The 484,895-nt window shown below is 33.3% G+C and overlaps 21 protein-coding genes across 30 annotated transcripts; 10 read left to right on the top strand and 11 right to left on the bottom strand.

Annotated features, from left to right (window-relative positions):
- Positions 1–17,057: 17,057 nt before the first annotated feature.
- LOC133202720 (beta-arrestin-1-like) lies at positions 17,058–55,035 on the bottom strand. 3 transcript variants are annotated; one of them, XM_061338593.1, is made up of 13 exons: positions 54,579–55,035; positions 36,485–36,515; positions 35,505–35,565; positions 32,710–32,951; positions 31,279–31,338; positions 27,970–28,037; positions 26,579–26,714; positions 23,652–23,736; positions 23,339–23,411; positions 22,160–22,306; positions 21,838–21,924; positions 21,218–21,358; positions 17,058–20,866 (listed from the first exon to the last, which is right to left on the bottom strand). In XM_061338593.1, exons 1-13 carry the CDS (start codon positions 54,608–54,610, stop codon positions 20,773–20,775), a joined length of 1,257 nt encoding a protein of 418 aa, XP_061194577.1. In that variant the 5' UTR covers positions 54,611–55,035; the 3' UTR covers positions 17,058–20,772. The 3 variants fall into 3 exon arrangements, with proteins under 3 accessions (XP_061194577.1, XP_061194574.1, XP_061194576.1); XM_061338590.1 differs by lacking the exon at positions 54,579–55,035 and adding an exon at positions 46,975–47,112; XM_061338592.1 differs by lacking the exon at positions 54,579–55,035 and adding an exon at positions 41,813–42,000.
- Positions 55,036–63,807: 8,772 nt separating this feature from the next.
- On the bottom strand, positions 63,808–68,091 carry LOC133202450 (trafficking protein particle complex subunit 1-like). The gene is made up of 4 exons (XM_061338276.1): positions 67,957–68,091; positions 65,707–65,777; positions 65,011–65,149; positions 63,808–64,211 (listed from the first exon to the last, which is right to left on the bottom strand). The coding sequence occupies exons 1-4, from the start codon at positions 68,053–68,055 to the stop codon at positions 64,083–64,085; spliced, it is 438 nt and encodes a 145-aa protein (XP_061194260.1). The 5' UTR covers positions 68,056–68,091; the 3' UTR covers positions 63,808–64,082.
- Positions 68,092–68,265: 174 nt separating this feature from the next.
- Positions 68,266–85,481, top strand: LOC133202717 (CAP-Gly domain-containing linker protein 1-like). 4 transcript variants are annotated; one of them, XM_061338580.1, is made up of 25 exons: positions 68,266–68,314; positions 70,594–72,214; positions 72,302–72,383; positions 72,909–73,005; positions 73,641–73,803; positions 74,372–74,407; positions 74,843–74,923; positions 75,028–75,144; positions 75,480–75,578; positions 75,698–75,853; positions 76,172–76,264; positions 76,602–76,715; positions 76,893–76,988; positions 77,430–77,626; positions 79,142–79,207; positions 79,316–79,403; positions 79,855–80,045; positions 80,580–81,256; positions 81,575–81,680; positions 82,050–82,134; positions 82,380–82,458; positions 83,119–83,204; positions 83,706–83,893; positions 84,308–84,431; positions 84,814–85,481. In XM_061338580.1, exons 2-25 carry the CDS (start codon positions 70,631–70,633, stop codon positions 84,949–84,951), a joined length of 4,743 nt encoding a protein of 1,580 aa, XP_061194564.1. In that variant the 5' UTR covers positions 68,266–68,314; positions 70,594–70,630; the 3' UTR covers positions 84,952–85,481. The 4 variants fall into 4 exon arrangements, with proteins under 4 accessions (XP_061194564.1, XP_061194565.1, XP_061194562.1 ...); XM_061338581.1 differs by having other exon boundaries at positions 70,594–72,208; positions 83,116–83,204; positions 84,814–85,480; XM_061338578.1 differs by having other exon boundaries at positions 83,116–83,204; positions 84,814–85,480.
- On the bottom strand, positions 80,970–362,795 carry LOC133202716 (regulator of G-protein signaling 12-like). 3 transcript variants are annotated; one of them, XR_009723285.1, is made up of 13 exons: positions 360,468–362,795; positions 340,195–340,302; positions 330,294–330,482; positions 329,641–329,874; positions 328,948–329,179; positions 328,498–328,697; positions 328,056–328,241; positions 327,703–327,900; positions 327,027–327,123; positions 325,209–325,411; positions 323,687–323,861; positions 322,186–323,551; positions 80,970–80,983 (listed from the first exon to the last, which is right to left on the bottom strand). XR_009723285.1 is itself a non-coding variant. In XM_061338575.1 (12 exons), exons 1-12 carry the CDS (start codon positions 362,781–362,783, stop codon positions 322,560–322,562), a joined length of 5,130 nt encoding a protein of 1,709 aa, XP_061194559.1. In that variant the 5' UTR covers positions 362,784–362,795; the 3' UTR covers positions 322,076–322,559. The 3 variants fall into 3 exon arrangements, 2 of the variants coding, with proteins under 2 accessions (XP_061194559.1, XP_061194561.1); XM_061338575.1 differs by lacking the exon at positions 80,970–80,983 and having other exon boundaries at positions 322,076–323,551; XM_061338577.1 differs by lacking the exon at positions 80,970–80,983 and having other exon boundaries at positions 322,076–323,551; positions 325,209–325,228.
- LOC133202600 (uncharacterized) lies at positions 90,206–93,160 on the top strand. The gene is made up of 2 exons (XM_061338443.1): positions 90,206–90,230; positions 90,821–93,160. The coding sequence occupies exon 2, from the start codon at positions 90,822–90,824 to the stop codon at positions 92,841–92,843; it is 2,022 nt and encodes a 673-aa protein (XP_061194427.1). The 5' UTR covers positions 90,206–90,230; position 90,821; the 3' UTR covers positions 92,844–93,160.
- LOC133202622 (leucine-rich repeat protein SHOC-2-like) lies at positions 161,219–166,421 on the bottom strand. Of its 2 annotated transcripts, none has more exons than XM_061338468.1 (2): positions 166,350–166,421; positions 161,219–163,941 (listed from the first exon to the last, which is right to left on the bottom strand). In XM_061338468.1, the coding sequence occupies exon 2, from the start codon at positions 163,891–163,893 to the stop codon at positions 161,494–161,496; it is 2,400 nt and encodes a 799-aa protein (XP_061194452.1). In that variant the 5' UTR covers positions 163,894–163,941; positions 166,350–166,421; the 3' UTR covers positions 161,219–161,493. The 2 variants fall into 2 exon arrangements, with proteins under 2 accessions (XP_061194452.1, XP_061194451.1); XM_061338467.1 differs by lacking the exon at positions 166,350–166,421 and adding an exon at positions 166,254–166,307.
- LOC133202371 (uncharacterized) lies at positions 176,056–201,591 on the top strand. The gene is made up of 11 exons (XM_061338187.1): positions 176,056–176,236; positions 177,032–177,231; positions 180,492–181,320; positions 181,415–181,489; positions 181,802–181,910; positions 182,059–182,222; positions 182,571–182,742; positions 184,399–184,563; positions 185,376–185,560; positions 189,077–189,337; positions 200,983–201,591. Exons 1-11 carry the CDS (start codon positions 176,087–176,089, stop codon positions 201,421–201,423), a joined length of 2,751 nt encoding a protein of 916 aa, XP_061194171.1. The 5' UTR covers positions 176,056–176,086; the 3' UTR covers positions 201,424–201,591.
- LOC133202369 (cytochrome P450 26A1-like) lies at positions 236,040–247,884 on the bottom strand. Its single transcript, XM_061338184.1, has 4 exons — positions 247,641–247,884; positions 240,763–241,260; positions 238,812–239,240; positions 236,040–238,661 (listed from the first exon to the last, which is right to left on the bottom strand). The coding sequence occupies exons 1-4, from the start codon at positions 247,860–247,862 to the stop codon at positions 238,308–238,310; spliced, it is 1,503 nt and encodes a 500-aa protein (XP_061194168.1). The 5' UTR covers positions 247,863–247,884; the 3' UTR covers positions 236,040–238,307.
- LOC133202433 (putative gamma-glutamylcyclotransferase CG2811) lies at positions 255,766–257,112 on the top strand. The gene is made up of 2 exons (XM_061338250.1): positions 255,766–255,967; positions 256,781–257,112. Exons 1-2 carry the CDS (start codon positions 255,776–255,778, stop codon positions 257,069–257,071), a joined length of 483 nt encoding a protein of 160 aa, XP_061194234.1. The 5' UTR covers positions 255,766–255,775; the 3' UTR covers positions 257,072–257,112.
- On the top strand, positions 269,343–275,620 carry LOC133202504 (uncharacterized). Its single transcript, XM_061338344.1, has 6 exons — positions 269,343–269,844; positions 271,181–271,432; positions 271,942–272,520; positions 272,672–272,775; positions 273,978–275,202; positions 275,301–275,620. The coding sequence occupies exons 1-6, from the start codon at positions 269,343–269,345 to the stop codon at positions 275,618–275,620; spliced, it is 2,982 nt and encodes a 993-aa protein (XP_061194328.1).
- On the top strand, positions 285,238–320,650 carry LOC133202503 (protein mono-ADP-ribosyltransferase PARP14-like). Its single transcript, XM_061338343.1, has 29 exons — positions 285,238–285,420; positions 286,459–286,735; positions 287,018–288,094; positions 288,453–288,529; positions 290,238–290,403; positions 291,798–292,028; positions 292,502–294,086; positions 294,558–294,690; positions 294,900–295,124; positions 296,504–296,725; positions 297,318–297,378; positions 297,968–298,044; positions 298,748–298,978; positions 299,368–299,589; positions 299,762–299,819; positions 303,665–303,732; positions 304,126–304,359; positions 304,626–304,847; positions 305,271–305,496; positions 305,694–305,801; positions 309,016–309,081; positions 310,065–310,247; positions 310,524–310,730; positions 311,092–311,303; positions 311,459–311,665; positions 314,358–314,568; positions 315,069–315,277; positions 315,517–315,697; positions 318,752–320,650. The coding sequence occupies exons 1-29, from the start codon at positions 285,238–285,240 to the stop codon at positions 319,036–319,038; spliced, it is 7,446 nt and encodes a 2,481-aa protein (XP_061194327.1). The 3' UTR covers positions 319,039–320,650.
- Positions 362,796–381,618: 18,823 nt separating the features above from the next.
- On the bottom strand, positions 381,619–386,949 carry LOC133202721 (metal cation symporter ZIP14-like). The gene is made up of 7 exons (XM_061338594.1): positions 386,715–386,949; positions 385,912–386,089; positions 385,556–385,725; positions 385,098–385,226; positions 384,370–384,661; positions 384,018–384,205; positions 381,619–382,870 (listed from the first exon to the last, which is right to left on the bottom strand). The coding sequence occupies exons 1-7, from the start codon at positions 386,937–386,939 to the stop codon at positions 382,721–382,723; spliced, it is 1,332 nt and encodes a 443-aa protein (XP_061194578.1). The 5' UTR covers positions 386,940–386,949; the 3' UTR covers positions 381,619–382,720.
- Positions 386,950–389,654: 2,705 nt separating this feature from the next.
- Positions 389,655–391,175, top strand: LOC133203069 (casein kinase II subunit alpha-like). The gene has a single exon (XM_061338935.1). The coding sequence runs from the start codon at positions 389,705–389,707 to the stop codon at positions 390,797–390,799; it is 1,095 nt and encodes a 364-aa protein (XP_061194919.1). The 5' UTR covers positions 389,655–389,704; the 3' UTR covers positions 390,800–391,175.
- Positions 391,176–394,519: 3,344 nt separating this feature from the next.
- Positions 394,520–398,209, top strand: LOC133202359 (ribonuclease H2 subunit A-like). The gene is made up of 7 exons (XM_061338168.1): positions 394,520–394,687; positions 394,786–394,857; positions 395,788–395,914; positions 396,331–396,556; positions 397,040–397,127; positions 397,435–397,558; positions 398,053–398,209. Exons 1-7 carry the CDS (start codon positions 394,561–394,563, stop codon positions 398,186–398,188), a joined length of 900 nt encoding a protein of 299 aa, XP_061194152.1. The 5' UTR covers positions 394,520–394,560; the 3' UTR covers positions 398,189–398,209.
- Positions 398,210–398,443: 234 nt separating this feature from the next.
- Positions 398,444–400,912, bottom strand: LOC133202567 (leucine-rich repeat protein SHOC-2-like). The gene is made up of 3 exons (XM_061338404.1): positions 400,820–400,912; positions 399,739–400,485; positions 398,444–398,903 (listed from the first exon to the last, which is right to left on the bottom strand). The coding sequence occupies exons 2-3, from the start codon at positions 400,468–400,470 to the stop codon at positions 398,751–398,753; spliced, it is 885 nt and encodes a 294-aa protein (XP_061194388.1). The 5' UTR covers positions 400,471–400,485; positions 400,820–400,912; the 3' UTR covers positions 398,444–398,750.
- A 204-nt stretch (positions 400,913–401,116) lies between these two features.
- LOC133202502 (uncharacterized) lies at positions 401,117–412,096 on the top strand. The gene is made up of 10 exons (XM_061338341.1): positions 401,117–401,220; positions 402,563–402,645; positions 407,853–407,939; positions 408,417–408,857; positions 409,218–409,336; positions 409,662–409,737; positions 410,284–410,429; positions 410,608–410,734; positions 410,899–410,978; positions 411,115–412,096. The coding sequence occupies exons 1-10, from the start codon at positions 401,136–401,138 to the stop codon at positions 411,161–411,163; spliced, it is 1,293 nt and encodes a 430-aa protein (XP_061194325.1). The 5' UTR covers positions 401,117–401,135; the 3' UTR covers positions 411,164–412,096.
- Positions 412,097–416,795: 4,699 nt separating this feature from the next.
- Positions 416,796–418,886, top strand: LOC133202501 (uncharacterized). The gene has a single exon (XM_061338340.1). It carries the CDS (start codon positions 416,796–416,798, stop codon positions 418,329–418,331), a length of 1,536 nt encoding a protein of 511 aa, XP_061194324.1. The 3' UTR covers positions 418,332–418,886.
- Positions 418,887–420,158: 1,272 nt separating this feature from the next.
- LOC133203048 (protein mono-ADP-ribosyltransferase PARP14-like) lies at positions 420,159–434,601 on the bottom strand. 2 transcript variants are annotated; one of them, XM_061338902.1, is made up of 5 exons: positions 434,135–434,601; positions 433,175–434,026; positions 421,218–422,020; positions 420,830–421,047; positions 420,159–420,632 (listed from the first exon to the last, which is right to left on the bottom strand). In XM_061338902.1, the coding sequence occupies exons 1-5, from the start codon at positions 434,553–434,555 to the stop codon at positions 420,557–420,559; spliced, it is 2,370 nt and encodes a 789-aa protein (XP_061194886.1). In that variant the 5' UTR covers positions 434,556–434,601; the 3' UTR covers positions 420,159–420,556. The 2 variants fall into 2 exon arrangements, with proteins under 2 accessions (XP_061194886.1, XP_061194887.1); XM_061338903.1 differs by lacking the exons at positions 420,159–420,632; positions 420,830–421,047; positions 421,218–422,020 and adding exons at positions 431,201–431,522; positions 431,737–431,954; positions 432,164–432,966.
- Positions 434,602–440,030: 5,429 nt separating this feature from the next.
- Positions 440,031–444,631, bottom strand: LOC133202500 (uncharacterized). Its single transcript, XM_061338339.1, has 7 exons — positions 444,526–444,631; positions 444,155–444,183; positions 442,848–443,835; positions 441,491–442,297; positions 440,571–441,376; positions 440,269–440,486; positions 440,031–440,130 (listed from the first exon to the last, which is right to left on the bottom strand). Exons 1-7 carry the CDS (start codon positions 444,629–444,631, stop codon positions 440,055–440,057), a joined length of 3,030 nt encoding a protein of 1,009 aa, XP_061194323.1. The 3' UTR covers positions 440,031–440,054.
- Positions 444,632–465,166: 20,535 nt separating this feature from the next.
- Positions 465,167–471,576, bottom strand: LOC133202498 (uncharacterized). Its single transcript, XM_061338338.1, has 6 exons — positions 471,426–471,576; positions 470,418–471,379; positions 468,218–468,994; positions 467,558–468,135; positions 466,315–466,532; positions 465,167–465,242 (listed from the first exon to the last, which is right to left on the bottom strand). The coding sequence occupies exons 1-6, from the start codon at positions 471,560–471,562 to the stop codon at positions 465,167–465,169; spliced, it is 2,748 nt and encodes a 915-aa protein (XP_061194322.1). The 5' UTR covers positions 471,563–471,576.
- Positions 471,577–474,966: 3,390 nt separating this feature from the next.
- LOC133202497 (protein mono-ADP-ribosyltransferase PARP14-like) lies at positions 474,967–480,337 on the bottom strand. The gene is made up of 6 exons (XM_061338337.1): positions 480,281–480,337; positions 478,064–479,213; positions 477,112–477,867; positions 476,376–476,995; positions 475,378–475,595; positions 474,967–475,108 (listed from the first exon to the last, which is right to left on the bottom strand). The coding sequence occupies exons 1-6, from the start codon at positions 480,332–480,334 to the stop codon at positions 475,015–475,017; spliced, it is 2,892 nt and encodes a 963-aa protein (XP_061194321.1). The 5' UTR covers positions 480,335–480,337; the 3' UTR covers positions 474,967–475,014.
- Between the last annotated feature and the right edge of the window lie 4,558 nt (positions 480,338–484,895).

Genomic DNA, 484,895 nt, shown 5'->3' with positions numbered 1-484,895 from the left:
GATCAATTTTTTTCAATATTTTTTTTAGCCAAACAAGACAACTTCTGAAAAAATACTTTTTCCCCGCTTAATTTTGATTTCTTTGCTGCCACTTAATTTTTGGAAGAAAAAAAATTTTATGAAGGAAACACGATTTAAAAGATTTTAAAAAGCAGGCAGAGGTGCTTAAAAGAAGAAGTTAGATGAAACATCAGTCACAAAAAAGCTCAAAGTCAAATGAAGTTGACAATATAAATACATACAAATTCTACCATTAAAAGAATAAAATTTGCTTTATACATTTACATTTTAATTTCTTACCGTTACTGATCTTACTGTTCCACTTCAAAATGAATGCGATTGATTCAAATATAATCCTTCTGAATGCAGGGCTTCTTAAGGTATGTAAGATTTGTTGCAGTGTATCGTAATGTGATATACTGACGGAATTGACAATTAGTGGGCGTCTTCATGCAGGTATTCTGTATTGCATGCTCTGGTCACTGACCATTGATTTTCCGAACAACGGACCTGGAATAGAGATATACACGAAGTACTTAGTTATATTACTTGGAATGACATATTTTTAAAAACATTTTTGTCAAAATTCAGACTAGATCTGCAATGGAAATTTAATACCAGCATGTAATAAAAATACAAAAATAACGTAATTCGTTATGCACATTTGCCACCTAGGTCTGTTAATTGCATCCCTCTCCCTCCGGGTTCGTCTCTTTACACTTCTAGTGATTGATCTATAGGTCCCCTGTTGTATCCCCCTTATATGTCTTCCAAGCTTCTAGTGTCCATTTGAGGGTTGTTCTAGTAATTGTGTTCTAGTATATTCTAATGACTTGTCTCTGCCATCTCCAGCATCTTCATTTAACTGTTTGTAAGAATTTCCTTCAGCTAGCTTTTTTTGTATAACGTTCACATCGATATGGCACGACGGCTTATGTTGCCATTGTAATTAGCATATTTTTTGCAGACAATTTTTTTAGATAATGAGCATACGTTTTTCTATTTTCTGACATCATTCTGTCCCCATAATTACTTTAAAAAGATTGTCTATACTATTTTGCATATTTTAACAATTGTGTTTCTTCTAATATAATTTTGATGCGTACTTTGATGTACGTAGCTATTTTTTTTCTCCTAGTTCCTTCATAGAAGCAAAATTTACTTGATTTATTGCACTTTGGATGCAATATCTGCAATCATCAAAGACCGAGAATACAAGTGAACAATAACATTGATATAATGGAATACATCTAGCCTGATTTTTCAACCCGGTCAATTCTAGGCGTTCGTTTATCGTATTGAATTCGGTTACTAATACAAAACGTCATTTTCGCCTGACTTTTTCCCCTCAGACGTTGTGCATACTTTTATATACATGTATATATAATTATAAAATCTGAGTGGTTCAAACTAATATTGATATACTTAAATAAACATAGGTTTATGACAGCTATCAAGCACCCTAAATAGGCTGTGCTGGACTAGGCTTTTGAAAACTAAGGCTTCCATATAGCCCTAAAACACTAAAATTTGAACTTTGTGATGAGCTTGAATTGAGATACGCATTTCGCGCCTCATAAGAAGAAGCGATTTCAATCTGATTGCAAGAAAACTTAATGAATTTCACTGGCTATATTCCTCACTCTGTCACTTTTAGGTCTTCGTAATCAACTCGAGAAGTCCTCTCCTATATTGGTGAAAACCTTTGGATGATTATAAGCTTGACATTTGTCTAATAGAGGAACTTCAGATGACTTTCTGGTCACCGTGAAGTTTCCAATAAATACGAACATAATCTACTTTAACAAACTGGCCTAATCTTTCACTTTATTTCCTTTTATGGCATATGTACTTGCCTACTTTAGAACCAAGCTTTGTTTGAGTTTTCATTAATGGTGCTAGATTTGAAGCAATCATTCAAAATAAGTTTGAGCAGGTATCTGATCTTATCTGAAGTGCTTTAATTACTCATAAATAAGCGAATGCATCGTTTATGATGGGCATATTTGCGTTTTTCAGGTAGTATAACAAATAAGTTCAGGATACAATATTACAAAAGCCTATTCGCTTATAACGCCTTTCGAAAAGGCATTATTACGCCTTTCAAAAAGGCGTTATTACGCCATTCCAAAAGGCTTTATTACGCCTTTTCAAAAGGCGTTATTACGACTATTTGGCGTCATAACGTCTTTTCGAAAGGCGTTAAATTTTTTTGTCTCCATAGATTGATCTTAATAGGCTTTTGTACAATATACTGAATAAAATAGGCATTTTTTATTTTTGATTTGAAAGGGTGAGACTAAATCAAATCTAATGTGCAAATATTTAAAAGGAATGTCTTATGTCTCTATAATGAAGTTCTTCGGGATTTTGTGCAGTTGAAAAGGAATACAATGTATAAAGTAGAATATAATATAAAGTTAAATTCAGGATCAGTTAAACTTCAAACTCTTTTTTCCGGCTTAATGAAGCTTAAAATCCTTTTCACTTTAGCTTATAAACACTACCAATATGGCTATTGGTTCACTTCCAGGTTTCTGATCTCTTGACATCTTTATAAGGTTGACGATTATGTTTTCCGTGCATTGAGAGTTCCTTATCGTGCCCACACCTACCATGCGACAAGACCTCCGTTTTGTAAGGTCATATCTGACCTGGCGAAGGAACAGTTACTACTAATGTTAAACGTCTTAATTTCAAACGGCTCCATAAAGAGAAAAAGAATCGAGCCCAAATCTTCGGAACACAAATCGAGCGCCCAACCTCTAGGCTATCGCGACTGGTCCAAGAAAATGCTTCTATTTTGTCAATGAAAGTTACAATTCTTGAAAAGATTAACCATCATACTAATAGTCCATCACTGAGTACACGTTTCCCTAGACAACGAGAGGAATACAGCCTCAGAAATCTAGGCACGGCCTTTCCATATGGTAGCAATGACAATGTCGATAGTGTTGGGAATCTTTCCAGTCCACAATGTAACAATGTGAATGTGATGGGACTTTTTAACAATACACAGAGACTTAAGCGTACTCATGGACAAACCTATTATGCACGATGTCTCCTTTAATTCGCTACTGCCTTATGTGGTCTCCATCACATTCGCACCAAATTTTACTCTGTCCCTTTGTAAGTTATAAATAGTCTACTTGAAAAAGTCAAGGAAAGTCCATATTTGGATCCTTCGAATTAAGAATACAAGCTTGGATTGTATTCCACCATATTTCAAGTTGAAGTCCTCCACACCTTGTGTTTATAACAAATATACATCAACTATTGATTCCAAACTTTTTGATTATAAAAAATAAAACTCTAAAGTGCCTAGATATCGAACATCTGCAACATAATCCTACAACGTGTTCATGTTCTTCTTCATCCTACAACTAAAGTCCTGCTGGAGACTTCATTACTGGTGACGTAAATATATTAATAATGAAGACCTTAAATCACTTATTTTAAAAGGGCCAAAATTTATGAAACCCTGATCTTTCAACTGACGTTATAATTTCATAAATTTTATGAATTCTGTGAAAGACTACGCCCGCCAGACGTTGGGCCAAATATGAAAAAGAAGACCTTGACAGTTTGTCAGAATGGATTAAAAGAATCAGATGAATGTTAAAATAATGCATTAAGCGATTGAGGGGCAATATAAAAAAACCACCAATCTTTTTGTCTTCAATAATTCAGAAGTAAAAAAATAATTAGACAAATTACACGATCAATATGTGCTGGTCCCGGCTGACAAAGCAGGTAACAATATTGTCCGTAATATTGTCTATAATGCTCATTATTTTAATTGTATTTTAGAGGAACTGGGAATTAATTCTACCAGTGGTAATCCAACTAATGCCTATAACTCCCTTTCTAAGGAAGAAATTTTTCAAAATCATATGTCAATTTTGAATACTTTTAATATTCCCAACAACCAAAATGAATTTGAATGGCGGCTATACTTATACTGTCTGGTTTCCTATACTTCATAAAAATCCTTATAAACAAAGATACATAGCGGGTTCCAGTAAATGTTTCACCAAGCCTCTTTCTTTACTCTTCACTAAAATATTGACAGCAGTGAAGGAGAAACTTCGGGAGTACTGTACAACAATATATTCGAGAAGTGGTGTATATCAGATGTGGATACTTAAAAACTCTAAGGAACTTAGTAGAAAATTTGAAATCACAAAATTTTATCAAAATCAATAACGTCAAAACGTACGACTTTTCAGCCTTTATACCATTCCCCACAATAAATTAAATATTAAAAATATTTGAAATCATAGACAGCTGCTTTTTTCAATAAGAATGGAACTGTTAGTTTACTTACCTTGCCATTGGGCATTTACAAAATTTTGTAAAAAACGTTCTGATTGTACACACAAGTACTCTGAAGTTGATATTATAAAAGATGCTTGAGTTTCTGATTGACAATTTCTATGTAGTTTTTGGAGATCAGGTCTTCCATCGGAATTCCCATATGAGACATCTCTTCCATTCTGGATATTTTACTAGAAAAAGAAAAAATTTAATATGTTGTTGTTCCTGACTAACAGAGGTAAAGGTGACAACGTTAACTTGACTCAAGGTCAAATCCCAGAATACAGGGGTCATTTAGGGATCAGTCACCCATGCGCACAGTCACACATTCAAATAAACAACCATGCCAAAACCCATATGCCTCATCCATATAAATTTTCCAAAACAAGTCAAATTCTGATATAATTATGCCTTATAGGGAGAAGAAATTGTTTAACATCGTGAATTTTTTTTCATTAATACAGATATATTTTATAAAAACATTTTTATTCTCATAAAATGAAATAGTTTCCTTTTTAGGTAGATGTGTCATTAGAAAAAGGATAAAGATACAAAAATGCAAAATTATACTTATGCAAAACATGCAACAAAATATTTATTTCTTGTAGAATATAAATTTTCCTGAGATGGAATATCTCCTCTTTTATACAGCCTTATTGAAAATAAATTGATTGTGGAAAGGTAGATAAGTTTATATGTAGAAGTAATTATATAGAGGAATCGTTAATGGGAAGATTTTCTATTCCATTGCAGTGTACGTATTAGGGCCAATGTTTATTGCCACAACGTTTGACCATGTAAATGGAGACAAGGTGAACGTGATTAATTCCAAAACATTGAATAGTTTAGAACGATTAAATAGCTAAAAAATATATATAACTTAAATTTTATTGATAGTTTTCAAATTCTGGCTTCATGAAAACTATATTTACGTGAGATTTTTTTTTCTTTTGGATGGAAGTCAAACTAATTACTATTTGCTTTGACGTCCCGTATTAATAATAATCGTGATAATGTGTCATCACAGTGCTCTGATGATCAAAAAGAAAAAGGAATCGTAGATCCTCTGAAGTTTTTTTTCTCCTAGTAAATTATGCTTAGTCTTCATAAAAACTAATAAGTGTCCGTCTCTAGCGTTGATTTGTGTGTGACAAGAACTGGGGAAAATCTCACAATGATAAATTTTAAGTTTTTCAATAATATGTGCGTTATCGTGTCATGAATTTTTGTGACAAGAGAGAAGATATAAGTAATCCTTATGTCAATTTAGTGATTTTTTTTTCTTCTGTTAGAGATTGTCTTTATATTTGCAAGGTTAACATAGCACTGTCCATCTTTTTAGAAAAAATATAACCATGTTGTCATAAAGAAACTGTCCGTTCTTAGAAATAATGGATGGTACCTCCAAGTTAACAGACGTAGCAGATTGTAGTGAGATAACTGATTGGATTACAGATAAAATTGAGACAATATAATACTAGTTGAAGTCACAATACTTCAAAATTACGTCATGATCATGTTTCAAAATACCGTAAACCAAATTTCCATTTGCAAGCTACCACTAATTCAATTGTGTACTTATGTACTCTGTTCAGTCGCGAAAATTAATGGCCAAGGATGGAATTTAAACTTATGAAATAATAAAATAAATGAAGTTGTCATTTTTAATACTAGTAGTTGATTTGTACATGACAAACAAACACCTACACTTCGATTAGACATATTTTTCTGACTTCTGTCTAAGATGAGCTAAAACCTGTCAAAAATAAACAGAATCATCTAGTTGTCAAAGGTCAGAAAATTGAGCATGTCAAAATCTTGCATAACTTTAAAATCGCCACCTTTTACGCTCAAGTAACCCGTATGTTCCTTCAACTTACATTTGCCAACAAAGGAATTGACTCAGTAAATATTAGTAATATTCTTAATCATCAAAGGGTCAGGTCTTATATTCCAAATATTTCAAGTTGAAGTCCACACCTTGTATTTCTTACAAATATACATCGACTATTGCTTTCAAACTTTATAATTACAAAAAACTCTACAGTGCCTAGATGTCGAACATCTGAAACATAATCCTAAAATGTGTTCATGTTCTTCACCATACAACTATAGTCCTGCTGGACACGTCATTACTGGTGACGGAAATATAGTTAATAATGAGCAGCAGAGTTACTAATCTTAAAAGGACCAAAATATAGGGAACCCCGAGATTTCAACTGGCGTAAAAAAATTATAAATATTATGAATTGTGTGGAATTCGCCAGGCGATGGACCAAACATGAAAAAGAGGACCTTGATACTTTGTCTGAATAAATTAAAAGCATCTGATGGATTTTAAATCTCGGATTAAATGGCTGAGGGGTAATATAAAAACCATCTATCCTTCTGTCTTCATTTATTCAGAAGTAAAAAAAAAAGAATCAATATGTACTGGTCCCAGTTGACCATTGTCTTTGTTTGTAAGGCTGAATATTTTAATTGTAATTTAGATGAACTTGGATTTAATTCTGCAAGTGGTAATCCAACTTCTTCTCCCAAGTCACCTTTCTAAGCAGGAATGTTTTCAAAGCCATATATGTCAGTTTTAAATATTTTTAATATTCCCAACAATCAGATTGAATTTGAATTACCATTACTGTACTGGATTCCTAAACTTCATAAAAATCCTTATAAACAAAGATACATAGCGGGTTCCTGTAAATGTTCTACATAGCCCCTTTCTTTACTCGTCATCAAAAATTTACAGCAGTGAAGGAGAAACTTCAGGTGTACTGTACAATATATTCGATAAGTAGTGTTAATCAGATATGGATACTTAAAAACTCCAAGGACTTTTTAGAAAAATTTGAAATCTCAAAATTTTACCAAAATTAATAGCATCAAAACGTACGACTTTTCAACACTTTATACTACAATTCCCCATGATAAATTAAAGTCCAGGCTTTTCGACATCATAGACAGCTGCTTTTTCAATAAAAATGGAACCAGTAAATTTACATACCTTGTCATTGGTCATTTGCCAAATCATTTTGTTTAAAACATTTTGATTATGCACACAAGTACTCCGAAATAGATATTAAAAAGATGATTGATTTTATGATTAACAATATCTACAAATGTATGTAGGTTTTGGAGATCAAGTCTTCTATCAATCTGTTTGAATTCCCAGGGGTAATTATTGTGCCCCGTTATTAACAGACCTATTTTTGTATTGAAATGAAGTAGAATTTATGCAGAAACTTTTACATGAAAAGAAGAATATCCTTAAATTCGACATTTAAATTTATCGATGACGTTTTAATACTTAACAATATTTAATTTCATTCCTAGGTTGATGTGATATGTCCCTTTGAACTCGAAATAAGACACCATGGAGTCTGACACATCTGTTTTATATTTGGATATTTTACTGAAAAAAGACATCAATAGCAACATTACAACAAAACTTTATGATAAGCGTGATGACTTCAACTTTTCTAACGTCAGCTTCCCTAATTCATGTAGCAATATGATATTATGGCCTGCATATGTATTTTATGTTTCCAAGTTGATTCGATACGCAAGAGAATGCTCTACATACGAACAATTACTTTAAAAAAAAGGCAAGCTACATGTACTGACAGATAAGTTGATGATACAAGAATATCAACAGTCCCAATTGAAGTCAACGTTTGGCAAATTCTATGGCCCTGTGGTCGATACAATGACTTGTTAGCAAATACAATCTATTAAATGTTGACTGACGTTTCTCATACATATTGTTAGGCTATTATTTTCATATTGAATTGTCGACGGATTTTTCGTTATCTTCATATTTATATCCCAGCAAATCCGTCTAGCTGTCCGTGCAATCTTTCCGGGTTATAACTTTGCAATGGAGAATCACCATTGGAAGCTCATCCTTTTTACAGAGATTGCTTATGATCCGATTTTGTGTGTTTCATGACCTTGAACCAAGGTAATGGAACAAGGTCATGACAAACCCTCGGTTCAAGTTCAAGGTCACTGGCAGAAAAAGTATAAAATTCTTGTTCAGGCTATAACTTTGACTTTGTGACAGAATCACCTGAAGCTCATACTTGGTACAGAGATTGCTTATAACCCTAGGGTGTGTCATGAACTTGACCCAAGGTCATTTTGGCAAGTTCAAGGTCACTTGCAGAAAAAGTATTAAATTCTTGCCTGGCTATAACTTTGTATTGGAGAATGACTGGAAGCTCATACTTGGTACAGAGATTGTATATGACCTGAGCTTGAGATTTCTGATGATCCGAGCGTGTGTCATGACCTTGACCCAGGGTTATTCCGGCAAACTCAAGGTCACTGATATAAAAGTGTAAAATTCATAACAGGTCTTTAATTTTCTAATTGAATAACATTGCATAACATATTTCACTGCAAGATTACCAATGACCAGAGGATGTGTCATTATTTTTAACCAAGGTCTTTTTGACGAATTCAAGGTCACATTTACAGCCGAGGGGTATAACTCTGTCATCGTCAAGATTTAAGAATTTGTCTTAGAACAAAAATGATCCTAAAGTTATATTCTATATAGAAATGACGCTTAAATGCAATCTATTTAAAAATAAGAACCGGTACGTTACATGTTTAATTGTTTTGATCGTACCTATGAATAGTTTTATGACGAAACTTATGTTTAGACTTGCATTTATTCATTGGTGATCTTTAAGTGCGATCTTTAATTGGAAATTATCTCATTTATGATTTGGATAATTAGATTTTATGTGCGTTAGAGAATTTCTTCCAGAATAAAGACGGTTTAAATTCATTCAAAATTCAGGAGCAATTCTTAAAGTATATCTTTTCATGAATGAAATAATAGATTGATGATTGGCCAAAATTAATTTACATTGATTTCATTTAAGTTTTTCGTTTTATATCAACGATAAGGAAGAATTATCAATAGAAAAGAATACTTGGATGTGTATTTTTTGGTCTGCCAAAGTAATGGTGTTGCGGAAAACGGCACGAACATATAAATATTGGAAATTATGGCTTTGTATGTCGGAAATAATTCACTTGTATTTGTGACTTGTAAATACGATATTTTAAATCCACATTAAAGATTTTTAGTTTTTTTTTTCCAATCACGTACATGATGCGTACCAGATTAGCGAGACCTGGAAACTACGAACACATTCTTTTGTGTCAATTCTATACCGGAAACTTCTGATGAACTTCAAAAATCATGAAACAAATTTTATTAGTATTGTGAATATTGGATTATATGCCTGAATATTATTTTAAAAAGAAGATTTTTTCAAAGGTAGGTCTTCAGAGAAATAAGCATGTTTTTATATATAATGGCAATGTTGAAAGACATTTTCATTGTTTAATTAAATCAAGTAAACGCTTACGTGAACAAGCAAAATATATTGTGATACGGAAAATTATATGTACATTTTAATTTCCCCTTCGAATGTCATCTGGATCTGTTTGTTAAAAATTGTTTTACCAGTATTTTAATATAGTAGATTTTTTTTTAAATGTTTTATTTATTTACATGTATCTATTTTGTCCCCCGCTTTTATTGAAAGAGGGGGGTATTGATTTAGGTCTTTCCGTCTGTCTGCCCCTGCAGCTGACTGTCATTCTGTCTGTGTGTAACACTTTCGTTTCCGTTTCCGGAAGATATCTCAAAAAACCTTTGAGCTTTTGTAATGAAATCTTATATCTCAACTCCCTATGGCCTAAAGAAGATCCCTATTGATCACGTGGTCAAGGATCAAGGTAAGAAATTCATACAATGCAAAAATAGTTTCCGGATGATAACTTTATTTAAGCTTTTACAATGAAATTTAATATCACGATTCCCTATGGCCTAAAAAGATTTCTATTAATTCTGAGGTTAAAAGGTCATATATCAAGGGCAGAAATTTATACATTCTGTCTTGTGTGTTACACTTTCGTTTCTGGACACTATTTTTAAAAGCCTTTGAGTTTTTTTCGATGAAATTTATCACAACTTTCTTGGCCTAAAGAAGACCCCTATTGATTTTAAGGTCAAGAGGTCAAAAGTCAAAAATAGAAATTCCTACATTGCAAAAAAAAAAACCAGTTAATAGATTATAACTGTGGTTTTCTCGAAGCTTTTTTAATGAAGTTTGAGATTTGAACGCCCTATGGCCTATAAAAGACCCTGTTGATTTTGAGGTCAAAAGGTCAAGGACAAAAATTCATACATTCTTTCCGTGTGTAATACTTCCGTTTCCGGGCGATATCTTAAAAAGCTTTGGAGATTTTGCAATGAAATTTAATTACACAACTCCTTGTACCCTAAAAAATATCTTGCATAAAATGATTTCCTGGTGATAACTCTAATTCTGCTCGAGGTTTTGCAATGAAATTTTATGCCTTTAGTCAATATGACTTAGAAAAGACTCCTGTTGATTTTGAGGTCAAAAGGTCAAAGGCCAAGGTCAGAAATTTAGATAGTGCATACATAGTTTTCGGGTGATACCTTTAGTTCTCTGTAAGCTTTTGCAATGAAACTTCTTTAACTTGAAAAAAGACCCCTTTTAAATTTAAGGCCAGAAGATGAAAAGACAAGGTTGACCTTTTTTTCTCCGTCTGCATATTTCTTCAGTTCTTCCATCCTCTTCTTTTTTTTAAGTTGGAGAAACAAATTCCCTGAATAAGTTTTCTTTTGTTTTTTGTTTCTTTTTTTTTAATTTTATTGAACATATACATTTTCACTATTTGAAGCAATTACTGAATTAGAAATATTGCAACTAACTTTTTGGTAAGATCGTATGGTTTCCATTACATTTTCACTATTTGAAGCAATTACTGAATTAGAAATATTGCAACTAACTTTTTGGTAAGATCGTATGGTTTCCATTATACATTGTTTATACTATAATCTTAAACTGGAAAATTCACGTGTATGGAACAACAAAATGAGTTGCCGGCATAGCATTTTTGTATTTAAGCAATTAAATGTTAAGGACCCCTGGATTTCTTTTGTGCAAAACAACTGTGTAAAATTGATTACTAGTACAGTCGGTCAAACATTGTACAAAAATGGAATAGAGATATTCAAGAAATTTCTAAAAAAGTATAAAGAAGCTTTTACAAAAACTTTAGCATATTAATATAAATTATGCTTATAATTCTACATTATAATAAAATCTTAAATATACCTATATAAATGTATCAAAACAAAGGCAGTAAGTAGCTAACTTTGAACACTATTCATTTTTCCGATTGTGTCAGCGTTTTTTTTTTTTTTTTTTTTTTTTTTTTTTTTGCATCTCGTAGTATATACATGTATTATATATTTTTCCTTATCTCTCATTACGCACGTGTCAGGAAAGGTCACACTCGCCATTGGGACACCTTTATCACTTCATCTGCAGAACCCCCTCAAATCCCCAAATAAACTAGAAGTGTCCGGAGAGCCTATTTGTTTGCAAAACCGACTTTTCTTCGTGACTTTATTGACTTATATCCTTCGGTTGAACTAATCATGCTGCAATGATAAGAAAACAGGGAGGCACACGTCTAATCATTTCATCTATCACCAAGGGTAAAGGTTTCTTTAAAATATTAATGTGATGAAGCAAGAAAAAAAATTAAAACGTTTTGTGGACAACTGGCAAAAGTTAAAAAAAAAAAGCTGAATCAGTATCCTTAATCCTTATTTTATTAACTATCCTTAATTGCATGCCAAGAAAATCTGTCTATCTTTTGGGGTGAACTTAATAAAAGTTCAATTAACGCTAATTACTGATATTCCCCTGAGAGTGATTGGACACAATTGACGGTGACACTTTTGAGAGGTGGGTCTTGAGTTCTTTACCTTTCTTCGTTAAAGTTTAAACTTGGAAACGCAGAGTCATAGAAACATAAAAGCACCTGCAATGGTTCTCTTGATCAAGTTCAAAGGCGAAAGTGAAGAATGTAAACTTTAAAAAAAATTATGATGGCAATGACGTGAGGATTTGGTCTTGACCTTTGACCTTTAGGTCACAAGTAACTTTGAATTCAGCTTTGAATTTTTTCCTTAAGGTTAGTCGTTATTTACATGTATCTATAAACTTATTTACTTTCAGCCTACCCCCTCCCCTTTCTCAGTGCAGTAGCGATGTAGAATTTTTCTCTAGACACAAAATTTTAGGGTACTGTCGACAAAACCTCTTAGAGACTTTCTGCAACGTTTGATTGTTGTTGTTCCCCGTACCTATGAACTATTTAATAATAGATGATACAAATCAAAAATCATGAAAATAACAATAAATCCATGTTTGTATAAATACATGTACATGTAAAATGAATAAGTTCAACTGCCTTAAGTTTCATTTTTCATTCAGTTTTTCAAAAACGTGACAAGAATTGTAAAGATTTATAAAAGCGATGGCAAAAAGGAAGAAAATTGAACATGAAAAAAAAGTCTACTCTGTTATATCATTTTAGAGATTTGATATGTGCATCAATTACAACCAAAATAAGTTCAAAACAAAAAATATGTCCATAGGACATGAATGCCCCGCCGAGTGTTTATTAATAATGCAACATGAAAATTTGTATTAGTGTATGAAGTTTGATGAGAATATCTTGAATAGTTTCTTTAAAATTGAAATTGAAATCTAAAAAAATTGGATATAGATGATAAATTCTTGTCAAATTATGTATAAGTGCATAAGCTTTCATAAAAATATCTTAAATGATTTCTTTAAAATTATGCATAATGCAAATTAAAGAAAAGTGAGGTCAAGGTTATAGGAAAGTGCAAGGTCAAAAGTTTTTGATACATCTGAATAGCTCTCACAAATACGTATCAGCATGTTAAGTTTGATAAAAATATCTTGAATGGTTTATTTAAAGCTGGGCTAAACAATAATCTTTTTTTTTTTTTTGAAAGTGAGGTCGAGGTCGAAGGAAAGGTCGAGGTCAAAAATGATGATGCGGTTGAAAAGCTAGCATCAGTATGTATTAGCATATAAAGTTTGATAAAAATATCATGAATGATATCTTTAAAACTGAGCTAAACAAAAATTTAAGAAAAGTGAGGTCAAGGTCAAAGGAAAGGTCAAGGACAAAAAATATTTATGCAGTTGAATTTCCTACTTCAGTATGTATCAGCATATGAAGTTTATTTTATCTTGAATGGTTTATTAAAAACTGAACTAAACACTAATTCAAGAAAAGTGAGGTCAAGGCCAAAGAAAGGGTCGAGGTCAAAAAATTTTGATGCAGTTGAAAAGCTAACTTCAGTATGTATCAGCATATGAAGTTTGATTACACTATCTTGAATGGTTTCTTTAAAACTGAGCTAAACACTAATTTATGAAAAGTGAGTTCAAGATCAAAGTAAAGGTCAAGGTCAAAATTTTTTATGCAGTTGAATAGCTTACATCAGTATGTATCAGCATATGAAGTTTGATTTCACTATCTTGAATGGTTTCTTTAAAACTGAGCTAAACACTAATTTCAGAAAAGTTAGGTCAAGATCAAAGGAAAGGTCAAGGTCAAAAAATGATGATGCAGTTGAATAGCTCTCAACAATATCTATCACAGTATGAAGTTTTATAAAAACATCTTGGATAGTTTCTTTGAAACTGAGCTTTTAACAGAGTTAAACGCAAAGCGCGACGGAAAGGCAGAAGGACGGAAGGATGTAAGGACGGACGACGGACATGACAAACTCTATATGCCCCGGATATTTTCATGGCGGAGCATAATTAAATATACACCAATCCATGCATTTTTTTCCCCTTTTGTTTGTAGCATGTGTCCTTTACTTTTAACAGGAACAACAACTACTGAACAGATAAACAGAAAAAAAAAACAAATCTTTCATTAGAAATTTCCTCAGATGTCATTAATGGCATTCATTTCCTTTAATATCACTCATCTCCTTTAATATGATCCATTATTTTGCTGCCGGGAAATCTTTTTTCATGTGGAATCTATTTTAATTTTATTTAGAATTAATTAATCTTGAAAGAAAAATAGCAGTCCGTGCTTTCATTGTCCCGTTTTCTCCTTACATTAAATATACATGTATATGTATGAATTTAATTTATGATAGTTACAATCAATTGAACGCGAACAGATGCTTCTTTCAAGCTTACATTTCTTTACAATAGGATACGATCCACAAACGAGTTTTCCATATTATTATACACATTTTCTCGCCTCTTCATTTCTTCTATATTTCATTATCTTAACTCATTCAGAACATTAACCATTAAGTCAAATATTTTAAGAAGTTCATCAGAAAATCCACCTTTTTATTTTACACCAACCCTGTCTCCTAAAATTTTTCATAAAAACTAATTCTAGAATATTTTTTTTTAAATTCTACCGCCTCAACTCACCTGAAATTTTGCCCAGGACTAAGTCATTTCAAGTCCAAAAAAATATATCTGAATATCAGGAGAATCCATACTCTGCAAGTCCTGCTACATATGAGTGCGAATTTTGAGACCATGCAGTTGATCACGATTGATGATAAAAACTGCAGACCGCAGTGCTGATATGTCATCGAACGACTAATTCTGGTTTTGCCAAATTGTACATATTCCAAATAGATCCGTTCTCTTCTTAAATTGAGATATATATATGCAAAAGACTGTCATTTTTACAATGTTCTGCAACATCAATGAGATGGTAATAAAAACCAGAAGTCTCTGATGAGACTGTAGCTCTACTGGTTTGTACTCATAACAAAGAAGAGAAGAGTAGCACTTGGACTTCTCTAATTTTAGTAAACATGGCAAATCACAAAAAGATACATAAAATGATGTCCTAATGTAGTCTACATTTGTACCAATTTTTATTGAAATCAGACCAGAACTGTAAGAGGAGTAGCATTTTAAAAGAATTTCTCATAAATTTCTAATTTTAGTAAACATGGCGACACCATTCATCAAAATCAAAAACCGATACACAAAATATGTGTCTTAGTGTAGTCTACTTGTGTAGAAATCTTTATTGAAATCAGACCGAAACTGTAGGTGGAATAGGCACTGTAGCGTTTTAAGAGAATTTCACAGAAATTTCTATTTTTAGTAACCATGACAACATCATTCATTGAAGTCAAAAACCGATAAAGAGAATTGTGTACTCGTACATGTATAATCAATAGAGCCCCATCCTAACGTCAGAACTTCTGTCCGATGGGTCATGACTTTCACAATATAGGTAGAACCACCCTTGCTTGTAACCATGCACTTATTTTGTTTACTAACCATCCAAATGCAGAAATTTTCAATTAATTAATACATTTTCAATATATGATCAATATGGCTCCACCCTAACACAAGAAAACCTGACCTTGGGGCCATGAATTTCACAATTTAGGTCAAGGAACCCTTGCTCATCTAACCATGTACTTAGTTTGTCTTCTAAATACCCAGGAAAAGAGATTTTTGAAGAATTGATGAATTTCCATCATATGGTCAGTAGAGCCCACCAAACACCAGAACCCTTCTGAACTCTGAATTTCACAATATAGGTAGAGGCAAACTTGCTCATCATAACCATGTATTTTGTCTGCCTGCTAAGTGCACAGCGAGAGAAAGGGAGATTACAAGTATTTAAGGTCATCTTACTCTTGTATGATGTCATCATAGGTTCTTACAAAATCTTTCATTAATTAAAGGTCATTCCATCCTTGTGTGATGTCATAGGTGGCAAGGCCAAATCTTTCGTTGATATTAGTTTGTGCTCAATATATCTTTTGAAAGAATGTTTTTCAAAGGTGTAATTAAAAATGCTGCTTAATAAAATAATTTAAAAAATATTATTTAATCCATAAATATTTATGTGCAAAGAGCAAAAACTCTTACCCATGTATCTTTCACCCTTGCATTTTCTTTATTATACTTCAATTGTTCATTGGTTTCCCAGACATCCATAATTAATACATATTTTTAGAATTACAAATATTTGGAACATTCATTAGTAAAATTATATAATTCAAACCATTTTTTTTTAGCAATTTTGATAATGCCATTTAGCTAAAATGAAATATTTTGTAATGCTAACAGATACTTTTCTTTATCTTTGTAAGACATTTTAAAAAAGGAGGGAAACTAATCATTTTTGTGGTGATTTTTTTTCTTAAACCATATTCAGTGGAAATTAATAGTTTTTTCTTTAATTTGAACTCATAAAATGTGAGTATGGAATCACTTTAAGTAATAATGCCTTTTTTTACTGTATGATCAATAGATCCCCTGACCGTTCCCTGAATTTCATTGCATTCATTTTGATGGTTTTGGCCCCGCCCCTCAGGAGGACAAGGACCATGAAATTCATAAATTTTCCCCCTTTACCCAAAGATGCTATACTCCAAAATTGGTTGATTTTGGTTTAAACATTCCAGAGAAGAAGCTGAAAATGTTAACAGACGACTGACAGACAAAACAGATCGCAATAGATCACCTGAGTGACTCAGGTGATCTAATAAATTGTAATCCATACCATATAAAGTTAACTTCAGTATCTTGAACACTGATGTCTCGAATACCATGGATAAGTCAAAGTGATCTGTAAGTCCCAACCACTTATTCTTTAAGTATTTTACCCTCGATATCTCAAATACTCAGATATCTTGAATTTTTTCCTCTGTCCCACTGAATTAGAGATAACGAGATTTGACTGTACATGTATATTTTACACTAAAGATAAGGTAAAGAGCATATTGAACAGGGATTCAGTCAGCTCATCTTCAGATGCTTACAGCAGAGACAACAAACAGTCAGTGCATTTCAGTATTTACTTAACAATACAAATGATTAAATTTCAGGACTACTGAACAACAACAAAGCATATAATGTTGTACATAAATAAGCATGGTGAGGCCTTAGATCTCACAGGACAACCAGGCCATTATCATCTGCTAATGCTGAATACTGTTCTGTTGTTAACAGTTTAACCAGTGATCTACGTTACTAGAGTATCAAACAATGTTCTCGACTCTTAATTTATCGAAAAAATGCACTTAATAATGCAACTCCTTTATTTCATCAGTTAAAGCACTGTACTTCAAAACTTAAAACAATGTACATAAAAATGTTACACATTGTATTACTTAAGCACTTTTAGAAAAAAAAAATTGCTAAACATCTACATCTACATTTCTAAGCTAATCCCGTATTGATGCTTGAGTATTACAAAAAAATCACCAGTCACTCTCCTATCAAGTCCACAAAATTACTGACAATTTTCATGCAGAAAAAAAAATCTTCAGTGCCAAACTGTCATTTTCTTTTTAACTTTGTATATATCAGAGATGCCAATTTTTTCTCTTTGTATACAATGCATGCTCCAAAAACTAATTAATTAACACTTTTCAAAGTTAATCTCTCAGTTTAGCTTTTTTTGTTGGAAAAAAAAACATAGGTAATCAAAGATTACGAAGCTCACCTCGACGAATGTTATCTACATGTAAGGCAAATTTCACATCATATTTTTTTTCTAGTTAGGGTACATCCCAAGATCAATATCCACGCAAGTTTGATTTAATTATAGACCTGCTCAAAAAACTTTTGACCTGTTAAGTAATCAAGAAAATTTTGGTCAGTTCCAACATCCAAACCAAGTCTGGAAGTTTTCATCCTTAGATGCACCATCTATGCAAGTTTAATCATAACAGGCCATAATATTATATAGCTACTCCAAAAAAATTACCCTGGTCACTCATCTGGAAAATGTACGTCAGATTCAGAATCCAAAGCAAGTCTGGAAGTGTCCATCCCTAGATACATCATCCATGCTAATTTGGTTAAAATATGGCTAAAATTCACTCATGTGGAAAATCTAGGTCAGATCCAGCATCCGAAGCAAGTGTGGTAGTGTCCATCCCTGGATGCATCATCCATGCAAGTTTGGTCCGGGTAGGGCTTATAGTTACTTGGGAATGGACCTGCTCCTTAAATTTAACCTGGTCATTCATCTGGAAAATCTAGGTCAGATCCAGCATCCGAAGCAAGTGTGGTAGTGTCCATCCCTAGATGCATCATCCATGCAAGTTTGGTCCAGGTAGGGCTTATAGTTACTTGGGAATGGACCTGCTCCTAAAACTTTAACCTGGTCACTCATCCGGAAAATCTAGGTCAGATCCAGCATCCGAAGTAAGTGTGGCCATGTCCATCCCTAGATGCATCATCCATGCAAGTTTGGTCAAGGTAGAGCTTATAGTTTCTTGGGAATGGACCTGCTCCTAAAACTTTAACCTGGTCACTCATCCGGAAAATCTAGGTCAGATCCAGCATCCGAAGCAAGTGTGGTAGTGTCCATCCCTAGATGCATCATCCATGCAAGTTTGGTCAAGGTAGGGCTTATAGTTACTTGGGAATGGACCTGCTCCTAAAACTTTAACCTGGTCACTCATCCGGAAAATCTAGGTCAGATCCAGCATCCAAAGTAAGTGTGGCCATGTCCATCCCTAGATGCATCATCCATGCAAGTTTGGTCCAGGTAGGGCTTATAGTTACTTGGGAATGGACCTGCTCCTAAAACTTTAACCTGGTCACTCATCCAGAAAATCTAGGTCAGATCCAGCATCCGAAGTAAGTGTGGTAGTGTCCATCCCTAGATGCATCATCCATGCAAGTTTGATCCAGGTAGGGCTTATAGTTACTTGGGAATGGACCTGCTCCTAAAACTTTAACCTGGTCACTCATCTGGAAAATCTAGGTCAGATCCAGCATCCGAAGCAAGTTTGGTAGTGTCCATCCCTAGATGCATCATCCATGCAAGTTTGGTCCAGGTAGGGCTTATAGTTACTTGGGAATGGGACTTGCTCCTAAAACTTTAACCTGGGACGCCGACGCTAACGCCGACGCCGACGCCGGGGGTATAGCATAAGCTCATCTCGACTTCGTCGAGGTGAGCTAAAAACTATTAGCATACTTGATTCAGATAGAATTTGACCAAGCCTAACCAAGCCTGGTAAACCTGGCTACGCACTTAGAATCAAGTGATCTGGCTATCGTACAGGATAAAAATTTTGTATTTCTATCGTAAAACATTACCAAGCATAGAAGAGGACTACACTTTTGAAGTCATGCTTATCACACCAGCATACCTCAATCAAAAGCTTTATGTCTTATAATAAACCAATTTCGATACTACTTTTTCCAAGGAAGCCATTTTGAAGCCGCCTGATGCACGTGCAATACCCGTTTACAATCAAATGTGTTGCCAGTCATCACCAGGTTACCTGCGAGTGCCCGATTTGTCAGAATCAAGTATACTATATGTAACATGCAGACCTGTTTTCACTATAAGCATGTTAATGTTAGAAATATTCGATGAGTCAGAAATAACTGTTTTCTTATGAACTGATAAAAATATATTAAAGCAAATCAAAATTCAGGCAATTCCATTGACACCATATACATACATGTTAGAGAGTTCACGATTTACTGTGGAAAAAAAAATCAGTAAAAAAGAATGGAATACATACATGTACCATGCTGTTTTTTTTTTATACATTTAAAAAAAATGAGGATTAAATATTTTAGCTTTGCTTTTAATTGGTATAAAAATTCTTGGGCAATGAACAACATCAATGAATGGGAGTACACACAGACTTGATTTCATCAATTTTTGCATATAAAGGTAAATGTTATCTTCAAGATTTCAGGGAAACAATACAATTTTTTTTAACTGTTAAAGCACAATAATTTGAACATTTACAATACAAAGTAAAAGATTTTTTTTTTTAAATTATGCTGATTTTCTAAACCTTTCAAAACAAGCGCTATAGTTTTGTAATAAATATATAATACTAAAACATTCTCAAGCCACCCAAAATACTGAGTCTTCTACATTATACAAATAACTGGCTATCACAAATACACTCAAACTCACACGCAAACTCTCACACAAACACACACATCACAAACTGAGGTCAGAAGCACCGAAATAGGAAGGGGCTTATATACTGCATTATGGGAAGGGGCTTCTATACTGCATGATGAGTGAAGTCTACACTTCTGTATTTTTGGGGAATTTCATGGTTCAATCAAATAAATTGCAAAAATAGTGTATTCCTTTATCACACTTAAATGCTGAGGGATGACTTCAATTTACCAGATTTTACAGTACAAAGTTATAGTTGTAACCTGATAAAGTGTTTCTTTTGACAAATGAGTCCTTTGCCTTCTGCAGAAATATATAAAGTATTATATATAAAACAGGCTTCAATAAATACACTTATCAGGTTTTAATTACAATAAAAATATATATATAAACTTCACATTTGTTACTATGACAACACATAAACACACCCAAATCATTCTGCAGTATATCTTGTTTTTCTACCACTTTGTGTTCTGAGAATTTTAGAGAAAGTTCTCCTGCAAATTCTCAATTTATCCTGAAAGGTTTAACACACCTGCACGTGTGACATGTCACATAAAAAATTCCGGTTCTGGCAGATTTTTTTAAAATGTAGGTTCAAAGGTCAGCTTAAGCTTCTGTGTCATCTGGATCATGACCTTTTAATCTTAGTCTTGCAAAGTCTTCAAAAATAAAGTCATCATCCTTGTCTGGCTCCACTCCACTACAAAAACAAAATAATTTAAAAAATCAGATATCTTAATAAAGTTATCATATCCTAGTCTACATTATATAACATAATACACAAATCAATGTGGGTATTTGTCAAATTAAAAATATCACCAAAAAAAAATATATGGGCATTTATCAATTTAAAAATTTCTGTCAAATGATGCAAAATTAAATGCAATTTTGAAATACTGTAAACAGGCATAAGAAATCCTGGCAAAAAGTTCTTCACTACTGGAACTCAAAAAAGAGCATATTCCACGATATACTGTATTTTTTCCCCAAGAAAGCCTTGCTTGCATGTATACTGCTTCCTTTAAATGGCTCTTTGTAAAATAAAGCTTACTTTGTATCCAGCTGTATAAGGTCAGTATCCACCGGCACATTATCTCCCTCCTTGGGGACCACACTGATAGGACGGGAGGGGGGAGGGGATTCTGCTGGTTTAGGATGAGTCAATGTAAACGGTAGCTCTACACACAGGTCTCTGTAAATACATCAACAGTTCTGACAATGTCTCACTTAAATTTACATATTTTATAGACTGGCAATACCATACATAAATTGTGACTTGTATTAAGATCAGAATTTGGAAATTTAATTCTTAAAAACCTCCATAAATTTATTTTGTGCAGTACACATGCTCTGAAGTGTTCAAGAGAGCAAGTATAGAGTCTGACTGTTTTGACCATGATCTATAGACCTTCACCACCATTAGATGCAGAATCTTTCCCCAAAGAACATTTTTGGAAAAAAAATTATTGCTGAATTTTTTTCACAATTCTGAGTTTTGAAAATTTGTTTAAAAGTGTGACTTCTTCCAGGCAGACAGATGGGCAGGAAAACAAAGTAGCATCCATGTGCCTCCATGTATGTGACAAACTGATTGAATCTTCTTTTATTCATAGTGCTAGCTTTTCAGAATACGATTTTTTTATTTTTATCAGCTCAAGAAGGATAACTCACCCAGATCCAAATCCAAGAATAAGCCTCACTTTCACTTTGTAGGAAACAACAATCCCTAGGTTCTCTTTTTGACTAGATTCAGTCATACTGTGGATCAAAATAAAAACAATATTGAGGGAATAAATAAAATTTTCAATAAATATAATGAGGAAAAATATTTTCAAAAGTTTCAAGTAAAACACCAAGGCATAAAACAAAAACTTGACTGGTATCTGCTAATTATCTAGTTTCTAAATCATGCCCTAGAATTTCTTGTAAAATAGCACTTAGCAATGGAAGTAAAATGGTTACAAATAGAAACAGAACTTTGTATATGACTTACATTGTGGAACTGGCCAGATTTGTATCCTCATGTTTAAGCTTGCCATCTAGAGCTAAACCCCGCTTGTCTCGATTATTGGACAACAATGGGGTCACATAGTAAACTTTGCAAAACCCTATCTGACTAGGTTGAATAGGAAAGCCTTCCCTAAAATACAAAGAAAATAAAATTACTTAAGCTTAACCAATCAGTACTTGTTCATCTTCATCTGTAAATGTATTCCACAATTTTAAATCTCATTTACTTTCTGCACCCTAACAAGTTTTAAAGAAACGTACAAAACTTGCAGGGGAGGGGTTCTAGATCATAGGAATATAGAGGTCGCTAAGCTGCATTTTAATTTATATAAATTCCCAAATCTGAAGCTTTTTTTTAGAACTGCCATAATTTTAGCTATAGACTTAGCTTTTGATCATCACATGATGTGACAGGAACATAGATATATATATAGCCAAAGTAAAACATTTTCCCCAGAAGGAATTCAACAAAATTGATTTTTTTTTTTGGAGGGGGGAGGGGGGGTATTTAGGTTACGTTCCAAAACAGTAATGATTGCAAGTGAATGTTAAGTTTAAATGTTTGAAGAGGGGGGGGGGGGGGGGGGGGGGAGTACTATATTGCCTTTGCGAACTTTGACTAGATTAAAAGACATTAATGTTTGCAAATAATTGATTATTTATTAACGCCCACACAAAACTGCCAAGGTCAGGCACACACATGGCTGCTCACGATGAGTAATTTTATTTCCCTTCTGAATGAGGTTCACACTAATCAGGTGTTCCGTGAAAAACCGTCAAAACATTATTGAACCATCTATTGGAAATTCTGGTCTTATGACATCCATCAATTTATATCTGTCTTCTCTCATTATGCTTTTGCATTTTCATATCTTTTTTTTCAATTGGTAGTTATTAAAATCAATAATATTGATTTATTCTATCAACACCAATCAAGAAATGTATATATAGCTATCCTATAAAATATATAAATGTATATATAGCTATCCTGCCAACCCTGGAACAAACTTTGTTTTCCTCAAGTTAAAATGTGATCTGCTCTGATTCGAGGCCTATATACAATGTAGAAAGTTTAAATGCAGTCCTTATTCTTTAAGTTTAATCCCTCACTTTTGAATTAAAACTACAGAATAAAAAAATAACTACATATTGATATACTCACTCGCTGTCAATTTCTGCAACGCCACATTTATACTGTGCAGTTGAAAACAAACAAATATCAGCAAATTGACGAACTGCAAAAAATCAAAGTCATGTGTACACATGTTATGTGGATCATAAAAATTCTATAAAAGTTATCTCCCTTCAAGTACCTTCTAACAATAAATGTACATAATTTTTTTTTAGCAACCTGGATATGATGAAATTTATGAACATTCATAAGAAAATAAGACATTTTATTGCATATACTTAATACTATTCATTCAGTGCAAGTTTACAAAGAAGACAATGCATGAATCTCACTTGGTACTCACCAGAAATCTTAATTTTTTTAACCGATTTATTTGTATTATTATCCACCAATACATTAACTGCTATGCTTTCTCCATGGTAGTATTTCTGAAAGCGTAAAAAATAAATTCACTGACAATATTCTTCAGAATCTTTTCTTTTGATACATAGCTGCATAAACGCATTATCAATAACAATTAACTTAGTGCACTTTGTTTTAAGCATCACTAAGGTAATGCAAATCTCTTGTCTGTAATAAACTTTTTTTCCATCCTAGAAATTGATGCTCTACAAAATAACAGGGGTAAAAAAGCAATAACTCTTCATTTAGGAACCATGAAACTTAACTAAATGATATGGATTGCCATTATAAAGACCAATTTCAGGTCAATGATAGAAGTAAAATTGCTCTTCGGTGGAAAAAAGCACTGGGTTTATAAGTCAACACTGTCATTTGTACAGCATTAGAGATCAGCTCTTTCAAATAAGCATCTTTAGAATCCTTCTAAATGAACTTCAAATTATTTCCCTTTCAGGTGAAACATTAGTGCTAATGGATGTAAAAGATATATATATGAAAGCCACTAGTAGGAAGACTGCTGTGTCTTGGCAATGAATCCCTCTCTGATTTACAATATAATGGTAATTTCAGCCTCAGAGTAATTCATGTGGAATTCTAGGATTTTTGCTATAAAATGATATATATGACACAGATTTATAAAGTAATGGAATCTCCAATCCTTGGTACATATACTATAGATCTATATAAAACTGAGTTTATATAAACTGATATCTATTTAAAGCTATCTATATGTTCTGCAAAACCTTAATCCCTTTTAAAAAGACCCCCCCCCCAAAAAAAACCCATCTAAATATAGTAATATCTAAAGAACAGGTCCTAACAGAGCTTAAAAAAGAGCTCAAGGTTGAATATATCAAATAATTAAATATTTGAATAATTGCAGATCTATAAGGACAACAGATGACTTTTTATTTCTCAAGGGGGGGGGGGGGGGGGGGTGTCAGTGTTGCATTAAAAGGACACAATTTAAAACTACCAGACCCTCAAAAAAAAAAGAAAAAAAAAGATGACATTTAAGGAAGTGCATGTTATGGAGAATGACACTTTACAAGGTCTTCAGGTGCCTTATTGATTTTTGTGATAATGATTTACAGAGTTGATGGTTGTGGTCAGTGAAATGTCATGAGTGGTTAGTCTCATCTTATTGGAAACACACTGAAACTAAATTACTTGTCCTGAAAAATGAATTCCCTACTGCTATAAGGCCAGTGGACCTTTACTACTCCATGTCACAAAATGCACTGATGCTTCATCTCCTGTCAAAGTCTCTTACATCTTTATCCATCAACTTCCATTTAATTAGGATATATTTTTTTTTCTCCAAATACTATTAGGAAGGAGCATTATTACTTATTCTCAAATATCAAAGATATATATACCTTTAAGGTATAAACAAGGCAACGACAGTACAAGAGCTTTGGTGGACAATACTATAGATTATCACCCTTTAAACCGATGATAAGATGGAAGAAGGCCGATTATATCACCGACAAAGATCAAATTACAGATCCAAACCGGGAACAACTAATCCTAGCTTTCTCCAGGTTTATTTGTAGAACAGAAATTGGTCAACATAATTATGAATTGTCCTTTCCCTGTCTATCCAATATCCCTTCACTTTCACCGACATAAAAATCTCGAGTCATTTTATAGATTAGTCAGTCGAATGAGTGTGTTCAAAGTGGAATTTTTTACATGTATTTACACTGTCTTGACAAGAGCTTAATGCTGAATTTATTGGTCTTTATAGGCTCACTTTTAACTTGAACACAAGGGAGAAGAATCTTTTATGTTTAATATATAGAAGAGCTATTTGATAAATTGAAATATGGGTGTGTGTGTGTGTAGCCTGTTCACCAAAGGATGATCGTTTCCTTACATACATTGTGATCATGTTGATAAATGAATGATTTATATTTTTAACCTGAACTTTACATTTATAAAAATTCTCCTTCCTACCATTAAGTTTCCTTGTTTAAAAAGATGTTGACAGCATACAGCAAATAATACATCCTCAAAGAGATAAATTTATGGTGACTTTACAAAATGAAATTTCAAAAAAAAAATCTTACTCTCAGTAAACACTTGTTCTACCATCAACTTCCTTATTACAAAGGAAAATATTTAAAAATATCTTAAATATTCAAAAGGGCTATTCAAGACTTATGTAATACTTGTGTATACAGTACATGTGTATAATTTTTTTTTCCAATCTGTTCATTGTTTAAAAATATGCAAGAAAAGAGGGCCAACTGAAAAATATATCTATACAGTGTATATATCCACTGCTGGAGCAACCATATTCTGCTGAATAAAATGATGCAGCTTCAACCCTTGTCTTATTACTTGCCAGTACACAGTCTTAAAATATATCTGGGTTACATTTAGAGGTACTGTTTCACTTACTCTCGCAGGCCAAGTTTTGTCGAAAACTCTAGGTATGTGCACTGTCAACCTGTTTACTTATATACATTTTATCTAGGTCATATTTCAGGCCTGTAGGAAGCAAATTCAGTTTGGAGGGGGGGGGGGGGGGGGGCACAGCCATACATTTTCAGTTGAGGGGCACTATCAAAATTTCCTGACAAGCAAAAAAAAAAAACAAAAAAAAAAAAGGTCATCAGACGTTTTTATTGAGGGGGCACAAGCATATAGTATCTATGTTTACTATAGTAATCTATGTATCGGCAAAATTATTGGGGGGCACAGCCCCCCGGTTCCTACGGCCATGCATTTAGAGGTACTAGTACTATTTCACTTTACTTACTCTGGCAGGCCAGGCTTTTGTTGAAACACTTTAGGGTGAACGTGTCAACTTATCTACTTATATACATTTTATCTAGGTCACATTTACAAGTATTGCCTTACTTCCTTGTCAAGTGAGGCCTCTAATTTGATGTTTCCTGGACTCATCATGAAATCTTTCGTGGCTTCAGCGCTGGGCTGTGGAGCCGGTTCTACTGGGGCATATGTCAGCTTTCTTATCGCCAGACGAACTGAATTCCTGTTTAATATAAAAGAGAAACAATCAACTTTTAATTAGATATTTAAGTCAAAATTTTACTTTTGATGATTTTCTCTGTTGTGACAGCAGACCTAATTATAAGAAAAAAATCAATTTAAAAGGAATTAAATGCTGTGTTTCCCTAACCATTTTTTTCTTTGAATTTTAATATGAAACTAAATGAAACACTGTTACTTGAATAATTTTATTGAACCAAGGCCATTTAAACTTAATTTTTAGATTTTCATCCCACTATGCAAAAAGAAAATACATGGGGGAAAACAGATGGAAACAGATGGAAATTCTTTTTTAAATATCTATATCACATTCTTTTTATATGAAATGCACAAAATGTTTAGTGTTATCATGAATGTGGTTAAATTTTAATAGCTTCTGCAATACTGATGCATTTTTTCTAACTTTTTTTTTGTTTACCAACCACAATTTTTTCTTTTAATCTTTATAATTCTTTTTTTATTCATCCATTTTTAAACCAATTAAGTTAAAGACCATGAGGGAGGCACTTTAAGATGCAGGGATGAGAATTTAAGAAAAAATAAAATTCATCTGGCCCAAAATCAATCCCCTTCTAATCATTCACGTCCAGTTGACTTTTTCAATTCGATATTGCCGACATCACAATGTAGACAGTGTTGACGCGATATAGTGTTTACACCCTCTAAATTGTTACTATTTCTATGTTGACATTGTCAACATCGCAACTTCGACAATGTTGACACAATATTGTAATTACATTGTCTACATTGTTTTCATTCACTATGTTGACATTGTCAACATTGCAAAGTTGACAATATTGATGCGATATTGAATTTACATCGTCTACATTGTTATTATTTCTACATTGTATGTCGACATCGACATCGCAATATAGACAATGTTGATATGAGTTTACATCGTCCAACGTTGGGATAACAACGATGTGAATGATGTAAACAAGTAAAAGGATATCACTAAGCTGCACTGATGACACTTTTACATGAAAACAAACATGCACAAAACATTTTATTTACTAGATGTAAATGCATTTTTGTTCTGTCATAAAAACTGTAATAAGGTATCAAGCAATATTTTCAATTGTATTAGTTGAATTGTCTCCCTTATTATATATTCTTAATTTTCAATAAATACAAGTTTCCTTTATTTCATAGAATTTTCTTCAATCAACTTTGCACACATTTGACTTTATATACACATATATACCGGTATATTCATCATCTTTACACAGAAACTCTACCTTTTATGTGGTTTTTCATCTACATTGTCAGCAACATACGTCTTCAACTCATAGTCTACACCACAGGGCTATAAAAGAAATCAATAAAAATGAAACCTCACATGCTATTCTCTTACAATTCATTAAAACCCTACAGGATTGCCATTTAAAGTGTTCATCCCCAGGATCTTTCTATTCCTTCATTTTAAAATCTAAAGCTGTGACATTGTACATGAAAAAGTTTTTTTTTTTAAATCTGTCAAAATTATCATCCTCATGCAAACATTAATTACAATAAGTTAAGTCAAACCACATTATATCGAATTTGATGGGACCAAGAAAAAACTTCAAGATATTCAAGTATTTGAGATATCAAGGGTTAAATACTTCAAGAATAAGTGGTTGGAACTTCCAATTCAATTTGACATATCCATGGTATTCGAGATATCAGTGTTGGAGATAACGAAGTTCAACTGTACTTCACTAAAATGTTTCATATTGATTTAAATTACTGAGTTTCATATTTTTTTTTTATCCCGGCTTGCAATTAAAAATTATGGAATTTTTAAACAAAAAGTGAATCAGGTATGAATAAAATTATTCAAGAGAAATATTTGTTTCTATTATATTTTGCAACTTGATCTGCAGCAGCAACTTGACAAATGTGCATGCAATAACATTTAGTTAATGTGCATCTCTAGGGGCATTGTATAAAGGTTCTAGCAGGCTCATAAGGATTCAATTGCAACACTGTTTTACAAGGACCAATATTTCATGAAATTAATTAGGCACTGACATATTTTCTAACAAATATACTACTCTGATTTCCCTAGACATCAAATGCCAGATAGCTCAGGGCCCGACTCAAGTTTCTGACAACCAGCTGATGAGCATGCTTCAAAGCTTGATTTATTAATCAAAACATCACCTAGTGCTAAAATTTCTACCCAGAATAAAAAGAGTCTAAGAACATAAAAATTATAATACATTTTCTAGAATAAGTTTACTTGAAAAAGTTCAATGATTTCTTGTTGATTGAAAAAAAATATAATAAATGTTCATTAAAAGCAATCCATGTAAAATGTTTTGAAATATTGTTCAAGGCAGAACCTATTTTTAGTTTCTGTCTCAAATGTCTTCATACTGAATTTATAGAATATAGAGCTAAAAAATAAATGTCAATATATCAGATGTAAGACATTTATGTGCCAATAAAATCTGTTGTCATAATCAAACAACAAATTATTTCCATGTGGATTTTAATAACATATTTGATACTGTTTTCATCACTGCAATTTCTTTTTTCAACAAATTGAAGATTTTCAACAGAGATCAATATATAAATAATCTGATGTTGATTATTCTTTTTTTCTGGATGGTATTAATTAATGCTATGTACATGATCACAAAAATCTCGCGGAAATTCAAAGTATATCTAAGACATAAAAAGCAATCCAAGAAATCCACGTTTTTCTACCTGCGAATTGAACAGAAATTGTCCACGGAATTATGACCCGTGGTAAAAAGTACATTTACAGCATGTATAACACTTTGCAAGATAAACTTATTCAATGAGCGTAACTGAATGTACATTTATTTTTATTTTCAATAAAAAAAAAATTTTTAGATGAAATTCTGTAAAATCAAGTTGTAGGTAAAAAAAAAATGAGGTCTATGTTTCAAGCAACTTTTTTGAGGAGCTGTATTCATGTATACATACGTGATAAAACCACTATAAGATGTTATATTATTGATCTTTCTCCTCTATATTACAACATCTGTTGTCACTTTGGTTATGTATTAATCTGTTAAACTGTCAACTCAACCAACACCCTTATCTAATTTTGTACTGTTTATCATGGCTTTGGTCCCTGTAGCTTTCCCAGTTTGAGAAGAAAAAAAAATGCATCAATATTTTCTTTTTCCCTTTGACATCATGCTTATTCTATATATACTACATACAGTTATATAAATATACCAAAGCTGTGCCTCGCTCCTTATACAATGTGTGAAAAACTTTCGTTTCACACCAAAGTCATGCATCTAATATGACGTACGTACGTCACACTGGTGGTGTAAGAAAATAGATTAAAATATAACTTTTAAAATATCATGAGGTAAAAAAAAAAATGTAAATAAAAATGTGTATTTGTTAAATAGTAATTTTCACTTTGCAGTATGACATAATATATCTCCCCACGCAATTTCTGTCACATAGTATTAATTACTTTCAAATTTAAAAAAAATATTACATGAGGAGTGCATACAAATTTTCATAACACGCTGCAGCGCATTTTTCAGTTTGTTGACAAACTGCATTTAGTGATTAAAGACATAATACAAAAGGAATTGCTCAATGCTCATATATTTTTAAGAAACATGTATATACATATATTAAAGCTGCACATACATTGTTTGTCACAAGTTACATTTAACTTATATAGGTTGTGAAATAACATACTATTTCACTAAAATTCCTTAACTGTGTATCACAATGCTATGTAGATACAAATTGTGTATGATAATTTACTTCAATATAATTTACTTTAACTAACAATTTGAACCCCCCCCCCTCCCCAGTCAAATCAAGATACATACTTGGAAGGGGAGTCTATAGTTTCTCAAAGTAACCTTGAGACAGAGAAGCACTTTAGATGTAATGCAGTGAGTTTCAGAAAATAAAACAGATTGATAACATATTATCACAATTTCATTACTGAACACAAATGAAAAGAGAGAGATCATGGCAATACATTAAAATCAGCTGTTCAACTCCCTGAGGAGTGAAGCTTTTTGTAAAACAACTTGCTGATTTTAATAAGGTTGTCGTGACATAGAAATTACAAAAAAGTACTACATGGTTCATTGTTAACAAGATGTGGCAAACATGGCAGATTCCCTGTGAGAATTCAAAATTTTTATAAACATGTTTTCAAAGATTTTTTTTTCTCATATCCCTTTTCTGATATCTGCATGTTTCATAGTTTATGTTTTCTTGAAAAAGCTTTTTGCCAGTCAAATGAAACAAAGAAAAAGTGTTCATATACAAACTATAGGTTGTATTTGAAAGAAAAAAGATAAAAATTTTAAATGTTTGCCGTATTGTACCAGTGACTTGTGCTAAAGCAATATTCAGATACCAACAGCACACCTCCAGGGTTCTCTACATCTGAAAACTTAACCATGGAGGAAAACAGGGTAAAGGCGAAACGCGATTAAAAACACAAATGCGTGTTTGACCCTCTAGGCTTTAGAGGTCTTCTAGCCAAAGAGATGACAGGTTCAATTTGAGATTTCTATCTTAGACACTTAGAGACCTATAACTCTCACCTTGCCAGTATCCCCTGGGGCGGGCTGTAGTGTAACAGAGGCTGGGGCGTTGGGAGGAAGCTGAAAAAAAAGATAAATAAATACTGGTCACTGAACAAAGAGAAAATAATCTTATATTTACATGTAAATATCCCCAATATTAACCTATGGCATAATTGTGTTAATAAGAGTTTTGCAGGGAAAGAATTGTCACTAGTATGGATAGCAACAACAAATATTTACACTCCACAGTTCTGTTATTTTAAACTCCTTAAAAATCACTTGCATTTCCTGTGAAACAAAAACATGACACCACAGATATAAATGCGACATCACAATCAGGAATTCCTTGAGAAAATAGATGGAAAAATTAACTTTCTTAAGTACTAAGTGGCAGACAAGAGGCCCTAGGGCCTTAATGGTCACCTGAGTATAATACAACACTGTGAAGGGTCCAAAGAAGTATTAAATAAAACAAAGTAAATTGATACATGAAGTTATGTTGCCCAATAGCAAAAGAAATAGGATAATCAGGGACAAACTAAATATTACATGTAGTCTAGTACTCATTAACAAATCTTAAAATAGATCTATTTATTTGCCTGTACCAGGCACCATAACCCCTGACCCAGGGGTCATGAATTTCATGATTTTGGAAGAGGCACTCTTGATCATCATAACTATGCACTTGGTTCATCTGCTAAATACCCAGGACGAGAGAAGATTTTCAAAGAATTAATGCATTTTCACTATATATTCAATAGAGCCCAGCCCTAACACCAGAACATGACCCAAGGGCCATTAATTTCACAATTTGGAAGAGGCACCCTTGCTCATCATAACCATGCACTAAGTTTGTCTGCTAAATATACAGGTGAAGAGAAGAAGCTTTTTAAAGAATTTATGCATTTTTCTATATGATCAATAAACCTCCACCCTAGCTCTAGAACCCATTATCCTGGGGTCATGGATTTCACAATTTTGGTAAAGGACTCATTGATATAGTTATTATCATGCCAACTGTTTGAGTGCTTGATGTCCAGGAGTAAAGAAGAAGATTTTTGGAAATTGCAATAATTTTGATGGTTTTTGACCCACCCCTCAGGCCCCAGCTGGGGGATGCTTTTGGTTGAAATTGGTCGAGTGGTTTATGAGAAAAATCTAAAAACGTTCAAAAGTTTACAGATGACAATGGATGAAAATAGATAGCAAAATCTGAGTAACTCAGGTGACCTAATATTGTAAATATATGCATATATATGCAGATTTTTTTTTATTTTATGGTGCCATAAATCACACTAACATGCAATTATTCAATTTGTTTGCATACTTCTATGTGTTTTTCATTCATTTTATGAAGTAATGGTAGTAATTCTCTGTTTTGTGATTTTCATTAGTATCAAGTTGATGTCTTTACTAGGATACAAACTACAACTTTATTGCTAGTTTTACCTCAAAGAAGAAAGGATAGGCATTGGATCCTAATTTTCTAATGAGTCGCTCCTGTAGATTTGTGAGGGGTTTAGCTTGGTCCTCCACTGGGGGGTACACCTGAAAATTTGCCAAGTAAAGGTCTTTTCTAAATGTAAGACCAAGAACGTCCAAATCTTCACGTCCATAACGAAATGCTGCCAATACATGGGCGAACACTTTCCTTCCTTGTAAGTAATCAGGATCAACCAGAACTATGCCATCTGCAAATGAAGAATACAATTAATTATTATGGCAGATTTTTTTCATATACTGTATATACTCGACTCTAAGAACAAGTATTAATCGACAATTGGTTGTACTTTTTCTCAGGTAAGTTTGGTAGAAGTAACATTTGGATACAACCATAGTCTTAAAACATAGTTAATCAAAGATTACAGAGCTCACCTGCAACAAATGTTATCTTTAAGTAAGGCAAAGTCCCACACTAAACTAAACTAATAATCCAGAAGTGTCCACCCCTAGATGCAACATTTATGCAATTTTGGTCAAGGTAGGGCTTGCAGTTACTTGTAAATGGATTTGTTCTACAAATTTTTAACCGGCCACTCATCCAGAAAACGCAGGTCAAATCTAGCATACAAAGCAAATCTGTTAGTGTGCATCCCTTAATGCAACATCCATACATGTTTGGTCCAGGAGGCCTTAAAGTTACTTGCGAATGGACCTGCTCAAAAACTTTAACCTGGTCACTCATCTGGAAAGCATAGGTCAGATCCAGCATCCAAAGTAAGTCTGGTAGCATGCACCCCAAGATCAATACATCAATACAACTTGGCTCTATGAAGAGCTTAAATTAAACTGGAATGAACCTGCTCCAAAAACTATGACCTGGTCACTCATCTGAAAAATGTAGGTCAAATCCATCATCCAAAGCAACTCTGGTAGTGTGCATCCCTAGATGCACCATCCACCAAATGGTCAAGGTAGGGCTCGAATTTACACTAGAATGTACCTGCTCCCAAAATTTAAACCTAGTCACTATGTGGAGAATGTAGGTCAAATCCAGCATCTGAAGCAAGTCTGATAATGTGCATCCCTACATGCAAATTCCATGCAAGTTTGGTCCAGATATGCTCAAAGTTACAATGGATTGAGCTTGCTCCAAAAACTTTACACTAGTCACACATCTGAAAAATGTAGGTCAAACCCACCATCCAAAGCAACTCTGGTAGTGTGCATCCCTTGATAATAATCCATGCAAATTTGGTTCAGGTAGTCCTTATTGTTTCTTGGTAACAAACCTGCTCCAAAACTTAACCTGATCACTAATCCTGAAAATGTAGGTCAAAACCATTCTCTGAAGCAAGTCTTGTAGTGTGCATTCTTACATGTATCATCCATGCTTTAGAATGAACCTGCTCCAAAAATCTTTAACCTGGTCACTCACCAGTAAAATGTAGGTCAGATCCACAATCCAAAATCAAGTCCAGTAGTATACATCCTTAGATGTATCATCCCAGCAAGTCTGGTTAATATAGATTCTAAATATGAAATGAGACCAGGAACTCAGAACCAACATTAACCTTATCATTCTTTAACTGTGAAAATAGCACCTGAAACCTGATTGGTACAGTGAAACATATTAGTACCATGCATCTCTGATCAATATAGGACTCAGAAGTATTTGAAAGAAATCTGCTCCCAAACTTTAACCTGGATGCTGACGCCGACACTGAGGGTATTAATTAAGGTCCCCCAACTTTGTTGAAGTAAGCTAAATCATAGAATTAAGTAAAAGTTCAATTTATAAAAATATTATCTGCACATGATTAGTTGGCATAGTCAGTGGAACTTTTGTATTGGTAATTACTGTTCCAAAAATACAGGGGATAGCAATGTGTGTAAAATAATTTTTGTTCTTTATTTGTTGAAAACATTTTGTATTCCATATGTCAAGGCTAAGATGGTCAGCTATTGATTTTTCTGTGACCTGACATAACCAAAAAGTCAGCAGATTCATCTAAATGTTAATTCCTAGGTTACTCTGCTCAAGTCAACCCATCTTGTGTAGACATTAGTTTATTTAAGCATGGCATAATGTGTATTATAATTAATACAGAAAAACAAACTGTAGATTATTAAATTTTTGCAACACCTTATTTATGCCAGACATTTATTTTGGGTTAATTCATAACCCACACTAACATTTCATGAATTCTTGATAATCTTACTTATAATCTTCAATAATACAAATATTATGTGAGAATGAAATTTCTGTCTGTGTTTAATATTAAATGAAAAATAAAGTTCTTGCCAATAAAAAATTTTACAGTACATATATTTTATGCTGACCAAGAAAAACTGTTTGTCTGAAACATACTTAAAGCAAAAATTATATGCTATAAGTATAAAATCACCTGATTACTTTTTTGACATCATTAGCAGCAATATTATACAGGTAACAATTTGAACATTTACAAAATGACATGAATGCACATGCCCTTAGACAACAGTACAGTAAACTTGCTACAATTTATTACAGTATCAAAGGAAATAAGTTCATGCAGGTACATGTACCATTATCAAACAAGAATTGGATAAAGAAGTACATAAATCTAATATATTAGCTGTATATATCATTTTTTTTTAAATTAAAATAAATTAAATAATTTTTTTTTTTTTTAAAAATGCACCTAAGATTTTTTTTTAAGAAAGTGCATGATATTCTAATGAGATAAAGATAAAAAGAATTTAAGAAATGTACTTTTAAAAAAGTACATAAAAAGTTTACTTTGACGAAAATTACACCTTACCAATAGGGTCTATATGAGTTAGGTGATCAATGAAATCTCGTTTTCCCAGGTATGTCGTTATCTGAAAAAGATTGAAAACATTATTGTTTTCCAATGAACTCCAAAAGGCCATAAAGCTTAATGATCAATCAGTTTTATATCGATTGCAACAAGAAATTAACACCGAGTTACAATGCTCAATTAGAATCCCTCACATGCATTATTATCAAATATTTTGGCCTTCACTCAATTTTGGATGAATTCACTTTGTGCATTTCTAATTTTTATTACAGGATTTTTTTTTTTCTTTCGAAGCAAATTTTTTGAGAATTCAAAAAAAACCTTTTCACATCACCACTTAATTTTCGTACATCAATTTTTTTCATAAACAAACTGCACTTAAAGCTACTTTTATTTAACATGGAGATATGATTCCTCAGACATTAGCATAAAACTGGTAACATAAAATTGCATTTTTAGGTATAACAAACTTAGAGCGGGGAAGTCTTGATGCATATAAAATCCAATTCTCTCACGACTTGCCCATTACGACACCTGGCTTTAGTTGATATACTACTATCATATTTTGCCTCTTTGAGTTCAACATTCAAATTTGTACTTCGTTTTATTAATTTTTGTATTTCATAATCTTATCAACTATTTAATTAAAAACATACTAAGTTGAATATCAAGACACATTTATCCACCTTAAATCCCTTATTTAATATATTCCAAGTCATTAATTCAAACACATAAGCATGCAATTTTAAATAATGAAAATATAGGTATATATGCTCTCTAGCTGTTATGAGTTACAGCTGACAGAAAACATAAAGCTATAAAAATAAAATTTGGAGCATAGTTTATGAATCAGAACCCAGTTAGAAATATCTCATTGAAAGCAATCTAACCTTGAAATTGTTAATCACGCTATAGCAATTACGAAAACCTTGACGTGATGATTTATGTATATCTTTGGTTCAGTTTTGAAATATACACACCTTTCCATTTGGGCTTGTCTTTTTAAAAACCCTGAAATGAAACAAAATGTTTTTTAGCATTTTATTAGACATGTTATAGTAAAAAAAATTAAAATAGAGCATATACATGTATTTTACATGCTGTAAGCTTAAAAATTACAACAAATAAAAGTTTGTTTCCCCTGGTAAATTTTGGTTAAGTTTCTCAAAATTTGAAGATTTTTTTTTTAAAATTCATCTTAATTAAGTTAATATGCATTGTATAAAGAAGAGACAAATTTACAATTTTTAAAACGATCATGGCTGAAACTGCTGATCTCGGAAAGTTTAGTAATTTTCACTGAAGTGCACATGCCATCAACACTCTAGAAAAATATCAGACTTGATGAGGTACCTCCTAAAAACGAAATCTTGCATTCTTGTAGAAAGATTTATGATATCATCTAAATAAGCTACAAGTAGTTCAAGAAATTTTCAAATAGAAATAACTGTAACAAATAAATGCAATTTGTTCATCAGAATAACGTACTGATTTCACCTGATTTCATTACTCTGTGGATTTCAAATTCAATTGATTTATGATTCCCATTAATAATCTCTTTTTTATGAGTGTGTGCACATAAAATTAGGTATGCAGAGCTGTTCAAGTGTTGTTTTTCCCTTAAGCATTTGTGCTTATATACAGATCTACTGTCTGAAAAGAATGTCATTGCTTCCAGCAGTTCTTCATGTTACATTATCTGAGTTCAATGGTCAATACCAGAACAATCAGCTGTACTCAGCTGAGTACGGATGATCCATACAACTTCCAAGGAATTTATGGAATAAACAACTGATTATTTCTACTTGGGAGTTTTGAGGGCTTTACAATTCTAACACTACTTCAGTGATAATAGAAACAGATGAAAAAAGTTGTATTGAAAATATTTTGTGCAAGCCTTAATTAACTGAATTTGTTTGTTCACAAGCAAACAAACTACCATCTTCTGTAGAATTTGAACTTTTATTAGCTTCAATGGCTAATACCCATCAGATAATTTTAATAGTAAAGAATTGCAGAACTGCTCTTGCCCTTTAACAAGTCTTATTTTGAGACTACTGTAAACAAACTATAAATAAACCATACAATTAGGTCAAAATCATTTTAGTGACCAATAATTCACAGGTCATTAGCTTTAACGTTCATTCCTTGATAATATTAAGAGGCCGGGAGCTGCTCTCAGTGCTGGACTTACAGTAGTTATTGGTTTTCTGTAATAAATGACCAACACTTTTACCGGAAACTGCTCATAAATTTGGGCCTGTACCAATACAAGGATTATAATGCAAGAGTAGATTCTAATCATGAAAACCTGCAATAAGTAAGGATGAATATGGCTTCTTTAGTGGCAAAAATGCTGAATAGTGTCTACAAGCATAAATCTAAGGGTATGTGGTTCAAAACCCCAGAATTAAAAGCTAAACAATTTTCTTATCTGCTTTGTTTAATAGGACTAGCTCCAAGTCAGCCTTTTTTCTTTGGTTATGGGTTGTTTGGTTTCTCTAACATGTTACATAAGATTTTTACACATTTACTCAAATGAGGAAGTTCATTGCAGTGACATATCACACTTTGATTTAAACTAACATGATTCAAAAAGGATGCTTAAGGTACCTATAGACATTCCAGAGTTTATACTGGTCAAGTACAAGGTTTTCCCTTCCTGTTGCAATCCCAAATTAAAATTCACTTTGCAGACTTGCAACAAAGACAACAAAATATGAAGTTTCAATTTCAAGCAGTCAAAGAACTCTGCGAATCAGGAACAGGATCAACAGGATTGATCCCCAATATCTCTATCACCAATTCAATTAATAACAGGACATATCAGTACCAGTGTTGGGATTTAGTCTATCTCAAAATTTTGTGTTCCGTAAATTGAAATCAGTCATGGCTGAAAATTTCCATTAAAATATTAAGTGTTACTAAAATTAGAGTCCTCCCACACAGAGGTTAACTATATACGTCATTTAGGGCCTAGACCAATGTATTAGGACTAAATGGAGGGACATCACTGCACAATTGACCACTAGGTTTCTGACCCCTAGGTTTCCGAGGTCTCCATGAGACAACGAATGTAAACAAGCCTGCATGCTATACAGCTAATATGAATTTCTCTTGCTGTATCTTGCAAGCATCTCTTCCCATCTTCCTGTAGTGAGCACTATTAAATTACAACTTTGTCTGATCACTGAAGTAATGAGCACAGATTTTAAACTTGATCAATTATAGATGACAGTCTCTCTCTGTTGACAATGCAGTCGGGAGAATCAATAGGCTATAATGAGTTTCTCCTTAAAAGCATGCAGCTTAAGAGCTCACTTGTGCTGTTTTAAAGCATGTGTCCAAAAATGAATGCAAAATATAGTCATAATTTTTTTAAAACTCTCAATTTTTTTCAAAAGAAATTTTTTTTTAAAAGATTACAAAAATTAAAGATTTGACAGTGCACACAGACTATAGATTATATATTGCAAAACCATAATAAAAAAAAAACAAAGGATACTTAAGCTGCTCTGTATTGGTATATTATCTTTTTTAATTTCTTTTCTCTTTATCTTAATTCAACTGCATAAAAAAAAGTTGATAATCCAATGTACAAAATATAAATACCAAAAATCAATTACCTGCATTTAGGTGTTGTTGCTTTGTTAACTGAAGGCATGTCCCTAAGAAGGAATTCCTTATCTGTGTTTTATTATAAGTCTCTCTTTTAATCAAAGAATTTCTTTATTTGTCACCTGTTTAATTAAAATTACCATGCAGCTAATAAAAGGCAATAATTGCTTTGATGCTTTGTCAAGCAGTAAATACAGATCTTTATCAATTTGCAGATTGATTTTTTTTTTCTGGCTGCAATTTAGGTCCAGAGAGATTTCTTCTCCTGAGTCAGTTAATAAAGGTGAAGACCATTATAATTACAGAATTCGAATAGCTAAAAACAATATTCTTCAGGCCTGTGACTGAACTCATTCCAATGACAGAGACAGAACATGATATCATCCTCTAGAAGTCAACATCAAAGTCTAACACTTTCCAACTAGGAAAAAAAATACACAGAGAGTCTTGGAACAGATTTGGTTTGTGATTCACTAAGGAAGACTCTTTTGATGACAAATGTTTATCTGTCTTTGTAGCTGAAGTCTGAAAAAGATGCTCAAACAAGTGTCTGGTCACAAGATGTAACCAACAGGCTTTCACACCTCAAAGTGACCAAAGAGTCAGTCCTACAGTCAATGAGACCACAAACCTGGTGTTAGGTTCTTATGAGATAGCCTTCTTCGATTTCCATGGTGATCAAAATTAATTAAGCAGGATTGTCAAGTAATGGATGGCAAAGTAAATGAGGAACTGATCCGATTGACGTATGATACCTGCCATTCTCACCTGCTGTCAACAGTGACTATATCTGGACTCCAAAATCTCTTTTGACCTTGTAAAATATCCAGTTTTGCACATGAATTCTATTTATCATATAAAGAGTAAGGGGCATAAGGTTACCATGGTAATTACAATTTAACCCTTTAATAAAATTTATAAAGAGTCCTCTCTATGATGTGTGATATTTCTCTCTGTTGCCATAGTGAGGTCCTCAATAGAAAACTCTGGATGTTTGAATGGTACAATATACAATATATTTGGAATTCATAAGAACTTTAACAGATTCAAAGAAATGGGAGACTAAGTATCAAAAGCAGGAATAAAAATGTAAATTTTGAAGAGATAAAATATATGGCACATAGACTAATGGGTGACAATGCTTCAAAATAAAATGGCCATAATACATGAATTCTAGTTTTGGGTTACACGTACCAGATAGTTGACGTCATTTGATTTCATTCTTTTTATGGGGATTGGTCAGATCCCTAATTGAGACATACCTATGTCCTTCTATTCATTTTCCAAACAAGAGTTTTTGTTCCTTACAAGATAACTTTTACATTGCTACATGAATTTAATTTGGTTTCTAACATTACAGCTTTAGATTACTTTAAATTGGTTCCTTAAATTACAGTTTTAGTTCATTTTGGTTCCTTGTTTATTAAAATCTTTAAGTTGGTTGCTTACAACTTTAGGTTTACTTGGTTGCTTGCAACTTTAGATCACTTTGGTTGCTTACAAGATCACTTTGGTTGCTTACAATAAGAGCACTGATCTGCTTCCTGACCTTACAATTCTAGCTAACTTTGGTTCCTTACATCTCTAGGTCACTTTGGTTGCTTACAAGATCACTTTGGTTGCTTACAAGATCACTTCGGATCCCTACAACTCTTGTAGAATATTTTGGTTCTCTACTACTCTTATACAGATCACTAAAAGGTTCTCTACAACTCTTATATAGATCACTTTGCTTCTCTACAACTCTTAAAGATCACTTTGGTTCTCTACAACTCTTATATAGATCACTTTGCTTCTCTACAACTCTTATAGATCAATCTGGTGCTCTACAACTCTTATATAGATCAGTTTAGTTCTCTACAACTCTTATATGTCACTTTGTTTCTCTATAACTCTTATAGATTGTTCCCTTATTAAACAATTTGTTCTCAGATGAAATATGTGTCAAGAAATGCATTAAAACCTATCAGATTCTATCCATCATGAGGTGAACTGCAGGTTTGGATCCATGCCTGAAAATAATGCATCCCCTGCTGCAATTTTTCTGTATTTTCATTAACATTTGTTTCTGAAGGAGGTTATTCTATAAGATATTTATATAAATACACCAGGTTGCCCCAAGCTTAGACAGAAGCTGCAACACATTTAACATGCCTACAGTGTTTGGTTTATATTGTAATATGAAAGAATTGATAAATCAAATCTGTGTTTAATAAACTCTGCTTAAAAAACAAAAATTTGATTTCTCACCAAGATACAAACACACAGAAAAAGAGTGTAGTTCTAATCTTGATATAATGTTGCTTGCAAATACTTTTATGTAACTTTGTAATTTTTTCACCATATTTTTTTTTCTTCAGTTAATCCAGTTTGTGATTAAAAAATATAGTAGCTTGTTTGTCATATACTCATATAACAGGTTAATGATGTTTATGACTTTCTAGAGGTGTGATATATTGTCAACCCTCGCTATGGTGAAAAAAATATGAATATGCTAAATCACAGTAGTAACATCTTTCACATGATGAACAAAATATTCCGAAATGCAAGAATACTTAAGTAAACAAACACATGAGTTAATCACCTCTCCTTCAGTACAAATTCAAATCAAAGCAACCAAAAGACATAAAGTATGTCTATTTTTTTTTTTTATTAAACTTCTCTGCAAACACACCTCTTTTGAATTTTACCTGCAATCTAGAGAACTCCAGTCAGTTGCAGCAGTATCACTCATCTATACATAAATACAGAAAATATGAAATCCTAGAGCACTGCATTCACAACCTATTTACATTTTTGTCGTCAGGAGATTCTTGAACAAAATCCTTTTATGACCAGCATCTTGAAAAGAAGGAGACGAGAGCACCATAATGCCTTTCCCTGAAGACACACGGCATGTATCTGTAATTGTTATTCGAGGACAAACTGTGAGCAAAGTCTTGGGTATAGTCGCACACTCCAGAAGGTCATTATCTACTCTGCCAAAATACATATACATTCGACACTGCCAAAATGCAAATCAAGACCCAGCATGAGGGAAGTGTGCTAAAATCAAACTCATCAGCTAAACACCGTGATCTTTAGGAATTATCGTGATTTTTACTTATTTTTCCTCCTGGTGGGGCCGAGTGAGAGAGAGGAGGTACAAATTCCATTCATATTTCATGTTTCTAAGTCAAGAGCCTTAAAAGCCCTCGCTGAATTCAGGGAGAGAGGAGTTACAGCAAGAAAGGGGAAGTAACTCATACTGTCCAACATGTGTACAATGTGAATACTTTGTATCCCCTGAATTTCTACCTTACAACATCTTACTCTTTAGGCAATAGCTTGAACAAATGCCACATTATTAACTAACTTTGAAATAGTCATTAAAATAAGCATATTCCATTGAAAAATGACTATAAAACACAACATTGTATCCATGGCTTTATTATTTTGAAGTGAAGAAGTAAATTTATCCATTTGAAGAGGCTGTTTTAAAATCATTTCAAATAGTTTATTTAGCCAATTATGAAATTTGAAGTAACAAATTCCGATCATTGAAAGAGTGATAAATCGTCTCCTGTCTCCCCTCATTTAAAAGCCCTCCTGTATTATATATCACTTATGTGTTATGCAGGGTTGTCCTCAAGAATTCAAATAGCAAGGGACATTAAAAAAGTAGGAAGCGGTCTAGAGTTCCTTCCTTAACAGGGGGATAAGGGGAAATACCAGAGTAGCCAGGGTATTACGTCATTATTGTCGTTATTGGAGGCTCCCAGCTTAGGACAACCCTGGTTATGTGACTTTATTTTTGCAGAGTTTCATTACCATTGCATGTATTCATGTTCATCCAGTGTTTTCCCTTTATTTCAAAGTAAAGGGTTAGAGATCAATTGTAATATGGGCTTGGTATTAAGTTTATGACAAATCTCTGTGGACCTAACAACAATTAAATTTTGATTTTTTTTTATTTCAAAGTGGCATTTTCATCAACTGAAGTGGTCAATTTGGCCCGTAGCCGGTTCTTAGGGAAAACACTGTTCATCAGACATCATATTCACACATCCCATACAACATGAAATTACTTCTCATTATTGACAGTAATTTGTGCAGATCAAGACAATTTGCAAAATTGCACGTAAATAACCAAATCACAAATAAATATGATTTACAATTTATACAAATCACTTGAATAACAGTGTAACATATTAATCTAAGAAATTGCAGAATAACTTGAACTCTGCAATTTTCTTGTAAAAAAAACATTTATTTTCATCATGTAATGGATAAACTTTCAACTGTCAATGAATCGTGTATGCTATAATTTTCACTGCCAACATTTGTATCCAAAATGTTTGCTTCCCACCTAATGCTTTCATGTGCATCACTAAAATAGATTTAGCGAGTAACATCATTTGATCAAATTTGTAACGAGGATTCCATCTGTTGCATGCTACGTCTCCTGAGTCATTGATCAATGTTCGTAAATCTACTTTGGTCATCATGGACAAAATCATCGTTGAACAGGAAAGATCTAAGCAGATTGTGTCTGAAGTAATACTTATTTAGTACTTTTAATACATGCTTTGCATGAGAAGAGGATGAAAGTAGATAAAAATGTCACGTGGAGAAGAATGCTTTTTTTTCTGAGGAAACACATTAATCTATTGTGCATAAAAAGTTTTGTAACTTAATACGGTTTGGTACCAAATGTCTAAATATATCCAGTTAGTAATTACAAGTACATGTATTAGTAATTTCTCAATCTCAGATATCCAGAAGTTGTTCAGACACCTGCAATGACTTCTTTATTATTATTTGAAGGAAGCATTAATTCTGAGACTTAAAAATTAAGAAATTAATATAATGCAGCAATTTTTTACTATAACGTACATCAACACTGAATGCAGAATTACAGAAGTAATTAGGGGTATACGTTGTAACATATAGAATACTGTCAATAAATATACAATCAAATTCATTGCTCAAACTTGATAGGACTGAGAAAAAACTTCAAGATATCTAAGGGTAATATATTAAGGGTAATATACAATAATATTACATGATACATCACAGCATTTACCACATATTTAGTAATATATGTAAGATTTTTTGACACCGAATCCAGGAAAAATTTATTCATGTTCTTAACTATAACTGGGTGGCGTAGTGGTTAGGGCGTTTGCTCTAGAGTCGTGGAGTAAAGTGCTGATCCTTATGTCTCGGGTTCGAATCCCACTGCAGGACATAAAGACTGGTCCTTTGGGTGAGACCATATAAACCGAGGTCCCGTGTCTCGGTGCTGGCATGAAAAAGATCCCTCACTGCTCAATTGCCCTGAGTACTGAGTATAGGTCTAAAATTTGCAGTCCTCCACCAGCAAATGGTGGCATCTCAATATGAGTGAAAAATTCTCGACAGGGGCATTAAACAAACAAACAAATAAACAAACTCATTGGGTTGTAGTTTTATCAACTTCAACAAATGTATACATACTAAAAACTCCTCACTTGATTTTTCTAAACCTTTAAACACTGCAGAATTTCAAAGATGTGACAGTTTAAATACAGCTCTTGAGAAAATAAAGTGACTAGAAACACGAATTTCAATATCCTTTCAATCTCATTTTAACAGATTTCCCTTCAGCAACTCCTTGAGAAATGAATCAGCAAAATAGAAAGGGCACTAATTTTCAGCGTATATTAACCACTGTACGTGTTATAATTCTACTCAAGTGTGCATGCACATGTATCATCAGAGATATACTGGTCTTTCAGTCAGGTACTTAATGCTTTATATCAGCAATTAGTTTGGGTAACTATGTACATTTACTTAATAAATGAAAATATCCATCTGCAATGTGTTCGCTCATTTTCAATCCAGTGACAACAGCTCAGATGACCATTAATAGCCCATACTGTCCAGGAGCTGGACATCTGGACACTGGAAAATTATCCATTGACTGCATAAACCTTTGAAGACCAAGGTTGAATGGTATATCTATTATCATGGTTATATCCTTACATTTGAAATCAAATGTCATAAAAGCCATTCACCACATCCCTACATTTAAAAAACAAGGTTATATGTGACCCATCCACTAGCATTATCCCTCAGTTGAAAAACAAGGTCATATGTGACCCATCTTCTATTAATTATCCCTCAGTTGGAAAAAAAGTCATATGACCTATCCTCTATGTTTATACATTTTGAAAACAAAGTCAAGAAAAACACACACTTCGTTCATTTGAAAACAAATGAAAGTAGTTCACTTAAAATCCCATCTTCGCTAGCCAAGGGTTTCTGATACGCTACTCTCCTCATAAACCCTTGGCATACGGTGCTGACAAAAGACGGGTTTGTTTTTGTCACATGATCATGATTCTTACCAGGTACGCACAGATTGCGTCATCGACAGAAATAAAAAGCGTATTTAAAAAAAAATTGTTTTTAAAGAATAATTAACAAGAAGGTATCGAGTTATGTTAATTTGTTATTTAAACATGTAAAAATGCAAATCTACATCTTCAGTATAGATTCTTAATCACATATTTTGCACGTAGCTTTAGATATTGGATGACACCATATAGCTATTCATAGAATGGCATGTTATCGTTTACTTGCGTTATTAAAGAGTCAAGATATATCCCGAACGCAAATATCGTCATTTACAAAAACAATTGCTGATTGGTCGAACGATGTCGATCAACTCCAATCACAACTTGAGAAAAAAATCCCAACTTTTTTTAACACCGTATGCCAAGGGCTTATGAGGAGAGTAGCGTATCAGAAACCCTTGGCTAGCGAAGATGTTAAAATCCCTACACATCTAAAATCAAAGCCACCATGCAGGGTTCTCGATTTTCTATAACAGGGGCCTTTCATTAGGGCCTCATTCCCAATTCAAAAAAGGTACCTCTTTTCCCAGTTGAATATTAGGGCTGTGTCAATATATCGATTAATCAATACGTATCGAATATTCAGGAATGTATCGTATCGAAAAATAACTTCCAATACGTATCGGGCAGGCAGTTTTTCTTTTAATTCTGTAAAAAAGTTGGGAATTTCAGTCACCAAAGGTTATCTTTAACTGTTTTTAATTCAAAATGATCAATAGTGAAATAAACATTAAGGAGATAACACATCTCAAATAACTATTACAAAATACATAGACAACTATATTTTAACATGTTAGTTTTACAATCATTAAAAGTTTGAATTTGAAGTGTACTTTGACAGTGAGACATGAACTTCCAATTTGGTAATAAAACACCCAGTTTTTATCAAATCTATGGATTTAATGATATACAAGACTTTTTTGATAGACTTGATAAAGAATCCAATATATCGCATATCACTTCATAAAATATCGTATCGTATCGTATCGAAATATTCTGCTCAATACACAGCCCTATTGAATATGTTAATTTTCCAAATAGTCATTTCTCCCAAAAATTAAAGAAAATACTGTTGGATATACAGTAAAACCCGTTTAGTACGAACATGGATATAGCGAATTTTTCTTGGATCCCGAGCTATATGAATTTAACGAATTTCTTATACGGATATAACGAATTACGGATATAGCGAAGTAATTTCACAGGTCCCTTTGACTTTGTTATAACCGAGTTTTACTGTATAATAACTAAACTTGCTATTCATATTCCTCTGTATTGCAAAACAAAAATTTAGTTGATAACAAAGAGAAGAAGCCCCAATATATCATGATTTTAAAGTAAAATGGTTATCCCAACATTTCCCAAAAGTTCACTGCTGTTAAACCCATCAGAGCACTATTTTTACATCTAAAAACATATTCAAACCACATCACATCTTTACATTTCAAAACTATGACCAAACTTCAACATACCTCTGAAAACTCAGGTCATTCGTGTACAGTGCTGCATTAGACTTCCCTTTTTTGTGAGACTTGGTCTTAGAATCATGGGATTTCCTTTTCTCCGGTACAAAGTTCTTATTGAACAGCAGCATGTGCATTATGAACCTCCATAAAAGTTATTTATTCCCCTGTTATCTGAGCACATTGTCTGGAGCCATTATTCTGTTTTGTGTGTAGTCTCTGACATAAGTGATAATAACTCTCATTAGCAGCCCCATCCAACACCAGCATCTTTTTAGCAAAACAACTTTAAATTGTTGACAAAACCCATAAATAACTTTTCAAAATATTTATAAATTAGTCAGATTTAAGACAATATTGGATATATAGACTCCCATCAATTTCTAATATATTCCATACTTTATATCAAATTTAATATACAAAAAAAAAACTCTTTTACAAAACAAACTTGTTGAAATTGAAGAAAAACAAATGTTGATAAATTATGCATAAATTATTGGCATTTAGACCATACAGTATATAAATATCATATAGACACCAGCAGCGTCTAATATTTCATATTTTAAATCAAAATTACACAAACAATTTAGGCTCTTTTTGAAGTAAACAATTTAAATTTATTAAAATCACTTAATAACTTTTTAAATGTTTGTCTAAATTACCAGTAGTATGGCAATATTGCCTATGGACTGCAGCAACTATTAATAATAAATATTCCATATATATTTTAATCAAATTTGTACACACTCTTAGTCCCTTTTTGCAAAACACTTCTGAAGAAAAAACAATGTTTGATAAAACCCTTAAAAACTCTCTGAAATATACATGAATATGTGACATTCAGAAAATACTGACCTTACATTTCTAATTCCATATTTGATACCAATTAATTTTTTAAAACTCATTCTAATAAAAAAAAAATAAATGATTTCCTCTTGCCTATGATACTTTATGGAAAGTTCTAAATCGTTACCTAAAATGGAAAATTTGAAGACCAAATGCCACGACTATATTGCCAGTTAAGTTTTTCAAGATTTTAGCCAAAAAATTTATACCTATTAATTTTTATGCATTATATTGTTAGGTATTTTTATGTTTTTAGTTATTTAATTGAAGTAGATTTTGCAGTTTAGAATTTGTTCCATTTTTGCAGGATTGACCCCTTATTTGATTTGACAGTGTGTGAAAAGACTTTTGACTATAACCTACTAGTAAGTAGTATCGGACAACATGGACTATCACATACTATCTGTGCAGCTAGGTTGAGGACGCCCATAGGAAATAGCCTTAAAATATTCTGAGAAAATGAATACAGTGTTGATATTTATTTAAACAGAATGAGTTTCGATGAATGGGTCAATTTTGCTTTTTGCATATGTATATATATATATGGTCACAGCTAAGTTCAGCCAAAGTGATGCACATACATAAACTGTTTCTCACGTGACAAGTTTAAAATAAGAACAAACATATACGGCTACAATGGATCAACGATATACATATATATATTTACTCTATGAAATTGATTGTGTTTTCTTTCAGACAAAGTCCTCAACATGAAAAGTGCTGGGAGCAATTTCTTCAAGCTGGGAAATAATATGTAAAATTTAGCCGTTTTTCAATAAACTTCCTACATAGAAGTAATATGCATTGATATAATGTTAAATTATGGAATAAAGCAACAGCACACATCCAGCTCCAACACTTTTCAAAATAGTAAGGGGTTATAGTAGCTACATGTGTTTAAAAATTCATAATTTACATTGAAGCATAATATCTTTGAACTTTTGAGATTTTCGAGGGGCTGTGCCTCAGGCATTCTAGTATGTTACTGTGCAAGTATATACATTTTCAATTTAATTTGACTATAAATTTTGATTAATACACTGAAGAATTTGTCTCCATTTTGGTCATGCTTGATTTATTTTAATTTTCATATTCACAAGCTACGACAATAGCTTGATCCATGCCTCAAGTATAGAGAAACTGCATGTCAAACTCATCAGTTACGTCATCTCAGTCAGAAAAGTGAGATCAAGTTGGCTTTCATTATACATTTGGACGGTATTATTATGGAATGATAAGTTGCACACTGATTTATTTCTACATTATTTATGAGAAACGAAGTATTTTAGTGTGTATGACATATAACACTAGCTTTTATTCATTGAGATTCATTTGTATTGTTTTAATGTGACATCATAATTGTTTTCCTGCACCAACGTAAGTATGGAAGTCCTTAACCTAACTGCTTGGCAAATGGAAGTCAGGTATTGCATAAAATGTACTAGAACATGGAATTTTGGGAATTCTAATTTATGTTCATTATGAACAGCATGGAGCTCAATATTTTTAAAAAAAAATTAACACAGTATATCTTCTTTTTTTAATACATGTATTCCAAAGGGGTTTTTTTTTGAGTTAAGAATTTGAATAAATTGCCACAACTGAAACTGTAGCATAAAAGCCACTTTAAAGTATTACAGTTTCAGTTATCGCAATTAATTTCAATTTCTGAACTGAAGGTGAAAAAATGGGGGGGAAAAAAAACAGATACTTCTGGAAAAAATTGAGCTCCATGATGTTCATAACAAACATAAATCAGGAGCCCAAAATTTCAATTTTATGTACATGATAAGTATTAAAAACAAAGGTGGGGGGAATGTATTTAACATAAAAAGAGTAGCTGCATGGTCTAGGAATTCTGACATATGAATCAGCTCAATTTATTTCTTTATTTGGCCATATTACATTAATGCTACAATGAAAAATCTTGGACATAAATTGGACTCCTTAACAGTGAATGAAGGATGAGAAAGCCCCTATCACTGGTATCAAAACCGCGATCTCTCTACATCTGCATGTTACATATATAACTGCTCTAGTTAAATGTCAACTGGATTGCAGCTACACCGTTTTTTCAAAGCTGGAAGTGTATCAAATGAGTATCGACTTGTGCTTAACAAATTTTGTTCAAACACCAGGAGTTGATAATTCACATTTAGCAGGAGTGATCATTGCATGATGGCAGTAAAACAATATAAATTGAATACTCAGATCAACCTGCAGTGTGTGACATCGAATGAATGAGTGGGCGAAACAAGGAAAGAAGGAAGTACTTCGGATGTCGACTAAGAAAAGGAAGGGTTAGCTCAAAACAAAAAAAATTACAAATACGCACATCACTGAGAGCTTCTCCGAGGACATTACTACTTCTAAGAGAATTCCTGCACTTATCATGCTTATTGTGCAGAATCTAATTTTCTGCTGTGCTCATACTTGGTGACCTCATTAAGATCTAGGTTAATTACTAATGCTGTAATTTCTTCTGTCATATTTCTTTCTGATGCATGTTTGATTAAAGCCACTGATAAGCACAATGCAGCAATGCACCCCCCTCAACTCTGTGGGATTTTCAGTTTTCCTGAGAAATTATGTTTGCATTAAAGACTCCATAACTTAGAGCCACACATTCTTTGTGCAAAACATGTAAATGCAATCTTTTTTAACATTTTTGGAAAACCCCCATGAACATTTTTTCAAGGCTTTGACAGATTACCTATATAATGTTCCCCTGTTATTTAACAATTAGCTACAACAAATGTTGATGCACTTTGCATTTCTACAAAATTTTCAGTAAACACTTCACTTCATGACGCAATTATTCATCCCACTTGGATAAACAAAATGAAAGTATGTATAATATTTTATGGCATACTGTCAAATACAATATGCTTTGCTTTTACGAGTAGTACGATATCTTAATGTAATGCAATGTAATACCAGAGAGCACAGCAAATAACACATTTCTAGTAAATTTACAATCAGCAATGAATATTTAGACTTATCCATACACATCAGATGTCGAAAATCTATTATCATGTTTACTTTTAGCTCAGGTGTAAAAAAAGAACAATTAACACAACATCCCATTACATTGTACATTACAGCACACTCAATCCATTACGGCTCACTTTTCAGTAAACAAGAAGCTCTTGATTTCACCATTCTTTTTGTATTAATCAAGGGGGAGGGGGGAGGAGGGATATTAACTCTTTCACTTATAACTCTGTGTCTTGAATTACTTCTTTTTTAAAAAAAAAAAAAACCTGCTTTAGAGATTTTCTCTCTTGCTCTCTTTCATATTGAGGAGAGTGGGAGGGGGGGCTTCCTTTCTTCCATCAACATACCCTCAACTTACACATACAGTTCCTTGTTGATCAGCTACAACTCTTCTCAAATGTCTCTTTCAATTCAATAATCAACAAATTAAATTACCCTTAATGTATTTCTCAAAACCATATTGGGGTTTGAGGCCAAGTCCCATTTCTCTGTAAAATTCAGAATATGATCTGTTTTAAAGGCATTGCATTGTGAAGTCTGTGCAAATATGAATTCCTCTCTGAATTTCCTACAACTCTAGGAAATATCCCTCTGGTATTGAACGAAGAATAGGAGGTCAGGCAACGATTTGTCATGTGTCTTCTTATGACTATTTTGTGTCACCAAAATCTCATTATTTTCAAATGAACTCAAGAAAATGCAAGCATTAATGACAAGAGTTTCATATTTTTTTTCTCAATGATTGCAAAAAACATCAAATGATTCAATTACCTTAGCTATTTGCATTAATTTAAAATACTTTAAAACCAATCTCTCTCTCTCTTTCTCTCTCTCTCTCTCTCTCTTTTAAGATGCTGCAACAAAAAATGTTCCAGAAAAGCAGAAATTATTTTTCTCACTATATAATTCATCATTGGTTTTAACAAATAGAAAACAATATTCAAGTGGTGTTCATATTATGCAATAGATAAAACATAATCTTCACTTTAGCCAGCCCCCATAGCAATAACTCCTACTTCACTTCATTTATGAAAACTTACACAGGTGCCAAGAATTCCAATACATGCACGACTCTGATAAAATTTCATATAATATCACCATTTTATCAAATTGAAGTCTGAATACTGAACAGTATAATCTTCATCATTGGATTAAAAGGCAATCTTCCACTTATGTTAGCAGACCGAAAAAACAAAAATATGATTAGAAAAATATCATCCCACCCAAATCACAACTTTGTTTTCAAGTTTATATGATAAAATATTTGTAGTCAGTTTTCACATGATTAATATTGACAAAGTTTTTGTTTTTGAATACTCATAATTTTCCAAGTATTATAAATATAGCAATATTTATTGCATTTTAGTCACAGAAACTCTTGGAATGCATTGTTTTACTAGACTTTATAATAAAAAGTGACTTACCACCAAAGATTAAATATATTTATTCATTAAAATATTGTTTGAGTAATATATAGCAATAAAACATGTATGTAAATAAAAAATAATAAATAATCAAAAGAAAAAGTCAGAAAAAATCTTAACAATCAAAATCTTGCAGTAAAAAGTTGCATGAAATTTTCACTTCAGTGAATTTCACTAAAGTATTGGTCACAAGTAAAATTGAGAAATCTGAATTCTGTTTTTTATTTTATTTGAACATGGACAGGAAACACAGTTTTCTGTTTAAATAGATTTCACCTGACTGAATACATATATTCCATGCATTCAAGCCAGTTTGATTCCATGATGTTTTAGAAAGCTCTTTTAACATGTTTAACAGAAAACGAATGGTCTGGGATTCTTTAAGATTGAAAATTTTAAATTAATGGGTATAAATGTTAGTTAGATACACATATATATGGTAATACCATACATATTATAGTTTTTAAAAAATTTGAACCTTACCGTATTTAACAATCAAGAAGAAAAATCAATTTTTTTTTTATACATTTCAATGTGTATGAAAGTACAATATTTCTACAGAAATAATCTTCAGTGTGCAAGTGATGATATTTTATGGATGCATCAACAGTAGGGCTGTGTATTGAGCAAAAAATTTCGATACGATACGATACAATATTTTATAATGCGATATCCAATATATTGGATTCTTTAATAAGTCTATCAAAAAGTCTTATAAATCATTTAATGCATGAATTTTATAAAACCTATTTTTTTTATAACCCATTTCAAAGGTCTTGTCTCCTGTCTCTACAAATTACACTTCAAATTCAAACTTTTAATGTCTGTAAAAACAACATGTTAAAATAAAGTTGTCTATGTATACTATAATATGTATCTAAGATGTGCTATCTCTTTAATGATTATATCATTATTGATCAATTTTAATTCAAAACAGTGAAAATATAATCTTTGGTGATTGAAATTCCCAACTTTTTCACAGAATTATGAGAAAATCTGCCTGTCCGATACGTATTGGAAGTTATTTTTTCGATACGATACATTCTTAAATATCGATACGTTTCGATATATCGATATATTGATACAGCCCTAATCAACAGATCATCTTTTTCCAGGTTGGAGGGGGGGGGGAATCTTCATTCGCAAGAAATTTTTTTTTCTCCTGGGAGGGGGGGGAGGGAGTTTAAGAAAAAAAAACATTTCACCCCAAATTGAATTTTTGTTTCAAAAAAATGTTTCTTCTACAACTCTGGGGATTTTCCACGTCATTCCTAGGCCACTTTACTCTGAAAATTTACTTATAACAACCCCCTCCAAATTCAATGTCACTGGCATGTTTACATATGAATCTGCACGTATGGCCAAGATTTTGAAATTCATGTTAATTGGTGCTTAATTTGAATATGAGACAAGGAATGATTTCTGAAATGTCTAATATTCCTTAGCTTACAAGCCCTCAACTTCATGTACTGTGGACTTCATCCACTCCTTACTGTTAAAATCATCCCATACATAAAATTTTGTAAAATATAGATGCTAGAAATGAACGATACAGGTCATCGTGGTTGTACAGCACGTAGTTATCATTTGGAGTCAGTATGTCTTGCACATCTCAGTTTTCGTGTATCGAGTCTAAATGCATACACAAGGAAGAAAAAGTAATGTCTACAACAACAAATATAAGTATCAATGAAACATTCACCTGAATATATACACTTTAAATTTCACTCTTTAATGTAAAAATGTATACATATTGATAGAAATTTTCAAAGACCTATTAAATAAATTTTTTTAAAAAGTCACCACACGTATATATATTGATAAAGCCTTTGCAATTGGTTTGCTATGTTCTTTGAGTTGTATACCAGTGGTTAATCAATCCATTAGATAACTACCTCTCTCTATTCTTTGTTTTCAAGGTTATTACCCCCACCCCACCTCCCACCCCCGGTTTTCTGGGGGGGAAAAAGATCTTGATCTCATCATTACATCTTCCTGTTTATTGTTATTGTTAAAAAACCAAATTATCCTCATCAATGAGGTTTCTATGACATGATATGACAACTTACATAGGACCTGGTACTGAGAACAATGCACCACATGACAAGAGGAGGGGAGGGGGATGAACACAGTAAATACTGAAGGCAGTAGCATTTACAACACCTGCTGGTTCTGCTATGTTTACAATCATTTATCAAAGTGACTCCTGGCTGCCCTGGACAGGACTTCCTGACCAGTAATTAGCTATTATTATGATTCCATTAGCAACACGTGCGCTATGATCCATCTAATTATATACTTCCACAACTGTTGATAAACATACACGCAACTAGTAGTTTTACTTACTTGGTCCCCGTGGGTCCGTTCTGGTTTGCCATGGTGAAGTGTCAGCCAATCTCCAGTGCTAATCTCAATCGCATCAGCAACTTGATTTAAATGTCTCCTTCTTTCCAGCCAACGGAATTTTATCAGCGTACAAAAACACTCCACATTTCACATACAAACGCCCTTCGGCGCAAGATTTCAGCAAGAAGCAAAATTGAACAGTCAGGCGTCTTGTTTAGTTGTAATGTAAACAAGGTTCATAACTTATTTTTTCCTCGTTTCGTTTTTACGAACGTACGAGTCGAGTCTTCATGGCGGAAGATCGATAATTTGGCAAGTCTCTCTAGTGAACTACTCTTCAGCTGTCCGTGGCACGCTGGACACAATATGTATGTCATAAACACTGACCTTTTCCTGTTTGTTCAATCGGTCAATCCGTCTCTAATTGTGTCATATCATACCCATGTAAAATAGCAAGAAATATGCCATTGATTGAGAATGTCACGTGATAAAATCCTAAATATGTGTATTGTGACGTCAATCGAGGAATCCCCATCGGGCACCTGCTTTACGACAGGGCTTTTCCGCTCGATCTCGCTCTTCAATAACCAAAATTTTAGCTGCTTTCAGTAATTGTTTTTTTTTTCGGTTTTTTTATTTGTTGCAGTTTAATAATTAACGGTAATTCTCTAATAATGAGCTCAGTTGTTTTTCTCTTTAAATGTATATATTTCTAAATGCTATATATCACTGAAAGATTTCTCCATTTAATATTGCATATTTGGAATGTAGGAATGTGCTGAAATATACTAATTATAAAAAAAACATAAGCTTGACATAAATCAATGAAAGAATGCATGCATTGTAGGTTGTATATATGGTAAATTATATTCTTACTTAAAGCTGCAGAAAGGGAGGTAGCTCTTCAAGTGATTCGTAAACTAAATTCTCTCTCTCTCTCTCTCTCTCTCTCTCTCTCTCTCTCTCTCTCTCTCTCTCTCATTTATTTATTTATTCATTTATTTATTTATTTATTTAAATGATTTATTTGTTTATTTATTTATTTAGACATTGTTTGTTTGTTTAATTTGGCAATGTTACATTATTCAAAATTCAGAATCTCATGATGGAATGTATGTATTCTCTTTAGAGAAGTGGACAGGCTTTCGCCTACGTGAATGTAGGCGAAAGCCTGTCCACTTCTCTAAAGAGAATAGAATGTATGCACAATTTATAATCGTACTTTATTGAAGTTGCCCGTTGAAGATAATGATATATATTCCGTCACAAAATCCATGAAAATTGTATTGTTAATTATATCAAAAATTAACTGTCAATTAGGAAACACCTTTAAAGGTGAAGTTTCAATTAAAAAAGGAAAAAACAAAACAAAACAAAACAAAAACAAAAACACCAAAAACAAAAACAAAAAAAATACACATACAGAAAAGTCAGTTTTTAGGTGGTGTAATCCATATTTACTCAAACATAAAACACTACCAGAAATAGAGTTAATTTATAAATATTTCCATTTCCGAATAACGTGAACCTCGGAATCATGTATCATTTAAATCACATTCTCTGTACTTCAGCTTACAAATTTTGATTTCTTGCTTTATGCATGATCCAATGTTGACTCTACACGGTACACAGGCAAAAGTGGCTTACATAAATTTTATATGAAATTCACATGAATTTCAGGTAAATTCTTTGCATAAGAAAGAGACGAAAAACAAGACATGTGAAATTTATGTGAAAACTTTAAGCCATTTTGACCTAACTTTCATATGAATTTTACATGAAGAGCATATCGCATAAAAATCGTGCAGAGAAAACTTCACATGAAAGTTCTAAAAAATATATATGTGAATATTTACATTTGCTGTGTTTTTCTACTAAAGCCAACTGTGAAATTTATCTGAAAACCATTTTTGTGTATACTCACGCGTAGAAATATACACGGAGAAACTCACGCTAAAGTGACGTCACAATGAGGCTACAGAGACGTTAATAAAAATATGACGATATAGGACAGCGAGAAATTCAAACATTGAGTATATTTTTGGTACTTTAAACATGTAAAATGTAAATATAAGGAATGTTTTTAAGTTTTGTGTGAATTATTGGTGTGTAAATCACACAGACTTGCACGTAGGCATATTTTTCATGAAGCGCTATGGCGCTTCATGAAATATGCCTACGTGACAAGTCTGTGTGATTTACACACCAATAACTCACACAAAACTTGAAAACATTCCTTAAATATCATACAAACTTATTCGCATTATATTCGAATGAAAAAATATTTATATTATTTTTACATGATTTTCACATAATTTTCAAATAAAAAGATAATCACGTGAATATCATGTAAGCCACTATTCCCTGTGATATATGTGCAGGCCCGTACGTATTACGCAGGCGGGAGAGGGGGACCCACTTTTTCTGAGAATAGTCTTTTGCTGTAGTTTTATATAAATTTTCATTTAGATGCTGCTTGTCCCCCTTTTCAGTATTTGCTGCAGTATGGTCGAACCCTGGCAAACTCTAGTATTTGAAAAAAAATGTACCTAAAAGTTAGCGAAATGTCCACACACACACACAAAATATTATTTTCAATTTTTTTTCTTTAGTTGTCATTTTTTTTTTATCTTCCCCCATTCCCCCTTTGAAAAATGTAGCCGCGGTCTTTAACTCTTTAATTCTTTAACGAAACGCTTCCTTTAAAATTATTATTAGAAAATTCCTTTAAAATTATTATTAGAAAATTATGTACCCGCGATGCACCCAGTCTCTACTTTCATTGAACTTAAAAAATAAACAAACAAAACCAAACCAAAAATTAAATAAATAAGCAAACAAACAAGGACAAATAAAAACAATACTTATTATTATGTACTGGTTATTTTTAGATTTTCGATTTTAAGAAAGAAACACTCGCTGAAAATCATTGACGAACGCAGACAACAAGATAGATTTTAGTGTTGTCCATTTTCAAGACAGTACTAAAAATATAAACTCATTGTTTGGAAGAGGGGGTGGGGGTTAAATATCAATTACCATACATGTATTCTAAATAAGAGGAAGTCATCAAATTGTTCTTTCCTTAACCCTTCGATTATCCTTTTTTTCCCCATCACAATCACAGAGACCTGTTTTCTGTAATTCGATAATAGGAAAATGCAACAGAATCTTAAAACATCCTTTTAAATTATTGAAATATATTGATCTATCCCTCAAATCATTTCAAATAGAGTTTTAGAGGACAAAGTATTTTTTAAAAGTATTCCATTAGAAAATGTGAATATGGTTCCATGGAGCTGACAAATGAAGGTTGTTATATTAAAGTCTTTATTTGAACAACTCCATTTTAAAAGAATTTGGTTTGAACTCAGGTAACAACGTTGTCTTTGTTTGTAAGGCTTATTATTTGAATTGTATTTTAGAGGAACTAGGATTTAATTCTGCAAATGGTAATCCAACTTATACCGGCCATAGCTCCCTTTCTAAGGAGGAAATTCTTCAAAACCATATGTCAGTTTTAAATACATGTATTTTTAATATTCCCGACAATCAAAATGAATTTGAATTACCATACCTATACTGGAATTCAAAACTCCATAAAAAGCCTTACAAATATAGATACATAGCGGGTTCCAGTAATTAAATGTTCTACCATGCCTCTTTCTTTACTCCTCACTAACATATTTACAGTAGTGAAGGAGAAACTTCAGGAGTACTGTACAACAGTATATTCGATAAGTGGTGTAAATCAGACGTGGATACTTTAAAAAACCCAAATTAAAGAACTTTTAGAAAATTTGATTTCACAAAATTTTAACAAATCAATAACATCAAAACGTACGACTTTTCAACACTTTATACAACCATTCCCAACGATAAATTAAAGTCCAGGCTTTTTGACATCACAGACATCTGCTTTTTCAATAAAAATGGAACTCGTAAATTTACTTACCTTGTCATTGATCATTTGCAAAATTATTTTGTTAAAAACATTCTGATTGTACACACAAGTACTCTGAAGTTGATATTAAAAAGATGCTTGAGTTTCTGATTGACAATATCTTTGGAGACCAGGTCTTCCAACAAAGTATTGGAATTTCCATGGGTACCAATTGCGCCCCCTTATTAGCAGACTTATTTTTGTATTGATATGAAGCAGAAGTTATTCAAAAATTTCTACATGACAAGGAGCACACGGCGGGTGTGACCGGTCGGCAGGGGATGCTCACTCCTCCATTGCACTCTGATGTTTTTGGAGGTCCGTGTTTTCTCTGCTCCTGATTTGTATTGTTTAATTGGACTTTGAGCTCGAATACTGTTCGTTAACTCCATATTTCATTAGTAATCCAACTTATATTCGAAGTTCCGTTCTAAAAGACGAAGTTCTTCAAAATCAAGTTTCAGTTTTCAATACTTTCATCATTCTGAGTCAAAGGAAGTGAATTTGATTTACCGAATCCCAAAAGTTCATAAAAATCCTTACAAAGAAATTAAAATACATTGAGGGTCAGGTAAATGTTCAATCTGATTAAAATACAGATCTCTTCATAGCGCAAAGCGCTATGAAGAGATCTGTATTTTAATCAGATTGGGTAAATGTTCAACCGTATCTTAACTCCTCAGAAAAATATTAACTGCTTTGAAGGAAAACTTCGACGTACATGTATATTGTGCAACAGAGTATTCAAAAAGTGGTGCAAATCAAAATCACTCTGGTATAACATACAGTACTACCCTGATTGTTGTCTGTAGGGTCATAATTAAGGTCCTAGCCATATGTCTCTATTTCTGTTGGGTTTTAGTTTTGTGATCTGGTGTTTTAATGGACCCAACTTCCCTCCAAATATTCTGGTTTGTTCTGGTCATTCTTTGTCCAGATTATTACATACACTCTATATATATATACAACCTCTGAAAATGTGACTAGTAGACAGGATAATTTTCCTCTGACTTTGTCAGTTCTTAGATGTAATTGAAGGCTAGTTGTAAGTGAACTTTGCCGATACCTAGGGCAATACACTCAGTTCTGATTAGAACTTCAAGGTTCCAGGCTTGCTACAGTAGCCAGGCTGGCGACTATGTTGTAGCATAAATTGCAAGACCCTGAGGCCAAATTGGGGTCAAAAATCGACGTTTTCAAGTTCCGATTTGGGTCATTTTTTTCTTTACAGAAAACATTTTTTTTCTGAAACCCCCTCTTTTAAAAATTAGAATTTACTTCATCACAACCTTTAATTTCTGACTGCTAAAGATTTCTTTATTTGAAATACTAACATAAGAGGCCCATGGTTATATACTTACCTGTGTACTTCATGCTTAATTTGGTACATGTACATGTATACATATTTTATGTAAATTACAGAATAACTTTTGAGGCTTCTTCACAACCCAGGTAAAAGGGAGCTAGCGTACATATAGAGGCAAACACTTGCAATGTATGCAGGTATTCATTGTCTTATGACAGCATCTAATTTTAATATTTGATGTTATTTTTTCAATTGCAAATGGGTAGCTGCATATAAATTGTTATAAATTGCTATGTTAAATAACAATGAGCAAAGTAGTTAGGCCATTCCAAGTTTTTTCTATGTTTAGCGTCCTCGGACGGATTGGTTTTGAGGTTATAGAAGTGAAAACAAACACAAATTAAAATCGACAAATATAGATCTTTGAAACGCAATTTACTCTTTTGGGATCAGCAACTATCTTTTTTATTAAAATGTGTACCAAAAATGTTTAGTTTCAATTAAGTAGTAGCTGAGCTTAGTTACCATACGAGGAGAATTCTCAAATGACGATAAGAAATTCTAGAATTGTGATTAAATTGTTGTGTTTTTTCCCCTTTGGTTTGTGTGTTTTTTCCGGATAAAAAGATAGGTTTTCGAATTTAGGGTGGACGCTAAACAAAGAAAAAAGTTGGAATGGCCTTAAGATCAACTCGGTCATGCAATTCTACTTATACATATCAATTACATCAAGAATAACTCCATCCGATCTCGTTGAAACTATACATTGTTCCTTATCTTCAGATTTTTATGCCCCCGTAAGTTAGACCCACTTATGCAAAATTTTACCACACTTTAATCTTAGCCATAACTTTTGAATGGTTGGTGCTATGGCTTTCATACTTCACATGTATTTTCCTTGTCACAAGACCTTTCCTTGAATTCAAATATATTTGACCTCTTGACCTTGGATTTTCACCCAACTTTACAAACACTTTATCCTTGGCCATAACTTTTGAACTGTTGGTACTAGGGCTTTCATTTTTCACATGTGTATTTATTGTGAAAAGACCTTTCCTAGGGTATCAACAATTTTGACCATTTGACCTTGACCTTTGAATTTTACCTACTTTTGAAAAAATTCAACCTTTTCCTAATTTTTGAACAGTTGATACTAGGGCTTTCATATTTTTCATGTTTATTTCTGTGATAAGACCTTCCCTTGGGTACCAACAATTAAAAAAATTTGACCTTGACCTTGGAGTTTGACCTACTTTTGAAAAACTTTAATCTTGGCAATAACTTTTGAACAGCTGGCTCTAGGGCTTTCATATTCACTTGTGTCTTCCTTGTGACATGATGCCTTCCATTACCCCAACAATGTTGATTTGTTTACCTTAACCTTGGGAGTTTCACTTGCATTTGAGAAACTTTAATCTTGCCATGAGCTGCCATACAGGGGCATCAGTGTTTTACAAACACATCTTGTTGAGCATGATATACATCACATACAGTACAGTTGGGTTTTTTTTGTTTTTTGTTTTTTTTGCAGGTACAAATTTGGGTCTACTAAGAATGCCATTAAATGTATAAGTTAATACTTCCCTGATTGTTCATGAAAGGGAAAGGACTTGGCAACATTTACTTTTGACATATCTTAAAAATTTACATGCTTTATGGTTTAACAATAAAAGAATGAGTGCACTTTAGTACGTCATTTGGAACCTTTTCGGCTACCCATTTTAAGCTTTACATTACAATATATCGCTTAATTAATCTATGATTATTGTGCAAGCATATTCTTTTGATATTTATTCCTTGAATTTGTTGTCATACATATTTCTATAATTACAGAGAATGTCATTGAAAAGAACATATACAAACCTTAAATTCCGGAAATTTGAACGGGACCACTTACGAATTTAAAGTATCCGCAAATAGGCGGAGACATTTAAATCGCATGGATGTGGAATGTAAACATTAGCACATATATCTTTTTTTTTCGCACTGCGAATTTAAATGGAGAAGAGAGAGATTGTGTAGTTTTATGGTGCACAAATAATAAATGATTCTAGTGTTTAGGGATGGGGAAGATGTCTCGCCCTGCAGACCATTATACAGAGGCGACATGAGCCTGTACATGTACTTACTAATCACACTGTCAATACCAGAATTCTTTCAAAACACCCGTAATGAAAAATACAAAGTAAAATAAGAGACATATAATCTTCAAACCCTATTAAAATTTGCGCAAAAATCTTTCCATAGTTTGAAGTTGGAAGTACGATAGATACTGTCACAATAGAAACTTTCAATAACAAACACAATGAAATGCTCAATGAAAGCCTTAGCGTATCGTACAGTGGAATGTCACGTGAGTAAAGTGATTATAATATCAATCGTTGACACTCGGTGAACTGTTAATTTAGTGGCTAATTCGACCGTAGTTTGGAGACGTTTTTCAAAAAATTAGATATGAGCCGCAATTTGTCCAACATTGTCCTTTGGATATGTTGAAGTTTAAATCAAAATACACATTCTGTGCAAATGAGACCAATGGACAAGTTGCGGCTCGATGTAGACAATGTCGTTGAAAACTGGTATGCATATGAATAACAATAGAAATGTGACAAAACTGTTAGACCCCCGTCTCAAAAGCTAGTGTCGCTCGGCATTATTTAATACTTTCATGTAATATAATATACCAAAACCTGCTCTTAAGACATTGTTTAACACCCATAAAACATAAAGTTTATGAACTTTGGAATTTTATTTTGCGCAAAACACTGGGACCCAGCTCTCATAGCTTAAGTGCACTCATCCTTTAATTTCAAAATAAATATGTTTCTTTCAAAAAACAATATATGAAATGGGATTTATTTATTTAGCAATCTGTTCAATATTGTTGAAGAATTTAGTTTCTTTTTAAACTCCCTTTCTCTTTCCATGTCATTGATTTGATAAAACAGGTAATTTTGCATTCTTGACCTAAAAATAGAAATTTTGGCAAAAACTATTTTACATGGCCTCCTCAGCCAAAATTTGTGAAAATTTTCAAAATGATAAAGAAAGATTCTAAAGATGAATCAAATCTAGCATTCTGACTAAGAAAATATTCTGTATGAGCCTGTGTGGTGAAATGTAAAGATAACCAACATTAATCATGCTCAAAGTCCACCCAGTTAAACAATACAAATTGTGAGCAGAGCAAACACAGACCTCTGAAAACAAAGGCAGGATCAGGTGCAATGGAGGAGTGAGCACCCCCTACTGAACAGTCACACCCGTCTTGTGCCCCTTGTCATGATCGAGGTTAATGGAAATATCCACAGACATTTCAGTGTGGAGATAATGGCCTAACAATTTGTATGAAAGACATCAGTCATCATTCGACCTAACAATAGACTGTATTTGCAAAGAAGGTCATTGTTTCGACCATAAAAATTGTGAAATGCTCACTGGACTTTGATTGCTTATATCCTTGTATCATCAACTTACCTGTCAGTAGCCTAAATTGTAAATTGTTCCTACACAGAACATGCTGTTGTGTATTAAATCGACTGGGAGAACTTTTACAATTATTGTTTTTTTTTTTAGTCAATACGATGACTTAGCCCACTCAAGGAATACAATATGTATTCACAAAGCCCAAATTAATGAAAAAAACAGCAGTAATTGTTATATGAATCAATGAATTTGATAGGAAATTGATTCATAAAAATATTATTCAATAATATAAGATACATTATTTCTGATATGATTTAAATTAGGAGACCACTGCTACATGTAATCTCTCTACGGCAACACTGACAAATACTTTACAGATACATGTATTACATCATTTTATTTGATGAAGTTTGCTTAATTATCAATATTTGTTGAAATCAGACAAAATCTGTAGGAGGGGTAACATGCTGGAGAAAACTTTTACAGAGAGACATACACCATGAACACAGTCTTTATCATCACCATAACTTTTATGATATATATATGAACAGAGATTTAGTTGGTGACTGATTTTATTGACATGAAACTTCATCTATGATTTATATCTCATTTAATAACATCAGTAAACCATAGACAATCATATTACACTTTAAAACTTGTATGTTAAATTAAATATTACACCATGTGCATGTAGTTTGTTGAAACATCAAAGCAAGCTTCTTCAGAGAAGAAACTCTAACTTTTCAAAGATTACTAAACATGAAACTTTTTCAAAGATATTTTACTTGTGTCTCATATGCTACACTAATAGTAAATTATAAAAAGTGTGTTATGATATCCTTGTAGGGAAGATTGATAGTCCTCTGACATATTCATCCAGTTTGTTTTGGAACAATTCACTTGTGATGGGTTGTCCTAATTCACACTGTGGATTCCGTATCACATATTCGACATATATCTGAAATTTAAAAGAAAATGTTTGTTATGTCCTTTGATAAATGCCACAGCTTAATTCAAAATGAAAAATTTCTATTTGGGTCTTGATTTCTTTAAATTCCTTCATATCTTGCAAGAAAGTGACATTGTTATATATTCTTGTGTCACTTAAACAATAGATTCCAGTACAGTATATAGAGTACATGCTGGAAAATTTACAAATGCGTTCACCATTAAAAATGACTTTCCATTCTCAAAATTGCATAACAGGACAGACAAAGACAACTTTGTAATTATCACCAAAATTTGTCCTATAAAAAGTGAAAACCTTCTATACATGTATATTTGTATCATCAAAAAATGAATTATGGTAATTTCAAATATTTATTAAAAAAAAATGCTGCATTTTTAAACTATAATAGATCTATAGAACACCATAATAGCATGGAATGACACAAAGCATGAAGTTCCATGATTCTGTGACTTTCTAAAACCATCGAAGTCTGATTTTGCAAAACATGTCAAACCACTCCTTAAAGGATGGATAAAAACCACACAAAGTTAGGTTTCTCTTAATGGTAAGAAAATAAATCTCAGTAGAAAGTAAATAAAAATATTGTTGTTCACACAACTTTTTGCCTGTAAAAATAAACAGTGTCTGAAATTAAAGATATAATGCTGTTTGCATAACTTTTTGCTTGTAAAAATACTCCAGTGTATGAAATAGCAGAACAAACTTATAAAATTTTGATTTTTGAAAACAACTCAATTCATCTTTCTCATCAACATTATTATTTAGGTTGCAATAGTAAATAACTTACATTGCTGTAGATTTGATGTAAAACATCCTTGATGTTTCCCACTGTTAAATCAGTAGTCATGATAAACTTCATACCACTTGGTGTTTCATAAAAATTCAATTTGTATCTGCTAGTTCTAAAGCTTGAAAATCCTTCTTTTCTGTTGTAAAATTAAGGTAAAACAAACACAAAATGTCAGAATGTAAGACTTTCAAATTAAGTGTTAGAGTACTATAACAGTGCTGTACGTACAATGAAGGTTTGAAGTTTGACAATTTCCTTATTGTAGAACTTTGGCAAGTACATATGTAGAAACTTTGATAGTCTATTAGTTCTTAACATTCCTCTTTAACAAAAAACATAAAGTCGATAAGTGGAAATTTAGATGATCATTTTTCTCAATATTACCACATTGTCCATGTTTCCATATTTACAGTACTGTAAACCACTTTTTGTTTGTGAGAACTTTATTTTTGCATAATTATACTCAAAACTGTCGTTTTTTCATTCTCCCATATGAATTTCATTCTCCCATATATGATTCTATTATTAAAGATTATATAAATCAATAACCAAAATTTGTGAAAAATTTGTTTCAATGATAAATACCAAACAACAGTCTCACAAATAAGGTGTCATGAAAATTAAGTGATCTACAGTACATATGTGAATATATTTTTTCTGATTTAACTGAGTTATTATTTTAATCAAGGATACAAATCTGTTGGTGAAATTCTCTGCACAAAAGACTTAATGGAATGTATCATGCCATACATCAACTTGAACTCCTGCAAATGAAAATATAGGTAATAAACTTTTAATTCTGAAAATATAATTATAACTTCATTTGTATGCCATCCATGCATCCATGGTTGGATACTATAAAGGATGAAACAATTTTTGAATATATACTTGACAGGAGAAATTTTGATTCAATATGTAATGATACATGTTATAATAACTTTGTAATTTCTTTTCTCATTTAGTGATTTCAAAAGACAAATTCAGAAAATTATAAGTAATCCATTATGTTCATGTAAATATGTAAGACTCCAAAGTCCGATGGTGACGCCAAAGTCCGATGGTCTCACCAAACCCCGATGGTCTGCGCCAAACCCCGATGGTTTGATGTCGGTACGGACGCCAAAGTCCGATGGTTACGCTTAAGTCCCATGGCTCATTTCCTATGAGACGCGCTGTGCTAAAGTGGGATGGTCTGACATGCCAAAGTCCGATGGTGCGGAGAAACAATCAACGTTTATTCCAACGTCAATCCTTGACGCCATTGTCCTGCATTCAAAAGCCATCAGCTCAGTATTCATCCTCGCATACAATTTTACTGATCTTGCTTATTGCTCGCACCCACCAGGGATATTAGGGTTAGTCCTCGCACACCACTCAACTGATAAGGGTTAGTCCTTGCTTCACACCAACCTGAGAGATTTAGGGTTTGTCCTCGCACACTAGTCGAGTGAATAGGGTTAGTCACACAACCACCCAAGATATTTAGGTTATAGTTGTTACACACTTTTCGAGCGATTAGGGTTAGTTTTGCACCCATCCAAGAGATTAGGGTTAGTTTTCGCATAATGATATCTATTTAAACTTATTTAAGAGCTTGGCATGGTGCGGCATTGCAGTTTGGCGCAGTAGTACTATGACGTCACAAACATCAATTGTTTTTCCGCACCATCGGACTTTGGCGTGTCAAACCATCGGACTTTGGCGTGACCATCGGACTTTGGAGTCCCATCGCACTCTGGAGTCCTACAAATATAATCTCAAATAATTATGCAGGATATGATAGATTCAGAATTCTTTGCAAAGTATGTCCAAACTAGCAACCATTTGAGGTGGTTGCCAGGACCCATGTTGTATTACAATGACACTAAAAGGGAATCAGCCTGAATTTAAGTGAAACAGGTATTGCATGAATTTCCCGTCTTGCTGCAGTTGCAATGCTATTGCAACACATGAATAGTGTTGTTGTATGATTCCTTTTTATTTTGGGAGAGTTAACCTTGGTCATGTTGGTCAAACAGAATATATGAAGTATTTTGGAACGAACCTGGGTAAACTAAACATATTTGGGAATTTAATTGACTGCAGACCTACAATATATACATGATATACTACATACATAAACAGTGTAAACAATTTATGGCAGACATTGATTATCATCTTTTTTAAATTGTCAAACTTTTGCCTTTATTTGCTGAATTTAATAACTAACAGTTGATAAAAAATTGAACTAGTACTTTTTTTAAATTTTCAAACTTTTGCCTTTATTTGCTGAGTTCAATAACTAGCAGTTGAAAAAAAAATTGAACTAGTACTTTAATTTCTTAATTTTAATTAATTGGTCACCTCTTGTAGTGCACCACTTTCAGACTCTGTGTAGCCCTAAATTCTTTACTTTGCCAATGGCTTTAAAATACAAGTATGTTTAAACAGATATCTTCGTTAAATTTTCCATTCTAATAATCATCTCTACTTTTCATATTTATTGCAACATGATGTTGCGGCTTTAATTATTAAAGAAAACATTCCAATGAAAAGAATATTGGTAACATTTATTAATTTTTAGGTTGTAAACATATTCAACAACTAGAACTAATTGGATGCACAAACATGTCTAAATAGCTAACTGACTTGTGAATCAGTTTTGGTGTTGATAAAATAATCAGTGGTCCCAGAGAGCATTATGCATATGCTAGCTCTTTAGTCTTCCCCAAATCCAATTGTCCCAGACCATCAATTATTTCGAGCCCTGCGGTGGGGCTGACATGTGGAGGAGCGCAAACCCCATGACTTATAGTTATACAGACGTACACAATAAAATTGAAATTATCCTCATATATAGGCCTATCTACAGTACAAAATGAACTTTTAAGTCCAGTGGACATTCAGTCTTTCATAATTCACAAAGCAAATTAATTATCGTCAATTTGAAAGAAATTTCAATACCTCATCTTTGCTCATGCCCGACTGCTTTTTCCTATTCCACTCAGTATAGTACAAACATGTTCCATTTCTGTCAAATATGTATAGGGTGTACACTGTCATTTTAATAAACGGAAGTGCCCAGCAACAACTTATTTCTTTTCTAGCGCGATGAAAAATAGTTTACAGATTTATTTTCAGATTGGATCAATAAGCAAATATTCAATTCATATTTAAAATGATATATACCAAAAGTTCAAAATTTTTCCAAATTATTGAATATTATTGAAAAAAAGATCGATTTCAAACCGGAAGTCAAAATGTTATGCGGATGAATTTTAAGGAATAATTTTCAAAACATGTTTTAGCGAATCATGCACAGGTAAACTGGATTATTTATGTTATCCATATGACGATTTCATTAAATGATTAACATAAATGACTATAATAAAATGCTACATAATATTGCACAGGCTTTAAATTGTGTGCTTACACTCGTCACTGACAGATATTTAATTGCTTTCCGAAATTTCTCTGTTGTTTACTAAACATCATGATGTTAGTGATAGTGCCATTAGTGGAGGTATTGTATAAATGACATGTGTTTGTTGTGTATCTTCACATCATCAGGAAATCACCTTTCAAACCCTTTAGTTTGACATACAATTTATTCATGTAAGTATATAAACCTGGCTTTGGTAGGACATGTGTCGCCAAACCCCCTAACCCTCACTCCGTCACTTTCGGAAAACTCTGCGTTGTTTGTAAACAAATGTGATTGTGAAGTCATTTTTACATGCTGAAAATCTACAATCAAATGCCGAGAAATTATAGCAGTCAAGTTCAAGAAATTTATCAAAAATAAAAAACAATATTACACATATCTATTGTATGTGTCATATTTTATGTGAAATCAGTAAGCACTTTTTTCTTTATACACAACTTCATCAATACCTCCAACGTGTGTCAATATGCTCATTTTTACATGTCAGCCATATTTATGAAGGTCTTTGCCAAAGGATTAATGTGACGTACCATATTGAATACAACTTAAAATATTTTATTTTTCGTCTCAGTTTGCCCTAATGCACTACACATTGGAGATTCGTGTAATTGTGTAATAAATCTTTAATTCTTCTTTAATGAGATCTTGGACGTTGAGTCTCAGCTCTGAAATCTTCATCCTAAATATCTTGAAATTTTCAAATGTCCTAATGATAAACATGACAAGTATTAGCTTTCTTAAAAAGCTTGTCTGACGTGAGCAAAATTTATTATTATATGAAGATCTAAGAAAAGTTGAATTCAGTGTAATTCTGAGTCCAGAAATAAATTATTCTGCTAATAATCAAGAAAAGTTCAATCCAGTTGTATCAACATGAAATAAAACTCGGATATATGAATTTATTTATAAATAGACTTATACTGTATTACTTGTAATTTCTTTTTTTTTCATTGCCGTAGGAACCATGAAGAAGAGGGACCCCCCATATTTTGCCGATATATAATTATATGCAATAGAAAACATAGCTACTTAATTTATGCTTGTGTCCCAAAGGTCATGTAAACAATAACATATTTATATTTACTTTTTTGATTGATAAAGAAAAATTCCTTGATAAAAAGAATTTCCTTGATAGTGCACATCCCCCCTCCCCCCGAAATTTTTGGTTGTGCACCCCTTCCCCGTGACATTTCTTCTGATTGGCTTTTTCTAGATACTAGATGAAACCAGTGCTTTTAAAAGAAAAAGTTACATCACTATTACAATCTTAACATTATTTGGTGAACAGTTGGGAGAATTATGATTTCTTTTTTAAAATACATTGTAATAAACTTGTTATAAATGAGCTAAGTACATCTTTCTATATACACCTAAAAAAGTTAATCATCTACCATCATCTTTCTCTTGAAGTTTTTAACTATGACTAAATCAAACGTCTGCAAAGTAAGGAATATGTGTAATTCTAAAGGTAGAAAGACTGTATGCATTTAAAATAAACATCTATTAGTTAATCTGATAGTTTTGACCTGAATAGCTTTGCTGGATGTAGATGAATAAAGAATTACCAAATGATATGTAACGTGTAATGTATAATGTGATAATAATTAGGCGCAATGCTTTGGCTTGTTTGGGTATTTAGCATGTTTTCATTAATCCCCATGGTTAAGATAGAATGAAGTTTCGAAGATTGAGTTATCACAATAATTTTATTGAACGACTTGACCAACAAGCCGTGGCTAAATCTAGTACTGTCTGACGCCATGACGTCAGACAATAAACTGAATAAAGTTTGAAGTTTACCCCGAAAAGCTGTTTAAGCAAAATCAATTTACCCGTAACATAAATAAAACTGCATTTTATTATGGATGTAGATTTCAATTCACAGTTAGAAAAAAATGTAAGAAGATGGATGATTAGCTTTCTAATGCTATTTTAGTGCTATTTATCATTATGAATGTTTGTAATTGGAAGTAAATTATTTGATTTACACAGTTTTGTGCCTCGTCTTCAACTATCATATTTACGATCTATTTTTTCGATGGTTAATATTTCACGTAATGTAATGCATCATTTAATGCATATTTGGACATATGGATTCCTGTCCAATATTTGAACATGCCAGTGTTAATTATTTGATTCATACTTTTTTTTTTTAGGTAAGTTGTCCCAAACGATCAGATAAATCTTAAACTCATGGAAGACATGCAGGACAGCCTGGAAGAGTATGAAGTGAATGAAGGAATTCCTACTGTGATTAACAGAAACACAGCCAGAATGGCAGATTACAACATTGACAGTGCACAATCTAACGTTCCCACAAGCCTAATGCAGACAGGCCCATTTATGGTACAGGAATCTATTGCACCTACTGGTGGGGACTTTGATTTCACAAGAATTGGTATAGAAGAAAATCAGACAAGGTCAAGTTTAGTGTATCGAAGATCAGGCCCTGAGGGAAGTCCTGCATTTAACACCAGCAGTGGCTTTCTTCCTCAGCGGACAACAGATGAGGAATCGGTAATCTTCAGACCTGTTGGTCAACTAGATTTCTCAGCTCTGGATGACACAGAGAGAAATGAAGACCTAAGCAGAAACAGGTCAGTTTCAACACCCCAGAAGAGTTTATCACAGGCTTCCTATATGGCCGCCGAGCGAGAGGAAGTGTATGGATCTCAAGACATGGATAATAACAACTCGCGGAATGACTCGCCTGCTGCAGGATTTTTTGAAATGAACCAATCTCCTCGCCAGAGCAGTGAAAGTGACGAGGAACTGGACAGTCGTGTGCTATTTTCTCCCCTACGTAAAATGGAGAACTGTGACTCGACAGAAAATATCTCCAGGTTTGAATTTGAGCGCCATATCGTTACAAGTAATAAATTTCAAAATGAGGAACAGAGATTTCATGAACCTTCACTCGCAAAAACATCACCTAATGAAATGGGTAAATTCAGTCCTGGGGCATTGCAAAAAACAAAGTATATGATGTCTCCAGGGGAGGTAAATGTTACTAGAAATCAACAAATTGTCTCCCCTGTGTCTCCTAAGAATAGACCTAATGTGGAGAGAAGGGAGGTATTTGTATCCATGCCTGCTGTGGATCAACACAGAGAAAGTATTGGAACCCCGCCAAATGCTGCTCAAAATATTTCAATGCAACACCAACCAGAAATCCAGAGGGCACATGTTAGTAAAGAACAAGTACACACTCAGGAACCCAAAGTGACTCATGTACATATTCATAGCAATGCATCATGGGATATTCCAGTGTCTGAGAGTTCACAGCAAACTCATGACAAAACGTCAAAACACCCACAGAAACCGTTGAATGAGAGGCGTCCCTTTGTGTCCTCTGTGCGAAGTGAGTCCTACAATGCATTTCTACAGAGCAAAGATTCCCATCTACCAAGACCGAAAACAAAAGGTTCTGATGCTACAAAGTCAGCAGCAGACAGTTCCAAAATAAGCACTCAAAGACCAGAAAGTTCCAGGCAGGGTGTAGGTGAAAAGAAAATTTCTGGACCAATTCCTTCTCATGCAGAGAGTCGAATCATGGCAAGAAGAAACATGGCTGCCGGTCAGAGTGAGAGACAGGTCAAGACCGATCAAACAAGAAAGACTATGGAAAGTATGGAGGAGAAACAGTCAAGGTCATATCAAGGTGCTGTCAAGGTCAATGAGCATTCTCCTGTCCATCCAGCTGCCAATGTAGTGACTCAGGTACAGCATTATCACTCTGAGGGAGAGGAGACCATTCATAGACAGGTAAAGGTCAGTGTTGCTATTTCTCTCAGAATTGCTTTGCAAAATTATGTTGTAGGAAATAAAAAGGGGTCAAATTACCTTTAATGTGTTCTCTTGCAGGACAATGTAGATGTGAAGGGAATGGAAGAGGTCCGGTATCAGTTACAGAATATGCTCAAGTTTTCTGCAGCATCAGGTCTGGGTAAGATTGTGTATTATATGTAACCAGCTGATTAGGCCTGAGTATCGCAAGCTACCTAACGATATGATACATATCACAATACTGTCATGCAATACAACATGTATCATGATACAGCTGTCAACAATTGAATTAACCGTTATCTTAACATATTATTCCTTGCTAACCTCCACAGTTATAGAAAACATAAAAAGAATATCTTGATACCACTGATCAAAGTTAATAAAAGGTGGATTTATAGTCTTGACATTGTATTTTTTGTTTGCTACCTTTTTTTTCAGCCATTTTAAAACATTAAAATTTGTTAGGTTGTATGTAGAAGTTTCAAACAAAATAATGAAATACACGTATCATGAGCCCTTGCGATCAATACGATCGATGTATTGCTGTATCATTACACCTCTACAGCTGATTATAGAAGTTTTCACTAAAGCTTTAAAAATAAGAAAAATGACTAGAAGCATGCCTCTTGTGTAGTCTTTTCTTATGGAAGTACAATGTGTAATGGGGATGTTTTTGATTTTACAGGTGATAATCGAATGGACTACAATGATAATGGATTTATGCAGGAGATGCAGTCAGCAGCAGAAATGATGCACAATCCTGGAGATTACTCCATTATCAGGTAGAAATATTGAAATACTATACAATTATTTTCAGGATTATACTAAACATTGGCAGTCTGTGCGAAAGTTTTTTGGACCACACAGGACATTTGGTCCTGTGTAATCAATGAACACACAGGACCGAACCAAATTTTGTCAGACTGAAAAACCTTATGTAAAAAAGTGAAACACATGAAAATACAGAGTAGTAGACTAGCTTAACAGCTTTTCTTTAACAAGGGATCACTCCTGCATAATACAGTAGATGGACCATGCAGTTTTAATCACATTGATTTACGTATTTTGATTTCTCCGATATTTTTTTACTTGTAACAAACATTTAAATGATACCGCATCAAAATAATAATGCTCAAAACTGGACACTGACACATCGGACATTCTTGTCCGGTGTAAAAAAAAAAAAACGCATTGGACCAGAGGCACTGCACATCGGTCAGGTCCGACGGTCCAATGTCTTTGGCATGGACTGCATTGGAGAAAAAAATTCTTATAAATCATATCATTTATAAAATTGTTGTCAGTGCAAATGCATGATGAATGCAGTGATAAGACGTCCATAATCCAGTGTAAAGAATAATGAAATCTGTTATCACTTGTTGATAAATATAGGTTGAACTATAAATTACATTTACAGTGGTAAGGGGGGAGAAGACGTCTCAGAGATATTGGAAAATTTCCCGAGTTTTACGTCTAAAATGTGGTCCGAGTCCTCCAATCAGAGCAGGAGTGAATCCTCCCTGTACGCAGAGAATCAAAGACTGCGGGAGGTGATGGAGAAGGAACGCTACAGGAGAAAGGTACACCCTTACTGGAGGATTTGTAGGGGAGGGGGTCACTGATACAAGAGAAAGGTACACCCATACTAGAGGATTTGTAGGGGAGGGGGTCACTGATACAGGAGAACGGTACACCCATACTAGAGGATTTGTAGGGGAGGGGGTCACTGATACAGGAGAACGGTACACCCATACTAGAGGGTTTGTTGGGGAGGGGGTCACTGATACAGGAGAAAGCTACTCCCATACTGGAGGATTTGTAGGGGAGGGGGTGTAGTTCACTTTAAATGGAGGAAGTGTAGGGGAGGGGGTTCTGGTAGATGGAAGAACTTAGGATCAGAGAGCATTTAATTTCATATTTTATACACACTGTATATAGCTTCATTAAGGTCATGGTTTGTCTTAATGAAGTTCATTGTCATACAAAACTGAAAACCTTGTAAAGCTGCAACATTGATTATTAATTTAAAACTATTATTCAAGTAACTTTTTTTTCATTACTTTGTACCATTTATCCTGTGGAAAAAAAGTCAAAATATAATTGTATAAACAGCATAGGTTGTATCACACACTTCTTTTACATTTTCAGCATTGTGAGCAATACATTCAGAAGCTCAATGTGAAGGTAGGTCAAAGTTCATAGTTCAGCATAATGTAAAGCACTGCAGTGAAGTGTATGTTAACAGTTTTGAAAATTTGTTATTTAAAGATTAAGGTTTGATTCGTATGGCTAAGTAAGAAAAATGAGTTAAAATAGTGATACATGTACTGTATATGTGACGTATAAGTTAAAGCATTGCTTTCAGTTTATTTCAGATACACTAAAATACTTTGTAAATTGGTCTTTAGGTCACTTGTTAAAAGGATTTAGATCCTTTTGATAAAGTTGTATAAACAGCTGAGCTTCTGTTTTATTGCAATTGGCACACGAAATCTTCAATGCTCTTTGGGAAGGGTGTAGCAGAAGTCTGAATTTGAAATCTTAAATACACATACACTGAAAGCAATTATTTTGGAAATTTGCTTAATGATGTGATGTTATGTTGCAATCATATTTCAGTTGCTGGAGACACAGCAACAGCTGGCTGTGGCCATATCTACAGACAAGAGAAAGGACATCATGATAGAACAGTTAGACAAGGTAAGTAATGAACAGTGTAATACTTATACATAAATAATGTAGCATTTTATGAGATGCGTAAAGGATTTTTGTAATTGGACAAAAAAAAAATTTAATTTTCATAGCAACTTGCTAAAGTTGTGGAAGGATGGAAGAATCGTGATGAAGAGAAGGAAAGTATGCTGATAAAGTTAAGATCAGAGAAAGTGAAAATAGAAGAGAAACTAGCCAAACAGAATGAGGTAAGGTTTATGTGTCAATTATTTTAGATTATTTGCTCACCCCAGGAAAGTTATGGAGAGCTTTTGCTATATATATATACTCCAAGTATTGACATTTCAGGATACATTTTTTTGAAGTAGGCTCATTAACAAAATAACTGTTAGCCCAATCTGGTCTAAACTTTCAAGGATGATGCATCAGGGAAGATGCATACTGTTAGTTTTTAGGATGGGGAGCTCAGCTGATCAATACCATATTTTCCTTATGAGTAGCTTGGATAAAGGTTTTGGATTAGGTAATCAAAAGAAAAAAAATAATATTAAAGTGGATTGTATTTATGACAAACATATTCCAGATGATTAAAAACTTTGAGAAAGACATGGCAGAAGCCCTACAACAGATGAGAGATGAAAAAGACAGAGCCAGTATTGAGATTGACACACTAAAGGCTCAGGTAAGTCAAATACTGGCAGAACTTTTGTAAAGAGAAGAGAAAAAAAGATAAAAAAAAAAAAATTATGTCACACAAAATATGATTGGTTAGATGGTGCATTTTTAATGACAAAATTGCAGATATCTGAGAAGGAGCGGGCTCAATACCATGCAGAGGAAATGCTGGATGCTGAGCGTGAGCGGACTCAACTGATCAACCAGGAGTGGGAGAGTCTTAAAGAGGCTCGAGACATGGCCGAGAAAAAGGTCCAACAGCTCCAGGATCGTCTCCGCTCGGTATGTAGACGTGTCAGATTCTCACCATCTTTCTGGGTTTACAATTTGGCTTGTTTACAGAGTATACCCAGTTTATCAATTATTTGTCAGTTTCTTTTGGTCCTTTTCTTCAGTTTTGCAGTGTTTACCTCTTTCATATATGATTTTCTTCATCTTGTATCTTGACCAGTTGCTTGTTGATGACATTTTTTTTTTACTTTCACCATCAAAATAGGCATTGATATTCAATCTTGGAATATTTTGAATTGATGGTGATTTGTTTTAAGTTTCTTCGGTACATGCAATTATCACTGAACAGTCTTTGTCTGTGGATTTTAGGAACAAGATGATTGGTTCAAAAGAGAGCAGGAACTGTTACAGAAGATAGATGAAGTGTCAGAGAGCAATCAGAAAGTCCTGAATCAAGAGAGGGTAAGCAGAATCCAGAGAGGGTAATTCTAATCCATGGATCACTTTATACTGTAATAGAGAATCTCAGTTATATAACCTCTCATGGCAAATGACTGGACTTTATTGAATCAATGTATATCATAAGACAAGAGATATGTGGAGATATATTGTATTTCAGGTATGTTGTGATTGAGAATGTTTTCTGTGACTGATGTGTTGGAATATTTTTATTTGCATATAATATACAGGGTGTATATTGTATAAGGTTAATCACAGACATAAGTATACTACTTCAGAAAAACATGGATCCTTTCCTTTATCTGTGTGCCTAATGTTAGTGACATTCATTGTTTTATAGGAGAAGTCTGAGGAGGCAGTGACACTGTGTAAGGACATGGAGGAGAAGATCTACTCCCTCCAGACAGAGAGTAGAAAGTATCAGATGGAACTGGATTCAGCCATTAGGGAAAAGGTGTCATATAGTAACACTTTCCCCATTGAATAAAATTTCCCGATTAAATTAGCAAAAATTGATTCTCTTAAAATAAGAACCAATAATTTTTCTGCTGAGATATTGAGTTAATAAATGTAAAGGGTACATCATTAGATTTCAGAAAATTTTAAATATGATTTGAATCGTTTGTTGTAGGAGAGTATGAAAGTTGAGATGGGAATTATGGAGGCCAAGTTTGAGAGTTCACAGAGGACTCTAGAGGCAGAATTACAATCCAAGATGGAGAAGGAGGTGAGATCATTTAGCTCTTTTCTGTAGAGAACTAAACATCATCTTTTCTTTCAGCAGAGAATTGGTAAAACTGTAAACTATTTTGTTTGCAATTCATCAGTTTAAAATCCAACTGCAACCATTAATTTTTGTGACTGAGGAAAGATTCTACATAAATACACAAAAAAGTGAATGGTTCAGGACAAGAAATGTTTCCAAGTAAAATAAAGTGAAGAAGCTCACAGATATTTCTTGCACACAAAGTTGTTTACAGTATTTTTCTTCAAATCTTCTTAGTTATTTAAAGACATACTAGAAAGAGAAATTGATCTGTGACAACCCACATGTACATGCACTTTGGACCAAAAGAATTAGATATGCATATATCTGTACATATACATGTATAAGAAAAATTTGTAGCTGCATATATATTCTACATAAGATTTTTTTCTTTTCTTTAAGATTGCAGATCAAATAGCGGAGATTCACAGAAAGACTGAGGAGTCAGAGAATGAACTACGGCAGAATCACAGACAGCAGATCAAAGAACTGAATCAGAGATATACCAAAGACATGGAGCGCAACCTGGCCAAGTTCCACAGCGACCAGAAAAACAGGGAAGAGGAGTTCCGAAAGCTTACGCTGGAATACGAGGAAAAGTAAGAAATGCATAGAAAATCAGAAATACTGTATAGGGGGAAAATAACTCGAGGTGTAAATATTTGCTATATTCACGGTGTTAATAAATCCGTAAATTCAAGAAACAGTGAATAAGTTTTCAATAAACTTTTTTTTTGAAATCTGAGTATAGATTATGATGGGTATATTTACATACAGTAGTCCTTCAGTAATTACGAGTGGTACTTGTCATTCAATGATTTTAATTATTACGCTGTACTTAATTTAAATCAGCAGATAATGACCTGTATTTATTGTTGAAAAGCTGTTTTAATAGCCAACGCTTCATGTTTGATCAATAAAAGCACGTGGGTCCTTGGTATTGATTACTAATTACCCGTGCGTAATTAACATTACCACACGTATTAATTTTTTTCCATCGACATTTTGGTTTAAAAAATATTTATTCAAATAACTCATGGACTTACTGTAGATATGGAAGGATATTATTTCGTCAACGTACATTAAAACAATTATTATCGTCGTGTTTTTTTCGCTGCAATATGTCATTCCTTCGGAAAGAAAATCTTGGGTGTACATGCACTCATCGTAATAGCATATAGGAAAGTCATTTGACGTTTGTAGTCAAAGATGTTTAACTGCACTTGTTTTGTTTTATTGTAAATTAATTACCAAATCTAACCACTTAATTTAAATCTCCCCGAGTATTGTTTATGAAGTGAATACATAAGTTACGATGATGAATGTAGTTCTGGCAATATTGGATACAGCCAAGGGAGGAAACTTTTACATCAATTCTGCGAATTCATCAAACCGCGATCATGTCAGAGGAGAGATAAGTGAAAATTACAACCGGTGAAATTAATCCCCTATACAGTAGGCTGATCACTGGACTGCATTATTTGTTTCTCTACTGAAATAAATTTGTCATACGTGTACGTTGTGGTGTTTTAAGGCCAGGAAACTCAGAAGTTTTGTATCCTCCTTTGTGCTGTACGTTAACATGCATTTATGATAATATAAGGTTTAATGACCTTATTTGTTTGTGATCAGCAATATGTACACATATTTAAATGAGGGACAGTTGAAAGATAAGTAGTTTGGTAGCAGATATATGAAAATCATTTTCTCATGCTTTCTTAACAGAAAATTAGGGTTGATACTCTCTTCTTGAAGTTAATGGAAAACCAACAGAAAAATTAGGGCATTTATTTTTTGTTTGGTTTCAAAAAAAAGTATTTAGATCTAGGCATTTAAAGCTTTAATCTTGTCTTTAATGGCTGTGCCTTGAAATATGTTGAAATTATAATGATTTTAACTTGGATAATGACTGGTTGACAGAAGTCTGTAGTACCATTTAAGTTTTTGAAAGATAAATGTGTAACAGAAAAGGAGAAAATGTATTGATGGAACGGGAACCCGAGAGCCCTGCATCACAAGTCAGGTGCTCCAACCTACTGAGCTATCCAGGCCAATATCTATGGCCCAAACCATGAGACATGTATCTCATTGTTTGTTGATTTTGTTAATTTTAGATTGCAAGAGCAGAGGAATGAAATAACATCTCTGCATACTGTCAAACAGAAACTAGAGTCACAAAGGTGATGTATTGAACAATTTGATGTGTTCAGTTTAAAATTCTATAGTATCTCTACTTGGCCCATTGGTGTCCTTGGTAAAATTTGATGATGAAGACCTCTGTATTGTAGGTCAGAGATTTTAATGAAACTACAGTACATGATGCAGTCTCAATGGAATGAAGCAGTTCAGATGTTGGCGACTACTCCTCAAAGAAAGGTCAGAATTGGGAGTGTATTGATACTGTTTAATATGTTTAATACTTCGAGCTATTAAAGTTGGCATTAACGTGGTTTGACTGTACCTTGTAGAATTTTTTTTTTATAATTTATTGCATTTTCAAAATTTTCTTTTTACAAAAAAAAACCTTGAGAGAGAGAGAGAAAGAGCGATAGAGAGAGAGAAAGGGGAGAAAGAGAGAGAAAGGGGGAGAGAGAAAGAGGATTATGAAAATAAGTACCTTGTAGAATTAATCAAGAGGAAGTTTGAGTCTTGAAATCTGTGAAAATATTCCAAATTTGTACTGTCGATTAAACTCTTTTGAAGAGCTTTACTTCCACTACTTTTGATGTCTTCTAAAATCTTGATAAAGCAAATGCCTTATTTTAGAAGAGAAAACATCTAGAAAGGAGAAGAATATGCACTTATGCTTAAACATGCTTTTTTGTAGACTTATGCAAGCACATCCTTTAGTACCCAAACCAATACCACTACAAATGTAACTCTCAACACCAGTATTCCTAGTCAGGGGGCATTCCCCATCACCAGCAGCCCAGGGAGAGACAGTCACACTGCCCCACCCCTAGAACCCAATATCAGTGATCTGACCACCTCTCTCCACATGCAGCAGTTCTTCCAAAGGTAAACATATTCTCAGAGAGTGTGGGTAAATTAGGAAATTTTCATTTACTTGTTAAAAACAAGGCTATTAACCAAGCTTGGTCTAGTAAATGGACCTATTCCTTATCTGGAAAACTGAAAATCTTCTCTTTTTTTCAAATGAATGCATTAGAGTGCCTGTAAAAATCAGAGTTTCTTAAATAAGTAAATTAAATTCATTAAACTGTGAGAATTTACTCATTATTACATAAAAATAAAAAACTTTACCGCAAACTTACTAATAGCAACCTTGACTTAAGTGTGGTCTAATAATAGAAATACCCCCGAAAAGGAGATTTTTCTTGGATACGACTAATAACACTGACAGATTTCGAACAAATTATGGCTAAATAAATCAACAGTATTTTACTTCTGATTAAAATCAGTGATTTCATTGATTGTCATTGAATTTTCTTTTCTGCATGACTGTACTTTTGCTCTTGGCACATGTAGTAAACACCTAGATGGCACCTAGTTAGAAGAAATTTGTATGAAAATAATTTTAATGCATTGTAGTCTTTCACAACCTCTGGTTTTTCCACCTTCATCCATGCAAGGGGAATCCAGCACAAGCTCTAGGAATCAGCAGGCCATCAGCGAGAAGAGGGCTGGTGAAACTTCTCAAGTCTCAGAATCACAGTTCAATGGAGTTAGAAACTCATCAGAAATGTTCCACCAGAGGGAACAAGAAGACAGGTCATTACATAATGGTGTTCAGGAAGATAGGGTACAGTCCACTGCTCAGGAGGAAGAGCATGAGACAATCCACAACTGGCTTAGAAACTCTCAAGAAGACAGTTTTAGAACAGGAGCCTCATTTCTAGCTGCTGGGGATATCAGGAGTTCTAATTTGTCTGTTCTGGAGTTAGTGGGAAAGTTTCAAGGGTCCGGTCCACAACAGGGTTCTTCAGGTTTCATACCTAAAATCTCAGACTCTGAGTCTCACCCAATCAGTGTTCCTGTTTCTCATCCACCCACTGCTGTTCCCATCAGACCTCCTCAGCATGGAAATAGTCAATCATCCAATCAGGTTAATTCTCAGTTTGTCTCATCCAATCGTGTTCATGATAGGAGTTTTGAAAGTGCTAAGTCAACCAATCAAAAAGAGGATCAGGCATATCCTGGAAGATTTGCTCAGAGTTTGCCAGTAAGAGGAAGAAGTGATTCTCCAACACTCTCACAGCAAAGTAAAGGTTAGGTTTTTGAAAATCTTGTGTAAATATTTAAAATATTTGTAGAATAGATTTCACTCTTAGAGTTTTGCTTTTTTGCAAAAGTATGTAAGTGCTTTTGCGAAAGAATTGGTTTTTTTTTCCTTACTCATAAAATTCTCAGTGAGATAGACATTATTTTAAAATTGAAGAAATGCTGTACCATGCTGAAGCATAAGTACAAACAATAAATACGAGTAATCAGACTTGATGATGGTAACTTACGCTAACATGTTTCACCAAGGGAAGTAACTTCTTGCCTGAATAACACTATCAGGTATATTGATTCGTATTATACAGAAGAGCCAATGTCTTGGCCACACAGAAATGTCATTCACTCACCACCAACGAAACAGAGCAGAGGTCATGTGATAGAAGGTCACAGTGTGGCGGAGGAGGGTCAGAGGTCAGTATTATACTATGCAGGGTTGTCCCTAAGACCTGGGGGCTGGGTAATATCCCAGCCTATAATGACATAATCCCCCAGTTACTCTGGTATTCCCCCTCATCCCCCTGTTAGGGGAGGAACCACAGATCCCCTTCTACTACTAATGTCCCCTGCAATTTTAATTCTTAGGGACAATCCTGTACTATATATTATGAAAGGAATTCAAGTTTTTGCTTTCTTAGATTTAGAATTATAGAATGACACAGTTTAATACAGATATGTACTTTTTTCCTAATAAAAGTGATGTCTATTCTAAAAGTACATGTAATTCAATTTTTAGTTACGAGATGACATAGATTTTGTTTGATTCTATTCTTGTGATTGTAGGTTAGATGTTGAGTATCATCACCTATCCCAGAGAGTAGAAGAACATGAATCTAAACAATTTCAACTTCAGCATTACATACAAATGGTAGGTGGTTTTGTATACTATAATTCATTACATGTAATTGAGGAAAGACACATTTTGGAAAGGTATTCCTTGAAAATTACTTGATTTTAAAAAATGTTTTTAAAAAAATTTGAAATTTATTGCTTGATGTAGGTAAAGAGTTTCTGCTAAACATGTCAGACAGTGTATATTCACACTGTCAAAATTTGGTTAGAAATCCTAGGTGCAAAGTTTTACAAAAGGTGACTGTGATATTATTTCTGTAGCTGTTACAGAAGCCCCCTGGGGATCCAGTGACAGAAGAGGTAGAAGAGGAAAACTCCATGAGCTCACACAATAACACTGGTATGTGGGAAACCTTTTTTTTTTTAGTTATCTAAAGGACTGTATACATTGTCAGTCTTAAGAGTATTTGAAAATCATGTGTTTGCTGTGTCCATACGCTAAGGCAATCAGCCTTGCATGTGCACATGCACTATTCCAGTCTTCCCACTTGTAGGGTATAATAAAATACATGTAGGTTTACTATTGGATGAATAGTTTCTATTACCTAAGAAGAAAAGGTCGGAAAGAAATAGAGCGGTGCTAATTTTGTAAGTCAAACATAAGGCTCGGAAAACATGAGACACATGCACACATGGTATTGTTAATGCTAGTGTTTTGTGACTTACTGTATGTGTACTTAAAAAGTGGGTTTCATATTTTAGCGACTTCGGTGCGGACAAAAATACGGTAATTCATGAATACTGCTTATAGATCATAAATAAATGCAGTACATGGCATGGACTTGTGTAAAGCTAATTCATGATTATGCCAATCACTCAATACCCAGTGATTGTGCTAAATTTTGAATACCTTAATTTATGTTCACATACAGTATCAGGCAAGCCTTACTCTGTGTACCACCCTTTTGATAAATTTCTGGAACGTGAACACTCCAATTAGGCAAAAGATTTAGGTGAATGCATATTGGAGACTTCGCAGTTATTTCTTTTCTTTCAGTAGATGAATTGAATGACACTGCACAGGCAGCCCAAATTCAGAAGGAGATGACACGCCTCCAACAACTGAGGGAGAAGAAACAATCACAGGTAATAAAAATGCTCAGTATCACGGGGATTTTAAAACTAAATGGCAGTAAGGGAGTGCATACCTACACTGTTCTTATACTGCCAAATTACATGTACATATTGATGCAAGGACATAATGTTAATAGTAACAAAAAAATGTTAATTAATTAAAGTATAAATGAAGGGGGTTTGATGATAGATTCTTACTTGTAGCAGATCTACTTTAAATCTAATCAGTTGTTCCTTGCCAAAAAATTACTCAACTTTTCCATGAATTTCTTTAAGATTTACATTGGAAGATTTTATTAAAAAACATTTTTCATTTATGTCACAATAAAGAAAAAAAAAACACATAAATGGAAAGGTTACAATTCTAGAATTGAAGAACAAGGGTTTCAAAACAAAATTGAAATAAAATTTCATGAAATTGGTTCGTGTTCGAATGTTTTTTAATTAGAAATTAAAAGCCACAGCTATCAATTACACAAAGTATTTAGCTTAATTTTTTTTTGTACTTTGCAGGCAGAAAAGGAACCAGGTACCTCAGGAGGCATGAACAAGGTGATGCAGCCTGAACAGTTGGCAGAGATAACCAAAATGTTGAACCAGGTCAAAGGTCAATTTGGAGGTGGTCAAAAGCAGGCGACCTTGACACACACAGATGAGGAACACATGTTACAGATATTTAGTCTCTTGAAGTACATGCAGAGGTTGGTGTACTGATAAAGTTAAACATAAACTGGAAAAAGTGACATGTACTTGGACATGAAATGTTTGTTAGTTTAGGCTGAAGTACATGCAGAGGTTGGTGTACCGACAAAGTTAAACATAAATTGGAAAAAGTGACATGTACTTGGACATGAAGTGTCTGTTAGTTAAGGCAGGTGGTTGAATGTAACATTGTTAGTACGGATGCGAAAAAAAAAAAATTAAAAGGTTTTCTTTGTATAATTTTCATTCAACTATGTGCAGACATTTGGCATATTTTATTTTAGGACAGAAAAATGAAAATATTCCCCAACCTACTGTATCTATGCTTAGGTCAAATTAATGAGTCACCAAAGAGGAAAGTAACAAATTTTAATTTTTTCCATAAAAGACTTATGTAAAGTTTTGTGTTACAGTGCTCCAGGACATGATAGTGGGGGAGTGGCCAAACCTGGTGTTGGTCGTCATTCTAGTGCCCCCTCCTCACCAAGGTCACATGACAGAGAAAAGGTCAAACGGAATCTCAAGGATCAGATGGCAGTAAGTATTCTATATACAGTAGAGATGGTCAAGTAATTACAACTTAAATGTATCATAACTCCTACAAAAATAGCAATAAGAGCTTATCCTCTATATAAAAGTAAATTTTGACCGGAGATATACTTGATAGGTAGATCTGTGATATAAAGAAAAGAATAAAACAACAACAACAATGATGAGGAACATTAATTGAAACAGTTAAATCAGTACTTTCACAGTAAATGACATAATTATGATTGTCATGGACATTTCTGATTGGAATTTAGACAGAATTTGATCATAATGTTATTCTTGAGGAAACTTGTGCTCATAGTAATATTCTTTGCCTTTGAGATTCAAATTTGAGGACAAAGTTCATATACCAATTGACGTTTTCTTTTAGGGTGCTTCTGAAGGTCAGTCTAGAGGTGACAAACATGGAGGTAAACCACCCCTGAACCATCAGAAGAAACCGGAGAGGAAAGTGGCTTCTGGTAGTAAAGCAGGCCATCAAAATAAGTCCAAGTCTGCCTGGAAGTGAAAATACAGTCTGTGAAAGAAGTGTGGAATGTTCAGCCTAAGCATGTCTGAAAGTGAAAGTAGGAAGGAACCAGTGTCCAGTGTCTTCTGTGTCAATGTTGAAATGAAAGTGAGACATACATGTATATGGTATAATGCAAGTACCTGTTGTGTGGCCTACCAGGTCAGAGGATTTAAATCCAGGTCAAGGTCAAACAATTGTTACTGGTAGCAGGAAAACAAGTGGAAATATACATGTATCCCTAAAGGTCTTGGTATGTTTATGTCTTATTGACTCAACAGTTCCCTGAGATTCATAGAGAGGTTGTAGCTGTAATGTTCTTGGTATTTTTTTTTTTATACTGTAATTTTATTTTAATGCTTGAGTCTTATTTTATGGAATGTAATTTTTAATTTCTTTGTTATTTATTTACCATATAGTACAGAATAATCTTAAAAAACATTTTGTGCCAATATAATATTTATAACCAATATGTGTACATTTATTCTGATCTGATTAAATATTTTTTAAATATCATAAATTTCTTGTAAATATCATTCTGGCAGCTTATGCACGTTTTTTTTTAATTATTACACTGTTAAATGAAGTTTTATTTCACTGTCATAGAATTTCCAAAAAAAGAAAAAAAAGAATAATAATAAAACTATAAGTGCCATCAATTTCTACTGCTGAAATTTCACAGAATGATATTTTGTAGTATTCTAGTACTGATACAAGTACAGTGATCTTTTTCAAATTACATGTAGCTAGAATGTAAACTCAGGGTTCTGTATTATATTTTTCAACAAATAGTTTAACAAAAATATTAAAAGATAAATCTAAAAAAAAATTGTATGGTTTTGCACTACATTTCTTTTGACACTGCCAAAATTCCATGAATTTATTCTGTTGTATGTAAATGATATGACAACCAAAATCTTGAATTTAAAGAAACAACAGAAAACCTTTATCCTTAAATTTTTTGTGAATATTCAATCATTCTCAGAAGAATGCATCATATTTCAGTGTTGGCATCTAGTAATTTTTTTTTACTGTATTTTAAAATAATGTCAATTGATGTTTAATTTATTTCATTAATTTATTTCATTACTAACAGTTTAGACAAGGAAATCTAGATAGAGAATAGTATTGATCTTTGTAAAATCAAGTTTTTTTTTTCATTTCCTTCACTTCTGAATTTCTCTTAGTGAAATGTATTGTAGGCAATGAATGTTAGATGGACACATTTTCATATTTTGTTTTCCAGAAACATTTGCAGAAACGTGTATTAAGAATTACAGAAAAATAGAAAGTAATATTTTTACAGATACATGACATGTGCAGTGTATGTGCACATGATTAATATACATGTACGTATCTGTGAATTATATTCGAAATTACATCTACAGTGGATGTAAAGATGGTAACTCATTTGAATGTGAATGAATTGGTCTTGAACCAAGATCACATGTTCTACAAGCTTTTACTTAATCTGCAAGAATATTTATTTATAAAAAAAAATCCTATTTATTTTATATTCCGTCCTAAATAAATGAAAGAAAAAGATAAAATTGATTTTTTTTATTTATTTTTTTTTTTTTTTGCTTTTTACTGAAAAGTATTGCAGTTTAATGTCAGGTTCTGTGTTTGCATAAAAGAATGGAAGTCCGTTTCATATAAAAACAACTTTGCAGTTTGAAGGGGCCTTTATATGACAAAACAAAAAAATGCTTAATAAGCCTATGATTGGCAATATCCATAATCACAGAATCCAGGCTGTATTCTGGTGTTTAAGAATCTAAGTTGGACTTTCCTTAGCCTTATCATACAGACCATATAAAACTTTCAAAAGAACAGAGTAAGTTTGGTAAGGATGTGATGCAGACCAAATAAAGACGAAGTGATTCAAAAGAGACATCATGTAATATTCTTATGCCCTGTGTATACGAATGCACAATATATATTTACATAAATATTTGAGTTCACTTAACAGGTCTGGACAATTTCCATATACATGTATGTAAGTTTAGAACGATGACTGTAAATGGCTATAAATACGCACAATAAATAAGGTGCTTATCCTTTGGACCAATCAGATAATGGCATTTAGACACACCAATGAGAAAATAAATAAAACATGTAGCTTTAAACTTGTAACTAATTTTTAGCTCTACTGGTCAGAGACTAGAAGAGCTTATGTGATAGTATGGTGTCCGTCCGTCTGTCTGTCTGTCCGTCTGTAAACAATTTTTCAAAACGCTACTCCTCCTACAGTTTTAGTCTGATTTCAGTATAACATGGCACACAAGTAGACTACACTAAGATACATAATTCTGTGTATCGGTTTTTGATTCCGATGAACGGTGTTGCCATGGTAACTAAAAATAGAGATTTCTGGGAAGTACTTTTAAAACCCTACTCCTCCTACAGTTTTGGTCTGATTTCAGTATAACTTGGCACACAAGTAGATTATACTAAGATACATAATTCCGTCGGTTTTTGATTTCTATGAACGATGTTGCCATGGTTACTAAAAATAGAAGAAATTTCCTTGAAATACTTTCAAAATGCTACTCCTCCTAAAGTTTTGATCTGATTTCAGTATAACTTGGCACACAAGTAGACTACACTATGATACAAAATTGTCTTTATTGTTTTTTGACTTTGTTAAATGTTGTTATGGTTACTAAAATTGAAATTTCTGTAAAATTCTTTTAAAAGGCTACTCCTCCTACAGATTTAGTCTGATTGCAATAAATCTTAATAATACAAAAATCTCAATAAAACAAAAAGAGACTACACCAAGGATCATTATTCTATGTATTGCTGTTGCAAAGTTTCAAGTCCAAGTGCTACTTTTAAGTACAAACCAGTAGAGCTACAGTCTCGTCAGAGACTTCTGGTTTTTCTATAGAACAAAACTTTTGTAAATTTTAATGCAGATTTAGGAATAGTACAGCATATATAACAATTCTACAGTAAACAAACGCTACTTGAAAGCTTAAGTTAGAATAAATTCTAAGTGGGATTAAAATCTGTCATTATGAGGTTACAATCCCACCAGTTTAAGGTCATACGCAACGTGCATGTACTTTGCAATTTACCTTTCCCACTGATGATTTTCCGAGATATTATTATTTTAAATTCATAGTATCAACAGATATTCTTACTCAAAAACCCAGCATACATTACCAGGAGTTTTGAACAGATATTATATGATGAAAACAAACGCTACTTGAAAGCTTAAGTTAGAATAAATTCTAAGTGGGATTAAAATCTGTCATTATGAGGTTACAATCCCACCAGTTTAAGGTCATACGCAACGTGCATGTACTTTGCAATTTACCTTTCCCACTGATGATTTTCCGAGATATTATTATTTTAAATTCATAGTATCAACAGATATTCTTACTCAAAAACCCAGCATACATTACCAGGAGTTTTGAACAGATATTATATGATGAAAATCCTTATATTTTTTTAAAAGAGAAAAGTAGGTTACCAGGCATCATAAAATCGCACACAAAGTACAAAGATCCTTCAATTATTGGAACTCTAAAATAATACAGGGAATAAGAAAATAAAGTTCAAAACTACGTTGCGTATGTCCTTAGTTTGTGTTAAAAATTTATATATAAATACGGCAGATTTCATTTTAGAGCCTTGCAGATTTTTTGCACTGGGGATATGGCAATAACAGTCTTATTTCGTGTGTATAACAAAACAGTTTCTTGTATCCAAGACAAGATTATATGATAAAAAGCGTTCATCTTCATTTCATGTTTTTAAGTTTTACAGAATGAGGCTATCTGGTACCGCTTGCATTTATATGGCTTAAATACTGCCGACTCGGCGTTAAGCAATAAAAACTAAATGGTCTTTTTCTAGCCGATGAAAAGCTAAATGCTCGAATGTAACTGAATTCTGCACATCATAAATTTGTTGATTGTAAATAATCGTAACTGTGCATAAATTGTGACAGAGAACATGCCAAGATGTCGCGATGCATACTATGCATGTCTTGATTTTGTATGATACCTATTTATTAAGGATATTTTAATAAGGACTGCTTTTTTTATGCCCGCGTAATCGAAGATTCGGGGGTATATGGTTTTTGCCCTGCCCGTCCGTCTGTTTATCTGTTTGTCCGGAAAAATTTTCGACTGATTGGAGCTATGACTTTCATATTTCACAGGTGTATTCCTTGTGACAAGAACTTTCTTTGGGTACCAACATATTTGACTTTTCGGCCTTGACCTTTAGTTAGACCCACTTTACTTTTGCAAAAATTTACCAAATATTAACCTTGGTCATTACTTTAGAACGGTTGGTGCTAGGACTTTCATATTCACCATATATATTCCTTGTGATAAGACCTTTTCTTGGGTACAAATACTTTTGACCTCGGAGTTTGACTTACTAAAAAAAAAAAACTTTAACCTTGGCCATAACTTAACTTCTGAGTAGTTAGTGCTAGGGCTTTCATTTTTCACAAGTGTATTCTCACAGGTGATATTTTTTGGGTACCAACATTTTTAACCTCATGGCCTTGATCTTAGAGTTTGACTACATTTGAAAAAAAAAACTTTAATCTTGCCTATAACTTTCGAACGGTTGTTGCTAGGGCTTTCATATTTCGCTTATGCATTCCTTGTGACAAGACCTTTCCTTTGGTACCATTATTTTTTGATCTCATGAAATTGACCTTGGAGTATGACCTTCTTTTTGAATAACTTTAAAACTTGGCCATATTTTCTGAATTGTTGATACTATGGCTATTATATTTCACAAACATGTGTAAATCCTTTTGACGAGACCTTTCTTTATGTATTAACATTTTTTAACTCTTAATCTTGACAAGGGGGTAGGGATGTACACCCTCTCGTTTTTGTCATTAAATAATTATTAAAGTGCAAGAAGGGTCAAAACAAAAATGTCTGAAGAACAGTAATTTAGATTGGTTTCGTTCGTATAAGTCAATCTTTCATTATTAAACTCAGAGAGAGGGTAATGCCCAAGCCATACAGAAGTTCATGAAATTCATTACACCTCCTCTTCGCAAAAAAAGGGAAAAAAATGGATCCAACAAGAGAATCTTAATAAAATGAGATCCCTTACGCTCCCGTATTTTGTTAGCGGCATAACAAAATACGAGAGCGTAAAGGATGTGATTTTAAGTAGATTGCAAATTGCCCTTGAGAATGATTCATGCGAAAAGAAAATGCTTTCTATTTCCGTTATCATGTACTTTCTACGATAGACACGTCAAATTTACTGGATAGGAAACAGCCATTGTTACAGTAAGTTTGAGATCTTTAATTTCTCTTTTAATTAAATCATTAAATGTTAAAAAAATGATTAATTTAAAACTTTTGATTTCAATAGTTTAATAACGTTGGCATAAAGTCGGCAAAATGAACTTATAACTTAAATCTGCACTACCTGAGGATTCCTGCATATTAATATGACCAATCTTGGCACAGCTTTTCTTGAGAAGACCGTATGTATTTAAAGAATTTTTTCCTATTCACTCTAATTTTTCATCCCTTTTTGTGGCCCCACTTTGCCATATGGGGCCGTGGATTCTACACCCGTCAGGAAGAATTTATTTAAGTTTTATCTTTTTTTTTGTTCAGTGGTGGTACTTTTCATGGTTACTTACCTTTGGAAGGAGGAATAGGCCTTCTTTGAACAAACAATAATTTCCTTTTCACAAGGATACTGTGTGCCAAGTTAGGTTTAAATTGACCCAGTAGTTCTGGAGAAGTCAAAAATGTATATAAAGTTTTAAACAGAAGGACGACAGAGTAACTTCGATTAGGAAAGCTTTTTTGAGCCTTTGGTTCAGATGGTGAAAAATGTATTACTGAAAAATTATTTTTTTACCCAGAATGGATCAAATAGACAGGATTTCAGATGTTGTTTACGTGGCCATGTGTGATATAGTGGGAACGCCTACATTAGTGGCCATAAGAAGAGAAGTGCCTGATATTGCTGAGATTATAAGGACACCAACAGAAGAAAGTATGGGAGAGAGAATTCGTCTCGGTGGAAGTCGTAGAGAAGGGTTTGGTTCGGTTGCATCAGATGTGGACTGTATGCGCTGGAGGACGGACCATCATGTTATATGTGAATTAAATCACGCAAATAAATACCACTCAGAAAAATGTACTTTGATTTTAATGGAGTGCTCCAAAGAAAGCCCTGGACATACTATGTTGCAGCTACTGACTCCCACAAATAATGATTCTGTAAGACAATCTTGTATTAGAATATGTGATGGATTATACATATCAAGTGCACTATACAGAGAAAATACGATGGCTTTATTTAGGCATAACTCTACTCAGCATGGACCTTGTGCAAGTGGAAAGGATGGTGAGACGGAATATGATATTGCACATTGTTTTGCATGTAAACAATGGCCTTCCATTGCCACTTCTTTCACTCTTAGATGCCAGTCTAAAAGGTGGCCACCAAATCATGTTTTGGGCGACATCATCACCTTGGGTTGTCATGTTGTACCAATAGGATTGAAAGGATCGCCAAAGGAAGATTTTGAGTGGAGGATTTCATTCTCTCTAGCTGAACAGAAACTTATTCATTGTATGAATCACACACAGTTCATGTGCTATGGATTGTTGAAAGTATTTCTAAAAGAGGTTCTAACCGTGGAAGATACAAGTGGAAAACCCCTTCTTTGTTCATATTTTATGAAAACAATTCTATTCTGGGTTATTCAAAATAATACAGTTAAAGACTGGAGCCCATCAAGTCTGTTGTCAGGGTTTTGGTCGTGTTTCAAGTTTTTATTGTCATGTGTGTGTCATGGCTATCTTCAAAACTTTTTTATCACTGAGAACAACTTATTCATTTCAAAAGTATTTGGACATCCACAGCAGTTACTGTATGAGCGGCTTTTGGAAATGTACAATCTAGGGATTGCTTGCTTATCACATTGCCACTCAATCAGAGACATGTTAACTCGAGCAATTTGTAAAAGGCAATATGTATTAAGTACCACCGAATCTGATATCATACCTGAAATCAACATCGATTGTGAGCTTTTCGATGAACTTGATAGTAATGATATATTAGCGATGCCATTTTCGAATGCCGGACATTGTTTCACGACTCTGCGTTCTACAGTCAAGTACTTACATGCCCCTAACCTAAATGCAAGACAGCGTGCTACTCTCAGGAAATATATATCAACAATCCTTAGATGTACGGTTTTTCATTTATACAAATCATCCAACAACATTAACAACAAAAGCAGATTAAGAATTATAAATGCTTGCTTGAAAATGCTAAAAATTAGTGCAAAAATGGGATTTATTTCAGATAAGATTTATTTTGCTCTACTTTTACATTCAGTCGGTAATAATATGAATGCAATTAAATATCTCGGAACCATAAAAGAGATGATTATACAGCCTTATATCGTTTATGATCGTATAGTACATATAAATTGTTATAATGAGGAGATGGGAGGGCTGCCACTTATTGAGAGAATGAGGAAAGCTGTAGCCGTGGATATTGACCTACGTATGATTATGATAAAAGAATTAGAATTTGAATTCAGTTTGGCAGCACGAAATTTTATTGACGTACCCCCATATGTCATGATACTGATGTTGTTAGTGTTGTGTTATCGTGGTAACCTACAAAAACAACAAGAAGCTCTAGATGAACTATATTCTCTCCTCCATTCTGACGAGGGGCGTCATATTAAGACAATCTTAAGAGGTATATCATGGCAGATTCTTGGGATCTGTCAAGAGATCTGTGGAGATTATCAGGGGGCACTTTTGTCTTATCAGAACTCTCTTAAAGAAGAACAACACCATAATTTACAGGAAGCAACGTATCTTAGAATACAAGATGTTCAGTGTAGACAAGCAATCGGATAAAATGTTTCTTAACTTGATTAACGAATAAAGTAAAATTCATATTATGTTTATTCAAATATGTTTATGCAAGTTGTTTTCTTACAAATGTGTTGTCATGTTTACCTTGCTGAAGTATGTTTGATGTAATATGTTTTTTAATCAATTCAGATACATGTACATCAAGATTCATTGCTATTCTCATTCTGATCATGGATTTCTGCGCATAACTTGCAACACTCATTTATCGAACTTTAATTGCAAACTATTTACAAATATGTATGTGTATAAATATGTGTGTATACGCTTAAAAAATAGTTATAATTTGCATCGTAATATTTTGCATTAATTTTAAAAAGGTATAATCGTGTTTGGTTCAAGTTATGTCTTAATTACTTTCTTCCGCCATCCCAAGTTAGAGTCGTGTTTATTTCTATTAGTCATTCCGTGTATAGAGTTTTTCCGGTCTTGTTACAACTTGTGACGTACCGAGGGTATGTATCTGCATATTTCTATGAAGTATAATGGGCTGTTACATGACTAGCAAATACACAGTGTCAAACATGCAGTTATATATGCTTGATATATCAAAAGCTGAAAGACAAGCAATGCTCATTTCTGAAATTTGCATTCCGTGAGGGAGCAAAGCATTGTTCATTTTTTAAGTGCTTGAAAAAATGACTTAAGGACCCTCTATACACTAGAGGAAAATATTTTTTAGATATTGAGAATATTATAGTGTGTAAAGGTGGAAGTACTGAGCTTATCTATCACATTTTCAACATAGGGTGCCTTGTATTTACCCCCAGGAAAAATGTTCAAAGACAATGAAGTACTGATGAACAGAAATCACTGTTGTTTACTTAAGGTTTTGCCAAAGGTCAACATGTCCAAAAATTTATTTTTACAATAGCTCCAGAACTATGTGGTTTATAAAGTTAAAACTTTTACGGTTTATAAATATATCAATGATTAACAGATATAAAGTATCACTTGATAACAAATACTTAAAATAATATTTATCGAGAAAAATTCTTTTAAAAAAAATGCATGCATATGTTTTTAAAAAATACACCTAATTAATTCCGTACTTTTAGTGAAAGCCATTATTGCAGAAACAATATATGTTTATCAATGAAGGGCAAGTTGGACTTCGATAGCCTCTGGAAAGTTGTTTTCCCTGTTTATTTTGTCCAAATGTTAAGATTTGAAACCGAAAGTACATTGCAAATGGCGGATTTTATAGGGGTCTTGTCTTTATACATGTCATGCTTTCAATAAGAGCCTTTCAGAGACCATTCATGTCCAACTTGCCCTTTATTGATAAACATATATAATTTCGGCAATGATGGTTTTCACTAAAAGTACAGAATTAAGCAGGTGCATTTTTTTTTAATATGCAAATTTTTTGAAATTTTTTTCCTCAAAAAATATATTTTTTTTAAATATTTGTTTTCAAATGATACTTTCCATCTGTTAATCAATGATATATTTATAAACTGTAAAAGTTTTAACTTTATACCTCACATAGTTTTGGAGCTATTAAAAACATAAATTTTTGGACATCTTGACCTTTGGCAAAACCTTAAGTGGACAAAATACCTGCAAATGAAATGTTCTATCTATTCCTCTTGGCCTATTGAAGTGTTATGAATGCTTGATTTGATAAAAAATTAAGTAATAAACTGTACATTGCAGTTTATTTTCTTCTTGATCAATTTAGGGCAGATCACTCTTTCTGCATAAAAATACCACAAAATCAGAATTCTTTAGTGTGCAGTGTATAGAGGGCTCTTAAAGCCTAAAAAGTATTTATTTTGTTTATGTACACACTATAAGTGATAGAATTCTGCTTTATTAAAAATATGGGGGAGAATTGCATCCCCCTACTTCATGTAAATTCTAAACATACAAGTTATTTTAGTTCCCATAAAATTAAGAAAGGTTTTGCATTAAAAACTAAAAAAAACTTCCATGCGGTAATGAATTTAATATCAACATTGGGATAAAAAAGATTTTTTTCACGCCAGTAAGCACCCCCCAGTCAGTCATCAAAAGCAAGGAGTGCAAATCAGATACTTCTATAAGTATAATTTATTGTACAACTTCTTTTAAAGATGAGCCCTGAATATTTCCAGGATATTTTTGATTTCCTTAGTTTACATGATTCCTATTCTAAGTGTTCTTCTTCCTTTAGCAATAGCATCATGCAATTCTATTTTTAAAATTTTGAAGGTGTATTTAAAGAATAATTTACCATTAAATGTAATATCATCCACCTCTACCTGTTTTCAAAAGAAATATAGTTATATCCTACCTTTCGAAGTTCGTCTGAATATGAATTATTATTATACCCTTTAAAATGTATTTATAAAGAGGTATGAAAAGATGATAATAACTCATGTATATTGAATGCTGCTTATTAGAACGTTTAATATTTCAACATCAGAACACAATATTTATTACTTTCATTTATCATTTGATAATGAAAAATTACTTGTACATATATATAATTTACTGGTTGCCATTCCCTAAATAATCCTACGTTCTACGAGCGGTAGAGTGACTTTTCAAGTACGTACAAGTGCTATTTATATGATCATGTCAAGTGACAAAAAAACACACATAGATCCATCACTCTATCTACACGGGATATACCCATAACTAAAATAATATTAAAGATAATCATAATAAGTCAAGTTGTCTGTAAATACACCGATGCTTATATTATATTAACATCAATGGTATAATTTAAAATTCCATTAAGGAAAGTTAAGCAGATTTCCTGCAAAGGAAGTCCACTTACCGGTTCTCAGGGTAATTTTCTTGTACCTGATAATGCTTATGCAAATTAGCATAGAAAATTTAAGGAAATATTGAAGAAAGGAAAGTTTACAGAGCTTTGCCATATACCACATTCTAGATCTCAGCCATTGTAAGATCTTTTTATTCCAAAACCCATGGAAACAATCAATTTCAGATATGCTGTGGGAAGTGCTAAACATCAGTGTCTTTTTGGACATCCCTAAAGATGAGTATGCTGAAGTTTTCTGGTCATGGGTACAAAGACTTATGATATGTGTTAAGGGTAACAGGGGATACTTTGAGGGATTGAAAATATTAAGAATTTATTTTACGTAGTTTTCTTATTGTTAAATGATCTTTTGAATAATTTATTGAACGACCCTCGTATTATTTGTTACTAAACACGACAAATATTAGGGACTCTCTCTCTCTCTCTCATTGGCGAATCCAAAAGGGGGGTTGAAACCCCCGTAACCCTCCTCTAGATCCACCACTGTATATGGTATGTATTTATATTTATTATTATTATTCTCTTAAATACTTTTTCAATAAATAAAGTCAACTCAGTTTGAGGACTTAGATAAGATGAAAAATCATATTGTTACAAGGAAATTATCTATCATTTTGTCATGTTGATTAAACAATTAATTAAAAATTACAAGGTCAACCCCCATTGAAGTTGATATATACCATTGGCTAATAAAATTTTCCTGTTTTAGTTACAAAAATTAATGATAAATAGACAACTCCTCAAGACAAATTCCGTATATGCACGACTTTCAAATAAAAAGCATGTGTTTTAGGGATTAACAATATTTGTTGTATTCCAACGTGTAGTTATTGTAATAGGTAAGGTTGAGATCTTTTTTTCTTTTGTAATTGAATAGTTAGGCTGTAAAGAATATTTTCATTTAGTTTAAATAATAATAGCTTAAGAGTGACCTAAGTTTTTATACATTATTTTTCTGGATGTAAAAAGGAAGGGGAAAGATGAAATGGGATATATTTTTTGTTATTGATCTATACACACCAAAAATCAATATCGTCTATGCACAAACTTACGGCTGAGTCCATGGAAAATATATTTACAATGCAACTGGTATATCATTTTTAAGACAATGATCAGTTAAAGTTTATTCTATTTACATTTTATTTTATTGGCATGGGAGGCTTTATCAACATCCATACAAACAAAAAAATTCTCATGTTAAATCGATCAAAAAAAAATTTAATTATTGTCGATTCTACTTTAGGAAGAGCTATACAAGATGTCTACCAATGTCTTAATTATGTCTTAATTACAAAAGCGAATGAGAGATAAATAGTGCTCAGGGATTCCTAATTGTTCTTTCATTTTACTAATTTAAGCTCTTTAAAGGAAAATGATAGGATGAAAAAATGTACGGTTTATACCATTCTACCTTTTTTTTAAAACCCACAATGGATCAGATACCCAGGCTATCAGAAGCTGTTTACGTAGGAATGTGTCGAAAAGTAGGCACACCAACACTAGTCTCTATACGACGAGAAGTTATTGATATTAATGAAATTGTGAGAAGACCAAGAGCAGAAAATTTAAAATTTAAATTCTATCGTAGTGGAAGCAGTAGAGAGGGATTTGGTCAGATGGCATCTGATTTTGACTCTATGTACTGGCTGACTGATCATCATGTTATTTTGGATTTAAATCAGGCTGATAAGTACAGTACGGAAAGATGTACTTTGATTTTAATGGAATGTTCGGATATGCATCCTGGATTTACTATGTTACAGCTACTGACTCCTACTAACTGTATTAATTTAAGACAATCATGTTTTAGAATAAATGATAGATTATATATATCCAGTTCAAAATACAGAAAAAGGACATTATCTTTTGCTTTTCGAGGCTCTACTCAACATGGACCTTGTGCAAGTGCAAGTGATAGTGGTTTTCACTATGATGTTGCGCATTGTTTTAGATGTAATCACTGGCCGTTCATCGCAGCTTCTTTTACCTTGAGATGCCAGTCTCAAAGATGGCCACCGAATGATGTTTTAAGAGATATGATAAACTTAGGTTGTCATGTTGTACCAGTAGGATTTAAAGGATCGCCAAGGGAAGATTGCGAATGGAGAATTTCATTCTCTCTAGCTGAACAGAAACTTGTATACTGTATGAATCACACACAATTCATGTGCTATGGATTGTTAAAATGTTTTCTCAAAGAGGTTCTTATAGTTGAAGATACAAATGGACAACCTCTCCTTTGTTCATATTTTATGAAAACGGTTTTATTTTGGGTCATTCAAAGAAATAATATCACAGACTGGAATCCAACAAGTCTGTTGTCGGGATTTTGGTTGTGCTTTAAGTTTTTATTGTCATGTGTGTATAATCTTTACCTTCCTAACTTTTTTATTCCTGAAAACAACATGTTTATTTGTAAAATATTTGGACATTCACGACAGTTACTGATTGAACGTCTTATTGAATTGTACAATTTAGGAATTTCTTGTTTATTATATTGCAACTCAGTCAGAGATTGCTTAACTCGAGTAATTTGCAACAGGCAATGTGTTTTTAGTACAGTCGAACCAGATATTATTTCTGAATTCAGCATAGATTCTGAGCTTATTTATAATATTGATCAATATGATATATCTTCTGGGCATTTTTCAAATTTCAGACAATGTTTCGTTTCTCTACATTCTATGGTCAGGTACTTATATGCCACGAAGCTAAATGCAAGGCAGCGTGTTACTCTGAGAAACTTTATCGCACTAGTACTCAGATACTACGTTTATCATTTATACGAAGCATCCAACAACTTGAACAACAAAAGCAGACTCAGAATTATGTATGCTTGTTTGAATATGTTAAAAGTTAGTGTAGAAATGTGATTTTTTTCTTATAAGATTTATTATGTTTTATTTATTCAGTTGGTAAAAATGTGGATGCAATTAAAAATCTCATGATGATAAAAGAAATACTTACACAGCCTTATATCAAGTATTGGAATAAGGTAGATGCAGAGAGGTATAATGAGGAGGTTGGAGGACTGCAAATGAGTGAGAAAATGAGGAGAGCTGTAGCTACGGACCTCCGTTTGAGTTTTTTGATGATTAATGAATTAGAATTAGAGTTCACAGTGACAAAACGTCCATTTATTTTTGTACCACCATATGTCATGACACTCATGTTATTAGTTTTATGCCATCGTGGTAACCCCCATAAACAACAAGAAGCTCTGTACGAACTGTTTGTCCTTCTCCATTACGACGATAGACGTTTTACCAATCGAAAATTCAGTGATATGCAATGGCAGATTCTCGGAATCTGTCAACAGATCTGTGGGGTCAACCAGGGAGCTCTTTTGTCTTTTCAAAACTCTCTTAAACAAAAATCTTACCATAACATACAGCCGGCCACTTATCATAGAATACAAAATATTCAGTTATTTAGTGAGGAATCCTAGCTATATTCATGAGCAAACGTATAAAATATGCATATGTATGAATAAAAGAAATATCAAACTCTACGTTTATTATTATTTATTTCGTATTTTATATTTTACGATGGTATTTTTGTTTGTATCATGGAGATATCTTAAAAATTAGATATGTTTTGCAATCATAATTACTCAGACATTGAAAAGTGCAACCTGTTATGATTATTTTGACTGTGAAATCAACCACCCTTACTTAAAGCTTGAAATTCTTAATACAGCTGAATAGCGTGCAACACAAATTTCACAAACTTGCGATTTTCACAAATATAAATGTGAACATTCCAAAGTCAAATTTCTTTTCATTGAATGTTAAAATTGTAGCAAGAAATCATGTATTGGTGAATTCTGATCGAAATTCTCATTTTATGAACATCTCTGTAGTAGTAAACTGCACTATGGGCATAATATTTAGCATTGATCCTCTCACCAAATTACTTGCCTGCCATCACCCCACACGTTTATTGTATTCAGTATTTTAATTGACAAGGTTGCAGATAATATTTTTCATAAAATTGCAATATTTTTAAGAGCATGCGATATAAGTACTTAAATGTGTAAAAGGTGAAGATGACGAACAGTGACCAATCTAATAAATCCAATAAACAGGGCAAGACACGGATCCTGGAAACATCAGAGATGAGATCAGGTGCCTAGGTGGAGTAAGCATCCGCTGTCGACCGGTTGCATTCGCCGTGAGCCCTATGTACTGATCAGTTAGTAGTCATATTTAGTATAAAAGCAATGACCTAACAAATGGTCTGAAACAGGTCAGACAAAATACGACCCAAGGATAAGTTGTGTTTACAAATAAAGCCATTATGGCTCTTGCGTATCGAATCAATATGGAGACTTAACATCACATGCAGATGATGTTAGAAAATTGCTACACAAATAAGGGACGTTGAAGACGGAAAAGATGAAATAATCCCTTTTGTAATACAGTTTATTTTTTGCTAGGTTATTATCATCTATAGTCAGCAAAACAAAGTTGCTTAAATAAAATACTGATATTAAACCCGGCTGACTAGGAAGAATAGTGTGTCACCAATTACACCAGCTCTAATAATTAGAGTAAGTTCAATTGATGACGGTTAATTTAAAGTAAAGAACTTATAAAACAGGAAGTTTAACAAATAACTAGAGAAATTTATTGACTAAAGTTATTAACGTTTTTATTTATAATGTACAGTAAAGATACGTAAATGTATTAGAAATATAACCACACAAAAACATGTATACACGTTATTCAAACAAACAGATTACAAATTTAAGCATAAAATGGAAATGAACATAGATTTGGAGGATTTGTAAGTACTCTACACATTTCATGATGTTATAAATCAATTCTTCTACAAAGCCTTGTATCCTCCGACTCCCGAATTAAAGTAGTTGGTTTGCTTAGTGATAAGATGTACTTTAGAGTCTTGTTTTAAGAATAGAATTATTTCAATTTTGTTTATTGGTCGTAAAATCTGGAATTTAAAAAAAAATGGAGGGAAAAACTCAAAGGCCTAGAATGGGCACATTATATGAATGCTTCCATAAAATCAGTTTCATTTTATTTGCGCCACCACTTCTTAAAGTATCTTTTTAAATACCTGTTATCCAGACTTGAATTCAAAGAATTTTTTTTCATGATTAAGAATATTGTGCAGTATTTAAGGACATAGAATACTTAAAATATTTCAAGGAAGTTTATTAGCCTGCTCTTTAAGATCAACACTTTCATATCTATATAAAATCAATGCAAGAACGTGAATTTAAAAAAATGAAATCCTCCAAAAATGCCCCTATTGATTTCCTGTAAACTGGATATATTTCATATATTGATGTATGATCACATGGAAGGAAATACTTGGTATTCACGAAAAAAAAATCCACTTCATGTGATGCCTAATTATTTTTTATTTGTCATTTAATATATAGATTAGGGAAGGCTTTAAAGGAAACAGCGTAATAAATAAATATGGATTTTAGCAATTGTTTGAGCAGTAATGAATCTGTACAAATTTCCTTTTTTTATTTGAGTATCTTTTATCTTTAAATATAAAACGTACAGCTTTAAAATTTAAGGTAAAAATATACAACCATCTAAACATAAAAAATAACTTAAAAAATTAAAATTCATATACTTTCGTTAATATGGCCTCTAAGCATCTAGACTGAAGTACCGAAAAAAAAATGCTTTACTGACTTATTCTGGGGAAAGCCTCATTTAAGTACATGTTATGCAGCAATGTGAATAGAAGCTTAGACAAACATTAGAAATTAGCAATTATGAACCTAAAATTTAACATCACAGAATAAGTTCATGCTACTATCAACAGTGCCGGTTTCGTCCAAACAGCTGCACCATCTTTTATTCCGGCCCTATTACCACAACTCGGAACAATTATAGCTCAGTCTATACAGGCACTAACTGCAAAAATCGACACTGTCATTGATGATTTAACAACAATAAAAACAGACTTGTGTCAAAAATAGAAACACAGAATGTTATGATCCAAAACCTTAACTCAGAAAATCAAACACTAAGAGCAGAAGTCAACACTTTGAACGCAGTGGAGTAGAAAAACTAGAACTCGGGCTAGAAGAATTGGAGCAATATGGAAGAAGGAATTCGCTAAGATTCCATGGAGTCACGATGGATGTTTCTGAAGTCAACAAAACTGACGAACTTGTGGTGGGAATATGCAATGAAAAGCTGAAATTATCTCCCCCCCCCCCATCACTTGTAATGACATAAATAGGTCCCACATAATAGGATCCATTCAAAATGGCAAAGCTCAAATCATCTGTCGTTTTAATAATTGGAAAATTAAGAACAGAATTTAAGAATTAAAGAACTAAGATCAACAAAGCAAAATATTCATTTCAGAGGACCTTACGCGCTCCAGACAAGAAATTATTCAAGCTTTAGCCAAGGCCCGTTATTACAGAAAAATTGATTCATACTGGACAAACGATGGCCGAATATTTGTTAAGGAAACTGTGACATATCGTGCGGCGATTGGAAATTATTACTCCGTGTGTCACAAGATAATCATTCGGAGAAAAAGATTTTTTATTTTAAAATACGGCAAACTAACAAAAAAAGTATTGTTTTTCCTCTTCCAAGTACACGACTTGATTAAGAGAAACATACTAAATATCCAATATATTCTTCTACTTATGACTTTGCTTTTGTTATGTAATGATATTGCGGAAAATCCTGGTCCAGAGCTAAACGTAACTGGTCTATCAATATTTCATCTAAACTGTAGAAGTATACGACACAAATTAGACAAAATAACTAATTACTTTGAATTGAACGATGTTTTATGCTTTACCGAGACTCATTTGAGTGATCTTGTAAATACAGAGAATTTAACAACTGAAGGGTACAATTCTCCCTTTAGATTAGATAGAACTAGTCATGGCGGTGGGATTCTTGTTTATATAAGAGAAGGCTTAGTAGCCCTGAGACGGCGAGATCTTGAAAATACGTTAGAAGAAACAATTTGGGTAGAAATTAAGTTAAGAACAAAAAGCTTTTTTCTATGCACTATTTACAGACCTGAAACATCCAAGGTTGAATTCTGGAACAGGCTTGAAATCTCAATTGGAAGGGCTTTAGATGAATCTAATAATCTAGTATTGAATGGGGATTGGAACATAGACTTCAGTAAGAAGCTTCCAACCTATATTAGTGATATAATTATGACATATAATCTTACAAACTATATTACCGAGCCAACGAGAGTGACATATACGACATCAACTTGAATTGACCCCATACTTATTACAGATACCCTTGATTGTATTGAATCGGGAACTATTGATATTGAAAAAACAAAGCAACTTATATTATACTCAAATTAGATACAGTGATTCAAAAGACGTATGTCCGAAAAATCTTCCTGTATAAAAGTGCGAATTTTGATCAATTTAGAAATGAAATGAATGAAACAAATTGGAATGAGATTCTAAATAGCGAGGATGTCGACATCGAAAGTTTAACGACAAACTTTCAGAATTTGTGAATGAAACTATCCCACAAAAAGATATAGTAGTTAGACCGGATGATAAACCTTGGTTTAATTCTGAAATCAGGAAAGAGATAAAATTGCGCGATAAATTTAGGAAAGCATATAGAAAAACCAAAAATGTGAGAGATCGAGAAATATTCCGGAAACAAAGAAATAAAGTCAACAATTTTAAAAAGAAACTAAAAGAAGAGTATCTGATAAATTTAAACGAATCATTGAATCATTTAAATTGCACAAACTCAAAATCTTATTGGCAAATAGTTCGCAGATTATTGAAGGGTTCTAAGCCATCACACTCTGTTCCACCTCTAAAAGAAGATAATGCCTATTTACAGATGAAGGGAAATGTGAATTACTGAATGCTTATTTTTGTAAAGTTTCTTCTAATGATAACATAGATAAAGACCTTCCCGAATTCGAAATAAGGACAGAGGCCACACTTGACAACATCACAATAGACGAAAATGAAATTATGGATATTATCGAAATTTTAGATTCTAAAAAAAGCCTCCGGTCCCGACAATTTTAGTCATATTTTAATAAAAGAAATAAGTAATGAAATTGCAATCCCTCTAAAAATTCTGTTCAATAAATCTCTGAAAACTGGGAAATTTCCATGTGTTTGGAAACATGCTAATGTTATTCCTGTCTTTAAAAAGGGAGAGAAATCAAACCCATCAAACTACAAACCAATTTCCTTGTTGAGTTGTATGGGGAAAATCTTTGAAAGAGTAATGTTTAAATACATCTATAATCATTTAGTATCACGCTGTTATATAACCTACAAGCTGGATTTATGCGTAGACATTCAACAGTCACCCAGTTAATAGAAATTTATCATAACATTTGTATTGCTTTAGACAATAAAGAAGTCACCTGCTTTGCTTTTTGTGATATCAGTAAGGCATTCGATACGGTTTGGTTGAAAGGCTTAAAATACAAATTAGAAAAATACGGGTTAGTGGGTGAAGTTCTTGCTTGGTTAAATGATTATCTTACTGGTCGATCACAGCAGGTCAAAATCAAATCATCAAGTTCTTCAATGGGAAGAACGAAAGCAGGAGTTCCCCAAGGTTCTGTTCTTGGGCCTTTACTTTTTTTAGTATATATAAATGACCTACCATGTGGACTTTCAGGTCTCTCTAGACTATTTGCAGATGACACATCTGTGTCAAACACATCTAAAAACTTGAAGGATTTAGAAAAACTTACTAACCATGATCTAGAAAAAATTAACCAATGGTCAAAAAACTGGCTTGTAGAATTTGATTCTGAAAAAACCAAAATATTAATATTTGGCAGTAGTGAAGATGAAGTATCCAAACTAAGCTTTAAGTTTGACAGTCAAGAAATCATTCCATCTTCTACTCATTGTCATATTGGACTTACGTTTTCGAATTCTGGGAAATGGACAAACCACATTGATAATATTATTAAAAAGGCTTCAAAAGAAATTGCAGTTCTTAGAAAATTGAAATTATCATTAAATCGTGATTTCTTAACAAAGATGTATATTACATTTATTAGGCCCTTATTTGAATATGCATCAGAAGTATGGGATAATATTTCTGCAGCTGACTGTGAAAGGCTAGAGAAACTTCAATTAGAAGCTGCACGTACTGTAACTGGACTTCCTATTTACTCTCCCCGTAACTCTTTATATTATGAAACAGGATGGGAAACACTTGCTTATAGACGAGAAAAGAGAAAGTTATGTTTAATGTTTAAAATAAAACATGGTCTCGCGCCAGACTATTTATCGAATCTATTACCTCCCGAAGTCTCAGAAATAACCCAGTATGATTTACGAAATTGTAATAATACTGTTATACCCAAATGTAGAACGAACTATTAAAAGATTCTTCTTTCCATCTACAATGTCATTATGGAACGCCTTGCCCTCTGAAATCAGAAACCTTGAAACTGTAAATGCTTTCAAAAAAAGACTTCTTAAATGTGAATCTCCCCCAAAATATTTTTCTTTTGGTGAAAAGAAAACAAACTCAATTCTAACTAGAATGAGACACAATGTGAGTCTCCTTAAGTCAGACCTGTTTAAAGTCAGGCTTTCAGATAACACTCAGTGTTCTTGTGGATATACCAATGAAAACACTGAACACTTTTTTTTGTATTGTAAGAATTATGCTGAAATAAGAGCAGAATTATTTCACACTATAAGAAATAACAAAGGAACAATAGACCTTGATACAATTCTATTTGGGAACTCAAACTTGGGACAACAAAATAATATGAACATAGTTAAAGCCGTACACAAATATATTAAAAAATCGAAAAGATTTTTATGAATAACCAGCGTAACCATTCTGTATCTATTACAACCCCTTTCCTTTCCTTCTTTGCACCCCCCCCTTCCTTTTCTTATTTCCCTGCACTTTTTTTTGTATTGTACATTTGTTGGTTGTACATCTCGTGTATATGTATATGTCATTTTGTTTGTGTTGGAGAGGACAATTCTAAGTTGGTAAAACTTGTGTCCAATCCTATTGATTATGTTTCAATAAAATATGTTTAAATACAAATACCTAAAATTTATTATATGTAATTTTGAAATTAACCCTCAGATATGGCTAGAACAGTATTTTTTACGTTAAAGCACCGATATTTTACATGAATGGCCTTGAAGTTCTTTAGGGCAGACCTGCCCCTAAAAGACGTTATGATATTTTGAAAGGTTGTGATCTAAGGAATGATTTGAAATAAGATTTTTAGAGGTAACCCTCTCCTGGGATCGAAAATAACATAAAACATACAAAAAAGGAAGCTTCTTTTTGTCACCCTGGTTCGTATTTATACCGACTTATTATATATTCATGTTGATATTGGTGTGTACAATAGTTTAGACTTTGAAAGTATATTTATGTTAACCCATTGAAATTCCAATAGATTGTTGGAAGACCTGGTCTCCAAAAACCACATAGATATTGTCAATCAGAAACTCAAGCATCTTTTAATGTCAACTTCAGAGAACTTGTGTGTACAATCAGAATGTTTTTTGACAAAATAATTTTGCAAATGACCACTGACGAGGTAAGTAAATCTACGAGTTCCATTTTTATTGAAAAAGCAGCTGTCAATGATATCAAAAAGCCTGGATTTTAATTTATCGTGGGGAATGGTTGTGTATAAAGTTGAAAATTCCTAAGTTTTTAAGCTGTTGATTTTGGTAAAATCTTGTGATTTCAAAGAGCAAGGGCCACTTAGGCCTTTTTTGGCCCTGTAAATTTCTGAAAAATCAAAACTGCATAGTTTTACTCGACAATGCAATAAATATCACTTGAACACTTGGTGACTGAATTTCTACTAAAAATGACGTAATTTTCTTGATAGTCAATGCATTATGACGTCATGAATTGCGTCATTATTCACATATCCCGAATATTTCTTCAAAAATGAACAAAATATGATGCTACTTTTCAATATTTCGTATACAGCACAACCTCCGATCCAAAATGTGCAAATATATTACGAAAGAACTGCTTATTAAGATTATAAAATATATTTTAATTTTTGGATCGAGGGGTGTGCTCATATTTTAATTCTTTGTTGAAGGTTCTCAAATACACCTGTTTTCTGCAAAATTCAAGGACATCGCAATTTCACACAACCTGTTTTCGAGTACCTGGACTCTTTAGAGGAAACTTTTATATACAAACTGAAAGCGCCAAGTCTCTACTTTATACTGATGTTGAGAAAGGGACATAGTGTGTTAGTGGATAAACTGGTTTTTCTACAGGGCCATTTAATGCATAAAGTGAACCTAGCTCTTTTCCAAAAGTTCCTTGGAATTTTTAAGTATCCACCTCTGATTTACACCACTTCTCGAATATATTGTTGCACAGTACTCTTGAAGTTTCCCCTTCACTACTGTCAATATCTTAGTGAGGAGTAAAGAAAGAGGCTTGGTTGAACATTTACTGAAACCCGCTATGTATCTTTGTTTGTAAGGATTTTTATGAAGTTTCGGAATCTAGTAGAGATATTGTAATTCAAATTCATTTTGGTTGTTTGGAATATTAAAAATATTCAAAACTGACATATGATTTTGAAGAATTTCTTCCTTAGAAAGAGAACGATGAGTATAAGTTGGATTACCACTTGTAGAATTAAATCCAAGTTCCTCTAAAATACATTTAATATAATGAGCCTTACGAACAAAGACAATGTTGTTACCTGCTTTGTCAGCAGGGACCAGTACGTACTGATCATGTAATCTATCTAATTCTTTTTTCACTTCTGGATTATTGAATACAGAAGGATAGATGGTTGTCATATTGCCCCTCAATCTTTTAATGCGCGATTTTAACATACATTTGATATATTTAATTCATTCTGACAAAGTGTCAAGGTCTTCTTTTTCATGTCTTGCCCATCGCCTGGCGTAATCCTCTACAGAATCCATAATATTTATGAAATTCCGACGCCAGTTGAAGGATCGGGGTTCCCTATATTCAGGACCTTTTAAAATAAGTGATCTAAGGTCTTCATTATTAACTATATTTACGTCACCAGTAATAACGTGTCCAGCAGGACTATAGTTATAGGGTGAAGAAGAACATGAACACGATGGAGGATTATGTTTCAGATATTCGATACCCAGGCACTGTAAAGTTTTCTTGTAATTAAAAAGTTTGGAAAGATATCTGTATTCTTTTTGTTTCAAACAAACGAGTATGGCTTTTATCGTCAAACGATATATTCTCCTACATTCTCCTAAAACAGTCAAAGTAATAATAAATAAAAAGAAAATTTTATAAAATCTTTTCTTTTAGCTACATGCACCCCCCCCCCAAAAAAAAAAAAAACAGAACCAAAAACAAAACAAAACAAAACAAAACAAACAAACAAACAAACCAAAAACAACATATGAAAGTAGTTCGTTTACAATCATGTGCATTCAGTATTCATTTGCATGATGTTATAACACAAAATATTATCATCTCATTCCTCTTTTAATTTTGATCTCAAACAGAAATAACAATCATTATTTAGAAATACTGAATTGATGGATCATATTATAAACATTACAGCATTTTAGACAGTGGGGGTGTAGGGGGCATACAACCCCCTCTTGTCACCAGACGATAAAGAGTGCGAGAAGGATATCTTGAGAACAGTACAAAATGTATCTAATTTGGCTGAAATAGTATAAAGATAAACTTTTTAAAACTAAAATGAATGAAATATAATACCCCCACAATTTAGAGGGAGAATTAAGCCCAAGCTGCCCTCGCCAAATGAAATATGAAGATAACGAACAGTTATCAATCTCGATAGTCCAATGAAGCAATGCAAATTTGGAGCAGAGCAAACACGGACCAAAAATTTAGAGGTGGGATCAGGTGCCATGGAGGAGTGAGCATCCCTTGCCGACCAGTCACACCTGCCGTGTGCTCCTTGTCTTGATCGGGGAAAAAACGGAAAAATTCGTCGACAATTCAGTGTGTAAATAAAGGACTAACAATAAGTATGAAAAACGTCAGTCAACGTCAGCAAGGTCATTGTATCGACCGTAAAACTTGCGAAATGATGTCTTCAAACGAGACTGTTGATATCCTTGTTTCATCAACTTGTTTGTCAATAGCTTACCTCGTTTTAGAAATTGATTATAGGTAGAGCATGCTTTTGCGTATCGAATCAACTGAGAGACATAAACCCCATATGCAGGTGATAAGGGTATATTGCTACATAAGTAAGGGAAGTTGACGATTGAAAAGTTGAAATCATCACGTTTATCACAAAGCTTTGTTGTTAGGTTACCATTAACGTCTTTTTCTAGTAAAATATCTAAATATGAAACAGATGTGTCAGAATCTGTGGTATCTTTTATTTCAAGCTCACTGGGATATATCGAGTCAACATATGAATGAAAGTAACTATTGTTAATTGATAATACGTCGTCAGTATTTCGAAGTGTCGAGTTAAAGGCCACAGCAAGTGTTTTCTTCTTCTTATGTAGAAGTTTTTGAATAAATTCTGCTTCATATGAATACAAAAACAGGTCTGCTAATAACGGGGCACAATTGATACCCATGGGAATTCCGACAGATTGTTGGAAGACCTGATCTCCAAAAACTACATAGATATTGTCAATCAGAAACTCAAGCATCTTTTTAATATCAACTTCAGAGTAGTTGTGTGTACAATCAGAGTGCTTTTTAACAAAATAATTTTGTAATGAACAATGACAATGTAAGTATATTTACGATTTCCATTTTTATTGAAAAAGCAGCTGTCTATGATGTCAAAAAGCCTGGACTTCAATTTATCGTGGGGAATGGTTGTATTAAAAAATTCATTAAACCAAACACCCCCGATACTTTCACAAAGCCTGTCTCCACCCTCAATAGTGATTTTTTGACAAAGGGGCATATAAAACTGAAGGAAAAGTTTAGATTGAAAAGCATTATAGATTTTTTAAAAAAATATATATATTTAAGAAAAACGAACATTTTCATCACAATCGAAAGAAAACCTATCAGTTTCAGTAATATTTCTTAAGTTAAAAAGACAGATAACTCAAAGATCGAGTCAAATCATGTATTTAATCACTCTAAAACCGAAACTAAATGGATTTACCGGATTGAATATTTTCAGGGTTATTTCTAATCTACAATTCCTGTTTCAGATAAGTTTAAGATTTGGTTTAATAAACTAAAGAATGAAGTTGGAAAAATATCTTTGGTAGTTTTTTGGAAACAGAGCTAAACGCAAGGTGTGACGGAAGGACAGACGAAAGGAGAGATCGACGGAAAGACGGAAGGACAGAAGAGGTGCATGACAAACACTACATGTCATGTCCCAGCCATATTTATGGCGGAGCATACCAAAATAGTTCCAAGGATTCTTTGTCGTTTATTTAACAAAGTATATCTCTTTATTCAAAAGCATTAGGTGGAATAAAATAAGCACAATTTATTACTTTTATCAAAATTATTTTTTTTACCAGAATGGAACAAATACCCAGGATATCAGAGGCTGTTTACGTTGGCATGTGCAGAATAGTGGGTACCCCTACACAAGTGTCCATAAGACGAGAAGTGGCTGATATTACAGAGATTATCATGCAGCCAGTAGAAGAGAGTAAAGGTGTAAAATCAATGCTCAGTGGAAGTCATAGAGAAGGATTTGGTCCGCTGGCATCGGACGTGGACTATATGCGCTGGAAGATTGATCAACATGTAATTGATGATCTAAATCATGCAGATAAATCCAATACAAAAATATGTACTTTGCTTTTGATGGTGTATTCAGAGGAGCGTCCTGGATATGCTTTGTTACAGTTACTGTCTCTTATTGATGATCTTCTCTTTAGTCAATCTTGTTTTAGAATAAATGACGCTTTATATATATCAAGTGCAAATTACAGACAAAATACACTATCTTTATTCACGCAAGACTCTTCTCAACATAGACCTTGTGTAAGTGGAATGGATGGCAATAATGAATATAATTTAGCACATTGTTTAAGATGTAAAAGCTGGCCATATATTGCCACTTCTTTTATTCCGAGATGCCAGTCTCAAAGATGGCCACCGAATCATGTTTTTGGTGATATCATCAACTCAGGTTGTCATGTTTTAGCAATAGGTTTGAAAGAGTCGCCACAGGAAGATTTTGAGTGGAGGGTTTCATTCTCAGTAGCTGAACAGAAACTTGTACGTTGTCTGAATCACACACAGTTCTTGTGCTATGGATTGCTGAAATTATTCCAAAAAGAAGTCCTGCTTGTGTACGATATAACTGGTCAGCCTCTTCTTTGTTCATATTTTATGAAAACAGTTTTATTCTGGGTTATTCAAAATAATACTGTAATAGACTGGAATCCATCGAATCTATTGTCAGGATTTTGGCTGTGTTTCAAGTCATTGTTGTCATGTGTGTATCATGCCTATCTTCCAAAATGTTTCAAATCATTGTTGTCATGTGTGTATCATGCCTATCTTCCAAATTTTTTATTCCTGAAAACAACATTTTCATCTCTAAAGTATTTGGACAATCACGACAGTTAATTTTAGAACAACTGTTTGAAATGTACAATCTAGGAATTGCTTGCTTATTACATTGCCACTCAATCAGAGACTGGTTTACTCGAGCAATTTGTAACAGGCAATATGTCTTAAGTGCTGCCGAAGCTAATATCACATCTCAAATCAACATCGATTGTGAGTTTTTTGATGTAATTGATGGTCAAGACATATCAGTGATGCCTTTTTCTGATGCCGGACATTGTTTTACCACTCTACATTGTGCAATCAGGTATTTACATTCCCCACACCAAAGTCTTTGGCAGTGCATTGCTCTCAGGAAATTTATATCATCAAACCTCAGATCCATTGTTTATCATTTATATAATACATCTAACAACTTAAACAACAAAAGCAAATTAAGAATTATGTATGCTAGTTTGAATATGTTTAGAGTTAGTATAAAAATGGGATTTTTTTCTGATAAGATTCATTTGGTTTTATTCTTCTACTCAATTGGTAAAAAAAAAATGGATGCCATTTTAAAGTATCTCAGGATGATAAAAGGAATCATTGTATAGCCTTATGTTATGTATGATAATAAAGTACATGAAGTGTGTTACAGTGAGAATGTGGGAGGAGAGCTGTTGCTGTTGATGTATGTTTACAAAAAATATGATGAAAGAATTGGAATTAGAATTCAGAGAGTCGGAAAAAGATTCTCTATATGTGCCCCCATATGTCTTGACACTCATGCTATTAATTTTATGTTACCATGGTAACACACATAAACAACAAGCATCTCTGAATGAACTGTATAATCTACTTCATTATGACAAGGGACGTTATATTCCTATAATATCAAGAGATATATCCTGGCAGATTCTTGGAATCTGTCAACAGATCTGTGGGGACCACGAGGAGGCACTTATGTCTTATAAAAACTTGAACAAATACCAATTCATAATATACAGAAGGCAATTTATTATAGGATACAAGATGTTCATTGAGAATTCTATGAGCAAAATACTAATATGTCCAGTTACGAATAAAAGAAACGTCAAACTCTACGTCAATGCAATTTGTTTTCATATTTGTCTTCTCTTCCTCAATAAGTTTATTTAAAGTGTATTAGTTTTCTTGATAATTATTTGCATTCAGAATTAAGTTTAAAAGCACTACACTACTAAGTCAGAAACGTACTGACATTCCCATTTTTTACTGATAAACTTAGACAATTACTGACCATGTGCTGTCTTTACTGCAAAACTTAGACAATTACTGACCTTTTTACTGCCGGTGCTGATAAACTTAGAAAAGTGCTGACAATCTTAGTCGGTGCTGATAAACTTAGACAATTACTGACCCGTCTACTGTCCCTGCTGAAAAACTTAGACAAGTGCTGACTTTTACTGATAATTACTGTCCCTATTGTTCTCGCTCTCGGGGAGACTGCAGATGTGTGATATTGATTTTTTTTTAATTTAAAAGAAGGTTTATTTGATTTTTAAAAATTAAATATTTTTTTAACTATGCCCCTATGATATTTTTATAAAGCTCCTATGATCAATGTATAGTAGAATTATTTATTTAAAAATATTTAAGAAGGAAAACATAAAACTCCAAAATCTTTCAGCAGATACAATTTATAAACTGTTTTTAGTGGCGTTTATAAGCGAAATATCATGGCGTTTTACAGTGATCTTTTTCTACTGATTATAAAATATATTATTATTTCTTATTCCTTTAATTTACATGTACTCTCCTTTTTGTTTAATTATGTCTGGAAAAAATAAAACTGTCTTGTTAGATGTGTTATATGCATTTAATTTTGAATAACAATATTTCAGACCCGCAGTATGCGGTGGGCCAGGGGTGCCCCCCTTTCTGAGAATAGACTTTTGGTGTAATTTTCATACATTAAATTTGACGCAGATGCTGCCACCCCCCCTCAATTTGTGTTGCTGTACACTCAAACATACGCTAATTCCAGCATTAGAAAGAAAATATATTAATATTAAAAAGTTATGCACCCCCCCCCCCACCGCCCCACTCCAAAAAAAGGATGATTTTAATGAATGTTTTAAAGTTTATACAATTTACTTTTCCCCCTTAATGGCCTGTATTTACTCATTGATCCTTGGTATTCATTGATTTAGTTACTGCTCATTTTATTCTTTTGAATAGAATACGTGATAGTTGATTTCCATATCTTGAATTTCTGGATTCCCACCTGAGAGATTTATTTAGAGACAATTTCCTTCTATTCATTCAGTATTTTCATAATTCATACGTCAAGTGTTACTGTTATGATCTGTAATGCACGGCAACTCATTTGGAATTTAGTGAAAATAAATAAATGATCTATTTAAAAAAAAAAAAAATCAGCGGTTTGACAAAAAATATCGTATGCATGTATATTTTAACTCAATTTGGATTGAAAATGATACTTTGTTCAGTATGTAAACTGGTTTGATTTTTCAGTAATACTGTGCTTATTGTTCTTTCAAAATGATTCAAGTCTGTTAGTTGATAACTGGCTGAATTACAGAATTACTGAACACACAATCGAAAACTCTGTGAAGCACCTTTGTATAGAAGAAATCGCCTGAGGCGATCCGAGTGTGAACGGTAGCGAGAAAATAAGACAATAGGTGTCACTGCAGCATTATACAGAATGGCACTCGCCGGATATCACAGGAAGTTAGTTGCGCAACATTACGGCGACGGGTAGACATCTCTTCAACACAATTTTAAGCAATTCAACATACATCTCTCACCCTCTTTTTAGAATAAATATTGCTATTCTATATTAAAAAATACTAGATTTATATGAGATAAATTAAAATGAATTATTAAGTATCAATTACAAATAATATGTAAAAAGCAAAGTTCTGGAAAGACACAAACTTTTAAGATTTATTTGTAGTTTCTAACAAACGAAAAATAATAATTTAATAACTTCTAAAGTGTTGCAAAAATATGGTTTTCAGGGGTTTCTTTCTAATATTTTCTGTTAAGCCGGGTTAGTGCGCGACGTACATTTCAAGGGACGGTAAAGCGAGAGAACAATTATAATAAATGTTGTCGCTTGCATTTACCATAGATGATAAACATTTTGAAGATGCATGTAAAGTTTGTTTATCAACTTTAAAAAAAAAACACAAGCAAACAAACTGAACATAATTGAAAGTTACCGTATATTATCTGAACTTTTAATGAACAATTTAAGAATAATTTTCGAAAACAATTTACATACAAGATCAGAAGAATAAAAATTTATTCTCAGTCGGATTTATACTGTATCTAAAACTATCTTCATTCACTTCGCCTGGATAAATTTTAGAGAGAGAGAGAGAGACACGAACGGCAACTAGGCACGGGAGATATTGGGGACCTTCAATGTATATATTGTCTTAATCTTATAAAAAAAAAAAATAACGATATAAAATATTAATCAAAACTGTAACAAATGAATAAAAAAGTACTAATAATAACGATAAAAGATTGTATATTTAACAAGTGGCCACACAGATTTTCACCCTGCAAAGAAGCAAATGAATCCATTTCATGTGTACTATATAGATATTGTGTCATGGCCGTAGGAACCCGGGGGGGGGGGGGCAGTGCCCCCCCCCCCCCAATAATTTTGCCGATATATAGATTACCATATGTTTGTGCCCCCTCAATAAAAACATCTGACGACCTTTTTTTTTTCTTTTTTTTTTTTTTGCTTGTCAAGAAATTTTTGGTAGATGAGAGTGCCCCCTCAACTGAAAATGTATGGCTGTGCCCCCCCCCCCCCAACTGAAATTGCTTCCTATGGGCCTGCGTGTATTTCATGTAACTTGAGGATTATACGTGTATGCTAATATTGAAGATTAAATCTCATTTTGATGTTTTGACGAATATTTCGTTGAGCTTTTTGAATCATCAGACGGCATTTAAAATTAAAGTCTTGTATTTTCCATGTGCAACAGGAAAGAAAAGTCACTATTAATGAAAGAGGATCATGTATTAACTTAAAGTTAGAAATACATTTCATACTGATTCTCTATTACTTATGTAAATATTTCAACCATAATTTATTGCACTTTAATACCTTTCATGATTTTGTTTACTGTGTTCAACACATTCGGCTTCAGAGTGTCAGTGTTAATTCGCATACACCTTAATAATTAATAATTTTTCTGTCGGAGTTACGCCGAAGTAATGAATTCAGTATCAGTTTACATATCCAACTCAAACAAGACCTTTAACTCCTTGCTGTGAATAAAAATATCAATTTCTGTTATTTTCCTTTGCAAATCAAACTGTACATGCCCTTCCTTGTGCACTTGTACTATCCAAAAATTGTCCTTACATCCGAAATGACCGACATTTAACATTTACATGTACCTAACGGAATTCTAGTAAATCACGAGATAACTTTTTCATTCGCTTGAATTGTCGCTTGAGTACACAGAAACTAAATTTGCATTTATTAAGAACTGACATACCCCTTAAAATCAAAATACTAACAATTAAAATAAAATGAAAGAGAATAATCATACACTGTAGGTATGAAGCGCCTTTTGGTGAAAAAAAAATCGCAAAACATTATAGCCCCCTCCCCCCCCCCCCCCCCCCCATTGATTTCAAAATTTGCTAAAGAACAAGTTTCTTTGTGTAAATATACAGTCATAAATATATTCTGCCATTATCCTGTTTCAAGATGTCCAACAATTTAGTTTTCTAAAATTAGGCAGTGATTGATTTTTCTCGTGTAAATTTCGACCTGTATACTGTATACTCATGGTCATTAAGCGATGGATCATTTTCGTGCACATTTCGACCTTGCACTCTGCACTCATGGCCAGTGAGGGACCTTTCTCGTGAATCCTCTCTTACATTCAATAAAGTTAAACTCTATACTCTACAGATAAGAGGTCTTCCCACATTTATTTCAAAGTTTGTGATAAGGGGGGGGGGGGTATTATGGCGTCTACGTGATACATTCGAAGTTGCATTTTCCGCCAATATGAAAGGCCCGAGAAGTAGCGATTGATCCATTTCATGTTGCAATAGCTTGAATAAAATTGTTATGTTTTAAGCACAGTGGAATTACTTAAAAGAAACTATGAAGAAAACAACATCGACCGCTGAAGTTAAGATTAAGTAGACTAAGTCTACAACAGTAATAAGTGAACTTCGGTGTTCATTTCAACAATTTTTTTTTAATTCAGCAATCAACCAGATTTATCATATAATTATTTAATTTAATTGATAGAGAATTTGTGAAACTACCATAAACTCAGTTGTGCTCTGAGCATGCAGAGTGGTCAATCAGATTGTATATTTATTCCTTACACCAGAGGTCAAGCGCAGACATAGACCAACAGGCAATGAGGGCCTATTGTTAAAGTGACCACTGCAACTTTCATATAATTAAGATATACAAGAACATATCTTAACTTGGTTCCGCCTCAGTGCTTCAGCATGTGTAAGGCAAACGAATAAAAGAGAAGGCGCTGGACGAATCAGCGATCCATTATTTCATAGGATATTTTAGAAAGTATGGTTTCATTGCGTAAATCAAAAGCAGTTTAAGAATCCTCTGAAATATGAGATCGACACAGTAAAGTTTGCCTCTGTTTCAAATTATTGGAAAAGAAAGAAAAGAAGCGTTGCATTAACATGATTCCTTGAACGTCTTAAAATTACGAGGAGAGAAAAATAATTAGATAAATGTGTGTGCTGCCTATCATTTTATTTAACTCATTACATGAATAAATTATATTGTTCAATATTATTTGAATACCACTTACATAAATATATAATAATAATTAAAATTAATTGAATACGACTGAGAATTCAAATTTTATCGAACATCTATTCAGGTTTTTTTTTATACCATCAGTCCTTCTGCACTCTAGTTCATTAGCCACCGCAATTTCCATCATAGACATATTTTTTAACAATTTCTATAAGTAATTGTTACCTTCCTTAAAGAGGAACTGCTCTTTTCAACAAGTTCAAAGAAAGTCTGAAAATATTCTTTCCTGTTACTTGATTAAAAAAATTACACACATGTATTTCCCATCGATGTAAACTGGAATCAGTACGTTTAAATACATCTAAAAAGGGCGTATTTAGCATCCGCCTGCGATGGTATGAATTAATGAAAGCCAATTTGTTAATTAATGGATTATTTATTTAGATTTAACAGGGATAAAGAAAAAGTACAATTATTCCACACAATAATTATTTAAACTTGATTCACGCATAATTCATTGTACATCGTATTCGTTATGAATTATTTACAGATATCAATAAAAAAAAATGTTAGTTTAAACATTCTAACTGTCTTGGAACTCGCACTTTATTTCAGAATATTTTTAAAATTAAATTAAGACTGTTTCTAAATTGAAAGTATAATACACACAAACATTTTCACACCGCTGCAGCCTCCCCGAGAGCGAGAACAATAGGGACAGTAATTATCAGTAAATGTCAGCACTTGTCTAAGTTTTTCAGCAGGGACAGTAGACGGGTCAGTAATTGTCTAAGTTTATCAGCACCGACTAAGATTGTCAGCACTTTTCTAAGTTTATCAGCACCGGCAGTAAATAGGTCAGTAATTGTCTAAGTTTTGCAGTAAAGACAGCACATTGTCAGTAATTGTCTAAGTTTATCAGTAAAAAATGGGAATGTCAGTACGTTTCTGACCTAGTAGTGCTAGCTAGTTGTTATTCACTTAGAGCAATCGCCTTTTCTTAATTCTTTATATTCTAAATATAAATGACATGTTTAGTCGACAACTGCATGGTATATATTGCAAAAAATAAAGATTAATTTTTAAAAAAAAAAAAAAAGGATCTATACTCATAAATTGATAAATTTTGCAAATAAACTCCGAAGCGGGTGCACCAGAGTTACTTACTAACTCCTCTATGAATACACTAGATACAAGATGATGTCCGTAAACTATATTCAGATTTCACTCGATTAGTAAGTATTGGACATTAAATTAAGAGTCTACTTTCATTTTCTATAAACAGTCATGAAATAGCAAAAACGTGAGTACGGTGGCGGTTCCGGTTGGCGGATATAAGTTACTGGCAGTTTTTAATGAAACTGACAATAAGCAATCGTTTGTTTATTTATTTCATTAAAAGTCATCAATGAATTATTCAGTCAAAACTTGATTTAAATGATGTAAAAGAAATAAGTTGTGATAACCCATTAAAAAGGGGAAAAGGGCATATTATTTTCGTCATTCATCGATCTTAATATTGACGGAAACTCCTAGAACATCATACAGCATCGAGCCCGATGTTTAACAGAAAAACGAAGCGATTAATATATTATAGTTGCATGAACATAAAAAAGCTTTTGTGTGAATGGTCGTTGAAATTATGGTAAATCATTGATAACATAAGTTGTGAATATATTTATATATCGAAAGACTATTAATAGGTTTTCATAATAAATTTATCGGAAAAATTTGTATATTCCTCACTGAGAGTATAGTGGCAACGAACCCAAAAGTAAAATTTGTACTTCATAATAAAATTGCTTACATGAAAAGAGAAAATTAATGAATAAGGTATTGTTCAAATACAATTAAAGCTTTAACACCCCTACTAATGATATTGTGATTTAAGTTCAAGACATGTGGTGTAGGTCGACCCATTCTAAAACTATAGGGTAGAACCGGTTTTATAAATAAAATTGGCAGTAAACAAGAAATTGCTATAATCTCTTTCTTTTAAAAACATGTCCTATAAAAATGTGTTTCCAGAAATTTTCTGAAAGATTTTTAAGATTTTAAACAGAAATGAGTGGGATTTAAAAAATCACAATCTACTTAATTTATCTTCGCTTTTGTGATAATTTACGGCGAAAATTGGAACTTTACGAGTAATGTCGCGTGTAAAGGACTTAGTGTGAGCTTATCTCACTAAACAAGTACTGCTAAGCAGTATTGAAAAGCGTCTTTGATTATACTACAAAGTCACCGGCGCTTTGTTTGAGTCTCAAAATATTCACTCATCAGTCAAACAGGAAAGTTTTTTTTCACTGTTTTGCCTAATAATAAAAATTGACCAAGTATGTTTTAATTAGACAGTACATCAAGCATTACAATGCAATGCAATGTATTGTAGGACAATTATATTTTTATTTAAAAGGAAAATCAACTAGCTTGCAGTTAAAGAAATTCACTCAACACTCTAATTTTCTTCGGGATGTTTCGCATATGTCCAAATCAATCTTTCAATAAAAAAAAAATCAGCAAAAGTAACTGTTCTTTGATGAGAACTCAGATTTAAGTTCTGTTGTCAGAATATATTCAGCAATGAAAAAATTTGTCGCAAATCCTTCGACATTATTACTGCATTGTTAATTTAGATTCGTATGAAAGAGAACAATCATATAAGCAAATGTGAATGAAAATATTCCATCCAGTCTGTTTTTCAGAACTTTTTTAAAAATAAAAAAAATATTAGAAAATATGTTAATTTACACCTTATTTTCAATGCCATAATGTAAAACAAAAATGGACTTCATTTTATTGAATGACATTGCATTGTAGTGCAGTGCAATAAAATGCAGTTAAATTCTTATTATGGTAAACAGTATCAATTCTCTTGCAAACAAAAATATCCACTCATCAGTCAAAAAGGAGTGTTCATTTCTTTTGGATCTTTTACGCATTCTCAAACTAATCATTCGATAAAAAAAAAAAACCAGTAACACGTAACTTTGTGAAAGTCCTTCGACTTAATTACTGATTGTTAATTTTGATTCATATCAAAGAAAACAAATATTTCAGAATATGAGAATAAACAAATGCTCTCTATCTGTTTTTGAAACTTTTTTTTTTCAAAGCATAAAATGAAAAAAGTGTGTGTATTCAATCAGTTTTTAAATTCAATTGACTAAGTTGATTTTGATTGGACAATTGGACAGGCATCACAATGTATCGCATTGTATTGCAGCAGAGTGCAGTATGGTGCAATTCTACTTGTATTTAAACAAGCACAATTATTTTACTTGTCAATGTATTAGAAATCTTCCCCACCATCCACCCTCCAAAGACAGCTTTTATATACAATTTGTCCTTGTGATTGAATGTTTATTTGGAAATTTGCATAATCTAAGTTTTGTTTCAAAGTTAGATAACTCAAATTATGTCCCTTTGAACAACGTAGACAAAACGATCATTGATTTCTGCTTTATATTATGTAAATGTTTAAGCAATGCTAACGAGTAACAGGCTTGTATACTATATATAAGACGTTAGAGAGACATTCACAAATGACCATGTGTTAAAGTCAGAGTAAATAACCGTAACGGCTAATGTTGCGTGTAAAGGACTTAGTGTGAGCTTATCTCACTAAACAAGTACTGCTAAGCAGTATTGAAAAGCGTCTTTGATTGTTCTACAAAGTCATCGGCGCTTTGTTTGAGTCTCAAAATATTCACTCATCAGTCAAATAGGAAAGTTTTTTTTCACTGTTTTGCCTAATAATAAAAATTGACCAAGTATGTTTTAATTAGACAGTACATCAAGCATTACAATGCAATGCAATGTATTGTAGGACAATTATATTTTTATTTAAAAGGAAAATCAACTAGCTTGCAGTTAAAGAAATTCACTCAACACTCTTATTTTCTTCGGGATGTTTCGCATATGTCCAAATCAATCTTTCAATAAAAAAAATCAGCAAAAGTAACTGTTCTTTGATGAGAACTCAGCTTTAAGTTCTGTTGTCAGAATATATTCAGCAATGAAAAAATTTGTCGCAAATCCTTCGACATTATTACTGCATTGTTAATTTAGATTCATATGAAAGAGAACAATCATATAAGCAAATGTGAATGAAAATATTCCATCCAGTCTGTTTTTCAGAACTTTTTTAAAAATAAAAAAATATTAGAAAATATGTTAATTTACACCTTATTTTCAATGCCATAATGTAAAACAAAAATGGACTTCATTTTATTGAATGACATTGCATTGTAGTGCAGTGCAATAAAATGCAGTTAAATTCTTATTATGGTAAACAGTATCAATTCTCTTGCAAACAAAAATATCCACTCATCAGTCAAAAAGGAGTGTTCATTTCTTTTGGATCTTTTACGCATTCTCAAACTAGTCATTCGATAAAAAAAACCCCAGTAAAACGTAACTTTGCGAAAGTCCTTCGACTTAATTACTGATTGTTAATTTTGATTCATATCAAAGAAAACAAATATTTCAGAATATGAGAATAAACAAATGCTCTCTATCTGTTTTTGAAACCTTTTTTTTTTCAAAGCATAAAATGAAAAAAGTGTGTGTATTCAATCAGTTTTTAAATTCAATTGACTAAGTTGATTTTGATTGGACAATTGGACAGGCATCACAATGTATCGCATTGTATTGCAGCAGAGTGCAGTATGGTGCAATTCTACTTGTATTTAAACAAGCACAATTATTTTACTTGTCAATGTATTAGAAATCTTCCCCACCATCCACCCTCCAAAGACAGCTTTTATATACAATTTGTCCTTGTGATTGAATGTTTATTTGGAAATTTGCATAATCTAAGTTTTGTTTCAAAGTTAGATAACTCAAATTATGTCCCTTTGAACAACGTAGACAAAACGATCATTGATTTCTGCTTTATATTATGTAAATGTTTAAGCAATGCTAACGAGTAACAGGCTTGTATACTATATATAAGACGTTAGAGAGACATTCACAAATGACCATGTGTTAAAGTCAGAGTAAATAACCGTAACGGCTAATGTTGCGTGTAAAGGACTTAGTGTGAGCTTATCTCACTAAACAAGTACTGCTAAGCAGTATTGAAAAGCGTCTTTGATTGTTCTACAAAGTCATCGGCGCTTTGTTTGAGTCTCAAAATATTCACTCATCAGTCAAATAGGAAAGTTTTTTTTCACTGTTTTGCCTAATAATAAAAATTGACCAAGTATGTTTTAATTAGACAGTACATCAAGCATTACAATGCAATGCAATGTATTGTAGGACAATTATATTTTTATTTAAAAGGAAAATCAACTAGCTTGCAGTTAAAGAAATTCACTCAACACTCTTATTTTCTTCGGGATGTTTCGCATATGTCCAAATCAATCTTTCAATAAAAAAAATCAGCAAAAGTAACTGTTCTTTGATGAGAACTCAGCTTTAAGTTCTGTTGTCAGAATATATTCAGCAATGAAAAAATTTGTCGCAAATCCTTCGACATTATTACTGCATTGTTAATTTAGATTCATATGAAAGAGAACAATCATATAAGCAAATGTGAATGAAAATATTCCATCCAGTCTGTTTTTCAGAACTTTTTTAAAAATAAAAAAATATTAGAAAATATGTTAATTTACACCTTATTTTCAATGCCATAATGTAAAACAAAAATGGACTTCATTTTATTGAATGACATTGCATTGTAGTGCAGTGCAATAAAATGCAGTTAAATTCTTATTATGGTAAACAGTATCAATTCTCTTGCAAACAAAAATATCCACTCATCAGTCAAAAAGGAGTGTTCATTTCTTTTGGATCTTTTACGCATTCTCAAACTAGTCATTCGATAAAAAAAACCCCAGTAAAACGTAACTTTGCGAAAGTCCTTCGACTTAATTACTGATTGTTAATTTTGATTCATATCAAAGAAAACAAATATTTCAGAATATGAGAATAAACAAATGCTCTCTATCTGTTTTTGAAACCTTTTTTTTTTCAAAGCATAAAATGAAAAAAGTGTGTGTATTCAATCAGTTTTTAAATTCAATTGACTAAGTTGATTTTGATTGGACAATTGGACAGGCATCACAATGTATCGCATTGTATTGCAGCAGAGTGCAGTATGGTGCAATTCTACTTGTATTTAAACAAGCACAATTATTTTACTTGTCAATGTATTAGAAATCTTCCCCACCATCCACCCTCCAAAGACAGCTTTTATATACAATTTGTCCTTGTGATTGAATGTTTATTTGGAAATTTGCATAATCTAAGTTTTGTTTCAAAGTTAGATAACTCAAATTATGTCCCTTTGAACAACGTAGACAAAACGATCATTGATTTCTGCTTTATATTATGTAAATGTTTAAGCAATGCTAACGAGTAACAGGCTTGTATACTATATATAAGACGTTAGAGAGACATTCACAAATGACCATGTGTTAAAGTCAGAGTAAATAACCGTAACGGCTAATGTTGCGTGTAAAGGACTTAGTGTGAGCTTATCTCACTAAACAAGTACTGCTAAGCAGTATTGAAAAGCGTCTTTGATTGTTCTACAAAGTCATCGGCGCTTTGTTTGAGTCTCAAAATATTCACTCATCAGTCAAATAGGAAAGTTTTTTTTCACTGTTTTGCCTAATAATAAAAATTGACCAAGTATGTTTTAATTAGACAGTACATCAAGCATTACAATGCAATGCAATGTATTGTAGGACAATTATATTTTTATTTAAAAGGAAAATCAACTAGCTTGCAGTTAAAGAAATTCACTCAACACTCTTATTTTCTTCGGGATGTTTCGCATATGTCCAAATCAGTCTTTCAATAAAAAAAAATCAGCAAAAGTAACTGTTCTTTGATGAGAACTCAGCTTTAAGTTCTGTTGTCAGAATATATTCAGCAATGAAAAAATTTGTCGCAAATCCTTCGACATTATTACTGCATTGTTAATTTAGATTCATATGAAAGAGAACAATCATATAAGCAAATGTGAATGAAAATATTCCATCCAGTCTGTTTTTCAGAACTTTTTTAAAAATAAAAAAAATATTAGAAAATATGTTAATTTACACCTTATTTTCAATGCCATAATGTAAAACAAAAATGGACTTCATTTTATTGAATGACATTGCATTGTAGTGCAGTGCAATAAAATGCAGTTAAATTCTTATTATGGTAAACAGTATCAATTCTCTTGCAAACAAAAATATCCACTCATCAGTCAAAAAGGAGTGTTCATTTCTTTTGGATCTTTTACGCATTCTCAAACTAGTCATTCGATAAAAAAAAAACCAGTAACACGTAACTTTGCGAAAGTCCTTCGACTTAATTACTGATTGTTAATTTTGATTCATATCAAAGAAAACAAATATTTCAGAATATGAGAATAAACAAATGCTCTCTATCTGTTTTTGAAACCTTTTTTTTCAAAGCATAAAATGAAAAAAGTGTGTGTATTCAATCAGTTTTTAAATTCAATTGACTAAGTTGATTTTGATTGGACAATTGGACAGGCATCACAATGTATCGCATTGTATTGCAGCAGAGTGCAGTATGGTGCAATTCTACTTGTATTTAAACAAGCACAATTATTTTACTTGTCAATGTATTAGAAATCTTCCCCACCATCCACCCTCCAAAGACAGCTTTTATATACAATTTGTCCTTGTGATTGAATGATTATTTGGAAATTTGCATAATCTAAGTTTTGTTTCAAAGTTAGATAACTCAAATTATGTCCCTTTGAACAACGTAGACAAAACGATCATTGATTTCTGCTTTATATTATGTAAATGTTTAAGCAATGCTAACGAGTAACAGGCTTGTATACTATATATAAGACGTTAGATAGACATTCACAAATGACCATGTAATAACGGTAACGGCTAATGTTGCGTGTAAAGGACTTAGTGTGAGCTTATCTCACTAAACAAGTACTGCTAAGCAGTATTGAAAAGCGTCTTTGATTGTTCTACAAAGTCATCGGCGCTTTGTTTGAGTCTCAAAATATTCACTCATCAGTCAAATAGGAAAGTTTTTTTTCACTGTTTTGCCTAATAATAAAAATTGACCAAGTATGTTTTAATTAGACAGTACATCAAGCATTACAATGCAATGCAATGTATTGTAGGACAATTATATTTTTATTTAAAAGGAAAATCAACTAGCTTGCAGTTAAAGAAATTCACTCAACACTCTTATTTTCTTCGGGATGTTTCGCATATGTCCAAATCAGTCTTTCAATAAAAAAAAAATCAGCAAAAGTAACTGTTCTTTGATGAGAACTCAGCTTTAAGTTCTGTTGTCAGAATATATTCACCAATGAAAAAATTTGTCGCAAATCCTTCGACATTATTACTGCATTGTTAATTTAGATTCATATGAAAGAGAACAATCATATAAGCAAATGTGAATGAAAATATTCCATCCAGTCTGTTTTTCAGAACTTTTTTAAAAATAAAAAAATATTAGAAAATATGTTAATTTACACCTTATTTTCAATGCCATAATGTAAAACAAAAATGGACTTCATTTTATTGAATGACATTGCATTGTAGTGCAGTGCAATAAAATGCAGTTAAATTCTTATTATGGTAAACAGTATCAATTCTCTTGCAAACAAAAATATCCACTCATCAGTCAAAAAGGAGTGTTCATTTCTTTTGGATCTTTTACGCATTCTCAAACTAGTCATTCGATAAAAAAAAAAACCAGTAACACGTAACTTTGCGAAAGTCCTTCGACTTAATTACTGATTGTTAATTTTGATTCATATCAAAGAAAACAAATATTTCAGAATATGAGAATAAACAAATGCTCTCTATCTGTTTTTGAAACCTTTTTTTTCAAAGCATAAAATGAAAAAAGTGTGTGTATTCAATCAGTTTTTAAATTCAATTGACTAAGTTGATTTTGATTGGACAATTGGACAGGCATCACAATGTATCGCATTGTATTGCAGCAGAGTGCAGTATGGTGCAATTCTACTTGTATTTAAACAAGCACAATTATTTTACTTGTCAATGTATTAGAAATCTTCCCCACCATCCACCCTCCAAAGACAGCTTTTATATACAATTTGTCCTTGTGATTGAATGTTTATTTGGAAATTTGCATAATCTAAGTTTTGTTTCAAAGTTAGATAACTCAAATTATGTCCCTTTGAACAACGTAGACAAAACGATCATTGATTTCTGCTTTATATTATGTAAATGTTTAAGCAATGCTAACGAGTAACAGGCTTGTATACTATATATAAGACGTTAGAGAGACATTCACAAATGACCATGTAATAACGGTAACGGCTAATGTTGCGTGTAAAGGACTTAGTGTGAGCTTATCTCACTAAACAAGTACTGCTAAGCAGTATTGAAAAGCGTCTTTGATTGTTCTACAAAGTCATCGGCGCTTTGTTTGAGTCTCAAAATATTCACTCATCAGTCAAATAGGAAAGTTTTTTTTCACTGTTTTGCCTAATAATAAAAATTGACCAAGTATGTTTTAATTAGACAGTACATCAAGCATTACAATGCAATGCAATGTATTGTAGGACAATTATATTTTTATTTAAAAGGAAAATCAACTAGCTTGCAGTTAAAGAAATTCACTCAACACTCTTATTTTCTTCGGGATGTTTCGCATATGTCCAAATCAATCTTTCAATAAAAAAAATCAGCAAAAGTAACTGTTCTTTGATGAGAACTCAGCTTTAAGTTCTGTTGTCAGAATATATTCAGCAATGAAAAAATTTGTCGCAAATCCTTCGACATTATTACTGCATTGTTAATTTAGATTCATATGAAAGAGAACAATCATATAAGCAAATGTGAATGAAAATATTCCATCCAGTCTGTTTTTCAGAACTTTTTTAAAAATAAAAAAATATTAGAAAATATGTTAATTTACACCTTATTTTCAATGCCATAATGTAAAACAAAAATGGACTTCATTTTATTGAATGACATTGCATTGTAGTGCAGTGCAATAAAATGCAGTTAAATTCTTATTATGGTAAACAGTATCAATTCTCTTGCAAACAAAAATATCCACTCATCAGTCAAAAAGGAGTGTTCATTTCTTTTGGATCTTTTACGCATTCTCAAACTAGTCATTCGATAAAAAAAACCCCAGTAAAACGTAACTTTGCGAAAGTCCTTCGACTTAATTACTGATTGTTAATTTTGATTCATATCAAAGAAAACAAATATTTCAGAATATGAGAATAAACAAATGCTCTCTATCTGTTTTTGAAACCTTTTTTTTTTCAAAGCATAAAATGAAAAAAGTGTGTGTATTCAATCAGTTTTTAAATTCAATTGACTAAGTTGATTTTGATTGGACAATTGGACAGGCATCACAATGTATCGCATTGTATTGCAGCAGAGTGCAGTATGGTGCAATTCTACTTGTATTTAAACAAGCACAATTATTTTACTTGTCAATGTATTAGAAATCTTCCCCACCATCCACCCTCCAAAGACAGCTTTTATATACAATTTGTCCTTGTGATTGAATGTTTATTTGGAAATTTGCATAATCTAAGTTTTGTTTCAAAGTTAGATAACTCAAATTATGTCCCTTTGAACAACGTAGACAAAACGATCATTGATTTCTGCTTTATATTATGTAAATGTTTAAGCAATGCTAACGAGTAACAGGCTTGTATACTATATATAAGACGTTAGAGAGACATTCACAAATGACCATGTGTTAAAGTCAGAGTAAATAACCGTAACGGCTAATGTTGCGTGTAAAGGACTTAGTGTGAGCTTATCTCACTAAACAAGTGCTGCTAAGCAGTATTGAAAAGCGTCTTTGATTGTTCTACAAAGTCATCGGCGCTTTGTTTGAGTCTCAAAATATTCACTCATCAGTCAAATTGGAAAGTTTTTTTTCACTGTTTTGCCTAATAATAAAAATTGACCAAGTATGTTTTAATTAGACAGTACATCAAGCATTACAATGCAATGCAATGTATTGTAGGACAATTATATTTTTATTTAAAAGGAAAATCAACTAGCTTGCAGTTAAAGAAATTCACTCAACACTCTTATTTTCTTCGGGATGTTTCGCATATGTCCAAATCAATCTTTCAATAAAAAAAATCAGCAAAAGTAACTGTTCTTTGATGAGAACTCAGCTTTAAGTTCTGTTGTCAGAATATATTCAGCAATGAAAAAAATTGTCGCAAATCCTTCGACATTATTACTGCATTGTTAATTTAGATTCGTATGAAAGAGAACAATCATATAAGCAAATGTGAATGAAAATATTCCATCCAGTCTGTTTTTCAGAACTTTTTTAAAAATAAAAAAATATTAGAAAATATGTTAATTTACACCTTATTTTCAATGCCATAATGTAAAACAAAAATGGACTTCATTTTATTGAATGACATTGCATTGTAGTGCAGTGCAATAAAATGCAGTTAAATTCTTATTATGGTAAACAGTATCAATTCTCTTGCAAACAAAAATATCCACTCATCAGTCAAAAAGGAGTGTTCATTTCTTTTGGATCTTTTACGCATTCTCAAACTAGTCATTCGATAAAAAAAAAAAAACCAGTAACACGTAACTTTGCGAAAGTCCTTCGACTTAATTACTGATTGTTAATTTTGATTCATATCAAAGAAAACAAATATTTCAGAATATGAGAATAAACAAATGCTCTCTATCTGTTTTTGAAACCTTTTTTTCAAAGCATAAAATGAAAAAAGTGTGTGTATTCAATCAGTTTTTAAATTCAATTGACTGAGTTGATTTTGATTGGACAATTGGACAGGCATCACAATGTATCGCATTGTATTGCAGCAGAGTGCAGTATGGTGCAATTCTACTTGTATTTAAACAAGCACAATTATTTTACTTGTCAATGTATTAGAAATCTTCCCCACCATCCACCCTCCAAAGACAGCTTTTATATACAATTTGTCCTTGTGATTGAATGTTTATTTGGAAATTTGCATAATCTAAGTTTTGTTTCAAAGTTAGATAACTCAAATTATGTCCCTTTGAACAACGTAGACAAAACGATCATTGATTTCTGCTTTATATTATGTAAATGTTTAAGCAATGCTAACGAGTAACAGGCTTGTATACTATATATAAGACGTTAGAGAGACATTCACAAATGACCATGTGTTAAAGTCAGAGTAAATAACCGTAACGGCTAATGTTGCGTGTAAAGGACTTAGTGTGAGCTTATCTCACTAAACAAGTACTGCTAAGCAGTATTGAAAAGCGTCTTTGATTGTTCTACAAAGTCATCGGCGCTTTGTTTGAGTCTCAAAATATTCACTCATCAGTCAAATAGGAAAGTTTTTTTTCACTGTTTTGCCTAATAATAAAAATTGACCAAGTATGTTTTAATTAGACAGTACATCAAGCATTACAATGCAATGCAATGTATTGTAGGACAATTATATTTTTATTTAAAAGGAAAATCAACTAGCTTGCAGTTAAAGAAATTCACTCAACACTCTTATTTTCTTCGGGATGTTTCGCATATGTCCAAATCAGTCTTTCAATAAAAAAAAAAATCAGCAAAAGTAACTGTTCTTTGATGAGAACTCAGCTTTAAGTTCTGTTGTCAGAATATATTCAGCAATGAAAAAATTTGTCGCAAATCCTTCGACATTATTACTGCATTGTTAATTTAGATTCATATGAAAGAGAACAATCATATAAGCAAATGTGAATGAAAATATTCCATCCAGTCTGTTTTTCAGAACTTTTTTAAAAATAAAAAAAATATTAGAAAATATGTTAATTTACACCTTATTTTCAATGCCATAATGTAAAACAAAAATGGACTTCATTTTATTGAATGACATTGCATTGTAGTGCAGTGCAATAAAATGCAGTTAAATTCTTATTATGGTAAACAGTATCAATTCTCTTGCAAACAAAAATATCCACTCATCAGTCAAAAAGGAGTGTTCATTTCTTTTGGATCTTTTACGCATTCTCAAACTAGTCATTCGATAAAAAAAAAACCAGTAACACGTAACTTTGCGAAAGTCCTTCGACTTAATTACTGATTGTTAATTTTGATTCATATCAAAGAAAACAAATATTTCAGAATATGAGAATAAACAAATGCTCTCTATCTGTTTTTGAAACCTTTTTTTTCAAAGCATAAAATGAAAAAAGTGTGTGTATTCAATCAGTTTTTAAATTCAATTGACTAAGTTGATTTTGATTGGACAATTGGACAGGCATCACAATGTATCGCATTGTATTGCAGCAGAGTGCAGTATGGTGCAATTCTACTTGTATTTAAACAAGCACAATTATTTTACTTGTCAATGTATTAGAAATCTTCCCCACCATCCACCCTCCAAAGACAGCTTTTATATACAATTTGTCCTTGTGATTGAATGTTTATTTGGAAATTTGCATAATCTAAGTTTTGTTTCAAAGTTAGATAACTCAAATTATGTCCCTTTGAACAACGTAGACAAAACGATCATTGATTTCTGCTTTATATTATGTAAATGTTTAAGCAATGCTAACGAGTAACAGGCTTGTATACTATATATAAGACGTTAGATAGACATTCACAAATGACCATGTAATAACGGTAACGGCTAATGTTGCGTGTAAAGGACTTAGTGTGAGCTTATCTCACTAAACAAGTACTGCTAAGCAGTATTGAAAAGCGTCTTTGATTGTTCTACAAAGTCATCGGCGCTTTGTTTGAGTCTCAAAATATTCACTCATCAGTCAAATAGGAAAGTTTTTTTTCACTGTTTTGCCTAATAATAAAAATTGACCAAGTATGTTTTAATTAGACAGTACATCAAGCATTACAATGCAATGCAATGTATTGTAGGACAATTATATTTTTATTTAAAAGGAAAATCAACTAGCTTGCAGTTAAAGAAATTCACTCAACACTCTTATTTTCTTCGGGATGTTTCGCATATGTCCAAATCAGTCTTTCAATAAAAAAAAAATCAGCAAAAGTAACTGTTCTTTGATGAGAACTCAGCTTTAAGTTCTGTTGTCAGAATATATTCACCAATGAAAAAATTTGTCGCAAATCCTTCGACATTATTACTGCATTGTTAATTTAGATTCATATGAAAGAGAACAATCATATAAGCAAATGTGAATGAAAATATTCCATCCAGTCTGTTTTTCAGAACTTTTTTAAAAATAAAAAAATATTAGAAAATATGTTAATTTACACCTTATTTTCAATGCCATAATGTAAAACAAAAATGGACTTCATTTTATTGAATGACATTGCATTGTAGTGCAGTGCAATAAAATGCAGTTAAATTCTTATTATGGTAAACAGTATCAATTCTCTTGCAAACAAAAATATCCACTCATCAGTCAAAAAGGAGTGTTCATTTCTTTTGGATCTTTTACGCATTCTCAAACTAGTCATTCGATAAAAAAAAAAAACCAGTAACACGTAACTTTGCGAAAGTCCTTCGACTTAATTACTGATTGTTAATTTTGATTCATATCAAAGAAAACAAATATTTCAGAATATGAGAATAAACAAATGCTCTCTATCTGTTTTTGAAACCTTTTTTTTTCAAAGCATAAAATGAAAAAAGTGTGTGTATTCAATCAGTTTTTAAATTCAATTGACTAAGTTGATTTTGATTGGACAATTGGACAGGCATCACAATGTATCGCATTGTATTGCAGCAGAGTGCAGTATGGTGCAATTCTACTTGTATTTAAACAAGCACAATTATTTTACTTGTCAATGTATTAGAAATCTTCCCCACCATCCACCCTCCAAAGACAGCTTTTATATACAATTTGTCCTTGTGATTGAATGTTTATTTGGAAATTTGCATAATCTAAGTTTTGTTTCAAAGTTAGATAACTCAAATTATGTCCCTTTGAACAACGTAGACAAAACGATCATTGATTTCTGCTTTATATTATGTAAATGTTTAAGCAATGCTAACGAGTAACAGGCTTGTATACTATATATAAGACGTTAGATAGACATTCACAAATGACCATGTAATAACGGTAACGGCTAATGTTGCGTGTAAAGGACTTAGTGTGAGCTTATCTCACTAAACAAGTACTGCTAAGCAGTATTGAAAAGCGTCTTTGATTGTTCTACAAAGTCATCGGCGCTTTGTTTGAGTCTCAAAATATTCACTCATCAGTCAAATAGGAAAGTTTTTTTTCACTGTTTTGCCTAATAATAAAAATTGACCAAGTATGTTTTAATTAGACAGTACATCAAGCATTACAATGCAATGCAATGTATTGTAGGACAATTATATTTTTATTTAAAAGGAAAATCAACTAGCTTGCAGTTAAAGAAATTCACTCAACACTCTTATTTTCTTCGGGATGTTTCGCATATGTCCAAATCAATCTTTCAATAAAAAAAATCAGCAAAAGTAACTGTTCTTTGATGAGAACTCAGCTTTAAGTTCTGTTGTCAGAATATATTCAGCAATGAAAAAATTTGTCGCAAATCCTTCGACATTATTACTGCATTGTTAATTTAGATTCATATGAAAGAGAACAATCATATAAGCAAATGTGAATGAAAATATTCCATCCAGTCTGTTTTTCAGAACTTTTTTAAAAATAAAAAAATATTAGAAAATATGTTAATTTACACCTTATTTTCAATGCCATAATGTAAAACAAAAATGGACTTCATTTTATTGAATGACATTGCATTGTAGTGCAGTGCAATAAAATGCAGTTAAATTCTTATTATGGTAAACAGTATCAATTCTCTTGCAAACAAAAATATCCACTCATCAGTCAAAAAGGAGTGTTCATTTCTTTTGGATCTTTTACGCATTCTCAAACTAGTCATTCGATAAAAAAAAACCCAGTAAAACGTAACTTTGCGAAAGTCCTTCGACTTAATTACTGATTGTTAATTTTGATTCATATCAAAGAAAACAAATATTTCAGAATATGAGAATAAACAAATGCTCTCTATCTGTTTTTGAAACCTTTTTTTTTTCAAAGCATAAAATGAAAAAAGTGTGTGTATTCAATCAGTTTTTAAATTCAATTGACTAAGTTGATTTTGATTGGACAATTGGACAGGCATCACAATGTATCGCATTGTATTGCAGCAGAGTGCAGTATGGTGCAATTCTACTTGTATTTAAACAAGCACAATTATTTTACTTGTCAATGTATTAGAAATCTTCCCCACCATCCACCCTCCAAAGACAGCTTTTATATACAATTTGTCCTTGTGATTGAATGTTTATTTGGAAATTTGCATAATCTAAGTTTTGTTTCAAAGTTAGATAACTCAAATTATGTCCCTTTGAACAACGTAGACAAAACGATCATTGATTTCTGCTTTATATTATGTAAATGTTTAAGCAATGCTAACGAGTAACAGGCTTGTATACTATATATAAGACGTTAGAGAGACATTCACAAATGACCATGTGTTAAAGTCAGAGTAAATAACCGTAACGGCTAATGTTGCGTGTAAAGGACTTAGTGTGAGCTTATCTCACTAAACAAGTGCTGCTAAGCAGTATTGAAAAGCGTCTTTGATTGTTCTACAAAGTCATCGGCGCTTTGTTTGAGTCTCAAAATATTCACTCATCAGTCAAATTGGAAAGTTTTTTTTCACTGTTTTGCCTAATAATAAAAATTGACCAAGTATGTTTTAATTAGACAGTACATCAAGCATTACAATGCAATGCAATGTATTGTAGGACAATTATATTTTTATTTAAAAGGAAAATCAACTAGCTTGCAGTTAAAGAAATTCACTCAACACTCTTATTTTCTTCGGGATGTTTCGCATATGTCCAAATCAATCTTTCAATAAAAAAAATCAGCAAAAGTAACTGTTCTTTGATGAGAACTCAGCTTTAAGTTCTGTTGTCAGAATATATTCAGCAATGAAAAAATTTGTCGCAAATCCTTCGACATTATTACTGCATTGTTAATTTAGATTCATATGAAAGAGAACAATCATATAAGCAAATGTGAATGAAAATATTCCATCCAGTCTGTTTTTCAGAACTTTTTTAAAAATAAAAAAATATTAGAAAATATGTTAATTTACACCTTATTTTCAATGCCATAATGTAAAACAAAAATGGACTTCATTTTATTGAATGACATTGCATTGTAGTGCAGTGCAATAAAATGCAGTTAAATTCTTATTATGGTAAACAGTATCAATTCTCTTGCAAACAAAAATATCCACTCATCAGTCAAAAAGGAGTGTTCATTTCTTTTGGATCTTTTACGCATTCTCAAACTAGTCATTCGATAAAAAAAAACCCAGTAAAACGTAACTTTGCGAAAGTCCTTCGACTTAATTACTGATTGTTAATTTTGATTCATATCAAAGAAAACAAATATTTCAGAATATGAGAATAAACAAATGCTCTCTATCTGTTTTTGAAACCTTTTTTTTTTTCAAAGCATAAAATGAAAAAAGTGTGTGTATTCAATCAGTTTTTAAATTCAATTGACTAAGTTGATTTTGATTGGACAATTGGACAGGCATCACAATGTATCGCATTGTATTGCAGCAGAGTGCAGTATGGTGCAATTCTACTTGTATTTAAACAAGCACAATTATTTTACTTGTCAATGTATTAGAAATCTTCCCCACCATCCACCCTCCAAAGACAGCTTTTATATACAATTTGTCCTTGTGATTGAATGTTTATTTGGAAATTTGCATAATCTAAGTTTTGTTTCAAAGTTAGATAACTCAAATTATGTCCCTTTGAACAACGTAGACAAAACGATCATTGATTTCTGCTTTATATTATGTAAATGTTTAAGCAATGCTAACGAGTAACAGGCTTGTATACTATATATAAGACGTTAGATAGACATTCACAAATGACCATGTAATAACGGTAACGGCTAATGTTGCGTGTAAAGGACTTAGTGTGAGCTTATCTCACTAAACAAGTACTGCTAAGCAGTATTGAAAAGCGTCTTTGATTGTTCTACAAAGTCATCGGCGCTTTGTTTGAGTCTCAAAATATTCACTCATCAGTCAAATAGGAAAGTTTTTTTTCACTGTTTTGCCTAATAATAAAAATTGACCAAGTATGTTTTAATTAGACAGTACATCAAGCATTACAATGCAATGCAATGTATTGTAGGACAATTATATTTTTATTTAAAAGGAAAATCAACTAGCTTGCAGTTAAAGAAATTCACTCAACACTCTTATTTTCTTCGGGATGTTTCGCATATGTCCAAATCAATCTTTCAATAAAAAAAATCAGCAAAAGTAACTGTTCTTTGATGAGAACTCAGCTTTAAGTTCTGTTGTCAGAATATATTCAGCAATGAAAAAATTTGTCGCAAATCCTTCGACATTATTACTGCATTGTTAATTTAGATTCATATGAAAGAGAACAATCATATAAGCAAATGTGAATGAAAATATTCCATCCAGTCTGTTTTTCAGAACTTTTTTAAAAATAAAAAAATATTAGAAAATATGTTAATTTACACCTTATTTTCAATGCCATAATGTAAAACAAAAATGGACTTCATTTTATTGAATGACATTGCATTGTAGTGCAGTGCAATAAAATGCAGTTAAATTCTTATTATGGTAAACAGTATCAATTCTCTTGCAAACAAAAATATCCACTCATCAGTCAAAAAGGAGTGTTCATTTCTTTTGGATCTTTTACGCATTCTCAAACTAGTCATTCGATAAAAAAAAACCCAGTAAAACGTAACTTTGCGAAAGTCCTTCGACTTAATTACTGATTGTTAATTTTGATTCATATCAAAGAAAACAAATATTTCAGAATATGAGAATAAACAAATGCTCTCTATCTGTTTTTGAAACCTTTTTTTTTTCAAAGCATAAAATGAAAAAAGTGTGTGTATTCAATCAGTTTTTAAATTCAATTGACTAAGTTGATTTTGATTGGACAATTGGACAGGCATCACAATGTATCGCATTGTATTGCAGCAGAGTGCAGTATGGTGCAATTCTACTTGTATTTAAACAAGCACAATTATTTTACTTGTCAATGTATTAGAAATCTTCCCCACCATCCACCCTCCAAAGACAGCTTTTATATACAATTTGTCCTTGTGATTGAATGTTTATTTGGAAATTTGCATAATCTAAGTTTTGTTTCAAAGTTAGATAACTCAAATTATGTCCCTTTGAACAACGTAGACAAAACGATCATTGATTTCTGCTTTATATTATGTAAATGTTTAAGCAATGCTAACGAGTAACAGGCTTGTATACTATATATAAGACGTTAGAGAGACATTCACAAATGACCATGTGTTAAAGTCAGAGTAAATAACCGTAACGGCTAATGTTGCGTGTAAAGGACTTAGTGTGAGCTTATCTCACTAAACAAGTACTGCTAAGCAGTATTGAAAAGCGTCTTTGATTGTTCTACAAAGTCATCGGCGCTTTGTTTGAGTCTCAAAATATTCACTCATCAGTCAAATTGGAAAGTTTTTTTTCACTGTTTTGCCTAATAATAAAAATTGACCAAGTATGTTTTAATTAGACAGTACATCAAGCATTACAATGCAATGCAATGTATTGTAGGACAATTATATTTTTATTTAAAAGGAAAATCAACTAGCTTGCAGTTAAAGAAATTCACTCAACACTCTTATTTTCTTCGGGATGTTTCGCATATGTCCAAATCAATCTTTCAATAAAAAAAATCAGCAAAAGTAACTGTTCTTTGATGAGAACTCAGCTTTAAGTTCTGTTGTCAGAATATATTCAGCAATGAAAAAAATTGTCGCAAATCCTTCGACATTATTACTGCATTGTTAATTTAGATTCGTATGAAAGAGAACAATCATATAAGCAAATGTGAATGAAAATATTCCATCCAGTCTGTTTTTCAGAACTTTTTTAAAAATAAAAAAATATTAGAAAATATGTTAATTTACACCTTATTTTCAATGCCATAATGTAAAACAAAAATGGACTTCATTTTATTGAATGACATTGCATTGTAGTGCAGTGCAATAAAATGCAGTTAAATTCTTATTATGGTAAACAGTATCAATTCTCTTGCAAACAAAAATATCCACTCATCAGTCAAAAAGGAGTGTTCATTTCTTTTGGATCTTTTACGCATTCTCAAACTAGTCATTCGATAAAAAAAAAAAACCAGTAACACGTAACTTTGCGAAAGTCCTTCGACTTAATTACTGATTGTTAATTTTGATTCATATCAAAGAAAACAAATATTTCAGAATATGAGAATAAACAAATGCTCTCTATCTGTTTTTGAAACCTTTTTTTTTTTCAAAGCATAAAATGAAAAAAGTGTGTGTATTCAATCAGTTTTTAAATTCAATTGACTAAGTTGATTTTGATTGGACAATTGGACAGGCATCACAATGTATCGCATTGTATTGCAGCAGAGTGCAGTATGGTGCAATTCTACTTGTATTTAAACAAGCACAATTATTTTACTTGTCAATGTATTAGAAATCTTCCCCACCATCCACCCTCCAAAGACAGCTTTTATATACAATTTGTCCTTGTGATTGAATGTTTATTTGGAAATTTGCATAATCTAAGTTTTGTTTCAAAGTTAGATAACTCAAATTATGTCCCTTTGAACAACGTAGACAAAACGATCATTGATTTCTGCTTTATATTATGTAAATGTTTAAGCAATGCTAACGAGTAACAGGCTTGTATACTATATATAAGACGTTAGATAGACATTCACAAATGACCATGTAATAACGGTAACGGCTAATGTTGCGTGTAAAGGACTTAGTGTGAGCTTATCTCACTAAACAAGTACTGCTAAGCAGTATTGAAAAGCGTCTTTGATTGTTCTACAAAGTCATCGGCGCTTTGTTTGAGTCTCAAAATATTCACTCATCAGTCAAATAGGAAAGTTTTTTTTCACTGTTTTGCCTAATAATAAAAATTGACCAAGTATGTTTTAATTAGACAGTACATCAAGCATTACAATGCAATGCAATGTATTGTAGGACAATTATATTTTTATTTAAAAGGAAAATCAACTAGCTTGCAGTTAAAGAAATTCACTCAACACTCTTATTTTCTTCGGGATGTTTCGCATATGTCCAAATCAATCTTTCAATAAAAAAAATCAGCAAAAGTAACTGTTCTTTGATGAGAACTCAGCTTTAAGTTCTGTTGTCAGAATATATTCAGCAATGAAAAAATTTGTCGCAAATCCTTCGACATTATTACTGCATTGTTAATTTAGATTCATATGAAAGAGAACAATCATATAAGCAAATGTGAATGAAAATATTCCATCCAGTCTGTTTTTCAGAACTTTTTTAAAAATAAAAAAATATTAGAAAATATGTTAATTTACACCTTATTTTCAATGCCATAATGTAAAACAAAAATGGACTTCATTTTATTGAATGACATTGCATTGTAGTGCAGTGCAATAAAATGCAGTTAAATTCTTATTATGGTAAACAGTATCAATTCTCTTGCAAACAAAAATATCCACTCATCAGTCAAAAAGGAGTGTTCATTTCTTTTGGATCTTTTACGCATTCTCAAACTAGTCATTCGATAAAAAAAACCCCAGTAAAACGTAACTTTGCGAAAGTCCTTCGACTTAATTACTGATTGTTAATTTTGATTCATATCAAAGAAAACAAATATTTCAGAATATGAGAATAAACAAATGCTCTCTATCTGTTTTTGAAACCTTTTTTTTTTCAAAGCATAAAATGAAAAAAGTGTGTGTATTCAATCAGTTTTTAAATTCAATTGACTAAGTTGATTTTGATTGGACAATTGGACAGGCATCACAATGTATCGCATTGTATTGCAGCAGAGTGCAGTATGGTGCAATTCTACTTGTATTTAAACAAGCACAATTATTTTACTTGTCAATGTATTAGAAATCTTCCCCACCATCCACCCTCCAAAGACAGCTTTTATATACAATTTGTCCTTGTGATTGAATGTTTATTTGGAAATTTGCATAATCTAAGTTTTGTTTCAAAGTTAGATAACTCAAATTATGTCCCTTTGAACAACGTAGACAAAACGATCATTGATTTCTGCTTTATATTATGTAAATGTTTAAGCAATGCTAACGAGTAACAGGCTTGTATACTATATATAAGACGTTAGAGAGACATTCACAAATGACCATGTGTTAAAGTCAGAGTAAATAACCGTAACGGCTAATGTTGCGTGTAAAGGACTTAGTGTGAGCTTATCTCACTAAACAAGTGCTGCTAAGCAGTATTGAAAAGCGTCTTTGATTGTTCTACAAAGTCATCGGCGCTTTGTTTGAGTCTCAAAATATTCACTCATCAGTCAAATTGGAAAGTTTTTTTTCACTGTTTTGCCTAATAATAAAAATTGACCAAGTATGTTTTAATTAGACAGTACATCAAGCATTACAATGCAATGCAATGTATTGTAGGACAATTATATTTTTATTTAAAAGGAAAATCAACTAGCTTGCAGTTAAAGAAATTCACTCAACACTCTTATTTTCTTCGGGATGTTTCGCATATGTCCAAATCAATCTTTCAATAAAAAAAATCAGCAAAAGTAACTGTTCTTTGATGAGAACTCAGCTTTAAGTTCTGTTGTCAGAATATATTCAGCAATGAAAAAAATTGTCGCAAATCCTTCGACATTATTACTGCATTGTTAATTTAGATTCGTATGAAAGAGAACAATCATATAAGCAAATGTGAATGAAAATATTCCATCCAGTCTGTTTTTCAGAACTTTTTTAAAAATAAAAAAATATTAGAAAATATGTTAATTTACACCTTATTTTCAATGCCATAATGTAAAACAAAAATGGACTTCATTTTATTGAATGACATTGCATTGTAGTGCAGTGCAATAAAATGCAGTTAAATTCTTATTATGGTAAACAGTATCAATTCTCTTGCAAACAAAAATATCCACTCATCAGTCAAAAAGGAGTGTTCATTTCTTTTGGATCTTTTACGCATTCTCAAACTAGTCATTCGATAAAAAAAAAAAACCAGTAACACGTAACTTTGCGAAAGTCCTTCGACTTAATTACTGATTGTTAATTTTGATTCATATCAAAGAAAACAAATATTTCAGAATATGAGAATAAACAAATGCTCTCTATCTGTTTTTGAAACCTTTTTTTTTTTCAAAGCATAAAATGAAAAAAGTGTGTGTATTCAATCAGTTTTTAAATTCAATTGACTAAGTTGATTTTGATTGGACAATTGGACAGGCATCACAATGTATCGCATTGTATTGCAGCAGAGTGCAGTATGGTGCAATTCTACTTGTATTTAAACAAGCACAATTATTTTACTTGTCAATGTATTAGAAATCTTCCCCACCATCCACCCTCCAAAGACAGCTTTTATATACAATTTGTCCTTGTGATTGAATGTTTATTTGGAAATTTGCATAATCTAAGTTTTGTTTCAAAGTTAGATAACTCAAATTATGTCCCTTTGAACAACGTAGACAAAACGATCATTGATTTCTGCTTTATATTATGTAAATGTTTAAGCAATGCTAACGAGTAACAGGCTTGTATACTATATATAAGACGTTAGAGAGACATTCACAAATGACCATGTGTTAAAGTCAGAGTAAATAACCGTAACGGCTAATGTTGCGTGTAAAGGACTTAGTGTGAGCTTATCTCACTAAACAAGTGCTGCTAAGCAGTATTGAAAAGCGTCTTTGATTGTTCTACAAAGTCATCGGCGCTTTGTTTGAGTCTCAAAATATTCACTCATCAGTCAAATTGGAAAGTTTTTTTTCACTGTTTTGCCTAATAATAAAAATTGACCAAGTATGTTTTAATTAGACAGTACATCAAGCATTACAATGCAATGCAATGTATTGTAGGACAATTATATTTTTATTTAAAAGGAAAATCAACTAGCTTGCAGTTAAAGAAATTCACTCAACACTCTTATTTTCTTCGGGATGTTTCGCATATGTCCAAATCAATCTTTCAATAAAAAAAATCAGCAAAAGTAACTGTTCTTTGATGAGAACTCAGCTTTAAGTTCTGTTGTCAGAATATATTCAGCAATGAAAAAAATTGTCGCAAATCCTTCGACATTATTACTGCATTGTTAATTTAGATTCGTATGAAAGAGAACAATCATATAAGCAAATGTGAATGAAAATATTCCATCCAGTCTGTTTTTCAGAACTTTTTTAAAAATAAAAAAATATTAGAAAATATGTTAATTTACACCTTATTTTCAATGCCATAATGTAAAACAAAAATGGACTTCATTTTATTGAATGACATTGCATTGTAGTGCAGTGCAATAAAATGCAGTTAAATTCTTATTATGGTAAACAGTATCAATTCTCTTGCAAACAAAAATATCCACTCATCAGTCAAAAAGGAGTGTTCATTTCTTTTGGATCTTTTACGCATTCTCAAACTAGTCATTCGATAAAAAAAAAAAACCAGTAACACGTAACTTTGCGAAAGTCCTTCGACTTAATTACTGATTGTTAATTTTGATTCATATCAAAGAAAACAAATATTTCAGAATATGAGAATAAACAAATGCTCTCTATCTGTTTTTGAAACCTTTTTTTTTTTTCAAAGCATAAAATGAAAAAAGTGTGTGTATTCAATCAGTTTTTAAATTCAATTGACTAAGTTGATTTTGATTGGACAATTGGACAGGCATCACAATGTATCGCATTGTATTGCAGCAGAGTGCAGTATGGTGCAATTCTACTTGTATTTAAACAAGCACAATTATTTTACTTGTCAATGTATTAGAAATCTTCCCCACCATCCACCCTCCAAAGACAGCTTTTATATACAATTTGTCCTTGTGATTGAATGTTTATTTGGAAATTTGCATAATCTAAGTTTTGTTTCAAAGTTAGATAACTCAAATTATGTCCCTTTGAACAACGTAGACAAAACGATCATTGATTTCTGCTTTATATTATGTAAATGTTTAAGCAATGCTAACGAGTAACAGGCTTGTATACTATATATAAGACGTTAGAGAGACATTCACAAATGACCATGTGTTAAAGTCAGAGTAAATAACCGTAACGGCTAATGTTGCGTGTAAAGGACTTAGTGTGAGCTTATCTCACTAAACAAGTGCTGCTAAGCAGTATTGAAAAGCGTCTTTGATTGTTCTACAAAGTCATCGGCGCTTTGTTTGAGTCTCAAAATATTCACTCATCAGTCAAATTGGAAAGTTTTTTTTCACTGTTTTGCCTAATAATAAAAATTGACCAAGTATGTTTTAATTAGACAGTACATCAAGCATTACAATGCAATGCAATGTATTGTAGGACAATTATATTTTTATTTAAAAGGAAAATCAACTAGCTTGCAGTTAAAGAAATTCACTCAACACTCTTATTTTCTTCGGGATGTTTCGCATATGTCCAAATCAATCTTTCAATAAAAAAAATCAGCAAAAGTAACTGTTCTTTGATGAGAACTCAGCTTTAAGTTCTGTTGTCAGAATATATTCAGCAATGAAAAAAATTGTCGCAAATCCTTCGACATTATTACTGCATTGTTAATTTAGATTCGTATGAAAGAGAACAATCATATAAGCAAATGTGAATGAAAATATTCCATCCAGTCTGTTTTTCAGAACTTTTTTAAAAATAAAAAAATATTAGAAAATATGTTAATTTACACCTTATTTTCAATGCCATAATGTAAAACAAAAATGGACTTCATTTTATTGAATGACATTGCATTGTAGTGCAGTGCAATAAAATGCAGTTAAATTCTTATTATGGTAAACAGTATCAATTCTCTTGCAAACAAAAATATCCACTCATCAGTCAAAAAGGAGTGTTCATTTCTTTTGGATCTTTTACGCATTCTCAAACTAGTCATTCGATAAAAAAAAAAAACCAGTAACACGTAACTTTGCGAAAGTCCTTCGACTTAATTACTGATTGTTAATTTTGATTCATATCAAAGAAAACAAATATTTCAGAATATGAGAATAAACAAATGCTCTCTATCTGTTTTTGAAACCTTTTTTTTTTTTCAAAGCATAAAATGAAAAAAGTGTGTGTATTCAATCAGTTTTTAAATTCAATTGACTAAGTTGATTTTGATTGGACAATTGGACAGGCATCACAATGTATCGCATTGTATTGCAGCAGAGTGCAGTATGGTGCAATTCTACTTGTATTTAAACAAGCACAATTATTTTACTTGTCAATGTATTAGAAATCTTCCCCACCATCCACCCTCCAAAGACAGCTTTTATATACAATTTGTCCTTGTGATTGAATGTTTATTTGGAAATTTGCATAATCTAAGTTTTGTTTCAAAGTTAGATAACTCAAATTATGTCCCTTTGAACAACGTAGACAAAACGATCATTGATTTCTGCTTTATATTATGTAAATGTTTAAGCAATGCTAACGAGTAACAGGCTTGTATACTATATATAAGACGTTAGAGAGACATTCACAAATGACCATGTGTTAAAGTCAGAGTAAATAACCGTAACGGCTAATGTTGCGTGTAAAGGACTTAGTGTGAGCTTATCTCACTAAACAAGTGCTGCTAAGCAGTATTGAAAAGCGTCTTTGATTGTTCTACAAAGTCATCGGCGCTTTGTTTGAGTCTCAAAATATTCACTCATCAGTCAAATTGGAAAGTTTTTTTTCACTGTTTTGCCTAATAATAAAAATTGACCAAGTATGTTTTAATTAGACAGTACATCAAGCATTACAATGCAATGCAATGTATTGTAGGACAATTATATTTTTATTTAAAAGGAAAATCAACTAGCTTGCAGTTAAAGAAATTCACTCAACACTCTTATTTTCTTCGGGATGTTTCGCATATGTCCAAATCAATCTTTCAATAAAAAAAATCAGCAAAAGTAACTGTTCTTTGATGAGAACTCAGCTTTAAGTTCTGTTGTCAGAATATATTCAGCAATGAAAAAAATTGTCGCAAATCCTTCGACATTATTACTGCATTGTTAATTTAGATTCGTATGAAAGAGAACAATCATATAAGCAAATGTGAATGAAAATATTCCATCCAGTCTGTTTTTCAGAACTTTTTTAAAAATAAAAAAATATTAGAAAATATGTTAATTTACACCTTATTTTCAATGCCATAATGTAAAACAAAAATGGACTTCATTTTATTGAATGACATTGCATTGTAGTGCAGTGCAATAAAATGCAGTTAAATTCTTATTATGGTAAACAGTATCAATTCTCTTGCAAACAAAAATATCCACTCATCAGTCAAAAAGGAGTGTTCATTTCTTTTGGATCTTTTACGCATTCTCAAACTAGTCATTCGATAAAAAAAAAAAACCAGTAACACGTAACTTTGCGAAAGTCCTTCGACTTAATTACTGATTGTTAATTTTGATTCATATCAAAGAAAACAAATATTTCAGAATATGAGAATAAACAAATGCTCTCTATCTGTTTTTGAAACCTTTTTTTTTTTTCAAAGCATAAAATGAAAAAAGTGTGTGTATTCAATCAGTTTTTAAATTCAATTGACTAAGTTGATTTTGATTGGACAATTGGACAGGCATCACAATGTATCGCATTGTATTGCAGCAGAGTGCAGTATGGTGCAATTCTACTTGTATTTAAACAAGCACAATTATTTTACTTGTCAATGTATTAGAAATCTTCCCCACCATCCACCCTCCAAAGACAGCTTTTATATACAATTTGTCCTTGTGATTGAATGTTTATTTGGAAATTTGCATAATCTAAGTTTTGTTTCAAAGTTAGATAACTCAAATTATGTCCCTTTGAACAACGTAGACAAAACGATCATTGATTTCTGCTTTATATTATGTAAATGTTTAAGCAATGCTAACGAGTAACAGGCTTGTATACTATATATAAGACGTTAGAGAGACATTCACAAATGACCATGTGTTAAAGTCAGAGTAAATAACCGTAACGGCTAATGTTGCGTGTAAAGGACTTAGTGTGAGCTTATCTCACTAAACAAGTGCTGCTAAGCAGTATTGAAAAGCGTCTTTGATTGTTCTACAAAGTCATCGGCGCTTTGTTTGAGTCTCAAAATATTCACTCATCAGTCAAATTGGAAAGTTTTTTTTCACTGTTTTGCCTAATAATAAAAATTGACCAAGTATGTTTTAATTAGACAGTACATCAAGCATTACAATGCAATGCAATGTATTGTAGGACAATTATATTTTTATTTAAAAGGAAAATCAACTAGCTTGCAGTTAAAGAAATTCACTCAACACTCTTATTTTCTTCGGGATGTTTCGCATATGTCCAAATCAATCTTTCAATAAAAAAAATCAGCAAAAGTAACTGTTCTTTGATGAGAACTCAGCTTTAAGTTCTGTTGTCAGAATATATTCAGCAATGAAAAAAATTGTCGCAAATCCTTCGACATTATTACTGCATTGTTAATTTAGATTCGTATGAAAGAGAACAATCATATAAGCAAATATAAGAAAATATTCCATCCAGTCTGTTTTTCAGAACTTTTTTAAAAATAAAAAAATATTAGAAAATATGTTAATTTACACCTTATTTTCAATGCCATAATGTAAAACAAAAATGGACTTCATTTTATTGAATGACATTGCATTGTAGTGCAGTGCAATAAAATGCAGTTAAATTCTTATTATGGTAAACAGTATCAATTCTCTTGCAAACAAAAATATCCACTCATCAGTCAAAAAGGAGTGTTCATTTCTTTTGGATCTTTTACGCATTCTCAAACTAGTCATTCGATAAAAAAAAAAAACCAGTAACACGTAACTTTGCGAAAGTCCTTCGACTTAATTACTGATTGTTAATTTTGATTCATATCAAAGAAAACAAATATTTCAGAATATGAGAATAAACAAATGCTCTCTATCTGTTTTTGAAACCTTTTTTTTTTTTCAAAGCATAAAATGAAAAAAGTGTGTGTATTCAATCAGTTTTTAAATTCAATTGACTAAGTTGATTTTGATTGGACAATTGGACAGGCATCACAATGTATCGCATTGTATTGCAGCAGAGTGCAGTATGGTGCAATTCTACTTGTATTTAAACAAGCACAATTATTTTACTTGTCAATGTATTAGAAATCTTCCCCACCATCCACCCTCCAAAGACAGCTTTTATATACAATTTGTCCTTGTGATTGAATGTTTATTTGGAAATTTGCATAATCTAAGTTTTGTTTCAAAGTTAGATAACTCAAATTATGTCCCTTTGAACAACGTAGACAAAACGATCATTGATTTCTGCTTTATATTATGTAAATGTTTAAGCAATGCTAACGAGTAACAGGCTTGTATACTATATATAAGACGTTAGAGAGACATTCACAAATGACCATGTGTTAAAGTCAGAGTAAATAACCGTAACGGCTAATGTTGCGTGTAAAGGACTTAGTGTGAGCTTATCTCACTAAACAAGTGCTGCTAAGCAGTATTGAAAAGCGTCTTTGATTGTTCTACAAAGTCATCGGCGCTTTGTTTGAGTCTCAAAATATTCACTCATCAGTCAAATTGGAAAGTTTTTTTTCACTGTTTTGCCTAATAATAAAAATTGACCAAGTATGTTTTAATTAGACAGTACATCAAGCATTACAATGCAATGCAATGTATTGTAGGACAATTATATTTTTATTTAAAAGGAAAATCAACTAGCTTGCAGTTAAAGAAATTCACTCAACACTCTTATTTTCTTCGGGATGTTTCGCATATGTCCAAATCAATCTTTCAATAAAAAAAAATCAGCAAAAGTAACTGTTCTTTGATGAGAACTCAGCTTTAAGTTCTGTTGTCAGAATATATTCAGCAATGAAAAAAATTGTCGCAAATCCTTCGACATTATTACTGCATTGTTAATTTAGATTCGTATGAAAGAGAACAATCATATAAGCAAATGTGAATGAAAATATTCCATCCAGTCTGTTTTTCAGAACTTTTTTAAAAATAAAAAAATATTAGAAAATATGTTAATTTACACCTTATTTTCAATGCCATAATGTAAAACAAAAATGGACTTCATTTTATTGAATGACATTGCATTGTAGTGCAGTGCAATAAAATGCAGTTAAATTCTTATTATGGTAAACAGTATCAATTCTCTTGCAAACAAAAATATCCACTCATCAGTCAAAAAGGAGTGTTCATTTCTTTTGGATCTTTTACGCATTCTCAAACTAGTCATTCGATAAAAAAAAAAAACCAGTAACACGTAACTTTGCGAAAGTCCTTCGACTTAATTACTGATTGTTAATTTTGATTCATATCAAAGAAAACAAATATTTCAGAATATGAGAATAAACAAATGCTCTCTATCTGTTTTTGAAACCTTTTTTTTTTTTCAAAGCATAAAATGAAAAAAGTGTGTGTATTCAATCAGTTTTTAAATTCAATTGACTAAGTTGATTTTGATTGGACAATTGGACAGGCATCACAATGTATCGCATTGTATTGCAGCAGAGTGCAGTATGGTGCAATTCTACTTGTATTTAAACAAGCACAATTATTTTACTTGTCAATGTATTAGAAATCTTCCCCACCATCCACCCTCCAAAGACAGCTTTTATATACAATTTGTCCTTGTGATTGAATGTTTATTTGGAAATTTGCATAATCTAAGTTTTGTTTCAAAGTTAGATAACTCAAATTATGTCCCTTTGAACAACGTAGACAAAACGATCATTGATTTCTGCTTTATATTATGTAAATGTTTAAGCAATGCTAACGAGTAACAGGCTTGTATACTATATATAAGACGTTAGAGAGACATTCACAAATGACCATGTGTTAAAGTCAGAGTAAATAACCGTAACGGCTAATGTTGCGTGTAAAGGACTTAGTGTGAGCTTATCTCACTAAACAAGTGCTGCTAAGCAGTATTGAAAAGCGTCTTTGATTGTTCTACAAAGTCATCGGCGCTTTGTTTGAGTCTCAAAATATTCACTCATCAGTCAAATAGGAAAGTTTTTTTTCACTGTTTTGCCTAATAATAAAAATTGACCAAGTATGTTTTAATTAGACAGTACATCAAGCATTACAATGCAATGCAATGTATTGTAGGACAATTATATTTTTATTTAAAAGGAAAATCAACTAGCTTGCAGTTAAAGAAATTCACTCAACACTCTAATTTTCTTCGGGATGTTTCGCATATGTCCAAATCAATCTTTCAATAAAAAAGATCAGCAAAAGTAACTGTTCTTTGATGAGAACTCAGCTTTAAGTTCTGTTGTCAGAATATATTCAGCAATGAAAAAAATTGTCGCAAATCCTTCGACATTATTACTGCATTATTAATTTAGATTCGTATGAAAGAGAACAATCATATAAGCAAATGTGAATGAAAATATTCCATCCAATCTGTTTTTCAGAACTTTTTTAAAAATAAAAAAATATTAGAAAATATGTTAATTTACACCTTATTTTCAATGCCAAAATGTAAAACAAAAATGGACTTCATTTTATTGAATGACATTGCATTGTAGTGCAGTGCAATAAAATGCAGTTAAATTCTTATTATGGTAAACAGTATCAATTCTCTTGCAAACAAAAATATCCACTCATCAGTCAAAAAGGAGTGTTCATTTCTTTTGGATCTTTTACGCATTCTCAAACTAGTCATTCGATAAAAAAAAAAAACCAGTAACACGTAACTTTGCGAAAGTCCTTCGACTTAATTACTGATTGTTAATTTTGATTCATATCAAAGAAAACAAATATTTCAGAATATGAGAATAAACAAATGCTCTCTATCTGTTTTTGAAACCTTTTTTTTTCAAAGCATAAAATGAAAAAAGTGTGTGTATTCAATCAGTTTTTAAATTCAATTGACTAAGTTGATTTTGATTGGACAATTGGACAGGCATCACAATGTATCGCATTGTATTGCAGCAGAGTGCAGTATGGTGCAATTCTACTTGTATTTAAACAAGCACAATTATTTTACTTGTCAATGTATTAGAAATCTTCCCCACCATCCACCCTCCAAAGACGATTTGTCCTTGTGATTGAATGTTTATTTGGAAATTTGCATAATCTAAGTTTTGTTTCAAAGTCAGTGTTACTTTTTTTCAAAATCGCCCGATGCACTGGTAGAAAATAATGTATATGACCAACCTTCGTTTACCTTATATGGCTTTTGTTATTTATGCGCACAGAGGATCTTACCACCCACAATTGACCAATCATTGCAAGAGTAGCAACGTTAATTTGACACATACGATAAAATTTCATTGAATGTACAGAATGAGGTAAAACTTGCAACTCTTACGAAAAAATTGTGTCATATCACATGAGTGAATTAATGTGATTTTCGGATGCCAAATGCTCATATAAGAAGAGTTTTCTCAGTTACACTCAGGTAGAAAATACGTTCTTTTCGAGGTTGCGTCGCCTGGACATACCATTACTTACAAAAACAGTTACGATTCACTAAAAAATAAAACTTATGATTTATAATTTATTTTACAGATAGAAAAGATGATGCTTATTAAATGTTTAAAAATTCATTGATGTACATTGAACGGTTTTAATTTTATGGCGCTAGTCCACGAACTTTTTGATAACCTCTCGTATATGTTTACATTTCACTTCGAACACGTGGTTCGACTCAATCTACAATGAAGCGCATTGAAGTGGTAAAATTTTTCGTTTGAGTGTAAAGTTTGGGTGTTTCTTATCGTATGTCAATTGCTACACTGTACAAAAATACATGATTACGATACACGTACGATGTTTGACTCGCAGTGCCAATGCAATTTAAGAACGTGGTTATCTGTAGAACTATTAAAACATGAATTAATTGATATTAAAAATTTAATTTGTAATTATCGTGAAGTGTGAAAAAGTGGCTTGTCTCTTTTCATTCATGTGTCCATCGAGATCTAGAACAAGCCAAACAATGGACCCTAATTGGAGTAAATTAACGGTTAAGCATTAAAAAATGAAAATCGGTACATAATTTAGATGTTCATTTGATATATAATATTTTATATTTATCTTACAGAATACAATGATCTTGCTGTGGCGCTAAAATTTTGACTGTGGTGGAACTATTGCGCTGATATTTTAACTGTGGCGCTAGGGAATTTAATGGTGGCGGAGTCGTCACGTTAAACGGCCAATGGAGAACCCTGCTACAGAATGACACGCCTATTTCTTTAGAAATGAGAAAGAAATATTTGTCGTAATGCTTTAGGTAACCCCACTATCTGCGACTAGTAACATGAATTACACTGAAAAGGAGATTTTATAAAGCAAGAAGAGAGAGTTAGAGACCCTGATTTTGTATATAACGCGTATTGCAACGGACATGTACATAATTATGAATTTATCCTGTTTATTGGAGTTACCACAACACATGTATCGGTCGAACACGTGTTTACTTGGTGTTTATGTATAGACTGTCAATTTGATTGGCTATTATATTTATCGAATACCTGTTCTACAGGTATTCGAATGAACCATTTGAGCGTTGTTTTAGTTTCTAAAGAAATAGACGTGTCATTATATGACAATCAACGTTCCCCACCACCAATGTTTCTTCAAATCTTATATTAACGAATTCAGGGGTGTGCAATTAGCATCGCCCGACGCCCGGGGCTACCATTTTTTTGGGATCGGGCTAGTAGTTTTCTGCACGGAGGTAGCCCCTTGGGGTAGTAAAAATTAAAACTACCGATGTAATACATGTACATGAAAATAACTACCGGTATTTTCACTCATTTTTTGCTATTAAATTCTCAAGCAATGAAAACTTTTCGGCAGCATGCTTCAACTGTTTGTAAATCTCCATAATCTTATCCATTTTGCAGTACTACCTGACTTATTTACCTCCAAAAACGATCGTATCTAATCCGAATTTCCTCTATTCCTCTGTTTATGAAAAATACACATGCAGATATCTCATTAAATTATTTACGATCACTCAATCAACTGAAAGATGTGTTATGTGGTTTACATAAAATATATTTCCAGCGTATTTAAAAATGATTTTCATTTCATTTTAGATAAGATAATTTACGTAAATTCATTTTTATTTACTTTCGTAATTATTAATTTATACATGATTTAATTTCACTAGTGATAATTAAACTTTAATTTTTAAAAAGAATTACATTAAAACCCTGACTTTTTCAACAATAAACCATTTTCTTTTAATATTAGTTGTTAACCCACCCACCCCCCACCCCCCGCATTTGGGCTAGTAACTTTTTACTTGGGGCTAGTAACTTTATTGCTGCCATTAGCCCGTGGGCTAGTACTTAATTTTTTTAATTGCACATCCCTGCGAATTAATTGTAAAATGAAATAAAGCGTTAAGTAAACGATTTAATTAAGTCAAATATTAAAAAATCACAAATACAGATACCTTTCATAGGGTAAAAAGAAGTACTAAAAGATATTATTAGATGTTTTACCCTATAGACAAAAGAAATGTTATTATAATTTTCAGTCATATTTCTAGACTTAGTATAAAAACATATACCAACAAATGTTACCTCCAAATTATTAAGACTCTACTAAAAGTTTGTTCTTTGTCGTATGTGCCCCCCCCCCTTCCGTCAAAACAGCATTTGCCAGCAAGGAAACGTGGGAATTAATTTGTTTTAATTTTAAGAGGAAATACGATTTCTTTCGATTTACTGCTCCCTCCCCGTCAAAGTTCCTAAATCAGCAATTTTTTTTAAATATTGTAAGAACTACACTCGCTAACGCTAATTCCCGCTTACATTTTACATGCATTTGATTCAATATTAATGGGCCATTAAAACTTGTTTGAATGCAAAGAAAAGTTCATTAGTAATGCATTAATAACTTTAAAACCAGTGTCAAAAAGTTAACTGCTTTTATTTACAAATCCTTTCATTAGGAGGGGGATTAGAAAATTTTATCAATTCAAAACATCACCAGATTTTCAAATTCACATTGAAATGGATAAACGACCCTTAATGTTTAAGTAAAATTCAACATAGGCTGATAGAGTACTTTTTTTTACTTGTTATCTCATTTAAAATTGGTAAAAAATACATGTAACTATTTTTATTGTTTTTGTCTGTAAACATACCCCTATCCCCTGAAAAAAAAATTGATACGAATTTTTGAAATAACAATTCATAAAACCTGAAAAAAGAAATTGTTGTTTCACGGGGGGGGGGGGGGGATGAGGGGTTATATATCCTGTTTTCGTTGATTTTATAGTGATAAACACAAGTTTTACCTAAATTGTAAACTTAAGGATGTACAACACACCTACCCCAAAAATTTCCTGTCGTTTAATTTTCGCTATTATTGTATATCTTATACATGACAATATCTACTATGTGCATGTACATTTTGGTCAAAATCGTTCGAGCCAAATTTGGACAGGAAGTTCCTAAAGTTACCCCCTTTGGCTGATCACAAGTACAAAAAAATTTCAACCAACTAACTATAAAATCCCTTATTTTAAAATATTTATGGTTAGCCTAGCTGTCAAAATTTGCTGAATCGTTCGTTTAACTATTAAACACACAAACAAAGTGATTTTGTAGAGGTACACTTTGAGAAAAACGATTTTGAAGAATTTAAACTGAAAAACCATGCTTCATTTTTGCATTGAAAAATGCGTGATTTTCAAATGAAATATTTTTTTTATGAAAAAATCTGTCGTTTAATTTTGAAAAAAAAATGACTTCTTGTAATTGATGATCAAAATGTTCTTGAGAATTTTTTGAATTTTTTTTAACGACGCGTTTTGAATTTATAGCGGAAAATCCCCCCCCCCCCCCACCTCCGTAAGTTACATTGTACGTTTCTCACAGCGTCTTTCAGACTTGGGACGAAAGCAATGCTATGATTCTACAAATACAAATAAAAATTCCTAGCTGGAAAATATCTTTTACTTAAAAAAATGTAATGTACATTATATTTATCATAAATATAAAACTTTACATCTGCATTTAAATGACGATGAATGAGCATTTTCTGAAATTTTAAGACCCCCCCCCCCCTCCATTCTTCTCTGCAATGCAGGACATCCGAGCTTGAAAAAAAAAACATCGGTTACGTCTGCATAATATATATAATTGGCATACTGGACTCCTAAAGTAATGTCCTTCATTCGTGTATACAGATTAAATATTTACAACTAATATTTGTTGTTATTCTCAATATTATTTTTTTAATATTCATATTTAGTAAAACTATTTTTCTAAGGATTTTATGACCACGTGTCTGGTTTGGAGTTCATATACACAGGTGCAGTTTCAAACCTTTATATGACTTCTACCTGCATTGAATATTATTTTTTAAGTGAATCAACAGTGGTGTGTGTACAACTCTCTTGTGATGAAAATGGAATATATGTACATATGGGTTTTAAATTATTTCTGTTTTCAAACGAGAGGGGTGCCCCCCCCCCCCCCGGATATTGTATCCTTCTGCTGTTAGTGTTTCAATAAATGGAAATGATGTATTCGTCCATATTAACTTCAATTGTACCAAATTGTAAACTATTTATCAATATTAAAATTACTCTTGTGCCTGAATCATCTACAATGGTATCATCTACATTAGTATCAATCGTTTTGTTTTTATTCGAGGAAATGCGAACTGAAACTGTTTACAGTGAAAGATTTTCTCAATGAGGTGCAATCGTTGTATTAATTTCAGTAAATAATTTTTCACTTTTATACTTACTCTGATTTGTGTAAACTCTGGCTTTCAGTTCTTGTGTTCCTTGCAACACACTGTAAATGTATCTGTGTATTTATGAGTGGAAAAACCCCATAATTCTTCGGAAAACAGGAGGAATAACTTAGCTAAGGGGAGGAAAGACATGCATACACCTCTACATTTTTAGAGTTGTTTCTCTTTGATCAGTGACCTTCTGCAAACGGTTACTCTTTTTAATTTTTTTTTCAAAGAAAAGAAAAGCAAGAAAATGTTTATTTTCGTAATATGACAATATTTAGACATACCGGTAATATTTATTCTCAATGTTATGCGGCCGATTGTAACGGGGAAAAGCAACGTAGAGTAGCATTAGCATTTTTAGATTTAAAAAAATGCCTTTGTGTATATCATAAATACAATACAAGCTTATCTTTTAAAAAGACTGGTGAGCTAGCGCTGTAGCATAATAAAATACAGAAAAAGATATCTGAACCATTTGTTAAATTTGCTGAATCGATTAATTATTAATAGGAAGGCAGATTGGTGCACTGGGGGTTGAGTTTGGGGGGGGGGTGTCACAATTCAGAATGGTGAATCTAAGAGTGTGCTTCACGTCGGCAATGGCATAACCCCTAACTGTGCTTTAAGCAATCTGTATTTCTGTGTAATTTCAATTTCTAGGTGAAAAATAAAAGGTCAGTAGAACCACTGAGCACCTTCGGGCCTTTCCGGCAAGCTCGGAAAACATATCCGAGGTTGCTGCGGTTTTCCGAGCTTGCCGGAAAGACCCATGAAGGTCTATTAGAAAAGCTATGTATTCATTACAACTTTTTGTTCATTTACGTGCAGGTTAGACAACAGAACACGAAACTTCAGATCATATGTATTTTCAGATGATAAACACTAAATTGACATGTCTTTCCGACATACTCTGAAAAAGATTTTTGTTGTTGTTGTTTTTTCCGAGCTTGCCGGAATTATCCACTAAGGTCGTAAAACTGTAAGGAAAGCTAGATGTCTAGAATCTTGGCATTATATGGCCAAATTTTTTCTTGTACTTTTATGTGTAGGTAGACAATAAATTAAAAAAAAATTCAGAATCCGGATCTAGACTGGTATTGACTGTCTCTAATCTACGAAATGTATATCGCGCATATCGGACAGGAAAGGCCTGAAATTCGGATCATTTCTATTTTTGTATGACAAAACGAAATTGTTATTGTACAGTCTATCTACAGTAGTTTTCCCAGAATCCCCGACCGTGAAGTCAAGCATGCGTATTTCAGAAATATAGACTTACGTAGTTGCTAGCGCTCTCGAGCGCTAGCAATTAAAGAATTAATTAACTAAATTTAAATTAAAGAAGTTTAAGGAACCTGTCTTTTTTTCTTTTTTATGGAGGGGGAGATTTATTGCAATTGCGCAAATGATCAAGGATATGATTTGGTATTCCTAAAGAAACCACAATAAAAACCTCTTCTCTATTTTTTTTTTACATTAATTACATCGGGATCGTATCGCTCGTCATTTTGAAGCTTCTTAATTAACGTCAAATTTAACGTTATGTTAAACGTTTTATTGAAATCGCAAGAGTTATCTCCCCCAGTGTGTTGTACGTCTTTAACTCTCTTCACTTTTCCAAATTAGTTATGTTTTATGAAAATTCACATAAATGTCTTCATAAATATAAAAAATCATTCAAATGTGTTCATAAGATTTATTCAAGCATGCGTATTAAAAATATTAAGATATCAAAATATAGGCATCTGTAAGCAGTAGCAGTTGGCAGTAAGCAGTGAGCAGTTGGCAGAATGCAGTGAGCAGTTGGCAGTAAGCAGTTGGCTGTCTTATATGGAATTCCATAATTTCCAGAACGTGAAAAACACCCATTTCGTGGTGGTGATGGTGGGGTCTACAATGTACGTTTTCTAGGGGGGTCCAAAGTCAATTTTAATTTGCTTCAGTATATACTTTTAAGTAACGCTGCAAATTCCAGGGGGGATCCGGACCCCCCCCCCCCTTTAGATCTGCGCAAGCCTGCAGTGCAATATCCATAACATAGTATAGTAGGTTTCACAATAAACGCCAATTAATTAAATTGTTATTTTTCAAGTTTTTATAAGAGAGGTTGGGGGGGGGGGGTGACTAACGTACATCTACTTCTTCTCCAAAGCTAAATGCGGGATTTTGAACAAAGTATTTCTTCCTGCTATAAGCCTGTAGGCTGTCAGTAGAAACTACAATACATCATTGGAATTTTTCGGTCGGTAGTGGTATAAATTCAATTTCCCGCGCTTGCACGGGATTTCATCTAGTGGTTTTATATTTTATTTTTAATCTCAACGCCATATTTTCCTAAATATATTTTACTGTATGTAAATAGAAAGTCTTCCAAAGACCGAAACCTTCTTTGAATTTAAAGAAACGTTTTTCATAGTTTTTATTTTTATTTAAAAGTTTTTCTTTTTCGTATTGCTCATCATTTTCAAAAGAATGCTTTATAATTCTGTGTTTGTCTGAAGTAATTTTCTTTATATGATTAAATTAAATGTCAATGAATGTTTGACCTATTAAGTTACATACAAATTGATACAATTAAGATGAACTTTGTTTAATCAAAATGATAATATTTTGAAGATTTAATTTCATTTATTAATTTTACCTCTGTTCAGTAAAATGTGGATAAAGATTAAATTAGATTCGACATTTTTTATAGAGTTTTTAAATGTGTATTGTGTATAGCAAGGATTTGTAGAACTTTTTTTTAGATACGTATCATCTTTGCTATCCAAGGGTTTCTCTTCCGCTACTCTCCTCACAAACCCAGGGTTAGGAGAGCAGCGGATCAGAAACCGAAGATGAGATACGTACATGGTATGTATACACACAACAATATTTGTGACTTTTTTTTTCAATTATTTAAGATACAGCTACATTGTATGTAAAGATGATAGAAAATTAGTTAAATAATTGTTCTTGTACCTCATTCGAGGTTTTTTTTCTGCTTGTTGGAAAGATCCGACAAGTTCGAATTGGGACAAAATGTGACAGATTCTGAAAACAGTTTTAATTAATTCAGGTCGTTTGAAGGAAGCATCGGCACCTGTTATCATAAAGAAAAAGCAAAATAGTGTCTTTTATGAGAAATTTGTTTTTCCAACAAAGAAAATGTTGTACAGAAAAGAGTCAAGAGACTGAAAACGGTTTTTATATTTTCTTTTATTTACTGATAATAACGGCAAATAACTAAATTGAAGGTATGTATGGTGTCCGGATAGGGCCATTTGCAAAAGCTCAACAGCGCGTTCAGAAAAACACGCTGTTGAGCTTTTTGCAAATGGCCCTATCCGGACACCATAGGTACATGTATGCCTGTGTCTTTTATCTAAATAAATACAGTTTCTGCCAAAGTATATAGATGTAATGGGGTGAAATATAAGGGTTTGGTGAAAATGCTGTATGTTTATTTTATCTTTGTTTTACATGGAATCTTCATTAACGTTCTCTCCAAAATGTCATTCTTTTGAAATTCTGAACCTTACCGGTATCCTTTCTCCTGATTTTCTTTCCAAGCTCTTTGCTTCTGATTTACATTTCCCATCTTTACAGGCGTTGCAGTTTCTGATTTACGATTTATTTTTAAGCTTACATTATAGATGTAGACTATTAAAGAATATAGCGAATACAGTATGCTTGTTTTACCAGCCTGCTTCAAGTGATAGTTAATGAAGAGACTAAGCTATGGGTATAAATTTTAAGACGAAGATTCATTTTGAAACCAATATTTTTCACTTTGTCCAGTTGTTTAAAGAATTGCCATCCTAGGAAATTTTGATTTGACAAAAATTTCCAAAAAGTGGAAATTTACAATGCTATAATGTGGACTTTGTCAGTAGATTAAGTTCCATAACGACACAAAGTCAGTTGTAGGTGGTGACGAATATTTTGATAATAGCTGTATATAATAGTTATAAGAAAACCTGAAATAAAGTTGTTATAATTATTAAAAATTACTAATATTTAGGTACTATACTTTGAATTTTAAAAGTTTTAATTATAAAAATAATAGAAAACATGTATATAAAAAATATACTTCCAAGCACTACTATAAATCAGCTATAAGATATAAAGATACATCTATCGTAAGAATAGGAAGGTCTTCCGCTGAAGACGGAATTATAAAATATTTGTCAAATCTTGTGCTGTATAAATATTACAAGCCAATTACCATTTAAAATACATATCAGCAATACACAGTGAATACATCTTTTGATTTTAAAGGAACATATATAGGACAGACACACGAAAAAAAAATATGACGAAACTTTCAGAATGATCTCAGATATCAACCTCTTTGACCCTTTGACCTTGACCTAGGAGTTTGACCTACTTTTGAAAAAACTTTAACCTTGGCCGTAACTTTTGAATGGTTGGAGCTAGGGCAATCCTACTTCACATATGTAATCCTTGTGACAAAAACCTTCCTTTGGATACCAACCACTTTGACCCTTTGATCTTGACATAGGAGTTTGACCTACTTTCGAAAAACTTTAACCTTGGCCCTAACTTTTGAATGGTTGGTGCTAGGGCTTTCATACTTCACATATCTAATCCTTGTGACAAGATCTTCCTTTGGATATCAACAACTTTGACCTTGACGTTTTACTTACTTTTAAAAAACTTTAACCTTGCCATAAATTTTGAACAGTTGCAGCTAGGGCTTTCAAATTTCACAGGTATATTCCTCGAGACAAGACCTTTCTTTGGGTACCAACATTTTTTATCTTTTGGCCTGGATTTTGACTTGCATTTGAGAAACTTTAACCTTCGCCATAAGCTGCCATACGGGGGCATCAGTATTTCACAAATACATCTTGTTTATCGACTTGGGTCAGTCGTGGCCGGAATTTGAACCCACGACTTCCGATCAGGGAGCCAGCGCCCTACCGACTAACCTTTTTTAAAAATAAGATTTAAAAAAAAAACAACAGAATGTCCTCAAACTCGCTTTGATGACAGTATTTAGTACCATTAATTCGTTTCAGGCAAAAATTGGTTGTTCTTTGTCATTATACCATGGCAATATGCCCTAAAATTAATTTTTTTTTTTTTTTTTTTGAACAGTTAAGAGTCTCTTTTATAACAATTGCAGCAATGCAGAAAACTGTTTCCAAAAGTAAAAGACTTGATTTCTTATAATCATAATAAAAAGACGGGAAAACAACTAAAACAAACCATTTTACCATGGAAGCAACGTATTGAAAGCATTAATTTTATTAATTTTGACTAAACTTTTAATTATTCATACATTTTGAATAATAAGAAATTTTAATTAAAAAAAATTAAATGTAAAGACTTTTTATTGCTATGACAATAAAACTGAAAAATAATTGCTTTCCAATTTTTTTTGAAAGTTTTCATATTTTTATCTTTTCACAGAGCACACTACAATAAACCAGGAAAATAATTTTTAAAGGCAGTGGTCTGATTATTTTTTCCCCCAAATTTTACATAGTTTAAAATGTATTCCAAATATAGAGTGTTGCTATGGAACTTCAATAAAAAACGTATTAAAAATATCTGAAAAGTACTTAGTTTCCTTAGATGCGTATACCTTTGTTCACAAGAGAAAAGTAAGGAACTAATTTGATAAATTCTATTTTTAAAAAAGTCATTACATCTGCATAAGAAAATAGCAAGAAATCTCAGTTGGTAAATCAATTTACCCGAAGAAAGTAACTATCGGTATAATCGAGTACTTGAGTTTTATTGAATAAAAAAGCGCAAGAATTATGTATCTTTGTGTATAGTCAAATTGTTCATGTAAAAATTTGAAATCGGATCAAAATTGTAGAACAAAAGTAACTTTTATTTATTTATTAATTTTTGTAGTCACTGCGACAATGTTCATCGGAATCAAAGTATTTACTAGTTTAACTGTGACCAAAATGTTGGAATGGGTAGCGTTATTGTTTTTATTTCTTTTTCATTTTAGTGACCATGACAACGCCATTAGTCAAAACCAATATAATGATATATAAAGAATAAATACATGTATCTTGATGAAGTCTGCTTGTTTGTCAAGATTTATTGAAATTGTGCAAACTGTACCGTTTTGAAGTAATGATTACATTCACAGACAGAGAGAGACATGCGGACAGATTGAGGGATGATGAACTCTTTACCACTGCACAGTGTGTTCTGGTGTACCAGAGAAGCTAAAAGCTGGTACAAATGAAACTAACTCTTGCAACCCAGATATCAAGACTCCATATAAAATAATTCAGTACTAGCTAAGTTTGTCATGGGAGGTTAACGTTTTGGTGTTAGTTCTTCACCACTACAATAAGATATCAAGTAAAAGTACATTACAGTGTTCATATTTGTTCTATATCGAAAAAAAATCGATTTAAGGACGTCTTGAGGTCTAGTTTTGTTAAAATAACTGTTGTTCAAAGTTTACATATAATTGTTTGATTCGTTTACAAAAAGCAAACAGAAATTTCTTTGTAAATGGTTTTCCACATTCACAGAGGGATATGCTTCTATCAGAGTAGGTTCAATTGATGACAGTTAATTTAAAGTTAAGAACTTATATCACAATAGCTTTTTTACGCAACAAGACAGTTTTTGATCGCGATTTTTTTTTCTGTTTGTCATGTACCGTACTATAAAGATTTAAGTCTAACATTTAATTTTACCATGAATGTTACACCCTATGCATTTGATTTTCCATTATATGTATTCAGAAATACACGCAGCCTTCTTTTACAAAAAAAATTTGTGAACCCAGTGCACTTGACACAAAATAAATCTCTCTCTCTCTCTCTCTCTCTCTCTCTCTCTCTCTGAATAAATAATAAAAATAAACATAAAACTAAGAAGTCATTTATTGCCATGCTTTGTACATTAAATAACAACTACTAATATCACAGATATTTTATAAAATGACAATGATGTATAATTACAAATTTAGCTAAATGCTACGAACAGGATTAAAATGCTACACATAAAGGGGGAAAATGTACTTAATGGGAAAAAAAAGTAATACAATTAACTTTAAAGCTTCAAGTATACAGTAAAACATGCATGGTTGGAGGTGGGGGGGGGGGGGGGGTTAAGAATCTAAACAAATGCCTACATACTGGGGTAAACGCCAAACTTGCACATCAATAAATGAAATGCACTCATGACTGTAGACATATAAAATATATCAAGTTCCGCAAAACAAGTCCGTTGATGTGAGCAATTCGTAACCAGTGTCAGTAAGGCATTCTGGAAATAGCACCAGGCATTGTTATATCATTAAATGCATTAATACATTAAATCATTGTGATGTCCATTTGATAAACTTTATAAGATAATAAGAACCTTTAACAAAGTTGATAAAATAAAATACGGATATTTAAATCAGACATAAATACGTCTGTCACGGAGGTCAAGCGTATTGGGGAATTGATCAACTGCGTGTATTGTTCTGTTTTTATATCTGAACGGGCTGATGGGGCTTTAATTGGGATTTATAGCCGGGTAGATATGGTGCTGATACGCCCCACCAGTGTGGGAAAATCAATCAGTAATATACATAGGCTATGTGTAATTAAATACCCCAATTCAATGTAATGTGATTTAAAATGAAATTATGAAAAACGTAAATGTTCAAAATAAAAAAAAAAAATTGTGGAAAAAAAAGATTTCCGTTTTTTGGAGTCGGAATATAATACATGTAAATAGCACCTACAGAGAAAGAACTAAACATTATGAATTATTTAGAAAATTTAAAAGTTGAACAATGACTAGAAAAATATCTAAATCACAAATATTAAATGAGCAGATAAAGACATTTTAGTAAAAATTTGATTACCGTGAATTCTAAACGTACATGTGTATAAAGAAAATACTGCTACCATGAATAATACAAATGTATGCCCTTCTGTATCTGTTCACCTCTTTAGAACGTTTTTCATAGTATGTACACATTCCTAACGGAATAAGCCTTTTCTTTGGGTTGATCAGTCTATTTCACGGGAGCAGACTTCTCGCGAGATTTGATGGGTGGCGTTCCGATTGGTGAAACTTTCTTTTTCCCGCGTTTTGCTGACTTTGGACTGACCTGCGTCTCGGCCACCTTGTCGCTTGGTCGTTCCCGCGGCTCACGTTCCTTAAAGCTCTCCTGATCAGCGTTTTCAACTTTAATTTTTTGACGAAGGTTTTCCCAAGCTTTTGGCCAGCCTCTCGTAATTTTGTTCTCGGAAACATTAATTTCTTTCAGTTCCGGCATTTTGCAGATCTTTTCCGGTAAGGATTCGATAATGTTATCAGAGAGATCCAGAATTTCCAATGATTTCATTTTATCCATGTCGTTTGGGATCGACTTGAGGTCGTTACTTGCTGCCCTGAGAACTTTCAGTCTATAAAGATAAGGAAATTCTATCGGCATTTGGTCAATATGGTTCTTGGAAATATTAAGCTGCAGTAAAGAGGCCAGAACATCGATCTGATCTTTTGGGAAATTTAGGAGCTCGTTCTCGGAGAGGTCCATAGAAATGAGCTTGTTTAGATCTCCAAAGTTGTCTGGTAAAAGTGTTATTTTGTTGTTTGACATATTAAGATCACATAGTGAGACCAAGCGCCCTAAACTTGGGGCGAAGTCAGTAAGGCCATTGTGCGAAACATGGAGTTTCTCTAATTTTTTAAGAGCACTTATTTTATCAGGTAGAGCTGTTATTTCGTTGTGGCATGCAGTGATGGACGCTAAACCTCTCATTTTGCAGATGTTGTCTGTCAATGTTTTCAAAGAATTGTTTGAAACATCAAGGTGTTTAAGGCACCTCAGGTTGAAGACGCTCGGGGGAATCTCATCCAAACCAAGTTTGCAAAGTGAAAGTGACGTCAGGTTCCTAAGGTGATCTTTGTCACCCATGACAACAATGGCGGACCTGAGGTCAGTTGGGTTGATGGATAGAGGATTGTCTGACAAGTTAAGATGCGTCAGAGTCTTTGGGAGGTTCAACTCATTCAGACCATTATGCGAAACATCTAGAGACCGTAGTTGGTACAGAAAGTCGATGGATTTAGGCATGAGCGCAATTTCGTTATGACTTACATGGAAAGTTTCAAGATTTCGTAACTTTCGAAGGTCCGTTGGTAACACTGTTAAGCGGTTGTGGGACAGATCTAAGAATGTCAAAACTTGACCTTGACCCAGGCTATCTGGTATAGAAGAGATCTTATTTCCGCACAGGTTTAAACTCTTCAAACTTTTAACGTTTCCTATGTTACCAGGTACCTCTTTAATTTTGTTCCACGAAAGATCAAGTGTGACAAGCGACTTCATTTGATCAATTTCATCTGGTATAACCTCGATCGAATTTTTCGAGAGATACAGGTGCTCCAACTGTTTCAGGTACACTGCAAATTTCATTGATATTAATTTATTTTCGGAAACTCCTAGTGTTGTTAAGCACGGAAGGTCTCGTATACTCTCGGGGAGGTACTCCACCTCATTTTTGGAAACATCAAGATAAGTCAACTTTCGAAGGCTCTTGATGCCGTCTGGTAACACCGGTATTTCATTATGAGAGAGGTCCAGGTGGTCAAGTGCGTATCCTAGATTGCAGATTTCCTCCGGTAGAGTTTTGATGTGGTTATGGGAAAGATTCAGGTAATGGAGGTAACGGACTCCCCCTATCTGTGCCGGAAGTTCCTGTACCGCATTATGCGAAAGGTCTAACCACGTGAGACGCGAGAGTTTGTCGATATTCTCGGGAATCAAAGTAACACCATTTCGCGCCAAATTAAGCTTCTGTATGTTTGGTTTTTTGACAGCTGCTGTTGGCATCTCTGTTATTCTATTGTCCGATAAGTCCACCTCAGCGGTCATCTCGTAAAGTCCTTTCTTGATGGACCGGATCAAGTTTGAAGACAAGTCCATGTACGCTATTGAGGACTTTCCAATGTTCTTCGGGAGAGCACGAATCTTGTTATTTGAAGCATAAAGCTTCTGTAAACCTGTACATTTGTGTATTGCTGGCGGTAATTTCTTGATTGCATTGTTCTTAATTATCAAAACTTCAAGTTTCTTCATTCTGGACACAGAGCCTGGAAAGGTTGATAATGTGTTGTTGGTTATATCAATATGCTCCACATTATCAAGAGCTGCAATACCTTTTGGAAGCCTCTTCAGTCGATTATTTTCCGCTGTAAATTTCACTGCCAGCTGACTTAGTTCTTCATTATTGTAAATTTCGATTGGCAACGATTTCCAATTCCCATTACCGAATTTCAAATGGATTTTCTTTCCATCGGGGAGCTTTTTGAGGTACTTCTTGACAGGGTCAGGGAGGGATATAATTTTGCTCCCTGGACCCGTGGCGGGTGGGGGCTTTTCGTCCTTCTTTTTCCTCCTTGCGCTCATCTTGGTTATCTATTTGCTGTTACTGGGCGCCGTTGCCTGGTTCCCAGCCTGTTAAATAGAAGATACCAGATGCTTATGGTGACAAAATCCACTTAGTATCTATAATGTCAATGGCACTGTCACTAACAACACATTTTTACCCATTATCGAATAAAATCGATACAAAAATATCCAATCACTGCAAGACATTCAGAACAGAAAATTAAATCACTGTCATTAAATGTACATTGAAAAACAAGGACTTTTCCCTGGGGTTTAAATAACTTTTTCATATAGCAAGGTCACTCTATGAATTTAGAAACTTTTATTGCCTTTCATTAAAACGTGTCGAATGTAAAATGCTGGAATATTTCAGAAATAGCATGTCATTTAATATCAAAAATTCCATTATAAACTGGCTGAATATACAAAGAAATTAAAGATTCCAGAGTTTTAAAAATTCACTTCCATCTTATCAATCAAGGAATGTACATACTGTATACCTATAGCATTAGAAGGCATGCATAGGCAAATTGACAAGTTGCAGCGATATACATGCATTATGTTTAATAAAATTTTGCAGTAAATCAATCTCATTTGATTGGAAGAATCTTTTTATAAGAATTGTTGAAAGGACAGAAAAAACTTCAAAGCTTGGTAAGTTTAAATTAAAGCTGACTACACGGTTTTATTGTGAAATATGGTTGTGAGATTGTGGAGAGAGAGAGAGAGAGTTGTTACATTAAATTTCTTATTGTTGGCACAATTATACTTAGAAAATATCTTGCTACTCTATTGTCTCAACCACAAGAATACTTTTTTTTTCATTGAGATTCACCATAGATATTCCACCTTGGGCATTGAATGCAATCGATATAAAAGCAATGATTTTCGCTTAATGCAGAGTAATCCGGCATTTGTTCTTGAACAGTTTAGCAAACAGAATTTCCTCCAACCCTGAATCCGAAATTGATCATGAATTTTGTTTTATGAAAAGGAATATTGATGTTATTTTGTGTCGACAGGTAGTTTACACGGAAGAGGCTATATTTCAATTCCAAAGCATACTTTGTGTATATAAATACTCTTTACACTTAAAATGCCTATGAATGCAACAATTTTGATTTTGGAAAAGACAGTGATTTCTGTAATATAAATATTAATTTAATCAATATTCTTTCACAATTAACGGTACATTTCAATTTCACCACATAGTTCGTGTTAGATACACTGCACATTTAAAATGCCTATACGTATGCAACAATTCGGATTTTTGAAAAGACAGTGATTTCTAATATTAATGTAATCAATATATTTCTAAATTAAAAAAAAAATTATCAAGTCATCGTTTTGTCGATTTGATGTTTGTTTTGATAACAATTTTGGTCTACTTTGGGTTAAAAAGTATTATCTCCGTTAAACAAAGCCAAGATCCCCTGAAAAGAAAATTCCTCTGGATATTTATTTTATACCTAGACCTATTGACATTTATAGTTAGAAGGGAAGGACCTTTAAACCTCTCATAGTTTATCTTGAGGTTTATTACCAACGCGGCTTTAAAAACGCTTCACTAGATAAAGTGTATGATTTTTTTTTATTAGTTGAAAATCCAAATTATATGTAATTTTCCTCCTGAAATACGCGGAAAAATCACGGATTTTCTTGAGATTCTCTGTGCAAACAAAAAAGTTAATCTATAAATTTCCAGGAAAATTAAAAACACTTGACGTTTTGTGCTTATCGAGAAGTCAGTTCATACCAGTATACCTGTGTAATTTAGATTTGCTGTTACATATACCATTGCGTGTTAGTAATTTACAGGATAATATGTAATCGCCAAAATTATCTGGAAATCGAATCGTGTTTTAGGCTGAGCCGATGAATAGGACCTCGGAGATTAATTATACAATTTATCGTTAGTAATGGTTTCATTAAAGATTCATAAGTTTAGTCTGCCGGTGTACATCGTTACACGAAACTCCGGTAGATTTGTTCGGATATCAAAAATAACAGACTGCATGCATAAATATACAGCAAACTTAAACACGATTTTAAATATTTAAAAAGTTGCCCTTCATAAATACAAAATTTCAAATCAATGTTTCTATGTACTTTCAATGCTCTTTAAATTTTCACCGTACCTTGAGTGTAGACAGATTTTATTAAGCCTAAATTAGTTAACTTTTATAACTATACCGAGCTAAAAGAGAATAACACAAAAAATTTGACAAAAGTGCTAACATAATATAATCTAATTACGTTTTTAAAGCAACATGTCATTAAGGCAACTTTTTCGAGTTTTCACCTGCGCTCAACAGGTATACACAAAGCATGAAAAGGAATAACTAATCAATATACAAGTTCCAACTCGATAAACTTACCTTCAGTGCACGTGGAAAAATCAGTAATATTTTTTTCCCTTGCATACTCGGAAAGATACACAGATTAATTAATTATTTAACTGTAATCGACCCTACCTAATCAAATGGAACGATCCACTCCTCTTGTGTTTCACCTCTTACCCGCCATGTTTAGAAACCGGCGATGCCAATATTTGTATCTAGGAAGTTAAGCGTATCGCCTGACGTCACGTTGTTTTGTCAATAGAAAAGTCAACATGTGCGAGTTGAGCTGGATATTTAAATTTGAAGAATTTTTAATTTAGATATAACATATTTTCTCGGAGTTTAAACGTCATTAAAACTGGTGTCTTTTTCTAAAACAATTATTGGACACTACCAAAATATGAATTTAAAACACTGAAAAATATTTTTTTTTAATTTTTTTTAATATATAAAATTGCTGTATCAAATTTAAAGAAATGTGTAACATTTTCTTATCTTGACAATAATGGTATACAGGTGGACCAAAGCATTTCATTTGAACTAATTTAGGTAAATATTAACTCACATGAAACAAAACAATCCACGATATACCCCCCCCCCCCCCTTTAAATTGTATGTTTGGCCGGGATGTCATTTTTAGTTCTACTGGTCAAAGACCAGAATTGCTCATGCTTTAGTAAGGTGCATTCCGTAGAACCAGTTTCAAAAGGGGGGGGGGGTGCTTCCCAAAACAATCTGAGAAGCAAAAAATCAAAAAACCGAAACAAAACAAAAAAAAAACTAATTAACTGTCCAAATCCTGGAATTTGCCAGTGGTCGACCTTACAGCAATAAAAGGGGGGGGGGGCAACAAACTTTTAAAGGAAAATTTACTATAGCAAAATACATGTACTATTCTCAGAAAAAAAAGTAGGGGGAACGCCCACCTGCCCCCCCCTCCCCCCCCCCCCACGTTCTACGGGCCTGAGGTGTTCGTCGTCAGTCCGTCAGTCTATCTGTAAACAATTTTTCAAAACGCTACTCCTCATACATTTTTTGTCTGATTTCAGTAAGACTTATTTCGCAAGTAGACTATACCAAGATACATAATTCTAAGTATAATTGATTAAAACAAACGGTGTTGCCATGGTTACTAAAAATAAAATTTCTTTTAAATTCTTTCAAAATACTACTCCTCCTATTATAGTTTAGTCTTATATCAATTTGATTAGGTACGCAAGTAAACTACTAGTATACTAAGATGCATAATTCTAAGTTTCACCGTTTTTTGATTTCGACACAGGGCGTTGCCATGGTTACTAAAAAAAAGAAATTTCTGTGAATTTTTTCAGAACCCTATTCTTCCTACAGTTTTAGAACAATTTCAATATGAAATTTGGTACATTAGTTATCTTTACTAGATACATAATTCTAAGTATCAGTTCGTGGTTATTAAAAAGAAATATCTGTGAAATTCTTCAAAATGCAACCCCTCTTACAATTTTTGTCGGATTTCAATAACACTTGGTAGGTAGACTTCTCTGAGATACATAATTCTTCTTATCGATTTTTGATTATGACAAACGGTGTTGCTATGGTTACTAAAAATAGAAATATCTGTGTTATTCCTTCTCCTACAGTTTAAATCCGATTTCAATAAGATTTGGTATAAAGTCATTTTGTCAAAATTTGTCAAGTAGACTTTTTTAAAAAAAATAATTCTATTCATTAGTTGTTTTTTTTTTAAATTTCAATGCTATGTGTTAGAATATATAAATAGAAATTTCTGTAAAATTCTTTCAAAACATTACTCTTCCTACAAATTTGTTTGGATTTCAATTATAGACTTGGTACACAAGCAGACTAGACTAAGAAACATATCTTTCTTGTTTATTAATACAAACCAGTAGAGCTGCAGTCTCGTCAGAGACTTCTAGTTTTAATAGTCGTTTCAACCCCTTTTCCGAACTACATTTCCTGGATCCATCCCTACTTTTGTTGTTCTATCGTAATATATCATTTTTTTTTTTACAGGTTTCTAGAATTTTTTTTCCCGGTTTTAAGAAAGGAAAATGTAGATTTTTTCATTCTTTTTTCAAATAATTCTTATTCTAAGTCTTTAGTATTTAAAGCAAGTTATTTTATTTTTTTTTCCCTTTCCATCCCTAAAAAAAGAAGACATATAATGTTTCTTTTGGTTTTTAATCTACGCAAACATTATAATTTTTAAACCAAAACATGCGCTTTACATGTACATACTTCCTGAAAGTATCGAAATAAAAAAGATTTTTCATTTTATGTATCGATACATCGTATCAACTCCCTCTGTATCACAGTGCATCGATATATCGATGTATTGTTACACCCCTATGTTTAGCCACACAGAAATTAAAAAAGTAAGGATTTTTTGAAAATATAATATTGCTACATTATGAAATTAAATTGCATGAGACCGCCAACAAAACGAAGTTAAACTTGTGTAAATCGTAACTAAGGATGATTTGACTTTCATCTGAAGATTTTTTTAAAATGTGTACAACTGTACAACGTACATATAGATGTATATTTTCTCAATTTTTGTTTTGAATTGTATAAATATTTAACACACAATGTAAGAATTGCATAAAAATAGCTACATCGAATGTGCTCGTTTTGAAATAAAAGCTATTATGAAGTCTGAATGTAGCTCTAAAACAGAAAATGTATGCGCACCTTTGAGTATACGTCAATGAAATGGGAGAGGATGGGGGATTATCACTGACTATATTTGAAAATTCAAAATAATAATAATAATAAATCTCAAATCATAAATAAAAATCAAATTATAAAAATACTTGTTTGGAATTGCAATCTTATCAAACCACGGTCAGGTGTGGAAATGAACAAAACGCCGATTTAGACACAACCAATATGAAGCAAAGTATGTCTCGATCCTACTTACCCCAACAAATTTCAGCAATGGAAACATTCTTACTGATTCTTGACATTATGAATCAGTGATTTTTATAAATTACTATGTGGTCTAGGACCTCAAAAATAGTAAAATCTAGGACGTCAAAAATAGTAATCTATAGGACGTCAAAAATAGTAAAATCATATTGTGAGACGTGGGATAAAATATCCCATGGCCACTTCTTTCAGAAATGTTGAATCTACTATCACCATAGGAAATGCCCCCCCCCCCCAAATAACCGAAGTGACATTTTGTTTATTTTAATTAGACTGTTAATTGATTTCTCTTCTCTTTGATTTTTTTTTTATAGTAAAATCAGTTACTCGCTTGTATCTCCATTTAAGTTGAAATGTTAAAATATATTCTGCGGTTGGAGAGCAACCATTATCGTTTCTGTTTGATTATATATCCCACAACAGGAAGGACTGGACATCGAACCTGTTCTTGTACCATTTTCCTTTAGAATGGATGTCCAGATTAATGGGGATAATGATATTTCATATTTATTAAAGTCTAGAAGGGTTGGGAAAAATGAAAAAGAAAAAAACCAAACAGTCGTTATAACGAGATAAAAAGACATTTTTACACTTACTGATTTGTGTAAGAACGCTGTAGATATTCAGAATATAAATAAGCCTTTTTGAGAGTGGAAATGCCTATATATCATAGTATTCCTGATAATAAAGAGTATTTTACAGATTGGCTTTGATAAATAAATGAACAAATATATCTCAGAATCGTGTTGATAAACAAATCAAAAACCACTTCATAAATTCTGGATCCCTGTGACTGAAAACGCGAAAAAAATCAGTTGTTATAACTTTTTTAATTGTGAACAAGTATACACAAATCATATCACATACTAGCTTTAATAAACAACAGCGAGTTAAATTATCACTGATTTGCATTTTAGAAGTTTAAATCACAGGCTTGCTTTCGTGAATGAACATATGATAAGCTAATAAACAAAAAAAGTCACTTACTACCTTAAGCTTGAAGCGCTAATCACAGATTTGTTTTAATGAGTAAATTAATAGATATACTATGTAGCAAATATATCACAGGTTTGCTTTGCATGAGCATATTAACAAATATATCACAGACTTGCTTTGATGAGCACATTAACAAATATATCACAGATTTGCTTTGATGAGCATATTAACAAATATATCACAGAATTGCTTTGGTGAGCATATTAACAAATATATCACATATTTGCTTTGATGAGCATATTAACAGATGTATCACAAATTTTCTCTGACGAACAAAGGGAAAAAAAGAACATATCACAGATTTGTTGTGATGAACAATTTAAAGGAACAAACATACCACATCCTTTCCCGAAGAATAAAATATCACAGATTTGCTTTGATGGGCATATTAACAAATATATCACAGACTTGCTTTGATGAGCATATTAACAAATGTATCACAGATTTGCTTTGATGAGCATATTAACAAATATATCACAGAATTGCTTTGATGAGCATATAAACAAATATATCACAGATTTGCTTTGATAAGCATATTAACAAATATATCACATATTTGCTTTGATGAGCATATTAACAGATGTATCACAAATTTTCTCTGACGAACAAAGGGAAAAAAACATATCACAGATTTGTTGTGATGAACAATTTAAAGGAACAAACATACCACATCCTTTCCCGAAGAATAAAATATCACAGATTTGCTTTGATGGGCAAATTAACAAAAACATGTATATCGCAGATTTGCTTTTGATGAGCAAAGTAACAAATATATCACAGATTTGCTTTGATGATCAAATTTAAAAATTTTCTACTGGTTTAATGCTTTAGTGAACAAAATAACAAACATATCACAGATTTGTTTTGATGAACATTCGCAGATTTGCTTTGATAAGTAAATTGACAAATATATCACAAATTTACTTCGACAAACAAAGGAGCAAACATATAACAGCCTGTCCTGAAGAGCAGAGCAAAAGTATCACAGATTTGCTTTGATGAGCAAAATAACAAATATATCATAGACTTGCTTTAATGAACGTGTATCACAGATCTACTTGGTGAACAAATATATCAGACTTGATTGGTTGCATTGATAAGCAAATGAACGAATCAAACATGTCTAGAAGAACAAAAATACCACAGGTTTCCTTTGATAAACAATTCAAAAACCATGATAAAAATTTGCTTTGATGAACAAACATTTCATAGAGGTGGTTTGACCAAAAAATTTACATGTACATTGTACATATGTCTTGAATAAATCTTGTTTTGTCAACAAGTATGTTTTATTATTTTCTTGAGATATACCTAATAAATAAAATTTAAGGTCGATATTAAAATTTTGATTCCATCTTTGCGTCTAATCATTTTACCCTATTGGCAGAAAGGATAGGATTTTTTTCTGCCCATAAATGAAATGATAATATCATTCAATTTCACTATAAAAATGTTTTAGAAAAAAAAGTTAAATAAAAGATTAAAGATCAAAGATTTTTGTTGTTGTTTTTTTTTCTTGGGGGGGGGGTGTCTTTTAATTATTTATTTATTTATTTTTTAGCTATTTTAATCTTTTTTCCCCCTATTTTTTAAAATTTCATTTTATTTTTTTTAATTTTCTTATTGTTTTGTTTTTCTTTTGTTGTTTGCGTATGTGTTTTTGTGTGTTGTATTCTGATCCTTTGCTTGCAATTGTTTGTTGGTTTGAATAATAAAAAAAACATTATAGATTAAGGCATAAAGATAAAAGAAAATACAAAACAATGATCTAACAAACGAAAAAATGTAACGTAGCAAAAAATATGAAATACATAACAATAAAAAAAATAACAAAAAACATAAAATAAATTAACAATGGACGGATTATATAGGGCGGAGGTGAGCATTTTCTATGGTCTTTAGTTTGACATTCTTTGTAAAACACTTGCACAGAGGAAGAGATGATCTGAATGTATCACCGGTCAACACATTTAATCAGATAAACTGTCACCGGTCAAAACATTTGATCGAATACTGTCACTGAAGATGGCGCTTAACGACATGTCACGCACAGACAAATCAACAATTTGGCAAAAGTTCGGTCGAGTCATTTCTGACATAAGTTCACAAATTTTCTGCTGAAACCGCAAAATGGAAAAAAAAAGTGATGGAATCCTTTACACAATTTGAAAATATACATTCATAGTCACTCACAGTGTTTGGTAGTTGAAAATTGATCGGATACATGTTGCTGAAACATTGACAGGCATAGTTCTACTGAAAAAAATACAATCTATGAGTAATAAAACCAAGAAAATTAAATATCTTAATATAAATAATAAAGACAAGAATTCATAAAATAATAATTAAATAAATAAATAACTCCTTGTTGATTTAATAATACATGTATATTAAAGAATTCGTTATATTTTCTTGGGGTAAAAAAAACTACATATGTCCGATTAATATTAGGTTTTAAGGTATCCCACCCAAATATGAACCTAATTTTTCTAACCTTAAAATTAATATACATCATGCATAAGATACTCTGATATTAATTCAAAGCAGTTTGGATTAAAAAAAATGAATTACCAAGAGAAATTTTCAAAAATATAAATACATAAGCTGCAATTAATGAACGAATATTACATCGAGGTCTATATCGACAACCAAATTTTGAAAATGAAAATTTAAATACTAAGAATATCAATAAATGCTGTGGTGGAAAGATGTATTTAATCAATAGGAAAAGAAAAACTATTGGAAGCTAATTTTTTACCAGATAGATTTTTTTTAGAATTGATTTTTGTTTATTAAAAGCAAAGAGGGGCTAACTCTTATAAATTAGAGCACATTCCGCTCTTACATACTGATACTTAAACATGAAAATTTTAATTATCTAGATATACTGAGTATTCATCCAATACATATCTTTTATGCATTCAATTTCATTGAATCTGAAGCTGTATAGTGGGTCATATACCTTAATAAATGATACTGCAGCTAGCTTTTTACTGAAATATTAATTTGTATATATTTTACTACATACCTTATTCAGAAATTTTAAATGCCTGCGATCGACCTATTTTGAAGTTTCCATATATATACTTTTCCTTGACAGCAGGGAGTCGTCTACAAACACGTTCCAATGTTTGTGCAAGTTCCATACATGTTATTCTATAATCGTTGGTCCGTTCTTAAGTTTCATTCACTTTGTTGTTGTTCTTAATTACATGTAATTAATTATAACACTATGCAATCACGATAGCCCCATGGTGTTTTGTTTCCTGGGGCCGACAGTAGATTTCATTCAGACGAATTTACGTAGAATTATTCCAATGGTCCTTTGAATAAATTCTGTATATAGATCTATAATCTGGATTTGGATAAGTGATATATGTGCCACACTCGTTGATTTGCATGGGTAGTAAAAATTAACAAACCGTTTAAAATTCCATAACAAGTGTCAGAATAATCCGCCCTTTTATTAATGTTTAAATTTAAATGACACGATATAATTAAATCACCGTATCTCGGGTAGAATTAAGAAACTACATGTATTCTACATTCGACTGGTTGAACCGGATCGTTATAGGTGGTACTAGATTTTTTTAACCTACATGCACAATGACATCCACTTTTAATTTGTTTTCAATTGTCCATAATTTTATTTATTTTTTTCAAAATCAGATTTGTTAATTTATTTAAAGACAAAAAAAGGGGGGGGGGAAGAGAAAACAACAATTAAATAAACAGAAACAAAATGGAACATAAGTACAGACACATGAAATAGACATAAGATGCAAAGTATCATTTTGAAAGTAAAGAAAAGGGTGGGGGGGAGGGGGGAGAAATATATATTTGAAAACTCACCTGAACTCTTTGACAAGCAAAAAAAGAGTAATTAAATTCTTCAGACTGGAAAATCCTATTTCAGCTGGAGGGGGGGGGGGGGTTGGAGGGGGGGGGGCGACCTTCCAATGAACATATTCAATCTGATAGTAACAGGTTGTTTGGAAAAGTGGGGGAGTACCCCCCTCCCCATAGAACGTGCCTGCATCATTCAAGACAAATCCGAAAGAAGCAATTTTAGTTAGGGGTGGCACATTCGAACAGAAGAACAGAAATTCACCCCCCCCCCCAAAAAAAAGATCATCATATGTTATGATTGAGGGGCAAAACATTATATTACCTTAGTTTTCTAATGTAAATAGTTCCCGTTTTTTGGAGGGTTGGGGGATTTCTATATCCGCCCCAAAAAGAAATAGAAATCGGAAATAATTTAATACCATATCTGAAACATATATAGTGACCTTTTCTCGCTTGACTATGTACATGCAACTATCCATTACATTACTAGAAGAAAAGGTTCGTTCAGCCAACGCATTATGTTTAAAAAAAAAATCTATATTTATATACAATTTTTAATTTCTCCCCTAGTATACCGCGGATTTCAAAGATACTTACAAACATTGACTAATTAATTTTTGCTGCCCTTTTAAAGTTTTGTCTAAAATGAGATCATTTGTTCATAAAGTTTAACCTTTATATATGCAGAAGGATATATGGATATCGAGAAGAAAAACTTTAATAGATCTACTTTTGGACTTGCCTCGGGATGAGGTTTTATAAATTAATGCGAATTTTCATTTATTACTTTTTAATAGTAATAATAATAAGAAGAAGCAAAACATTTACATCGTAACATTACATAATAAACTATTTATTATATACTAGAATATATCCTAAATATTTGCAAAATAATAAATAAAATCGGGTTCGAGATGCAGAATTCCCAAATGAAGCAGAAGACCACAGACAGAGCGAGGTTGGTGGTCAGCGTGGTGTCCACTGTGGTGTCAATAGGTATATCAAATAATTGATAATATCAAGCATTACACAAATTTTTATAATTATATATTATATTATATTATGAATATCTAAATTCTAAGTATGTTTGATTCCCTAGGTCATAGGCACCTGAATTATCCATTCCTACCCTCTCTCTAAATAGAGGAGTAGGATTTTAGGCTTTATTAGCTACAGTATGTGGCCATATTACCTAGGTCACAGGCACCTGAATTATCCATTCCTACCCTCTCTCTAAACAGAGGAGTAGGATTTTAGGCTTTATTAGCTACAGTATGTGGTCATAAGTGAGTAATAATTGCATTTTTACCCTATAGGCCTGAAATACCAATTAAAAAAAAAGTTAATGTGAGGTCAATTTTAGCTTCACTTATGGCCAGGTATATTGTACTTCTAGGGCTGCACAATGATACCAATACTCTGGTGTATTGTGGTTCATTGATTTACAAAAATATCATATTGCAATACGTTTTGTCAATTTTAGATTATCGGTAAAATGCTTGGACTCAGAATTTCTTTAATAAAAACAGAGTTTGCGAATTGCGATCCTGCCAAACAGTGAGATGAAAGGGTATGGGTGCATTAATTAAAACTGCATTTCGGTGCATAGCTGTAGAACAACAAGAATTTTTTCTTTTGGTTATTTTTCAAAGTTATCTACATTCTGCATATAAATGGAAGTTAATAAAATAGGAAAAGGTCATTTTTAATTTTTATTGCAATATTGCACTACATATCGCAATACAGTTAAAAATATCACAATACAAAATTTCCAACCAGTACCCAGTCCTATCTACTTAATGATAAAAATTCAGGTGCCTACAGTGCCTATTTTATGTTCAGATTATTATTCCAGAATCATAAAATGGAAGACATGGAACTTTTTTGAAAGGTGCCCTCTCACTTTTGTAATCTGAAGATAGGTAAAAGTCTATCGCATCTTTATGTCATCCCCTCCCATCTCCCACCCCTTGTTTTGTTTCTCTTGTGTCCTTCCATGCTGATCTATCAATATGAATTTCGTTGTGTATTGTAGGAATGGACGTTTTTCAGAGTTGAGTGACCTTTGTACATGTTGTGAAGTAAAATAATAAGACATGGAGGAGGAAATAAGGCTAATCTCAACACGGAGTTCATTAAAACTTTGTCTTATGTCAGCTGCTAGGAACATTCTCCATTTCTTTGGGATCCATGATTATTCTTCTGAAGATGAAATCTGGGAGCAGGAGATAGTACACAGAATCCAGGTTATCAATCATTTGTCACTTATAATCACTTGCTATGCTTACACTAAGATCTAGGCCTGAGTATCGCAAGCTACCTAATGGTACGATACATATCACAATACAGTCATGCGATACCAATAACCAAAGTTATTTATAGGTGGACTTATAGTCTTAGCATTGCATTTTTTCGTTGCTACCTTGTTTTCAATCATTTTGTAACATTAAAATTTGTTAGTTTGCATGTAGAGTTTTCAAATAAGACAATGAAAATTAACTTGTACTGTATCACGATTCATACATGGTGATACGATACGCGTATCATGAGACCTTGCGATCAATACGATCGATGTATCGCTGTATTGTTACACCTCTACTAAGATTCATAATTATTTGATGCAGAATGTGCTCAATAGAGCAAAGAAAGTTCAAACTCAACAATAGATTTGTTTTGCTCAGTTATTATTAATTCCTTGTGCAAGCCATATGAGGCTCATAGAACAGCTGATAATTTATCCAGTTTCTGTGGTGCTAAGTAGGTGAAGGGTACTGATTCCCTTCAGCTTTGGAGTCCTAATACAGCTTTTACTCAGTACCTTTCACTTAATTTTTACAGTCTTAATTTTTCTGAAATATTGTCGTTAAGACCAAGACCTAGGTTTGATTAATTAGATAATTCTGTAGAATATAATAAAAGAAGGGGGGGGGGCAAAAAATGTATGTGATGTTGTTGCCCTTTATTGACAAAAATACTTCATATATTAGTTTTAGTATATTTATTTTTTACTTCAAAAGAATAAATCGATCGTCATGTTTCAGAATAAAATGTTTGGTTTGTGGAATGATAATGATATCACTGATGATGCCACTAAAGGCCTTGTTCAAGAGGTCTGGACCACAGTATCTGAAGTCCTGTCAGAGAAAGTGCACATGTCGCATGAGGCTGAAGATTATTCAACTGATCTGGACCAAGAAGGAAACTTCATGATTCAATTAATACCAGAAGAAGACCATTTAAGGTAATTAATGAATGCACCAGAGCTGTACAAAACAGCTGATAGGTTTGATTTGTCCCAGGGATCTACATTAACAGTTGTCCAATTGCCCGGGACAAGTAAATTCTCAGTTCGGGCAAGTGAATCTTACGACGTACCTGTCCGATCGGGCAAGTGATTTTTCTCATAGAAATGTACATATTTATTTAGTTTACATTAATTTAAATATATATATATAAAAACAATAAATTGAAGACTTGATTTCTGCCAGGAACCTGACTGACATTGTTTTTGCATTCCGAATTCCTTGTCGCAATTTCTGGATTATAAATACCTTTCATTTGAAAATCGGGTTCGTTATTCCGTTTTTTCCTAGGTAAATATGCTGTTCGTCTACATCTAAAATGTTCACTTCTTATTTGGAAATTAGATTAAATATTCACTCACAGAATATAAGTACAGTGTAACATGATGTATCCTGATCAAGGTAAAAATCGATGTATGTTACGTAGCAACTATCTTCCTTAAGCGTTGTTTCACAGTTATCTCAGAAAATCACGATTCACAAAAGAATCCTACCGAAAATAATTTTTAAAAATATGAATTTTATTAAAACAGAGGGTTATTGCTATATGGCAGTGTGTGTTACCAGGTAAAATTTACAAGGACAGTGGTATATACATTTATGTACAAACGCAGCATCAAAATTTTTTCAGGTACCTCACCTTGCCAAATTGACAGTAGTGTATTTGGTCACATTTTTTCTTGTCATAACATTTAAAGTAATATAAAAAATTCTTCTGAAGTTCTTTCCTTATTTTGGTCAACAAAGTTTTGCATTCGGACAAGTCAAAGTTTGAGATCACTCGCCAGAAGGGCAAGTAAATCTGAAAGTTAATGTCTATCCCTGTGTCCATTACTGATCTAAAACAAAAGTCCAAATTATATTTCCTTATTGACAAGACTGAAATCCTATTATTTGATTGATTTTATCTTTTCAGTGCTTAAAATTTTTACGATATACAGTTTACACTATCCATGCAGAGTTTTTAAAAACCATCGGTCCTACCAGCAAAACCGATAGAAAATTGAAATGTCTGATGCAATTTACTATGTCACCGATCCGAGTGACCGATCATTTTCTGCATTAAAAATCCACTGGGTTTTTTTTTCAAGTTTTCATTTTACCTGTAAAGTTTTGTGTTTTCTTTGTAATCTCGAAAGCCTTTAGCGAGTTACTTTCTGGCAATGTAGCAAAATAGATGATAATTCTAATCTACACTACTACGAATAATCTAGAGAGTTCTGAATGTCAACATGGCATGTAAAGTCGAAGCGAAAAAAAAAAAAAGTTGAGAAAATGAGTTGAATTTTTGTCTTTATATGGGTTATTTTTTAGGATAAAATTAAAGACATATATACAAGCTGAAAAAGATTTGTTATGAGTAATTTATTTTCAGTGCATCTCCTTTTGTTTTCTTCAAACTCGTTTTGGAGTGGATCCCGTTGCAACTATCGATATGTGTGACATATTTTCACTGTGATGTGGGCTTGTCTCGAGACTCGGTTAAGATTATTCTAATTAAATGTACTCTGACCTATTGAAATGCCTCACAATCGGTGTTGTTATGATCCGCAGAATTAATTATTTCCACACTCAATCTTAGTACATGTACTTTCAAGGTCCAATTATCTAGGTTGGCATTAATGTTCTGCAGCAATTTAATGTATACTTTCAGGCTAAACAGACCAGTCCTCCTAACCAATGTCATATTCTTTTGAATTTCATCATGAATTATACTAGAATTTATTCAGACTGGTAGTATTTGCTTCGTACTAATAGAACCCATTAAGTCATCAGTCCGAATGACTGATAGAAATATTAAGTTTTTGGAAACTCTGTACATGAGTACAAAATATTGAGTATACACATTTGTACTCGGAACATATTCCTCAGAGGTACAAATAAATCAACCAATATTATATAAATAGTGCACGTTTTTGAGGGTAACAGTTGAAATTGACACCCCAAGGAAAACCATTGTCAACCGACGCGTCAGCGGAGGTTGACAATGGTTTTCCGAGGGGTGTCAATTTCAACTGTTACCCTCAAAAACGTGCACTATTTATTTTATTATACTGAATGTCTTATTGATTTCGGATGTCATAAAAAAAATTCGGAGATCGTCGTTAAGTTCACGCTTAGAAAGCTTTCAAACTCCCCAGTTCTATTTTTCTCAATAAGAAAGCTTCGGAAAAGATTTACCAACCTCTCTATTGCTTGTTTGCTACTCAAAAAGTCCTTTATCATCTAAACTTTGCACTCGCAAGGATGTTTCGTCTGTCGTTTGTTGTTTTCAAGTAAGCTACATCGGACGCAAGCTTTTATTGACGTCGTTAATTCGGCTTCTTTCAAACGCACAACCGACGTTTTGAGAATTCTACGGTGAACCTTACGCGCATGATTTGAACGCATGTGATATTTTCGTAATGTTACCCAATGTCAAGTGTGTTGCTAACGCTGAGGGTAACATTACGGATTGTTAAATGCGTTTAAACCAATCAGATTTTAGTATTTAACATGAAAGTATAATAAATATATATATCCCATTATTTTACTACAGTGTGGACATGCATATAGCAGTTGCATTATAAAGAGAAAAGAAAACAATTAACTCTTAAAAACAAAATGTTTTACTGTAAGAATGAAAAGAACATTCAATTTACGGTAATACTGATATTTTTAAAAGCGTACATGCATGAAAATTTATATTTATAAAGTAAATTCAGATTTGAGTAATCCCCCTTTAGTCATTTGTGTCTTGTTTATATAGAGATACATTCTTTTAAAGGAAAAAAAAAAGAACATATGATGTCACAGCGGCTAAAAAAACTTGCATCATGGCATTCAGATGACTGATAAGGTCCATTTGCCTCTTTTTTTAAAAATAAGATATCATATGTAAAACCACTGAGGTATATAGATGTATACATTTCATGTTCCATGTATTAAAATTTTAAATATTAAACTTGAATTGAAGTTTTATTTATTACTGTAGATCAAAAATATTTGTGACACCTTATTTTTGTGAGATGAGTATTAATGGTATTTTTAAGCGAGACAGAATTTTCACGAATTCTGTTTATTGTGGTATATAATCTTTACTAATAAAAATATACAAGAGAATGAAATTTTCACGAGGAGACAGTCTCACGTAATTATGCGAAAATAAAGTTCTGGCAAATAAAAAGCGATTTACAGTAATATTTGCTGTTAACTGTAGGACACAAGTTTTAACCAGATTTGATTGGAACCAATCTGCTAAGAGCATAAAGGATGTGTCGCTTGAGTCCACAAATGGTCAATCGGGAGTGCCCACAAGTCAGTCATCTGAATCGACAAACAATGTGCAAGATACTTCATCAGAATACCAAGATAATGAAGTACATGTACCATCCCAGGAGGCAGAGTCTGCAGAGAATAAAGTGACTTCAGAGGAATTGGAGGTTATGGGAACCAGTGTAGACAATGAGAAACAGAGTGATCTGAGCCACCAAACAACAGTTCCAGACCAGGACAAAAGTGTTACACGACAAGATGACAACACTCTCCAACCATCAGGAAGAGTACCTCAAAGTGGAGGCATAACTGAACAGTCAGGACAAGAATATACCAAGAAAGTCACACGGGAAAGTGGGAATTCTTCTGTTAATGGAGGAAAAGATCAGAGAGAAGAAGCTTCCACATCAGCCAGATCTACGGTAGAAAATGAAGTAGAGGGAAGGAAAGTAGAAACTTATTCCATTCAGCAGAGAAAAGACTTTAAGGGAAGCAAAGAGGAAGCACCATCAAGCTCAAAGACAGCAAGTGAACAACTGAAGGGTTACTTTAGAGGAAATAAATTTGTTTCAGACAGAAGTAAAAGTGTGCGATTCAGTGTTGTTAGTGTTATTGATGAAAGAGACAACAATAGTGGAAATAGTGAGATAAATCCAGATGATCTGAAAGAGATAGAAACTTTATCTGGTACCAAATTGCGAGACACTTTAGATTTGGCTGGAGAGGAGGGGCAAACTTCCACAACAGAAGATGAAGCTACAAAATATGTACAGGTAAGGTTGATAAGAAAAATCACATTTACTTGCTATTTACTAGTATACATTTACTGGTGATGTTAATTAAAAATAAAAGTTTATAATTGTGTAGGTAACTGAATCTCTGACTGCTGAAGACTTTGCCTATGGGAAAGAGGCTTACAGGGATTATTCATTATATGTACAGGTTAGTTTGGTCTTTTAAGAAGGATCTGTCTATCTTTTTTTAAAATAATTTACAGAAAATAAATTTAAAAAAAAATGTTTATTTGTAACTGATGCTTCATATATTTAAAAAAAAAAAAGGTCAAAATTGTAGAACAAATTCATTTTCCATAACATACCTGGTACATATGATTTTGTTGTGGAAAATTCCAAATCCATTTACCAATAACATATTCTCTGTAATATTTTAATGAAATGAGGTAGTAATGTGTGAATGATTGAAAATACTTTGGGCAAAAATGGCAAAGTATTCAGCATTTTATTCTTAAATTAGATTGAAAGAAAGAATAAAATAAAGAAACTGAAAGAATCAAAAGAGCAAGCAATGGAGAAAATGGCATGGAGAATATCAAAGATTGATGAGATCATTGACAAAGCTAGAGGTATCTCAATGTTGTAATGATAAAAAAATGGCTTCATTAATTTCTTCAATTTAAGCTATTTGAGGGAAAATACTGTGCTTAGAAATTTATACATATGATAAAACATACTCATTAATATATTTAAAGTGGATTTCTTTTAATTGTACAGAATATTACCTGAATCCATCTGGTAAAGCAGCAGAGGCATGGAAGGAATTGAGGCGTAGCATTAAGTCCAGCAGTAATGTTGGCCTGGATAGCGATACAGACATCAGATATAAGTTGTCTAAGCTTCACTCTCATAGACCTATCTTTACCAGTATCATAGTGCTAGTATGTTCAATGTACTTATATTTGAACTCAAACATAAGTTTCATTAACTATTATCAATAAAATGGGTATTTTTAAGTATGTCACTGTGCATAGGATAAATAAGTTTGTACCATATAAATTTTATAAAATTTGATTTTACACTTAACTAACTTACCTAGAGTATATTTGCCAAATATACTGATTTTTGCATCTGGTCCTTCATTTTGCTGTAATTTGCTTGGTTGTTTGAATCCGGCTAAGAATAAGTTTTTTGGACATCCCCATGAAGACCATCTTTTAAAAACATGGATTTCAAAATATCATCTGAGAAATACTAATAATGCTTTTGAATATTTGCTTTGCCATTAGATACAAGTTGTTGCCTTTAGTGTGCTGTGTTACTTTGGTGGAATCACAAAAATTGGGTTTGAACCATCAATAGAACTTGCAGAAGGAGTACCAACATTCCTGGGTTCAGAGACAATTCATAAGTGGGTCAAGCCAAACATCTGGATGGGACCCAATGAAAAGTTTTGGATAAGTAAGTCATATACAGTCAAATGTCATTAACTCGAAATTGATGGGACCATGATTAAACCATAAGATATCTGAGGATTCGAAATAACAAAGTTAAAGAACATATAGAAAAAGTGGTTGGGACTGCCAAATCACTTCGATACATCCCTGATATTCAAGGTAATGGTGTTCAAGATAACAAAGGTCCACTGTAAAACCGATTTTGTTTAAAAATTGAATTTAACTGAAGAAAAAAATCTTTAGATATCCTTTCAATGGCCAGAGATTTTAAAGTAATGTTCATCTGAAGGGGATTCGTTCGAAAGGAAAAAAAATACACCACTGTATCAAGAAATACTCTTCATCAAGAACATGTATGTTTAATGTCCTATGAAATAAACAATGGGATGGATCCTATAGTGTATAAAGGTCACAGCACAAGGGTCACCCGAACTAGAAGTATGCGCAAGGATTTTTTATTTTTGCATTTTAAGGTGCAGTTTTTCTCTCTTTTCCTCCTTCCTTTTTCTTTGTCACCTTTCTTTAATTTTTTTCTTTCTTATGACACCTACATTGTTTATCTGCCTATTAAGCTGAACCTTTATCTGCATGAGTTTGAGGGGTGTGGAAATCTGGAAAAATGCTTTCATGAAACCTCTATGCCTTTCAAGTCAGAATCTTTAGTCTATTTTTAGCCATTATAGGCATTTTTATTTAAGCTATGACTGCATGTGGAAAGGATATTTTAATGTGTTCAAGCTTAACAAAGTCATAACATTATGTATTGATCAACAAATAAATTACTGTACTGTAGACGTACTTTTCTCCATGTGGGATTAATTTACGCTATGTATGCGGTCGCAGATTTTCTGGGGAAATTTGTTTCAATCCAAGGAATCAGCATAATTTTTTACTGTGGATTGAACAGAAAGAACTATATGCGGTAAAAGCATATTTTTGCCCCCATAAAAGGCAAATTTTGAAAATCTCTAGAAATGTAAACAATTGTTATATTGTATGAAAATCTTTAATTAAAGAAAAATATTACAGTTTGGAAGTAGTTTCTTGTCCATGCTTGTCTCTGTGAGGTCACAAACTATTTGAATTTTCCGATATTTTCAAGATTAATTAAAGGACAAAATGGGCAATATTTATCCAATTTTGAGTATAGAATTTACTGAGCGTAAGCTTGCTGCAAAGCAGTGTTCGCATATTTGATCGATATTATAATTGTACACTTAATATCAAAAGATGGAGCTGGAGCAGACCAGTGCTTGATGACTTTTAATCAATATATCGACGAAAAATACACTTTTTTCTCTCAAAATCATTAAAATATTGAATTTACGTCATCTTCATGACATCATATTTAACATATCATGTCACGGCTGATGAAAATAAGTAATACTCTCAAGTCTGCGAATACCCCCCCCCCCCCCCCCCCCCCCCTTGTTTAGAATGTAATTATAGATTTCTCCATCAAAGTTTGATCTGGGGGGAATTAAGATATAAGTCATTACCGAATATAGTCCTTTGATTCTGCAAAATTATGACCCCTTGAAAAAAGAATGTTTACAGTATGTGATATTATAGAAGCCTAATTCCTGAAAACATGGTTAAAAAAAAAACTTAATGATTACCAAAATATTTGACATAACAGTTCCAGACTGTGTGTTTGTAGGTGTAGGAGCTTTGTACTCTTCCTGTATGAGAGAGGATTACAAGTTAATGTTACAGACCTCCAAGAAGAACTACACCTCCACCATGGTTCTGGGCTGCTGTGAAGTTGCCAGCAGAAATACAGCAGGAACTCTGACACAAAAGGAATGTGACCAGGAAACTGGAGGTTAGATCTGAAGGCAGCTGGGGTGTGCTGGTGCCTTAATTGTGTATCTAATGGCACCAATAATCCAGTCACTACAGAAGGAGTTGTTTTACATTCCAGATGATAAGTTTTTGGAGCAGATACTTTTCCTTCACAATAATGTATTGTTTTCTTAAAAAAAAGCAATAATTAAGGTTAACTGGTCAATGCTTCATTTAATTGAAATCATTTGTTTGGGACTAAGCTGTCTGGAGAGCTACAGTGAGGCTGTGCATTACTTACAGAAGTGAAAATAAGTCATTTGAAGGACATTACAAGGAATTTCTTAGAAATTTATTAAAGATGTGATCGAGATCCCTCTGTAGCAGTAAAAGCTTGTAGAAGTAGTTTACTTTAACCTCACCCTAGGATCATGAAACATCATAAGCATGCACAAGCCAAAATCTTTATATTAATTTTGCAATGAAATGATGTATAGATGTAGTCCAAAACAAAAATGCTTTTCAACATTCGCTACTGTTGTCTTTAAATTAAGATTTTCAGTATACAAGTAATAAACATCATCTGAAATTTTGACTTAATTCCAAGTGTCTCCTGATCCTGGGGCTAGATTATCATAAATCAGTTAAAAGAGGCATAGGCCCTAAAGATGGAAAATCTGCAGTACTATTGCAAGATATGTACTAATTACTATAGAATTCAAGTGGCAGCTTTATTCTTTCCAAAATTTAATAAGTTGGTAACTAAATATATTTGAAAGTGTGCCATATATTTTTTATACACTTCAAAGTTACCAAAGAGAGTACATGAGTATTTCCTGTATTTGGCTGTAGGTGTGGGGATATGGCTGAATGGTGTCCCTTGTGGTGCTAGGCCAACAGGGCACAACAGTGTGTCCCACAACATAAAACCCTGCTGTGTGAACATCAGAGGAGAGTGTAGAATGGTGTCGCACAAACATTGTGAATTCTTAGAGGGAACCTTCCATCAGGAGACTGGCAAAGAACATTGCAGTCAGGTGATTAAGTGTGCCAAAGATGCAACTCATGTTTTGGTCTAATTGTTAGATATATGAGTTGAAAAGATTTCATTAGTTGACTTTAAGAGAAGTGAGTAGGCCTAAGTTTTAATTACTTCTGTCCAGTTTTAGAGGTGAGATAATCTCTCTTGACACAAAGTACAAGGACTGGTTGCTCTGAACTAAAATATCAAGATGTCATTTGTTATGATTTTAGTGAACAAAATTTCAATGTCAACAAAACAAAATGTGATTCTAACTCTTTCCTCAGCTATACTGCTAGCTGTCTCTGCATGACCTTGACAACATGCCTTTGAATCATTTGTAACAGGAAAAGAGAAAATGTATGACAGTCACTGGACTTGGAATCAAATCGGGGACCCCTAAATCACTAGTCAAGTGCTCTATCAACTGAGCTACACAGGCCAATATCCACGACCCAAACCATTACACTCCTTCCTCCTTAAGTTGTCTTTGCCCTCGAAGACACAATCCAAGTTCTTAATTTACCCCTAGCAGGATTTTAATCTGCAAGTCCAGAGGTGGTTAACGGCACTAAATCTGCATGTACCAAGAAAGGAAAAAATGTACAATGTATGGCTGGAGAGGGAATCAAATCCCTAGACCCCTGCATCACTAGTCAGGTGCTCTACTAACTGAGCTAGCTACCCAGGCGAATACCACACGGCCCTAACAATTACACATTTGTGTAAAATACATGTACATGTTTCTATATTTGCAGTGGGTAGGGAAACATCACAAAGTATCAGGTCTGAATAGGGTTGTTATCTAAGGATACTTGAATTTGGGAAAAATCTAGCATTTCAGACACATCCTTTATTTTCCCTATTTAAGAATTAGGGATGTCAAAATATTTATTTTCCTTAGTCGATTATTCGATTCCATTATTCGAACGATAGTCAATTATTCGGAACATTTTCTGAAAATAAAATTTTATTTCAAACTTCACTAGTGCATGACGTATTTATAACTCAAAAACTCTTTTACTTAAATATGTTTAAAAAGTAACATAAGAATTAATGCAATGTAACCTTTGATAGCATGATTATTTGAAATAAATTTAGAAATCTAATTCTCCAAAATTTATGATTTCCCCATCGATCAAATTCATAAATTGGTCTGTACATGCAGAGTGAGCATTCAAAAATTGCTAGCCGATATTTTTTAAAGTTTATTATGAAATAAATTGGGGGGGGGGGAGGAGGAGGAAATATCTCACTATCCAAACACCAGGTGGTTGTTAAATTGTTAAACAGTTAGTAACTGCTTATTCATTAATTGACTGCTCTGGCTATCAGAATGTCCTTAATTATGAGTTTAAAAATGCAAGCAAATTGTTTTAACAATTAGTGTCAAAACATGTCACAGCTATGGTTTGTTCCTTGCATTTGAGCAATCTTAAAATAAAAGATAATTGGTACGTCGTATAAAATCAAGTCCAATTAATTATTTTACAAACAAAGCCCAATATATATATTGATGGTTGATTTATTACAAAAACAACACAAGCAGTAACTGATAGATGAATCTCGCGGTAGTGAAGCATTTATAATTACTGTACTTTCTACACACACACGGAAAATCAAGTTTTTTGTAGAGGAAAATTATCAACTGTCTCCGAGGAAAGACGGTTTCTCAATTTTGTAATGAGAATTCCATATTGTTATCACTCTTTAATTGCATTTTTAAAATTATAATATTCGAATGTCGTTTCATTATTCGATCGTTGGTCCATTCGACTGACAGTCGAATAGTCGACTATTCGTTGACATCCCTATTAAGAATACAAAGGTTACAGAAGCTTGCAGATGTAGATGAGCAAACAAAGTAAGCTACATGTCAAAATTGCACTCTAAGAGTTTGCATTCATTTCTTAGTCAACCTTTAATTTGGTCTTTACTGAAAATAGTGCTTTAATTTATTTCAAAAAAATTACTTGCATATTCTCAAATGAAGCCCTGATTTTTTGGTTGTAAGCCATTAGGACTCTACCCTAGCTGTGCATATTCTGGTATAATAATTAATCTTTTTCTTGTCTTAATACCAAAAAAAAAAATGCAGATATACTGAATGCAAATTTGATAGACAAACAATTGCTGAAATTCACCTTAGTGTGCACATTATTTTCCATTAAAAATGCAATGTCCTTGATTTCAAAGCTTCCATATATCAGAAGTTAAGTTTAGGAGTTGTCTTTCTTTTTGTTGCTAAAAAACATGAACTAAACTTAGTATCACATTTCAGCATCCACGTCTTAATTGATCCACCCAAAAATTTTCTTCCATGGCAGCCTGCAGTAAGGATAGTCATCTTTTCTTATGAAGTCCTTTTCAACTTTTCTAAATATTTTAATAAATTAATACCCAGTCCTTCAAATTTTGTTGATAGAGGTATGATATGATCATTAAAAATTTAAGGCTGGCCTGTAGTTAGTCCTTATTGGGCACTTTAAATGCCAGGTTTCTATATAGTTTTAAATTTGTTACTTTTGAATGATATTAATGGCTTTCTTAATTTTGAAATTAATGTCGTAGGCTGTCAGGTACCAGTTCAAACCTATTACAATTTTATTTATACATCTACAATGTTACAGCTGTTATGCACTTTAATAGTGCTCGTTGTTGATTCTAGATTAGAATTACATGTACTTATGTTGCTGAGGAGTGACTTTTTAGGCCTCTTTCCCTCATTGTTTTCCTGGTAGCTGAATATTGTTGAATTTAATGTATAATAGCAAACTCAGAATTCCATAGTTTATATAATATATATAAGTATTGGTTACTGAACTTAATCCTGTCATATGCATCTAGAGGCATTAAGTATTCCTTTGTATTGCAATAAAGCATGTAAGTGACTTAGGTAAAATGCCAATATGGTAAAGGGAAGCAGACTTATTAGCTTACAATGAAAGACTGTTGCAAGTGAAGTACATGCACTTTCATTTGCATGGACATTTATGAAACACGTCAAAACTGGTCAAACTTTTCTCCTTTTGACTGAATAAATTCAATGTAATTACATAAACTGTAAAAGTGGAATACATTGCAGTAGTTTTAGTTTCACTTTGTTCGCTGTCAAAGAATTGTCCATAAAAATTATACAATTGTGAACAAATATGCCATTCTGAGTATTGTTGACATATCAAGGCGCTCAATTACACTAAAAATCTCGTTTTCTTATATCATATACTAATGAAATAGTAAACCATTAAACTATCTAATGAAATAGTAAACCATTAAGAAACTCATGGTCAATAACTATGGTGGGTTAAAGTTAGTTACTGCATATGTTTATTTTTAATATTTACCAATAACTTTGTTTGTTTTTAAAGAATGATTTATAAAATTGGAAATAATTATGAAAGAGAAATTCAGTAATAACTAAATTTAAACCACTGTGAAATATACAAACATAGGAAATTATGAAATATTAAACTCTTGCAATTAAAAATATGTATTATTAAAATGATACATTTTTTATTTTCTTATATACTAGGTTAACTGCATCAATGACCTTTGCATTGGGAAGTTAGGTTTTATGATATCCTCTATCCCGGGCAAGCCTGAGACACCGTGGTTGTCCCAGGCTCCTCAGCAGTGGTGGCGCCTCCCCCTGTCTGTTCTGTATCACCATGGAATAATCCATGCTTTGTTGGTAATAGGAGCACAGACTTTGATACTGAGGCACATAGAAGTGACCATTGGCTGGCTGCGTTTGATTATACTATTTATTGTGTGTGGATGTGGAGGTTTGCTGGTAAGTAGGTGTCTGCTATGATGTATGATATCAGCTAATGTTCAGATTTAGATTAAGACCATATCTTATGATTATATAATGTTTTTGCTGCAGTTTATCAGGCCCAAAATTGAACTTTAGGTGCCCTACAGTAGCTGTAATCACTGCTGTAATCAATCTGTCTGTCTACCTGTCTGTTTATTATGGTCAAGATCTAGTAAATGAAAGGAGCCTACAGATTTCTCCAATTTGAGAAATAAATTCCTTTAATCATGCTTCATAAGTACAGCTTGGTCAAATTAGGTGTATCGGGGTATATTTTGTAGGTAGACAAGAAGAAAAGTGATATTTAAACTGTCTTTTTCACTGAAAAATAAAGAAAATCATTCATGAATTTAATATGGGAGTTTTTTTTCCTTATTGGACAAAAGAAATGTATCCAGATTAAGAGATCATTGGTATAATTAAATAGTCAAGATCAAAACTATTTTTTTCCTTCACTCATTTTTAGGGATGTGTGATTTTATTAGTATACCGGTATTTCATGATTTTTTATTGCAAGATATGTATCGTGATACGGAGACTAAAATACCGTTATTTAGTATGTAATTATAAATTCCGGTATTACCGGTAATTAATTTTGTTGAAACTCTTGAATTACAATATAACAGGAATCAAAATGTGTTGTAAAACACAAAAACAATGGCATCCTAGCATCCAAACATTAAATTCTTTATAAATACATGTTAATAAATAAAAATGAAAAAAGTGAAGTTAAGTTTTCACACTAAATTTGATAGAAAAATCATGGAAATTCATTTAAAATCAATAAAAATTATGTGTAAAAATATCATGATATTATCGTGATATTTTTTTTTTAAAAATCATGATATATCGCGAAACAGAATTCTTGGCGATACCCATCCCTACTCATTTTCATACAGAAAGATGTACCTAATACTGATACTAGAACATTTACTGTTTGGTAGGGAGTGAAAAATTTCAATTTGATATACTTCCAAAAAACCATAAATTTTGTTCCACTAACATGAAACTTTATCCTTTTAAAGGCAGTAATGACTAATAAGCCAGATGTAAACAAGATGTGTTTGTGAAACACTGATGCACCTGTATGGCAGCTTATGGCGAAGGTTAAAGTTTCTTAAATGCAAGTCAAACTCCAGGTCAAGAAATCAAAAATGTTGGTACGCAAAGAAAGGTCTTGTCTCGAGGAATATACTTGTGAAATATGAAAGCCCAATACAAACTGTTGAAAAGTTATGGCGAAGGTTAACATTTTTTTAAAGTAAGTAAAACGGCAAGATCAAGGTCAAATGGTGCCCAAGGGAAGTTCTTGTCACAAGTGATACACATGATCGTGAAATTTGAAAGCGCTAGAACCAAACATTCAAATGTTGTGGCCAATGTTAAAAGTTTTTAAAAGTAGGTCAAACTCCAAGGTCAAAGTCAATGCCAAAATTGTTAGTATAGGAAGGTCTTGTCACAAGGAATATACACGTGAAGTATGAAAGCCCTAACTTCAACTGTTCAAAAGTTATGGCCAAGGTTAAAGTTTTTCAAATGTAGGTCAAACTCCAAGGTCAAGGTCAAAGATGTTGGTATGCTAAGAAAGGTCCTGTGACAAGGAATACACATGTGAAGTATGAAAGACCTAGCTCAAACTGTTCAAAAGTTACAGCCAAGGTTAAATTTTTTTCCACAGTAGGTCAAACTCCAAGGTCAAAGGGTCAAAGATGTTGGTATCTAAAGAAAGTCCTTTTCACAAAGAATACACTTGTGAAGTTTGAAAGCCCAAGCTCCAAGTGTTCAAAAGTTTTGGCCAAGGTTAAAGTCTCATAAAATTTTGCAAAAGTGGGTCAAACTCCAAGGTCAAGGTCAAAAGGTCAAATGTTATGGTACCCAAAGAAAGGTCTTGTCATAAGAAATACACATGTGAAATATGAAAGCCATAGCTCCAACCAGTCAAAAGTTATGGGCAAGGTTAAAGTTTTGCGGACAAACAGACAGACAGACGGACGTACAGGACAAAAACTATATGCTCCCGAATCTTCGATTAAGGGAACATTAAAAAAAATTAATTCTTATATCTGGGGGTGTTTTCCTGGAGGACAGCCTTGGTGTAATAAAACGGATTTAAAATTCCAGGTTCATATAGCCTACCTGCGGCAGCCTAGGGTATATTTTACTATAGAACTGCTGGGGATTTGGCACAAAAACTAAATATTCAATTGAATAATGTCTTCTGAATTTAAGAAATCGGATGATTTTTCTCACAAGTGAACAGTGACATCTTACTAATTAGAAAAAAGTGTATAAATATACATGGTTGAATTTTCTTTTTTTTAAAAAAAAAAAAAAAAAGAAGGGATTAAAAATTGCATAATCATTGTTTTGGATATAGTTAGATAAATGCATATTACATAATCCACAAAAACTTCATGATAACAGGTATTCATGTTTATCTTTTCATCTGGATCTTTTTTTCTAACACTAAAGCTAAACAAATTTGATCTATTCAAATATTATGTTGAATATAAATATAGAGAAAAAAACATTACTCATGGATAGAGTGCAGTTTTTCTTGCAACAACCATAAATTTCTCTAAAATACATAACAACTGTTTTTACAAATTGTAATTAGTCTACATATCTAAACAACAGCTTGGACATCAAAATGATTAACATCTGATAGGTTGATAAAATTTCCATTCTTTGAGCAAACCATTTCTTTCTGTCAGTGTAGAGCCTACTTTTCTTTTAAAGTTTACTTTATGATATTTAAAATTGTTTTACTTTTCGAAAGCACACAAGGCTTTCAAAAAGATTACGAACAGGTGGTACTTTTACAAAAATAGCATGTATTTTGTGGAAGTTTAATTAAATATTGAATTTTTCTCCAACAAATGTATTTTGGCTCGTACAATCATGATTTCAGCCTGGTAAAAGTACTGGGTACTGGCAGATTTTAGAAGACCTGTGTTATTTAGAAAACCTTATTGAATAAGTCAAACAAATTGATGAAATGAGTTGTGGACATGCATTTAATACTCTCATACATGTGCCTGTGGAAGAAGACATAATTTTATCCAATTTAAGTTTGAGTTTCATTGACAATGTTTTTTTATGCTTCATGTTTTTTAATGTGCTAAAATATCATCTTAATGTAATTCAGTGGAAAAAGGATTTCTCTCTAGATAATATTTGAATGTCCCACAGCTACTTCGATCAACCTTTGTTTTAGCTAGGTCATCTGAGTCCTTCAAGTTACCTATTACGATCTGTTTATGTCTGTGGCCATGCATCATCAGGCGTTCCGTGAACATATGAACATTTTCAGCTTCTCTTGAACTGCTAAACCAAATTCAACCAATTTTAATGCCCCTATGATCAAAGATTCAGAGGCATATAGTTTTTGCTCTGTCCATATGTCTGTCTGTCTGTCAACAAAAACTTTAACCTTGCCCATAACTTTTGATTGGTTGGAGCTAGGTCTTTCATATTTCATGTGTATTTCTTTTAACAAGACTTTCCTTTTGCAATTGGTACCAACATATTTGACCTCTTTATCTTGGAATTTGATTCTTTTTGCAAAATTTTACAAAGCTTTAACCTGTCCGTAACTTTTAAACAGTTGAAGCTTCCTAGGATTTCATACTTCACATGTGTATTCGTTATGATTAATACCTTACCTAAGGTACTAAAATGCAAATAATTTTAACATTTTTACCTTGACCTTGGAGTTAAACCTACTTTTAAAAAACTAACCTTGGCCATAACTTCTGAATGTTTGGTGCTATAGCTTTCATATTTCACATATGTTTTCCTTGTGACAAGAATTTTCTTTTTGTACCAACAATTTTGACCTTTGACCATGACCTTGGAGTTTGACATGGCCATAAGTTTTGAATGGTTGGAGCTATGGCTTTCATACTTTATGGATGTTTTTCTTGTTACAAGACCTTCTCTTGAGTACCAACAATTTTGACCTTGGAGTATGACCTACTTTTGAAAAACTTCAACCTTGGCTATAACTTTGAATGGTTAGTGCTAAGGCTTTCATATTTTACATGTGTTTTCCTTGTGACAAGAACTTTCTTTTTGTACCAACAATTTTGAGCTTTTGGCCATGACCTTTGAGTGTGACCTACTTTTGAAAAACTTTAACCTTGGCTATAACTTTTAAATGTTTGGTGCTAGGGCTTTCATATTTCACAGGTGTATTCCTTGTGCCAAGACCTTTTTCTTAATTACAAATATTTTTTATCTTAAACTTTGATCTTGGAGTTTGACCTACTTTTGAAAAACTTTAACTATGACCATAGTTTCTAAATGATTGCTGCAAGGGCTTTCATATTTCACAGGTGTATTTCTTGTGACAAGACCTTGCCTTTGATTACCAACATTTTTAATCTCTTGACTTTCACCTTGGAGTGTGACCTGCATTTGAGAAACTTTAACCTTTGCCATGAACTGCCATACAGGGGCATCAGTGTTTCATAATGCATCTTGTTATGTATATAGCATCTATAATTAAAGGGGGAGAAAAATTGTGAATTTCATGGTCCCTTCTCCCCTAGGGCCTGAGGAGTGGGGACAAAACCTTAAAGATTAATGCAATCTTCAAAAATCTTTTTTGACATCAAGCAGTCAAACTTGTTAGCATGATTGTAATAAGCATTGAGTCCTCTACCAAAATTATGAAATTCATGTCCCTAGGGTCAGAGTTCTTGTGCTGGGGTGGAGTTATATAGATCGTATAGTGAAAGTGCATTATTTTTTTTGAAAATTTTCTTCTCTGCATCTGGGTATTAATCAAACTAATTAAATACATAGTTATGATGAGCAAGGGTGTTTCATTGAAAATTGTGAATTTCATGGCCCCTATGTCAGTGGTTCTGGTGTTAGGGCACGGGTCTATTGATTGTATAGTGAAAATGCATTCATTCTTTGAAAATCTTCTTCTCTGCTCCTGGGTATTATTTTAACATACTAAATGCATGGGTATGATAAGCATGGATGCCTCTTTCAAAATTATGAAATTTATGGCCCCAGGGCAAGGGATTCTGGTGAAGGGTGGCTTTATTGATTACATAGTGAAAAAGCATAATTTCTTTGAAAAATTTTTTTCAGCTCCTGGTTATAAAGCAAAGAAACAAAGTGTATAGTAATGATGAGCAAGGGTGCTTTTTCCAGAATTGTGATTTTCATGGCCCCTGGGTTAGATGTTCTAGTGTAAGAGTTAGAGGTGGGATGATATACCCGAAAATACTGGGCACTTCTGTCCCAGCTGGTGCACATCAACAAAATTTACCCCATAATATGCGGGTGATTTAATTGAAATATTTCAGAAGAAGAATGTATAACGAATTTATTGATGTATGGATATTCCATGTTTTCTTATGTTTTCAATAAGTAATCAGGCGAAGTTTAAGCGAGGTGAGGCAGACGACGAGAAAAGAGTTGCAAGCCTTCTCTCTTTTTATGTATCAGTCAAAAACGATATAATTAAAAACTGCTTAAAGAGAAAATAGAGTTACATTATTGATAACATATAGTGCATATTAGAATACAAAAATAGGAAAAAGGTGACTCGACTCCAGATTTAAAAACAAAATAAAAAATGGAGGGGGGTCCATACCCCAAGTGCCTGTGTATGATACATGCATTTAAATATTGGTACAATATAATAACACGAACGAACTATCAAAAAATTGAAAGTGAAAGTAGTTTTGGAAAAATATGGCGGCATGTAAATGAACTTTATGAAGCGAAGAGATAATAATGATATTGAAAACACTCTTTAGCACTAATAAGTCGTAGATATGGTGGAAACATTTTCACTTTTTAGCATACTCAGAAGATGGAACACGAATTGCAATCTCGTTTGCAGAGTTGTCATTCGTTCCTCTCTCAGACACTTCTGCAATGGTCTCACATCAAGATTTTTGACATATAGTTAAAAAAAAACATGATATTCCAGGGATTATTTCAAATTAAACTAATAGTTCTAGACTTATTATTTAATCTTGGACCTATTATTTGGCTTGGACTTTCAATTATTTTTGAATATCAGTGTAGAAGATTATAATTGAGAGGTTAGAAAAACAAATATTGATTTTTGTGTAGAACTATTTGATTAAAAAAAACACATTGTTTCCATTGTAGAAACTGGTCTTCCTAGGTATAAAATTATTAATCAGGTAGACTTGTAAGGAATAGATAAATAAAAATGAGACAAAAATAACTTATCTTATTAAAATGTTCTTCAAAGACCAAGAGTCAGGTCAATATGAGAGGTTATAATTTGGGGGGCAAAAATAGTATAGATGTACTAATATTTTGTTAATAGTCTGCATGGTAATAGTGATAAATGTTGGAAAGATTAGAACTTACTTTATGAGTTATTGCTGAATACTAGACTAATTATCTAGTTGATCCTCTTCATCCTATTTCTCTTACTTTTGGGCAACAAGGCTTCATCTGTCAGTTTTTTAATACTCTATGTTTCTTCTAAATTGTTGTATTATACTCAGGTGAAAGTTAAGGCCCTTGGGCCTCTTTTTACCAGATTTGTGAAATTCTTGACCACTGGGTTAGGTTTCCTGCTGTTAGGGCAAGGCTTTTTGTTAATCATTATTCAGATTTTTATTTTACTTTGAGAAAAGTCATTTCCCTTGATTATTCCCTGATAATAAATCTCTATAAAGTTAAGTTTGCATTTAAGGACATTGGCAAGTCAGGGTTTTCCAGAGAAAAAAGGTTTATTACGTGAGTTTTTCACCTATGAAATAGTGATTGAGAGTGATCTCCCGTGTAGAATTCTCTAAGCAGTGAAAACCAATAAAGTGACTATATTACAGAGGTAAACAAAAGCATGTGTACTTCCTTCAGCAGGTAGAATCATCTATACAGCAAGAAAGAAAAGTAGTAATGGCTTTGTTGTACATTGTATTCAGGGCAGAAAGAGCCAACAGGTCGTCATTTACCATAGTTATGCTCAGTATGCTGGGAAGGACAAAGATGTGACATATGCTGAAAGGTAGACTGACTGAGATCAGTACCTTAGTTGTGTGAAGGAAGCAACATTTAAGGGAAGTAACTCAAAAATAAAGATTGGTGCTGGTATGTCCTTGACTTGTTTCTATTATACATTTTCAGCCAAAATATCTAGAAGTCTTAGTAAATGAAGATACAATAATTTATATAACACAAAAACTATTTGAAATAAGTGGGTTTTGGAGAAATATTATGGTGAAAAGTTATGTAGGTCCCTTTTATCAACATTTTACATAGGAAATGCATTGAGAATTGCAAAACTACTGATTTGACAAAATCTGAAAAAAAGAAGGTTGGCTTGGTAGGTTAACCAATCCAGAATATAGCCTCTTTAGTACAATAAAACCTACTCAAGAGTTCTTGAAAAATTCTATACAATAACCAGGAACCTTGCCAATGTCCTTAAGGTATATGTCACTCTTCAGTTTTTGAGAAAAGTTTGATCAAATCCTTTATCTTCAAAATTATTTTTTATAATATATTTGGATTTAAAAAATGCAAATTAAGCTATGCACAATTTTAAAACTGCTCACAAAGTTGTAAAGAAACTAAATTTATGGGGGACTATTTCTTGTGGTGGAAGGTTATGTAGAAGAAAATTCTTCAAATCTACACATTTTTTTGATTTATTATCTTGCAACTTTAGCCCTACATATTTTTACTCGGAGAATCTTTTTCATTATTATATGCTAGGAATATTAAATATAGGTTCCAATTAATATTTTTAAAACAATTTTTACACATTCACTTAAAAGACTTTGCCAAAAAATGAAGATATATAGGAGGTTGAGATAAAATTTACATTGTTTTTTGCCTGAAAATAGCATATTTTGACCAATATATTTCAAAATTACATCACTGACCCCAACTTTTTCTTTCATTATTAGTCCCCTACCGGTGAAACCGGAGGGGACTATAGGTTTCCTCTGAGTCTGTCCGTCCGTCTGTCTGTCCGTCTGTCTGTCTGTCTGTCCGTCCGTCTGTCTGTCTGTCTGTCTGTCCCTCTGTCTGTCTGTCAGTCTGTCCCACTTGGTTTTCCGCACTTTTTTCTTTAACGCTTGCAGATATTGAGTTGATTTTTGGTATGTGAGTGTATCTTGATGAGTTACAGAACAAGTTTGCATTTCGTTCCGCTTCATTGATTTTTGACGGAATTACGGCCTTTTCAATTTTTAAGTGTTTTCCGCAATTTCCTTCTAAACACTTGTAGATATTGAGCTGATTTTTTGGTATGTGGCTTTACCTTGATTAGTTATAGATCAAGTTTGCATTTCGTCCCACTCATTAATTTTTCACAGAATTATGGCATTTTCAATTCTTAACGGGAACCAGATTACACATGCCGGTAGGGGACTAGTATTGCTAATGCAATACTCTCAGAATGCTTGTTTAAATTACATGATACTTTCAACCGATCAGCACTAAAGTCATAAAAAGCTTGATATAGAAAAATATTTTATTGCCTATTAAGAATTTTAATACCCCAAATATGATTTTTAGCTCACCTCAATGAAGTTGGGGGAGCTTATGTAATACTCTCAGCGTCGGCATCCCAGGTTAAGGTTTTTGGAGCAGTTTTCTTTTCAAGTACTTCTATGGCCTATATTAGTCAGATATGCATGGAGGATGCTTCTAGTGTGTTTTATTGTACCAGTCAAGGTGCTGCAATTTCAGCTAAAGAATGACCAGGTTAATGTTTTTGGAGCATGTTAAAGTTTTTGGAGCAGGTCTCATTTCCAAGTAACTATAAGCCCTATATTGACCAAACTTGCATGGATGATACATCTAAGGATGCACACTACTGGACTTGCTTCGGATGCTGGATCTGACCTATATTTTCCGGATGAGTGACCAGGTTAAAGTTTTTGGAGCAGATGTCATTTCCAAATAACTATAAACCCTATATTGACTAAACTTGCATGGATGATACATCTAAGGATGCACACTACTGGACTTGCTTCAGATGCTGGATCTGACCTATATTTTCCGGATGAATAACCAGGTTAAAGTTTTTGGAGCAGATCTCATTTCCAAGTAACTAAAAGCCCTATATTGACTAAACTTGCATGGGTGATACATCTAAGGATGCACACTACTGGACTTGCTTCGGATGCTGGATCTGACCTAAATTTTTGGGATGAGTGACCAGGTTAAAGTTTTTGGAGCAGATGTCATTTCCAAGTAACTATAAGCCCTATATTGACTGAACTTGCATGGATGATACATCTAAGGATGCACACTACTGGACTTGCTTCAGATGCTGGATCTGACCTAAATTTTTGGGATGAGTGACCAGGTTAAAGTTTTTGGAGCAGATGTCATTTCCAAGTAACTATAAGCCCTATATTGACTAAACTTGCATGGATGATACATCTAAGGATGCACACTACTGGACTTGCTTCGGATGCTGGATTTGACTAGCATTTTCCGGATGAGTGACCAGGTTAAAGTTTTTGGAGCAGATGTCATTTCCAAGTAACTATAAACCCTATATTGACCAAACTTGCATGGATGATACATCTAAGGATTCACACTACTGGACTTGCTTTGAATGCTGGATCTGACCTACATTTTCCAGATGAGTAACCAGGTTAAAGTTTTTGGAGCAGATCTCATTTCCAAGTAACTATAAGGCTATCTGAACCAAACTTGCATGGATGATGCATCAAGGGACGAACAATCTCAAAACTTGTTTCAGATGCTGGATTTGACTTACATTCCTGGATGAGTGACTACATGTAGTTTTAAGTTTTCAGATAAGTCTATTCCCAAGTAACTGCAAGCCCTATCAGACCAAAATTGCATAAATGTTGCATCTAGGGATGCACACTCCTAGATTATAAGTTTAGTGTGGGACTTTGCCTTACTTAAAGACAACATTCGTTGAGGTGAGCTCTGTAATCTCTGATTACCTATGTTTTTTAGTGCAAAAAGGTCACATAATAATTTTATTAGATGCATTAATTCGCAGGATTTTTCAATAATAAATATTATTCAAACTATTATACACGAAATAAGATTATATCTATTGTCATGATTACATTTGGTAAAAGGCTAAAGTGATTACCAATTTAAGTAAATTTACAATTTAAATACAAAAAGGTCAAATTAATTGTACTGTAGCTCAGTAATTAAGATGCACAGTGACCCCCAATTTTCTTTGCGATTTTGAGTCATGCTATATGAGTAGTAATCTAAAATATACTTCTCAAAAAATCCTTGATGTAACTCATGTCACGAGTGACATACCTTAATTGGTCTATTTTACAAAAAACTTTAATGTTTAATATAGAAAAGTAAGCCAAAGGCTCAAGTGAGCTTGTCTGATCAAAATTTGTCCATTGTTTGTCACATCATTATCATGGTTGTTGTTGTCATTAACTTTTTACATTTTCATCTTCTCCAGATCCACTGGGCCAATTTTAACCAAGCTTTGGTGCCATATTAGGGAATCAAACATATATATATATATATATATATATTATAGGAAAATGTCTTAAAAAATCATATTCTGATGTCCAGCAAAGACACGATTAGTAATATTAATACAGAAGCATCCTCATATAATGTAGATTCAAGTTTGTTCAAATCATGACCCCTTGGGGTAGGGTGGGGCATCTTCTCAAGAACAGCAAAGCCATGATTAGTCATAGTAATATAGAAGCAAGTTTGTTCAAAAATCATCAGTTAGGATGGGACCACTTTATGTATATTTAAACTGGTTATTTCTTACCAAGGTGAGGGATGTGGTTTATTGGCCTCTCGTTAATAATCAGGTAGACTTGTATATGATAAAGAAATAAACATAAAACAAAAGAATCCCCTTTCTTTTATACTACATGTATAACATTATTTAAAGACCAGGAGAAGTCATTTGGTATATGGTGTATGTGTACAATATACCAAAGCACCTCTTCATTGTAAAGATTGGTACTAGTGACAGATGGCAGAGAATGTATCACTGGCATACACTGTTAAAATACTGTATTTATACTTGTAGTCTAAGATGTATCTTCATAGAGTCATTGCAGTTCACTATACCACCAGTTTTGTTGATCCTTGATTGCCCTATTTGTCTTATTTTGGAGCATCATATCTTCCTTAAAATTGATGCTAATAATTGCTCTTCTGTGGATCCATTACTTAATAGGGTTGTATTATATCCAGGTGACAACATCACAACATCTAAATATATGCCTAATGGCAGTATGAATTCTAAAGGATATATTATTGGAGAGCTATTACAGAGATCATGACTGAAATATATCATTCATCCAGTGTACAGTTGAACTTTGGTATCTGGAACACTGATATCTTGAAAACCATGGATTATAAGTTGATGTGATTTGGAAGTCCCAACCCCTTATTTTTTAAGTATTTTACCCTGGATATCTCAAATCCTTGGATATCTCGAAGTTTTTTTCTCGGTCCCATTGAGTTCGAGATACCAAGGTTTGACTAGTATTTGAAATACATTTAGTACATACAGTCCAAAATAGTGCGATGTCAAAATGCAATTCATAGTTTGTAAGGATAAATGAAAGCTTTTAATGATTGTTTGATAAATGTGTCTCTTTACTATTATGCAGGCAGCAGTTATGTTCAACCCCTACCAACCCCATGTTGGAGCAACAGGTGCCCTTTTTGGAGTAGTAGGCCTGCTATTTGTAGAACTTGTCCACTTCTGGTCCATCATTAAGAAACCATGGTTGGAGCTCATCAAACATCTTGTGTTGATGGCTGTTTTTATTTTCTCAGGGACTTTACCTTATCTGAACATTTTCTCCATAATGACTGGCCTTTTGCTAGGGATGCTATGTGCCCTGGGGTTGCTGCCTTATATAAGTATTAAGAAACATAAAGCAGTATGCAGAATAATTATGGTAGCTATATCAGTTCCATTAGTTGTTTCCATGTTTTTTGTTATGTTTTATGTGTTTTATAGAGTTCAGCTTCTCGAAAACTGCAAATTTTGTGAGGCTGTCAATTGTTACGCATACACTGAGAATATGTGTAAATTACTGGATTAACAACATTGTAATTGTGTTATGCATTATTTTATATTTTTGAATCTACAAGTTTTAGAGATATGCATATTTTTAACAAGGAAAAAATACGTAATTTGGATTTTTACAATATGATTAGATTAATTTAAAAAAAGAATTTATGGCATTGTACAGCTAAAAAAGTTTTTTAGCCTGGCTAACAATTTAAATGCTATTTATATTTATATTTTATTTATATTTAAATAAATTTAAATACATTTTGGAAATAATGTATTGCTACTAAAACAAAGATGCAAACATGAGATATGATGATAGCTTTTGTATTCAGGATTGATATTTTACTTTTAAGTTCTTAATTAGTTCTTAATTAGTTGACCATTTTTTGGATGAATAAAAGTCTTAATATGACTAGTATATTATATCAAGTTTTCTAAAACTATAATAAAATTGCAAAATTCATCAAATGCTTTGCTTGAGTCTTTTGTATAGTAGCAAAACATTTCTTTAAAAAATTGCATTTTTATTTGTTCACGAATGAATGTCAGGTAAAAAAAAAAAAATGGAGCTGTGTAGTTTGAGAACTTTTTCAAACCTATTGTGATAAAAATATGTAAATGATAAATTGACAGTATTTGCTTTGGTGATATTTCAGGAATTGATTTTTAAGATTGAACTAAAAGGTCTGTAAGAAAGATACTTTGTTGTGTTATCCAGATATGTGTCTTCATTATTTATTGAAATATTAAACATGGTTTTAAGACTTTTTCAAAATCTTCATTCTCTTTTACATGTACGAGGATTGTCCCAGAAAAGTTGTGACCTGTTTCACTAATATTATACAGTTAAAAATTGACATGTAACATAATCAACATATTTTGAATACTACATACTACAACTTTTATTAAAATATATCTATAAATATTATTTTTCTCCTAGTTATACAGATCTGTAGCTAACATGATAGCTGTCGTTGCAACACTGCCGATGTCAAAATGCAGTTCATGGTGTTTGTAAAGTTATTTGGGAATCTTGTGTCTTTTCTTTGGAATTATAATTAAAATTTCGTTTGAAGGAGATATTTGACATTACATTTGATTATCAGTTAGTAACCAATGTGCCCATCTCGTACTACCTACAGTCATGGAAATACTGCAAAATTAATAACAGATTACAAAAAATTAATAAATCAACACTGCAGACGTGGTTAAAGAAAGTCACGATTATAATTCAAATTTCCCCATATAGTGTTTGCATCATAAGCACCAGTGTTGTCCAGAGAAATAAAGAATTTTTTGATGCATGGTTATCCTCCTCATGAGAAAGAAAGCTTTTTGAAAACCTATACCTGATAATTATTTACAATTAAAATACATCATTGATAATGATATGATAGATTAGTAGTTCTTATTCATGTTTTTTTTTTGTTGTTGTTGGCATTTTCACTTTAAACAATCTGCTCTGTATTCCATTCTTATGTTGACTCGATATAAATTCCAGTGAATTTGAAATAAAAGATACCACAGAGTCTGACACATCAGTTTCATGTTTGGACCAACTTGACCCCTAGTAAACATGGGGAAATGAATTTCAAACTATATATGATGCATCTCTAATGGCCTCTTAAAATGAATGTCTTGATTTTACTGTATGTCACCGGGTCTTTGTAGGATAAAATCCGATACTGGATTCGGCACAAACTATATTTATTCAATGTGCTTAGAACAAAAAACCTACAAAGTATAAATTAAACACACTCTCACAACACAATACACACACAAGACGAATACTTTACATTTAACATCAGACATTAACAACACATAAATTATATGATTGTTTTCTGTCGGGATTAATTAATAAAAGTAAATTATGAAATACATTTTCATAGTTATTATAATAAAGGTAAACAGAAGGCTTACCAGGAATCCAGTTAAATTAACTCCATATACTTTAAAGAATATTTTTAATATGTTTCAAATACAGTCTTCTACCGTAAAGGCAAAAAGTGTGGGGGTCGAGAATTGGTGGGTACTGTGCTTATATACTAGGTGCAGAAATTAAAACATGCATATTAATAAGATAAAAACAGTCAGTTATTGGTCAGCAGTAAGGTCACATTAGGTCACCTAACCGGAAACACGTGGAAATACAAAAATAAACAATGTCACATGATCTCCCAAAACATTCACACTAGACACACGACGCAAACAAACGCAGCGAACATGTTCGATTGGCAATGCGCGCCAATTTTATGTACAAACTAAAACATTACATCTGTGACATATATATAGGTTTCACCTTGTACAACTATATACGCATTGTTTATGATTTTCAATTTGATCAAAATGCCACTAATTTAGATATATGAAGTTCACCATTTTAGCATATGTTGTATAAAAATGTCCATTTTCAAGCAGTTTTTTTCTCTCAGAAATTATTGAGCACAGACTTACTTGAACAAACTTTATATTTTCACTATTTTCATATATCTATCCAAGACAAAAGCTGCGCTCTGTTTCCTAAAGGAAAAATGTCAAGAAAAAGGCATATTTTTGTCTTATATTGAATGGATTGAAAAATTAGCATTATTTCTGACATTATTTACAGTTAGTCAGTGCATATAAATGAGACAAATGTATTGAAAATATTTCCAATATAAACTCATCACCAAGTAAAAATTAACATACCTGAATCACATTTCTAAATGTTTACTCTTGGGGGGGGGGGGGGGGGGGGGCAAAATTGACTCGTATCATTTAGAGCCCTTTAGTAGAAAACAACCTCTTCAAGCAGTTGTTCAGGAGAATAGGCATTCTTTTGTTGAACAAAATGTCAATTTTGACAGTTTTTGCTCATTCTTCAGGCCCTAGGTGGTGGGGGTTGAAATTCACAAATTTTGTTTCTCTGAATTCAAATAATTTACAATCAATTATGCCCCAATAATCGAAGATTCGGGGGTATATAGTATTTGAAATTCACAAATTTTGTCTCTCTGAATTCATAGAATTTACAATTAATTATGCCCCCATAATCGAAGATTCGGGGGTATAATTATTAGTATTTGCCCTGTCTGTCTGTTTGTCCACAAAAACTTTAACCTTGCCCATAACTTTAAATTGGTTGGAGCTATGGCTTTCATATTTCACATGTGTATTCCCTGTCACAAGACCTTCCTTTGGGTATCAACATATTTGACCTCAACCTTGATTTGGAGTTTGACCCACTTTTGCAAAAATTGACCCAACTTTAACCTTGGCCATAACTTTTGAACAGTTGGTGTTAGGGCTTTCATATTTCACATGTTTATTCATCGTGACAAGACCTTTCCATGGGTGTAAATATATTTGACCTTTTATTTTTTACCTTAGAATTTGATTCACTTTTAATCTTTAAGCTTGACCATAACTTTTGAATTAGTACTAGGGCTTTCAAATTTTATATTATATTTGAATATATATATATATATATATATATATATATATATATATATATATATATATATATATATATATATATATGTTGCTTGTGACAAGACCTTCCTTTGGATACCAATAATTTTAACCTTTTTACCTTGACCTTGGAGTTTGACCTACATTTGAAAAACTTTTACCTTCGCCTTAACTTTTGAACAGTTGGTACTAGGCCTTTTATACTTTGCATGTGTATTTCTTATTACAAGGTTTTCCCCTGCGTATCATTAATTTTTACCCTTAGGCTAGGAGTTTTACCCACTTTTAGAAAACATTAACCCTTGACCATAACTTTTGAATGGTTGGTGCTTGGGCTTTCATATTTACCAGGTATATTCATTGACACAAGTCCTTTCTTTGAGTAACAGCATTTTTGATCTCTTGACCTTGGAGTTTGACCTGCATTTGAGAAATTTTAACCTTTGTCGGGGGCATCAGTGTTTCACAAAAGCATCCCTTTTTTTTATTAGCTCGGTCATTGCAGAAAAGTCTTAGATAAAAATGTTTCAAGGTTTTGCACGGCGCAAAACTCGAAACGAGTAGCAATAGATCACTTAACTTACTGAAGTGGTCTGAAAAAAAAAATCAGAGCTCTATTTTTCACACAAGAGAAAATTAAACGAATTGTGGCTAAAACGAGTTGCAGGTGAGTAGATGACCAAAAAGGCCAATGAACTTCTGTTTTTCTTTCTCTTTTTTACTTCAAGAAATTTATATATACGCACACTTACGCCATACTAAAATACTGACCTAAACTTTGAGTGAAAACTTTTTTCTAGACCACCTCATCCGACCCCCCCCCCCCCCCCCAGGAAATATAGCCAATTTAATAAATCATAATTGATGTTAACAGAAGCTAAAAACTGGTATAATAAATTCGAATCAAGTGTGAATATTTCTTTTTTAAAGTTGAATATTAATTTATGGCACATTAAATGCAGACCAGGTCGAAATTGAACTCGATCTGGTCTCTCTTTTTGATTCACTATGAAAAGAATTCCAAGACCTTCACTGGTACAGTATATTTGGTGACGTCTCATATGAATGAAAAATTCTCGCATGAAAACTATCAATCAAAAGATTGTTAATGTTTATTGTTACGGTAACAATTCTTATTTAAGGTTTGTAATGACTGGATACATGGGGAGTACAGATGGGTTTCCGAGATATGAATTTCTTTATTTCATCATTTACCTGAATTTTCTTCAATTTCAAGAACTCTCCATTCCGACCCTGACGCCAGTAAACCCTACTACAGCAAACAACAATTATTTCGCAAAAATTCCACTCTATGCGATATATTTAATGTTTTAATATGTATTTCAACAGGTATATTGCATACTTCATCTATGTTTGAAATATTTGTACAAATGCACTATATTTATTTCATTTCTTCTGTCTTTTTCTTTGACATGTAATGATCTTTTATTCACATTACAGTGCAGGTGTACTTCAGTAGCATTACAGAGTAACACTGATTTGTTTAGTTTACTGAGTACATGTATATTAAGGGTGCGATCGAATACAGACTTGCCAATCAGTTAACCGCAAGACGTCTCGACCGATTGATTACTCATAATCGGTTAATGGTATAAAAAATAATTATAAGCTCTACTCAAACAAGACCATAAAGATGTTACATGTAGTAATATTATGTTTATCAGAACACTATATATTTTTTATTTCAATTTTAAAGCAAAAGAAAAAAAAACACTATGAAACATGCCTGGAGAATCAGATACATTAAAAAAAATTTAGAAGAGATGTAACACAAGTTCATTCTGCATTTTCACCATAATCCAACTAAGTCTGAACTATCACTTAATTTACTATGTTTGTTTAATAATATAATTTGATAGATAACTACAAAGGGGTTCGTTTCCGTTTTTCACACAGGGTATAGATAAAAAAATGTGTAAAACGGGAATTTGTCCAGGTAAGATAATTACTTAATTGCTATAACTGGTATCATAACTGGTAAATAGGGAAAAGTGAACCCAGGAAAATAGTTACAAAGTCAATTGCAATTGATATCTAGATTTATTGCACTTTATTTTATCTTTGATTTACTTATTTCATAAAATTATTTATTAAGTCATTAATTTGTTCTGTTCTTAATATATTATTTGAAAAACAAGCTGAATTGAGTCATAATATTCAATAAATTCTCTTTCAATTTTTTCTAAATAAATTGTAAATATATAGGCACATCCAAGTAGAATGCAGACTATAATTGTTATGAAAACACGATTCACACCTATTGATCTATACATTCATTGAATTTTCATGATATTGTGTTCAAATTTACACATATATTAATTTTTGGGGGGGACAAACCGGTGACAGATTTTCTAACGGATTACGATCGTTCCGACTGAGTAACCAGTTAATCGATTACAAATTGACATCCCTAGTTTATACATGTATTTGAATAGAAATTCCTAGACCGTATCGTATTTATCTTACACTGATTGGGTGATATTAGGTGATTACAATCAGATGCACTTCTTTTTTTTTTTTTTTTTTTTAAAATTATTGAGTAATTTTCCCCCACGAATATATTGAAAACTTGTTAGTCAATTTAAATCTCACCCAGTCCTTCATGTAGTTCAGTGTTCGGTTTACCAATTGTACTTTACCAAATGTTTTCTTTACAAAAAAAAAAAAAAAAAAAAAAAAAAAATCAGCCTTACAAGCACAATCACACCGTTGCTTTATTACTGTATTTATAAAAACGAAGTGATTATTAATGATTTCATTCATGTTTTTGTTTGTTTTGGAGGTTGGGGTGCTTAAAGAGTCTGGTCATTTTGTTTTTTTGTTTGTATGTTGTTTAACGTCCTTCTCGAGGATTTTTCACTCATATTGACGGCCACTTGACGGTAGAGGGCTGCAAATATTAACCTATGCTCGGCACTCAGGGCAATTGAACAGTGAGTATCTTTTTTTTCTTGCCAACACCTACTTTGTCGTGCTAACACCTACGTAAGGGACCTTGGTTTATACAGTCTCATCCGAAGGACTGGTCTACACGTCCTGCAGTGAACCCGCGACCTAAGGATCAACTCCTTACTCCGCGACTCTAGAGCAGACGCTCTAACCACTGCGCCACGCGGGCGACCTGGTTATTTTTTTAATCGAATATGTTTATCAAAATCATTTAATACTAAACTGTGATACAATAAAACAACTGATTGTTTTACCCTTGCTGCTTTGCAAATATCGAGCATTTACACTTATCTGCCCTTAATTGAATATTGGATTGATAAATAAGCATGAGACTTGGAGCTTATATTGTAGAAAAGGGAATAGAATTGGACTAGCGTAAAAATGCCATGTGTGGCACCATTATTTACAAAGGTTTCAACAATAAGGTACATGTAGGTACAGAACATCGTAAACCAGTGCCTTACGTTTCGGACACAATTCGCTATAGCAGTTCATTTGGTAAGACACTTACCATGAAAAAACACGTGTCTGCTTAAACGTCACGTGACGGACTTCGATGTAAGTATTCACAACCTTAGGTAAGATATCACGTGGTGAATTATAATATTCAACAGATCACAATGCTTGGTTACAATTGAGAGAGCGAATGTCAGTAGAAACAGTTTTTTTTTCTTTTTAAAACCATGAACGCATGTTTGTCTGTCGATCTCCTTTTGACACACATTTATATATACAAATATACGCCTCCCATTAAATAACAACAGAAAAATATGCACTGACAGTGTTTTATTATGTGAGTAAAAATAGTTGGTGCCCTTATCGTATGGAGATTCAAATAATAAAACGGAATCGCACTTCGCGAATGCTTGTTAACTTTAATGTTATTTTGTAAATTAACCATTCCTGCAATTTATAGAATATGCTTGATTTGAAAGTTTAGTTTAAGGCAAATTTTATATGTCGTTAAGAGCAGTCATTGCAGAGAAGTCTAAGCTGAAAATATTTAAAAAGTTTATACAGTGCACAAAGCTCGAAATGAGGCTCAGAACGAAGCTCGAAATACAGTTCACTGTAGATTACTTGAGAGGCTGAAGTGTACTGGAGAAATCTGAACTTTTTATACAGGCTTTAAGGTATGTCACTCCGATTTTATGAGCAGTTTTTAAAGTGAATGTTGTATAAATTTAAATTGTTAAATTCAGATATGTTATAAAAATGTAATAAGTAATTTTGAAGTTAGAGGTTTTGACCAAACTTTTCTCAAAAGCTGACGAGTGACATACCTTAAGTACCAAAATGGCTAAAACGAGTTGCATAATGACACTCAGGCAAGAGGTGAGCATTAAGGCCAATAATCCTCTTTTCTTTTTTTTTTTTCTCTGTTGTTACATTTCAAGAAGTTCATATAATATTTTTTGCACATTTGCGCCAACAAACTGAATTTACTGAGTGGAGCAAAGTAAAAAATTTACAACATAGTTATCCTGTTGTAAATTTTGTTCCACCTTTACCCTTTCTTATTTCAAAATTTACACGATGATGGCATACTGACCTAACTACAAACCGAGTGAAAAACCTTTTTTCTTCTAGACCTCCTCATCAGGAAATACAGCCAAGTCATTATGTTGAAATAAGTTAAAACCTGGTAATAAGGTTTGAATTGGTTATAAGATACCCAAAATCCGTAGAAAGTGGAGTATTTATCAAAACAACCTGTATATTTTTTTAATTTGGTTTTTGGATTCAAATAAATTTGTTTCGTAATAAAACATGGTAAAACTAGACTTAAATATATATGTGTTTATCTTGGTGAATTCTAATAAATGTAGAAATTAATGGAGAATGAAAAAAACAAGGCTGGTTGTATAACAAAAATTAAATGTCGTTATATAATGTTTTTATTTTCATTAACAAAGCCTATTATATAAACTGTTTTACAGATTTCTGTAACATTTTTATGTTAAGTATCGTGTAACCTTAAATGTGAATATTTTTATATACTGTTGAAAATTAAATTTATTGTACATTATGTACATGCATACAGTGAAGGTTTATTCCTCTAAAAAGAATGTTGAAAGTTTATTGTTACCGTGATAATTCTTATTCGAAAGATTATGAAGTGATTGGATACAGGGGTGAGAACAGATGGGTTTCCGCGATTTAAATTCCTTTATCGTCTCATTTACCTGAATTTTCTTCAATTTCAAGGACTTGGCCCTGACGCCAGTAAACCTAGTTATAGAAATCAACATGGCAAAAATACCAGGTTATGCGATATGTTTATGTATTTCAACTGGTATTGCATATATAGCGTGTCTAGCCCATATATCAACAGATGCACTATATTTAGCTGGATATTTCCTTTTTAGCTCACCTGAGCCGAAGGCTCAAGTGAGCTTTTCTGATCACATTTTGTCCGTCGTCCGTCCGTCCGTCTGTCTGTCCGTCTGTCTGTCTGTCCGTCCGTCTGTAAACTTTTCACATTTTTGACTTCTTCTCAAGAACCACTGAGCCAATTTTGACCAAACTTGGTACAAAGCATCCTTGGGTGAAGGGAAATTTAAATTGTTAAAATGAAGGGCCAAGTCCCCTCACAAGGGGAGATAATCAAGAGAAGACAAAAATAGGGTGGGGTCATTAAAAAATCTTCTTCTCAAGAACCACAGGGCCAGTAAAGCTGAAACTTATACGGAAGCATCCTGGGGTAGTGTAGATTCTAAATTGTTCATATCATGACCCCCGGGGGTAGGGCGGGGCCACAATGTGGAATCAATGTTTTACATAGAAATATATAGGAAAAATCTTTAAAAATCTTCTTCTCAAGAACCACTGAGCCAGAAAAGCTGAAACTTATGTGGAAGCATCCTGGGGTAGTGTAGATTTTAAATTGTTCAAATCATGACCCCCGGGGGTAGGGCGGGGCCACAAGAGGGAGTCCAAGTTGTACATTGAAATTAATAAGAAAAATCTTTTAAAATTCTTCTTCTGAAGAACCACTTGGCCAGAAAAGCTGAAACTTATGTGGAAGCATCCTGGGATAGTGTAGATTCTAAATTGTTCAAATCATGACCCCCGGGGGTAGGGCAGGGTTACAATAGGGAATACAAGTTTTACATTGAAATATATTGGAAGAATCTTTAAAAATCTTCTTCTCAAGAACCACTGAGCCAGAAAAGCTGAAACTTATGTGGAAGCATCCTGGGGTAGTGTAGATTCTAAATTGTTCAAATCATGACCCCCGGGGGTAGGGCAGGGCCACAATAGGGAATACAAGTCTTACATTGAAATATATAGGAAGAATCTTTAAAAATCTTCTTCTCAAGAACCACTGAGCCAGAAAAGCTGAAACTTATGTGGAAGCATCCTGGGGTAGTGTAGATTCTAAATTGTTCAAATCATGACCCCCGGGGGTAGGACGGGGCCACAATAGGGAATACAAGTTTTACATTGAAATATATTGGAAGAATCTTTAAACTTATGTGAAAGCATCCTGGGATAGTGTAGATTCTAAATTGTTCAAATCATGACCCACGGGGGTAGGGCGGGGCCACAATAGGGAATCCAAGTTTTACATTGAAATATATAGGAAAAATCTTTAAAAATCTTCTTCTCAAGAACCACTGAGCCAGAAAAGCTGAAACTTATGTGGAAGCATCCTGGGATAGTGTAGATTCTAAATTGTTCAAATCATGACCCCCGGGGGTAGGGCGGGGCCACAATAGGGAATCCAAGTTTTACATTGAAATATATAGGAAGAATCTTTAAAAATCTTCTTCTCAAGAACCACTGAGCCAGAAAAGCTGAAACTTATGTGGAAGCATCCTGGGATAGTGTAGATTCTAAATTGTTCAAATCATGACCCCCGGGGGTAAGGCGGGGCCACAATAGGGAATACAAGTCTTACATTGAAATATATAGGAAGAATCTTTAAAAATCTTCTTCTCAAGAACCACTGAGCCAGAAAAGCTGAAACTTATGTGGAAGCATCCAGGGGTAGTGTAGATTCTAAATTGTTCAAATCATGACCCCAGGGGTAGGGCGGGGCCACAATAGGGAAACATTGAAATATATAGGAAAAATCTTTAAAAATCTTCTCAAGAACCACTGGACCAGAAAAACTGAAACTTATGTGGAAGTATCCTGGGGTAGTGTAGATTCTAAATTGTTCAAATCATGACCCCCGGGGGTAAGGCGGGGCCACAATAGGTATTACAAGGGGGGAAGTCTGGTAATGAACAGCATGGCCAAAGTTACTCAGGTGAGCGATGTGGCCCATGGGCCTCTTGTTTTTTCTTTTTCCTTGACATTGTCTTTTAACATTACAGTGCAGGAGTACCTCAGTAGTAACTGGATAACACCGGTAGAACAGCAGAACAATTACTTATTAGATATTTAAATGGCATTTTTTAGACTGTATCGTGTTTATCTAAAACTGGTTGAGAGTGATAACAGGTGGTAATTACTGTCAGATGCACTGGCTTTTATATGTTAAATACTCGTAATCGAGTCAATTTTTCCCTTGGTACATATTAATACTTATTAAGGTAGTACACAATAGGTAGGCCTAATTTTTCCTCAAATTCAATTTTTTTGAAACTGAGAAATTTTGTTCTAGGATACAAAATCTCTTCATATATGTAATTTGAATTCTTCTGTACAATTTTTGCCCACATAGCTTAATATATGGCATGTCCCCTGAAAGAAGATTGTGAAATCAGACATTTCACTTTAGAATATGCAATTTAAAAAAAAAAATTACCAATCGATCTATTGCAAATTTGAGTGATGCTTTTTATGCCCCCGGATCGAAAGATCCCAGGGGTATACTGTTTCTGTCCTGTCTCTCTGTTTGTCTGTCTGTCTGTTGTCAACTTTAACCTATAACTATTGCGCTGTCAAGGGTAAGGCTTTAATATTTGACATGAGTGTTCATTATGACAAGACCTATCCATTGGTACAGAAATTTTTGATCATGTGACCTCAACTGTGACCTTTGACCTACATTTGAAAAACTTTAACATTGGCCATAACTATTGCACTGTAGTCTACGTCCCACTCCAGAATTGTTACCATCGGGGGCATAGTGTTTCAAAAACGCATCTTGTTATAATTACAACCTTTCTGTAACTACATTTCATTAAATTATATTGATACTGGTATATTTGAGTAAAAGAACATACATAGCCAAGGAATTGAAAATTCACGTGTATATATGCTATACTTTAAGTTCTCTTAAGAGAAAATGTAATTTAATTTTTACAAATAATCAACAGAATGATTGAAATAAAAGCCTAATTAAAATTTGTCAAAATGAGAAACATTGAACCGACATTTTCAGATATCATCAAAGTGCATCAAAATATGGCATGTCAAACGTTGCAATATTCGATCTTTTCCATTTGTATTGTATAATTTTCCATTTATATTCTTTAATTTTCCATATGCATTGTATAAATTTCCATTTGTATTGTATAATGTTTATTTATATTCTAAAATTTTCTATTTGTATTCTCTAATTTTTCATTTGTATTGTATAACTTTTATTTATATTCTATAATTTTCCATTTATATTGTTTAATTTTCCATTTATATTGTTTGATTTTCCATTTATATTGTATAATTTTCCATTTGTATTCTATAATTTAACAATACAAATGGAAAATTATACAATACTTAAGGAAAGTTATACAATACAAATGAGAAATTATACAATACAAATAGAAAATTATACAATACAAATGGAAAATTATACAATACAAATGGAAAATTAGAGAATACAAATTAAAATTATACAATACAAATGGAAAAAATCGAATATTGAAACGTTTGACTTGCCATATCAAAATTGGTACCGTATATGATTTACATTTTAGCGATTTAAAAAAAATTCAATGCAAAACAACGAAAGAATCAGTAGATGACGTCACAATATTTGATCTCTAAATATGACCTTGGCCGTTACTGTGTATATAGAATGGAGACTCCTTATATATATGTCCAAATATCCAGTCTCTCTTAAAAATGGAATTAAAGTTACTTTGCATTTAATAACAGACTGTCATATTGCATGTAGATGGCATAAACACATTCTAAAATGACAATATATAGGATTCTCTCATTCTCTACAAAAAGTGGCGAAAAACATGTCACAGTTTATTCTTTTTTATTTACAAAATCATCAGTTATTGACATTATACTGTAACTTTCCTTTTAACTTCACCTGAGCTGAAAGCTCAAGTGAGCTTTTCTGATCATCCGTTGTCCGTCCGTCCGTCTGTAAATTTTCATATTTTCAACTTCTTCTCAATAACCACTGGGCAAATTTTAACCATAGTTGGTACAAAACATCATTTGGAGAAGGGGAGTTCAAATTGTTAAAATGAAGAGCCAAGTCCCCTTGCAAGGAGAAATAATCAGGAAAGAGAAAAAAATAGGATGGGGTCATTAAAAAAATCTTTGTAGGAGCCACTGGGCCAGTAAAGCTCAAACTTAAGTGGAAGCTTAGTGAGGTAGTGTATATTCTAAATTGTTCAGCTCATGGCCCCTGGGGTAGGGTGGGGCCTCAATAAGGAATCAAATTTTTACATTGACATATGCAGGAAAAATCTTTAAAAATCTTCTCAAGAACCAATGAGCCAGAAAAAGCTGAAACTGATATGGAAGCTTCCTAAATAGTGTGGATTCTAAATTGTTCAAATCATGACCCCCGGGTTAAGGATGGGCCAACAATAAGGAATCAAAGTATTGCAAGGGGGAAATATGATGAAAAACAGCAGGGCCAAAGTGACTCATGTGAGCGTTGTAGCCCATGGGCGTCTTGGTTTTTTTTTTAAATGTACTTATAAGAAATGAGTTAATTTAAAAAACAAATTTCATAGCTGTTTTGTACTATCTTAAATCTTAGTCCCGCATATAGTTCAGTGCTCGGTTTACCAATCGCTAATAGTTTAGCCTAATTTTTTCTTAAAAAAGGAATTGAACTCAAAACACCAATATGAATGTTTCAGCGACATAAAAATCAGCATTACAACCATGCTGTATTACTATTTTTATTACCGGGTATAACAGAACTCGAAATGATTTCTTGTTTGAAAATTTATTTTATTCTTCGGTTTCTTTTTAAACTATCTCTAGACATGCCATCCTAAAAATTAATAGAAGCTTTTGGATAAGGTACATTATTAATAACAATACATTGATAAATTGTGGTGCATCGGTACATAAATTGAAGTATCTTTATCTTTTTTTTTTTCGTTATAAATCATATTTGCATGTGAGACCATAGGCTTTGTGTGTTTTATGACACAGTTCTTTACGCGAGTTTCGAGATTGTAACTTTCCTACGATAGAGGCGCAAAAAATGTCCACATCAGCCTGGAAGTGGGACCGGTTGTTATTATATACAAACGTGCATAAATAAATGAATGATGACTATGGCTTTTACAATTCAATTAATGTTTTAAAAAGATGGTAATGTTAAGCAATGATCATTTTGATGGTTATGCCCCCGCCATGAAATGGCCGGGGCATATAGTGTTATCCTGTCCCGTCATCATTCACTTTCCGTTCATTATCTCTCCAACAGTTGCACATATTCAACTCAAATTTGACATATGGCATAGGAATACGCAGGTCAAGTTTGAATTTGGTCATGGTCCGATGATTTTTGACAAAGATATCCCTCTTGAACTTAGAAAAAATAAGAAATTTTCAGTTTCAGCTTTCTTACTTTTGTAGGGATGTATGGAAAGGGTTGAAATTGCATGTGCAGGGTTTTTTTTTATCCAGAAAATAGAGGGCAAATTTGAATTTGGTGGTGCCCAATGATTTTTGACAGAGTTATCCCTCTTGAACTTAAAAAAAAAATCAGTTTCTGCTCTTTAACTTGTTGCTCGTAGAAAAAAAATGACGCCTTTACTTTAATTCGATAATTTTCAATTTGAAGAATGCATCCGACAATCAGTTATGATGATATATGGATGATGTAATGTATCCAATATATAAATAACTGACCCATCTGCCTGCTTACGCGGAAACAAAATCCCCTCCGTAACGAAAGAGCGCACCATGAGAAATAAAATCGAAACTTGAGTATTACCTTACAATTCTCTCCTTCTCTCTCTCTCTCTCTAACAGCTCTCCTTTTGACAAATTCTTTACAAAAGTAGATCTGAAAGTGAATACATTTTTAGAAATAAATCACTATTTAAGGGAATTGCTGCCTGTAATAATCTAATTAACATTTTTGTCCTTAACAGCTGGATAAATATAATACATGTTAGAATGACAAAGGAAACATTTGTGTTTTTCTTGGAAATAGGAATTTAATTTTTCATGTTTCATACTGATGTACATTGTCAAAGGCTTTGTAAATAATTAATATGTTTCCTTAAAAAATATACTTGCGGCGTTCAGAAATAAAAAAAAAAATGTCGATTTCTTTAGTTCACGGACTTTTCATTATACTGGAGATATTTTTCAAAGGATAAAAAAAATGTCACACACTTGATGTAAAATTACTCTATAGCTCTTTTCACATCGGAAATCGCACGTTGAATGGGTTAAATAACTGATTTCTATTTAAAAATTGAAGTAAATGCAAGTAGTCTATATACATAGTTTAATCTAAAAAAACAAGATGTGTTTGTGAAACACTGATGCCCCCGTATGGCAACTTAAAGCAAAGGTTAAACTTTCTCAAATGCAAATCAAATATGTTGGTACCCAAAGTAAGGTCTTGTCTCGATGAATATACCTGTGAAATACGAAAGCCCTAGCAGCAACCATTGAATAGATATGGAAAAGGTTAACGTTTTTCAAAAGAAAGTCAAACATCAAGGTGAAGGTCAAATGGTCAAAATTAATGGTGCCCAGGGAAAGGCCTTCAAGAAATACACAGGTGAAATATGAAAGCGAAAGCACCAATTATTCAAAAGTTGTGACTAAGGTTAAAGTTTTTCAAAAGTAGATCAAACTCCAAGGTCAATAGATTTTTGGTATCCAAAGGAAGGTCTTGTCACAAGATTACACATGTTGAATATGAAAGCCCTAGCACCAAGTGTTCAAAAGTTGTGTCCAAGGTTAAATTTTTCCAAAAATAGGTCAAACTCCAAGGTCAACGTCATAGGGTCTAAGATGTAGGTATCTACAGGAAGGTTTGTCACAAGTATAACATATGTGAAGTATGAAAGCCCTATCACCAACCGTTCAAAAGTTATGGCTAAGATTAAAGTTTTCGAAAAGTAGGTCAAACTCCAAGGTCAAAGTCAAAGGGTGAAAGATGTTGGTATCCAGAGGAAGGTCTTGTCACAAGGATTTTATTTGTGAAGTATGAAAGCCCTAGCATAAACCATTCAAAAGTTATGGCCAAGGTTAAAGTTTTTCAAAAGTAGGGCAAACTCCTAGGTCAAGGTCAAAAAGTCCAAGTTGTTGGTATCCAAAGAAAGGTCTTGTTACAAGAATTACACATGTGAAGTATGAAAGCACTAGCACAAATTGTTAAAAAGTTATGGCCAAGGTTAAAGTTGGGTAAAATTCTGCAAAACTGGGTCAAACTCCAAGGTCATGGTCAAAAGGTCAAATACGATGGTACCCAAAGAAAGGTCTTGTCACCAGGAATACACATATGAAATATGAAAGCCAAAGCTCCAACCAATCAAAAGTTATGGGCAATGTTAGTTTTTGTGGACAAACAGACAGACGGACGGACAGGGCAAAAACTATGTATCCCCGAATCTTCGATACAGAGGCATAAAAGAAACAAGATGTGTTTGTGAAACACTGATGCCCCTGTATGGCAGCTTATGGCGAAGATTAAAGTTTCTTAAATTCATGCTCTAGAGGTCAAAAATATTGTTACCCAAAGAAAGGGCTTGTGTCAATAGATACACCTGGTATCCAAGCACCAACTACTCAAAAGTTGTGGTCAAGGTTAATGTTTTCTTTAAAAAGTCACTCACCAAGGTCAAGGTCAAAAGGTCAAAATTGGTTGTATTCAAAAGGAGGGTCTTATCTCAAGGAATATACCTGTAAAATTTGAAAGCCCTAGCACCAACTTTCAAAAGTTATGGCCAAGGTTAAATTTGGGAAAGGACAAGTGCACTTAAGCAATGGTTAATGGGCCCTTTTCAGTGCCGTATGACTTTAGAATATATTACCAAATTGTTCTCTTTTGGTAATAGTTAAACACAAGTGGATATTTCTAATTAAAATCACGTTAAAACATCACCTGAATCAGCACTCATTTGAAACAAATGAAGATTTTTAAATGCCTATAGTTACCCAAAATCCGGAAAAGTCGTACCGAACCTATTTGAGTTTCGTTTATTTAAATCAATGGGAGGAGACATTTAAATCGGACACTTGAACAATCTGATGGTGGATCACTGACGGGCGCGTTTTCCGAATAATACTTCTTGTGCTATTTTACCTGAGAAAAAAATCGAATGGAGTTGTATAGATGCCTGTAGCCATAGTGATCAAACTAAGAAATTTGCACGCTTGCATTTGAAATAATACAATAAGTATTAACATTAGTTCCTTTAAATTTTAAACTGAAAAAAGTGTATTTTGGTGGCTTTCAATACCGGTAGCATTGTCTTGCATGAATGTTAAAAATGTTTGACGCTTTTATGTATGATGACATTTTAACGACACTAAACTCTCCTAACCCTCCCGTGTTCCTAAAACCAAATGTATACAAACTTCTCTATGCGGCACGACTTCGATATAATGATAAAAAACGTGCATGGCTATCTTTTACAGTGAGCACCTTTGAGGAATGTTTACATGGGTAGAACTCACGTGACTACCGGTATTTTAAATAATTTATTCCAGGGATGGGTTCAGCATAGGTCATACAGGTAAATACATGTAGCTTTCGCTTGCTATAGGAAAAACATTGAACTTTTCATACATTTTTAATATTTTAAGTACAAGCCTATTCTTGTACAAATTTCATACTTTTCATACTTTCACAAGTCTTATAAACGTTTAATGCGCTTTTTGTCATTCGCACAAGTTTGTACAACGTTAGGCTGACGGTAAACAATAGCTTTAAAATGAATTGCCGTCCTCGATTTACTATAGAAAATCACGAATGTCGACTGACCCCTACCACATTGTATGGCTTTGCTCTTTGTATATTCATGAATTTCAGCGATAAAAATTGTTGAATCTTATGGTTTAGATATCAATTAATGATCTGAGATGAAAAATTATGCTTAATTTGATTCTTCATTGTTTCACATTTTACCGGGGCCCTTAAGAGCACTCGTTCTTTTTGCAAAAGTGAGTCAAACTCCAAGGTCAAGGTCAAGAGCTCAAATATGTTGGTACCCAAAGGAAGGTCTTGTTTCAAGGAACACACATGTGAAATATGAAAGCCACAGCTCCAACAAAGTTATGGGCAAGGTTAAAATTTTAGCGGGCAAATAAAAAAGCAGACAGATAGACGGACAGACAGGGCAAAAACTATATACCCCCGAATCTTCTATTACGGGGGCATAAAAAAATAATTCAAGGACGTGTCATGTAAATGCCAAATTGCGGTAAAAACTTGCGATCATTGAATTACGAATGCACATGGACATTGCTCTCTAGAACTTTCATCTAAAGCTCATTGATTTTTGTATGTTGGAAAGTATAAATTTTCTCTTATCACATGAGAAATATATCAAGAGAATTTTTGTGTTGACTCTAGTATCCGAGGTATGTCATTTTTTGCCGTTACATTGCATCCAGCTACGTTATCTGTAAAATATTGCGAAGAACCCTTTCCGTCAATAATGTTTGGGATATTGTAAAGTCTATTTTTAGCTCTCCTGAGCCATATTTGTACGGAGTAAATCCGTCTATTTTTCGTGTGTTGTCTGTAAATGTTTCAAATTCAACCAGACTTGCAACAGAACATTCTTGGGTGAAGGGGATTCCAAGTTCTTTGAAAGAAAGAGTCATGCTTTCTTTCGAAAGGGTAATAATTAAGAAATAGTGAAACTATTTTGGGGTCATTTATCTTCCCTTTTATTACTAGGCTGAATAAGAAAGAAACAATAATAAATTTCACTAAGTCTGGATGCTTTTTTTCAAATCATATCCTCCAACTTGCGAGGTAGAATGGATCATAAAGGGTCCGAAGTTAAACGAAGAAATACATGTACATGTATATTAATTATCTGTTGTCATAAAAAATTATTGTGTAAACATCCTGATGTAGTTCAAATTCAAATGATGACTCAAAGGGTTAAATCAAGTTTTGCTTGTAGAATAAATGTCAAGAAGAAAATGTGCACAGATGGAAGTTGCACGATACTCAAACCACGCCACGAGCATAAACTTTAAAGCTAGTATCTCGTAGCCTTATCACAAGGCCCGGAATTGTATCCCTCTTAATGATTACTAGTATCTCAAGTGATTCTGAGACAAGGATCGTTGTATGGCATTGTAATGAGATTTAATTCTGAAATTACTTTTCATAGCTTTATTGTATTCAATAGGACAATAAATATAAAATATTCTTTTGTATTAACTTTTTGGTCCCATTGTAAAATAATCTTGGTCTTGAGCAAGCTTGATTCTACACAAAAGCATTCTGATGTTCAGTTTACGCAAGCGGACACACACGTGCAACTGGCAAAAGTTTACCTGACATTTGTAGGTGTTTGATATTGAAAATTTTTCTTGGTACATTGATGTCATTTAAATAGATATAATGCTGACTAATCCTGTTCACGTGTTGGCCCTCTTTCTCCGTAACCCATGTCCCACTTTTACGAGACTTTTGTGCAAGCAAGCGTATTATTATAGACCAAATTGTAATTTGCACTATTATATATCGTTATAATTATTATTGTTGATAATAAGACGGAAGCATGTATTCAGTATTGAGAATTTGTTTATTATACCCTTGTCATTGAGAAACTGTTAAATGCATTGAAAGTCAATATATGTTGTTTTCACAAAATATGTACCCTCCTTTTTCACTCACCTACATATAAGCTAAAAGTTCAAGTGAGGTTTTCTGATCGTATTTTGTCCGGCGCCCGGCGTCTGTAAATTTTTAACATTTTCAATTTCCTCTCCAGAAACACGGCCAGTTTTAACCAAACTTGTGACAAAGCATGCTTTGGTGAAGGGGATTCAAGTTTGTTCAAATGAAGGGCCACACTCTTTTTCAAGTGACGATAACGTATTTATGAATTAAGAAAAATTTATTGACATCTTTTAAAAATGTTAATATGTTTTCAAGAATCTCTGGGCTAGAAAAGATGAAACTTATATGAAAGCTTCTTGACAGTATAGATTCAAGTTTGTTCAAACAGAGCAGGGTGGACTTTACTAAAATCTAACTTATGTCCTCAATAAATGATAAAACGTCTATTTTTATATTCATATGAAGCAGAATTTATTCAAAAAATTCTACATGAGAAAAAGAAAACAACTAGATATTGGGATATAATTTAATTTTGGTTGTGTACGCATCATTTGATTGGATAAAAAATTCTTTATATCGTGTAGCCTATGTTGCCTCCGTCACAATGACTTACGTCAAAAACGTATCTATTCGCTTGAATCCATTTAAAATATGTACAATTTGAAGGCATTTTTCAAAAAGAAATTGTCTTATTTTCTACACTTAATGATGGAAAATTAAACAATAAGGAATAAATTTAATATGTCGAATTGATAAATTCCAGTGAACTTGAAATAAAATATACAACAGGTTTTGACACATCTGTTCCATATTTGGATATTTTACTAGAAAAAGACGTTAATGGTAACTTAATGACCAAAGTATATGATAAACGTGATGATTTCAACTTTTTTTTATCGTCAACTTCCTTTATTTATGTAGCAATATATTTTCATATGAAGCAGAATTTGTCCAAAATCTTGTACGTGATAAGAAGAAAACACTTGCTGTGGCCTTCAACTCGACATTTAGATATATCGACGATGTATTGTCAATTAACAATGGCTATTTTCATTCTTATGTCGATACGATATATCCTGGTGAGCTTGAGATAAAAGATACCACAGAGTCTGCCACATCTGTTTCATATTTGGATATTTTACTTGAAAAAGACGTTAATGGTAATCTAACAACCAAGCTTTATGATAAACGTGATGACTTTAACTTTTCAATCGTCAACTTCCCTTACTTATGCAGCAATATACCTTCATCACGTGCATACGAGGTATATATCTCTCAGTTGATTCGATACGCAAGAGCATGCTCTACGTATGAACAATTTCTAAAACGAGGTAAATTATTGACAGACAAGTTGATGAAACAAGAATATCAGCTGTCTCGTTTAAAGTCATCAATTCGTAAGTTCTATGGTGGATACAATAACCTTGTCAGCAAATACAATTTATCATTGAGTCAAATGCTGACTGACGTTTTTCATACTAATTGTTAGGCCATTATTTACACACTGAATTGTCGACGGATTTTTCCGTTATTTCCCAATCATGACAAGGAGCACACGGCGGGTGTGACCGGTCGGCAGGGGATGCTCACTCCTCCATGGCACCTGATCCCACCTCTGATGTTTAGAGGTCCGTGTTTGGTCTGCTCCTATTTTGTATAGTTTTATGGACTTTTGAGCTTGAATACTGTTCGTTATCTCCATATATTTCATACCCTTATCACTTGCATATGGAGTTTATGTCTCCCAGTAGATTCGATACGCAAGAGCATGCTCTACTTACGTACAATTTCTAAAACGAGGCAAGCTTTTGACAAACAGGTTGATGAAACAAGGATATCAACAGTCTCATTTAAAGTCGACATTTTGCAAGTTCTATAGTCAATACAATGACCTTGTCAGCAAATACAGTGTACAGTCTATTATTAAGTCGAATGCTAATTAAGGTCTTCCGTTCCAGACGGAAGACCTTATAGTGATTGTACTGTTTATTAAGGTCTTCCGTTCCAGACGGAAGACCTTATAGTGATTGTACTGTTTATTTTTATTAAGGTCTTCCGTTCCAGACGGAAGACCTTATAGTGATTGTAGTGTTTATTATTATTATTATTATTTTTTTCCCCTTTTTTTGTCGGCAGGATTTCTCAGAGATGGCTGGATGGATTTTCCTGAAATTTTCAGGGTTGATAGAGAATGAAAATATCCCGAGGCGTTTTTTTCATTTTTTCGAAATTCACTTCCGGTCGTCAGATATGTCCGATTTCCGTTTTTTTCAAAAATATTTTTTCCGAGTGAGATCTCAGAAACGGTAAGAGATTAAGACACCAAACTTATTAGAGTAATAGATCATGAGGAGTAGGCGAGCCCATTTGGGTTAAGCGTGTCAGCTGTCACTTCCGCTCGTCACAGGAAGTGATCAAAGAAATCAAAAATTTCAACTTTTCTTTTCTGAATTTTTTTTTGCATCACATTATTGCATCTCATGTGTAGTTTCGAAATATGTCAGTCCCACCGGAAACAAAAACGACAACTTCCGGTTATAAGAGGAAAACTACATAATTTGAGTAATTTACTTTCCCTTAAATATCTTTTATAGATAAAGTATTTGAAAAGATTTTTAGATATGTTATTTAGACTGCAAATGTCTAGAGTAACGTCAAAAATCTTAGTAAAATTCACTTCCGGTCGCGTGTTTTTCCTGTCCTCAAAATGAAAAGTTATCTCAGCGAGATCTCGGAAACGGCATGAGATTAAGACACCAAACTTAAATGCGTAATAGACCTTGAGGAGTAGGCAAAACACATAGGGTTAAACGCGTCAGCCGTCACTTCCGGTCGTCACAGGAAGTGATCAAAAAATCGAAAATTTCAACTTTTCTTTATAAAATTAAAACTTGCATCACTTTGTTGCATCTCTTTCGTGTTTTAAAATATGTTAGATTCCACCGGAAACAAAAACTAAACTTCCGGTTTAAACAGATAAACTACGTTATTTCGATGTTTAGCTTTCTCATAAATATCACTTACAGATAAGTATTTGAAATGTTTTTTTTATACATATGCTGTAGATACTACAAATGTCAAGAGAAAATTCAGAGATTTTTGTTCAGTTCACGTCCGGTCGTGTGTTTTCCTGTCCCCAAAATTAGAATGTGTTCTCACAATTGCTCGGTACGAGTAAAAGACTGAAGTCTAAAACTTTCAGGACTTATAGTCAGTCATCAGTTCATTTGCATCGTGTAAAAATCGTATGTCGTCATTACTTCCGGTCGTGACAGGAAATGAAGAAAAAAGTATTTTTATTTTTAAGTTATGATGTTTCTACATAAGTTTTACGCTTATACCGACGTTGGAAAAGACATGTTTATGCAAACGAAAATGAAAATGTATGAGATTAAGACACCAAACTTAAATGAGTAATAGACCTTGAGGAGTAGGCAAAACACATATGGTTAGACGCGTCAGCCGTCACTTCCGGTCGTCACAGGAAGTGATCAAAAAATCGAAAATTTCAACTTTTCTTTATAAAAGTAAAACTTGCATCACTTTGTTGCATCTCTTTCGTGTTTTAAAATATGTTAGATTCCACCGGAAACAAAAACTAAACTTCCGGTTTAAACAGATAAACTACGTTATTTCGATGTTTAGCTTTCTCATAAATATCACTTACAGATAAGTATTTGAAATGTTTTTTTTTTTTACATATGCTGTAGATACTACAAATGTCATGAGAAAATTCAGAGATTTTTATTCAATTCGCTTCCGGTCGTGTGTTTTCCTGTCCCCAAAATTAGAATGTGTTCTCACAATTGCTCGGTACGAGTAAAAGACTGAAGTCTAAAACTTTCAGGAATTATAGTCAGTCATCAGTTCATTTGCATCGTGTAAAAATCGTCTGTCGTCATTACTTCCGGTCGTGACAGGAAATGAAGAAAACAGTATTTTTTTTACAGTTATTTTGTTTATACATCAGTTTTAGGCTTATACCGACGTTGGAAAAGACATGTTCATGCAAACAGGAAATAGTATAACGGAAGACCTTCTCATTACTAGTAATGAGTTTCTAGTTAAGGTCTTCCGTTCCAGACGGAAGACCTTATAGTGATTGTACTGTTTATTATTATTATTAAGGTCTTCCGTTCCAGACGGAAGACCTTATAGTGATTGTACTGTTTATTATTATTATTATTATTATTATTATTATTATTTTCCCCTTTTTTTGTCGGCAGGATTTCTCAGAGATGACTGGATGGATTTTCCTGAAATTTTCAGGGTTGATAGAGAATGAAAATACCCCGAGGCGTTTTTTTCATTTTTTCAAAATTCACTTCCGGTCGTCAGATATGTCCGATTTCCGTTTTTTTCAAAAATATTTTTTCCGAGTGAGATCTCAGAAACGGTAAGAGATTAAGACACCAAACTTATACGAGTAATAGATCATGAGGAGTAGGCGAGCCCATTTGGGTTAAGCGTGTCAGCCGTCACTTCCGGTCGTCACAGGAAGTGATCAAAGAAATCGAAAATTTCAACTTTTCTTTTTTGAATTTTTTTTTGCATCACATTATTGCATCTTATGTGTAGTTTCGAAATATGTCAGTCCCACCGGAAACAAAAACGACAACTTCCGGTTATAAGAGGAAAACTACATAATTTGAGTAATTTACTTTCCCTTAAATATCTTTTGTAGATAAAGTATTTGAAAAGATTTTTAGATATGTTATTCAGACTGCAGATGTCTAGAGTAACGTCAAAAATCTTAGTAAAATTCACTTCCGGTCGCGTGTTTTTCCTGTCCTCAAAATGAAAAGTTATCTGAGCGAGATCTCGGAAACGGCATGAGATTAAGACACCAAACTTAAATAAGTAATAGACCTTGAAGAGTAGGCAAAACACATAGGGTTAGACGCGTCAGCCATCACTTCCGGTCGTCACAGGAAGTGATCAAAAAATCGAAAATTTCAACTTTTCTTTATAAAATTATAACTTGCATCACTTTGTTGCATCTCTTTCGTGTTTTGAAATATGTTAGATTCCACCGGAAACAAAAACTGCAAACTTCCGGTTTAAAGAGATAAACTACGTTATTTCGATGTTTAGCTTTCTCATAAATATCACTTAAAGATAAGTATTTGAAATGTTTTTTTTATACATATGCTGTAGATACTACAAATGTCATGAGAAAATTCAGAAATTTTTATTCAATTCACTTCCGGTCGTGTGTTTTCCTATCCCAAAATTAGAATGTGTTCTCACAATTGCTCGGTAAGAGTAAAAGACTGAATTCTAAAACTTTCAGGACTTATAGTCAGTCATCAGTTCATTTGCATCGTGTAAAAATCGTCTGTCGTCATTACTTCCGGTCGTGACAGGAAATGAAGAAAAAAGTAATTTTTTAAGTTATTTTGTTTCTACATCAGTTTTAGGCTTATACCGACGTTGGAAAAGACATGTTTATGCAAACAGGAAGTAGTATAACGGAAGACCTTCTCATTACTAGTAATGAGTTTCTAGTTATTATTATTATTTTTTTCCCCTTTTCTTGTCGGCAGGATTTCTCAGAGATGACTGGACGGATTTTCCTGAAATTTTCAGGGTTGATAGAGAATGAAAATACCCCGAGGCTTTTTTTTCATTTTTTCAACATTCACTTCCGGTCGTCAGATATGTTCGATTTCCGTTTTTTTCAAAAATATTTTTTCCGAGTGAGATCTCAGAAACGGTTAGAGATTAAGACACCAAACCTATACGAGTAATAGATCATGAGGAGTAGGCGAGCCCATTTGCGTTAAGCGTGTCAGCCGTCACTTCCGGTCGTCACAGGAAGTGATCAAAGAAATCGAAAATTTCAGCTTTTCTTTTTTGAATTTTTTTTTGCATCACATTATTGCATCTCATGTGTAGTTTCGAAATATGTCAGTCCCACCGGAAACAAAAACGACAACTTCCGGTTAGAATAGGAAAACTACACAATTTGAGTAATTTACTTTCCCTTAAATATCTTTTGTAGATCAAGTATTTAAAAAGATTTTTAGATATGTTATTCAGACTGAAAATGTCTAGAGTAACGTCAAAAATCTTCGTAAAATTCACTTCCGGTCGCGTGTTTTTCCTGTCCTAAAATGAAAAGTTATCTCAGCGAGATCTCGGAAACGGCATGAGATTAAGACACCAAACTTAAATGAGTAATAGACCTTGAGGAGTAGGCAAAACACATAGGGTTAGACGCGTCAGCCGTCACTTCCGGTCGTCACAGGAAGTGATCAAAAAATCGAAAATTTCAACTTTTCTTTATAAAATTAAAACTTGCATCACTTTGTTGCATCTCTTTCGTGTTTTGAAATATTTTAGATTCCACCGGAAACAAAAACTGTAAACTTCCGGTTTAAACAGATAAACTACGTTATTTCGATGTTTAGCTTTCTCATAAATATCACTTACAGATAAGTATTTGAAATGTTTTTTTGATACATTTGCTGTAGATTCTACAAATGTCATGAGAAAATTCAGAGATTTTTATTCAATTCACTTCCGGTCGTGTGTTTTCCTGTCCCCAAAATTAGAATGTGTTCTCACAATTGCTCGGTAAGAGTAAAAAACTGAAGTCTAAAACTTTCAGGACTTATAGTCAGTCATCAGTTCATTTGCATCGTGTAAAAATCGTCTGTCGTCATTACTTCCGGTCGTGACAGGAAATGAAGAAAAAAGTAATTTTTTTAAGTTATTTTGTTTCTACATCAGTTTTAGGCTTTTACCGACGTTGGAAAAGACATGTTTATGCAAACAGGAAGTAGTATAACGGAAGACCTTCTCATTACTAGTAATGAGTTTCTAGTTATTATTATTATTTTTTTCCCCTTTTTTTGTCGGCAGGATTTCTCGGAGATGGCTGGATGGATTTTCCTGAAATTTTCAGGGTTGATAGAGAATGAAAATACTTCGAGGCGTTTTTTTCATTTTTTCGAAATTCACTTCCGGTCGTCAGATATGTCCGATTTCCGTTTTTTTCAAAAATATTTTTTCCGAGTGAGATCTCAGAAACGGTAAGAGATAAAGACACCAAACTTATATAAGTAATAGATCTTGAGAAGTAGGCGAGCCCATTTGGGTTAAACGCGTCAGCCGTCACTTCCGGTCGTCACAGGAAGTGATCAAAGAAATCGAAAATTTCAACTTTCCTTTTTTGAATCTTTTTTTTGCATCACTTTATTGCATCTTATTTGTAGTTTCGAAATATGTTGGTCCCACCGGAAACAAAAACGTCAACTTCCGGCTATAAGCGAAAAACTGCATAATTTGAGTATTTTACTTTCCCATAAATATTTTTTATAGATAAAGTATTTGAAATGATTTTTAGATATGTTATTAAGACTGTAAATGTCTAGAGTAACGTCAAATATCTTAGTAAAATTCACTTCCGGTCGCGCGTTTGAATGTCCGTAAAATGAGAATTTGTCTGAGCCAGATCTCAGAAACGGTAAGAGATTAAGACACCAAACTCTTATGAGTAATAGATCTTGACGAGTAAGCAAAACCATCTGGGAAAAGAACGTCAGCCGTCACTTCCGGTCGTCACAGGAAGTGATCAAAGAAATCAAAAATTTCAACTTTTCGTTTTTGAAACTTTTTTTGCATCACTTTATTGCATCTTATTTGTCGTTTCGAAATATGTCAGTCCCACTGGAAACAAAAACGACAACTTCCGGTTATAAGAGAAAAACAACATAATTTGAGTATTTTACTTTCCGATAAAAAATTTTTATAGATAATTAATTTGAAATGATTTTTAGATATTTTATTCAGACTGCAAATGTCTAGAGTAATTTTAGATATCTTTGTAAAATTCACCTCCGGTCGCGTGTTTTTCTGTCCTGAAAATGAGAAGTTCTCTGAGCGAGATCTCGGAAACAGTAAGAGATTAAGACACCAAACTTATAAGAATAATAGATCTTGGAGAGTAGACAAAACATATATTGTTAAACACGTCAACCGGCACTTCCGGTCGTCACAGGAAGTGATAAAAAATCAAAAATTTTAAGTTTTCTTTTTAAAATTAAAACTTGCATCACTTTATTGCAACTCTTTTGCTGTTTTCTGATATGTTAGATTCCACCGGAAACAAAAACCTAAGCTTCCGGTTTTATGAGATCAACTATGTTATTTCTATGTTTAACTGTCTCATAAATATCACTTAGAGATAAAGTATTTGAAATGTTTTTTATATATGTTGTAGATACTACAAATGTCTAGAAGAATTTCAGAGATTTTTAAACAATTCATTTCCGGTCGCGTGTTTTCCTGTACTCAAAATTAGAATGTCTTCTCAAAATTGCTTGACAACAGTAAAAGACTCAAGTCTAAAACTTTCAGGACTGATAGCAAATCATCAGTTCAAATGCATCGTGTAAAATCGTGTGTCGCCATTACTTCCGATCGTGACAGGAAGTGATACAAAAAAGTGAATTTTTGCAAGTTGTTTTCTTTCTACATTAGTTTTAGGATAATACCGAAGTTAGAAAGGACATGTCCACGCAAATTATTTCCGCTAGAAGTACCGGCCAAAAAACCGCTAAAAACACTGTGTTACATAGGCGACTCCCAACAGGAAGTGGTATAACGGAAGACCTTCTCATTACTAGTAATGAGTTTCTAGTATTCTTAATATTATTGTACAGACGAAATTTTGTAAAGGACTTTGTCCGCTCCATTTCTTTAGAACAGCTTAACATATGAAAGTTAACTCTGTCAGATATCATAGATAATGACTTGTAGATGTCACCATGAACATTTTTTCCGTCGTCAATACTTCCGGTCGTCACAGAAAGTGGATTAAAAAGTCGATTTTTTCAATTTCTTCGTCTTTCTAACTTCTTTTTTCTGTAATATTCATAGGGTATGTAAAGGCCCCTCTTTGAAGTTTTTACGTATTACCAGTTTCTTGATAGGATTAAGAAGAATTTAATATCTTTAAATATCTTAGAATTTCCGAAAACGTAGGACCAACGTTTCTTAAACACTACAAAATATTGATTTTTTCCTCCGTATATATAGTTTGCGGGGACTGCTCAGTGCTCATTCACGTAGGAGGAGGTGTAGAGGTAAAACCTACCTGGTGATTGGGATAGGCCAGAAAAACCTTCCTGTTGCCATGGAAACGATTTTATATTAAATAAAAATGGTTGTATATGATATATATCATGTGTGTGCATTTTATTTGCCCCTCTTTTATTTTGTCAACTGTAGAAGACATTGTCATCTTTACAGACCCCCCCCCCCCCCTTCTCTTTTATTGTAATGGATGCAAATTTCGTTTTTATGTTTTGGATTCTAAATAAAATGACTTTGACCTTCATATCACAAGCAACTCTTCTTGAAGTTTTCAAAATGATAAGGCTTAATTCTTTGTACAAAATAAAGGTAATTTACATTGATATGTTCAAGACCCCCCCCCCCCCCCCCTCGAAGCAGCCAGGTGGAATAGGCAGATATAAAATATACAACTTATAAGGAACTTCTTAAGAGGTTCATTAATAAAATTCAGTTCCCCTGATGTGGTTTGATATTTTGCTACCATTCATTCTTCTTCTGTTTTGTCTATAGAATTTATAATTATTTTATTTAGAATTAATTTATCTTTAGAAAGTAGTGATTGTCAGCTGCAGTCATTAGCCGTTTTCTTGTATATCTATTACTTGCATATTAATAATTTCATTAAAAAATATTTTAAAGCATTAAAACTTCATTTCTATTAAATTTTATTAATTTGTAAATCCCTGGATCCGCTCCTGCAGGTGCGCGAAAGCCTCATCACTACTGTAAACAAATTATTCATCACGCCGAAAATGTTCATGATTCCGCTAAACTAAGAAAGTTTACACATAGTTTATCATCTCATAAACAACCATCAGCCCTGTCCAATGCAGAAATGCTCGAATTGAAGGGGAAAATTCAGGAATTGTTTTGCGTCAGCCATGTTTTGACGTGAACCTTATACGGCATTCTGTTATTAAGGTCTTCCGTCTTCACGGAAGACCTTATAGTGATTCTACTGTTTCTTATTATTAAGGTCTTCCGACTTCCTTCGGAAGACCTTATTGTTTTCCGTCTGTTTTCTATTATTAAGGTCTTCCGACTTCCTTCGGAAGACCTTATTGTTTTCCGTCTGTTTTCTATTATTATTATTATTCTTTTTTTCATAGTACAGGCCATATCTCAGCTATGCGTGGTTCAATTTGAAAGATTTTTTCAGGGACGATGCATCATGAATATATCTCCAGGGGTGTCCCTCACATTTTTGAAATTCACTTCCGTTCGCGATTTTTGGGGAAAATTGTATTTTTTAAATGGAATTTTGTCCGTTAATTTTCTCGAGAACTGTTAAAGATATGAAATTGAAACTCACTGACCTGATAGAACATCAAATGGAAATACGGTGATCGACCTTTATTTTTCGTCGTTCGTACTTCCGGTCGCGAACGGAAGTGAATTCAAAAATGTTAAATTTGCAACTTTTTTGTTTTCCAATATTTTTCTTCAGGATTTACAGGGTTTATAGAGTGTCTTACAAGAATTCTAAATATGTATTCAATATTTTGATGCGTGCATTTATTGCAAAGATATGACCGATCCAAATTTTGTCCCACTGTCTGGGGTTCGAATCCTGCTGGATGCAGTTAATTTTTTTTCCCTTTGTTTTTCTCTTTTTTCAGTTGCTAATGACTTCTCTCTCTTTGAAAACATGTATGGTAGTTTTTGCTGATTTTTAAAAGCTTTTTTGTCAGAGATTCTGTAGAAAACCTTTCGGCATATACTGAATATCTTTGCATCTATAATATGTCCTTCTAAAACTATTTTAAGGATTTCATTCTTGTCCCCAAAGCTTGACCCATTCAAAAGTTGTCACCCCTTTTGCAATAATACCTTGTTATCGCTACTCCTCCGAAACCGTAAACCGTAGAGATTCCAAGCCTTCATCAGTGTCTTTGACTCATTTAGTGCTCTCTTCATTCTATCATTGCAAAATCATTCTTTGGTCCCTTGTATGAGTTACTGCCCCTGAAAGTTTACGCTGCTTACATTTAATGAACTTTTTATTTAAAAAAAACGGTGTATCTTAGAGACATGGGACCAACTGCATCGGCATATTTGACTTTGATCTTGAAATATAGGTCCAGGTCAAAGGTCAAGGTCATTTAAAAACATAAGAAATTCCTTATATATGTGTAAAATATAGCAATTCACCAAATGACCTTGAACTTTGACCTTGACCTTTGACCTTGACATTGGGTCAAATGAGAAGTAAGGACATGCATCCAGCTCCAGTATCAGGTAAAAACATAGAAAGTAAAGATTTCCTTGAGGTTTTTTTTTTGTTATGACCTTGACCTTTGACCTTGACCCAAAGGTCACAATCAAGCTTAAGGATGTGAAAGTAGTTACAATTCTTAGTTTAAAAGAGGCATAAAATAAATAATTCTCCCCCCCCCCCCCTTTCTTAAAAAAGAATCACATCAACAACAACGTAGAATATTTCTGTAAAATTCAAACCAGACCTCGGATCGACACCAAATTTGGTACAAATGTAGTATAGACCTCAGAGAAACTTTCTCGAGAGTTTTACGGTGAGTCTTATAAGTTTATAGAAGTCATGAAGTTTCACGGCAAAAACTACACTTTCTGTTGTGTTTGAAATGAAAGTGCAGGTGAACGAAGAAATGATCTAAACCTTTTATCGGCTATCTCTTCAGATGTCGTTAGTAGCATTTAATTTTCCTGATATGATACGACATTTTAATACCAAGCATTCTCTCTTTCTTTTACATCTGGAATTTATTTGATTTTTATTTAGAATTAATCAGTTTCCAGAAATAGCGATTTTCGGTATATTAAAAACAATTCTCGCTTTCATTGTCGTGTTTCCCTTCTAAAAATGCCTGTTGGGAGTTTAATTTGTGCTACACATATTTAATTTAACCCAAAGAAATACTTATTTAAATGTTTCATATTTATTTCAGGATATTCAGTCAGAAATGTTAAAATCCGAACCCGATCTTTTAAGCTTACAACAAAGCTATTTTCAAAAAATTAAGCATGCTCACAATATCGATGAATCGGGCTACAAGCCATTAATACATTTTCATTAGGGAACAGTGTTAACGTTTTCTCACGCAGCCCGTCCCTTGTTATTTTATATGCTGCTTGCAAGTTCTGGAACTATTTCCCTTTACGGAACTTCTTTCTTCCCCTACCGATTCTAAAAATACGCTTGTATTTATTCTTTAGTCTTAAACAATTAACTTACCAATTTTATCGGAATGTGTAGCGCAGTGGAAAGCGCACCTGCCTTTCAAACCAAGGCTTTTGAGTTCGATCCCAGCTGGAGGAGCATTTTTTTTTCATTTTTCTTCTTTTTTTAGCCCAAATGACACGGAAACACTTAAAAAGGTGGAAAGGCCTCTAATTGTTCTCTGAACAATTTGTTTACTCGTTATTATTAAGGTCTCCCGATATATATGATAAGATATGAATATGAAGCTTGCTGAGGTGATAGAACATCAAATGCAGATATGGTGATCGACCATTATTTTTCGTCGTTCGTACTTGCGGTCGCAAACGGAAGTGTATTCAAAAATGTTATATTTGCAACTTTTTTTTGTTTTTCAATATTTTTCTCTGTGATTTACAGGGTTAATAGAGATTCTTCTTAGATTCTAGGTATGTTTTCATCATTTTGATTGATGCATTTATTGCAAAGATATGACCGATGTAAACTTTCTCGTATTGTTGCGGGTTCGAATCCTGCTTGGGGGGGGGGGGGGAGATTGTTTCTCTCTTTTTTCATTTGTAGATAATTTTTGCTTATTTTTTAAAGCTTTCTTTAACAGAGATTCTACAGAAATCCTTTAATAATCATGATCTATGTTGAAAGACTGTGTTACATAAACACAAACAAAAAATACCTTCAATAAAGTATTAAATGAAGTGAGGTAGCATAACGATCTGCAGAAAAGTTCAGTCGGAAGACCACTTTTTGCCCTAGCAAAAAGAAACGTATCTAGTTATTATTATTCTTTTTTTCATAGTACAGGCCATATCTCAGCTATGCGTGGTTCAATTTGAAAGATTTTTTCAGGGACGATGCATCATGAATATATCTCCAGGGGTGTCCCTCACTTTTTTGAAATTCACTTCCGTTCGCGATTTTTGGGGGAAATTGTATTTTTTAAATGGAATTTTGTCCGTTAATTTTCTCGAGAACGGTTAAAGATATGAAATTGAAACTCACTGACGTGATAGAACATCAAATGGAGATATGGTGATCGACCTTTATTTTTCGTCGTTCGTACTTCCGGTCGCGAAGGGAAGTGAATTCAAAAATGTTAAATTTGCAACTTTTTTGTTTTTCAATATTTTTCTTTGAAATTTACAGGGTTAATAGAGAGTCTTCTAAGAGTTCTATGTATGTTTTCATCATTTTGATTGATGCATTTATTGCAAAGATATGACCGATCCAATCTTTCTCGTATGTTGCGCGTTCGAATCCTGCTTGGGCGGGAGGTTGTTTCTCTCTTTTTTCAGTTGTAAATAATATTTTTCTCCGTGAAGACATGTATGATAGTTTTTGCTTATTTTTTAAAGCTTTGTTAACAGAGATTCTATCTACAGAAATCCTTTAATAATTATGATCTATGTTGAAAGACTGTGTTACATAAACGCAAACGAAAAATACCTTCAATAAAGTATTAAATGAAGTGAGATAGCATAGCGTTCTGGAGAAAAGTTCGGTCGGAAGACCACTTGTTGCCCTAGCAACAAGAAACCATCTAGTTATTTTTATTATTGATATTTTTCATACTAATTGTTAGGACATTATTTACACATTGAATTGACTACGGATTTTTCCGTTTGCCTGATCATGACAAGGAGCACACGGCGGGTGTGACCGGTCGACAGGGGATGCTTGCTCGTCCATGGCACCTGATCCCACCTCTGATGTTTCTAGAGGTCCGTATTTGCTCTGCTCCCGATTTGTATTGTTTCAATGGACTTTTGAATTTGTTCGTTATCTTCATATTGCGCTGAACTCTAAGCATGTACTTATATTAAGGTCACTCAAACGATTTTATAATTAACCAGCATGCCCACTGCGTACCTTTTAATAATAATAGCAACAACTTATCTGGTGCTTTATGTAACGGGAATGCAATGACATAACATTCCTGCTAAACTTTGCAAGATTAACTAGAGATATGGTGGGCATTGTGCTTACAAAATGATATATACCCCTGCTCTTACATGAGTATAATGGCAGCGCATTTCTTGGCTACCCCTAAGTGTAACGGACGGACGCACAAAAGTGCGTGCAAAGGATGGACAACTCCATCATTATATAGCCCCCCCCCCCTCCCCCATTTTTTTAAGCTGAGGGTATAAAAATATCATAAATATAATTCAAGAAACGTTGCAAACATTTTACAAGCACTAAATTCTAGAAAACCACAATACACGCCTCATGCTAGTGCATATAGGTACTAGGAGGAACCTCAATCATGTTCCAAACTGTGACTTCTTGATTTCTGTTTGACAGGGACTTAGTTAAAATCTGTCCCGTCACACCTGATCAAGGATATAACCAAGCACAGTAACCTTCATTAACTACGATTTTATCGATTGCATTTGTTCCAAGTCACTACAGTGCTATACCTAGGGTATATGAGATAAAAGTAGTGCAAGTCCTCGAATTTAAACCAAGTGAACTTCTGATGAACTAATGAACGTTACTGATATACGGTACATTTCATATCTAATATATACAAATTTAACCTTAATAAAAATAGTTCTACTTCTAATAGTTCCTTCAAAAAATTGACCATGAAACACAAGTATACATTGTACATGAGCTTTTGCATGCATCTCTATTGATATTTTATGTTATATAATCTTACACAAGGACTGATTTTACATATTATCTATCATTTGGCAAATGGGATCTCACAAAGAAGTAAAAAAAAGTTTAAGTATTTGTTATAAGAGATTGACCCTGATCCAAGGCCAAACTGGATTTGGAATACCCAAACCCGTTCTATTCGCGCGGGCAAAACTCGACAGGAACAATTTTGGTTGTAGAACAAGAATTTTCTTGTCAAAGAATAATTAAATAAATAAGTAGATGAATACAAAAAAGAAAGTAAACAAGCAAAGAAATCCATTTTTGAAAATATATAATTCATATAACAAATATAAATAAAACCAATGTTGATGTACAATGTACAAAGCAAATCATTAATAAAATATCGAAGTTAAAAAATCGTGTTATAATGCATAAAATACTGTATTAGTACACGAATACTAGAAACATAATTTGATTAAAGCGCCACCTTCAAGCTTTTCCAAATTTTGGCATTAATTTGAGGGTTTTATTAATTTTAAATAGTGGGTTAGAACCACCCCGTTGCTGCAAATTATTCAATTTCAATACGTTTTATTTCTTATTGGTCGAATACAGTTACGTAAAGATTAGAATTCATTTCTGTTTTCCAAATATTGATGTACACATAGAGTGATATATCACGGCTATATTTAAATTTTATTAATAAAAGAAATCTCGTTTTATCTTTGTACTAAATATAATTGCACTTTCATTAAAATTTCAAAGACAGATTTTTTTTATTCTTTTCGATTCGTTTATGGTTGACATTGACTCTAATAATGAATTCCTTTCTTAATAATGCAATTAAAAAAGATAAATTCAAATTAATTATTGATTAAATTATACTGACAGGCAATGTTTTCACACAGAGAACTTGATTGATTCTTTGATATTGTTCAAATTCAATGTATGTTATTTGGGTTTTCAAATAGCGTGTAATCTTTGTAATTATAAAAAAAATATCACAGAAACTATGTTCTAGGAAAAAGAATTGGAGTAATGTTTCTTTTTATTGACAAGGAACCATACGAGGGGTGATCAAAAAGTTCGCGAACTATCTCTATAATTACAAACCACAATTCAGATCAGAATGAAATTTGACACACATATAGTCATACATATGTTCTATCAATAGCAGATGTTATGTAATGTTTTGCTCGATGTTTGTTACGTCACTCTGTGAAAATGACGTCAATATGTAGGTGACTTGTTGCGAAAAATGATTCACTCGGTCGTACTCGAGCAAGGAACGGCTGTAAAGTTTAACGTATATCTTGGAAATTCCTTTGCAGTAGCATATACTATTTTGTACAAGGTTTATGAAGACAAAAGACTTGCCAGAGGTTCAATCAATAATTGGATTGATTGCTTTAGTGAAGGAAGGGAGATGGTTAAAAATGGTGTTTGTTTTGTTGTAAGTGAAAGCAAGCTGAGGAAGAGATGTGTCCTTAGTAGAGCAATTTGATATAAAAGATCGCCAAGTTACAGTTAGAAAAATAGTTGAATATCTTAACAATAATATAATTATCAAATCCCAAAATTATCGTTTACTTTAGACTTTAAGCATGTCAGATATGGTAAAAGAAGGCGCACATACTATATCCATATCGGATAAACGACGTTCCTAAGACAGAAAACTCGGGTTGTGATTCTCACCATGCTCATTCCGGAAAAGGATATCCTTATCCACCCATCCTATTTCCGAGATTTGGTCATTTCTGACAAATTGATCGTTTGGGTTATAAAAAATAATTTGCATGGTAAGAAATATAAGACTCGGAAAAATCATTCAACTTCTTTGAACAGAACGCTACGGTGCATGTCACGTGACCGCCTGGATCACGTGATTCGCGCATGGGCAGAACGGTGGCAAATGTGCATTAAAATCGGAGAGGACGACTTTTAAAAATAATGAACACTGAAACCTAATTTTATTTCTTTTATGGAAGTAATTCACTTAGTTCGCGAACTTTCTGATCACCCCTCGTATTTGTTTTTCGATGTTAATTTAGCGTCAAAATTAATCTAACATCTAATTGTCTATGTACACTTATTTTCTATAAAGTCATACTTAATTAAACCTTGTTTATAAACGTTTTTAACGACTAATGTTAATATAAGCGTAAAGCCTGAATAAAGTGTCTCTATTTTGAATAATTTCATATAATTCGATGGCAAACTTTTTGAATTAAGTAAAATACAGTATTCGAGTCTAAAACGGAGAAAAAGCTATTCTGAAGGTAAGGATTGCATTTTCAGTGTTTAAGTTATATTAACTGTTGATTGTTTTTAATTATAATTTCTTTAATATTTAAATATAAAGTTTCCCTGAGTAGTTGGATATGTTGAAAAAAAAAGAGGTTCAGACCTATTGCATGGTCTTGGACTTGCATGCAGAGGAAAGGCTCGGTTAACCAACAAGAGTATTAATATCACCGGATGCACTGACCTTGTTTACCTTCTATGGCACAACTATTATATCTCGTTACATAAAATTGCATTTATGAGAAACGTCCAATCACACCGTATAAGTCTTCCCAAAATTTCACCGAGTTTCTTTTTTTACTATTGCACTTTTCCTGACCTTGCGACCTCTGAAATACGACCTTTCACCTCGAACCAACAAAAGTTCACCATGTTAATCGTGCTTCCAAATTGCTAATGGTAATCTGTCCACCGCTCTAGGGACGGGAATGTAAACCATTTTGGGATAAGGATTATGTAACTTCCAGTCACATTTACGAGCCAGTTCTATGACAAATATCCGGATAATCAGTTTAGCGTATTCTTTTCCCACACAAAATCTTGCCCCAGCCCCAAAAGCAGTGTAATTCATTCGATCAATACTTGAATCTCCATCTTGTCTGTCTAAATTTGGAAGCGTGTCCCATCTTGAAGGGTCAAACGTCTCTGGGTCCTTATACACAGGAGAGGTTAGATGCGTGTCCCTAAACCCGATGGCTATAGTCCATCCCTTTGGTATTCGGTAATTCTGAAATGATTCAAAGATAAAATTTGAGTAAAATTCCTTTAAAAAGACATAGAAATATAGAGCTAAAGTAGAAAGTTGTCTCACTTATATTAACCAGGCTTTTCGTTAAAGAAAATACATATATTTAAATGGTTAAAAAAAATTTAATACCCCAACTTCGAATGTTCTTAAAGCTTTTCGATATCCTGCTCCAACTGGCGATGCTACTCTCAACACCTCTCGCACAACTGAATATAGATACCTTAGGCTACATATTTTATTTAATGATAGATCAAGTTCGTCGTCTGAGCAATGTAAAAGCCCTTCTGCGTCTAATTCCTCGCGCAGGCGCTGTAGAACTTCCGGGTTTCTTCCAACAAACATCAGAACACTTGTCATTGCGCTTGCGCTTGTGTCATGTCCGGTGAAGAAGAGTTCTTGCAAAGCGTCCAAAACTTCCGATCTGTCGTAATTCCCGTACTCATTCTGATCCATAATATGATGGATAACACTTCTGAAAGCCTGCTTGCTCCCTTCATTTTGTATTTTGTTTAAACACTTTGATATCTCCTTGTGTATGGTTTCCCTAGCCTTCATTGCCTACAAAAAATGAATTTGTCTATTTGAAGTAAACTAGAACCAAGATGTTTTGTCTATATGAAATGCACCGCTTTTTATGCCCCCTTGAAAAGGGGGGGGGGCATATTGCTTCAAAGCTGTCAGTATTTCAGTAGACCCAGGTATTAATTATCCGCTCATTATTATGGAAACATTTTGCTTGACAGATATCAAACTTAGAGCACGGGTTCCCCCGTAAGATTAGATGACCCGTATTGATTTTGAGGTCACAGAATCAAAGATCTATAGATAAGATATTACTAGAGATAAGATCTTGTCTGTTCAATATCTTGAAAATTATTTGCTTCACAGACATCAATCTTGGTACATTGGTTTCTCTTAAAAAGTATATGACCCGTATATTTTTAGATCACAAGGTCAAAGGTCAAACTGGAAATTATTGCCCACTCACACTTGGTGCACTTAATTCCACTGAGGAATAGATGGCTTCAATTGATTCTGAGCTCCGAATTCGAAGGTCAAGGCTTAAACTGGACATAAGAAGATGCTGACCACTCAATATCTTGAGAACCTTTTGCTTGATGTACATCAAACTTAGTACACTAGAAAATAGATGACCATTGTAGATTTTGATGTCACTTTGTCAAAGGTCAGTGTCAAACTACTCTAGACATAGGATGATATTGTTGCAATATCTTGAGAAACCTTTGCTTGACAGACATCAAACATAATTCTTTTGTTCCACTTACGGAGCAGATGATAATGAAAACACTCAATATCTTTGGAACACCTTGCTTGACAGACTTCAACTTCATACACCAGTCTGGTTTCCCCTTGAAGTATACGTAGTTGACCACTGTACATTTTGGTGTCACAAAGTCCAAGGTCAAGGGCAAATTGAACATACTGTAGGAAGATATTGTCCACTCAATATCTTGAGATCCCTTTGCTTGACAGACATCAAACTTGGTACATGCTTTCCCCTAAGGAGTAGTTAATCACTGTAGATGTTGAGGTCACAAGATCAAAGGTCAAGAGTCAAATTACTCTAGATATTGGAAAGTACTGACAGCTCAGTATATATCAATTACCCTTTACAGTCATCAAACTTGGTACACTGATTCTCCCTAGGGAGTAGATGATACTTGTTGTTTTTTATGTCTAAAAGTCAAAAGGTCAATGGTCAAACAAGATAGACATAAACACTAGATATAGGAAGATAGTGTCTGCTCAGTATCTTGAGAACCATCTGCTTAACAGACATTAAATTTGGTACACTGGTACCCTCTAAGATGTAAATTTATTTACCCTTAATGAATTGAGGTCTGTTAGAGATCAAACTTAGTATTATGTTTGCCCTTGACTAGTAGAGGATTGTTTCCCCTATACTTACTGACATTATAAATTTAAAGTTGTTCCCTTCTTAAAATTGGCACATGGGGGATGGGGTGTATATTTGTTTCTCAAACATTTCCCTTGATTTAGGATCTCGATTTAACTCACAATTGTTTAATCTGACTATATTAATTAAACCAATACATACCTTCCAAAGACCAAGTCCTGGAATTAGTAGAGGTAGGGAAAACATATTGTAAATCATAGTTTCAAACGTCGATGACAGATAAGAAACATATTCTTGGTCAAAGTCGGATCCCATCAACACCTTAGCTGCTAGGGCAAAGGCCAATTCTTTGCACTCATCATATCCATGAATCTCTTTGGCTGACGTCCATTTTCGAATATAAATACGTGTGATCTCTACAATGGATGGTATGTAGTTCTCTAATGCTTCATGAGTAAATGCTTTGATTATAAGTTTCTTTCTAAAGGAATGAACGTCGCCCTCTGCCATTGCCAAGGAGCCATTGCCAAACACCTTTTTGACAGATGATGGCCAGTTCGTGCTAACCAGGGTGTTCTCCCCCATTAGAATTACGCGTAAATGACTTGCACCTGATACGCGAATGGTTGGCCTTCCTAATGTATGGGTCATGTAAACTTCGCCATACTTCTGGCGTCTTTCCGTGTAAAAGTCTGCGTTCTGAAATATGTATAGAAAAGAAATCTTTAATATCTGTATAAAGTCTATAAAGAGCAAGTTGACATGTTTTGCAGTCAAACAAGCAAACATATCTATAATTGGTAGTAAGCAGAGAGGAAAAAAATCATATTCGGAAAAGATTCATAATACGTGTACAATGTATTTGGATATGATTTACAGCTGACCTCCTAGTCAATGTTTTACAAGGAAATAAACATGCTATCATACATGTACCGGTATGGATGGACCCTAAGTTAAGTAGTGCTGAATTGGATTTTTTTTATGATAAATCAAAATTTTACATTCAGGGTCCGCAGTAAATAAGTAAATTTGAGATTTAAAGCATTAAATGCAAAAGCTGAAACAAACAATATTGAGAAAGTCATTTCCTATAATTACATGTCGTTGACAGTGACTTCATACACGTATTCTCCATCAACTTCTCGTTTTGGAGACAAATGAGGTTGTCAGAGAAAAAAAAACCCGGTTTAATTGCGTCATGGGACTTAACAACAAAGCCATTACGAAAACAGAACATTCTCCTTCAATGTGTGGTATGTAATTTAAATCACTGAAACACTATCGTATTTTGTATTTAGAAGCTAACAGAAAGTTGTTAATTAAGATGAAAGTTTGCTCATAGATCGTTTATCTGACTTTGTAATATCTAAAAACTGTACCTTTCTTTTTTTCAGAACCACTGACCTTACCTCATACAAAGCATCGCTGGATACTGATAGACAGGATCCAAAATATACCAAATCAAAGGCAAATGATTTACACATTTATATTAATCTAAATAAGGAGCGTGATTTTTTTCTTTTTGGGGGTGGGGGGGTGGGGGGGTATATATGAGGTGATAACAGACATTGAATCGTCATAGTGAAAATAAATAATGCAAAAATTATCATGTGCTCCAACGTCGGTTATCATCCTCATGCACACCAAATAATTACTTATAAATATAATAACATTTTTACCTCAAAATTGCTATATCTCTGGCTCAGACTTGATACTTGCATGTATATTCAAGTAAGTATGTGTAAAAATTAAGGAATTCTTTTCCATCGGCTTTAATTCCCTCCTTTGGCCACTATCTCTCTTCTGAATCATTAATGTGACATAGTCACACCTTCCGAAGCAATTGTAACCAAATAATGTCAAAAAGAAATAGTTTGATCGATATGCTATGCGGTTAAGAAGGTTTATCGCAGTAGTTTGTTGGTATGTTTATTATTGACAACACATTGGTAAATGTGTATGTCAGTTAATAATTGGAACATTTTATAAAAGAAGTATCTTTAAATATAATATGTTCTTCGACCACAACAATCTTTACATATTAGATATATTTTTTTTAAATACCTCTCCTTGTGTATACAACACAGTTATACAATAAGTTTCTACAGTCAGCAAGCAGACATCCTCATTTGAATACATACATTTAGTTGACAAAAATATTTAGTGATGATCTTTGCTAGATTTTCTTATAAAAAATATACTCGGTCAGACGTGATTGATTTAGATAAGTATGTTAAACTGAATGACGACAAAAATTGATAAAAGCAGAAATACAGATTACGTAGGTACATAATCAGAAGCTTAATGGGTTGAAAAAAAGAGAAGTTTCAGTGATAGCATGAGTGCATGTTAGTTACAGAATACGACCATAATTTTCTTTCTCAGCATATCTGATGGTTTCGTTCAATACCGCGATACAGACGAGGCGGTTATGGAATTAAATAATCAAAAACTTAGAATTTCATCGAATATAAATGTCTGTTTTCCAGCAGTAATTGATCTATTATCTATAAATGATGTGTCTGGGATTTGAAAAAAAGACCAACCGAAAAAATAAACCGGCGATCTTTTCGGTGCAGATCTGTGAACTGAGAAAATAAGTCCAGAAGTAGGTTTTACATATGTAGCTCTGTGATCGGCCAACTAATTCTCTCCAGCAAGTTGCAAACATATACATAAGACAGCAGTTTAGTTTAAAAGGTTTTTTAAAAAAAAAATTAAAAATCCATTTCTAAGGTATACATATCATACATTTCTAAGAGTGTATGTTTGACTAAATTGGTGCTCGTTTAAATTAAACGTTTTTGTACGACAGTTTTACATTGTTTAAAGAAAAAAAAAAGAAAGATTCTGAAAATAATTTACATGACTGTATTTTTTTTGTCTTTGTCAGTTGCACAGGAACGTCATTCTGACTCAGAAATCATGCATTTTTTTTTTTTTTTTTTTTTTTCTTTTTTTTTTTTTTTGCTAATATTTCCTGAAGTTATTTGGAAATCTGTTGATTATTACAAAAACAAGAAGACATGCATTGAGACGAGAACAAAATCAACAAAATGAAAGGCCTTGGAGATGGAGTCTCGAATCCAAGAAATACATGTATATAAGAAGATTGGCTCAAATCATAATTCAGTGTCGAGCAAATAAGATTGACTAGAATTTGTTTTTGCTTTTGCATGATTTCGTTATAAATGCTAAAATGTGTTTATGTTTCTCAAGAACCAATGGGCCAGGAAAGATGAAACTCATGTGGAATTATTGTCAGGTAGTGTAGATTCAAGTTTATTCAAATCATGACCCCCGGGGGTAGGGTGGGGCCACAATGGACGATCAAATTTTACATGGGAATATATAGGAAAAATCTTCAAAAATCTTCTTATCAAGAACAGGAAAGCTATGATTGATCATATTTATATGGAAGCATCCTCAGGTGGTGTAGATTCAAGTTTGTTCAAATCATGACCGCCAGGGGCAGGGTGGGGCCACAATGGACGATCAAAGTTTTACATAGGAATATATAGGAAAAATCTTCAAAAATCTTCTGCTCAAGAACAGCAAAGCAATGAGTGGTAATATTTATATGGAAGCATCCTCAGGTGGTGTGGGTTCAAATTTGTTCAAATCATGACCCCCGGGGGTAGGATGGGGCCACAATGAACGATCAAAGTTTAACGTAGGAGTATATAGGAAAAATCTTCAAAAATCTTCTTCTCAAGAACAGCAAAGCTACGATTTGTCATATTTATATTGAAGCATCCTCAGGTGGTGTAGATTCAAGTTTGTTCAAATCATGACCCCCGGGGGTAGGGTGGGGCCACAATGGACGTCATTGGACGATCAAAGTTTTATATAGGAATATGTAGGAAAAATCTTCAAAAATCTTCTTATCAAGAACAGCAAAGCTATGATTGGTCATATTTATATGGAAGCATCTGCAGGTGGTGTAGATTCAAATTTGTTCAAATCATGACCCCCAGTGGTAGGGTTAGGCCACAATGGACGATCAAAGTTTTACATAGGAATATATAGGAAAAATCTTCAAAAATCTTCTTCTCAAGAACAGCAATGCTATGATTGGTCATATTTATATGGAAGCATCCTCAGGTGGTGTAGATTCAAGTTTGTTAAAATCATGACCCCCAGTGTAAGGGTGGGGCCAAAATGGACGTTCAAAGTTTAACATAGGTGTACATAGGAAAAATCTTCAAAAGTCTTCTTCTCAAGAACAGCAAAGCTATGATTGGTCATATTTATGTTTAAGCATCCTCAGGTAGTGTAGATTCAAATTTGTTCAAATCATGACCCCCGGGGGTAGGGTGGAGCCACAATGAACGATCAAAGTTTTACACAGGAATATATAGGAAAAATCTTTAAAAATCTTCTCAAGAACAGAAAAACCACGGTTTGTCATATTTATATGGAAGCATCCTCAGATAGTGTAGATTCAAGTTAGTTCAAATCATGACCTCCAGGGGTAAGATGGGGCCACAATGAAAGTTCAAACTCGTAGAGAAAAAAGTCACAGTTAGTCAAAAAATTATGTAAGCATCCTTAGTTAGTGTAGATTTTATTTTTTTTCAAATCATAACCCCCCCCCCCCAGCTCCCTTTTAGGGGTAGGTTGGGACCACTTATGCATTTAAGCTTTTCAAAACTAAACCGATTTTTCCTTTTTTCCTAGCCACAGTGCTCAAGTGAGCGATGTGGCCCCTGGGCCTCTTTGTTTTGTTTTTTTTTTTGGGGGGGGGGGGGGTGTAAGTTTTGGAAATAAATAAGTGTACATGCATTCATGAATCGCGATCGAAGAGCACTAAACGCACATAATGAGGTACCAATTGCAAGATACTCTCAGTCTTGCATTTGTAAAACTCACGAGTACTAGTATATAGTTTTGTTTAACATCATTTCTGATAATTTTATAACAAGCTGGCATTTCTTTGATGTCACGGGCACTTTTGTTTAAAGAAATATAATTTGATTTTGGTGTAACGCATCATTTGATTGGATAAAAAATTTGAATAAATTGTATGACCTGGGTTGCCTACGTCACAATGACTTACGTCAAAAACGTATCAATCCGCTCGACGTTACATTTAAAATACGTACAATTTGAAGGCATTTTTGAAGGAGAAATTGTCTTATTTTTTACATTTAATGATGGAAAATTAAATTATAAGGAATGAATTTAATAGCTAGCCAAGTTATACTGGTATAACCTGGGTTGGAACAGTTTACGCTTTTTTATAAACCGCTTCGCGGTTTATAAAGCGTAAACTGCCCCAACCCAGGTTATACTAGTATAACTTGGGTAGCTATTAAATCCATTCCTTAAATACTACAAATGTATGCAAGGGCACGTAAATTAGGACTGAACTCACATCGCGTCCACACTTCGTTCAGTGAACCCCAACATGCATATTGTGGACTAAGTAATCAGAGTGCTTTATCCGATCGTCATGATATCATTCTCTTATGGTAAATATGCAGAGTGGGCACAACCTGGATGATACATTGTGAGTTTAAGTTGTGGTCAGACAGCGGAATTCAGCTGGCCTGTCGATATTCATGGGGACTTGGTTAAAATCCCCGGCAAATCTGCCGTCCCCCTCCCCTTCATGTTACAGTTTGGACATCATTGATGATTCTGGGGGATTTTGGAAGGGTAATAGGTGAAGGGTGGATATGGTGCATGTTCAGACAGCTTTGCTGACTTATTTTCAGATACCTCAGTTGGTAGCTCCCTGTTTAGCTTTTAAGGGATTCGGGTAGGAATCATCGTATTTTCTCCCTTCCCGTATTAACTGGTTGAATAATTTTACCCAGTGTGATTAGGTCTTCATTTTCCAGTATTCCTATTATTCAATTTCCATACATGGAAGTTAGTAGATTTCTGTTCAAGCATCTTTACATTCAGGGACCATATTCTCCATAATCAATACTCAACGAACCCCTCTTCTCTGAACTCTAGTTGGTTCAAGAAATACTGTCATGTGTGTGATTTTACTAGTCTTACACGTGTAATTTATTCAAACACAGTATAAAAGAACGTAAAATAAAAAAATATGTATGAAGAAAACAATCTACTTAGATAATTTAAATCAAGCTTTTCGCTTTTGGCATTTGAATTCGATTCACGTTTTCATTACTTGAAACAAAATAAGTAAAAGATGCCAATGAATTATTGAGAATAGTTTTGGGATACATGCGTTGAAAAAAAAAGGTGGGAAAATTTTTCATAGAGGAGAATAAAGAATTAAAGTCTGTAAACTTATGATCTAGAGTTAAATATTTCTTCCTTTTTGGAAAAGACTATCAAAATTTTGAAGAAAAAAGGTGGGAAAATTTTTCATAGAGGAGAAAAAAGAATTAAAGTCTGTAAACTTATGATCTAGAGTTAAATATTTCTTCCTTTTTGGAAAAGACTATCAAAATTTTGAAGAATCGAAATATGAGTAGAACATACGAGGTAAGTGGGCAAAAAATGCTTATTTTGATGGATAAAGTGAGAATATTTGTAAATTGGCTGGTACTTTGAGCAGCAGAATAGATTCTTTAAGTTTCTCTTCAACCCATGCTTTCAGAACCTCACAAGTTACAACATAAAAAAAAATAGAACAACGACCTAAGATCTGTTGGTTACATGTATATGACCTCTAGGCAACTGACCCAAAGGTAGCTTATCTACAAAGGAATGGGGATCGTCGAGATTATTCTGTGATAGGTAGCTATATACCCGACTTGTGAATTTTAAAGCGTAGTACACATTGTTAGCGGTGTGCCAGTGCCCTACTGAACTTTCAAATGAATCAAAATATTTACGTTCGCTTGACATATGAAACGAAGTTCATCCACGTGTTTATTCAACATGAAGGAAGGAATGAAAAGGATATGTTATATATCGAAATAAATCAATTCCATTCCTCAATGTGCACTGCTATAAATATTAATATTCTGAACATTAACAAAGAGCAAGGTGAAAAAAACCCATTACATGGAATAATTTAAAATGAAAGTAATATATTTAACACTTGATATCTTTATTGCATAATAAACGAAAAGTTTTTTTTTCTTATAACATACCTTTTTCACAAATTCAAAAGTCTCCCCGATGATTGGATAACCTAACGTTCCTGGAGGCAAAGGTTTTGTAGTGCCTTCAGAATCACAATTGAATGTAATGTAAAAATACCACAACTTCTTAATTAACCAGGGAAAGGTGAAATAAACTCCAAGAAGAATAAAAAGCCACTGAATGCAGACACTGTTTAATAGGCTGTCAAGAGAAAGCACGTGTTGGCCCATCGTCAGGAATATGAATGAACGAAATATAGTACAACTCGTACGGATATAAACAATGTGACGTCATTTTATGGGTTCACGAAAATATAAGATCACAGTGACAATTCACAAAAACGATTTTTTTTTCGGTACAGTAAGCTAAGGACATGGGTTAAAACGAGGTCAGAGTATTTACTACCGATGTCAGCAGTCATATCGATCGATTTAGTGCTATAAACATGGAGACGTTAAAACATACATCACATGATACTGTTAAAAAAGTATTAACCCTGTTTAATCACGGGTATTTGCGCGTGAACTTTGAACAGCATCATAAGTACATACAATAAAAAACGGGGGGAAATTATGTAACACCTCAACTGCCTTATGTGCATAACATGTTTGATGATACGTGCCATGTCTTTTTATAGTCATGTGCAATGTCAAGGTATCATTACGTAATGTAAAAGTATATATGAAATATGGAAAGCCGCTGGGTACCCCCACATTATTATTATTCCCCCCCCCCTATATTAGTATACCAAAATCATCATATAATGAAGAAATACATGTATCAATCAGAACTTATAAAAAAAACTAAATGATTGTCGTTTTATATTGACTCTTTGACATTACATCCTGATTCATCTTAATTATATATGATGGTATTTAAGTTTTGAATTATACACTGACTGAGATTTTATGCTGATATTGCTTCATTACGAATGGGACGTACAATCAAAATACAATCATTCAATATGATGATTCTTTTATGATGTGACGATTATTTGGGATTTTTCTTACAAAACATTACAATACATTTATTGACAGGATTCGAAGGCAACATGCGTTTTGACGGACCCAAGAATCAAACTGTTTGTCTTGGGCCGTTAGGCCGAAGGCAAACGGTTTGGTTCTAGGGGTCGACAAAACGCATTTTGCCCGAGGCACACAGTTAATAAATGTTTTGTTATACCTTTTATTTTTTATGCCCCCGTAATCAAAGATTCGGGAGCACATAGTTTTTGTCCTGTCCCTCCGTCTGCCTGTTTGTCCGCAAAAATCTTTAACCTTGCCCATAACTTTTGATCGGTTGGAGCTATGGCTTTTATATTTCACGTGTATATTCCTTGTGACAAGACCTTTCTTTGGGTACCAACATTTTTGACCTTAGAGTTTGACCCACCTATGCAAAATTTTACCAAACCTTAACCATGACTATAACTTTTGAATGGTTGGTGCTAGGGCTTTCATACTTCACATGTGTATTCCTTGTGATAAGATCTTTCCTTGGGTATACAATTTTTGACCATGGAGTTGGACCTTCTTTTAAAAATTTTTAACTTTAAAAATTGGCCATACATGTTGCTTTTACACACTTGGTGGAAAGGCTTTCATATTTCACATGTATATTCCTTGTGGTAAGATCTTCTTTTGGGTACCACTAATTTTGACTTTGACCCTGGAGTTTGACCTACTTTTGAAAACCTTTAACCTTGGCCATAACTTTTGAGTGGTTGGAGCTAGGGCTTTCATATTTCACATGTACGAGGGGTTATCAAAAAGTTCGTGGACTGATGTGATAAAATTAATACTATGTAGTCTGTGCTTACAAAATTTATGAAAAACATAAATCAACAAAAGTTTAAGAAATGTTGAAAATTTTAGCTTAATAAGTTGATAATTTGCCAAATTATTCTAAATTAAAAAAGACATTGTATGATCACCCGGCGCTGTCGCCGTTTAGTTTCATGACGTCCGACAACGTCATTGTTTCTCAATGTCCACTCCGTCTACCTTATACACTTATCTTAAAGTGATTACTTGGAGTTAAGTAAGTACTTTAGCCCGTCTTGTTTATGTGACTTTACAATGTCATGAACAGCTGCTTTCAATGCATATAATATTGTAAATGTATCTATATATAAGGAAAGATCCTCACTTGATTATGCCAGAATACTTAGCTTGTTGGAGTTCAATTTCTACCACACATGATCAATGTCACTTTTCGACGTGACTGATTTTTGACACCATGACTACAAATTGACTTTAACTGTGCATCTTTCATCTCTCTGAATCTTTTTGGGTATTTAAAACGAGTACTCTGGGTGTATCTTATTTTTCTGTAGCCGATTTAAACATTCTCTGGGTCTATACCAGTTTTTCCAGGTGCGAAACTTTAAAGAATGTTGGAAACAGAAACCCCTCCCCCTTTTTGACGTCATTTTCAAGTCCTTAATTGTTTGGATTCTCCATATAAAATTTACGATAAAATATCATAGAATTTACAGAATGGGGTAAAAATTGAAAATTTTACGGAACAATTGTGTTGTATCACATGCCTGAATTAACCGGATTTTTGGACGACAAATGCTCATATCAAAAGAGTTTTTCTCAGTTAAACTCAGGTAGAAAAAACGTCATATTTGAGGTTGCGCCGCTTGGACATACCATTGCTTACAAAAACATTAACAATTTATTAAAAAAAATTATTTTATGATTTACGGTTTATTCTATAGATAGAAAAGATGATGCTAACTAAATGTATTAAAAGTCATTGATGTATCTAAAGCGGTTTTAATTTTATGGCGCAAGTCCACGAACTTTTTGATAACCCCTCGTATATTTCTTGTGACAAGACCTTCCCGTTAAATTTGATCTATTTTGAAAAAGTTTAACCTTTACCATAATCTTAAGCTTTGAATAGTTGGTGTAAGGGCTTTCATTTTTCACAGGTGTATTCCTTGTGACAAGACCTTTCTTTGGGTACCAACATTTTTTATCTCTTGACCTTTGAGTTTGATTTGCATTTGAAAAACTCAAAACCTCGCCACGCGATGCCATACGGGGGCATCAGTGTTTCACATACACATCTTGTTTGATATGTTTCTTGTGCTGTCTTCCATGAAAATTTAAATCTTCTACCCACATTGCAGTAAAACTCGTTCAGTTCTGCCGATGTCGAACACCAATGAATGCAAATAAGATTTAGCTTATCTCGCCCACATTGTCACGTAAGCGGTCCAATATTTCATCGACGCTGTGATCAAACATCAATTATTTTTTACGAGCGCTCAGTAAAATATTGGAAATGTTAAAATTTTTTAGTATAAATTTATTTAGGAACTAATTTTTAAAGGTATAACAAAATATATTGGTGATTTTTTGTTTTAAAAAATGAGAAAAAAAAAGCCCAGGCTCATTTCAACATGTATGGATGGCATGTTTTGCAACACTGGAAAAAATTGCTGGATATTGTTTGTAAGCTGTTTCTTCAAGAATTTGAAGCCCTTTGCGGACATGTTGAAACTTATAATTGAATGTGTCTGAAAACAAAAATCATCACACGGAGAATTTCTTTTTTGTTAAATCTCAAGTCTCTTTTTCAGGATCGTCTTGTTTTCATTTACGAAAGCTCGTTTTTACTCCATGAATTCAAAGAACATCATTTCATTCTGCGATATATTTCTGATATTACTAAGATTTTGCTATGTCAGCTATCAGAAAGTCATTTTCAAGCAAATTTTCTAATGTCGATTTTTGAAAATCAAACATAGTTAAATTGGTCCTGTGTCATCTTTAATTGGGTTTAATTGAGATCCCTTATACTTTTATAACGCAATCGATCCCAGATTACATAATATCAGCTCCAGTTAAAATAAAAACGACTTCTATAATTCACGGAAAGATAATTTACAAACAATACTTTCTCTTTTAAGATACTGATAATCATGTGGCAAATGCAGTTTTTCCAATATATGCAAAGTGTTTTCAATATGTGCTGAAATAAGCCTCATGTCTTCCTTTATAGAGGTTTGGGTTGTAAAAAAAAATCGCTTAATATTTTAAAGCAATATGAGCTGCAACTTTAATGTCAGAAATTTTTGTTGCAAAATTGTAATTAAATATTTCAATGACAGGAAAAAGAACGTTTATAAACTTTTGTTGTTTGTATTTTGCGATGAAAGAACTGTTTATGAGCTTTGATTGAAGCAAAGTTACATTATTGTCGTCCTGTACAATATTGATTTCTTATATTTAATACTACACATTTGATTATACAAAATCCTTTATTCTGAAACAATTTGATACCTTATTTCTGTCTCATTGATCAAAAAGGTTAAAAATACATACAAATTTTTCATAATAACACAATTTAAAAGCAAAATAAAATTTTCAAAAATGCAACTCATATTGCTTTAAATTTCATCAGAAAAAGACAAATTATTGTTAGACCTTAAATCTATACTTTGAAAAAAGTCTAACATATCCAATGTTTTACTGAGCGGTCATTAAAAAAAATCGATGTTTGTCCGCAGAATGAAATTGGACCGCTTACGTCACGCTGTGGGTGGCATCAGCTAAATTTTACTGGCATGCATTCAGTGACAGAATTGACAGAATTTCACCGCAGTGCTGGTAAAGGAAATTAGCATCATGGAAGTCAGCATAAGATGCATGTTTGTCCGAAAAAAAAGGGTTTCACAAAACATATATTGACCGTGTTCTCGGGCAAAATGCGTTTTGTCTACCCCTCGAATCAAACTGTTCTTGGGCCCGACAAAACGCATTTTGCCCTCGATCTCGGTCAATAAATGTATATGATTAAAAAGTATGCTCATATAACGTCAAAGTATCCGCATGTAGTGTCAAAGGATCAGCGTATAATATCAAAGTTCTATCAAATAATTGTGGAGAAACTCGTGCCTCTGTATGACAGCTCAGTGCCAAGGTTAAAGCCTTTCAAAAGTTGTTTAAACTCCAAGGTCGAATGTAAGTACCCAAAGTTCTTGTCACAAGGAATACACTTGTGATATACAGACCTGCCTACTTTCACTATCTACTAATTTTTACGATTTTTGACCCCTTAAATACCCTTTACGATTTTTAAAATGCCAAAACTCCCGATGTTTGAATTTCCAACTTTGTCAGTTTTAAAATTATTGCTTTGAAAAATGAAGCATAAGAGACGTGTGAGAGAGAATAGTCAAACAGTCCTCAAGTTTCAATATCAAGATATCCAATGGACAGGAATTCGTATAAATGTCAAGAACAGGGTAGTGTCGTCATGTCGAAGTCGAGTATCTTGTTGATAAACTGTAAATGTCTTCTAAGTACAAAGGTAAGTATCTATCTTATGTGAATTAACTCTTTTATTTTCTGCATTGAAAGTAGGAAATATTCACTATTAAAGCAAGATCTTATGGACAAATTTGTAGAAAACTACAGTTTACAATCGTCTGGGGTAGGGAGGTCTGGAAGTATGAAAGCCTTAGCATCAGCCGTTCAAAAGTTTGGGCCAAGGTTAAAGTCTTCAAACAATAGGTCAACATTCAAGGTCATGAGGACAAAAATATACCCAAAGAACGGTTTTGTCACAGGTAATATACATGTGAAATATGAAATCCCTAGAACCAAAAGTATGGAAGTGGCCAAGGCAAAAGTTTTTTTACAAGTCGATTTAGAAGTCATGACGTCAAAAATGTTGGTACCCAAAACAAAAGTCTTGTCACAAGGAATACACATGTGAAATATGGAAGCCCTATCACTAAATGTTCAGAAGTTATTGCCAAGGTTAAAGTTTTTTTAAGTAGGTCAAACATCAAGGTCATAATGTCAGAAATGTTGGTACCCAAAGAAATGTCTTTCACAAGAAATATACATATGAAATATGAGAGCTTAGCACCAACAGTTCAGAAGTTATGGCCAAGGTTAAAGTTTGTTTGAATCCTGGATCAAGAGGTAAAAATATTGGTACCCAAAGAAGAATGGAAGCTTATCACAAGAAATACACATGAGAAAGTGAAAGCCCTAGCACCAACCTTTCAAAAGTTATGGCCAAGGTTGAAGATTAGTTTTATTTTTTCAAAAGTATATCAAACTCCAAGATCAAGGTCATGAGGTCAAAAATGTGGGTACCCCCCTCCCCGGAACAAAAACTATCTTTCCGCGAATCTCTGAATACGGGGGCATTAAAAGATCAGCATATATTAGACAACTTTTAATAATTATATATATTGCTTGGCACTCTGGCTTTTGCAAATTACCACGGTTACCAATCTCGTGAGCCTTGACCTTTGACCTACTTTTAAAATAGTTCATTGTACCGATATACAGCATATTTCTCACATTTAGGAGATGAGTCCATGCTATTTAGTATGTGCACTGTTTGTCATAAAACATTATGAAAAAGACCAGCGTTACAATCTACTTGACCTTTAACCTACTTAGCAAAAAATACCCCGGACAGTTTAATTTAACTCATGTCTATTGAATTTTGAGAGGCAGGGTTTTGATAATTAGCATTCATACATGTTCATGAGCTCATAACACTGTACTTTAAAACTGTGTGATATTCCAATAATTGAAGGGCCTTAGTGCCTTTATATGATGCGTGGTAATGCCGTATACCTCCTCTGAATCAAATTTATAGGAAATACTAACTAAAACTATATTTTTGTTAATTTTTCTTTAAAAAAACCAGGGATTATCATCGTTGGATATCTGTTTAAAACTCCTGGTAATGCATGCTGATATTTTGTCTAAGAACATCTGATGGTACTATGAATTTAAATTAAGAATATCTTGGAAAATTATCAGTGGGAAAGGTACATTGAAGATTACATGTACATGTACATTGCGTATGTCCTTTTAATCGTAATTTTGAGTTGTGTATCAGACTATGTAAGAGTACAATAAAGTTCCTCTCTTTTGGTAAATTCTATTTGCGTTATAAAATAAGTAGCAGTACCGGTATAACTTAAGATAGCCGTTGTTTTCCCAAGAAATTTAGGGGGGAAAATTATATGTACAGCACACAAGTAAGCTATGTTTTTGATTGTGGTTATTTTATTTAAAAATTCTCTATAGACTTGCACATTGCTGTCGGCACAGGATCTTTAGATCGCTTTAATCCAACTGACAAACGAGGGGTATTAAAAAAATTACATCTCCCGTTTGTCAGTCAGATTAAAACGATCTAAAGGCCTGTGGCTGTTGGCAAATGATCAAAGTTTTGAAAATGGGTCTAAAATCTCTTCCAGTTAGTAATATTTCTTAATATTATTGTTATCAATGTAACACTTTTTACGAGTTCATAGCTGAAATAGTAGAGATAAGAAGGACAACTCTTTCGTTAAGCGAATGCATTTTAGGACTCTTACTATCATGAATTTTAAATTAGCTTGTTGTTGGTTTTATAAGATTTTTTTCCATAAAAACGTGCAATTGATTTATGCACACTCACGTCAGCAGATTCATATCTTACTATATGACCCATTATTATGAATTAAGGTATGAAAATTATTGTGTCTTATAAAAGTAATTCATTCAAATGCAGCAGAAAATATCAATTTATTTTTTTTTCTCCTCACAATCGGAATATCACTAACATACATGCATGTATAATAAGTAAATAATTCTAAAGAACTATACAGTATAGTGTGTACATTGATTTTGGATCAGAATTTGAAATGATTCTCTGAGAGATTCTAGAAAATAAAAAAAAATAATTATTTATGTTTGAATAGTTCATTTTTAGTTTTAATTTGAACTTAAAACATATTCTGTCCATCGTTTAATATCGATTTTCATACCAGAGAATTTTATACTAGTTAACTAAATTGCTAAGTTGAAGGTTTTGAAAGTTTTCACAATCATATATACCCGGTCATAATTTAGATCATTGAAGAAGGAAATTTAAATACACCGAATACAACGCATTGAAAGGTTTTTGACTAAATCAGCATACTTCAATAAAGTAGCAGTTATTTAGAAAACTTACTTCTATGTACATCTGAAAAAAATCTTCTCTTTTTGAGAGATATTTTGAGGACTTATTCTGTTTAATGAGTTTTGTCATTTGAAATTGCTTCCCTTGCCTTGAGTGAGTCAGTATATATATCTGTGTCAACACTCAATCATTATACTCGGTGAAAATGCAGCGAGTGTTTGTGTATGGGACGTTGAGGAAAGATCAACCTAATCACCACCTCATATCGAATGGTATTCAGTCCGGGGATTGTCAGTTTCAGGGTTTGGGAGTAACTGAGACAAAATACCCACTCGTTGTAGCGAGTCGATACAATGTTCCATTTTTACTGGATGCACCAAATGTACCTAACGCTCAAGTAAGTCAAAGTATGGAGCGCTATTACTGTCATAATTAAATCATAACCAACTATCCCAATCCTCATAGTTTTATGGTTGATCTGAATAATTTGAGACTATATCAAGTCATTTGGTTCTCCTCATAGGTACACAATTTTGCCACTGTTTCTAAATACATTTTTAATTTAATATGTCGCTTTTCTTTTATTGTCTAATCAGAATAAATCAATTATGTTTAAAATTTAGACTGATTAACGTTTACATACAAAATATAAATCTTTTCATCAATTTTCATTTCCAGTGATTCAATTGCATAGTAATTTGCTACGGTTTCTAAAAATTGAAAAAATCTTAATATTGAAATACTTCAGAATTTATTTTAATATACTGGTTCATTCTTAGTCTAAGTGTTAACCTAGTTACTTTTCAAAATCTGAAAATAAATGTTATTAGATTTAGTGTACTTTTTAGGGCTGTTTCACGTCCAAATCATTAAGTTACTGTTTTTCAATAGACTCTACTTGACACATATATTTGTAAAATCTTGAAATGGTGGGTACCTGCTGTCACACTAATTAATCTGGCTTAAAAGCTAGTTTTGACGCCATTCGAGTGTGTATTTTACAGTATAGCTGAACTTATTCCTGGATAGATCCGAAATCCCAAACCTGCTAAAATAGTAACAAATTTGAACATTAATAAAAATGTGGAAGTTTTCTTATCCTTTTAGTGATGCTAATGCAAATATAATCTATATCAAATTGCCCAATTATTTCATTATCCTCATCAATGATTATTATTTGGTTGTAATCAATCTCTCATTTTATTCTCAGAATGTTGAAGGAGAGGTGTACACAGCTAACGAGAAGATGATGGGTATCCTTGATGGGCTTGAGAGACACCCCGATTTCTATACTCGCTGTGAAATTTCTGTTCTTTTTAATGATAAGCCAGAGAAGGCATGGTGCTATTTAATGCAGAAATTTCGACAACCTTTGCTACAGTTACCGTTCAATCGAAAATATGATTCCAAAGAGCATGCGCCTTACTTGGGTGGTGACAAGCGACCAATAGGAGAGGAAGCGAGACGGAACTTCATGGCAGAGATTAAAGAAAATTTATAATGCAGATGTTGTTTTAAAATTAAAATTTAATTATTACAAAATTTATCATTTGAGACGAAATTGGCATAAATATTTCCATATCCAACTGTGTACAAAACTTACGTAAAATTATGAAACTATACACTGTGTATAAATTGTTCATCATGTGTATCCTCTGTATCTATTTTGTTTGGAAATCATGTACGTGATAACCAGTTTAGGTATATACGTCGTAAAAGTCAAATCAATAGGGGAAAATGTCGCTTAAATGAGCACTACTACAATAAAATAAAAATTAGGTCCTTGACCCTCACAAATATTCTTCACAAAGCAAGTATCCAAGCAGACCAAAGATGATTGAATCTTTACTATGCCATGAAATATACGAACCCCTTACGAAATTTTTTTCTCTTTTGTTTAAATTGAATCATTCAGGCTTAGTTGGTCATATACTGGAAATAACATGAAATATTGGAAAATCTTTTTTTTTTTACTCTTTGACATCAAGCAGTCAAACTATTGGCATAGTTTATATTCAGCAAATCCTTTACATAACTTGTAAAATTCATGGCCCTTGGTTTCGGGGGTTCAGCTTCTAAGGTGGGTCTAACATAGTTATATTTTAAAATTCTTAATATGCTGTAAAATCTTCTTTACTCAACATTATCTAGCAAGCAAATTAGATGGCATAATTATAATGAGAACTCAAACTTTTACCAAAGGTTGAAATGCATGGACTCTAGATCCATAGTTTGGGCTCGAGGGTAAGGCTTAGTTGGTCATATATTGAAAATACAATAAATCTTTGAAAATCTACTTTACTCCTGGATATCAGGCAGTCAACCTAGTGGCATGATTATATTAAGGCCAAATAAAAAAAATATGTGTGGTTCCGGTTACACCTCCAAACAAATTAGGATAGGTAGGTAGGTTTGTTTGTTTGTTTGTTTTTTTTGATATAATAAATGTCAAAAATATCATTGAATGATCTTGAATTAACTGTTGGTGATAATTGGTGAGATAATACTATTGCTTTCTTTCAAGTGGTGACATTTGTAACTGACAAAACACTTGTACTGTGTGTCGAAACGATGTTGTCAAAGAAGGCCACCATTGCTGAAACTAAAACTAATACCGGAGCAAATGAGGGAAATCGGGGAAAATTCCGGAAATTTGAAAATTGCCAAAAAAAGTTTAGGGTCGGGGTATAAAATAGGGACGGTCGGGTAACCGGAACCACACATATTTTTTTATTTGGCCTAAGCAATGAATAACCTACCCAAATAGTGAAATTCATGGCCCTTGAGTTCAGTGTTAAGCCTCCATGGTGAGATTTAATGTGTCAAATATTGAAAATTCAGTTTTAATTTATCAAAGCTTCTTCTTCTTTACTCATAGACACTTGCATGTAGCAAGCAAACTGCTGGTATGATTATAATTAGAATTCAACAGTATACAAGTATACTGAAATTCATGGCTTTTGGGTCCATAGTTCAGGCAAAGGGTTGGGCTTAATTGTTAAAAAATTGAAAATATATATATTAAATCTGAAAAATCTTCTTTACTCTCGCACATCATGCAATCTGTTAGAAACTTAGAATGAATACATCAAGCAATGAGCCGTCTGTGAAAGTCATGACTCTTGGGTTCTCTCTATGTGGCGGGGCTAAAGTGGTTATGTATTGAAAATCCATTAATTAACTAGAAGGCAAATTGTTTGTATGATTATAATGAGCAACTAGCTCCTCTACAAAAATTATAGAAATCATGCCCCCAAGTCCCATTCAGGCTACAGGCCAGGGTGGTGCTAAGTTTATCACATTGAAAGTTATGCAATGTATCTTATATATTGACTTTGCTTCGGCCTTAAGGATACAGGCTGCAAGAATAAAATAATGATTATATAGTCCCCAGTTCTCATCAGACTGTAAAATTTTGGTCACATGAGTCTACAATTTTATGATAGTGCTTACTACTTGTTATAATCATGCAGTTTGCCTTTTGCGTGTGCATGATTAAAGAGGAGAAGTGAATTTTATGGCACGCCGATTGCTTCAAAATTATTTTCTGCACAACGATCACGATTTTATACACGAGCTTGATGAAAAATATACACGAGTAAAATAAAAATGCACGTATCGGTAAAAATTGCACATAGTTTGAAAGATTTTAACACAAACATAACGAAAAATACACGAATCCGAAATTTTTTACACGATTAATGGGTATAAAATGCACAAACGTAAAATCAAAAACTGCACGAGCAGAGGAAACTAAAAATTACACAAACAATTTTACTGCGCACACAGCTGCGCATATCATTATTATGCGCATAGAATATTCATTGTGTTCTTGGTTTTCTGTACTCTTTATCTCTTCTTGAATGCTGGATGTAATCGAGAGAAAATGGCGTTGACGATGATATGCATGTTTGTTTGCTTCTTTATTTCTTTGCTAAAACTCGATCCGATTTTTAGCTTATGCAAATCAAACGAATGAAGTGTTTTCTTGTGAACTGTGTGAAAAAAATTAAAAGTTGTTCGGAGATATTATATTTTTCTGATATTGATCGAGATCCTAGCCAAAATATGGAGGTATTATATGATGCCGGACATAAATTGTGACAAGAAAGGAATCGCATGGTTGTGTTATAATGCGGGGGCGGGGGGGGGGGGGGGGAGTACCATTGCATATGATGCACTCTCGACTCTGAACTAAAAGTAATACACAGTAAACTCTAAATTCCTAACGACAAACAGATCTTGCTTTAAGAAAATGATAGAATTATTAATTTATTTTTTTTTCAAAATATACGCTGTATATGGCCTTTTAAAATTATCTAACTTATAGATACAACTTTAACGGAAATTACTTGTATAAAATAAAATTAACACATGCATAATAAAACGATTAATAAAGTGGATTCTTCATGAAAACGATGACAGACTTACTGCTGATTATAATCATTAAATTGTAGAATTTATTTCGGTACTTCTCATTTGTACTAATTATGATTTCATTTGAGCAGATTTTTTTTTTCATTTAGGAATAGGAAATTATTCAGTTAGCTGGTATATTTTTTATTTTCAAAAAGATTAAAAAGTGGGGATTACCTGACATTAGATATACACAGTATGTTTTTAAAGTCAAATATATAAAAAAAAAAATTCTAATTATACATGTATCTTTACTTATAAAATATGAGGATGTCAATTTTGGTTAGATATCTGTAGCCTACACTGTTATGAATTCCTTCCATGATATCGCATATTTTCAGTCAAAAACTGCTCATTAAAAAACAAGACGTCCCTAAGGGTAAGCGTTACCCTCATTCGTAATGGCGATTACTTGATAAATGTTTTCACTTTTAATAAAAAAGGGCCAGATAAAGAAAAAAAATATACTCTATGTGCTTTATATACATGCGGTTTTGTGTTTTGTTACTTAAAATTTGTCCAAATGAAATAAAAAACTCTACTCAAATGATCCTGGCACCGGTAAAACTAATGACATTAGTGGCGGATCTGGTTCGTGGATTGATTGAGTCGCAACATCTGAATCTATATGTATTTATTAAAGTTTCAAATCGTTGGACCAAAATGACACATCAGAAATTTTAAAACAGTGAATTACTAAATACATCTACGTACAATGTTACAAATAAGAAAATGGGAATGGATATTATAATAAAGAGAAAGAACATAGAACGTGTTTTATCGCTCTTGAAAATGCAAAGAAATCATGTTCTTTATGGAGCTCGAGGTTTGACAAAGATTTTCCAAGATAACAAATTTATTTACATTTCGAATTTGTATGCATAAAATTTTAATTATTATCCGAACACTTGTTTTTTATAATAACACTTTTTTACCCAAATCTATAGTCATTATAAAAAGAACATGACTGTATAATTATAAAATGAAAATAATCTTCAATAACATTCAAGGAACATATATGATAAAGCTCCACTTTTTATAAGATTATTCATGTGCATATCTAACATTTTTGAAAATTCAGATTATGAGTTAAAAAGACTAATCTATGCAATATGAATTTTGTACGTATATATGTACAAATAATTAAAAAGTTTGCTTTATATTGTACATGTGTATCAATGGCATCAACCAGGTCTTGTTTTACTTTGAGCATGACTACGAATAAATATAAGAAAACATATGATGAATATAAACCTCAAGAAATTTTTGTTTTATTACCGTGTGCAAATTTATTATTGTCAAAATCTGCATTGAAAATAAATATGCATGTGTAGCCAAGTCCCAAATAATTAAGTTCATCTTGTACATCTTCTTGAATTTGGTCTTACAATATCGTTACAAATCAGTTAAATTGCAATCCTGATTTCGATAGACTATTATATGTACCCTTAAATTCTTAGAAAATATTACAGGCACGTAGCATCAGTAGGGGCCGCCCCCCCCCCCACTTTTTTCCAAACATAACCTACTTCTATTGTAAATGTCCACTGAAAAAGCTGGTCCCCCCCCCCTTGTTGTAGGATAGTTTAAATCAAAGTAATTTGGTATTATAATGTGTTTCGAATCAAAGTGGAAGGTGGACCCCCCCCCCTCCCCCCACGAAATAGGATTTTCGAGTTCGGACACTTTACCTTTTTTGTTGCTTGTCAAGGTTTTTTTCAAGTAGGCTGTCAAAAAAAAAAAAAAAAAATTTGGCTGCCCCCCACCTTTCAAAAACGATACTACGTGCCTGTATTTTATAATTTTAAATTTTCTTCACTCCTTTATATGCATTTTAACTATTCAAAATAGACTACCGCCGGTACATTAAAAACAACATAAAATTAAGCTTTAATTCACATAAGTAAAACGACGTATAATTTTTCTACAGTTTCATGGAGTTTTATGAAATCACCACACGTTGCTCAAAAGTTAAGACTACATGTACTACTTTGTTACATACATAAATTTTATCAAAAAGTGAGATATGTTTCAATATTAAAATTTCAGTTGCGCAATTATTTGCTCGATTTTCTTTACTGTTGACTTCCAAAAAGTTTTCGGTCAAATTCCACAACCCAGATGATCGCAATATTGCTTCAAAATCTGTGTATGAATTACCAGTAATCTTTGATCAAAAGGTATTATTGGTGTGAAATAGCTATAAATCGATTAGCGTACAGGTGTCTTTCGTTCCAGAACCAGCAGGGAGGGATCTCTGAATGAAAAGGTCACGCATGCACATCCTTGATTATTACCAAAAGTACACTCAGTGGGTGGTGGAGGAGAAGAGTTTGATTTGTTGTTAACTCTCCTGTATTATATCACATGTTGTTTTTATTTATTTCAATTTAGGGCTATATGTCATTGTTTTAAACTTTCAAAAGAATTTGCTATTTAGAGGAATGACCTACTAAAAAAAATCCAACAATTAAACACACGACGGTAATATGCACCCCCCCCTTTTTTTACGTTATCTATACATGTATTCTTTGTAGAATGTTTTTTATTCGGGAGTGTTCATATACTACAAGTTTAAGATTGTGTGCTTGTCAGTTTATCTACATGTATAATATACGTTGTACATATTCTTGAGAGTCTAGCGGAATATTAAGGTTTCAAGCATCCAAGCCACATTGACCTGTTATCTAATGAATATTAATGAAATGTGCGCAATGAGGATGCGTTCCATATTATGTCGAAGTTGTATTCTCACTCGTGCAGTTTTCGTTTTTACGTTTGTGTAATTTTCTCACAATATCGTGTAAATATTTTGTTGATTGTGCAGTTTTTCTATAGTTTGTATAAATTTCAATAATTTCGTGTATATTTTCCTCACTTTGTGTAAGTTTTTACTTACTCGTGTAATTTTTGTTTAAGGTCGTGCAGAAAATAATTTTGAAGCAATCGGCGTGCCATAGAATTTCCAAAGAAGAGAAGTGAAATGATAACGTAAGCCTCGTCCTGAAGCCAGGATCTTTAATCTTGGGGACAAGAACTTTACAATTTAGGCAGGGGGATACCGGTAATTGCTTACTGACACCATGCTACGGTTTGGTGTTTAGATGTCCATGGGTAAAAAAGATAGCGTTTATGTACCTTGGGAAATGCTGAGCACAAAGGCCATAAATTTTACATTGTTGAGAGCTAAGAACTACGCACGCTAACTCTCGATTCCAGCCTACATTTTATACCCATCTAATTCAGTATAAATGGCATTTTGGGCATTAAATCTTCTTTGAATGCAAAGAATAGTTCATTAGAAAATTGATTAATAATTTTAAAACCAGCGTCAAAAAGTTAATCCCTTTTCACAACTCTTTTTATTAGGGGGTTAGAAAATTTTATGCATTGAAATCAGGCTTTAAAACATCACCAAAACTTCAAATATGCACGGAAATGGATAAAAGACCCCTTAAATCTTTCCATTTGTTATTATGTAAAATATAATTTTAATGGCATTTTGGGCATTAAATCTTCTTTGAATGCAAAGAATAGTTCATTAGAAAATTGATTAATAATTTTAAAACCAGCGTCAAAAAGTTAATCCCTTTTTTACAACTCTTTTTATAAGGGGGTTAGAAAATTTTATGCATTGAAATCAGGCTTTAAAACATCACCAAAACTTCAAATATGCACGGAAATGGATAAATGACCCTTAAATGTTCCATTTGTTATTATGTAAAATATAAAGTATAAGATTGATAAAGTATATATACATTTTTCAACTTGCTACAACGTTTGAGATTGGTTATAAAATGACCATTTTTACTGTTTTTTTTATCTGTAAACACATGCCCCCCCCCCCCCCCCCCGTGAAACAAAAAAAAGCTTTGGTATGAATTTGTGAAATAACAATCCATATTACCTGTAAAAAGGAATTTTTGTTTCACCGGGATGGGAGGGGGGGGGGGGAGGAGATGTTTTAAAAATATTTTCAGTTTTCCGTTGATTTCTATAGTAAAAAACACAAGTTTTGTCAAAATTATAGGTTTATCTCTCTTTGTTTTTTTATTTATTTATTTATTATAGATATTTATATGAATTTTCATAAAACATTACTTATTTGGAAAAACAAATCACAGGTACTTGTGGACAGGACCCCCCCCCTCTCCCCCCCCCCCCGATATGCAACCCCGGGGCTTGTTGGACATTTTTTCACAAATTATATTTATTACGCTTATTCATCATGTGTACCATAGGAAAAAATCGTGAAAACCACAAAATAAGCGTTCCACACAAAAAATACCCCACTATACATTATAAGAGACATCTCTATTATATCTCTCTTATAATGTATAGTGGGGTATTTTTGTATGGAACGCTTATTTTGCCTTGACCTTAGCCTTGAAACTTAGCTTTGGTATGAATTCAACTTAGCTTTAGGCTTGAAACAAATTTCCACAAATCTTTTGTAGATATATTGTAGTTTTAACACGTCTTTCTGATCATAATCATGATAATGCTTTAGTCACAATTTATATTCCTCTCCTGATACTAGTATAACATCAAAGCAGTATAATTGTTAACTTTTTCAAAAAGACAATTAACGAGACAGAGTTTAAAGAAAAGTTAATTTGAAATGCTTAACCAAAGCAGGTCTACTTTTGGGGGGAACGAATATTCACTTGTCCACATGGAAGCTAACACACCCTGCGCTTCTGCCCCCTCCTGAAAACTTTTTTTTTTTTTTTTTTTTTTTTTTTTTTTTTTTTTTTTGAGTTTTGAAACATTCCTGTTTTAGAAGCAAAGAGTTAATGTCCTTTTTAAAACCACCCGGAAATTAACCCGTACTTTCTGTTCAAGAGCTGAAGAAGGAAACGCCCAGAAAAAAGATGCCTAACGAACAGGTACAGTGTACACTGAATAACATTTTACTCTCTCTCATCCACATAAAAACAGAATGATAACGAATCGAAAAACTTACTTGAGATAGTTTGTTAAATTATTTGGGTCAATATCTGGTACAGATAGACAAGGATGTATAAATATATTTTGTAACGTCATGGTTACAACAGTCTCAAAATTAGATAAGAAGTTAAGTGTATGTCTTCTTTCTCAAAGTAGGACATTCAATCACCCGATCACACAAAGCTCACGTAAAGCTCAAGCAAATCGCGTAACCCTCCCCTCCCCCCGGTTTTGGGCCAGCTGATTATCAATACTGTGCTAATAGTCCGAGATTTGTGTCAGTAAAACATACATTTTTACATAAATTTTCTCAGTGATTGCCCAGCATTAGAAAAAATATGATAATTGATATGCCCCAAATCCCATACCAGGTTCTATAGTCATTATTTTAAGGAAATACTTTATAGAGATATTTGTACTGAGAGATAATTTACTTTTTTACATTAAAATTTTGCCGGTCTCTTACATTGTCAAACATTGTTATACATTATCATTAAGGAATCAAAATATCGGTATCCCGTAAATCCAGTAAAATCTTGTCCAAAAACAGAAGAAGAATGGAGAACATCAGCTAAGCGTTTAAAATGTTCTCATGATCAAACACTGAAGCAAAGATATTTATGTATTCCGAACCAGGAAAAGACGACTCTTCTTGAATTCTGCTATGATCTAGTCCGGCCAAGAATTGTAGAAGGTACTTAATTGATCTGATTCAGGACTTTTTATTTATCAATATACAAGTAGCTTCTGCAAAACAACCGCATTTTTCATCTTTTTAAAGGATTCTGTGCGGAACTGGCAGGAACTGGTACTTTGAATCATGAAAGCTGTACGCATTTCCCAGCTGGATGTCCAAACGTGTCCTACTTCAGCGACGAAATATTTAAATGTATTTCTTTTGAATTGTAGAAGTCCTATTTTGAAACTATTTTGTTTTAAAAAGCTTATGAAATTGTATGTGCCACTTAATGGCATTTGTAAAATGAAAAAGAAGATGATGCCAGGTGCATTACCCTTTAAAGTACGCATTTTGCAGACTTTCTTTTTACAAGAGCAAAATAAGTTCAGTAATAAGAGTACAAATCTACCCATGAAGACAAATAAGTACCACAGTGGATTTTCCGTCAAAAATATATACTATTCTTTATCATGCTCTAGGTAGATTTACTCTTTCTTTTGATGATAATATTTTCACTGTTTTTATAGATCCGGAATGCTTAGACATCGATACAGAACAAAACTGTTTCAGAGTAGAACCATCCTGTCAGAATAGGTATATTTATATACATCTCATCATCAACATCAGAACGGAAAACAAAAGAAATAACTGGACTTGATACCATTGCAGAATAAACAAATATCACTGGTTTCTAACAACGTAAACTTAGTTATGAACTAATAGAAATGATAATTAATGTATCTATAATTGTAGTCAATGCATAAACGGAAAAGTATTGAATATTATTTATGCCGCATGTAATTGTTTTTGTGGAGTTCATGGTTATTTTTCAGAATTTTGTTAATAAACTGGGTAAGCATAATGTCGATCGTATTTTACCTCTCTTTTCTTTTTAAGATCCACCCAAACAACAACCCCTAGTGAACAATTAAGCAACTCATCAACGTTTTTCAACACAACTTTATCCCCAGGGGATTCTTCATACAACTTTCCAGTGATAACGATCGGAGCTACACTAGGAATTTGTCTTCCTCTGTTGATACTGCTTTTGATTATCACGTTTTCCAAACTGAAAAGAAAAAAATTAAACAAAGGTTACTAGCATTCACTATAATTTATTTGTTTATTGCACATTGCTAGTTAACGGTAAAATGGTTAAACGTCTGATTTCTTTGGGCAAACTGAGCTTTCCTGATCAAAGAAAATACAATGTCTGTCCTGTTTTCAGATATTTTTTTTTTTTGGTGTCGTATTCATAACTTTATTCTCAGTTGCGATCAAACTTAGCAAAAGGCATATCTCTGCGTATTTTTGAATTGTCCTTCCAATGGAAAATATCTGAAAAGAATCATGCATGATAGAGGTCGTTGCAAAGTTTTTTCACTTGACTATGTAGGTCTACATTATCCCAAGTATATTGAACAAGAGGCCCAGTGGTCACAACGCTCGCCTGTGAAAATATAGCCCTTTTGTTCTTCATCAGCAGATTCTTTTTCCTACATATTCTTATGTAAAACTTTCACTTTCTATGGGCCCATCCTACCTCGGGGTCATGATCTGAACAATTAAACTTTTACAGTACCTAAGGATGCTTCCATATAATTATGACTGATGAAATATGTGGAGATAACGAACAGTATTCGAGCTCAAAAGTCCATTAAACATTACAAAATAGGAGCAGAGCAAACACGGACCTCTAAGACATCAGAGGTGGGATCAGGTGCCATGGAGGAGTGAGCATCCCCTGCCGACCGGTCACACCAGCCGTGTGCTCCTTGTCCTGATCGGGAAATAACGGAAAAATCCGTCGACAATTCAGTGTGTAAATAATGGCCTAACAATAGTAGCTCTGCTTCTTGAGAAGGAAATTATTTAAAGATTTTCCCTATGTATTCCTATGTAAAAATTTGTAAAAGCCAATTGTGGCCCTACCGTACTCCTGGGGGTCATGGTCTACTGTTTCCTTCTAAATATGACTAATCATGGCTTTGCTGTTCCTGCGAAAAAGATTTTTAAAGACATTCTCGTATATATTCCTGGGTAAAACTTTGAACCCCCATTTCTGTCACATGCAACCTACACCCAGGGGTCATGATTTGAACTAACTTCAATCTACACTATCTGAGGATGATTCCATGTAAATATGACTGATCGTGAGTTTGCTGTTTTTGAGAAGAAGATTTTTAAAGATATTTCCTATATATTCCTATGTTTAACTTTGATCCCTTGTTGTGGCCCCACCCTACCCCCAAGGGTCATGATTTGAACAATCTTTTTCTACACTACCTGAGGATACTTCTGTATTAATACGACTAATCATAGATTTGCTGATCTTGAACAGAAATTTTTTCCAACATATTACTATGTAAAACTTTTATCCCCTGTTGTAGCCCTGCTCCACCCTCGAGGGTCAAAATTTGAACAAACTTGAATAGAAATTACCGAAGGATATTTATATAAATATGACTAATAATGGCTACGCTGTTCTTGAGAAGAAGATTTTTAAAAAGATATTTCCTATATATTCCTGTGTAAATATCTGACCCACTGTTGTGGTACCCCTGGGGATCATGATTTGAATAAACTTGAATATACGTGTACACGTCCTGAAGATGCCTTCATATCAATATGACTAAACATGGCTTTGCTGTTTTTGAGAAGAACATTAGTGAAGATTTTTTTCCTATATATTACTATGTAAAACTTTGATCCCCCATTGTGGCCCCAACATACTCCCAGGGGTCATGAATAAACTTGAATCTACACTACCTGAGGATGCTTCTACATGAACATTAATATGACTAATAATGGCTTTGCTATTCTTGAGAAGAAGATTTTTCAAAGATTTTTCCTATATGTTACTATGTAAAACTTTGACCCCCTCCCCTGTTGTGGCCCGCCCTACATCCGGGGTTATGATATGAACGAATTTCAATCTGCAGTGTGTAATTAAGGTCTCATATAATTTAATCTTTTCTTGCCCAGCTGTTCTTCAGTAGAAGGTTTTTCAAAAGATGCCACCAAATTTTCACGAATTCTTAATTATCTCCCCTTGCAAGAGGGAGTGGCCCTTCATTTGAACAAAGTTCAGTCCCATTTACCAAAGGATATACTGTTCCAAGTTTGGTTGAAATGGCTCAGGGGTTATGGAGAAGAAGGTGAAATTGTAAAACGTTCGCGATGACGACGCCAACAACGACAACAGACAACGGACAAATTTTGGTCAGAAAAGCTCACGTGAGCCTTCGGCTCAGGTGTGCTAAAAGTGTTCTTTTTTTCAAAATCAACGAAAATCGTCTTCTAGTTTACATTCAATGTTTGTTCAAAGTTCGTTAGAACAAGATCAGACAACAGCAACAAGATTATATCATTTTATGAAGAATAAATCTCATATTTGACAAAATATTGATGAATTTCAAAATAATGAATCATCAAATACGACACTGTTCAATGTCGTTACCCTAGATCTTTAACTTACAGAAGAAGAAGAAACTGTTCCTTTGATTGGGAGTGATGACGAAAGTAACATAAACTGGGTAACTCCCTTGACAGGTAAGCATAAAAACAATATTGCCACATATTTTTTTTCATTTATTAAAATTGAGAGGGTAAATTTGATATATTCACTTTAACAACTAACAATTAAGCAACTATGATGTAACTTTGTTTTCCAAACGCAAATAATTTACTATAATTTCTAGGAGATCTAGAGAGCGCAACAGAAGAAATGGTTACATACTTATTCTCTATGCTGTTGAAAAATCAACCACTGAAACAAATCGATTTAGCGTCGGAGGAATGGAAAAAGAGTATGAACCTAATTCGAAATCACTTACAATTGGAATCTGCACCAAACACAACCACGGAGGATATTTTGAGTGAATTACGAAAGGACAAATTGAAAAAGTTCATTATTTTTTATAGCCCTGCAGATACGATTCAATTTGCATCTAATGATGCAGAATCTGAAGTTTTTAGAACTTTTTTCAAATTTGCCGAAAGAAAACATTTAGAAATTTACAACTCTCTGAAGTTCTGCATTCGAAACTTCTCAAACGATGTGATAAAGAAATATTGTAGATCCAACACTTACGACAGAAACGCAGATGAGAGATGTGTCTTGTTACCACGGAACCTCACAGAAGAAATGATTTGCAAGTTGATGGACGATATATTTAACAGTCCCACCATCAATGATCCCAATATACATGGTTTTGTTTCCAGGAAGTGTAAGTATTTTTTTACTCAGGAGGATCTAGAGAGGGGCTAATGTGATATGAATCCTCTTGGATTTTCTGTGTTATTAAACTGACTCATTCTAGGCTAGAAGGAATTGTTGTCCCACCCTCCTTTCTTCCAATGCATACAAATATAACAGACCAATTTGGTTTATCTCTATTTTCTTTTCTTTCAATATACTTTTAATGCATATGCTTGTTTTTTTGTTAGATTTGCATGTTAAGTTTTGTGTTGGATATTTGTCCCCTGCTTTCGCGAAAGCGAGAGATAGTAAAACTCATCTGTCTATCTGTCACAAAAACTTTTACTTTGATCATAACTTTTAAAAGAGAAAAGATAGGGCTTTTATATTTCACTTAAACATTACCTATGACAAGACCTTTCCAAATATACTTTGATTTTTGACCCCGTAACTTTGAAGGTTGACTACTTTCAAAAGTTTTAACATTGGGGGATTACTTTTGAATGAGAAAAGCCAGGGCTTTCATATTTCACTTGTATATTACTATGACAAAATCTTTCCAAGTGTACTATAGTTTTTGACCTCGTGACCTTGACCTTGAGGTTAAACCTACAGTACTTTTCAATTTTTTTTAACAATGTTTATCACGTTTGATTGAGAAAAAATAGCGCTTTTATGTTTTAAAGGTAATTTCATGTGACAAGACCTTTCCAAATGCACTATGATTTTTGACCCGATGACCTTGACCTTGAAGTTTGATCTATTTTTCAAAAATTTTAACATTAGTGATAAATTTTGAAAAGATAAGGCTTTCGTATTTTACATGTACATTACCTGTGTACCTTTCAGAAAAAACATAATTTTTGACTTTATGATCTTGACCTAGAAGTTTGACCTACTTATTTAAAGTGTTACCTTTGGTCGTAAATGCTGCTCTCGAAGATACGAGGCTTTCGAATTTTTTCACATGAGCATTACTTGTGACCTTTCGGATTGTTTTATTATATTTGACCTCATGACCTTAACCTAAAAGTTTGATGCAGTTTTTAAAAATTTCAATCTTGGTCGTAACTTTTATTAATTAAATAATTTAAATATTTTTGGTATGATGGATAGACAATACGTTACATACAGACAAGAAACAGTTACAATGTTCCCTGAATAATTGCATCACAACTACTGAAAGTGGGGGGATCACAATTCTTTAAATTTGCTTGTTATAAAAAGCTATATGAAGTCCCTCTCCTGCGAAAACCGTGGATTCTTCAAAGTATACGTGTTTTTCCTGTCATTTGTGTTTATTTGAACATATAAAAACTTTATTTTTACATTTAACGTAACAGGTTGTACTGTATTTTTTTCAGTAAATATTCCTGGAGAAATATTGGAAGGGGGAGAACAAAAAATCCGTCGCTACATTGATTATCTAAAGAAAGGAAAGGAAAGAATTTTCCATGCAAGAGGAATGATTGTTGGCTGTGCTGGTGCTGGAAAGACTACATTATTAAATCGATTGCAAAATAAGGGGCTCAAAAAGGTTAAAAAAGAAACCAAAACAACAATAGGGGTGGACGTTCACAGAGATGTATTTGTCTTAGAGGATAACGAATTGACAGGTTTCACCAGTATTTCAGTCTTGAACTATACATTAAAATGCTAAAAAAAAAATCTTTTTCTCTTGACTGCGTAGCTTAGGGATCACTTTTGTCTGAATTCTGTCGGTTTGAGAGGAGTCACACTTTCACAGAAAAAGCTTTATGAATTCAATTAGATAAGACCATCACATGGAGATCAAAATCGTCGAAATGTTTAGCTGTAGTTGAATGTGTTGGGATCCATCTATTTATCAATACCGAACAAATTATTTTTAAGCTTTTGTTAAACATTGTTTCTGATGGATTTTAGAGAGAAACTTAAGATAGTGATTTTTTTTCAAAACAAAATTTATTCCCCTTGTCCTCAATATATGTCAAGTATATTTTCGGATGATATCATGGAATACCCGTAGGTGACACATTTGTTCCTTAAAGACATTTGTAACATAACTCAATCACTATTAGTTTTAAACATCATTATTATACCTTTTCAAAATTATACACGGTCTACATGTATATGTTACCTCTAGTTAACAGGCAAAAAGTTGACACATACTTTCATTTATGCCCTGAGGACAACAAAGCATACATGCATCAGACCTCCGTTGATGAAACTCAGTCAGAGGAATCAAGTAATGATGAAAGTGAAACAAGTGATGAGAATCTAATTAAAATATCTGAAGAAACAAAAACAACTGAAAATCATCCACTATCCTCAGAAGAGAAAGGAAAGGACAATAACTCTTCCCCAGACTTAACAAGAATTAGTCTTGTAAATAATCAATCACCCACTGCAGCAACCCGAACAATATCCTTTACAGAAAATATGGAAACTGTCCTTAGTGAATCAAAGAACTCGAAGGAGATGGATGCAAACGAAAGCACTTTCATTGCAAAAATGCTGCATTCTGCTTCCTTTCATTCCAAAAAGCTTGTTACTTTCCTAGATTTTGCGGGACAGTGTGTTTATTATGCCTGTCATCAGATTTACCTTAGTCCAAGGGCATTCTATCTTCTTGTCGTAGATATGTCCAAAGATCTTCAAGAGCCTGTAGATGAAAGTGTGAATGATCAAGAGGGTACAATGTTTGAAAATTGGACTTATGAAGGTACTTTCATGAGGAAATTCACATTATTTTTTCATTCATTCATTTGTAGTTAACAATTTCTGAGGTTAAATTCTTGAAATGTTTAAAGGATGGTACAAAATGAAGACGTGTTCTTCATAAAATATGAGCATTTATGAAATTTCGGTTCCAGATTATTTTGTGTTTTGGATGAAGTCTTTGCATACATACAGCAACCCCAAACAACCAGTTCCAGTAATTCTTGTTGCCACACACGCGGAGAATAAAAGTCAACAGGTACATGTGTGCATTAATACTCAAATCTGCTGTACAGGTTGGTTGCCTGTGTATAGAGATAGATCCCTTTGTCTTAACGCATAATTAGAAAAAGACATACTTGGACAATAATCTTTATGATTTTCCGGCTCTTCTAGGATGTTTAAAGTAATTTGTTTACTAGATGGCCGTATACCAGTATAATAAATATGTTCTGCACTCCCTTACCACCAATCTCAATCCCAGTCCTCCACCATTTAGAAATAAAACGCTTAATTACATTTTCAAAAGTAAAATACTGTGATTTATTTATTGAATAAAAATGATATTCTCTCACAGTGTGAAAGGATACCAAAATGATACGCTGTATTTTCTCCGTGTGAAAGGATATCAAAGTAAGTAAAAAATAAATTCCTGGCCTATAATAAGATGAGATAGTAACTAAACCATCTTGATAGAGACTAAAACTGCCAATTTCTTCGCAAATATCTTGCTAAAATCCATGTCACAATCTTTTCAATCACACAAAATTGCTACGCTATGACGTCTCAACCGCTCAACTATGAATGACGTCACAGCCTACGACAAAGAGAGGCAAAGGGAAAATCAAAAATAAATGTAATAAACAGAAAATTCAATGTTTTGTAGTTGGATATGGAATTTATTTTACTCGTGAAACAAGATATTTTTAAAAATATTTACTCTCGTGCTTCGTACTCGTGAAGATATAAAAAAAAAAAACCCTGCCCCATGAAATAAATTCCATATCCAACTACAAAACATTGAATATCTTCTTTCATTATAAATAAAGAGATAAAAAGATTACGTGCATATATTACACATTTTATGCAGAATAACATTTGGTAGCATTATTTGTCGAAATATATCAAACATAATTAATTCTCAATTCTCAGTAGGCGTGATGCCTATCTCAGGAACTATGGAAAATCCTGTGTAATACTTTTCTACAACATGTAGGATTAGGAACTACGTGTACATCCTCATTCCAAGATAGAATGTAAAGCATCTTGCTTTATTTTGTTAATGGGATTTACATTTTGTTTAAATTGAGTTTCATGAATAAACATATTTATTGAGGACAACAACAAAAATACTTGTTAAGTTTTGAAACAAAAATTGGGCAAAAATAGCACACACAAAAAATTGCTTTCCAGCTAAGATGCCTAACTACAAAAAATTAGGAGGTATAATTATATTTTTAGGAAAGAGAAGACTTCTTTAAAAGTGTTTGGAAACTCGATGAGAAAGGAATAAAGATGAAAGAGCATTTGGATCCAAATAGACAATTTACAGTAGGGTTTCCAACCAGATTTTCCACTGATTATAGAGCAGAAACAGATGAAATAAAACAATGTATCAGCCAGCTTGTTCAAAAGCAAAATCATTGGGGTGAATTAGTGCCATCATCTTGGGTTCTGTTTGAATATGAGTTGAAAAACAAATTCTCGAAGTCTAAGATAATAGAAACAAAATTATTGAAACAGATCAACGACGGATTGCCTGAAGAAATGAAAATGTGTGAACAAGAATTTCAAGATATGCTAAGATTTTTCCATGAAATCGGAATCATTTTATATTTCAATGCTGCGGGCCTTCGTGACTATGTAATACTTGATACTCAATGGTTCGTGAACGCATTCAAACACATCATAATGGATAAAAAGCAAACAGGAACAGAGTATACATATGTTAGAGAATGGGAAATCTTCTACGAAACTGGTGAAATGGGTGATGATCTGTTAGAGGAAATTTGGAGGCATAAAGCCGAGGACTGTTTAGAATACAAAAACACAATACTTTTATATATGGAGAGGCTCGGGTTGATAGCTAAAATATCATCAGGAGATTGCAAATCAAAGTTTTGGTACTTTATTCCATGTGCAAACAGAAAGGTCTTCAATCCGGAAGTTATAAAGGATTATAGGTGTACTCCAACACTTTGTTTCAAATTTGACTTTCTATCTAACTTTTACTTTCATCGCTTAATTGCTGCTTGCCTTGGATCAAAAGGATGGAAAATATTATGCGACGAAGAAGGAAAACAAGGAAAATGCATTTACAGAAACGTTTGTCTTTTTGCATACGAAAATCAAAGAGTCCTAATAGGAGTACACAACAACATAATACAAGTTCAAATTCTTTTCAAGGAAGGTGATCATAACAATTTGGATTTTGATATTACAACATACATCAGGCACCATATAGAACAAAATCTGCAGAGGCTTGCCACAACATTTACGTACAGTGCATCCTATACGGTTGGATACAAATGTAAAACAGACTCATTTGGAAGTGTAGACACTTCGTTTATAGAAGAAACAGACATTCTCGGAGCAGAGGATATGTCCTGCTATCTTTGTCCAGTGCAAAGATCTCACCAAATCCCAGTCACTGATATTTTCAAAATTTGGAAGAACAGATTAAAAGGTAAACTGTTTTCATATACAGTGTATTATAGCCCAACAAAGTTACAATACAATGCAATGCTTATCATTTAAATCATGAAAAAAATCTTTGTTTTGCAGTTTATGGATCTAAAGTATTGCGGAAAAACTTCAGCCAAATATCCAGTCATGTATCTGCTTTAAGTAAAGAAGAATTCCAGCAACTTGTAAAGGAAGTCTTTCAAGAAAATGAATACAAAACTGACAAAAAAGCCAGACTTATATTTCTTTCAGACGTTCTTATCAGTGGAAATGAAAGCTGTTCAAAATTAGTTATGTCCATGAAACCATATGTTGGTATCACGGTCATAAGGAAAATGTGCGATAGGTGTCTTTCTCAAGAAGGTATATACGTAAGATTTGTGACCATTCTGCTCGAGAATCCCATTAGAAGTTTTTAAATAATATTGAATTTTCTCACGTTATTTGTCAATAATGCTAAGAAGAAAAGAGAAAATCGTTGCTTTTTTAGAAAATAATTTGTAGTAGCTATATAACACACACGTATTTATTATCCTATACATGTATTATATTGGTTGTAGGACACCCAAAAACAAAACACAAGCTGGATCTATCTGCATTTCATGAAAATCGCAATTTGTTGATATCTGAACTTGAACCAATGGAATTGACAGATATTTTGTTAGAAGAAGGAGCTATTTCTGAAGAGGAGTATAAAAATATTATGCTTTTAGACAAGAGGGGAGAGCAAGCGACACGACTTTTAACCTTGCTTGAGAGAAAGGATGAGAGTTCGCTAGATTCTTTTATTTATGCTTTGGAGTCACTTGGTTTTTCTGTAATACTGAGGAAGGTTTGTGTCATGCTTTATTTAAACTTCCTTTTTTGTTATAATTCTAATAACAATCAAGTTATCTATATTTTCATTTTCAATTTCAGATTGGAACGAAAACGCTAAAAATAGTGCACAATGAACAATAATGAGAATTCTTGTGGGCATTGCTCTGAAGTACAATATGAAAAGACAAAGGCAGAATTTTTTTATAGCAGATTTCACATGATTCTGTCTTGTTGATTAGTTAACAGGGCATTAATTAAGCTAAGTCGTTTACATTTACTAATGTTAAAATAGTCATTTATATAAATATTTACATTTCATATGTGTTTTTTTTCCTTATAAAGTGTGCTGAAAGCTTCGGCATTCATAACACAATATCACGGACGGAGAGGTCAAAAAGCTTAATGTAATGGTTTTTTTATTTAACTGTATATAATGTATATATAAGCATTGAATTGTAACATTTTAGACATTCAACGTGTCAAAACACGGACGGCTGTGCAGAGGCTCCGTATTATGACACGTTGGTTAAGTCCAAAATTTTACAATTCAATGCCTAAACTTTTTCGTTAAATGGTTTTTACCAAACCAGTTACAATGGGGTCTTAAGATTTTTAAAATATCATTGAGTTTACCATTTTGCTTCGATAAACGACTGATCCCTAAAGTAAATACAAGTAAACTATGGTTAATTAAATAATATCATCCTTTAAGTGGGGAAACGCATAATACAAGAAATAATACCCAAAGCGAGCGTCGCCGTAATTCGAAGGTTTTTATGCTTTGATCTGTAGCTCTCTGGTTTGTCAGTCCGAATTTTCTCAACCAGGGAGCTACAGTTATGCAGCTAATGTTTTTTTCACATTTATAAAACATGTTTTGAATAAAAATATATCAAATAGTAGTTAGATTTATTGTTAATCAGGTTAAAGAGTGAAATGATTTGCATAATTTAAATATTTAATTTACAACCTTAAAATATAATTCATTTTGAACATCTGACATGGCATAGTTTTATGTTTTATTATCTTAGCATATTTAACATATGTAGAATTGTGGTGTTTGCGAATTTTTATACCCAACCTTTCATACCCATTGAAACAAAATTGATTATATCTTACTGTTTTTCTGATTTTGCAACATGTTTATTTTCATGATATTTGTTTTTGTTTTTCTGTTCTTTATGTCGTCATTTATAATGTAAATAAATGACAGTTTTTCTTTTTCAAACAATCTTATTTTGTTTCTTCGTACTTAACAGAGTTAAACTATTGTCAGTGAATTTACATATAATAAATATTATAAATAATATTATAAATAAATAAATTGCCAGTATATAAAATGTTATATAAATACTGCATGTAGTTGAATGTAACATTGAAAATTTTCACCCCAAGAAAACAATTGTCAACCGAGGCGCAGTTTTATACAAATATTTCACACATTCTAAAACTTTAATGTAACAATTACATATTACAGAGAACCTTGCGCGCATCAATTCTGCGCAGTCAATATTTTTTGGAATATCACCCGTCGTCAAGCAATGTTGACTGTTGCTATGCTGGAGGGCGTGGCTTCATTATTCAGCGGTAATAGCGTTTTTTAACAAATGTTTCTCTGGACGAATCAGATTCAACTAATTTACATGAAAGTATAAAATATCCCTATATATTTTATATACTGGCAATTTATTAGTGAATCTGATTCGTCGAGAAACATTTGTTAAAAAACGCTATTACCCGCTGAATAATGAAGCCACGCCCTCCAGCGTAACAACAGTCAACATTGCTTGACGACGGGCGATATTCCAAAAAATAGTGACTGCGCAATATTTATGCGCGCACGGTTCACTGTTATATTTATTTGTATAAAACATTCAGTATAATATAATAAATATTGCATGTAGTTGAGTGTAACATTGAAAATTTTCACCCCTCGAAAACCATTGTCAACCTCGGCTGCTCCTCGGTTGTCAATGGTTTTCTTGGGGTGAAAATTTTCAATGTTACACTCAACTACATGCAATATTTATATAGACGTATAAAACTGCGCCTCGGTTGACAATGGTTTTCTTGGGGTGAAAATTTTCAATGTTACATTCAACTACATGCAGTATTTATATAATATTACATGTATGTGTTGTGAAATAATTAATTTTCGTGGATTGTTATATATATAACTGATTTAGGCCTATATGCCAAATTCATAAAAATATTATAGCAAGTTAAGCTATTTTACGGTGAACTTAAATAATATGGCCAATGTTTTGTTTGATGGTCAGTAATCCCCCCCCCCCCCCAAAAAAAAATCAGATTTTGATGGGAGGAATCTTGAATTATTTTCTAAGCCAGAAGGATATGCAGACTTCAAAGCATGAAACATTATTTTTCTTCTACCGTGACGTCATAAATATAATGTCAAAAATGACGGACATGTACCTGGTAAATTCATGCCAACAGTTTGATTGCTTTATATCCAGTAGTATAGGAGAATTAAGATATTTGAAGATTACCTTAATTTGTATTGTAGTAGCCCATCCTTCAGGCCCCAGGAATGTAGACATCATTAAATTCACAATTTATATTTCCCTTCTATAAATTTGTTAAAATTTGCTAACTATAATACTAATCAATAAAACCCTAACATAACACCAGGGGCCTGTTTTACAAAAGAACTTACAAAATTTAATTCTGCTTATAACTTTTTAATTTACATCATATTGAAAATGGTTTTAATCTTTTTAAAAGGAATGTAGTAAAATATTTTTACGCTAGCAATTTTAAACAGAATCATTAATTTTGCAAAATTTTACATCAACTTACGTTTTTGGTCTTAGTCGAAAGTTCTTTGACCCAGGGGCCTTGAATTTCACAATTTTGGAAGAGAGACCCTTGATCATCATAACCATGAACTAGTTTATCTGCTAAATATACCAAGCAGCGGAAGAGAAGATTTCTACAGAATGTAGACATTTTATTTATATAATAAATAGAACCCCTTAGTTTGTCTGTTAAATATACAGGCTAAATAACTAACTGCAGAGAAGAACTTTAAAAAGAATTCATGCATTTTTAATACAGTATATAGTCAATTGAGCCCCCTGATTAAATGAAACCGGAAGTTGATGTTTTGTGTAAAGTTCTGAAATGTGTTGAGGTAAGTTTCGACGAATAAATAAGTGATTTAGATAAAGAGGCTTGATGAAGTGCCTGTGATATTTTACATATGTATAATTTCCAATTTGTATGAAACGCACCAATAGGACATACTTGTTCACTCTTAACTTGAAACATTCTATATCCAATCTACTTTTATGTGAAATGTTTTATATCATATTTACTGAAATTTATGCAGCAGTTTTTACAGATCTTTTACCAGCTGTAGTCCAGTGTCACACAGCCCAACACACATATACTTGTAAATAGGTAATAACTGAGATAAATAAAAAAATGTATGTTCAATAATTGATAAAAAATTCAGATTATAAGGGGAAAGGGGGGGGGGGGTTCTGGAGAAATAGAGAAAAAAAGGTTACATGTTTTCCGGTTAGAGGTAACCAAAATATGTGATCCCTATAACCGTGTGTGTGATTATGTATTTTTTTGAATGGCTCCACAGATGTTACGTGTAAGAAAAATATATTAAGAAGAATCTTATTTTAATCAAAACGAGAGGCTCAAGGGCCTTATAACGATCATCTGAGTATAATACAAGTTATACAACCTTGTAAAGGACCTATAAAATGACAATTTGATAAGCATATAATAAAACAAAAACTGGTAGATGAGGATATGTTGTCCAAAAGCAGGAGAATAGGACAATCAGGAATCAAGAAAATACTTAGTCTGGTACTCAACAACAAAGATTTATTTACGTTGCTCATCAGAACCATTTAGGTTGTCTGCTTAATACCCACCAGGATAAGAGATTTTCAAAGAATTAATGCATACATGATTAACTGAGTCCCACCTTAACACCAGAGCCCCTGACTCAGGGTCCGTGAATTTCACAGTTTTGGAGAGGTACCTTTGCTCATCATATCAGTGCACTTAGTTTGTCTGCTTATTTCCCAAGAGCAAGGAAGAAAATTTTCTTCAATGAATCAACGTATTTTCACTATTTGATCAGTAGAGCCCTGTCCTTACACCAGAACCCCTAACCAAGGGACAGTTGTAAATTTCACAATTTTGGAAGATGCATCCTTGCTTACCATATCTATGCACTTAGATTGTCTGCTTGATCAATACCTAGGAGCAGAGAAGAGGATTTTAAAAAGAATTTATGTATTTTTTTCTACGTAATAAATAGAGCCCCACCCATACACCACAATCCCCAATCCATGCTTAATGAATTTTACAGTTACGGTAGAGGCATTCTTACTTATCATAACAATGCACTTAATTTGTCTGTTGAATAAACAGGGGAGAGAGAAGATTTTTAAAGAATTTATACATTTTTACTGTATAATCAATAGAGCCCCACCCTAACCTGAACCCCTCACCCTGGGACCACTGATTTCACAATTTTCACTTTTGGTAGAGGGCTCAATAGTCAATACGAGGGTTGTCCATGAAGTTCGTGGACAGATGCTATAATTTTCTTAATAAAGTCCGCAATGGCAATCGTGTACGATAATATTTTAATATAGACCATTATTTAGTAAATATATAAAAATCAAAACAATGCAAACGTTATGGGTGTAAATACTTTGAATTATGCAAGCCGCATGGCCTATTTGACGTAACGCTAATTTCATAATAACGTCAAAAAATATGAATTTTGAATTTTCATCACATGTTCATGGACACGTGCTACATTTTCTTTATTATGCCACACCGCCAAGTATGTGCAGATATATTTCTGTATAGACTATAATTGAGTTAATTTTTGAAATTTAAAACAATGCACGATAATTTACGAGCGTCAATATAAACATTTTGTATGCGCAGTCCAGACCGAAGTTGCGCTAGATTTTTTTCTTTCTTTTTTTACAACGTATTGAATAGAAATATTCTATTTTCACTAAAAAAAAAACAAAACAAAAAAAAAACACTGGTTTTGTACTTCTTGTAGTGTCTCCGAGATTGTACACACCTTTGAAAAATTGTATACACCAATTTCAAATCAATGAACTAAATATATTCCAATAATTTTAAGTTGTTTAAAAAAAATATTTTGTCTCTGACGTCCTTTCAGCCACGATCGAACTCTATGGACAACCCTCGTACATATTACATGTATAATCATGCCAACCAACAGTTTTACTACTTGATGTCCAGGAGCAGAGAAGATTTTTTAAGACTGCATGAATTTTGATGGTTTTGGCCCCACCCATAGGTCCCAGTTTGGCAGAGACCAATGGCATGGAATTCACATTTTTTGTTCCGCTTTGACCATAGATGCTTTTGGTCAAAGTGTTTTTTACGGTAATTGGTTCTATCATTCAAGAGAAGAAGCTGAAAATATTTAAAAGTTTAAGAACGACAGACGAAGCACACCAACGGACGAAATTAAAACAGATAGCAATAGGTCATCTGAGTGACTCAGTTCATCTAAAAAAAAAAAAAAGGGTTCAAATATTAAAATATTAGGTTAACTGTAGTACACCAAAAGTGAAACCGTAACAATAATACGTTGCATATCTTTCACGTACGAGAGCTGTACGATGTCTGATAGATTTTCGATTAGAAATACGAATATCTTAAAGATTTTTCATAAAAATATAGAAATCTGATTATGACGCTCCTGATTTCTAGAGATTACCTGAATTTTATTCCTCGTCAAGTTTTTCCATTCGTCAATCAGTGAGCTGTGATTTGAAAACCTCAGCATGTATTTCTAGGATTTGATCTCATTTGAATCCGTTTTCTTGTTTCTGTAAGAATCAATGTTAGATTTGCCAATATTTTGAGAAAATAAATTTTAGCTTAAAAATTGCATGTATAAAAAGATTTTTGAATAAGAAAGACTTTATGCGGCCCTCTGAAGTGTGTGTGTTTTTTTAACGTAGGTCGCGGGTTTGCAGGCCATTTAAAAGTGTCCGAAAACATACCATGAAAATTAGTTATATGAATCCACTACCTTCAATTTATATTCTCTGAAAATTTTATAAAATTCGTCTGCATCGTTTTTGTGTTATTAAATCCCAAACATGCCATTGTTGTCGTTACAGTTTCGACGTTATTCTATTGAATTATATAAGAAAAACGTCGTTTTTGGCTCGTTTTGGGGCAGGATTTTGTTTTAAAAAATATCAATAACTTTTAAATGGTGCAGACGAAATTGTTTTCCCTTTGGTATTTTAACAAGGAATTGATTTGAAATAAATCAATGTGAAAAAATTAATATGTCTTCGGGTTAGTTTTTGCGTAATTTAAATGTGGACAATTGCTTTTATATCGCAAAATGTTACATTTTTAAGAACGACGTCATAAAATATCGCGACGTCATGCTTGACGTCGTGAATATCTATCCGGTATTCAGTGCAGAAAAATAAGCTAGAATAATTTTTTATGAAAAAGAAATTCACGTCTATCTGCTTTCAAGTGACCCGTGAATCGTATCATAATAATTCAATAACAATGAAATGATTATTAGACATGTTTCTCTTCAGATTAGGTTTTTTGTACGTCTTATATTAGTGAAAATTCTCGCAAGGGACGTAAAACAACAACCAATCCTTTAGTTTCTCTCTTCCAATTTACTTTCTTTATGTGTTGTTTTCTTACCGTTTCTTTTCTGTTTGTTTTGTTTTGCTTTTTTCGTAGATTAGACGTATCCTTACATGCATTTGGCTGTGTATTTTTCTTTTCAAGCGTGCTGGCGGAAAACGGTATCCTTTAATTCAAGTAATTCAAGTATATAAAATGTTTTATTTAGACCATTCAGCAAGGCGCTCAAATCTACGAATTTCTGCCAAATATCGTCCCGGCTAAATACAATATATTTTCAGTATATATTTGAACAAAATATTTATTTTTACATACCACATTTTCAGAGGGGTAAATGGGACGAGGATTTAAAAATTAATTTTGTCTGACGTAATCAAACAGCCAGTTTTTTAGAACATTAATTCTACTTGTTGGACATGGAAAGCAAAGTAGCGAATAAAATCCGTAGGTAACAGAATTGCAACTTGTTGCCTAGGGGACGATCATTTCATGGGGGGGGGGGGCTTACAGATTTTGGAAATAAATAATCTGTCCTCGAAAATGTTGAAAATAAATAATCTGTCCAAGACTGGGCAAGAAAATAAATAATCTGTCCAAGACTAGTTCTAGCACCCTCACCCCCATGGGAGTTTTCAACTTTGATGTTTTTCTTTCTTTCTTTTTTTTTCTTTTCTTTTATTTCCTTGTCAGACTTTTTTCAGCGAGGAAGAAATAAATAATCTGTCCTTGTTTTTTTTTTTTGGAAATAAATAATCTATCCTTCGCCGACATGAAAATATAAACAATCTGACTCCGTAAAATTTGCCACACACACCCCCTCCCTCAGAATCAAATAGTTGTCCCCTAACAGGAGGTCAGTGTCGCTAAAAAATTGCCTTAATGTTTCATCGTACCTTAGCAGTATTTAATTTCTGATAAACTTGTACATCTATATATTTTAAAAAATATCCTGTTTGAAAATAAAGTTTAATCTTTTAATGTAACAGGTGTATTTGCAATTTTTTTTTTAAAATAATGGCTTCTTTCTTAATAAAACAAACTGATAATTCAAATACCATCAAAGGAAAAAAGGTCAGTTGAACCTTGTGTCCATATCGTTTCGCGATACCAAGTGAAAACAAATCAATCGCAATTTCTCGGGCCTTTCAGACAAGCCGAAAAACAACCACTTGTTTTTCCAAGCTTGCAGGAAAGGCCCGAAAAGATGTGATTGATAACAAATAATTAAACTTTTTTCAATATTTCCAGTGTCGATCATTCAAATCGTAATAAGCCTTCTTCACTAAATTACCTATTACAACAAAAGTTTTATCTAAGTATTGTATCGACTATACAAATCGTAAAAAGCCTTCATTATTTGTGATAAGTTCTTGCTTAAACACTATAACACTAAACTACAAATTCCAAGAAAAGTTATAGCTAAATAATGATATACTGAAGAATATCATCGCAGATTTCTTTTTCATTGTGACGTCATAATCAAATGTGCACAAGAAAGTCACCCAAATCATATACATTGCGTACCCAGTTTTAACGACGTCAGCAAACCCGCGACCTACGTTAATATCAGGTTTGTTTGGAGTTTTTTTGATTTTTTTTTTAAATATAGTCAATTATTTTTTTTTTACGTACGTACTAGAAATACGGCTACGCTATTTTCAAAGAAAAAAAAGAAGAAGAAGAAAAGAAAGAAAAAAAAATGCTATGCACTATCAGCAATTTTCGATCATTATTACTTAAGACATTCACCCCTTCAACAAGTGTCCCGCCATTTGTCACTCGCAATCGAAAGTGGAGAATACGCATGCACAGAATATGTGCATTGTTTCTGGACTTTCCGGAGTTTTTCGAAAGTACAACCAAGTCCAAAACCCTGGTCAGATGAACAATGCTGTTTCTATTGTGTGACACTAAAGAAAAAAGTTTTCCTATTTCTCTCTTATGAGAGGTCGTTGCTTTTATTTAGTCAGCTGTAAATAAAGACAGCATTGAAACTGTGCGTGGTGGTGGGGAAAAGTGTGAAAAAAAGGTATTGTGAAAAACAAAATAAACATTCGTAAATAGAAAAATTTTATTATATATTCTATTATTTGAATGTGTTATGACCAACTGATGATAATGGGAGGATAAATTTTGGACGATTAGGTAGATATTGTCAGCAAAATATTTCTACTTTCGTTTTGGTTTCGCGGAAAAGGTAGCTTTAATTATGGGTATGGAAGTAAAATGATCAGCTGACATGCCCTGATAACCAGAAAAAAGAAAGCTACTCTGCGTATCTCATTTCATGATAATAAGAAAGAAGTTGTTTTTCATGACATTTCAGGTACTGTAAATAGTTGATTTTGGTTAAATTCAACGTTGATTTATTCTATCAAATAGTACAAAGATGATTTTATTTATAGATGCTCTTGTGCTGATGTTGATTTAAAAGATAGTAGACTTGCACTTTTAGTATAATATATTTATATGTATATTTATACATATGTATTAAAATTTTGTTAAAATTAGATTTTCCCCTGAGACTGGTTTCATGCAGAAGTAGGGTATGTCAGATAGCGAGGAAGAAAAACAGTCAGAAAGGATGTCGGTAAGAGACAAGATTAAGGCATTTGAAAGTAAAACACCAAGCATGAACCAGGCTTCCTCAAACGTTCATGGTCCACAAAATCCACAATCCGAGTTGTCATCGGCAACAACTTGCATGCCCTCAAAATCCTCCACTGTTCAGGTATTCATTGTGAACTTTTTTTCTTTCCCATTTTTATTGTGCTTTTTTAAATCCTGATCTGTCAGCACTAATTTGAATTCTTAATCAATATAACCTCTTTAGCTTGGAATATAGATACAGTTTGTTGTACTTTCCTATTAGGCCTAGATAATAAATTGTGTGTTTCCGGTTCCCCGACCAACCCTAAAATATATGAGCGGACCCTAAAAAATTTATCCGCAGATATCTTTCCCAGGAGTAAACTATTTCAGTTTCACTAATAGAAATCCTAATCTCGATCACTTCCGTGTTTCAGAAAATGCATATCCTATTCACATTAATCAGAAATGTTTTGACAGCGATTTCCCCGGGGAGAAATGGTAGCATGCTTGCCAATAAAATATTAAAATAAAATAAAATGTTTTCCCTACCTACCTACCTTTTTTTTCTCAGGTTGGAATAGGAAACACACTATTTATTTATCTTGGCCTTAAGTTGGACAGGTTGAGGGTTTGTATATACTGGACATGTATTTTCATTGTGCACTGACTAATATTTATACCAAGATATATATAGGATCTGAACGTATTGCATCTTCATTTTTATATGCACCTACTTTCATTTTAATTCTAGTTCAATATATAGTACTCATCACTGACTATTGAATATTTCAGTATATATGTGTATATGCTAAGATATTTTTTTGCATATATGAAACAGTTACTGGCTTTTTTGTCAATAATGGATTAGTCTTTTCCAAACTTAGTATTAGACCAAAAAAAATTCTTTACTTTCATTTTAAAAATATACAAATATTTATCATATTTACTCAGTGTAAATACTTATTTAAGAACTGAACTAGTAGTGTAACAGGAAGGGAAAAACTTTCAGCTTATATAAGTTGTTCATTTATTGACATAGTTAATTTTTATTAAGTTAAAATTATAATAATGATAAAAATGAATGCAAGATCAGACAACAAAGTCATTAAGTAATAAGGTTTTGTTGGTAAACAATTCAGAAAACAGAGAGAATGATTTTTTTTAAAATCTTGTACAGGACTCGGATGAGGGGACCTCAGTGGACCATGAAAAATCAGAATCTGCGACTGGTCGATTTCTGACCGATGACACAAGCTCTACAGAAGAGGAGGGGGACATTAAGGAAACTGACCCCACAACATCGGAAAACCCCTCTGGTCGGTTTTTGATAGATGACACTAGTTCTATGGAAGATGAGGAAGAGGATAAGGAAACTGACTCCCTGAAGGATAACCAAGGAAATGTGTCCTCTGATGATAGTGAAATTTTTGAAGATGCTCGTCAACATGAGGAAGGTACACCCTATACAAAATTATGCTGGTTTTATTTCCTTTAAAATCAGAATGAAGGAGTTTCTTTATGTATTGAATACTCTTAACCAACTTTTATTCAAGAAAAATATCTGCGAGTTGCAGTTCCTTCTTTACTTCACAAATATTTCTGTTTGAGAACTATTTCTTCAGTTGTGCATTTTAATACAATGTTCCCTTAATAATCGCTGTGGATTTCAGACTGACAAATTGTGAATAAAAGTTTTATGAATAATAGTTAGTTTACAGTGTGTGTTTCTTTTACAGCTTCCACAGAACCACCAATGAAACTCACAATTACAGACCAAACCACAAGCCAAAATTCAGAGGGCAGTGGAAGCCCAAGTACCCCAGAGGCTGTATGGAGTCCCCCAACATTTTCTTCAGAACCATCCACAACTAATCAGACCCCCCACTCTGAAGTACAGGAGGTACCTGTTCAAATACCTCCAACAGTGCCACCAAAGTTAAAGGAAACTACTCCTACAGGGAAAATGATATCAGACAGAACGGTGTATCAAAACTGGGATCCTGATGACGAAGCTCAAGGAGATGGATTTAGTGAACCAAAGAAGCCAGATAAAAAAGAGGAAGCACCAATAAACAGAACTGTTTACCAGAATTGGGAACCAGAGACAGAATCTGTCCCTCCTAAAGTTCCAGAAAGGTCATACAGGAAAGATGCTCCTCCTCCCATCCCTCCTAAGAGCTTTCGAAGTATTGCCCCAACACCTGAGTCTGCTGTTTTTGGTAGTGATGAATACCAAAGTGTGCGCTCTACAGCAGGTAACATAAACCAGTCTAATGTTGCTACACATCCGACATTACCAGAGCAATCTCCTACAGTGCAACAAAGCAACACCAGCATAGAAGAACAGGCTCCAGCTCTGCCCCCTAAACCCCCCATCAGTGACTTTGAGGCTAATCCACAGTCATTGCCACCAAAGATGGAATATCCACACACCCCATACCCTTCATATCCATATACATCCATGCCAGGAGGCATGCCAAGTTATGGTAATCCATATGTACAAGGACAACAAGATTTTGACCCCAGTTTATGGGGAATTACAAAAGAAATGCTACAGAACCCAGGTTACATGCAACAATTCATGTACTGGCAACAGTATTGTTATAGTCAACAGCAGCAACAACAGTACTCCAAGGGAGCCCCACCCTCTAAGGCTCCCAGTGGTCCCACTCCAGGAGGAGATTCTGTCAAACCTGGTCAAGACAAGGAAATTCCAGTTCCCAAGGGTCATGGTCATACAACTCCAAACCTTCAGTCCAAGACTAAGCCTGCCACAGAACATAAACCCCCAAAACCTGAACCAAAGAAGAAAGGTAATGATGTTCATTATTCTCTAAAATCTGCTGTGCGAGCCATCAATAAAAGTAAGCTTCTTGGGTCAAATTTTTTGTGGTCTTTGTATGTTGAACATGTGTCTTCTTTAGCAAATGGCAATTATTTTTTTTACATTTCTAGCATTACTATAAATTGAACATAACTGTCCAATTCTACTGGACAGATTTTTTTTTTCAAAATAAGCTGCCTTTGAAAATATTACATCCCAGTTTTCAAACAGAAATGTAAAAAGAAAAAAATTGTTTAATTTTCAAGTGTTAGAAACTTTTCATTATTTAATTATATTGCATTCATCTTAAGTATAATTTTGATTTATTACAATTTATGTGAAAACAGAAAAGAAACCACCCAAGAAGTTACCTACAGGAAATGTGGAAAAAGAAACAAAACCTGTCCCAAAGCAAAATGAACAGGTAAAAAGTGGAGAAGATATTATAAATAATTTTGTAATTTTAATTTGTAAGATTTTTGATGACAGTTGCCAAGTTTGCATGTATTGAATTTTTCTATAGTTGCAGATACTGTAGTCTTCCACTTTTTTGCTATGAATATTGAATGACAGTTATAGCTTTTTTGTTGGAGGAAGTTGCAAATAGTGTACATTATGGTACATGCTTTTTTTGGTTATTTATATGGGAATTGATATTGCAGCTGCTGCAGAAAAAGACTAGTGCATAATCCATGTATGTGGGTTATGTAATTTTTTTCTGCAATAGCTGCAACATTAATTCCCATAATAACAAACATAGAAAGACATTTCATTGTTTTTACATTTTTATCTTTAAAAATAATCACCTGAAGTAGGATTTAGTAGATTAAATATTGTATTATTGATACGTACGTCATTGTACGTTTCATTGATGGAAGAGCCACTGCTTAAGAAATCTGTGCAGGTGATATGCTTAGCGGTGTTTACTGACTGATAAGCAAAAATGGTTTAATTTCTTAAGAATTCAAGTAGAAAATATTCAGTGGATGTAAATATAATCTCATAAACTGGCCCTATCATAACTTACTGTAAAAAAAAAATGCTGCATCTTAAATTAGAATCCTTTAATGGACTAATGGAAAGCATTGTATCACAGCTTCCCTTTTTTCTGAAGTTTTTTTTTTAACACTTTCTAAAGTTATTTGGCAAAAAAGTTTGAATTTGGCAGGATAATAATTAACACAAAGGTTACACCAACATGGCCATTTCAGTCTAATAATTTCTGTAAGATAATTTCTGTGATTGTCCAAATTTAACAGTTCAGGCTAAATTTACAAAATATCTCAAGCCTGCAACTTTGCTATTGTGGAGAAAATGAAATTTTATAGAAAAACTGCAAATGTAGAAATTTAATTTCTGCCTTTGAAGGATCAAGTTGCAATGAAATGCAGAAATTGATCATTATTGTGCCATATTTATATGCATCTAAACAGTGTTTGAAACTCGCTGTAAAATTAGTCAGACATGTGAAAAGATCTACTTGCCCGAGAAAAAAATTGTCTTTTATAAATTTGTTTTTTAACGATAATGTGACTGGAACACTTCAAACCAGAATCTATAGACTGATGAATTTTTCCTATTGGCTTGTTACACTTTGCTACTGATACTATTACTTGATATGAAAAAGATTTATCAAATATATGAATTTTAATTATTGAAAATTTTAACACGTTCATCCGGGCGTCAGTACGTGCAAATTTGTTCGCCCGCTGCAAAATTTTTGGTCTCGGGCGGGCGGGCGGATGCACGGTTATTTCGAACACTGATCTAAATTATAAGGTTATTGGTGTTGGTGGGAAAGTTAATGCTTTAAGATTTTTTTTTTACCAATATGAAAGTTTTGGCAAGTAAAGATATTTCAATAATCAAAATTTTTGGAAAACAACAGTTTGAACTTAAATATTGTTTGTTATAAAAATCAGTATGCCAAGTTATGTTATTTAGTTAAATGTTTTTGGAGATCTCTGATTTCAGAAAAAGACAGAAATATAAATAACTTTTAATTGTCAATCATTTGTAAATTAGTGCAATTATGTGTAGTTCTAGTACTTTCCAATATCTTACAGTTTATGAGGTGAGTGTATGAGATGCCAAATATGGAGTTTTAAATAAAATTGTGACTGTTGTTTTAGACCCCTGTAGACTTGTTTGTTTGTGTGAGTGGACTGCACCCTGGCACCAAGGAAGAGACCCTCACCAACTTTCTTGAGGCCAGAGCTTCTGGGGATGTTGAAGTAGAGAGTGTGGTCTACAACGAAGGAAATACCACTGCCATTGTGCAGTTTGATTCTCCAGTTGGTAGGTGATTTAATTTACAAATTAAATACTTTTCTTCAGTATTTCTGTGTATTAATTCCACTTTCTAAAAAAAGTAGACCTAAGTAAGCCTGTCTGTAGAAAACAAACAACCAATTTGGGCAAACAACAATGATTTATTGAATACATATATATAAGAAGCAAGTTAAAACAATAAGGTAAATCAAATGACATAATCATGGTTTTCCTCCTAATATTTACAATACAATTTGAAGAAATGAGCAGGAGAAAATAAAATGGAACATGGTTGGTCTCATCTAGATGAGGAGGTTCAAACTAAACTATTTGAATTGAACACACATATTCACGCTTGGGTGACTTATTTATTTGAGTCTCGGCTGACTATAACTGGCCCGAGTCTCTCAGATGACCTTCTGACCCATAATCGACCTGAGTCTCTTGGATGACCTATTGACTTGTGTCTCTCAGATGAACTATTGACTTGAGTCTCTTAGGAGACCTCGCGGGTATGTTAAGGCTACACCCAGAGATATCCTACTTGCCTTTACAATATGACGTCATAGTAAGCTGTATGACGTGATCTTTACAAATAATGATTTCTTAATAGCTATATTTAAAGTTTAATTTCAGGTCCAAGAAATGAATGGATTCATTCATAAACATCATATAAACTAAATCTTGTCGCTTTTGGGTGGTATAAATAGCTAAGTATTTATCACGGGGGTTAAATACCAAACCCATGACGTCATAACTATTGATCAAATATTTGCCGAGTTAAAATGAAACGTGACGAGAATTCGTGTAAACAAATAGATGAAATGGGAGTTTTAAAGCATATACCGTGGATGTTATGTGTGATTCATAAGGAATTAAAGATTATGAATCAGGTACGCTGATATATTCTTATCATGTTTTCTTGTAATGAACACAGGCAGTGCTTTGAAATCCCGATTGCCTTTCCTCTGTCGTTCTATAACTACAGAGATGCAAAAGTTCAACACTACGCTGCATACTGTGAAACATAATTTTTGTTTGTATCAAAAATTTGTATTCTATTAATAGTACTTGGAAAGTGCTGCTAGAATTGTGTGGTTAACATAAATTGATGACAATTCCTTGATTGTATGTATAAAATGTAAAAATTTTGGTAAGGTTTCATGCAAAACTTTGGAATATTTTTTTCTGTGTTTGGAGAGTAGGATTCTAGCAGCACTTTTCATGGTCCAGTGATGTTTTTACATAATTATTTTCACAAAAAGAAATGAATTATACCCGGGGTAGTGTTGAACTTTTCACTTTTTTTCACTTTTTCATTAAGGCAATTTTTCTATTTATAGACATCCTGTGATGTATCTTATTTTTGTGTAAAACAAGAGATATCTCAGGGTAGGAAATTGGTACTTTTACAATGACAGATGCTGAAAAATTGAATGATGCAAGCAAGAAGAAAAAATTAGAGGGAAAAGGTATAGAAATTAGTGCCATAGATCCAGTGAAGCTAATTGTGGTATCAGCCGAAGGGGAGGTGACTGATGCAAAACTGAAGCAATATTTCCAGAACAAAGAACGGAGTGGGGGTGGAGAGGTTCAGAGGGTAACAAGTAGAAATGATGGCTGCTTCACGGTCAAATTCAAACATGAAGAAGGTGAGTTTACGAAACCAAATTTTGTCTTCATTTCTTGCAACGTGTTTACTAAGTCCTGCAAATATATCTTGACAAAAAAATAATTTTAGGGTTTATTTAGGAACTTAGAATATTATTCTGGGTGTTCAGAATTTAAGAGTTACAGATGGATTTCAAGGCTGTGGCAAATTGCGAGTAAAAGTTGTTGCAAAAATTGATGGTTTGACAAAGCAGATAAAAGCAGTTCATATGCTCTGCACGTCTCTATTTTAATTCCCTTCCATTTAATTTTTTCATCTAAGAACAAAATTGTCATATCATGAAAGTACTTTAGATTAACTATATTCACTATATTTCTTTGGGATTCAATGTTCATTGATTTTTTTTTTTTTTTCATTTACACTCCACTTAAACTCATTTTGAAAGAAAGTCTCATGACAGTTTTCAGTGATGCTGAGAAATTTAGAGTCTGTAATTTGTCATTTGTTTGTTAGATGCCTTACAAGTTTGTAAGAAGCTGGACCATGAAGTATCAAACACACCCCTTGTGGTTACTCCCATGTTCTTCACAGATCAAGGAGAGATATACGATTCCTCAAAACACACAGTGCCAATACCTGAGGCGTTCACCATCGATGATGTTGACCTTCATGTACAAAGATATCTACAGCAATCAAACCCAGTTTTAGAACGACTCAATTCTGAGCTAGAGAAGAAACATGCCAAGGTCATTATTAAAACAGAGGAAATTCAGGTGGATTGTCTTTTGAATCAGAAAACACAAAATGTACGTCAACTCATCAAGTCGTGGAAAACAGACGTAAAGGAAATTTTTGATGATTATGTACGTGAAAGCATTCATAAGACCGAGATTGAAGTGACGGAAGATGCTTGGAATGAAGTGGAAGAGTACATGACCACCACACATACACATAGCCCTGAGAGTATTTTGACTGTCTATGAAAAAGATAGTCTCAAGATTGTTCTGGTTGGAGAGAAAATGTTGGTCCAGGAAGTTCACATTCAAACCAGTAACCAGCACAAAGCCATAGAAAGCAAGATTGAGAGGAAGAAACAGATAATATTGGAGGAGAGAGAATGCTGTGCTCCAAATATAAGACTTCTAGAAAGACTGGGAATTATCACAGAGGTGAATGGCATAAGAGAAGATTTGGATGTAGATACGGATAGTTCAAATGGTAAAATTTTGTTCAAGGGTGTGAGGGAAGACATTTTGGAAGCAAGAGTCAAAATTGAAGAAAAGCTTAGTCAGTTTGAGAGGTGGACAATTTCACAAGAGTTATCCAAATATCAAATTCTCCTGTTGGGAACAGAACCAGGGCAATTTAACTTACAGAAAGAGTTCGAGAGCAAGGGGCTTACTGTTGAGATGGAATTTCAAGATGATAGTATTAGAGTATATGCAATAGACAGTAGTCAGAAATCCATAGCAAACAAGATCATCCTGGACATGACAAAAGAATCTGTGATTGCCCTTGATGAAACTTCTTTGAATGTTCTGTCCACTGAAAAGTGGGAGTATGAAGTGATGAAAATGCAGTCAGAGTATTACGAAAAAGTGATGATTTCCCCTGCAAATGATGCCAAAATCACTGTCACGGCTTTCAGCGATCTTCATGACTATATCAAGACAAAGCTGGAAGACTTCATCAAGGAGAATTCCATCTATACAGATATAGTGGACATTGAAGATGAAGGGGTTATGAAATTTATTGGAAAGCATTGTTCAAAACAGTTAAATGACATTCAGGCGAATCTTTCACAACATTTTGTAAAGCTGGATGTTCAGAATAAACAGATAATGATTGAAGGGACCAAAGAGGGCCTGTCACAGGCCAAATCTGATGTCATGGATATGATTGGGGATATACATCATGTCATGAAAACTTACGTTCAACCCGGAATCAACAAAGTCCTTCGAACGGACCAAGAACAGTTGATAGAAATAGAGGACAGATGCCATTCAGTTATTATGTTCACTGGTCCCAAACAGCCGGATTTCACATTTAAAGCAGAACCAGTCCGAACCAAACGACGAATTATCCCTGAAATAGAGGAGTTTCATTCATTGCCAACTTTTGGACATAGGTCTTCATTTGAAGAAGGCAAGTATATTTTTCTGCCCCTGGTATTGAAGTTTTGCAATCTACCAGTATATTTTGTTTTTCGTCCTTCTTAGTTTTGAGATATCATAATTTTTTTGCTATTTTTGCCACACATTGTGAATCACAAAATATTCAAAAGCAAAAAAGAAAAGTTTAAAAAAAAATCCTGATCTAGATATTATCTTTATCAAATTAAAATTGTATTACCTCAGTTTTCAATTTTGCAAAATAAGTACCATTGCCAAAAAGAAACTATTAAAAGAGGAATTATTTTGGTCTAAATGATTTTTAAATATAGAATGTAATGATACATTTGAAATTTTAGTCTCCTTTTCTTTAAAAAAAAAAATCTCATTGTAATGAATATAACATCTCACCAGATCAATTTTTCACAGAACGCTCATTCCTTCTGAATTTTAGAGAGAATGTTACGATCCTCCATATTTTCTGAGAGACCTAGACCTGTGCCGACACCCCGGATTCAGACAGGACCATACTGCTGTGCAGAGAGCAACATCATAATTAGGCTGGTCAGAGGAGAACTGGCAAAGCAGCAGGTGAAAAAGCTCAAGATTATTGCTGTTTTTACTTAGATACCTTGATAAATCATTTTATGTATCAAATTAGTTTTGAGTTTTAAAAATTCATTTTCAAGTATATATGAAATTTCCATATGTGGGAGACTTGCAATTGGTTAATTTGATACTTTGTTGAAAGCAATGGGAACGTTTCAGGGAGAAGTCATTGTAAGAGTTTTTTTTCTTAGGGAGATGTCATTGTGTGCTCTGTGGCACAGGATCTTCAGCTGAAAAAAGGAAAATCTAGCAGGAATCTGCTAGAGGAAGGTGGACAGGGACTTATGGCAGAGGTGGAGACTAAATACCCAAATGGTATCCAGACTGGGGAGCTAGCAATTATTGGTGGGGGGAACCTGAGGTGTAAGGAGCTGTACCTAGGTTATCTACCCAACTGGGGGTCCACACATGGCAAGGTCAGTCTTCGAAAAGGTTGGAAAGCTAGAGTTCAATAAGGTTTCAGAATATTTTTAGAAAGAATGCAGTAATTGATATGTGAAGGTAAATTCGAAGAAAAAAAACTTGTTAAATATGATAAAGGAAAATTAATATGAGGGTTTAAAATGTAATAAAGTGATGGGTGAAATTTGTTTTCTTTTTTTCCTTGGGGAGTTTTGAACAAATATAATTTGTTGATGGGGAATGCTAGAAATTGCTTTGTTATACACTGTCTCCTATTAATAAGATGACGTCTTTTAAAGGAAATTAATGGATGTTTGATTGCAGGATAATACATATAACTCTGAGGCTGAGGTTTGCAAGTTGAAATTTCAATCTTTACTGTTTTAATACTTGGGATTTTTTTGACTGGTATATTTAGTAAACTAAAATGCAATTCTAAATAACTACATAATTTAAGAGACATAAACCCTTTCATTATAACTGCAGTACATGTACTACTATTTTGCATCATTTTGCCCTGCAAAAGAGCAGTATCACAGTTATGTTGAAACAGTCTATTGCTGTCCTTTGCTGTTTTTGAAAATAAAAAATGGTTAGAGTTTAAAAGTTGCCCATTGTAGAGGATATTGAAGTCAAAAAATTCCCAGTATATAGAACATGTTCTGAAAAATCAAATTCCTGGAACTTTGTTTTAAAATCTTTCTCTCAAAAGTAAAATTTTTGTTATTGCTGTAAATGAAGACATTTTTTTATAGAATTTGAAAACTTGATGATTATGCCATTCCTCTGTTATTGCAGAATTCACCTAAATCAGAGACTGTTGCATGTAAACTCATCTACTGTATGTATACTGTATACAGAGTTGTTTTTGCCCTTTGTGCTTGAAAATAATTTTGCCCATGAGTTTTCAATTAGCCCAAACTTAGCAGTGTTCAAGAGATACTGCTGTTTTCTCTGAATTAGCCTTTTGTAAAATCGCCCTCTTGGAAGGAGGGCTTTAGGGGTGAAAATAAAACGGGGCCAAAAATTTCCCTGTATACTGTAACTTATGTCATACAGTACGACATGTTTCAGACACTGATGTTTTCCTATTTTTATGCCTGCAACAGTGAAATCTAATGAACACGATGAAGGATTAACTAATTCTTATTAATGAACTGAAATTTGAGGATTTCTTATCTTACCTGAGCTCTATACTTTGTAAATGCAGTGAAGATTTGATGCCTTCTCATATCTATGAATTGTCTATATTATTTTGCTCGTATCAAATTTACATATCACTACTATTGAGGTACTTAAAGAGTTTTGTTAAAACACACATTTTAATGAATACTTGACTTAATAAAGAAACCTTGAAATATGAAATTTCACAAGAACAGATATACATTTATAGATATTGGTGGAGTTTATGAACAAGTGCTTGAGAACAGCCCATGATTCTTCCTATCACTCTATTGTTTTTGCTGCCCTGGGTACAGGCCAGTTGGGATACCCCAAAGATCAGGTGGCAGAGATGATGTACCAAACTGTCATCGACTTTGACCGTAAATGTGCTGGGACACAGGTCAAAGAGGTCAAATTCATCTGCTACCATGGAGATCTGGAAACTTGTGAGGTGAGTTCAGTTGCAGTGAACTGTGCCCGTTTTTAAAGTAGAAGGAAATTAAGAAGTAATTATAAAAGGTTTGGGTGGTTAACATCAAAATTTTGAGTCTGCAAGGACGTACAGGTAATTTAGAGGAAATTTCCATCGTTGTATTTGTTAAAATTATGCACATTTCTTCTTACAGGAGGGGGTAGGAGTTCATATTGTAATCAGATCTATACATATCAGAAGGAATAAATTTTACAGAGAAAACTGTGTTAATTTTGAAATTAATTAATGCATTTTGTTTATTTTTTTTAATAATTTTTATATGCCTTCCATGCCAGCCAAGGGTTGGAAGGTAAAAATAATCTTCACAAGTTTTTGTAAGGCAACAAATTTTGAATAAAAGTGTTAAACAAAATGGCTATGTATTCTTGAAATCGTCATAATGCATAGCTTATAATTTTATACTTATGTACATGCAAGTGAAAGTTGTAAACAAAATGCATGATCGTTGAATTTGGCGGGTCAATACATGGCTGTGCAGATCTTTTTCTTTGAAAAAGATATTCAGCTGAAAATTACATATAACAAGATGAATTAACTGATTATTTTCCAGGCATTTGAAGCAGAAGAGAAACATCGACTTAATCCTCATCTCCCAAAGACCAAAATTAAAGGTGAGGGTTTCCTATGGTTCTTAAAAAATATATATTGTATATTGGTTTTAAAACTGAAGATGATTGATTCAGTTTAAAAAAATAATCAGTTTGCTCGAAATGGCATATATGGTTAAAAAAAATTGGAAGGATACTCAGCTAAGCAATAAATAATAAGGAGGGAATTACAGTCAAACCTTGTTAACTTGAACTCGATGGGACTGAGAAAAGACCAAGATATATAAGGATTTGAGATATTGGGGTTAAAATGCATAAAGAAAAAGTGATAGGGACTTTCAACTCACTTTGACTTATTCATGGTATTAGAAATATCAGTGTAAGAGATACGAAGTTCAACAGCGCTGTGGAATCATTTTAATTCCTGGGGGTCAATGTTCGTAGGAAAGCAAAATTTTAGTTGTTCATGGGGACGAAATTTCGTGGGTTACTTATCTATACGGTAGATTCAGTGAATCAATATGTTAACAAAGTAAAAGTTTGTGGGGATGTTAATTCGTGGGCTGGGGCGACCCACGAAATCCACGAACATTGGTCCCCCACGAACGATGATGATTCCACAGTATTTCAAATCATCGTAAATTTTATACAGCCTCCAGAAAGGGACCATACATCACAAAGAGCAAGATGAAGGTTTCTATTGTAAAGAGTGAAATTGGAAAACACAGTGTAAGTAAATTAAGATATACACTTAAACATATATGGTAGATATTGCACAACATATTTCCTATATGGTGACAAGATAATTCTTCCAACCCTAATATCTAAAATCATTAAAGTCTATAATTAAATTTTTAATGGTCACCACAAACGTAGACAAGTTATCATCGCAAATTCCAACTTCAGAGCCACAAGGACAATTTAAATCAATTTGGCTTGAAGCATCCTTGGGTATGGGGATTCAAGTTTGTTCAAATGAAGGGCTGTGTACCATTCAAAGGGAAATAGTAAAAATATGGAAAGGTCATTTAAAATCCTCTGAAGAACCACTAAAAAGGACATAATACTTAAGCATTAGCATCCTTTTTGAGTGATAGTTCAAGTTTTTTCAAATCATGGCCTCAAAAAGGTTTGGATGGGACCATGGAAGTTGGTTAGAATTATACCTGGGAATAAATAGGACCAAATATTTTCCAAATCTTGTTCTAGAAGACAAAGGCCAAGGTAATTGAGGTGAGTGTTGTTGCCTGTGTGTCTTTTGTCTGAGGGTAGCAAGAATGGTGCCCCACCTTAAAATATGTTTATTATATGTGTACTAATGATTTTTCTCTCATCTGTTAATGACAGGCATTAATTTTATGTGGCTCATTAAGTACCTTTCAACTATCGGATGTCTTGTTCACTATATTAAATGTAAGATGTTTTTGTTTAGGCTGATGTCCTGGTAGTGGCTTGTGAAAAGTCACTGAATCTATCGTCATCTGGAAAAGCTGCTAAGTCTTTGTTAGCAAGTGGAGGGAATTTGCTACAAGAGGGAGCTAAAGTGAAGTACCCTAATGGCATTGCTAATTATGGGGACTTCGCTAGTATTCCAGGAGCCGGACTTAACTGTCAAGAAGTGTATTTAACTGCCATTCCTGGTGAAGAAGAGAAATCACAGACAGTAAGTAACAAAGAATTCTGACTGCGTTAACTTAATGAGAATATTCTTTCTGTATTTGATTTAAGGCTGATCTACATTTTACATTACAGAATTTTCCCTATTTAACTAAGGTAAAGTGTGGGTATAAACTCAAATCAAGGCCACACTGTTAATCTAATCCAGAATGCATTGTAATGTCATTACTGTAATATACAGGGACATTTTTCCCCGTCGTAGCAAGTGAGCCATTTTCAAACGGTGAATTAATGTAGGACAGAATTATCTCTTTAACACAACCATGTCTGAGTGAATTTAAAACTTGGCAAAATTGATTGAAGAAAACCTTAAACCATTAATCCACAGTTAGAATTGCATGACCCCTTCTCATCTTGATCATTTTTTTTATCCAGACCTTATGTAAATTTGTGGCGGACTGTATGAAGCATGCTGACCAATCAGGATACAGCTCCATAGCTTTTGCTGCCATGGGAACAGGTAGCATGAAATATTCAGCTACAGAGGTGGCCAAAAACTTTTACCATGAAGTGAAGAAATATTCCAACAACCATCCAAATTCTAATGTGAAACATGTGCAGTTTGTTCTCCATCCAGCAGATGCAAAAACCATCAAAGTTAGTTCTAGTTTTGCTTTCTTGTTTCATATAATCAATGGGGAAATCAGGGGAAAAATCTGTTACAAGTTTACAAGTACCAGCAGTGTTCTTAATTATTGATGCTTGTTTCTGTAAAAGAACTTCAGACATGTGTAATTGAAACTTATTTTTTTCTAATATTTTCCCCCAGGCTTTTGAAGACCATGAAATGCAGCTGTTAAACAAGACCGTTTACTCCAGTGGTTCAGGTAAGTATTGTCGAGAAAAAATGTGCACCAAGACTCCATATAGCTCCATTGACCCAGGGTAAGAAATTGAGGTGTTTCATCAGTAACAAAATTTGTGTATAACAATATGCATGTGCTATAAAAAGTTGGTATGGTTTCTTAACCTTTGGCTTTTCCTATAGTAGGTCTGATGGTCACAATGTAGTATAACTGTAATTATTATAATTAAGAGGCAGTCCACCGAAAAACCAGGCAATGGGTGGCACATCGCATGTCATTGATTTTAATTATTTTTTGCATGTAGACTTATTAAAGCAAGTGTTTACACATGACAACATTAAAAAAATTTTAGTGCTCCTCTAGTCCTATTTTTGGTAAATGCTTAATTTTAAGTGCAAAAAGGTCAACATAAGGGTAAAAAAAATTACTACGTTTTTATTTTGTTTTATATGTAACAGATACTCAAAAGCTGGATGTGTCGATGAATATTATTTATAGCATAGACTCTTATCTTTTATTTTATTAATGAATAAGACTCCAATTTATACTTCTTTAGAAAAAATTATATGGTCCAAATTTGAGTTAAGCAAGTAACTTTTTGAATTCAGTATCCAATTTTCATTACGTTATAAAACCCAATACATTACAAGGACAGATTTTTTTTCTTATGTTATTATGAATACAAAGTACAAACTTTTGAATCACTCAATAAAATCAGTGGGAACAGGTATATTGAAAGAAATAAAAGGAGTCAAATTTACCTATTTTTTTTTTATATATATATAATTTTTCCAAATGAAATCGATCCCGACCGGAATTATATAAAGAAAAAAATACTATAATTGTAATGTTAAATTTGGCTCTTTTGTTGTAATATGAGTAAAAACTTACTTGATTTATTTTTTTAACATGTTATATAGGTGGCAGGTGCCTTTAGTTTGATAAATTTGTTAATTTTGCATTATTTTCGATCGGATCGGGATCGGTTTTTACTGTAAATTTAGAAACATAAATTTGGCTCTTCATTTTAATTTATCAGAAAAATATGCTTGTCTTTTATTTCTTTTCAGTCATTTAACTGTTTTTAAATGAGCGAAATTAAACTTGCCTAAATACAGGAAATATTTTTATGTGTACAGTCTCGACTTTATCAAGTTTTTTCTTACCTGTCATCTGTAAAGCCTTTTCCTCTTTTACAAAATTTGATTTTATATAAATAAGAAAATAAGTTCTTTCATATATAGTATCATTATTCAAGAGCCGATAAATCGCAAGCAAAAAGCGCGCGGGGGGGGGGGGGGGGGGGGGGGGGTCATGACATCATTATTTTTAAGAATTGGTTTCATGAACGTGAAAACATTTTAGAATTGGCCAACATAGTCACATGTTTATACTCCATATTAAATGTGAGTGTGTGATTGTTTCAATCGCCAAATTAAAAAAATAAATAAGTAAAATAAAAATAAAAAACCGAAATGTTTCACTAAACCATCTTCCGTTTTAGAGCCAAATTATAGTGGGGAGTTCAGCAGTAGTTTAACTCAATAAATATATTTTTATAACTTATTTTTCAGGGGTTTTTTTCATTTTTAATCGTACTTCGGATTGTTTATTTTGATTTGACTGCATAGATAAATATATTTAAGTTTTTACAAATATCATGAAGTAAACATCTCAACTTCGTTGAATTAAGTGTTGCGTAAATCTAAAACATTCATCATTGATTCCCAATTCTATAAGAAATGTTCATGTTAAACACTTCATTAATTATTTTTACGCATATCCTAGTAAATCAGTTTTAAAAAATTAGTTCTCAGACATGTATAAAATTACTTATCAAAACGTCATCTAGCTGAGACGCCGCCCCTGTTTAAAATACATTTTGATATTAAAATATTATTTAACATTTAGAATAATGCACTCTGAAGAGTAATTAAACAGAAAAAGAGAAATCATTTTTTTTTAAATCTTTTTCTTTACACTTTTACGCAAAGAATTTACAAACTTCTCTGGAAACTTGTAACTATTTCATTGTGACGCAATATTAGTCAGGTATATGACGTCATTGATACATCAATGGAAACGTGGATTCAACCTGAATAATAGAGCCAATTTTAATCTAAATATTACGTCTGGAGGCGAAAATGAATTATATTTTGAAAATAAAGTATTTAGTTTTTTGTTTAATTATTTTCTTAAGTGTATTGATTCTAAATATTTCACTAGGATTCCGATAAAAAGGTGTTGAGCAGATTTACCGATGCCACGGAAGATAACTCTTGCATCGCAAAATTTCATAAAAAACGTCCTTATATTTTGCCAGAAAACTACTATCAAAAGTGTTTTTCCCACCGATTTTATTTTTTAAACAAAAAGTTGAAATATTTCTAGATTTAGTTAAGTGTGAATTATAGTCCTGTTAAAAATGTATTAGAAATTACAGTTCTTTGTTTCTGACCTACATTCAATGGTTTATATAGGGGCATTCAAAAACACAAAACACAAGGATATTTTACTAAATAAGCAATTATCAAACAAATCTTCAATTACATTATTCCTTTTGGGCTACATTGATATTGTTTTTAATAAAATATCAAATATTCCTCACATTCGGTGTGCCGCCTATTAATACAATACTGCCTGGTTTTTCGGTGGACTGCCTCTTAATAGTAGACCATTAGAATTCCAGACATAATCATTAGGACAGGATTCCACCTGAATTTAACAGATTCCAGTTATCAAATTCTTGGCTGAATTTAGGGGATAAAGAGCTAGAAGTTATGAATAGAAATTCCACTTGGAATTATTTGTCATCAAGGAGCAACACTAAAAGCTTTTGATTGGTAAAACACAAAAGTTAATTAATAGGTCAGACTGCATGTGCATAGGTTAAAGCTGAACATGATTCATAAAAGGAAGAGAGTTATCATTGGACGCTGTTTTATCAAGATTGTCATTCTCTAGCCGCTATATAATTAAGCCTTAGCTTTGTTCAGAGTTCAGTGTATTTCGCTTTATTGAGTTTACCTGAACAGACGTCTCTTTCATTGTCATATGGGCACTACAAAAATGACTTCTGCATGCCTCTGCCACATCAGGCAAAGTAGTAACTATAATGATATTCAATGTCAATTGATATCAATTGCACATGTCAATGCATTACAAAGTGAAACACAAATGCACGAGTTCAATGAAATAAAAATAATTATGAATTGGGTAATATATGTACTACCTCTGGTTATGGTTTAATTTCAAGGACTCTAGGAAGTTAAATTCAAAACATTTTGTTTAAATGGTCATAGTAGTGTAGGGCGTAAGCTTCATGATTGGGATGCCCAGATTCGATTGTTTGCTTGGCCGTGTCAAACTTAAGAAGTAAACATGGGTAGTGATTGTTCCTTCACCAAGTGCTCAACATTTGAAATGAATGTCACAGGTCTTTTGGATGAGACCTTAAAAACTGAGGCCCCGTGTCACGGTATGCATTGGCACGATAAAGAACCCTCACTGCTTAATGGCCCTGAGTGCCGAGTATAGGTCTAAATTTGAAGCCCTTCACCAGCATGCAGTGAAGTCTCTGTATAAGTGAAAAATTCTTGAATGGGATGTTAAACAACATACAATCAATCAATCAAAACATACCTTTAAATACAATGTAACATTCCTTAATATTCAAAACCATAAACAGTTTAGGGAATGAAAATGAATATTTCAATGTTTACTGAATTACCCAGGTAGTCACTTTCGAATTTTTAGAATTCTACTAAGTACTCTGCTCTGTTTTGCTCTAATATCAGAATATCTGATTCAGAAATTACAATGTTTACTATTTAATCTCAAAACAAAAAAAAAATCCCTTCTTTCAGGTGCTTACACCACAGCTAGTCATGGAATTGTCGTAACAGTAAAGACGGCTTCTATCACAAAGTTAAAGGTAAGGGTTCTAGTTCACAAGAAATGACTTGTTAATTAATAATGATATGAGTTAAGTCTCAGTGTTTTTTGCAAGTGAATTGGAAAATATTTGAATATTGTAAAATGGAAATTATAGTCAAAATATCACTAATTTTTATAATTTTGTTAATTTAGCCATGGTGATTGAATTGGGAAAGAGATGCATCATGATAAATTTTTATTCATGCAAAATAAATTCAGTTTTTTTTCCCTTATCAAGTAAATTGAAGAAAATGCAAATAAAGAAGAAAACAGTTTATAATTAGTATTAGCAATTTAATACAAATTGTTTGCCCAAAAATTTTCCCAGTGAAATTAAAAAAGACTTCATCTGAAGATAGCTCTTAGAATATGTAACATATGTCTGTTACAGGATGATGTAATTGTTGTGTCTGCCCACCCTGACCTTGACCTGAGCAGGACACAGGTCACTCAGGCTGTAATGAAGGAGGGAGGGAGCAAAATTCAGCAGGACCTGAGGGGTAGCTATCCAAATGGAATCAAAGTGGGGGATCTGGCCATTGTTACTGCAGGGAACTTGCCATGTAAGGAGGTCTATATCATGACCTTACCCAAATACAACGAAGATCCCAAAACAGCAGAAAAAGTAAGTTTGAAAAATGAAAATGTAAAGTTCATTTATGGTAAAATCTTTGAAACAATCAAAACTGGTTTTCCTGCTATGTGCACATGTACTTTGCCAAGAGCAGTGTAGTGTATTGTTTAATATCTCTTATAATTGTTTAAATCAAGGTACTTGTAGTTTAATAGATGGCAGAGCACTAAATTTTTACAGTTTTTTTTTTATCAAAGTCTTCAAAACATTTATGAAAATGATGAATTTGTTACATGTTTCTTTCATTGTTTTTGTAGCATCTGAAAGACTTGGTGGTGAAATGCCTGACTGTTGGAAACCAGAAGGGACATAGTTCCATCTCCTTTCCTTGCCTAGGAACAGGGTATAACGGGTATCCCCACATACAAGCCGCTGACTTGCTGTTTGAAGCAGTAACTGAGTTTGATAGAAAGGTGTCTTCTACCAACATCAAGACTGTGAACTTTGTTGCCATCAGTAGTGATCGGAAATCTCTTGGGGTGTGTTATGATGTATTTTAGAAAATATTGAAGGTTTACTTTTCTTTGAGTCATGCAGTTTTGAAAAATATGGGGCCCATTTTACAAAAGAACTTACGACTAAGACCAAAATTTAATTCTGCTTGTATTAACTAATTGGCACTAATTGGTACTAATTGGCTTAGAATCATCTTGGGTTCTCAGAGTGTTTCATCTAAAATGTAGGTCATGATGACCTAGCTTTGGAATTTCTAGGCTTTATCTAAATATACAGAATACTTCGAGGCTTCAAATAGAAGTAATAGGTTGTGCAGTTTATCAGAAGAGCGATTCAAGGCCCTTGGGCCTCTTGTTTATTTCTTATTTAAGAGTTTGATACCTTGTTAGGAAGTTATCTTTTGTTGACCCATTGAAAAATTTTATATCCAGTATTTTGTATTTTAGGCATTCCAGAGTGAGGAGAAAAAGTTCTGTTCCCAGCAGGCTCAACCCTCCCTTGATCAGTCCATTCTGGGGCAGAGCGTAAATCTCAGCTCCTTGGGTTCCTCCATGGCTGCAGGGGCCACCAGTTTTGCAAGAGGTGTGATGACTAGAGCCAGCAGGATGTTCAAGAGTGAGGAGGAGGAAGAAACCTCTGATGTCATCGCTAGACATGGACAAAAACCGAATGGTAAGATACATGTATTTCATGCCCTTCTTCGTTATGAGTGCAATCTATAGTTAGTATAAACTGGAGACAAGTAGATTCCAAATTTAAGTGGATTTAGCAGTGAGGAATACAAAAAAAAAAAACCAAAGAAACAAACAGGGCTTCTAACTACACCATAATTGAATGATTTTGAAGTTGATTTTCTTTCTTTGTAACAGAGGTTGTGATTGGCCAGTTGACAATCAGTGTAAGTGCAGGTGACCTTACAGAGCAGAAAGTTGATGCCATTGTCAACAGCACCAACCTAGAGCTGGACTTTACACAAGGTATACTTTTAGGAAAGCTTATACAGTAAAACTTGTTGAATCCGGATGTTGTACATTCCGGCATGTTGTTCAGTCCAGCGTAATATTTTAGTCCCTTGAATTTTCTTTATAATTTATGTTTAATAAATGTTGTGCAGTCCGGATCTTGCCTATTCTGTAAACCTGCCGCTATTTAAAGAACTAACTGCTCATAATTAGTACAAATTATCTCCTCTAATCCGGCCACTTATTTTTACCTGTGCCCGCTGGTCATTACCGAAGTCTCGCGTGGGGTAATTATTGTCCCGTTAATGATCTATCCTGTATCGACTGTTTAGATTTTAACAAACGTGATGAAATAATCATTAATGGCTCAAGTAAGGCGAGGAAACTCGCAAAAGAATGAGTGATATTTATGGTTGCGTGTAGCATGTCTGTAGAAAAACTTAGAGACTTATTCATGACCTCCTTTCTACTTTCGTTTTGCGTGCACGACGTGCAATTCGAATTACTTCCCTTTGTGTCGCTAGTTTACAATGACCATAACGACATAAGATTTTGGTTAAATATTCATTACATGTATAACATTTGAAATTAACAAATACAGTGTCTAAATATTCAAACATATTAATTTTAAAAGAAAGAAATTAATTAGGAATCTGTTCCTAACAAAATAATATTTACAGCTACAATAAGGTTTTTGAGTGTATTTAAAACATTTAACGATTTTCAAATTTGATAAATGACCAAGAAATATTATATTTCGACACTGAATAAAAAACTTAAACAGAAATGAAAATTCTGAAGAACAAACAGAGTTGAAAACAAACGGAAATAGACGATTTTTTCAAGTGAAACGTAAAAAATGACACATTTGATCAAGTATTTATTTACCACTCCTAGTTTGTATCCATGTAATTTTTAACTTGCTATAACGGTTCAATTTTCTCCAATCCGGATGTTGTCTAATCCGGCCAAAAATTTTGGAACCACTGGTCGCCGGATTAGACAAGTTTTACTGTAATTACAATATTAGTGTTCTAAATAAATGTGACTGCAATCAAATACAACCCTTTAAAGAGAATAAAATGTGTTTATATGTACTTCATGTGCGTGAGTGTAACTCAATATACAGTGGCACCTCTAAAATCTGGACACCAATACTTTTGTTTTTCACCTGCTGTAAATTTGTTTTAGAATTTGGTATAGATGATATTGATGCGGCTGAGTTTTAAGAAAAAAATTGTACAGTAATAACCAGTTTACATTTTATTAGCTCTTCTGAGCCAAAGGCTCAAAGAGCTAATGCTATGGCCATTTGTGCGGTGTGCGTAAACTTTTTAGATTATGGCCCGTAACTCAAGAACCCCTTGGCCAATTATTGTCAAATTTGTCACAGGGTATCCTTTGTCCAAGGGCTCCCTTTTATACTAAAACTAGGGTTGTGACCCTTAAACAAGGGGAGATAATTAGGAAAATAGAAACAAAAGTACTGGTTGCTAAAAAATCTTCTTCTCAAGAACCCACTGGGCAGATTATCACCAAACTTACACAAAAGGATGAGGATATGTTGTAGATTAAAATTTGCACGGGGATTTACCCTGGGGCAAAGGGCGTGGTCTCAAGGTCACTTCAAAGTTGACCAAAAATTCCATTTTATTAAAATGTTGATATTTTGCTTACTATAAGGACTAGGATCATCAAATCTCGTCAGTTGATGCATCTAAGGACCTCATATCATGTTGACTCAAAAGTAGGTCACAGTGACCTATTTAAATTTTGCGGCCATTCTTTTTCAGAATGATTTAGAGGCATATTTTGAACAATTTAAGGCATATGATCATCAAACTTTGTCAGTTGATATATCTTGGGTCCTCGAAGTACGTCAATTAAAAAGTAGGTCACCTTGACCTACTTTTTGAACTTTATGGCTAATCTTTTTCAAAACAATTAAGGTCATTAATTTGGATACCCAGAGGTTTAGAATCATTAAATCTTGGAAGATGATGCATCTTGGGGCCATAAAACATATTTATTAAAAAGTAGGTCACAGTGACCTACTTTTTGAACTTTGCAGGCATTCGATTTCAAAGCATTTTAGAGGCATAATTTGGACACCTTAAGGCCTATGATCATAAAACTTTGTAAGTTGATGCATCTTGGGTCCTCAAAAAAGGTCAACTGAAAAGTAGGTCACCATGACCTACTTTTCAATTAATATGACTATAATTAAATATTTCAGGTACTAATTGGCTTAGAATCATCAAACTTTGTCAATTGATGTATCTTGGGTCTTCGGAGTAGGTCGACTGAAAAGTAGGTCATCGTGACCTACTTTTGAAAATATATGGCTGTATTTAATATTTCAGGAACTAATTGGCTTAGAATCATCAAACTTTGTCAGTTGATGCATCTTGAGTCTTCAGAGTAGGTCGACTAAAAAGTAGGTCACCGTGACCTACTTTTGAAAATACATGTCTTTTAATTAAATATTTTGGGTACTAGTTGGCTTAGAATCATCAAACTTTGTCAGTTGATGCATCTTGGGTACTTGGAGTAGGACAAGTGAAGTAGGTCATCATGACCTACTTTTAAAATTTTATGGCTGTATTTAATATTTTCGGGTACTATTTGGCTTAGAATCGTCAAAATTTGTCAGTTGATGCATCATGGGTCCTCAGAGTAGGTTGACTGAAAAGTAGGTCATTGTGACCTACTTTTGAAAATTTACGGCTTTAATTAAATATTTCAGGTACTAATTGGCATAGAATCATCCAACTTTGTCAGTTGATGTATCTTAGGTCCTTGGTGTACAACAACTGAAAAGTAGGTCACTTTGACCTACTTATAAAATTTTATGGTTATAATTTTAAAAAATATTTTAGGTATTAATTGGCTTAGAATCATCAAACTTAGTTGATGGGTCCTCAGAGAATGACAAGTGATAAGTAGGTCACCATGACCAACTCTCAGGTACTAATTGGCTTAGAATCATCTTGGGTTCTCAGAGTGTGAATTGGAATTTCAAGGGTTTATCTAAATATACAGGATATTTAGAGGCTTCAAATAGAAGTGATAGGTTATACAGTTTATCAGAAGAGCGATTCAAGGCCCTTGGGCCTCTTGTTTTTGTAGACAAAGCCATCCCTTTCATTTTTATAATTGGATGTGGAAATGTTCTCTTCTCATTGTTGAAAGATTTCGAGTTACATGTTCATAGCTTATTTATTTTTAGGGGGAGTTTCTGCTGCACTTGTCAAGAAATGTGGAAAACAGCTGGAGACAGAGTGTGCTGCTAAGAGTAAGTGTTTTGCAGTGTTTGGAATCGTATTAAGTTTACATTGCCTTTACTGCAGGTAGAGGACATGGCTACTTAACCTGTGATGAATCTGAATAGTACATAATGATAGGTCCCAGGGTTCAGTTCCTATATTTGAGCACTGGAAGACCGTAAAAGGTCAATTGGTAATTCTAAAGCATCCATAATGAACTCCCGGATATTTTTCCTCTTTGATTTCTAAGTACAGTTGAAAAAAAATTTTTGAAAAAGTTGAAATATTTTTAGCTCACCTCTACGAAGTTGAGATGAGCTTATGCTATACCCCCGCATTGGCGTCGGCGCCCCGGTTAAAGTTTTAGGAGCAAGTCCATTCCCAAGTAACTATTAGCCCTACCTTGACCAAACTTGCATGGATGATGCATCTAAGGATTGACACTACCACACTTGCTTCGGATGCTGGATCTGACCTACATTTTTTTCCAGATGAGTGACCAGGTTAAAGTATTTGGAGCAGGTCCATTCCCAAGTAACTATTAGCTCTACCTTTAACAAACTTGCATGGATGATGCATCTAGGGATGGACACTACCACACTTGCTTTGGTTGCTGGATCTGACCTAGATATTCCAGATGAGTGACCAGATTAAAGCTTTTGGAGCAGGTCCATTCCCAAGTTACTATAAGCCCTACCTTGACCAAACTTGCATGGATGATGCAACTTGGGATGTACGTTAACCAACATGCTTCGGATGCTGGATTCGACCTAGATTTTCCACATGAGTGAATTTTAGCCATATTTTAATTGGGATGTACACTAACTAAAATAAGAATATGATGTGAAATTTGCCTTACTTAAAGATAACATTTGTTGAGGTGAGATTAATAATCTTTGATTACCTATGTATTTAAGGAACTTAAAATTCCATGCAAAGTTAATGTAAAAGCCTTTTTCTTGAACTATTTTGATACCTGACACTATTCTCAAGAAATACTGATGTCATGTAGAGAAAGAAATGAAGGACAAGAAGATGATTGTGACCTCTGGTTGTGGACTTGGTAATATTAAACACATCATCCACATCGAATGTCAGGATACCATCAAGAAATGGAAAGATGTGGTGAATAGAACACTGCAAATGGCCGACAACTCACAGTGTACAACTATAGCCTTTCCAGTTCTGGGAACAGGTAATTTGTTTGTTGTTACCTATAGAATAGAGCCTGTTGACTGGACACTTTTCAAGTTATTTTCAAACATATCTATTAAAAACAGTCTGAATCATTTGAAGTCACAACATTATGTTTGACACATCTCCTTACTATATATTTTTAAATTTCAGTTTAAAGTTCAAACTTAATTAGAGAAAAGAAAAAAAAAGACACTGCAATTTATCAATTTAATCAATTTAAAGTTGTATGTATGCAAGTAATTTGAAAACATTATTTTTCTTTTTAATTTATCAGGAAAAGGATTTGTGACCTTCAAACCAGAAGCTATTGGAGAGATGTTTGTGGATAGTGTTTCTGAATTCTTGTCACAGAATGGTCAGAGTAAGATCACAATGGTCAAGATTGTAGCATTCCAGGAGGAGATGGTCACTCCCATGTCCACTGCAATGAGGGATGCATGTGGGAAATCCAAGAGTACAGGGATGTTGGACAAGCTGTCAGGTTTGTGTTCATCTCTCACAAAGAGCAAAAAACAAAATTTTAGTTTACAATATTCTATCTTGCTTAATAAACAATATTCAATCCTGCTTAAAGTCTTTCCTAAGTGTCATTTAAATACATGTTCAGTTGAACATCAGTATATCGAACACTGATATCTTGAATACCGTGGATATGTCAAAGTGATTTGGAAGTTCCAACCACTTAATATTCTTTAAGTATTTTACCCTCAGTATCACGAAGTTTTTTCTCGCTCCCATCTAGTTTGAGATAACAAGGTTTGACTGTATATAGAGTTTGGTTTTGTGCATTTTCTCTCGTTTCTTCACACTAAGGACCTAAACTTATTAACAACTTCTTGTAGACTTGGCAAGCAATGTTGGATTGGCTCCACAGAGAGGTTTGGCTTCATCAACTGTTGTTGTTGAAGACCAATCTGTGACTTTATGGATCTATGGAGAAACAAAGGGAGCCAGAGATGATACAATTGAGGAAATATCAAAATTCATCAAATCACAGTCAACAAAAGCTAAAATTGAGGATGTAACATTACTTCCAAACTTGAAACCAAATGAGGTAATTTTTTTTTTCAGTGCCTTCTACAAGATGTGGGGGCAAATACTTTTCTGTGAGCAAAATCTGTTGAAAACATGTTTGAGATCATAAACCAAGATTCCAGCAATGTATATTTTCATGTATTTAAACCTACCGGGTACCTATTTATTGTGTAGTTGGACAAGATTAAAAAAGTGTCGGATCAGCATGATGTCAAGATGTCCATTGAACAACAGAGAGGAGTTATAATGATAGAGGGTCTGACAGAGGAGGTAGCTAATGCCAAAGACAAAATACATGAGCTGCTGAGACACTTCCAGAAAGAGCGATGGTTGGATGAGGAAGCCAAACTGGTGGCTGATACAGTGCAATGGAGCGTCATGGTAGGTATAGTGAGGGCTAGCTATGTTCTTTGTTGGCTCTGCAAAGTGATCTGATAGTTTATGCATGTTTTCTTGTCCATCCAAATTTGTATGTGTTGGAGAATTATTTTGCTCATTTCTTGTGAAGCATCCTTGAGTGAAAGTTGCAGTAACACCAATTTTTATGCCCCCGTATCAAAGATTTGAGGGTATATAGTTTTTGCCTTGTTTGTCTGCAAAAACTTTAACCTTACTCATAACTTTTGATTGGTTGAAGCTATTGCTTTCCTATTTCACATGTGTATTCCTTGTGACGAGACCTTTATGTGGAAACCACCATATTTGACCTTGACCTTGGAGTTTGACCCAGTTTTGCAAAATTTTACCCAACTTTAACCTTGGCCATAACTTTTGAACAATTGGTGCTAGGGCTTTCATATATCACTTTCATACATCACTCAATCCTGTAATCCTTGTGACAAGACCTTCCTTTGGATACCAACAACTTTGACCCTTTGACCTTGACCTAGGAGTTTGACCTACTTTTGGAAAACTTTAACCTTGGCCATAACTTTTGAACATTTGGTATTTCGGGTTTCATATTTCACCTGTGTATTTCTTTGGAGAAGGCCTTTCCTTTGGCACCATTAACTTTGACCATTTGACCTTGACTTTGATGTTTGACTTACTTTTGAATAAACTTTAACCTTTTCTATATCTATTCAATAGTTGCTGCTAGGGCTTTCATATTTCACAGGTTTATTCCTCGAGACAAGACCTTACTTTGAGTATCAACATATTTGATTTGCATTAGAGAAAGTTTAACTTTTGCTTTAAGTTGCCATACAGGGGCATCAGTGTTTCACAAACACATCTTGTTGATATATTTTTCCCCCTTATTTCATGGGATCCATTTTCTGAGCACTTAAAGACCTCGGTTTCTTAATACTTCACACTAAGCTACCTTTTTTCTACCCCCAATCCGAAGGAGAGGGGGTATGCTGTTTTACCCTTGTGTGTCTGTCTAGCTGTGTGTGTGTCTGTCCATACAAATTTTGGTAGCAGTTTTCTCAGCAACTACTCATTGCAGATGCTTGAAATTTTAGCACACACTTTCTCTAGGCATGCCATATGTTGAGATTCATTTTTAGCTCACCTGAGCTGAAAGCTCAAGTGAGCTTTTCTGATCACCCGTGGTCCGTCGTCCGTCCGTCCGTCTGTCCGTCCGTCTGTAAACTTTTCACATTTTCAACTTCTTCTCAAGAACCACTGGGCCAATTTTAACCAAACTTGGTACAAAGTATCCCTGGGTGAAGGGGAGTTTAAATTGTTAAAATAAAGGGCCAAGTCCCCTTACAAGGGGAGATAATCAAGAAAAGACAGAAATAGGGTGGGATCATTAAAAAATCTTCTTCTCAAGAACCACTGGGCCAGAAAAGCTGAAACTTATGTGGAAGCATCCTGGGGTAGTGTAGATTCTAAATTGTTAAAATCATGACCCCCGGGGATAGGGCGGGGCCACAATAGGGAATCCAAGTTTTACATTGAAATATATAGGAAAAATCTTTAAAAATCTTCTTCTCAAGAACCACTGGGCCACAAAAGCTGAAACTTATGTGGAAGCATCCTTGGGTAGTGTAGATTCTAAGTTGTTAAAATCATGACCCCCGGGGGTAGGGCGGGGCCACAATAGGGAATCCAAGTTTTACATTGAAATATATAGGAAAAATCTTTAAAAATCTTCTTCCCAAAATCCACTGGGCCAGAAAACTGAAACATATGTGGAAGCATCTTTGGGTAGTGTAGATTCTAAATTGTTAAAATCATGACCCCTGGGGGTAGGGCGGGGCCACAATAGGGAATCCAAGTTTTACATTGAATTATATAGGAAAAATCTTTAAAAATCTTCTTCTCAAGAACCACTGGGCCAGAAAAACTGAAACTTATGTGGAAGTATCCTTGGGTAGTATAGATTCTAAATTGTTCAAACAGGACCCCCCGGGGTAGGGCGGGGCCACAATAGGTATTACAAGGGGGGGGGGATCCGGTAAAGAACAGCATGGCCAAAGTTACTCAGGTGAGCGATGTGGCCCATGGGCCTCTTGTTGTACAAATCTGATGTCAACTTCTTGCTTATCCGTGCATCTGTCCGTACCATACATAACAAATTTTGGTCGCAGTTTTCTCAGCATCTACTCATCCCAGATGCTTGAAATTTTAGCACACTCTTTGTTAAGGCATGCCATATTGTGGGATTCATTTCTGTATGAATCCGATGTCAACTTCCTGTTTATCCATGCAACTGTCTGTACCATACATAACAAATTTGGATAGCAGTTTTCTCAGCAACTACTCATTGCAGATGCTTGAAATTTTAGCACACTCTTTGTTTAAGCATGCCATGTGTAGGGATTCATTTTTGTACAAATCCCATGTCAACTTCCTGATTATCACTGTGTCTGTCCATAACTGAACTTGTGTATTCACATCAGAGCGGGGGTATTACCGGTATTAGTGAGCACTGGCTCACAGACTTCTTGTTTAAATATGCATATAACCATGCATAAGGATTCTTAATATTCTTCCAAATATGCCGAATACTCGTTTGTCTATTATATGCTACGTGCATAACTAAATACATGAAATTTAGTTGAGAGAAGTTATAAATAAAATAAATTTTAAAAGGTAAAAAAGGGATAACTTACCATTGTAGGTAAAAGACCAAATGACTGGTATAGACAAACTTGAAGATTATCCAGAACGTCAGAATATGTACCTTGAGAATGCTTACAAGAAGAAACAGAACATTGTCAAGTTAAAGGCAGTGGATGGGGATATTATTGTTGACTTGACAACAATGAAGGAATACCCAGCTGATGACCCAACACAAACAGATAATGTTGTCAGGAAAGAAAAGGCCACGGGTTAGAGATATAGATTTATCTTTTTATCCCAGGCCCTGCTCTTGTTAATTTTAATGTCTGTAACACTTAAGTTTCTGAATGGTATCTCTAAAAGTCATTTAACTTTTATATTATAACTCTCAGTAACTTAAAGAAGGCTCTTGCTGATTTTGAAGTCAAAAGTCAAGGTCATAAATTCGTATATTGCATAAAATGGTGTCCAGAGGATAACTCAGTTCTCTTTGAGCCTTTGCATTGAAACATAAGGTAGTGTCACTCTCTAACTTAACATAGACCCAGTTGAGTTTATGAAAAAAAAAAATGAAAGGTCAAGATCAATTCCTCTTTGTATTATTAGGTCTTCTGTCCACTTTTTCTGTCCTTAAACTGGGGACATTCCCTGAATGTACTTGTTCTTTGTAACAGTTAAAAAGTTTGGTCAATAGACACATGGCCCTTGAGCCTGTTAGTGTACCAAACAATTTCTTTATGGATTTAAACATGATTTTCCTTACATGTAGGAAATAAGATTGAGTTACCAGCCCACTGGACCGTGATGAAGGATAATGAGAATATCAAGGTTGTAACATTACTTCCCTCCAGTACAGAATACCAGGACATTGAGAAAAGATTCCTGAGTGGAGTTAAAACAGGCATCTACAACACAGGCAATGCTCCCAATCCACTTAATAATCCAGTCGGGCAGTTCAACAATGTCAAAGTCAACAAGGTAATGTGATATATAGAGGATCTCTATATTTTGCTTTATCCAGTGAGTTGAAATGGTGTATATTCTCATGGCTTGCAAAGTGAATATAAACTATTTCAATGAGTTGGATAAAGCTGAATGGTCCTCTTATCCTGAAATAATTTTAACTTGCTATGGGACAGGACACCATGTCATTCTGTCTAATCCTTCTGTGCTATGGATATTTTTAAAGTTATCAATGTTTTAATCTCGTTTTACAGATTGAAAGAATTCAGAACCCTTCATTATACCAACAGTATGCAGCCAAGCTTGATCACATAGAAAAGCATGTGGACCAGAAAACAACCAAGTTAGTACAGGATCTGTGGCATGGAGCGGCGCCAGCAGCCATTGTCAGCATTAATTACTACGGATTCAACAGAAGTTACTGTGGCAATAATGGTGATGATTATTACATTGCAATCTGTTGGTCCTTTTATAACAATAATTTTAAAAAAAATGCTTTGAATAATATTTTCAGTAAAAAGAAGTGTTTAGTTATAATGTGTTCGTAATTTCAAGTGCTGTAACACCAAGAAGTGTGGATACATATTTTTATTACAAATGTATAGTCTTATGTATGCACACTCTGTATGATCGACACCATATGTTGATTTGATCGTTTTAAAACAATGTCAACTGAATTCACCAGAAGAATATGGAAATAAATAGTTGCATTTTTTAAACAATTTAGTAATAAGCTATTGTTAATGTCTGTTCCCAAGAAAGCTAGGGCAACTGCATGACCACCACTGTAAAGCAATATTTGTGTCCTACAATGAATATGGCCGGGGCATATAGTGTTTGTCATGTATGTCTTCCGTCCTTCGTCTGTCCTTCCATCACACTTTGCATTTAGCTAAGTTTCAAAAAAAGATATTCAGGATATTTTTATCAAACTTCATACGCTGATACATATTGGTGAGAGCAACATATTTTGGCCTTGACCTTTCCTTTGACCTTGACCACTTTTTTAAATTTTTGTACAGCCAAGTTTGAAAGAAAGTTTTCAAATTTTTTTTATCAAAATTCATATGCTCATACATATTAATGAAAGCTATTCAATTCATCACTGTAATTGACCTTGACCTCATTTTTTTAAAAAAAAAATGTGTTTAGCTTAGCTTTAAAGTAACATTTTTTTTTTCAAACTTCATATGCTAATACATTTTAGTGAGTGCTATTGAACTGCATCAATTTTTTAGCTCACCTGAGCCGAAGGCTCAAGTGAGCTTTTCTGATCACATTTTGTCCGTTGTCCGTCTGTCTAGCTGTCCGTCCGTCTGTAAACTTTTCACATTTTCGACTTCTTCTCAAGAACCACAGGACCATTTTCAACCGAACTTGCCACAAAGCATCCTTGGGTAAAGGGGATTCAAGTTTGTTCAAATGAAGGGCCACACCCTCTTTCAAGGGGAGATAATTAAGAATTAGTGAAAATTTGGTGGTATCTTTTAAAAATCTTCTTCTCAAGAACCACTGGGCTGTAAAAGTTGAAACTTATGTGAGACCTTTATTACATAGTGTAGATTCAAGTTTGAACAAATCATGACCCCCCTGGGGTAGGGTGGGGCCACAGTGGGGGATCAAAGTTTTACATAGGAATATAAAGTTCTGGAATAAATCTTTAAAAATCTTCTCCTCAAGAACAACTAAGCCACGATTAGTCATATTGATATGGAATCATCCTCAGGTAGTGTAGATTCAAGTTTGTTCAAATCATGACCCCCAGGGATAGGATGGGGCCACAATAGGGGATCAAAGTTTTACATAGGAATATATAGAAAAAAATCTTTAAAAATCTTCTTCTCAAGAACGACAAAGCCACAATTAGTCATATTGATATGGAATCATCCTCAGGTAGTGTAGATTCAAGTTTGTACAAATCATGACCCCCAGGGGTAGGGTGGGGCCACAATGGGGAATCAAAGTTTTACATAGAAATATATAGCAAAAAATCTTGAAAAATCTTCTTCTCAAGAACAACAAAGTCACAATTAGTCATACTGATGTGGATTCATCCTCAGGTAGTGCAGATTCAAGTTTGTATCAAATCATGACCCCTGGGGGTAGGCTGGGGCCACAATGGGCGATCAAAGTTTTACATAGGAATATACAGAAAAAAAACTTGAAAAATCTTTTTCTCAAGAACAGCAAAGTCTTGTTAAGTCATGTTGATATGGAAGCATTCTCAGATAATGTAGATTTAACTTTGTTCGAATCATGACCCCCAGGGTTAGGGTGAGGCCTCAATGGGGGATCAAAGTTTTACATAGGAATATATAGGAAAAAACTTTAAAAATCTTCTTCTCAAGAACAGCAAAGTCATGTTTTGTCATATTGATATGGAAGCATCCTCAGGTAGTGTAGATTCAAGTTTTTCAAATCATGAACTTGAAAAATCTTCTTCTCAGGAACAGCAAAGCCATGTTTTGTCATATTGATATGGAAGCATAGATATCTTCAGGTAGTGTAGATTCAAGTTTGTTCAAATCATAACCCCAAGGGGTAGGGTGGGGCCACAATGTGGGATCAAATTTATAGGAAAAAATCTTTTCAACAACAGAAAAGCCATGTTTAGTCATATTGATATGGAAGCATCCTTAGGTAGTGTAGATTCAAGTTTGTTCAAATGATGGGGGGGGGGGGGGGGGGGGGGGTAGGGAGGGTTCACAATGGGGGATCAAATTTTTAACAAGGGAATATATAGGAAAAAAATCTTTAAAAATCTTCTGCTCAAAAACAGCAAAGCCATTTGTTATATTAATATGGAAGCATCCTCAGGTAGTTCAAAATCCAAGCCCCCCCTCCCCCCTTTAAACTTTTCAATACTGAAGTGATTTGTGCTTTTCCTAGCCAATGTGCTCAGGTGAGCGATGTGGCCCATGGGCCTTTTTTTTTTTACCTTGACCTTCCCTTTGACCTCACTTTTCTTAAATTTGCATTTAGCTTAGTTTCTAAGAAGTTATTTAAGATACTTTAATGTGAGCTTATGCACTGAAACATAATTTGGTGAGAATTTATCAACCCTGTCCAAGTTTTTTTTTACCATGACCTTCCCAATGACCTTTGACTTGCTATTTATTGTATATAAAACTTGGTTTTAAAGAAACTATTTAAGATATTTTCATCAAACTTCATACACTAATACAAATTTTTAAGTCCTGTGGACATATTTCTGGTTTTATTCATGTGACAGAAATATCTGTGAGTTTCGCAACCTTATTTTTACTCCCAAATATTTTTCATAGTAAACCAATTATTTAATTGTATATTTATGAATAATGTTTCCTAATTTACAAAAATTAATAGTAAAGATGTATATCAGTCTGACAATTTGTGAATAAAGTTGTCACAAATAATATGAATAATATCACCAAATATCTGTTTTTAACCCTTCTAATTTAACTGGATTTGAGCTAAATTCTTGTATTAAATGAACAATTTCTTTTTCAGCTGGAGAGCCATGGTATGGACAGGGCGTTTATTTTGCCAGCGACGCCTCATACTCGGCAAGAGACTGGTTATCGGGTAAAGATCCTTCGGGTAAAAAAAAGATGTATCAGGCAAAAGTGATAACAGGTCATTATTGTAGGGGACAAAAAGGCATGAGATACCTACCAGAGAGAATGGTAGGAGTGAATTACGATTGTGCCGTCAATGACTTAAACAACCCAACAGAATTCGTCATCTTTAATGACACCCAGGCATATCCAGAATATTGTATTGAGTTCACGATTTGATCTCGGCACAAGCGGTTTGAATTTTTGTGAGATAGAGACAGAAATATATAATTATGTCGGATAAACTTTGTATGATTGTAAGGAATTTTTTACAACACATGTATTATGAATGTCTTGTGAATTTCTTTATACTTTATATCACGGTATTATTTAATAAATGATGATTAATTTTGTTAAATTGCTTTTATATGGAGTTCAGGTAATAATTGTTACTGTATATGAACAAAATGCTGTTACAAGGGAAAATGTATCAGATTTTGAAATATTGATATATTAATCATTTTTATGCTTTAAATTTTTAGCGAGAGAAACAAAAAAACATTCCGATCATTCCTAGAATTAATGTGAAGAATGAAAAAAAATATTAATATACTTAAGGCATTTCTATGGAGTTTTAGTTGTATTTTTATTTCAAGTTAGATCTTTTTGTAGCATTGGAAACTTAAAGTGTTTATGTCCAGTTCTCATGGTGCCCAGTGAATTTTTTCATAAACTCACCACAACTATAGATTGTCATTAACAGTCCCCAGCTAAATTTAACCAAAAAGCTTTCACAGATGATTTATTAGATTAGATGCATAATAATAGTTGCATCATGTGCACATCTAGAGGGGGTGTGTGTCTGGACCCCCCACCCCCCTGGAATTCGCAGAGTTATTTAAAGTATATACTGAGGCAAATAAAAAAAGTGACCTTGGACCCTAGAAAACATGGACCCCACCACCACCAAGATGAAATAGTTGTTTTCACGTTTGGGAAAGAAATTTTTGGGTTGGAATTTTTCTTTGACTTAGGTGGAAACCCCTCCCCCCCCCCCCCCCCCCCCGGGAAAAAATTCCTGGATCCATGCCTGTTCATGCATACAATGTATAGAAAATGTTTATGTAGATTGCACTGAGCAATGTGAACCATTTGCAGATATCTTAAAACGTATATTGATTTGTCTTTCAGTTGTTGAAAGATGTGAATTCAAAATGTGTTGAAAATTGGATGCCATATTTTTTTTTACGCTCATCTTGAAACGAGAATGTATGTATTTTTTATGATTCCCGTTTATCACCAAGATTTCCTTCTTCATTACTCAATAAACTATGTATTCCTTGAATGAAATGACAATTGGAGTAAGTTTTTACTTTGCTGCTCTGTAAACCTTTTCCATGGTTGAGTGTATTTTTACAATTCTACCTAGACTATTAATCAATTTGTCTCTGACCTGTCATCTCTTAGCTAGTTACTGTGAAATCACTAATTTCCGTGGGGGGTTAATTTTCGTTGTTTTCAAGGTATGGAGAGACCCACGAATTCATGACCACCTCGAAATGTAAAATTCCATATGCATTACTACTCAACACTTGTCCATCCACAAAATCAAAACCCCACAAACCTATATTTCTTTCTCAAACCTTGAAAATTTGACTCCACGAAAATATGTGATTTTACAGTATAATGTTTAAATGATGTATTGCTCTGCATGTGATATTATATTATTTTCCAAAAAAAAAAAAGAGAAAAGAAAATGTGTTGGATGCATTGTGCATTTAATTTGGGCATAAATTTTTTCTTGTGTCTGCATGAGAGTCTTTCAGTGAATTGCAATAAAATCTTTTCAGCATATGAGGTTTTAATTTTATATATACATGTATGAAAGAGGAAACAAATTTGCACACTGTGGAATCATCATTGTTTGTGAGGGACCAATGTTCATGGGTCACCCTTACCCACGGAATTTACATCCCAACAAACGTTTATTTTTGTAAACATATTGGTTCATTAAATCTACCATATAAACGAGTAACCCTTGAAATTATGTCCCCAGGAACAAGTAAAATTTTGCCTGCCCATGAACATTGACCCCGCCATGAATTAAAATGATTCCACACTTCACTTTCATGGTGTAGCTTGACCTCTTTGGTAAAATCATTTGCTCGTTACTCAAGACAAGAAATTTGTTAAAAAGTTCTTTTGCTTTTAAAATCGAGGGTACTGGTATATCCATGGCTAATAATGCCTGTTAAATTATTTACTGCATTCCAATCATTCAAAAATTTCTAAACCATCAGACTATAGACCTAAAGCTTTAGGTCTATAATCAGACATTAATGTTACACTCAATCCACTACCTCAAAAAGTAATCAAATTTGGAACAAGGGTGTATAAATTTATTCAAAGACCATATTGATAAATTGATGTGTGTGACTGTGTTCATGATCGTTTATGACAAATAATTACCAAGACCTGCCTTCTTCAAGTGCTCCTAATTTCTTAATTAGTCGTCATTTGGAAAGCAAAACAATTCAGTCTGGTGTTTTATGATTTTTATGAGGAAATCTTTAGCAGTTATTCAAGTCGAACTGCAATTGGTACTAAACTTTTTTTCAAAGTACTGTTAACGTATTATTTCCATGGGGTCATTAATGTAATTAAAGTGTATATCTGTAGTTTGAAATTCAAGTACATGTACTTACCAATCAGGATTCTTATTTTATAATGCCTTTGACACTGTCTCTAATGTTAATTCATTATCATCAGCAAAAGTTAAATATACCTACATAAGTTAAGGGTATACATGTAGAAATTACTAAAGTAAAACACCCTATATAGGGAAAGTATCAAGGATGCAAAAAATTTTATTCATTAGAAACTTGATTCACTTTATATGTTAAGTTCACAGTATTTTTTAAAACCATGGGAAATGAAACACTTTGCTGTAAGAATGAATTCATTATAATTATGTATGCTATATCCATGTTTTACTGTACTTCTTTCTGATGACTGTCAAGCTTGTGTAATTACTTGTTCCACTGAATGAGTCCTTGGAGGTTGCTGCCCCCATAGAATCTTTGCAGATTGACCGATATTCTTACTTGTCCAGAGAAAAAAAATTACTGCTTAAGAGATCTTAATTGTGCATAAAACTGACATCCCTATTAATGGATGCACAATTTAAAACCTGGAAAGTTGATTGTCTTCCTTATATTTTTGGCACAGACTTAGTATGCTATAGGTATCACAACACAATATACTTTTATATGGCTCAAGTTTTTTTTTTATTAATTTTTGGGTCATTTAATATAGAAATATTTCTTTCATTTGCTGTTACATGAAAAAGACAATATACACACCACTTACACTCTGAGGTTCCAAAACTATTTACACACAAACAGAATTACTACACAAATTAGCACCATAATACATATACACACAGAGTGGCAGTTGACTTGTATATTACATATTCACACATTTTTATCTTTTGCACGATATTCATCCTCAATATTCCAATTTAAAGCTAGTTTTTTTCTTATTACATGTATCACATTTTAAATGCAATAAGCTAATGAAGAATGACTTTAAAAACTTGAAGATCTATGATTTGCTTTAGGATATTCTGTACAGTTTAAAACAAAGTCAGTAAAAAAAAATACTATGTACTTCAAAAGCGATAGCACAATGAAAACTGATAGCACTAACTCAAAAAAAGAAAGTACCTGAAATAGAAATAAAACCTTACAAATCTAAAGACTCTACACAAAAGTTACATTTTCATCAGAGCTCCCCAAGTCTATAATCATGGCTTTTTGAGACTCATTCATATCTCCACTAAAAGACGTATTCCCTGTGATTGGTGAACCCATATGAACAGCTGGGGCATGGAATGCCGATTTATGATTAGAGTATCGGGATGTCATGGACTCTGCCTTTGGAGTTGAATGATTAACTGTGTTTTCACCAACAGATTTCCTTGCGTATCCCCCAAATGGAGACACAGCGGGTGAGTAGGAGGCTCTGGGTGAGATGCGATCCATGGCTGCGGGTAAAGAGTTTGGTCTTTCCTCCAATTGTGAACCTACTAACGTTTTGTCCGTATCTCGACTACTGTCCAGAAGAGCAGCCTCGTCTAACGAGAATCTCTCTGTGGGTGTCACTAATTGTTTACTGGGGGTCAGTTTCTTTTGTCTTGTAGGTGAGAGCCCGGTGGGTCGATGGCGAGAATAGCCCCAAGCCTTAGCCTGATACATGTTATAACTGTAATCAAAGCCGAGGTCACGTAAGCCTTTCTCGGCCAATCGCGGATCATCAAAGTCAGCACTGTCGGGATCCGTGGTCTGAAAATAGACCTCTGCTTCACTCGATGACGGTAGCACACCATCAGCACTAAAGCTCTGATCCTGATTAACTATATAACTGTCATCATTAGAGTCCATAACTCCTTGTGAGGATGAATGATCTTGAAATGAATCTGCTGGAACAGATGAGGGTCTCATAGAGACTTGACCGCGCGTGTACGACGTAAAATATTCATTTTCGTTTTGCACATAGTCTTCAGGAGTTCCCACTATTCCCTTCCGATGAGATTTATCATGTTTCAGAATCGGAGGAGCACTCTCCCTCCCAGAGGGATATTCCACTTTGTTCCGTAAAAACTCTGGAATTTCTGAAGCTGATGTTCCTAGTCCCCGTTGATCATCCATACGACTGCTCTGTGCTTTAGTTAACAGTTCAAGGAATCTCTCCTCTGGGAAAAGAAAGGAAGTGAAGAAAACAATTATTTCACAGAATCCAAGAATTTTCTGTTTTTTGTTTTTGTTTTTTTTTTAACATAGCATTGATAAAAATAGGTCTGTACCTAAACATTCTGTTTTTAACTTACCATCTGGGTCCCTGGAGGACTTGCGTGTTTGATTTTTCTGCAGGTTAAATGTAACTTTGTGGCGGGTCTTCGTCTTTGCTAGCTCCGACGCCTGTTTTCCGTATGCTGAGTCTTTTCTCAGCAGACCAAACAAACCCAAAGATGGACGATCTTCTGCTGTTCCTTTCAAGGCTTCCTGTTAAAAAAAAAACAAAATGGTTAAATCATAATCAAATCTGCTTCAAATAAAACTGTTTTAATATATGTACCACTTTAATATGAAACAAACTGCTGTCACTACTTTCCTTTGTCAAATTTTTACACTTAGTTGAACATTATCAGCTTTGCTCTGAATCTTAATGTAAAATATCTCCAAACATTTTATAAATATTCAAAATTGAATGTATTGCAATCTCTCATATATAAAGCAAGTATAATTTAAATCATAAGACATTTAAAAAAGAAAGTAAAAAAAAAATTGAGAAGAAAAAAAAGAAAATTACTTAAAATATCCACAAGTGAAAGTAAAGAGTCATTAAGAAAACTCTTAAACTATGCACTGCACAGAAATTTGCATATTAAAAGAAAAATAAGCATAAGATTGAGATTACAATTTACAAGTTAAAAAGCTTTTGTATTTTTTTGTTTTACATATCAGTGTTGCTATACACAAAGTTGATTAAATCTGAAGCTATATATTGCAAACACAGGTGTTAGAGTGTGGCTACATTTAATAACATTACGACGTCTATCTATATACAGACACTGCACACAAAAAGCTTTATATACTTACTCTATGCCACACTAGATCATCTTTTCACACATAAAAAGCATGTTTAATATTCAAAAGGAAATGTGAGCACATTCAAGGTCATTCGTGTTTGGAAAACATTGCATTAAACTTTGAGACTTGGATCTGAATTTGAATGCATGACAACACTAGCCATTTGAAGTACTGTAGTGTTTGAGTAGTCTTTTTCCTGCATGCTTCCGGAGAGTTCTTAAACTTCAAGATTTCAGTGAGATTTTTAAGATTGAGGTTGAAGCTAGTAAGTGACAGGGTACAGATACATGTATCAGGTCATGTTACAAAAACCACGACTTACATGTTTAACATGAAGTCCAGCCCATCATTTCCGTGCACCGACAGGTTCTATTCACAGTTCCCATCACCGAAAGAAAACTGACCACAAGGACTTGAAATGGCTCTTCATAATTTTTATTTTGTTATTTGCACATTTTGAAAATGAAGATATTTCAGATCACAGGTTTAGCCTAAAGATTCACAACTAAGGCATATTCCTGTCCATGGCCCAGTAAAATTTCTCTCAAAGTTTAATGCATTATATCCATCAATATCCAAATCAGGCACAATGTTAAATTGCATAATGCACGACAAAACAAGGCAATTGCTAAATGCACACACTCGATAAAAAAAAAGGTCTACACAAAAAATAAAGGTGTTAGTGTATGTCTAGTCAGACAAGCTATAAACTTCATCAACATCTGTGTCACTGCACGACTCTAAAGCTTGTCTAGTTACCTTCTCCCGCGAATCCAAATCTAAAATTCCAAGTTCGTCAAAATTATGAGCCTTCTTGGATTTGCCTTTCAATAAATCCTCAAAGATACGATTGGTGATTGCATCGAGAGAGATCGAGCAGCTCTGGGGGTCGATGTGGAAATCGGGGGGATATTTTACGGCCATTGGCGAGACACTAGATGTGGAGCCATCACTAGTACTAGCTGTTAGCAAAATGAATGCATGCAAAAAGGTGAATAGATTAGTTTATTAGTGGTATTCCTCTTCATGTTAGATTGAGATGTGTTGTCTGAAAAACAGAACTTCTTTTAGGGTTCATTAACCCTCTGATAAGGGAGATAACTCTCACTGGATTAATGACTACTATTCCCTTAAAAAATTGTGAAGTTGAAAGGCAAATTCTTCAAATTTTGCACAGCAAGGTGTACTGAAATTGTGTGAATTTCAGTTATAATTTAGATTTCTTTTGTAGAATCATTATCATTTTAAAGTAAAATTTTAAAATGAGTTGAACAAAGGAATTATGAACCTTAAACAATAAGAGTCCATTTTGTATATCTTTGTTTTCAGACAACAGATTCAATACAACACTGTTAACTATCTGTAAATTAACTAAATGAGTAATATCAGTTTTAGATTATGAGTGTTCTCTTCAACATCTTTTTATTATGTTAAAAAGGTGTTCTTATTTTATCTTGACGCGAACTGTGCCGTGATAAATTGTCAGTTGCTTTAATGGTTTGTATGATAATAAAAATATATGTGACATATACATATGATAAATTTGTGCAACTTTAAATTAGTATGAACATTATGATCTATGTAAATTTCAAATTAAATTTAGGTGAAAGAGTTTATATAAATTAACAAATGGGTAATACCAAATAAAGATTTAGGTATTCTTTCACAAGCTGTGCCAACTGAAATTGTTAATTACACTCTTGATATCAATGATAAATGTGTAAACTGTGAAATATTAATGTGAAAAAAAAATCATGTCCAAATTTGCATCATCTATTACTTTTCACAAACATCATAATACTTAATCTCTCAATTTGATTCGAGTGAAAAAGTGCAAATATATATCGTGTACAAGCTGAGGCACTCAATTGGAACACAAAGGTAAAACAAACCAAAATATTTCCCTGGCACCCTTTCCCATTTCTTCCCTGTTCCAATTAGCGTGCTTCCTGATAAACAAAATACCAGGACAAATTCTTCCACAATAAACCAGTCAATTACCTTGGATGTCCCATCACATTTTTTTTTAATCTCTTTCAAGCATGTGAAACACTACTAGTATTATCTGTATTAAAAATCCTTTTGTTAGAATGAGGAAACAAAGTGTGTCTGGTTTATTGTGGTTATTAAAAGTGCTTGAATAACATGCAGGTATAAGCTCCCTCCACCAACTGCCTTTTAAAATTGTACCCCACATCTTTCTAGCCAGTGCCAACTGAATGCCAAAAATTTTTTAGGAGTTCTCTCCCTTACGTTGATGATAACATCTGAGAATCTTTTACTTCTTGCAATATCATTTATGAATGATGGAAAAATGAAAATCTTAATGGGTATAATGGGAAATATGATCCTGATGACTCAAAAACAGTCCTCATCTTAATTATATTTTGTTGGATTTGATATGAAATTTTGTTGGATTTTACATGCTCTTTCATGATGTTAGTTGCTTTATATGCAGGTACGATGAATGGAGTGACAATTTGATACATTTGACAACGATTACATGAACAAAATGAACTATGCTAAACATGGCATGACAAACTGATGCATGATAAGAAGTCCGGAGATTGTATTTACCTTGAGATCCAGAGTTTTCGATGGTTGAGATCACAACACGTTGGTTATCAATGGTGGAGACTTGTTCATCTATGTCAACATATCCGGTCTGTCCCGACTGAAAAAAAAACAAACAAACACACCATTAGTAATTCCTCATTATACACAAAATGTGAAATCTAAGAATTTGTCTTGAAGTCTGAAAATTAATTTTGAGAAATTTTAAAGATATTTAAATTTGAGAGAGTAGAAAAACTCGTGGATTCTTAAATTCAAATGTGGGAAACTCTGGAATACCTTAGCCTGATATTAATTGGACTGTTGACTTGAGGGGGAGCTCTGATCATTCTGTGCAGGATTTCCTTTTGTAACATGTCCATTGTCCCAATGTGATGTTACAAGGAAAATCTCTACTTGTGAATCATAATTTTCTACAGACTGTACACATAAATGGCTGGAGTTTACAAATGTATGTACAGTTGACTATTTACAAGTGTCTGGGATATATTTTTTATAAATGGTCAGATTTGATCTTCAAAAATCTGCCAAAATGGTATCCCACCCCTTTGTTCTTTTATCAGATTTTTATTTGCGGAATTTTTCTTTCTCTCTCACTTTTCTTTACATCCAATGTGGTGTGTACCAAGTTCAATCTGTTTGCTCTTTCTCTTTACAATCTTCATTCTTATTAACCTACCAGCTGAACAGTTATATTATCCAGCTTAAAGCCATATTTGTTGAGAATTGGTTTGAACACATCACGGACTGTGCGGTTGGGCTTGGCCTTAACTCCGATTGACTTCCTGTGGGGAAGATCCATGCGGAATAATACACGCCTTTCGATCATGACCTCCTTTGATCCCAGTGTGGAAATGTCCTCGCCCAAATCCAGAGGCTGAAATCCAATTATAACAATTTTCATCTGGATCGTTCACATATTGTAATAAAATATTAAAATAGAAAACAAATCAAAACTCAGTGTTTTTTTCACTAAAATCACTTTATATATCGCTTAAAATAATTAACTTCAAAAGTAAATCAAGCTCATACCTTGTCTGAACCCAGCTGGAAGACATCAACAGCTGCGATGGAAAGACTCCTTTTCTCACAAAGGCGTCCCAGCACAGTACGGATGTTCTGGCCTGGCTTGGTGCACACCACAGTGGTGGATCCATCGGGAAGGATCACACGACAGAATTTCATATTCTTTTCTTCTGTACCATCTTTGTCTTTGACCTGTACAAACAAAAAAATCAATTCTTACTCATTTTTGTCTTAAATTCTAGGGAGGAAAAAAATGCCCAGAGAAATTCAAATAAAAAGATTTTCTTCATTCTCATTATATTATCTTTTTAAATTCAGATCGCATCCCAGCTTTGCAAGCTCAGAAAAAACCACCCATAAGTTCATTATCAACCTTGTGCTCTTACACTACATCTGGGAATAAAATCAATAACTGCAAGACAAAAGATTGCCTGCAGTGCTTACTAACCTCTTTGGTGTTAGCTTGGACCTCTTTCCTCATGGTGCTGAGGTCAATCCCGGGTCCAGACGCCGGCTTGCGTTGTGACATCATGTTGTTGTTCACTTCCTTGGTGACCGACGACGATGACACAGACATCTTCTCTTTCTCTTTGTTCTGTTTCTTGAGGTCTGTGTCTGATGTCACCTTGAGATTCTGTTTACTAGTTTCTGGAATTATGAAAGTTAATTTGATTATTTACATGAAAGAATTTAATATCAATAGTTTGCATCTGTTCTTGGTATTGGTATTACTTGCTAAGTGAGGCTATCTGTGCATTCATTATCAGAAAAATTAAGCAGTGTGCCAAATTCTGAAAACAGCAAAAGAGCTTTCTAATGAAGTACAAAATGCATTTTTTTGTTTAGATTAAATGTAGTGTTTTGATGTAATATATAGTACACTGTTACAGATGCGTACTTTTACCCCAGGGTAAGGGGAGCAGTGATCGTCGTCTCTTCTCTTTGTCTTTCTCCTCGGCGTCCTTGTCTTTGGATTTTTTCTTGTCTTTCTTTGCTTTTCCTGTCTGTTCCTCCCCCTCGGGTTTTGGTAGCTGGAGAGGCTTTCCCTCCATTTCTCTCATGAGGTAGACTTTGTACATCTCAGATTTAATGAACCTGGGGTAACTGTCTTGTTTCATCAGCTTGAAGATCTGATGGGGTAAAAAAAAAAAAAAAAAAATACATGTACAGTTTGTTTGTTTATTTTTTTTTACATCAATTTTATTTTTACCTTTCCTGTTTATGCTTCCTTAAAAAATAAAGAGCTGGGGAGGAATATTTCCCCGCTATTCTGGCACCAATGTTAACTTCCCTAATATGAATATTTGAACAAAGAACTTGCTTTTCATTAATTCCATAATAAAGCTTCCTCATAAATGGAAAGTAGCAATGACAATTCGGTCATTTAACTCTACAAATTATAGATTATTTGTTCTGGAACAATGCAATAAAAAACTTTTTCTTCCTCTATAGCAATAAATTCAATGTCTTAATTTTTCCTATTCATTTTCAGAGAGGATAAAAAATACCTATAAAAAAATATTTATGGCATAAATTGCTTTAAAAGATTTTTCTTTTCCTGCTTTTTTTTTTTTTTTTTTTTTTTTTTTACCTCTTGTTGTGGTCGATCAAATGTACTAGTGCTTGGATTGTCCAGCTGTTTTTCTACTTGCTGGCGAGCATTCTGCTCAATATTAATTGGGTCCGTGGCTTTAACAGACACATGCTTCGTAAAGATTTCCTTAGCTCTGGCTTTGCGTTTGTCGGCCTCCACGACCTTTTTGTACTGCTCTACAGCCTTCCAGAAAATAATGTTCTCCTGGCTGAATTCTTTTTTCAGAAATTCCTAAAAACAAATTTTAATAAACAATGAGTGTTTATCTCTTTATACACTTGAAAATTACTAATAAGGAAGCAAATTATTGATTACTCTAAATGATCTAAACATGCATATGCAATATGATCTCTCTTTTTGTAAAAAAAAAAAAATTATGATCATACTTTTGAAAGGGTTATTTATATTTCCAACAGAACAAGAAATTTGAATAATGTGTTACTCTTAAAAAATATCATCTGATGCCATCAAACATTTAAAATCCATGTTTAAGATGTCAAAATATAGAGCACTTTTAAATCATTTTGAAATAGGCAATAAATGCAAGTAATGTTCTTAATGACATTTCAATTAGGTATATTTAATATACAAGCAAATGCAATATCTTTAAACAAGGTTTTTATAAAAAGAAAAAAAAATTACAAACTCACCGTAAAAATAACCAATCCAGATCCATCCTTGAGAAGTTTCTCAAAATTAACGGCCCATCCAGCGACCCTACCGATTTCTTCCACTTTGAGATCTTCCTCGTCATCGCTGTTGGGTGAGTTGATGTTGTTGACGCTGCCGGCAGCTGAGATTCGGTGTCCTTGGTGATCATGTTCCAAGGCAATGAGAGACTAAAAATAGAGAAAAGACATTTCATATACAATACTACCGGGCAACTATTGGTGTCATTTCTTATGGAAAATAATGACATTATATGGTCATACCACTCTATGAAATAAACAAACCATCTCTGCAATGAAAGATGCAGAAGATTGTCATTAAAATCAGCTTGAATACTTTTATCCCCCCCCCCCCCAACCCATCCCCACCCATTTTCTCAAGATACTATCTGGTACCAGCAGAAAAAAAACTAATTCTTGATAAAAGTGGCCTTAAAATGGTGAAGACACCTCCAAGTCATAGAAACTTCATTTACCTCCTATTCACAAAAGAACATCATTCTTCAAATAATAATGAAGACCTGGTTATAAGAAAACACAGAAATGGAGCCTACACTGCTAAAATGAGCCTGACACACTCACCATCACATTCATATTAAGAAGGTCTTCCTCGCAGTCGTAAGAAAATCCTTCAGTCAATTCAAACATGCTCTCAGACCTGCCCTCTAAGAAATGCATGTTTTACTCTCAAAGCTGTACCATGTATACACAACACAGTTCTCAAAAAATCTACTTTCTCAATGAGAGAAATTAATAACTTCCGATCAAATTCCTTCACCACTAATCAAATGCAGAAAAAAAAAAATAAGAGGCTTTGCATTTAAATTTAGAAAAACACTTTCTACATCCTTCCACAAACCCATAAACCAGTTACTTTAAAATTCTGTTGGTAGTAAAGTGTTTTTATCCTGAGATTGACAGATATATTATCAAGTTTATACAAGCATAAAATATCATTTATCAATGCTATACAATTAAATTGGTTGATCAATGAATCTCCCCTGCAGACAAATTACAGTCTTGTCTTTTTAACAACTGTTACATGTGTAACCTTTCCTTTTTATAGCCACTGATTTCCCAATCCAAAATCATTAGAAATCTTCAGTGAACTGCCTGAAGGCCATTTCTGGTTAAAAAGCCAGCTCTAGCTTCCAGACAGTAGGGACGTGTTGGAAGCCATTGTCGCCTAGTCTATCATCTGATTACGAACAGAAAAAATCAAAGTGGATAACAGCACAAGCAGAGTGGAACAATTCCCCAGCAGCTATTGTTTTTGTCGTTGTTGTGCATTTCAATGAGTAGTGTATCAAATTTGAAGATTTATACCTATCAATCAAAATATAATAAATCAATTGGTATTAGGGCTAATTCAACAAGGTCATTCAAACTGAAATACATGTATAACCTGAAACCAGTTTGACTTTTTTCAATCAAAATCCTATCTGTAGCAAAAAAATATTGGGGCTAATTCAACAATTGATATCATTCAATTCATATAATCTGAAACCAGTTTGTTTTTTTTCAATGGTCCATGGTAAAAAAAAAAACTATCTGTTACAAAGCCATAATTTGGAAATTTAAGGTTGCAGTTTAGGCCAAATCAAAGTGAAATTTATAGAGTCATGGCCTTTAGATACTCTTGCATTATTAAGAGAAGAAAAATCTAACGAAAATTAATTGTGAAGGTTGACATCTATGATATCCATGTGGGTATTTTATTTTCAATTTTTTTTAAAATCATGAACTTACCCATCTCCTCTTGTATCTACCGCTGGGAGAAAACAATATCCCAACGGACAATTCATCATGGCCAAGAGTAAAAGTTTCTGACTTGCCCAAAAACATCATACCCCTCTCACACTGTCCTTAAAACAATGAGCTCCAAGTCATTTTTCTAATGAAAAATTCCCCGAGGAAACCCTTATCGATCAGATTTCGAGAAAAAAATCTTTGAATTCTGGTAAAGATGCAGGTTAATAATTCGGACTCTTTCTGTCCAAACTAACTTCCTTGTTGGAAAAAAAAAATTCAACTTCCTGTCAGCTCAGATTATAGTAGTCAGAAAATAAAAATCACTTTTGAACCATCAGGTGACGTGGTGCATGATAACTCGGTGTTTAATCCAATGTCCTTATTTCAGGTGCATTTAGTTGATTACACTATGACTCCCAAATGAAAAGATCCAGCTACACAAGTTTTAAATGAACCAGTAAAGATCACAGCTAGGGCAGGTTATTATCATTAAACAATAGCATGCTACTGTTCTTTTGATGGGAAAAAAAATCAAGTACATAAAAAATACTGAAGTGTCACTTTACATTAATGATGTATATTGTGACATGTCAAGACAGTAAACTAAACAAAAAACAGCTTTTTTTAAATAAAGCTTAAAAAGAATAAGTGTTTATAAATAATCCTCTTACATAAGAAAGCAACTTGGGATACATTTATAAAAGATTTAAAGAATAACAGATTTTGTGATAACAGTGCCTTAATTATGTTTAATTATCCTTAATACTATGAAAATAAGATTATAAAATTGCCATATTACATCTAATTAATGCTTCAAAAACATTATCTCTCAAGAAATTAATTAATAACATTTTAATTAATATGATTAAAAAAAAATAAGAACTTGGCAAAAAAAATTCTTTTATTTTAAGAAAAACAAAAAATGTATATATTATTTATTTCACTTATTAAATACTGAGACTTAAAAAATCATTTGGCATATATATTTTATCAAACCCCATAATGCTCTCAAATTCATATCACTTACTGCATTCAGTTTTCCAACAATTAAAGATTTATTGAGTCTTTTTGAGAGTCTCCTGATGCTGAAAGATTTGTCCAGATTCTCTCCCCTGTTTTTCCTCCTTCGAGTACTCTGATACAATCTCTCATATTGCTGCTGTTTTTCTACACTTGATCTCTTGATAGTAATGTCCAAATACATATTGGGGGTTTATACTTACACTTCACGAATAGATGTTTAGAGACTGATAAAAATTACATTAATACTGAAATTTAGGGTTTGGTCTAACTTTATATTAGATTCCATGGCAGAATTCAATTACCCAAAAAGTGACATAGAGATCTTTATCAGTACAAATCAATTTGAGACGATAATTAGATTATTTTCTTGTTCCATATGTAATATTCAATGTTTTCACACATTAATTAGCTTAACCAATGAGGTGGAACATGTTTGTCACTTCAGCCAATCAGATCAAATTATTCTCAGTGGACAGTTATAATTGACCAATCACAGTATGGCTCTTGGCTGAAAGTGACAGATTCTGAGTAGTTTACAGGCCTGACCAGTTCAGGCTCCCTGCAGTCTAAGATTAGTCAAAAGTTTTGACACCAGTATATTTGATTAGTTCAGTGGTGTCAAAACCTATGTTGAAACTGAATTAAAACTGACTAAAAAGTAATAATATTAATTATAACTTTAAAAGAAGAAGAAGAAGAATTGAGCTTTCATGACAAACACTAAATGTATTTAACAGTTCTGTTTTTGTTAGAAGGTTAATGTTTTTGAGATCACGTGTATAACCACAAGACAGAAAGGTGTTAATCCTAGCCTTTGTTAATCCTATCATAACAGTCTCAAACTGTACATCATATCCTGTATTTTATCTTACTTGTTGAAATAACAGATGATCATAATTTCTTAAGCAAACATATCTGAATCCAGTTTGTGCCTCTTACAAGTATTACCAATCCAATATACCATTTCCCCTCTCTCCTAATTAATCTCAATCATTCATTTAATTAATTGCAGATCCCAATGGAAATTTCTGTCATTGGCTTCATACATATATGTACATATATATACAGTGTACATATGTATGATTTGGGAGCATGGAGACCAATTCTTTGCTTTTTACAATCATAATAAAAGTTTTGTGCAAAAAAACTTTATGGTGCTGACTACCCAAGATCTTATCAAAGGGATATTTTTTTTTTTTTTTTTTTTTTTTTTTTTTAAAAATCATAAATATTCTTTAGAATGATGAAGCCTCATAAGGATGTAACTTATACAACATAATCTTTTCCCTTTTTTAACAAACAAAAAATAAAAAATATATTCTCTTTTTTTATAATAATAATTTTGACCAAATTTTATACCTATAAATGATTAGGACTGATAGCTACAGACATTTACTTCTATGAGTATACTCTCTCCACACAAAAGGTATAGAAGAGTCAGATATCAATAATGAAAATAAGAATACCCTCATTGTTATATCAAATAAAAATTATATTTATTTAAAAAACAAAAAACAAAAAAACAAAACAAAACAAAAAAAAACTGAAATCATCATCATGGTTAGAAATCTTGAAAAATCAATAAATACAGAATAAAAACTATCGAACATAACATTTTCTACCAGATATTTTTGTTTTTTCCATTTAAAAAAACTGTGTGCATTCTGCATACAAATCAACCAAAATAATTTAGGACCCTATGGAACTGACATTGATTTTAACATTACCTTCATAGTGAGCATGTTTCTTATCCAATCACTTTATTATAAACAAATATATTAAAGAGAAGATTCTGTTATATATGCAAAAATTATAATCTTCAACAATTTGCAAATTACCTTTCAGACATGATTATATTTACAACTTTATAAAATTAAATGAATTCAAAATGTCAGAAATCTTTTTACGACTGTAGACATTTTAGACCTACCTGAAGAGACTGATGAAATGACAAATTAGCTAATTCCATATTAGTACATGTACTACAACAAGTCATTCACATCTTCAAGTCACACAGCAGAACACACTTGAAACTTCAAATACACTTAAGTATGTAACAGCTGAATTCAAAAACTTGAATTAAAGTTCCAGTATTAATATCCGCTAAAAAGTCACATGGTCTTAACTTATTTTATTTAAAATAATCAAATTCAGACCAATTACCAATTAATATCCAATATTTGTAGTTCTAACACATCTGGAAGTGAGTTGAATCCCTTGATAAGAAATCGTTTTTTCAAACTTTTGAATTTTGAATGAATGTCCAGTAAATTTTTTTTAAAAAATCACATTGTCTGACTTTAACTTGATTGTTTGGAAACACACAATGAGATGTTAAATTTCACTATCACATAAAAAATCCATAGCAAGAAAATTTCTGAAAATTTTCAAACAGAACTAAGTTGAATTTCACTGGAATTCCAACATAATTAAGAAACAAAACATCATCAAAAATCTTCCCTGAAAATTTCATCAGAACTTGAATTTCACTTGAATTTTAACAAGGGAAACACTGTCCTTCACAAAATTTATTTCTTAGGTAGTAAAAGGTATTATAAAGCCATGAAGTGCCTTGCTAAAGACACTAAAACTTGAATTTTCCTAACTGCACACATTAGAATGTCCCATCTGATATTAAAAAGGGAGAATTAGGGTTTCCTGTGTTTCTATTTTCTCAACTTTTCAGTAACGATGGAACCACTGCTCAAGTTTAGCAATATAAGAACAGAGTAACACTACCTTAAGTACAGCAATATAAGAACAGAGAAACACTACCTTAATTCACATAGTGCACATACTCAAAATGTACGACAAAGTCAAATCAGAAGGATATATCTCAATTTCTCAAGTATAGTGATGGTGTAAAGTGTCATCTACTATTCATTTCTCAACAATACACATATATTTAATACACAGGACTATTTGGTTGGGTGGCTTGAGCAAGGGAACACCTTATGTGAAGAAATTATGCCAAATGAATGAGTAAATGCATCGCTGATATTGCAGCAATTTTTTTGTAATATAAAAATGCTGAGTAACTGTTGACAATACATTTTGTCAGCTAACACCTAGCTTCCACAGAAAAAAAGGGTATATAAATTTGCAGAGATTTCATTATTTAAGTGACTAGTATGATTTTAAAAAAAAAAAAAATCATACAGTCAAACCTTGTTATCTCGAACTCGATGGGACCGAGATAAAAATTTCGAGATATGCGAGGATTCACCATATCAAGGGTAAAATACTTAAAGAATGAGTAGCTGGGACTTCCAAATCACTTCGACATATCCATGGTGTTTGAGATATCAGTGTTCGAGATACCAAAGTTCAACTGTACACTGTACATAACTTTAACCTTTAATTCATAAATAAAAATAATAAGAACATGAAGAATGCATGTATTAAGAAATTATTTAATTTGTGCTTTGAAGATCAATTATATAATGTCTAGAAGATTAAAAAATCATTACAATTACTTTTCTTTTCTTATATTCTGAATTACATAAAAATGCCCACAATTTTACGCAATATCTCGTCTGTTTCTAAATGTGCTGACTCAATATATGTTAGTCAGTAGTTAAAACCATTGGCTTGGTAATCAAACTGTAAAATGAGGTTTCATCCCACCAGGAATTAAATTTTTTCTTTCAGTTTTCATGGTTATTTTACCCCAAAAAAATGATACTTTTTGATAAGTTTACTATGAATATTTGAAAAAAATTATATATATATAATTATATTGATCATGTACATATATACCAATTATTTATCATATTTATCTAGTACATTTAATTCTACTACTTTAAGAAGGAAAGAGACACCTCAATTATGTGAAATACTTCATATGGAAATAAATAAGAAAATTAACTTTTATCTTTTTATTACATATGATAAATAATCTTCATTTATTTTTTTTTTTTACCATCTTACCACATAGTCTGACAAGTTAAGAGTGTCAGCTTGTGATCTGTGGGTCACAGGTTCAATTTTTAACCAACTTACCACATAGTCCGACCAGTTAGAGTGTCAAGCATGTGATCTATGGGTCATCTTACTACATAGTCTGACCAGTTAGAGTGATAATGTGATCTGTGGGTCACAGGTTCAATTTTTAACCAACTTACCACATAGTCTGATCAGTTAGTGACAGCTTGTGATCTGTGGGTCACAGCTAGGTTCTATTCAGGCATGGGTTTCACTTTTTGTACTTATAATGAAGAACTAAATCAATTAATATTACAATAATGCTTTTTTGTGCCAAATATTTAAAATTTCAAAACTTCTATAATGGTTATAATATTTTAAATATAATCTTTTTATCCAAATCAGTAACTTTACTTGCAATGTTCAGCTCTCCTGAATACTAAAAGACACACAGCCTGCACAAGAGAAGTGATTTGACTAATTAATTTACATTACTTTAATTAAAGGGGTAGGAAAAAATAAGGGTGGGTGGTTGAAACACCTTGGAACACTGAAACACCCTTGTGAACAGTCCAGTGTTTCTAATGCTAAAATCTAGTCCCCAAATCAATCACAAAAAGAAATGTTGTATAACACATTTAAGATTTTTATAATCCTTAAGCACATAAAAAGAGGTAAAATTATTCATTCCTGGCCATTTAAAAAATAAATTTAATGGTACCTTAAAGATACATCATAAATTTTTTCTCTGCTAAAATAAACAACTTGAGGGCCCATTAAAAACACACTCTATTCAGTAATTTTGAAATACAAAAATATCTGATCAATAATTAAAACACACCTAGAGAAAAATGCATTTGTCAACTTGTAATTTATAAAGCTTAACTTTGTGAATTCGAAACCTCTTCATGAAAACCCTTTTTTATTAAATGAACATTTTAAAAATCCTTGAAGTTCTTATCTTAAGAAGTTCTCTGAGAGTCACGCACATTCTCTATTTGTACGATTTTTGTCATGGCCATATCATGAAAAGTTAATACTGCTTGAACATGTTGAAAGCAAACAAAGATTGATTTAAAAATAGGTTATGAATACTTGGTCCGATTTAAGAAAGAAAGAAGAATGATGCACATGTATGCAACAGACATTAATAGAGCTTTGGTACACAAATGACCAGTATAAATACTAAATTTATAATCTTCTTTAAACGTACTCCAACTGGAGCCTTTAGAACGCAGTACTCATGCACACTTGTTCATGTACTCAGCACTGGAGAGTTTCATGTCAAAATCCTCTTACGCCGAGTTTTAAACCTTCTGTCCATGATAAAGCAAAATACCCTGGTTATTACAGTCGGAATTAACAATTCTGACCACAGATTTTAATTAGGATAACAGGTGAAAGTGAATAATACTAAACTATAAACAGTGCAGATAGAAACATGGATCAACAAAAATGAAGTAGGTTTATGGTTAAAAAAAATTAGAATGGCGTTCCAAAAATTCACAGTATTCTTCATGTTCTTAGGATAATTGTGTCCCAATTCCTCGAAGAGAAGCAAAAATTCAATCAATAGAATGGACACCCAGAACAGATATGTTTGATCAAGTGCTCAGCCTTATTTACCTTTAGTTATCAGAAGCCATTGATCATCAAGGAACTATCTCACAATTTTGATTTTAGCCATAGCTACGTATACCACACTAAGCATGCTAATTATATACATATAAAAACAATTATTACTTTCATTAAATAATTTTTTTCAGAAGGGTTTTGAAAAGAAATATAACAAGTAATTTGTAAAAGTAGGAATACACCATGTAACTAGTGGCAGACACATGCGGAAGGTATATATTACAAGTATATCTTCAACTTAGAATGAAACAGTCATTCAGGTTGTCTGCCACTACTGATCATAATTGATACTTTAGTTTTGAATTTCTTCAATGAAGTTGAAATATTATGAAATAAAAATACTTACCAAAATGAATTTACGACAAAATTTTCTGTAAACTGGTAACACTGCGGGGACCAGTCCACCTTGTGGACAGGCAACACTATATAGATCCAACATTACAATACCCAAATATTTTTAACTCCAAAAAATGGACCCAAATTGGGATCAAGATTTGTACAAACTAACCGAAATATTTTATTGTTCCACTATTTTTATACATGCTCCTGATGTGAACCATGTTTGGGTTAAGTGTTTCCCACACAGAAACAATGACCACAAACAATGTACATTCATGAGAACAAGTAAGTATGCAACATACCTTCTGCATACTTGAGAGATCAAAACTATTTAGTGCCTTAATATGATGGATTTTCTCACACCATCCTTTATATGCAGTCAAGAACACTTCCCCCATGCATATCTTCCATAATTATATGTATATACCACTTCTATTCATAGCTTTGGCACAATAAGTTCCTGTTAATTCCTACTTCTAATTTAGAATTTTAAAAATGTTATTTAACGAAATGTCACAAAAAAGTTTGTAAATTACCAGTTATAGCATAAGATTCAAGTAAAAATTCAATTACATTGATTCATTCACGTTTAATGGCACCTTTCCTTCATTATCATGACCATGCATGGTGGTTCCAGCTTGCTTAAAAAGTTTTTGGTTGATATTCATAAAAATCTTATTAAAAGGCAACAGAATATTTAAATATGAAGTAGTTGTGGATCTCCAATGAAAGTATATACGATCTATTTGTAACTATTCCTGGAAGTCATCTGGTCTCATGACAAAAGAAGCAAACTCAATCCCTAGAGAGATTATTATGATTTGCTACATACTGTCAGACTATCCATATCATAATGATGATATATCTCTATTAGAGACAAACTCCACCATTTTACTAATGCAAAATCCCTCAAAAGGAATGAATTAACAATCATGACTTGAAAAAAGATGTATTACAAAACTCACTTCAAAAGAAGCCATATTCGACTCTTTTAATCCAATATGGATAGTAACCTAGTTTGGCGGCCAAGGTATCAATATTTCTTTTGAATACAAGCCAACATGTGACATCTATGAAAATGAGGGACGACTATTGCAACTTTTTTATTTTTATGTTCTTTTTTACAGTAAATTACCTGTACATGAAGTTTATATCAGTTTTTCAATATACCTGTAATTTTCAGATGATAAACTGAGTGTAGGAGTCTTACCTCGTGTGAATGACTGAGGGGTGCTTGAAGTCGCGAGGCTCTCCGATGACGTATTGTGTTCGGCTTTAACCATTTATCCCCATCTTCTGGTGTTCTGTCCTTGTCTCTCTGAAATACAGAAACAGTGTCACCATGACAATCGCTAACAAAATTCATGTTCTACAAACTTAATTCGATCTTCTATGAACTGCAACAGAAACATTTCAGTTAAGTGCTTAGGCTAATACAAACACTCCTGACTGAAGAGCTAATCTAAAGCTAATTTATTATAATAATAGGAAAATAACTATCAAGTACTAATAATTTTCAGATACTAAAATAAAATGTCAGTTTGATACATAATGTTACATGTTTAATTAACAAAAATTTCAAGATCATAACGTACAAAATACAATTCAAATTTGATTTCTGAAAAACACTTCAAAATTCAAATACAAACCCATTTGAATTTAATAAATAGGGCCATTTCACAAAAGAAATAATGTAATTAAATTCCAGCTCCATAGCATGCTGTAAACAAAGGTCATTCTAATGGCAGACTTACCCTAAAGAAGTCAGTGAAATCTCTATAGGAGAATGTTAAAGCCAGTTTGCGCATATCCTTATTTCGCTTGGGTCGAAAGCTGAGATTATCTGGGGTTAAAGCTCTTAAATACATATTGTTTTTCCCCAGCTCCATGACTTGTGGTATGATAGTTATTAATGTTACAATTAAATGTGCTATTTCAGCTTTTTAAATCGGTTACACTTTTATTAAATCGATTATTCTATCCTTGATACAATGTATAGAATCTTTCAGTCTTTAATTTTCAGAGTGATCACACATGAAATCCAAGAGTAGCAAAATTCTTAAGTCCAAACATCATGCACATAACTAACACTCAAATAATTAATATACATTGTATCATGAAATGTCACCAACAGCCTGGTAAGATGACTGATAAAATTCACTTTTTTGCCTGTTTTGCTAATTTGTTAAATGTTAACTTTTCTCTAGGAATCTGCAAAGAAGTATGCCACAATGTCCCAAACATTTCCTCTGTAGGTTTATACAATGGTTGCATGTATTCTGGAATTTCTCTTCTGTCTGCTTCGTTATCTTTCCAGAGCCACAACATATAATCTCTTGAAATTCATTACAAAGGAATATTCCATCATTCTTTACCCAAATCTGATTACATACACAAAGCTTGGAGAACTCCGATAATCTAATAAACATTCAAAAACATTGGTCCTCGGGCTCTTTGGACTGCTGAGGAAACTCTCGAGATGGCAGAAAAAGAAACTAAGTGAATATCACACTTAGGGAATGACAACTATAATCCACACAGACAATGATCTCAACAGAAATGCAAGGTGTGGATCTGTTCAATAATCAACAGTCATAGAGCAGCTAATCTAAAGAAACTGGCTTCTTTCATCTATCGAGCAAATGATAATCATACAGAACTCTAATAACATACAGAATTTAGCTCCTTTAAATTCTCTTCTGGTTCTTATCCTCAAAATCTTTAATTAAAGGATTGGCAGCTTCGAAATTTTCAAAATCCATACACACTGCAATAAACTTGACACAAAACTCTCATAAGATTTCACGATCTTTTTTATCTGCAGATAATTTTTTTTTCTTTTACTCCGGTGAATAATTCAGTTTTCTTTTCTTACGGAACACAGCAACCTTATTTTCTGCATTATGAACAAGACCCATTTAATGGCCATACAACTTTGACACCAGAAGAAACGGAGGTTTTCCTGTGGCAGATGAATCCGAGGGACACTGTAAATCAATAGACGTTTGTGTCGATCCAGTCCTCCTTTACTGCTGAATCTACATTAATTCACACTCGACACAAAACCTCCATCACCGACAGAGACGAAAAACAAAATACACCTACATAAATCTCTTTGGTCTCTCTTTGTCAAAAAGTCGTCACAAAATAAATTTCAATTCAATTATTTCTTTTTTCACCATTTTTCCATACATCCTGTTTAAAGATCTATTAAATCCACAAAATAAGTTGGTTAAAAGGAGGAACCAAAGCCTAAATTAGGTAGCTATGTTTCCTCAGGTAAATAAATTTAGAGTAATCATTCCGAAAAAGAAGAAATCCTCGATCAGTCTCGCTGTTTAAAGGGACATCAGATTGGGACCTTTTAGATATATATGTTTCTGATTTTGAGTTATATATCCTTCTGACAAACAGAACATTCTTAACACAGATAAATGTCCTTCTGTGTGTTCTTGGTGTCCATTTAAAGGTATTCTTCAAAAACTTCCACGTTGGAACTTAGCCATAGGCAAAATATTTTTCAAGACAAGTTCTAAAGAGTCAATATTTTCTGTTTATAATTACCAAGGAAAACTGTTGTTATAGATTCTTACACCACATCCTTTAAAAAATATTGTGAAAAATTGCATAATCTTTATGAAATCTTTATTACATATATCTTTAGTAATCAGTCATCTAAATATTGGATTGAAAACTCTAAACTCTCTATAATATTCTTAAAATACTTCAACTTGAAAGAGTTTGAGATAACAGAGGTTAAGACGAAAGTGACTGCCACTTCAACAGTGGCACTGATAAACATGATAAACAAAGACAATAATAACCAAAAAAGAGTGAAATTTTCATATATTAACTTATCAAAATAACACTTCAAAAAAGGGTACCTCTCTTCTCACTCTACTTTCCGAAATCAGAAATACAATAGCCTACACCCCCTCCCCCTTTTTTCGCCCTAGCTATCAATGAATCAATTCTATTTTGCTTCCATCTTATACAAATCTTTTCTGCAATGCTCAGCACTGCCCTCTGAAATTTGATGCAGTATACTATTAAAATTCCAGATCTGGTCCTTTTATATCTTGTAATTTTCTCGCAGTCCTTTATTCTCTTTTATTCTGTTCGTAAAGGAAAATAAGATGACACTGCTTTGCAGGTAAACATAAATTTACGAGATACCTGAATAATCAAAGATAATGCCCAGAACACCTTAGTATATTGAGATCTTTCTGACCGATTAGAATGTCTTTTCTAAGGTCCTGAATTGAGTAATGTCAAAGATTTTATCAGATTTTATGCAAACTTGATATGATCATTATGCATGCTTAATGAATTCAATATTAGCATATAGATATACGATCTCCTGATCTGAAAATTGAAAAGAAAATAATTCAGATTTTTTACAGATATAAAAAAAAATTGTTCATTCTTTATATATATAATACCGATATACTAGTATATTTTACATTATTCACAAGACTACACATTGTTGAATGCTTCATTAAATGACAATGTGAAAACTGGGTATCTTTTGCAGCTGTAGGCCAATACATATGGAAAATAAGCTTATTACGGTTCCCTAAAAAACTTCATACATTGTACTAGCTTGTATCCAAAATGAACCCAGGAAAAAAATGCCCAAGATACTGTATATATATTATTTCCTTATTAAACTTTTACAAAACCTAGAAAAATCAGCTGAAGACTACCACAAAAGTACCCTATGAAGTGATCTGATATGCTATCATCTGTTTTTAACCATCATTATGGTAATTATCTGAGTGAAGGTAAAATAAAATACAAATAAGATTATTTTATGACTGGTTCTAAAATAAAGCCAAGGTAAAAAAAACAGCAGGCACGGACAGGAGATGACAGGAGTAATTACAAACTTCAAAAGGAAACAGACTCCACCATCACCATCAACTTCAGGGAAATAAGCACAGTACTGTGTTCTGCACTCACTGCATGATACCAATGCAGGAAAAATGGACAGCACAAATGAAAGGGAAACTGCAAATTTAATATGTCACACTCATCTGGGGAAGGGAAAACTCTGAAAATTGATAAGTTAGGCGCGTTTGGTGACACCCTATTGTTTCAATCATGTCCTGATTTTGGAACCAAAACGTGATTCTGAAATCACAGCTGTGTTTCAGTGTATTAGCCTTAATGAAAATTTAAAGCCAGACAAATTGCAAGGAACTTTTCCCACTGATATGGTTTAATTCATCTCAAAATTAAAATCATCCATAACTGTTAAGTAAATTTTCTTATTGATACTGTTAAACAGTATAATCAAAAATAATATTTGCAGAAAATCATTCAGTGTATGCGGAAATTATGGCAAATCCTCTGATAAGAGAATCATATAGGCATGCAGATATAACCAAGAATTTTAACCTGAGTAGACAGGCAAAAAAATTGTAACTCAGATATGGCATATGTGACCACTTGGAAGAAACATATCATGGAGCTATTGTTAATAATTACAGAATAATAAGATTTTATCCCAAAAGACACACTTGGTATACAGAGTGACCTTTGAAATTTAACCAAAATATGATACATTTTATCTAACATTATAAAGATAATGAAGTGGGATGACCTTACCTGGGGGGTCTACTGATAACACAAATTCCCCGTGTTTCCCCCTTTTACTTTGAATACCCAGTACAAACATAGCATATGGTGCACTCTAGTATTTCATCATAACGTTATATATTGTTTCATATCATCTGTTGTCCTAATTTTTTTTCAAGAGATCCAAAGTCCAAATCTATCTAATGACTTATCCATCTGAAAGTCAATAACGGCATCTTCACTCACCTTTAAGACACGACATGAAGATACAGCAAGGGTGCCACGAGGAAAATTCATGGCAACAAATCCGGCAAATCCTTCCAACTTTCGATAATAAAAATCTTACACAAAAGAATGTCGAAGGGGGAAAAAAACTGATGAATTAGTTCCGGGCACAACTAATCATAGCTGGCCGCTGTCTCTCTCTAATGATAGGCAAGTTTCCACATATATTGGCGTTGGTAGTACAAGAAACTAAGCATAGCTGATCAATAGCAATAACACAATATCTATTCTGCCTTAACAGGAAATTAATCTTCCTGACTGTGAAACTAAATGCATGGCAAAGGGGAAAAATTCATGGTGGCAAAATTAACCCAATCTGGCCATGACTATGCAACCGAGTTCGGTATAGGAACACTCCAAATTCGACCTTCATGAGTCCACATTAACTGATCAAGACTTCAGAGAATGGCTAAAATGTTGTTGCAGAGCCGCAAGGGTCTGAGAACATGACAGGTATTACCAGGTATCGGGTCTCACCTGTGACTTCACAACAGGTGAATATCACTTTATGGGATGGACATTGGTGAGGTCAGGTAAACATCAGTCCAGACCAGGAAGTAACCCTCCTATACCCCTTCAGTTCACTGACATCAAGAAAAAAACTTATAATTAAGGTAACATGGATGTAAAGGGTACTTCCTGCAGCAATTAATCAGGTGTTTATTGCATTTACTGAGTGTCAAAATTAATCTTTCCAACAATTAATTTAGAACATAAATTCACATTTTATCAGCAGATGTGCAAAGTGCAGGGTAGTGATTCATATGAATACTCATAGGACAGACAGAATTCTATGTCACCTTGAAAATCAAAGTTATATAATCAAATTTACTAATTTTTTTTTATTTTTATTTCTTATTTTTTTTTTTAAATGAAAGTCAAATTTATGGCAAAGTATAATTAAGTTAATTTATCTTCAAATTCATATGCAGATGTTTGTCTTCAAGAATTGTAAGGGTGATTTTTTCTTTAACTTATTAGGTTTGTTAATGAAGAGCTTTCAGTGGACTAGAACAACACGTAATATTTCTGTGGACTAGAACAACACGTAATATTTCTGTGGACAGACAGTAGCAAACCTAATAATTATTTTGTTTTGTCTAAGACCAATAAAAGTTAACAAACCTACTGAGATCAATTAAAATTAAATAACTTTCTCATCTGTGCAGATCTTCTTCACTTGTCACTTTGTTGTTCTCAGAAAAGGGACGCTACTCTAAATCTAATTGCAGCATTGCCCAATTCGAAAGGACGTAATGAATTAAAAGCAAATTAAATTATCCCTGACATGGTTTTTTCTTTAAATTTGAATGACATAAATAATGTACTTTTATCTGCCACATTGCTATCAAAATTTTGCTATTCACCATCCAAAGAAATATTGAAGACAGGCATGTGACTTCAATTACCCAATGACAGACTTTCATTCTTAAGTCTGAGACAAAACAAAATTCCAAGTATCTGCAAGTTCTGCATGTAGTGAACATTCATCTACAGCTGCTCTATACATATAACAAAAAGTCAACACTGTTCTACATATAATGAACAGTCAACATGATTTCACGACAGAATGATCTTTAAAAAATAAATTGAATTCTAATTTTGGTGTTGATGGACTTGACTTTCTTGATTAATTAATACATGCCCCACTTCTAAACAGAGTAAATCAGATAATGCTGCCTGTATAAACTGAATCCTGCAAACCTATACTTAAATTAGCACACTCTAAATTTAGTGCAATCTTCCTTATTAACTGATTAGCATAACCATAAATAATGCATCTGGAGCCAAGCTTTTATATATGGAGCCAAGCTTTTATATACGTATTTGTTTTAATCAGATAATTAGCATGTACTTGACTTTGTAGATAACAAGCAGAGCTGAGCGCTAAAATATGATTACTGCTAAAATTAGTACGTTTTCAGTATTTTTGTTCACTGAAGTTTGGTTTTATCTTGAAATGATTTTAAATATAAGGCCAACAATTAAAAAAAGATTTGTTTGATGTACTCCAACGGAACCATCAAAATTGCCCCTACCCAAACATTTTCTTTCAATACTTTAATTTTTAATTTTTTCATTTTTTTTTTTTTTGGTTATAGAAAAATACAGATTGTATGACATGTTTTAAAATTTTAGGATCCATATGTTGCTGCAATATATAAACTATGTTGATGAAGTTTAGGTAAGAGTCATGGAGGAATAAATGTGTAAATCTGTGATTTTTGTAACATTTATTATTGTGTTTGATAATTCCTAAAATAAAAAAAATAAAAACCAACCTACCTACCCACCTTGAAAAATATGGGTTGGAGTACATCAAACAAAAATTTTTAATGAGGGCCTAACGATTTCTTGAGATGTTATGACAATGAACCACTTAAAGTGCTAAATTTAGTATGCATTTGTACAAACTTTTTTTTTGAATCATAATTGATCAACTTCAAAATTTATGCTTCAATTGAAGTTATATTTTGAAGTGTTTTACAACCAAAATTCCTCACATTCATATATATATATTTCAATGTCATTGACTGAAGAAATAATATGTCTCTAATAAAATTGAATCAGGTCCATTCTAGTTGCCATCATCCTACTAGAAGATAATACAATAAAGATTTATAAATCCATTTTGATTAACAAGTCATAATGATAAGTAATTTAACACATTTTATTACAGATTAACCACTGCTCCTACACATAACCCTAACACAACAAAGTTCACTGACTTAACACACTGCAACACGTGTCCATAGTTCTCGTGAGTTTTTCAGAGACAAAAACAAAATTTTTATTAGCAATCAACATATGCATTAAACTTACTTGTATGTGTGTGTGTGTGGGGGGGGGGGGGGCAATTTTTAACCAGTTACTCAGTCGGAACAGTGGTAATTAGTTGGAAAATCCATAATCGGTCAGTTGAAAAAAAAATTATGTACATTTGAATGCAATTTTCTGAAACTGAGATTAAAAAAACACTACCCGCCTTGCACTTTATAAGTTAGCTTTTCCCATATCTATTTATTAAGCTGATTTAGAGGTAATTAAGGCTCTCCTGATAAGATCAGGTGGGTAATTGGTCAGTTTGTAATAATTACTGTTTAAACATCAGGTAAATATAATGCATGTTTATACCGGTATACTGTCTACAATCAATTTAGGCTACAGAATTATACAAAGGGGGATAAGTCCATTAAAACTTGTAGCACTCCAATGTCTGTATTACTGGTATAGAAGCACTTCAACTTCCAATACAGTCAATTGGCAATTTCCATAAGTAATAAAAAAGCTCTACTAACTTGAGTATTAAATTTTTGATTTGGAGCAGATAAAGTTGTACTGGTACATTGAATTATATTCTTTCCTTGTGTATCTTTATTTAGTGGATGAATGAAGTGATTCTCATTTCGGCTTATCCACTTTGTGAAAACATGCAATTCTATCAAAACAGCAGTATCCATGTTGACTGGGACTTGATCTACACATTACATGTATACTGCTGTTGCTGAGAGTTGTTGTATATTGTTCACATATTTATCAACATTGCTCTCCCCCCACCACCCCACCCTGTTACACCCCCCCTTTCCAATAAAATCAACAGGAACACCCAAATCTTGACCAAAATCTTGAAAACTTAAAAACCATGGTATGAAAATATCCAAAGCCCCATAATCCTATTGTCTTTACCATAGGAAAGATGGGACATCAAACATTCTCAACTTTCACATGATTCACTTTGCTAAATAGTAAAATTTTAAAAACAAAATTTTCAGATATAAGTTCATATTCAGATTTTCATAAATGCTTTTTCTCCATTCAAACACTTGCAACTGTATACCTTTTTGATGAATTTGGAGACATAGTCAAACGCAACAGTGACTGGTACAACAGGGGTGAAAGGTCGGAAAGTTGTAGCGTGTATGGTGGCATATGGATCAAATACTTCACTGACCGGTGTGTAACTTCGCTGTCGTCCGTTAAAAGTCGAAAACTTGATTTTGGACTTCCAACCAATTAATTCAGCCATCACTGACTGAAAGACTTAGTGTTCACATTTAAAACCAACGTTTATTCTTCTCACCATGAAAGTTCACTAACGGTGCCTCTCCAAAAATTATGACTTCCATTAACTTTCATAATATCTGATGTCATTTGTCATTTCACAGCATGAGATTAATGACAGGATTTAGAAGACGATATAAAAAAAATGTATGACAGACATCAAAACTCAAATAAAATCAATAGAAACAAACATGCATCTTCAATTTACAAGAAATTTTTACACACTTCAAATCCTCATTGTCGAAAAGCTACAATGGATTTCATATCATTTTTCTTTCAGTAAATCTCCCATCAACGGAAACGTATGCTCCTTTGGATATATGGTAGTTCACCGTTTTTGCCTTTCGGTGAATAGATCATAATTGACATTCACATCATCAGTTTTACCTGATGCAGGTATTAAAATCCGTCCTACGGCTAAACATTATCAGCCTTTTTTAAGACTTGATATTGCCTGCTGTGTCACCAATATAAGCACTATCACACAATTCTGAAGCCATGAAAATTACTCGCTCGTATTAATGACTTTCACTGCAGTGACCCAGGGTTACAACATAGGTGATTCGTGAAATTGTGGACTTAAAAATTCTACTATGCTTTAATCCCTGGCTATACACAGACTTTACTAAATCCAATTTACAAAGCATTGGCGTACATTATTAGCACACTGATTAGCCTAATTACACTGAATTGGTCACATGGTGCTGATATTAGCGTACAACTCTGATACCCATGTTTGTTTCTTGATTTCATGGCTCTTTGACTTATGCCAAACATTTCATTTGCAAATATATCAGAATTGGAAAACCTTCAAACACACATGAGCCTCCAAAATCCAATACAAAGTTTTCATAGCTAAGTTTAAGTTGTTTGACAAAATAAAAATCTGAAAAAGGGTCGTCATTGAAATGTTTGTGTCTGGTGTAATGGAGTGTAGCCAAGTAAACAAAGCCCTCGTAAAGGTTCTTCAACAGCCCAACATTTATGTTTAAAAGACAAAAAACCCTGATAGATGGCAACATAATATAGCCAACCACTTTTCTGATGGACATAATTGTCTAACTTCCACAGCCGCTAGGCCAAAGACCACCAAGAATAAATAAACTTGCAACATTCACGATATGTATCCTGAATATTCTGTACATTTTCATTTCTGACAATGACTTTACTAATGCGAAAACATGAAAGTACCATATATATATATATATATATATATATATATATATATATATATATATATATATATATATATATATATATATATATATAGACACTAACTAAATGAGTGTGGTGTCCACAAATGAATTTTGCTTTCAGAAGGAACATCATCTGAACAGCCTTCCCCCTCCCAACCACCCCCACAACCCCTCTCCACAATCACATCCACCACCACCCACTTACACTTCCATAAAAAAGTCTCAAAATCAGATACCCAGTTGAGTATATAATGGGATTGAATGGCTATGAAGACATATTGTATATCATTTATAAGGACATACGAGACACCCTTCATTCTTCTTTGTAAAACAAACTGAAAGAAAAGAACCTTGAAGATATCAATTGACTGGGATTTAAAATGGCTTTAGGGGGGTTGTGTAATATATTCAAATTCTCCTGTTCCCATGTTTTGTGTAAAGATACTAAGAAAAATTATCATTTACACCTGTCAAATTTTGATTTGTATTGAACATATCTGCTGTATATATTGGTTCACTTGTATCATAGTGCTAAACCCTTCCGTATAGAATTTCCTTTCAGTTCACCAATATATGAGGATTTTTTGTGCATTTATCCTTCTACATTGTAATGTTTATGTATATAAAAATTACAGGGGTACTTAGTGTCTGTCTAGAAAGCAAAAAATCAAAAACTTGATATTTGTTACAGTAATCCTATTACAGTGTACCTTTCCAACAGGGATATTTAAAAAAAAAAAAATCTTTCTACACAACCTTTATTACTCGATATGTATGTCTTTGCATGTGAGCAATTTCTAAATGGATACTGAATAGATTAATGAATCACAAATAATAAACAAGTCTATACAAAATTAACCTTTTCTTTTTCATCACAATGTTTTATGAATATTAGACATTTAAGAAGCAAAATTAATGTATCCAATTAAAATATATATAGTTTGAGTGTTTAATTGCAAGTAGAATTAATAAAAAGTAAGGTAAAAATTGTTTATGAATATTTAAACTTATAAAAAATCCCCAAAGAAATAAACACTTCAATTAGTGGTAACAGTTTTCTGTGACTGCTTCGTAACTAAAAACATTACAGATCCACAGCGAAGTATACCTATAAAATTAACGAAAATGCATTCCCTACAAAAAACAATTCCATATAGCATTTCACTTCCTCACAATAGGGACAAATGTTGTTTTTAAAATCTGAATTTAAAACCTGACGTCCATAATTTATTATATGTTAATCTGATTATCTAGGTTATCCATATGATAATAGATATTATTAAATGATCAGGAATTTTGATGTTCTCTGTCTGATTGGTCCAGACTATCTTTCCTAAGGTGTATCTCGGAGTGAGTTGCACCTTAAAATGAAGTTCCGGGAGGTTTATTCGAAATTTCATTTGTAACCAACCACAGATTTGCTAACATTTTTAGCGACTACCAGTAAATATTTAACAAATAACGCATTTTAAAGCATGTAAAGCAAATTAAATTAAAAATGGCAGATACCAGTATTAAAGAGACTAAACTCATTTATTAGTAATGGTAGAGTATTTATTGCTTTATAATATTGTTTTTCACTTTGTTGTCAAAGTTCTGAAATGTAATTATATTACAAAACATATCACTTCATATCATGAGTGTTTATTTTTGTTGATGACAAGAACTATAAAGTGAAAAATGTTTTAGAATTCCTTATTATTTAATAAAATGGTTACTGACTTTTGAATTAAGTCTACTTGTAACTATATGGACATGGTCAGGTACTGGTTGACCGAGGCTGAAGGCTGATGTCAACCAATACCTGACCAATTCCATATAGTCACAAGATAGACCTTTTCAAAAGTCAATAATTGTAAAAAGATTTCCTTAACCAACTCCAGGGTCAAAGGTCAAAGCCTAGGTCAACTCCAATTGTGTTATCCAAAAATATCACCAAAAAACCTCATTTAGATTTACCTATGTGTGATTTAAGAAGAGGTATATTAGAACAGGTCATTCAGATAGAAACATTTTTTATTTACTAATGTCAAAGTTATAGACCAAGGCCAGCCCCTGATGGTGCATTAAACTGCTTCATCCTAAGTTCCCTCAGATTTTACTTTAAATAGATCACCCATAAAAGGGATAACCTAAGCTGTTAAAAACAAAATTACAGAAGCAAACAAATAGATAAACATCATCAATATTATAACCAGATTTTGCCAGCTAGATTTCATCCTTTAAGTGAAAAATTCCTAAAATGTGGTTTTGTCTCACCTGGTGCCAGTTACATAAAAAGTGAAAACTTTTCAGTCAGGTACCTCTTACATAACAATGCATTGTGAAGGTGAAAATTTTCTTTTTAATATGAAACTATGAGTACATTGAATACTTAGTAAATACTGATTCAAATCAGTCCAATCATCTTTCAGATTTATACGGTTTGTTTTTTCCCTGCTCTGGCTGTCATGATTTTAATTAAATCGAAAACAATATTCCCTGCAAAGTATCTTTTAAAAACATTATACAATTATTGCTGTTTTTGAGGTCAATATGATGATTTAGCCACCTGAGGAGTACACATTCACTAAGCCTGAAGCACTATCTATTAACAGCAATAAACTTATCAATTATTACATGTAATTATAAAAGCAATGTATGACAATCAAGGATGTGACTAAACATTCATAAACATCATAGACTATAATTCTTTCATGTGTCCCCTGCAAAGCGAAGTGACACTTAGGGATCACTTTGCCTGGTGTCTTGTCTGTCTGTCCATCTGTCACACCTCATATCTCGAGAACTGTTAGAGATAAGGATTTTATATTTTGCTCATTTATTACTTAGAACAATGGCTTTTGCAAAATTACAAGAGTTTCTGACTCATGACCTTGACTTTTGACCTAATTTTTCAAAATTCTACTGCTGATTTACACCATATTCTTTAACCTTAGAGAGATAAGTCTGTACTATTTGCCATGTGTATTGTGCTCATCATAAGACAGTTAAGAAAAATAATTCCAGGGTAACAGTCAACTTGACCTTGACCTTTGACCTACTTTTTCAACTCTGAACCATTATCTTTGGTTTTTCAAATTTTGAGATTTAGGGCTTTGATAACTAGCAAATATATATTACATATTTAAGACCCCACTATGTTACTTTCAAACTTTATATATTATACATTTATCATACAAATTAAAATTTAAATTCACTCTGTTAGTTTTATGAAAATAAATCTGCTATTTGTATGCTACTTTGGTTCATAGTTCAAGCAAAGTTGTGGACTTACAGCAAAGACAAATTCTTTCATGATACAAAAGTGAGGGATAATTGAATTAAAATTTAAACACGTATGAACAAATGATTATTTGTGATAATTTCAATTTAAATAAATTATTCCTTTAGCTTAGGTTGACAAATGATATTTCTATATAATTGTCACATTTTATAATGAATACTATTCAATCAGTATTTCTATAAATCTTAGGATATTTTTTTTTCTTTGCATGAACTTTAATGGTAGTTTGCCAATAAAAAAAATTGACCACACTTTAGCTTTATGTCTTTAATAATGCTATAGCAGCTGGCACATGCATTCCTTGGAAAACTCTAGTTTTAACAAGGACAAAGCAGAGTATCCCCTCGCAACAGAACACATCATTCCCAATATGAATTACTGCTTGCATAATGGAAATGCACTAACCCACCCAACACTCACAAGGGCGTTACTATATTCCCTCCAACTCCATTGCAAGGGGATAATAATATCATAATGAAATCAAACATTTATCAACTTTGTCAACTTTTTCCCCAATGTAATTTTTATACAGCAACTTCAAATATCTATTCACTGACAAATGACACTTACACAAAATTCAACTTTTACAAAGATCAAGTAATGTTTATAATTAATTTGAATGTATAAATGAGTAATAATTACAAAGATCAACAACAGAGTTCTTCACAGTTTCTAATCTTTACTTAATCAAAAAATAAATTTCCAGGATCCCAATTAAAGCTTCATGTGAAACTTTAAAACATATGAAAAATATGCATACCTGTTGAGATGAACTCCTTCGATACCTGCGAATTAATCTCGACATTTCTGTACATCCCCCAAAGCATTCATTCACATTCTTACTCAAAAATACACACAATGAATTCAGATTTGACTAGCTGCCGTTCTCAAAAATTTCTACCGTGTTATGAGGCTGCATGTCCATGAATATATATTCACTACATTAGCGGAAGTTATTCCCATCAATAGCACTTCGATTGCTAAAAAAATCAAGTGCTGCGTCTCCCAATTTACAAAGGTATACAGTTTCCACTCATACAGATCTACATGGAATTTAAATTTCACAATATACACTCAAGGTGTCAATTAATTTTTTCTTCCAATTAGAATTCATTATTTATCTCATTTCAGCACATCCATGAAAATGGTTCTTCATCTAAGGTGGTTTTTGATCTCTCTCTCTGTTTGTTTGTTTTTTTTTTTTTTTTTTTTTTTGTTTTTTTTTTTTTTTTTTGTTGGAGGTTTTAGTTTTAAGAGTTCCTATGCAGACTGGTCAGCTAGTGGTCAAATGAGACCCAGTTTGAAATAGAGATTAGACCAGCAACCAGCTTTTCACAATATTTTTGAAATTTTGGATCTTATCAAGAACAAACAAGGAGGTCCAAACATAAGGTAAGTTTAACCTGATTATAAGCAGTATCTCAAATTGCATCATCAAAACTGTTTTTACACCAGGCCATTTAATCCATGAATTACCCCCTTTAAAAAAAAAAAAAGTCATATTCTATGAGAAAAACCAACAGCATCTCCTGCACATTTCTGAAGACAGCTAATGTCAATGGTTAAATTAATTCAACAGAAAAATCAATTAAATTCTTACAGTAAACATTACACCTTGTGAGAATCGATATTAAAAAAACAAATTAGCAACCAGGACGATCGGCTCAAAAGATTTAACTGATTTTGGTTTTAAAACCCCATCATTTTTAAACTGAAACGAATGAAGGAAATAAGTAAAGTATTGTTAAGGAACTTTTGAATTATGCAATGATAATATACATGTTTGATTTAGACCTTTTAGATGGTGGCGATAGAGTTTTCAGTATAAAAGATTTTTATCTGTTATTTTTTCCTCTCTAGGCCCTTCCAAATTTCTAGCATGAACAACTATCCTCTGAACATAGTTTAAAAATAATTTCAACAAACATTTAAAATTTCTAAAGATAAGATTTTTTTGGGGGGGGGGGGGGGTTTACAAAATACATGAAACTTGATTACACTCAGCAAAATCCCTTCTTTTCTGTATTTTCCTCATCAAATTTCACCATTTTGTAACAATAACTATGACAGTTTGATCATTGATCACCCGCCACCTCACCTCTTTACAATAAAAATATTTTGAACAAAATCATCATGATCATAATTATTTATCTACAAATCCATTCCACAAATCTCATTCACAAATTCATTTTACACTTCCCTTCCTATGATCATGATAATGTACTGGTAGCATTAAAAAAATACTGTTATACTTTAGACATACCAAATACGCAGACGTGACAATGCGCTCAGTCTGAAGAGAACCCTGTCGTCTTCGGACCCTGGCCGATCTGGCCCGCTGCAAGATGGCCGCCTTATTGGGATTATATGCCATACTGTCTAGTTGTGTCGATAAATCATGAATGAAATAATTCTCGGATTCTACATCCAAATTTCACGCAAATGTTTACCACACCTCCACAGTTTGTGTACAAATACCATGATTACTGGTCAAGATCCTGAACAGTTACATTCACATCTTAACAATAACGTCAACGAGACTATTTCTGTTATTTCCTGATTCAAGGGCAATTCATATACTCCTTAATTGAAGCCCTGTGTATTTATAACTAAATGTAACATATTTAACTCTTATGTAACATTGAGACAAAGTAACAAGATGTACTATTATCTCTTAAAAGTGCAGCTAGGATGTTCATATATACCAGAGTACAAAGATTTTTCTTACTGATCAGCTGATTCAGGGGGGGGGGGGGGGGGATGAGCAGAGCCTGAGTGTCACATGTAAGAGTCATAGTGGCAGTCAGTCATGCTTCTCGGACAGTTAGAATATGAGGGTACTGTATAATTTTTAACTCCTTCGGCTTCAGTATTACTGGCCTAAAAATTATCAAATTACCAGAGAAAGACCAATTCAAACTGTAAAAGGAAAAATTTTAACAATCCCTGAAACAACTTTCACACACACTTAATATGCACTCTACATCATTCAATACTTGGAAAAAGTAAAAAAAAAAAAGTTAATGGATTTACATGTGGTGAAGTACAACAGTTTACTAATGTTTTAGCAAGTTTTCACTGATCAAAATAATCCAGACCTAAACATTTTACATAACCAAAAACATACAATATTATTTTTGTGAAAGCACAATTTAGGCTTAGAACCAAATAATACCTTTATTGATCTAAAAATCAGACAATTCATAAATGTACACGTACAAACTCTCAACTGAACTTTCACTTCCTCTGTATGTAATAATACATTATCATGATTATGTTAACACATCATTCTAAAATAAGGAAACTCTGTCCACCTCCACATTTCATCCCCAAATGAAGTTCCGTAGATCTTAAGGTTTTCATTAATACAGTATAAGATTTGTTTCTATCTTTCTCTTTTGTATGTTTGCAAGAAGCAAACAGTTTTATCAGGTTTTGTTTAAATGTCAAATTATTGTAAAATACATGCCCACTGATTTAATTTTGGGACAGTTTCACTAAACTTTTGGAAATACTGTATGTGTACTTTAAAAAGCGGGCTTCATATTTAAGCAGCTTTGGTGCAGACAATGATGCGCTAATTCATGAATACCGCTAAGAAATCATTCATAAATACAATATATGGCATAAGCATGTATAGCACTAATTCATGATTTCACCAACAACTCCATATCCAGTGATTTCACTAAATTTTGAATACGCCAATTTATGTACACGTACAGTACCATGGTAAAAATGCAAATTCCAGAATTTTTTTTTTATTTGCAGTTGTTGCTCAGTTAAGTGGAAATTATATAGAAAATATTAGATTCCTTAATTTTATCTTCTTATGTACACATATTCTATATTATTCTATATGCCAATCAAATGTTGAAAAAATTTCTAAGCCTTCATGAGTTTTTTTTTCCAGTTTAGAATAAAGATATAATTTTGCATTGTTAAGTAATTTTGGCAGGTAACCATGGTAACCACATGTATTATCCTAAAATATGTCAGAAGTTTTCATTAATATCTAATAAATACATTTTTGATTAGTCTGCCTGAGATTAAACACACCAAAACACTCTTATACATAAAGACATTTCAAATGTTCAAATCTTGTAACTTTCTTGTAATTCCTTCACCCAGAAAATAATTTTTTTTTTTCAATTTTACAAGTGTATATCATTACAGGAAACATAAACACTTCAAAAAACTCTTCAAATCTTACTCTTTCTCCTTCTTTTCTTTTAGAGGGCAAAAACAACATACAAAGGAAGCTTTTTATGATGAAAGCGATACATGCCAGAGATCATGCATTCAGATTTCACAAAATTTCCACAACTTACAGTATCAGTTAGAATGGAAAGCAGCAACACGTCCGCGGACTGTCTGTCCATTCTCCTATCTGAGAAGTTCCCACTGACGCGGTACCTAGTCATCACCTACTCACTAAATTCTCCTACCATTAACGTCCTCGAGATACACTCGAGATGGTGACCAGCCTCTTATACAGCTCTAGATGATACCCCCAACCAAAGATCGTAATACAGGAAAACCTCTTCCTCTAAACAAGTAGTATAAACACAGCCTCTCTATACGACCTATGCTGTCCTTAAAAATTACACACTATACATGTAAAAATAAATTGTTTGTGTCCTATAATCTCGGCATAAATAAGGTATATAAGAACAAGGAAACCTTCAAATGTGTTCGAAATTACTAAAAATAGTTTTAATGGCTTAGAGCCATTAATTACTCCTCATAATTTGTTCCGCATATCATGAATATCTTTAAGTTGGATATCTGAGTTTCAAAAATTGATGATATACATGTGAATTACTAGTACAAACTATGTACGTTTCACCTACTAGTATGTCAAAGAGTTTGGAGATTTTTTACGGATATATAAAAAACAGAGAACTTAGCAAAAATACAGTATCTGTGCCATTTTTACAGTGAAAATGTTTAACATTGTATATATATGGTATAGTGGAAAATGTTTAACATTGTATATATATGGTATAGTGGAAAATGTTTAACATTGTATATATATGGTATAGTGGAAAATGTTTAACATTGTATATATATGGTATAGTGGCCAACTGTACAACATCTGCTTCCATAAAACTAATAAAACAGTTAATACATGTACACTGAAAAATATCAAATGCCAGGAAAACAGAACTGTACTAGCATGTTTATATTAAAGATATTACTCCTATAGATCAGTATGGAAGACAAAGAGAGATAACTCTAAGTAAAACATATTTCTGTTGAATCTCTCAACCTAGCATTATATTATAAACATCTCTATGCAATAAACAGTATGAATTTTATTTTCCAACCACTGTCAATTATTTTTGCCTAACTGCAAATTAAACTGAAGTAAAACAGAACAAAATATTTGAAATTTTACACACTACCAATGCAATACCGGTACATAAAATATTTGTGGAGGTGTCAGAAAGCAACTCTTTTTTTTTAACCCTCTTATTCAAGAAAATGATGTCTTTGTGATACCCACAACTTACTGAAACAATAGCAACCTTTGTTTCAGTAGCATGAGGCAACAACAAAAATTAACAGTCCCTTCAATAACATTGATCTAGTTTTTCCAGTATTTATCCAAGAAATCAAATAATAACCCAATATTTGACTATTAGAACTGATTTGCAGACTTTGTTAAATAAGATCTTATCAGAAAGAACCAATTCTACCATGAACAAGAGGCCCATGTGTCACATCTCTCACCTAAGCACTTTTGCTAGAGAAAAGCAAAAAATCAATTCATTGTTGAAAAGTTTAGGTATATAAGTAGTCCCAACCTACCCCTCAGAGGGTCATGATTTGAACAAACTTGAAACTACACTTAGGATGCTTCCATATTTCTTTGACTGATCATGGCTTAAGAAGACTGTTAAAGATTTTTTTCCTATAAATACCTATGTGAAAGTTTGATTTTCTATTGTAGCACCTCCCTACCCCCTGGGGTCATGATTTGAACAAAATTGATTCCACATTTTCTGACTAATCATAGCTTTGTTTTTCTTGAGAAGATTTTTAAAGATATTTCCTTTATATTCCTATGTAAAACTTTTATCCCCTATTGTGGCCCTACCCATCTCCATGGGTCATAATTTGAACTTAAATCTACACTATGTAATGAAAATTTCACAAAAGTTTCATCTTTTCTGGCACAGTGGTTCTTGAGAAGAAGATTTTTAAGATATGCTTTTATATTTTCACTAATTCTTAATTTATTTATCTTCCCTTAAAAGAGAGTGTGGCCCTTCATGTAAACAAATTTAAATCCCCTTCACCCAAGGATGCTTTGGGACAAGTTTAATTGAACTTGGCCCAGTGGTTCTGCTGAAGCCAACACATGATAGACACCATACATATTTCATTCAGGAAGCTCCCTTGAGCCTTTGCTCAGCTGAGTAAAAAAAAGACTAATCATGGCTATCATCCTACGTAAAAATTTGATTGCCCATGTGTCCCTACCCTAGCCCTGGGGGGTCATGATTTGAACAAATTTGAATCTACCCTACCTGAGGATGCTTCCACATAAATATGAAGAAGTTGAAAATCTGAAAAGCTTACAGACCACAGAGAAACACCGGACACCCTTCGATCAGAAAAGCTCACTTGAGGCTTCAGCTCAGATGAGCCTAAAAGGACACTGCAGCACTGTATATAACTACTGTAAACCAACTTTTATTAGAGTGCGACAAATATCCTTGAGTTTCACGACCAACGTTAACTCGCAAATAATATTATCGCTTCGAACCATTTATTTTGCTTGTATTTATTTGTAGAGAATGTTTCCTCAGTCGCGAAAATTAATCGTCACGGATTGATTTCAAATTGACGACTCACGAATACAAGATGACACGAACAATAGTTGGTTTACAGTATTTGCACACTTGACTTACCTTGTATATTATATATTTACACAAATGTATCCTACCTTTGACACATATTTTGAAATTCTCTCGCACCACAATTCTGTGGATGTATGGTAATGTTCAAATCAGGTCTCTGTTGTTAAACTTCTCGCCTAAAATCTAAAATCATTAGAATTTTGCTCACCTTTATAGCTAGAGAGTAACCCTCTGAATAGCGTCTGGTCACATCAGCTGGAGAAGAGATTCTGAGAGCGTGGTCCTGCTCAAATCGTTCAATCAGGCCCCCCATACCACTATTGTTGTGTGGAAAATCAAAATCTTCCACATCTGAATCAGGCTGCTGGTGCAAAGTGGGTGGAGCTGAAGGAGAACGCAGCTGGTGGAAAGGTGGAAGATGTGCTCTAGGACTCAACTTCTTATTCGCTTCCATTTCCACTTTCTCTACTTTGCTGTTGTTGAGAGGGGTTGTGAAACTATCTTCCATTGTTCTGGGAGGAACAGATACAGGTCGTTGCAAATCACTGTGTGAAAAAGAGCGAAACATGTCACTATTTTTGGAAGAGTTTGATTCATGATCACTGTCATTGGCTTGGTAAGATTTATTCCCCTTGAGTGAGGAAAATGCCCTAAATCTTGATGTATTGAGCGGATCTGGCATGGCTCTTATACTGAACTTGTCTTTCTGTTTATTTAATGTTGAGCAATCATCACTACTATTGGACCTGTTCAATCTCCGGAACACACTAGAGGGTGCTGGCATTAGCTGGGCATCTCTTAAAGGTGTTGGCATGGTTTGCACACCTGGCGAACAATGTTGAACAGGACCATCCACCAAAGGAAAACTTGGATTCTGCCAAACAGCTTGAGGAGGATTAGGTGCTTGGTTTTCTGGTAGCCTGACCGCTGCATCTGCTCCATGCACTTGGCCTGGATCATGTCTACCAAGACCAAGTCCGCTGTCACTATTGCTGCTATTGCTGACACTTCTTCTAGGTTCTCTGGAAGGATCAGCAAAGGCCTGTGATAAGGCTACTTCATTGTCGTTGATGCCAGCAGGACGATCTTTGTACAGATTGGTAATGGAGACAATGATAGGAGTGGCTGATCTAGGAAACTCTGTACAATGGCTTCTCTCCTGGTGATGTCGATCTGGGGCTGTGGTACAGGTTATTCCAAAAGTTTTGGCTTTTTGAGCATGGATGTTATGGAATCTCATTTCAGGGTCTACCATGAATACATGGCATGACCCACTAGAGGCAGACTCTTCCTCCTGACTAGCAGTTCCATCACTCATCTCATCTCCACTAACACTGTGTAAAGTCACGATCCCAAAGAACCTTTTGTCATCAGGGCACACTCCGCTGAAGGCCAACCTCTCTACTGGATAATGAGCCACAGTGGTTCCCATACCATTGGTCAACTTGACTCCTTCCTGTGAGATTTCCATCAAAACCAATGTATGGATCTTCTGTTCCACTCTTAATCTCCTCACAGCATTGCGGATGGACTGTAGCCTGATGTGAGGTTTATTGGCATCACTGGGCATTTCAATAGAACCGATGTAACCAACAATCACCCGCATGTCGTGGAAGCTACAATTCAACAGACTATCTTCATCATCACCATCCTCTTCATCATCATCCATGGCGATGAAGGCATTATTTGCCGAGTTAGCTTGATGAGCTGATGTTTTCAGGAAGGATGAGATTCCAGGTGCTATAAAGGACCCATGTAATGTCCCACTTGACTGTGATTTCATGTGTCTGTCATGCTGGCTGCTGGCCTTTTGAGAAGACTTGGCACTCTGTGAAGTACTCTTGACAACTGCTTGCTTAGTTCTGGGAAGCTGTAGAGAAAGAGGATCATGTGTTTTGTATCCATGTTTCTCAACCGATAAAGGTCGTGAAATTTTTGGTGTACTCAGACTAGAACTGGATGAACTGGAATAAACATTTTCAGCACCAACTGGCTCATGCAATCTTACTCTTGATTGGCCCTGAATAACTTTCAAATCACTTTTTGACCAATGAGGATCCTTGTGTTTGTAGTCATTGTGAGCATGCTTGTCTTTTTGGTTACACTCTCCAAGAATTTTTTCACTGTGGCGACTAGAGGCGTGACGTGGGCGAACCCTGTTTGGATATCTGGCTTTGTTTCTGTGGTGATACTCATCATCCGAGGAATCGGAACTGTTGTAATTTTCTGCCACTTGAAGGGTGAGTGTTCCCGTGGATATTCCCACCATTCTTACCACGTCGTCGTGTGGGAACTTGGTGACATTCTGATTATTTACAGACACCACGTAATCTCCCGTCTTTAGTCCGGCCACATCTGCTGGACTTCCCGGAACAATCACACTTAAAACACATGGATGCTGTCCAGATATGGTGAACCCATACCCTGATTTTCCCCTTGTGACATCCACTGTTTTCATCCCATGAATCGGCCTCTTTTTTCGCCTCTTTGGATGACTCGCCTGAGGCCCCAAATGAGGATACATGGTTAAATCTGAAAATAAACAAAAATCTTAAGTTTAGTTCATATATACTTGTAATCAAACAAGTAGTTAACTAGTTGAAATCAAAATTTGAACCATATGTGTCTATTTACACATGCCCATTATTTACATCCGCGATATCAAATTAGACTAACCATGCCAAGATTTAGGGTTAAAATTATTAATGCTAAACACCATTTTAGTCAAAGCTTTGTATATATTGACAATTAGTGCAAACCCGAGTGTCAAAATTGCACTTTTAAAATTAGTTTTCTTGTCAATTCTAAACCATAAAGAAAATCTCATTACCTTTTAGTGAGAATAACATCTCCCAATACTTAAAATTCCTACCACAAAATGAACAATGTTGAACAAGTGCAGACATTTAATGAAATTAAAAGGAAATGTTTATATGGGCTTTTACAACAATAGCTGATGTAATTAATGTTGTATAAGAGAAGAAAAGGTCCTACCCAAAGAATTAAATTCCAGCAGGCATATAAGAAGTCCAAAAGACACTAATGAACTAGTCTAATAGCCCTGTCTATACTTTCACTTATTAGGTATACACCTAGCTCGTGAACACCTTTAATAAATTACTTGTTTATCCTACCACCTATCTGTAAATGCCTATATCAAACAAACTTTTCTTCAGGATAATAAATGGAGGGAAATAACTTCCCTGAAAAAAAAAACATATTGATCATCAATCTCTTTTCATTTCCATTTTGTAGGTTTAATGAGTAAACCTGCAAAATATCAACAACAAAAAAATATGTACCTGGCCAGGTACATAAAATACATGTATTTTGGAAGTAGATATTTTGTGGTGGATAACTTTTATTTTCAAAATTTGACACAGAACATTACCTTTAAAAAATATATATATATATACCTACATGTTTAGAAATCAAGAACGTTTGAAGTCTATATATTTGAAGCTTGATTTATTCTGAGTGATTAATGGAACTGTGTGTATTGTATGTTGCCACTAATGTATGAGAAAACCCTGTTTAGACATGTAGGAATGTCTTCTGACAGGGAACATCAAACAACACGTCCCAAAACATAAGATCTCCATATAATAGTTCAAATCTTGCTAGACAAACACTGTGTTTTACAATCTTCTGTGCTTTTTTCCCTTAATAAATGAGAAAGCAATTGGATTTAGTTCACAATGATAGAAAAGGACTACTATTTAGCATTTACATGGTAAATGAAAGCAGCAATATACAACTCCTAAAAGGGAAATTTTGGTCACATGACTCGGTGCACCGAAGTGCAAAACATACATACACGACTGCAGACCTTGTAGCTCAACTGCCAACAATAACAAAAATAAATAAAAATCAACTATCTTGTATTCTATCCCATGTCAATGTTTATGTACCAGTCTAGTTGTATCTATGATACATTTTTATCTTAAAAATATGCATTACATTCTTTTAATTAAAAAAAAGGGGGGAGGGGGGTATATATATAAAAAAAAAGAAAATCAAATTCTGAAAAATTAGACTTTCTCTGCCTTCAATTAGGTTCAATTCAAATGCCAAAAGAAAATCGGGGCCAGCCCTGCTGCGGATTAGCAACACTAAGTATTTAATCCTATCTACCTACAAGATCAATGTTATCACTTCTGACTCAAAAATCTAAGGGACAATGACACAAAGCCTGACCAAGTGTCTGTCCATAAAAGCACAGATTAATATCTACTCAAGACATGCCCGACTATATATTCAAAGCAGGAAGGAATCTGTTATCTAAAAATCAGCATATACCACTTAACATACGTCATGTGCACAGTGCATAAAAATGTCACATTTACATGATGACTAGACTGAAACAGTCTAAAATGAAGACTTAATTTTAATTCAATTCATCATTTACATGTACATGCTTATGCATATTTTCTTCATATAATGCACAATTTGATTTGTCTCCCATGTCCGAATATATCTTGGATCTCTCTATGCAAAGTTCTGAAAGTTTTCCTGCATAATGCATCCTTCATAATGCCTTTTATAATTTAATGATAAGAAAATTACTAAATCAGTCTCTTTACTCAAAAAGATGCTTGAGTATGTAGTATGATAATTTAACAGAACTAACCTGCTTGAATAAACTAAATTCTGAAAGCATGCAATCAAATAAATCCTTTTATTATAATACTTATCAATCATCAACAGCCCATTCCAGACCAAACAACACAGCTGGACATAACAGCATCTATTATTTAGCAATAATCAGAAGGAAAAATTTCATTAGAGTCCCTGTGATTGCAATAAAATGACAGTTCTGTCCAAAATATTGATCGATGCAATGGCAAAAAAAAAATAGACTTAAAGTTGATTCTTATGAACAGAATGCATGTCAAGGTTACTGTAAAGGTACTAATACAGCACACATTTTACATTGGTGATCCAGATTTCATTTTGATATATTGATATATCGGTATATATTGAAAAACATTATGTAAACTGCATTAAATATTGCATTGACAGGTGTTAACGTTTTAAGATCATCAAAACAGTTTTTATGATTTTTAAAATTATCATGTCAGTTCTCTAGCACTTCTGTAGCAGTGAGAGATTTTATTTTTTCATTTTAATTTTCTTAAATGACATGACATTTTTTTTAAATAATAGTTCCTTGCCTAAATGACTAGAGATGTAACTTACACTACTAATGAGAGTTAAAGAAATAAGGCAGATTATTTAGGCCATGTATATATCAACTGAAAAGGAGACAGCTAGCATAAAAAAGTTGATATCACATTACATTCTTTGTTTTACAATTGTACATCTGACTTTTTGTGAATATATAGAGCAAACACAATTATAACATTAACAAGGAAACTGTCAAAACTTACAAAACAAGCATTCCATGTTACTGTATGTTTGTGTCTTTGTAACACAGAAAAAAACCTTTAGATGTGTTTGCTATCACATAGTCTTGGAAACTGTCAAAAAAAATGGTGTTTAAAAATTGATAGTCATACAATCAATAGCGAAACATTATTTAATATAATGAAAAATATCAAATTTAAAAAATTTGGTTCTGAAATAAGACGCTATACCAGAATGTTACCATTATGGTAAATTTCCATTTTTAAAAAAAATCAAAGCACTTTGCAATGACAAATAAACTTAAGTTTGGGTAGGATTGTTTATTATAATAAATACAGAGCATGATGAAAATCATTTAAATAACTTTATATAAATTATAAGCATATACTGATACAGACATGATAGAACAAATGGTTTATGTCACATGTTTAGTTTTGTTTACACATATTTTATCATTTACTACAGAGTACATGAATACAAGATAACAGAATTTTCTAGCTTAATATGAGACCTTCAAATTTATGAGTATTATATCATAGTAGAAGTTATAGTAAACTGTTCACTTCACTTGCATGCATAACTAACCAGCATTCATGGCCCCCGAGGAAATTCGAATGGTGGACCAACTTGCAATATTTCAAAACACCGACAAATATTTATTACACAAAACATATGAGACAAAAAGCTTTCACAAAGCTTTATATCACATCTTTTTACATAATGTCTAAACTATTAAATGTAAAGTTAACATCTTACTTTCCTGTCACTGTCAGTATGTTTTCAAAAAGTAAACAAAATTCAAATTGTGCTCTAAACCCACGGGCACCTGTTGGTTCCTAAAAATAAACGCATACTCGAAACAATCTTACCTATATAGAATTTTCTCTCATTTATTCCATGGTCTTTTAGAGTGTAAATCTATTTTTTTGGAATCTCACTGTTCATTTCTTTAATCTTCGATTTCGATGTTTATTATAGGTTCAATATGGACGGTAGCATTGTCACGTGACCAATTTTTTTGCGAATTCATTGGTTGTTTTTCATAATCAAACCACGTGCCGCGATTTTTTAAAATCAAGTTTTACACGTGTCCTCTGACGATTTAAAATTTGAAATCTTGCACGATTTCCTTTGAAATTCTTAATTGTTTAACTGAATACAATTTCTTAAAGACTAAATGAATTTATTGGGATTATCAGTCGGGGAATGAACATCATTCAAACTTTATCAAATTATGACATTAATCTCATTTTCATGGGTTTTGTATATTAAATAAAAAATGTTCAAAAGCAGATTAATATGTTTAAGTAACCTTCACACTAAACGCAATTTGCCAAAATCTAAACTATCTCATATGGGGATTCATTGAAGCCTTCAACTGTTCAAGGTGAGAAGGGAGAATTAGGATTCGAAGGGAGGAAAGGCCGGGGTAAGAATCCGGGATGTTTCGCGCCTATTCTGTTTCATCACATTTTCATCCGTTTTAAATTATTTATCAAATATGATATAAATATTTTGTGTGCTCAAATTCATGACTTAATAACATGCTCTGCTATAGTTAACGGATCGTACGGTGCGCGTTTGCTCAGCGTGTCTGTTCAACGAAGATTTAATTGTAATAAGTTGGAGATCAAAAGGTGAGAATTTAAGTTGATGTGTGGGGGTGTGTTCCCGTTTTGCACACATTTGATAATTAGTTATAGAACAATAGGTGTGAAATATGTTTTGATACCAATTATAGTCTGATCCCAGTCTGGGGTTTACCTGGAAATACCTGTATTTCACCAATGTCCAAGCCAGCAATAATTACTTAATTAGATGGCGGTATTATAATTATCTACTTATACGTAATTAGCACGGTGTTATAATAATTCATAATTATTCTATGTATGTATACTTCAAACACAGACAAATAATTTACATCTCTGCTTCAAATATATAATCTTCTTAAATTAAAAAAAAAAATGTTCCAAAAATATCTATATTTACATATATTTAAAATCTAAAATTTTGTTAAATGAACTAAACTCAGTAGCACATTTATGTACTTGGAGTGAAACATCGGGGGCGAACCATCTCAGCGCGAAACAGAATTGGCGCGAAACATCATGGGGGGAACCATGCATTGGTGCGAAACATCCCGTTACCCGGGGTAATGGGTCCGTTCGTCCGAAGTAATGCCCAAATATTATAGTTAGAAGACTGGTATGTTGAACAAGGGCAATGAAGTATGTTTCCAATCATCTATGTGAAAAACATGTATTATGCACTAGTTAGTCTTTCGATTTTTTTATTTTATTAAATATTTTTACCCTTCCCGGGCCCCTTTTGACGACGAAATATTGAGACCTATACGTTTACTGAGCTGCTTTTAAAATGTGCATTGATATCACCTACTCTGCTCGAATATGTGATATCACCTATTTGAATAGGTGATATAAATTATTCAAATAGGTGAATAGGATATAGGATCTCACTTATTCAAATAGATGATATCACCTATTCATTTCCAATAGGTGATATCACTTGAAAAGCATCTTCGCTAGCCAAGGGTTTCCGATCCAAAATCTACAACTGTTGTAGAGTAGATTTCGGATCGGAAACCCTTGGCTAGCGAAGATGCTTGAAAAGGTGATTCACCTATTCGAAAAAGTTATATCACCTATTCGAATTAATAGGAGATATCACTAAATGGCAATAAATATCAAAAACGGCGCCTCACAAGGAAGCAATTTCAGTGCGGGGGGGGGGGGGGGGCAAACCAAACAGAAATCCTTTCACAAGAAATTTCAAAAAAAAAGTTCACAGACGTCATTATATAGAGGGAGCGCAACTGTGTATAGTATATGATCGCAATTTATTGGGATACTTGAAGTATAAATCATATTGTACCAAGAAATTTATCCAAAATCCTACTAAAAATTTGTCGAATATGAACACACACACCCTCCCCCCCCCCCCCCCAATGTACTTAAAATGGTCTTAAATTCCCTACAGAAATAGATACCCCACCCCCTTTTTTCTGGCGTTATATAATCTCTCCCCCGACAAAAAAGGTCATTTATTTATTTGCTTGCAAGGAAATGTGGGTATTAGATGTTTCGTTTTTAAGAAGAAATATTCCTTTCTCCGATTTACTCCTTCCTCGCCTTCTTCGCTTAAAAATTCTTGAATCCGCAAATTTTTGTTGTTATTGAAATATTCTTGTTATCATAGGGTTTATCCATGCATGCGTATTAAAGATATTAAAGATAACAAAATATAAGCAATATCATCTATAAGCAGTGACAATTGGCAATAAGCAGTGGGCAAATAATATTGGCAGTGAGCAGCTGGCAGTGGCAATATATATGTTTGATTTTTTAAATGAATCTTTTCCTTTTCGTTCGCGTTTAATTTAATTTTAAAGGGGGGGAGGTGTCAGAAAATGTTTTCAGTGGATAATTTTTACGGCAAAGATTGAACCCTACGCACGGAAGCGTATTAGGGCCGCAACAGTATCTTTTATTAATTTGTTTTAACAAATTACTAATTTGTCATAACAGATTAATGATTTAATTGTTATAACAGATTAGTAATTTGTTATATCAAATTATTAATTTGTTATAACAAATTATTAATCTGTTATAACAAATTAATCTGTTATAATAAATTAATGATTTTATATAACGATTACTAATTTATTATAACAAATTATCAATTTGTTATATAACAAATCATCAATTTGTTACATCAAATCACTAATTTGTTATATTAAATTATTAATTTGTTATAACAAATTACTATTTTTGACAAAATCTGAAGGAGTATACAGATCTACGGAAGCCAGATCTGATCAGAAGTCTTGTTATAAGTCGGATTTGTGAAAAATTAAGCTCTACAGAGCTTCTGACTAATATGTTAATTTGGATTTAGATCTTTTAGCGCTGAGAGTTTTCACTGTCAAACATCAATGTTACAAAAATACAATGCATGAAAATCCTTGGTTCCTAATAGCTTATTCTCAGGAGCTTCAATGGAACTTTGTCCTTCCGTGCTCCCCCCCCCTCCTTACCCCAACCAGGGCTCCGTCCTTGAACCCAATCTAGGTCATTGCACCCGAGTTCGCATTATCTTATTTAAGGCATGCTATTTTTAGAGGAAATTTTTCCACCCTGAGTCAACAACATATGTTTCAACATGTTTTGTTAATTTTATTTTATTTTACTCTCTCTCTCTCTCTCTCTCTCTCTCTCTCTCTCTGGGTGCATTCTCAATATGTACCAAAAGATAATCTGCTTTACACACACCTTTTTTTCCATGTTGTAAATTTACGTGTTATTTTACCTTGGCCTATGGAGAGAACGATCATTTATGCCCTACTGTTCAATCCAATTTAGTGCAATGAATAAAAACTATTTTAATCTAAACCCCTCGTTCCTAATGCAAAATCCTGGATCTGCTCCACCGGTGAAGTTTCTTGGCCCCCTTTTACGCTGGGGCAATAAAAAGCAACATTGACAATTCTGAATTTCTAGATAGATATGAAATACACTCTGTAACAACCTCTCTCTGAGAACGAAAACAAATATCCTTGATTGCATAGTACTGTTATATACCTTGTGTTATTTTTCATGTATGTCTGTAATCTTATAATGGAAATAAGTGCTTGTTGGAAAAGCCCTCAAAATTCCCACTAAAGCCTTTATAATTATTATTGGCCGACAACTTTGACACAGTTGTCTCTTCAAATTCATTTGTAATTTGTATCCTGGTTTCCTCATATTGGACTACTCAAACATTTTGAAAGAAACCGTTAAGCAATATGATTTCGTCGTAACATTTCAAAATATAATACATATGTAAAGAAGGAATATATTATAGGTTTTCACCCCATTTTGACTTCCGTGTTGACTTTGAAAAGGACTATTCATTTCAATGTTAATTTGAATTGATGACATTGAAATCATATTTAACAGCCCGTATCTTCGAATTTCTCTCAATATAAAGGATCTAACAATCAGTATATTACATTGATTTTTCTTCTACATCATCCTTTGGATGCAGATATTCTTTTAAATATTCTAACAGAGACATTCAAGTAACTGACTCAATAAAGACTGCAATTTCAGTAACAATTTCTGATCTGATCTGGCTTCCGTAGATCTGTATACTCCTTCAAACGTCAAAAATAGTAATTTGTTATAACAAATTAATAATTTGTTATAACAAATTAATAATTTGTTATAACAAATTAATAATTTGTTATATCAAATTAATAATTTGTTATATCAAATTAATAATTTGTTATATCAAATTGATAATTTGTTATATCAAATTATTTATTTGTTATAAGTTATAACAAACTGATAATTTGTTATAACAGATTATTAATTTGTTATATCAAATTATTAATTTGTTATAACAAATTACTAATTGGTTATAACAAATTACTAATTTGATATAACAAATTGATAATTTGTTATAACAAATTACTAATTTGTTAAAACAAATTAATAAAAGATACTGAGCACTACGGCCCTAATACGCTTCCGTACTACCCGGATCCGCCTTTGCAGTTTTATTGAGTGGGGTCTGTCAGCTAACATCCGCAACTGTACTCGGCAGTGCTGGTACCGGACATCCATGACTGTACCTGCTTACTAATATCAAAAACGGAATGTCAGAGCAAGATTTTCCGGATTGTTCAACATATTAAACTATATGTTGTTAATTAAGAATGGATTGTTTTTTTTAATGAAACATACGAAATGTGTTAATAATTAATCTACTTTAGGGAAGGCTGTAATCGCCAAAACGGTAACGATAACTGGCTTAGTGAATATATCGCGGAAAATATATGTAAACTTGACAATGCCTAAATTTTGTATATCTATGACTGTATACCTGTGCCTGATATACACCATCTGCGACTGTACCTGTGCCGTACATACACACTACCACTGACTCAACCCGCGCTTGATTAATAACATCCACGACAAAAAATTCTGTGGATTTTCTCCGATTTAAATTAAGACTGAATTCAATCAAAGCGCAATTAACGCTAATCTTTATATTACCCATGACAGTGATACCGAGACAAACGATGTCAGCAGTGATTAGGGAAGGATCCAAAACTTTTACAGATTTGAATTTAAAGCTTTATGTTCAGAGTACAATATGAGCCAGGTCTTTAATTTTTTTTTCGGGGGGGGGGGGGGGGGGGCTGGGGGCATGATTTCAATATCCTACATGCTCAATAATAATGATAAATTTAAAATGAAACATGCTAGTATAATTATAGAAAATATACGAGTAAACAATAAACAAAGTAAAATAAAAAAGGAAATTAAAATACATATTGGAATTAATTTGTAATCCTTAATTTTATGTTAGAAAGTATAAGTACGTCACAATATTATTAATTTCACCCATTTCATTGATCACGCAAGTGGTGTCAATGAAAAGCACAGGTTTTTTTCCCCATAAATATACATTTGTATGTCTTATGATATATACGGGTGGAATGGGCTGATCCACCCGTTTTCAATGTGTTATATATAAACATCTCAAGTGCACCCCAGGAAGTAGCCTCCTATGCCCTGAAAAAGAATAGTTCCTGACAAAAAAAAAAATTATTTATTTACAAAGTACATAAAATTTACTAGGCACAGGTATCAAAGTTGTAAAAATAGGCTGGAAGCCCCCCCCCCCCCCCCCCGCAAAAAAAAAAAAAAAAAAAAAAAAAAAATTCTCAAAAGAAATAAAAATTAATTTTATATGCATGGAACAATTAACATCTTGACTGGTCGATAACCGTGGCGTGATACCTGAAATATGCAGGGTATGGTATTAAAATAATTGCTCATATTAAAGGAAATTAATGCTATAATTATTGATAACATCCGAAGAAAATATTTGTATAAGTAAATATTCTTATTAGATCCGCCTCTCTAAGATTCTGCAATCAATTTTCTGGAATCAATCTATAGGGAATATCGGTGAACAGCGTTAATAGCACCTTTATTGTGTTCAGCTCAAAGAAAATCGTAAGGAATTTCTTGGGATGCAACATCCACAACTGTACCTGTCCTGACAACTCTAGAAATTTTACACCATGACTGTACCGGTGTCTGATTGACAACATCCACGACTGTACCTGTCCAGTACACACACTTTATTCTACATCCATGACTGTACCAGTGCTTATAAACAACATCCATGACTGTACCTGTGCCTTATAAACAACATCCATGACTGTACCTGTCCAGTACACACACTTTATTCTAGAACCATGACTGTACCTGTGCCTTATAAACAACATCCACGACTGTACCTGTCCAGTACACACACTTTATTCTAGAACCATGACTGTACCTGTGCCTTATAAACAACATCCACGACTGAACCTGTCCAGTACACACACTTTATTCTACATCCATGACTGTGCCTGTGCTTATAAACAACATCCATGACTGTACCTGTCCAGTACACACACTTTATTCTAGAACCATGACTGTACCTGTGCCTTATAAACAACATACACGGCTGTATCTGTCCAGTACACACACTTTATTCTACATCCATGACTGTACTTGTGCCTTATAAACAACATCCATGACTGTACCTGTGCAGTATACACATCTAACTCTACATCCCTGACTGTACCTGTGCCTTATAAACAACATCCATGACTGTACCTGTCCAGTACACACACTTTATTCTACATCCCTGACTGTACCTGTGCCTTATAAACAACATCCACGACTGTACCTGTCCAGTACACACTTTATTCTACATCCCTGACCGTACCTGTCCCTTATAAACAACATCCACGACTGTACCTGTCCAGTACACACACTTTATTCTACATCCATGACTGTACCTGTGCCTTATAAACAACATCCACGACTGTACCTGTGCATATATACATACTTTATTCTACATCCCCGACTGTACCTGTGCCTTATAAACAACATCCACGACTGTACCTGTCCAGTACACACACTTTATTCTACATCCATGACTGTACCTGTCCCTTATAAACAACATCCACGACTGTACCTGCCCAGTACACACACTTTATTCTACATCCATAATTGTACCTGTGCCTTATAAACAACATCCACGACTGTACCTGTGCATATATACATACTTTATTCTACATCCATGACTGTACTTGTGCCTTATAAACAACATCCACGACTGTACCTGTCCAATACACACACTTTATTCTACATCCATGACTGTGCCTGTGCTTATAAACAACATCCATGACTGTACCTGTGCTTATAAACAACATCCATGACTGTACCTGTGCAGTATACACATCTAACTCTACATCCACGACTGTACCTGTGCCTTATAAACAACATCCACGACTGTACCTGTCCAGTACACACACTTTATTCTACATCCATGACTGTACCTGTGCCTTATAAACAACATCCACGACTGTACCTGTCCAGTACACACACTTTATTCTACATCCATGACTGTGCCTGTGCTTATAAACAACATCCATGACTGTACCTGTGCCTTATAAACAACATCCACGACTGCACCTGTGCAGTATACACACTTTATTCTACATCCCTGACTGTACCTGTGCCTTATAAACAACATCCACGACTGTACCTGTCCAGTACACACACTTTATTCTACATCCATGACTGTACCTGTGCCTTATAAACAACATCCATGACTGTACCTGTCCAGTACACACACTTTATTCTACATCCATGACTGTACCTGTGCCTTATAAACAACATACACGGCTGTATCTGTCCAGTACACACACTTTATTCTACATCCATGACTGTACCTGTGCCTAATAAACAACATCCATGACTGTACCTGTGCAGTATACACATCTAACTCTACATCCCTGACTGTACCTGTGCCTTATAAACAACATCCACGACTGTACCTGTCCAATACACACACTTTATTCTACATCCATGACTGTACCTGTGCCTTATAAACAACATCCACGACTGTATCTGTCCAGTACACACATCTTACTCTACATCCCTGACTGTACCTGTGCCTTATAAACAACATCCACGACTGTACCTGTACATATATACATACTTTATTCTACATCCATGACTGTACCTGTGACTTATAAACAACATTCACGACTGTACCTGTCCAGTACACACACTTTATTTTACATCCATGACTGTACCTGTGCCTTATAAACAACATCCACGACTGTACCTGTACATATATACATACTTTATTCTACATCCATGACTGTACCTGTGCCTTATAAACAACATCCACGACTGTACCTGTCCAGTACACACACTTTATTTTACATCCATGACTGTACCTGTGCCTTATAAACAACATCCACGACTGTACCTGTCCAGTACACACATCTTACTATACATCCATGACTGTACCTGTGCCTTATAAACAACATCCACGACTGTACCTGTCCAGTACACACACTTTATTCTACATCCCTGACTTTACCTGTGCCTTACAAACAACATCCACGACTGTACCTGTCCAGTACACACATCTTAATATACATCCATGACTGTACCTGTGCCTTATAAACAACATCCACAACTACCTGCGTATGACACACACTACATCTATGACTGTACCTATGCCTTATAATCAAGATTTACACACAATAAACTTCTCAGGGTTTAAGAGGTACGTATTGTATACTGTATTTGGACCATCCTACCATAAAAAACAACAATATTTAAACAATTTTCTTTCACTCACAAATTTTGATCTTTAAGTGTGTACTTGACTCCTAAAATTTGACCATGAAAATCAATTAGAATCAAGTTCGAGACACAATTAATCATCAGTGTACAGGTGGAAAACTCAAAGCTATAAGTCAACATATAGCCAATTACTATTATTAATTTTAATTAATTTTAATAAACATTTGTCGTATACGTTTGACGTATAATCAGTTGTAAACTATGATAATAATACCCCGCAACTTTGGGGTTGGCACAGAAGAAGGTGTAAAAATGTTTTCATAGTTGAAAACATTTTAGGATGGAATAGTGCATTTTATCGTGTTAACAAAGAAAGACCTATCGAAAATAATTATTATTGCAGTACATGTAATACTACATGTATCTACACTTCACAATTCAATGTTTAAATGGCATTCAAAAGAATTAAAAAAACAAGAAGTCTGTGAGCCAATGCTCACTAGTAATACCCCCGCTTTGACGTGAATGTACACAAGTTCAGTTATGGACAGAGACAAGAATGAACAAGAAGTTGACATCAGATTCGTACAAAAATGAATCCCACAATATGGCATGCCTAAACAAAGAGTGTGCTAAAATTTCAAGCATCTGCGATGAGTAGTTGCTGAGAAAACTGTGACGAAAATTTTGTTACGGACAGGCAGACAGACTGACACACAGACAGACGGACAGACCAGACAGACGGACAGACAGACAGACACACAAGGGTAAAACAGTATACCCCCCCTTTCCTTCGGAGCGGGGGTATAATAACCCAATGATGAAACATGACATAAACAGGAGGGGAAAATGAGGAAAAAGTTGGACTTTTTTTCATGTGCTTAAGAGCCCTCTATACACTGCACACTAAAGAGTTCTAATTTTGTGGTACATTTATGCAAATAGAGTAATCTGCCCTTTCAATAAGAACAAGCATTATGAGAGTATTGCATTAGCAATACTAGTCCCCTACCGGCAAGTGTAATCTGGTTCCCGTTAAAAATTGAAAATGCCATAATTCCGTCAAAAATCAATGAAGCGGAACGAAATGCAAACTTCATCTATAACTCATCAAGGTAAAGTCACATACCAAAAATCAGCTCAATATATGCAAGCGTTTAGAAAAAAAGTGCGGAAAACCAAGTGGGACAGACCGACAGACGGACGGACAGACTCAGAGGAAACCTATAGTCCCCTCCGGCTTCACCGGTAGGGGACTAATAAAATAAATTGAAACCGGAGGGGACGATAGGTTTCCTCTGAGTCTGTCCGTCCGTCTGTCTGTCAAACTGTCTGCCTAGCTGTCCCTCTGTCACTCTGTCCCACTTGGTTTTCCGCACTTTTTTCTAAACGCTTGCAAATATTAAGCTGATTTTGGTATGTTAGTGTGTGTTGATGAGTTACAGATCAAGTTTTTTATTTCGTTCTGCTTCATTGATTTTTGAGGGAATTACAATTTTTTTAATTTTTAAGGGTTTTCCACACTTTTTTCCCAAACGTTTGCAGATATTGAGTTGATTTTTGGTATATGAGTGTATCTTGATGAGTCACAGATCAAGTTTGCATTATGTTCCGCTTCAATGATTTTTTGACAGAATTACAGCATTTTCAATTTTTAATGGGAACCAGATTACACTTGCCGGTAGTGGACTAGTATTGTTAATGCAGAAAGCTTGTCTCAATAGCTCTAATACACATGCTTGAATAAACCATATGATAGCAAGAATGATAGTAAAATTCTGCCACCTATCGCAGAGTTAATTTAGAAAGTTGACATATTCGAATGATTTTTTCATATTCATATACCGAATATTTATGTGAATTTTATCAAAAAACATAACTTACTTGGGAGAACAAAGAGAGATAAGTCTATAATTTTGGCAAAACTTCATCTCTATAGAAATCAACGGAAAATATTTTTACCCCCCCCCCCTTCACTGAAATGACAATTCCTTTTAAAGTATTATGAATTGTTATTTCAGAAATTCAAATTTATACCAATTGTTTCTTGTTTCAGGGGAGTGGGTTGTTGGGGAGGGGGGGGGGGTATGAGGGTGTAGAACATATATTTACATACTAAAAGCAGCAAAAATAGTCATTTTATTGCCAATGAATCTAATATGTCAGTTGACTTTTACATAAGTTAAACATACGGAGAGATTTGATGGTTATTTATCCATTTCCATGAGTATTTGAAAATCTGGATCACTTGTTATGTTTAAAACCCGATTTCAATTTATAAAATTGTCTAACCCTTCCCCCTCTTTATGAGAAGAGTTTTAAATGAGCAGTTAACTTTTTGACAATGGTTTTAAAATAATTAATCCATTACCTATAAACTCTTCTACAATAATAATAAAACTTGGCAGAAGTTGTGAAGGCCAGGATGGAGTATATCGAAAGAAGGAGTATTTCCTCTTAAAAAAAAAGGACTAAATCCCAAGCTTTCTTGCAGGCATATATGATTCAATTTTTTTGACGGGGTGGGGGTTGCATTGGGGGTGGGGGTTCGGGTCACAAACGACAAAAGAACAAACTTTTAGTAGAGCCTTGAGTAACTTTTCTTGGATGTTGTTAATAACGCAAAGTTGCAGTCATGGAAGTTGAATAAAGTGTGTGTACTGGACAGGTACAGTCGTGAATGTTGTTTATAAGCACAGGTACAGTCATGGATGTAGAATAAAGTGTGTGTAATGGACAGGTACAGTCGTGGATGTTGTTTATAAGACACAGGTACAGTCAGGGATGTAGAATAAAGTATGTGTACTGGACAGGTACAGTCGTGGATGTTGTTTATAAGCACAGGTACAGTCATGGATGTAGAATAAAGTATGTGTACTGGAAAGGTACAGTCGTGGATGTTGTTTATAAGACACAGGTACAGTCAGGGATGTAGAATAAAGTGTGTGTACTAGACAGGTACAGTCATGGATGTCGTTTACAACGCACATGTACAGTCATGGATGTAGAGTAAGATGTGTATACTGCACAGGTACAGTCGTGGATGTTGTTTATAAGGCACAGGTACAGTCATGGATGTAGAATAAAGTGTGTGTACTGGACAGGTACAGTCATGGATGTTGTTTATAATGCACAGGTACAGTCATGGATGTAGAATAAAGTGTGTGTACTGGACAGGTACAGTCATGGATGTTGTTTATAAGCACAGGTACAGTCATGGATGTAGAATAAAGTGTGTGTACTGGACAGGTACAGTCGTGGATGTTGTTTATAAGACACAGGTACAGTCAGGGATGTAGAATAAAGTGTGTGTACTGGACAGGTACAGTCATGGATGTTGTTTATAAGCACAGGTACAGTCAGGAATGTAGAATAAAGTGTGTGTACTGGACAGGTACAGTCGTGGATGTTGTTTATAAGGCACAGGTACAGTCATGGATGTTGTTTATAAGGTACAGGTACAGTCGTGGATGTTGTTTATAAGGCACAGCTTCAGTCATGGATGTTGTTTATAAGGCACAGCTTCAGTCATGGATGTTGTTTATAAGGTACAGGTACAGTCATGGATGTAAAATAAAGTGTGTGTACTGGACAGGTACAGTCATGGATGTTGTTTATAAGGCACAGGTACAGTCAGAGATTTTTGTTATAAGGCACAGGTACAGTCAGGGATGTTGTTTATAAGGCACAGGTACAGTCAGGGATGTTGTTTATAAGGCATGGGTACAGTCAGGGATGTTGTTTATAAGCACTGGTACAGTCATGGATGTAGAATAAAGTGTGTGTACTGGACAGGTACAGTCATGGATGTTGTCAATCAGGCACCGGTACAGTCATGGTGTAAAATTTCTAGAGTTGTCTGGACAGTACAGCAGAATCTTAGAGAGGTGGATCTAATAAAAATATTTACTTATACAAATATTTTCTTCGGATGTTATCGATAATTATAGGATTAATTTCCTTTAATATGAGCAATTATTTTAATACCATACCCTACATATTCCAGGTATCACACCACGGTTATCGACCAGTCAAGATGTTAATTGTTTTATGCATATGAAATTAATTTTTATTTCTTTTGAGAATTTTTTTTTGGGGGGGGGGGGGGTATTCCAGCCTATTTTTACAACTTTGTTACCTGTGCCTAGTAAATTTTATGTACTTTGTAAATAAATAATTTTTTTTTGTCAGGAACTATTTTTTTTCAGGGCATAGGATGCTACTTCCTGGAGTGCACTTGAGATGTTTATATATAACACATTGAAAACGGGTGGATCAGCCCATTCCACTCGTAAATATCGTAAGACATATATTTATGGGAAAAAACCTGTGCTTTTCATTGACACCTCTTGCGTGATCAATGAAATGGGTGAAATTAATAATATTGTGACGTACTTATACTTTCTAACATAAAATTAAAGATTACAAATTAATTCCAATTATTTTAATTTCCTTTTTTATTTTACTTTGTTTATTGTTTACTCGTATATTTTCTATAATTATACTAGCATGTTTCATTTTAAATTCATCATTATTAATAAATTGAGCATGTAGGATATTGAAATCATGCCCCCAGCCGCCCCCCCCCCCCCCAAAAAAAAAATAAAGACCTGGCTCATATTGTACTCTGAACATAAAGCTTTAAATTTAAATCTGTAAAAGTTTTGGATCCTTCCCTAATAACTGCTGACATCGTTTGTCTCGGTATCACTGTCATGGGTAATATAAAGATAAGCGTTAATTGCGCTTTGATTGAATTCAGTCTAAATCTAAATCGGAGAAAATCCACAGAATTTTTTGTTGTGGATGTTATTAATCAAGCGCGGGTTAAGTTAATCAAGCGCGGGTTGAGTCAGTGGTAGTGTGTATATACGGCACAGGTACAGTCGCAGATGTTGTATATCAGGCACAGGTATACAGTCATAGATATACAAAATGTACGCTGTAGTAAATGTTACTTTTTAGAGATAATAGCGATCTATGCAATGGATTTAGGCATAGTCAAGCTTACAAATATATTTTCCGCGATATATTCACTAAGCTAGTTATCGTTACCGTTTTGGCGATTACAGCCTTCCATAAAGTAGATTAATTATTAACACATTTCGTATGTTTCATTAAAAAAAACAATCCATTCTTAATTAACAACATATATACAGTTTAATACGTTGAACAATCCGGAAAGTCTTGCTCTGACATTCCGTTTTTAATATTAGTGAGCAGGTACAGTCATGGATGTCCGGTACCAGCATTGCCGAGTACAGTTGCGGATGATAGCTGACAGCCACTGTTGGTTTTATTTGTTTGTAAATGTAATAGTGATAGTTTTATGCTGTTTTAATTATTATGATATTCAAATGTATAATTTATTAATTATACATTTATGAATATGCCACAACTGATTTTAAACTCTGAAGTGCATGTATTAATCTGTGTGTCAATCATTAATTATTGACAAAGACAAATAATTTAAAATCAGTTAAAATACCTGACTGGAAATCCAGAGCAGAGTATTTACAATCTTTAATGACCACAACAGTTTTTAAAGATGTAGACAGCAGAGTTATCTCAGATGCTCTGATAAAAATTGTCACTGAATCAGCTGAATAATTATTTTATTTGTTTTATGATAAAATACCAGATATTTATTCTGTTTTTAGCAATATTTTATGCCGTGAATTATTTTCAGCATTATTGTTGCCCATTGATAGATGTACGGAAGCCCATTTAGGACCTATTAAAAAATATTTTTGAATTCGTATAAAATCGTCTCTATGACTAAAAAAAAAAAAAGAGAGTAAATACTTCTTCAGAATTTAATCTTCAGTGGTCACTAGAACCATTTTCTGTATTAGGCATAAACTATTCTGTAGATTATGTACAAACTAAATTTCCAATCAAAGCTTATTGAAATGAAAAAATAATTGGCTCTTGGTCAGAAAGATTGTTGACGACTGCCGGCAAAATTACAGTAGTAAAATCATTTTTTTAAATAACCTTTCTTTGCCTACACCATCTAGAATACCAAAGAATTGTATAGTATATAGCCATGAAAATGGTGGTACAAGAACGATATGTGTACAAGACTTTTGTAAAGCGTTAAACAAAAAATAAACTAGTAATCTCAATGTTTCTGCATGGAAAACTCTTTTTTAAAGCAAAGGTTCAGATGTGGAACGTATTCTTTGTTATGGTAACAGTTTTACAACCCCATTTATACGTCATCTAGATCTCATCTGGAAGTGTCTTATACACTAATTCTTTTCTTATAAATATTAGTATGTCTTTTTAAATAAATATATTAAAATAATTAAAATGATATATGTTCATCAATCCACTTTATTACTCCATAATACGTCAACATAATACACTGTATATACATTCCCAAAACAAATACAATGTTTTAGTCACATCCAATGTTATATATACTAATATCCGCAGTCTAAACAATTGATAACGACTTCCAGAAAGGAAGAAAGGTGTCAGAGATACAAAAAAGCCCAATTATTTGATTACATGTAATTAGTTTAATGAACATTAGAGTTGAGATCTTGCAGTTCTAAATACAACAAGAGTTGTTCGTGAAACACTTATGCCCCCTCCAATAACTGGAATTTTTTCTAATCCAAGGGGCATAACTCTGTCAAAAATTGCTCGATCTTACCCAAAACAAAATTTGACCTAGATATTCTTATGATAAATCTGTATACCAAATTTCATTTCAGTATGTGCAACTTCTGCAAAGAAAATGAACGGAAACTGCAAATAATTGGATTTTTTCTTAAGTTCTAGGGGCATGACTCTGTCAAAAATTGCTCGATCCTACCCAAAACAGAACTTGACCCAGATATTTTTATAATAAATCTGTATACCAAATTTCATTTCAATATGTGCAACCTCTGCGAAGAAAATGAACGGAAACTGTTGGTGGACGGACAGACAGACCGACCGACAGCAGCAAAGCAATATGTCCTTCCTTCAAATCGAAGGGGGGCATAAAAATTTATACATCCATTGCATGTATATTGAAATTAATAACTGAAATTAAGAAATCGGAAATCAACAGTCACTCTTTGATTTCTTTACATATAACCGGGTGGTCATATCAATATATATACTCTAGACACTCTCATGAAGGAATTACATAAATGTACATTTTATATGATATTAGTTGAAGCTTTTTTTTATGCCCCGTATCGAAGATTCGGGGGTATATAGTTTTTCCTTTTTTTTGTTTTTTGTTTGTTTGTTTGTTTGTTTTTTTTTTGATGAATTACGTTCAAGTTTACTTAAAAAGTAAAACATTCATTCTAATCATTAAGCAATGTGAAAAAAATATTTAAAAAATATAAAATCTTTAAAATTATCATAATCTCTCTCTCTCTCTCTCTCTGTGTATGTGTGTAACTAGTAGCCTCTGTTGTTAAACTTGAATTTCACCACCGAACTGAACAATACACAGAATAATGAGAAACCCCAGCACCAGTCCAGAATTCTGAATTAAGAACACTAAATACATGTTTTCAGAACCACTTGATTCTGCCTCTGCTAACTGTTCTTTCATTTCTGGAATCTAAAAATAAACAAAATGTTGGTATGTATTCTTAAATGAATCAAAAATATTAAAACATGTAATTTTTTTGTGAAGGGAGACTAGAGGCCCATGGACCTAAATGGTAGTGGTGTTCCAATCATCGATTATAATCGAAAATCAGTCGATTGCTGGCATAATCCAAGCGCTCGATTACAAAATTTTTATTCTGATTAATCGGTTTATTTATTAATTTTTTTTTTTTTTACAAGCGTAATAGTTTTTAAGCCAAATATTCCAGCCGCAACTTATCAATTAACTTATTTGTGTATCGAACAGACAACTTACCCGGGAAACAAAATATTCCCGGGTATGGAGGTAAGTTTTATATCTGTACAGCGTATGAAGAAAAATTAAAAAGAAACAGATACAGTGTGTACATCTACACACTCAATAAAACTCTCAGATGATATCCTTTTATTCTTTTACAGCAAAATAAACAACAAATACATATGCAGAAAGTAGTCATTTACCCATTCTTAACATTTAATTAAATAAATTGATAGACTTTGTAAATGTCAGATTATATTCGATAATTAGTTAGTTACAGTAACCCGATCATCGATTACGAAATTCTTACCGATTCCCATCACTACTAAATGGTCACCTGAGTAACTGCAGTAAGCTCTTGCACGATGTATCTTTAGTTAATATTGTCAGTAAAGGACTTAAAATTGAACCAATAAACAAATAAAAATTATAAAACATTTGAATATTGTTCCTCAAACCCTAACCCCAATAAAGTTTGCCTTAAAGGTGATTTTTGAGATGAAATGCACTTAAACTACAGTATATATACTACATTTAACCCCACCCTGGGATTGGACAGCCGACACTGCCTATCAGTAGATAGTCCATTTAAGTCCACTCCAGAAATCCTCGCTGCCTGTAGGTCATATAAAGAGGTCGGGGGGGGGGGGATCATAAAATTCTCAATTTTTGTAGCGTTTTGCCCATAGGAGCTCTACACTATTTGGTTGATATTGGCTCAGTAGTGTCAGAGGAGAAGTTAACGGGCGACAGATAATTTACGATGAGCGACGGACGGCAGCGAAAGAAATAGGTCACCTGGGTCAATCGGATAAATAATAATCTAGTTGCTTTTTTGTAAATTTTGCTCAATACAAACCATGTCACTTAAGGCAATGTACACAAATAATCCTCCTGCGAACCCAAATATCCACTGATTGGCGTTTGTATTTTCTCCCACCAATATTCCTATCACAAGTCCCGCATAAGAAATCACAGCCGCTATGAAATTTAAGAAAAGCGCCCTTTTCATTTTTAGACCAGCATGAAGAAGGATGGCAATGTCACCTAAATGAAAAAATTAGACATTAAATAAAAATAATCATCAATTTAGCATTTTCCATTTTTTAAAAAGTAGAAAGAAACGGGTCAAAAATCTTGAACCTTGGTGAACACCAGACATTCACAGAAACACGTTTAGACACCCGTAGATGCCACTGGTTTAATCTTACCTAATTCATGAGGCAATTCTTCGCACAAAACGGCCAAAGAAACACTTATCCCTAGCAAAGTATCTTCTGTAAATGCCGCCCCGATAGATAATCCATCCACAAAATTATGGATGGCGTCTCCAATGAGCAGAATCCAGGCCACTGGAGCTATTTCCTTTTTGCCGTCTTTGTCTATAACGCCTAGATTTATATGAGAATGTGAATGAAGTTTCCTCTCTAACAATTCCACTTTACCGTTTTCTTGATTTTTATCATCTGCCGGGTCATCAATTATGTCTTCTGAGTTAGGTCTCTGTTTACAGTTAAAATTAAAACAAAAATACTCAGTAAATAAAAGAAAACCCAATCCAACAAATTATTAACAGATAAATGTGGTATAATAATACAATATTAAGTTAGCTTAAGTTTGCATGTACAGAATTATCTCCCTCTTCCCTATGAAAGTATGTCATATCATATTAAAAAATCTAGTATCCTCAATATTTACCGAATCCTATTCTAAGCTCTGCCCCACCCTTCCTCAGGGTACATATTTACTCAAAACCTCGAAGAAATATTAATCTGTTCACCTTTCTAAAATATCTTGCCGACAGACAAAAGAGGGGGAAAAACAAGTCATAGCATGAATTCCTTACTTCTCTTGTGGAGGCAATGCAAAACTGGTATTTCTATGCTTGATATTACCAGTATGTTAAGGTACATGTATCTAAACATTGTAAATACTTTACCCTGCGCCTGTCAATGACGAACTTCAAGACGCGTTCAGAAATAAATACAAAATACGCCCCACCAATGACGGTGGCCATTTTCCAGTGATAATCGGGAACTGGACTATCTTCTCCTGTAAGATGCATAGACTGAAATGAATATTATAATAGTCATTAATCCAGTTCTGTATAAGGTTGTGTATAAAAAGAGGGAATAGAGGAGTTTAAGGTTCATCCTCCCTCTGTTCACTCAAATAAAATTTTGTTTTAACGCTTTTGATTTTTCAAAAGAAATGTAATTTTATAATCAAAATGTATACAATTTCAGCATACTTTATGGTACAAAATATGATAGAAATCGTCTTTTAATTTGACGATTTTAAAGAGGAATAATATAGTCATTTCTCCCAATGAGAGTTATCTCTCTTCTTATCAGAGGGCCAATGAGCCTTAATTGACGAAAATGAGTATGTATATACCTCAGGTATGAGTACTAAAAATCCAGTGGAACCGAGCGTTCCCACGGCAAGGGCTACGCAGAACATAAGAATTCTCTTGAATGCATTCGTGTGAATACATGGTCCAAGGAAGACTCCTGTGTTAGAGATTAGGACAACCAAGCTCACGAAACCAATACCATACCCCCATGCTGGAATCAAAATTTTGTTGATATGTTCAGTGGTTGCGAGACAATTTTTAAATGCGTTTTCAATAGGAAAAAGTATAATAAATGTTTTATTTAAAAAATTAAACTAGCGATATCATAATATAGAGAGGGCTAATAACTACCCCCCCCCCCTCCCCAAAGAAGCATATTTCTTAAACGGTGATTAACCTTGTCCTATAGGCGGTTTCCCAGCATGCTCGAGGACAGCTGATTGCGAGTCGGAACAGCAATCCTCATTATGGAGTTTCAACAACAACAGAGGACAGGCGGCTGACAGAGAAGAGTCATTAATCTGGGTACCTCCACTGGAAACTTCCTGGAATATCTGGGAGAAAGTCTGGCATTGCTGAAATTTAGTATAGACCAGTGTCGATGAACCTGAATATTTACACTTATAGTCAGGGTCAATGTCTGTTTTAAAATTAATCAGCTCTACAAGGACTCTTGCACTTAGGGTATCTTTTGTTATGCCAAAATACTAAGTATTGGCTTGCTAATCTTAATACATGTAATAGCGAAAGGAAATCTTTGGTTTTATTTTGTTTAAAGGCAACAGTAACATTGTTATTGTATATAGCAAGGCGTATATATAATTTTTTTTAAAAGTTGTTATACAATGAAATTATAATTATGATGACATTTATCAGAATTGCGTAAATACGGATGTAAAGATACATATTTACTTCGTTAATGTACGGACCTACATTCAGATATAGCTTGATGTACATGGTGATAGAGGAACTTACATATATATATTTTTTTAATTTTGGAAAACACAATACTTTACCAAGACCGGAAACCATAACTTCGAGACAAAAAGGGGGTAACTTTTATGAAAGGCATAAAAACAATTTTATTCTAAAAGAAAAAAAAACACACGTGGAAACCAAAATACACATGCACAGACAAACACATGTACGCCTGGATCCGCCCCAGAAAGAAACAAAATGCTTTCAAAAGCATATACTCACACAAGAGTCATTCCGAGCAGTGCCACTAAACTTTCTTGGTCCCCTCTGAAGAGCATTACCTAAACTAATGAATTCCTCCCGTGAGAGAGTCCCCAGTGACCCGTACCTCCGAATGAATTCTTCCGTAGCGTTCTTGGTGGCGGCATGGATTTCCTTTCCGTTACAGAGAGAAAGCAAGGTCAATACTAAGGAAGCAATGTTGATGTGCCCCATTGCAGCGATCATTAAGTTTTCTATTTAGCAAAACCACGTGTGTATCCGTTCACCGTGATCTTATGGGGTGACGAATAGAGTTTAAAGTCCCGAAATAATTCATAATAACAAAATATTGTAATAGGTGCAAAGTTGACTTCCTTATCCTTTGCAATGTTGACATACATATAACTTAAGAGTATGTTTTATAAGTTTTATCATTTACTATTATATATGCCCACGCATGGACCTAATACATCCCAGGACGTTTAAAACAACAAAGTGACTTCAGGACAGCGACCTTGTATAGTTTATGTGACTGCAAATGAGTTAAGATGTTGGGGGGGATCTTCATATATATATATATATATATATATATATATATATATATATATATATATATATATATATATATATATATATATATATATATATATATATATATATATTGTGATGCGTCGACGTCTCTTCTTCTTACTTTTTTGCAGTTCTTTTGACTTCCATGAAAAATCAATGTACATCAGATTTAATTGATTTTTTTAATATGTGTAATTTAAACTAATTTCATATCCAGATTTAATATAAGTGACTGTTTTAAAAGATGGTCATTTAACAATAAACCTTACTCTAAAAGTACCACACGTATAACATGTAGATTGTAAATGAAAATAAAAGTCAAAATAAGCATAGTGAAAACACCGACCTTTTACTTCTCATCTTCATAGTTAAATTTGACCGGGGGGGGGGGGGGGGGTACCCTAACTTGACTTACCGAAAAATTTTGAAATCTTAATTTAAAACTCAAGTCAACCGATTGTATTGTCTTTTGCGTTTCATCTTTGAGGAAAAAATTATTATACCATGAACTCTGCACATCTCTGATATTGACCACAACTGATAAACTTTTTAGCTCAGAACAGTTTCTTGTGTATGTCGAGAGCTAAACAAACCTAGTATCGGGTACGCTCTTAGATAATGTGCGCTCCCTCTTTCTATCCGACGTAAACACACACACGACAAAAACAACTGATAGTTCATTTTATGGATAAGTCATGTTCTAGTTTGGGAGATTTCTGAGTGGTTGTAGAATTATCTGAAGTGGACATAGATACCAGCGGTCCGCTGGCAGATTGAACATTTAAAAATAAAGATATTGGTATACACTTTACAAATTTAAAAACATACGAGGGCATGTGAACTTGATACATTTCATGGATAAGACATGTTCTAGATTTTGAGTATAGTGGCAAAGTAATCTGGAGTGGATGTAAATACTAGATGGCAAATTTTGGTTCTTTTATCGGTTCAGATTGAACATTAATATAATGACGTTGGTACAAACATTTTGTCAGGTAAAAAATTAAAGCTCAGCAGTTCGGTGATGCATTAATTTATTTGAAAGAGAAAAAAATCCATCTTTTTATAGAGAGATCAATGCCTGCCATGGATTCGGTGTAATTTACTTGATCCTCCTCTAGTTTAAATAATATGTACAAATACAAGGCTCAAAACTGAAAAGACTGTGATCCCATCTAAATCCTTCTTAAATTTCTGTCCTCTCTGTTGTTTTGAATATGCTAAAGTATTTTACTGACAAATGATCAAAAGGGTCGGAAACAAGCTCTATCAACTTAGTAGTTACAATATAAGAGTTAAACGAAAAAGGGAAAGTGAAAGGAGATAGGGGAGAGGAAGTGAGAGAGTGTTGTGAGAGGATGGAGGAAGTGAGGAAGACAGAGGAGAGAGATGGGAGACAGGGTAGAGAGAGAGAGAGAGATGCCAGAGAGGGTGAGAAAAGAGATAGAGGTGGGAGGGAGAAAGTGAGACAGAGGAGAGAAAATTAAGGAGGCCGGAGAAATGGGAGACAGGGTGGAGAGAGAGACATGATGAGAAAGAGTGAAATGGGAGGCACAATAGAGAAAGAGATCGGAAGAAGGTAGAGGATGGGAGATATAGGGGATATAGAGAAGAGAGCAAAAGAAGTTACCAAAATAAAGGAGGGATATAGAGAGAATATTGAGTTAGAATGGGAGAGAAAAAATGAGGATAGTGTGTAAAACATATTCAGTATAGAGAGATTTGGTAATCCTTGGCATATTTCTTAGTACGGTCGGACGCCCATTTAGTACCTATTGAAATTCGATATAACGAATTTTCGAATTTGTTTAAAATTACAATTTTTTGAATTCGTTATAACGAATTAGATTTGTTGAAATTTTTTTAAACAGATTAAGGGTTATTTGTTTATCTTAATTCGTTCTGTATTAAAAAAAAAAAAAAAAAAAAGAAAAAAAAAAGAGGGTGATTAAATTTTGGATTTTGGGCGAACGGACGCATGCGAACTGTTGGATAGAGCTAGTCGTCAGGAACATAGGCACTCCCCAGCTTAATTGTTAAAAAATATATATCTACTATACTATAAACATAACAGTTGTGTGATATATATTTTTAACAATTAAGCTGGGGAGTGCCTATGGTCAGGAACGGGGTTATATGGGGTCATAATAAAAAATGATACAAGTCCAAAAAATATCCATTAGTTTTCCTCTAAAAGATACTTAAGTGTTATACCTTTCGCTTTGGCAATTGCTTGTTTTCCTTGATTATCACTCGTACTAATAAACTCGGATTTATTTAGTTTCTTAGTTTTCGGTTTACCGTTTAGCGTTTTTATCCAGTTTCCAGTATATAAACTGGCATTTGACAGTTTGACGTTTGTCGGTAAAATGATAATTTTATTTCCGTGTACAAACAAACGATGAAATCAGGTGAAGTTCTTTATCTAAGCAAAATTTAAAATGTTTTGCATGGTGAGAATCTTCGATAAATTAATCCTTTGTTCTGGAAATCAAGCGAGGAGATTTTTCGCGACTGTGCCTATTGAAAAACGTGCCCATGCTTATGCAGGCGTAAATACACACAAACCAAAAGAGTATTGGGATTATGAGGCTCACGTTGTGAATTGGGGTCGCTTTGAAGAATACAAAGTCGGGGAAAAATTGGGAAGTGGTAAATATAGCGAGGTCTTTGAGGCAATAAACACCAGAAACAATGAAAAATGTGTTATCAAATTTCTAAAGCCTGTGAAAAAGAAGAGAATTAAAAGAGAAGTAAAGATTTTGGAAAATCTACAAGGAGGACCAAATATAATCTCATTGCTGGACATGGTGAAAGATCCTGTTTCAAGGATACCAGCTCTTATATTTGAGTTTGTGAATAATACATACTTTAAAACCTTGTATCAAGAATTTTCAGACTATGACATAAGATTCTACCTCTATGAATTACTCAAAGCATTGAACTATAGTCATCAAATGGGAATAATGCACAGAGATGTTAAACCAGCAAATGTCATGATTGATCATGAAAACAGAAAGTTACGATTAGCTGACTGGGGACTTGCAGAATTTTACCATCCGTACATGGCATATAATGTTCGGGTTGCTTCAAGGTACTTCAAGGGACCAGAACTTTTACTAGATTATAAAATGTATGATTACTCTTTGGATATGTGGAGTGTTGGATGTATTCTTGCTCAGATGATATTTATGAAAACCCCATTTTTTCATGGACTCAACAATTCTGACCAATTGTTGCAAATAGTAAAAGTTCTAGGAACTGATGATCTTAACTCGTACTTGAAAAAGTATCAATTGCATATAAAATCCATCTCAAGAAATGATCTTAAGAGGCAACCACATGTTAGAAAAAAGCTGGAAAAATTTGTAAACAATCAAAATCAGCATTTAGTAAGTCTAGAAGCATTAGAATTGTTAAACAGACTTTTATGTTATGATCATCAAGAAAGACTTACTGCAAGGGAGGCAATGGATCATGCATATTTCTACCCAGTAGTAAAAGAACAGGATATACCATCATCCACAGCAATGTGATATTCCAAAATATGATGCAGTGGATTAAAGGAGCTTCTGTGCTTATAAGACTGAAAGATGTATACTATAAACCAACTTTTATTTGTGTGCGAGAAATATTCTTGAGATTTGCAGCTTACTTATACTTGTGATTGCATGCATGTGTTGTTTGCAGCTACACATAGTCATTTGCTATGACAACTTTATTACCATATATACTCGCCTATAAGTTGGTTTTTTGGGAGTTAAACTCTGGTCCAAAACTCTTTATCCGACTTATACACAAGTTATAAAATGATTGGTATTTTAGTGGGTTAGTCCCTCAAATGTAAGCTTAAAAAATACAACCGACTTATAGGCGGACCGACTTATAGGCGAGTATATACGGTAAACAAAGAAATAAAGTCATGAATATTGCTAATCTTGAATGTGTTTTTCATCAGCAATTTTATTTTTGCTCTGTAACAGTCCCTTCCCTTGTTGAGCTAAAAGCATCTGTGCTTTTTATTTTTGTCAATGATCATGTAACGTAAAGGATCCCTGCTTTTGATAGCACCCAAATATAAGGGTTTGTGAAGAGAATAGCATACTCAGTATCAGAATCCCTTGGCAAACAAAGATGAGCTAAAAGGTAATAGGGATAATCAGATTTTCAGAGTCTAAATCAAGTATGCCTGAGAAAGAAAGAATAATTCCTAAAATTTTGATTATATATCTGAAAAATAAGTATACAAGTCATTTTATACTTCTTCATATAATATAGATGCTTTTTGTCCATTTGAAGACGTTATATTCTCTTGCACCAAAACATATAGAGAGAAGAATAACATAGTAATTACTGGTAACGCAGACTAATTTCATTTTCTGATATCAGTAGCTCAGTTTTTTAGCCTCAAGTGATGGTAGTAATTATAGACATACAAGAGTTTGTTTTTGAGAGACTTTAAATTAACAAGCAAATTCAGGGAATTTATGTCCCCCATTTAAGGTAAAAAGAAGAGCAAGGAAGACCTGGAAAAAATGCAGTTGGAGAAAAAAAATCGACCTTGACCCTTCAGTTTTTGCCTTCGAGGGAAAGAAATTCATGACCTTAAGTTTCATATCAAACACTTTACAGAAGTTGAAAACTACATGTATGTTTGCAATATATGATTTTTTTTACCTTGTCCTTTGACTTCAAATCAACAGGGGCCTTCTTTAAGGCACTTTGACTAAATTTATTGTAAAACCTCAAAGAGAACTCCAATTATTATCAGGGAACCACTTTTTACAAGATATGAATTTTTTATTTTGACCCTTTGACTTCAAAATCAATTGGGGTCTTCTTCTTTAAGTCATTGGGAGTAATGATATAAAATTTAATTGATCTGTAATCCATTTTTTGCAATAATTGAATTCTGATCTCAATACCTTCAGAGTTTTTCTTTAAGTCACAAAGCTCTATGATATGAAATTTTACTGAAAAGACTCGAGGAGAACGAAAGTTATCATTTGAAAATCATTTGTTGTAATATATGAATTTCATACCTTGACCTTTGGCCCCTAATCAATAAGGGTCCTTTTAGGTCACTTGGAGCTATGAAATAAATTTTCATTGAAAAAGCTCAAAGAGAACTAAAGTAATCATCTTAAAACCATTTCTTGCAATATAAGAATTTCTTACTTTGACCTTTGACCTAAAAATTAACAGTGGTCTTTTGTTATACACAAAATATATATACAAAGTGTTATACACAGGCTGAATGACAGACAGACTGAATGAAAAATAGATGAACAGACTCAAATTATCGACCACTTTCCATGAAAGCGGGGGACAATAAATTAACTTCTGCATCTGGAAAATTGCTGTTAGTTATTGTAGATTAAACAAAGCTACCTTAGAATGAGTCTAAAGATTACTGATAGTTTCTAAAATATGAGCAGAGGCGATACTGTTTAGTATATATGGAAAACTTCCAAGACCAGGAGTGCCTTATCTGAAGAAAAGTGGAAAATTGAAAGAAGCATCTGTATGTTCGCATCTTGTAATTCGAAGAACTTAATAGGATCCACCCCCTCAAAACTGATGCCATTAATTGTCTTGCAGGAATGTTCGGGTCTGATAATTTTCCAATTTATGAATTTTAAAATTTTTCATGCATAAAACATGTTTTTGAGTAAAAATGCATTCTATTTGTTTATGTGCTCTCTAATTTTTAAATTATTTCCGATCATAAAAATATGATGGCGCTCTTTGGTCAGCATGTATATTATTTTAAAGAAAATGAGGACTAAGTTTTCATGTGCCATTAAAATCAAACCAAAAACAATTATAAGCAACTTTTTTGGATATATGGGGGTGAGGTGAAGGATAGGGGGCTTCGGTTTTATAAAGCGTTAGTATTAGACCTCTTAAACAAAGAAATATTCTGAGAATAAATTAACTGGAAACAAAACAATAGAGCAAGAGTTCTGGACAAGATGCTCCAAATGAAGAGATTTGATAATTTACCCCCCCCCCCCCCCCAAGTGTAAAAGACAAAGAAAAAAAAGATGTGTTTGTGAAACACTGATGCCCCTGTATGGCAAGGTTAAACTTTCTCAAATGCAAATCAGATATGTTGGTACACAAAGTTGGGTCTTGTATATCTAGGAATATACCTCAGAAATACGAAAGCCCTAGCAGCAACCACTGAAAAGATATGGAAGAGGTTAAAGTTTTAAAGTTTTTCAACAGTAACTCAAACATCAAGGTCAAGGTGCTCAAGGAAAGGCCTTCTCACAAGAAATACACATGTAATATTTGAAAGCCCTAGCACCAACCGTTCAAAAGTAATACCCAAGGTTAAAGTTTTTCAAAAGGAGGTCAAACTCCAAGATCAAGGTCAAAGGGTCAAAGTTGTTGGTATCCAAAGTGGGATTTTGTCACAAGGATAACATATGTGAAGTAGGAAAGCCCTAGCACCAACTTTACAAAAGTAAAGGTTTAAGTTTTACGAAAGTAAGTAAACTCCAAGGTGAAGGTCAATAGGCTATCATTGTTGGTATCCAAAGGAAGGTCTTGTCACAAGGATTATATATGTGAAGTATGAAAACCCTAGCACCAACTGTTCAAAAGTTATGGCCAAGGTTAAAGTTTTCCAAAAGTAGGTCAAACTCCAAGGTCAAAGTCAGAGGTCGAAGTTGTTGGTATCCAAAGGAAGGTCTTGTCACAAGGATTGCATATGTGAAGTATGAAAGCACTGGTACCAACGTTCAAAACTTATGGCCAAGGTTATAGTTTTTCAAAAGTAGGTCAAACTTGAAGATCAAGGACAAAGGGTCAGAGTTGTTGGTGACCAAAGGAAGGTCTTGTCACAAGGACTTCACCTTTGAAGTATAAAAGCCGTACGTAGCACCAACTTTTCAAAAGTTATGGCCAATGTTAAAGTTGGGTAAAATTTTGCAAAACTGGGTCAAACTCGAAGGTCAAGGTCAAAAGGTCAAATATGATGGTACTCAAAGAAAGGTCTTGTCACAAGTAATACACATATGAAATATGAAAGCCATAGCTCCAACCAATAAAAAAAATATGGTCAAGGTTAAAGTTCTTGCGGACAAACAGACAGACGGACGGACAGGGCAAAAACTATATGCCTCCGTATCTTCGATTAAGGGGGCATAAAAAGAGTAGATTTTGTGTACGAGTAGACATCTTTTATACGAGATGATCCAAATACGAATTGGTTTGAGTACGCTTCGACTGGACACCGCCTACTAATAAAAAATTGCGGGAAATAAAAAAAAACGAAACAAAAACAAACATGGATATGTCAGGGTTTGAAAGTGATAACATGAAAAACTGCATGATAGAATCTTGTCTACCTGACTGTGTAAAAACAGAGCCGTGCTGGTTAGGAATTGATGAGGCGGGTAGAGGCCCAGTGCTTGGTATTTATGTCTCCTATGCATTTAGTTTGAATTTCCTCATATATTTTTTTTTAAATAAGTAATTTACGATCTGAGAACTAAACGTGTTGTTTTTATAGGTCCCATGGTGTATGGAATTTGTTTTAGTCCCCTCTCACTTCGAGAAAAATTTGGAGAAATGGGTTTCGCTGGTAAGAATTCTACCAGATAATTACGTATGTAATGTATGTATGTAATGTATGCAACTCTGATACAACTAACATTACAGATTCAAGTTGGAATCGATTGTCCAAACACGATATGATAGCCAGTTTAGATATTAATTTTTGGTAAGCAAGTTCTTCTGTAATCCAGGGCTCAACATTAACTTTTTATCTGAAATTATTACATTTAATGTATATTTATGTGAAATGTCCCAAAAAGCCACCAAATTTAATTTTTCCATTTTTTCTGCATAATAAAGGACTAGGTATGGTGAACGCTGAATATGGCCCTATACGATCAAAAAATCGAAGCACAGTTAAACTTATGATAGTTTGCAATTAAGAACTGTAAATGATGATTGTTTTAAAACTGTTATTAATTTTGATTCATATCATATATGTAGGCCACAAGAGGGTGACAAAGTACAACATTTTACCAAATTTCCTCAATTCAATTTCTCATGCAGTCTGATGGAATTTTGTAAAATTTGAGATTCTTTGAAAAACGGAGAGCACAAGCTTGCCTATCTGCAGCTGAGACTTCACTTGTACACACAAAATGTATCTGATACTTGTGCGTAAAACATATAAATTTCGTAGGTAGGCAATCTGTGCTCTGTGTTTTCTGAAATAAAATAAATGTGCTTTAAAATTGATGAAAATTTGAATAAAAATGAGAAAATTGGGAAATTGATAAATTTTGTGATCTTCCTTTTACTAAGCTTCTTGTATCCTATCACTTAGAATCGATACTCATTTTGTAACTGTCAGGAAAAAGGGTTTTATATTATGAGCTACTGCATCATTCTTAGAGACACCCCCAAACCAGGGGCCAAAAGGGGCTTTAGCCAATCTTGTCCTTAATATCCCAAAGGGTCTATTTATATAACTATGTTTTTTTTTTTTTAAATACATCAGATTCAAAGACTTTAACAGAAACAGAACGTGAAGGAATATTTGAGAAAATCTGTGCTGCCTCGGACATGATGGGTTGGATCGTTGAACTGTTATCCCCAACATTCATATCAAATGGAATGCTTGGAAGGTAAAGCAGAATAATGTAAATGGAGAGGGTGATCGATGTAAGAGATGTTACTTGTCCTACTTTAAGTGCCTATTGACATGAGGAAAATCCAGTGTGTTAAATGCGTCATTAAAATAAAATCTTGTACCTCATAGCCTTTCTTGAGAAGCATTTATATTTGTACCTGTATATACTGCATGTAAATGTAGTTGTTAGGGAAGTCAACACTTATTTCATATCAGGATTGACCCATATATGTGATACTTTCAACTCTCCATGTCCATTTACTCAATTTGTCAGCCACTTGATTTAATTGCAGCTAGGAACTTTCCACGGAAACTCCTTTTATCAAATAATTTAATTGAAAGTCCCATTCAAGTATTTTCTCACTCACTGAAATCACTTATTTTTTTTAAAATTCATCTATCTTAAAACAGGTCAAAATACAACTTAAATGCAATATCGCATGACTGTGCAATACGTCTGATACAACGAGCCCTGGATGTTGGTGCAAATATTGCAGAGGTTTATGTTGACACAGTGGGGGACCCAGCAAAATATCAGGCCAAGTTAAAGAGTCTTTTCCCAAACATTGAGGTCACAGTAGCCAAGAAAGCTGATGCACTGTACCCCATAGTCAGTGCTGCTAGTATATGTGCAAAGGTGAACTAGGTTTAAAGAATTTTAAGAGTACATTTTTGCTTTATTACAAGGGGAAAATGACTATTAAGACGATTTGCATGTGTTTTCCTCTTTACGCAGAAATCAAGTAAATCTATAAAATTTGTGCAATACAGTCTAAGTTACATGTGTAATTTTTATGGAAATAATTTCACAAAATTTTCATGCAAAAGTAAATTCATGCAATATTCATGCAATACGTATGCACAATATTCATAAAAAATTATTTGAAGATCATGCAAGCCAATTTTCCTTGAGTGGTTTATACATACATGTATTACATTATGACATTTTAAGCTCGAGTGTTAATGTGTTATTGTGATCTTACACATTCTTCCTTGTAGTACAATAGTATATCGAACGACATTTATCTATAAATCTGATCCTTGTGCTTGTATAAAATTTGTTATATAGAAAGATATGAATTTTCTTTCATTCAAGGTTTTCTTTTTCTCCAATATACAGGTCTGTAGAGACCGAGCCTTATCTAAGTGGAAATTTCAGGAGGAGATAACTGTTGATGAAGAGGGTTACGGAAGTGGTTACCCGGGAGGTAAAAATATGTATATTTATACTATCCCCTCCCAAGAATTTTGTATTTGGCCTGTGTTTGCATGCATGCCTGTGTTTAGCCATCTTCCCAAGTCAAATGTTTCTGATCATCTCCCCTTTACATGGGAAAATGGCATTCTGGAAGAAGTTCACCATTGTTAAAGCAAAATTGTTTGTTAATCAATCACTTAAATTCTGTAGGTTAACAACTAATAAGAAGATCACAGTTTTGATTTGTTTTTACCAGATATATACACTAAATTTTCAACATGAAATATAGAAAGCATTTATTTGAATTTTCTATACAGATCCAAAAACCAAGAAGTTTTTGTCAGATAGCATGGACAAAGTTTTTGGGTTTCCACAGTTTGTTCGCTTCGGATGGTCAACAGCTGCAGTAATGGTTCAAAAAAGTTGTGTTCAGGTTCAATGGTAATGACACCTCACCATCATTTTGAAGAAATTCTGTCAACCAATGAAAAATAAAGTTGATTAACCTAAAACCTAATTTATTCATTATGTATGAAACACTGTAAAATAATCAGTCAAATGTTTAAGGCATGTTTGCAGAATCTTGCATACGCTTGTGAATAAAATATTGAGCTAGTTTTAAAAGACAGGATTTCTGAAAGGAAGAAGATATTGGAAATACCCACTCTCAGTAATAATATATTTTGAATAAAAATCATATTGAGCTAAGTTTTAAAAAGACAGAATTTCTGAAAGGAACAAGATATTGGAAATATCCTCTCTCAGTAATTAATATAATTTGAATAAAATAAAGTAGGAAAAATTTAGTATTAAAAAGAGGTAATAAAACTGAATATTTTCTTTTCTTTGAAATATTCCATTTGTTTCTTTAACAAACTTGTCAAGTCATGCATCCATTTTGTTAGATTTTAGAAATGGCTTTTTTTTTCTTCCAGGGAAGACGATGAAGAAGACGAAGAAAAAGATTCTGTTAAGTTAACATCTTTCTTTCAAAAGAAAGGTCATGACCCAAAACTAGATAGACATTCATACTTCAAGGACAGGTGCCTTGGCTCTGTAGAATCATTTTGATTATTGTTTATGTAAATATCAGTAATTAAATTATGATTTAAAAAAAAGAATTGTTTTTGTCTTTCATTAAAGATGTTTGTCAGTTTGGTAAAATAATTTATTTAAAAAAATAAAATAAAAAAATGAATTCTTATTCATGGTTGTAAATTCAATGAGGGATGAATGCTTTCAGAATTGTAAAAACAACCAATGAATCATCAATATACATGTATTAAGAAACTGATTCTGTATTTTTCGTTTTTTTAATTGGCGATAAATTACAAACAGTGAATGATATACAATGTAGTGCATAATACATCCATTGTCATTGAGAACCAAATCTATTTTAACTTGCATACAATTGAAACACTTAAGAAAAATGAACAAGGCACTAAATACATGTAGTTTGCAATGACCCTTGCACACACAGCTATGAGCACACATGAGAACAAAATGATATTTTTCATTCTTTTATAAGAATAATAACAGTATATACCATGTCTGTTTTTATCCTGGCAATGAAATGGTAATTTATAATTAATTTTTTCAAAAGGATAGCTATAATTATCATTCAGTCATCTTTCTAAGTTTCATTATTATTTTCATCATCATCTTCTGTCTCCTCTTCATCATCATTTGAACATTCATCCTCAATCTCATCTTGTCCACTCGTGAGATCATCGTTACTCTGGATGCCATTTATTCCACTTTGTCCAATCATAATGTAATCAAGTCCCTGCAAAGCATATGTTTATACATGTATAATAATTATACTGGGACTCTGACCAGTTGTTATGGAATATTTGCTGTAAAATACTTAAACATTTAATTTATAGAATCCGTCAGAAGTGATTTTTTTTTTTAGGGGGGTGGCAGTTGCAAAATCTTCTCCAAAGATTGATGTCAGTGGTAACAATTCTTGTAAGCTTTTTTGGATGACCTGGTCATAGGATATGAGCTTCAAACGTCAAACATAGATATGCTAGACACATTATTTTGAATATAATAAATTTATATTTTATGTTGACCTTGATCGGTTTTGTTTTGGAAATGAATTGCAGGGCCATGCTTCTACCTGTATCTGATCACAACAGCTGCTACATGTATTTCATTTCATTGGACTGTAATTTTTTTTGCAATTCTGTCTGGGTAAGTGTAGGTCATGATTATTATGTTCACTGGATTAGGGTCAGACCTACACATTGACACCCTTCACATCTATTATTAATTAGAAATATATTATGAACACAGTATCCCTAGCCCTTGGTCATTCAATTTACTTTAAATACCCTCCCTCTTATGCCTTATTATTAAATGCAATCTCCCTTATCCAGTTTTTCATCTTCAACACCATCCCACTTTTCTAATCCTTCAATCAACCCCCCCCCCCCCCCCCCCCCCATACACACACCATCTATTTTATTACATAGCTTTCCCTTTTCTACTTATTTCAAATCAGTCAATGAAGAAAAATTCTTTTTGTCTAAAATATTTCTTATAAAAGTCTACATGTATCTAGAGGAATTAGAAAAAAAAATTTTTCTATTACAAGATATTTGAAAGAAGCTTACCTTCCAATGCGGGGGTTTTTCCTTGATTTCATTGTCTCTGAGATCAAATTTAGTAAGTTTGGATAATGCAAGTATTGTGTCATCTTTGACTTCTTTTACAAAATTATTCTTCATTAAAAGACAGGTGAGGTTTGGAAGTTCAGAAACTGAATCTGGTACTTCACTAATTTGATTCTGATTTAAATTTAAATGAGTCAAACTTTTTAAATTATAGAAAGATTTCGGTAAAAATCTTATTGTATTTTCTGACAAGCACAACCAAGATAAATTTTCCAACTGTGTGAAACTGGGAGGAAGAGATTCTAAAAAGTTTTCACGAACACTTAATTTCCTCAGATATTTCAAGCTTCCAATGTTGGATGGCAGGTTAACCAGCTGGCAATCCACAATCCATAGCTGATGAAGACTGCTTAGCTGACAAATCTCCTCAGGTAGAACACTTAGTGGGTTATGACACAAATTCAGGTAAGTTAGATTTGTGAGTTTGCACAGTCCCGTTGGTAGCAAAGTCAGTTTGTTGTTATCAAGGACAAGTTCTTCCAATTTGACTAGATCAGTTAATTCTGATGGGGGCATCATTATCTGATTGTCATTCAATAAAAGACGTTTTACATTTTTCAATTTCTTAAAGCTGCTCGACAGAACAGCAATATTTCTATGACTTAGATTAATTGTCTCATGACCACTTGCAATCGCTTTTTGCAAAATTTCTTCCACTGCTAAAAGGTCCATCTTGTGACTGCATTTCTGCAATGAAATATGTTCAAATGTCAATTATTCATCACAAAATCCAATAATCTCAAAAGTGCTGCAATTTCTCATTGAAGCATAATTATTAATTAAGACATGATTAAGAAAAATCCTGATATGATCAAGAAGAAAGTCTTTATTGTCTGCGTAAGCGGATCAAACGATCTCCTGATTTTTGCTCAAAAGTTTTTTTCTGAGGAAATTCGAGACTATTGAGTTAGTCTGATAAAAGAATATAAGTTCAGTCAAAGGATTCATATTTACGTACTAATCATAAAGCTTTCTAGAGAGTCTAATGAGTCATTATTAATATGAAAACAATGGCACAAACCTGCACTATGAAAACATATCACATTTTAAGGCGTCGTAAATACCATGAGAACCAAGCAGATGCAGTTTCTCGTTTTCTTTCGAAGAAGAGTTCAATTCCTTATATCATTTAAAAGCGTTATTTTAGGTGTTTATTTCTCTATCTGAAATTCAATGAGATAAAATATACACTTAGTATGAAAATTATTTATTAAGATTTTATATCTGATATGAATATTTAATGAATTTTACTGACATTTCAAAAGATACTAAATAAATTGGGTTGATGGTAGGGGCCTACTTTCACTTTGACTTTTTCCCAACTGTCGTCTTGCTTCATGTTACTGGCTTACCTACCAGTAACAATAACAATAGTAGGCCTGTTGCACACCAGTCGTGCTCAGAATCTTGATGGAGAGCCAGGTTTGTCCTGCTAGGGTATTTTCAGTGCTGAACAGCCTAATTAATAATCATACTCATATCTTGATCATGAACAATTTGTGAGATTTGATTTGTTTTGGATGGAGCAGAGATATCTATCAGTTTATGTATCTGGGATATAGTGAAATTAACTTAAAAGTAATTTAGTAATGCATTGGGATTTAGGTTAGATGTTTGATTATTGATAAATTGGCTAGAATAGGCACCAGGCAGATTGATGGAGGTTACAGTACACTTGTAACGGACAGTGGATTTCGACCTGGGTAGCTCAGGCAGTAGAGCACCTGAATAGTTATGCAGGGGTCCCGGGTTCGATTCCCGGTTCAGCCATACATTTTCTCCTTTACTATTACAGATTTGGTGCCGTTGACCACCCCTGGACTTGCAGTTGAAAGTTCTGCCAGGGGCTAAAAAGAACTTGGGTTGTGTCTTCAAGGGCAAAGACAATTTAAGGAGGGAGGAATGTAATGGTTTGGGCCGTGGATATCGGCCTAGGTAGCTCAGTCGGTAGAGCACCTGACTAGTGATGCAGGGGTCCCGGGTTCGATTCCTGGTCCAGCCATACATTTTCTCCCTTCCTATTACAGATTTGGTGCGTTGACCACCCCTGAACTTGCAGGTGAAAGTCCTGCCAGGGGCTAATAAGAACTTGGGTTGTGTCTTCGAGGGCAAAGACAATTTAAGGAGGGAGGAATGTAATGGTTTCGGCCTGGGTAGCTCAGTCAGTAGTGCACCTGACTAGTGATGCAGGGGTCCCTATTCCCGGTCCAACCATACATTTTCTCCCTTCCTGTTACACACTCATAAAAGTATGCTCTTTGTGATCGGATTCAGCCAAACAGAGTTGATCCCATGTGAGGCATCCGGAAAATAAAACCATTAGCACAAACTGACGCGAAGTACTTTAAAATTGTTTACTATGTACTGCCAGCTTCATGTAAATCTATCATTGAACATATTAAGTACAAAGGAGATTTTTTTCAAACAAATGCTTTAAGATGCAACATTTATACAGTTACATAGTCACTGTGATAGGTTTATGTTTTCTTGCACAAGAATTCCATTAACTTCTGAAACTGAAGTACACCCTTTCCTTTTAAATTTTATTCATTCAATGTTGTTTCGAGTATGTTCAACTCGTACATTACTATATTCATTTATTATGTATTTGACTGAAGTTTTCTGTGCCATTTCATAGGCCACAAAATAGACATCTGAATATTACACTTCCAGATCAATTCCTTTAAATGGAGTACTTATTTTTCAATGTTTTTCATTTCTTTTAAGCATGAGTAATATTCTCTCTATCTTTTTTACTCTGTAGATTACACAAAAATTTTGTATGGTGGGGTTTTGCGAGTAGAAGAACATGAGGACTCCATTAAAGAAAGTCAAGATGTTATTCAGGTGATTTGCAGTGACGACAATTGAAATATATTGGGAATTAATAAAGATATATATTCTAGAAATAGATTATGATTTATTCAAATCAAACCATCAAGAAAAAAATCAACATTTTTGCTGAAAGGGAAACCCACAGATCGGCTGAGCATGCCTACCAGCTTACTAAAGCTCTTCGTTCTGGAGATTTCAACGCTACTGAAAACATCCGTATTGCTCCAACAGCTCTGGAGGCTAAGAGAATAGGAGATAAAGTGAAGATTCCAGAAAAGTGGCAAGATCAAAAACAAACGGTAATGGAGGAGATTATCCATGCTAAAGCTACACAGGTACCAGAACTTCGCGAGAAACTGGAAAATTCAGATGCTAGCACATTATTCGCCGAAGCCACAAACGATATCTTCTGGGGAACCGGACTTTATCCAGAAGCCACCCTCCATACAAATCCGGATAAATGGCCGGGTGAGAACAGACTAGGCACGGTTTTGAGTAAAATAGCATCAAACTTTACCAGGAAACTCAGAAGTAACTCACTACAAAGGAAGAATACAGACGATAACCAGACTAATCTGGACGGCTTCATTCGAGAGGCAAGACGAAACTCTAACAGGAAGAGAAATGTAAAGGACCAGGGGTAATTAAGCATATCTATATAGCTTCATGTAAATGGGGACAAATCTACTATCATTCTATTCTATAAATGCACGAGGTTTAAATACTTATGGGAAAAGGATTTTGTTGTTTGAATGGCTCAAAGATGCAAATTTTGACATAATTTGTTTGCAAGAAACACATTTTGTTGAAACAAGTGAAGCAATCTATAATTCACGTTGGTATGGATATAAAATTCATAGTTTTTCTAATTCGGTATATAGTAGAGGTGTATCGATTTTATTTAAAGAAAATCTTGACATTGAAATACTAGATAAACATTCTTCTATTGATGGTAGAAAATTATTGGTAAATGTTAAATTATCTGAACAAATTTTAAGTTTGGCCAATTTTTATGCGCCAAATAATGAAAATGAGAAGAGTATATTTTTACATAAAATGTTGAAATGGGTCAATAAACATGCTATGAATTTAGATAACTTAATAGTATGCGGAGATTTCAACTGTCAAATAGATATCATCGAAAATAATAGAAATGTAAAGGCTTTAAGAAACTTTATGAAATCATTTAATTTGATCGACTGTTGGTCCTTCAGTGATAAAAATAACGAACAGGGATACACATGGTGTGATGCGGACAATAATCCCAAATCTAGAATTGATTATGTATTTATGGCAGAAAGTTTCTGCTTTAGATTTAATCAAATTTTATTAAGAAAAGCTCCTAATTATGACGGGACAAGATTTAGTGACCACTTAGGTTTATACTTTGATTTCTGTACAACAGAAAATATTAGAGGGAGTGGTTATTGGAAAATGAATACGTCACTTTTAAACAAAGAAAAATTTTGCAATGAAATAAGAAACTTCATTAAAAAAGAAATATCTAGATTACATGATCATGACCCCATCGCTAAATGGGAATGCCTGAAAATATCAATTAAAAATTTGACAATAGCCTATTCTAAAGAAAATGCAATTTCCAAAAAAAAGCGAATTAATTTTATTGAGAATCAAATTAAAATATTGGAAAATAAACCCTATTCTCACATAAATATGAGATATAAACGACAACTTGAAAATGAAATTGATGAATTCTATGCACAAAAATGTAAAGGGGCTTACATAAGATCGAGGGCCATCTGGATGGAAAAGGGCGAAAAAAGTACTGCATATTTTTTAAATCTAGAAAAAAAGCAACAGGGCGACAATACAATTAATAAAGTTACTAATGACGATAATATTGTCTATCAAGAAAATGATGATATTATGAAAGCTTTAGTCGATTTCTATAATACATTATATAAGAGTAAAAGAATTTGTGATCACGATATCGAAAAATACCTTGAAAATATTGAATGTCCGAAAATTAGCGAAAATGAGAAAAATAATTGCGATAAGTTACCGACAATGTTTGAGTGTAAGGAAGCTATTAGTCATATGAAAAATAACAAATCTCCTGGATCAGATGGACTTCCAGCAGAATTTTATAAAATGTTCTGGAATGATATTAAAGATATATACTTCTCATGCTTAATTAAAAGTATTGAAACTGGAATTCTACCATTTTCACAACGAGACGCAATAATCTCCCTAATTTACAAAAAAGGTGAAAAAGATAAATTAAAAAACTATAGACCGATAAGTCTTACAAATGTGGATTATAAAATTTTTGCACAAATTTTAGCCTTACGATTACAGCTAGTTGCTAAAAATATTATAGGAAAAGAACAAAGTGCATATATCAAAGGAAGATACATCGGAGAAAATGCGAGACTGATACTTGACATATATGAGCACTGTATGAATCATGATCTTGATGGCATATTGTTATTTTTAGATTTCGAAAAAGCATTTGACTCTGTTGAGTATAACTTCATGTTCAAAACATTAAGTAAATTTAACTTTGGAGAACACTTTATTGACATGATCAAAACTCTGTATAATAATCCTACTTTCAAAATTAAAAATAACGGATGGATTTCAAAATCTTGCTCTATGGAAAGGGGAATACGTCAAGGATGTCCGGTGTCTGCACTTCTCTTCATTTTCGTATTAGAAACACTTGCTATCCAAATTAGAAATAACAAAAATATACATGGTCTATCATTTAATGAAAATGCTTCAAAAAACATCAAGATAGTTCAACATGCTGATGACTGTACAAATGCATTAAAAGATACCAACTCATTGGCAACTACTTTAGATATTATTCACCAATTTAGTAAAGTTGCTGGTCCGAAACTAAACTTATCTAAAACTGAATGCATTTTAACTGGTTCCTTAATTGATAAGTACTGCAACAATGATGACTTATTTGGTGTAAAAATCGCAACTGAAAGTGTTAAATCTCTTGGAATATACTTAGGTCATAATAAAGACGTGTGTTATGAAAAAAACTGGCTAAGCAAACTTGAAAAACTTGAAAAAATCCTAAGTGTTTGGCGAAAACGCAAATTAACAATATTTGGAAAATGCACAATAATCAATACTTTAGCAATATCAAAGCTTGTGTATAATGCATTTATTTTACCTAATCCTGACAAAGACTTCTTTAAAAGGGTTTCAAAAATCATTTTCAACTTTCTATGGAACAAAAGAGAGAGAATTAAACGAAATACTTTGATTGGTAAAATTGAACAAGGAGGAATAGGGATAATTGATGTTGAAAGTAAATTTTCTGCTGCAAAAGCTTCTTGGGTAAGAAGAATTTTAGATAAAAATACAATCACGCACTTTACTTTAAACAGTCTATTAGAAAATAGTAATTTATCAATACATGATATTATTAAAACAACGAGTTATAACTTGGATGATAAAAAATTTTGGGAACTGACTAATTTCCCGCAATTTTATGTGGAAGTTTTCTCAATGCTTAATAAGTGTAAAAAATTCAAGCAAAGCAACAGTATTTTGAAGGAAGAATTTTTATCCCAATTTATCTGGCACAATAATTTGTTCCGATATGATTCCAAAACTTTATGTTTTGAACAATGGATCAAGAGTGGTATATTGTATGTGAAAGATCTTTTTGATGAAAATGGTGAAATACATGCACTAGATTACTTTTGGGATAAATTAAGAAGTAAAAACAATATTTACTGTGAATATATCATGCTCAAAAAGACGCTGAGACCTTTCAAATCAAAACTTGATTGTTCCTATGCAAAATATATTAACATCCATAATAATGACTCGTTTTTGTTTAGAAACAACTGTTTTAAGTCGACCAAAACTTTAAAAAGTGATTTTTACTACTCGGTCTTAGTTCAGTCAAAATTTCATAATTCAATTTATGAGAATAAGTGGAATAAATATTTTAACATAGATGATAAAACATTATGGAAGAATATATACATTTCAAAAATTCTCAATATGTATGACAAAAAGATTGCAGAATTCAACTACAAGCTGCTTAATTGTCTGTTAAATACTAATGCAAGTGTAAGTAAATGGAATAAAGATGTATCGCCAATGTGTGAGCTATGCAATGTATTAGAAGATAGTGAACATCTTCTATTTTCCTGTGCAATTACCAATTTTTTATGGCGAAAAACTAGTATATTTTTAAAATTTAATGTTTCATGGAAACGTATTTTGTTGGGATTTTACGGTGAATTATCAGAAAAAACATGTATTTTGAATAATCTAATTTCATTTCTTTGTTTTACTATATATAAGTATAAAATGAAGAGTCGATTCAATAATGAAAGAATGTCAGAAGATAAATTGAAATCTTATGTTAAAAACTGTCTCATTTTACAAAATTCTATTGTGAGAAAATGTGGCAAAATAGGAAATAACTTATATAGTGATGTAGCAAATTGTTTGTAGAAAAAAAAATCTTATGTTACGCTAATTATGGAGTAGACATTTGTATATCCAACACATGAGGAAAACAGTCCTCAGGTGTGGTAGCTAGGGGTCCTCATTATGGACAGTGCTGGTGTTGAATAAGACCCCTTTAGCTACCCGGATTCAATACTTTTTTTTCCTATATATATATACATTGTATATCCTTTAAATCAATTTATACGTGTTTTAAAAAAAAAAAAAGTTTGCTGAAAAAAACCCACACTGTTTTGATTAAAGAAAATGCTGTAAAAGTAATAGAATGCTTATTAGACAGGTATGATGCATATTTTTTTTTTTCTCTCTCTCTGCAGAAGTACATGTATTATAATTCTGATATGTCATAAAAATACTAATTGTAATGTATAATATAATCTTTGCCCAATATGTTGTATGTTGCATATATTTTTAATAAAAGAAAAAAAAAAACATTTTTGCTGAAAGACAGGGGTCTTTTAAAGATACTGAGAATATCATGTGTGTATTGAATACAAAATAAATGCTAGCTGTTATATATGTAAAGACCATCAGAAATTTTTTTTTAATGTAAAATTTTATTTCATTTTGGACTTAATTTTGAAAATTTACATGGATAACACCCCGCCGAAATAGGTTTTTCACGTTTAGGAAAGGAGTTTACGTTTTTGTTTAACAACCTTGTATTAAAGGAAAAAAGAATATAAAGAATTAAATTTCTTTAAAATTATAAAGTTAGTGCATACATTAAATTTAAAGTTTGATTATTTTAGTTTGCAGTCTTCTTTGTCAAGAGAAGATACCCTATCTGTGAAACACCAAAGAAAGAATCAAGAAAAGTTTCAACTGTGGAAAAACTGGCAAGATTTGATTAACACATGCAATAATTAAGACTAGAAAGCATATTTATAAAACAAGTTAGTGCAATAAACTATTTAAAAAAAAATATTTACATTTCCAAAATCTTTGTCCAAAATAAAATTTCAAATAGTAAAAATACTTTATTTCTACATAAATCTACTGGTTCATTGATAGGCGTGGTAAAAAAAAAAATCATGTGCGGGGCAGGACAAATAGAGACAGAAGCGGGGCTTGTAGCATGTGAATTTGCAGAATCAAGAGCATGTAAATATAAGGAATAACTGTCAGATTTTTTGGTTTCATGACGATGTTCAATCGATTGGCTTGCGTGATAATTTTATGCATAAACACCTTCGGCGTTTATGCAAATTATCACGCAAGCCAATCGATTGATCACATAATGAAACCAAAAAATTAGACAGTTATTCCTTAATTCCACACAATTTGAATGTCAGAGATTTTCTTTATCTTTGCAGACTTTGTTTTACACCAATAATGAGGAAATTCCATACCTAGTGAATGTTTCGGGCACTTTCCAACCTTTAGTCTTTGGAACACTCCAAGATTTCTCTCTGTGGTGGACTTGTGGCAGGAATGTTACCCTCCACAATTTCACCATTGCCACATACCCAAAAGAAACACACCATGTGTATTCCCATACCTTTATGAAAGTTTCTGATTTAGGAAACTTTACAGCCCCACTGGAGGTTGATGAAAGATTGGAACAGAGAAGTATAGAGGATCCATGTTGTAGAAAAACATGGATTCCATCGGATTTTGTGATGTACAGATGCAGTAAGTCATGTAAATTAAAGTGTGTGGAACCTTTCAGTGTTATGACTTACAATATTTGGAACATGAACACCTTTACAAAGATTGACCAGGACTACCCTGCAAGGTTCAGACGTCTTGCAAAAGTAAATTAAGTTGCTCAAAATTCACTTGTTTAATTTTTAATTGTTGATTGTTCAATAATTCAAATGTTTATTCACTTAAGTGACACAGTCTAATTGTAATGTTTTCTTAGCATTTCATTTTCAAAAGAAATTTTGTGTTACAAATATTAATTACAATGTTTTGTAATCGTTTTGGAGATATTTTTGGAGACAATCTATGGAGAAATGTTTTATTTCTATCAAAATAACATTCCAGGCTTGTAATATTTATCTTCATGGAAATTTGAACATTGAATCAAAATAATAACTTCTCAGACTAGTAGAGAGAGGTTATTTTTTATCTTTGTATAAATAAACTTATGAAGTAAAAATGGATTTCAGTTTGTGTATGCCCCTGGACAGCTGGATAAATACAGTGTGTATAATGGAAAAACAGAAGAGGGCGTGGCCGTGTTCTCCAGATTCCCAATCATTGCTCAAAATACATTCCTTTTATTCAGGTAAACTATTTTTTACATTATAGTGACTGTCTGAAAGCCTAAGATTAGATGTTTGTTTGCTAACATTTCTTTAATTTTCAAAGGTACAGTTAAACTTCATTACCTCAAACTCAAATTGGACCGAGAAAAAAACTTTGAGATACCTGAGGATTTGAGATATCAGGGGTAAATGCTTAAAGAAAAAGCAATTGGGACTTCCAGATTACTTTGACATATCTGTGGTATTCAAGATATCAGTGTTTGAGATATGGAAGTTCAACTGTATTTGTATTGGATTGTGTGTCTTTTTCTGATAGAAAGATGTAGTGTTATACACTACTTTCAGAAATCGTAGTAACAGTGCTGATCTCCACCAGAGAGTTTGTCTCCATGTCACCATACAGCATCCTCATCATGGAGTGGTAAACTAATTTATTATACTCATGCAATGTCACAAATACCATTAAAAAGTTTGGAGGAAACATGCATATTTGTCTGCATAAAATACTTCATCTGATTATACAACATACAGCTACTTAATTTTATTATCAAAATAGTGTCTCATATGCCATCTTAGACAAGATGGCCATGTATATTGTGTGTGTGTGAGGGTGTGTGTGTTTTTTCAATGTGTGAATGTATGTAACATAGCATGTGACACTTAGACTTGAAATTAATGAGGCAATTATTCTAAATTTTATTTTTATCATTATGGGTACTTAAAAGTTAAGTTTCTAGCAATTGAAATACCATAAATGAACTTCTATTTGCATGTGAGAAGTATCTTTGAGTTTTGCAAATTTGTACATACCTTTTACTTGTGAATATTTCTTGCTGGAAATCATTTATTTGTGTATTTATGTAGAAGTCACACAGAAAATATTAAATATTGCATAGGTCTCTGTGATGATGTCCTTATTGTCATCCTGACCTACATTTCTGTGTTTCTGACCTTGATTTTTTTTCAGATTCACTTTCTGACCACACACTTATCATTAAGTCATGAGGCCAGGGAGGAGTCTGTAGTTCAGATCTGGAGGTACCTCAGGGGCCTCAGAGGTCCTGTTATCCTAACAGGGGACTTTAATGCAGAACCTCAGGAAAAAGCAATGAGGTGATTATCAAGGAAAAGATAAGCTATAACAAAAAGAATCCAATATTCATTAGATACATACAGCTTAATCCTATACATACAGATTTAAATATAACTTTTCCATTATTAATGAAAGCTATGAAGTTTTATTTGTTACCAGTAATAATAATACAAACATTTCACATTCACGTTCTTTTAGATTTCTAAGAGGTGAAGTATCACTGAAAGGAGAGAAGACATCTTGTTTGGTGGATGTGTGGCCCTATGTTTATCCCAAGTCACACGGCTTCACCTTTAACAGTGCTGAAGGAAAACTGAAGAAAAGGGTATGTATTGTTTATCCACATCTTAATGTATTAATGTGTGAGGATTGTTTATTGTTTCCTATACTTTATTTTGACCTTTTACATTGCTATGAGAACAAATCACTCTCTTTAAGGAAAGAATTGATTTGGGCAATAAATAATTGTTTTAATATTTTATATTGTAGATTGATTACATTTTTAAGTGGAATCTTGATAAAGATTTTCAAGTCAGCAATGTAGAGATTGATCAACACTCAGGAAAAGGGTATGTGTCAACTTTTTTTAATATAATTGTTAAAATATTGAAATCATATAATTTTAGTTTAAGTATACATTTCATGTGGCATTGTGATGAAATTGGTAATTGTTAAATCTTTCTTTTTTCTCTTCTTTTTTTTTAGACAAAAAGCTGCATCTGATCACCTGCCTGTTGTGGCGACATTTTGTTGAATTCACACATACATTTAGTAGATGATTGAGTGAAATCAAGTTTATTGATGTTTTTAAAGAATTGATTAAATACTTTTGTAACATTTATGATATTATTTGCAATTCAAGCTTTGCATTCAAAGGAGATGGATGAAGAAGGCAGCATGCAAAAAGCCTATAGTTCAAATGTATAAAAATCATATACAGTTTGTGAATTTAGTATATAGATTGAAGTCCTTCCATCACTGATATTTATGGAATTATGACAAAACTTTTCTTTGGAAAATTTGCCTCAGCAGAATATTTCTATATTTAAAAAATCAATGTGGTATTTGTGTGGTTCGAACTCAAGCAATAAAAATCCTAGTATCATTTTTCTTTGAGACTAGTTAACATGTTAACCACTGTTCTACACAACAGTTGACAAATAATGGTAAATCAAGTTTGTGATATAACCCTTGACTAAATGGACTTGCAATATTTCTCAGAAAGATACAAATGTTGTGTCACATAAGTGTATTTTTAAGGTATATTGACCAAAAATTTATATTTTTACGCATACTTTGAGGATAAACTTTCAAAAAAATGGAGAGAAGACCGACTCATATGGAAAGCTGTGTTAGTGTATGAAGAAATCATTTTTGACATAGCCTCTTTAGTGTGTGTATGCTATTTCGTAGATGAATAATTTTAAATTTTGTGAGATTTTTGCAAGTTGTGGAGATTTTACATGTAGTATACATTAATGTTAGATGAAATATCAAAGGAGTTTTGTTAAAATTGAGATTTAATTTTTTCACCTTCTTATTTGTCACATCATAAGCATTTTTCTCACCTTATTCGCCCATCTTCTTTCATTTTATTCAACTTAATGTTGCAATAGCAATTTTAAATTTTCAAGTTTTAAAATAACTTGTAAAGATTGTATGTGCAATAAATTTTTCAAATTTTAAATCATGTCTGCTTTTTGTTTTGAAACAATATTTATTGTACCTTGTATTATAATTTGTGTAAAGGAAAACTTGCAAGACATAAAAGAAAACTTATTAGGCCATCTTTAAAAAATTGTTTGTTTGCCCTCTCCTGACCAACTTGCTAAACATGGCCCAACTCAAAACTTTTTATGACCTCCAGGAAACGATTACTTTTTTTTTTGTTTATTCACTCCAAAGTTTTCTCACCCCATTAAGAACTATTTTAACTTCATATTTGCAAGTAAATTTGAATAAAAGAAATTTTGCCCCAACCTACCTACTCAATTTTTTTACACTGAGTCAGGAGAGGGCAAAGAAACATTTTTAAAGATGGCTATAAAGAAAACTTATTAAAACCTGTTCTAAAACAAATGAAATATGTACAGTGATTATGAAAGAATGAACGAAGTCATCTGTATCCACACGCACACACACATCCTGAGCAGAATATCCAGATATTATGTTAAGTGCTAAATAATGTCAAACACCAAGAAATGTACCTTTGCTGTGAAGTGCAATTTTCTATGCAACTGAAATAAAATTGCCTCCTTTTCCATAATTAGGTTGGAGAAATTTTTACAGCTTCAAGTTCAATTTCTCTCAAAATTACCGTTTTTAATACACCCATTTATCAATCATAACCATAAATCCATTTTCAACCTTTCATAAACAGTGAGTACTTCATGTCTTTCTTGCAAGTAACATTTAAAACAAAATCATTTGCTGTAATTAAAGAAGAGTTCAAGAAATTGCAATGTTTTCAATTTTACAAAATATTGGTGCATTTTAGAACATTAATTATGATACTTTACTTAAACACAACACTTTATATAACAAAAAAATATACAAAGTACACCTTAAGGCACCCCACAAAGCTAGGAGTACCAAGACGAATGAACACCTTCAGGATCTTTGAGAGGGAGGGAGAATGATAATAGTTACAACTATGCAAATCAGCTGCAAATGTGGAAATCTGCAATTTCGGGGGACTCAAGATCTACCAATATGCAAATTCGGGGGACTCAAGATCTACCAGGCGAAATCCAAGTGTGCATCTTGTGAGAGACCGGAAGAACGCACAACAACAGCTTGTCAGACGGAGAAGGACCACACTCTGGACCAACACCATGGAAATGAGAGTCTCCAACAACTGTTTCAAATCATGGAGACAAGAGGGAATCAAACGACAGATCAGGAGTTACTTAAGAAAACACTTCAGACGATGGGAGAATAAAATCAAATGACCTAAATGAGCAGCAGTAATTGGGAGAAGTTTGAAGAAGAAAATGGACAGGCATCAAGAAATGATACAGGACCAGGATAAGAAATTGGAGAGCATGACAAAAATGATATATATCATAGCCAAGGACGGATTTGGAGTGGAAGGGAAACAACAAGTTGATCATCGAAATAGAAGAAAGAGGAAATCGTAAACATCTGCAGGGAGCTCCGAACACTCGCAAATAGGTACAAGGGAGGCAGTATCGACTGACGAAGAAAGAAAAGGCTCGGTAAACTTAGTTAGAAATGACCCAGAAGAGATTAAGAATTCAGGAATACAGAGAGAATAGGAAAAAAATTTAGAGAGGAACAGAATTCGAAAGAGTGCAGTTTTTATTAAAAAAATCCTTACAAGTTTTCATCAAGTCGCTATAGGGAAAGAGATCCAGAAAACTTCCTAAACCTAGAGAAGAGGATGAAGCATACTTAAAGGAGACCAAAGATTTATCACTCGGTGAGAACAACAGAATAGAGGCTGTGTTATCACCCCAGATACCTCTAGGCAACAAAGAACCAACACTGTAAAAAAAAAAACGGTATGACATACAAGGTCTACAAGAAGCGTCCATAACTTCTCAATAGGGTATGGAGACTAATGGGAGTCATTTGGAGGAAAGGTAACCAGGCATATAGCAGATACTAGTATTTGCTTCGAACCTAAGGAGGAGAGCTCTGCAGAGAATGACTAGTCTCCAGGACTTTATCACTAAAGTGGAACTAATCGTTGTCTGGTTGGATCTGGTGAACGCCTGAGATACAGTTCTATATAAACTCATCGAAACAGCACTTGGTGATTAGTACTATATACCAGAGGGGACTGTTTGTCAACTTGAAGGATCCATATCAGATTTAGAGAGGTAGACTACATAAAATAATGACAACGGCTCGAGAAAAAGCATAGTTACATGATGTGCTATATATAGATCTGTAGTCCTTTTTGTCATGGCAATAAATCTTTTGATAGAGGCAGGGAGAAGAGAAATGAGAGGGACAAAAGACCAAGGCAGTCTTCAGACAGCCACCAAGCAGAGGCTTCACTTAATTAATTTAACCACCACCACGACAACACACATATATGTTAGATGGGTACTCATGGAGGAATTTGTTATGGTGAAGGCGACTTGTCTGGTTGTATGAAATGACATTTCACCCAAATATTCACGCTGAAGATCTAGGGCGAAGCTATACCATCATCTTTTAAAACCCCATAAAATGCCTAAGCAAATGGTATGACGATACTCTGAAAGACATCAGCAACAGCAGAGGATTAAAACAGGACACAACAGAGAGCCTTGTCAACATCCTGCCAGGGAAATTTGAGGTGTTGATCTTCCAGCAAGGACTCCTACTAAAACTAACCTGACCATTTATGCTTTATCATTTTACCTTAACAACTGTAGAGGGCATAAAGAGAAAAAGACAGCCAGTATCTCCGACAATTGATGGAAGAGTGCTTTCATCGATTGGACTTAACAGCATGATCACCAAGCTGCGTTTACATCTTGCATCAGTGGCAGAAGAATTTGAAACTCGGAAGGCTTGTCTCGTTATGGCCCTCGACGACTCCAGTGACCAAAAATAAGAGAACCCATAAACAGTCGGAACAAAAGTGGAAAGCAATTAAGTGATGCAGTGTCAGAAGCAGAATCAGGACTTTGCAGTAAAGACATTGTCGGTACCATATTTAATGGGAGATAAGTGTAGGTATTCAGTTGTTACAGTAAAGGAGAAAATTTATGACTGGACCAGGAATCGGACCTGGGACCCCTGTATCACTAGTCAGGTGCTCTACCAACTGATCTATACATGCCAATATCCACGGCCCAAATCATTACACAGTTAACAACAACATGGGATGGGGCATCATCAGAGATAAGGAAACGAATCCAGAAAGAGATAAAAGAAGAAGAAGAGACAAGTTACGTTAAACAGTAGAGACGAGAAGCCAGGAAACCATTCTTTAAATTCAAATACCGGTATCTCATACTGATAATGATGTAATTGTATAATTTACATTCCACACGTATTTTTCTTGTAAAGTGTGTGAAAAGCTACTTCATTCAAAACACAGTAACAAGGACGGGGAGGTCAAAAGGTTGAAGTATGAATTTTATTTTGATGTCACAAGCGTTGAACGCCGTGCGAGTGCAACGTCACAAGCGAAAATGAAAATTCACGCTCACAGTGAATAGTCTGACGGTAGAAGCTGTTGCGATGGCTCTTACAGTAATTGTAACTTACACGAAGGAAAAGAAAAGATTTTGAAAAATAAATACTATTTGGAGACAAGGCAGAGAGTTAAAGAATATAAATATAAGGACTGAATTATTATTTTTTGAAAGATTTAGTCTCATAACTGCAACAGTGTGTACAAACAAATTTTCATAACGCGCAAACGCACGTTACTTAATTTGTTTGCACACACCGTTTTAGTTATGAGACTACATCTTTCAAAAAAATAATAATTCAATGCTTAATTAAAATACAACACGACCAAAAAGAGATATTTCTGAATATTGCCGTCTCCCGTTGTCCTTTTCATTAAAGCTTTTAGGATGACTCGTTTGATTGATAACCACAACAATCGCTAATCCTGTAGGGCTATAGTATGGCCACACTAGAACGTGCAAGTAACCTGTTGATTCAAGCAACATTGAATAGAGCTCTATAAGGAACTAGTGTATAGTAAAGGATACTTAGAAAGCAATTGATGATCTCGTGATCTAAATAGCTCAGTAAAGTAAGAAGGAATCGAATTCCAACCACGGAAGAAATAGAACGGCATATTAAACGATTCATTAATGAGTGATACTCTTATACATAACGTTAGCTTCCGAATCATATGGAGTCGGGATGTGGCCAAGTAGTTCACCATCCCTTTACCACGCCATTAACACATAATCAACGTTGTGATGACGATGATAAAATGACGAGAATGGCTCTCGTGTCATTGCGCCTCAGTATCGCATTATTGCGTCAATATTATGCTTCATTAAAAAGATATTGTATTAATTTTCTATTCAGAAAATTGATATTGTGTTTTTTTTTTTAATTTGTAGCATTCTAGCGGAAATTCAGTACAATTTTCCGAGGATGCAATCGATCAAAAAAGCATAATATAAGATAATTTTCCGGTTTTCAATTGTAATTTCCTTATTTTTGAACACTTTTTTTGGAATAGGTCAAGCTCACGTGATTGTTTCCTTAATTTCAATAAAATTTAGTGACGGAGCCCTGCGAGTTTTACTGAAACGTCAATAAATCTAAAGGTACGTAAAAATATCGGTTTTAAATATCAGTGACTCTTAATTTGATTTACTCATCAACCTTATGTACAATATGATCATTATAACATAAATATAAAGACTTTTTATTTGTTTTTTCTTTTCTGCAGAAACATGGCCGATTGCTCGTCAAAAGTTCTTCCCGTGGCAATCTCAAGCTTCTTTTACACAAATTCTATGTTGGCACCAATGTGCATTCTGTCCATGAGTATTGTTATAATGATAATTTTCTCCACGTCAAAATCAATTCCAAAACCGCACCAAGTTGTTTGGGGAACGGAAGCGATTATGACTTTTATAAGCATGCTTTTTACGTTTCTTGTTTGGTTCCTTGTACATAGCAACAGAGGCGCATATTTAACGGGGCAAGTAAAGGACGACGTATCCAGGAAAGTTAAGCTTGTTTTCCTCTGGATATTTGGTCTTGGTAACATTTTAAATTCTGGATTTTATATGGCCACCAACATTGGCTGCTTGATTAATGGTGGTCCAAAACCATATGAGGGTGAACAATTTGCACGCATTCTTTGTCGTGTCATTGAGATATTTTTCTGCATTGGACAGTTGGGATTTCTAAGTCTTTATGGAAAGTACAGATTTAAATCATCCTCTCTTATTAATTATGGAATATCTTTTATGGTCATTGCTCATCTTCTTCGATGGTGTAGATCTTTCTTTGATTCGGTTATGGAGGAAAGTCGTATGTCATCAATGTCCAATAAAACAACTATCTATGACTGCTTTTACAATTCAGTTATTTATATTTCCATTCGAAAAATATCTGCTCCATATATCGGACCTATCATCGATGAATACTGTTTACTATCTGTTGCCATAGCTATTAAAATGTTCATCACATTTGACGTTGGCTCAAGCATACAAATAGAGGAAGAGGCAACGAGACAAGGACATTCGAGAACTGGTTCCATGATTGATCAGTTGTCCGCCGTTTCACGGAATATGTTCGAAAAGCCGAGACATCGACAGTCTTTCATTGTTTCAATAGGATGTGGCATAACTTTATCAATCCCCTTTTTAGTGGCTTATTTTTTACCCCTCTTTAATCGCAAATTGTCTTGGATAGACAATATTACTAGAATACCTTATGACTTATTGAACTTATTTCTTTTGTGTTTCGGATATAGACAATTCAATTTACAATTTCACGAGAAATTAGATAGACATTCAGAAAAAATAATATACCAACCCGTTCTTATTTTCGTAACAGCTGGAGCCATTGCTTACACTACCTTTGGTTGCATACCCGGGGTGATGTTTTTACACCAAACTGCTGGCCGTGCTCTTCTAGTTGATAAAAGCATTCAGGCGATTAATATCATTTTCCAGAGCATGCTTATACTACATGTTCAAACATTCTGCTTCAAGGATGCTAAGGTCCATGTACATGTAGCCTGTATTAAAGTTCATAACACATTTTTGTGTTTATTCGTTATGAACATCATTCATTGGACATCAATTACTTTCAGAAAACCTAACAGTACTATGTCTCTTGAGATAGCTTTCTATGGAGAGGACTACTGGAGAGTGATTATGCATATGACGTATCCTATCATTTTGTTTTACCGATTTCTGACTGCAATAGAAATGTATGAACTTTATAGAAAGACCATCATTTACAGACAATGTTAAGTTTTTACTGATATTATATTTCAGATTTTCATTTTGTACATATATTAGTCATGTCAAGGAAACTAAGCTCAGTTCTAATATTGCAATATACTATAAATTAAACCAAGCAACATAAATAAGATCATAATTATGCATGCCGTATGCATACTGAGTGTGATTGATGGATTTACCGTATATTGTTTTACGTCCCATTCGAGAATTTTTTCACCATATACCGGTGAAGGGCTTAATTTAGTCCTTTACTCGGCTCCCCAGGCCATTGAGCAGTGAGGGTTCTTTATCGTGCCAACGCCTGTCGTGACATGGTTCTTCGGTTTTTAAGGTCTCATCCGAAAGACCCGCAACTTTCACTTCAAAGTGCCGAGCGCTTGGCGAAGGAACAGTTACTACATATTCTTTATTGACTTGGGTCAGTCGTGGACAAGATTCTAACCCACGACCATCCGATCAGGAGCGAGCGATACACTGAGCATGATGTTTTATTTCTTATGCTTTATTTGTCAGAAAATACGATTATTAAGCAATGCAAATCACTTTTGTGTATATTTTATCAATATTTTGTTCATAGATTGCATTCACATTTTATTATTTAAAATATATATATATATATATATGTCAAAGTAAGCGTTTTGTTGCCCAATTTCATAAATATTGTAAGTTGTTTATTACATTTTCAAGAGGGAAATAATGTGATTTATTTATTGAATAAAGTGATATTCACTCACAGTGTGAAAGGATACCAAAGTGATATTCTCTCACAATTGAAAGGATGTCAAAGTAAGTAAGAATAATTTCTGGCCTGTAATGAGATAGCAATAGTAACTAAACCATCTTGCTAGAGACTAAAACAGCCAATGTCTTCCCAAACATGTTGCTAAAATCCATGTTACAATCTTTTCAACCTCACAACTGCTGAGCTATGACGTCTCAACTGTTCAAATATGGGGTCACAGCCTATGACACTGGGTTAAGAAAAGACAGAGGCAAAAAGAAAATAAAAGAAAATGTAATAAACAGAAAATTCAATGTTTTGTTGTTCGATATGGAATTTATTTCACTCGTGTGCAGGATTTTTTGATATTTTTACTCGTGCTTCGCACTACTGAAAATATTAAAAAAAAAAATTGTCCCACTCGTGAAATAAATTCCATATCCACCTGCAAAACATTAAGTATCCTCTAATTATTTGTAAGAAAATTGTGTATTTGTTGTGCCAACATAACTTCTTCAACCTTTGCATACTTAATAAAAAAAATATTTCCAATGGTAATAAAACTGTAAATTATTTGCTTTTATTAAATGTTTGTAACAACGGCTTTCGCCTCTCGGTAATACATATAACAAGTAGGGAATGGAAACATTGACAAGAACAACAACGGTAAGTAATTACAGTAATTAACTGAAAATGTTAGTTTTATTGTTGACTAAGTTTACCTGTATACATGTACTATAATGTGTGTTTTAAGGAATCCGATTGTTTTTGTTGTTGTTGTTGTGTGAGTGTGTGTGCAAAATCAACAATATAGAAACTCCTTACTTCTGTACAGTGTGTAAGGCACACAGACTTCGTGTTCATGAAAAGTTTCAGGAAAATCTTCGGTTTAGGTATTCTTAAGTAGGTACCATCGGAAAGTACATTTTCATCAAATAAAGCATTGCATGGGGAATGATTTTACATACAGATTATCTATTGAATGCCACCGACATAGAGTTTATCAAAAAGAAAAATGACATGAATATCTAAAAAAAAAACTAGTTAAAATATTGGTATGAATACAATATCTTTGCACGAAACACCAAAAAAAATTGTATTTTTTTTTTTAGAAGAGTGTATGAAAAACTTAATCTCAGCGACATTGTACGAGTATATTGTTAGGGAGAAATGTAAGGTCAACTTTAAAATATTGTTTGTTTGCCTTCTCCCGATTCAGGATGAAAAAAAAAATGGGTCTGTAGGTAGGTGAGAAAATATTTTTCTTAGAAATTTTCAACATGCTGAATGCTAAACATCTCTTAAAACTGAAGGTATTTATAAACTCAAAAATAGTTGTTCTCGAGATGAGAAAATTCTGGAATGAAAAAAAAATCGTTTCCTGGAGGTTAAAAAAGTTTTGAGTCGGCCATTTTTAGCCAGGCGGTCCGGAGAGGACAAACAAACAAAGTTTTACAGATGGCCTAAGGAATAGAATATTTATTATCAGTCATATTTTGAAAACTCCCAGTCTTCATTCTTCAGAAATTCCTTTGGCCTTCAGCTCATCTTTAACTCTTGACAGGTATTCTGGATCTGGATAACCATATCTGAAACAATTAAAATACTAACAATCATAAAATTTAAATTGATTTCTGATAAAATATTTAAAAACAGTATAAAGTAATACTAATTACAAATGAAGCAATAAAATTGTGTTTCATGCACAGTCATGCTATATATTTTTCTGCGTTTATTTTTGTTTTGTTTTCGTTTGTTTGTTTGTTTTTTTAAAATTAACTTTTACTTTTCTGGTCCTCCTTCTCTCCTTGTTTTGTGATGGATGTCGTTCCACGTGACTACGTTGTCTTTACCGGAAGTTCGAGAGAAACCAACAGTAAAAATCAGACGATGCTCGAAAGCACGCTTCAGCATCGTTAAAATCAGACGCCCCTCTCTATTGTCCGGTAAGTAACCTTGGCGGGAAAGGCCATGATACGGTTCCCCAGGACTAGGGTGGTTTTCCTGTTTGAAAAAAAAATATCTGTATCTAAATGATATATATATATATATTTATATTTTTTTTTTTTTTTTTTTTTTTTTTTAGAAATTGTCATCAAATATTATGTATATGCATTAACATAGACAAAATTACCGAATATATTGAACGGAATAAGATAAAATAAAATGTCTACCGTCTGATTTCCATCCGGAAATTCATAATGGATTATCAGTGTTTTACAGCTGTATCCCGGAAGACAAGCATCATCCAGATATATCGTAGCAGTCCCATTTTCTGGTTGATTTCCGTACATTTCCCCATAAACCGTATTGCAAACAGGACAAGCCGATTTATGGTATAAATATTCTGTTATACACTCACGACAGAACTCGTGTTTACAATCTTTCAACTGTACTGGATCAGTCAATTCATCATCCATGCAAATGACGCACATAGTCTCATTTTCGTCCGCCACATCTGCGCACGCACCTTTCTCTAATAGTTCACCATCAAGACGGGTGACTAAGATCTCAGTATCGGTATCCTCAGAATCCGAGTCGATCATTAGAAGATTTCCTGGACAAAGTTTTGATCCAGGGTTTTGTATTGGAATGGAATCGTTATACTTTCCAAGAAAGGTATTTTTGGGAGGTACGGATACCAAAAACAATTCCATATTTTGCTTGTGGTTTGCAGATGATCTCCAAGAATCGATCCTTTTATAATTTTTAGGGTTAAACTTGTTAGAATCTTTACGAGAATTTTTCGTAATCTCACCCTTTGGCTCTTTTTTCTTAATAACCTGTCGGTCTCTTTGAAGATTTGAATTCGAACAGAAGGATCTAAATACATCGATAACCACTTTCGTAGTTTGGTCGGTAAAATTGACAACATGGACCGTCTTCAAATTGACATTTTTTGCTGATGAGAAAGATTCAATTGCTTGTAGCATAACTGTGGCATATCTTGCTAGATGTTGTGGATTCTGAATTGAACCTGAAATAATGTAAATGCCCCACTTAAAAACCCAAACAACATTTTTAATTAAAGAAAAATTAAAACAGTTTCCAGTCCTGCTAAAATTTAAATCTGAATACGACCGTTAACTCATGATTCATTTCCAGTAAATGTACTCACCCGTTCCCAGTAACGAGAAAGCAATGGATAACAAATTCTTTTTTTTAATCTTTTTCTTGTTTGCTGCATTTAGTATATTAAACGTGGTATCCCATAATTGTTGTTGGTAAAAGTCTGATGGAATGTCATCCGGAAATTTGTCAATAATGGCATGGAAAACAATTTTAAAACTAAGACATCCCGCACCAGTCTGTAACACTTCAGTTGTGTTACGTTTTTTCTTCCCTGAAAACAGTTTTTCATGTTCCTTCTGATATGATTTTCCTGCCTTTTTGATAATTGCTTTTGCAAGCTTGCCGTTTCCGGGTACTTGGGCATTTTCTGTTGACACCAGAATATCGACGTTGTGAATTTTTGTGAGATCCTCATTGTAAATGAGTACAGTTAGGTTATTAACTTCAAAGATTTCCGTTCCTCCACTGGAATTAATTTGTTTTCAGTTTGATATTCTTGGAGTGTGAACATAAGACTGTGGGGGTATTTTAAACTGTGTTGTATATACAGGTTGTGGGATTGGAAGTACGGGAGATGGACTCGCTGGGTATGGGGATATGGGAGGCAGTCTGAATGGGTATGAAAGTACAGGAGTTGAATTGCTTGGGTATAAAAGTACAGGAGTTGAATTGCTTGGGTATGAAAGTACAGGAGTTGAATTGCTTGGGTATGAAAGTACAGGAGTTGAATTGCTTGGGTAAGAAAGTGCAGGAGTTGAATTGCTTGGGTATGAAAGTACAGGAGTTGAATTGCTTGGGTATGGGAGTACGGAAGTTGTAATGCATGGATCTTGACATTTTTCTAGATCATTTAAGCGCATCATCACAGATTTTTCCTCAAGATACCCTGGGTTCTCAGTAGCAATTTTGTATGTGTGTGTTACCAGTTCTACCATCTTCTCTTTTTTATCAATAAAATGAATTTCTTTGATTGGATTATTCATGCCAGGTAGAAATTTAAGAAATTCCTTTATGGATTTTACATACATTGCTGCAGATGCAATATCTGGTATGCCAAATATTTTACCTGAAAAGGACAGTTTACATCAAGAAATTAGAACTTAAATTAGACGTCTGAAGCTATGACAAGTGGAATGAATGTAAGTATTTCAACAACATTGGAAAACATTAGAAGTTTCTTTGCATGGTACACTTTAGGAAGAAAGAGCCAATACATATTCTTGGGATATTTGACGAATTTTCACTTACCTGAACCTATAGGAGGCAAAGCAACAGCTTTTATACCTTTATCACATGCTGTTACAAGAGCTCTTGTGACAGTTTCGCAGAGATCTTTTAGACACTGTGTCTTGCTTCCCGTGTCGTAATTCTCCCACCGAGGACAAGCGCAGTGAATTATATATTTACAAGGAAGCCTTCCCGCCAGTGTGACCAAATTTTCTTTGGTTTTTATCTGTCTGTTAGCTTTGATCTCTTCAGCAACTTCATTCCCTGCTTCCTTTATAATTACCTCTGAGAAACCATCAGCTTTGCCTCTATTCCAGATACTGACGATAGCTCCGACAGTGCTACTGGGTTTTGTGATAGATCCACTGTAAATCTTGAAAACAAGGGTACCCTTTTTCCATTTGAGATTAAACTCTTTTCTGGTTCCTAATGCCGATGCCATTGTTTACAGTTAGCCAGTTTCATAAAATTCCTTCACTGAATCATTAATTTCCCTAACATCAAAATCACACAAGGCTTATTAACGTTCAAAGAAACTAAAACGAAAGAAGACGTATGAAAATCGATGTGTTTACATGCATGCAGAACTGTGCACTACGAACATCTAATTTCTGAATCTCTTTATTTTACACGCGTACCAGCTATGAATGTTTTCACTAATTCAAGGAAGAATTAAACATGACAACAGAGACCAAACCAATCATAATTATCCTCAAGGTTTGTTTATGCGGATGTCGTTTATCGTGCCAGTTGTGCAATTATACAGATAAGAGTTATCTATTTCATGCACACATGTTTAAGCTAATTCAAGTCGTGATGTCTTTTAAAAATAACAGGCATTGGCTACTTGTATATGTATATAATGATTCAAGGAAATTTGAATGCATAAAAATATTCTTTTCTCCGCAGAAAAAAGTAGGCGGATGGCTTCAATATGGTGTCTTGTTTGTCCAATTAAAATAAGTCCTCTGTGATTCCCTTCGCTTCTAGTTTCTCCTTACCGTCACGGTAACTCAGTCCGTAGAAGCGCTCGCTCCGTGATCGGAAGGTCGTGTGTTCTAATCGCTGACCTAAGTCGATAAAAACTAGGGAGCAACTGTTCCTTCGCCATGCGCTCGGCACTTTGAAGTGAAAGATGCGGGCCCTTCGGATGAGACCTCAAAAAACCGAAGCCCCGTGTCACGGCAGGCGTTGGCACGATAAAGATCCCTCACTGCTCAATGGCCCTGAGTGCCGAGTAAAGGTCTAAATTTGAAGCCCCTCACCGATATATGGTGACTGACGTCTCTATATGAGTGAAAAATTCTCGAATGGGACGAAAAACAATATACAGTCAATCAATCTTTACTCTTTCTAGATTCTCAGAATCAGGGGCCCTTTTTACAAAAGAACTTACGACTAAGACAAAAAGCTTTAGTTGATTGCGAAATTTTGCAAGCTTGAAAATTCTGTTTAAAATTGCCAGTGTAAAAATATCTTTCTACATTCCCTTTAAAAAAGATTAAAACCATTTTCAATAAAATGTAAATAAGAAAGTTATAAACAGAATTAAATTTTGGTCTTAGTCGTAAGTTCTTTTGTAAAATGGGCCTCTGGATACCCATATCTGTAATCAAAACATTCCTACTTTGCAAGCATTTTGAAAAAATAACTTAAAAGAGTTTCAAAATGAAAATTACTAAATTCTAAATAAAAGGAGGGGAAAATGTTTTCCTCTCAGTGAACATTTACTAAACCAGAAGTACATTTATTCGTCAAAAGATGCATTGAAACATTGTTTCCATTTGACATAAAGATTGTTGGCGACCTCTATATGATATGAACAGTCAAATCTTACAAGTAGAAATGTGATACTTAATCATGAGACAGTAGCCTTCTTATTCTATAATGTCAAAAAATAATTCCATACGACATGCAAAATCATTTCGTGATTTTTTCACAGTATTAGTATAGTTTATATCTCTTGTTGTTCTTAATTTAATTTTTAAAAAGAAATTGCTGTTAACATAATTTTATTGCCATGATATTGAAATAACATATCCAGACCATATTCTATTTTCATCATTATTGTGCTTGCTAGCTCAATCAGATACATAAAACACAGCCAAATGTACCAAGCAATAATTTTCATGAAAAAGAAATATAAATTTTCACATGTTAATAATGTGAATTAATTGTAAAGTTCCTTTGACGAACAATGTTCGTGCATTTTGGGATATATTTGAGCATTCACACTTGAAAATCACGTAAAGTAATACTCACCATCATGTGACCGACACATACCGTACAAAGAGGCTTCTCTGCAAAGTTTGGCAATGTGACTTGCAATTACCATCACAGTTAGCAAATCCAGTTTGAAAAAGAATTGCTAAGCACACTTTCAATAGTCCTGCCCTTTAGAATCCAAGTACCGGTATGTTTTAATAAGTATTTTAAGTCACCGCATTCATATTGCATGGTCATACTCTTTACAGGATGTCCAGGTTTGTTGATTATATATCTACTTTTCTCCCTTTGAAAATTGTTCCCTCATAGTCGAACGTCATCAATTGCCGATGAAAGACTTCAAATTTAGTCCGTTACTCGGCATTGTTTTTGGCCATCGAGCAGTGAGGGATACTTTTTCGTCCCAACATCTACTGCGACACGGGACCTCGTTTTATGTAACCTCATCAGAAGGATTGGATTCCATGTCTCGCAGTGGGATTTGAAATCGCGACGTAAGGATCAAGAAACGTTATATAAACACTGCATCACGCGGGCAACAGGATGTCCAAACACTTTACGGAAATGGGTGTTTTTTAATGTTTTATTTACTATCAAACTTAAACCAAAGAAGTCAGGCATTTGCAATAAGATTCAGGACATGCTAAATACCTCGTTTAAATAGTTACAAGAACACATATGAAAAATGAACGAATGTTGACACAATTTAATAATCTCCACCTGTGCATAATAATGAAAAAGATATAATCATCAGATGATCTTCCAATTGATTTATATTCGTATTGAATTTTATGCAAACATAGGATGATGAGCCTAGGGGGTAATTCAGGTGATTTTTTCTTCATTTGAAAGGATGGGGTTCTACAAATGACAAAACGAGTTCTAGACAAATTTAAAAATAATAAAGCTTAATATATTTTCTTCATGGTTTAATAAAGTAAATTTATAAAAATAGAAATATATTTTATATACTAAGTAACGGATAAATCCGTCGACAATTCAGTATCACTTAACAATTAGTATGAAAAACATTCATCAACATTTTGACTTAATGAAAACGCTAGACTATAGAGGCAAATGCATACTAGATATGTGTTCATGTATTATAAAAAGCAAATAATATCTAATGACAAAACTTTTGGTGATTGTTGTGGAAACTATACAGTCATGTGATAATCATCATGGATCTAGTGTTGTAGATTAATTTATTGTTTCAGAGCAACTTTTAAAATTTATTTTATATGCGTATGCGGCTAATTTTATATCACTCTCAAATTGTCACTGTAGTTTGTCTATGAAATTGTTCCTCTTTTGAATGTGAGAATGTTTGTGAAAACATGATATAATATATCAAATGGTGTCATTTTATGAGATACATGCCATACGAAAATGTGTACTTGACCGTCAACTAGTCGTCAACTAGCAGACAACTACTTGTCAACTGAATACTCGAAAAAAATTGACCCCAAGGAATTGAATGCTTTTCTGAAAAGTTGCCAACTATATTTCCTGAAATGGTCAGTTGACCGTCAATTGACTGCTTTTCACTGAGTTGACCATTAGCTGAATGCTAATACTTTGAAAATCTCATGCCTGAAAAGAGTTGACCATTGTTGAACACTCCGACTTTGTGAAATCTTGCTGAATTGACAATATTTGACCACTGAGTGTTAGAAAAGCTCTCAGACTCTATTAATGCCAGGTGTGAAGTTTTGCATAAAACACAGGTGCTTGGCGATGGAACCCCCCCCCCCTCGTTCCGTAATTCATATATATATATATATATATATATATATATATATATATATATATATATATATATATATATATATATATATATATATATATATATAGCCCGGGGTTGAACTCTCGACCTACGGAATCTGGGCTGGGATTCATAGACATACTTAAGATTTGTGCTAAGTTTCACACTTAAGTATAAAATAAATTCTTAGCTAAGAAAAAATTCTTAAGTCGTATTCATATAAATTCTAAGTGCAATTCTTAGCTAAGTTTAATTCTGAGAAAATTAGAGCACTTAAGTTGGGTCACCCTAGCAACGCATACAATTTCCCGAACAAAAAGCGCACTCTTTTGTGATGGAGGTATTTAGTTCCATGAGTATTACATCACAACTGATACAGCTTTGCCATCAACAGTGCACAATACATGTACTGCATCTTACCAGTTGATAAACATCTCAAAGTCAAAACAAGCCTCTAGCTGGATGTAATAGCATGGTTTCTTACTGAAAGGTTAAAGTGTCTTCTGTAAAATATTTTTTATTTGATAAAGAAAACTTAAGTATTTCTTATCTACTTAAGACACCTCCTGTGGACACTTAACTTTAAGTCAATACTTAAGCACTAAATATGTTTATGAATTACACTTAAGTATTTCTACCAAATTTAAGTAATATTTAGGGGACTTAAGTATAAAATATATAACTTAAGTGATTTTTTAAACTTACGAATATACTAAGAAGTTTTATGAATCCCGGCCCTGTCTCCTAGCAGTACAGGAACAGCGCGCTAGACCGCTCTGCTATATATATATATCATATTCTTCTACGACATATTCACAAAGTATTACAATTGAAAAATCCAAAATACAACCTAAAACCAGCCTTTTATAAAAGGAATTTCAAGAATGTGGAGTATTCAACATTGCTCAACTGCACAGAAAATATAGGAGCATTCAACAGTGGTAAACTGTACAGAAAATATAGGAGCGTTCCATAGTGCTAAACTGCATAGAAAATATAGGAGTATTCAACAGTGGTCAACTGTACAGAAAATAAAGGAGCATTCAACAATGGTCAACTGCATAGAAAATATTGGTGCATTCAACAGTGGTTAACTGCACAGAAAGTGTAAAAGCATTCTTCAGTGGTTAACTGCACAGAATATTCATGTATATAAGAGCATTCAACAGAGGTCAACTATATGCAGATGAGTTGAACGCTCCTTGATTTGTATGCCAAAAATTCAACTAATGGTCAATTACGATCAATGGGTCGTCAAAGAACCGTCAACTGAATACTTCGATTGACTTCTCATAGTCTTTTTTCGTAGTCAAAATTGTCCATATTTTTTATCCACTCCAACTGAACAGATTTGTTTTTCTCACAAAATTTGACTTTGCCAAATAAAGACTTTTGTAAACATTATGACATGTCGTCAGAAATATGTGAACAAATTGAATTTAAAAAAAAAAAAAAAAAAAAAAAAAAAAAAAAAAAAAAAAATTAATTATCTCATATTTCCTGATATGACTGCAGTTTATTTAATCTGCAATATGACCAAAAAGAGATATGTCCTTATATAGCGTAAAAGCTTTTATAGGAAAATTATATCAAGTTTTTAATTGATTAAACAAAAAACGTAGCTAGCCAATCCTGTTCTACTTCAGCCACACTGGTACCCACAAGTAACATTTTGACTTCAGCAACTTTGACTCTGCATAAGAAACTAGTATTTTTAATGTGTATAGTAACACTTTGAAAGCAAACATAATTAAACAGCAAATATGGAATCAACATTACAACCACAAAAGACACGTAACAGGAGATGTCTGATGCATTACTCGAATCAACTGCATACACATACATAATTTGGACCTAAGATCGGTTACTTTCTTGACAAAATAACAATAAATGCTGATAATTGCCAACCTTGGATCAAGGATAATAGGTTATTCAATCAAAATGCAGATTGGTCACACCGATCTCTCTTCCCCCCTCTCTCCCCCTCTCTTAAAAAAACTAACAAAGTCAGAGGGGGCCCTACTAAGGATTGTCATAGGAAAGTGACAGTTGTACTTAAACAGAAATGTTTAGCTAAAATATAGCAAACAAGTGAAGTTAAGGTGACATGAAAAAATCTTCATATTTATATGAGGACATAGAGACAGACAAAACGATATGAAACATAAAAAATTTAAAGTGTTTTGCACCATTTGTGGCATTATTATCATCTCTGAAAAAAAAGCAGAGATGCATCACAATGAAATCTTTAAACAACATTTTTCTTTTAAGGGTCAGAGAATCAAATTATAGAATAACAAAACAAATGATTTCTTTTTTTTTTAAATCCACTGCTTCCCCTTCGTTTATATAAATATATATATATATATATATATATATATATATATATATATATATATATATATATATATATATATATATATATATATATATATATATATATAAACGATATATATATATATATATATATATATATATATATATATATATATATATATATATATATATATATATATACATATATACATATATAAAGCACAAAGAAATTCACTTTTAAAAGGATACCCACTTCTGCCCCAGTCCGGGGTTGAACTCTCGACCTACGGAATCTGTCTCCTAGCAGTACAGGAACAGCGCGCTAGACCGCTCAGCTATCTAGGCAAGACAAAAAACTATTGAGAATGGAATTGAGATAAAGTTATTCGGACATTAGTTTTATTAGAGGATCGTTACCAATACACGTTGTAATGAAATTAATTTTTATTTATAAAGCACATTTTACAACGACTCTTAAACTAACATAACTGCCCTAAGTGAAGAAATATTGATATAGAAAGCACAAAGAAATTCGCTTTCTGTATTTCTTTGTGACTGAATAAAATTTGAAAGTCGATTACTTTAAGTAAGAATGTTTCATTCCTGTGCCAATCTTAAATAAAAGTTTAGCTCAAAGAGGAAACATGCATGGGGGATATTGGAATATAAATTATAGTTGTATAAAATGCTCTATTCCAGTGCCTATCCCAATCTTGAAAAAAACTCATTTAACTCAAAGAATAAATATGCTTTGGGGGAGCATTGGGGGGAGTTTTCGAAACATAACAAATAGTAAATATTTGCATGCAGATTTAGATTTTAAACAAATATGACTTATTGTGATATGTTAATAGCCGGTTTCTTGTAAAATTAGCATATACTCGTATATGTATTCATGAAAAGGATCTAGTGTATGTGTATTCATAATTATAGGATACTTTGTCTTATTATATCAGAAAAAATTGTAGCTGTCTGTCTGCAGAAAATTATCATACAAACCCTGGACAATTTTCCAAGGATGCAATCTATTTTAATTAAAAAAGGAAATGCGAGATAATTTTCAGGTCTTCACTTGTTATTTCCTTATTATTGGACACGTTCTAGGAAAAGGACAAGCTATCGTGTTGTTTCCTTTTTCATAACTTTCATTGACGAAGCCACAAGAATTTTTCTTCTACATGCAGGTACGTACAGATTTTGTTTTTTAAATATTAGTATACTTTTTTTTTCTTGTGTAAAACGAATTTTCATTGTGTATAACGATGTATTTCTAATTAAACCATTGTGTATTTATATAGAATGATTTATCAAAAAATACAAGGCAATATTTAACACCTATCGCACTTAAAATTTCGGATCTTTTTCCCCCGAACAGACTGCGCTTTCTCTATAACATAGAAATGCCGAGACAATTAGATTAGATAATACAAACAGCTAATCAGGATCAACTCCTTACTCCGCGACTCTAGAGCAGACGCTCTAACCACTGCCCCACGAGGGCGACCAGAGAAATAGAATAACAAGATGGAATTGCAAAGGTCAAGTAAACAAATCATATATTGAAGTCACGGACATAGAGTTTATCCGAAGAAAAAGACTTGAATATCAGAAAAAAACTGGTTTAAACGTGAGTATGAATACAATGTTTGCACGAAACATCAAATATACATAATTTTTTGGAAAGGAGTATATAAAACAGTTAGTCTCAGCAACATTGTACTAGAATATTGTTGGGGAGAAATAAAAAAAAAAAAATAGAATCTTTATTATCAATCATTCCATAAAAACTCCCAGTTTTCATTCTTCTGAAATTCCTTTATCATTCAGTTCATCTTTAACTCTTGACAGGTAATCTGGATCTGGATAACCATACCTGAAACAATATAAATCGTAAGAATCGAAAAATTTAAATTAAATTCCTGATAAATATTTAAAATTAGATCAAAGAGATACTAATTACAAATGAAACCATAAAAGACAAAATGTGTTTCATAACATGTTTTTTTTTCTGCTTTTGATTTTGTTTTGCATTTTTTTGTTTTGTTTTCGATTGTATACTTTTTTTTTTAAATCATCTTTAAATTTACTTTTCGGGTCCTCCTTCTCTCCTTGTTTTGTGATGGATGTCGTTCCAGGTGACTACATTATCCTTACCGGAAGTTCGAGAGAAACCAACAGTAAAAATCAGACGATGCTCGAAAGCACGCTTCAGCATCCTTAAAATCAGACGCCCCTCTTTATTGTCCGGTAAGTAACCTTGACGGGAAAGGCCATGATACGGTTCCCCAGGACTAGGGTGGTTTTCCTGTTAAAAATAAATTTATATATATATATATATATATATATATATATATATATATATATATATATATATATATATATATATATATATATATATATAGGTGTAACTAAATTATATATATATATATATTTTTAGAAATTGTCATCGAATATTAGATTTTATGCAAAAGTACCGAATATATCGAACGCAATAATATAAAACAAAATGTCTACCATTTGATTTCCATCCGGAAATTCATAATGGATTATCAGTGTTTTACAGCTGTATCCCGGAAGACAGGCATCATCGAGATATACTGTAGCAGTCCCGTTTTCCGGTTGATTTCCGTACATTTCCCCGTAAACCGTATTGCAAACAGGACAAGCCGATTTATGGTATAAATATTCTGTTATACACTCACGACAGAACTCGTGTTTACAATCTTTTAACAGAACTGGATCGGTCAGTTCATCATCCATGCATATGACGCACAAAGTCTCATTTTCGTCTGCCACATCTGCGCAGGCATCTTTCTCTGTTAGTTCACTATCAAGGCGGGTGTCTGAAATCTCAGTATCGCTATCCTCAGAATCCGAGTCGATCATTAGAAGATTTCCTGTACCAGATTTTGATCCACGCTTTTGTACTGGGGTGGAATTGTTAAACTCTCCAAGACAGGTACTTCTGGGAGGTACGGATACCAAAAACAGTTCCACATTTTGCTCGTGGTTTGCAGACGATCTCCAAGAATCGATCCTTTTATAATTTTTGGGGTTAAACTTGTGAGAATCTTTATAAAAAATTTTCTTAATCTCACTTTTTGTCTCTTTTTTCTTAATAACCTGCCGGTCTCTTTGACGATTTGAATTCGAACAGAAGGATCTAAACACATCGACAACCACTTCTGTTGTTTGTTCAGTAAAATTGACAATATGAATCGCCTTTAAATTGACATTTTTTGCTGATGAGAAAGATTCAATTGCTTGTAGCATAACTGTAGCATATCTTGCTAGATGTTGTGGATCCTGAATTGAACCTGAAAAGGGAAAACATTGCAAAAAAAAAAAAAACCCACTTAAAACCTGCTAGCTCTGAAACTTAAATTTTTAAAACATCGTCTTTTTTTATTAAAGAAAAATTAAAACAGCACCCATCCCTACTAACTATGCCTAGTCTAAAGAATACTTGTATATAATCCGGACACGACCTTAAACTCATGTTTAATTTCCGGTATATGTACTCACCCGTCCCTAATAGCGACAAAGCAATGGATAACAATTTCTTCCTTTTAACCTTTTTCGTGTTTGCTGCATTTAGTATATTCAACGTAGTATCCCATAACTGTTGTAGGTAAAAATCTGAAGGAAGGTCATCCGGAAATTTTTCAATAATGGCATGCAAAACAAGTTTAAAACTAAGACATCCCGCACTAGTCTGTAATACTTCGGTTGTGTTACGCTTTTTCTTCCCTGAAAACAGTTTGGTATGCTCCTTTTGATATGAATTTCCTGCCTTTTCGAGAATTGCTTTTGCAAGTTTGCCGTTTCCAGGCACTTGGGCATTTTCTGTTGACACTAGAATATCGATGTTGTGAATTTTTGTGAGATCCTCAGTGTAAATAAGCACATTAAGATTATTCAACTCAAAGATTTCTGTTCCTCCACTGGAATTAATGTGCCTTATATTTGCTATGCTTGGAGTGTAAGGATTAGACTGCAAAGGGTATTGAAACTGTTTAAAATCAGGTTGAGGCATTGGGACTGTGGAAGGAATGCTGTTGTATGGGTTTGGGCATTGTTGTTGCCCTGGCACACAGTTGGATGGATATGTATTTGAAGATTTATTTGGATACCTAATTTGTCCTAGATGTTTCTCTTGATCATTCAATCGCATCATCACAGATTTTTCCTCAAGATATCCTGAGTTAAGAAGAGCAATTTCGTATGTATCTATTACCAATTCTATCATGTCATCTTTTTTATCAATAAAGTGAATTTCTTTGATTGAATTTTTTCCTAGTAGAAAGTTTCGATATTCCATTACGGATTTTACATACATTGCTGCAGATGCAATATTTGGAATTCCAAAAATTTTCCCTGAAAAAGACAATTATAATTTACTTGAAACTTGAATAAAATATGATACTGAAACTGAACTGAAAAACAAGATATGATACATGGATATCTGAAGAATTTTACACTTACCTGAGCCTATAGGTGGCAAAGCAATAGATTTTACACCTCTTTCACATGCTGTTAATAGAGCTTTCGTGATAGTTTCGCAGAGATCTTTTAGACACTCTGCCTTGCTTCCCATGTCGTAATTTTCCCAACGTGGACAGGCGCAGTGAATAATAAATTTACAAGGAAGCCTTCCCGCCTTTGTGACCAAATTTTCATTATTTTTTATCTGTCTGTTGGCCCTGATCTCTTCAACAACCTCATTCCCTGCTTCCTTTATAATTGCCTCTGAGAAACCCTCAGCTTTGCCTCTATCCCAGATACTGACGATAGCTTCAACAGGGCCACTAGGTTTTGTGATGGAACCGCGGTAAATCTTAAAAATAATTGTATCTTTGTTCCATTTCAAGTTAAATTCTCTCCTAATTCCTACTGCTGATGCCATCTTTTACCGCTATACGATTGCAGAAATCACTGAAACATATATACGTAAACATTCAAGGAATTTAAAACGAAAGTAGACAAGTAACGATCTATCGATGTTTCCTCATGCATGCAATACTGTGCACAACATAAAATATAACTTCCGAGATTTCATAGACTGAAGAGCTATAAATATTTTACCTTATTTAAGGAAGAACAAATAAGTGACATACAAGAAAGCACACCAAAACATGTCAGTGTTTGTTTACATCAATGTCATTTGTGAGGTCATGCAGTTACACATGCAGGTTAGAAGTACATATCGTCATATTGTGCGGAAGATTATGATAGCATAAGGCCATTTTGTACAAACTTTATAAAACACATCGTGAAAATAAATACTAAATCTATGTGTTTAAAAATAAACAACAAGAATTTTGAGCATATGATAGACAATCTACAATATTTAAATATTTTAGGAATTTAATAATTACATCATTTACAACGAAAATAGGTCAGTTATATTGAAAAGTGCATCTATTCATTTTATAAATGAAGCAAGTGGTAAAATCAAATTGTTTCATATTCAGATATTATCAATTCATTTGGTAAAGAGAATTGTTCAGAATATTGCGATAACCTAAATGTACATTCCGTTGTTTGCTTTTCCGAAAAAAACCCATCTTTCATCCTTCTTTACGTAAAACCTCCGAGCGAACTGTAGAAATTTGGCAAGAAATATCGTCTTAATATTGATGAACAACATCGCTTTTCTAAAATTTGCTTCATATATTATTTTTGCTTAAAAGGGTATGATATAATTTAATTGACAGTGTTATCTATACTACAGAAAAATCTCCGCAAATTTGATTAAAAATTAAAACAATCTTAACTTGTGTTATATTATTTTTTCTTTTCCATTATTACGTCTGAAATAAATAGCTAATCGTTCAGCTTCCTTTTTCTATGCAAAATTGAACGAAATCAAATAAAGAATGTACAGTCATGTAAGTAATCTGACTGACTCTTCTTAAGAAAATTATCTTTGCAAGATTAAATTTGTTTGTTTATTTCTTTTTCTTTTTAAATTTTTTTGTATTTTTATTCTGTTCTGCTTCGTTGTTGTTGTTTTTTTTTAAACATTGTTAAGAATTTATATTGTAACGTTTTTAAGATCACCTGAGTCAACCAGGTAACATTTTACTGTACATACTAGTATTCTCCCGTCATCCGGTGTCGTGCATCGGACATAAATTTGAGAAATTTTTAGTTGCTAAACCAGTTTTAACCAATTCTGGTTTGTAGTGAGAAAAAGAATATTTGAAATTTGTAGTCTCTGCCTTCCTGAGGCCCCAATGGTGTTATCAAAACCCTCAAAATGAATACAAACTTTACTCCTGAACATATCAAGTCAAACTGAAGCTGGTATTAATATAATGAAAAACAAATACTTTACCAAAAGTGTGAAATTCATGAACAGGGTGGGACTACCTTGGTCATACTGAAAATGTACTAATTGTGCTCCTTTATTGGCTGATTTTTATTCAAAAAACCTCTACATGAAAAGAAGAACAACCTTGCTGTAGCCCTCAATTTGGCTATGATTATATAAATAAATCGATGACATTTTTGTCCTCCACTTTCACTGAAACTGGGGTATTAATTTGGGTCTGTCTATCTGACCGTCTCGGGTACTTGTTCGTTTCTGGACAATGTCTCAAGAAGCCTTTAAGCTTTTGTTATGAATTTTTACATCACATCTCCTTATAACCAAAGATCAAATGTCAAGATAAAATCACACTTTCCGTATATGTGTAACACTTTCGTTTCCGGACGATATCTAAAGAGGCCTTTGAGCTTTTGCAATGAGATTTTATATTACACCTCTCTATGGCCCAAAAAGACCCCTATTGATATTGAGATCTAAAGATCAAGGTCATAAATTCATAAATTATATTTGTATGTAAAACTTTTGCAGATGAAATCTTAATAAGCCTTTTAGCTTAAGCAAGAAAAATTTATACCTTAACTCCCTATGGCCTAAAGAAGACCCCTATTGATTTTGAGGTCAAAGGTTAAGGTCATAAATTCATTCATTCTGTTTCTGTATAACACTTTCGTTTCCGGGCATAGTCTTTAAAAGTCTTTATGCTTTTGCAATAAAATTTCATATCACAACTCTTTATGGCCTAAAGAGGATTCCTTCTGATTCTAAGGTGAAAAAGTCAAAGGTCAAGGATTAAAAATAATGTACATTACAAATAACATTTTGCAGCTGCTAACATAAGTTTTCTTTGAGTTTTTTTTTCAGTAAAAAATATCGCAACTCTCTATGACGTAAAGAAGACGCCTATCGATTTTGAGGTAAAAGATCAGAGGTCAAGGTCATGAATTCATACATTCTGTTTGTGTGAAAAACTTTCATTTTTGGAATGTTTTAAAAAGTCTTTGACCCTTTGCAATGAATATATATATATCATAATTCCTAATGACCTAAAGAAGATGAGGTCAAAAGGTCAAAGGTAATAAATTCAAACATAGCAAATAACATTTTCCAGATGATAACTTTATTTTTCGATAAAATTTAATATAATATATTAAGATTACTTTCGTAATTTTCATTGGCTTAAAGGAAGTCACGTGATGTTCGTCCTATTGTGATATTGTTGTGAAAGCTCATCCACGGAATATGATATCGCACGACTCACCATACGTCATAATATAAGAAGCATGTTTTTACCATTGTGACGTAACGATAGCCAAGTCAGTTAGGACTGTGTCAGATTATTCACTTTTAGTGATTATATAATATAACTATTATGGACTTGTTAAGAGATATTGACCTCAGACACAGAAAATGATAGCGACCTTGCAGGCTCGGTCGCTATTACTTTCTGTGTCTTCGGTCAATATCACTTGACCTGAGTGCTTATAACCACATACTGAAGTCCATTATTGTATAATATCACAACTCCCCATGGACTAAAGAATAATCCTATCAATTTTGAGGTTAGATGTTAAGGTCATAAATTCATCCATTCTGTCTGTGCAACACTTAAACTATATCTTAAAAAAATACTTTGAGATTTTGCAATGAAATTTTATATCACAACTCCCCATGGCCTTAAAAAACCAAAGGTCAAGTTCAGAAATGTATATTGCATATATAGTATAAAGGTTTTAGTTTTTCTTTAAGCTTTTGCAATGAAACTTTTGGTGATGGATTTCTTTTAAAAGACTCTTATTGACTTTAAGGCCAAAAGCTGAAAGGTCAAGGTTGACATTTTTTCTTTCTCCATCTGCAAATTTTTTTTTCAGTTCTTCCACCCTTTTCTTTTTTCCTTAAGCGGGGAACACAATTCTCTGAATTAGCTTGTATCAATTAATGATAGTTGTTTTCTCAGTGAACTCGAAATAAAAGACATCAGAGAAGCCTGTCAATGTTTTAAATTTGGATGTTTTACTGACTATAGAAGTTAATGGCCTACTCACAGTTGCACGACAAACCTGATTACTTCAACTTTTCATTCGTAAACTTCCCTACTTATGCAGTCATATTCCAGTATTTACTGCATGTTGCGTTCACGTCTTCCAAACTGATTCAACACGCAGGAGCATAATCTGAATATTCTGAGTACGATCAATTTTTAACCGATGCAGGCTACTGATAAATAAATTGATGTTCCAGGGCTTTTGACAATGTTCGCTCCTCAGCCATGAATAATAACTGTAAAATTTCTTATTTAATTAAATGTCCCAACATGAAGCTTGAGATTGATTTTTTTGGTGTGCAACAATTTCATTTTAGGCATCTTTATACGATTCAATATTTTGTGAAGTCTTAGAAGGGGTCTTATTAAAAGACGTTTGCAGCCCATTAAAGTACAAGAAATACATTTTTAGAGAAATCGAATTGATTTTCTCTAAAATCATGCATTAGATACTAATGCTATTTATCGTGAGATGAAATAGGACTTGATCTGTGATATTTTCTTCAGATATTACTCGTTTTTTCTCTATGTGTTATATAGCAATTGATTGATTCACATTTTGATTGACTGTATGTTGTTTCTGAGAATTTTTCACTCATAGAGACGTCATCATTTACCGGTGAAAGCCTATTCTCGGAACTTAGGTACATTGGACAGTGAGGGTTCTTTTCCTATGCCAGTTGTGACTTCGGTTATTTTTTAGATCTCATTCGAAAGACCCGTGACTTTCACTTCTCATGCCGGGCGCTTGGCGAAGGAACAGCCACGACCAATGTTTACGTCTTAGGTTTGACGTGGCCCGAATAGCTAGGAGTGAGCACCCTCCCATTAGGATACAGTGACCGGTGAACAATTAAAGAAGAACTGAAATACCACATATTAAGTATAAAATTACATGCAATATTTTGCCCGAATGCCTTGATACCTATGTTTTTTTTAAATCCAATAATATACTTGTTGATAGAAAAGGCTTGATTAGTGCTTTTAATCACGTTTCCTAAAATACATGTATATTTGAATAAGTTCATGATTCGTATTGTTTATACACAGAATTTATGAGATCAATCAATGTTCTCTGTGGTTTGATAATTTTCCCTATGTATTATGAATAACTATAATGAAGAACTTTGAAGAAGTACGTTGTCACATGGGAAAATGCACATTTCTTTGTGAGTTCAGTGACATTTCTTTGAGCAGGTTCAATTTTTCAGAACCTTGAGGTACAGACTACCTTATTAACGTCAGGATTTCGAAAATTGTGCGGTCTATTTGATGACCTTGTTTGTAGATACACCTATCGCTGGGTCGTAATTTGACAGACATATTAGGTCATCTCTTTTACAATAAATTGACCACGGAATACTCCGTTTACCTAATCAATAGGCGGGTGACCGGTCAAAATGGGATGCTTAATCCTTCAATGCACATGATCCCACGTCTGGTATTTCCAAAAATCCTTGGTGTTGTCCAGTTCACGATTCGTATTGTGTACAGGCTTTACGATCACTGTTAGTTATCCTCAACTTTTTCATCCAAGAAAATCTTTTTTGTTTTACCCTGGCATCAAAGATGCAATAATATCATGTATACATGGAGTTTTATCAGACAACAATTTGGCTTCTGCTGGGATTGCCCTGGATACGACCAGCGGGAAATTACTGCAGTTAAAATGAATAACATCAAAAAGAATTATTAAGTATTCTCGAGTTATTCATCGTTTAAGAGACTTTAAAAAGGTTAACTAAACAAAAATAGTTGTTCATTATGATACGAAGATATTAATATATTGCACTACTACTACTAGTATTAGTACTCTTTTCAGTATTACAGTTTACCCTTTTTCGACATCACAAATTACCAATAAATACACATCTCTTTTCAATCAATTTGTCATGTTTTAAGTGCCTGTTTTATGCCTTTTGTAACAGAATGATTTTGGGGAGAGAGAGTATAATTTTTTTTTTCATTCTGATGAAATAAATTGGCAGATATCTTTAATATCATATAGCATATCATATGTCCATTTATTATCAGTTCTCTGTGATTCCCTTCGCCTCCAATTCCTCTTTAACTCTTTCTATATACTCAGGATCTGGATATCCATATCTAAAATGAAACAATCAAATCCCTTTGAATAACCTCACTTCTCGAAAAGGACTAAATATGCAATATGAAAATACACATACAAGTGTTTTTGTGGCAGGTGAATAATATAATCATATGTGAAGTGATCTATTTACGTACCTTTCAGGACCTCCATCTCTTCTGGTCTTGTGATGGATGTCATTCCATGTGACTATGTTATCTTTACCGGAAGTTCGAGAAAAACCAACTGTGAAGATTAGACGGTGCTCAAAGGCACGTTTCAGCAATCGCAAAATTTTTCTACCATCTGCATTATCAGGAAGATAAGCCTGGCGAGAAACTCCAGTGAAAGGAACACCGGGATTTGGATGTTCGTCCTAAAAAATTTTGTGTACAATATTATTTAAATTTGACTTCATTTTGTAAAAGAAAATTGACATAAATCGAACGAAAGAACTTACCGTTTGAACACCATCAGGGATTTTGTAATCAATGATGATTGTAGGACAAGAAAACCCAGGTAATTTGTCTTTGTCTGTGTAGATTTTAGCAGTTCCCTCTGGTTGATTACCAAACATATCCCCGTACACAGTGTTGCAGATAGGACAAGCAGATTTGTGCTGAAAGTAATCTCTAATGCATTCCCTACAAAACCAATGGCCACACGTCTTTAGTGTCACTGGGTCTTCCATCTTTTCATCCATACAAATAATGCATTTTGAGTTTTCGTCATCACTTTCCTGGGCGTTAATGTCAGGATCCTTGTTTGCTCCTGCCTTTGCAATAGCTTGATTTTCTTCCAATTCGAGTTTTTTCTCACAGTCTTCCGTTTCTTCATCCGAAGATTCGATTAATACAATGTTACCCTGAGAACTTTCTTTAGATATGCTTTTTCCTCCAGAAGCTGATGTTTCTTCTTCGGTTTGTTGTTTCTGAGGACATGCTTTAATGAATTCCTCGAAATGAATCACCGTTTTTTCAAGTATCTTCCACATTCCTTCGTATTTATATTTTTTTGGATCAAAATGCCAGCGTCTGGTATCGTTTTGTCCAGATGGTTTAGGAGATGACTGCTTAGTACTGTTAGGACTTGCACATTCACGATTTTGGAAAGCACTCTTGAGTGTATCTGTGGCAGGTGCCTGTGGATTAACTAGATGTATTTCACGGAGCCTTGTGTCTTGCTTTATCTGTTTCGAAAATTCCAAAATGCAATTGCAAATAACGTCTGCATATTCCTGAAGATGCTGCGAGTCTTTCACAGAACCTGGAATATATTAAATTTATTGGATTGTACCATCAGATTATGGCTTATATTCGCTGAATAGTTGAAAAACTTGGGAAAATCATGCACATTCTAAATTATTTTAAGTTCACAAACCTGTTCCAAGCAAAGGCATGGCCAGAGATAGTGGTTTATTTTTGGTTCGTTTAGTCTTCTTCTTGTTAGCTTTTTCCAAAATATTTAATGTTGTTCTCTTTAAAAGACTTAAACAATCATCTAGTGGTTTTGAGTTTGGGAATTTTTTGATAATTGCAAAGAAAACCAAATCATAATGAAGTTTTCCTGAATCAATTTGAAGAACGTCTGAAAATTTTCGGTATTTGGAATTATTGAAAAGCTCTTTAACTCTTTTCTTATATTTATCATTTTCCTTGTCTATAATTTGCTTACTGGTATATCCCAGTCCGTAACCCTCTCGACCCTCTGCACAAACAATAATATTTATATTCTTCAACTCAATAATGCTTTCTTTATATACAAAAACCTTTAATAGGTCTCCTATGAGAAATTCTTCAGGGCCTGCAGCATTTTTATTCGACACACATTTAACAACGTTTTGTCCAGATTGGTATTTATTTGGAAATCTTGTTTGTGTACTAGTATTTCCACTGCTGAAATTGTTATTATTGCTGAAGTCAGAACCACCACGCTTCCATGAATGTCCTGTATTCCACGAAGCTATTCCAAGACGTTTTATAACACTGCTAGGTTCAAGATAGGACCTTCCGTTTTCGTGTTGACCATTATATTCCATTAAAATCGAATCAAGCATATCGTCTTTGATGTCAACAATGTGGAATTCTTTAATTTTATTGTCGAGGCCAGGAAGGATGTTTTCTGTGAAATCGAGTAAAGCTCGTACGTACATTGCAGCGCAAGCTTGCTTGGGAACCCCAAAAATTCCTGGAATAGATTATAAAGCCGCTTAATCATTTTGAATGCATATTTTACCGAAAACAAGTATACATTTAAATGTGTTACGGTATAAAAATACATCACTTCTTTTTTTTTCTACAGTTGATAATATATCTAGGAGATCCATATTGTACATTTTGCCCAGAGAATTGAAATTTGCAATAAGCTATTTGGTCTGAGGCATTTTTATTGATACTATGCATTTTCATGCAATTCTTTCTTAACTGTAGACTATTACGCATACATAATTTCGCACAGTTTGTGCCATTGTTTAAGTATCAGTAAGATAGATCTGAAGTGGTGTCTCCTCATGTATTTCAATACTTCATCCTTTAGTTAGTTGTTAGATTTTCCTCTTATTTTAACTCAGTAAACAATAAGTTTTACATAATTCTAAAACAACCCATATGTTTTTGAAGCGAAGGACTATCTAATTACATGTATATGCACTGAATAAAGCATAACGCAATATGTAAAGCTTTGTCTTTTTCAATGGATGATATCTACAACAAGTATGCGATTCAATTAAACTACATACCAGAACTAATTGGAGGCATAACAACAGATTCCATTTTCAGTTCACATGCTTTGTGAAGAATATTGATCACTGTTTGGTAAAGGTCTTGCAGAGCTTCTTCTTTATTTCTGTAATCGCTCCAGCGGGGTCCCACGGCATGGATCACCCAACGACAAGGAAGATTTCCACCGGTGGTGACTACATTTTTTGAAACATTTATCTTAGAACGTTCTCTCATCTTTTTACTACAGGCTGTTTCCAATTCAGCACCAGCAGCCTTCGAAATGACTTCAGCAACTCCCCCACAGTTATCAAGTTGAGCGTTTGCTGCATTGACAATGGCATCCACTTTTGCTCTGGTGATAGATCCTTTATATAGTTTTGTAGTAATGCCATGTTGTGTGATGATCTGTTTAATTTCGGCTTTTTCTCCCAATGAAGACGAAGTGTTCCTTGTATCTTTAGAATCACTAGAATCATTCGAAGCAAGTGAATTGTTCGAAGGTTTCCATTCTAGCTGGCTCTCGTATGCTCGATTCTCCTGTGGCGACTTTTTTGCTTCGGTGTCGTTCATGTTCCCAAAAGTTCTATTACGCCTATTGACTGTTTTCTTTTCCTTTTTCTCATCAACATCAGTTTTTGTAATATCTTTCAACACACTCTCTAACCTCCGCAATTCATTACTTTCATTAAAGTATGCAACAGTCTTGCCATTTGAATTTACGGTGATTACAACCTTGAAGGAGTTTTCTTTTATAACATCACTGATCTTAGAGGGATCAATGCCCTTGCAATCAATCTCTGTTGATTTTAAGTTGTCAAGTAATGTATCTAGTTTCTGTTTTTCTGTAGCCAGTAATGTTTGATTACTAGATGATAACGTAACAGTTTCTTTTCCACTCCTTTCTGATTTGTCCAAGTCTACCTTTATATCATCTAAGGCACTTGTAAAAATTGTAAGCAGCTGTCTCGCTTTTATTTCATGGTAGAAAATTTTTTTCACAGGATTCTAGAAAAAAATTAAACTTTCATACTTTTTAGAAAAAAAATCAATAACGTAATGAATAATGCTGTATTCATAAAGTGCATATCAATAAATTAAATGAGTAATGCAATTATGATTCATTTTCAACCATACACATTTTCTTTATCTACATACAAGCAGCAAATTTGTTGTTTAATTAGAATTCTAATGGATTATTTTAATGATGATGTCGACCCGAATTAGTCCACTGATTTGTTAAACTCTTGATCTTTTGTCTTTTTTTTTGGCGTTTGTCTTCTGGTGATTTCAGATTTATCTTATAAGTGCTTTTAACTACGTTTACCTTCTCTGCAACTTTATTTTCTTTGTGTCCTTCATCAAAGCATTTGAAAAAAAAGTAAGAAAACATAATTAGAAATCGTTCAGCTAGTACAATATCTCAGATGAAAAATTGAATAAGTAATCTTTACAGACAATACGCATATCAATGAAACAAAAACACACATAGAAATGCATTAATTAGTGAATAAATCTCCTAACAATGCATTAATATAGCCGTTATTGCTTGCATGATGTCCAAAATCATGCCAAAAAACGTATGCTAAATTAAGTAGGAAGAAAACAGGATGAAAAAAAAAATTAAAAAAAAATCCTGAAAGTATATAAGAATGCATATGATATCTAAAATCTAGAATGCACTGGATGAGTTTGTACCTTCGGTATCCTTTGATTTATGTTTTCTACTCCGGATATTTTTCTCGTCTCCATTGTCTTCATCACTTGAGTCGATGACAGAAATGTTGCCACGTTCAGTGGACATTTTCTGTATATACGGAGTCTGTATATACGGAGTATATATGTACATATAATCTATATATTGAAAATCAGTTTTAAATGGTTACGTTTTTTCTATTCCAAAAAGAAGAAACAATGAAAAAATACAGGTATCTTTTTTTCAATTATGCCCAAACCTCACTAACTTGGAGTCCAACACTTAATTTTAATAAAAAAAAAATCTTATATTTTCAGAACGAATTCTTCTTATAAAAAAGAATTTTGGGAACGAATAGGCTCAATTTCTTGAATCCTAATAAAGATTTTTTTGCATAATTTCATTCATTCTTTCGTCTTAGGACATTTTGGGATTTTGACAGGAGTCCAAAAGTTCTCACTGGGTGTTGAGAAATCGTCATAATAACTCTACACGAAATTTTGAATGACCTTGATTGAAGAACAAATCAATGCGATACGTCATTGTTTTAAAAGTATAGTTTACATCATTTTGATATTGCTTTGTTTAATCAACACACGAAAATAAGACTGGCAAACCATTCAATCCCTTGGGTTAAGGTTGAGTCCCCCCTCCTTCTCCCTCTTGTAATTAGTATTAATCTTTACAATAACCTATGGATCTTTTTTATAATGATTTTTAACAAGAGTCAAATTTTTTGTAATATATAACGTTGTATAGGGAAATACTATTCAATGAGGAGGAAGGAAGAGAAAACGAAAGTAGTATTGTTTTTAGATTAAATAAATACAATGAATTGGTATACATTTTATCTACTTTCGATCAACGATTCTGAACTCTCAAATCATATCGAAGAGATATTTGAAGAAGATAATAAAGGAAAAATGAGGTTAATGATCGAAAACTTTTAAAATTACCTGCTGGTTCCAGACTTGCAAATAATTCCCTCGAGTGGAGCCCCACGACTGATAAAGCCTACATAAAAATTGATATTAGGCATTTTAAATTTCTACCAGTCGCGGGGCTCCATTCAAGGGGAATTTAATAAACTTTTAAAAATAAATTAAGGAATGACTTACAGATTTAAATACCTATTCCTGTAACACCTGCATCGAGTTTCTGAAAATCTTCCACGTGATTCGATTAAAGTTCGGAGAAAATAAAATGAAAGTTACTTCGTGTATCAGCCGATCTATAAATAAACTGGAGTGTGTGTCCTGCTATCATTAAAATTAAAGGGGCCTGGGCACAGTTCAATTTCTTATAATTTTAAATTTCTATTTTATTCAAAAATAACTCAGTTTAAACAATTGAACTTACATGAATATTCTTAGAATTCAATGACTACGACTTTCTTCATAATATCACGTCAAACATCTGCGTTTGTAAACAGGACACGAGCTCTGTTATTGTTAATGTTTATGTTTTAACGGATGTGTTTAATTTGTTTACTTTCACACATCACTGAGCACGGACTGACACTGGTGAGTTGGTTTTGCTTTCTCACATTTCTTCTCTGGATTTTCTGGATTAAAGTGATAGTTTTCATTAATACACAACAAAATTTCTTTTCTCTTTTAAAAGATCAAGATGTAGTAAAATGACTTTAGACTAACTTTTTGGTGCTAGATCCAATAATACGTAGTAATCATTTCACTTTTCTTTTCCCGTACTTTAAGGCTCTGATAGAATTATGTAGAAAATAAAGTATTTTCATGGAATTCAATTTGAAATCATGCGAGAAGAAATCCCGATATCTATATTCGATTTAATATTATTTTAAAAAAGAGGCTTACCGATTTCTGAGAGACTGTAGGCAATCCCGATACATTTCCATTGTCTGATATGGAAAAAAAAACCCTCCCGTATTAATGACTGATTTTCTTAATTGTTCATTGAAAATGACAGTTTAAAATATGATTTTTCGTCTTGTTCACCTACGTCTTGTTTATTTCTGAAATTTGAGAAATCTGTGGGCATCTCTCATTTAGTAGATCTTCACCTTATGGATAAAGTTTGTTTCGTGAAAGTGCAAGCGTATGTATCAATCAAATGCGTCCCGAAATTCGTAGTTATAATAATTTCCAGGTAAAAGAAGTTTCTAAATACGCCTCTATTATATTTCGGTATGGAATTCTCGAGCAACATATAAGTCATAATATTTTACCAAAAGTTTAAGAAAATACTAAATTCAAATCTGTGTCCAAACCCCTTTAAAGCTTACATGGCCGTAGGAACCGGGGGGGGGGGGCACGGGGGGTACGTGCCCCCCCCCCCCCCCAATAATTTTGCCGATATATAGATGACCATAGAAATTTTAGCTACTTCTAGCTTGTCCCCCCTCAATGAAAACGTCTGATGCACTTTTTTTTTTTTGCTTGTCAAGGAATTTTGGTAGTTGATAGTGCCCCCAACTGAAAATGTATGGCTGTGCCCCCCCCCCCCCCCCCCAAACTGAAATTGCTTCCTACGAGCCTGGCTTAAGCAACTATTCATTTACATACTAGATTATAGATGACCGAAGGAATATCAAGTCGAGTAAAATATATATAGACTATATTTTACAGAATTTATATCCAAGTCAATAAGAATAATTTTATCATGCTGTTAATTAAGTGTACAACATTCTAACCGCTACAACTCCTGAGGACATGACTGCATGCAGAGGCTAAAATAATTAAGAAAAGTCTCGAGAATTGCTAAAAACAATTGTAGTTTAATTACATTATATATTGATATAAATAAAACTTGAGTCTGCAGCACAAAGATCATGAAACAAATAGATACACTGCAAGCTGCATGCCAACAAATCTACAAAAAATCATCTGAATTAGCGTTTACAAGACAGCTAAATTTAGAGAAAAAAAAAGAAACACAATCAAACTGAAGTGATCAGAATACGAATATAATCTTAAACAGGAGCAACATCTGAATGGAGAAAAATGGTCTCCTCTATTCATAAGGTCTCGTCCACCATCACTTGACTGTCAAAAAATTGAAACTTACCTCGTCGAAAAGCTCAATCTTAAAATGGAACTATATCGTCAGCTTTATCCAAGAAAAGAGGATCGAAAGAAGACCCTCAGAGACTGCAGAATTATATCAACAAACCACAAGTTCTTCTGATTGTGACATCCAATATTCGTGAATTCAATGAAGCATTCCTCACGAATGCAGCCCAAAGCACGATTGTTATGTGTTAACTCTAGAGGAGACTATGAAATATATTGATGACTCAAAAGAGGTACCGAAACAACGTTGTCGTTCTGCACTCGCTTATTAATGATCTGAAATAAAGACCATGGATCTCAGTCCTGTACAGAGAAACTGATTTTCCTTTCCTTTTTTCAGTTTTTTTCCATTATTTTATTTTTCTTTATTTTATTTTTTTATACCAACTTTACTAAGAAGAAAAAATTACTTTATGAGCATGTATTTATCAATTTTTTGTCCCCCGCTTTCACTGAAAGTGGGGAATATCAATTTGTGTCTGTCCGTCCGTCTGTCTGTCCGTCCGTCCGTCCTCCATCTGTATTTCTGTCTGTCTGTAACCTTTCGTTTCCGCGCGATATCTCGAGACCCTTTTGAGCTTTCGCAATGAAATTTTCCATAACAACTCCCTGTGGTCTTAGAAAGACCCCTATTGATTTTGAGGTCAAAAGGTCAAAGTTCAAGGTCGTAAATTCATACATTCCGTCTGTGTAACACTTTCGTTTCCGGGCGATATCTCAAGAAGCTTTTGAGCTTTTGCAATGATAATTGTAGTAATTACTATGTAAAAATCCTTTCCTAATTTCTGAAAAAGCTGTACATTCTAAAATGTAGTGGTATTCATCACCTATTTTTCCATTGTTACATAGTAAACATATTTTTTCATTTAGTGGGGTGCCACATCATCTCCCTGTTTCTACAGGTAGATGATGATTTGAAGTACGCATTTTCATCAATACCTTTCTTTGTTTTGTGTGTAATTTTTGTCCCCCGCTTTCACTGAAAGTGGAGGATGTTAATTTGGGTCTGTCTGTCCGTCCGTCCGTCTGTTTTTCTGTCTGTCTGTAACACTTTCGTTTCCGCGCGATATCTCGAGAAACCTTTGAGCTTTCGCAATGAAATTTTGCATTGCTACTCCCTATGGCCTAAAGAAGAACCCTATTTATTTTGAGGTTAAAAGGTCAAAGGTCAAGGTCATAAATCCATAAATTCTGTCTGTTTTAACACTTTCGTTTCCGCGCGATATCTCGCGAATTCTTTGAGCTTTTGCAATGAAATTTTACATAACAACTCCATGTGGCCAAAGAAAGATCCCTATTGATTTTGAGGTCAAAAGGTCAAAGTTCAAGGTCGTAAAATTATACATTCCGTCTGTGTGTAACACTTTCGTTTCCGCGCGATATCTCAAGAAGCTTTTGAGCTTTTGCAATGAAATTTTATACCATAACTCCCTATGGCCTCTTTTGCCCCTCTCAAAGTGTCCCACCCCGTCTTTTTCAGATTTATTTATTGTATTAAAAGTCGCTTGCCACTTTTTTCTTAGCACAGGGGCATGCCGAGAGTTATTACATATAATACAGGTTGTCGGCGGACTTTTTATTCTAATTACATCTACGCAGGTATGTTAAGGCAGTACCCAGATTATACATTGTATTTCGGCGAATTTAGACTTTTTACCTAAAATGTAACGTTGATAAATCGGAAAAGCCATAGATAAAACATTTACTATTATTATCCATTGTATAGACGTCATTGAGTCTTAGGCTAAAAGAAGCACTCCACTACGACGTCATCACGTGACGTCATTAAATAGAAAAATTGCCTTAATGAAAAAGTGAAAAGTTCAACACTACGCCGGGGATAATTCATTTCTTTTTGTGAAAATAATTATTTAAAAACATCACTGGACCATGAAAAGTGCTGCTAGAATCCTACTCTCCCGACATAGAAAAAAATGCTCCAAAGTTTCGCATGAAACCTTGCCAAAATTTTTACATTTTATACATACGATCAAGGAATTGTCATCAATTCATGTTAAACACACGATTCTAGCAGCACTTTCCAAGTACTATGGAATACAATCTTTCGATACAAACAAAAATTATGTATGCGGCGTAGTGTTGAACTTTTGCATCTTTTTTGTTATAGAGCTACAGAGGAAAGGCTGATCGGGATTTCAAAGCACTGCCTGTGTTCATTATAAGAAAACATGATTAGAATAATTTTTATATCAGCGTACCTGATTCTCCATCTTTAATTCCTTATGAATCACACATAACATTCACGGTATATGCTTTTAAACTCCCATTTCATATAATATTTGTTTACATGAATTCTCGTCACGTTTAATTTTCACTCGGCAAATATTTGATCAATTGTTATGACGTCATAGATTTGGTTTTAACCCCCGTGATAAATACTTAGCTATTTATACCACCCAAAACTACAAGATTTAGTTTATATTATGTTTTTGAATCATTCCATTCATTTCTTGGACCTGAACTTAAACTTTAAATATAGAAATTAGGAATCATCATTTCTAAAGTTCACGTCATACAGCTTACTATGACGTCATATTGTAAAGGCAAGTAGGATATCTCTGGGTGTAGCCTTAACATACCCGCGTATTAGAACTGTTTAGTAAAATCTAAATTAGACAACATTTATTGTGTAAAATTTTGACAATATCAAACGTGAATATAAACATTATATGTGACTTAACGTTTGCATTTAATTAGCTTTATAATCAAGTGCCTCCGTGGTATAGTAGTATGTTGCTCGCTATTTCAAAAGTTCAATCCTTGTGGAAGTGGAATGATTTTATTAATACAGGAATTACACATGTTAAAGATATTTCTTATGAAGTTATACCGGGCTTTTTACGTAGTTCTTATATTGTTGATATTATTCTAGAGAAAATTCCTGATGCAAATGTTTTGAAAATCAAGGAAAATTACAATATCCTTTTACAAAGTATTCCAGTAGAATGGACAAAATATGTAAAAGAAAAAGAGTTCAAGAATGCCAATTTTATAGCAGATTTAATTTCTGTGTTGATTATGAAAATCAAAATATAGTTTTTAGTACATGTACAACAAAAATGTTATAAATTGTTGGTTAAGAAATTGTTTCAATACCCTGTATCAAATACATTTTGGAGAGAAAAGTTAAATTTAGATATCAATGAATCTGATGTTTTTATAAAATAAGTAAGTAAGTAAGTAAATGGTTTATTATAGTGACATGTGTTATGTACAATTACAACAACTGTCAACAAATATACATATAATAGGAATTTCAACACCCGGCCCATCGGGCCTATATGTCACTTTTTAACAATATAACATTCAATAAGAATACTGTGATATTACGCATTGCGTTTATTATAAATAATAGACTGTCTGTAAGTATAAGCTGAGTATATGAATTTTCCGATTTGTCTTGGGAAATTTACTAAAAGAAATTTGGTTTTGTCTAAATCTGACATATTTATATCAAATGAAGTTGGTTTAAATCCAATACAGGTAAAAAAGATTTCTCTAAAATTTGAATATGATGTACAATGAAGCAAAAAGTGGCATTCATCTTCTACACTATTTGAAGAACATAGAGTACAGAGTCTATCAGATAAAGCCTCCCCCTTATACCGTCCTGTTTCTATTCTAATAGGTAATACACCACATCTAAATTGAGCAAGTATAGAACGATGACACTTTGGAATATCCATTGTTACATATTTCTCAGTATGAAAATCAATCTTTACGGCTCGGTAGGTTCTAAGTTTTGGGACGTTTTGGAGATCTTCATTCCATGCATTTAAAAATTTCTGACGAAGCTTTTCTTCCACTATGGTTAAGTTACAGACCATGTGATTTTGGAAATAAATAGACATATCAAGAGATTCAAATAGGAGTTTGACTATATGCGACCAATTTCTGTTGTTTAATAAAGATTGTTCCAGATCCCACAAGAAAATTTTTTTCGTAAGTCTGTTGTCCGGCATTGTAACGAGTCGATTCCAGAGACGTATAATATTCACCTGATGACGATAAAATGAAGGGAGCCAACCAACTTCTCCTTGAATAGCTAATATTGGAGTAAATCGATGCACACCAAGAAAGTACCGCAACGCACGATGTTGTACAGATTCAATATTATGATGTTTATCGTAACCCCATACTCCACTGCAGTAGTCCAAAATAGGTGCGACTCCGCTCAGATACATTTTCTCATATGTTTTGAATCCTATTGATTTATTCGTATGTATTTTGGATATAACATCCCCTAGTGCGCGTCCACCCGATTTTGCAAGATTTTCGCTGTTGTTCTTAAATGTGGAAAATTCATCAAACAATACACCAAGATACTTATAAGATGATGAATAATCAATACGATCTTCTCCTAGGGTGAATACATGGTCACTTCTTTTTCGCTGTTTTTTACGGAAGTGTACTACTTTAGATTTGGTAGAGTTTATACACAGTCTCCACTTCTTACACCAGTTAGAGACAACATTAAGCATTGCGTCCATGTCAGCCTCATTCTGCGCAATCAACGCTATATCATCTGCGTATAGAAGGACGTTCAATTTGTTGGCACCGAATTCAATTCCATTGTTTAAGTTTTTTACTTGTACAGCGAGATCGTTGATGAACAAGGCGAACAGCGTTGGGGAGAGATTATCTCCCTGTCTAACTCCCGACGTACATCCAAACCAGTCTGTGTAATAGTTACCTAAACGAGCACAAGACTCGGTACTCCGATACAAAGATTTCACCGCTTGATAGAAATGCCCATCCACTCCATTTTTAAGTAAACTGTATTACATCAACTCTCTATCTACCATATCGAATGCTTTTTTTAAATCAATGAAAGTAACAAACGTAGAATTTCTGTTTTTGATTATACTATTTAGGGTAAATACATGATCTAAACAGGATCTTTCACACCAGATGGAATGTATTATGGGAGTCTTACAAGCAGCCTGAAATTGTTGAATTAGATTTTAAATTATATCACAATGTAATATTTACTTATGAAAAATTGTTCAAATGGGTAAAACAGAATCAAGTTTTTGTCCTATTTGTTTGTTAGAAGTTGAAGATGTAATACACCTGTTTATTGGCTGTAAAGAATTACAGGATTTTAAAAACAATTTTGTTATTCATCATTTAGAAACTTTAATGAAAGATGTAGATATTAGAATATTTAATACTTTAGAATTTGATAGAATGTTTTTCTCTTCATTGTCAAAGGGCATAAAGATTGTTAATACATTTTTTGTTAATTTTTTTTATCTGTATGTAGACAAGTATTTATAAAAGAATGCAAATGTTCATTAAAAGCCAACAAAAGTTGGATGTAACAAAATTTTGCAAATACACACTAAGACAATTTATTTCATATAATTATTATCAAAATGTGTCAAATAAAACAGACGGGATGTATTCTATAAACTATTTTTATACAAAAACCCTCTAGTAAAAGAAACAGAGGGGGTGTTATTATTTATTTTATGAATTCTTCATCACTTTGAAACTGCTTCGGAGCTTGGATACGCCAATTTTAACCAACCAAATATACGTAATTTTCGGAGCTTGCATGCCCTAATTCTTCATTACTTTAAAGCTGCTTCGGAGCTTGGATACGCCAATTTTTTACCAAGGAAATAAATTTAATTTTCGGGGCTTGTTTGTCCTAATTAATCATCACTTTGAAGTTGCAATTTTTTACCAAGGAAATAAACGCAATTTTCGGGGCTTGCATGTCCTAAATAATCATCACTTTGAAGCTTCAAATTACTTGTGAGCTTGGGGGGTTTCATTTAAGTTTTGTCAAAGCCAAGAAATTTTCAAGAATTTACGGCCTTATAGGTTTAGGTCAGTTTACTGTTTGCTAAAAACACGGTAAGCTTATTGAAAAGGCTTTACTTGTTATTTTAATATAGCTGTATTTGGATCAATCCCGATCAAAATGAAACTGATCTCTATCAAAATTAACACAAAATAAATAAAATAATAATTATCGTCCTCTTTATGCATTTACCTCTAAGAAATTTATTTGATTGTCAAGTTCAATTACCTTTTAATCCGTATTACACCCAAATGTGATTGTCTAGCATATTTATTGTAGCTGTGACTTGTTTTTTGAATATATTATCCAGGTTTCGAAAATATTCGCAAATACTGTGTTTTATTTTCATAAATAATTTTTTAGTAAAAAAATTAAAATGTCCAGCTTGCTTTTGTTTACATATTTTATTAGATATTCATTTTCTGCATTTATTAATAGCAAATTTTTAACTCTAAACCATCTTATTTGCAAATAAAATCTTTTTTTTTTATTTTCTATGAAATATTGGGGAAAAAATCTTATAAAATAATTGAGAGCTAATATCGGCCTTTTAATGCTGAAACCATAGTTTAAAGGGGATATCTTAAAGATCTATGAAAAAAATTGGTGTGGCATTCCTTCTTAAATTCTTCCTTCAGACTTAGAATTAAATGTTCACTTCAGGTGTTTTACAATTTATAAACTTTATCTCTATAATGTTATGTACAGTACTTGTAGATTGAGGAGGGTTCCTATGCGCGACAGAGGCAACTTTGGTACGATTTTTTAAGCCCACAATTTGCTTGACTTTCTTTTCTTTTTTTGATTGAATGGCTCTGTTACTTAAGTGAATGATTTTAATTTTCCCAGAAGCTTTGCTAGGACCTGTAATAAGGTGAACATTTACTCAAATTACGTTGATAGCCCAACGGTTAATCATTTAACACTGTCCATTTAAAACCGTTTAGTAGTAAATGTAGAAATCTATGGTTAGCAGAGTAGAACCATGCAACAAGTAAAGATTATATATAGTTTTATTAAGAGTACGTATTTGCACAAACACAAAACGACCGTTTATATGCAATAAGAAAATATGAAATGCCGGGTAATCCGTAGAACAACGAGTGAGTCATGATGCAAGTGCATTTTGGTTAACATTGAAAGCCACGACACGATGTCTGAACAAGATAAAAATTATGAAAATGTAGTAAATTGAAAGCTTACAAGGGAAAAGAATAGTGAATGTCAAACCCTTATTACATACTAGATCAAATAAAGGATATTTATAGACCTCCTCTCTGCATGTGGATAATTTAGGCATTAGCCGCACATCTATTTTTTTTATAACGGTACAACAATTAATATCCAACTTAGATTTCAAGCTGACATATGTTCCTTGCATGTTAGCATATAAATATTGTTTTCCAAGCATATAAAATTAAATGCGCAAACATATAACGCAATGAATAAATTGTGAACAGGAAAGCAGTATTTTCTGTTGTTTGAAGTTATTGCCCTTATAATTTTAAATTACTTTCATTTTTTGCAAACATAAACAAATTTGACAAATCTAATTTAAAGTGAAAAGATCAAGAATAAACATTTTATAATTTCTTTTCTACTAACAGTAAGAATTTTGTTTTTATTCTGGAATAAGTATTTTTTCCATTAATTTTATTGTAAATAACTTTGAAACATCTATGTATTATGCATATATATTAGTTTTTTTCACGAGGTCTAAAAGTAAATGAGTCAGACGGACAAAAAAAAATAAAGAGAGGGGGAGATAGTGGGAGAAAGAGAGAGTGGGGAGAGATTGTTGGGAGTGAGAGAGGGGGGAGAGGAGGGAGAGACAGAGAAAGGGGAGAGAGAATGAGAGTGGGGAGTGAGCTAGAGAGGGGAGAGAGAGAGTGATTGGGGAGAGGAGAGAGAGAGTGGGAAGAGATGTGGGGAGTGAGAGAGAGAGAGGGGGGAGAGAGAGGGCGGAGAGAGAGTTGGGGAGGAAGAGAAGGGGGAGAGAGAGAGAGAGAGAGAGAGAGAGAGGGGTGAGGCAGAGAGGGGAGAAAGAGAGGGGAGAGTGAGGAGAAAGGGGGGAGAGTGGGGAGAGCGTGGGGGGAGAGAGTGAGATGGGCGGAGAGAGAGTGGGAGAGAGAGTTGGGGAGGCAGAGAGGAAGAGAGAGGGGAAAGAGTGGGGGAGAGAGGGAGAGAGAGACGGAGAGAGCGGGAAAGAGAGTGGGGAGAGAGAGATTTGAGGAAAGAGGGAGGGATGGAGGAGAGAGAGGGAGGGAGAGAGAGAGAGTGGGGAGAGGAGAGAGGGAGAGAGTGGGGGGAGGAAGGAGGGAGGGAGAGAGAGAGAGAGTGGGGAGAGGAGAGAGTAGGAGTGAGAGGGGAGAGAGAGTGAGGAGAAGAGGGAGAGACAGAGTGAGGAGAGATAGAGAGAGGGGGAGAGGGAGGGGGAGTGAGAGAGTGGGGAGTGAGAGAGTGACTTTTTTCTTATATAAATCCTTTCAGACGTCTCTGGTCGAGCCTCTTTATTGTAAACCACTCATTTATTCCTCGAAAATTACCTCGATACATATTAAGACTTTAGATGGGATACAAAGAACTACGCCCGCTAACTCTCGATTCCCGCCTACATTTTACACTCATTTACTTTAATACTAATGGCAATTTGGCCCAAAAATTTTATTTGAATACAAAGAAGAGTACAATGGTAATTGATTAATAATTTAAATACCAGTATTAAATAATTAATTCCTCTTAATACCAGCTCTTTTTATAATGGGGGTGGGGGGTGGGGGGGGGGGGGGGGGGTAAACGATGTTTTCCACTGAAATCAGACTTGAAAACATCAGCATATTTTATAATATTTTTGGATATGGATAAATGTTCTTTAAATCTTTCCTTATGTTTTTCGCATATAAAATTAAACATATGTAATTAATAAAATACAACGTTTAAGTTGTAAACCCCTTCGAAGTTGGTGATAAAATGAGCATTTTTGTCGTTTTTTTGTCTGTAAACATATCCCCCCCCCCCCCCGTGAAACACAAAAACCTTTGGTGTGAATTTGTGAAATAACAATCCATATTACCTGTAAAAAGGAATTTTTGTTTCACGGGGGGAGGGAAGATGTTTTAAAAATATTTTCCGTTGATTTCTATAGTGAAAAACACCAGTTTTACCAAAATTATGGAGTTATCTCTCTTTGTTTTCCCAAATAAGTAATGTTTTATAAAAATTCATATAAATATCTATATAAATATGAAAAATCATTCAAATGTGTTAACTTTTGAAAATTGACTTGGAGGTAGGCGGGAGAACAATACTATCGTTCGCAGTTCTTTCCGGTTGGGGTTATAAATGAAGGATAAAACCAACGACCTCGGAATGGAATACTCGGAAGTCTCTGGTTTTATCCTACCCGCAATCGGAAGTTGTATCCCATCTAAAGTCTTATACGTATCGAGGTAATTTTCGAGGTTTACAATAAAGAGGCTCGACCAGAGACGTCTGAAATGATTTATTTGACAAGAAAAAAGTCTCTCGAAGCGAACGATATGATTTTAAATTAGGTTTAGCTTAATGATTGATATATGAACAAAATACGAGCTTGAAGCGGGGGTGCCTGAAATTGAGTTAGGTACCTTGTGGTAAAAATAAGTAGGGGTGCCCCGTATACGAAACAATGCCTGTGCTTCATTCATAGAAATTAAAAGATAATTATGAGACCAAATTTTATTAACAATCGCTATTTTTAAAACTAATTGGGAAGTGTGTTAAAACGTTAATCTCTCTAATAACTTATGAAGAAGAAAGAAGACTTTATTTTGATTTTTTGCACATTTAGATAATCAAAACTGTGAAAACTGAAAATTTTTAAGTTATTATTATTATTAAGGTATTCCGTCCCAAATAGCAAAAGATTCAATGAAATTGAATACATATCAGATGTGTAGGTGTTGAAAACTCAGTATATTTAGACATAATTCCCATTTATTACTATAAGCATGGAAGGATGGGATCTGTCCTAATTTATGATCTTGAATTTGAAATCTTGAATTTAGGTAAGAGTTATCTGTTTTTAATCAGTAAAAAAATAATCTTATAAACTTATATGGTAAAAAAACATTTTCAATTTTCATTGTATTTCTAATGTTTAATGCATCTTTCTACCACAATATTTATTGATATTATTAATATTTGAAATTTTTCTTGTCCCCATAGACCGTTCACGGTAGCTCAGTCGGTAGAGCGCTCGCTCCGTGATCGGGAGGTCGTGAGTTCGAATCTTGGCCGCGACAGACCTAAGTCGATAAAAAATAGGTAGCAATTGTTCCTTCGCCATGCGCTCGGCACTTTGGAGTGAAAGTTGCGGGTCTTTCGGATGAGACCTTAAAAACCGAGGCCCCGTGTCACGGCAGGCGTTGGCACGATAAAGATCCCTCACTGCTCAATGGCCCTGAGTGCCGAGTAAAGGTCAAAATTTGAAGCCCTTCACCGGTATATGGTGACGTCTCTATATGAGTGAAAAATTCTCGAATGGGACGTAAAACAATATACAATCAATCAATCAATCTTGTCCCCATAGACTTCAAAGCAATTTTTGTTAATTAATTACTGAAATTATTGATGATTATTAAAACTATTGGATAATTTCAAATGAACCAATGAAATTGAAGATAGAAATCGACTCAATCCGATGCGCAAAAGAATTATATTACAAAAAAAAATTTAAGATTACTTTAGATGAAACGAAAAATAGAATGATCCCAAAACGAATAAATACATAAGAGATAAATATTAAATCTGTACTACCACACTTAGTTAATTACATTTTTGAAACTTTCTCTCGTTAAATCCTTTTGTACTATAAAATGCTTAAATTAATATCAAAGTATTATGTACATGATGAACATTTAAGGATAGAGAATGTGGTCCTATTAGGGATGGAAAACCTTAAATGTGATAAAAGAAATCAAAGAAAGCGAGTATTCTTGTTCTAATAGTCAAAGAACATCATTATAGCCTTGTTATGTTTTCCTTTAAATGGGATAAACCACCTTTTATTACATTTTCAACAGTGAAATACTGTGATTTATTCATTGAATAAAAGTGATATTCTCTCACAGTGTGAAAGGATACCAAAGTGATATTCTCTCACAGTGTGAAAGGATATCAAAGTAAGTAAAATACAATTTCTGGCCTGTAATAAGATTGAGAAAATAATTAAACCATCTTGAATGAGACTAAAACTGCCAATTTCTTCCCAAATGGCTAAAATCCATATTACAATGTTTTCAATCTCAAAACTGCTAAGCTATGACGTCTCAACTGCTCAATTATGACGTCGCAGCCTATGACACATTGCTAAGAAAATCAAAGAAAATGTAATAATGTTTTGTAGTTGAATATGGAATTTATTTCACTCGTGAGAAAGGATTTTTTTTATATTTTCACTCGTGCTTCGCACTCGTGAAAATATAAAAAAACCCTGTCCCACTCGTGAAATAAATTCCATATCAAACTACAAAACATTGAATATCCTCTATGTATTATTTATGTAAAGTATAGTAACACCTTTTAATTGTGTTATTTAAACTTTAAAGCTTTTAGAAATGAACACTTCATATATTCTCTGAATTAGCTTGTTAAAAACACTATCTGTTCTCTGGTCAAGCTAGGATTCTGATTTTTTTAAATCAACAAATAGTGAAAAAATTAATGATCCAACATTTCTCAAATGAGAGTATAACTTATTTTCTTAGCAGAAACTCATCTTGGTCTATATTGTCCTATGTCCAGCCTGAGTTCCTTTGATTTCTATAGAATTTTTTAATAGGAAATCTTATTATGAATTATGGATTGAGAATTCTAATTAAAAAAAAATGGCTCGGATATTGCGTTTGGGTTCCCATAAAAAAATTCTTGCAGTATTTGTTTTGGATCTTATTTTTTTCCAGTTTCTCTTTTTTGCTTCCAGATTTTATAATGCTGGTTATGAACACTGGCGCCCACAATTCCCGATGCACTCCAAGTATACCTTAAATTAAGAAAAACTACATATTTATATTTCATGAAGTTTTATAACTTTTGAGTCTATTTGAATATTTCAAAAGAAAAAGGTTTCTGTGAACATACATATGTATATCACAAGCTGTTTTCAAGATAAGTGTACTTAAAGGCAGAGATTTTAAGCACCGCCTTCAAAAATACCTGGTCTGTGTACCCCTGTCGATCAAGTGCATTAAGGTACATGATTAGGTGCTAAAACGTGATTGACATTTACTTACTAGTCCCTGTGTATACCCGTACACCTTGTCTGGCACTCGTGGTGACCTTCAAATTAACCTTTGATCCTTTGATATTTACCACACATGGTATAAACAATAGAGAAGCTGTATTACTATGGAATTTTTAGCTTGATAATATTTATACATACACATCTTTAGTATTTTAAATAATTATGACATTCTTTATAATAATATATATTTAAATTTGGTAAACTTTTTTTTTTCTAAGTTCAACAAATACTTTGAATAATAATATTTTTTAACGGGTGAGGATGCTTTGATACACAATCAATTACAAAATAATAAAAATTATTGAGATTAAATTTTATTTACAACTTTTTATTTCTAATTTAAAATCATCTCAGAATCACAACACAGGTAAAGTTTTACTTTTTGGGTACTTTACTGTGTATTAATCACTTCCTGTGTATAGGGATTATAGGAGACAAATGACCACAGGTAGAATGCTAGCCCTCAAGGCATTCACACCTGTACAAAATAAGCCCCTCCCTCACCTGGAATTTACCACCCGAAAAAAAATCTCAGCCTTTAAATCTGAAGTGAAGGAAAACATTTGATTCACAGTAACTAGTCATACTGGAGGTACCGCCACGGAATCCATCATTTATTTCTCCGTAGAATTCCAATCATCTTTTTGTCAGAATCCTTTAAGCAGTCCCGTTTGTTTTTGTAATTTTCCCATTGTATCCCTAAAGCGTTGATGACAAAAGCAAGAAGGAAATCATATGATTTCGTCACAATTAATTAATACATGTACATGCATTTTCTGTCGTTTTGATTCAAAATTTTTTTCTTCATAATCTGATGACACTCAGCATCATATTTTGCCCCTGCAACCTTTTATTTAGCATTTAATGCGGTCTAAACATTTTTTTTAATTTGTCTTAACTAATTTTTAACGACATTTCCTTGTATTCTATATATGTCACTATATAATTCATGACCCATTGTTATTTAAAACATTGGAAAAATCTGCTGAATTCACAATCATAATTTCTTTTATTACATGTACCACACAATGCTTTACGTGTTGATTTGTGATAACAGTTACAGTTGTCTTTCAGCTTTGTTGAATATTCTTTAATATTCTCACTTCCGCCTGTATTCGGTAGCAACTCGCTGGCTGGATTCACAATGGCAGCCAGGGTTTTTATCAGATTGCGTCCTTCATTACAATGATGTATTAAATTTGTACACACACCAGAACAATATATAAGAATAGGGAAAAACATTAACAAAACCACTCAGTATATCTTTTAAGGAATTTTATGAAGTTTTAGAATTCAGTATAGGTACGTTAAATCAAAGGATGACAGCACTTAAGGACACACGAAAGAACGAGGTCACCTCTACGTTGGTATTCGCTGGAATCTGGGCGCACTTGAAAAGTTTAAATTTCATTGATCTGTCACATGAAATTTTAGCATTCTTTTGATTTATCGGGTTCCTGTGAAATAGGAAAGGGAAATATTTTCCTGATATTGTGTTTTGATTTGATATAGAATAACTTGAAAATTGGCTGGATGTGTCATTTGGTACAAAATCTTACATTTTTAAACATGATTCTCTAATAATTGGCTTTCTTTGGGTCACCTCTCCATGATTTTGAAACGTTATTTGTGTGCATTTTAATTAAAACAAACAAACATTTATAAAAATGGAGAGAAGACCCAGAGACCATAAAAAATTGACTTTTTCGAAAAGAAAATCTGATGTGTAAATGCGGTGTATCATTGTCATTTTAAAATCCAAAACGTTTGTGTAGCGATGATAGCTCAGTAGTATGCGTTACCTGTCGAGTGCAATGGAAACGGAAATATTTTTTGTTCGATCCCTGCATGGGGCATTAATATTTTCAAAATTAAACAATCAATTCTTTTATCAGTTTAATTATTCTAAAATGGATAAATTCTGGTTCTGTTGCACCGAGTTTTATCCTACTGATACTATAAAGAGACACCGTGACGGAAAAATAGGAAAATTGACAAAAGAAGAATATTTGCGAGACCCATACAAATTTTATTTAATTCTTAAAAGTATTAGGTTTCAAAAAATTACAGGTTTGAGAACCTAAAAAATCTACTTTTATGGAGAAAAATATAAGTAAAAATAGTTTAAGTTTGCCCCAACATGAAAATACTAATTGCTTCACTTCTTCCTCTTCAAGGTACGCATGCGCAGATAAGTTGAAGAAGTTACCATGGTGTCAATTCCATAGATATAAATGTCGGATGTCCGAGGATTTTAATATAATCTTCAAAAAAGATGATCAGAACTTAATTGCTCCAATTCAATGTTGTTTACAAGTTTCACGCTAAAAATAAAAGACACATGACCTTGACATTGTTGACATTGACGATAACAACCGCGCCATAGATACAACTTTTTTTCCCTGCACTTACATTTTGTAGTCTTTTCTTGGTTTTACAGTGCAGTTGAGATCTCAAAACTTCGCCTTAATAATATTTCTCATAGATCTTTTGTTTTATAATACAATTATCTTAAAGAAACACATGATCTTGACTCACTGTGTAACTTTAATATACAAATATATACTTGTAATTGTGTTTAACTATGCCCTTATTATATAATAGGTGTTTATTATTGATGTGAAGCATTACTATATTATAGTAATTATTAAGATAGGCAGACTTAAATATAACAATTTGACAAGATGTAACATTCTCCTATGTGCATAATTTTGGAAAGTCTGTCCAGCGGTGGCCAGCCGACATATCGTGGACATTTAAACTATATTAACTATAAATGTTTCGCACAGATAATTCCTGCAGATCACATGCTATATTCGCCCATCTTCTTTGCAACAAAATAAACTTTCAAAACAAGCATTTTTTTTGAATTGCAGGAATGGTCAACATCTAATCTACAACTTTACGTAATTAAATTAAATAAAAGTATGTATTTATGAAGTACGAATCCGTTTTCAAAGGCGGTGGTCATCACTATTTCTTGAATCTCGTATGATAATGAGGACGCGCCCACTTTTCTACTGACTTTTTACATAGTCAGCGCATGTTTGTCTGTTGTTCTCCTTTCAACAGTAGTTGTATATTTTTACATTACTAATGTTGTGTCAAACGGAGATTAATAGACAAACGTGCACTCATGGTTTAAAAGCGAAAAAATGCTTCTTCTTACATTCGCTCTCTCTGTTGTAACCAAGGGCTGTGAAATGTTAAATATTATAATTCACCACGTAATTTCTAACCTCAGGTAACTCCGTGAATACTAAATTCCGTCACGTGACTTGTAAGGTAGCATGTTTTGCGCTAACTAGGACACTGTGCTCGAACATGTTTTTAAAATTGTCGGGCATTGATTTAAAATAGTATAATCTCCACTCATTATTTGACAGACTACACCTCAAATAATACAACACATATGCTGTAAGCCAGGCTAGCTTAGTGGGAGCAGCTGGCGTTTATTTTGATAACGATACATAACTATCTGACATACATTACACTGTATGTGAAAAAATAAAATACTGCAATATATTTGTAAACTACGTTAATGTTATTCATTATACCCCTATCACAGACATTAAAAACCGCCCAGGAAAAAACCATAGACGGGTAACTATGGAAAACCTGTGTCCGCCGCTATGTAAATAATGTCTCAAGGGTGAATTGCAGTACTTAAAATGCATAAACACTATATATATACAATATGTACATGTACGGTGAAACAAAATTAAAATATGTTACCTTTCTTACTGGTATATTTATATATATATATATGATGTATATTATATATAAATATATATATATATAACACGTGTGGTTCTGAAGAGCACTGGCTTAGAATGGCCCAAACACCTTACTGAATACTGCCTTCTCATTGGCCTTCCTTTGGCCACGCCTACCATTGACAAGTAATTCCAATAAAATACGTTCCTATCATACAATGTTTCCCCGCTATTCTACGAAACGCGGGAAAACACTATTCTTTAGTTCCATGGACGTGCTCATATTGTTAATTTCGTTTTGAAACCTTTTCTAATAGTGTACTTGTGCCATGCAGAATAAAGAGGGAGATAGGAAAATACATGTCATTATTATTTATCTACTCTAATTTTAGACCCATTCTTACAATTTTAGCTCCACCTCTCATGGATACCTAATGTTCATTCAAGGGCAGATAAGTGTAAATTCTCTATATTTGGAAAGAGGTTTGAACGAAAAACAGAATTATTTCATTGTATTAATAGTTTAAAATCATTTTAACATTTAAATTTGGTGCCAAATTGAGAGAATTCTTTAGACTTCTTTAGACTATACACAAGCGAAATTAAATTAAAATTTTAAAGCAACAGAAGAGACCGAAAAAGACCCAAAACTCAGTGTTAAGTGCATCCATCCTTTACCTCAGTCGATTGGAATGTTATGTTTTCTTAAACTGAAACGCGATTCTGAAGAATTTCATCCTTTGAAAGGGAGCAGTGAGTATAAGTTCGAGATAAAGTCATGTTCCTCTAAAATGCTTGCAGTTGTAATAATGCGCCTTACAAATTAAGACTACTAGAATATAATTACACACCTTGTAACCATAACATATTGTTCATGTAATCCTTACTTAATCCTCACTTAATCCATACTAACAAAGTGCCGAGGTCTTCATATTTTGCATATCGTCTTGCGGACGACACTATTCATAATAGGAATGAAGTTCTGTGTCTGTTGAAAAATAGGGGCTTTGCACTTTCTGAAATAATTGCTTCCAGTTGGTCATTTTCAACTTTATTTATATCACCAGTAATGGTGTTCCCAGTGGGAATATAGTTGAAGGAAGAGGAAGAACAAGAACACTTTGGAAGATTTTGTTTTAGATGGCAAATATTTAGGCTTTGTAGTGTTTGTTAATATTTAAAAAATTTGGATGCAACAGTTAGGAAATATCTGTAGTAGCTTAAATGCTAGACAACATCCATAACCACAAGCATTTTACTGTATATTCTTGAGTTGAAGAACCCAAGTATGATTTGCTTTATCGTCTTCGAATAGTCTATTTAAAAATTTCAATGCAACAGAGTAAAGAGAAAGAGAAGCCAAAAATAAATAGAGAAATATTATACAAACAAAAAGTAAACAATAATTTATCGCACACTTATTACAAACGTATCTCGGAATCAATTGCGCTCTACACAGTACGCAGTTTACGGTTTATATGTCACTTCTTGCACAATGAAAAGTAAAAAGGATTAACAACAACAATAACAAAAACTGCAAAGGAAAAAAATTCAAACACAATAGACGTAAAGGTTTGTACCATTGGACTTACTGTTATTCTGATTTACTTTATTTTCTTATTAACTCTCCACAAAGCAATTACATTCTCTATCAGTAAAACTAAGATACAAACAAGGTGGGATTTCGTGCAAAACATTCACTCATTGTTGCACTCTTTACTCTCATTTTAGTAACACCACAATACTTTAGGGAAAACAGAATCACTCGTTTGTTATTCCTTTTGAATTAAGTTCTTCTTTTACTCTGGCTAAATATTCTTCATCCGGATAACCGAAACTAGAAAAAAAGAAAGGCATTCTTTCACAAGAGACCCACGGGCCACATTGCTCACCTGAGCACATTGGCTAGTAAAGAGCAGAAATCAGTTCAGTATTGAAAAGTTTACTTTGGAGTGGGGATTGGGGCTTGAATTTCCACTGCCTTAGGATGCTTCCATATCTATAAAACTAATCATGACTTTGCTGTTCCTGAGAAGTTTTTTTCCTTTATATTCCTATGTAAAACTTTGATCCCCCATTGTGGCCCCACCCTACCCCAGGGTTCATGCTTTGAACAAACATGAATCTACACTATCTGAGTATGCTTTCATATCAATATGACTAAACATGGCTTTGCTATTCTTGTTAATCCATGACTTGAGCATTTAAATCTACACTATGTAAAGATTGATTGATTGATTGATTGTATGTTGTTTTATGTCCCTCTCGAGTATTTTTCACTCATATGGAGACGCCACCACTTGCCGGTGGAGAGCTGCAAATTTTGTCATGTACTCGGCACTTACGGTCATAGAGCAGTGAGGGATCTTTTTCGCGCCAGCACCTACTGCGACACGGGACCTCGGTTTATACGGTCTCATACGAAGGACCGGTCTCCACGTCCCACAATGGGATTCGAACCCGCGACGTAAGGATCAACTCCTTACTTTGCGACTCTAGAGCAGACGTTCTAACCGCTGCGCCACGCGGGCGACACACTATGTAAAGAAGATTTCCTATAAGTTTTAATTTTTTTGGCACAGTGGTTCTTGAAAAGAAGATTTTTAAAAGATACCACCAAATTGTTACTTTTTCTGAATTAACTCCCCTTGAAAGAGGGCGTGGCCCTTCATGTAAATAAACTTAAATTCCCTTCATCCACGGATGCTTTGTGGAAGGTTTGGTTAAAATTGGCTCAGTGATTATTCTGGAGAAGAAGTCGAAAATGCTAAAAGTTTACAGACGGAGGACGGACGGACGGACTACAGACAAAAAATGTGATCAGAAAAGCTGACTTGAGTTTTCAGTTCAGGTGATCTTAAAGTAAAGAACGAGCAAATGTCTTTTCTTCAAAACAACAAATTTATCACCTTTCAGGGCCTCCGTCTCTTCGAGTTTTATGGTGTATATCGTTCCATGTGACCACTCCTTCCCTCCCCGTGGTGCGAGAGACACCGATGGTAAACACTAGCCTCTGCTTGAAGGCTGCCTCAAGCAAATGAAGTACTTCTCTACCTTCGTTATTGTCAGGAAGATATGCCTGCCTCTGTATTCCACTATATGGTCTTCCAGGATCAGGGTGGCAGTCCTGTGAAAATAGTGCAGATGAACAGGTACTAGACTTTTATCATATTTTGGGGGCTGAAATTACAGGTATTCTGAAAAGAAAAAAGACTCACAATGCTTGAGTAAATTCTTTAAAGTAGGGATGTCAATTTTGTCAAAAATTCATATTCGAATATTCAATGAAAGTATTCGAATATATTCGAATATTCGATACCATAAATAAATCTGGTGTATTTTAAATATGCATCATCCTACTCCCATGAAAGGTTTAGCGTTGGTATTCTTATATTGGAAGTAAAATCGTGTGAAGGCTTTTGTAGGTGTAACATTAGGAATTCCATTTGATATTTGTCAATGATTGAAATAAATAATTGATTTAAATGTCGAAAAATATGATTTTAACAAATTTAATAATTTAATAAATTTATAGTAGCTCTAACTGAGGAACTAGTCTTCCTACCAAAGGCAGGATTGTCGTATACTGTTTAGTTTTCAATACGTGTTATTAATTACAATTATTGGCCTGATAAGAGATATGATTATAATCTTTAAAAGAATATTTTTAAAATATAAACAGAAATATTTCCATGGACAATTTTCCTAGGCAATCAATCAATTTACCGATATTGAATATAAAATTCAGGATTATGTACAACCCGAGATAATCAAGTAATTTACATATTTATTCTGAAATTAAGCCCTTTACAATATCAATTACAGACGAATTCTATCAGACACTCATTCAATGATCAATTGAATTTATTTTGATTAGTATACTCTTCACGTCTTTTAGACATTCCAAGAAGGTTTTCGTTTATTCAAAATTTATTAATCACAGTACTTCTTTTTTTTGAAATCTGTAAAACACCGAATATTCGAATCTTAAATTTATATTCGAATATCAACTCATCGAATGAATATTCGAATGTTCGAATATTCGTTGACATCCCTACTTTAAAGGGTTATTTTATTTTCAAGAACTGAAAAACTTTATATTTACCCCCCCCCCCCTTCCAATAAAAAAAGAACTTCAGATTTTAGATATACTTCTTGCTTTCCATCAGGAAACACGTAGCTGATAATGAAAGTCTCTGTCTTTGGGAATCCTGGCAGTGACTTCTTGTCCTTGAAAATTCTAGCTTCACCGTTGACGGGTTGAATTCCATAAAGTTTTCCGTACACAGTATTACAGACGGGGCAAATCGGTTTCGAAGAAAAATATTCAGTAATACATTCTTCGCAGAATTGATGACGACACCTAGCAAATTCAACAGGCTGTGTCATTTCATCCATGCAAATGATACAGGTATTGCCTTTAGTGTTTTCTGACTGCCTTATGAAGTCTGCCAAGCTAACTGTCTTATCTTTTGATGGTACTTTCCAATTGTAAATGTATTGAAACGATCTAGAGTCAAACTTTGAGGATTTTGCAGCGTTACCTTCAGGAATCGGAAGTTTTAAGCCCGTCTGTTGAGAGGTTGTGACCAGCATTTTTGTAAACTCGTCCCGCATATTAACAAGATGTATCTGCGTTATGTGTGACGGTTTGAACCTGGCATACCATTCTATTGCGTCACGAGTAAGAGTACAAAGGGTTTGGATTGTATGTGGATCATGAAGATTACCTTAAAATAAATAGATGTTCATTTACAAGTTTATAAAAAGAGATTCTTAGGGGAAAATCTTAACAATGAAAAAAAAATTTACCTGCTCCAAGAAGTGGCATAACAATTGATCGAAGGCTTTTCTTTTTCCTGCCACATGATTGCCCTGCCAGGTTGTTTACTTGATTTAGTATCCCAAATATGAAATTCTTATATTGCATATGGTGATGAAGTAGTAATGGGTTAGTTTTCGAAAAGGCAACGATAATGGCATGACAGATTTTCTTAAATTTTGTATCATATCCCAAGGTGGTTAGTATGCTATATAAAGGATATGGAGCACCTTTTTGTAACTTTTCATGTTCCTCTTTGTACTTTTTTCCTCCCTTTGAAAGAAAATTAGCTGCAATGCCACCTTTTCCTGTGAAATGTGGATTTTCACTACTAACCGCGACATCTAAATCTGATAACAAACCCAGATCGCCTGTATATATGTAAACACACACATTGCCTATCTTGGTGGTTTTCATTGAGTGTTCAGAATTTTTATTTTCCTTTGATTTTGATAAAGGAGCCTGTTCTCTGTTTAAATCGTCTTTGGTTTTCTCTGACAATTTTGATGCCTGTGTTGATGCTGTGTTACCTCTTGATGCCTTTGTTTCTCCCTCACTGTGGTATCTTACAACCAACCACGCTGGATCAATGGCTTTTTTAAAGGTTAAATAATGTTGATACTTTTCCTTAATTAGATCAAGGACGTCCAAAGATAAATCAACAATGTGGATCTCTTTAAGTGATCCGAACTTCTTCTGTTTGCTAAAATCAAAAACGCCTTTCAGATACATGGCAGCACATAGGGATTTCGGTACTCTGAAGATGCCTGTTTGAAAGAATTTTTAAAATTAAGATTCAAAAAGCATTATTAATGAAAAGTCTGAAAAATATATACTTAGTATTGCCAAATTCAATTTTTATGCCCTTGTAATTGAAGATTCGGGGGCAGTTAGTTTTTGCTCTGTCCGTCTGTTTTTTTTTCTGCAAAAACTTTAACATTGCCTATTTTAAGTGGTTGGAGCTATGGCTTTCTAAGAGTTCAATCTGTTCCCTTGGATTATCCCCAGGGATATTATTTGTATTGTTTAAATGATCTTTGAGCTTAAATACTGTTCGTTATCTCGATATTCCATTAACCTCGCCTATTTTGAGTGGTTGGAGCTATGGCTTTCATGTTTCACAGGACTATCCCTTGTGACAAGACCTTGCGTTATGTACCAACAGTTTTGACAATTTATTCTTGACTTTGGAGATTGATCTACTTTTTAGAAACTTTAACCTTGACCATAACTTTTGAATGGTTGGTGCTAGAGCTTTCATATTTCGGATGTGTATTTCTTGTGACAAAACCTTTTTTTGGTTTCATTAATTTTGACACTTGAACCATGACCGTGGAGTTTGACTTACTTTTGAAAAACTTAAATCTTGGCCATAATTTTTGAATGGTTGGTGCAAGAGGTTTCATAGTTTTCAGTTTATTCCTTGCGACAAGACCTTTCTTTGGGTACCAATATTTTTTTTTTATCTCTTGACCTCAGCTTTGGAGTTTGACTTGCATTTGAGAAAATATATTCTTTATTATGAGCTTAGAAGTGCGAGACTGATAGTTCATGTGATATATTAGGTTTTGTCAACAACATAATTGGATTTTTATTAATTTATTTTCTTTTAACTTGATTTTTGACCTTTGATCTAGGTGTTTCTTTTCATCTAACAACCATTCATCTCTGTAGAAAGTAAGAGATGGAAGGGTAAAGAAATATTAAAAAATGTTAGCTTGCACCTATATCAATGCCTTCAATCAGACACTTCGAAAGTGATAGACTTCTTCTAGGCTACCACTGATCTATCTGGCAAGTATGACATATCTGTCTTCATATAGTGTCAATAACTAAGGTCACACCTATCCTGTCTTTGACATTATCTTTGACCGTTCAAACAGACTTATTTCCGGTCAGATTTAAGGCAGGTAAGTTTGAAAATACAAAGGTGCTTTTTACCCATGGCTATATCTTTGACCTTTGGACTTCTGACATTTCAATAAATAGGACATTTCATAGCCAACATGCATACTTTTTAGAAATGCAAAACTGGAAAGTCAAGTGGAATATTTCTTATTGTTATGTTCACAGCATTGAATTAGACTCTGGACTCGCATACTAACCAGTATCTTAAATCACCTTTAAACTTTGTTGCAAGGGCTAATTAAATAAACAATAGATTATAAGTAATTAAATCTTTATGTTCACCTGAACTTATGGTCGGCATGGCAACAGCTTTGGTTTTACATTCTTTAGCCTTTTCTAGAAGGTTTGTCACTGTTTTTGCTAAATCTTTCAGACATTCCAGCTTGTTATTGTAATCTGTCCAAGAAGGTCCGACGACATGAATAATGTTTTTGAATTTTAGCTGTCCTGCTCCGGAAACAAACGCTTTTGAAACTGGAAGAGATCCATACTTTTGGATGTAGTCTTTACATTCTTTTTTCATGTCCGGGCCTGCTCTCCTGGAAATTGCAGCAGCTATACCAGCTCCATGTAACATTTTATCATTGGCAGCATTAACAATTACGTCTACATCAGTTTCTAGTAAGTCCTGAAGGTAAAGTTTTATTACAAATCCTTCAGGAGTCAATATTTCAGGGACCTCAAAGATTGCGGAATCTGGTTTACCTTCTACGCCTGTTGACGATGTAAAGGATTTTTCTTCGGTTGAAGAATCTCTATCTGTTGACTGAACGTCATCATCGTTGCAGGTTTTACCATTTTTGTTGGCTACCTCGACCTCTGACTCTTCAGATGTTTCAAAAGCTGATCTGCCAGAAGGTCCTAATGGTAGATTAAATGAATTTTTCTCAGAAGGGGAATTTCTATCCGTGGAGTGATTTTCATCATTGTCGCAGCTGTTGCTGTTGTCTTCACCTGTTTCACTCTCGGAGAGTTTCGTTATTTCTACTGTGGTGCTTGCGGGTATGGTGTCTGTCTCCTTTTTAGTCTGGGTATCATCTTCATTTTCTTCTTTGTCGTTTTTGTCCCCATTACCGACAACAATACTGCTTCCCTCTTTCTCCGATTCTTCGAGTGTATGCTCCATACTCACATTTTCTATTTCGTTCTTAACACGTGTAGTTTCACATGTATCTTTGCTATTATCACCACGATCTATTGATATATTATACCTTTCGGCAGCTTTCACGACCTCTCCTATAGTTCTGGCATAAAGAAAGCAATGTGTTTTATCTGATGACACTTCGTGACACTTCGTATGTGACATCCCCGTCACTACATATTTCTCTGAGGGCTTTATCAGCTTTCGCTTTCTCTTCAGGGTCGCCGCCTAGGTAGGTGACTTTCTCCTGTGCTAAATTTCTTCGGGTTTCTTTTTCTTTATCCATAAAACTATATGTAGGATACTAAATTTAATCTGTAAGAAGTATAATGTTTAAAGAAACTGTATTCTATATCTATTTGTTTCTATTTCGATTGGTAAAAATTGAGAGTATTATTAATATCATTGTACATGTATATGCTTAAATTAAAATAATTCGATTTTGAGTCTCAAAAAATGTAAATCATACACTTTCAATATCGTGCTAGATATAAAACTGATATCCAGTTAATTACCGTACATTCTTTTTAATATCAGGTACATTTCTTACCTGCTGAAAACAAATTTTTACTCTTCTTTCGTTTTGAAACGTACGTTTGTACTAATCAATGTATTTCAAATTCTATAGAGGGAAGGTTTAAATTTATTTTTGGCTTTTTGCCGAATGAGGGGCATTAAAACTCAGGCATAAAATGTTAACGTTAATAAGGCGGTGGATCATGAATTTTGATGAAATCAGAGACAGTATTCTACTGTTTGTTTGAATAGTTGAAAAGTTGCACTCGATACTATGTAACATTAAGCTTTCATTTCCAGAATTATTATAGTTATATTGTTAACCTTTTACCAACTTTTGTTGAAATCATTCCATATCTACAGGGAGAATAACATTTTTGAAAGATGCAAATTTGTCACAATATTGTTCATCGAAATAAAACACAAAGAACCAGAGGTGGTAGATAAATTTATTAGAATTTGATCTAAACTTTAGGAGAGGTAGCCTTTTGAAAGAATTTAACAAAATATTGTTTTACTGACCTTTAAAATATCTTTCACTGAAATCGAAAAGCAGGCGGTAGTCTGCTTATATTCCAAGTTTTATAGAAAATAAGCTAAAATTGTACGAGAAGTATCATTACTCCGAAGAATTTCATACTGAAATTTCATTTCTGATAACCATAGTAACGCCGTTCATTGAAAACAAAACCTATTTCATTAATTCAAGTAGCTTGTTGCAGTAAACTTTTGTAAATTTTATTGAAATTGGAACTAAATCATAGAACAGAAATTCATATTTTCTAAAACAATGGCAATACTGGTCAACAAAATAAAATTATATATATATATATATATATATATATATATATATATATATATATATATATATATATATATATATATATATATATATAGTAAAATAGTGAGAATCTCGTTTTTAGAACACTTGAGTCACTCTTGTGACCTATTCCTATCTGTTTTTGTCCGACGTTGTTGTCATCCGTCGTGCGTTAACATTTGAACATTTTCAGCTTTTTTCTGCAAGCAAACGCTGAACTAATTTCAACCAGTTTTGTCATAAAGCATCTACGAGTAAAGGGGAACAATATTTGTGAACTTTGATTCCCGCCTCCCTTGGCGACAAGAGGCTCGACAAAACCATCAAAATAATGTAAAACAACTTTTATTCGCGATTTATTCGAAATATCCGCGAGTTTTTACTCGCGAATAATTCTCAACGCAAACCATGACTTTTTTTGTAGAACGTCTTCTCAGTTGCGAAAATTTATCGTCGCGGATAGATTTCAAACTGACGGATCGCGAATAAAAGATGTCGCGAATAATAATTGATTTACAGTGTTGCAATCTTTAAACCTTTTTACTTCTGGACAACAAACGCTTTAACTGTTGTCATGGTTTTTTTAATAAGCATTGAGACCTCTACCAAAATTGTGAATTTCATGGCCAAAGGGTCTGGGTTCTGTAATTAGGGCGGGGCTCTAATGATTAAATAGAAAATGCATAAATTCTTCGAAAATCTTCTTCTCTACCCCTTATATATATTAAGCAGATAAACTAAGTGCATGGTTCTGTTGGACAGTGGTACCTCTTCCATAATTGTGATGGTTCTAATGTTTATATAGTGAAAATGCATTATTTCTTTGAAAATCGTCTTCTCTGCTCCTGGGTATCAAGGAAAAAACTAAGTGTATAGTTATAAAGAGCAAGTGTGCCTCTTCTAAAATTCTGAATTCCATGGCTTCGATCGGGGTCAGAGGTTCTGGTATTAGGCTGGGGCTCTATTCATTTTACGGTGAAAAGGTATTATTTCTTTGAAAATCTTCTTATCTGCTCCTGGGCATTAGGCAAACAAACTACATAAATATGATGAGCAATGGTATTTCTTCCAGAATTGTGAATTTCATGACCCTAGGATAGATGGCCCTGGTGTAGGGGCGGGGCTCCATCGAATATGTAGTGACAATAAAAGCCATTAATTCTTTAAAAATATTCGTTGCTCCAGAATATTTAGCAGATAAACTGATTCATTGCAACACAACGCACATATTATTAATCTATCTTGCCAATTTCCTCAAATGGCCCAAAGGCCTAATGGTGTCTTCTTTCATTTCCCTCCTAAATCTAGTAATTACATGTACATAATTGTGGAATTTATCTTGACTTTTCACCTTGACCTTTGAGCAAATGACCCCAAAATGTTACATGTAGGTCTCTTCCCCTAGCCACTCCCTCTACTTATGTAAAGCATTTAGTAGAATATACATGTAGTTTAAAGAATATTCAAACTTATACATGCATGTGAATTGGAAATTTTCATAGATACTACTGTGAGATGTCTTTCTCTAGTCATCCTTACACTTTATGTACATGTACTTATATTTCCATGCGGGGTCCTATGTATACTCTCCACATATCTCTCAATTACAGAATTTAGCTCTCATCTGATTAACAATACATTTTCCCTTATTTCATATGTATGTAGGATGATGAGCGGTTGATATACATGTATTAGAAAACAAAACAATGTACACATCCTCATAACAAAAGATGTACTGATAAATACGGTTACAGCAAAAATCTTACAGAAAAATCACGCTTGCAGCAAAGTCACTTTTCTAAAACGTATGATAAATTTCTCGGATAGAACGACTAATACTTGGTTGATTCACTGGCACTTCGCTATAACCGTGTAACCCAGGTAATATGTATTAAAACACACGAGGACGAAAGTTCAAATGTTTTTAGCTGACAAATCAGTCAACCTGTACTAGAAAATGAGACAATGTTTAAAAAAAAGAATATTAAAACATGTAGAAAACGCTATCAATGACATAAAAATCTAAACAAGAATCTCTCTCTTTTTCGTTCTCTCTCTCTCTCTCTTCGTGTGCCCAAAATAAATAAATGCTCTCCTTACTGATAGAAAAAAAAAACGTAAAATGTGACATCAAAAAAAATATCATAGGAAAACAAATATTCGTTCAGATATAAAATTAAATAATATAGACTGATATTAACAATGACCCTCTCTCTCTCTGTGTGTGTGTGTGCTTAAAAAATAGCCGAATGGACGAAAGTCGTAAATTTGAAAAATCTTTAAGTACTGAATAAATTTATGCAATTTATGCATAAGTCAAGACAAATTAATTGTTTTTATTGAAACCTCAAGTCAGAGTAACTCAAATCAAAGACTCAAACTACTTCGTTAATCTGTCTGCCTTATTGCTGTTCCCTATCGTCTCTCTCCGTGATTCCTTTGGCTTCCAGTTCCTCACGGACACGCAGTAGATAATCTGGGTCTGGATATCCAAACCTACAGGGAAATGTTTCTAATTAGTACTTAATATCAATGTTTTTAATCATGCAAATTTATTTAATAATATGATGGTCATGAGTATAAGTTTTAAATCTATCAACAAAAAACATAAAAAATATAAAAATGTACACAAATCTAAACGTAAAAGCTTTTATACATAGTTTGAAATATACGCAACAAGATGAATACACAAATAAACGAAAATTTCTGATTTTCTGACATGAAACGGAGTAAGACTAATAATATAATTTTGTAGGGTTTTTAACCTCTCAGGACCTCCATTAGGTCTGGTTTTGTGATGTATATCATTCCAAGTAACGACATTACTCTGTCCTGTTGTTCTAGATGATCCTACAGTAAATATTAGACCCTGCTTGAAGGCTCTCTCTAACATACGTAAAACAGCCGTACCCTCCTTGGTAGCAGGGAGGAATGCTAAGCGGCGAGTCCCTTTGTAAGGCAAACCTGGATGTGGATGGCAATCCTGAAATATTGAACCATTCAACTATTTTTAATGATTTAAAATAACAGAAATTACCGAACACTTTTTTTCACGTAAGGGACCATTTTGAATTCTACCCTACCCAAGTCCGTTTGATGTATTTTAGAAATACGTTTTTCATCATGAAAGAAGAATAACACAATCCTAAAATTTTTCAGACTGCTGTTCGTCAGAAACACAAAATTATTTATCAGTGTATAGATTATTTGTATATTTATTCGGGTAAAATATTATGAACAGTATATCATGCCACCGTGCATAGCTGGGATTTGGATATTTTTCCTTTTAATAATTTAAAAATTATGCAAAGTAAGGTAATACAGTTTCTAATTTAGCAGACCTCCACCCCCATTATGCCTTTACTGTGTTTTTCAATCCTGCTTTCGTTTTAGCAAAGGATCTCACTGGAAATATACGTGATCGTTTTGGAATGTTAACTCGTTGATATTTTGTGTGTCTATTAAATAAATCGTGAAATGTGTTCATCATCAATGATGAATAGAGAACTACATGTACATGTAAATACATGTATTTGTCTTTACGTTAGTGTGCATATGCTGCATACAATATTATAAATCAGTAGAGATCTATTCTCTAAAGTTTCGTGAAATTAACATTATATAATTCCAAATGTTGCGATACGTGAAAATATTTGAATAGGTTGCTTTTATGTATCCCTTACTTGGCATTATTATGTTATAATAGGTTTGTTTGTCTTAAGTTTTGAAATTAAAGCTAAGTATAATGTCCTTTAGTCCTTACCAATTGAACTCCATCCGGGAATTCATAAAGAATTTCCCAAGTGTCAGACTTGGGGTATCCTGGGAGAGAGTATTTTTCTTTGAAAATTGTTGCTGTCCCTGTTTGTGGTTGATCTCCATAAATTTTCCCATAGACAGTATTGCAAACGGGGCATGCGGTCTTTCTCGAAAAAAAATCGCCAATGCACTCCTCACAGAATACATGGTGGCAGAGATTAAGCTCTACGGGTTTGGTGTGTGGTTCCAAACAGATGACACAGGTATCCAAAGACTTCTCTGTTGGACTTTGGAAATATGTTTTAATATTTGGTGGACTATTCTTTCTGGATTCCATTGTCCATATTTCTACATGTTTGTTATCCTTATCCTTGGTAGAAGTTTTGTGTTGACTGAGATCAGCTGAGGCAGGTCGTGCCGTAGGTGGGAATGGTCTTGATTGCCTGTATTTTTCAGCTGATCCTGCCATGAAGACGTTGATGAATGCTTCATTCGTATTGTCATTGAAACTGACCAAGTGGATTTCATTAAGAGCGACTTCATCACTACGATTCATATAACTGTCAATGGCGAAATACACGGACCAGCAAAGCATTTCTAAATGACGAGGTTCTGTCATCTTTCCTAAAAATTGCGAATCAGGAAACAGTTGTGTTGATGAAATTTTTTTCAAATTCTAAATTAAAAAAAAAAAAATAAAAAAAATAAAATATATAAATAAAAAGAAAAAAAAAACTTACCAGCCCCTAATAGAGGCATTGCAAGAGAGTTAGGGTGCGCTGCAGATTTCTTTTTTACAGGTGTTATAATATCGTCTGCGTGGTTCAAAACATGATACACCGTATGCTGCAACTCAAGTAATTCATCATCTTGTGGAGCTCTTTCATGAAGAAAACGAGATATTATTGCAAGAATCACATGCTGGTAATTAAGTTTTCCTGCGTGCAAAACGCATGTGGTCCCTACTTTGAGATATTTTTCTGTTTTGCTTACATTTTCCTTAAGTTTCTTCAAGTCTTTCTGGTACAGCTGACCAGCATTTTTAAGAATGCTTTGGGCAAGAGCTCCAGATCCCGTCACTCCTTTATTTTCAGAGCATACAAGTATCCCAATATTTTTAAGAGAAACAATATCCCCTTTGTATATAAATATCTTCAGCTTTCTGTCCATTTCAAATGAGATTACTCCTTTGTCATTTCCTACAAAGTGACATCGTGATTGATTTAAAGACGCCTCTACATTGTCTTTTTTGTTCACTGACTTTGTGCCTGGTAGACATTGTTGAGCGAAGCGTCGCATGACGTCATTAGGGTTTAGACTTTCGCGTTTCTGCAGAGAAGTGTGATATGCAGATGCCGTTAAGTCTAAGATATTGTTGCTTGGATCCAAATCAACCAAATGCACTTCTCGTAGTTTCCTTCTCTGTTTTTCGCCGAAATCAGTGATCGCTTTCACGTACATTGGAGCACACACCTCCGCAGGAACTCCGAATATTCCTATCAGGAAGGGAAAAAAATATTTAATAGATCAACTGCGTTTTAGTCTTAAACTGAATGATAATTTTTTCCTTAAAGTTAACGTAAATCAAAAGTTGATAATTGATTAATGGCATGAAGGTTCTAATTGACACTGTTTGCAAATTATCCACTAAGTTTAACAAATACCTGGTATGGGATAAATCAGTTATCATACCTGAACTTATAGGTGGAATGGCAACTGAAGACATCTGTGTCTTTTCTGCTCTTTCCAGTATATTAATGACTGTTTTTAGAAGATCCTCTAAACATTTTACCTTTTTCCCTTTATCATAATTTGTCCAATCTGGTCCGACAGCGTTTATGATGCATATGCACGGAAGATCTCCGGCACTAGTCACCACGTTTTCTGTTACTTTGATTGTTTTCTTTTCTGTTATATTTCTTTTACAATCGCCTTCAAAGTCCTTTCCTGCGGCTTTAGAAATATGTAAAGCACAACCTCCATTATTCAACAATTTTTCATTTGCTGGGTTAACTATTGCATCCAGGTTCAATTTCGTAATATCTGCAGTGTATATTCTAAAAATCAATCCACTTTTAAGGGGAACGTCTAGTTTATATGAAATTTTCAGGGGCTTTGACATCTGACTTGTACCAAAAGAATCGTCATTTGGTAAATGCACTAACGGATCCAATGACAAAGAGTTCTTTACTTGCTTGTCTGATTTTTCCCTTTCCTCTACTTTTCTCCTCTCCTGTGCTTTTTCAGCTTTAAGGCTTTTTGTGAAGGAACGCGATTTCGTTTCAAGATCATCAACTTGTCGAGAAAGATCCCCTACAGTTCCCATGCTTGGTTTCTCGTCCACAGAACGTTTAACGGAAGTGTTGTCAGGTTGGGACTTACTGATTTCAGAAAAGGGGGATTTTTTTATCGTTTTATTTCCCATTTTTGTTTCACCAGCGCTCATCTGGTCTGTTCTGCCCAGTATTTCACTAAGTCTTGCCATGCAGTCCCCAGCACCGTTATCTGATTTTTTAAATTTCATACGAAATACTTGCGATTGATGAGATTTGGATTCCCTGAAAAATATTTTTTTTCTTTTCAAATAATCTCGTATTTTCTTTTGATTGTCCTCCTCTATTTCTGTTATAACTTTTTCATGGGTCAGTGTTTCCAACCAGCTAAGCAATTTATTTTTCACACCTTCTACAGTTTTATCCCCCTGTGTTTTAGTTTGTATAACCACTTTTGCAGGCGACAGAAAGGTTTGAATGTGAAAATCTTTTTGTTTCTTATTTAAATCAGCAATTTCATCTTTAAAAAGCGCAAGTAATTCTTCAGCATGGTCCTTTTCAATGGTTTTCTAAAACAAAAACTATACATACAACATCAAATAATTCATTTCAACAGTTTAACAAAGATGAATACGAAGTAAATAATTTTAAGAGCTTTGGATTATAATTTTTAGAAAGATGTATTCTCATAACTGCAATACGTTCTTTTTCCACTATGGAAGAGTTATACTTCTTAGTGAGCTCTTTTGTGAAAAAGTCGGTAAATGTACAAATCTCGCGGGATTTCAGGGACAAACGTAACGTAAACATGTAAACAGTATGTTGAATGTCGATGAACAAATCCTAAGAAAATGCAAATGAAATATTTTATTGTTGTGGACTTTATATACATCAAGAGTAGGAATGACAACGATATCAATTTATATCTATATTGTTGATCGTATGTATCTATTTATCGTATGCTACATCTAAATACAATATACATGCCTCGGAAATGTCGTATTTTTAATTAATGGATAATAAATTTAGGGTTCTCGCTCTCTTACATATGTCTTTTAGTTCTTCCATTCTTTAATTGGAATGACAAATGCATTTAACATTAAAAATTGGATTGAGATTGGCATGTTTTGTATTATCCGCAACGCCATGCTGTCCCTGTCAGACGACCAAACGCGCCTCTAATTTTGAAGAGTTCACTAATGGAAATATAACGTATTAAGGGTGTGTGCAAAACGAATTTAACGCGCGTAATGTTTACCTTGGAGATACAACCTAAAATCTGCTTAATATTTAGATTGACATTGCTTGATATGCAAGTAATATATCTATAAAAGAAATCAAAAAGTACCATTCCCCTTTAAACGATGAAAATTTTCTGCAGGTACGTAGTAACGGGGGGGGGGGGGGGGGCTGCCCCTTCACATTTTGTCTTCAACGATAAAGTTTTATTGTTAATTTACTTTGAAAATGTTCATTTCAAATCCCCCCTTACTTTTTTGTAGTGTATTGGAGTGAAATCTAGTACCTATATGGGTTTAAAAATATTTAAAATTTATAGTTAATAATTGAATTCTGTTCTGAAAGTTAGGAATTATATCACAGAGATTCAAAGATTATTTGCCATCTCTTAGCTTACTATTCCAATGTTCTCTCTTCTTGAAGAGGTAAATGTCCCACTCTTGCCAGACATAATGGAAATATTTCACTGAAGAGGAGGAAGTTATAGCCTGTAAACAAACAAGACATACACAACAAATGGTTACTCAACTCGCCCCCCCCCCCCCCAAATAAAAATTTATGAATATCATTATGTATGATGTATGCCAGGCATTCTAATTGATCATTAAATCAGATATGAAAGCACTCAATCTCGTATTTTTATTTTTTAGCTCAGATACGCCGTATATACATGTAGCTATAAATATATACCGACTGACATCAAAATTTGTGCAGAGGTCTCAAATTCCTGCTGATGAAGAATAAATATCCAAAATAATTGAATATCTGTGTGAGTCAGGACACGACACCCCAAACTAGAGTTTGTTTTTCGCGATCATAATATAACAAAACGATATTTTTTTTTCTCATTCTCCTAGGTATACTGTCTCCTAGGTATACTGTCTTTCTTCGAGAAACAAAACGAAAGTTATTTGGGATTTTCCCCGAAGTACTTTTGCTAATTTTTTTTTTAAAGAAAACAGCGGCAGATATATTGATGTGAAATAAGTAAAATCATTCTTTATTTTGTTACTGATACTTTTTATTACTCGAATAAATTTGCATGTTATGGATTGAAGCGGAGTCCTTCGCTTTTTGCCGATTGACAATGACGCCCTAATCGGGTTCGGAAACAAAGGGATCAAAACGAAAGTAGAAATACTTGGAATCGAGAGATAATCATACCATAACGCGGAGACTGCAGGAAAGGATAAGTGTTAAATGGTATATTTTCTTGCCAGAGCTAGTTCATAGTCACCACTGAGCAGGTGCCAATCTCATCCCTGCTGATAAAAGCATTGCTAAAGTTCAAATTCTGAATATAGTTTCGTTTTTGTTTGTAGCGAACATGCTCGATTTATGAATGGTTTGGCATCTTATATGTACAACTTGAATCGATGATGACAGCTGAAATTTACGAAAGTTTGATTGAAATTTTACGGTGACCTTTTGTCAACCCGGGACAGAACATGGAATGCTATTTGAGAACAGGGACGTATATACACATGTATATACAAATACTATATAGTGTTTACGTCCCTGTTGTACATGTACGTCCCCATTTCTTTCTTTCTTTTTTGGGGGGGGAAATGTGTAATTAAATATTATATTATAGCTTTTTTCCCTTTGGAATGATTTTTAATCTTGAAATTAATTGAGAAAAAATCATTTCAGCAAAATAATTGTTTTTTTATATGATTCACTGATTAAATGACACAAACTCATTAAGCAATACATGCCATCTTACTTGTTTACATTTACTGAAATACTAGCCAAACATAATAAGAAAAATGGGGTTAAAATAAACAACATAACCAGTTGTATCAATTTGGAATTTTAATTCTATTTCAGGTGCCATGTAGAAAAATAAATTTCAGGCATGTATGTAGGATCGATTTTGAAAAAAAAAAGCAGGGGCATGAAAAGGGGAAAATTTGACAACTTACCTGAAAAAAATCTGTGATAAGCCCCCCCCCCCCTTAAAAAAAGAGGAGGATACTCCCAAATCAAAATTTTATGTGGTGGGATGTTACTGTCCAAAAATGGGGGGAGGGGCTTTCATTGAATATTTTTATCCTTAAGATTTAAAAATTTACCTTAAATTCTCAGGGTGGGGAGAGGCAGTGGCAGATTCAGGGGGGTATGGGGGGGTGGGTGGGTGGGAAACACCTCCCACCCAATCAAAAAAAAATTTTTAGAAGTGTCATTTAAACAATATCTTTCATAAGTGAGCCATTCTTTTACACAAAGAGGTGAAATATACAGCCACCACGAGAAATCCCTTTATGCTTGAGCACTCACAATATACAGGTAATCAACAGTACAGAGATCATGATAGTCCATGCAGCTAGTGATGACACAAGGTAATACACTAACAACCAAAACTGCACATAGTTATTACGGTATTGTTTTGGTATTGTTAAAGTAATACCGGGTATTCTTTCATGAATTTTCTTTCTTCGATAATTGAATGTTACTTTATTTACTTGAATAAACTGTGGTTATTATTATTATTACTTAAAAAAAACAATCAGGGACGTACATACTATAGTATAAACGTCCCTGATGCAGTATTTTCATGACATAACTATATTGGGAAAGTAGACCCTTTGAGACTTTCAAGACTTTTTTCTAAACATTGGGCTAGTACATGTAAGTGGGTAAAAAAAAAGAATTAAAGAGTGCATTTATGTTAGAAATAATTATAATTAACCCCCCCACCCCCACCCCCCCCCCCCCCACCCCCCAGAATAAGCAATTATTCCAACATTTTGCCAAAATGATTTATATTTATTCTTCAATATGAAATATTATTTGTTTTTATTGCAAATTATATGAACAGTATTGTCAAGTAGTTGAAAAGAGTAATTAGGGTTTCTACACAGAATCCAAATTTTCTAAGTGTTGGGAAATGGCACATCAGTTGTATTTTGGTAGTCAGAGCTTCACATGCGACACATTGGATGTGCATTTTAAAGTAAAGAATTGGATTTTATATATCAAATGGCGATATTTCTAATTTTATCTGATTTTACATGGATTGATTGATTTATTGTTTTTTTTTTGTTTTTTTTTGTTTGTTTTTTTTTTTTTTTAGAAAAGTCTCATTTTTCATGTTTACATGGAAGTTGAAAATAAATCCCAAAATTTTAATTTTTTGTTCAAATTCTTGAAAATTTGGGTAGGTTGGTTTTGAAAAACAAGTGGCAAAAAACTAATTCATTCAATGTAAAATGCTGGAAAATGCACCATTTGGAGTTATTTTTCAAGAAAATTTCTTGGGAGAGGACCCCCGAACACCTTTAGGAGGGAGACACCCCTCCCATTCCCTCCCCCTTTGGCCCTAAGGGCCTCAACCCCCCCCCCCATAAGAACTTCTGGATCCGCCACTGAGAGGGGCAGGCCCCCTGCAACACCCCTCCCACCACACACACATACACCCTCCCCTCACCCAAGATTCTATGTGCCTTAATGTCATGTTCATATGAGTGCAAGTGAAATAACTTTCCAAAACTATTTGTATCAGTTTGGAATTTCCCGATCTTTTTTAAGTCTAATGTGGAGAAAAATAAATCTTTATATTCACCATGTGCAGGTGAAAATAACATAGTATTTTTAGCTCACCTCAACAAAGTTTAGGGAGCTTATGTAATACCCTCGGTGTCGGTGTCGGCGTCCCAGGTTAAAGTTTTTGGAGCAGTTTACTTTTCAAGTACTTCTATGCCCTATATCAATCAGGGATGCATGGAGGATGCTTCTAGTGTGTTTCACTGTACCAGTCAAGGTTTCAGATGCTGCAATTTCAGCAGAAGAATGACCAGGTTGATGTTTTTGGAGCTGGTTAAAGTTTTTGGTGCAGGTTAAAGTTTTTGGAGCAGGTCTCATTTCCAAGTAACTATAAGCCCTATATTGACCAAACTTGCATGGATGATACATCTAAGGATGCACAATACTGGACTTGCTTCAGATGCTGGATCTGACCTATATTTTCTGGATGAGTGATTAGGTTAAAGTTTTTGAGCAGATCTCATTTCCAAGTAACTATAAGCCCTACCTTGACCAAACTTGCATGGATGATGCATCTAAGGATGCACACTACTGGACTTGCTTCAGATGCTGGATCTGACCTATAATTTCCGGATGAGTGACTAGGTTTAAGTTTTTGGAGCAGATCTCATTTCCAAGTCACTGTAAACCCTATATTAACCAAACTTGCATGGATGATACGTCTAAGGATGCACACCACTGGACTTGCTTCAGATGCTGGATCTGACCTATATTTTCTGGATGAGTGACCAGGTTAAAGTTTTTGAAGCAGATCTCATCTCCAAGTAATTGTAAGGCCTATCTGAACCAAACTTGCATGGATGATGCATCAAGGGATGAACACTCTCAAATTTGCTTTAGATGCTGGATTTGACTTACATTTTCTGAATAAATGAATAGTTAGATAAGTCCATTCCCAAGCAGCAAGCCATATCAGACCAAAATTGCATAAATGTTGCATGCACTACTAGATTATTAGTTTAGTGTTTTACTTTGCCTTACTTAAAGACAACATTCGCTGAGGTGAGCTCTGTAATCTCTGATTACCTATGTTTTCTACAATATGTTGGATCTCAGCCAATCAAAAAGACAGGAATTATTGAATCATATAATAATAAACAATGAAAGACTCTTTTGGTGGTGAATATGGTTTAATGTTCACCAAAAAATATCTCAGATTCAGTATTGATCGAGAAGAAGCTGAGATCAATATTTGACATTTTTCTGGTGAATACTACCTAAAATCCAGTGAATACCGGTAAACTGCATATGCAAAGTTACGAAATGTTTGCATTTGTAAAAGTTATAGAGGGACTATAAATAGACTATACAATAATACTTGATGCTGAGAATAATTAAAAGCACTCACTTATGAACTAAAAAGTCATGGAGGTAATTTGATATACAAGAAAATAATGTTTGTGAGGTACGTGATGCTTATTATCAACATGATCAAGATCTGATGGAGTAAATGCATTCAGAGAAGC

The sequence above is a fragment of the Saccostrea echinata genome, unplaced genomic scaffold, assembly GCF_033153115.1.
Source record: "Saccostrea echinata isolate AGI-Se365-2 ecotype Australia unplaced genomic scaffold, CSIRO_AGI_Sech_v1 ptg000047l, whole genome shotgun sequence".
Lineage (NCBI taxonomy): Eukaryota > Metazoa > Mollusca > Bivalvia > Ostreida > Ostreidae > Saccostrea > Saccostrea echinata.
The sequence above is the reverse complement of the archived record's forward strand: the minus strand, read 5'-3'. Positions and strand labels throughout refer to the sequence as shown.

Bases quoted from the DNA above. Each gene is read 5' to 3' on its own strand.
- LOC133202622 (XM_061338468.1), bottom strand. From the start codon at position 163,893: ATGAGCGCAAGGAGGAAAAAGAAGGACGAAAAGCCCCCACCCGCCACG.
- LOC133203069 (XM_061338935.1), top strand. From the start codon at position 389,705: ATGTTTTGCATGGTGAGAATCTTCGATAAATTAATCCTTTGTTCTGGA.
- LOC133202500 (XM_061338339.1), bottom strand. From the start codon at position 444,631: ATGTCCACTGAACGTGGCAACATTTCTGTCATCGACTCAAGTGATGAA. The intron at 440,487-440,570 runs GTAAGTTCTTTC...AAAATTTTTTAG, and splicing joins TCCCTGATGGTGTTCAAACG to GACGAACATCCAAATCCCGG. The intron at 440,131-440,268 runs GTACGTAAATAG...GTTTCATTTTAG, and splicing joins AGAGATGGAGGTCCTGAAAG to ATATGGATATCCAGATCCTG.
- LOC133202371 (XM_061338187.1), top strand. From the start codon at position 176,087: ATGGAGGAGGAAATAAGGCTAATCTCAACACGGAGTTCATTAAAACTT. The intron at 181,911-182,058 runs GTATCTCAATGT...TTAATTGTACAG, and splicing joins GATCATTGACAAAGCTAGAG to AATATTACCTGAATCCATCT. The intron at 182,223-182,570 runs GTATGTTCAATG...CTTTGCCATTAG, and splicing joins TTACCAGTATCATAGTGCTA to ATACAAGTTGTTGCCTTTAG.
- LOC133202497 (XM_061338337.1), bottom strand. From the start codon at position 480,334: ATGTCTGGCAAGAGTGGGACATTTACCTCTTCAAGAAGAGAGAACATT. The intron at 475,596-476,375 runs GTAAGGACTAAA...TCAATATTTCAG, and splicing joins TCCCGGATGGAGTTCAATTG to GATTGCCATCCACATCCAGG. The intron at 475,109-475,377 runs GTTAAAAACCCT...ATTTCCCTGTAG, and splicing joins CCTAATGGAGGTCCTGAGAG to GTTTGGATATCCAGACCCAG.
- LOC133202721 (XM_061338594.1), bottom strand. From the start codon at position 386,939: ATGATCGCTGCAATGGGGCACATCAACATTGCTTCCTTAGTATTGACC. The intron at 386,090-386,714 runs GTGAGTATATGC...ACTAAATTTCAG, and splicing joins CTGCTCGGAATGACTCTTGT to CAATGCCAGACTTTCTCCCA. The intron at 384,662-385,097 runs GTAAAGTATTTA...AACTGTAAACAG, and splicing joins TCGTCATTGACAGGCGCAGG to AGACCTAACTCAGAAGACAT.
- LOC133202600 (XM_061338443.1), top strand. From the start codon at position 90,822: ATGGATCAAATAGACAGGATTTCAGATGTTGTTTACGTGGCCATGTGT.
- LOC133202504 (XM_061338344.1), top strand. From the start codon at position 269,343: ATGGTTACATACTTATTCTCTATGCTGTTGAAAAATCAACCACTGAAA. The intron at 271,433-271,941 runs GTTTCACCAGTA...TGTTACCTCTAG, and splicing joins AGAGGATAACGAATTGACAG to TTAACAGGCAAAAAGTTGAC. The intron at 272,776-273,977 runs GTACATGTGTGC...TTATATTTTTAG, and splicing joins CGGAGAATAAAAGTCAACAG to GAAAGAGAAGACTTCTTTAA.
- LOC133203048 (XM_061338902.1), bottom strand. From the start codon at position 434,555: ATGGCATCAGCAGTAGGAATTAGGAGAGAATTTAACTTGAAATGGAAC. The intron at 422,021-433,174 runs GTGAGTACATAT...ACATTATTTCAG, and splicing joins TTTGTCGCTATTAGGGACGG to GTTCAATTCAGAATCCACAA. The intron at 420,633-420,829 runs GTAAAAGTTAAT...TAATTGTTTCAG, and splicing joins AGAGAAGGAGGACCAGAAAA to ATATGGTTATCCAGATCCAG.
- LOC133202502 (XM_061338341.1), top strand. From the start codon at position 401,136: ATGTTACTGGCTTACCTACCAGTAACAATAACAATAGTAGGCCTGTTG. The intron at 407,940-408,416 runs GCAAGATTTGAT...TTATCTTTGCAG, and splicing joins TTTCAACTGTGGAAAAACTG to ACTTTGTTTTACACCAATAA. The intron at 409,337-409,661 runs GTAAACTATTTT...CACTACTTTCAG, and splicing joins AATACATTCCTTTTATTCAG to AAATCGTAGTAACAGTGCTG.
- LOC133202433 (XM_061338250.1), top strand. From the start codon at position 255,776: ATGCAGCGAGTGTTTGTGTATGGGACGTTGAGGAAAGATCAACCTAAT. The intron at 255,968-256,780 runs GTAAGTCAAAGT...TTTTATTCTCAG, and splicing joins CAAATGTACCTAACGCTCAA to AATGTTGAAGGAGAGGTGTA.
- LOC133202717 (XM_061338579.1), top strand. From the start codon at position 70,631: ATGGAAGACATGCAGGACAGCCTGGAAGAGTATGAAGTGAATGAAGGA. The intron at 79,208-79,315 runs GTGATGTATTGA...TCTGTATTGTAG, and splicing joins CAGAAACTAGAGTCACAAAG to GTCAGAGATTTTAATGAAAC. The intron at 79,404-79,854 runs GTCAGAATTGGG...GCTTTTTTGTAG, and splicing joins CGACTACTCCTCAAAGAAAG to ACTTATGCAAGCACATCCTT.
- LOC133202369 (XM_061338184.1), bottom strand. From the start codon at position 247,862: ATGGGCCAACACGTGCTTTCTCTTGACAGCCTATTAAACAGTGTCTGC. The intron at 239,241-240,762 runs GTATGTATTGGT...CATTTTTTGTAG, and splicing joins CAGGACTTGGTCTTTGGAAG to GCAATGAAGGCTAGGGAAAC. The intron at 238,662-238,811 runs GTATTAAATTTT...GAATCATTTCAG, and splicing joins TAAGAACATTCGAAGTTGGG to AATTACCGAATACCAAAGGG.
- LOC133202567 (XM_061338404.1), bottom strand. From the start codon at position 400,470: ATGGACCTTTTAGCAGTGGAAGAAATTTTGCAAAAAGCGATTGCAAGT. The intron at 398,904-399,738 runs GTAAGCTTCTTT...TATGCTTTGCAG, and splicing joins AAAAACCCCCGCATTGGAAG to GGACTTGATTACATTATGAT.
- LOC133202503 (XM_061338343.1), top strand. From the start codon at position 285,238: ATGTCAGATAGCGAGGAAGAAAAACAGTCAGAAAGGATGTCGGTAAGA. The intron at 288,095-288,452 runs GTAATGATGTTC...ATGTGAAAACAG, and splicing joins ACCTGAACCAAAGAAGAAAG to AAAAGAAACCACCCAAGAAG. The intron at 299,590-299,761 runs GTTAGTTCTAGT...ATTTTCCCCCAG, and splicing joins CAGATGCAAAAACCATCAAA to GCTTTTGAAGACCATGAAAT.
- LOC133202720 (XM_061338590.1), bottom strand. From the start codon at position 47,102: ATGCACATGCTGCTGTTCAATAAGAACTTTGTACCGGAGAAAAGGAAA. The intron at 23,737-26,578 runs GTAAGGCAATAC...TTACGCTTTCAG, and splicing joins AGGCCTCACTTGACAAGGAA to AAATACTACCATGGAGAAAG. The intron at 20,867-21,217 runs GTAAGCTTTATT...TTGTTTTTGTAG, and splicing joins CTTATACAGCTGGATACAAA to TGGAGTGGAGCCAGACAAGG.
- LOC133202716 (XM_061338575.1), bottom strand. From the start codon at position 362,783: ATGTATCCTCATTTGGGGCCTCAGGCGAGTCATCCAAAGAGGCGAAAA. The intron at 329,180-329,640 runs GTAAAAAAAAAA...TTACCCCATCAG, and splicing joins TTGATCGACCACAACAAGAG to ATCTTCAAGCTGATGAAACA. The intron at 328,242-328,497 runs GTTAGTAAGCAC...TTGTTTGTACAG, and splicing joins TCCAAGCTAACACCAAAGAG to GTCAAAGACAAAGATGGTAC.
- LOC133202498 (XM_061338338.1), bottom strand. From the start codon at position 471,562: ATGGATAAAGAAAAAGAAACCCGAAGAAATTTAGCACAGGAGAAAGTC. The intron at 468,995-470,417 runs GTGAACATAAAG...TCTTTCAAACAG, and splicing joins CATGCCGACCATAAGTTCAG to GCATCTTCAGAGTACCGAAA. The intron at 468,136-468,217 runs GTAAATTTTTTT...ATTTATTTTAAG, and splicing joins TATGCCACTTCTTGGAGCAG to GTAATCTTCATGATCCACAT.
- LOC133202450 (XM_061338276.1), bottom strand. From the start codon at position 68,055: ATGACAGTGTACACCCTATACATATTTGACAGAAATGGAACATGTTTG. The intron at 65,778-67,956 runs GTATTGAAATTT...TTTCATTTGCAG, and splicing joins CGGGCATGAGCAAAGATGAG to GAGTTCAAGTTGATGTATGG. The intron at 64,212-65,010 runs GTAAGTTATTTA...TTTAAATTTCAG, and splicing joins TACATCAAATCTACAGCAAT to ATATATGTCGAATATGTGAT.
- LOC133202359 (XM_061338168.1), top strand. From the start codon at position 394,561: ATGGATATGTCAGGGTTTGAAAGTGATAACATGAAAAACTGCATGATA. The intron at 394,688-394,785 runs GTATTTATGTCT...TTGTTTTTATAG, and splicing joins GGGTAGAGGCCCAGTGCTTG to GTCCCATGGTGTATGGAATT. The intron at 397,559-398,052 runs GTAATGACACCT...TTTTTCTTCCAG, and splicing joins AGTTGTGTTCAGGTTCAATG to GGAAGACGATGAAGAAGACG.
- LOC133202501 (XM_061338340.1), top strand. From the start codon at position 416,796: ATGGCCGATTGCTCGTCAAAAGTTCTTCCCGTGGCAATCTCAAGCTTC.